The sequence below is a fragment of the Eschrichtius robustus genome, chromosome 11, assembly GCF_028021215.1.
Source record: "Eschrichtius robustus isolate mEscRob2 chromosome 11, mEscRob2.pri, whole genome shotgun sequence".
In the NCBI taxonomy this organism is placed as follows: domain Eukaryota; kingdom Metazoa; phylum Chordata; class Mammalia; order Artiodactyla; family Eschrichtiidae; genus Eschrichtius; species Eschrichtius robustus.
In genome coordinates, this window is record NC_090834.1 from 75,051,253 (window position 1) to 75,627,968 (window position 576,716).

Here is a 576,716-nt window from a genome sequence, read left to right on the forward strand (position 1 = left end):
AATCTAGACTAGGGGTGCAAAGAGCAGACCTGGATCCGAGGATGCACAGAGCCAGGGCACGTTATGACTTTTAAGGGGGGGATACTGTTCAACATATTAACTATTCTCCCTTCCGTCCATTGTACTATCTTCCATCCTAAGGCTCCTCGGAGAATTTGATTAAATTAAACACACAGACAACATGATAACAGATGATGACCAATAAGAAAAAAAAAGTTAAGCATATACTTCCATAGGACCCAGAAATTCCATCTCTAGGTAGATACAGAAGAAAAATGGAAATTTGTGTACCCTAAAGACTTGTAGGTACAAGTTCATAGCAGCATTATGTATAATGACCCCACACTGGAAACAACACAAATGTCTATTAACAGGTGAATTAATAAACAAATGGCATGCACATACAATGGACTACTACTCAAGAATAAAAAAAGAAATGAACTATTAATACATACAACAACACGGATGAACCTCAAAAACACAGTGCTAAGTGTGAAATGCCAACTACAAAGAACTACATATTGTGATTCCATTTATATGAAAAGACGAAAATATAGAGACAGAAATCAGATCAGTGCTACCTGATTCTTGGGATGAGGGTGGAATTGATCGTAAATGGACAGGAGGAAACTTTTAAAGTAATGGAATTATTCTGAAACTGATTGTAGTGATGGTTACAGAACTGTATAAACTGTATAAACTGCATCATACTTAATAATGAAAGACTAGATGCTTTCTTCCTAAATTTGAGAACAAAGGAAAGATATCTGTTCTCACCACTTCTATTCAGACTTGCACTGGAAGTTCTATCCACTGAAGTAATGCCAGAAAAAGAAATAAAAGGTAGAAACAAACTCACAGACAGAGAGAACAAATTAGTGGTTACCAGTGGGGAGAGAGGCGGGAGGGAGAGGAAATACAGAGGTGAGTATAAAAGAAAAAAGGGTTATTATGGGATTATATGAAATCATGTGTGTGAAACTTTTGAAAATTGTAAAGCACTATAGAATTTAAAGAATCTTTCATCCAATAAAAATTTTTTAACATTAAAAAATAAAAATATAATTTAAGAAAATTTTAAAAGAAATAAAAGTTATACAGATTGGAAAGAAAAAAATAAAACTGTCTCTATTTACAGATGACATAATTGTCTCCTCAGAGAATCCCAAAGGATCAACTAAGAAGTGATAGAACTAATAAGTGAGTTTAGCAAAGTTGTAGGATGCAAGGTCAACATATAAGGAATTTGAAATTACAGTTTAAAACAAGTACTGCATCAGCTGGGACCAGCATAGACTGAGTGGCTTAAATAACAGAAATTTAGTTTCCCATGGTTCTGGAAGTTGGGAAGCCCAAGATCAAGGTGCAGGATGATTTGGTTCTCCATTCTCCTGCATTGTTACTAATCTTTGTCCTGGGCAACCACTGAAGGTTGATGGAGAAGAGGCTGCCAGTGAGTATGAACCACCCTTTTGTTTGCAGCTCCCACAATTTCTATACTTCCACATTAACCCACATTTGGCCTTTAACAGTTTTAAAATTTTATCTCCTGAAATAAGTCAGACAGAGAAGGTCAAATACTATATAATCTTACTTGGGTACATAGATGTAGAGAACAGATGGGCGGTTGCCAGGGGTGGGGGGATGGGGATGGGGGAAATGAGTGAAGGGAGTGAAAAGGTACAAATTTTCCAGTTATAACATAAATGTCATGGGGACTATAGTTAATAATACTGTATTGCCTATAGTTAATAATACTGTATTGCACATTTGAAAATGGCTAAGAGTAAATCTTAAAAGTTCTCATCACAAGAAAAAAAATCTTTTGCAACTATATATGGTGAAGATATTAACAAGACCTACTATGGTGATCATTTCACAATATATACAAATATTGAATCGTTAGGTTGTACACCTGAAAGTGATATAATGTTATATGTCAATTATACCTCAATAAAAAATAAAATCATTTCGGGGCTTCCCTGGTGACGCAGTGGTTAAGAATCCGCCTGCCAATGCAGGGGACACGGGTTTGAGCCCTGGTCCGTGAAGATCCCACGCGCCGCGGAGCAACTAAGCCTGTGCGCTACAACTACTGAAGCCCGCGCACCTAGAGCCCGTGCTCCACAACAAGAGAAGCCACCGCAATGAGAAGCCCCGTGCACCGCAACAAAGAGTAGCCCCCGCTCGCCGCAACCAGAGAAAAGCCCACGCGCAGAAACGAAGACCCAACGCAGCCACAAATAAAAAAATAAATAAAATAAAATAAATTTATTTTAAATATTAAAAATAAAATAAAATCATTTGATGTATCAAAAAAATTTTTTTTATCTCTATTCTTTTTACCTCTTTCTCTGGCACCTAGATCTCTTCTTCTCATACTCTACCATAGGTAAGCAAATGCTCACTACCTGCCTCTGCTTGGAGACCCCTGTCTTTCCTTAGATTTCAGACTGCTTCATTACCCTGAAACTTCCACTCTGGATGGGTTATTAGTTATCTACTGCTACATAACAAATTATCCCCTAAAAGAAGCAGCTTAAAGCAATGCACAATTATTATCTCATGTTTCCATGTCTCAGGAATATGAGAGTGGCTTAATGGGGTTGTTCTGGTTCAGGGTCTCTTATGAGGTTGCCGTCAAGCGATCAGTCAGGGCTATAGACAGCTCAAGACTTGAACAGAGCTGAAGAACTTTTCCCAGCTCATGCCTACGGTTGTCAGCAGGCCTCACTTCATTGCTGGCTGTTGGTCAGAGACTTCAGTCCCCTGCTATGTGGGTCTTTCCATAGGGCCGCTCACAGCATGGCAGCTCACTTCCTGCAGAGCAAGTGATGAGAGAGAAAGAGAGGGAATGAGAGGGAGAGAAAGAGAGAACCCAAGACAGAAAACTGTATTCTTTTATAACCTAGTCTTGGAAGTGGCATATCATCACTTCTGCAGCATTGTATGGCTTACACAGACTGACCCTGGTACAATATGGAAGGCAATTACACGAAGGTGTAAATACCAGGAAGTAGGGGGTCACTGGGAGCCATCTTGGAAGGTGGCCACTACAGACAGGTTCAAGAAATATGGTTTTGTAGTTTATGCAGCTTTTTCTTTTTGTTGGTGCAGGAACAGTGAGTGACTCTCTTTCCAGCTTTCTACATCCCAGGCAAAAGCAGAAGCCTTGAGTCTCTCTATATTTAAACTCATATCTTACGCTTTTCACCTCTTTGTCTTATTGCTCTGTATTTTGGGAGAATTCCTTGGCATTATTTTTCAGTTCACTGATTCTGTCTTGGGTATGCCCATCAGGCTTTCCATTATTTTTCTCCCACCAATCAGGTTGCTATTTCCAAGAAATAAAAAACCTGAGTGGTTTTTTAAAACAGTCTATTTGAATGTACTACATAGGCTCACTTATGCAGGTTCTTGGTAACTGCTGGTGGTCCAGGGATGGGCATGTGACCTGAAGTTGCTCAATTAGACTTAAGAAAAAGAATTACCTTCTACAGTTGAGGAGAGATTATTTTCCTCTTTCCCATTAAATTAAATAAAGGGGTAAAAATTCCTCTTTTCTGCTGGCAGCTACCTCACAACTAGGAGACAACTATCTTATGACATGGAGTAAAGCAAAGCTGAGAGTCAGAAAGACCCTGAGTCCTTGATGACATGGTTGAGCTGCTGAATCAACCAATCGTGAGGCCCACTTTATCTCTGAACTTCTTGTTAGTGAGTTACTAGATGCTCTTATTGTTTGATCCAGTTTGAGCTGGGTTTTCCTGTAACCAGATCCATCCTGTACCCATATAATCAGTCTTCCATTACTGAATGAATCCCTACTTCATGAAAACATAAAGAGACAGACTCACACAGGCAAGAACCTAATAAGAATGGGCTCCCATTAATGTAAATTGGTGCTGCCACTGTGGGAAACGGTATGGAGTTTCCTTAAAAAACTGAAGATAGAGTTGCCATATCATCCAGCAACCCCACTCCTGGGCATATATCCAGAGAAAACTCTAATTTGAAAAGATACATGCACCCCAATGTTCATAGCAGGACTATTTACAATAGCCAAGACATGGAAACAACCTAAATGTCCATCAACAGATGAATGGGTAAAGAAGATGTGGTACATATATACAATGGAATACTACTCGGCCATAAAAAAGAATGAAACAATGCCATTTGCAGCAACATGGACAGATCTAGAGATTACCATACTAAGTCAGAAATAAAAGACAAATATCATATGCTATCACTTATATGTGGAATCTAAAATATGATACAAATGAACTTATTTACAAAACAGAAACAGACTCATGGACATAGAAAACGAACTTATGGTTACCAAAGAGAAAAGTGGGGGGATAAATTAGGAGCTTGGGATTAGCAGATTCACACTACTATATATAAAATAGATAAACAAGGTCCTACTGTATAGCACAGGGAACTATATTCAATATCCTGTAATAAACCATAATGGAAAAGAATATCAAAAAGAATATATATATATCTGAATTACTTTGCTGTACACCAGAAACTAATACACCAGTGTACATCAACTATACTTTAATTAAAAAAATAAAAAGAATAGACTCTCATTAACCTTGCCTTTTATCCTTAGTCAGTTATCCTCCCCTCACTCCCCCGCCTCTTACAAACTGGTCCTTGACTTTGTCTCCCACCCACTTCTCATCTCCAGTCTGTGGAATTCAGAGCTGTCATGAAACACCTTCAGGACAACACTGGCCCCCACTGACTATGAAGCCAATTCAGCCCTTGACTTATGAAAGTAAAGCATCTTTGATGTCTGTTGTAGGGCTCCACACTAGGCAGACTCATAAGTGAGAGCCTCACTGCTCGTTCTCATCCTGGCCCTGTGTGATCTCTCTCCTCTCTCTGGGCCCTCGCATTCCTCTACGTACAGTAATTGGGCTGGACCTCATGTCTCAAGGTCTCTCCCAGCTCTGACATTCTAGGATTTCTGCGCTCTGAGATATGTTAAACTCTATCTATCCTGGTTAGCCCAGTACTCCATTTTGCATTTGGCACACAGCCATTCAGCGCTGGTCTCCTGCACTATATGACAAACATGGAGGGAGGAAGATAGAAGACCAGGTTCCCAAAGCCCCTGGCTCATGGTCCTGGAAGCCCCTGACTTCAGGCAGCTGATAACAGGGCAGGCTTTGCCAGGATTCGCTCCCTGACGTCAAGAGGGTTGTCCCTAGTCTATAGAGACACCCAGGAGAGAAATAGATGTGCCAGGAAATGATTTCTAGGGATGTGGGATGAGAAAAGGTAAGACTATGGTGATAGATGGACACTTGGGAGATGGGAAGGAGAGGATAAGAGATCCCAAGGGAGCAGAGCTGATCACCCAAGAGATCTCTGTTCTCTCCCCATCACCTGGGAGCTCTGTTGGCCCATTTCCTCCCCCAGCCCCTCCCCAGCAGCTACATCAGCATCCCCTCCCTCCCGATACTGAGCCTTGCTCCAATTTCAAAGCTTTCTCCAGCCCCAGCTGGGTTGGGAGACCGAGGAAGGAAGAAGGCATAATTTTTAGTCCTGTTTTGGGGAGGGGATATAAAGAAGGGGCTGAGTGGAAGAGGGAAAAGAAGTGGAGCCTTTTGAAGTGAAAGCTGGGCCAAGCTCATCAGAGATTAACGTAGGAAAAGCCCCACTCATCTGATAGGGCCCAGATGGTGGGCAGACTTGCCGAGCTCGCTGACAGATCCTGATGGTCCACAGCCTGCCTCCCACTTCTCACCCTCATCTTGGAGAAAGAGATGCAGGCTCACCCCCTCAGGAACCTTGGGGCTACCCCAGGGCTGGCTCCAGACCAGCTGGGGAGCCAGAGCTCTACCTAGTGGCTCTTCATTCCAGCTGCCCTTACACAAGGGCACGCGCATGACCACAGACACCCGCGCACACAGAAAGGGGAAGAGAACAGACATCTGACCCAGGCTCTGTCCTCCATGGGAAGCCTGGCCCAGAGGAGAAAGGTCCCAAAGAAGACTCTGCCCTTGTTCTCTAGCTGGAAGTTGGTGGAAAGAAGGTTGTGACCACCATCCCAGCTTCAAACCCTCCCTCCACCTGCTCCCAGGCCCAGTCACTGCCCCGCCTCTTTCCTTCTCTTTCTAGCCAAGCTGCTCAGAAGAGCTGTCTCCATTCCTGGTCCCGCACTTCCTCACTCCCCACTCGCTCAGCTCCTTGCTGTCTGGATTCCACTCTCCCCATCCCATGGAAACTATTCTGTTCCAACCACTTCACTGCTAAATTAAAGGGACACGTCACGTCTCAGTCCTCAACGGTCTGGACCTCTCAGCATTGTAAGACAAATTGGCAGCTCCCTCTTTCTCAAGCCTCCCTCTCTTTCCAGAGGAGCTCTCCTAGATTCCTGACTGTCCCTTGTCTGTCTTCTTCATTGGCTTTTCTCCTTTTGCCTTTCCAGTGCCTTCCTTTCCCTTCCATTAGAGGTGGGGGCTCCTCTTGGCACTGTCCTCAGTTCCCTTCTCTCAAGACACTCTCCCTGACACGTCTTCTCCTCCAAAGCCGTTTAACACCTTTCTTGGCCTTCTCCAAACCCTCTTTCAAAAACGACACTGGATCGTCACTCTATTGCTATCGTATTGGACCCCTACCCCTACCCCCATTCATGGGATGCAGCTGACACCGCTTACTCTGGCATTCAAGGCCCTACATATTTGCCTCTAGTTTACTGTCCTGATTGATATCTTACCTCTCTTGCATACCCGTTATGCAATTCCCATGCACCCTACAATCCAGCCACAGGGATGTACTGCTCCTTCTATGCGTTGGCTCACACTGCTTGAAATTACTTTCCAGCTTTTCATCTGGAAAACCCAGATGCCACCTCCTCCAGGAAGACGTCCCTATTTTCCCAAGAAAAATGACTCTCTGCTTTGAGCTCTCATGGCATCTTTCACATGCCCCTAATGCAGTATTTACTTTGGTTTCTATTTCACCTCTTAGATTTCTCCTTCCTTGGCTAAACTGTGAGCTCCTTGAGAGCAGAAACAATGTTTGCGTCATCTTCATATAGCCATTCTGCAGCCCAGGGCTTAATGGGTGATGAAAAACGATTTGATATTTGACTAAATGATTCTATATCAGGTATTGTGGCTGCCTTCTCGAAACTAAGTCAACATTAGATTTCACTGTGCTGAATGTAGGATCCTGAGGACCAGTATGGCTGCCCCTAGATAGAGCATAGGCAGAGCAATTATTTCCAAACTGGGTGTTTTCACTGGCATAAGCAATACTATGGTGAACATCTTTGTACATAAAGCTATTTCTGTATTTTGGATTCTTTCCCTGGGACAACTAAGAAGAGCAATCAGACTACCCAAGTTTCTCTGGGAAGGGATAGGCCCCAAGAGTGGGGTCAGCCTTCTTTGCAGGTCCTCTGGAAACATACCCTGGAACGTACCACCAACCAGGAATCACTGGTATCATGCCTCATTAAAAAGTTACATTCCTGTCCTGCCCCTAGGTTCTTCAGAACCATTTATTTTTCTCTTTCTGACTTACTTCACTCTGTATGACAGCCTCTAGGTCCATCCACCTCATTACAAATAACTCAATTTCGTTTCTTTTTATGGCTGAGTAATATTCCATTGTATATATGTGCCACATCTTCTTTATCCATTCATCTGTTGATGGACACTTAGGTTGCTTCCATGTCCTGGCTATTGTAAATAGTGCTGCAATGAACATTGGGGTACATGACTCTTTTTGAATTATGGTTTTCTCAGGGTATATGCCCAGTAGTGGGATTGCTGGGTCGTATGGGAGTTCTATTTTTAGTTTTTTAAGGAACCTCCATACTGTTCTCCATAGTGGCTGTACCAACTTACATTCCCACCAACAGTGCAAGAGGGTTCCCTTTTCTCCACACCCTCTCCAGCATTTATTGTTTGTAGATTTTTGATGCAGACATAGAGAATGGACTTGAGGACACGGGAAGGGGGAAGGGTAAGCTGGGACGAAGTGAGAGAGTGGCATGGACATATATACACTACCAAATGTAAAATAGATAGCTAGTGGGAAGCAGCCGCATAGCACAGGGAGATCAGCTCGGTGCTTTGTGTCCACCTAGAGGGGTGGGATAAGGAGGGTGGGAGGGAGATGCAAAAGGGAGGAGATATGGGGCTATATGTATATGTATAGCTGATTCACTTTGTCATACAGAAGAAACTAACACACCATTGTGAAGCAATTATACTCCAATAAAGATGTTTAAAAAAAAAAGTTACAGAATATGAGTGCCATGGAGACTTGGGGACATGATGGAACGATTCCACGGCACCGTGGGTGAGAATGTGTGGCTCAGGGAAGAAGAGCAGCTCCTCCAAGATTGTTCAAGTACTTGATAGACTGGGTCATGCCTGAGACCAAGGGTTTCCTGACTGCCACACCTTGCTGTTGCATCTCATGCATTCTTTGGAATAGCAGGCAATTAGCAAGTGCCCAGGGGAAGGTTAGAGATGGTCTCAAGAAAGAGCAGAGGCTCTGGGGAAAGCAGAAGCCTTGAGGATAGGAAGCAATTGGCTCCCCCTAGGAGGCAGACCTCCAAAACCTTTTCCATTCCCCTGACCTCACAAGGATGTTAACTAGGGGCTTCCCCAGGGAGACAGGAATAGCAGAGGGAAAAGGGGTGGGAAATAAGGCACTTAAAGGATGCAGTGGAATCACCCTGTCCTTCTCTTCATCATTCTTCAGTTAATAGATAGTGATAACAACAACAACAATAATAAACATTTATAAACAACAATAATAAACATTGTCTAAGCCTCTTAATTCTGAGCCACGATGTTATTCTTATATTCATTTTACACATTTGGAAACAAGCTCAGAGAAGTCAGCCAACTTGTTCTAAGGCACACGACAAGGACTCAAATGCAGATCTGCCAGACTACAAAGTCTACAGGATTAAGTCCAACGACAGAAGTTTCCCAACTTCCAGCCAGTCTCAGGCCAGGTATCGGCTGAGCAGCTCTGGAAGGCGGGAGTCCTGAGTGCAGACCCCCCACCTCACAAAGAGTTGTTGCGAAGAATAAAATAGATATATATGAGCAGACACACATATATATGGAGAGCTGATTTATGACAAAGACGCCACTGCAGTGCAACAGGAAAATAATGATATTTTCAGTAAGTGGTGCTGGGTCATTTGGATAACCACAGAGAAAAAAGAAAATAAAGTTGGATCCCTGCCCCCCACCTCATACTATACACAAAAATCAACTCCCTTTGGATTACAAATCTAAATGTGAAATGTAAAACACCAAAGCTTTTAGAATAAAATATAGAACATTTTTGTGACTTTGGGATAGGTAAACGTTTCTTAAATAGAACGTAAGAAGCACTGACCAAAAAGGGAAATTTTTTGATAAATTAGACCATATGAAGATTAAGAATGTCTGTTTATCAAAAGATGCTATTAAGAGAGTGAAAAAGCAACACATCAAGAGAATGGGAAGACAAGTCACAGACTGGGAGAAAATATTTGCAAAAGACATATCTGATAAAGGACTGTTACCGAAATATTCATAGAACGCTTGAAATTCAACAATAAGAAAATGAACAATTCAATTTAAAAATAGACAAAAGTTCTGAACAGACACCTCACTAAAAAGATATAGAGATGGCAAATAAGCATATGAAAAGATGCTCAACATCATATGTCATTAGGGAATTGTAAATTAAAACAACAGTGATATACCACTGTATAACATTAGAATGCCCATAGTCCGAAACACTGACAATACCAAATAATGGTGAGGATGTGGAACAACAGGAACTCTCATTCATTGCTGGTGGGAATGCAAAATGGTACAAACACCTTGGGAGACAGTTTGGCAGTTTCTTATAAAACTAAATGTATTCTTACCATACAATCCAGCAATCACACTTCTTGGTATTCCTCCAAATGTGTTGAAAACTTATGTCCACACCAAAAAACTGCACATGGATGTTCATAGCAACTTTATTCATTTGCCAAAACATGGAAGTAACCAAGATGTCTTTCAATAGGTGAGTGGATAAGTAAGCTATGGGATATCCAGATAATGGAATATCATTCAGCATTAAAAAAGAAATGAGCTACCAAGCCATGAAAAGACATGGAAGAAACTTAAATGCATGTTACTAAGAGAAAGAAGCCAATCTCAAAAGCCCACATACAACATGGCATTCTGGAAAAGGCAAAACTATGGAGACAATAAAAAGATCAGTGGTTGCCAGGGGTTGTGGGGAGGGAGAAATGCAGAGCACAGAGGATTTTTAGGGCTGTGAAACTATTCTGTATGATACTATGAATATATGTCATTATACATTTTTCCAAACCCATAGAATTTACAACACCAAGAGTGAACCCTAATGTAAACTATGGGTTTTAGATGATAATGATGTGTCAATGTAGGTTCATTGATTATAACAGATGTGCTGCTATGGCGCAGAATGTCCGTAGTGGGGAGCTGCTCATGTGTGGGAGCAGAGGGTTTTAGGAACTTCCTGTACTTTCCACTCAATTTTGCTGAGAACCTAAAACTGCTCTTAAAAAAAAAAGTCTTAAAAAAAAAAAAGGCAACACAGAGACTGAGAGAAGATATTGCAACACATATATCCAAGAAAGCACTCATGTACAAAATCTTACAAATCAATAAGAGGAAAAAAAAAGACAAAGTAACTGAAAAAAAAAAAAAGCACAAAAGACTTGCATAGGCACTTCTCAAAAAAATTACTTCCAAGTGGCCAATAAATGTATGAAATGGTGCTCAACTCTGCTAGTCATCAGGAAAATGCAAATTAAACCCATCACACAATACCACTCTCATTCCATTGCATGGCTAAAAGGAAAAAGACAGAAAATAACAAGATTTGGTAAGGATGTGAAAGCCAGGACTCTGTGAACTGCTAATGGGAATGTAAATTGGTAGAATCGGTTTGGAAAATTGATTTGCAATATGTATCAAAGACAAACATATGCATACCCTAAGACCCAGCAATCCCACTCCTTAGTATACACTTAGCAGAAATGTTTATGTATATTCACCCAAAGATAAACCAGAATGTTCATAACGGCACCATTCATAACAGACAAAAATTGAAACCACCAAAAATGTCTACCAACAATAGAACAGGTAAATAAATTGTGAGATATGCACACCACGGAATACAACAATGAGAATAAACAAATTAACCTACACACAGCAACAAAAATAAATCTTGCAAACATAATATTCAATGAAAGAAGCCAGAAATTAAAGTATACTGTATAGTACCATTCAGATCAAGTTCAAATCCAGGCAAAACTTTGCGGTGATGGAACATTTCTGTATCCTGACTGTGGCATGTGATAAAATCTTATAGACGTATACACCAAAAAAAAAAAAATGTGTACATAAAAACTAGTGAAAGCTGAATAAGATCTGTAGCTAAGTTACTATTATTGTACTGATGTCAAATTCCTGGTTTTGTTAATGTACTATGGTTCTGTAATATATTATTGGGGGAAGCTAGGTAAAGGGTATGCAGGAACTCTCTGTACTACTTTTGCAACTTCTTAGGAGTCTAAGATTATTTAAATTAATCAACTGTGCTAGAAGTCAGGATAGCAGTTCCCCTTGGGAGAGTCACAGAGACTGGGAGGGGACACTAGGAGGTTTCTGCAGTGCTGTCATGGTCTGTTTCTCAATTTGAGGACTAACTACACAAGTGTTTTCATTTTGTGAAAATTCATCAAGCTGTACACTTATGTGTATTTTGTCTATGTATGTTATACTTCAATAAAAAGGGGGTTTTTAGAAGAAAAAGAAGTAACGATATGCTCATAAGAGCTTGGCCCAGTGCCCAGTGTACTATAAAGGCTCAGGAAGAGCATTTCTCTATGTCTGTGGCTGTCTCCTGCCTTACTCTTCAGTCAGGTTCTATCCTGTGTTGTCCCCACGGCCCAGGTGAGCACATTTCATAAAGGAGGGGCCTTAACCCATAGACTCCAAGGGTGGGAATTCCAGGCAGATATTGGGGAATAACAAGACCTTCTGGCAGGAAAAATAGACCCCAGGGCAAAGTCTCATGTGCCTCCACCCAGGACTGAGCACAATAAAAAAGGTTTATTGTAAATACTAGGCACGTAACTTTACTAACGACCAATAATTGGTTAAAACAAAAATACACCTCATGAAAAAAGAACCCTGAAAATGTAAAACAAATCTTGACAATATAACAATCAAACAATATTCTGTTGCTGTGAAGAACTTTATACAAATTACAAAGGGTACGCTCTGATTTTGCAGTGCCTCTGGGTGGGACAGGGTTCAGCTATTTGAGCCTTTTTGATAAGCTGTGCTATACTCACAAATGATGCTGCGTCCCATAGTTCTTTAAAGGGTCTCAAATTATTTTTAATTTGGAGAAGGAACATTCTGCCAAAGTGAAAAGAGATAGAAATTGTTCAAACTGCAGAATACATTTCAGAAAAGCAGGCACTTGGGCTGTAACATTTCATAGTTAACCATCCCAGCAAATTCAGGCTTAATTTTTTGCCAGTTTAGCATTTAATGAAGCAGCATTGATAATACCTCTGAAGGATCACTTGAGAAGTCCTTTTACATTGTTAGTGTGTCTGCCACACTGGATTTTTCACCCATTTTTAGTGGGTTTGGAGTAAGACAAGCAAACAAAGCTGTACTTTGCCTCTGAAATATTGGGTCTCGATAGGCAGTTAGTGTATCAATTACAGGATGAAAAATGATGAACTATAATCCTTTCCTCTAAAGAATCTGCAGATCAGAGAACCATCATATGCGCTGGAGCAGATGACACAAAAATGTTTAAAGTATTATCCTTTCAACCAAGAGAGTTTTACAATGTGGGAAACGTGATTTAAAACAGTTGGGTTTTGCATAGGCTTTAAGACAATGCCACTGGCCACTGTACATTTTGGTAACTGGATTACAATTTATGCATTACAGTTCAGATATGCAAGAAAATATACTTTTCTTTGTTGTTCTCTAAATATTTTATCTTGCTTCAAAGTCTCCAAACAAAATGCTGGTGGGGGAAAAACTGTACTCCAACTCTTCAACAGTTACTCAACAGTACTCAGCTGTTAAAATAGCCTGTACCTAAGTTCTCTCTGAAGTAGTTACTCAGTCCTTCAAGGTGCTCCCCACTCACGCCTCCCTCTCTGCTCCCTGAGTGCTACAGGGACACCTAGAGGAAGAGAGATCTCTGGTCCGGCTTCTGCTCAACTGGGGAAAGGGGAGCTCAATCCACCTGGTTTCTGGACATGAGCCTCATCCATAGGAGTCTAAGGCTGGAGATCTCGCAGTCTATGCTCTCAGCACAGGCAAATCACTCAGTGATTGTTTTCTGGGAGATGGTCCTCCCACCCTCTCTTGGGCTCCTGCTCCAGCTGCTGCCTGGACCTCCAGCTTTGGGCTGCTACCTGCAGCCTCTTGTCGTGGGGGTCCTTGTACCTCCACGCAATGGGCGTGTCCTTGTGTCTCCATGCCATGGCCGCCGATTTTCAATTCTCAGCCACCTTCTCTGTTTGCCATAGTCGTGCAGAGGCTTTTGGACCTCTTCCATAGCACATGAAGACCCCTTCAGCCTACCAGTCTAGACACATCTTGCATCAAGAGGGTGAGGCTGGAAGAAAGTGCAACAATGGCATGAATGCCTGCAGCATTTCCTGAACTTGGTGGCAGATGAGTATTTCCTCTGGGGCATCTTTCATCTTCCCTCTCCTCTGTATCCCTGGGCTAAGGCAGCACCCTGATCTTATGGCATCTTTTTCTAGCAGCTGAAGGGCTCTCAGCTTCCCCTTCCTGTCTGACAGTGCTGCTCTTACAACATCTCCTTCTCCTTTCCCACTCCAGCCCCACAGCATGAAGGTTGATGGTGGAAATGCTGTAGGGCACAAGCCCAAACCACTTAGAATAGAAAAATATATCAGGAGGTGCTTTTTAAAAAAAAAAAAAAAATATATATATATATATATATATATATACATATATATATGTGTGTATATATCCCTGACAAATGATTCTGACAAATTTCCATATACTTTCAGCTAACAAGCAGCCAAGTCACAACAACTACTGTCAGCAACTACTGACACAGCAGTCTATCCTTGTCGATGTTCACACAAGCTTCCAGATTTTTCTGGCAGACGGCAGGCGATGACCAGTTTACTTAGGGTCTCCCAATATCCTGACCAGATATATGTATGTTATTTTTGCATATGAAAATAGTTGCATAGGACAACCTAATCCTAAGATTTAGAGTAATAAATATACATGAAACATTCTTTGACAAAGTCTGAATTCCAAAAGCTGAATTTGACCAATACAGCAATTTCCTGTACCCTTTTTTTTTTTTTTTAACTCATGGGTGTTTTTATTTTTATCAGTACTGTACAATGCATTTTTGCTCTTGTAATGCTTAGCCAAGTAAAGACCAGGAGAATGGTTATTAAGTGTTAATGGGCAATTGGCAGAAAATCGTGTTAATGGAATAGTGCAAAGATACACTTTAAAACACCTTAGATCTTTCTTCCTCTGTTGTTATGATTGTTGCACATCACGATACTGTAGTTGTGTGTTTGAATCCAGATCCTTTATCCTGTATTTGAATCCTATGTAAATATGCATTTCTTCCTTTGCTAATGCTTTTCTGTTATTTTTTAAATGCTTTAGCATATTTAATAGCCACAATTAATATGTTTGCCACATCTGATTCACATGGTTCTCTCAGAGCACTGGTCTTAATGCAACGTTCTTCTACCTCCTCCTCTCCCTCCTGGACCTCTAGCTCACACATGAAGCCTCTGCCTGCTCCTCAGGAGGGACAGGCCCAGGTAAGACCAGCCACTGGGGTTGTCCTCACCCAGGAAGATAAAGAACTGCATCCCTGAGATCACTGATCTTCACCCAGTTCTGCACACTGGCTGATCTTTGGACCAAATCCTTAGCCACTCGAGGACAGGACTGGGTCTTTATTATTTTGCAAGTTCCCTTCCCTCTAAATACACAATAGGAGTAGCTAAAATTTATTGAGAACTGATGTGCCAAATACTTTACATTCAGTATTTCATTTAATCCTCACAGCATGTAGGTAGTATGTACTACTACTACCCCTATTTTATATGAGGAAAGTGAGGCTCAGAAAAGTTAAGTAACCCATTTGAAATCACACAGCCAGCAAACAATAAAGCTGTATTTGAACCCGTCTAACTGTAGTGCTCTTAGCTATTAAAATTGGGGCATACAAAAGTTAAATAGCTGGTTTACAGTCATAAGGCTAATAAGTGTCTGGGCTGGGATTCAAATCCAGATCTCATCCATCTCCAACTTTTGTTCTTCACCCTACAGGACAGGGAGCAAGCATACTTAAGGTAGGCTTATTAGAGTAGCATAAATGCAGAAGGTCATAGCAGGAATTAGCCTTTAAGTAGAAATTGTTTGGAAGGTGTGTGAGAGCAGGGTCATTTCCACTGACTGGCTGGTGGGACTTACCAACCAGAGAAAGTGATCTTTGGTGAGCACATGGTGGACTCGACCAACGAAAGCTGCATATTGTGAGGAGTGGGCAGTGGATCTGGCCAATCAGTAACTTCGAAAAGGGCACTGGCTAGACCTACCTCTCTGAGCTGGGAACTTGCTCCTTGGAGAGGTAATTTGACTAACAAATGGCGAAAGGCCACTCTGGGCTCTGACTGGCGCCAGGGTTCCAGGAAACAGGTCTGAAGCCATTCCCATGCCAGCAGTAACTGCCAGCGCGCCTTTGCTCATAGATTAGCCATGAGGTCAACCGTTTCAGTGACTCACCTCATGAAAATGAGGCGGCAGTGTCAAGCCTTACTGTTTCTCTGTAAGCATTTAAATTGATTTTTACAGCTGGTTAAATTCTCCCCTTTGTTTCTATACAGAGACTTAGGATGTGACTAGATATCAGCTCCAAAGATATTACCAGGTAAAAGAGTCCCCCACTCCATGCAAGATCCAGCCTCTGTGACCAGTGAAACTGGCTCACTGAAACTGTGACCAGGTAGTGACCCAGCTGAGACAGCCCCACTGGTGACAGTCTGGGGAAGCCACCACCAAGGACTGAGGTACAGCCCTAACTAGAGACAGGGACAGCCCCATCCTGAAACACCCCACTGAGTGATGACCCCGCCCATGGCCACAAATTCAAGAGATCACATGTCTCTGCCAGCTCCCATTAACCAGGTGATGCCTCCCATTTAGACAGAAACTTCAGGAGCGCCCGTTATTTTACATATGGAGAATCTCCAGGGAAGTAAAGGAGATCCTGGCTGCTGTGTCCCTCAAAGTTTACTTTCTGTTCAAAGTTCTCTGTCACCATGTTCCCCCCGCCCCACACCCGCCGAGGTACTGCTCCCAATTCACAGCAGCCTTCCAGGCACCACGCCAGGTTGGTTTGGGTCACCCTGAAAGCAGAGCAAGCAAGGCAAGGATTTGATGGAGGTGGTCTACTCAGAAGGCGACCCCAGGAAGCAGACGTGTGGAGTAGGAAGAGTGAACCAGGGAAATAGGAAAAGCCAAGATGAGGGTGTGTTTCCTTGAGGTCTGTAGGCATAGAGGGCTCGAGTCCACTGGAACATCCCAGAAATGTGCAGATGCCTCCTGGAAGTGTCCACCAGATGGATAATAGCTGGAGTCTTTGTCTTCCCTCCTCACTGATTGGAAATTGTTCCTGGGGAAGTTAGCTCCCTTATCCTTCCGGGCAGCATTTGCAGCCCGTGAGCAAGCTTGTGTGGTGTAGGAGAAACCCTGAATCAGAATCGGAAAGACTCTGGCTCTGCTTGAGGGAGGACATTGAGAATGAGTCTGAGCTCGCATAGGTCTGTCCTCTTCAGCTGTGGCTGAAATCAGAGGTGGGCCAGGCGCTTGTGGTGTGACTGCAGCCTTCCTGAACGATTTTATGAACTGTGAGGGAGAGTGACAGGGAAATAAACTCAAAAGGAACAAGAAATGTGAAACAATTTACTTCATCCAAACTGAAGTATGTAGTGTTTCACACTTCTACCCAAAAGGCATTGGAGAAAAACATACTGACTTCTGAATCCTACAAATTTGGGTTCAAATCCTGGTTCTGCCACTTAGTAAATTAGTGACCTTAAGCATGCCACCTGACTGCTCTGAGCCTCAGTTTCCGCAAATGTATAATAGGGATAAAAATACTTACCTTATAAAACAGTAGTGTGCAAAGCCCTTGGGACATAGTAAGCCCTTTCTCAACATATGGCAACTCTCACCAAAGGGCTGGCATGTTTTCCACACCCTCAGCCATCTCCGAGCCCCAGGCTGTCTCTGAGAGAAGGTGGCTATATCACCTCCTCTAGGCAAGAGCTGCCTGACATCCTGGCGCTTTGAGGGCCAAGACCAGATAGCTATATGGCCTCTGCTGTCCCCACCCTCAGAACCTTAACAGAATCATTTCTTATCCTAGAGATTTGGTTCAAATCATTTAGGAGGTACAAGGGAAGCAGGTCTGAGTGAGATGTGTAAAATCCGGGTATTAAAAAAATGGAAATATATGGGAAAGATCAGTCTGTAGAAAACTATCTTGACTTTTCTCTCAACTACTAAAGAAAAAGTGCAAGCTTTCCTCTATAAAATTTTCTGTTTCATAGTCTAGGTTTCCATACCTTTGGATGAACATGATAATAAGCAAACTCAGATTCCAGAGGTGAGTGTTCCTATGTGTCCAATCCAGCCATCTGTGTTCCTCAATTGTGCTAAAAAGTGCTATGTCTATAAAATACATTTTAAAAACGTATTTATTGCCCTTATTTCAATTATTCCCATATTTTTATTCCTGCTACTCCTCAAATTTCCAACTTCAAATGACCTGAAATTGGACTTCTTTAATCTGGGTTAAAAGGATCATGTGCTTTGGTTCAAATGCTTCCCTCCCCTGATCTCCTCTACTTGTTGTCTGTGGTTGGACAGGAGCCCCCATATCAGACCCCATCACCCAGACAATAGGTCTGCAGAAGAACTTCTCCAGGAGGATCCGGGGAAAGAGCCTGGGCTAGGAGCAAAGAGATCAGAGTTCTAGTGCAAGCTCTGCTGTGAACACGCTGTGTGACCTCGGGCAGGTGCCTCACTTCTCTGGGTCCCCATTTTCCTGTTCTTTAAGGTAAGGTACTTAGACAGGAGGTGCTCTGAGAATCAGTGGATGTGATCCTTGTGGGCCTAGGCAGAGGTCCCTGGATAGATGGGATTTTCTGAGCCCCGCCATGGCGTCCCTGGCTTGGCTAGGGGCTCCCGCAGGGCAGGATCACGTTGCCCCAGATTCCAGGACTGGCTGCAGCACAGACCCAGGATCGGGTGACAGATCCATCCAGCCTAGACTGGTTCAATCTCTCAGCTACAGCTACAACCATGGGGGCTGGAAAACCAGAGCTAATGCAAGCCAGCTGGAGGCCAGGACAAGATTGATGAAGGACAGGGAGAGGATTTGGACAGGGGGTTGGGGGACTAGAGCATAATTAGTCCTGCCTGCTTCCCAGAGGCCCTCAAGCCAAGTAAACCTCATTAATTGGGAACCCCCAGTGGGGAATTCCTGCTCATGATCCAGAGAAGGAAGGGCTTGTTAGGAGTTAATTAGTAGTAGAGTGCCAATCGGGGAAAGTGTTTAAACTATTAAATGGCTAAGCACCTGTTTACTTACAAACAACTGATATGTCAATTATCCAACCATCAAAGCAGGTCCCCTAAGATAGTGATTACCAACCTCAGGTGATCCTCAAGGTCACCCAGGAACCTTGTTAAACACCCATCTCCAAAACAGTGATCCTGATTGGTCAGCCAAGGGTGAGAACCACTGCCCTAAACTATCCAGTAGCCCAGGATCTCTTGGCCCAATCTCAGTGGCTACTTGTATCAGCAAGCAATAAGTAATACCCAGAAACAACAACTACTACTGCTACTGCTCTTTCTGTAATTTGTTTAACATTTACTAGACACCAAGAATAATGCTTGGCTTTTAGAATAGATGATCTCTTTCAATCCTCATAATAGCCATTTGTGGTAGGTGTTGTTTTCTCTTGACTACAGAAGAGAAGTAAATTGAATTCAAAGAGGGGGGACCTTGGGACTTCCCTGGTGGTCCAGTGGCTAAGGCTCCGCACTCCCAATGCAGGGGGCCTGGGTTCGATCCCTGGTCAGGGAACTAGACCCCACATGCGGCAACTAAGAGCCCGTGTGCCACAACTAAAGAGTTTGCATGCCACAACTACAGATCCTGCATGCTGCAATGAATACCCCATGTGCTGCAACTAAGACCTAGTGCAGCCAAATAAATAAATATTAAAGAAAAAAAAAGAGGGGGAAACTTACTAGAAATAATGCTAAGTGGCAGAAATTATATTTGATCCCAGATATTTTAACTCCAGACCCCAAATCTTTACTGCTTTAATGATCCCCAAAGCTTTTCCTATCCTTTGGCTGACTAAGACAATACTCGGTTAGGCTTTTAAAAATAGTCACAGGCCTATTCAAGATATTGTCCATTATACAGATGGGAAAACCAAGCTCCCAAAAGGAGACACTAACTGATTCAAAGAGTCCAGGTTTATGGCTTTCATGCCTGGGCCATTTTCCATTAGACAAGGCTATCACCTGGAATTACAGACTAGAAGGAAGGAAAGAGGCCAGTCTTCAGTGCTAAATGTCAACATGTGTGCCCAGGTATTCAAGACGTAGACTGATTTAGTTAAGAGCACTGGACTCTAATCACAGCCACACCACTGACCCCAAGTGTGACCTGGATCAAGGCACTGAACTTCTGTGGGTCTCAGTTTCCCCAGCTGTCAAATGGGAATGCTGCTAACTGCTGTGCCTTCTGCCTTGTAAGGAACAAGTGAGTGGACGGTGAGTGAGGGTAAAGAGATTTCTCTCTTTGTAAGGGATTGCTCCAACTGATGTGGGGCGGTGTTAACTTTAGGGAGCTTCTCACACAATTATGTGGCAACTTAGGGCTCGATAAGATGGCCTTTTAGGCCCCAGAGCCAATCTTTCCCTCCCTGGGTTGCAGGAAGCTAAAGAAAACACTTCCTAATTTTCTCCAGAAAGCTGGCAAGATGGTTGACAAGATGGCCCCCTTTGACTTCCTGTGTAACTCCTAGATTTGACTTTACTGGTCAGGCCAACCTTGCAGCCCTAGCCCTCAGACCAAGGGCAGCTTCTTCCAGAGCCAACCTCACCTAGGGGCCCCATCCAGATGCCCGCCTAGTTCCCTTCCGGCCCTGGCGGAGACATGAGCCTCCCCCGCCTCCTGCTCACTCCTCGCTCCTCGGCCGCCAGCCCAGCAGCTGTTGCCTCAGATCAGTGTGGACCATCTAATCCCCTCTCCAGAGCCCTGGCCCCCTCCTCAGGCAGTAAATTAAGGAGGATGTAAGAACAGAGGGCACCAGCGTCAGCAGAGCGGCATCCGAAACATCCTCCACCACCCTGTGCCTGAGTCATAGGGCCCTGATCTGGCCCCCTCTCTGCCTGGGGTGAGGGAGGAGGTGGCAGGGAGAACCAGGCCTAAGGGAAGAGGGAAGCAGGAACCCAGAGCCAGGAAAGGGTGCGGGGCTTATAGAGAAGAACCAGGCTGGGCTCCTAGAGGTGTTCTAGCTCAACCACCTTCCCTGTCACCCTGTGTGAGACCCCAAATCCATACACCAGAGTGATAGGGCATGGAGCCCACACATCAGCTTCTCTGTCATGCCCTGACTCCCTAATCCCATCTCTTTCACATGCCTCACCCCTGACTGTCAGTGTCTCCATCCCTAAAATGGACAGAGAATAGTCAGCTGACAAGAATAGGGAACACCTCACTCCAGGACCCACCCCGAATCCCTGGGTGGAGGGGCTGGGGAGGAAGTGGCATTTTGAGGAGCTACACTCGCCTCCTGCCCCTGAGAGCATGATCTAGAGGACCAACCTTAAAATTCTATTACTCTCTGACTTAAAAACACCATCTAAGACTCTATGCATATGACGTATTGAAGTTCACACCAAGAGTTTCCTGGTCTGACCCTGATCTACCAAAAACTGAAAATGGAGAAAGAGGGAGAAAGATGGCCAGATAAAAACTGGTGTGGCATCTACTGGTACGACCTAGAAAGAAGAGCTACCCAGCTTTTCAGAGATGCATCGTGGGAGGAGGGGCTGGCGAATATCGCAATGGCTTTCAATGTAGAGATCAGAGTTGGGCGATGAATCCCATGAGCTTGTGATTTTAAGTCAGCAAAGTCAATACCATCTTTTAGACTTCACGGAGGCATAGTGGGATGAGGACTCACCTCTCAGAAACCAGATGGAAATATTTCATGTGCACAAAGAAAATGGATCTGTTCAGAGAGAAGGACAAACAATCCTATGTGTCAAAAACATGAATGTTTGTGTTTCAGTCTCACTTTAAATACCATGCATATGCTGATGGCTATCAAATTTCTACCTTCAGACCAGATTTCTCAACTAAACTCTAAACTTCTATCTATCAGCCTGCTTGATATCATCACTTGGATACCCAACAGAGCTCTCAAACTTAACCTATTCAAAACTGAACTCCTGATCATCTCCCACAAACTTATTCTACATATAACCTTTCCCATCTCAGCTTGTGGCAACTCCATCATTCACGTTGCTCAGGCAAAACCCTGACACTATCTTTGAATCTTCTCTGTCTCTCCTCTCCATTCCCACATCCAATCTGTCATGCAATCTTATTGGCTCTACTTTCAAATACTATATCAGAAATCTGACTACTTCTTACTCTCTCTACTGCTACCACTGCACACCAAGCTGCGATCATGTCTCACCACAGAAGTCTCATGCAAGACCTCTTGTTTCTAACCTACCCCCCCGCTGCCCCCCCCCACCTGTTCTGAGCACAACAGCTAGAGGAGTCCTTTGTAACATGCAAGTTAGTTCTTTATAATTCTTCATAATTCATAATTCTTCTCCTCAAAATTCTTCAAGGCTCCCCAATTCACTCAAACTAATATCCAAAGTCCTGGCAATGCCCACAAGGCTCTACATAAACTCGATCCATCAGCACTTGGCCCTCATCTCCTGCTCCTCTTCCTCCTTCTCTGCTCCAGGTACACTGACCTCCTTGTTGTTTCTCAAACCTGATAGACATGCTTTTGCCCGCATGCTGTAACTAAGACCCGGCGCAGCCAAATGTCTATAATCTAGCCAGAGAGCTTTAGGGGACATTCCTCTCCCCTTTACCATTGATTTCATTGATTCATTCACGAATGGGCAAAGTTCTGTTCTCGGCACTTGGGATACAGCAGTGAACAAAATATAGCTCTTGTGGGGCTTACCTTTTAGCTGGGAGAGATGGTCAACAAGCATAAAAGTAATAAATAGTGGATTATATACTCTAAGTGTGTTAGTGTTATACATATATTAAAAAAAAAAAAAAGAGTTGATTGTGGTAAGGGAAATTAGGCAGCTGGAAGAGAGAAACTTCAATTGCAATTGAAAGATAATCAGGGCAGACCTTGTTGAAAAGGTGAGATTTGAGCAAAGACTTGAAGGCAGTGAGGAGTGAGGAAGGTAGATACCTGGCTAGAGAATATACCAAGCAGTGAGAAAAATGACAAAGATGGTTCTAAGGCAAAAGCATGTCTATCAGGTTTGAGAAACAACAAGGAGGTCAGTGTACCTGGGGCAGAGAAGGAGGAAGAGGAGCAGGAGATGAGGGCCAAGTGCTGATGGATCGAGTTTATGTAGAGCCTTGTGGGCATTGCCAGGACTTTGGATATTAGTTTGAGTGAATTGGGGAACCTTGAAGAATTTTGAGGAGAAGAATTATGAATTATGAAGAATTATAAAGAACTAACTTGCATGTTACAAAGGCATATTCAAACGTGTCCCAGGGCTGGCCCAGAGGTCCATTTAAGCGGTGATGAGGTCTTCATTCATCTGGATGTCCTGCTACAAGGGACTTATGGGTAAAAGGCAGGCCTTGAGGAGCCTTCAACACAGCTATAATTATGGCTGATCCAACAGAAATGGGCAAAATCTGGAAACAACTTACTCCCAATATTCCTCAGGTTTACTCCATGTCTGCTGCCCTGTTGTAATGGGATAACTGTCTTGGTTCTTGATTTAGTCCCACCCCTTAACTTTAGATGTCTATCCTCCCACCCAGGGCAGTCCAGGCCCACCTTATGAGAATGCCATTTATTGACTCCTTTGCCACTCAACTCAAAGGGCTTGTTTTGTTTTCAACTTTTTCCCCATTTCCATTTTTGCCATCTGGGTTTGAGAAAGCACCTTCATTAGATTTCTACTGCTGTATAACAAATTACCCCAAACTCAGTGGCTTTAAACAATACCTACTCAAAATCAGTTGTCATTAGGGGAGTGCAAATTAAAACCACAGTGAGACAACACTTCACCCCCACTAGGATGGTTTTAATAAAAATTAGATGTAACAGTTGTTGGTGGGGATGTGGAGAAATTGGAACCCTCATACACAGCTGGTGGGAGTATAAACATGTGCAGTTACTTTGGGAAACAGTCTGGCAGTTCCTCAGAAAGTTAAACATAGACTTATTATATGACCCAGCAATTCTGCTCCTAGGTATATACCCCAAGAGAAATGTAAACATAAGTCCACATAAAAACCTGTTCACGAATGTTCGGAGCAGCTTTCTTTATAATAGCCAAAAAGTAGAAACAACCCAAATGTCCATCGACAGTTGAATGGAAAAATATAATGTGCTATATCTATACAATGGACTATTACTCATCCATAAAAAGGAGTGAAGTACTGATATATACTACAGTTTGGATGAACCTTGGAAATATTATGCTAAGCAAAAAGAGCCAGACACAAAAGGCTACATATTACATGATCCCATTTATATGAAATGTTCAGAATAGGCAAATGCATATATACAGAAAATGGATTAGTATTTTCCAGGGGCTGGAGGAAGTGAGGAACAGGGAATGACTACTTAACAGGCTTTGTTTGGGGGAGGTGATTAAAATTTCTGGAATTAGATAGTGATGATGGTTGCACACTTTGTGAATATACTATAAAACACTGAATTGTATGCTTAAAAAATACCCATTAATTAGTTCACAGTTCTGTAGGTCAGATGTCTGGAGGGGCTTAGCTGGGCTCTAAATCTCAAGGGCTTACGAGACTGAAATGAAGGTGTCAGTAGGAGGGTGGCATGAGACATATTCTAAGAACCTGAAACACATTCGATTGTTGGCAGAGTCTAGTCCTTGTGATTAAAGGGCTGGAGTCCCCGTTCCCTGCTATCTCTCAGCACGTGTAGGCCACCTGCATCCCTTCTCATGTGGCCTCATCTATCTCCAAACTAACAAATCATATCAAATCAGTGCACCGAGTCCTTCTTATGCTTCAAATCTCTCTGATTTCCCAGGGTGTGAGAGTTCTTTGCTGTTAATAACTCATGTGAGTAGATTCGACCCCCTCAGATAATCACCCCCTTTTAAGGTCAACTGTACCACATAGCATAATACAATCAGGGGAGTGGTATCACAGTCACAGATTCCAGGGATTAAGATGTGGCATCTCGGGAGCCATTCCTAGAAATTCTGCCATGACAGCACCTGATAACTATTTGGGGTGGACTTGCTGACACTCTGATCTCCCAGGGGAGCAAGCATTCCTGAGCACCTGTTCCATTCCGATGCTGGGAGTTCCATGAGTGACCCTCCTGTCTCCCTGGTCCCTAGCCCAGTCCTAGCAGAGGATGTGTGCTCCACGGATACTCATCAAGTGTTTGCTGAACTGTCCCTACCCTATGGTAGGTCTCTGTTCAGTTGAGAAGACAGAATCATACACACACGGGAAAGTTTCAGGAGCTGATTGATCGCTGTGAGAGGAGGGTACGAGTGCTAGGAGCACACAGGAGGTCGTTTCTTTGAAACTAGTTTTGACCTGTTAGATGAATAAAAGACATAGGAACCCTGAAAGAAGGTAACCAAGTCACCTTAGAACTTATGATAACCGTAGAGATTAGCTGCATGAGATAAAAGCCAAGCACATACCCCTCTTTGGAAGACAAGTTATAGAAAGTGGGAGAGAAGACAGACTCCCAAGAGCAGATGTGTTATTCAAAGGTAACATTTTTTTTTTTAAGTTTAATTGCAAATGACTCCCATGAAGAAGAAAAGCGTGGGAGGTGGGAGAGGGGATAGGGTAATATCCAAAGAGAACAATATAAAATAATAATACCTCTGCAGAGTGTCTTCTGGTGACTGCACTCATTCTTTCAGCAAATATCTACTGAGGGCACAGTGATAGGTGGGATAATACAGGGAAAAACCATGCTGGGAACTGTGGTAGGCAGCCCTTAAGATGGCGCCCAATGATCCCTGCCTCCTGGTTTAATATAATCCCTTCCCTTTGAGTATGAATATCAGCAGAAGTAAGGGTGGTTACTTCCAAGATCAGGTTATAAAAAGATGCGTCTTTTTTGGGGGGTGCATTCTCTGTCCCTTTCTCTCTCTCGGCTCACTTGCTCTGAGAGAAGCCAGCTGCCAGTTGCAAGTTGCCCCACGGAGAGGCCCTCGTGGCAAAGAACTGACATCTCCAGCCAACAGCTAGCCAAGGACCTGAGGCCTGCCAACAGCCACATGAGTGAGCTGGACACAGATCCTCCCCTAGTCTTGCTGCAAGATAACGGCAGCTCCAGCCAACACTTTAGTTACAGCCTGTGAGAAACGCTGAGCTAAGCTGCTGCTAGGGATTCCTGACCCACAGAAACGGCAGGATAATAAAAGTTTATAGTTTTAAGCTGCTAAGTTTGGGGGTACTTTGTTACGCAGCAATAAATAACTAATAGAGGAAGGTTTATACTGTAGGTGACAGTACTTTATAATAGTTATGATAAAGAATATAAATAAAGAATATACCCCGAATCAGAGGCAGGACACACACCTGAGGATAAACCAAAGAGAGGGCTCCAGAAGAGGGAGTCAGGAAGGGAGAGGACCCATGCGGAGTGAGACTTGGGAAAATGCTAAAGGTAGAAAACAGGATTTCTAAGAGTTTTGTTTAAAAGCAGAACAAAGAAGGCTTCCTGTTGGGGCCGAGGGTGGTGGAAAAGCAGGAAAACCCCTCCAACTTCATCCTGCATCTGTTGCCTCCACTGGGGACATGAGCCTCATTCATTCATTGCTCAAATGTTGCCAAGGGAAGACTTAGGTCTGGCTGGAGCAGACTGAAGAAGGAGATGCTGAAGAGGTTTGTTCTAGAACTCAGAGCTCTGCCAAAGGCAATCTTCTCTTTAGGTCCCAAGAAATCCCACTCTGAGGGCCCAAGAGGGTGTGAAGTGAGATTGTTGTGGTGCTATTGGTGGCCCTTCGGGAGATCTGGGGGATGGAAGGGGTCATGTTGTTGGACGGGGCAGACATTGTCCTCATTTCCAGAAAGAAGGAGGAGGACCCATAGACACACGGACTGGGGATCCTGACCCAGAAAGAGGGTCTAGAATAGACTCTGTATGAGAGAGATGATGTATGAGCCCCAGTCCCCAGCCCAGCGTTTCCTAAACAACTTAGGTCTAGCCTCGTGTGCTTTCTTAGTTTTTAAACAGCAAAGAATGAGCAATCATACCTGACCGGGATTGAGGGAAGGCTATGAAAATGACATATCCTGATTTCATCTGCCAGTTGTCAGCTCTTCATAATGTGGAAAGTGGAATAAAAATACTTTTAAGGAGATTTTGAACAGTTATGGCCAGAAATTACTGATTAGAGGAAAATGATCAACTAGAGTGTCCCAGGAGCCTTTCAGCCCCCACTGTATATTAATATTAACAGTTAACATGTATTGTGGACTTACATTGTACTAGGAACTGTTCTAACTACTTTCCATGGATTGTTTCATTTGATTCTCAAAACAATCCTATAAGATGGATATTTATTATAATCAGTTCCATTGAACAGATAAGGAACCTGAGGTCCAGGGAAGTTAAGTCACTTGACAAAGTCACCCAGTTAGTATATCATAGGGCTGGCAGCCCAGACTTAATGCCTTTGCCTTTATCACATGGCCCTATAGTCACAGAGAAGGCAATACATATTTTCCCACCTGGGGAGAAGCACCTTGGCTCAGCTTCCATGTGTATGAAGCAGGCTCAGACGTGCGCATGCATGCCTGCACCCCGCTGTGTGTCTGTGTGTGCAGTGTGAATCTGCATATGCCTGATATTTGTGGGCTTGCGTGCTCTGGGCCAGTAGGTTGTTGGGAAAACCTGAAGGGAAGGGGGCAGGGCACTGCAGCCCTGATCGCACAGTGCCCAGGGTGCTGGGAAGCAGCAGGAAGTCGGTCAGTGGGTCAGGCAGCCGGTCACCCGAGCAGGAGGGTGACAGGTGGGCAGGGCTGTCAGGGGTGACCAGCCGGCTCCCACCTGCCCGGGCTGTCCGTCAGCACCAGTGCTGGCAGTGCCTGAAGCCAGGACCCCCAGCAGGCCAGTCCCAGATGCGCACCCTTCCAGGGGGCATCCCAAGGTGACAGAGACCCCCCACAGACAGTCCCAAGCCCTGGTCAAGACCTAGGCGCCCAGATTCCACCTTGTTCTCTCTTAACCACCTACACACCAGAGGCTAAAAAGCTGCCTTGGCCGACTCAGATCCTGAGAGCTAAGTGATGGGATGAGACGGGGCGGGGACACACGGCCAGTGGGAGCCCTCCCACGCTCATCTGTCTTCAACATTCACACGATGGGAAGTCCATGACCTTGCTAATGTGATGGGAGAGGAAAAGACAAAAGGGTCCTCAGAGGTCATCTGAATCACACCTCTTTACTTTGCAGACGAGTAACACTGAGGTGCAAAGAGGCCATGGAATCCCTCCAAAGGTCCTGGGATCCATCCCAGGGTTTAGCAAGAGTCAGAAGACTGGAACTGAAGTTTGGCTGTCCTGGGGGGAGATGACTTCTGCCCGGGAATAGTAGGAGCAGCTGGAGGCTGGAAATATGTGTGGTGGGGGAAGAGGGGACCCTGGAACTTTACAAATCCAGGTACAGGAGGGGGCCCGAGCTCTGGCCAGCAGAGAGAGGGGCAGAGCAGGTAAAGGAAAGAGGTGGAGAGTGAAGAGGTTGGAGCCCAAGTCGTGAGCCAGTGGAGGGGTGGGCATGGAGCTGGCAGTGGCTGCCTCCGGGGCAGGGTGGGACACTGCAGGTCCTGCGCGGGAGAGACTGGGATGCGGGGTGGGCTCTAACCAGCCTGAGGACCCAGATGGAGGCTGATGGGCCGACAGCGGGAGGATCTGGGGGCGGGGCAGTGCGGGGCTAGGAGATCGACGAGGGTGGGAGCCCAAGGTCAGTGGCGGCGGAAGGCCGGCGAAGTTTGCGCAAGGCCGGGGAGGTGCGAAAGGGGTGGAGGGTGGGGAGGGGCCCCGCGGCGGGCAGGGGCTGCGGTGATGGGCGGCGCGTGGCCGGCCGCCCCCAGCTGTGGCGTTGCTCAGGCCCGGCTTAGCGGGCCAGGGCCAGGGATTAGGGGCAGTGGCCGCACCTGGCGGGGCGGCCGCAAGGATAATGCTCTGTGACCGCGCGGCCCCGCCCGACAACTGGCTCCCTCCCGCCGAGAAGGGCTGTGGACTCGTTAGCCCGCGCCGGCATGTGCGAGGGGGTGTGCGGGCTGTGGGCGGAGTACGCACGTGTGCCACTGGGGGCCCTGGGCTGCCGCTGATGGCCACCGGCTGCGCGGGTCTGAGAGGGTCTCTGGAGTGAGGCTGCCAAGGGGCAGTGTCTTGAAGGTGTCCCGCCGTGTGTTGGGGCTTTGAGGGTCAAGTGGGGGCCACTTGACTGTGTGCCACTGTGAGCAATTGTCACCTTGTGAGGGTGTCACCGGGGCTCTGACGGGGGGTGTCTCTCTGATATGACAGTCCCTATTATCACCTTAGGTCGGCTGTGTGTCACTGTCCAGGACCTTAAGGCTCCTGTGAGATTGAGAGTCTCTGGACACACTCTGTGGGATGCCTCCATTCTGACTGCACCTTTAATATCAGGACGAACGCCCACCTTCCCAGAGGCCGGCTGCCCAAGTCCCCTCTGCGGATGTAGACTTTGGGGAACAATCCCCTCCCTCAAGCTATTTCCCCACAGCAGTGTCTCAGCCATGTATCCTGTACAGCCCCGAATCTCTGGTGCTGAGCTCCCTAAACTCAGGTCTGCCCCCCTCAAACCCATCCTGAACTCAGGCCTAGCTCAGGGCCCCCAGACTTGCTTTAACGTGCCCATTTTCTACCAAAATAACCAGATCTGGACAAAGTTAGAATTGGAAATTCTTCTTATCTAATGCCATAGATAAGCCTCTGGGCCCTTGCACCTGTGGTTCCCTCTGCCTGGAAGGAGGCCTCTCCCTTTCCTAAAGCTCAGGAGCCACCTCCACCGAGAAGCCTTCTCTGTAGAACCCCCAGCCCAGCCCACTCTTCCCTCTCCTTGCAGAGCCTTGGGTCACACCTGGCTTAGGCTACTCCAATATCATCTGCATCTCCTGGAGTTAGGAGCTCCCTGAGAACAGAGGCAGGTCTGGACACATGGTAAGTGGCAGAGAATTGTCACTGAGTGGAGGCACTGGGCAGGCAGAGCCAGGGACCCCACCCCTGCCCACCAACACCTAGACAGAGCCTGCTAGGGACTTCATTTCTAAGAGGCAGGAGAGTCTGGCTCGCTCCTCCACATACACTCATGTCCTCTCTCCTTCCAGGGAGGCACCAAGCTGCCAGGAGCAGTCCTACCCCCACCCCAGGCTCCTAGCAGTCCTGGGCTGGGCTGAGCTGTCCTCATCTGCCCTCCTGGCCCTTCCCTGCCTGGGGAAGCCAGGACCCACAGCAGGTGCCTGGACAGACTTGGGCCTGGAGAGAAGGGCTGGGCACAGCGGGCCAGCCTCTGGCCAAGAACAGACTCATAGAGAAACAAGTGCCACAGTCTTCCTCTTCCTCCTTCTCCCTGCCCGCTCCTTAGTATTGTTAATAATAACAGTTACCATTTCCTGCTTATTGTCTGCTTTACACAGTGTCTGACGCTGTAGGTACACTATTTAATCCTAAATCAACCCCGAAAGGTGGGTGTTACCATCCCCATCTTTCTGACCACACAGTAGTGATTCGGAGAGGTCATATGCCCTTTCCAAATTCACCTCACTTGTCAGAGGCAGAGGCAGAGCCGGCATTCCCACCCAGATCTTTCCATGCCCTTGCCCCCCAGTGCCGACCCCGGCTGCTGCTCTCCTCACCATGGGTGGTGACTATGTTAGACCTCTGCCCTTCCACAGTAGGGTGGGACCTGTGGGAGGGCTCCCTCTCGATTGCCCCGGTGGAGGTGTCGAGGAATGCTAGTGGGATGATGTTGCCTTGGCTGTTAGCACAGCAAGTGCTAGGCATCAAGTCCCAGCTCTATCTTACTTGCTCTATGACCTTGGGACACTAATCTTTCTGTCTCTGTTTCCTCATCTATAAAATGGGAGAGATAATTGTATGGTGGTGTTAGGAGATGGAGTTAATGCAGGAAAAGTTCCTGTCATATAGTAGGTAGTATATGTGTTAGATATTACCACTAGACTAGAATGAGCTCTCTCCCATTCTCTGCTGTACCCCCAGCACTTAGCCTGGCCTGTAGTGGGTCCTTCCATTTCCTCATCTGTAAAACGTGGCTAAGATAGCCAACTTCCAGGATTAAGGGGTTATATGTAAAACACCTGGCCAGAGGCTGGCATTACCAGCAGGGCTGTGGGTAAGGTGATGGGCCAGGTGGAGCGTTCCTGGACACCCCATCTTTACTTTTTTTTTTTTCATTGAAGTATAGTTGATTTAAAATGTTGTGTTAGTTTCTAGTGTACAGTAAAGTGATTCATATATATATGTATTCTTTTTTAGATTCTTTTCCGTTATAGGTTATTACAAGCTAGTGAATATAGGTCCCTGTGCTATACAGTAGGACCTTGTGGTTTACTATTTTATATGAAGTAGTGTGGACACCCCATCTTTGTATCCAGGGCAGGGGCTGCAACCAGCACAGTCCCCGGCCACATACTCTTCAGGCCCCAGTACAGAGGCAGACAGAGCTTCACTCTGACGGTGCCTCCACCACCATGTGGAGAAACCCCCATACCCATGGCTACCCTGGGGCCAAAATGCCCCTCCTCACCCCTTCCTGGGTCTTCCCCAAGGAACTGGCAGCTTAGGGCTTTGGGAATGGGGTCAGGTGGATGAGAAGGCACTCAGGAGATCATTCCAAACTTCTTTATGAGCAGAATCCTACCTTCAGATACGTAAAGCAGATGGAAGTGCCATTTTGTTGTTATAAGTTAATTTTATTAGTTCAAATGTATAATTCTTATTTCTATAAAGAACACTATTTTTCTCTATCAGCTACAACAGAGCCTGGTACATAGTAGGCACTCAATAAATAATTGTTGACTGAATGGATAGTTAATTGTTATTTTGATGAATACAAATATGTGAAATGGGGGGAAGGGTTATCAGGATAGTTGGAGAATCCTACTGGCCTGAAATGCTAATCCAGCATTTGTAGTAACTCTGTAGCACTACTGAATGGCCCAGGACTCCACAGAGCACTGTTTGAAAACAACTTGTCTACACCAGCCCTCCTTTTGGCGAATGAGGACACTAAGGTCAGAGGGTCAGTAGCAGAGCTGGGCTAGAACCCAGGTCTCCTGACTCCCCATCCCAGGGCTCCCTTTCAGCCTCTCAAACCCTCAACATGATGCATTCTGGGGCCATGATGCAACACGGTTCTTCCTGTTCATTTCACCCTGTGTGCCAGCGGCCCACCATCCTGTTCCAGGCATTTCCCACCAGCCTCTGCCCGGGCCTGAGCCAGGAGGGAGCCAGGCCCTTCCCACTGACTCCAGTCCAGGCTCTGTTCTTAGTGTGTGTCATCCGGGGAAGGAAGGCCCATTGCCCAAGACCCTTCTTGGAACCTTAAGTGGCAGGCATTCCCAATGGGTGCCAGATTAGGGTGGGTGAGGAGTGGGGGGATGAGTACAGCTACTGAGGGCCTGGGCAGGGGGAGCATCCAGAAGCGCCCCAGATCATGGGCCCCAAAGCAGTTGGGGGCATTTATGGGCCTTCCTATAAACTTCTGAGAGGGTAACTTTATCTTGCTTCTTTCGGCCAAGTATCCTCCTCCAGCAGCTGGTCACAAAGCTGGTTAATCTCCCAGAGTGCTCAGCTTAAAACCCGTGACTCACAGCACAGCCAGTTTGGGGGAGGGGGAAGCCGCCTCCAAAACGTGGCGCCCAGGGTCAGCTGTTCCGGGGGCCTTCTCGGGTTTCTCCAACTCAGGCCTGATATTTGGGGCCTTGTCTTCTCTCCCGGAATCCTGTTCCTCACTGACCCCTCCATTCGAGCCATGAGAGGTTGGGGCCCTGGGAGGAGGGCCAGCTCCATGCCTTGGCTTTGGCCACGACCTCAGGCTGTCCCCAGGAATGAGTAGCAGGCATTGGCCTCCAAGGGAAGGGCGAGGTTTCAAGTGTAACTCTGGGAGCAAGGAGAGGAAGCCCTACAATTGGGGGTATAGACCTGGAAAAATTCCCTTCAACCATGACACCCTCGCTGCAGAGCTGCTGTTCCTTGTCAGAGTGTGACATGAAGCCTGTGGGGAATGGCTGAAACAGGTTCGCAAAAAATAACACAAATGTCAAATGGCCTCTAACTTGAGCAGAATAAATTCAAGATCTTTAAGGGAGAAAAAGTGAAGTAGTTAAGACTATTGGCCTCGGAGTTGTAAAGACTCGGGTTCAAGTCCCAATTCTGCTACTTGCTAGCTGAATGGCTTCTCTGAGCCTCAGTTCCCTCATCTCTAAAATGGGCTGAGGGCTTCCCTGGTGGCGCAGTGGTTGAGAATCTGCCTGCCAATGCAGGGGACACGGGTTCGAGCCCTGGTCTGGGAAGATCCCACATGCTGCGGAGCAACTAGGCCCGTGAGCCACAACTACTGAGCCTGCGCGTCTGGAGCCTGTGCTCCGCAACAAGAGAGGCCGCGATAGTGAGAGGCCCGCGCACCGCGATGAAGAGTGGCCCCCACTTGCCGCAACTAGAGAAAGCCCTCGCACAGAAACGAAGACCCAACACAGCCAAAAATAAATATAAAAATAAATTAAAAATAAAATAAAATAAAATAAAATGGGCTGAGTAATAGCAACTAACTTTGGTGAGTTAATGTGAGAATCAGATGAGATTCTGTTTTGCCTTAGTAGGTGGGAGCTATGAGTATTATTATTGATATCATCATCATCATCATTATTGCTCAGAAGGCAGGAGAATACATTTATATTTGTCAGGGACTTATGTCTCTGTAGTAGTAGGGAAGCTAATGGTTTGAAAGGCTTTCAGTGACTCCTCTCATTTGACAGGAGTCTATTCCGATGAACAGAATGCTGCAAATGATGAGCGAATGTCTGCCAACCAGTGGCATTGTGTAGTTATGACTGAAGACCAACTTGATAACAGCCATAGCAGGTACACGATGGAGGGGCCCACTGGTAGCTCTACTGAGCAAAACATAAATCTTGTGTTACCCTTGCTGCTGTGTCTCCACAATCCTCCATATCTTCTAGTCTATCCGACAAGTCCCGGAAATAGCCTAAGATTCTGGGCTATTATAAGTTCCAATCATGGGCCAGGCAGGCCTATAGTAAACACATATATGACCACATCTGATCTTTGTGGGGAAGGCACACTATTGTCCCCATGTGGTAGACTGATTAATGAACCCAATTCTTCACTCCTCTTATGTCCATGCCCATTGTCACGTGACTTTGCAGCTCTTAACATCAAGAGGCATATTTCTCCATCCCTTAGTTCTTGGTTCAATCAGGTAACTTGTCATGGCCCCAAGGGATATTAACGTACATGACTCAAGCAGAGGTTTGAAAAATTGCTGTGTGCTTCTGCTTGCACTTTTGCACCACTTCTATCACTGGGAAAACATGCCCAAGCTAGCCTGCTGGATGATGAGAGACCTGTGGAAGGACTGAGTTGCCCCGGTCACCCCAGTCAAGGCCGGCCTGGAGCAGCTAAGATCCAGTCAGCCACAACAGGTGACTGAGCCCAGCTGAACCCAGAACAGCCCAATCTAAATAGCCAAACTGCAGATTCATAAACTAAATAGATGCTTATTGTTTGAAGCCACTGAGCTGTGAGGTGAATCATTACGTATAAGCATTATCATGGGAATAGGTAACAGATATACACCTTTTTCAAAAAATAGACTTTATTTTTTAAAGCAGTTTTAGGTTCATAGCAAAATTGAGTGGAAAGCACAGAGAGTTCCCGTCTGCACACTGTCCCCGCAACACATACAATCTCCCCCACTATCAACATCCTGCACAGAGTGGTACATTTGTTACCATCAATGAACCTACATTGACACATCATAATCACCCAAAGGCCATAGTTTACATTAGGGTTCACTCTTGGAGTCTTACATTCTATGGGTTTAGACAAATGTATAATGGCATGTATCTACCATTATAATTTCAAACAGAATAGTCTTACTGCTTTAAAAACCCTGTTCTCTGCCTATTCATCTCTCCCTTCCCCATAACCCCTGGCAACCATTGATCTTTTTACTGTCTCCATAATTTTGCCTTTTCTAGGATATCATATAGTTGGAATCACATAGTATGTAGCTTTTTCAGATTGGCTTCTTTCCCTTAGCAATATGCACTTAAGTTTCCTCCATGTCTTTTCATGGCTTGATAGCTCATTTCTTCTTAGCGCTGAATAATACTTCATTGTCTGGATGTACCACAGTTTATCCATTCACCTACTGAAGGACACCTTGGTTGCTTTCTAGTTTTGGTACACCAATTTTTAGGTGAGGAAACTGAAGCACAAAGGGGTTAAGTAGTCTGTCCAAAAACACACAGTCATAAGTGGCAGGTCTGGGATTCAAATTTAGGTTTTATTCCAGAAATCATAAATTTTCTATTGTTCTGTTGGAGTGTCCCTTAAGAACTTTGCCCTTTTAGAGCTCTCTGCCTTTGCCTATTCTGGTCCTTCAGCTTAGAATGCTCTTTCTTCCCTCTCTGTTCAGCTGTGTTTAACTCAGAGTCCGTCTCTCTGAGACCTTCCTCACACCCCTCCTCCCCAATCCAGCCAAAGTATTCATTAGTTCTTCTCTAGGTCTCCACTTTGGGTTGTTTGCAATGAAGATGTTATGGAAGTTCTCACTGAGGCACATTCCAGAGTGAGATCCTAAACTAAGATGCAAGCATTTCTAACTAGGAGGCTGAGAACCAGTCATCTTAGGGCACTGAGGGTTTGAGGGAGGATTTCCTTTGGGGAGAGCTTTTGGGACCATGAAGATTCCCCCATGGGGTAGAATGGGGGTATGCTTTCCTTTTTACCTCAAGTCAAGAAAGAGGGGCTTTAAGGAGACCACATGAGGATCTTAACATGTCTCCCCTGCAGTTGGGGGACATGGTAGGCTGACATCTGAGTCGTGCGTGCAAAACCTAAAGAGTGATAAGATGGCTCAAATGGCCTGGAGCTGCAGAGTCGAAGGCTGCCTTCCCAGAAGTGTCTGGGCAAGGATTCCTGTGGACTATATGTGGGCCACATAAGAAAGAACTGTTATGGGGTGCCTTAGAACTTGCCCTAGAGGCCACCTGGAGAGCAGTGGGGCCTCAGCAGAAGAAAACTGGAGGTAGACCACTGAGATCCTAGAGGAGCGAGAGATCAGTGGAACAGAGATGCGGGTGAGAGGTTCCCAGCAGCGAGGGTAGGAAGGGTCTCCAAAGGACTTGTGAAAGCATCCAAGATGGAAAGAGGGAGTTTTAAAACATCTTTTAAGCCTGGAGAGCACTTCTACCGGAATATTGTAATAGTACCAGTGAAAGAAGAACAGCCCTGGGAATTCCCTGGCCGTGCAGCGGTTAGGACTCCACACTTCCACTGCTGCGGGCCCGGGTTCCATTGCTGGTCAGGGACCCTAAGATCCCACAAGCCACGTGGTGCGGCCAAAAGAAAAACAATGTCCCTGCCCCTCTTGTCTCCTCTTCCTCCAGTAGCTGGTCTCATTGACTGAGGATTTCCCACCCACAGGAGACCCAAGCAGGAGGCCAGGGGAGAAAACCTCCACTTAAGTCACTTTTCAGAGTTTTGATCATTGCATGAGACTGGACATTGTAATCTCTGAATTGAGATTGTATTTGTGTTAGTTTTCTATTGCTGCCTAACATAATTACCACACACTTAGAAGCTTAACACAATGCCACACAACATCCTGCAGGGAGTGGTACATTTATTACATCAGTGAGCCTACATTGACACATCATAATTACCCAAAGGCCATAGTTTATGTTAGGGTTCACTCTTGGTGTCTTGGTGTCATTAGCTCAGAGTTCTACAGTCAGGGGTCTGGCGTGGCATGGCTGGGTTCTCTGTTCAGGGTCTCATGAGGATGAAGTTAAAGTGTCAGCAGGCTGAGTTCTCATCTGGAGGCTCTGGGGAAAAATCCACGTCCAAGCTCACTCAAGTTGTTGGCAGAATCCAGTTTCTTATGGTTTTATGACTCGGGTCCCTGTGTGCTTGCTAGCTGTTGGCTGGGTGGGGGGAAGGGGGTCATTCTCAGCTCTTAAAATTCTCTCTTAGGTCCTTTCTACATGGCCAACTCCATCTTCAAGCCAACAACGGCGTGTCAAGTCCTCCTCGTGCTTTGAATCCCTGACTTCTTTTGCCAAAAGCTGGAGAAAACTCTGTGCATTTAAAGGGCTCGTGTGATTAGGTCAAGACTACCCAAATAATCTCCCAATCTTAAGGTCAACTGTGCCATGTAACATAGCCTATTCATGAGGGTAAAATAATCAAATTCACAGATTAGTAAGGATGTGTTCATGGCAGAGGGAGCAGGGGGAGTCTTGAGGGACATCTTAGATTCTTCCACAGCTTCGTAACCTAAAATGACAGTAGGACTTTTTATTACCTTAAACAGACCAGAGAAGTCACGAGACTGCCCCGGTTTTCATCCAAGATCAGGAAAAGAACTATCATGCCAGACAGCAGGTATAAAGGGATTGTGGAAGACCCTTGTCCCACAAAAAAAGTTGTTTCCTGATGACCTGCCACCCATCATTCTCGTTCAGTGCGAGGATTGCCATTTACCCCTCCAGCTGGCACTAATTTCATTCTGCCCTCGGGGATCAGGAAATATTTCCCCATCGGCCTTCCTCCCTCGAACATTAAGAGACTTAAAGGAAAAGACCAAGACTTGTTCAATTTTACATCTTCCAGAGCTGGGCACTACGTAAAAATGCATGGCTTGTTGAAAGAATGCATGAGTGAGCTAAGTACACAGGAACCATGTGCAACGAGTGATAAAACTGTCCCTCTTCCCGAGAGCCATTAGTGGTAAGTGTCATCAGAGAGCTGCCCTTGGGAAACATTTTTAACAGAATTACAACTGGATCCTACACATTTGCTGATAGTCCCTCCCTATTAGGCTATTAAGTCTCCATCCTCATGTAGGACAAAAAAGAATGTGACAGAAGAGCGGGCAGGCAGGGCAGACCCCCTTCACTTCTTCCTCTCTTACTTGGGTATGGCTATTAAATGGCAGCTATAACTCTTCTAGAAGTCTGTGTGTGAGAGACCCCAGCTTAAATATTGGCAATACACAGAGACTGAGAGGTGTTGGATCTCTCTAACATTCAGTAGATGGGCCCCACCACTGAGTTGTGGACAGGTGAGACCTTAAACACAGCACTGTTTATTGAGCTCTTACTATGTTCCCAGCTTTGGATCCACTTTTCATGTGAGCTCTTAATATCCACACCAGCACTTTGACAAATGTAAATTAACATCTCCACTTTTCATATGTGGAGAGTGAGGCTCAGAGAGATGAAGGAACTTGCCAAAGTCACACAGTCAGTGGCAGAGTCAAGAGTACAACCTAGGCAGCTTGACTCCCAGAGCATACAGGCTTAACCATATCACTTTCACTGCTTCCCTTCCTGTGGCTCTTACTTTTCATCTTCTCTCAAGGTTACCCCAGAATCTCCGCTTCCCTCTCAGGGGCACCTGTTAGCCTGGGGGAGAGTCACCAACCTCTTGGCCACCACTGCGGAATGAAGAAAACTCTCTTTGCTTACCTAGCAGCAGATAGCTTAGTTCAACAAATATTTCTTGTCCTCTTTGTTTATGTCCACATAATTTCCTGGGCCTATCTCAGCCACCACACTTACCATGTGCGTTATACATTTTATTTTTCACAACCCATGTCATTGCCAGATACGTATAGTAGATATGCATATTAATTAGGATGTAGGTTAAGCTGCAGTAACAATAAAGACACCTAAAAAGGCAGTTTATTTCTTTCTTACATAAAATTCCAGGGAGGTGGCCAAAGACTTGTATGGCAGCTTAACAATAGTAGGGACCCAGGTTCTTTGTATCTTGTTGCTCTGTGATCTTTAATAAACAACTTCCATCATTAGTTTCCTATTGCTGCTGAAATAAATTACCACAAACTTTGTGGTTTAAAACAACATATACTCATCTTACAAGAGCCCTGAGTCTTACAGGGCTAAGATCAAGATGTTGGCAGAGTGGCATTCTTTCTGAAGGCTCTAGAGGAGAGTTCTTTCCTTGCTTTTCCAGATTCTAGAAGCTACCTGTATTCCTTGGTTCATGGCCACATCACTCTGACCTCTGCTTCTGTAATCACAATTTTCTTCTCTGACTCTGACTCTCATGCCTCCCTCTTTTCCTTTATGGACTCTTGTAATTACATTGGGCTCACCTAGGTAATCCAGGATAATCTCCCCATCAAGATCTTTAAATTAATCACATCTGCAAAGTCCTTTTTGCCATGTAATCCACAGGTTTTGGGGATTAGAACATGGACATCTTTGGCTGCCGTTTATTCCATCTAACACAGATGACTACTCCAGCTCCTGCTCTTCACCCATATTCCAACCAATGGGGAGGAGGAAAGGAGAAGAGACATCATAAACAAGAAGTTGCTTGCAAATTACTTCCATTCATACCCCATGGGCCAGAACTTATTCACATGGACACAGATAGCTGCAAGGGAATCTGGAAAATGTAGTCTTCTGCTATTTGGTCATGTTTCAGGCTAAAAATTATATTAGTGTACAAAACAACAATGACAACAAAACAAACAAACAAAACACACCATAGGGATGCAATCAGAAAACTCCAGACTGTAGAAAACTCTGCAGGACAAGCAACCCAGTTTGCTTTGTTGTTTGGTGGTTTTATTTTGTTTTTTTGTGTTGTTTTGTTTTGTTTTGGTTTGGTTTTTGTGGGTGCACCGCACGGCTTGTGGGATCTTAGCTCCTGGACCAGGGATTAAACCCGGGCCATGGCAGTGAAAAGTGCCAAGTCCTAACCACTGGACCACCAGGGAATTCCCTAAACAATCCAGTTTTTGTTTTTGTTTTTTAATAAATAAATTGCAAAGGAAAAAAGATACGGAGGAGAAATGTTTAGACTTACAGGGGCTTAAAAGATTAACCAATCACAATGTGTAGGCCCAATTTGGATCATGATTCAAACAAACAAACAAATAAAAACATATCTGAGATCATTGGAAGTTTGATTACTGTTTGAATATTTGATGGTAGAAAGGAATTACTATCAATTTTTTTTAGTAGGCTGATGGTATTGTGCTTATGGCAACAAAAGTTCTGATCTTTTAGAAATATATAATCAAATATATACAAGTAAAATGATATAATGTCTGAAATTTCTTTCAAGATAACAGAAGGGGAGGAAGGGGACAGTGTGTGAACAGGTCAGGTTTGGACATAGGTTAATGGTTGTTGGAGCTGGTAACCAGGCTCATTATGTTACTGTGTCTATTTCTCTGTTTGAAATTAGTCATAGTTTCAAAAAAATTGAAAAAAAAAGGTTTGGCTGGAAAGGGGAGAAGAGGCAGAGGAGGCACCAAATGGACAGGGAGCATATCTGATGGGCCCAGCAAGACCCCGAGACCAGATGTCGCTTTCTCTCCATGTTCTCCCCACCTCCCCTGTCTCTCCCTAGTTCCACGACAAGCCACTCTGAGACCCCATCCCCAAATAGCTAAGGAGGAACAGTGAGACCCAAGACTCCTGAGCCTGGTGGGTCAGAGGTCAGATGTCAGGGCAAAGGTGGCCACCTCTTGACCGCAGAGAAACCAAATCAGCGCCAGCCTCTGGTGACCCCGAGTGCCTGCGCCCACCACGTGGGGGTGTCCCTGCTTCAAGGGCATGAACCGGGGACAAATTCATCCTTATCCATTCAGGGAATTCTGCGCATAAAGGGGCCACGAGAAGCCATCAAATCCATTCCAAGAGCTTCCAAGAGCTGGCCAGATATGCAGAGCTAAGAGACCAGAGTTCGCATCCCAGAGCCTCCAGAGCTAAGCATACGTGAGCCCTGGACAAGGTGCTTAGAACCCTGGGCCTCAGATTTCTACACTCTACGGCAGGGATGAGCGTGGTCGCTAGGGTGGGGTGGGGCAGGACACTGGCCACTGAGATGGAAGCTCCTCTGGGCCGCAGCCTTCTCTGGGGATGTGCCTTCCTCAGAGCTGCCTCCTCGGGCCTCTCCCACCCCCCACCCGGCCCGCACCAGCCTCTCTGCATCTGTCATCAGTCTGCTCTGCTCCCCCTGGACCAGGCTTTGTTTGGGGGCGACTGGCAGGCTGCCCGTGTGCGCAGGGGAGGCGGCGACGCCCACTGCCGCAGACAGTGCTTCACGGGCTACACGGTTACCCACACTTCCAGCATCCCTGCACCCGCTGTGGCCCCCAGCTCCAGAAGGTTCAGAGCTCAGAATAACCAGGCCGGGCCCCGCACTGCCCCATCCTCATCCCACCCACTGCTTACTCATAGTTTCCATCCAAAAGGAGAGCACGCCAGGCAGGAATAATTCCCAAGCCCCTACCAAGCACCATGAGACAGGCACCACTCAAGGACACCACATGCCTTGGCATATTGATCCCTTACAATCCTTTGCGATTGGCACTAGGACTAGTCACATTTTACAGCTGGGATAGGTGATACCCAGAGAGCAGAAGTGACTTACCCAAGGGAATTGAGGGGCAGAGCCAGCATTTGAGTCCTGGTCAATCTGACCCCCAAGTCCAGTGGAAACACTGGGAACACAGCCCTGGGCACCGGTGACCCAGTCTCTGTGTCAGACAAGAGCAGCACCATATTCCCCAAGGCCAAGTTCAGACCAGGCCTGACAGAGGTTGTGCCACATCTTCAGGAGAAGCCGGAGACTGTGACAGTCATGGTTCCCCAGCGCTCCTTGGAGTGGGGACCTCCAAGTTAACTGCCTGTCCAGCCTGAGGGACAGGCTTCTGCAACCATGCTGAGCCCCAGCCTCACTCAGGTTTCTGTTTCACTCACCCCGGCCCTGTGCTGGGCCAGGTGGACAGGTCAAAGGACAGGCCTCTGCCCTCCATGCCAAGAAGGGGGGGACCAAGAGGGAGGCGGGGAGGCCAGGGACCCCCAGAAAGACCCCTTCCTGAATGGGAATAGAGCCAGGAGTACAATGCCTCTGTCCTTGTGTCCAGAAAGTGAGCCCCAGGAAGGGGCGTGGAAGGGTTCGGGGCGGGCCGCACAGCAGCGGGCAGCCAGTGCAGTGAACACCCTGGTCTTTGGACTCCAGTCCAGCCTCTCTCTGCTGTACAAGGTCGCTGTCCTCCCCCTGCACTCCCTTCTCATACCACCTTCTACCCTTGACTTAACCCGATGTCTTGCCTGGGAAACTAGTGGGCTTCACCTCAGACCTCAGGGCCCGTTTACCCCTCTGGGGCTGTCTGAGGCCACAGATCCCAAATGACCAGAGGAACCCCAGATAGTATCAGCTGCACGGGGACATCCTCTGGCATGTTGTCACACTTCCGGGCCTTTGCTCGGGCTGTTCTCTAAGCCTGGAATGCCTTTCCCTCCAGTTCTCCCACCGGGCACTTCTGCTCATCCTCCAACACCCCAAGAAGAAGGATCCCAACACATCCTCCTTGCTGAAGTCTTCACAGGTATCCACAGGAGAGTTTGCTGTTCCCTCTGGGTGTTTTGATGATTCATTCATGGGTTTTCCTCTCCCCACTAGATGGAACTCCCAGAGGCCAGAGTCCCTGTCTGAATCTGCCTTAGATCCTTCTGCAGGACCTAGCTTGGAGCCTGCAACCAGAATGGATGCTATGGAACACTTGAGGAATGGAGGGAGGGTAGGCCTGTTGGGGCACATGGGCCATAAATCACTTTCCCAAACCAAAGGGGAAGCAGCAATCTAGGAGGGCTTCATGGAGGTGGCAGAACAGGAGGTAGGACAGAAGCAGATGACAGATGTCCTGAGCATCCTGGCTACCAGTCATGAGGCTCTCTGCCTTCTGTCTCTCTGCCAGAAAACTCCTGTCCTGGGTGTCACTGGCCAGGAGTGGGCAGGTTTTGGGGAGAGAATCAGGCCTCCCCAAGGCATCCAACCTCCCTTCAGAGGCGTGTGGATGGGGCAGCTGCCGGGGGGAGCAGCTGGTGTCTGTCCCTGGAGCCCAACGGCTGTGTGTGTCTTAATCCCAGTTCCTTGGAGCCCCCCAGGCTGGCAGGTGGGCTGATTAGGCAGAAAGGAGGCAACAGGAGAGGGGTGGGGAGCTGAGGCCCCTCCCCAGGCCCCACAGCTGCCCACTGGATCCTGCCACATGCGCCGTACCCATCACCAGGCCCCCATCACTAGCTCTCCCTCAGCCCAGAGCTGCTTCTCCTTCAGCCCTTACAGGGAGGCCTGAGCTCTAGGCAGGAAGATTCAGCTTTCAAACTAGAAACTGCAAGAAAAAGATGGATGCCACAGCCAATATGCCCCCTTAGCATTGTTTTCCTGGGTGGAGCAGGGGACGTCCAGGCACATACGTGGAGGCGAGTGTTCATACTGGGATGAAGGTATAGATGTACCTGACCCAGAATATGAGCAGCGTGGCACACAGGAGTGTCCTGTAAGGTTGGTGTGCACGGTGTGTAAGGTATACACGTGTGCGAGGTATACATGGAGCAGTGCAAAGTATCCATATACGAGGTACATGTACATCGTATATGATGTGTAATGGGTGTGAGGAGGACATGTTGTGAGCAGTGTGCACAGTGTGGAAGATAGGTCCTGTGTATGACGTATACGGATATGTGAGGTGTCCATGGAGTGTGAGGTGTCCATGGAGTGTGAGATGCCCATGGGGTGTGAAGGACACGCAGTGTGACAGACGTCCTCGGTGTGCGAGGTGAGCAGTGTGAGGCGTGCCCACAGGCGCATGGAGGGATGGGAGTGAGGGCAAGCGGTCCTTCCAAGGAGATGTGGCTTTTCGGCCCTGCACACTGGACCATTGGTACAAGCACCTGCGGGCTGTCATAGGCAGAGGACACAGAGGACATCTGGACTTTCTCAAATCCTTACGTGCATAGAGCGGAGGGCGACTTGGAGAGGCCCTCTCCTCCTCCTTCTGCTGTATCCATGCCATCTTAGCTCAAGGACAGCATGCTCTTTGAGGAGACGCCATACTTTGGTAATATTATTTCTTGTGTCTGACTTAAATCCCTCGTGCTGCAAGTTAAACTTGCGTTTTTTTTTAAAAAAACATATTTTTTTAGAGTTTGTTCAGTGGAGGTGGTGAACTCTTCTTTCATGAAGTTCTCCTCCCCCCAACAGCCTAATGCCCTTGGGCTGGAAGAATAATTGGCACCTTCCTGAACCCTGCCTTCCTTAGCACCTCTAGTCATTAAGCTATGGGCACCTTATCTGTGCAGTTTAGTAAAGCAGAGCGACTTTGTACTTCAGACTCTAGGAATCTGGGTCCACAGAGACCTCTGAGGCAGAGAAAGGCTTTAATTACATAAAGGATAAGCTTGAAGGGGAGAGACTGGATGAATGAAGTCCTCAGGTCTTTCCAGAAGCCAGGCATCAGTGGTTCTTAAAGTGGGCCTCGGCCAAACAGTTTGGGCTCCTGCTAATTTCCCTCGCCTGGCTTCTCAGGACCTGGAGAAGAACCTGGAGGTGGGAGGTTTGCCCAGAGACTGAGGTGTGCGTGCAGTGAGGTGCACATGGCACCTGAGTGAGGGGCCGGGCAGGGGGAAAAGCTGTGCAGCCTGTGAGGGTTTCCCTTCCCGTGATGCCAAGCTCCCCCCGGCACCTCCCATGCTCCCCGCCCGCCCCCTGGGCACACAATGCACTGTACACACGTTTCTGTGTGCACAAAGCATTGCATCCTTACCTTATCCTGTGCTCACAGGTCACCCATCCAAGCCATCCTCCAGCCCTGTCTCATGCCACCCCCATGCCCTCAGCCAGCCCACTCAGCGCCGGACATTCAGACCAAGGGCTCCTAGGACAGCAGGAGCCACACCCATCTCGTCCTCCTTAGAATCCTCTGGTCCTGGTGGAGGCAGTTGTCCCAGGCAAGGTGCTCAATGATGATCTGTTCTCTCTACCGGGAACGCTCTTCCCCAGATGGGCACGTGGCTGGCTCCCAAGCCTCTTTTACCTCTTTGCTCAACTGTCACTGTGTCAACCTGACCACTCTTTTTAATTCTGCCCTGGTGCCCCAATTCCACTCACCCCGCTCTGCTTTTAATATCCCTCTGCCTCCTAACGTACTCCGTAATTTACTTGTTAGTATGTTTATTGTTTACTGTCAGTCTTACCTGTTAGAATGTCAGCTCCACAAGGGCAGGGAACGTTGACTGTTTTGTTTTCTGCTATATTTCCGGCAACTGGCGCAGAACGCAAGCTGCATAAATAGTTGCTGAATGAGTGAACGAATCATAGGACTGGGCACGCGTCCCCACAGTGAACACACCACCCCACGCAGCCCACAAGCGGGGGGGTACGTGTGCCATTTGTTGTCTCCCTGTCCCCTTGCTCCTCCACGTGGACCCCTTTTCTCCAGCTCCCAGTTCATCCGCTAGACTCCCAAGCCCTGCTTGTATGTGGGAGGCTGGGGAGTACCCCAAAGTGGGAAGTATGGCCACTGTGGAGAATCTCTGGGACCCTGACCCTGAATCTAGGACCGCGTCAATTATCCTCCTGACCAACCCAGACTGGCCCCAGGGCAGGACCCATATCCAGCTGGCAGGCAGTTTCCCAAGGAGCAAGGTTGGTAGAGACAGAAGCGGGTGTTTGAGGTGGATCCAGGGGCAGGAAGGGAAAGTCTGGAGACAGAGAGGGGACCCGGGGTTGGCCCTGCCCCACCTGGCCCGCTCCTGTTTTCACCCTCTGGCCCATCCCCCAGCTAGATATGTAGCCTGTGCCAACCGTGGGGGAAGAGACCACAGGTCCAGCCTGGGCAAGGGCAGGGTGCTTGAAGACCGGGGCAGGTGCAGGCTGGATTGGGTTTCCAGAGGCTATATATATATATATAGGCTGCCGGGAGCCCTGGGGCCGGCCGCTCCCTGAGGGCGCAACTCTGTGGGGCCCAGGCAGGCCTGCATTCCTGCCCAGAGGCCGGCTCTCCATTTATAGCCCCAGGCAAGCAGGCCAAGAGAACAGAGGAGGGAGGACTGGAAAGGGTGGAGAGAGAAGGGAGCCCTCCCTCCCTCCCTGCTGCCAAAGGAGCCCCTCATTGTGAAGATGAGAACCAAAGCCCGGGGTGAGGTGTGCCCTGCCCCAGATCACCCAGCCCGCCCCTCTTCTCAGCTTTGAGATGGAAGGAGAGGTGTGGGGGACACCCCACCGTAGGTCCTTCAGTCCATTGCCATTGGCCTCTCCCAAGACAAGTCCAGCACCTGTGACTCTGAGGGGCATCCTCGACTACACTCTACAATATAAGAGCTTGGACTCTTTCTGCTTCCAAAATTGACATCCTTTTCCCTCCCTGCCCCCAAGCCAGCACTAGGACTAAATGGTCCCAGGTCCAGGGGTGGACACACTTCTCTCTGATCTTTTGGCAACAGGGATGGGATGCTGGTGTTGGCCAATCTTTCCCAAAAGAGGTGGTGGCACGACCAAGAGAGTGACCCCAGGCAAGCATGGGGCCCAGCCCTGGCGAAGTCTGTAAAGGTCCCCGAGTTCAGTGATTCCCAAACTCTTCAAGTAGCAGGAGCCTTGCAGCAAACAAAATCCCACTTGGAAGGATAACATAAAAGTCTAATATAAAAGTGGCCTCGTACGACCAGAGTGTGTATGCATTTTAAAATCATGCTTCCTAATTACCAAAGAAGATAAAGCTACAAATCAAGTTAAAAACTGTCAAAGCAGTTTAGATTTCTAAGCCACAAGTGATAAAATATTAAATGTGTTTGGTAAGTTCGAACATATAACATTTACCTATTGTAAAGGCACCTTGATGACAGCCCTGAGGTGGTTTTTATGAATGCAAAACACACAAAGCAAAGTTGTAATCATTTAAGTCTCAGAATCCAATATATTTCTGTGTTTTCTTTGCTTGCTCGGGTTTGAGAAGAATCCAGATTTGCATAAGCGGCTTGAAGAGCTCACCTGGAAATTTCAGGGTACTCTTCAATTAAAGGGTTTGATTGATTCATTCATCCAAGAAATATTTATTGAGTGCCTACTATATGCCAGGCATTCTGCTGAGACTTGAACAAGGGGGAAGAAATATTTGTGTCAAACTAAATTACTAATATAACAACTATTCACATTCCTCATTGTGAGTGTAAGTCAAAGGAAAAGACTCAAGGTTATAATAAGCACCAAATCTTTCTATAGTATGCTATGACAATATTGCAGCAGGCCATGTGTATTTGATCAACATAAAAGATCATGGTCTAGGCAGATGGGCCTGAGTCTTGCCTGGGAAGAGCAAAGGTGACCCAGCATGTATGTCTAATCATGTATGCGACTATCCAGTTTAGAAAAAATACAACCATCCTCATTAATGACACTTTTCAAGAAGTTCAAATATATGCAGAGAGATTCAAAGGCTATGAGGCCACCCATTCATTCATTTGACATTTATCAAGCTCCTACTATGTGACAGCCTCTGTGATGGTTTTTGGAAATGCCATGGTGAACAAAGCATCCCTGACTTCTTGGGGCTACGTCAATCAATGTACAAACTAATAAAGAAGATAATTAAAGAGTGATTGTGCTAAGAAGGAAATGAGCAGGGTGATGTGACCCAGCTACTATAGAGAGGATGGTCAGAGTCATCTCAAGGAGGCAAGTTTGAGCTGAGACCTGATATATGAAAAGCAGCCGATCTTGGGAAGAGCCTGGCAGAAAAGCAGCAAGTAAAAGGCACCGAGGCAGGATTGTACTCAGAGTGTCGGAAGACAGGAAAGGAAACCAGGCTAGCATGGAATGATCAAAGGGGATCTTGGTTCCAGATGCAGTCGTAGAGATGGAAGCTGCTGTGTAGTGAATGGATTCTACTGGGACAAGAGTGAAAGTGAGGAGAGGAACTAGGAGGCTATGGTGGGCTTCCAGGCCAGCAATGCGGCAGTGTAGTCCAGGATGGTGACAGTGGGGTTGGAGAGACTCGAGAGGTGTCTTAGAGGTTGAGTGGTCAGGGCTTCCACGTGCCCAGACCTTCCCTTTGGAACTCCAGCCTCATAAATCCCCTGCCTACTTGACCTCTCTACCTGGATGTTGAAAATGCATTTCAAATTTTGTGCCAACCTGGACTCTGGATCTGCCACCCACAAACCCACTCTTCCCCAACTCCATTCTTCCAGGAGTCATCCTTAATTCCTCTTTTGTCTCTTGCCTACATCCAATCACAAATAAATCTTGTGGGTTCCATTTTCAAAACATATCTGGAATCCAACCACTTTTCACCATGTCCACTGCTGCCGCCCAGATCTAAGCCACCATCACCACTCACTTGGATTATTTCAATAGCCTCCTAATTGGTCTCCCTGCTGTGTCCTTGCTCTCCATAACCAGCATGCGCCTGTTAAAATGTAAGTCAGATGGTGACATTCTTCTCTTCTGTTCAAGCCCCCTGGTGGCTTTCCATCTCAGAATACAAATCCTTTGCTCCCTTTCTGACCTCATCTCTTACCACTCTCCCACTTAGTCATTCTGCTCCAGACATACCAGCCTCCTTGCTGCACTTTAAAGCTGACAAACAGTCCTGCCCCAGGACCTTTGCACGTGCTCTTCCCTCTATCTGACTCCAGATATCTGCTTCTGCCCTCCCTTCATTCTGGTCTCTGCTCAAATGGAATCAGGCTAGAGAGGTCTTCCCTGACCACTCCACATAATGGAATAATCTTCATCACTTTGTTTCCTTGCCTTGCTTTCGTTTTCTTCAGAGAACTTATAAGCTCCTGACATCATATACTTCCTTGCTTATTTGTTTATTATCTGTCACCTTACCCTACAAAGTAAGCACCATGAGAGCAGGGTCTTGGTGTTGTTCACTGCTGTATCCCCAACACCTCGACCAGTATCTGGCACATAGTGGACACTCCATGATGTGTGTTGATGAATAAATGAGGATGGTGTTATGGAGGGGTGAGCACTTCCTAAACGGAGACCCTCAGCACTACCACAAGTGGCAGAGAAGTGAAGACGACAGGGCTCCAAAAGAGAAGGGAAGGAGTGACTCCCCAGAGGGCCAGTTAGGACAGCTTTCAGAAGTTAGTGGGAAAGGGACAAAGATCATTCTTGCTTATACCTGTGGGCTCCAGGAGGAGAGACCCCAGTAGGGTTGTCTGGTCCAAGGAAAATCTCTAGCCTGAATGCTGAGAGGAAGGTGTGGACTGCAGTTTCAGCAAGAGGCTGAGCCACCCTATGGGAGTGGGGAGGGGGCCCACCCCACGGCTTGTGGGGGAGCCAGAGTCCCATGGGTGGCTGCCTCCTCCTTCAACTCCCAGTCTCTCCGGTGGGTCTGCTGGGGAGAAATGCAGCTGTGGCCTTCACAGGAGCCCAGCCCTAAGACTACATGGGCTCCTGTCAGGGCTCAGTGCCCCAGCCAAGAGCTGAGAAGGTCGCAGCAACAGAAGCAAGCCCTCTTGTTGGAATAACCGTGCACCTCGGACTGAGGGATTCCGCATCTTTTGTCTCTTCAGATTCTCACCACCACCGCGATCACTCACAGGGGTCCCTAACCCCCGGGGCCGCGGACGGGCACCGGTTGGTGGCCTGTTAGGACCGCGGCCACACAGCAGGAGGTGAGTGGCAGCCTAGCGAGCCAAGCTTCATCTGCCGCCTCCTCATCACTCCGCATCGCTCGAATTACCGCCTGACCCCGCCCCCCGCCACTCCGTGGAAAAATTGTCTTCCACGAAACCGGTCCCTGGTGCCAAAAATGTTGGGGGACCTCTGCTTTAAGAGATCGCTATGAATATCCTCAAATTTACAAAGTGTGGAAACTGAGGTTCAGAAGGAGATGTGACTTCCACAGAAACACAGGGGAAACTGTGGGGTTTAAGTCATCAGTCTGCAAACTCCAATCTCAAAGACTCCACCCTGAAGTGGGGTTCTCAGGCCTTCTAGGCGTTGGAGGCCTTTGCTTAATGGACTTCCCCAGCGCAGCACTGTGCGCAAGGTGGAGGCAAGCCCCAGGCAGACGAACTTTTCTTCCCAGCTAAAGAGACATCTCGGCCTAGACCCGCACTGGACAACCCGCTGAGGAAGCGCGCAGGTTGAATTGCGCAAGAGTTGGCTTCCCTCCCTCCAGGCTGGGACAGGGAGTTTGGAGAGATTGGCACGAAGCTTTAGCAGCGATCATCGACTCCTTTAGAGATGCAGCTGGGTTTCCAAGCTACCAGAGATGGGGTGGGCCCGCGACCCTCTGACTGACTCCGGGGGCAGGAACTGGCCAAGTGACACGACCGCCACGTTCAGTCTCAGGTTTCCCCACTTGGACTCTCTGAGTCTTGTTCCTCGTTTCTCTGCCTCTGACTCTCTAGCGTTCTGCTCTCTGAATGTCTCAGCCTCTTGGGTTTCCCGCTCACCGTCTCACTATCTCAGCTCTGAGTGTGTCTCTGCCTTACTGCCACGTGTCTCTTTGCAAATCTCTCCCGATCTGATTTCTACCCCTATCCTGCTCCTTGGTCCCCCACAAATCAGCGGACTGAGGGGACCCCAAAGTCAGCTCAAAGGTGAGCGCGCGGCCAGTGTTTCCCGCGGACACAAGAGGAGGCTGGTGTTGGAGAGATTTGGAAAGAGTGTGCCCAGGAGCCAAGTGCTGCCGCGTTGGGCTGCCAGCCTCTGCCTTCCTCTCTGCCTGGGGAGGGGCCGGAGCGCGCGCGCGGAAGCGTCAAGGGGTAGGGGGCTGGCCAGTCTCTGGCCCCTACTGCCACCCAGGGGATCCCAAGCTCCTCCCCGCTCTATTCCTATTGGCCTCGGGCGACCCCGCCCCTAGCCGCCCGCTGGGGCTCGGGGGCCCTTAGGCTACTACGGAATAAATAGCCCCGGGAGCCTGGCTTGAAGGTAGGGGTGGGGAAGTCCCAGGGCGCTGCCGCCACTCTCCTCGCCGTCCGTTGGTCAGGCGGGACAGGACAGGGCAGGGTGGGGGACAGCTGGGTGTACATTCAGACCCTCAGTACTTTGCTATCGCACTGCCTGTGCTCCGGAGCCGCAGAAAGTTTCTGGCAACCCCTGCCGCCGGGATTGGGCAAAGCCAGGACTGCGCCGCCCCTCGCCGGGATATGGAGCTGCTTTCGCCGCCGATCCGAGACGTAGATTTGACGGGCCCCGACGGCTCTCTCTGCAACTTTGCAACAGCGGACGACTTCTATGATGACCCGTGTTTCGACTCCCCGGACCTGCGCTTCTTCGAGGACCTGGATCCGCGCCTCGTGCACGTGGGCGCGCTCCTGAAGCCCGAGGAACACTCGCACTTCCCTGCGGCCGCGCACCCGGTGCCGGGCGCGCGCGAGGATGAGCATGTGCGCGCGCCCAGCGGGCACCACCAGGCGGGCCGCTGTCTACTGTGGGCCTGCAAGGCGTGCAAACGCAAGACCACTAACGCGGACCGCCGCAAGGCCGCTACCATGCGCGAGCGGCGCCGCCTGAGCAAAGTCAACGAGGCCTTCGAGACGCTCAAGCGCTGCACGTCTAGCAACCCAAACCAGCGGCTGCCCAAGGTGGAGATCCTGCGCAACGCCATCCGCTATATCGAGGGTCTGCAGGCGCTGCTTCGCGACCAGGACGCCGCGCCCCCTGGTGCTGCCGCTGCCTTTTACGCGCCTGGCCCTTTGCCCCCAGGCCGCGGCGGCGAGCACTACAGCGGCGACTCGGACGCGTCCAGTCCGCGCTCCAATTGCTCCGACGGCATGGTAAGGCCAGGACGCTGGGCTAGAGAAGTGAGCGCAGCTCTTGGTATATCAGGAATGTGTTTCCGAGGGCGGGGAGCGGACCCTCTGGTGTGAGGGTTGGGCGGGGAACCTTCCCGAGAGTGGACCCCCGGTGCCCCAGGCAGCTGTCACTGGGGTGGCCTAGTGCTTTGGAGGTGCACGGGACGGATGTAATCCACCGGATTGGGGGCGCTATTAGAACACTGCTGGGCCGACACGAAGATCGTGTCGTTTTCTCCACTTATCCCATGCAGATTTGTGCTCCTAGGTGACTGTTTGCCTTCTATTTGGCCCGGCATGCTGCAGACAGCTCCTGCCCACCCTTACTCCCCAACCCGGCCAGATCCGGGCCCGGAACTCTCGTGGCTGAGACTTAGGGAGTTGGAGAGGGGGCGGCTGCAGGGAGTGATGCTTCGACCCCGCGCGGTTCCCGGGCCTGACTCGGTAGCCCTTGCCGTTTGCAGATGGACTACAGCGGCCCCCCGAGCGGTGCCCGGCGGCGGAACTGCTACGACGGCACCTACTACAGCGAGGCGCCCAACGGTGCGTATTCGCGCCTCCTTCCCACATTCCCTTTTGAGCTGCCCTGGCTTCTCTTTACCTAGGACCTCCTCGCCTCCATCCTGGGAGATGGTACAGGGAATGAAATACTAAGCATGTACTTCCCTCCTTTTTCACCCTGAAATTTCGCGGGATCCTCCCGAATCTGGCCCGTCCTCAGTTTCCTGTCTGCCCCAAAGCACTGAGCCCAGAGGTGGGAGACTTGTCTGCGGCTCCACCTCTGCATACTAATCTACCCCTCCCCGCGCAGAACCCCGGCCCGGGAAGAGTGCTGCGGTGTCGAGCCTCGACTGCCTGTCCAGCATCGTGGAGCGCATCTCCACCGAGAGCCCCGCCGCGCCCGCTCTTCTGCTGGCCGACGCGCCGCCGGCGTCGTCTCCAGGCCCGCAAGAGGCGGCCGCCGGGAGCGAGGTCGAGCGCGGCAGCCCCACCCCTTCCCCCGACACCGCCCCTCAGTGTCCAGCGGGCGCGAACCCCAACCCGATCTACCAGGTGCTCTGAGGAGTTGGGCGGCCACTTCGGGGGGTGCCTCTGCCCTCGGGCCCGAGGGATGGTGCCCTTAGGGTCCCTCGCGCCCAAAGGATTGAGCTTAAATGCCAACTCCCCTCCCAACAGCGCTTTAAAAGCGACCCCTCCGGAGGTATGAGAGGCGGGGGAACTGATGTGTGTTTCCGCACCCCAGGGCAAGGACACGGTCCTTTTTCTCCACGCAGCACCCTTCCCTGAGACCTGCTGCGATGGCCGTTTGATGTTACTCCGTGGGCCAGAGCTGACCCTTGAGGGCCCAGGCCCTTCCTCTTCCTCGCCCCCTCCCCCATGGGGGGTGGGACCCACGCAGACCTAAGCCCTGCCCCCGGACACCCGGATGCTTAAAGGAGCGTAGCCTCTCTTTTCGGGAGCCCTCGGGACGTCGGCTCTTTCCCGCCGCTCCCTTGCCAAGTGTAACAGCTGTAACGGTAACCACTCCCACCCCCTCCCCCGGTTCAGGACCACTTTTTGTAATACTTTTGTAATCTATTCCTGTAAATAAGAGTTGCTTTGCCAGAGCAGGAGCCCCTAGGGCTGTATTTATCTCTGAGGCATGGTGTGCGGTGCGACAGGGACTTTGTATGTTTATACGGCAGGCGGGCGAGCCGCGGGCGCTCGCTCAGGTGTTCGAAATAAAGACGCTAATTTATACCGCGGTGGCTCCGGCTTTCGCTAAGGTTGGGGGCAGGATTTTGAAGGGGGGGGAAATCCGCAAACTGGGCCACCTGTACCGCAGCGACCCCTGTAGGCCGCAGACGGATTGCAAGGAGGAAGTTGGGGGAGGGAGGGGTGCGTATGTTTCTGTTATGTGAGGAGGTTCTTCTGACCATGATGTACGTCACCACACACAGGTCATCTCGTTGTCGGGATGGATATTAGAACGATCTGAGTAGTTAATAAAAGATCCATGCCTGTCCCACCACCCAGAGATTCTGATTTAAAGTATCTGCCGCAGACACCCGCGTCCAGGAATTAGTATTTTTCAAAAGCTCCCCAGGTGATTCTGAAGTGCGTACACGGTTGAGAATCATGCCCCTCCATACACACAGAGTGAAGCCAGGTATGGTGTCCAGAAGGATCACTGGAAAGTCATGTCCCCCAGATGCGACTCGGAATCCTCATGGGTAGAGGATGTGATAAGGTGCTCACAACATTATGAGGAAAAACTGAATGAGTGTGAAGCAGCATTGTAAGCTGTATGGTACTTCCAGGCTCTCAGCGATAGGTGTAATCACAAGGGGATGCATAGAAGGCCAGACAGGCACAGACGCGACTACTCGAAGTAACCCAGCACTTACAGCATCCTGGCATTGTCAGATCGCATAAGAAGACAGGAGCCCAGAGCCTGCAAAGAGAGGGGCACATGCAAACCTGCATCATCACAGATGGCATCAGTGCTCTTATCAAGCGGTAAACACTCTAAGGGGAGAGGAGGGGCCATTGATTTAGCCAGGGGGCTGGGGAAGGCTTCCTGGAAGAGGTGCCATTTGAACTGTGTCTTGAGAAACAAAAGAAGACAACACATCCACAGTGCCCATAGACCCCCCACACACACACACAGACATACACAGGGGACACACACACACACACACACACACACACACACACACAGAGGTACCTCTGGGAGGGTACCCCTGGATGGACGGCCTGGCAAAAGTTCTGCCCAACCCCACCCCCTAATTCACATACACTTGTCACCAGGACCTCAGTTCCCCTTACATCCCACTCCTACAGATCCTTTTTTTCCTGAAAACCCTACAGGCCCACTTTCAAGGGCTCTTCTTACCAAAGAGGGGCGGGTGTGGAGAGGGCCTGGGGAATGCAAGCAAGACATAAGGGCAGAAGGCAGAGCAGAGGATCTGCTCTCTGCTCTGGGAGAGCCTTTGCTCTCCCCAATGCAGGGCCCCTGGGGAGCCACCCAGGGCTGCTCTGTTACTAATGATCCTCTGCTTTTCATCTGGCTGCTTCCCCAGATGTGCCTTGGGGTTCTTTACACTCCCTTGAGACCCCTTGGGGCTCATTCATGAATTCATTCATTCAACAGATGCCAGGTCCCATGCTGGGTGAAAACAGAGACCAGTGGACACAGTTCCTGACCTTGGGAAGCACCCAGACATTTGGGGAGACTGGATCTTTTAGCAGCTGGTTACATCACGATGAATTAAGTGCTATAATGGGGATGTATGTGGCAGAGGAACGCAGTAGGAACAGAAGGTATAGACAGCAAGCAGCCCCTAATAAGAATCTTGAAGGAGTAGGTAAGGAAAGAGGAGCCAAATAAGGATGCTCCAAGCTGAGGAAATAGCAAAAGGGCAAAGGCCCAGAGGTGACAGAAAGCAAACTGTGCCTTCACGGAGCCAAAAATGCTCACAGGGAGGGGCCAGAGGTGAAATGGGGAAAAGGCAGAGGCAGGGCCACATTGGACCTTATTTGGGCTTTATCCCAAAGGCAATAGGGAGCCATAGAGGAATCTAACCAAGGAAAGGATACAAACATATCTGTATTTTAGAAAGGCCAGTCTGGATTGGCAGAATGGATAGGAGGGAACAAGACTTGAGTCAGGAAGACTTGTCAGGAGGCCACCAGGGTTGCTCAGAGGAGACATGACATGGCCTGAACTGGGATTGTGACTGGGGATGGGAGAGAAATCACAGGCGTAGAGACAGTTGTGCCAGATAAAGTGTAGGTGTTGACAGTTCAATGGAGAACCTTGAGGGCACAGTCCCTACCCTCACACAGCTTAAAATCCACTGGGGAAATAGCCATTAGACAAAGAATCAAGTGAATAAATACATTTGTAGATGTTATACATGATGAGAAACTCCATAAGGAAAAGTAAAGGGCGCAGTGAGAGATGATAATGAGGTATGAGACGGTAATCAGGCAAAGGGAAGAGGAGGCAGAGCTTCTGTACTGAGGGAACCAACCACATATAAGAAGAAGGCCCCAGCAGCCTATAGGGTTACTATAGCCTATAGGGAGCTAGTGTGCATTAGAAAAAGGTGTCCCTTCTTTCCCAAGGACACTGCTCTGCACCAGGGTTCGTGGCTAGGCAAACAGAGAGCAGGCTGGACTTCAGCCTCCACCCACCTGCTTGGCCAGGTGTGCTTTTTCAGTGAACAACCTACAGAACTGTTCACAGAGCCTCGTGCATGGAGGCCCTAAGGAAGGGAGGGAAAAGGAGGCGCCAAGGATGACTTCAGGCTCTGGTTTGCTTCAGAGTGGACGATGGTGCTGTTACAAAGATGGAGACCTCTGGAGAAGAAGAGGTCACAGGGACAGATTTAGTGCAGGACAGAAACCCAATTTAAAAAGGTTAAACCCCACAGGGGGTATGTTGGAAGGACGCAGGGCAGTTCGCATAAGGGAGCAGCGCTGCAAGCACCACAGCACCCGTGGGCCTCGAGAGCCGGGATTGGAGCCCCTCTTGCTCTTCGACACATCCCCCTTCTTGCCTCTGCTTGCCTTCCCTCCCTCCTAGTCCATATTGGTTTTCTCCAGCAACTCAGGGGATTACCTCAGATCTCACTGCTTAACTCCATTTAGAAAATTTCCAGGGAAGAGCTCTAACTGGACCAGCTTAGATCATGAGGCAGGATTTGAACCCAGGCAGTGAAGCTCCAGAGACTGCACTCTCAGCTGCCCGGCCCTGTAGCCTCTGCAGAGGAAGGAAGGAGAGAGGAAGGAGAGAGAGAGAGCATCAGAAGGGAGGGGAGCAGCTAGAGCTTGGATTACCCCATGGATGATGGGATTTGAGGTCCCCTACTGGCCTGGGCAGGGGGGAGGACATCTAGCTGAACCCCATTTGCAGTGCAGATGAAACATCCCTGCTCTTGGGGCCATTTTCACCTGGGCTGGATCTGAGGAGACACGGGGCCATGCTCTCCATAGAGACATATGCATGTCTGTACACACACGTGCTCATACAACAGCACACATGTCCCCAGAGCATACCACCAGAGGCTGGTGTACCTTGATGCCAAGGAAGTTTAAGCTTCAGGTCCTTGTCCCTTGCATGAGCTTCTTCTAAGGCACTGGGAAAAGCCCTAGAAATATGTTCACATGGTCTAGTTTCTTTTCAAATTTTCCAAAGTAAAATATTTTAGTCAACTGGTTATGACCATTGTCTCTATTCTGACTTCCCCCCTGTGTTGGGTGGCATTTATGGGCATGGTGGGGTCCCCTCGAAAGGTATACATCGTTTGGGTTTAGTGGAATATATTTTAAATCAATGAAATATAAAACAGAAGTAATGACAATGAACAGTGAAATAAATTACAATGATTCTGACATTGAGAAGACAATTGTACCCCCAACATCTATTTAGATCATACCAAAAAGCAGTTTATTAAAAGAAAGTGATAACTTTTTAATGGAATTATTGAAAAACCTCTTGCATTGTTTGATAATCTAATGAACAAAGAAGAGTGAATTATATGAACATACTGGAAAGCGATTTAAATTTTTTGCTGGTCTAACACAAAATACTGACATCAGCAAAGACAGAATAAAATTCATAATATGCCACTATAATAAGACCTTAGCATCAACAAACTTTTAAAATGAACCCTGCCAATTTAAAAGCATTTAAATTTAGTCACCGCACAGGAGAACCCAATATACCTTGAACTCTTACAGTCCACAGATGAAAGAAACTTGATGGAGTTTCTGCCAAATTTGACAATCCTAAAAGTGTACATTTTAGGCACAATTTCCAATAGACATTTCCAGTAGAGTGGTGAGCCTGAAAGAAAATCCCCTAAATTATCAGTGATATCAAACAAGTTTTGATCAACCACGTTGGAAGGAGAGACTGAATTATCTGAATTAGCTCTCAATTCTCTGTATAGAGAATGATATTATAGAATCACATTGAAGAGGCACTTAAAGAATATACAGCCTGATGCAAGTGGAAAGGAGTGGGCAAGACTGAAAAAGGCAAGAAAAAAGAGCAAGATGCAATAATGCATACTATCAAGGCAGAAAGTGTGAGGAGGAAGATAAAAGACAAAAATGGTGATGGTGCTAATGATGGGAAAAACAATTTGGTTCTAGCTCAGTTTTTTCTCATCTATAAAACACTTAAATCCTCTGCACACAACTCACTAGTACTAAGGGGAAAAAAATGTGACGCTGTCTAATAGTCATTTTTATACAGTACAGGGTCATTTTTGTACAGTTAACTTTTTAATATTTTTTAGACAACATTTAACAGTGAGTTTTAATTCATATAGAACTTTCCCAGTAACAGGGGGCAGTAAGTCCCAGATGATGTCAATGACCACATAATTCCTGGGATCTAGGCCTGGCTGTGCCCCTAACCAACTCTGAGACCTTGGGAATGTGATTTAACCCTTTTGGACTTGGGCTCTCTCTCTCTGTGTAATGAATTAGTGAATTTAAAAGGTATGTCCCAGTTCTGAAATTCTTTAGTAACTCAAAGCGTTTCAAAGAAAAAGATAACAAAATAGGTCTTTTACAGATAAGGGAGCTGGAACCATGACAGATTTTTCTTAGCATAAGCAAATTATTTATAGCCCTCTGGTTTACTGATCCTTCTTTAACTTTTCCCAATTAAAAACAAATTTGAGATATAATTTACATACCATAAAACTCACACTTTTAAAGTTTCCAATTCGGTGGTTTGTATTATATTCACAACTTTGTGCAACCATCACCACTATCAAATTCCAGAACATTACTCCCCAAAGAAATCCGTACCCCTTAGCAGTCACTCCCCACTCTCTTTTCTCCCCCTAGCCCAAGGCAACATCTCAGCTATTTTCTGCCCCTATGGATTTGCCTATTCTGGACATTTCATATGAATGGAATCACACGCTATGTGGCCTTTTGTGTATGGCCTCCTTCACTTAGCATGTTTTCAAGGTTCATCCATGTTGTAGCATGTATCAGTACTTCATTCCTTTTTATAGCTGAATAATATTCTACTGCATGGATACATTATATTTTGTTTATCCATTCATCAGGTTATAGATATTTGGCTTGTCTCCATTTTTTTAGCTATTATGAATGATGCTGCTATGAACATTCATGTACAACTTTTCATGTAAACATATGGTTTTACTTCTCTTGGGTATATACCTAAAAGTGAAATTGCTGGGTATATCATAACTCTATGTTTAAATTTTTGAGGAACTGCCAAAGTCTTCCCCAAAGCAGCTGCACCATTTTACATTCCCATCAGCAATGAGGGTTCCAATTTCTTTGCATCCTCAACAGCACTGTTACTGTTTGTCTTTTTAATCTAGCAATCCTAGTGGGTGTGAAGGGTATCTCATTGTGGTTTTAATTTGCATTTCCCTAACGACTAATGATGTTAGCATTTTGTCATGTGCTTATTGGCCATTTGTACATCTTCTCTGGAGAAATTTCTATTCAAATCCTATGTCCATTTTAAAATGAGGTTATTTGTCTTTTTATTGTTGAGTTATGAGAGTTCTTTATATATTCTAGATACTAGACCCTTATCAGATATGTGGTCTGCAAATATTTTCTCTCATCCTATGGGTTGTCTTTTTACTTTCTTGATATTGTCCTTTAAAGCACAGAAGTCTTTTGTGGTTGCTGGAGTCCAATTTATCTATATTTTTCTTTTGCTGCTTGTGTTTTTGGCATCATATCTAAGAAACCATGACCTAATCCAAGGAAGCACTTTATAATTTTAGTGCCTACATTTGGGTATTTGACCCAGTTTCAGTTGATTTTTCTATATGGTGTTAAGAAGGGATCCAACTTCATTCTTTTGCATGTGGATATCCAGTTGTCCCAGCACTATTTGTTGAAAAGACTATTCTTTCCCTCATTGAATTGTCTTGGCACCCTTGGCAAAAACTAATTGTCACTAAAAGTATGGGTTCATTTCTGGACTCTCAATTCTATTCCATTGATCTGTGTGTCTACCCTTATGCCAGTAGCACACAGTCTGTTTACTGTAGATTTGTAGTAAGTTTTGAATGGGGAAGTATGAGTCCTCCAGCGTTGTTCTTCTTCAAGATTGTTTTGGCTACTCTGGGTCCTGTGCATTTCATGAATGTACCTTTAAGTGGCCCTGTCCCGGTGGTATTTTCAGTAGCCACAAACCTTGCCTGATATAATATGGGAGCTGTAAAGTGGCATGGAAATTTAACGCAGGTTCATGTTGGTGCACAGAAAAAACAGCTATAGGGGAAGATGATGATTTTTTCATTTTCAGTCGTATTCGATACAGCTTTAATAAAATGAATGTGGTTTTGTTAACTGAACATCATTCTGTAATTGCAAAAAAAAGTTGCAACTGTTTTTGTTGGCATTATGAATGCTTCCAAATAAATATAACTTATTTAAAAGTATTATGTAGGTGTGTCAAGCAGTTAGTAACAATATGAAGCTATTTTTTCTGGATTTTTAAACATTTTTAGTATTTGTCAGCTTTCTAAAATTTACATTTGGTCCTGATTTCAAAGCCTAAATAAATATTCACTTTTGTACCCAACTTTCTGCTCTTTTTTTTTTTTTAATGTGACCCCCTCCCCCAAATGTCTAAACTTCAGGCCTCATAGAACCTGGACCCAGCTCTGCACACTGCCAACCAGGCTCACCTGCAGGCTGACTCAGGCACGAGGGCCCACCAGGAGCACACACAGGAGACCCCACAAGGCTCCTATAAAGGGTCGCAGAGGGAGGAAGACGCTTGGGGCAGCCACACATCTCCAGCTGCTTCCGGGAGAACTCAGCGGCTCCTACCTGGTCCTGCCAGGGACTCTCGCAGTAGTGCCCACGCGCACCTGTCCTTCTTACACATAATGCACGCCTGACCATCCTTGTGCATCCCTCACCACAGCCATCATCGTTCCCTGCTCCCCACCTCCCTCCTACAGCCAGCAGCGAGAGGCGAGGTGTTGAGGCCCATTTTCCCCCAAGTCAAGCCCAGGGAGGGCTGACGCTCTGCCCCAGGGGCCATACTGCCACTCTGAGGGAGCAACGCTGCTGGGAATGGCAGGAGCCCATGAGGGAGACATGGGGTAAAGGCTGGTCACAGAGGGTTTGGGGGCGGTGGGCAGTCCGAGGGGAGGGGGAAGAGGGAAGGAGAGGAAGTTAAATGAGAGACACTATCTCATTGAATCCTCACAAAATATTATTCCCTTTACGTAGATGAGGGAACAGAAGCTTACAGAGGGAAAGTAACGAGTTTACGCAGCTAGTAAACAGCAAAATGAGATTTACTCCCCAAGGGACCTTTGGCAGTGTCCATAGACCTTTTTGATTGTCACGAATGGGGAAGGGGTGCTACTGACATCTAGTGGGCAGAGGCCAGGGATGCTGCTAAACAGCCTACAGTGCACAGGACAGCCCACAGCAAAGGATTATCTGGTCCAACATGTGCAGAGATTGACAAACTCCACACTTCCCCGGAGTATCCTTTACCTTGGCCCCTTTCTAGACTTCCCCTGGCCTAAGAGATCTGGGATCCACTTGCCCAGGGGTCACAGGAAGGAACAAAAGGAACAACTGTACACCCCATTCCCAGCTTAGGTATCAGGGTCAGTGCTCAAGCTATAGATCTGACAGCCACAGTCCCCAGTTTCCCACTATGGCACTTCTAGTTTCACTCTCCCTTGTCCATTGGAGAGAGGAGTTCTGATCTGTGGAAAAGATAGCCTGCCGGTAGCACTGTTTATTATCACCCCAAAGCCGGCTCTGTGCCCTGGTTAGGTTAATTTCCAGATGTGGCCACAAGATGGCACCCCAACCCACCAGGAATGTGAAGGCTCTGGGCCTGGGAGAGAGCATATGGCATGGGCCAACCTGGACCAAGGCCTGGGGGTTGGACTTAAGCCAGTTCCAGAGCCTAGCAGGACCAGATCTAAGGCCTGCAAATGCCAGGTGTGAGAACATAGGCCAAACTTGGCTTCAGGACTCCCTTCACCTTTTTCTTGTCCACACCCAGCCCCAGCTCGTCCTCCAGCCCCTCTCATCAGCCCCCTCCTCTAGCCTGAACAAGAGAAATTACAGAGCTGAGGTGTTATGATATAGGGCTTATTATTATTCATATCCATCGATAAAGAAACTGACATATAGAAAAATTGAATAACTTGCCCAAGGTCATAGCTTGTCAATGGTGGAGCTAGGATTTGAATACAGGTACCTTGGTTAAAGAGTTTTTGCTCTTGGCCACTGAATAACACCACCCCACTGGTAGTTCACTGCACCCTGCACTGCTCCCCGCCCCTCAACAGCCAGTGATCCCAAAGAGCCTCTGGCACGAGACCACAGCTTTCCTCTGCAAGGGAGGGGGCAAATGGCTATGAATAAGGGGGACTGCTCACAAGTGGAAAGGGGTGAGGTTCTCAGCTGGGCTGAGGGTCTGTGGTTAGTGGTTGTTGGTAAGAAGCTAAGGCTCAGTTCAGCGATTCTCCCTCCCTACCCCTACCCCTACCCATTTCTTTGGGGCTTTTCCCCTTTTTTTTCTATGTTGCCCTTTTGATTTTTCTAGGCTTTCCGCAAATGCCAGCCTTCTTACGGTGTGAAGGGGAAGTGAGAGAAGGGACTCTTGTGTCCCTGCTTAGGATAGAGAAGGGGGAGATCCTTTGGGGCCTGGGATGTCATCAAGGATGAAGGTGAGAATCCTAAAGTGGGACAGCGTGGAGCACCTCATGGGCAGCTACCCTCTCCCACCTGGAAGGCTCCTCCCTCTGAGCCTTCTCTGCTTGCCTCGTAGGGGATTTTAGGTGCGATAGATACACTTTCACACTCCCCCTCCCTCCAACCCTGGCCTGCCTCTTTTACTAGCCCTTCAGGGCCAGGCCTGACCAGGGCTCCTAATAACCCAACTTTACCCCTTCTAGGAGCCCTTGGCCTCTCTCTGCCTCTCCCTCTGCTTCTCCCCACCATCTGGGGCATGCTTCAGTTCCCCATTATGGCTCACCATGGGGTAGTGGCTTGAGTGGGCCCTGCACTGACTCCCCGAGAAACCCTGGGTAAGTCTCCCTTTGACTCAGCCTGGGTTAAGGGCTCCAGACTCCTATGGCCTCTGACACTAGGATGCTAGGATCCTAGCCTCTCTCCTGGCCTTTCTCAAATCATCCAGCCCTTAATGAGGAGCTAGTGTACGCTGGGCACTGTGGAGGAAGCAAGCAAGAAGGAGCCTTGGAGGAGCTGATAGTCCTTTTTTTACTGGGAAATGAAATAAGCTATAGTGAAGGTTAGGGAGCCATACTCTGATCCATGTGGTCCTGCAGGAGAGGGAAGAGGTGGAACCCTGGGCCCCTATGGTTGGCAGAATCGCAGAAGGCTTCCTGGGGGAGAAGAGGGACTAGACAACTGGCTGGAAGGAAGGGAAGGTTTGGCGAGGCCTCTGTCTTGTGTCTCCCCATCTTGATTTCTCCCAGCTGTGTGTGTGTGTGTGTGTGTGTGTGTGTATGTCTCCATCTTTCTGTGTCCATCTTTTTCTGTTCCTTCTGGGGACTCCGTTTCTCTGTTTTATCACCTCCTTGGATTGGGGCAGAACTTTCTGAGAGAACTGTGTCCTGGGAATCTGAATTTGAGCCAAGCTGAGCTGCACTGGGTCTGGCTTCCTCATGGGTAGGGGACAGGGCTCACAATGGTCAGGGTGAGAGGGACACTGAAACGCACTCTCATCCCTGTATTACTCTGAAATAATTTTATTGAAGGGGAAGAAGCTCCCATTTATAAGAAGAACACAGATCAATCTCTGGAGTGAGGAGGTGCCATCCTGGCCCCAGACTCCAGCTCTCTGTTTGCCTCTGCCCATCTCTGCCCCTGTTTCTGCCATAACTCTGCCTCTCTCTGTCTTTCCCCTTGTCCTTCTCCCACCCCTCATCTTTTGCTCTGCCCCTTGCCCCTCTCCAAACCTCTCCATTCCTCCAAACCTTTGCCCCAGCACACACAGATTTCGCTGGGCCAAGTTGAGGAGAAAGATGTCTGCCACACAGCTTCATCCCCAGGCCCACAACCAGGTCTGTGGGTCAGTGTCGAGGGACAGCTGTCTGCGCACTTAGCAAGTGCCGACAGGTAAATAAGAGCCTCATGTCTTCTTAATTAAATAGCCCTTTGCCCAGGCAGCCTTGTGTTCGATTGGGCTGGTTTGGATCAATAAGTCTCTTTCCAAGTGCGGCCACCCCTGGAGCTGGGCCTGACCTCCCCAGCCTTGCCCAGACCCACCTGCCCATTTCCCTGACTGCCTGGAGCCCCTGAAGGGCAGGGTCTTTTGTGCCCTTGTGCCTGGGACAGAGCCTGGAACAAGTAAGGAGTGAAGGAGTGATTGCTCGGTTGAGTAAACTGAGGCACCACCAGCAAACATGGTCCAGGAAGCCTCGGAGGCCCAAACTGCAACTCCCACCACAGGATCAACTGTGAAGCCAGGAATCACAGCAGGGGGCTGCTCCTATCCAGCCCCCAGACACAGCATCAGCTTCCCATTCAGGGCAGCTAAAGCCCTACGGAGAAAGGGGGGCTGTCAGTGTTCGCGACCACTAGAGGCCGTTGCTTCTTCTGACCTCTACGGACAGAAGGCCCTTTTCGCAAGGGATCCTCAGCTAAGGATCCTGGGCTAGTGTGGGAGGATCAGTGAGCTGGGATCAGGATGGCAGAGCTGTGGCACTCATGGGAGACTAGGGTCAGCCTGGAGTTAAGAAGGGCCCAGGGTCAGAAAAGGGTCGAAAGAGGTTAATAGGGGTCCAAGATTATTGGGGTTTTAGTAGAGGGCTTAGAGGACAACACAACCTAGTACAGGTGTGTGCTGTGTATAGCGGAGGGCGGGGTGTGTTATTTTGGAATCCATGCAAGAGGGTACCTATGGAAGCGTCATGGGGGCTCCAGGTTCCCTGCAAGGGTCGGTATTGAACAGCTGCTTGGAGCGGTCAATACTGGTCCTGGTCGAGGTTTCTCTGATAGCGATCAGGGGTGTCTTGTTTCACTAGGGAATCAGACAGTCCCTAGTTTGGAAAGACAGAGGCGGGTACCGACGCCCTTCTCACCTCAGTCTGACCCTGGGGCGCGGGTTGAGACGTCTCCGGGAGCCCCCGCCCACTGAGTGGCGCTCCCCGGGGGCGGAGCGTCGGCGGGTCCCCCGGAGCCGCAGGATCGGTGCCGGGCTGGCGCCCCCAGCGCCGGGGTTGAGGGAGGCCGGGCTCCGCGCGGGGGCTGGGAGGGGGGCGCGGAATCAGGGCGTTTTAGGACCCAGCGCGGCGCCTCCCTCCGGGGGCGAGTGCGGCTGCGCGCGCCGTGTGCCAGTGTCCGGAGAGCGGCGGGCTGGACGCGGACCGCGCGAGCGAGCAAGCGAGCCAGCTAGCCGAGCAGCAGCCCCGGCAGCAGCGGCGTCGCGGCGGCGGCGGCGGCGGCGGCGGCCGCTCCGCGCCTCGCCTCCCCGGCCTCACCAGCCTTGCCTCGCCGCGCCCGGACCCGCCACCCCCGCCTCCCCGGTCCGACCGCCACGGACCCCTCGCCTCGGCCGGCACAGCCAAGAGCCTGCCCCAAGCAGGGCGCAGAGGCACCGGAGTCAGTGCCCGCCGGCCCCGCAGACGGAGCCCAGCCCGGAGAACCCTTTCTCGGCCCCGCGGAGCTCCGCAACAATCGCGGAGCTCCGCAACAGTCCCGGAGCTGTCCCTTCAGCACCGCCGCCGGAGCCGAGTCGGAGCGCAGCCCAGCGGAGAGCCCCAGGTCCAGCCGGAGCGCACCGAGCGCAGCGCTCCGCAGCAGCAGCACGGAGCAGCAACCCTGGTGCCCCTGCCCAGGGGGCCCGCCATCTCCTCCGAGAGGCGGGGAGAAGGAGCGAGGAGGGCGGGCGGGCGGGCGCGCCCGCCGCCGGGGGGGAGCAGGCAGCCAGGCAAGGAGAGGGAGGGGGCCGGAGTCCGCCCTGCGCAGCCGGGCCACGCAGGGAGGAAGGCAGCGGGCATCCATCTCCCCCGCGCCGAGAGCGCGCTGCGGCGACCACCTCACAGCAGAGCGCGAATTTCCAGACTCCCTCTCCTCCCCTCCCCTCCCCCTTCCAGGGGCTGGTCTTTGACCGGCCCTGGAAGCAGCTGACCTTCCCCCCAAAAGCTTTGTGTCGATTTCTCCATTTTCCCGCTGAGATGGGGACGGGAGCCCGGCCCCCCCACCCTCTTTTCCCTCCTCCTGGGCCTCGCCGCTGAGCGCCGCCGCCCCCTTCCTCCCTTCCTCCTCCCTCTCTCCCTCCCTTCTTTCCTCCTCTGCCTCCTCCGCAGCCGGACCAGCTCCCTCCCACATCTGGCGCCTAGAGACCCTGGGGATCCCGCGCACACGCCCTTGGACCAGTACCCGACAGAAAGCGCCCTGAGGGGCTTGAGTCGCTCTGGGGGTAGCCAGAGCCGCGGTCCTCTGTCTCCCCGACGGCTGGGGGGAGGGGGGAGGAGGTCGCGCGCCCCCCTCCCCGGCGCCAACTCCCCCTGGCGGCCGCTCCCATGGGTGTCGCTGGGCCGCGCCATGCCTAAGGAGGCGCCGCGATGGGCCAAGGGGACGAAAGCGAGCGCATCGTGATCAACGTGGGCGGCACGCGCCACCAGACGTACCGCTCGACGCTGCGCACGCTGCCCGGCACGCGGCTCGCCTGGCTGGCAGAGCCCGACGCCCACAGCCACTTCGACTATGACCCGCGCGCCGACGAGTTCTTTTTCGACCGCCACCCGGGCGTCTTCGCGCACATCCTGAACTACTACCGCACGGGCAAACTGCACTGCCCGGCCGACGTGTGCGGGCCACTCTACGAGGAGGAGCTGGCCTTCTGGGGCATCGACGAGACCGACGTGGAGCCCTGCTGCTGGATGACGTACCGCCAGCACCGCGACGCCGAGGAGGCGCTGGACAGCTTCGGCGGCGCGCCCCTGGACAACAGCGCCGACGACGCGGACGCCGACGGCCCCGGCGACTCAGGCGACGGCGAGGACGAGTTGGAGATGACCAAGCGCCTGGCACTCAGCGACTCCCCGGACGGCCGGCCCGGCGGCTTCTGGCGCCGCTGGCAGCCGCGCATCTGGGCGCTCTTCGAGGACCCCTACTCATCCCGCTACGCGCGGGTAAGTGACAACTTACCCATCTGAAGAGCGGGGCGGGGAAGTCAGGGTCCTCTGCCTCGCGAGGGCAGGGGTGGATTCGAAAACCGGTGCTTAGGGAGTCAGAACTGAAAGGGGGGTGTTTGTGCGCGTGTGTAAGCGACAGAGTGACTCTCCTGAAGGGTGACTAGCTTTGTACATATGTAAAGTCTGTGTTTGTATTCCAGATTTAATGTGTATGGGTGAGTATGAATGGGTGTGTTTGTGTGTATGAGTAGATTGTGTGTGTATATTTATGTAAGTGTGGTGGTGTGTATTTGGGTGGGTAAGGTATGTAGTGGGAATGAGTGAGCATGTGTGTATGTTTGAGTGTGCAGGAGTGCCTGTGTGTGCATATTTGCGTCTCTGCAGGTGTACAGGGTGAAAGTGTGAACTGTCCTTTAGATTTTGGTGTGGGGAGGGAAGCTGGAGCCCTTCCTCTCTCCCAGGTAAGGGCCACCTGGAACCAGCCAGGGCCCACAGAAGAGGGCTTGAGACCTGGTCTGCTGCCTGAGAGAGACCACCCCTCCCCAGGGAGCAGCTTCAGGCCATGGGGAGATGGTCAAGGGGGAACCTTTATGGCTAATTAATTGGTAGATAGCTGGGGAGGGGGATGTGATCCCTCTGAGACCTGCTCCTGGGAACAGAGCCTGCCCTTCTGCCTTGTCAAAAGGAGAGGGTGCTTGAGAGGGCCACTGGGCTTCTGCCTATGCTTCCTCTCGGACCTGTCGGGGCAGAGAAGGAGTCTACGGGGGGATCTGCGAGGACAAGGTTTGTGAGAGGTGGGTGTGTCTTCATCAGCCACTCCCCTTTAGTGACAGCAGCTTGTTGCCAGGGAGAAAGAGCACCCTGCTGTCGACCTTGGCCCCTCAGATGGCCTCTCTGACCACTTTCCTCAACTATAAAATGGGAGAGGGGGTCTGGTAAATTCTAAGGGTCCTTGCTGCTTTAATTGAGCCCCAAAGGGAGACACCAGTAGCAGCCACCTACCCTGGAAGACACGTCTTGCTTTTGCTGGGCTCTGTCCTCAGGGGCCTGAACCAAGCCTGTGGCATGAGGGGAGGGGTCAGAGTTGGGAATTTAAAGCAGAGCCTCTCCCCCATGTGTGAGCTACCCACTAACCCCCTACCAGTCCAAACACTGCCTCTGCTGCCCCGCTCTCCTTTACTGCTCCACATCCCTTGCCTCCTGCCCTCTGGAGCCCAGGGATGGAGGTTCGGGCAGGGGAGGGGGCAGGAGTGTCTGCCCAGCTGACTCCAGTGGGGAAAGGGGACTGGAGGGTGGGCACTGAAGTGTCCGTGGCAGAGAAAGGCTGTGTGTAGGCACGGGCCTGGTGGGTGTGTTACTGAGATAAAACACTCAATGTTTTAGCATCTGAGGGAGGGGGCAGCAGGTCTTATATATTAAATCTTAGCTCAGATGTGTGTGTGTGTGTGTTTGGGGGGGCACAGTAATAGGGGGAGAGTTAAACCCCCTGTTTTGAGGACCCTGCCCAAGGTCACCCGGGGAGTTAGAGGCCAAGCAGGATTGGAACCCAAATCTCCTGGGACCCCATCCTCCACCGAGCTGGCCCCCAGCTCCCTGCCATCTCCAGAGTGGACTGAGATGCTCGGAGGTCTCCCCTCCCCTCCCCTCTCCTGACAGAGGCCACCAGAGCCAGGGGATTATGTAACTGGAGGCTATGGCTGAGCTGTGGGGAGGGGCAGGAGGAAGGGGACTGGGAGGTTGAACTGGCACATGTGGGGCGGGGGGCACACGGGGCAGAGGCCTGGGTTAGAGCAGCTGCCCATTCAGCCTGCATTTGGCCTCGGACAGCGTCTCACCACAACCACCACCCCTTTGGCCCCAGAAGCAGAGTAGGCCCAACTTCCATAGGGTCCTCTCAGCTTTCGGGCTCCCCAGCAAGAGGCTGGGTCCCCCCACCCCTCTCCTTGGGCTCAGCTTTAGGGCTCTGGCCTGTGCCCCTGAGCTTCAGGATAGGCAGGGGTCACGTGGGGCACGTTCCAGCCCTCTGCCCTGTCCATCTCCTCCCACTGGCCGTTCCTCTGCCTTGGGGTGGCTGTCACCTCATGCAGATAAATGGGTTGGATAAATGGGGTCTTGCTGGTGTACAAAACCTTACAGAAAAGTCCTGGCTCTCTCCAGTGTCCACTGAAGAGCAGATTCTGAGGGAGAAGCTGGGCAGTAGGTGGGGGGGGTGGAGGTGGGTTAGAAGGTATGGTCCCACAGCCTATCTGTGCCACCTTCCTTCCCCCGTAGGCACACAGGGTTGTTCTAGCTCCCTTGGGTGACAGATGAGGACACTGGGGCCTGCCCAAGGGCACGCAGGAACTGAGGGCAGAGCCTGGATTAGAACCCAGGCTTCCTGCTGCACGCCCGGCTGGCCTAGCTGCATTGCGCTGCCTCTCTGCAGCGCATCTGCGCAGAGCCCAGCCGGCCGCCCGCCCACCCTGCCCCCTCCATCTCTGCTCCGCCACTGCTGTCACCTTTGTTTACCCCTCCCCACGCAGGCCCCAAGCCGCCTCAGATTTGTGGGTGGGGATTTAAATGTTTATTCTGGATTCGAGACCAGAATCCTGTGTCTGACACTGTAGATGTGCATGAAAGAAAAGCTGTATGTGTGAGAATCTGTGTAAGAGAGATTCTGTGTGGGTGTGAGAGGTTCTTCATGCGTGTGAGAAAGACCATATGAGTGAGACTCTGGGAGTGTGTGTGTGTGTGTGTGTGTGTGTGTTGAGACTATGTGAGAGAGATTCTGTGAGTCTCTGTATCAGAGAAATTCTGTGTGAATGTGAGAGAGACAGATTCTGTGTGTTTTGAGGGATGGACTTCGTGTGTGAGAATGAGACTGCGTGGGAGAGAGTGCGTATATGAGAGAGAGAGACTGTATGTGTAAGAGAGATGCTGTGTGTGTGTTTGTGTGAGAGGGAGAGAGGGAGATTCTTGGGGTGTGTAAGAGACTTGAGGTGAGTGTATTTCTGTGTGTGGCAGGCATGACACTGTGACGCCTTGCATGTGAGGCTGTGTGCACGAGCCCATCTGTGTGTGAGGCTGTGTGGGGTGAGGGCCCGATGTGTGACAGAGACCGTGTGTAGTGAGGGGTGTGTGAGACGGAAGCTGTGTGTGAGAACCTGGTGTCAGTGTGGCTGTGTGTGCTCGTATGTGAGACAGGCCCTGCATCGCCTGGGTGTGTGTGCCTTGAGGAAGATGAAACTCCAGACCAGCCTCCTGCCTGCTGCCTCCATCTCCTGGGACTCCTGAGCTGCCTTAGTGAGCGGTTTTTCCCCCCATTCCCCATCCTCAGTGGGAATACTGCTCTAGCTCAGGCCAGTTGTTGGTGCACAGGCCAGGCAGTGAGGCCACCCCTCTGCAGGCCTTAGCGGTGGCCCTGGGAGATTGGGGCTACTTGGCTGGGGTGGAAGGTCCCATCTGAGCTCTTCGGGAGTGACGGTACTAGCTGGAGCAGCGGGTTCCCTGGCTCCTCTCTCCTAGGATTTCCTGGGCGCCCAGCCCAAGGGGGTAAGGGGGGAGGAGGGGAGCCAGGACAGGATAGCCCAGCTTGTCTTCTGGGGTGAGGGGTGTTGTCCCAGACACAGAAGCAAAGGATGTTGATGACACTTTGCAGTAAGGGCTGAAGGGGCTTTCTGGGACTATGAGAGTAAGAACTACCCCAGAGGAGGCAACACTGGGACAAGCTTTGAGGGGCAAGTAGGAATCAGCCAGGCGATGGCAGGGGACGGCAGTGCTAGCATGCAAAGCTGTGGAGGTATGGGAGCAGGCAGGGCTGTGCTGGGGCAGCCCTGGCTTGAAACCTGCCCTCCTGTCTTCCCCGGGGACCAGCACAGGTCTGAGGCTCTTGGCTTTTATCTATGATTTTCATGTTGTCATCAGGAACATTGTTGTGTCAGGTCACACACCACCAATGGCAGTCCCTGCGCTGCAGGCCAGAGAGTATCTTCTGTGTGTGTGTGTGTGTGTGTGTGTGTGTGTGTGTGTGTGTGTGTTGATATCTGTCCCCCAAAGTCCCTTGACTTTCTAATGACAAAGAAGAGCCAATGGCCGCACACTTGGGAAGCCCCACCTCCATCTACTTCATTGCTCAGCTCTCCTCTGATGCCAGGTCTCTGTCTCTCTGCCTTGTCCTCACCTTTCTGGGACCTGATGTAGTCCTCTTCCTCCTCAAATCCCTGGGAAGGAATCTCACCTGGAAGCTGGGATGCAGAGCCCAGCCAGAGACTTCTGGTCCTCCCTTGGGTCCCAGCTGACACTGGGCTCTTGACTTGGCTTGGCGTACAGAGGGAATGGGGACGGAGATGCTATCAGGGACTTCCCAAGCATCTTGTCCCCCACCTCAGAGCCCACTCCCCCAGGTCAGGGCACCACTCTGAGTCATGGTAACATGTGAAGGAGACCCATGAGCAGTGGAGAAGGGCTGGGTGTGTTCCCCTCCTGCCACCCCAAGTGCTCCCCACCACAGTGTGTCCCCCATTCAGTGTTTTTCTCCTTCCCACGATGCTTTTACAGGTGTCCTCGTGTCTTTGAATGGTACTCCAGCCCCCCACCCGCTCCCCTCCCAGTAATGAAAATCACAAACCAAGTGTCTTCTAGTCAGAATCTTTCAGCCTCTTCACCTCTAAAGTGGGCATAATGATAGAACCTGTTCCAGAGGGTTGATGGAAAGAGTAACTGAGTTATCTGCATCTTGGTGGAGAGCCCCAAGCCACAGGGCCTGGCATGCAGTAAGTGTTCAATAAATGTTGGCTACTGTTATTACTCCCATTGGTTGGATTATCCTTTTACTTCATGACTCTCTCTAGACTCCATCCTTTGCCCTCTGTCTCCATGTCCACTATCCTGGTTCCAGCCACCATTGTGTCCCTCAGGCCCACCTCTCCTGCAGCTTCCTGACTGCTATCCCGCCTCCAGCCCCTGGCCCTTCCATTTCTTCCTCCACTTGGCAACCACAGAGGCCTCTTCAACTCACAGATCTGTCAGCTCACCTCCTTGCCTGCTTAAAACCCTTTGGTGCTTCCCCGGCCCATAATGTGGCCCTTAGGCCCTGCCTGCCTCTCTAGGCTCCTCTGGCCTGGCTCTGTCCATCACTCACCGAGCTCCAGTCATCCTGGCCTCATTTCAGTTTCTTGCACACGCCACATCTCCCAGCCTCGGGGCCTTTGCATATGCTGTGCCCTCTGGAGCACTCTTTCCTCCTGGTTTGCCCCTCTTTATCCTTGACACCCCGCCTCAAACATCAATTCCCTGGCAATGCCTTCCTGGACCCCCCAGGCTGGGTCCAGAACCAGAGTCCTTCCCTTCAGAGAAGCGATCTAGTTTGTAATAAAATGTTCATTAGCAGCCTTGCTTGATTCCAGTTTGTCTCCCACTCTAGAGTCTAAGCTTCTTACATACTCAGTATAATAGGAGGTATTATCATGACACATGAGGATGTTGAGGCCCATCGACCTCAACTGGATGAGGAGTGCTTTATCCAAGGTCACATGTGAACACGTTACTTGGGGGGCTGGTTCAGAAACCCATGTCTCTACCTCCTGGCTCCGTGGCTGGGAACCCCACCCACCTTATGACACCTCAGGGAGTGTCTGGAGTCTGGCACTCTGGGGGCAGGAGTCTGTGCTCCCTAACTCTGGGCGTTCTGGCATCTGCCAGAGCTTTGGAGGAGATTGGCTTGAGCCTCCCAGAGAGGGAGGCGTGTTTCCTCAGAGGTGGGGGAGGGTGGCTGGTGGGGGCTTGTTCCAGGGCCCGCTGCCTGGACCAGGGATCTCGGGGCCTCCCAAGACAGCTGAATATAGTTATACGGCTATTCTGAGCAGTCTCATGACCAGTGTATTTGCTCTGGACCAAAAGGTCAAGCCGCTGTCTCCCATCAGCCCCCGGGCCAGCCTGGCCACACCCCTGGCCTGAGTGTCCCATCCCTGGGTGCAGGCTCCAGGGAAAGGGGGGCCTGAGAGGCTCCAGGGACAGTTAGATGCCTGGTCCTAGTTCAGGGGAACCACTTGTGTGGGAGGGACCACCTTTCACATGCATGGGACTGTTGGGTACTCCCAGGCCACCTCTAGCCACTGCCCTCATCCGGTGGAGGAGGAACAGGCTCAGAGCAGGGAAGACACTTAAGACCACACAGCCCATCAGCGAGGCTCGAACTCACACCCCAAGCCTCTTGGCCCAGGGCCTGGCCGTTTGCATTTCTTTTGGCTCTCAGTTTTAAAAGAATATCAAATCCTACCTGGGCACACTGTTCTCCTTACTTACGCCTCTGATTTCCTCCCTTGAGCGAGGGAGAATCTGCAGTTACCTGCCCTCCCTCCTCCCTTCCCCACTCCCCTCCCAGGGCCCAGTACAGCTGGTCAAGACCTCCCTCAGCCAGTCAACCCAGACTTGGTCCAAATCCTGTTATCATCCCCCAAGCAGGATTTTCCAGAAGCCCCTCCCTTTCTTGAGTCACAATGCTAATGGCCGCTGTTTACTAAAGCACTTACTATGTGTCGGACAGCCTGAAGGGTTTGATGTACATATTCTCATTTACTTCTCATACAAACTCCCATGGAACTGTATCATTATTATCACACCAATGCCACGGATGAGGCTGCTGAGGCTCAGAGAGGTTAAGTAACGTTTCCAAGGTCACTTAGCTCACGAGTGGTGGAGCGGCATTCAGCTGTGGGTCTGCCTGACCCCGGAGCTCTGTCCATAACCACTAGTCAGTACTGCCGCCTGTCACTGTTCCAGGGATGCTGGGGTCTGTGGCTTCCTGTGGCTCAGACTCGGGTTTCCTTCTGGATCCCGTCCTCCCTCACCAAACACTCTTCCCCAAAAACCTGTCTGGGAATCCTGCTCAGCGAGTTCTGGCCCCTGAACCATGGCAGGTGAGGGTCCAGCCTGGTGGGGTAAGAGGGTGCTCTGCTAGCCCCCAAGAAGAGGGTTTTCAGAAGGGGCCTCTACTGCCCCCACCTGCTGTGCAGGCCTCGGGGCTCCATATGGCCTGCAGGCAAGCAGCAGGGGGCTTGGGAGGATCAGGAGTGAACATGCACGAGGTGCCGCGCGGTGAGCATGCTGGCTCCTCCTCAGCTCGGCGTTCCAGGCCTCCTGCTCTGGAAGCTGGCCGTGCGCCCCGCTGCGCCCTTCTGCCAGGCTCCCCCCTGGCCTCCTCATCTTCAGCCCTTATTCCAACCTCTAGGTTTTTGCTCATCCATTCCCTCTCTCAGTGTCCTTTCTAGTTCTTGCTGAACATGAAAACCCATCCCCCGAGGTCCCTAATGCTTAGCCTGGCTGCTCCTGCCCTCACTGACCTCCTTTGGGAGTGAGGGGTCTGGGTTGCACAGGAAGTCCCCAGGCTTGCATGATTCCAGCTGGAGGTCAGTGGGTCAGCTCTGGGGGCCTGTGGCTGGGGACAGGCAGGCCCTCAGGCTTAGCACCCACCCAGGGACATGGAGAGATGAGGCCACAGGCAAGGCCCCAGTTGTAGGTATCAGGCAACTACACCAGAGCAAGATCTGTACCCAGGCCATTAAGCCAACCAGGCTTCTGTAGGCAAGTTCCATCGCCCCTTCAGGCTGCAGTTTCTCTCCCTGTGAAAGACAGAGGAGCTTCTAAGTGACCACCAAGTCCCTTCTCCAGTCTGACACTCCGGGAGTTTAAGAATTCCAGGCTTCAGCTCCCCGGAGGCGCTGTGGGAGCCAGGTTAGTCCTTCCCTATTTCTCCTTCCACGTCCTCGGCCCACCTCCTCTCCAGGGCACATGCGAGCCCTCCCGGTACCAAGCGGGCAGGAGCCCAGGGATGGGGGTCTCAGAAGCGTCCTCCTACATTCGTTCAGGCTCCCTCAGCCTGCTCTCATTCCTTCATCTAAGGCATAGTAATCCCGCCCTGCCAGGGGTCGCCACGGACGCAGGGCCCCTGTGAGCCATCGGGCATGTAGACTCATCCAGCCCTCTCGTGCCACAGCCCTGGGGTACCACCTCTTTACAGTGTGCTTGCTTAGGCCCAGGGGGTGGCACCTGCCGCCCTCTTCTCCAGGCCCTTCTCTTGGCTGGCTGCCCTTCAGGAGCTGCAGAAAGGTGCACTCAGAGACGAGAGGCTATGCCAGGCGGTAGGGGCTGGAGCAGAGTGCGGGGTCTAAGTCCACTGGTGTAGGGGCGCTGCAGAGAGGGGGGCAGTGAGCTTCTGCTGTGCTGGATGGGCCGGGGCTGGGGTAGGGGTGTTTGTAATAGTTGCTATGGGGGCTGCAGGGGTGTTTGCTGGAGGACTCCCACCCATGGGTGACTCTCAGTTTACCTGGGATGCTTCAAAAGGTCAGGCTCCTGGGCTCTGTCCCTGGAGAATTCGACTCTTAGATCTGGGACGAGGTGGTCAGGATGCTTACTCCACTCCCCGGAGAAGCTGATACTCGAGAGGGAGGACTTGCCGTGGGGTCTGGGACGGGGCTCGTGCTACTCAGTGTGGTCCTCTGACCGACAGCATCCGCATCACCTGGGCACTTGTTAGAAATGAAGAGTTTCAGGCCCCAGCCCCGCCCCCCCCAGATCTACTGATTCAGAATCTGCATTTTAACAAGATCCCCAGATGAATCATACGCACATCAGATTCTGAGAAGTGCTGAGGCAGGAAACAGTTCCCAGTGGAAGGGAAGTATCAGGACACAGAGAGGCCTGGATGGGCGCGTGCGGGTTGACAGAGCTTCACGGGTGATTCTGATCTTTCCTCGCGCCCAAGACATTGACATCAGGGTGATGTGCCTGGGGGGTGAGGCCCCAGCTCAGTAAATGACAGCCGCATCCACCTGGGTGGTCAGACCAAAAACCTCGACACCATCCTTGATTCCGCTCTTTTTCTCGCGCATCAGCAAATCCTGTAGTCTCTGTGTTGAAAGCCTAGCCAGAACCCGGCCCCATCACATCACCTCCACTGCTACCTTCCTGGCTGAAGCCACCATCTTCTCTCCCCTGGATTACTGTGAACTGTCCCCCCTGCTTCTGCCCTTGCCCACGCCTTCTGCACAGGGTAGCCAGGGCCCTCCTGGTAAAACACTCGTCAGATCTGGCCACCGCTGTGCTCTGCTCGTTCTGGCTTCTGGTCTCACTGGGGGAGAAGCCCTGGTCCCTACGAGGGTTATAAGGCTCCACACGAGCTGCCCGCACCCCACCTCTCCCTCTGCTCTCCTGCCGCTCTCCTACTCAGCTCGTTCTGGCCTCCTTGGTTTTCCGCCAGCACAGTGCTTGTGCTTCTGCCTCAGGACCTGTCCTCTTGCCCTGCTTTCCACCTGGAGCCTTTCCCCTCACTATTTACTCCCTTGCCTCCTTCAGGCCTGGACTCAGATGTCATCCTCTCAGATTGCACCCTTGCATTCCCTTCCCCCATTTTGTGCTTTCCCGTTTTCTCCTTGGCATTTAACACCATCGAACTATATTCTACTCATTTACCTTGTTTATTGTATATTTCCCTCACTAGAATATAAGCTCCAAGAGGGCAGGGACTTTTGTCTCTTTTACCCATTGTTCTGTGCTTGGCACCTAGAACAGGGCCTGGCACATAGTGGATGCTAAATACGTAATCATTGAGAGAATGGATAAGGATGCCAGAGTTCAAGACCTAGGTCAGACATTGGCATGATGCCTTTGAGCCTATTACTGGCTGATCCTACCCTTCTTCGCCTCACCTGGGAACACAATTCCTCCATCCCCCCAAGCCTGGAGCAGTGATGGAGAGGCAGAGGCTGAGGCAGTGATAGGAGAGCTGGAGTGCTCTAATCAGGACGAGGGGGGCAAACCGCAGTCAGGGCAGTGTCCCAATTGCCGCTGTCACCACCCAGGGCCAGACAAGGCTCTTCACATCCTGGCCCTTCCATCTCTCCAAACTCCTGCTTCACTCTGCATCAGCCCAACCACTACCCACAGCCAGAGCTCAGAGGCTGAGAAACTATTTTCGAAAACCAGGACGCACAGCTCTTAGGATGGTGATGTTGCAGGGACACCGAGTTCCCAGGTCCACTTGGTCCAGCCTAATGCCCACATCTGACTTCCCTTGGTACTCTGTTTCTCCTGAAGGCCAGCCAAGTTCATTTCCTTCCTCTCCCTCTCCCTCCCCAACTCCTTCTCCGTCCACCTCCTTCCCTCCCCTTTCCCCTCTCATTATCCTCTTTCCTCTGTCAGCTGTGTTTGTGGGAAGTTCTAGTCATTAGTTAGTGGTTTTCAATACAGACTCTTCCCCTCGAAGGCCTAGGATGCGTTTTGTCCCAAATCCCCCTGCTTAAAGCCTCAGTCATGTGCTCAGTAGAAAGTGCCTGAGCTTCAGGGCTGGTCCCCACTTCCTGGCTACCTGGTGTTGGCAACATGCCCTGGAGCCCCATTATCTCCTAAGAGTATGGTCTCTTGAGCCAGGAGGCCTGCATTCGAATCCCGGCCCCACTTCCACTTCCCAGCTGTGTGACCTTGGACAAGTTCCCAACCTGTCTGTGCCTCAAGAGAGGGATATTAATAGCACCTGACTCATAGGGAAGTTGGGAGGATTGAATGTGTTAAGCACTTAGCCCAGAACCTGAAACATAATAAGTGCTTAATTATCGTGGTTTCCATTATTGTCTTTTTAACAGCGCTTGGCTCTAGAAGATCCAAACCCTCACCTGTTCACCACCTGCTTCCTTTATTCAGCAACTGACTCTCCCTTCAAATACCTCTTTAGGGATCACCTCACCTACTTGGCCCCGGGGGCCACTTCTTCCAGAATCTGTCTCCCAGGGACCAGATTTCAGTGGTCATCCTGGAAGGCAGGCCTGGATTCTCTCTTGGTCCTGCCATGAGCCTGCTGTGTGTCATGGGCGGGTCATAGCCCTCTTCAGAGGGCTCAGTCACCCCATCTGTTGTCTTGGGCCACTCGTCCCTGCTCTGCCTCCCTCCCCAGGTGTCGGGGGGAATGAGAGAGATGGATGATGGAACTTCCGCCTGCGGGGGGAGGGGGAGGGAGGGCCATTGACATCAGGCTCTGATCGGGAGCCAAGCCCGGGGACCTGAGATGCTGACAAGTGTGCCAGTGTGGTGGGGCTGGTGGGCAAGAGCCATGCATCACAGCACAGGGCGTTGAAGTGTCTCCTCTTTATAGGGGATGCTCAGGCACAGGGAGCAGTGGCAGCGGGGGCCAGGCAGACCCCAGGAGCCTGGGGGCTAAGGCCTGGGGCTCCTGTTGGTGCCACTGGACAGTACGCGTTCTGAGGCTGGGATGCCCCGCCAGGCCAACGCCAGGCTGGGTGGGGATAAGCTAATATTAGCTGGGGCAGCCCCACACAGCTGAGCTCAGGGGGCCTCAGGAGCCAGCCTCACTGGGCCCAGGCTCTGATGCTGCTTCGGACTGGGCCACAGCAGCCAGAGGAAGCTCACTCAAGCCTGTGCAGGGCCTCGGATGCCCCTTCCACCCTGGCTCAACCCAGACCCTTCCCCTGCCAGCCTGGCAACCCTATTCCTGCTCTACTTTGGCTCCTGCCTGTGAGCCTCTGGCCCACTGCCTATGATGCGCCCGCCCACCACTTCCTTCCTTCCCCATCCACAGTGCAGGAAAGGACTGCTCTCCCTATACCCCTACTGTACACATAAAGACAGTCTATGTAGTTCCCCTGTCAGGGGCTGCTGTTAGCACTCATTCATTCATTCCACAAATATTTATTGAGCACCTACTTACTAGGCTGCTGGCACTGCTCTAGAAGCTGGGAGTAGAGCAAAGAATGAAACGGTCAAAAATCCCTGCCCTCAAGAAACTTACATTCTCAAGCAGGGAGAATAAAAAGAAACAAACGGATACATGGACTATATCGTGTGTCAGATGGTGAGGAGCGCCTCGGAGATATAAAATGGAGGGAAGACACAGGAAGTGCTGGAGGTGGCAACTTAACTCATGTGGCAGGGAAGGCCTCCCTGAGCAGGTGACATTTCAGCAAAGACTTGCAGGCGGAGAGGGAGGGAGACATGTGACATCTGGAGAACAGAGCAAACGGGACATGCAAAAGTCCTGAGCAGGCGCGTGCCTGGGCCCCTGACAGTGGGTACCGCCTGTGTGTGCCCGCCCAGCGCTCAGCCGTGCCCACGCCTGCGCTGCCGTCCCCTCCCCTCTCATGGCCACAGGGGCTGCACGGTCTGGACCTCCAGGGAGCCGGGCCTCAGGGAAGGGCTCCTGCCTCACCACAATCCAGGCCCTCCGTCCTCCTCTGCCTAAAGGCCAGCTGTGCCCAGCGGGAGATGCTGGGGCCACACAGGGCTGCCACCTGGCTGGGGTGATCTGCTCTCTGCGGGGGTGTGGCTGGAGGGAGACTGGTGAGGGAGCCAGCGGTGAGGGGCCCTTCCAGGCAGAGGTCCTGTCGGCAGTTTCCAGTGGCAGAGCCCTCGCTCTGGGTGCGCCGAGAGACGTGGTTAGTGTGGTGGTGACGGGCCAGACTGGAGCCAGACTGCGGGGCTCCGACTGCCAGGGTCCAAACCTGGCTCTGCCGGCCGTGAGCCCTGTGACCTCGTGGGCCTCGGCCACCTCGGCTGTAAAGGGTGCTCTGCAGACGCTGGCCTCACCCGCCCGGGGGCTTCTGAGAACAGGGACCTGACGTCTCCGAAGAGGGTTGCCGTAACGGTGGGTGGAGGCTTCGGTGGTCCCCTGGGGCCCTGCTCTGCCCATGCAGGTGGTAGAGCGGGAAAGTGGGACTCCCTTGGGCCTTGTCACCAGGGCAGGACTGAACGTATGTCAGACCAAGCCTCCCGCCAGGGCCACCATCTTAGCACTTAATGTTTTATGCTCAACCTCAGGGGCTCTCTGAGCAGCTGAGAGGAACACAGTCACCCGCTGGGTCACCTGGAGGCAGCCTGCGCCCTGGGCCGAGGGCGGGTCTCTTGGAAGCGCATGTGGCTGTCATCTGCTAAGGGCCAGCCCCGGGGCAGTGTGTTTCTCCTCGTGTTGCCATGGACGCTCCTAACTTGGCCCCTGACCAGCCCACACCCCTGGAGCATGGCCCTTGTCCTTCTGGGCCTTAGTCGCCTCATCTACAACGCGTACATAAGGGCATCACCTGCTTCTCAGGGATGCTGAGAGAATCCACTCAGACCAGAGGCAGAAGGGTAGTTTGTGAGAGAGAAAATACGGTTCAGAACAAGGCTGTATGTGGGAGGAGACCAGATCCCAAGGGCAGGGCGAGCGTGAGGAGGGGACAGGGCAGAGGCGAGAGCACAGGCCTTGGCCCTGGACGGGCCAGGGTTTTGGTGTCCCCTGCCTCAGGGTGGGCTCGGGCAGGTGGCATCTGGCTGAGCCATTTCCTCCTGTGAAATGGGGACGAGTCCCAGAGGGGCAGAGCCCCCAGCACAGAGCCTAGCACATGGGAGGCACTTACCAGGGGTTGGAGCTGGCTGCCTGGGGCACATTGAACCTGTTCCTGGGTTCAGATTCCCCAGGGGAGCTGGTATAAGGAGGCCCTGGCTGAGCCACAGAGACAGGGAGGCAGGCCGTGGAAGCCTCGTCTGGTAGCCCCATAACCTCGGGGGCACGAGCCGCTGTCACCAATGATATATTTAGTGGCACAAAGGTCAGAAATGCCAGGTGCTGGCTTCCCTTCTAGGCGGCAGGAATCGTGTCTCCCGAGGCCTGGGGGTCACCAAGAAGATATTTTTTCCCTGACTGGCAGTCTGGGGATCTGAGTAAACGCCTCGGAGTAAGAAATCACTGTGGTTTTTACTGACTTAACGAGTCTTTCCGCATTCATGGCTCTTCGCAGACCCTGTTGTGCTAACCTAGGAGATCCCATCCATCCTGTCTTTCCAGACTGCCCACCCTTGGCCTCCAGGCACACCAACCATTCCCCCAGGATGCCCTAGTTCCCCTGCCTCTTGCCTTGGCTTATTCTGTTCGCTCCACCAAGAATGCCCTTTCTTCCACCTCTGCATAGCTAAGATGGATCCATCCTTCAAGGCCAGCTTGGAAAAGGCTTCCTGTCTGGAGCCTTTCCTGATTCCCCTCCTGAACAGCCTGCTCTCCCAGAGAACTTTTCCTGCCCTTGACCCAGCTACCCTATTGGGGTGACATGTCTCCGCAACTCAGCTGCAGCTTCTTAGAGGACAAGGACCACCTTAAGAAATGATAGTGCCTGTTACATAATATGGAATCAATAAATCTTTGCTAAAACAATGTACCTCACAACAGCCCTGTGAGGTAGAAGGATTAGATATTATCCCTATTTTATTGAGGAAGGGAAACATGGCCAGGTCTTCTTGGGGAAATTAAGAAGGTAAACTAGAGCCGTGCTCGTGTTCCTTCCTGTGCTATTATGTTTAGGTTCCATGGTCAAGAATGAGGTAGTTGGATGGACAGATGGGTGACGGACAAGTGGATGAAAGAATGGATAAAAAGATGGGTGCGTGGATGGATACGGATGAATGGATGGGAGGAAGGATGTGTGGAGGGATACCCAGCTGCGTGGGTAGCTTGGCAGACGGGTGAACAAATGGATGGATGTGAGGGTAGATGGATAAATTTCTAGCCTCTTGGCTTCAAGGCAGGAGAGGAAGTCCTACCTCTCACTAAATGAAAACATCCTACAGGATGGGGTTTGGAAGCTGAGGACTTCAGGGTGGAAGGCAGGATGGAGCCACCCAGCCCATGTGTGGGTTTGCTGGATGTGAGGATGGCTTGTGGAGTGAGGGAGCTGAGAGCTGGGGGCAGGGACTGACCTGAGGGACTGGCTCAATCTCAAAGGTGAGAGGCTCCGATGGAGCAGACCCAGGACAGGCTGGAAAGAAGTTACAGGCAGAGCCATGTGACAGGAAGGACCTCAGGGCCCAGAGTTTTCCAGACTCCCTGCGGCCACTGGAGGGCAGGCAGTGAGTGGGGGATTGGCCTCTGAACCCCAGGCCACACTGAGCATAGCTGGGATTTCAGTCTGTTCTGGGGTGGGGAGGCCACTGTTCCTCCTCAGGCCCCCAGCCTTGGCGAGCAAGCCCCCCCGATGGCTCTGGCAGGACGTGCTCAGCCCCTCGGCTGAGGAGGGGCCCTCCTGAGGCCCTGGATGGCCCTTGCTCAGGTATACTGAGGTCCACGATCACCCAACTGCTTTTTTGCATCAATTCCCAAACTCTAGACGTGAGCGCCAAGACTTTCGTTCTAATTGCCTAGCAAGGGCCAGTCAAGGGCCCACAGACATGGGGGGCCAAGAGTTGAGCTTGGCAGGGCCTAGTGGCTTAGATGCAGCTAGCTGGGAGCAGACCCTTACAGCCGGAGCTAAGGCTCTCCCTTTGCACAAGGCACAGTGCTGAGCGCTCCAGGCCCCCTCCCCAAGCCCCGCTCTAGTGTTCCCCAGCACCGGGCTGCACCCCACCCCCACGCCCATGCACGCATGCGCGCGTGCGCGCGCGCGCACACACACACACACACAGACACACACACACACACACACACACACACTGGCCCCCGGCGATCTCCATGGGAAACCAGGTCCTGATGAGAGTGCCTGGTGCGCTGCTAACTGCTCATTACAGTCACAGCTGCAGCTAAGTATAGCTCCAGTACACACAAGACCAAGACAACAATGGAGGGAGAGTCTATCCATAAAACAGCTCCGCATGCAAACACACAAACATCTGCACACGCATGCTCCCCACACTTATGCACGCTGATGGCCTCGGACACTCATGAACCCAAAATTGCACCAACACAAAGTTTCATTCATTCTCTCAGGCATTCATTCAATCAGTGTTTGTTGAGGGGCCAGGAGAGTGGTTAAGAGCGTGTGTTCTGGAGTCACACAAAGCTGGGTTTTGATTTCTAACTCCATCACCTCCCAGGTGTGTGAGCATGGGCAACTTCCTGAACCTCTGCGAGCCGCAGTTTCCTTCTTTGTGGCATTTGGATGGTAACCGCAGTAAGGACCCCAGAGGTGGTGCAGGAGTCAATGAGACGGGGTGTGTGAGAGTGCTTAGGATGAGTCTGGTTCAGGATGTAGCACACAGTAGGTGTCTTTACCCTCACTATTGAATTCCTACTATGTGCCTAGCTCTGTGCTGGGAGCTTTATTTAAAGCTGTGATTTCCAGAGGTGGCTGTGAAAAGTGGAGCCTGGTGTATAATAGGCACGCAGTGAATGTTTGATGATTGAATGCATGAACGAATGAGTGAAAGCTGCATCCAAGGCTGGCCGGATGGCGTTTGAGCTTCCTTCCCTCAGGAGGAATCCACCCTCACTGGTCTCTCATCCAGGCTATGTCTCTGGTAGGATCGAGATGTTGTTGAGGGTAACACAGGGACCCTAGAAGAGGAGCTGGAGGGTGTCTGAGCCACCTCTCGCTTTGCACATGGGGAAATGGCAGCACAGTGGGAGCAGGCAGCAGGCATCATCCAGGCCAAACATTCGGCAGTCAGTGGCCAGGGCCCAGAGCTGCCACCCTGAGCCAGCCTAGCACAGCGGCCCAGCACAGTGAATGGTACCTGGTCCAGCCACAGCCCCTGAGTCCCTGAGCCTGCTCAGGCCACAGGCCCCATCCTGGCTTGGGCAGACACGGGAGTCACGCAGCCCCAGTCAGAACCCTGGCTGGGCTGTCGGGCAGGCTGGGGCCTCTGGGCTGGCACTAGACAGGGCTCCGTCCGCCCGCTGGAGAAGGGGCTGGAATTCCATCCAGCCTGGGTAGGAAATGGGCTTCAGGACTTGAAGGCACTGGCACTGTTCCCTGCCTTTGAATAGGCCGGCAGCTAAAGTGCCTGAGCCCTCTCCTCCCATCGCACCGCCTCAAAAAGAAAGTGACATTTCCTGGTGCTTTTTTAAGCCTGGGCTGGCTGGGCCAGGCCCGGGAGTGGGGTGGGGAGGGGGCGGGCAGCGCTGGGAGTCACACAGCCCGAGTCTCTCCTCACCTTGAGTGATCGCAAGGCACTGGGAATAGACGTGGCCTCATCTCCTCGCCATGTGCCCCAGATTCCAGATTCTGCACTCCAGGGCCCGCGTGCGGGTTTTGAATTCCACGTTCCCACGCCAGTTCTGTCCCCTAGGCAGGACTCGGGATGTTGAATTCCACAACGAGAGCCTTCAGCTGGCAGCCTGCTGGGAGGGGAGGCTATGTCTGGCCCTCTCTGAAAAGGAACTTCGTGCCCTTGTGCCCACTCTCCTCATCCACGTTCACGGCCAGTGGGGATGCAGGTCTTTGTGCCCATTGACAAGAGGTGAACATGATTGTGCCTGCTGCCTGTGTAGACATGAGTCTGCTGTCAATGGGTGTACCCACTGCCAGTGTAGACCTGGATCTGCGCTCAGTCACTGCCCATTGCCAGTGTAACACACCACCTCTGTGAGGAAGGAGCCGATGAGAACACAGCTGAATGATTAGCGACTGCATCTGTGGCCAGGTTAGTCATAGATGCATGGATAGAGATTATCCTTTTCCCAGTGTGGCCACAGATCTTCTGTAAGTGTGGCTAGTGCTGGTGTAAACACAGGTCTGAAATCAACGATTGTGCGCGTCGCAGGGTAGAGGCAGATGCGGTATCAGTGAGTCAGTGCTTGTGTGCACTGCCCGTGCAGGCGAGGGAAAGTGGGCATCAGAGGAGGGGTCACTTCCTAAGGAGGCTGCGGGAGTAAACTTTGTGGTACCCATGTGTAGGTGGATGGGTTGAGACAAGCAGACACACAGGATAGGCAGCTGTGCTCTTGCTTAGCTGTGCTCCTGGTTCCCGGGGAAGGGGCCCCTCTTCCCCTTCTAGTGGGTGGGGGGTATGGCTGAGCTAGATGGCGGGGCTGGTCCTGGTCCTCAGATCCAGCCACCTCATGGACCTTACATGCTAAGGGCGGAGAGAGACAAACAACAGAGATGAAAATAAGCAAGTTGGATGGTGTGACGTGGCAGCGTCATACAACTGGATACTTAGAATGGGTGAATGTTACTGTATATATTGTATACAAAAGGTATATGTATATTGTATATAAGTTATACCTCAGTAGACAAACAACAGAGACGAAAATAAGCAAATTGGATGGTGTGACGTGGCAGCGTCGTCCAACTGGATACTTAGAATGGGTGAATGTTACCGTATGTATTGTATACAAAAGGTGTATGTATATTGTATATAAGTTATACCTCAGTAAAGCTGGGGAAAAGTTAGTGTTTGAAGATGGTACGTGCCTAATGGGGCAAAGCAGAGGAAGGAAAATCCAATTAGTGAGGGGCGCTGGCAGAGATTTTAGAATGGTCAGAGTGGGCCTCATGAGACGGCGAGGGAATGAGCCATGAGGATGCGGGGAAGGGGGCTCTGGGCAGAGGGAACAGGCGGTGTGAGGGCCCTAAGGCGGGCGTGTGTCTGGCGTGTTTAAGGATCATGTTTGAGGAGGCGGTGTGGCTGGAACTTGCGAAGGGGGGCGGTGATAGGAGAGGAGCTCGGAGGGGAATGGAGGACCTGATCACGTGGGGACCGGCAGGGCGTTGCGAGGACCTTGGCCTTTCCTACGAGAGAAATGGGGACCCAGTGCAGGGTTTTGAGGAGAGAAATGGCACGATCAGGTTTACATTTTGAAAGGATCACCTGGCTGCTATGTTGAAAACAGTCCTAGAGCACCGGGAATATTGGAAGCCGAGAGACCAGTTAAGATGCTCTTAGCGTAATCTAGGGGGAGCTGATGATGCCTGGGACGGGGTGGTAAGAGTGGTGCTGGGAAGTGGTCAGATTCTGGATTTATTTCAATCTGAGCCAAGAGGATTTCCTTATAATTAACTGTGAGGTGTGACAGAAAGAGCAGTGTCAAGGATGACTCCAGAGTTTTTGGCAAGAATGTCCTGGGAGGGTAGGGTTGCCATCTCATGTGATGGAGAAAGCTGCCAGGGGTGGAGGTGGTACAGGCGCTCAGTTGACGTGCTGAGTTGGAGAGGCGGCTAGTAGACCTCCACCACAGAGACGCAAGGGAGCTGGATGCTGAAGTCCTGAGTTCAGGAGAAATGCTGGGCTGCAGATAAATATTTGGGAGTGTGCAGTCAATGGTGTTTGAATAGGCGATGGTATTTAAGCCTTCAAACTGGGTAAATCGATAAGGGAATGAGTATAGATGGAGAAGAGGCCCAAGGACTGCACTCTGGGGCACCCCAAGAGTTAGAGGCTGGGGACAAGATGGCACAGGACATCAAGAAGGAACAGCCAGTCAGGTGGGAGGAAAATCAAGAGACTGCAGGGCCCTAGAAAGTGTAACAAAAAGGAGGGAGTGATCAGCTGTCTCAGATGCTGCTGATGGTCAAGGAAAGTGAGGACCGGGAATTTTTCCCATTCTTTCTGCTAGAATGCTCTTCCTTGCACCCTGCATTTCCCTAGTGATTTTTACCCATCTTTCCAACCTCCGTACACTTGTCACTTCCTCGTGGGAGCCACTCCAACCCCAAGACTTGTTAAAGGCCCATAGAATGCCGTGTGCATTCCCCTCAAAGCCCTCGTCCCCTCATACAGGTACGTATTTGCTTGTCTGGTTATCTGATAAATGTCAGTCTCCCCTGCTAGGAGCTGTGACTGTTTTTGCTCATTCTGTACCCAGTGCCCAGCACAGGCCTGGGATAAGGCATAAATCTTTGTTGGAGGGAGCACAGGTGGGCAGTTAGCTGCGGTCCCACCTGGCTTGTGTCCACTGCCCTCCCTGATCTCTTCCTCTTGGGGTCATCTTTTTATTCCTCTCCCCCCAACACACACGCACACACACACACACACACACACACACACATATATATACACACACACACACATGCACACCCTATGGGGAGTCAGGACCCTTGACTCGATGCTAAAACATAAGTGGGCACTGGAGGGAAATTTCCCAGTGGATTCCTAGTGGACACTTCATGGACCTTGGAGCCTCAGTTTTCTCATCTGCCAAATGGGGGCAATCAAGGCTGTCTGGCTGATGGCCCAGCTGGTGTGTGTGTGTGTGTGTGTGTGTGTGTGTGTGTGTGTGTATGGATATGAAAGAGATTTATAAGTGGAAGCCCTGGAGTGTGCTGGTTTTAGAGTCAGAGAGACCTGGTTTCAAATTCTGCTTATCACTTCCGATCTGTGTGGGGTTTGGGTTTTTTTGCACATGTCTTAACCACTCTGAACCTCAGTTTTCTCATCTGCAAAGTGGAGTTAATGACACTTCCCTTGGGGAGGTTTTTAAAGATAAATGAGATCATGTTTGCAACAGTCGTCATTATTACTTTATAGCAGAGGTCAGTGAGGCTCAACAGAGACAAATATTCCCACTACTGAGGTGGTTGTGAGCATTGAAAAGGGCAAAGTGTGCCATCCATGTGGCCACGCACAGTGAGTGCTTAACAAAACCAGGCTCTGAAACAGCCGGGGGAGCTGGCCCAAGAAAAGGAGTGTGGACGGAAGCTGGCGGAAGCCTGGTGCACAGGAGAGATGGCTCAGGGTGGGTCCTGAGGCCCATCTGCAGGTGTGGGCAGGGCCGTCAGAGGGAGAAAGGGGAGTGTGTCCTGGTGACCCCAGAGGGCAGAACTGGGATCACTGGGAGAAAGAGGCAGGGAGGTTGACTTAAACATGAAAGAAATGCATGTCTGTAGTGCTGTCCAAAGACAGAATGTGGCCTCGGGGGCTCCCCATTGCTGGCGGTCACCAGCAGAGATGTCTGCTCAGGGTTACTCCAGAGGGGATTATTGAACTGCCCCTGTAGGGAGTGCCTTCCTACTCACTTCCTCATCTGGGAGTCTCAGTCGCGTATTTCTTATTCCAATCTGTGTCACAAAGATGTTTGAAGCCCATGAGATACACATACAACAGAATCCTTAGAAATAAAGAAGAAAATAAAAGAAAAAATAAGACTCGTATAATGAAGAGAAGAAATAGTGATACCCCAAACCCAGGTAAAAGATTGGTCTGGAACTGAGCATCAAATTTAACTGAGCTCCCTAGCAGTCAGAGCAAAAGAGGAAATATGAGGGGTTCCATAAGTCATCATTTACTAATAGAAAAGTAGACAAGCATGTCAGGAAACAGTTGACACAGTCCGAAGTCCTAAACTAGAAGAGGAATTTCCTGTGTGGAATACTGGTATTTCTCCAAGTTTCAGATGCTAACAGGAGAGGGTGTTCACTATCTGTTTTCCAGAAGGGACTCTCAGGTCACAGGAGTGGGTGGGAAGTTGGTTCCTGATGGCCCCTCCTGGGACCCTGACACCCAGCCTTCCTGGCCTGTGGGACCGCAGGGGCGCGCTGGGACGGCACAGCCCCACTCTGTTAAGGCACCCAGCCTTGTGGCTGGCTAAAGTCGAAACGAAGCTGGAGCAGCCGTGCCCATCTCACGGGGCACAGCCAAGTCGACCTGCACTGTGGACATCCTGCCTGGCTGCCTAAGGGGCCTGGGGGAGGCCTGAAATGCAGGGCTTTGAAGTAGGACCGATCCTGCCACTGAGAACCTCTGAGACCTTGGGCAAGAATCTTCTCTTCTCTAAACCTCAGACTCGTTGTCTGAAAAGCAGTGGTAACAGCAGAACTTACCGCCCTGGGCTGGTGTGAAGTTTAAATGAGACAAGGCACAGAGAGCCCAGGAAGCAGGGCTGCTCGAGACCAGGAAGCTGCTGTTACCAGCTTCCCTCTTGTCACTGGAGTTAGGCCGGGAAGCCCGGAGCTCATCGCGTGACCTTGGGTGTCCTTTCCTGTCAAGCCTCGTTTCCTCCCAGCCTGAAGGCCGGGGCTCACGTGGAAGACCCCGTGGAAGTGGGCATGTTACGTCACCGTCGCCCTGAGCAGCATGGCCCTCACCAGCTGGAGGCTGCAGCGCGGGGTCTGGGACACAACCCCACCTTGGGCCGCGGCCCCGGGAAACAGGCTCTGCGGGCTGTGCTGTTGGCTTTCACGAGGCTGTCATTTGCTCCTGGTTTGCTGTTTGCAGGCAAGTGGTCACAACAGGAGCAGAAAAAATTAGGGGAAAAAAGCCTAAAGTTAGACACATTTCTCCCTTTAGCTGTTGCTGCTACTCCTTGCAGTCACTCCCCCACCCCCAGCGATTTGGGTGGAAGAAAACCCAAAATGCTGTGTTTGGATTTTTGTGGAGGGAAGCCTTGGCCCAGCTCCTGGAATACCAGTGAGCAAAAGAACTGGCAGTCTTGGGGTTTCTTCCTGCCCTAGAATTCCACCCTGGATCTGGGGAAGCCCTAGACACCTGGCCTTTTCCCCCAGGCCCTTCAATAGTGCCTTACTTCCTGGAATGTGTTATTATTCTTATTATTGTCCTCATTTTAAGAATGATGGGATTGAGTCTCCAAAAAGTGACTTGCCTGCAGTCACACCACCAGTGGCAGAGCTGGGATTTGAACTCAGGTCTCTGAAGTCAAGCCCAGGACGCTTCTCCTTCTGCCTTGCCGCCTGCTTCCCAGCCCCTAAATGTGGTCTCAGGCTGATGAGGTCCGTTATGTATCAGAGCTGCCAGGCAGTTGGGTCTTATCTGGCCTCATGGATCCCACGTGCCAGGATGGGGCTGGCGGCATCAGAACGACAGAGGACACAAATTAAAGGTAGATGTCTGGTCCCACCCACAACTCTGGGTGCGGCCAAGGGCTCTGCATCTGCATCTCCACTCCGCGGTGCTCCCCAGCACACCGGCCTCTGCCCGCTCCCGCCTCCTTCGTGCCCCACCAAACTCCCCCAGCGAGGGCCTCTTACCCCCTGCTTTCCCTTCCACCCTTCCAGGGCGTTGGGTTAGGCCCCCGCCACGTTCTCCTTCTTGTTAAATCCAGAGACTTCTCCTCTGACCCTATCCCACTGGGTCCCTCAGGGGCCATCCCTCAGGAAACACCCCTCCCCTTGTCCTCAGGGACCAGGACTGGCCCTCGGGGGGGCAGACTGGTCACCGTGCTGCTCGGCCAGGCCTGCACAGAAGCGTGGGCTCGGCCTCACTCGTGCCACATGGCTGAGCGTGGGCATGGGGTGACTCTGTGAAGGACAGTTGTGTTCTTTTGTGATGCGGGGGCACGTCCGCCTCAGTCTCCCGGGTGCCTCCAGCTCAGCGGTTCTGTGACTATAAGATTCTTGGCTTTTTTTACATCTGAGGTCCTCTGATGCGGAAGGTGCTGCTGTGATGGGAGAGGCCCGGGCGGGAGGGCCCGCTGAGGCGAGAGGTGGCCAGTTTGTAGGGACGGAAGCAACGCGTTCAAGCACCTCCTTCTTACTTTCTGTGTGTTGTTTCATCCCATTATCACAACCAGCCGGGAGGCAGGGAATGTTATCCACCCCTTCCCTGTCCAGGAATGAAGGCTCAGAAAGGGGTGATGTCCAAGGTCACCAGCCGAGCCGGGCCCCAAACTCAGGCTGGTCTGACCTCAAGGTCCGGCCATTTCTGTTCCAGCTGCTGCCTCCTTTGACAGACGGACTTGTGCTGCTTTTGACCCAGGGTCTAGAAGGCAGGCGGGACCTGGAGAGCAGAGAGGCCTGGGAGCGCGTGTTAAATGAGCAAAGGCTCAGAGGCCACGATGATGAAAGCCCAGAACTGATGTTTCAGGAGAACCTGACTCTCACCCCTGCGAGCTCCATGACCTTGGGCGGGAGGCTCTGCCTCCGTTTCCCCATTCCGGCCACAAGGGGCGGCTTTTGGATCAAAACCTCTGAGGGCCCCTCTGTCTTGCTGCTCTGGGTTTCTAATGACTGTGTTTTCCTAAGTCCAAAGTACCATCGATTCAACTATGCCATGAGCTAAATAACAGCATGTTGGGGATATGAGAAGATATACTATTTTAAGGATGTGTATATTTTATGACATTTTCATTTCCAAAATGTGCATCTTGGAATGAAAGCAACACAGAACCTCTGCCACCTCAAAAGTTGCCAGCCTAGCTGTTGAGGCAGCCCTTTTTGGATATGACCTGGGTCTGGAATCCAGAGAATGAATTCAGTGAAGTGGGTTGTTGTCCCACTGGAAAAGTCTGGGCTCCCTGAGGCCTGGGCATGGCCTTTCCTGCCCTTGGTTCCCCCACTACCCAGGCTACAGCACCCGGGACTGAGGGGGGCAGTGCAGTGGGATGAGGGGATTCCCATCTGGGCACAGCCCTGCCTCCCTGTCGCCTTCCCTGGGCTGGTGCAGTGGCCTTTAGCCCACCTCCACCCTGTCTACCCTTTTTCTCTCAGTCAGAGACAGTCCCAGGGAAGGGGCACCACCCCCCTTGGCTAGTGTGTGAGGGACCATCTCTAGCATGGACAAGGGTCATGGTCTCAACTCAGAGAACACATGTCCAGAGTGCCCAGCCAGACCCTGATTCTCCTAGGAGATGCCCATACACACACGCGCACACACACACACACACCCCATGCTATACATGTCCCTATACACACACACACACATCACACCCAGGCATGTCCCTATACACACACACCATCATGCCCCATACATGTCCTTATACACACACATCACACCCATGCATGTTCTTATACACACACATCACACCCATGCATGTCCTTATGCACACACATCACACCCCATACACGTCCTTATGCCCACACATCACACCCAGGCATGTCCTTATACACACACATCACACCCCATGCATGTCCTTATGTACACACACATCACACCCCATGCATGTCCTTATGTACACACACATCACACCCAGGCATGTCCCTATACACACACACCATCATGCCCCATACATGTCCTTATGCACACACATCACACCCCACGCATGTCCTTATGCACACACACATCACACCCCACGCATGTCCTTATACACACACATCACACCCCACACATGTCCTTATGCACACACATCACACCCCACGCATGTCCTTATGCACACACATCACACCCCACGCATGTCCTTATGTACACACACATCACACCCCACGTGTGTCCTTATACACACACATCACACCCCATGCATGTCCTTATGTACACACACATCACACCCCACGCGTGTCCTTATGCACACACATCACACCCCACGCATGTCCTTATGTACACACACATCACACCCCACGTGTGTCCTTATACACACACATCACACCCCATGCATGTCCTTATGTACACACACATCACACCCCACGCGTGTCCTTATGCACACACATCACACCCAGGCATGTCCTTATACACACACACCATCATGCCCCATACATGTCCTTATACACACATCACACCCATGCATGTTCTTATACACACACATCACACCCATGCATGTTCTTATACACACACATCAACCCATGCATGTCCTTATGCACACACACATCACACCCCATTCATGTCCTTATGCACACACATCACACCCCACGCATGTCCTTATGCACACACACATCACACCCCATGCATGTCCTTATGCACACACATCACACCCAGGCATGTTCTTATACACACACATCAACCCATGCATGTCCTCATACACACACATCACACCCCATGCATGTCCTTATGCATACACACGTCACACCCCACGCATGTCCTTATACACACACATCACACCCCATACATGTCCTTTTGCACACACAAACACACTTCTACCACCTATATGAACCACATACATCACACACAGTGGCCAGTTACATGAGCCTCTGGCACATGCCTAGAGTCAGGTGACATAAACAGGTGACACACCTTCACCATGTACACAGCTACTCCACATTTACACACCACCTCTCCCCTCCCCCACACTCCCCTCCCAGCACACAGACCTTCTACACGGCATGTTCTCTGCACACACTTTCACACACTCCCGCTCACACCCTCCACATAGCACCATGGGAAGCACCTCCCACCTGCTGCTCCCTGAGCTGGGTGCCAAAAGGGGAGGATTAGTGCAAAGGAATGGGGTGGAGACCCGGATGCTGGACAGAATGCTCAGGTCCCAGCCAGGCCTCTGGGGGTTCATGCGGAGGCATTTATTAACAGACCAAAATCGGACTGGACCCCAAAGACCCCTCCTGCCCCCCCATAAGCTATGATGTGCTCAGCCAGCACAGCATACTCTGGGCATGCCCAGCCCAAGGAAGTCCAGACGAGTCTAATTCAGTTTCCAAACTCAACTCGACTGACAATTTATTTAGGCCAATTGGCCATCCCTCCTGCTCTGCATCACTGACTCTGCATGGATTAACTCAAACGCTGTACACCCCCGCTGGGCAGACTTAATTAGGCGGAAAAACTGACCTGAAGCCTCTAGGGGCTTGGGGCCTGGACACGAGCCAGGGCTCCCCTGATTAGCCCCATTGCCTACAGCCTCAGCCGGTCTCAGAATCCTCAGAAGGGACCAAGTCCAGCCCTCATTGTACCAGTGATGAAACTGAGGCCCAGAGAGGGGAGGTGGCCTGCCAAGGTCACGCAGTGAGTGAGCCACCAGACCAGAATGTTGGTCCCTGCACCACATTACAGCCATCGCCTTGCTCCTGGAACGCCAAACTGCAAGAACACAGATCCCCACGGTGAACCCCTGAACAGTTCCAAAAGACAAGCACAATTTTCTAAAGATGACTGTGGCATAAATAATTTATAATGGAAGTCATAACACATATTGGTCATTTTAATAGATAGTAAATTGCCTTTCTGATTTATAGTTTCAGGGGTGGGGTTATGATAAAAATAACTTGGTGATTTATAAAATATCTTCTTAAGTCAACAGATCGTTAGTAGGTTTGTCTGACTTTACAGCCAACAGTCTCACCACCCCGGTTACCATAGAAATGGGATGCTTCGCTCTGTTGCCATGGCTACCTCTTTCTAGAACACAATTGGTGGGCCTCTCACAGTTTGTGATTCTGAAAAAAAAAAAAAAAAGAAAGAAAGAAAGAAAGAAAGAAAGAAAGAAAAGCCAGAACTACCAGTTTGGGTTTATGCTGCATTATCAGGCTATCTTGCCTGTGTTGTCTTGAAATTTCACAGGGTGGCCTCTGAGGTGTGGCCAGGCTGGGTGACAGTTGGCCCTGGGCTGCCGGGCAAAGCTCCCTTTGTGCCCCCCATTAGACTAGAAGCCCAGGAGGGCTGGCCTCCCAGCTGGCCTGGGTCCTGGGTGTGGGGCACTGCTGCTGTGGTGGGCTGAGGGAAGGGCACGGGGTCCGGCAGGTGGCAGGAAATCAGGAAGCCGGTGGGTGACAGGCAGGTGTAGAGACGGGAGATCCAGGAGCTGGCACTGTCTGGGCAGGGAGACAGGTGAGGGCATCAGGGAAGGCTGAGGAGGCTGAGGCGAGACGGGCTGGGGCTGCCATCCTGCGGGAGAGACAGACACCGAGTCAGTCCCACCCAGCGGGCGAGGTGGGCAGGGGAGGGGCCAGCTGTGCGGCAATGCCTGGGGTCTGGGGTGTTTGTAGGAGGTGCGCGGTGTGGTGACCGTCCGTGTGCTCCGAGTGCACACGCACAGGCTGCGAGGGGGAGGTATGGGGCTGCGCGTCTCGCGGTACAGCGCCTGGGTGCTCATGCTTGGGGGGCAGTGATATGTTTCAGTACGATCCACGCGTCCCCGTGTTTTCTGTGTATGTGTGGTCATGCACCACAGGGTAGGTACTTAGGTGACAGGTGAGGCGCGTGCTCCAGGTAGCTGTGCATATCTGTGGGTGACTGTCCTCCGGGTGACTGGGGATTGGAAGGCAGACAGCTCACATGGGGTGCAGCCCCCGGCCCTTGACTGCAGCCCCTACAGTCCTGAGAGTGACAGCCCAGGGTGACTGCAGAAACAGCTTCCAAGGCTTGCTCCGTGGGCCTGCCAGGCTACCTGGGCCTGCCTCCCTCCCTGTCAGGATCGGCTGATCCCAGGAACTCCCCATCCCCGTGCACCCACCCCCTCCCTCTGGCTGAGCTCCCTGAACAAGTTGTGGTCATCTCTCAGCCTGCCCTCTCTGGGTCTTGCCAAGAGGTGGGCCAGGTAAGCATGCAGGCTGAGCCACCCAGGGCTGCTGTCGGCATTGCCTCCATGAGCAGAACGGGGCAGCCTCCCCGCCCCTGGGGCTGCTGTTGCCCCAGGTGCTAGCAAGCCCTGGGCAATGAGCCAAGACCATTTCAGGTGTGCCTGGGCTCCAGCCTGTGGGTCCAAGTACCCTGGCTCTCTCCCTCACTGGGGACAGACATAACCTGCCCTCAGGGAGTCCAAGCTGTGGGTGCCAACCTCCAAGATGGAGCCATCCACGTATAATTAATTAGGGCTGGCTCCCCATTGCGCGGAGCTGTGTTGTTAGCCCCCGAGAGCTTTGGTACCTCTGGTGGTGGACAGAGCTTAGATTATGGAGCCAGAACCACTTGCGTTCAAGCCTCAGCTTCATCACTAGCCTTAAACCTTGGTTTCGTCCCTGAACCTCTCTGTACTTGGGTTTCCTTTTTGGCACAGTGGGGTACGACCACCTGTCTCACCAGGTCTGTGGGAGGATTAAAGGCGCACAGTAGGTCCTCAGCCCTGACAGCTTCTCCTCTCTCCTTCCTGGCTCAGCGTCCCTGAGGATAGACAGGAGGGCGCTGGGGGCTCACCTGGCTGCGGGCTCTTGCTGTGGCTTTGATGCGCTGGGGCTGACCTGCTAGTCGCTAGGTTTAGGAGATTGTGGCAGTCTGAGCAAGCCAGGGGCACCTTCCTCCACAGCCCTCCTAAGGGCCCACTTGGACCCGGATGTTGCTGGGGCCCTGCCTGTGACAAAGGACCAGGCGCATGGGCCGCAGAGTCCAGGAAGGCACCCAGGAGGGTGCCAGGAGGGCCTGGCTGCCACCTCCCCAGCTCCCCTGGGGAAGAAGTCCTGGTGTCCGGCTCTAGGCCTGGCTGCTGCTGCCCACCCCCCGGCCCCACTCCTTGGTCACTGGGGCGCAGAGAGGAAAGAATCTAGACGGGATGGCCATTGCTGGCTGAGAACCAAGGATTTTGTCTACCCTAATTTTAGAAGACCTGACCTCTTTCTGGGCCTCAGTTTTCCCATCAGAACCTGTCCTGTGAGAGGAGCAAATGGGACGAGAACTCTGAGGGCCTTTGGGGGCACCTGGGAGGGAGGGAGAAGGCTCCGGGGACATCAGTGCCCTCTCTGAGCTGTTCCCATGAGACTCCGCAAGCACTAACGAGCACGAGTCGGAGACAGGCTCACTGCCTCCCTGGAGGGGGATTTAGACATTCCTTTTTTGGGGGGGCGTCCCTGCATTTGCTGCCTCCTAAGGGCCCCAGCTGCCAAGAGGAAGTCTCACCGGGAAAGGTGTCCTGGGAGAAGGGCTACTTAGTGGGGCACCGATGGACGGATGGGTTTTTCCACGCGGAGATCGGCAGGAACACCCTGGAGGCAGGAACAGCAGTGCCAAGACATGGAGATGGGGGGGTCAGATATAGCAGACAGCTGCATGTGGCAAGAATGTTGGGTGTGGCAGGGAGGGGACCCTGGGAAGTCGATGAGGCCAGGGCACAGGGAACCTCCTGTGCCAGGCTGAGGAGTCAGGGCTTTTCTCTGTGGGCAGCATGACCAGGTGGCGGGCAGAGAGCTGGGATTCCAACGGTTGCCCCCTCTGGTAGCTGGGGGGAGGCTGTGCTGTACTGGACGTGGCCGAGATTGAAGCCTACGACATGCTGGCCTTGATGGCAGTGGCCCCATTGAGAGAGAGTCCCATGTGAGTCGAGGGGGCAGAGGAGGATAGCTGTGGGATGGTTTGGGAAGCGGATGCCATGGCTGATGGGGTGGGGGGAGGGGCAGTGCCTCCTGCCTTCCACCACTGGCCAGGATCAGGAGCCCAGGGGCGCAGCGGACCCTGCCTCTTGGCATCCCTTAGACACTCACAGTGTGTGTCTTCCTCCCCTCTCTCAAAAAGGCCAGGGGAGCAATGTGACCCACCCCTTGGGAACCTGGGCTGTGAATTCCAAGCTCTAAGATGGGGCCCTCCAGAGGGAATGTGGGGCCAAATACCCAGCATTTGGGGATGTGTTTTTAGCTCCAAGAGCTTTGACAACTGGTGATGGAAAGAGCGCTGGAGCTGGATAAACCTGGATCAGAGTTGGTGACCTCTTCCAGTTGCTTCCACTTTGCTTTCCTGGTCTACCTCTGTGGTGTCCCAGGTCAGCACTATCTGGATCCTTAAAGAGCTGTTTCTGGAGTCAGAAGACCTGGCTTAAGTCCCTGCCTCACCTTGTCCAAACCCCACCTGCATCGCAGGGCTGAGGGGGCTCACCTTTTCAGTCCACTGCATTGTACTTGTCTCTGTGTGTGTCCTTTACCTTCAGCTGTGCAGGGGCCTCCCTGGGGGTTGGGCTGAGGTCTTATTCCACTCTGTGCTGGGCATAACCTGGTGCCTGGTGAGGAATGGAAGGAAGAAAGGATGGATGGATGGATGGATGGGCAGGTGGATGGATGGGTAGGAGGAAAGAAGGAAGGAAGGAGGGAAGGAAGGAAGGAAGAAAAAAAGGAAAAAAGAAGAGAAGGAGGAAGGGATGAATGAATGAATGCATGATGGATGGAAGAGAGGGAGAGGAGGGAGGGAGGAACAAAGAAAGGAAGGAATAGAGGGAGGGAGGAAAGAAGGATGAATGGATGTGTGGATAAAAAGGAGGGAGAGAGGATAGAAGGAAGGAAAGATGAGTGGATGGAAGGGAGGGAGAAAGGAAGGAAGGAAGAAAGGGAAGAAGGATGGATGGATGGAAGGATGCATAGGGGTCACACTTGATAGTAGTCTAGGACAAAGTTTTTGAAAACTGCACGATGCTCTAAACCAGCAGGAGTATTAGCATGCCATGATGAGCGGCTTGGGCAGATCACTTCCTGTTTCTGGACCCCAGACTTCCCATCTGTAGCATGTAGTGTCTTGGACCAGATAATCTCTAAAAGCTGCTCTTACTCTGACATTCTAAAATGCTGACTTTGTCTCTTCCCCTTTTCTCTCCCCTTCCCCCAACCCGAAATGTGTCTTGGAAGGTCTACATAGTTCTTAGTTTCTGGATCTGTGCCAGGTTGGGTGCCAGGTCCCATGGCCATGGTCAGCCCAGACAGGGCCACCACCAGGTGGGGAGGTGCATCAGTACAAACTAAAGAAATGGCTAGAAGCAGCATGGCTGCTTCTTGTGGCAGATACAGGGTGGGGCCTTGGCACTCCTTGAAGTTTTCTATGAAGGCAGCTCTGGAGAATGAACTTGCCACCCATTCTAGACTATAGCCCAGAGCTGCCTCCAGGGAGAGGGCCTTGCACTGGCCATGGTCTGTCTTGACAGGCTGGGTGAAGGGGGGCCCAGAGGAGAGGGGAGCAGAGGGAACATGACCAGCTGGGCCCCTGGAGGAGAACCCCTGGCTAGGGTTCCCCTGCCCAGGGAAGTGTTAGTGTTCCAGGGACCTCGACTGGAGGCTGTAAGAAGAGCCCTTGCCTGGAATTCATTCTGAGTAGGAGGGTTTGAAACTCAGATAGCTGCTTGACTCTCTTTCCTTGGGTACCCATGTCTGCTGGGGGCCAGAGAAGCCCAGGGGGTCATCAGCTGGGGCCACCAAACCAAACCAAAGAGTCTCCTGAACCTTTCTCAAGGGGCTCAGGGCCAGAGCAGGTGGTTCCGGACAGGCTGGGTTATCCTGGCCATTTCCTTCTCACCGGGGAGGGGGTCTGAAAGGAGCAAGCACCCACATATGTTTGGAAAGGCTAGCGCCCCAGCAGCTTCTTCTTCCCTCCCACCCACATCCCTACCCTGGGGCTGGCAGGCAGCAGCAGGAGAGAAGCAGACCCTATGGTTTATGGTGCCTTTGAGGACCCCTGGTCCAATTCTCCTCCTGATACCTGAACCTGCAACACACCATCTCTGACAAATGACCACTTAGCCTCTATTTCAATATCTCCAAGATGGGGAACTCACTTCCAAGATGGTGGTGTGAGTTCCTGGGATGATAGAGAGAAGTGGGTAAAAGAGGTGTCCAAGGCCCTGGGGCAGATATATCTTTTGCAATTCCACATAGGATAGAACATGAAGAGATGGCATGAATGAGGTACAGATCCATGAAAAAGACATTGAATGGACTAGCGTAGGGACGAAAGAAAGATGGGAGATGTGGCCTCTGAGGGGCCTGCCTCCACCATAGCTCCCCCTTCTCCTTTCTTTGCCAACCTTTGCCTAGGTCACTTTTATTAGTCGGGGTGGGGGGGGGAGCTAAATGCTTTAATAAATCACCTCCAGATCACAGTGTCTTAAGACAGTAGAAGTTTATTTCCCACCCATGTATTTAGTGGATGTCTTTCTTTTCAGGGACCCAGGCTACTTCCTTATGGTGGCCCTGCTGGCTTCCTAGGGCTTCAGCATTTGACTGGCAGTTGGGGGAAGAAAGAAGGCATGGAAGGTTGAGCAGGAAGGTTTTGTGAGCCAGGCCCGGCCTTAGTGCACACCCTTTTGTGCACTGTCCGCTGGCCTGAGCGCAGTCACGTGACCCCATCCAGCCCCGAGGGAGGCTGGGAGATATGGTCTAGCCGTGCATCCAGGAGGAAAGGCATTTGTGAAAACAGAGCAATCTCTGCCACAACGTCTTAACCCCCGAGCCTCCTAACCCCGTGCTCCGTGCTCTGAAGAGGGAAAGGTGGCCTGTCAGCCTGGCCTATGTCAGGAGGGGCATCCTGCAGGCATCTTCCGCAGCCCAGCCCCTGACTGGACCCAGCCCAGAGGCACCCCGGGTCTCTTTGCTCTGGGGGGAGGGCCTCCCCTCTGACACTGTGTGTTTCTCCTCCACAGTATGTGGCCTTTGCCTCCCTCTTCTTCATCCTGGTCTCCATCACCACCTTCTGCCTGGAGACCCACGAGCGCTTCAACCCCATCGTGAACAAGACAGAGATCGAGAATGTTCGGAATGGCACGCAAGTGCGCTACTACCGGGAAGCGGAGACGGAGGCCTTCCTCACCTACATCGAGGGCGTCTGCGTGGTCTGGTTCACCTTCGAGTTCCTCATGCGTGTGGTCTTCTGCCCCAACAAGGTGGAGTTCATCAAGAACTCGCTCAACATCATTGACTTTGTGGCCATCCTGCCCTTCTACCTGGAGGTGGGCCTGAGCGGCCTGTCCTCTAAGGCGGCCAAGGACGTGCTGGGCTTCCTGCGTGTCGTCCGCTTCGTGCGTATCCTGCGCATCTTCAAGCTGACCCGCCACTTCGTGGGCCTGCGCGTCCTGGGCCACACTCTCCGCGCCAGCACCAATGAGTTCTTACTGCTCATCATCTTCCTGGCTCTGGGCGTCCTGATTTTCGCCACCATGATCTACTATGCCGAGAGGATAGGGGCGCAGCCCAATGACCCCAGTGCCAGTGAGCACACCCACTTTAAGAACATCCCCATTGGCTTCTGGTGGGCCGTGGTCACCATGACGACGCTGGGCTACGGAGACATGTACCCGCAGACGTGGTCCGGCATGTTGGTGGGAGCGCTGTGTGCGCTGGCGGGTGTGCTGACCATCGCCATGCCCGTGCCCGTCATTGTGAACAATTTCGGGATGTATTACTCCTTAGCCATGGCTAAGCAGAAACTACCAAAGAAAAAAAAGAAGCATATTCCGCGGCCACCGCAGCTGGGATCTCCCAATTATTGTAAATCTGTCGTAAACTCTCCACACCACAGTACTCAGAGTGACACATGCCCGCTGGCCCAGGAAGAAATTTTAGAAATTAACAGAGCAGGTAGGAAACCTCTTAGAGGCATGTCGATCTGACCTTTCACCTCCGCCCCCTGTAGCGATGATTCCAGATTCAGTCAGACTGCTTCCTTAGTTCCATGGGTGACCCTGGACCCTGCGCTCAATCTCGAGGTGTGGAGTCTGGGGGCCCAGGGAGATGCTGGGCAGCCGAATTCACGAGGCAAGAGCCTGCTAGAACCTCACTGGTGGCCCCTGGTAAGGAGGTTAACATGCTGGTCTCGTGGGGTTCTGAAGAGATGACATGGCCCGCGAGGTTGCTGAGGACTCTCTTGGCAGGAGCCCCGGGGGCACTGCTGCTTGGTGGGCAGGAGTGGAGCGTGAGTCGCTGACTCAGGCCACTGACCCAGTGTCGGGGCAGGGTGGGGGCGGGTGTGATTCGGAAATGCCAGACAGCTGCTGATTTGGTCTTTACACGGCTCCCTTCAGGCCGTGCGCGTGGCACAGATGGTGCATGGGATCTAGCAGGAGGGTCCCTGCAAAGGCAGCAGCAAGGATTCTCACCCCCAACAGAGCCTGTCTCCATAGCTGAGTAGCATTCCTGCTCTGATGCCGGCTGCCTAGCTCCAGGCGCATCCTGGGAGACGCCTCTTGCCCTCCGTACGTAACAAGCTTACTTACCCCACAGCATGCGGAACCAACTCATCTTCCACCACCACTCTAGAGTTTAGCGTTTATCTTTAGGAACCTGTTGGAGTGACTCTAGCTTTCACGTTGTCTGTTTGGGTTGATGGTCAAGTGGGAGTTTCCGGTGGCCTTCTGATGGGAGCGGCTGGTGAGCGAAGGACTAGAGGGGGCCACCACCCGGCAGCTTAGATGAAAGCGCTACAGACCAGCAAACAACCTCCCACCCAGAGTTCTCCCTGTTTCCGGCGGTAGGGACTGCAGCAGCAATACACGACATCCCAACCAGTGTATGACCACTTTCCCGTGAATTCAGTGGGGGTCAGGGAGGGGGGGAGGGGGGCCATGAAACAATACTAGTCACCGTGGGATATATTCTAATATTCCATGGCTAGTGGTTCGTTATGGGACTATCTCAGTTTTATGAGAACCTGCACATAGCACATAAAGTTGATCATGGGGCTCTGGTCCGAAGATATAAAGCCCATAGTCTACCTCTACCCATGGAATACCATCGACTTATTCTGTGGACACAGGAATTTGAAGGCAATGAACGACCCATAGAAGAATGACAACACTGAGCTAAGAAGGAGTGCCGGGGCGAGGAAGGCTGAGTCAGTGATAGGTGGCGTTTAGTCTACAGAAGACACCCCTGTGCCCAGGGCAGGCAGGGGGGCTGTAGGCTAGCTCAGCCCTAGAGGAGCAAGTGCCCCCTGGCCCAGTGGGCGATTGACTCTTTCTTCCCCGATGGCCCCCACCCCCATCCTACTCCTGATCTGGCTTCATCCTACAGCTATGCTGCCCAGAGCAGTACCCGCAAGGCCCACTTCTCTGTCCGTGGGAACTTTCCAGCCCCTTCGCCTGGCCCCATACCCCTCCCCACTCCCTGGGATTGCTGTAGGCACCTGAGAGGAACGTGGCTAGTGTTCTGGGCTGGGCCAGGGACTGGGCAGGGGTCTCAGAGGCTGGAACAGGGGGACCTGGTGGGGGGGGGGTGCTGGACTCCCCAGCCAAGGTGTGGCTCCTGCTTAGCAAGCCAGGCACGGGCCGTGGAAAGCTCCTGCCCCACCCTCCTGCTTTGGATTAGCTAGCCCTTCTGTTTGACCTCAGGAGCTGCCATCATGGCAAGGAAAATTCCTGGGGCTCTAGGGGAGGGTCTGGGCGGGCCTAGCCCCCCAGCTTCGCTCCAGGCCCCAGCAGGAAGAGCTCAGCCTGAGTGGCAACACCATGGCGCTCCTTGGCCCTCTGTCACATCCTCCCAACGCTGAATCTTTCAGGATCGGTGCCTCAAATATGGGTGCCCCAGGCCCACCTGTCAAGGATCCCTCATTCACTCCAGTCAGGCACAAATTCTTCAGTACTCCCAGACAATGCCAGTATTCTCCATGTGCTGAGGGCGTGCTTGCATGCACACACGTACATACACACATGCACACATGCCTACACAGGCATGCATGTGCACACACACGCAGAGTGCAGATGTGTGTGTGCTGGCAGGTACACCAGCTAGTCACAGGACACAAGCCCTCTTGCCATGCTGCAGCAGGCCTGTAAAGCCTGTGCATTCCTGTTGGAGCCCCTGGGCCCCATAGCCATGGCAGCCCTGCTCCTGGGAACCTCCTCGCTGCAGCCCCAGGTCTCAGGGATCCAGAGTGTCCTGGCTTGCACGGTCTCTATGGCTGAGGAGGTACTTGGGGCCCTTCTGAGCTTGCCCTCTGGAGCCCAGATGCCCAACTCCACCTACCTTTCTCCCTCCCATCCCCCACACCCTGCCCCGCCCCCTTTCCAAGTTCTCACGCTCCTGAGGGTGCTGTCTTGAGATCCCAGACCCCTCACCAGAACACTCCTCCCTCTGAAAGCTGGTGTGTGAGACCCCGGTTATCTGTCACCAAGAGGGTGTGTGGTCCTTAGGGGGTGTCTCCTCATCCCGGCACCCCTGAGTCCCTTCCCATTTGCCTCCTTTCCTGCTTGCAGCTATGGTCCTAGATGGGCGTGGGGTTTGGGTGAGTCGGTGAGTGAGTGTGGGGGAGGCCAGAGGTGAGGAAGGCAAATGGGGGTGGAGACTGGACCCTACAGGAAGGGAGAGGTGAGATGCAGCCCCCAGGGCCTTTCCAATCTCATTCCACACCCAAGTGCAGTCAAGTGGCCTCAGCGAGGGCTGGGCTTCTCCAATTCCACTTTTAGAACCTGGGTTGGGGCCAAGTGCAGCGTGCTGGGCTCTAAGGGCACCCCCTACCTCCAGGGCTAGACCCCTGGGACTCAGGCAAGCCATCCCAGTCATGTCAGCAGCACCCTCCCCTCACCTCCACCTCTTGGTCTCTCCTGAGATCTCAGGTCTGTGTGTCTGTGAGGGATGATCTGGTCTCCTCTGTACCATGGCTGGCATGGCGTCAGTGTTCGGGGGATTCGTCTTGGCAGGGGTTGTAGGGCCTCACGGGGGGATGCCAGGAGGGCGCCCCTATGGTCAGGGACTGCCTGGGACTGACAGCCCAGTAGAAGCTGCTCCTCTCCCAGAAAGGGGGTCCCTCCCCCATCTGCAGTCGGGGGCCCAGACCACCTCCTCTGGGCAGTTCAGAGTGCTCCTTCTGTCCTGCCATGTGCATTCACGTGTGTCTCGTCCATCCCTGCTCCCGTGACGTGGGTTGGTACTCTGGGGTGCTGCGTCTGGGGCTGCAGGGTCCCACCATAGGTGAGCAGGGGGCTGGCACGGGGGATAGGTGGTGGCCAGACCCCCCTTCCTGCCCATGAGCACATAGGGCAGCAGTGAGGTCCCGAAAAGCCGCTGCCTGGGCCCCCTGGGAGCTACCACTGCAGCCTCTGGGTTCTGCCCTGAGCTGCCGAGTCCAAAGCGCCCCTGGCCCCAGCCCTCCACCCCTCCCCTCCTGGGCCAGGAGTGGTGTAGCCCCCAGGGCAGGGGAGGTGGCGGGAATTGGGACAACAGTGACCAGGAAGGGTGTGGGCAGGGCCCCTCCAAGCGGGCTGACCGAGTTTCTGCTCAGATGCAGGGCCAGGGTGGGCAGCGGGAGCCCTGAGTGGGGTCGGTGTGGCCCCCAGGCGGGCGAAGCGGGAAGGAGCGGAGAAATGAGGGGCTCTGAGGGCCAGGCCTGGGTGTTCTTTTCTGTGTTGTTCACATGCTCTCTCTTTCTCTCTCTCCACTAATCATGTTTCTCTCTCTCTCTCTCCTCGTTTTGTTGCATGACTTGTGCCGGTTCTCTGATTGTACTCTGCTCATGTCTCTCACAGACTGTCCCCAGTTAGCCTGGGACTTTTTCCCTGAGCCCCAGGCTGGGCAGCCCCCTCAGGGCTAAACCCGAGGAAATTCCCAGCCACCCCTCCCGCCCCGCCCCAGCCCTGCGTGCGCCCCCGGCGCGCCCGCTGCTGGTGTGAACAGTAAGTACCTCGGCGGTGCCTGGAGACCAGGGCACAGAAGCCAGCGTGCTGGCTCAGGGCCGGACATCGGGTTCTCCTTGCTCCAAAGTTTAAAAAAAAATGACCCTCTCGCGGACGCTCATCTCTCTCAGCCCATTTCAAAGCCTGGAAACCATCTTCGTGAGATGCTGCCCATGCTGCCATTTCATCATCACAGGCCCTCGGGTCTAGTGGGGGCCGAGGGGCCCTGGGCCAGGGGAGGCAGGGCTCCCAGCCTCCTGGGGAGCAGCTGGGAGCCGAGGGACCTGCTGGCCATCTCATCTGAAGGACGGGGTGGGGGCAGGAGGGTGGGGAGTCTTGGGTGGGCTGGCACCTCTGGCTTTTTCCATGGCTTTCCCAGGTTTGGAGAGCTGGCCCCCCCTTGCTTGGTCTCTCTTCCAGACCCCCTCTGGAGTTGGGAAGGGAGAATGTTCCCAGTTTCTGAGAGCACACCAAACTGCAGATTAGCCAGCAGCCCAGGGAGGCTGGCTCCTTCACAGAGAGGGACATAAACACTCCCCCCCCCCCCACTAGCACCCAGCCTCAGCCCCTTCTCAAAGGCCATGGTTGGGAGAAGAAGCAGGCTCCAGGGAGGGAAGGGTGTCCAGTTCACATCCACCCAGGGATCCCTGATGGCTGCCCCCTGGCCGGACCCCTGCAAGAGACCAGCCTCAACTTTGGGTCCTCTAAATGCTGTGGGAGCTGGCTGCTCCAGGGGCACAGTGCTGGGAGGCAGAGTCAGATGAGGGGTCTCAGGCTCCACCACCTACCTCTGACCCACCCCTGGGCAAGGCCTGCAGGCTGTAGATACCTCCACTGACAGACGATGGCCAGCAGAGAGACAGCAAGTCCTGGCTCCCCTCCCAGACGGAGACGCTGCCTGGTAGGACTCGCTGTTTTCCCCTTGAGGAAACTGTGTGCAGGGTACTGTGGGCCCCAACTTCTGCCCCCTCATCTACAACCTCCTCCCTTAAACCTCCCTGCCCTCTCCCCGGAGACCCTTGGGAGGGAAGACGGGACCAGCCAGACTGAGAGGCAGAACCGGGCTTGTCTGTGCGCACACGTGTGTGCCCTCAGACACACCCTAAGTGCTAGGCAGCCCCCAGACCCCAGAGAGGCCCCAGCCCCAGTCACGTGGTATCAGAGTTACCTTGGTAACTGGCCTTTCTGGTTCAGAGTAAATTGGGGAGTGAAGCCCCTGGGATTTGTCAAGAAACGCACTGTACGTGAAATGCTTTGCCATCTTGTACGACAGACTTTTTTTTTAAGTTCCAAAATTATGATGGGATTTTTTTTTTTTTTTTTGGATTTGCTTTACGAATAAACCTGATTGGTCCATTTCTCTTTTGACTGCCTGCCTCTTTGTAGTGACATGATATGTACACGGGCCGTGATCCCGCCCGCGGGCACGCTGAGTGTGTGCACACGGAGAAGGATCACTTCTGCGTGTAGTTACATGATGTGAACAGGGTCATGGAAGAGGGTCAAATCGGGTGGAGACTGTCTCCAGCTTTTTGCCCCTCTTTAGTCTTTCAGAGGGCCTCCCTGTGTGGTCACGCCCCTGTGGGGTCTGTCTTCCCTTGAGGCGCTCACCCTAGAGGAGGTATTTGAGGAAACCACAGTGCCCACCCTGGGGACCGAGTCGGCGCCACCTTGGCCAGGAAGAGTCTGCTTTGAGGGCAGAGAGCGTGGGGCAGGCTCAGTCCCCAAGAGTGATGGGCGGGGACAGAGGCTGACGGAGCTAGAGGCTCTCACGGCGCTGCTCCTGGACTTGGGAGAGCGAGAGCTCCCTGCTCTGGCCACGCTTCACCCTCACCAAATGTGCCCCAAACTTCCTCCCAGGTTCCTTCTCAGGCTACCGCAGAGGCCAAGACTCGTCTTTCCCACCCGAGTCCATCAGCCACTGTTGTCTTTACACATCCATTTGCTCTGCTTTGCGGGGGATGCTGCCGAGAGGAGAGAGAGGAATGGGAGCCCCTCCCAAATCCTGGCTGCTGTCACTGCCTCATGCCTACATTCCTGTTGCGCCTGTGCAAGCTGACGAGGACTGCTTGGGGCAGAGCGGGGTGGAAGACACTGGCTTGGTCTGTGTGGCGATCAGAGTGGACTGAGTGACCAGCTTAAGTCTGTGTGGGGATGGAGCAGATTGAGTGGTCATATTGGGTCTGCATGGGGGACCCGGAGACTGTGTGGCCAGGCCTAGTCCGTATGGGGGACGGAGCATACAGAGTAACCAGATTGGGTCCATATGGGGGGATTGAGTGATCAGATAGGGTGTGGAGGGGGACAGCGTGAAGCGAGTGACCAGAGGGGATCCAAATGGGGCCTGGAGTAGAGCCGATCGATGGGGTCTCGATGGGGCCAGGGATGCCTGAGCAGCCAGCTTGGATGTGGATGGGAGGCAGCAGGGCTCTGGTTGGCAGCGGAGGGGTCAGAAAAGGCTGCCTCTCTGAATAGGAGTGTTTCTGCATGTCTGTCTGTCTTCTCCCTGAGCTCTGTGTCTGGCCCTCTACCCATGACTGCATCCACACCATCCTGTATCATCGGCCCCGCCTTGGACCTGGGGCCCGGCCCCCAGCACTGCGCTTGCTGGGCCCATCACCAACTCATCTTTTTGCAAACTTTGAGCAAACCCAGGAACCCTCCTCCCCAGCACGGTGGGCAGCCCAAGGGCTGCCTGAATGAGCCGGGGACCCCCAGCCTTGTGCCTCCCTCCATGGCCTGCTCGCTTTTCCATCCTCAGTTACGGGCTGCCCTTTGCTGATGCCCTACTTCTGGCCTGTCCCCCCCCACCCCCCACTAAACAGTTTTCAGTGTCTCAATAGCTTCTGCTTATATGTTTGAAGATTCCAAACTGAATGGGGAGGTGGCGAAGGCCGCGCTGGCGAACGAAGACTGCCCCCACATAGACCAGGCCCTCACTCCCGATGAGGGCCTGCCCTTTACGCGCTCGGGCACCCGCGAGAGATACGGACCCTGCTTCCTCTTATCAACCGGGGAGTACGCGTGCCCACCTGGTGGAGGAGTGAGAAAGGGTATGTAGAGGAGGCTGCCTGGCACCCCTGCAGATGGGTGGGCGGGGCGGCGGGCAAGGGGCGCTGAGGGGCAGGCAGGCACACTGAGGGGGGCAAGGAGCAGATGGAGCCCCAGGGTCGGCCCCCGGAGGTCTGAGTCCCAGTGTTGCAAGTGGGATGGCAGGCTGGCAGAGAGAACCGGAGGTCCAGGCAGCTGTGGGTTGGAATTGAGCTGAGGGGTAGGAAGGGACTTGGGGACAGGCTGGACGACTACAGCCCCCAAGGCAGAGGGGTATCCGGGGATGTGGGAGGAGCCTCGACTCCCCCAGGCTGCTCTGGCAGATGGCAGGTCAGATCCCAAAGGCAAAGTGATCTCCCCTGTCCCTTGGTTGAGGAGGGCGACGGGGTGGGCCTGGTCTGACCAGGACCCTGTGGGCTTAGCCAACCAAGATCCATGTTCTGGAAGTGGCATCCTTTAAAGAGAATCCACAGACCAGTGGGAGGGGAGGCATGAAGAGAAAGGTAGCTTCAGGGCTTGGAGGTGAGGCCAGTGTCCTTGCAGAGGTAAGGTATGTGCCAGTCAGAATACTGCTAGTGGCAGATAGAGAACTTGCCAAGAGAAGGTGGTTACGCAGGACTCTATGCAACCCCTTCTGTCCCCAGTGCCCGTCAGCCATGGCCCTGGGTGTGGCCAGCGCCCCCTTGTGGTTGGTGAAGGCTAAGCCCCGTGGCGGTCTCTGCTCAAAGTCTCCTTGGATAGGACCCTTATCTTAGGCTGACCCCCTGGGGAAAAGGCTTCCACTAGAGCTTGAGCATGGGCTGCGGAGAGGCTTGGGGTGGGGGCCCAGCGCACCTTAGCTCCAGGCTCCAGGCATCGGCCAGGGCCTGGAAGGCAGAGGAAGCCATCCTCGGCACAGCAGACTGGCGGGGCGGCTCATGCATGTTGGGAAGCAGCTCACAGGCTCACACGGGGTGCATGCTGACCGAGGTGAGCAGGTTGGGCCAGATAGTTGGTTTTTTAGAGCAACAGTTGGTGTAGCCGGTGGCCATTCACAACTGCTCCAGTATTTGAAATGGTTCAACAATATGCAAGGAGAAAGCATAGAACTCAAAATAAAGGGCAAACCCAGAAGAGGAGAGGCAGCCCACAGGGAGACGGGGGAAGTCCTTCTGGTCACTGGTGCTTAGTGTGCTCACCTGATCCAGGCTGGTCCCTGCTTCCTTGCCCGGCCTGGAGGTCCCTTGGACCCCAGCGTGGCATACCACCCCCCGCATGGTGCTGCATGGCAGGGGGGCTGCTGGCCCCAGGGGCGGGCCCCATCCTTGGCCTTCCATGGATAGTTGCTTCACAACTGGCTTTTTCCCAAGTGGAGGCTCTAGAAAGCCAGGAACTGGGCAGCCCAGGGGGTTGCAGGGGAAGGCAGGTAGACCATTCCCAGTGGCTGTGCTCTGCCTGGTAAGGTCTCGTGGGCTGCCTATCTCCTTCATCTTGAATGTTGGATCAATCTGTGTGGCCTAAAATAGCAGACAGGAGAGTCTCTTTACTGGGCTTCCAGAAGCCCAGGCTGTGTGGGACAGAAGCAGCCTGTAGTGGCCAGGGAGTCCAGTGGCAACCACTGTCCACAGGTGGTACCCACTCCACAGTCCCACAGAGGCACCAAGGGTGAAGTGCCCCCACCGGCATCCACCCGGCCCCGCTCTCATGGAGTCATGACAGCCGCCGAGGACTTGCTTTTCTCAGGATGATTCCAGGCTGTAAGCCATGTGCAGGGTAGAGAAGAGTTAGGAGCTTAACCCGTTGCCCCAGGAGGGAGAGAAAGAGGCGTGCTAGGCTGGCTCACTGCATGGGAGAACCAACCAGCTGGAGAAGAATCTGCCTGCCTCTGCATGCGGCTGTTCTGTCTGTCCTCCTCCTTCCGTAAAAACTAAGTACCAAGCGGGATGGGAAAGCCAAGAAGAGAAGCTCAAGTGTTAATTGTATTCTTTACATACAGATCTTTGCAAAGAAAGCCCTGTCATTGCTAAGTATATGCCGACAGAGGCTGTGAGAGTGACTTGACCAGGCGGCTTGGCCCAGGACACTGGTGGCTATTAAGCATCTGGGTGGACCTGCAGCCCCTCCTCACCCTCGGACAGAGTAAATTCACGCCATGCAGGTTTGCCGGACGAGTCCGAGTGGCCCAGGCCTTGTACTAGGACAGACGTAGCTTTTCTACGGCCAAATGGTAACTGACTGTAGAGGATTTGTTTTCCTTCTTTTCATTTTTTAAAAATTTTATTTTATTCGGGGAAGGGGTGGGATGGAAGGGTTCCTTAGCATGACTTGCATGAAGTTCAACAGAAAAACCCAGCAATCCAAACCCACCAATCCCCTGCAACTGTATGAGATTACCCTAAACCACGACAACAACGAAGAGAAACAAGCAAGAGTCCTCTATTTTCTTTCAAAGCGCTTTCCTTTTATACATGTTGTTGGAGCCAAACTGTAAATGGCATTTGGTAGAAACCTGTACGTTTTGGGGGGGAATGGAGCAGGGTGGGGGGAGGGGTGGGGATGGGGAACGGACTGCTTCCCTTTTTGTACACGAGATCGAGATGGAGAGTAAAGGTTCCCAAAAGGGCAGTCGGTCAGTCATCGGTCATATTGACCTCACCTTCATAGTTCATCTCTCACGCGGAAACTGAGAACTTTGCTCCAAATAGAATTGTGGAAACACACTGCCGCCTTCTTCCCTCTGTTTGGCATGCTTGCGACCCAGCGGACGTCTCCCCAAGACCCCTGACAGCGGCTAGTCTAGGTTGATTCGATCATCTTAGCAGTGTGTAGATTCAGTGCGACCAACTTTCATAACAAATTGTTCATAGTAGATAATCATCACCTTATGGATTTTCCAAGTGTTCCTTGAGAGCACCAAAAAGATCAGGACCGCGGGAGGGCTGGTCCTCCTCCACCTTTATTAAGGCACAACCCAGCATTGTATGCAATTTAGTACTTCAGAGTAAAAAAACTGCATGCCCAATGTTATGCAAAGCGATTCTAGCATGAAATAAATTTTGTATCATGGTTTCTGTATAGTCTAAAGCAGATTTGTTTTCCTGAAGCAATCGGAGGTTTGCAGAGACACACTTCTGCATCTCGAATAAATATAGTATTTTCCCAACAGAAACAGAGGACAGTAGCTTGGCTTTGGTCTGATTCTAAAATTAGTGGTGGGGTAAGGGGTGGGGAAGGATGATATTTTTGAAAAACACATGCTTGAGTTGAAAAAAAAAATGCAACATCTCAAGCTCTCACTGCAGCTCGCAACATTTCCTGGAAAGAGAGCAATGCTGCTTTAGTTCAACACCCTCCCCTCCCTGGGCCCTGGCCCTCAACAATAAACAGCTGACATTGGAGATGAAGCATGGATTTGGGTTTTTATTGCCTTTGGCAGTGTCGCGATTCAGTTCTGGGCCCCTGGTCAGGCCCTCTGTGGCTGGGCTGGGGTGAGCCTGAGCCCTGGCTCCTCTGATCTCAGGGACCCACCCAAGGTGCTGGCTGTCCTCTCACTGGGGGAAAGTCAGGACTGCCCCCTGCCCCCCAACCTGCAGATCCTGTTGGGTGGGGGGAGGGAGGCAGCCCTCAGAAGGAATCGGTCAAAAAAAGGCCCTAAGACGAGCCCATCCTCTAGGGGGTTCACCAATACGGAAACTTCTCCGTGGATCCATGCCATATTCATGACTCCTTGAATCTGGTTTTGTCGGAGCTCCCAGCTCCCGCCCCCGCCACTGCCCTTCATGCAGACCATGGTCACCTCCCTCCTAGGGCCATCCTTGAATCTGATGGAGCCAGAGGCCGGGGTATGACTGGTCCGGGTGCCCTATCCAGCTGAACCCTTGCTGGGCCCAGTCTGGTGGTCACCTCATCACATACCCCTCCCTCAGCCTGCGGCATCTTGGAAGGGGTGGAGCCCTCTCCTAGGGATGCTGATTTGCTTGGGTTGTTCACTTGGCTTTGGGTGGGGGTAGAGTGGGGGATTGGGGTTCCAATTCTTTTCCTATCCATTAGAGAATCTCCGGTGGAAAGTCCCTAATGGTCATGGCACTCCACCTCTGAGCATTTTACAGATGAGGAACTGAGGCCCAGAGGGGAGTGATCTGACCAGGGCCACAAACAAGTGCGGGTCAGTTTCCCCTGGATTTCCATTCCCTGATGCCTCCCAGCATGGCCAAGACAACGATCATATGGGTGGGTGGGAGGCTGAAGGTGGGTGTCGAATTCTCACCCAATAGTTTCTCACCCCCTCTAAGCATTTTCCTCACCAATGTGGGGTGGGGATCAGTGCAGCAGTGAGCATGGCAAGGCCTCTGCCCAGGGTTTATGCAGCCGAAGAGTTGCCAGATCCACACCATGTATATAACAGCCATTCATAAGCAACAGGATGTAGAAGCCAAGTGGCCTCAGTGGCTGCAGGGAGGGCAGAGTTCCCTCTACTTGGGGTCCACCCTGGAAGAAGTGCCTCTGGTGGACTCAAGTGGGACTTGACATACGGCTGTTTGGAATAGGGGTTTTCAGGGACACAGTAGCTAACGGGGAACAGGGATTAACATACACTGAGCATCTGCCATGTGCAGGGCATCTGAGACAAGTGGTCTGATGATGACCCACAGTAATTCAACATGTTCATTTTAGAGGCACGAGAACAGGCACAGAGAAGTAAAGTAACCAGCTCAAAGCCACACAGCCAATGAAGGATGAAGCCAAGATTTTAACCCAGGTGGTCTGACTCCAGAGCTCAGGTGAAGCTGTCTCAAGTTAATTGAAGTCTTGCTGGGGCTGGAGATGGAATTGATTGGAACACTGGTCCTGAATCCCAGGGCCCTCAGGCCATGGGTATGACAGAAGGCCCACTGACACACTGCTCTGAGCCTTCCACGCACACATCTGACCACCTCAATTTTCTGCATAAACACCTGTTGCCCTAAGAATGAAGTCAGAGCTCCTTAAATTGGCTAGCAAGGCCCTCCGGCTCTCCTCTCCCAACTGTCACCTCTCCGTGCTCTGGTCGCTGGGAAATTCGAACCCTGCCGCAGTTATACATGTGCCCCTTAGGACCTGGAACCCCATCCCATTTCCTGACTCACTCCCTACCTCCCAATTTTGATTTCTCACTAAGTCACTTCACTCAGAAGTGGTGGATGGTGGTGGAGGGCTTTACTCTGGGCCCCAGGCCTGGATTCACCGTTCTCAAGCACAGCCTCATCGAATTTTGGCCTGATGGCCCGCTGGGACCGAAGGTGGTAGGGCGTCAAGGGAAGCCGGGGCGCCTGCGAGGGGAGACTGTGTGTGGTATGTTAGGACGTAAACATCCTGCTCACACCTGGTACGTGGCCGCCCTTTGACAATCACTGCAGGGGCTGCGGGCCCAAGACCTATGAGCACACGATGGGGTCTCACTCCCCTCTCCTTCTTCCTTCCCTCGTTCTCATGGGGTGGCGGTGGGGGCGGGGTGAGGGATATGAAGGCTAATCAACTTAGTCTATAGGGAAAAAAAGTCATTCTTAGAAATGAGTGGGCATTTTCTCATTAGCTAATCACTGTCAAATGGTTGTGCTATCCACAGCATAGATATCAAACATCTGTAAGAGATGAAAGCAGAGGATGGGTGGGGGTGAGGGGATCACAGAACCCACTCGTTTAGCCTCCTCACCCATGGTGACCCTAACATGCTTATTGGGTACTTTCTCTGTCCCAGGACCTGTCCTTAATGAAGGGATTCCAGAATTGACCGAGACCTGGTCCCTTGCTCTTGAAGAGATCAGGATCTAGTAGAAATGAGGGGCTTGGACATCTACAAGTCTGAGAATAACCAGTAGGGTTCAAAGGGTCCAGAAAAAAGTCTGGGAGACACTGTCAACAGACCCTCACCCCGCTGGTGCTTTCAGGCACTCATCAATCTGGCGAGTGAACTGATGCAGAGAAGCCCGTCCGCCACTGTCAGGGAGGGAGAAATGGAGGAACTGGAGGGGACTGGACAGTCTATGGTGTCATCCAGTGCCAAGAGCCATTCACTCTTGCATGCATGGATTAGCTGTGTTCCGCATGCTTCTAAGAAGGGTCTGGCTCAGGTTCTGAGCAAGGCTCCGAGATTTAGGGCTGATGCACCACCTCACCCTGTTTCAGGCTGGGAAGGAGCCCCGAGACACTTTCTTGTGCCCACAGGGAAGCCTTGGGAGGGGCATTAGAGCTCAGCAGCAGAGGACATGGGATTTGGGTTTCTTCCAGCAAGTGCTGAAAGAGGTAGGGGGAACTCTGCACGGCTGTGCAGTGAGAGTGTGCGCTCCTCAGGAGTGGAAACCCTGCCTGGGAGGTATGGGCCTGAGGACTTACCCACGTGGGGTGGCCTTCCAGTGCAGACCACCCGGTCTGTAGGACAGTGGGTGGTGGCCAGTAATGGTAGACTTGCTCCAGTCTGGGTCATCTCTGGGCCATCCAATTACTCCATCTCTGAAGGCTTGGTCACCTTGGGAAGACCAGCACAGAGTGCACAGAGATGACCTTCCTTCCATTCTGGAAGTGCTTTAGAGGCTGTGCTGGCCTCTACTGGTTCTGGGAGGTGGGGGGACAAAGGGCTTTGCTGGCCAGGGCAGCGATGTTTCTAGGGTACAATACTGGGAGCAGGACTCCACGTACTGGTGTTCAAGGTCAGCCAATGGCCGTGGGTGGTCTCTAGGTGCAGGCCTGGGGTGCTCAGGATGGCCCTAATCCCCAGTCTCCTGAGTCAAACCCCCACTGGTCCCAGGGCCACCCCTTGTCTGCCCCCCTTGTCTGGCTCGAGGCCCTGGATGGGTCACCTCCCAATCAGGACCCTGGGCCAGGAGTGAGGTGTATGGCCTTGAGATGGTCCCTTCCCCTTTTTAGGCCTCTGTTTTCCCACATGAACAATGAAAACGTTGGATAAGATCAGTGGTTTTAAAACTTTCTCAAGGACCCCTTTGTCAAGTGAAATCTTACGTGAAGCCTGATATACAGTGTAGATTGAAATGAGGCTGCTGTGAATAAGGTGGAGGGTGGGGACCCAGACCTCTGTCTACTTGGCCTTCCTTTACCCACAGCCCACAAGGTGGCCACTGAGTTCTCAGGAGAATGCTGTCAGTCTCAGGAGACTGCTAGGGTTCTAGAACGCAGTTTGAAGGCCACGAGGCTAGAAGGTCATTACAGGTCCTCCAGCTGTGGTGTCCTGGGGTTTCGTAACATCCTCAAGCCCTTGAGCCCAGTGCTCCCAGGTCCAAGCGCTCTCCTGAGTCAGAGGGAGGTGGTGTGGGACGCGCCATAACCTGGGCTGGCGAGCTGGAGACACTGCCACTCAGCCCTCCGGGGAAAGCCACTTTCTGAGGCCCTCTGGCCAAAGGCCTGCTGCCGGTCACAGCAGAGAGAAAGCTGCTATGTCCCCCAGAGCCATAGCTGCCACCCGGGGAAGCCTGAGGCCTGGGGTCTGGCCTGCTCCCCATTTCACGTGAGGGCCCTCCTCCTGCAGAGGCCAGGGCCTGGGGGCAGATGTCAGGGGTCAGGGTCTTTCCCTGCAGACCCCCCTTCCCACGCTGTGTCTGTCCCTCACCCGAAACTACAGCTTGGCAATTACAGTCACACAGACTAGCTCCAGAGCCCTTCCTGGCTCAGATGAAGACACTGATCTTGGGAGTTTCATTGGTTCTAGACTCCTTTGTTTGTCCCAGGGGTCTCCTCTGCCCGGTCTTTCCAGAAGTTTTGTCTCTTCCTCCACTTACTCATCTATACTTCCTCCACCCCTCACCCCCGCTCCAGAGCCTTCTCCCTTGGTCCTAGTCACCAAGACAAGAACTCCCTCCTGTCCAAGTAACCAGCCACCTCATCAGGGTACCTCGATATCCTTGAACCAGCAAACTACATGCTCTGGGTGCTGAGAATGAAACCCCAGGAGAGGCTTGTGGCTGCCCTAACCATGGCCTATAGGAACCTTTGTCTTGCTGAATCAAAGCCTGCTGGGGCAAAACAACCACTGGGGACAGAGCTGGGCTTTCTGTCCTCACCAGCTAGGGACAGGCTGGAGCCTTCCTCTGCTTCCCATGTCCTTGGGTGAGGACTGAACCCTCATTCTCACATGATAGGCAGAAAGGATGTCCATTTCTTGAGCCCAGACACTGGGCTCCCATCGTTCCCGTCTGGTCAGTCCACCCAGAGTGCCTCCTGAATCCTTCGCAGGCCAACACCGCAACCTGACAAAGCATTTCTCTGGGGACACTTTGGGTGGGTAAAGTTGCTTTATTAAAGGGTCTCTGTCATAAGCCCATTTCTGAACCTGTCAGATTGGCTTTGGGGAGAAGCTTCTGCATGTCTGTCTTTCCAGTTTCTCTCTTGGTCCATGGCTTCTTGAGATCCGGCTTCCTTGGTGGCATCTGGGAAAGGATCAGTGACCCTGGGGCGCTGGCCCAGGGCAGGGAGGGCCGGCCGCTGGCAGAGGGCCAGGGAGTGGCCGGCCCCGCAGCCCACGCGGAGTCCCGACAATGACCGCAGAGCCGGCACAGGCTTTGGGGCCCAGACGTTGGCTTCGGTGCCGTCCCCGCACATGCCGTGCTCGTTCCAGCCCCAAGAGTAACACGTCCCGCCTGCGAGGGAGAGACGAGACTGCTGTAGACGTGGTTCTGGGGAACAGGGCTGAAACACTCACCCTGGGGGCGCAGGTATCACTGCAAACCCCCAGTTTACGCAGGAAGAAACCAAAGCTCAGCCACACCTGGGGGTCTGCTCGCCACCTCTGCTTCCGCCCCTGCCCTCCTAAGTCTGCTCTTTTCTTTACTCCCACCAGCCCCACAACCATTCAGGTCCCAAACCTGGCTCTCCTCCGTGGCCCCTCCCTCAGTGCCACCTCCCAGCCCCACACCTGCATCTCACACACACACACACACACACACACACACAGTCCTAGACCTGCCAGTTCTGCCTCCAAAAGTCTCTCAAATCCTTCCACACCTCTCCATCTCCACTGCCATCACCCTGATCCCAACCCCATTTTCTCTCATCTGGGCCACACCAATAGCCAACTAACTGGGCGGTTCGCCAGCCACTCTGATCTTCAGAGAGCATCAAAATAATCTCTGAGGATGCAGATCTAACCAGGTCACTCCCCTGCTTCAACCCTTCACTGACTTCCCCCCGCCCTTAAACGCCTTTCCTTGCCTGTGAGGCCCTGAGTGATCTGGCTCCGGACCAGCCTGCTGAGGTCCCCCTGCACAACTCTCCCCACCTCACTGCATGCCAGAACCCCTGCCTTCCTTCAGTCCCTGAAATATGCCCTGTGGGGCCGGCCTTTCTCTCCAAGTCCTGGCTTTGCTGGGCTCCACAACCCCCATCCTTCAGAATCTCTTTAAATCATGCTCAGAGGCCAGATTCCCCGGCACTCGATCAACTTGGATTCTTGTCATTGCCCTTGTACTTTCCCTCATAGGCGGCAGATAGATGGTCTGGGTGGTGATGTGTTTACTATCCCCTCCTTACTAGACTGCCCTACAGTGAGAGAAGGAACACATATGTTCTGTTCACTGCCCTGTCTCTAGCACAGCGCCTGGTCCCCAGCTGCGGCTCAACAGGGGTTTGCTGACTAGATCAAAGACTGAAGAACTCAGAGTCCTACGGCCAATCTCCAAGCCAGCATTCGAGCACAGGTCTCTCTGACAGCCTGTGATGCTCCCACCCCATCACAGCACCTCTTCCTAGGTTTTGGACCCTTTCCTGGAGTCTAACTGAACTCGCTCACACTTTTCTGTAGCTGTTTAAAAAAAAATTTTTTTTTTCTGGATATAAAAGTAATACATCTTCATGGTAAAAAGGGGAGAAAAAGAGAAAAATATGGATAGGTGTAAAGAAAAGCAGACTTCTAGAATCTTGCCCACTGCTATGAATATTTTAGGTATCTCTTTCAAACCTTCAATTTGTGAAACTTGTAAATATTTGTGTATATATTGTGTTGTTTTTATGCCTTAATAACACAAGCATTTCTCCGTAGAACTGGGAATTGTTCAAAAAGTAAATTAAAAATAATTTGTTTGAAATTTTGAAAAAGCTCAATATGCAGAAAAGTACAAAAAATAATTTAACAGAAAGACATATTCCTCAGTCAGATTCAGAACATTAGTTACCATTTTGCCATATTTGCTTCAACCTTTAAAAAAATAAATCAGTTATAAAGATACAGTTTAAGACCCACCTCCCATCCTTGGCCCTCCATCCATTCCCTCCTTCCTGGAAGTAACCACTATTTGAAGTTGGTGTACATTACTTGCATGCTTGTTTTATATTTTTCTACATGTATGTGTCCTTAAATATTATATAAAAATTTTAGTTTGTTTTAAAGATTTACATACGTAGTGTCATTCAAATATGTGTCTTCTGTTATGACTTGCTCTTTATACCATTGTTTTTGAAATCTATCTGAGCTGATAGTTACAGATTTAGTTCATTTATTTTAACTGTGCATAGTACACATCCCATTATACATAAATCATATTTTACTCATCCATTTCCCTTCTGATGGATGGTTCTTTAATGATGATAATTGTTGCTACTTTATTATACAATGTAATACATAATATACCATAATATTTTACAACAATACTATTACTATTGTTGCTACTATAAACAACACTGCAGCGAACATCCTGGAACACGTATCCTTGTACAAGTTGGTGTTTGTGCACATTGATCCCCAGAAGTGTGATTGTGGTGGAATCACATGCTTACATTTACCAGGTGTGGCCAAACAGCTCTCCACCATGGCTGTAGTCCCATCATTTATGGTCCCATCAGCAATGGATATGAATTCGTTTCCCTCTATCTTTGCCTTTAGACTCTTGCTATTCTGATTAAGTACATGTGATTAATTTGCATTTGCTTGACTACTAGTGAGATGGAGCGTGTCTTTATATTACTAGCCCTAAATTGCTTTTTCTATGAATTGCGTGTTTACATTCTTCGCCTGTTTTGCTCTTTGTTTGCCTTTTTCTTACTGATTTATAAGTGTTCTTTGTATATTCTTTTGTTTATATAATTGTTATAAGCATTGCACGTGTCTTCTCCCAGGAGTCTGTGGTGTCTCTTCACTTTGTTTATGGTCTCTTTTGTTGTCCAGATTTATGTAAAATGACTGCCTAATTGCCCATTATGGAGATTAAACAATTTCCTTAACCTGTATCCTATTATCAGATAGGTTGTTTCTAATTTTTCATTATTTTGTATAACATTTCTATGAACATCTTTGTGCATGAATCTTTGTCTACATCTCTATTTTCTCAAATTAGATTCTTAGAATGGGGATTCCTGGTCAAATGGTATGGACATTTTTGAGATTCCTGAGTATTGTTTTGAGTACTGCCAGAATACTTTTCAGAAAGGCCACTTGAATATAACTACAACAATCTGTGGGACTCTCTGTATCACTCCAGCATTGCCAGTATTCATTAGTTATTATAGTATTTAAAAACCTTTTCTAATTTGAAGACAAAAATGGTATCTCATTATTTTTATTTGTACTTTTCTGATTCCCACAGAAATTGAAAAATAATTCTTATTTTCCACACATATTTGTATTTCCTCTTTCGTGTATTGTCTGCTTAATACATTTTTCCTGTTTCATATAGAAGAGTTTAAGTGCTCAGACCCAACAGCCAGATGGCCTGGGTTCAATCCCATCTTCTCCATTTATTAGCCGTGAACTTGGGCAAGTTACTTAGCTTCTCTGAGCCTCAGTCCCCTCATCTGTTAAATGGGGATAATAATAGTACCTTTATCATAAAGGTTATAAATACTTATTCATTTACAAGGATTAAATGAGCAAGTATATATAAAATGCATAGTATAGTAGTCCACCCTTTTGTGCAGGGGACACTTTCCAAGACCCCCAGTGGATGCCTGAAACCAGGGAGAGTACCAAATTCTATGTATACTGGTTTTTCCTATACTCATGGGCATGTAGCATGTACAGTGTGGATGGGCTGGACAAAGGGCTGATTTACATCCTGGGCGGCATGGAGCTCAACAGAGCAAGATTTCATTACACTACTTGGAATGGCACACAATTTAAAAGAGTTGTTTATTGCTGGAATTTTCCACTTAATATTGTCTGACCGCGGTTGACAGTGGGGTAACTGAAACCACTAAAAGCAACACTGCGGATAAGGGGGCACTACTGTACTAAATGAAAATTTGCTGTTGTTGTTGTTCTCAAGAGCCTTATTGTTTTAAAGATTTTTATTTTAAGAATATTAATTCTATGCCATATCTGGCATAACTATTTTTTCTCAGTTTGATTTAAAATCTTGTTTTAGGTCTTTTGATGTAAAACATAAATTTTATGGTTCTAGGTAGTACAATTTCTTGTTTATTTATCTTATCCTTTCTTCCATAGTTTGTAAGAATTGAAAGCCTATCCCTATCCAGATCAGAACATATTCTTTTGATGTTTTTCAATGATCTGAGTTTCTTAAAAAATCTTTACATTTCACTCATTAACCACTGAAAATCTGTTTTGCAGACCACTCTTTCACAGAGAGAGGCTGGCTGGCCAGGGATTACCCTTCTCTTTCCTTTTTCCTGGTAGGAAGGCAACCATTAGCCAAAAGCTTGGGCTTGGGGAAACACAGATGTCTGCCTGTTTGGCCCATGAATGAGGAAATGCACACAGAGAGGATGAACCCCAGGCCACAAGTCCTGCAGTTAAGCAGGAGTTTCAGCCAGGTGGATCTGAGGCACAAGGTGGAGAATGGAACAGGCTTGGTACCTGCGGGCCTAGCTCGGCACCTGGCGTGGGCTTTGCGCCCGGCCCTGGTGAGTGGCACCAGCTGACGGTCAGCAGGAATGGGGGTGGGAGGAAGGCAGCGCTGACCTACCAGCAGGATGCGGCACAATGGGCAGCTGGCAGGTCCCTCTCCTCCTGCCAAAGGAAACGCTCTGAGGAAGCCATGTTTGGGGCCGGGGTAGCCCACTGGGTTGAGAAGCCTGGCAAAGGCTCAGATACAGTTTCCCCCAATACTTCCAAAGAAGCTGACTCGAGGTTAGGTGCTTTATATTCTTTATCTCATTTAATTCTAACAACCTTGTGAGGCAGCCGTGTTTTATAGATTATTCTCATTTTATAGTTAATGAAACTGAGGCTCTAGAACCCAGACAGTGTGGCTCCAGAATCTGTGCTAAACTCTGCATATTCTATACCAGGGCTTGCCAGAGTTATTCTATAAAGGCAAACAGTAAATACTTTAGGTTCGATGGTCTCATTCGGTCTCTGTTGCATATTCTTATTCTTTATTACAAGCCTTTAAAAATCATTCTTAGCTCGCAAGGCCGTACACAGCAGGCCCGTGGGTTGTACTCCGTCAGCCCCTGGTATATATATAATACATACTGTGGACTGTGCTACGCTGTCCTGGGTCCCACATCACCACACAGCTGTGTGACAATGGTATGTCTGTCCCCAGCTACCTCACAGGGTTGCTAGGAGGAGGCCTGCATGTGCTGATATACATTTAATGCCCTGGCACAGTGCCTGACACATGGTGACAGCTCACACCCACGTATGAAGCAGACCACGGGGAGAGGAGGAAAAGGCAAGGAAGGCCATGCTGGTGGCAAACCTTCCCAGCAGATGGGAAGGCCTAGGGTGGAATGACAAGTCAGGGGTTCCCCAACACTTTAAACAAACCTCCTATAGAAAAAAACCAGGCTGCTGAACTCGGAGAATGAAAGATGGGCCATCCCAGTAACAGAAGGACTCACACAGGACATTTTTCGGTTCTGAGCTCCTCCAGCATTTTAGAATATGTTTCAAGCACACCCCGTGTCCCCCACCCTCACTTAGGGCCACCTATTCAGGGGCACAGTGAAGATGGAAAGGCCGTCTGGACTCAGCAAGATGCTACTATGCAGGCTGTTCTCATGTAGAGGTGAGAGGAAGGACAGCCCATGATAAGCCTCTTCCTAAGCTAACTGGAATACGGGACACCCACTTTTCAAAACAGGTGAGTTCATGATGATTCCTGGCATTACAGAGGACTCTCTGCAGTGTGCCTGGCACTCGCCAGGTTCTTGAGGACACTGAGATCCCACCTGATTGATCTAGATCTGTTTTACTGGCCCCGGGGCACATGGCTGAGCCTTGGGTGGAGAGCTCATAGTTACAGAGGGATTCCCTAGCCTCTTCAGATTTCGGGCCCTTGCTCACGGGGCTCAGTGGAGTTGATGCAGGCTGTGACAAGTGACAAAGCTCATGGCCCACCACACTTGCGTCAGCCTAAGAGCCCTGCAGGCAGCGGAACCTCGGGGCTGGCAGGGTCCCCAGCACAGGCTGGACACAGTACCCAAATCTGTTCAGGTCTTGTGGCACCTGCCTGGGCTTCTTGGCAACCTGGGTCCTCACAGGGCCTTATGGTGCTGGGACTGCAGCCCAACTCTAGGAAGGGGGCAGCGTTTCTGCTGGAGGGTCTTGCCTAGGAGGGGCAAACACCTGAGCATGTGTGGCAGAAACTCCTGGTTGTCCCTGAACCACAGAATGGAGACTACATTTCCCAACCTTGGCTGCAGCTGGGCGTGGCCAATGAGATTCGAGCTGAAATGTTCTGTAGTAGCTTATGGGATCCTCCCTTCAAAGACAGATGGCATGTGCCCTTTGCCCCTTCCTCCATCCTGTCACTGGAAATGTGGATGTGATGGCTGGAGCTCTAGCTGCCATTTCTGACCATGAAAATGGGGGCTACAACCTAGGGATGGTGCTTCTCAGTTTCACAAAAATGTTACCTTAATTCTCACAGCAACTCTCTGAGGTGTTCTTACCTCCATTTTACAGATGAGGAAACTAGGCTCAGAGAGGTAAAAGAACTTGTCCATGGTCACGTGGCCATTCTAGTCAGGACTAGGATCCAGGACTCCTGAGTCTCAGCCTCCTTCACTAGTTCCAAAATGGTAATAAAGTCACCGAATACTTAGTGTATGCCAGGCCCTGTGATAAGCACTTTAGACGAATTAATTCACTGACTCCGCACAAGACTGTGAGGTACAGCCTAACACACCAGGGAGGTGGTATGAACTGTGCAAGGTCACATAGCTGGTGAGAAGCGGAGCTGAACTCAAACCCAGGCAGTAGGACTCCAGAACCTCTTCTGTTAATATATACTGTTCTCTCTAGCAAAACCTCTGTTCCTCAGATAATGAAGAAAAGGTAGAGAGGCATGGCACACCTGTACAGGAACAAGGTCAGTGATGGAAGGCCAGAGCCGTAGCTGGTGAGAGCAGGAGCACTCTGCAGAGGAGCAGAAACCTCCCCGAGCCCTTGGGAGCGCTGGGGCTGAGGCAGAGGCAGCCGCAGCAGGCCCTTCTGCGCCCCACCCCCATCCGCATCTGGTGGGGCGGGGAGAGGAGGGCGGGATGGTGCGAAAAGTTAGGCAGCCAATGGTTCACCTTGTCTCTTGCCTGTCAAAGGCCTCACAAGGAACTAGGGCATCAGGCAGGGCTGCTCTTCTGCAACACCAAGCAGAGAGAGAGAGAGACAGGAGGGGTGAGGTCTGAGCGCCTCATGCAGAGGAAGTCTCTGGATTCGGGAAGGTGGTCAATGCCAGTGTGGACGGAGCTGGCCTTGGAGCCGGGCAAATTTGGAAGAAACTTCTGAGTGTCTAGCTGCCCAAGCTCATGGGTATCCCACCCTTTGGGCAGTAATTGGTGGTCCCTAGGTCGTGCTGTGAGCAAGGAATTCAGGCCTCCTGAAGTGTTTTGGGTCTAGGTGGCAACCTCAGGACAGAAAGAAGAGGTTCAGGTCCTGATTCTCTCTTGCTTGGACAATTACAACAGCTAGTTTCTTCTGAGGTAGCCGGCCTGGGTGGGGGAAACCAGGCTGAAACACAGCGTGAACTAGGTCTTCCCATGAACCATTTCCCGTCTCCCCACTACCTACAATGGGCCTCTTATCTGGCTCTCAGGGCAGCCTGTCCCTCTTGGCCGCCATCACCCCTCTTTCCTCTGTTCCAGCCCCATGGGCTTGCTGCTGCTCCCTGAGTTCACCCAGGCCTCTCACACAGTCGTGATTTTGCTCAGATGAGTCCATTTATCTCATCATGTGGACGCCTCTTCTGGCTTGGGCCCTGTACGGACAAAACACCCCGAAGAGGAAAATCCAGTTTCTGCCCTGGGGCTCCCAGGCCACTAGGGTAGACAGCCATGGGGAATGACGATTACAGGGACCAATGGCATGTGTACACAAGGAGGCTGGCACAACGGCGTTTACTGTAGCATTGTTTGTAATCGTGAAAGACTGGGAGGAAACCCCTAAATACCCATCAACAGAGGAGTGTGTAAAGAAACTACAGTTTGACCCTACTGTTGAATAATATACAGCTATTAAAAATAATGAGGTAGCACTCTGTGGCCTGACGTGGCACGGTATCACAGACATTTTTAAGAGAAAATAGGCTGCAGAACAATATAGAGAGTATGATTCAATTTATGCAAAGCCCCTATATATTTCTGTATGTATAGATCCTGAAGAATACATCTCAAATGGAGAATAGTCTCTGAGGAAGAGAGGGAGAAATGGGGGAAGGGCAACGGAGATTTTCTTTGTCGTGTGTTCATATATTTTAAAAAGCAATAACACAGGATGATGATCAAAAAAATAACAGTATTTCTAAGGGACAGAGCTAGCATAGAGGAGAGGATGAAACACTCTATTGCAGAGAGGAGGCCGGTGTCACTGAAAGTTCCAGGGGTGAATTCTTAGCTGGGTTTTGAAGGATGAATAAGAGTTTACTAGTCTTAAATAGAGGGTACCCACTGACATTTGCCCACTCTCAGCTGCCTTCATTGATCCTGATGGCATCCTGTTTGCTGCAGGAGTGAACTGTGAGCAGGTGTAGGGCTGGGTCCTCCTGGGCTGTTGGAAGGCTATTAATTTCACTTCCTCTGAGCTCTTACGATACCCAGAGCTCTCTAAGCACACACACCACACTCCTCCTGGATCTCAAGGTGTTTCTATTTGTAACTGTGAGCTGGGGATGGGAGCTAGGTGCTGTGAGCAGGACACGCTCACCAATCAGCCCTCAGGCACATGGTACAGGCACTCAGGATAGAGCTCCTGAGTGGAAGTGAATACATCTGGGCCGTTCCCCTGCCCACAGTCTTTCTGAGCCCCCTGCTCTGTCTGGAGAGCAGCAGGGGAGGAGTTTACACACACATAATGCTGAGATCAACTCCAGTCCTGTGCCTGGCTGCTTGTCTTTATTCCCTGATCTGTGGCCAGAGCTGCCTCCTGGCCACCGGCCTCAAGAACAGAGAGCTGTGAGTCTCTGTCCCTGGTTACACTGCCCAGAAGAGGGGCAGCTCCTACAACAGGACGGCCTAGAGAATGGCTGTGAGGACAACGGTCCCAATGGGCCAGTCTGAGGGAAGAGGCACTGTCAGTGCAGGACCCTTTCAATAAGTAGACCATCCATCACTCTCCAGGGCCAATGATGCCCTCGAGGCAGGATCTGAAGCAGAAGGAAGAAGCCATGCCAGAATCAGGAAGTGGGGCTGTTAGCCCCCAGTGTTACTCTGGAGATATTTTGGTATTGCAGCCCAGGTTGCCTCAGGGAAGGCTAAGTAGAAGATGGCTGGCCTGGGGTCCTTTCCAGACAAGGATCCATGACAGCACTGAGAACGGGGTGAGAGGAAGAGATGGGGGATGAGGGCTAAAGGCAAGGAGGCCAGAGAGGAGGCTGTGGCCATCCACCGGGTAAGAAAAGATGAGGGGTTTAGGAAGGTAATGTTTTAAACACAGCCGGAATCTGGCCACTTCTCACCAGCCCATCACCTCACACTGGCACCCCTGCAAGGGCTTCCTACCTGCTCTCTCTGCTGCTTCTGTTGTATTCTCTACACAAAACCTGAGGGATCCTGTTAAAACCTGGCACTAAGTCGACATGGCACTGCTCTGCTCAGAATCCTCCAATGGCTTCTCCTCTGACTCAGATAAACAACAGCTGGCTTCCTCCTGGACCTCATGTCCTGTCAAGTTCCACCTTGCTGACGTCACCATAGCTACACTGACTTCCTTCCTGTTCTTCAAACAGTATTGGCCTCAGGGCCTTTGCGTTTGCTGTTCCTGCAGTCGGAGTGCTTTTGCCCTGATGTCCACAGGTTCACTCCCTCATGTTGTCATGTATTTGTTCAAATGTCACCTTATCTGAGAGGCCTTCCCTGACAACTCTACATGAAGTAGCGATCTACGCCCCACCCCATCTCTGTCTCCTCACTTGCTTTATTTTTCTTTGTATTTTTAAGTGGTTATTTATTATCTCTCTCCTGCCAGAACACAAGCTCTTTGAGGGCAGGACTCTTTGTTTGCTGCTATTTCTCAGCACCTGAAGCTGCACTAACAGTTCATTAGTACTAATATCTGTTGTTTGAATGAATGAACACACAAATGAATGAATGGCTACCAAGAGCACGGAGCTGTCTTGGTCTCTCCCAGAGGCTAAAAGAGAGTCCACAGATGTGGGGAGGAGATGCCACGGGCAGGCTGATTTCTGTCACCATCAGGAAGAACGCCGTAAGGACTGGAAGGTCACCCTGGAGAGTGGCAGGTGGCCTGTGCCAGAGGTCCTGAGCCCCCAGCTGGCGAGGGCATTCCTAACAGTGGGCAGATTCTGGGATGAGACAGAGCAAATGTCCTTCTGAGCCTGGCGAATCTGTGCGGCGGTGTGGTGGGTACGGATGCGTATGAGGGAGAGAGAGAGAAGGACGGTGTAGGCAGAAGAGCAGAAGAGGGGGCCACACACCCAGGTCCTCAGGCTGGCTCCCTCGGACCTGGCAGAGGAGCGGCCCCGGTTCAGAGGATAAATAAAAACGGGCTGAATTGATGGGTTTGCCCTCAGAGGCCTCATTCTGAGGCTGCAAGGCCGGGACTGCTCTAGAACGTCTTGTAGCTTAAAAGGTTGTTCAGTTTTCTCAGTAGTTCTCTATCCCTTTACCTAAGAGGAAACTGAGGCCCAGAAGTGGGGCAGCGTCTCACCAAAGGTCCCCACCTACACACCTTCCCACTGCTATCTCCCCCTTTGTATCACTGAGGTTTGATGGTTAAACCAGCCCAGTGAGGAAGGATCTGGAAGGGAAAGAAAGCTGGGTCTGAGACAGGTTCAGAAACAGCCAAGCTGGGAGAGGTGGAGGCCAGCCCTCCCCACTCCCACCCCAGGAGGAGGGGGGGCGCTGAGGCCGCTGTGGCTGCGGTCACCTGCGGAGAGAGCGTGCTGCGGCACGTTGGCTCCACTGGGGGACTATTCTTAGATCTAGGGAGCCAGGGATGATGGATTTAGAACTTACGAGGTGGAAACGTGTTGGCCTGTTTTATAAACAACTGAACTCCTCCCCACAGACTGTCTTTCTGAATTCTGTGTTCTCTGTGAGAACTGCTAGCTTTCTGGGCTTCTTGGCTGCACTGGGAGAAGGAACAGAAAAGGCAACTGAGCCTCTCGAGGGCCTACTATGCCCATGTATTGTGCTAAGGGCTCTGCGTGACCCATCTCATTTAACAGAGCAGCACTGGGAAGGAGGTATTTTGATCACACTCTATTCATGAAGAAACAGACTCTGGGAGAGGTCCCGGAGGAGAAGCACGCCCTGGATGGGGCTCCAGGGCGAGGCTGTGAACCAGCAGGCCCGAGGTGGAGTCTGGTGCTGCCAGCAGGGGTCTGGCTCTGGCGATGGAGCAGTAAGGGCACAGCATGGCGCCTGTGGAGTTTAATCCCTTTAAGTGTTTGCACATGGTTCTCCTATCCTCTTAGACTTCTTAACTCGGGTGATATATCATCCCTCTGTATAACCTGGTGGCCTGTCTCCATGGCCAGTCAGGGCCCCCTCCTCTTGGTAGGTTCCAAGTTGTCATCATCCCTCTAGAAGTACATTCCCCAAACTGGCCAAGGGCTCTATCTAGAGGCACACCTGGTCCCAGAGGCTGCCTGTATCAGTTTAGCCTGAAGCCACATTAGCCGTGTTGGAGTCCAAGTCCGCTGACTCTCCCCATAGCCCATGTCCAGCACTAAACTGTTTCTGCAGGAGCTGCTGTACTACGTTTCCTTGCACCCTGGCCTGGGTGCTGGTGTTTGGACCTGACCGGAAATTTCAAGATGTCTGCAACAAATATCTCTGAGGGGCACCAGCAGAGGGGCAGGGGCACAATGCAGCTCTGGGGCCCGGAGCAGCCAGCCTGCTGCCGTTCCTGGAGCCTGGTCACAGCAGAGCCTCTCGACATTGTTCTCCCCACACCTGTTTGGGAACAACCCGTGTGCAGGAGAGAGGGCTGGGAGCTAAAGCAGTAATGGGGGTGGGTGTAAGAAGGTCTGTTCTGGAACCCAGCAGCAGGTCCAGAAGAAACCACACGCAGATTAGGAGGTTAGAGCACTAGAGTCCACTGAGAAGCCACTGGATGACACAAACCTGAGAAGGAATTCTTTCTATGCTTTCCAATCACTTCATAAATACCTTCTGAGTGTATGCTCTGGGTTGGGTGCTGGGCCCAATTCAGCCCAATCCACTTGCTATACAGCTCCCGCACAGTACAAATGCTAGGTTAGGAGGTGGCCACCCATCCCACCGTGATAGTGCTGAGAGACGGGTGCCCTGGAAAAGGTACGCCCAGAAAGGCAGCGGCTGATTCTTCAAAAGGACCAAACCCCCTTGGGAATACAGTCTGTCTCTTATTTATCTTTTTTTTTCCAGACAGTCAACTTTTATTGAACTTCATGCCATTAAAAAAATTATAGTACAAAATAGGAAGCAACTAAGGGATTAATACTTTCAATTTATATTAATGCATTTTTTTCCTTTTAAAAAATGTTATTTTTTTAGAGCAGTTTTAGGTTCACAGAAAAATTAAGCAGAAGGTACAGAAAGTTCCCTGCCCCCACTCATTCACAGCCTCCCCGCTATCAACATCCCCTACTTGAGCAGTGAATTTTTTACAATCAGTGAACCTACAGTGACACATCATTATGACCCAAAGCCCATGGTGTACATTAGGGGTCACTCTTGGTGTTGTACATTCTATGGGTTTGAACAAATGTAAAAAGACATGTTATCCATCATTATAGTTTAACTGCCCTAAAATTCTTCTGTGCTCCACCTATTTATCTCTGGTTTTATGTACCAGAGATGAATGAATAAGTGAGTGGATGAACAGTTACAGAGTGCCCATAGGGTTCAAGCACGGCTCTAGTGGGAGGGGTACAGCAGAGACCAAGGCCCAAGGCTCCTGTCCTCAAGGGGCTTACGTTCTAACGAGGGACCAACAAGCAAGCAGACATACAAATCATCAGCATGTGGCTAGCGATAAGAGTTATGAAGAAATCAAAACAGAGTGATATGATTAGAAGGACAGGTGGTAGGAAGTCCTCTCCGGTACGGTGTCCTCTGAACTGTGACCTGAAAGATGAGGAGGAGCCAGCCATACAGTCACCTGGAGGAAGGGCTTTCCAGGCAGAGGAAACGACAAACAGAAAGGCCCGAAGTGGGAAGTTTTGCCGGTTCAAGGAACAGGCAGGAGGCCAGTGGGGTCTGGGGCCAAGAGCCAGGGGAGAGGTAGGCCTCCGCGTGAAGGGAAGGCAGGGCCTCGGGAAGGCTGGGGAGAGGTCAGGAGTGTTTTGGGAGGAGGCTGAGGAGCCACTGGAGGGTTTTAAGCAGTGGGTGATCAGGTCTGACTTACATTTGAAAAGGCCACTTGGTGAAGGACAAAGTAGAGGGAGATGGTTCAGGAGGCCCCTGCACTGCAGAGGGCCAGGCCGGTCAGGACTGGGTGGTGCTTGGAGTGGGCTGGTAGCAGTGGGGACAGAGAATCAAACGGATTTACAATCGATTTTGGAAGTAGGGCGTGTAGGACCTGCTGATGGAATTTCACAGGGAGTGAGTGAAAGAAGGGTTCAAGATGGATTCCCTGAGCGATGGGTGGAGAGTCGGGCTGTTTATCAAGGTGAGGAAGGCTGTGCGGAGGGGTCGGCTTGGGGAGAAAATCAAGAGTTTTGTGTTGGACATTTTAAGATGGAAGTACTCATGAGAGATGAATGAATGACCTGAGTGAGAAGCAGGAAACCGTGGAAATAACAAATGGCAGGAGCTACCAGGTGAGCAGTGGGCAGCTCGGTGCGCTTATGATTCGATGGGGTCAACATATGGTGCCTTTATCACTCTGAATTCCAGTTTCTTGAATGAAGTGCACGACTGGGACGAATGCATACTACATGGGTTAATATATAAATTTCTTTCGTGAATGTCCCTACTTCATACAAAACACATAACATTTGAAACAAAATTAGCACTTTGTATAATTATAACCCACCAGCCCGAGTTCTCCCACTGGTGCCGTGGGAAGCAGCATTCTTCCCTCAGGCTGGTGAGCGGCCAGGCTGCTGGGCTGGGAAACACAGGCCCAGGGCTCCTCCCCTGGGCCGGGGTGTCAGCGGGAGAAGCGGCACTCCCAGAGGATGGAGTGCAGGCACCGGGAATGCTGCAGCCCTGCCGCCAGACTCTCTTTGGGATGCCTTCTAACTCCGAGGAGTGTGAGGCCACCCAGACATGGGGGCCTGGAGGTAGCCAGCTCTGAGAGACCCTTTAGCCCTGGCCTAGAAGAAACAACTGCAGCTGGGGAGGCCTGGCAAGTGTCGCTGGGCTTCCTGCCTGTGTGCCTGTTCACGTCCCCAGCAGGGGCTACTCAGCCTTCTGTGGGCTCGGTCCCAGGTGACAGATTCCCCTCCCAAACAAGGGGGCTGGAGGCTCTAAGGCTGAAGCCAAGCATGTGTCCCCAGGGTGCAAATCCTCCAGTGGCACCCTAGCTCAGAAGGAAATCCAAAGCTTGGCTCTTGGTCTCTAAGGTTCCACACCATCTGGTCCCCAGCTCCCACCCTCCACTGCTGCCACTCTCGTCCTCACTCACTCCTCTCCAGCCACACCAGCCTCCTTGCGGTTCCTCCAACTGGCCAGCCACGCTTCCAGCGTTAGCTTTCACACTGGTCGTTCCCTGTGCCTGGAATGCTCCTCCCTAGATAACCACACGGTTCTTTCTCTCCCTCCTTTCATTTGGGTCTTAGTTCAAATGTCACCTTCTCAGAGGGCCTTCCCTGACCACTCAACCCCATCCTTCTACCCCTCACACTGCTTTATTTTCCTTTCTAGCATGTCACACCCCATCATATACCTATTTGCCTGTCTCCCCACTAGAATGGGCAACTCCAAGAGAGCAAAAATTTCATTTTGTTCAACTGCCGCATCCCCAGCCCTTAGAACAGTTAGAGGAACATAAAAGGTGCTCAATGAATATCTGTTCTAGAAATGAATGGGTGTCACTTGCCCCGGGAGGAGCTCATTTCCTTGAGGCGAAGCCAAGTCAGAGAGCTGGGCAGCCCATCCACAGGGGCCACCAATCCAAAGGACCTGCAGTGGGTGGGTTTGGAGGGGGCAGTCGGGACAGCCCATGGCGAAGGCACCTGCGGTTTGAAGGGCACCGGAACCCTAATTGTGGGGGAAGGGAGACGTTACAGCTAAAGACTGGACAGACTCCACCTCCAGCTCTAGGACCAACCATGTGCTCGCACAGTCCATTTCAGCTCTTTGCATGAGCACCAACACCTACCTAGCTGCCCGTAGGCTGACCCTCCCCTTCCTGAGACAAGGAGGAGCCAGCTGGGCAGTATATATCCCAAGTCCTCACTCACTAGCCAGAGAATTTTTTTTTTTAATAAATTTATTTATTTATTTATTTATTTTTGGCTGTGTTAGGTCCCCGTTTCTGTGCGAGGGCTTTCCCTAGTTGCGGCGAGCGGGGGCCACTCTTCATCGCGGTGCGCGGGCCTTTCACTGTTGCGGCCTCTCTTGTTGCTGAGCACAGGCTCCAGACGCGCAGGCTCAGCAGTTGTGGCTCACGGGCCTAGTTGCTCCGCGGCACGCGGGATCCTCCCAGACCAGGGCTCGAACCCGCGTCCCCTGCATTGGCAGGCAGACTCTCAACCACTGCGCCACCAGGGAAGCCCCTAGCCAGAAAATTTGAAAGCACCTGTTGCTCAGTAGCTATGGAGGCTGACAGACTTGGACTTGATCTTGCCTCTGTCACGAGAGGTGTGTGTCTGAGCTTTGGTTTCTTCATCTGTAAATAAGGACGATCATATGCCCTTTACTTTTTCTTTTTTTGAATGAATAGGTAACGTGCCAAGCACACAGTCCATCATATGATACATGCCCAGATGGCCCTTGCTCCCGTCCACATCTCCCCATCTGCTGCTGGGACGGCCCCATGCCTCTTGCCCAGAATCCATTCCTAGCCCTCCTTGGTCTGCTCTATCTTGCTGCCAGCTGTTGGTAAATTGGGGAGAATCCCCAGTACAGGGGCACATGACAAAAGCATGCCATCCATCCCTCTTCTTTCCTCCCATCCCCCAGACCCCTTGCGTGGAACAAGTAGATAAGATTCACACGCGTTCTAGCTGAGGGTTCAGATGAGTGTTTGTCTGAGGTGTCCTGACAGGCACAAACCATGAAGCATTGCTATGGAAACTGTTCTGTTATTCTCTGCTATGTGATTTGTTTTCTGGCTCAGCTGCAGTTGTGGTACAGGGGGAAGGGCAGCAGATGAGGTACTGAGGATTACTCTCTGCTTCTCTGTGGGTCTTACCTTCCTCAACTCCAAGAAGTAGGCCACTGTTTCTCAACCATGGCCTGATGACCATCTGTACTTGTTAACGATCAGAGTCCTGGCACCCACCTCAGGCCAACCGTCAGAATCTCCCAGGGAGACTGTGATACACACCAGCGTTTGAGAACCACTGGTGTAGGAGTTCGATTAGCTAAATTGTTTTCAATTTACCCAGTAGGTAAAATGGATAACACTGAAGCTATGCTGGTTGGAGCAGGGGTGAGGGGCTCAGAGCCCCATCAACTCCACCTCCCACTACCCCCAACTGGCTCCATGGAATTCTAGGGCTTCCCAGAGCACAGTTTGAAAACCACTGGGCCAGATGATTTCTAGTGCCTTCCCATACATTTGTTCATTCATTCATTCACTCACCAATATTTATTAGGTGCCTTCTGCTGTCTTTATGCCAAGTAGTAGTTTGAAGTATATAGGTCTTCTACTTACTAGATGTGTAATCTTGAGCAAATTACTTAATCTCCCTGGGGCTCAAATTGTTCATTTGCATTGGGAAAATAATACTTGTTTTCCCTACCTCACAGGATTCTTATAATGATCAAATAATCAAATGAGAACACCTATGAAGAAGTGGTTTGTTACCTGGAAGAGACTCTACAGATGGCAACAACTAGCATCAGTAGTACATCTACCTATCTGAAGTCTGTAGAACTAAATGAAGTCCTTAGAGGTCTCTATGGATTGTTACTCTCCTACTCTATGTAGCTAAACTTCCAGAAAACGTTGCAGGGTGTAGGGGACCACTGGTCTAAAAGCCTCCATTGACAAAACAGCAACCTGCCTACAGGGTGATTCTGAGGTTTACTAATATCACTCAGTTTGTTATCTTCTAAATAGAACTTTTCTGTATTACCCAAATTTTCTTCAATGAAATTACTTCTATAATAAACAATTTAAAAAGCTAACACTATAGAAAATATTGTCTGATATACACAGTTCTTTCAAAAAAACTCTTTTTAAAAAATCTGATGCTTTAAAATGAATTCAAATGAGGCACTCAGAGTAAGGGCAAATACCAGGCGGGGCAGGGCTGCAGCATGGCCCTTTCAGAGGAGCATGGGGCGGCTCTGCCACCAACTCAGCACATGGTCTTGGGTGACTCACCACCTCTCGCAGGGCCTCCGTTTCCACACCTATGAACTGAAGGCAGCAGCTTTACTGATCTCCAAGGACCCTTCCAGCTCTGATGCTTAGTGTTCTAGGACAATGGCATGTACTTTCTGATATACCCAGGCTGTCATGCACAGCACATCTGGACCTGCTGGGGCTGCAGCCTTGCTGAGCTCGAGGTGCCTCAGGGATACCTCACTGGCTAAAAACAACGTCTCTCTCCCCAGTCACTAAATTGGAATCTCAGACTTTCCAAAGCACTCTCAGCCCCACTACAAACCCAAAGCAGGAAGATCAGGGAGTGAGCACGTCGAGGAGAGAGGTGGCTCACGTAAGAGCTGCACCCCTTAAGGTGATGGGGCCGTGACCAAAATCAAGGCATTTGAGCCCAAGCCCAGTGTGCCTCACCTTACTGGGATCATCTCCCAGGAAGAACTACAGATCCAGCAAGACTTCATCCGGTGGGAAGACCACCAGAGTTGGGGTCAGAAGATGGGACCGTGCCCCTCCTCCAGCTCCTCCAGCCCCTCCTGCCGTGTGCTTTCGGACCAGCCACTCCCTGCTACGGATCCTCGGGGTCTCCATCCACAACCTGGGATATTACACCGGACAAACCCAGTGCTACGGTGAGACTCGTGTGAGTGTGAATGGAAACATACATTATAAAGCTATACATTAGTTACCAGTAATACCATATATTGTGCCCAAAGATCAAGAGGAAACGACTCCACCTGTCCTTTAAGAAACCCACAGCTCTGGGGAGTATAAGCCCTGGGCCACAGGGCTGGTGGGTAAGGGACCTGAACAGCAAGTCACTTTACTGTGCGGCTGAGCTACACAGGACAGACTCTCGGCTTGGCCTGGTTCCAGTCCGATGGAGACCAAACATCACCGAAGCTGAAAACACTCAACAGGAGCATACAGCCCATCAATGTGAACGGCTCTTTATTTCGAGCATTCATGCATTCATCCAGTTAACAAACATCCTTCTAGTATCAATTCCAGAGACAGTAGTATTTGGGTGCCTCAGCTGTGCAAGGAAGGAAGAGGAGGAATGAGCAAAGATGAATAAGATAGTCCCCATTTTTAAGGACTTCCCAGTCTCTTAATTACCAACATTTCCTGAGTTCTTACTATATACCAAGAACTCTGCTGTACTACTTCCATGGTCTCATTTCACACCCATAATACCCCAACAGGGTAGGAACGTTCAAGATTCCTATTTCACCCCTAAAGAAGCTGAGGCTCAGGCTCACTGGACAACTAAGTGATGCAGCCAGGACTCGAACCAACGTCAGCCTGCCTCAGATCCTAAGCTCTAACCCCTATGTTCCATGGCCTCCGTATTGCTGGGGACCTTAGGCAGACACCTTCCTCTCTGGGTTTCAGCTCCCTCTACGGAATGTAGAGGGTCAATGATTCTAGTGGGCGTACTGCAAACAACTACGAACCAAGACAGAAAGCAAGAACTGTCCACCTGACGTGAAGTGTGAGGTGTGGAGATCAGTTCCCATACCTAGGAGAGGAAGCCATAGGACACAATCTGGGTAGAATGAGGCCAAAGGTAGGGCTTTTGCCAAATAGGGTTCAAACCAGCAGGTTTCAGAGAGGCATAGCTGACACCTGCCCACCTCTACCAATGCCCATTCTCCCGCCAAACTGAACTGCCCATGTCATCTCCACACTCTAGCTACCTCCCCAGTGAGGCCTTTGTCACACTGTCCCCCTACGTTCCCCCATCTCCCCTTATTTTTCTCCTCCAGGGGTTCTCTTCCGATCCTGCACGCTCTCCCCAAGAGACTATAACAGACATTCAAATTCTATTTCATCAAGAAGCCCTCACATCAATGGAACAGCATTTTCCTGGTCCTTGGTACATGGCTCCCTGTCTTCCCAATTTGCTCTGTCTCTAATGGAGAAAGAGCAGTGGCCCTTCTCCATCTGAATCTTTCACAGCAGCAGATGCCAGTAAGGTTGCCTGGAGAGTCTGGAAATGCCATGTTGCCATGGTAACAGCAGACCAAGGTTTGGGATGCTTTATCCCCAGTGAGCTGCCCTGGCAGTGCCACGCCAGGTTGCTGGTGGAATCTTCCTTGAGGAACAACAATAACAACAAAACCCCATTAATGGACCAAAAACTGCTCCGCTGGTGCTGAGGTTCAGCTCCTGCAAACACAACTGTGGGCCTCTCCCCCAGCCCCTTGGCTGAGAAGGGGGCCAGGCTCTGGCTCTCTGCACTGTGCCTCGCTCAAGGGGTAATACGGCTTTTAACTGGCTCAGCCAACAAAGCAGGCCCTCCCCCACTCCAGCCCCCAAATTACCACTTCTCTTGTTTGATGCCACCAACCAGGGATCTGCTGGCATGGACCCTGGCAATTAGCACAGCATCTACATTTGTTGGAGAATTAAGAGCCACTGATTAGCCTAATTCGACACCATTTACAGGCAGCAAGTGTCAGCCTGAGATTGGCTTTTCCAAATGGTGGCCCAGAGGGAGGCATGATCATGGCTTGAGTTTGAAATGGAGGCAAGGGGCTGGTGGGCCAGACTGTGACCCAGGAGGGGAGGCAGGACTCACCTCTGGGCCTGAGGACATGTCAGCCACTGCTTCCCCTAGACCTGCTCGCCTAAGGGACCTGAAGCCCAGCAGAAGGTGTTTCCAAATTGAGGTCATGTCTATTTCCAAGTCAATCCTGACCAGAAAGGGAGCTCATTTCCCTTTAATAGCATTCCTGCTGACTCCCGCTGGGAATGCCCAGCCATAGGACTAGTGAGCCCTAAACTAGGGGCTTCTGGGGCTAGAGGCCTGAGTCAAACTCTAGCTGGCTGGGCAGAACCCTGACATCCTGCCTAGACTCTCCTGCCATCCCACCACCTGAACCTTTATCTGACCCTTTCATCTATCCCCCAAGTTGCTCTCTGGCTGGACACTTGGAATTTGAATGCCCGATAATTACCTTACGATTCCTCTGTCAGACCCCTGGCCCGCCTGTTGGAGGACCCCAAATGGGCCCTCCAGGATACTGACATTCCCAGGATCATACAGGCCCCTACACCTTGGATGGCTGATCTCTCTCCCCACCTAGCAGGAGCTAACTCCACAGCTGATATGGTTCCCCTGGGTTTCTACCTTCTCCTGCCAGTTTGCTTATACACAGAATAAAGGGATCATGAGCACATGGAACTAGCTAACTGAATATGTGCCCACAGACCCCATGGAACTTCCAGAACCTCTAAGGAAATATACAGGCATAGAGGCCTGGCTGGACAGGCCTTGGCGACCGAGCTTGCCTCATGCAAACTCTAGCCTGCTTGAAAACAGGGGCTGAACCAGGTCTTTCCAGCCATTCATAAAATATTTATTGAGTTTTATTTGGTAGATGCCATCAGGGGTATAGGATGAACTGTTCATGGCATCTGCCATCAAGTCTAGGGGATCAGCAGACTTCCTAGCAGAAAAGGAAAGTTAGGGGAGAGAGGAAGAAGGGCATTCCAAGTAGGGAGCACAGTGGGAACAAAGGCCTAGCAGAGGAGGTAGGTGGAGCTTGTAGAGCTAATGATGCTAGTTCAGTTTGGAAGAAGAAGTATAAAAAGTAGTAGAAGGAAATAAATTTGGAATGATAGGTAGAGTGTGCATCATTGCCAATGGCTCAGGAAATACAATCCTCAAAATGCCTGACTAAAGACTTGGACTTTATTCAGGAGCCACACAGAAGCCACTAAAGCTTTTGGGCAAGAAAGCAGCAGAATCAGAGCTGTGCTTCAGAAGCAAAATCTGGATAGTAATGATCATCACTGTCATTGTCGTCCTGATAGATTAACATTTATGGAGCCCTTATGCTGTGCCAGGCACTTTTCTGAACGCTTTAGACTGACGGTGGAGGAGGGACTAGGGAGACCTGTTTGGAGACAGGAGGATGCAGAAGAGGGATGGCTGGAGAGAAACAAGGAGGCAGGATCTGTGAAGCTGTGGTTAGGGGCAGGTGCTGAGAGGATCAGACAGCCTTAGCCAGAAGACTGGGAGGATGGAGGTCACCTCTAGGTCTAGGGTGTGTGATTCCTTGAGTCATGCGTCCTGGTAGACTGAGTCTAGAATCTAACCCAAAGACACAGTTGAAATATTCCTCTTGTCACCCTGAGTTCAGAAAAACATTTGGAGAGGAACAGACCATGAACGAAGGGCAGCTTTCCCAGGAAGACTTACCCTTTCACACTCTGCCCTGGTCCTGACTGAGACCTGCTGATAGGAGTGAGAAGGAAAAGACCTGGAGAGGGGTGGCCTCTCCTGGCTTTGACCCCGTGTCTTCCTGGTGGAGGTCCTTCTGCCATGATATACATCAGACTGGGACGTCCAGGTAGGGAGGGAGCCCTGGTTTCCGCCTGCCTCGTTTGCTTCTCTGTCCTGCAGGTACCACCAGTGCCCCAAGCTCCTGGGGACGAGGGTCCTCAGGTGGAAAGCAAGAGCTGCCTGCTCAGAGATTGCTCTAGTGAGCAGGGCCTCCCGCCTTGCTCTCCAGTCTCTGCCTGTGTTCATACACCACCCTCCCTTATCTCTCCTGGGCCAGGCCAAATCCTAGCCTAGCCTTCAAGGCTCAGCTCAAGTCCTCCTTCCTCTAGAAAGTCTACAACAATCACTCCTTCACTGAGCACTTAGAATGGAAGTTTCAGAGCAGGAAGGGAACGTAGCGATCATTGGCCCAACCCTCCCAACTGTGCAGAAGAGGAAACTTGGGTCTGGAGAGGGAAGAACTTGCCCAAGAGAAGAGCTATGACTAGACTCCCTGGACAGCCTCCCGTGACCTTCACAGCTCTGGCTTGTTTCGCCAGTCCACGTCACAGATTGTGAGACTGTCTGTGGGGACAATGACTTCTATATCTCTGCATCCTTCTCAGCGCTTAGAACAGAGCCCTGGATTGCAGGGAGCTTGGGAAATAGAATCCTCAGTAGCCAAAAGCTCCTGAAGGCATCAGGTCTGAAGGAAAAGCAAGACACAGGTGAAGAAGGGAAAAAACCCTCCTTCCAGCAATTCTCCACTGTTCTGGGATGCAAGCCCAGCCCAGCCACTGGACTGGGGGTGGGAATAGAGATGATGCATTCAAAGGGACTTTTACATCCGAAAGAGATTTCTGCATCCAGTGCCAGTGTTCTAGCCCAGAGCTTCCTGGGAAAGCAGCTTCCAGAGGCTAGCAGAAGGGTTCATGCTGAGGTCAGCCTCCAGCCTGGGGCATTGGTGATGGTGGTAGCAGCAGCTGAGGGAAGATTTTTCTTTTAAAGCCGAGTCTTCAGATTTTTAGAGCAAAAAGAACCCTTCAAGATCACCCAATCCAATACCTGAATTTTTCGAATAGGGAAACTGAGGTCTTGGTAAGGAAAGGGATTTGATCAGGTCATACAATTCATTAGGGTCACAGCCAGGGCACAGTCCAGGTCTCTTGATCCCAGCCCAGGACTCTCTGCAGGGCACCTTTTCTCAGCTGGGTCCTATACAGGTGTAGAAGGAGAGCACCTGATGGAGTTAATGGCCACCAGTGAGTTATATGTTGTTTTTTAATATGTCAAAACTCAATTACTGAATTACTGACAGACTGGTGACGTGGAGTTAAAGAAATGTATTGGGTTTGATTAAGCCTCCAGGTGAAAAAGCCACTTGCTTGAGATTACAGAGCTAGGAAAAAGTGGAACCAAAACTCAAGCACAGATGTATCTGGTCCCAAAGTCCTTCCTTTCTCCACTGGCTGACGCTGCCACACATGCTGTCTCTGTGCTCAGAACTGAGGAGGAAAGAAAGGACAGACGGACAGGTCTGAGGAAGGATTCCATTAGACGGACACTTTCTGGGTGAGCCCCTCTTTGCCCCAGGCCCTGTGCTGGGCACTGGGGACACAGAGAAGAAACGAGATCTAGGAGTGCAGAGACTAGGAGGTGACTTCCAGGGAGATTCTAAACAAGCAGCGACCAAGACTCAAAGAGAAACAAACCCGGTCCTTTAAATTCTGAAGTAAGAATGAGGCTGATGAACAGGATGGTGTGACAGCATGCTGGCAGGTCCTGCCTGAAGATGCGTGTGTCCCCAGCCACAGTCATCGTCGTCCTTGCAGCGCCCAGCACGGTGCCTGGCACATGAAGGCACTCAAGGCAGAGCTGCTGAGTCGATATGTGGATAAAGGAGGCTCCTCCCTGACAGGGAGTCACAACACAGCTCCAGGCCTTGCAGAGGGAGGGTCTGTGCTCCCTCCATTCGTAGAAGGGGCAGGAGGCAGCTGGCAGGTCCAGAAATGCTGACACAGAGAGGGACAGAGCTTTCAGCCGCAACCGATTTCTCCATGGCAACAAGCTGACAGAAAACTGCACAGGAGACTGAGAAACCAGTTTTAAAATAAAGACACAAAACACCCTCAGTCTAACATCACACATGCAAAGCAATAGCTCCTGCCTCTCAGCCCCTTAGGAGGGGCAGGCATAATCACTAGAAAAGGTAGCTCCTTCTGACCTGCCATCCCCTGCCAAGGGCCCCATGTGTCTCCTCTCCTACTGTAAACCTTCCCAGAGCTGCCAGGCAGAATCTCTCTCACTTTGCAGTACATGGTTCAGGGCATTGCACCAAATCTGACAAGCAAGGGAGGAGGCTCCGCCAGGGTCACAGCTGGCCAGGTCCTGCAGCAAACAGGCCATGGCAGCCGGCATCCTGTCACACCAGAGCAGTGGTGGCTGCAGCCTGGGCGGGGCGTAGGGTGTAGGAGGAAGAGCAGGGCAGAGACCCCTTTCCTCCTCTGTCTCCTGATGGTCAAATCCTGCTTCATCCTTCAGGGCTCAGCTGTATTTGCCTTCTTCTCCCCAGGATGACTTAATCACACACACCTTCCACTGTAAATCCAAAGCCCTCTGTTTACATGTCAAATATAACACTTTTCATTATACTTCTGCTTACAGAAGCAGACAGACAATCTGCTCTGCATTACACTTCCAGTTACTTATTCTGCCCCCCAGTAGAGAACCTGGTCCATGATAAAGCCTCAATAAATGTTTTCCAAATTGAATTAACAGCATGAGAAAACATTTTAATTTGAGTAGCTAGAGATCAGCCCTCCTTCAGTTTATGGGAGTCCGCTCAGACTACCATTTCCCTCCAAAGCCTTGGTGCTTTGGGGGCATGAAGGCAGCGTCACCCCCTCTCCTGTGCTGCTGTCCTTCCTGCTGGGCCCCCACACTAGCTTTCTGCCAACTCCACTGTGTTCCTTCCCTGACAGTTTCATAGACATTACCATATTCAAAAGGGGACCCCAGAACAAGCTGGACTAAGGATCCTGGGTTCACTGCTAGCTTTATGACCTCCTGTCTGTGTGAACTTAGGCAAGTCATTTAACCTCTTTGAACCTTGTCTGCAAAATGGGAACAATCCATTTCCATACCTATGTCCTGCCTACCTCATGAGGCTGGTGTGAGGAACAGAGATTATGAATCGTGAAGATGTTCTGAAAGCCGTAAAGTGGTCTCTGTGCAAAGGTAAGGTGAAGTGTTGCTTCCAGCATCTTATGAAAGAGGTAGCTGAGGCCTACCCTCAGGAAGTGACTTCCCCACGATCGCACAGAGAGACTGTGGAGGAGGAGAGTCCAGGTCTGCTAATTCTTGGTCCAGAGCTCTTTCCCAACCTTATGCTGCCTTAGAGATCCCACCCAGGCAGTCTTCAACTTTGGCAAAACCAATTCCACATTCCATTAAAATGAGAAGCAATCTGGATTACCTGCGGAGGATAAATCTCTGAACTGGAACGGAGTCCAGCTCTCTACTTCCAGGCAGAATGCCACCTGAAACATTCTAGGCAGGGAGTTAACTCTTAATCCCCCATCAAGCCTTTCCTTCCAGTTTCTCAGTCACTGCTAACTAACCCATGCCAAAAAAAGGTCATCATGGCAGCTAACACAGTCTTGCTGTGGCAGAGCCCAGGTCTTCTGATGTAACCGCAGAAACTGCAACACTGCACAGATCAGAGAAGCAGATCGGGAACAATTTGGACTGGATACAGAGGAAAACTGGTACGGCTTGGAGTACAGACTTCTGTGGAAAACCACTAAGGCTACAGTAGGGCTTGATTTGGGATGTAGGGACACTGATTCCCTGGAGTGTGAAGTCAGCAGAAACAGATCTGAGAGAAACAGGAGGGACACACAGGCCCCGCTGCTCAGAGTCTACCAGCTTCCAGGCCCACACACCAGAGATGTCACTGAGTGAAGCCTCTTCAGACCTCAGCAATGACTTTGAAAAGGAGGAAGGGTGGGAGAGAAGGAAGGAAATGTCTTTGTCTAGAACCCTAACCCTTTCTTGGTGTGATGGTTAATTGTGTGTCACCTTGGCTAGCCCATGGTGACCAGTTGTTTTGTTAAACACTAGTCTAGATGTTGCTGTAAAGGTATTTTTAAGATGTAATTCACATTTACGATCAGTTGTGGTGGGCCTTGTCCAATCAGTTGAAGGCTTTAAAAGCAAAGACTGAAATGCCCTGAAGAAGAAAGAATTCTGCCTCAAGGCTGCAACACAGAAACCCTGCCTGTGTTTCCAGCCTTTGGACTCAAGACTGAAGCATCAACTCTTACCTGCATCTCCAGCCTGCTGGTTTGCCCTGAGGATTTCAGATTTGCCAGCCCCCACAACAGTGTGAGACAATTCTTTAAAATATTGATAACCTTAGACAGACAGGCAGATAGACAGGAAGGTAGATAGATGATAGATATAGTATATCCTATTGGCTCTGTTTCTTTTGAGAACCGTAATACAGGTGGGGTTGGGTATTTTCATCTAATTTACCTTATTTAATCCTCCAAGTGACCCTGAGAGGTAGGTTTTGCTATTCTGAGGTTTGTTCACAGATGAGGAAACTGAGGTTTAGAAAGTCAAGTCACTTGGTAAGGAACACTCCAGAGCCCATGCTTTATCAGTTTTACCATAGGGCCATGAAGAAGTAGAATTTCTCTAAAGAACGCTGGGACAAGAATTCCTCACCAAACAGTGGTGCTGATTTCCTCTGAGTTCTCCTTTTTTTGGGGGCGGAGGCAGTTAATGACAACAGGAACCAGGGGTATGAACAGGTTTGCTAATCAAGCAGGAAGACTTGCTTTTGCAAAACACTGTCTTAAGGATTTCCATTCTTCCTGGGATCTGTATCTGGACCCAGGACTTGGGCCTGCATGAACATTTTGGGGTCTCATCACTTTTAACCCTGAGCCCTGAGTGTCAGTCCATGAGTGAGTGGTCTTTGCCGGAGATTGCTTCATTTGGCTCCTGCTGGGAAGCGGGAAGACTGCTCTCCACTCAAGTGATGAGCTCTAATGGGGCTGCTTTCTCTAACAGAGCACGCAGCCTTCCTCTGCCTCTCGAGCTGCCCTTTCTCCCACCCCCAAAAGGTTTCTCACCACCACCGTGTCCCCAGGGAAGGGGGAGCATTCTTCCCCTGAACAACTTTAGCCTGAGGATGGATGAGCCCTCTTTCCTCCATTCCCCTTAATGCAGCTGAGACAGGGTGGGATTTGCAGGAGGAAGTTTACTAAATGCCAGGGGCCCCTTAAGAGGAAATCATCACAGCAATCCAAACACTTCTATAGGCAGGCAGGGCTGCCAAGATGAGCCTTCTGACTCTTCAATAACTCTCCCCTCTCTCCAAAGGGCTGGGACATACATCTGCAGAAGCCTCTGCTCAGCTTCCAGTCAACTGAACGTGCAGCGGTTTCCACTTGGTCACTATCTGGCTTATTGCCTCAAAGGCACGGCCTCGCAGGGCAGTACCTCCCAACATCAAAAATGATACCTTAGCCCACATCAAAAATGATACTGTTTGGGGCTTCCCTGGTGGCGCAGTGGTTGAGAATCTGCCTGCCAATGCAGGGGACACGGGTTCGAGCCCTGGTCTGGGAAGATCCCACATGCCACGGAGCAACTGGGCCCATGAGCCACAATTACTGAGCCTGCGCGTCTGGAGCCTGTGCTCCGCAACAAGAGAGGCCGCGATAGTGAGAGGCCTGCGCACCGCGATGAAGAGTGGTCCCCGCTTGCCACAACTAGAGAAAGCCCTCGCACAGAAACGAAGACCCAACACAGCAATCAATCAATCAGTAAATAAATAAGAACGTGAATTTCTTTAAAAAAAAAAATGATACTGTTTGACACACTGGATAAATGCAGAGGTGGATGTGCAGTCCGAGGACTGCCTCCTGCTAGCCCAGGCCACCACCCTTAAGTGCTGAGGGCATCGCTGTCCCGACACCCTGGTTGGGAAATCTGTCCTACAGAGTCTTGTCCCACTCGTGGCCTAAGTCAAGAGATCCAGATTCAACTCCACCTCCTGCCTGGGCCAAGTCCTTCATCCCTGGGTCTGGTCTGAGGGTCATGCTCCCTCTTCAGGTAATGGGCTGGAACGTGGTGACAGGCAAATGATATCACCTTTCAGATGAAATCTCACCCCCCCTCAACAGGGAAGTAGCTTTGCACATTATAGACCAAAGAGTCCTTCAAGGATCAGGAAAAGTGCTACTTCCCCCAGGAAGCCTGCCTGGCAGGCACACTGTCTCCTGTGTCTACTGAGAGACCAGGGATCCCTCCTCTCCTCTGCTGCTGGAGTTACTGCATTAAAAAAAAAAAAAAAGAGAGTTGCCTGCATGTCTACACAGCTGCTAGAGCTTGGGATCACCAACAGCCAGCACTCCAGGGAGATGCAAAAAAAGCTAGTGATGATAGTAACGATAATAACTAACATTTACTGAGACTATACAAGGTACTAGGCACTACTCTTAGCACTTTACATGTATTTACTCATCCACCATAGCCCTTAAGAGTTAGGTCCTATCATTACACTCATTTATAGACAAGAAAACCAAGGCACAGAGAGATTAAATTATTTGCCCCATATTACACAGCCAGTAAGTGGCAGAGCTAGGATTCAAACCCAGGCAGTCTGGCTCCATATCATTTAATTCAAACAATAACTCTGTCAGGTTAGTTTTATTAAACCTGCTTTAAAGGTTGAGGAAACCGAGGCTTGAGCACTGTGAGCTAAGACCATATAGCTAAAAAGAGGCAAATCAAGTATTCAACCCAAAGGCTGCATCCTTTCTCAAGCCCTTCCTGGTAGGAATTGTGTTACAACCACTCCAGGCTGAATTCAGGGACGCCAGCTGACCTCATTTGTCCTCTGGGATGAGAACCAGCAATGGATGTCCACTGCCATCAGAAAGGCTCTGCCAGCAGGTCATTTTGAATGGGTGCGGTTTCCGAAGTACTTTTTATATATGATTATGTACATAACCCATATCCCCTTAGAGAGACAGAAGGCCGAGGAGAGCCAGCCTCCTGGGACCGTGGGCACACTCTTCTGTTACAGTGCATGGACACTGTGTGGTTGCAGCTTTCTGGGTGTCCACTCAGCCCAGGTGCTGTTCTAGAAATGGTCTCATACGTGGACCCTCTTGTACCAGGATCGAGTGAGACACAGGAAGCAGTGTCTCCCAGCGGAAGGGCAAAGGCTTAGAGGGTCTCGGAGCTACCATCCCTTTCCTGTGGGGATTTAGGCAAGTTTCTTAATCTCTACGAGTTCCAATTTCCTTATCTGAAACAAAAAAGGAAACGAGAAAATTCTTCCTTTCAGGGTGGTTACAAGAAAAAAAATGAAGTATGAAATTTTATAGCAGAGAAAGAAAATGTTTACTAAGCACCTATAATGTGCTAGGCTCTATATGTATGTATCTCATTTATATTTCATATAAATCCCATGAGAGAGGTATCTCCACTTTACAGACAAGGCAACCGGAACTCAGGGAGGTTAATGCTTGTTCACAGCCACGTTGCTAGTAAGTGGCACAGAGTTGCTGTGAACCCAGACTGCCTGGCGTGAGCTTGGAGACTTTATCACTTCGCCAAACTCCTCTCCAAAAAGGCACAACAGGCTCCCCAGTTCCACCAGGGGAATTGAGCCTTTCCCTGCCAGCTTGGCCCTCTCCTGTAGAGCCAACGCTGCACAAACCTCCCCAGACTTTGTTGCTGTGAGGTTTCCATAAAATGTATGAACGGAAATTCCATGCTTGGACTTGAGTGATCAAAGAGAAGGCAAAGGTCCCCCCATCTCTTCTCTCAGGTTTCTGGTGGGATTCCTCTCTAGCTCTCAGATCTCATGGGAAGGAGGCAAGGCCATCGTGGTAAGGTTCCTGTGGATTGATTCTGGGGAGACGGAGGCTGTTGCTTTGCAGACCCTTAAGTCACCCGTGTCTGGGATGCAGCAGCTGCTGTCATCTGGGAGATGGGTACAGAGATGGGCCCTTGGCAGCACTAGGCCCAGTGGGTGACTCAGCACCATCTGGCCCTGGCCCTCTGCCTCTACAGGACATGCTTCAGAAATTCATGGGTCTGAGAAGTCACAGCTTGGTCCTCGGAGTGACTCTGATGGAGGTGTGTGACCTGGGCCTGGCTCTGTGGAGTCCCAGTAAAACTGCTGTGGTTCTGCCTTGTGCCCTTAGCGCTCTGTCACCCAGCCCTATGGGCTCTGCCTAAAAAGGTCCAGATGATGTTTCCTCTTCTCCACCACCATTTTTCCTGTCCTAGGTCAGGCCTGCATCATCACTTACCTGGCAGGATAATATTAACTAACAATAATCACTAAGTGCTTCCTATGTGCAGACACCAAACTATGCAGCACTTGAAACACATTTTTTAATTTTTATTCTTTTTTAAAAATTATGGCAAAATATGCACGACACAAAGTTTACCATTTTAACCATTTTAAAGTGCACAGTTCAGGGACTTCCCTGGTGGCACGATGGTTAAGAACCCGCCTGCCAATGCAGGGGACACGGGTTTGATCCCTGGTCCAGGAAGATTCCACATGCCACGGAGCAACTAAGCCCGTGCGCCACAACTATGGAGCCTGCGCTCTAGAGCCCGCAAGCCACAACTACTGAACCTGCGTGTTGCAGCTACTGAAGCCCGCGAGCCTAGAGCCCATGCTCCACACCAAGAGAAGCCACCGCAATGAGAAGCCCATGCACCACAACGAAGAGTAGCCCCCACTCGCACAACTAGAGAAAGCCCACGCACAACCGTTGGGTTGGAAAGACCCAACGCAGCCAAAATAAATTAATTAATTTTAAAAAATAAAATAAAATAAAGTGCACAGTTCAGCGATATTAAGTACATTCACACTGTTGTGTAACCATCACTGCCATCCATCTTCAGAATGCTTATCTTTTCATAATGAAACTCTGTACCCATTAAACAATAATTTCCCATTCTTCCTCCTCCTCAGCCCCTGCCAACCACTATTCTACTTTCTGTCTCTATGAATTTGACTATTCTCGGTACCTCATAAGAATGGAATCATACAGCATTTGTCCTTTTATGTCTGGCTTCTTTCACTTAGCATAATGTCTTCAAGGTTCACCCACGTTGTAATATGTGTCAGAATTTCCTTCCTTTTTTAAAGCTGAATAATATTCCATGAAATACATTTTCTTATTTAATCCTCCTAATAGTTTCTATGAGGTAGATACATTTTTATGTCCATTTTACAGAAAGAAAATTGAGGAACAGAGAGACTAATTAAATGGATCATTCATCCGGTAGCTAGCAGAGCTGGGATTTAGACCCAGGCTGTGTAGCTCCTGAAACCTGTGCTTTCCCCCTCTGCTGTGAGCCCCACACCTTCTCCCCAACAGCCCTCTTACTTACAGGCCTCCCAAGCTCCATCCTCCATCAAGGCAGTGATCTTTCTAAAAGGTCAATTTAATATCGTTATTCTTTACTTCAAACCCTTCCCTCCTTACCCCTACTTACGGTCATCTTAAACTCTTCGGCATAGCATTCAGGAATGTCCCTGACCCAGCTCCTATCTGCTTTTCTGGCCTTTCCCCTCCCCTAAACCCCACCAAAACCAAAGTCCTCACCACCTGGACTCTGTGCCTTTTAACCTGCTGCTCTGTAACTGTAATGTCCGCTCATCAAATGAGGCCAACTCCTATTCATCTTTGAAGGCCTAGCCTAAATGTCACCTCCTCCTTCCCAGATTTCTCCAGGCAGTTTGTAGAGCTTTTCTCTCTGCTTCTGTAGAACCTGAACGTAGCTCTGTAATAGCACTAATCACACCTAATCTGATTTGTCAGTTTACAAATCTGTCTCCCACAACTATACCTGTGGTTGCCAACATATTTGAGCATAATGACTCCTTTTTAATATCAGAGGATTTCAGGATCTTTCCATACACACTGATCAAGGCAATATTTAATGACAAAGTCACCATGAATTCAGTAAGCTTTTTTTTTTTTTTTAACATCTTTATTGGAGTATAGTTGCTTTACATGTAACTGCATTTGAGTCACCATGATACCATCTATATATATTTGAAAACGATGCTGCATGTAGGTGTAGAGAGGAATCTGGGGACCTTGTTGTATACTCTGGATTCTAAGGTGCCAGAGCCTACAGTTTGGGAACCACTGCTCTTGCTTGGAGGGTGGGTTTTTTGATGAAATGGAAGTAACATCCATCGACCCTATTATATTCCAAAGCTGTGCCAGTCACTTTGCATTTTTATCTCCATTAAATCTCAAAAAGAGTCTGCATTTTCCAGATAAGAAAACACAGCTTGGAAAGGGAAAGTACCTTGTCTGAGGTTACACAGTGAGAGAGGCAGAGTGGGATTTGGTTCTCGATCTTTATCTACTTTGTCACTGCCTTGGGGCGAGGACCACAGGTGTTCATCTCTGAGTGTCCGGTGCCTCACTCATGGCCTTGCTTGGAAATGTCTGAGGAACAGACAACTCAAGCCCAGAGAGCTCTTCCCTATGCGTTCTCAGGCCCTCCAGCTTGTACCAGAAAGTCTTTGGCCAGACGACCCTGCCCCCCACCGCTGCAGGCAAGCAGAGACATCCTTCACGCAGGAGAGAACCAGAGAAGGTGCTGGGCAAACTCTAAGATGGCACAGCATGGCCCGCTTCTCCTTTAGGTGCTATTTCCCTTATTTAGTAGGTATCCCTGCCCCGACCCTGGGCTCTGAGTCCCTCTCTTCACTACCAGCCCTCTGCCGCCTCTCCCCTCCATCCCACACCCTACCTGTCCAGCTCCACAGCAACTGCTGTCAGCTAACAGTACCCTCGGACTAGTCCCACTAGATCTTAATGCCTGGTAAAGCTAGGTGTGGTCTTCCTAATGGCCATTTGTGTTTGAAACCAAAGGAGAGATTTCTCAAAACTTCTGGCTGGTCAGGAGGCCATGGGAGGAAAGGAATGGGCTTCAATGTCAGACAACTCCAGGCTTCCATCCCTGGCTCTGCTACCTCCTTTTTGAATGACCTTGGGTAAATCACTTAATTTCTCTGAGCCTTCGTGTCCTCGTGTGGAAAATGAGAATAAAGTCTACCCCACAGGGTGAATATACACAGGCCTTACACTCTTGGACTGTGTGGTGGGATGAACAGTGGCCCTCCAAAAGATACGTCCACATCTTAACCCCCAGAACCCCTGAATGTGACTTTATCTGGAAAAAGAGTCTTTACAGATGTGATTAAGTTAAGGATTTTGAGATGAGAAGATTGTCCTAGATTACAGGCATGGGCCCTAAGTGCCATCACAAGTGTCCTTTTAAGAGAAAGGCAAAGGGAGGTTTGACACACAGAGAGAAGGGGAGGAAGCAATGTGACCATGGAGACAGAGACTGGAGTGAAGTCAGGGAATGCCAACAGCCACCAGAAGCTGGAGGAAGCAAAGAATGCATTTTTCCCTAGAGTCTTTGCAGATGTACCTAGATTAAGGACCCTGAGGGGAGATCATCCTGGATTATCCAGGTGGGCCCTAAATTCAAAGACAAGTGTCCTTGTAAGGGACAGACGAGGAGACACAGGCACACAGAGAGGGCCGTGTGAAGAAGGAGGCAGAGACTGGAGTCTGCATCCACAAGACAAGGGATGCCTGGAGCCACTAGAAGACAGAAGAGGCAAAGGAGGATTCTTTCCTAAAGTCTCCAAACAGAGCCTGGCCCTGCCAACACCTTGTTTTCAGACTTCTGGCCTCCAGACCTGTGAGAGAATACATTTCTGTTGTTGTAAGCCATTCAGACTATGGTACTTTATTACTGCAGCCCTGGTAAATGAATACACATTGCCTATCTCCCTAACATCACATATCATCCCTCATCTCCTGCTTTATGTCAGAGCCATGCAGACCATGTGCATGAGAAAGCAAGCTTCAGGGGAGTGAAACTTTGATTTGGTCACTGTTATAACCCTAATGATTAGCATGGTGTCAGGTCCATGGTAGATGCTTAATGCATTTTTTGAATAAATGAATGAATTGCAGTTCTCAGAGGGCAGGAGCTGTCTGTGATTTACTTCTATATCCTCAGCACCCAAAGTCCAGGACACATGCTCCATATATGTGGAACTTCCTCCCCTCCCATCCATTCCAGCACTAAAGGGGCAACTCTGAAAAAAGGGGCAGATCTTACCAGCCTAGAGCCCAGAGATAAGCTTCCAGCCTCCAAAAAGCCCATGAGCCCTTTCTAGACCTTGTTTCCAAACTACCTCTAAACAGAAGGCTTGGAGAGAACCCATGACTGCAGAATCCTAGGGATGATATTGTTTAAATAAACCGAGACTCAAGTCACCAGCGTCTGTCCTGGGCTGGGCCTCTGGGACCTGAGCCGGCAACATTTCATCATTAGGAGGAAAGGAGATGACAAACTCTTTCCTGAAAGAACCCAGCAGGCAGTCAGAATTACGGGATGTGGTAAATAAAACCATTATTTCCAAATACATATCCTAGGCAGCACTAAATGCATTCTGCATATCACAGGCAAAACTAAATTTAGAACTGGCAGTTTGAGTCATATGCTGATTCCTGAAGAGAAAAACTAAATTCAAGGGGGGAAAAATGAAGTGAAATATGAAAATAAAAATGCAATCTTAGTCCCTCAGAGCAACCTGTCAAGAGAGGTGAGGGAGAAGTTTCCTGCAGAGAATTGTGGCTATAAAGGAAGTCCAGTTGGGTGAGGGCTGGGCCCTGCTGGGTGCCACGGCAGCAGCAGCCTCTGAGGAAACCTCTGGAAGACACCCCTGTGTGGAACTGCAGAGGTAGGAGGGGACGCTGCATGCTGAGCCACAAGGTGGGGACACTGTCTCCAAAGCACCGTCACACATTGTCTCACTGAAGCCTTTTCTCAATCCTGCAGTGAAGGCGCTGTCACCCCATCGCACAGTTGAGGAACTGAGCCCAGTGGGATGAAGTGACTTGCCCAAGTCATACAATGAGTGAGCAGGAAAGCAGGGATTCATTTCAATAACCTTTTGATTTTAGAAGAGTGTTAGATTTACAGAAAAGTTGAAAAAACAGGTAGTTTACAAATATCCCTCCCCCCAGTTGCCCCTACTGTTAACATCTTACATCACTACAGTATATTTGTCATAACTAAGGGACCAGCATTGGCACACTACTATCAACTAAATGCTACACTCTGTTTAGATTTCACAAGTTTTTCCCTAATGTCCTTTTTCTGCTGCAGGATACGGACACCACATTACATTTAGTTGTCATGTCTCATTAAGCTCCTCTGGTCTGTTACAGTTCCTCTTGCTTTCCTTGTTTTTGATGATCTTGACAATTTTGAAAAGTACTAGTCAGGTAGTTGGTAGGATGCCCTTCAATTTGGCTTTTTCTGATGTTTTACTCATGGTTAGGCTGGGATTATGGGTTTTGGGGAGGAAGACCACAGAGATGAAGTGCCCTTCTCATCACATCGTATCAAAGGTACATAAAATATCAACACGATTTATCACTGATGATGTTAACCTCGATCACCCGGCCAAGGTAACGTTTGCCAGGTTTCTTCACTGTAGTTTCCCTCCTTTCCACCACTGTCCCTTCCATGGTCCAGTCTTTGGAACCATGTTACTGAGCAGAGCCCAACTCAGGGAATGGGAAGTTAAGTTCCCGCTCCTAAAGGGGGGAGCCTCTACATAAGTGATTTGGAATTCTTCTGTATGGGAGAGCAGGGATTTAGATCCTGGTGGTAGCTCACAGGCTCTGAGAAGTGGGACTGTTCTTGTGAGTCAGAATCTCATTTCCAGCTTCCTCGTTTCCCAAAGTACTCATGTTTCTTAGGCATAGACTACTGGTTATCTACTCGACTCATTCTCTCCAAATTTTATTCAGGGCAGCCATGTGCCCGGCTAAAAGACTAATTTCCCAGACTTCATTAAGGTTAGGTGTGGCTATGTAACTAGGTTCTGGTCAGCGAGTTGCAAGCAGACATGGCTGGGTACCACGTCAGGAAAAGTGTCTTAGTAGTTCCTCTTTTTGTCTTTTTCCCTTCTATGTGTTTCATGCCTGAATGTGGATGTGGCAGCTAGAACTCTTAGCAGCCATCTTGAACCATGAGAAAACCTTGATGATGAAAGCCTATGCTAAGGAGAGTAAAATAGAGAGATGGAGATTACTGGAAATAATCTGTGCTACCCACAGAGCTTCTACACCAGCCCTGGGCTGAATATCACCAGACTTCTCATATGTGAGTGTGTTAGGCTCCTCGGGCTGCCATAACAAAATACCACAGACTGGGTGGCTTAAAGAACAGAAATTGATTTTCTCACAGTCCTGGAGGGTATTAGTCCAAGATCAAGATCAGGGTTGGGGAGTTCCCTGGTGGCCTAGTGGTTAGGATTCTGGGCTTTCACTGCTGTGCCCTGGGTTCAATCCCTGGTCCAGCAACTGAGATCCTGCAAGCCGTGCAGTGCGGCCAAAAAAAGATCAGGGTTGGTTTCTGGTGAGGCCTGTCTTCCTGGCTTGCAGATGGCCTTTCCTCTGTGCCCACATGAAGGGAGAGTGATCTCTGGTGTCTCTTCCTCTTCTATAAGGACACCAGCCCTATCAGATTAAGACTCCAGCCTTATGACTCAATCTTTGTTTTGTTTTTTTTGTTTTTTTGTTTTTAAATATTTATTCAATGAATGAATAATCAACCAGTGAACACCCTTGTACATGTATTTTGTAGGAAAGATACCTAGCCATGGAATTGCTGATTAGGGGTAAACATTACCTTCTTTTTTTTTTTTTTTAATAAATTTATTCATTTATTTACTTTTGGCTGCGTTGGGTCTTCGTTGCTGTGCACGGGTTTTCTCTAGTTGCGGCGAGCAGGGGCTACTCTTCATTGCGGTGCGCAGGCTTCTCATTGCGGTGGCTTCTCTTGTTGCGGAGCAGGAGCTCTAGGCACACGGGCTTCAGTAGTTGTGGCTCGTGGGCTCTAGAGCACAGGCTCAGTAGTTGTGGCACATGGGCTTAGTTGCTCCGCGGCATGTGGGATCTTCCCGGACCAGGGCTCGAACCCGTGTCCTCTGCATTGGCAGGCGGATTCTTAACCACTGTGCCACCAGGGAAGTCCCTCAATCTTTGTTATCTCCTTTTAGGCCCTATCTCCAAATACAGTCAGATTGGGGGTAAGGGCTTCAACCTATGAATCTTGGGTAGACACAATTTAGCTCATAATAGTGAGAGAAAACTGACTTCTCTTTTTTTAAGCCATTATTATTTCTGGTGTCCGTTGCTAGCATGTACACAAAATTCCTTACTGATAGACCTCCAAAGTCTAAGGAACATTTTCTAAAGCTTCCACCTTGATGACCTCATGAGCTGAGAGTCCACAGCAAATTACCAAAGACACAACCCTTTAAGTCATTTTGAATGCTGATTCATTAACATCTTTCATTCATTCAACTGATAAACATTTATTCAGCACCTACCACATGCCAGACACTAGGCTATGTGCTGGGGACACTGCCATAACCAAACATGGTCCTTGACTTCTATGCACTTATAGTCTTTACTGATTTACTTACCCTAAGCTCATCCCTTTCCAAAGGGAATTCCTATAATATAGTGAGTAAAACAGAAATGGAGATTCAAAACCATGAAAAGGAGGAGGATCAAACATGCCAGCCCTGGGAATTTATGTACATGCTGTGTGTGACTCAAGCATTCAAGTTGGCTTTGAGCTTCCTAGGAGCCACGACAAAGTACAGAGTGTCTTGGTCCTGTTTTCTGAAAGGAGAATGAATCCTAGTCATTCATGGAAGTCAGGTGTGTTTTCTTTTCTGAGCAAATTCTAGCCAGGTGACTTGAATGTCCTGGAAAGTACTATTTCCTGACCAAAACCCCAATGACTGCTCTAAATTCCATGAACAATGCATTAGCTCTTAGACACTCATCCAATAAAGCCAGAGAGTTCCATGGTTTACATACATGGTTTCAGTTTCCTGTTCTAGAGCAGAGACCTTACTGAAGACCATGAGTGATCACTTTCAGACGGTGCAGAGAACAGGGGTTGGTAAATCCAGAAAGCTCGGAGGCTTGGACATTAGGTGTATGATTTTAAGAAGAAGAAATAGCAAGAAGATAGGACCTCATAAAAAGGCCAGGGTAGATGGAAAGATGAAATACCAAGAATGAAGTCAGTATGACTCACCCACCCATAGAGTTTCCTTCTTGGTATATCACAACAGGTGGCATCTTACAAGAGAAAGAGTATGGGTTTGAATCCCAGCTCTGTTACTCACTAGCTCAGTAATTTCAGGGGTGTTAACAGCTCAGAGCCTTGGTTTCCTCACGTAAAATGAAGCTGATATCTACCTACCGTGGGGATTAAATACCAAAACATACATAATAACTCTGCCACAGTTCAATCATAGTAACAACAGCCTACATATAAAGGCCTTATCTGTGCCAGGCACTGTATTATACACTCGACATGAATTAGCTCATTTAATTTTCACCAGGAGGTACATGCTATTGAAGAATTCAAAAACTGTTGGTTTCTCCCTAAAGCTGTGCCAAACCACATCCTTGGATATTTTTGGAAGGAATGTACCAGTCCTTGGAAGGCTTTTTGCAGATCCATTCCATGCAAAGCAGCTGTATTGACATCCATTTTGTAACTATCTGTAATCCCCAAAGTTTGCTGCAACTGACACAGAGCTTTAACTCTTGGGCTCCCCAGTGGGAGTCTGCAAACTCAAAGAAGCCCTTACAGGGACTTCCCTGGTGGCGCAGTGGTTAAGAATCCGCCTGCCAGTGCAGGGGACACGGGTTCAAGCCCTGGTCCGGGAAGATCCCACATGCCGCGGAGCAACTAAGCCCATGCGCCACAACTACTGAGCCTGCGCTCTAGAGCCTGTGAGCCACAACTACTGAAGCCCACGCACCTAGAGCCCGTGCTCTGCAACAAGAGAAGCCACCCAATGAGAAGCCCGCGAACCGCAACGAAGAGTAGCCCCTGCTCGCCGCAACTAGAGAAAAGCCAGCGTGCAGCAACAAAGATCCAAGGCAGCCAAAAATAAAAATAAATAAATTAAAAAAAAAAAAAAGAAGCCCTTACCAAAAGGCTCTTTCCAAGTGCCATTTATGGTAGGAAGAAAAACACTGAAGAACGTGGAGCATGCTATTAAAAGAAAGTGACCAGGCTGGGAGGATGGGGGGAATGGGGAGTTATTGTTAAATGGGTACAGAGTTTCAGTATGGGAAGATGAAAAAGTCCTGGAGATGGATGGAGGTGATGGTTGCACAACAAGGTGAATCTACTTAATGCCACTGAATTGTACACTTAAAATGGTAAATTTTATTAGGTATATTTTACCACAATAAAAATAGTAATAGTAATAATACTACTACTAAAGTAACCAGAGTGGTAAGGGGTCTAAAAACCATATTGATGGAAAGCACCTGAAAGAACTCGGGTATTCTGCAGGCAAAAGTTTTTGAAAGCCCCTGGTTTTCAGGATAATGATAATATTATCCACTACTTATCAAGCACATCATATATGTAGGCACTTCAGCGATATCATCCTTTATTCTCCAGGTTGGCTCTACGAGGCATTTCTTGCTTAGAGGGATCAGGTGACCAGCCCAGGATCACACAGCTAGAAAGTGGCAGAGATGAGATTTGAACCCAACCAGTTCAATATACCACGTCCTTCTATTCAGCAGGCCTCAGGTAGGGCCTGAGGTTCTGCATTTCTTTCCTTTGGTTTTTTTTTTTTTTTTTTTTTAGTTTTCATTGCAGTATAGTTGATTTACAATGTTGCGTTAGTTTCAGGTGTACAGCAAAGTGAATTGGTTATACATGCTGCCTCATTCAAATATTGAATAGATACCTGGATCTTAAAATGCTGAGATTTCTTTCAGTCTTAAGATTTTATTATTCTGAATTGGGGTGTGGGGGGTAGGAAGGTCAGACATCCATTTTCTTGAAGGCTCCGTGCACTGTCAGGGCACATAGGTAAACCTGAGCCTACTGAGAGGTACCCTACACTCCAGGGATAACCATTCTGATGAGAGGAAACTGGAAGACCTTTGAGATTACAACCTAAGGCAATACCAATTGATGCTGCCATGGGCTGCATCGGCCCCATGGACCACAACAAGCTCCCATGGCTGGGGAGGAGGCCATCAGCCAACAGAGAACACACAGCAAGCTCCAAATACAGCAAGAGCTACTGAAAGCACTTCTCCCCCACAGTGTAGTCACCATAGCCCAGAAGAGAAATTTTGAAGAGTACGAGGAAGGAAAAGGATGAAACAGAGGAAGGATAAGAGACAGGTGAGAGGGTTCTGAAGGCTACAGTCTCTGTTTAAATCCCAGCCTATTGCTCTACTGGTAAGAGCAGACTTGTCATCACTCTGAAGCTGGAGCACAGTCTCATGACAGCCTGGGGTGTCTTCAGAAGTCTCTTGGCATCCCTTCTATTTTTCAGTGACCTCCCTCCTGTCACTGAATCTTCCTTTCTATGGACAAATGGACTTGGGAAATGGTCCTCAGGTATAAGTCAGTATCACAAGCACCCAGTTAACAAAGGTATTATGGCAGAGTCAAGGGAAATGGGTTTTCTGTAATGCTGGCTATTGATCTGAGGCCTCTGGACACTGACTCTGCCTTTTCCCCACTGGACAAAATGTAGACTCGCTGACCCTGAGTTTCTTTCAAAAAGCAGAAGAGCCTTTTGTAGGAGAGATGTTTGTAAACATTCTCTTAAAAGAAAACAGAGAAATTGTTTTAAGTTCTTCAAGAATGATGAGCCAAGCCTTGAGTAAAAAAAAGACCTGTTATGCCACAAGAAGCGGCTATTACCTGGATGCAGCAGGACCTACTCTGCATGGCCAGTGCCATCAGCAACTACACGCTCCGTTACAGAACCAGGAGCCAGCGAAGGAGTGTTGAGACACCCTGCATCTACTCCTGTCCTCCTCGCTCCCAATGCATACCTGTATCCTTGAGTTATTAAGTTGGGAACTCAAAATAATCTTACAGATGTGTGTGTGTGTGTGTGTGTGTGCGCGTACGCATGCCCGTGTGTGTGTTCCCACCAATCCCCAGACTCTCGCTGCATTTCCTGCATTCTCCTTCAAGAATTACCTTGTCTCACTGATCCTGCCATACTCACTTGTAAGGTGGGATGCATCCGTACGAGCTACACGGGCTGCCCTGTGTTGGCAGGGGGACCACCTCCTGAGAAGGACTCTTGGCATCCTGAGCAGAGCTGTGGCTGACCAGCCTGCCACACGGATCTAGTTGGAGTCGGCTGGGCTCCACCCAACACAGTGCTTGGCTGTCGCCTGCTCACTTTGAGTGGAGGATCCGGCACTTATTTTAGGTCCTTATGAATAATACATTTTGTCATCTTGATTCTTCAAGGCCTTCTTTTAAGCTATTTTTTCCCTCTTTGGGAAAACCACTTTTACACTACGAGACAGAGCTGTTCATAAATCAAGAGGAGCTCCAAGTGACCAAAGATTGAATTCCTGAATTCCTGATTTTGGAGGGAGTAAGCAGCCACCAAACCTGATTAGTCAAGGAAGAAGCTGGCCTCGTAGAGGAAGAGGATCTTACTTCAATGAAAAGAAATGGTCACAGTCTCTCTGATTCCTTGTCCTCTGATCCAGGAAGTCCTAGTATCAGACCTTTAAATACCAGCTTCAACCCCTACCTTCCTGAGTCCCTACAGGTTGGTATGCTCAGTAAAATGCTAAAGAGTCTCACCATCTGTGAAGTGGAGACAAGGCTACATGCCCGGCATAAAGTTAAAGCTCAGTGTGTGAGCTCTCTGACTCTCCTTGTCTCCTGCAGCTCTCAAGAAGACACACTTGTACCTTGAAAAAATATCATTGTTTCCCCTCTTCACTGGTCATGAACTACTCAAGAAGTGTTCTTAATTAATATGGTACAAAGAAGCCCAGCTGTACAGTGGACAGAGCGCTGAACTTGGAATTGGAGAGACCAGGGCTTGAATCCTGGCTTATTATGTGATAAACCAGGATAATCCTATACTTGTTATGTGATCTTGGGCAAGTTCCTTAATCTTTCTGGACATTAGTGTCTTAATCAATAAATGGGGATAACTCACTAACTTCAGAGTATCTTTCAAACTTTAATGTACATATGAATTGCCAGGGAATCCTGTTAAAATACAAATTCTGATTCAGCAGGCCTCAGGTAGGGCCTGAGGTTCTGCATTTCTTTCTTTTGGTTTTTTTTTTTTTGTTTTTTGTTTTCAGTTTTCATTGCAGTATAGTTGATTTACAATGTTGTGTCAGTTACAGGTGTACAGCAAAGTGAATTGGTTATACATATACATATATCCACTCTTGTTTAGATACCTTTCCCATATAGGCCATTACAGAGTACTGAGTAGAGTTCCCTGTGCTATACATAGGTCCTTATTAATTATCTATTTTATATATAGTAGTGTGTACATGTCAATCCCAATCTCCCAATTTGTCCCTCCCCGCCCTTACCCCCTGGCAACCGTAAGTTTGTTTGAGGTTCTGCATTTCTACTCAGAGCGGGCCAAGGTTGAGGTTGAGAACTTGGGGATCACCTTTGGAGTAGGAAGGACATGCCTGGTCAGGACACTTTATAAATTTTGAAGGGCTATCTCAGTTTAGGGTCTGATTCATTACCTATTGTTTTTCTACCTTAGAACACTAAGAAGGCCATTATACAACTTAACTTCGACTATGTATTAATCCTTAATTCTTTACAGATAAGCAAAATAGTAATAATTTATGTAAAATAACAAGGGCTGGGGAAAACCACTTGTCACCAATTCTCTTCCCCTGAAAAAACAACTAATCAACCAAGCACAACACCTCTCCTATCAGCTAGCTGATGTAAAAGGCAAACAAACAGGGACTTCCCTGGTGGCGCAGTGGATAAGACTCTGCAGTCCCAATGCAGGGGCCCTGGGTTTGATCCCTGGTCAGGGAACTAGCTCCCACATGCATGCCACAACTTAGAGTTCGCATGCCGCAACTAAGGAGCCTGTGTGCTGCAACTAAGGAGCCGGTGAGCTGCAACTAAGGAGCCCGCCTGCCACAACTAAGACCCGGTGCAATCAAATAAATAAATTTTTTTAAAAAAGACAAACAGAAACAAACAAATCTCCAATAGAGCTTTGTTTGGGGGTAACATTTGGCCGTAACAATGTAAACTGTACCCTCTCCAAAAAAAAAGCATTGTTTTAAATCCCAGTGTTTATGACTAAACCTAAGAATTGACTTAGAGTGAAAGCAGGCTTTGGTACAGTGAAGATGGAAAAAACTGGGTCCCTGAGACTGGTTTGATGGGGGAGGAGGGGAGGAAACTGATGAGAGAATTTGATGGAATGAAACAAGGCAGCCAGTGAGTGACAAGGACTATGAAAGGGGCTCTCCTTCCTGGAACAATTGTACCTGTGTTCAAGACAGAGCTTTAGGGTCACCTCTCTGGTGGCACCTTCCCTGACAGCTGGTTCCTGCTCTTGTCGCCAGAGCGGTAATACCCACCCCTCTATCCACCCTGGAGCCAGTGCTTATCACATCGTATTGAACATTCATTTCCGTATTGATCTCCAACCCCTCGAGGTCAGGGACCATGTCTTATTTATCTCTATACTCTTAGCCTGGCACAGTGCCCTGACACATATTAGGCACTCAGTGAATAATGCTGACTGAATGCATGAGGTGGAGGATATTGAAGAGAAAGCTTAATGACCTTGCTTCAGGTTTTATCTTTCCTGGAAGTATTCATTCATATATTCTCTTGCTTGGTAAGCATACATGCTCCAGGTGGGAGCACTCAGACATTTTACCAGTTTTCAGTGTATTTCAGTCTGAGAAATGTTTCAAACTTCCTTGATCCCAAGATTGTAAACTTAGTAATACATGTAATAATTTTGCATACATATATGTTAGCTTTATAAATATATATAAAACTTTTAGCATTTTTCCCCAAGCGCTTTTCTTTTTTCACAGTAAACTGAGTACATAATTTCCCCGTTTTCAAACAAGGAAACTGATGCCCAGAAAAATAATTAAGTGACCTAAGGCAGAGTCTCAATCTTTAAGGTACATAAAAATCACTTGGGACACTTGTCTAAGATACAGATTCCTGGCCCCCACGCTGAAATACTGATTCAGTAGGTGTAAGGGGGAGCCCAGGAATCTGCATTTTCATGCTCCCAGGTTCTGAGGCAGGTGGTCTTGGCCCAGGGCCTTCCTCAGGTCAGAAGTCAGGAGCTTGGTGTCTGCTGGAGGTCATCTCAGGGCTTTGGTTCTAAACCTAGAGTCACGGGATGGGAGGCAAGTCACATGCACGGCACCTTCACAGGGCCTGGCAGGAAACCTAAAACCGGAGACGCTCAGACGATGATGGCAGCTCCAGTGTCCCGTGCGTAAAACCACGAAGCCAGAGTGCTGGCTGGTAAATGGATAACATTGCTGAGGACTCACGACCTGGAAGGCCAGGCTCTGGAAAAGGACCAGGTCCTCTAGGCAAGAGGGACCAAAAAAAAAAAAATTACAAAGAGGGTTAACTTAGAAAATATTGAAGGTGTTTGGTGCATTTATTTTGGATTTATTTCCCTCCCTGTCCACTTTGAGGTAGTTTACCGAATGGAACCAATGGGACAACTCAGTAAAGAACAGCAGCCGAAGCAAGTACAAGTGGACTTCTCCCTTCCATCTGCCTTCCTCATCCAAGCCCCACTGGCTGGACTTCTGTGTTTCTCCCCCATCAGCTCCTTCCTTGTCAGCCCACTGCCAAGGCCCTAAAGACCTCAGGTGTTGTCTTTCATCCAAACTTTATACAAAAGTCTCCCAAAGCTCTGCCTGATGCTTGCCTCTCCTTTCCCAGTCTACCTCCACTAGAAAGCCTCATTATCTTCCCAAGGTGCAGATCTCATCACAGAGGGCGAGACCACTGTATTTGAAGCCAGAAGATCTGGATCTGGTGCTGGCCCTGGCTCCAGCTCCATCATTAACTAGTTGTCTGGCCTTGGGTTAGTAACTTCCCCTTTTGGGATTCAGTCTTCATGTGTGAGATGGAGGGCTGGACTGGGTCATCTCCAAAGTCCTTTCCAACCCTAGGATTTTATGCACACTTCTGCCTAAAAACTATTAGTGACATCTGATTGCCTACAGAATTAAATATATAATTACCTTATCCTGGAACATCTAAGGAGGCCCTCTATAATCTGGCCCTACTATGGACTAAATGTTTGTGTCCCCCCAAAATTCATTATGTTGAAACTCTAATCCCTGATGTGATGGTGTCTGGAGATGGGGTCTTTGGGAGGTGATTAGGTGATGAGGGTGGGGCCCTCATGATGGGATTAGTAACCTGATAAAAAGAAAGAGAGCTTTCTTTCTCTCTCTCTCTCTGCTCTCTACCATGTGAGGACACAGCAAGAAGGCCATTTGTGAACTAGAAGGAGGGCTTTCACCAAGAACCTGACCATGCTGTCACCCTGATCTTGAACTTCCAGCCTCCAGAACTGTAAGACATAAATGTTTGTTGTCTAAGTCACTCAGTCTACAGTACCCTGTTATAGCAGCCTAAACTGACTCAGGCCTCAACATTTTTTTTTTTTAAAAGCATTATTCTCCTTTATGTTCCTTTTGTTATAGTCAAACTGAAGTATTCCCAGTTTCCTAAACATGTCTGGAAAGTTTTTTCTCCCTCAATTCTTTTGTCATTATTTTATCTTAGAAAACCTACCACATCTATTTCAATGTGTATGATCCCTACATTTTTTGAGGTCCAAATCCCATGGATCTCATTTAGGTTCTCCGTTTTTAAAGCCTAAAAGCAAACTCTTTCCCCTCTGACTGCGAGCACGTCATCTGCCCCCTCTCACAGCTGGTGTCACAGTTCTCCCTGGCCCTGGTATCACAGGCTGCCTGGCCCTTGCAGCCTTTTGTCAGCTCCCTGAGGGCAGGGCCTGCATGAGTCTCCTACCACTTAGCACAGGGCCCTGCCCAGAGAAGGTTTTGACAAGTGATTGTTGAATGAATGTCAGAAAGCACATGCTCCCATTTTAGTTAGATCTTGAATTTCAGTGGGAGCCGAGGCAGAAAGGGTAACATGGGCAAAAGAAAAAAATATGAATTCCTGTTGCAGTGAACAACTTTTTCTTTGAATTGGCCCCAAGTATGTGAGTCATAAAAAGGGGCCACTGAGCTTGGTGGCGTAGTGTACCCATTGCTCATAAAGGCCAATGGCTGAATGCCTGAGGTGATTTTCCCTGCCAACAACAGCTTGTGCTGAGGAGCTCGACTTGGTGGCTGTAGGCTAGTGACCAGGAGCTCTGGGCAGCCCCTGAGCACATCCTCATGGCCACGCTGGCTCGGTGAATTCTGAGCCCTACGTGGTGTGTTAAGAGGTAGACTTCCTGCCTGTATGATGTACCTGAAGGGGTCTCCTCTTCTGACCTCCCCTAGTCCTGTCCCCGTTGATTCTCAGTCTACCTGGGGTCACAGTCAAGTGTGTAGATGTTTTATCTTGATGACTAGACTGTCAGTTTCTGCCTAGAAGGCTCTTGTACATCTTGTGTCTTGTTCATCTTCCTCTCTCCCACATGCCTAGCACAAAGCCCTGCTCATAGCAGATGTCAATAAATGTTTTCTGGATGGATGCTCAAATTTAGATCAAGTTGACTCAAGTCCCAATTAAAATCCCCAGTCAGGAAGACAAGATTTAATTCATTTTCTTTCCTACAAAAAGGACAATCTTGCTGTGTAATATAACCTAATACATTTTCTTCACAACTCAGAGACAGACGCAGGTTCTGTTTTTAGAAGGCATATCTGAGATGTTGTAAAGTATTGCTTCATTTTGATGTTTTATTCTGATTAAATTTGAGGCACATCAGAAATATGAGTGATGACTTGGCTTGCTCTGAACCATTCTATTCATCATCCTAGAATCCTAGGACAGCAGAATGTGAAGGGCCATAGAGACCAACCAGGTCATTGTATAGTTAAGAGAAATGAAATTCAAGAGCTGGGATTAGAACCCAGGTTGGATGTTTGGTTGGTTGGTTGGTTGGTTATTTTCTTCTTCTAGTTAATTTACTCAACAAACATCACCAGGCACACACCGTGTGCCAGGTCCTGTGCTGGGTGCCAGGGATATGGAACTGGCAAGGACAATCACAGCCATCATTGAACTCTTAGACTAATGGTTATTTCCTGGTTCCTCAGCCCAGGATATTTTATCTTCTTCAAAGGAGCTACACAGCCTTTTCAAAAGAGCTTCCTGGGGAAAAGGACCAATGTCAGTTGGACAAGGAGGCCTTGCATTTATTAAAATACTGCACTTCCCTACAGGTCAAGTGCATCCATTCAAGGCCTAGTGGCCCAGAGTTCCTTGAAAGCCTGGTACTTTCTGCCTCACCACTGCCCCCCTGGAGTTCATACAACCATGGCCACACTCAGAAATATGTTCCTTCAGGCTAGATTGTTATTTCTTCTGTTGGCCCAACAGCCACTCTCCCGTCAACAGCAGGGACGCTGGGTTCTCTCTGACTGTCCTCCAGGTCTTACACAATGTAGGCAATTTATACTTGTGGCTGATGAGATAACTATAAAAGGTAGTTTTTGGTCCTAGAACACTTCTCTCTTTAAACTCCTCCACAGACTCATCTTCTTCCGGGAATGGCAAATAGGCCTCATCCCCTGCCAATTCTGGTTGACTGGAAGTGACTGCCTGGAGAGCTGTGATAAGAACGTTCCCGAGGCTGCATCCAGACGCAGCAGGTATGGGGCAGCTATGTGTTTTCCATTAACTAGACCCTGGTTTTAAGACCTCCATTGGTCCCTGGATGTGTAAAGGATTAAGTCCAATACACTCAGTATGGCACACAAGGCACTTTGCAGAGCAGTCAGCAACCTTACATACCAGCCTGTTCCTCTCCACCATACACTCTAAACCCCAGCCACACTCAGCTGCTTTCTGTTTCTTGAATATACTGCCATCTTTCAGGATTCTGGCCTTTGCAAATGCTATTCCCTTTTCTGGAATGTTCTTTCTCCTAACCCCTTTGATGCCCGATTTCTCTGTGAGGCCTTCCCTTACTTCCCCTATGAAAAGTCCTCTCCTTCATGTTCCCACATCCCCTTGTTCATCCCTTTGTCATTATCCCCACTCGCTGAGATTTGTCTGTTTACATTTCTACCTCCCCCAAGAGAAGGGAGGTGCTAAAGAGCAGAGCCCTATCTTACTCACCACCAGCAGAACACCAGCCACGGATAAGGCACTTGCTGTAGGACTGCTGAACGAATGAATTCTTTGAAAAATCTCCCCTTTTCACTCCTCCAAGCTGTCTTTCAGAGATGCAAGGACTAGCCTCTATCTAGGGTCTCTCAAACTTGCAGAGGTATATCCTGGCAGTCAGGTCCGTCACCTCTCCAGTCTACCCACCGCCAGATGTCTGTCGTTCCCCTCAACCCCCAGTTTAGGAACTGAAACTAGGGATCACTTTGATTTATGCTAAATGGGTACTGAATAGATTGAGCAGAGTGGATTATTTCATCTAGTCCTTCACCAAGCCCTGCTGTCCTAACTTCAACATAATCACAAACTGATGTGCTTCTGTCTCCACGGTCATAACCCAGTCCAGGCCACTGTCAACTCTCCTGGGCTATTGTAACAGCCTGCTAACTGTTATCTCTGCTTCCTTGTTCACATTTTACAATCCATTCTCCACTTAGCCACCTCAGCTTTCTTTCGGATCGTATCACTCCTCTGCTTAAAGCCCTTCAGTGGCTTCCCACTGGTTCTAGAAACGCAAACTCTCTGGCCTCCGGGGCCCAACATCCTCCAGCTCCCGACCTTCTCCCTTCTCCCTCCTCCCTCTGGCGTGCTGTGTCCCAGTCGTCCAGATCTCCATTTCACTCCAGAACAGCCAAGCCCTCTCCACCCCTGGGTCTTTGTTCTCGCTGCTCCCTCAGCCTGGAATCCTCCTGCCCCAGCTTTTCCTTGAAGATCTCAGCTCAAATGGCACCTCCTCAAGGAGTCCTTCCCTGACCACCCGACCTAATCACAGTGCACAAAACGCCCGCCAGTTATTCTCTATCTCGCAGCCCAATTAATTTCTTTCATGGCACTTAAAATCTCAAATTATCTTTCCAACTTACTTCCCGTTTTTATTCTCTACCTCCCACCCTAGAATGCGTGCTCTGGGAAAGCTCCACGAAGGACAGACCCGCCTGCTTCCTTCACTGCCACACCCAGGGCCTGGCTGAGAGCAGGTGCTAAATAAGCATTTATTGAGAGCCAAATAAATACATTTCTGAGGATCCCCAAAGACAGGGCTCCTATTTTTGCCCATGACTTACTGCATATGCTTCTTAAACATTAAATAATAAGCTGTAGAACATCACGTTGGAAGTCAGGAGACCTGGGTTCCAGGTCACAGCCATGTGCCAGCCCTCATGAAACACAACATCATGAAGGTTTCAGGCAAGATGCCAAAATAAAGAAAACAACCTGTATTTGCCTTAGAGAAAGTCGGGAAAGGGGAGCGTCCTGAGGCTGGGAGGGTTCCAGCACACAGCCCTGGGGCAAATGTCAGGGGTGTGGAGCAGCATGCCAGGAAAAGATGGTGCTTCCTGAACTGGCAGAAGACTAAAGAGGCGGCATCTGACAGACAGCTCAGATCAGAGACTTGAAGTGGCCTCTGGAGGGTGGGAAGAGAGTGAGAGAGAAAGCTATGAAAGGACTTGGGCATGACCTCAGCTTCTAAATGGATTAAATGCGATGCAGTGGAAAGACCACTGGATTAGGAGTCAGAGGGGGAACTAGAGAAAGGAAGGAAGCATTGATTGAGTGCCTCATCCATTGTAGGCCGTGTGCTATGCAGTTTACACACATTCATTCAGTCCTCGTAATCACCCTCCCAGGGAGGTATTAATATCCTTATTTTATAGAGAAACTGAGGCTCAGACAAGTTACTCTAGCTCTCTGAATTTCAGGATGCTTACCTGTAAAACAGATAGTAATAAAACCCATCTCTCATGTCTACTGTGAGAATGCAATGAGATAAGGTGTAGAGCACCTATCACCATGCTGGATGCTTTGGAAACTTCACTGTTACCACTAATGTTGATAACCCTTTATAATGCTAATGACTAGTATGTGCAAGGTCACACGGCTCATGAATGTCATAGATGAGATGCAAATGCTGGATGGTGTTTCACTCTGTCAGGCTGCCCCTTAAAAAGACCAGGATTTGAAAAACAGCTCTGCCAATAATCAGCTGCGTGACGTCAGACAAATTACGGTACCTTGTAAGAGCCATATTCTCTTAATCTGAATAAAGGGGCCAAGAACTCTACCCTACAGAGCCTGCAGGGATGTTGGAGGAGAAAATAACCAATGAATATAAATCTGCATTGTATGTGCAGATGGAAACTGTGATGACTGTGACAGGCACCCTGAACCGGGACAAGTGTCTTCGGGTTGGCATGATTCACGTGTGCTAGATGGTGACAATGAAGCCAGAGCCATGCCTGGGGTACCAAGGATTCTGCAGGCAGAAAACGGCCTTGAGTTGACAGTGACTGTGCTAGCTCCATCCAAAGGCTAGTCCATACCTTGTTAATGCTCCCCTGTAAAATAAAAACAGTGTGAACCTCCTAAGACACCATCAGAAACACGCATCAGGATTTTATCCAACACATTAGGAAAATAACTCCTCACAAAATCAGCTTTAGGAAAGAGCTGGCATGAGAAGGGGACATAGCCAGAATTCTTACAGGGGTCGGATTGCAGCAACATGCCACCCTTGGAACCTGAAAGGATTTCTCTGTAACGAGGACCGAGTTCTCCAGGGAAACTTAAGCCAGGTGGGCTAACTGCTTGCTGAGCCCTTGTCTCCTCAAGCAGAAATAGGACAGTGTGTCCCAGCCCCAGGCTGCCAGCGAGCTGGCGCATGCCCTGCATTGTGCTCTGGGGAGCAACGAATGTTCTCTCTGACCGGAGTGTGCAGACCCAGGCCGTGCGCACACACCAGCGCTGACAGCTGATCCGCTGATCAGGTGCTCCGCAAAGCTTCTCCCTGTCTTATATCCTGGGGTGCTGGCTGCTAGGCTTAACTCATTTGACCCTTGTACACACACTTTGCGAAGTATTATGGACCTGGTTTTGCAGACCAGGAGGAGGAGGTTCAGACAGCAACTCGCCCAAGTCACACAGTTAGGAGAGGTGGAGCTGGGATTTAGCCAAGGTCCTTCTGACTTCAAGGACACTTCCATCCTTGGCAGACTTGCCTAAGGCAGACTTAACTTTTCAAGATGAAAAGCAAAGCCAAGAATCAGAGAATCTTAGAGGTGCAATTCTCAGTCTACCATCCCACCCTGGGAAGGAGTCTCCCTGTCCCTCCTGACATACGGTCACCCTCTGCAGGAACATCTCCCCTAAACAGGGGCTCACCATCCACTCCAGGTGTACAAAGTTCTTTGTTCCGCTGACATAGGGAACGTCAACTTCCCCCAAGTGCCTAAATTGGCATAGTTTTCCCCCTCCCTCACTGCACTGCATGTTAAACATACTAGAGGATTTTTGAAAGGACACTATGCTCCCTTTCATGACGGTAGTCACTGTCCTGAATTCATGTGGCTCGTGAGTTTAGATTTTCACAAGGCAAATGTTCTTACAGCGTGTATCTGTTGCACATGTGTATTCGCAGATCCTATCACATGGTGCCAGGGCTGAATGAGTCACTCCTCCGCTCTCCCCCCTCTGCCCCCCAGTCCCACTTCCTCGGCCATTTCAGATGAGGACACAAAGCCTGCACTGCCACTTCTCTCACCGTCACCTGGACACAGAAAGATGCTCTCGGACAACAAATAGGAAACATGTGGCCCAGGCGTGGGCGTGGGGGGTTGGAGCTCAGGCTGCCCAGCTGTGCCCCTTTCAAAGTAAAGAACTGGCATTGATGCAGATCCTGTCTAGGGAGACTCTGCGAAAGAGAGGAAGCCCAGAGACAGATCTGGGAGTCTCAGCTGAAGAGGGAGCCCCTGACAAACCAACTCTCTGAAGTCAAGGACGTGACCCCTTGATAAAAGTCAGCAGTCAGCATCCTGGAGAGTTAGTATTCAGAAAAAGGGCAGCATCCTATGTGGTTTCTTTCTGATCACAAGAACAGCAATGCCAGAAAGGTTCTGGGGATGACACTTCCCAAAGACCCAGGGGTCCTTTCTGACTTGGCATTGTGCCTGCCATATTGTGGATGGATATTAATAGAAAATATTTTAATTAATAAATGAATAAAGAAATGAACACACATCAAACACAAATATCTCAACCACAGATTTGGGGAAATAAACACCTAAGACAACATGTATCAACATCTGAATTGTTTCCCCTGGGGAAGCTGACTCTCTCCCCAGACTGTTTGTACCCCTCCCTTGGGCTGAATTCTCTCATGACACCCCTTTTCAGGATATTCTGGTAAGAAAACAGAACCACGAAGGGTGAGAAGCAAATCATGAGTCCTCAGACCAACTGGACTAAACAAGCCTGACCCCCAGAGAGCCTGGATCTGGGTCAGAGCGCCCAAAGGCATTCCAAGGTCATTGTGTCCTACCATTGGTAGCCCCAGGCATGGGTCATCTACCTCTGGATGTCTGAAAGGCACCTCAAACGCAATGTGTTCAAAAGCAGATCAAGATCTTTCTACCCAAATATGGTCTTCTCTTTTTCAGCTTTTTTGTTTGTTTGGTTAAGCTTAGAATGGCAGGGCCATAATTCATTTGTATATCCAGAAACCTGGGAGCTGTCCTTCACACTTCCTCTTTCTTCATAGGTCCATCATCAAGTCCTGCCAATTTTGCCTCCTAAATATCTCAAACCCCTTCTCCCTCCTCACCTCTGATTTCGCTACTCAGCCCGATCCAGCGTTATTTTGAGGGGGGGACTAATGCAAAGCTTCCTCTTACCTGGTTTCCCGACAGTGACTTTTGTACCCTCCCACCCATTCTCAACACCACTGCCAAAAAGATCTCTTATAAATACCAAGTTGGTCATATCACTCCCCACATGTGCAACACACATGTATAATAGCCTCTGTTCCAAATCCTTCAATGGTCCCCATGATCATAGAATAAGGAGAAAAAAAAAAAATCCTCAGCAAGGCCCTGATCTCCCTCTCCAGTCTCACACTCTTCCCCACTCTCTGTACTGAAGTCACACTGACCTTCTCAGTTCTCTGAAAGCACTAAGCTACCTCTCACCTTAGGGGCCATACTGGTCCATAAGCTTAGGAAGCTTTTCTCTACTTCACTCACTCCCTCACCTAATAAACTCCTAATGATCCTTCAAATCTCAGCTCAGTGTTATCACTACCTCAGTAAAACTATCCCTGATCACCTGAAGTAGGTCAGGACCCCTGTTATATACTTTCATGGCAACCTGTCCCTTTATCTCATAGCATTTATCCTAGTTTGTAATTTTATAATTATTTTAATAATTATCCTAGTGTAAATATTTTAATAGTGTCTGATTTCCCCATGAGACTGTAAGCTCCTTGAAGGCAGAGATCATATCTGTTGTATCATTATTGTATCTCCAGCTTTTAGCACAAGGCCTGACACACAGTAGGTCGTCAATAAAAATACCCTAAATGAATAAGTAAAACACAGCTCTTCCCTGAATTTATTCCAACCAATAACACCATGTTCCTTTCCAACACCATTCCTGAGGTTCTCTTGAGTTTGTCTTAGGAACTACTGGGGTTTTTTGCCATCTCTCCTCATCCCTCTAGTATCTACTATGATGGCCTACCTTCTACAGATCAAGAGGTCACGGCATTGTCACCATCACTGTCATGGGTCATCATCACCACAGTTAACATTGATGGAGGATTTCCTTACCATGTGTTAGGCACTATGTCAAGTACCACACATGTGGTATTCACACAGTCCTTATAGTACTATGAGGTATACATTACTCATCCTATTTTGCAGATAAAGAAACTGAGACTCAGAGAGGGTTGGCTAGAACATGGTAGGGCCAGGACTTGAACCTCAGTCTAACTCTGAAGTCTACAGTCTTAATGACAACCTGCTCCCCTGTAAAATGGAGCTAATAATACCTACTCACAGTGATGTCAGCACAGGGAAGATTCAGCAGAGGAGGCACTTGGTAAAGGGCGGCTGTTGTTGTTATTGTGGTGCTGGAGGCATCGTGGGGAGGGATAACCATTTACCATTTTTCCCAGAGGACAACGAATCTGGCTGCCCTTTGGGGGCTAAAACAGCTGGACTTGGTTTGAAAAAGACTTTTAAGGGGAGTTCCCTGGAGGTCCAGTGGTTAGGACTTTGCGCTTTCACTGCTGAGGGCACGGGTTCAATCCCTAGTCTGGGAACTAACATCCTGCAAGCCGAGGGGCACGGCCAAAAAAAAAAAAGACTTTTATGGAAAGCAGCATGCTGTGGCACTTCCAACCCAGAGTGTGTGGAGAGGGGAGCCGATGTGCTAACAAAACCAACCCAAAGATCTTCGGCCCTGGAAACTAACCCCTCTAAATGAACCTGGGTTTCTCACTGCAAGCCCAGACATCAGGCCTGCATGGAGAACCCAAACCTATAACAGTTCCTTGAATTTCTTTTGCTACTTCTTTTTCTACTTCCCTGTAGCAGAGTAATAGAGAGAATACACTGCATTTGGAGTCAGGAGATTCTAAGTCTGATTTCTGACGTGCTCAGGACTGAGCAAGGCCTGGACCTCAGTCAGAGCCTCAGGGTCCCGGGAAGCCAGGGGATGATAAAAGACCATATTTCATCCTCAGTGGCTGGCTTGGGGATGATCCATTCTTGTGAGTCTTCTGAGTTTCTTCCATGTAAAGGAAGAAAGCAACTAAAGCGTTTGAGTTCCTACTTAATGTCAAGCACTTTTACATGCATATTCTCATGCAGTAAGTTAATCCTTACAACAATCTTGAGCAACAGGTGCTATTATCCTTATTGTACAATCAAGGAATCTGCAGTTTAAAGAGACTAAATGACTTGGAATAAATTACCATACAAGAAGAGGTAGAACTGAGATTCACATCCATTTTTGTTAGTTTCCAAAATCTGTTTTTTTCATTTTATCATATCAGAAGATATATAATGACTGAGTCTACAGGAAAAATTATGGAAACTACTTGGATGTGCACAAATGGTAGCGAAGCCACGCAAGCCCATTCATTCCCTCCTTCTGCTTACTAAGCACTTCCTGTGTGCTAGGCTTTGTACTGGATTCCAGGGATACCGAGGTGGGCAAGATGTGGCCCTGCTCCTGAGAAGTTCACAGTCTAGTGAGGGGAGCTCTCTAGGGAAAAAAAGGATTAGAGAAAATCAGGAAAACTGAGCAAGAAAGAGAAGGCAGAGGGATTCTAAAACAGAACCAGTGGGGTTCTTGGAAGATAACTATTCCAAACCTGGCTGCATGACCTGGAGTTACCTGGAGGATTGTTAGAACTAAAAATTTGCAAGTACTCAATTCCCAGTTCTACAGATCTGCAATTGGGCCCAGTAATCTGTACATTTAACAATCATCTCAAGTGATCCGATAGAACTGGTTCACAGGCCAGGTGAGCAAAACCACACTGATCCAACCCTTTCACTCTGTAGGTATGAGAGCAGAGGGGCAGAAAGGGAAAGTGACCAGCCCAAGGACACACAAGAGTCAATGCTTCAGACTTACGCTTCCACCTCACAGCCAAGTGACTTGAAGTCATCTTTCAAAAATTCAGAATGATTTATTTTTAAGCATGATATATACATTTATAAGTGCACATATGACATATTTTATGTACATGGATTAGGTAGTTCTTTGAGGATGACGTTACGTGCCTACTGGAAAATTATATTCCACAAAAGTACAGTGTGGAAAATAATACAGATCAATTTAGGAGACTAAAATTATACATGGATACACAAAATGGAGATAGGTTTTCATAATCAAGAACAGTATTCGCATCCTCTGCTCGCCTCTGACCTACATATGACCTACCCTCCTACCTCTGAGCACCTCCAACCTAGGGGATCATTATAGTGCAGAAAACTTTATTAATTAATCAAGTGCTTCAAGGTACTGGTTCCCAGACTGTGATGGAGAGAAGGGGAAAGCCACAGACAAAGAGGCACTTTAGGAGCTGGCTACAGCCTTGTCTACCCACAGCACCTTCCTCCACCTGGAGTGACATTCTGGTCACTGAAAAAGTGCTGCGCCTCCCACTGCTGACTTCTCTGCTGTGAACTCAATCCCCTCGCCCCACTAGATCAGCGGAAAGATCCTCTCTTCCTCCCCGCTTGAGATTCTTTCCACGGGCTAAATGGAGGACACAGGCAAAGGGCAGAGGTACAGAGGGGCTTTGCGGCACGAGGGGAGGCCGGCCCCTCTGCGGGGCTTCTGTGAGCTCACGGCGCAACTGCTCCCCGGCCACCCCCACCGGCTCCCCTTCCCTTCCAGGTTCACTGTGGTTTGCCTGTATCTGCTTGTTTGAGAACTCAGCGCAAACTCTACCTGCTCTGTTTCCACTCCTTCTCGGCCATCTATTTGGAGATCTTGGTATAATGAATCCAATTCTATTCACCTTCTGAGGCTCAGCTACGAGGTTAGCTACCTCTGAGGCAGAGCTAATCCTTCCTCTTCTACTCGCAGGCCGCAGGCTCTGAGGCTGGTAAGGGAGCCCAGAAGCAGGGGTTGGCAATGTAGGTAGGAGAGACTCAGGAAAGCTCAGCGTTAGAGAAGCCAGATGTAGAAAGGGTTCCGGGAGGGGCTCATCAGTGTGCTGAGAGAGGAGGCAGCCTCTGGAAGGCTGGAGGTGAGGCTTGGGCTCAGCGGGCACTGGCCACCCTAGCCTGGCTCTGCCACCGGGTAAGTCACGCTCTTCTTTTAGCCTCATTTTTCTCATCTGTAAGTGAAGAAATTGAACTAGCTTATGTCCATGGTTTCCATATGCTTCTGAAATTCTAGATTTTCATTTTTTTTCCTTTGGCATTGGGTGCAAATGACTAAGATTGACACTACGAGTCAATAATAAATGTTTATGATCCAGAATCATAGATTCTGAAATCTTAGAGCTAGAAGAGATTGAGCAATCCACTTTCCTCTTCCCCACCCATTTGATGATAAGTAAACTGAGGCCCAGAGAGGGACTGTAAGTTCTGTGAGGGCAGGAACTGTCTGTCTTGTTCTCTGTGACATGCCTGGCACATTTTCAAAAATATATGTTGAATAAGTGAGTGAACAAATAACCTCCCTCAGAGATTATGCAGCCTGGGGACAGGGGAAATATCCTCACTCCTTGCCTGGAGGGAGGGAGGAGGATAAGGCAGGAGCCTCAGACTGCTTCTGGCCCTGAAGGTATGGTGCTTTCCAGCTGGAGAGCCAGAACAGAGCCAGGAACAAATTCTCAAGACTGGTGGTGCCAGCAGCCATTGGCCACAAAGTGGGCTTCTGCTAGAGTCCTCCGTGCTGTGCATAATGAATCACGATGTGTCAGTTACTGCATTCTGTTAACAAGCTTGTGTCCGCCTGTGCATCGCCAATGAGTGCCCTGCAATTTGCCACAGGTCTGCAGTTAATATGTGGCAGAGCCAGTGGGGCAGAGCATTTTGAGACACTCCAGGCCCAGGGAAATCAGGTGGTTGGTTTGTTTTTGGCAACTACTGGCTTCAATGATTGGGCAGCAGTATGTAGAAACGTACTTTCTCCTCTCTGGGGAAGACGTCTGCATACCCTTTCCTGTCCTGGAAGGAGTAGGTTGTCTGACTCAGATAAGTCCAGCTGGAGAAAGCCATCTCTACTGCTTTCTCTGAAGTACCAAGCAAAATGGGGCAGAGTTAGAGTGGTAATTTAAAAAAATCACCTCCAGCATGGTTTGATGAACTGGTCATCTGGTCATCAGCTTTGAAGTCTCACACAGGATCGAAATCCGGCCCCACTACACATGAGCTGTGTGCTCTTGCATAAGTCTCAATTTCCCTGTGACTCAGTTTCCACATCTGCAAAATGGGGATAATAATATCTACTTTGCAGAGGTAGTTGCAAGGATTAAATGAGATAATACCAAACCCCAAATCGTAGCGGGAGCACAATACATGAGCCTCCTATCATGTTCGAGATGTTCCCCGAAGGGATTCTAATCTCTTGAGGAAGACTGGGACCAGGACCTAGGCAAACCCAGACAAGAACCTCTGTGTCTTTGATGTATGTGTGTTTCCCCCAAGTGGCTCCGCAGTGACGATTATGACTGCAGTCATGTGAGGTTGTCAGGTCTGCCTTCTGCACCTCCACACCTGCTGCGTGAGAAGAAGTGAACAAGCCTCCTGGTGAGAGGGGAGGCTGCTCATTTCTCAGGCAGCACCGCTGCAGCCCCTGACCTACTTTCTTACTAAAAATAGCCCCTCTTAGGTCACTGCCGCAAATTGAATTCCGCTGCTTCACTGCACAGTAAACAGGTGGGTGGGTGTCAGAGCACATTTGGTGAGCAGGAGTCCCCACTTCTGTGGCGCATGGCTGCCCAAGCATGCTAATCCCACACGTCTGCACAGAGGGCAGGGGCTCCAGGGCCCACCCACCCACCCCACCTGGCATATCTGCACACAGCAGGGCTGCACCTGGCCCTGCCGGGATGCCTTCAGTGGGAGGCAGAGAAGGGGCAGTAAGGGAGGTTTTGGTTCCTGCGCTTTGAAGCCTGACAGAACTGAATTCAAATATGAGCTCCACTGCATTCTTGTTACTTAACCTTGGGCAAGACACAACTTTTCTTTGCCTCTGTTTCCTCATCTGTAAAATGGAGATAATGAAACTGATCTTAGAGTATTGTTGTACAGATAAAACAAGCAGTCCTTGGCACAGAACAGATGCTCAATAAATGCAGCTATTACAGCTATTCTCTGTTGTCTGGCCTGTTGCTCCACAATGCCCTCATGGTGAAGCCTCTCATGGCAGGGGTAGCAAGGGACAGGAGGTCACTCCAAGAAGGAGAAAGACTCTAAGCTGAAAGCACCTTAGAGGTACTTAGGTCAAGGAGTCCCACACATGGCTAAGCATCACAATAACCAAGTGGCTTGTTAACAGTACTGATTCAGGTCCTTGCCCTAGACATTGGGTTTCAGGAAGCCTGTCTAGGGATGTGGGAATTTGCATTTTAATAAGCTTCCCTGGTGATTCTGATGCACTGCCAGGTTTGAGAACCTTTGAATTAGGCCAGTCACCTCCTTAAAAATAAATGGCTGAATGAATTACTGTTTTTTTCTTCCATTATGAGCATAAGCAGGGTCATTACAAAATATGCAGAAAACATGGGAAAACAAAAAGTAAAAGTAAAAAGTGAAAAATAATTCAATCAACACATACTGAATGCCCATTAAATGCCAGGCCCTCTGCTAAGTACTGGGGATATGGCCCTCAAGAGATGTCCAGTTTATGTGTGGAGACAGAAAGACAGAAACAGACACAGAAGACTAACATGATACATAGGTGTTAGAGGCCCCTTATGAAATGTACAGGAACAGAGATGAGGGAGCAATTGATTCTTTCTAAGAAGTTGGGGAAATCTAAAGCTGGCCCAGAAGGAGAACAGGTGTTCACTTGCTGGACAAGGGAGGGAAGGGCATTTCAGGAGGGATGAACAGGACATATAAAAGCATACAAAGAGAAAGGCATTTGTTAGGAAAATGTCCTAAGGTCACCACAGTAAGGTCGTCATATATGGTAAATAGCGGTGGCACAGGGATGCTGGTGTGAATGGCTAGAGCCAGATTGTGAAGAATCCCAGAGGACATCAAGAATGTTGCCTACATTGGGAAGTATGATTTTCCCAGTATTTTTTTTAACATATGCCTTTTTGTTTTCATTTTTATGTGACCAACTTAGTCAAGCAGATGGGCCATAAATTTATCTAATCCCAGTTGTTGGACATTTAGGCAACTTCTAATTGTAATAATTATAAAACACTATGATCGACATCTTTAACCATAAAGCTCTTTCCATATTTAGGATCTTTCCTAAGCAGTTTCAGGATATGAATTAAGAAATGAAAGTGAATGGACATCTTCAAGGCTCTTGATAAATAGTTCCAAAGGATTTTCTGAAAGTGGCCCATTTTTATAAATGAGGAGTAAGGTCCAGGGAGCTTACATGTCTCATCCAAGTCACACTGTTGGATGGGGGTGGAACCAAGAGCAATCCTGGAATCTCCTAACTCCTGGTCCAGGGCTCTTTCTTCTACATCATATTGCTTTCCTACAGATCAAGGCTGAGTGCAGTAAGATCTATTTGGCCAATGCCTCTGATCACTTCCAAGTAAGGACTTTAGGTTAGCAATGTACATGGGTAGGAGATGAGAGTAATATGTGTATGTTTACATGCACATGTGAAGCTCTATATATGAGCCTTTTTTCCCAACCGTATCATGTATGCTCCCCTTATATTACAGTTTCTGTTCTGGTCAAGCATATCTTACACTGTCTTACCTTTATACCTTTGACCCTACATGAAATGTCTCCTGTTCTCCTATTCAAATTCTATGCATATTTTTATGCATAGGAATCCTGTCATTTTTAAAGACAGACCTACATGATCCAAAAAGCATTTCCAGACTATGAGCATTTACTATCAGTAACATCCATTTATGATACTTACTTTATTGCTTTGCAGCACCTCTTCTATTGATGTAAAATTATTTAAGTTTACCTATGAATAAAAATCTGCCTCAGGCTCTGTTACTAGAAAGAGATAAAACAAAAAAACCCCACCCTCCTTAAGCGAATGAAAATATATTTACTTCAGAAAGGCACTTCTAGAGTTTGATGGGCTCAAGACAGGTCAGTCCATTCCCCTGAACCTTCCACATCTCAGTAGTGGACATCTTGGTAAAACCGAAAGAGCGCTGGACTAGGAGACAGAATAGTAACAGTTTCCATGTGCTAAGGGCCTACTCTGACCAGGCACAACGCTAGCTGCTTTACGTGCATTATATACTTGGAATAACCTTAAAATAATTTCAGCAAGGGAACTATTATTCTCCCTGTTTTTACAGATGAGAAATGTTGGGACCTGAGAGACTGAGTAATTTGCTCAAGGTCAATACCATTAGTAAATGTCAAAACTGAGATTTAAACCCAGGTATGTCTGAGTCAAAAACCATTTTTTTTCTGCTTTACTGCCCTACCTTGGCAAATGTCATTTCAGTTCTAGCTCTGCTACTCTTAAGCTATATGATCCCCAAAAAGGCATTCATGCTGAGTCCTGTTTCTCTTACATGTGAGATGGGGATAATTATGTCCCCATCCTGCTCCTCATTCCCAACACACACAAAGGGCTGTTGCCATGATTAAATGATACAGTGAGTGTAAGAGACCCAGACAGATGTACAGATTGTTATTAGAGTCCTGAACATCACGACTGGTCATTCTAATGAGGACTGGAGACTCTGCTAAGATTCTCTATCATTTAAGGAGGATTTAATTATGCTCACTAGACAGCCCCTTCTAGCATCAGAAAGTGAATGGCTGCAGTGCATTTCAAAATGACCCTCAACAACAACTGAAGCCAAGGGGTTAATACTCTGAGAAAATCCATTAACCAAAACACTGTAACCCTTGAGCACTCTGGGGAATCATGGTCTCCCAGGATGTTTTCCTGCTCCATCATTTAGATGTATGTATTTGTATACAAACGTGTGTGTGCACGCACACACGTTTCACCAGCACGCATGTCTAGAGAGAGGGATTCAGCAGAAGGGAGGCTGGGCTGGAGCTCCACCACCAGGGGGCCAGTTATAAACTGGTTTGGGGTATCTATTCCAGTTTTCCAGAGGCTTCTGGTAAAACATCAGGAGACCTGGTTTAAAGTTCAGATTCTGCTGCTTACTAGTTGTATAACCTTGGGCAAGATCCTTGACCTGTCAGCCTCAGTTTCCTTTTACATAAAATAGGGATAATGCCTATCTTAGACAAATGAGTTAACCTCCCCGGGCTGCTGTTTCCTCTGCCGTAAAACTGATGCCACAGTTACTTTGTGTTTCGTGCTTACTGTGTACCTGGCCCTGTGCTGAGGCTCTACATGCATTCTTTCACTCATCCTCACAGGCCTGTGGGATGAGTACTATTATCTCCAGTTGACAGATAAGGAGACCTACACTCAGAGGAGTTCAGTAATTTGCCCCAGGCCACGCAGTGTTAAGTTGCAGAGTTAGGATTCAAACCCTGTTCTCTTTGCTTTGAAATCCTGTGCTCTTAGCCACTAAACCATACTCCAGCCTACCAGAGGGGTGCTGCAAGGAAGACATGAAATAACATTTGCTATTATTATTCTTCTTATGTGCCTCCTGGGTGCCCAGTAGTCTGCATTCCTCTTCTACGTCGCATGAGCGCCAGGAGGCTCTCCAGAGCTCTGAGGCTGGCAGGCTCTGTGGGGCATGTGTGCCTCTGGAGAACAAGACCTGCTGGAAAAATATTTACTGCCGCGCCCTGAATTCATGAAGTCAGCCACACTGTGAACATGGGCAGGGGTGATGGATGAAATTCCTCCAAAGTTTTAAGCTGAAGGCCAGTTTGGCGGTGAGAGAACCTAGAGTAAAGACTAGAAGCCTGAAGACTAGAGTAAAACACTCGTGTTCAAGCATTTGCACGGATTCCCTTGAAGCTGATGGTAACCAAGGCGACCGTGCTGGATTCCAATGAGGAGAAAGACAGGATTGCCAAGGCAGGAGAAGCTGGGCAATCCCCTCCCCACCCCGACCCTCCACTGCTTACACAGAAAGGAGGAAGGGACACATGAGGAAGACACCACATTTTAAAAAAAAATTGTTTTATTAGTTACCTATTTTATACATATTAGTGTATATGTGTCAATCCCAATCTCCCAATTCATCCCACCACCTCCCCACCACCTTCCCCCCTTGGTGAAGACACCACATTTTTAAATCTTAGGCTGGATGGAACTAAAAATAGAACTGTGATTCAAATGTCTATTACTGAGTCCTCTGCCTTTGCACTCTGGAAACCAGATTGTTTCACCCCTCATCAAATCGACGTCCCCAAGGTGCTCATTCCCACAGCTCAGAGACTCAGGGCAGCAAGAATTACTGAGAGTCTAATGAGCACTTGGTACACACTGGGCCCTTTACACCCATGGTCTCATCTGAGCTGTACAATGACCCTGTGAGGCAGGTATTATCAATCCCATTTTACAGATGTGGAAATTGAGGCCCAGCTGGGCAGTATGACTTGCCCAAGGTCACTTAGCTAGTAGGTGGCAATGCTGGCTCCAGAACCCATGCTCTTTCAAATACATATGCCTGCTACATTTCAAAGTAAGAAGCTGAGCTTCATTTTAGGCTTAGTGAGTGATGAAAGCAACACTGCTATCCAGTTTGCCTTATGGCTCTGGGAAGGACTCAGCAAAGCAGCCATTTGAATGATTCACTCCTGTGACTGACAAGAAGACTTCTCTTGGTTATAGCTTCAGCAGCTGCTAAATCTGCTACACCTCCCCGCCCCCTCCAGCTGGCCCAGGGAGGTGAAATTATTTATATAAGAATTTTAGTGGCCTCCTGCCTCAAGGCATGATTATCAGAGACTTTTAAGTGATAAAAATGTCATAAATCATAATAAAGGATAAGTGGAGTCAGGGTTAGGGAAGATAACAGGCAAGAGGATATTCTGAAAAGCAAGGCAGTAGGTACAGATGGAACAGAACAACCCCCAAAGTTTACAAAAACACTTTCCTAGCAATTTCTTCATCTGATCCTCAGATGTTAGTATGTCTATTTTATAGATGATGAACCTTAACAAAAGGTTAAGGTCTAAGGTCCAAAGTCAGACAGAGGCTGGGACAGGAACCTAAGTGTGTCCTAATCCCCACCCAGTGCTTCCTCCAACCCACCCGCTCCCTAAAGTTGTGAAGACAGAAATCTGTAAGAACTATTAGAGAAGGAACCCTGTAGTCTTGCTCCCCTGAATGACAGGACCAGGGAGGGGAGAGTGGCTGTGTCAGTATTAGAGAGAGGCAGCACAGAATCAGAACATTTTTTCAAATCCCACCTTAGATATCTACCAATTGTACGACCCTGGGCAAGTCACTTCATCTCTCTGCCTTGATCTCCTCATTTCTAAAATGTGGTTCATAATGGTACCCATCTTATATGGTTGTTGTGACAATTAAATAGAGGAAAATAAACCATACATGCCATTTGCACCATACAAGCCATCTGCACCAAGGCAAATCTTGGTGAGTGTTAGTTGTCACCATTTTAATTGAAGGTGCCCAGCATACTGCATGGCACATAGAAGGTGCTCAGTGAATGTTCATTCCTTCTTCTTCCCCATGTTCCCATACCTCCCAGTGCACAAAACCCCCATCCATTATCTGCAGACCTGTTCAGAGGAGGTCTAGGATTGGAAATTGGGAAAGCAGAGGGTGCTTCTTCCCAGACAGCGTGCCTGGGCTGGCCTTATTTTAGGGGGCTGTGAGCTGGCACATAGTCATTCATCATGCTTTGTATACGTGCTTTCAGATCACTCCCCAGAAATCAGTGACTCCATCCTGGATTTTCCTCAGGAGACAGAGCTTTCATAGGTATGGGCTCCTCCTGAGGACCTAACCCTCACAATGGCATCTTGACCTCTAGGGAGAAAGTCTTGTAAGATGGGTAGGTCCCTGCAAAAGTTGACCAGGAAAGCAGTCTCTGCTCTGGGCTAAGTTACTGCAGCAGCAGGAATAATCACAGAGTGGTTACAATGATGTAACATTATCAAAGGCATCACAACAGCACACCCTATACCAAAGCCACTTAGCAGAAACATTATCCATATATACATGAAGAAAAAACTATTTATGTAGATCTGCTTCACTAACCTCTCTTTACAGAAACTCTCTGACCTCTCTAAAGAGCTAAAAGTCTTCATGCCTATCTCCTACCAGGTCGTTCTATTTGGGTGTTCCACAGGCATCTCACACTTGGTTATGTTAAAAAATAAATCCATCACTTTCCCTAAAGCCTACTCTTTCCTCTCCATGTATGTCCTGTCTCGGTCAATGGCAACACATCTACCCAGTCTACCAAGCAGAAAACTTGGTACCACCCCTGATCCTGCCCATTCTTCTCCTTCTCTTCTCAACCCTGTTCATACCAGGTCACTTAGTCCCAACAAGCTGAGCGTGGCCTTTTAAGTCGATTCTGACTTTCTACCTCAGCTGCCACTACTTAATTCAGGTCCTCATCACCCTTCCCTTAAGGTAATGTTCTGGTTTCTCTTCGTCTCTCTGCTTCCAGGTTCTCTCTCCTTCAACTCAGCCTTCCTCCCATCCCCAGAATGATTTTCCTAAAATACAAGTTGGGGCTTCCCTGGTGGCACAGTGGTTGAGAATCTGCCTGCCAATGCAGGGGACATGGGTTCGAGCCCTGGTCTGGGAAGATCCCACATGCCGCAGAGCAGCTAGGCCCGTGAGCCACAATTACTGAGCCTGCGCGTCTGGAGCCTGTGCTCCGCAACAAGAGAGGCTGCAATAGTGAGAGGCCCGTGCACCGCGATGAAGAGTGGCCCCCGTTTGCCACAACCAGAGAAAGCCCTCGCACAGAAACGAAGACCCAACACAGCCATAAATAAATTAATTAATTTAATTTAATTAAATTAAGTATAAATATTAAAAAAAAAAAAGATACAAGTTGGACTATGTGATGGTCAGTTTTATGCGTCAATCTGTACCCAGTTATTCAATCAAACACTAATCTAAGTGTTGCTGTGAAGGTATTTTGTAGCTGTGATTAACTTCTATAATCAGTTGATTTTATTGATACATAAAGGAGATTAATTCTAGATAATCTGGGTGAGCCTGTGCCAGTCAGTTGAAAGTCCTTAAGAAGAGAACCGGGGTGTCCCTGAGGAAGAAGTTCTGCCTATTGACTGGAGCATCAGCCTGCCCTTCCTGAAGATCTACCCTGTGGATTTCAGACTTGCCATCTTCCACAGTTGTATATGCAGATTCTGTGCATTAAATCTCTTAATATATGTCTCCTACTGGGTCTGTTTCTCTGGTTGAACCTGGGCAGAGTGTTTCTGTCTCTGAAACAAAATCTTTATTTTGATAGAACCTATTAGACTAGTAAAAATTAGTAGCTGGATCAGTCCCGGTTTTGGCAAGGATGTGGAGTTATAGAAATCTTCAAAACTAACAAACCATTGTAAGTCAACTACACTCCAATAAAAATTAATTTTTAAAAAAGGGATAATATTTAGCATTGATTAAAAAAAAAGAAATCTTTATGTACTGCTGGTGTCATGTATCAGGTCCTTTACATATATTATCCTACTTAATTGTCATAATAACGCTTTAAGTATTCTCATTCTCTTTATCCACATAGGAAAACTGAGGCTCAGGAAGGTTGTAATTCACTCAAAGTAACACAGCTAGAAAATGCCAGGGCTGAGATCTGAAACCTAGTCAGGCAACTGTCATGGACTTAGTGTCCCCACTAAATCACACTGAATTCATTTGAGAATTATAATAAAACAATATTTATTAAAACTATGATATTCTATCTTGCTTTTTATGCAAAATGATTACTTTTCCTTTCTAATCAGTTATACATTTTACAACATCAGGAAGCCTTTATGAAGCAAGAAGTGGGGGGGGGGGGACCAGATTATTATCTTTATTTTTATAGTTGTTCAATTAAAGCCCTTGAAGGGCAAGCATATTATTTACTTAAAGTCACACACAAAAAACAGAAGATTAATAAAAGCATCTGAATAGTCTAAAGGGCCAGATTAAAAAGAAATCTTCCTTAGGGTATGGGAAGTCCTGCATTTGGGAGGTATCTGTTTCAAATACTCCCTTCTGAGAACACGGCCACAGCCACCTCCCCCGGCTTTGCCTCACTAGTGCCAGCTGACCAGGAATCATGGAGGCAGTCAACACCCTCTCTTACATTTATGCCCAATTAAGTGTTACTCTGCTGACTTCAGCTCACATTTCCACCCGTTTAGCTTCTGATCTTATCATCCTTTGTGTATATAAACCCTCCCAGTTTTCTTTATCATAGAAAGTGGAACACTCTCCTTCTTTGCTTTCACGGGGACAGGCTGAGGCTGGAGCTTTTTGGCAGCCATAAGAGATCCCTTTGCATCTCTTATCAATTTATTGATAATTTGGGAGAATATCACTCACTAATTATGAATCCACCACTTTGGATACCCAGACCCTTACACTGTAGAGCACCCAGGACAATGTTCTTCTCCTTGAGTTATTTAACCTCTCTGTGCCTTAGTTTCTCTATCTGTGCAACAGGTATAATAACAGTACCTACTTTATGGTTGATGTAAAGAATAAATTAATATTGTGTAAAACTGCATATGGTTCATGGTAAGGACCAATAATGTCAACTATTACTGTTATCATGGTCCCTAAAGATTATTTGAGAGTTGATAATCTCCTTTGTTGGCTTCCTAGGCTCTTATTTCTCCTTACCTTCCCCCCAAAAGCTGAATTATTGAAATCTTTACCTTTTTTTTTTTTTCTAAGTACAACTGAGTTCATGTAGCAACCCCTGGGAGAGGCTCAAAAGTTAAGAAATAAAAGGAAACAGGTCTAATTTCTGTCTATTGCCAGGCTGCATTTGCTAAAAACCTGTGAGCTGCTGCAGCAGAGGGAAATGGAGGATATGGTACCTCCGGTGTGGATGTGTAGCAGAAACTACCCAGAAGTGAGCCCAATCAAGGACTCCTGAGGCCACGGCTGCCAGGTCAGTGTGACAAGGGTGGGGGCCTTGGAGCTCACCTCAGAAGTTGCTGATGCTCTGTCTCCAAAGAGGTGCGGTGGTGCCAGCTAGAGTCAGGACCTGGGGGCTGGCATCCTGGGCTCAGCCTCTGACTTGCTGTGTGACTCTGGGCAAATCATTTCTTCACTTAGGCCTTCATTTCCTCTTCTGTGGGGATTAGGTCATTTCTGAAGTCTGCTCCACCTTCAAAGTCTGTGATTCTAGGACCCTATGCCTCTTCTTACATTTATTAGATCAGCTAAAATTCTGCTCCCCTCCCTCAGAAAGGCAGTCCCCTCCCATAGTAGAAGCCTATAAGTCTTTGGCCATCCATTCCATTTGGCAAAATTAAATTTTTAAAAAGCATCTGTCCAAGAGTCCCTATCATTTTACTTGCGGGTTTTTTTTTTTTTTTTTTTTTTTTTTGTCTTCTTGCTATATAATGTCATTTGCTGAAAATTTCTGCAAGTCAGTTCCCAACTGATCACAGTAAATTCTCTTCATGTGCAGAATTTATTTAAGAAGTGCTGCCTGAATAAAGTGAACAGGTTCAAAAAACTGACAAAGCACAAAGGCCACATAAGAGGCTACTGGCATATGCATGCATGCCACACTAGGGTCACACTGCACAGCTTCCTAAATCAGCATCTTGGCTGCCACGGGAAGAGGGAGGGACTGGCCTTGGGGTGGAACTGGAGTTGCAACTAGTATGGGGCAGAGTCCGAGCCAAGAAGTCTGATGGGGATTCAGGAGCCACATGCCTAGTCGTAACAATCAGACATCCAGCGTGCTGAGGCCAAAAGGGCAGGAGCATCTTCCTTGCCGCAAGCTGAAAACCACAAACTTACCGAACTAGTTATCTTACAAAGCCACAAAATCAAACCCACTGCCATTCCTCCAAGATTCCTTTGTTGACCAGCTATTCGCTTCTGAAAACAGATCAGATCAAGTCATTCCTCTGCTTTAAGACCTTTCCTGCTCCTTGTTACCACAGAGGATGAAGTCCTGTCTCCTCAGGCTTCAGGCATCCCCACAGTCTTGTTTCCCACTGCTTTGTTCCCCTCCCAATCCCCTCTTTTCCCCCAATTAGCCATGTCTTCTGCATGCTTTTGTTCATGTTGATCCCATCCCTGGAATGTCTTTCTCTTCCTCCTGCTCATCCTTTAAGACCCACCTCAAACATCATGTCTTCTCTTAGAAGTATTCCCTAACCCCATGCTAGGGTGAAGGTGTGAGTTTATGAACTTTATGAACAAGACGCAGTCTCAGAAAGTGTCAGAGCTGGAAGAGACCTTGAAGATTATCTTACAGATTTCTTTTATTTTATCCAAAAAGAAAAGCACGCCCAGAGAAGGAAAGTGCCTGCCCCAGGTGACAGCAGCTAATCTGGTACTCAGGTCCCTTGGCCCAGGACTCTTTCTACTACATGGTGCAGCTTCTTAATGAGTGACTAAATCTGTGAATAATCAAACGGGCAAACAGAATGCTGCTGAAGCCTTGCCTAGGGAGAGCACTTTGGAATGAATGTCACAGCTGTTCTGCATTTAAGGGCTTAGGTGCACCCGGGAGGAAGAGGGGATTCCACAGAGATGAGAGGCAACAGGGACAGCCACTGGGTAGGTGGTATTTAGGGGTCCTGGTGCAAGCTGAGGCCTGTGGGTGCTACGCTGAGGCAACACTGAGAGTCTGGGCGTTCATAGGGAGATACCAGGGTGCTACTTAAGACTCAGGAAGCTTGCTCCTGTCTATGGAAGGACAGAGCAGGCTCATGGGCCTGACTGCTTGGCCATTGTTAAAGCTGCCCCACACTGCACATGGTCCCCTAGGTGCTAGGCTCTGAGGATAGACTGGGATACAGGCTGGCCTCTGCCCCTCCAGACAAGTATTGTACTATCAGTTGATATTGCTTTTTTCTGTCTTCCAAAGAAGTCACGTGCATGCTATAAGCTTAGTATAATAAATGCTGCTTAATATGCTAATTAAGCCAAAGCCTGACCTCTGCAGGGAGCACTTGAGGGGAAAAATGCAGACCTCAGAGTCAGCAGATGTCAGTCTGAATCCAGGGCTTCACCTCTTTGAGTCTCCATTTTCCCATCTGGAAAACCCGTCTACTTTCTACCTTGCATGGTGATGACCTAATGAAATGATATATGCAAAATGCTCAGAGTGGCGCCCATACTTAGTAGGTATCTACCACTGTCAGTTCTCTTTTACTCTGTAAAAAGGTATTATCTTAAAAAAAAAAAAATCCACTGCTGCAATCATCAACTTTTGAGTGTCTTCCTAAATAACCCTTAATGGCACCACACTGTCTGTATAGTAAAGTCAATGTTACCGGAGACGGCCTTAGCTGACCCTCTGCTGTCTTGCTGGCTGACCACTTGTCTCTCAACCATGATTCACACTTTAAAGCCTTCCTTCCCTTTGCTCATGTTGATCCCTCAGCACAGAACGCTCTTTACCCTTCCTCCACTCAGGAACCCCCTCTGCCATGAGGATTTCCAAAACTAATCATTCCTTCCTCTTCACTCTTTCTGATTCTTGTCACCCTCTGCTTTGCACTCACTCATCTGTTCACTCAGTATTTATTAAGCACATACCACGTGCCAGGCTTAAGTCTCTTTCCCATTAAATGTGAGTTCCATAAGGTAAGACCATTTGCTGTATTCCTTCTCAGCACCCAGAATGCTACAGGGCACATTATCAGTCACGAGCAAGCTGATGGGAGGGAATAAGGAAAATACTGTATATAACATTCATTCAGCTTTTAACAAACATACAAAGCACCTACTGCATGCAAGACAAGTGTAGACAGTGCAGGTCTATTAAGATGTACAACAGAGTTTGGTCACATGAGGACAGACTTGAGTGATGGAGCAGATTTTAGAACTATTTCCCAGATGGGGATTCTAAGGCCTGGAGAGGGAGGGGGCCTGCCCAGGATCACACAGAGAGTTAGTGGCAGACAGAGCTGGGAGCAGAGCTCAGCCCTTCCACTGCAGAAGGCTGTCTCTGTCTTGCTCTAACTCTTCGTACTTTTTTACTTTGAGCTCACCTTAGTTTAGATTTACCTTTGCAAGGCCCCAAGCTTCTTGAGTATTTGTAAACCAGTGCAGTGAGTCACAATTACAGTTTTTGCTACTGTAAGTAACTCCAAAAAGGACCAGAGCATTATGCCAAAACATGGTGGTTAATCTCGTGCCCAAAAAGGGTGGCATGAGAGAGTGAGTAATTTAGCAAGTTATGTGAGCCTCCTTGACAGCCCGGCACCCTCACCTGTGGTCTCATGTAGAATGACTACTGTGGAGTGACACAAACATTGCTTCTTTAGGAGTAACAGTGAAAAACTTATACTGAGAGCTAAGAAGGCACTTTTTGTGATGTGAGGCTACGCCCTGAAAACAAATGACTCAATAGAAATGTGACTCGAATGATAACCAATGGTCTGTAAAAATATCTCTGTATTAATTGTGAAACATCTCTCCTGAATGTGAAAGATCTGATCACATTCTGGCCTGGCAAAGAAGAAAATATGGTGTCTCAAGCGGTGTGATATTGGCAACAAGTATATCACCTCCACAGCTGAGAGAAGCAGGACCTGGGACAGAGCACTCAGAACCTAGGGAATGACTTAAAAGACGCTGCTCTGCCTTAGCAGTCCCTCTCCACGTGGCAAACAGCTGGGGAGATCACAACCACTTAGGAAAGCTCCTTGAGAACCATCCACAAGCCCTGTGTAAGCAATATGAGCTGGCCCCAAGTGTTGGCCCCAGCTCTGCCACTGACTAGCTGGGCAATCTTGGGTTAAGTCACTGCTTCTCTTTATGCCTTAGGGCTACTCTGGTAGTGACAGGACTCAGGAAGGCAGCCAAAAAAAGTAAATTCAATAAATAGTGTTGAGACTATTGAATAGCTATCTGGAAAAATAATGAAGTTGAATCCATACCTGACATTGTATATCAGGATAAATTCCAAATGGATCAAAGATTTATTTGTACAATATAAAACCATAATGTACTAGAATAAAATATGAGGAAAGTCCTTTATACCGTGGTGTGGGGAGGGATCCTCTAACTCAAAATGCAGAAGCCATAAGGGAAAAGACTGGTAAATTTCATCTACAGTGAAAGAAAAAGTTGCATGGTAAAAATATGACAAAATAAAAACATCAAAAGCAAAAACCAAAAGCAAAAATCTAGGACTAGGAACCAAGATGGCGGAGTAGAAGGATGTGCTCTCACTCCCTCTTGTGAGAACACCAGAATCACAACTAGCTGCTGGACAATCATCGACCGGAAGACACTGGAACTCACCAAAAAAGATACCCCACATCCAAAGACAAAGGAGAAGCCACAATGAGATGGTAGGAGGGGCACAATCACAGTAAAATCAAATCCCATAACTCCTGGGTGGGTGACTCACAGACTGGAGAACACTTACACCACAGAAGTCCACCCAGTGGAGTGAAGGTTCTGAGCCCCACGTCAGGCTTCCCAACCTGGGGGTCCGGCAACGGGAGGAGGAATTCCTAGAGAATCAGACTTTGAAGACTAGTGGGATTTGACTGCAGGACTTTGACAGGACTGGGGGAAACAGAGACCGCACTCTTGGAGGGCACACACAAAGTAGCATGCGCATCGGGACCCAGGGGAAGGAGCAGTGACCCCAGGAGAGACTGAACCAGACCTACCTGCTAGTGTTGGAGGGTCTCCTGCAGAGGCGGGGGGTGGCTGTGGCTCACCGTGGGGACAAGGACACTGGCAGCAGAAGTTCTGGGAAGTACTCCTTGGCGTAAGCCCTCCCAGAGTCTGTCATTAGCCCCACCAAAGAGCCCGGGTAGGCTCCAGTGTTGGGTTGCCTCAGGCCAAACAACCAACAGGGAGGGAAAACAGCCCCACTCATCAGCAGTCAAGCAGATTAAAGTTTTACTGAGCTCTGCCCACCAGAGCAACAGTCAGCTCTACCCACCACCAGTCCCTCCCATCAGGAAACTTGCACAAGCCTCTTAGATAGCCTCATCCACCAGAGGGCAGACAGCAGAAGCAAGAAGAACTACAATCCTGCAGCCTGTGGAACAAAAACCACATTCACAGAAAGATAGACAAGATGAAAAGGCAGAGGGCTATGTACCAGATGAAGGAACAAGATAAAATCCCAGAAAAACAACTAAATGAAGTGGAGATAGGCAACCTTCCAGAAAAAGAATTCAGAATAATGATAGTGAAGATGATCCAGGACCTCGGAAAAAGAATGAATGGAGGCAAAGATCGAAAAGATGCAAGAAATGTTTAACAAAGATTTAGAAGAATTAAAGAACAAACAAACAGAGACGAACAATACAATAACTGAAATGAAAACTACACTAGAAGGAATCAATAGCAGAATAACTGAGGCAGAAGAACGGATAAGTGACCTGGAAGACAGAATGGTGGAATTCACTGCTGTGGAACAGAATAAAGAAAAAAGAATGAAAAGAAATGAAGACAGCCTAAGAGACCTCTGGGACAACATTAAACGCAGCACCATTCACATTATAGGGGTCCCAGAAGGAGAAGAGAGAGAGAAAGGACCCGAGAAAATATTTGAAGAGATTATAGTCGAAAACTTCCCTAACATGGGAAAGGAAATAGCCACCCAAGTCCAGGAAGCGCGGCGAGTCCCATACAGGATAAACCCAAGGAGAAACACGCCGAGACACATAGTAATCAAATTGGCAAAAATTAAAGACAAAGAAAAATTATTGAAAGCAGCAAGAGAAAAACAACAAATAACATACAAGGGAACTCCCATAAGGTTAACAGCTGATTTCTCAGCAGAAACTCTACAAGCCAGAAGGGAGTGGCATGATATACTTAAGTGATGAAAGGGGAAAACCTACAACCAAGATTACTCAACCCAGCAAGGATCTCATTCAGATTTGATGGAGAAATCAAAAGCTTTACAGACAAGCAAAAGCTAAGAGAATTCAGCACCACAAAACCAGCTCTACAACAAATGCTAAAGGAACTTCTCTAAGTGGGAAACACAAGAGAAGAAAAGGACCTACAAAAACAAACCCAAAACAATTAAGAAAATGGTCATAGGAACATACCTATCGATAATTACCTTAAATGTGAATGGATTAAATGCTCCAACCAAAAGACACAGACTGGCTGAATGGATACAAAAACAAGACCCATATATATGCTGTCTACAGGAGACTCACTTCAGACCTAGGGATACATACAGACTGAAAGTGAGGGGATGGAAAAAGATATTCCATGCAAATGGAAATCAAAAGAAAGCTGGAGTAGCAATACTCATATCAGATAAAATAGACTTTAAAATAAAGAATGTTACAAGAGACAAGGAAGGACAGTACATAACGTTCAAGGGATCAATCCAAGAACGAGATATAACAATTATAAATATATATGCACCCAACAGGGGAGCACCTCAATACATAAGGCAACTGCTAACAGCTATAAAAGAGGAAATCAACAGTGACACAATAATAGTGAGGGACTTTAACACCTCACTTACACCAATGGACAGACCATCCAAACAGAAAATTAATAAGGAAACACAAGCTTTAAATGACTCAATAGACCAGATAAATTTAATTGATATTTATAGGACATTCCATCCAAAAACAGCAGATTACACTTCTTCTCAAGTGCGCACGGAACATTCTCCAGGATAGATCACATCTTGGGTCACAAATCAAGCCTCAGTAAATTTAAGAAGATTGAAATCATATCAAGCATCTTTTCTGACCACAACGCTATGAGATTAGAAATGAATTACAGGGGGAAAAAAACGTAAAAAACTCAAACACATGGAGGCTAAACAGTACGTTACTAAATAACCAAGAGATCACTGAAGAAATCAAAGAGGAAATAAAAAAATACCTAGAGACAAATGACAATGAAAACACAATGATCCAAAACCTATGGGATGCAGCAAAAGTAGTTCTAAGAGGGAAGTTTATAGCTATACAAGCCTACCTCAAGAAACAAGAAAACTCTCAAATAAACAATCTAACCTTACACCTCAAGGAACTAGAGAAAGAAGAACAACAAAACCCAAAGTTAACAGAAGGAAAGAAATCATAAAGATCAGAGCAGAAATAAATGAAATAGAAACAAAGAAAACAATAGCAAAGATCAAAAAAACTAAAAGCTGGTTCTTTGAGAAGATAAACCATTAGCCAGACTCATCAAGAAAAAGAGGGAGGGCTTCCCTGGTGGTGCAGTGGTTGGGGGTCTGCCTGCCAATGCAGGGGACACGGGTTTGAGCCCTGGTCTGGGAGGATCCCGCATGCCGCGGAGCGGCTGGGCCCGTGAGCCACAATTGCTGAGCCTGCGCGTCTGGAGCCTGTGCTCCGCAACGAGAGAGGCCGCGATAGTGAGAGGCCCGCGCACCGCGATGAGGAATGGCCCCCGCTTGCCGCAACTGGAGAAAGCCCTCGCACAGAAACGAGGACCCAATACAGCCATAAATAAATAAATAAATTAATTAATTAATTTAAAAAAAAAAGAAAAAGAGGGAGAGGACTCAAATCAATAAAATTAGAAATGAAAAAAGGAGAAGTTACAACAGACACCGCAGAAATACAAAGCATCCTAAGAGACTACTACAAGCAACTCTATGCCAATAAAATGGACAACCTGGAAGAAATGGACAAATTCTTAGAAAGGTATAACCTTCCAAGACTGGACCAGGAAGAAATAGAAAATATGAACAGACCAATCACAAGTAATGAAATTGAAACTGTGATTAAAAATCTTCCAACAAACAAAAAAGTCCAGGACCAGATGGCTTCACAGGCGAATTCTATCAAACATTTAGAGAAGAGCTGACACCAATCCTTCTCAAACTCTTCCAAAAAATTGCAGAGGAAGGAACACTCCCAAACTCATTCTGTGAGGCCACCATCACCCTGATACCAAAACCAGACAAAGATACTACAAAAAAAAGAAAATTACAGACCAATATCACTGATGAATATAGATGCAAAAGTCCTCAACAAAATACTAGCAAACAGAATCCAACAACACATTAAAAGGATCAGACACCATGATCAAGTGGGATTTATCCCAGGGATGCAAGGATTCTTCAATATACGCAAATCAATCAATGTGATACACCATATTAACAAATTGAAGAATAAAAACCATGTGATTGTCTCAACAGATGCAGAAAAAGCTTTTGACAAAATTCAACACCCATTTATGATAAAAACTCTCCAGAAAGTGGGCATAGAGGGAACCTACCTCAACATAATAAAGGCCATATATGACAAACCCACAGCAAACATCATTCTCAATGGTGAAAAACTGAAAGCATTTCCTCTAAGATCAGGAACAAGACAAGAATGTCCAGTCTCACCACTATTATTCAACATAGTTTTAGAGGTCCTAGCCACGGCAATCAGAGAAGAAAAAGAAATAAAAGGAATCCAAATTGGAAAAGAAGAAGTAAAACTGTCACTGTTTGCAGAAGATATGATACTATACATAGAGAATCCTAAAACTGCCACCAGAAAACTACTAGAGCTAATCAATGAATTTGGTCAAGTTGCAGGATACAAAATTAATGCACAGAAATCTCTTGCATTCCTATACACTAATGATGAAAAATCTGAAAGAGAAATTAAGGAAACACTCCCATTTACCATTGCAACAAAAAGAATAAAATACCTAGGAATAAACCTACCTAGGGAGACAAAAGACCTGTATGCCAAAAACTATAAGACACTGATGAAAGAAATTAAAGATGATACCAACAGATGGAGAGATACACCACGTTCTTGGATTGGAAGAATCAATATTGTGAAAATGACTATACTACCCAAAGCAATCTACAGATTCAGTGCAATCCCTATCAAATTACCAATGGCATTTTTTACAGAACTAGAACAAAAAATCTTAAAATTTGTATGGAAACACAAAAGACCCCGAATAGCCAAAGCAGTCTTGAGGGAAAAAAATGGAGCGGGAGGAATCAGACTCCCTGACTTCAGACTATACTACAAACCTACAGTAATCAAGACAATATGGTACTGGCACAAAAACAGAAACATAGATCAATGGAACAAGATAGAAAGCCCAGAGATAAACCCACGCACCTATGGTCAACTAATCTATGACAAAGGAGGCAAGGATATACAATGGAGAAAAGACAGTCTCTTCAATAGTGGTGCTGGGAAAACTGGACAGCTACACGTAAAAGAATGAAATTAGAACACTCCCTAACACTATACACAAAAATAAACTCAAAATGGATTCAAGACCTAAATTTAAGACCGGACACTATAAAACTCTTAGAGGAAAACATAGGAAGAACACTCTTTGACATAAATCACAGCAAGATCTTTTTTGATCCACCTCCTAGAGTAATGGAAATAAAAACTAAAATAAACAAATGGGATCTAATGAAGCTTAAAAGCTTTTGCACAGCAAAGGAAACCATAAACAAGACCAAAAGACAACCCTCAGAATGGGAGAAAGTATTTGCAAACGAGTCAACCGACAAAGGATTAATCTCCAAAATATATAAACAGCTCATGCACCTCAAAATTAAAGAAACAAACAACCCAATCCAAAAATGGGCAGAAGACCTAAATAGACATTTCTCCAAAGAAGACATACAGATGGCCAAGAAGCACATGAAAAGCTGCTCAACATCACTAATTATTAGAGAAATGCAAATCAAAACTACAATCAGGTATCACCTCACACCAGTTAGAATGGACATCATCAGAAAATCTACAAACAACAAATGCTGGAGAGGGTGTGGAGAAAGGGGAACCCTCTTGCACTGTTGGTGGGAATGTAAACTGATACAGCCACTATGGAGAAGAGTATGGAGGTTCCTTGATAAACTAAAAATAGAATTACCATATGATCCAGCAATCCCACTACTGGGCATATACCCAGAGAAAACCATAATTCAAAAAGACACATGTACCCCAATGTTCATTGCAGCACTATTTACAATAGCCAGGTCATGGAAGCAACCTAAATGCCCATCGACAGACGAATGGATAAAGAAGTTGTGGTACATATATACAATGGAATATTACTCAGCCATAAAAAGGAACGAAATTGGGTCATTTGTTGAGACATGGATGGATCTAGAGACTGTCACACAGAGTGAAGTAAGTCAGAAAGAGAAAAACAAATATCGTATATTAACACATGTATGTGGAACCTAGAAAAATGGTACAGATGAACCAGTGTGCAGGGCAGAATTTGAGACACAGATGTAGAGAACAGACATATGGACACCGAGGGGGGAAAGCTGCGGTGGGGTGGGGATGGTGGTGTGCTGAATTGGGTGATTGGGATTGACATGTATACACTGATGTGTATAAAATTGATGACTAATAAGAACCTGTTGTATAAAAAAATAAATAAAATAAAATTCAAAAATTAAAAAAAAAACTAATACTAAACTTTCTTTGGGTTATTTGTATGGAAATATGTTAATATAAATGTTTCAGACATTACATGAAATTCCTAAAAATCTTATATGTTCTGGTATAATGTTATGTCATAATTCTAGTTATTACTTTAAAATGTATATCTCAGAAATAACTAAATTTCCTTGTCAATTGCATTATTATGATCTTTCATCAAATCTTTAACCATGGTCATTTTTAAGTCTTTTGTCATTTACAGACAGTTCTGGGTGTACTCTGACACTTTTGCAAAAATGTTCCTATAAAAGGGTTTCATCTTCAAGGAATATTCATGCAAAAGACTCTGACAAGTACAGGTTTCTGGTAACTGACTATACTGCTGAACTGAATGAATAAGCATTTTCAGAACTCTAATGGAAAATTGATGAATTCATAAAAGTGCTAACAAAATATCAAGATGAAAAAAAATTAATTACACGGAACTGAGTGAACTGATGAGGATGATTATAATTTTGGGGACTTTCTGTTTGAATAAAAAAAAAAAAGCAAAAATCTAGGCAAATATATGAGCAATTCAAATAACAAAGTAAGGCCTAATCTCCCTAATATGTAAAGAGCTCCTAGAAATTTATTAGAAAAAGACCAACAATTCACTTGCATAAAAGGACAAAGGATATTGTGGTAGGCAGAATAATAAGCTCCCAAAGTCCTAATTCTTGGAACCTGTGAATGTAATGTTACATGGCAAAGGAAAACTGAAGTTGCAGATGAAATTAAATTTGCTAATTAGCTAATCTTAAAATAGGGAGAATATGCTGGGTTATCTGAGTGGGCCCAGTGTAATCTCTAGTGTTCTTAAACGTGGAAGAGGGAGGCAGTGGAGTCAGGGTCAGAGCGATGTGATGTGAGAAAGACTCGCCAAGCCATTGACACTTTGAAGACGAAAGGGGCCACAAGTCAAGGAATGCAGGTAGCCTCTGGAAGTTGGAAAAGGCAAGAAAATAGACTCTCCCTTTGTCCTCCAGAGAGGAACACTGCCTGCTCACACCTTGATTTTAGCCCAGTTAAGACCCATTTCAGACTTCTGACCTCAAACTCTAGAATACATTTGTGTTCTTTCAAGCCACTAATTTTGTGGTAATTTGTTACAGTAACAGTGAAGAACAATACAGGTATGGAAAAAGCCTTCATAAAGAAGAAATTACAAACGGCTTTTGAACATATGAAAAAATGCTCAACCTTCATTCATAGTAACTAAAACTAGATAGAGATTAGAAAGGCCACAATAAAAAGAAGAACAAAGTTGCAGGGCTTACAAGACCAGATATCGGGGTTTATTATGAAGCTACAATAATCAAGATGGTGTTGTATAGCACCCAAATAGAAAAATAAACTAATGGAATAAAAAAGTCCAAAACCAGACTTGACATATAATATAGACTCTTGATTTACAACAAAAGAGCCTTCAAAATTCAATGGGGAAAGGATGAACTTTTCAATAAGTGGTTCTGGAGCAATTTTTTAAAAACTAATTTGAGATGGATTTTAGGTCTAACTGTAAAAATCAAAGAATAAAGCTTTAAGAAGAAAACATAGGGGAATATTTTCACGACCTTGGAATAGGCAAAATGTTTTCAGTAGGGCACAAATACCTCAAACCATTAAAGAAAAGACTGAGTAACTAGACGTCATTAAAATTAAGAATATCTATTTATCAAAAGATATCATTAAAAGAGCAAAAGAGTAAGCGACTGCCTAGGAGGTGTTCGAAATACATATAATCCAACAAAGAACTTGAATCCATAAGATAAAGGATCTCTACAAATCATTAAGAAAAACAGACAAAACCCACTTTAAAACAATGGGCAGTCTTTGCACTAGACAAAAGAAGCTACCCAAGTGGCCTATAAGCATATGAAAAGGTGCTCCACATCACTGGTTACCAGAGAAATGCAAGTTAAAATCACAGTGAGACTCCATACTACACACTCAGCAGAATGGCCTAAATCAATAAGATTAAAAATACCTAGCAAGGATATGGCACAATTAGAACTCTCATATGTTGCTGGTAAGAGTATAAATTGGTACAACTACTTTGTAAAACTGTTGAGCAGAATCTGTTAATGCTATACATATGACCTAGTAACATAGGAATCCTACTCTTAGTTATGTACTCAAGAGAAATAAATGTATATGTTCGCCAAAAGGCATGTATAAGAATGTTCATAGCAGCTTTATTCACAATCTTCAAACTGGAAACAACTCAAATGCTCTTCAACAGTTAAACGGATAAATAAGTTGTAGTATATTCATAAGAGGAATATTACTGATCAATAAAAAAGAACTACTGCTACATAGAGAATGGATGATTCTTATGGACACAATGTGTTGAACAAAAAAAGTCACACAAAAGAGTTCACACTGTATGTGACATCGTTTATATGAAGTCCAAGAACAGGCAAGAATTCATCTCTGGAGACAGAAGTCAAAATAGTGGTTACCTCTGGGGGTGGGGTACTGACTGAGAAGGAGCATGAGGTAGGCTTCTGGGGGGGGGGGGTGCTGTAAATGGTCTGTATCTTGTGCTGGGTGGTGGTTTCTTAAGTATATACATACATAAAAACTCATCAGACTGAACCCTTAAGATTTGTGCACTTTACTCTCTCTCTCTCTCTATATATATATATACATATATATATATATATACACACATATATATATATGTATATATATATACTGTACTTCAATTTAAAAAGTAAAATAAACCAAAACCACCCTGAGTAGCTTTTCACCTATTAAATTGGCAAAAATCCAAAAGTTTCCTAACACACTATTAGGGAGGCTGCAGAAACAGGCACTCTTATACACTGCTGGTGGGAGTGGAAAATGGTGTAATTCCTATGGAAGCCAATTTTTGCAGTATCTTGCAAAATAACAAATACACTTACTCTTTGATACAGTAATTTTACTTCTAGGGATTTATCCTACAGCTATACTCACCCACATATGAAATAACATATATACAAGGTAATTTACTACATCATTACTTGTAATAAGCAAAAGACAGGAAATCACCTAAATGTCCATCAACAGGGCACTGATTAAATAAATCACAGTATATAGGTACACTGGAACATTATGTAGTTGTAATAACGAACTAGAAAGGCTTTTATACTGATATGGAAAGATCTCCCAGATCAATTATTGAAAGAAAAAAAATCAGACACTAAAAAGCATGTAAAGTATACTACAATTTACGTAAAAAGGGGGATAAAAATATATCTTAGTATTCACTTATATTTGCAAAAAGAAACTAGAAAGATACAGAAGAAACTAATAATAGGCCTTAGCTGCACATGTGGTAGAAGGGTTTTGGCACTCTGGATAGATGGGAGATAAAGCAGGAGGGAAATTTTTCATTTTAAATCTTTCTGTGCTTTTTAAGTTTTAAATAATGTACATGTATTAATTACTCAAAAATTAAAAAAGTAAAAACATTTTTAAAGAGAAGGGACAATGGAAGGGGGAAGAAGAATCCTAAAAGGGGTGGGAATCTCAGAAGGTAGAGAGGGAAGTGTGATGACAACACAATGTCATCAATGTCACGATTTTATCTGATTATGCCGAGAACTGCTTAATCTGAACCAGATTACATATAATCTACATATACAGAAGAACTTGCCAACATGAAGGGGAACTAAATATTGAAATGAAGAGATGAAATAACCTTATCTGGTGGCCTTAAAAACAGGCCAGACAGTCACGGTCTGCAGGAAGGCAGCAGCAGGCAGAAGACCACAGGCTCTGGAGATAGAGGCCTGGGTTAAAGACCCGACACACAGATTCCTCCTGATCAGATGACCTGGCGGGGCAAACTGCTCAGCCTAAACTTCAGCTTCCCCCATCTAGAAAATGGGGTTAACAACAGTGCATCAATGTGGTATGAGGATTAAATGGGACAATATAAGTAAGCATTTACGCTCTGCCCATCCTACTGTGCATAGGACCGTACAAGTCTGTCCTTGCCTCTAAGCTCTCTACAAGGTCCTGGGTTTGGAGGTATTGCCTCTCAGGGCTATAGCCAGTGTCAAAATGAGTTAGTTCTCGCTATTAAATCCTCACATGACCCCACCTGATGAGTCTCAGGCCATGCAAGGTCAGTTGTTCCGCCACACATATTACAAAGGTACAAAGGTTCAACAATTGGAAGTCATCAGCGAAATGAAAAAAATTAAAAATAAAAGATCCTTGCATAGATTATAGCTCCAATTTGGTAAAAGAGATGCTTTTGCTTGGAGGAGGAGGCTCTACACTTTGCTGCCAAATATCTAACCCCTTAACAATGTCCGTCTGGCAAGTGTGAGTGCTCCACGAAAAGGCCACCAATAAAATCCCTTCCAAGGGTCTGTGTGGAGCGGAAGAAAGGAAATGTGGTCAGCTCTTTTTTCTCTGCAGGAAGGGAAGGCTGAACAACCGCACATCAGGAGAGAAGGCAAACAAATCGTCCATTCAAGCCAAAATAAGCTGCTCCTGGGGGGAAGCAAAACAGCTGGAGCCCATTCAACCAGACATGGAAGTGAGGGCCCCAAAGACAGAGCTGGGCCTGGGGAGCCTGCCCCTGGCAGGCAGGGATCTTCTGAGCAAGTGGTGGCCACATGTCCTCATCTCACCTCTGCATAGACTTCGCCTATGCCCACGAATGGGAGCCAGCCAGCTTCATTAGATGTGGAGGGAAATCCTGGGTGAAAAGGAAGGAAGGAAGCAAGCAAGCAAATGAACTCATGAACCTGCCAAGTTCACCTGCTGAGCACCTATTCTGTAGCGGGCACTGCGCAGGCAACCGACATACCTATGCCATTTGGAAAAACAACTTTTAGGGGTGGGTATTGTGATGTTGGTTTTACAGATGAGGAATCAGGCTCACTGAGGAAGAGTGACCTGGCAGCAAACACAGAACAGGTCAAGAGAAACTTCATTGGAAAACTAAGAAAAGAAGCAAACCAAATTGCAAAAGAAGGGGGGAAAAAGAAACCTGGAAGCAATGAAGTATCAAAATCGAATTATTTTGATTTCCTAAGAAGCCTGAAATGTGGCTGCTGCGGGGCTTCCCCCAGGCTGGAACATGCAGGTCTCGAGTCCCTGCCTGGAACAGCGGATAGCAGAATCCTGACCTGGAGCAAATCTGGGCTGGCACTGTTTCCAGGGCTGTTGGGATTTCCAGATCCCCCAGATCGGGGTACCCAGGCTCCAGTGTACAAATCCGTTCTGCAGCTATGCTGAGATCCTGACATTCTAGGTGGGGGAGACACTTCTCTCTCCAGCTTCTGAGACTCCCACCCTGAGCCTCAGCCTTCTTACAGTCATCTTATAATCACTTCCTTAAATTATATTCTTAACATATAACAATGACACCAACACCAGCTAACATTTACCGAGCCTACTTTTGTGTCAGGCACTGTTAGCACTTTATATAACAACCCTATGAGGTCAATAATATGATCTTCCAGATGAGGCAATCAAGACAGAGAGGTCAAGCCATTTATACAGGGTTACATGGCTCATAAGCGGAGGAGCCAGGATTTGAATCCAGGCGATATGATCCCAGTGCCTGTGCTCTTCTTAACCACTCCGCATCCTGCCTCGGCCCCGAGACTATGAGAGAGTCGAAGGAGCATTCTTAGAAGTCAGGCACACAGCTCTACCATTTACTGCTACTTATCCCTGGGCAACTTGTTTAACCTCTGAGTCTCAGTTTTCTTCTCTATGAAGTGGGTACAACAAAAACACTTCGTGGAGTTGTGTCCATTCTTAGACAGAGTAGGTTCTGAATTATATCCTTTCACCCATCTCTTTCCCCTCCCTTCCAGTTTGATTTGTCTGTTGTGCATTCATTAGATATTAAGGCCACCTCTACTTTTGAGCAAAGTTTGGCTTCTCTATATTCTGTTCTAGTCTATTCTACAACCATTTTGTGCCTGTCACGTGTGTGACCCAGCACCAGGCACTGAGGGCCTGCATCTCGGGGATGAGACTGAAGGCAGGGAAATCCACCTAAAGTAGGCAAGGGCAGGAGGGTGGAGGGGGGAGCTGGCTGTGAGAGCCAGGCTTTCAGCTGGTAGGAACTCTCCTCCTCCAGCTTGTCCCCCTCTTGCTGGCCTCCTGCCAGGGCTAACAGGAGGCTTCTCATCGCTTCCCGCTACACAGCTTGCACCCTGCAGGGCACCCACTGAGGGCCCCCTCCCCCAGGTGTCAGGGAGCCTCTGATCCCAGCTCACATGCAGGCAGGTGGACATGTCCAGAGTCCCGTGACTGGGCCCACCTTTCCTGACTCTGGAACCATTCATTCAGCAGATTGTGAGCCAGGCCCCAGGCGTTGGGGACAAAACAGAAAATAAGAGGTCTGTCCTCGAGGAGTTCATCAGCATGCCATGCCCTGCTCTCCCACCGCCTCTGCTGCCTTCCTCACTTGGGTAGTAACGCTAGACACACCTTTCCAGAATGTTATCATTTCTCTCTCCCAACCAAGACTTACTTCACTGGAACAGTTACACTAACAAGTGATTCTCCCTTCTCCCCACCCAGACCAAGAGAAATGAAAAAGAAATGGAATTATGAGTTAATTTCTTACACATCCCCTATATAGTACCAGGTGTTTCACACGCATTATCTCCTCTAATCCTCACAACAACAATCCTGCAAGGTGGAATTATCCCCATTACATAGATAAGGGGAAAAAATGGAAGCTCACACAGAGATGGAGCTGGTTTAAACCAAGGCTGTCTGCCTGCAGAGTCTATGCTCTTTCTACAGCCCTAGGCTGCCTGTCGGCTCAGCCTGCCACCCTGCTGGCTCTGGCCTCCTCCTTCAACTGGATTTTGTTCTTTCATGTATTTAGATTCCCTGCAATCTTACTGTTTGTGCCAACCTCTCTCCTAGTCCAGTGACAGCAGCAGCAACATCTTAGGCACCGCCTCTGATTCTTTGATTAGCTTGTCTTAATTACACCCAGGCTGGAGCATTTCCGGTATAACGTATCTGGTGTTGCAAAGCGTGCAGGTTTGCTGTTACATTTTCTCACTCCCTCTCTGACTCCAGCGCTTTTTACTCCCCACCCCCTCTGCTGGCTGTCAGCCTACCTCCTCTGCTGTCCTTGGTTCCGCCTCCTTGCACATCACATTCGGGCCTGCAAAGTAGTGCTTCAAACTGCTGCCACCCCAGGCAGCTGAGCGAGCCAGTCTAGCTTAATTCAGAAAACAGTGCTTGAGCCTCTGCTGAGGGCCAGGCACTGCTCTGGGTGCTGCAAATAAGCAGGAAACAAAAGGAAAACACAGGGGCCTTGCCCTTCAGAAGCTGAGAGTCAGAGGCTGGGAGAGGGAAGTACACAGGACAGACATCACCTACTCAAGGCAGAGAGTGATGGGGCTGTAACAGAGTCCTAAAATGTCAGGGCTGGAGAGAACCTTGGTTTCCTGTTTTTACCCTTCCCTATCACAGATGGGAGACCTAAAGCCCAGAGGAGGACAATTATTTGAACTAATGATATCAGAAAATAGCAACGAACACTTCTAAAACCCTTACCAGGAGCTAAGTGCTCTTCTAAGCGCTTTACATATATCAACTCCTTTGACCCTCACAACAACTGCAACAACCCTATAAGGAAGATGCCACTGCCCTCCCCATTTTAAAAATGAGAAAAATGAGGCATGGAGGGCTAAGCACCTTGTCTGTGTGGGGCCCGACTACCTGAGTTCATACAGCTAGTAAGCAGAAGCCTGCACTGGACTCAGGTAGTCGGGCCCTACACTGTCTCTTTATTGTACCGACTGAGTCTACCTGTGGAAGTAATGAGAAGGCTTCTTGAAGGAACTATGCACAGGCCTGATTATAAAAACAGTGAACCCTGGTTATTCAGAGTCAATAAGAGGAAGCCTCAATTTATCAGAGGTTTGGGAGCTCCAGAGTGACATGAAACACATGGCAGCGAGGGCAGTGAGCAGAAACCCCCATCTCCAAAGAAAGAGCCAAGCAAGAGGAAAGAACTTGGTGCAAAGGATTTATTCAAGAACCAGGAGCATACCAATCCTCTTCCCCTTTTATGTCTGGCTTTCTACACAGGATGCCCCAGTCTGTAAGATCTTTAATATTCCCAAATGCCAGTTCCTGAGGCAGGGAGGCCAGCTCAGGCACCTTTTTGAATAGAAATTTTTAGAAAAAGGGCTTCTGGCAAAGCCTTGGTCAACAAAGGCTTCCATTTCCCAGACTCTTCCCCACATACACACACGCATGCACCCTGGCCTTTGGTTAACCAAGAGTCCTCCAATTCTGCCCACGAGTTTCAGAATAAACACAGTTATCAGTATACTAATTACTTACCAATCACTGCCAGATTATGCTCTGAGCCACAGGAGACCTGTAAAGAGAAAGAAAATAAGTTACATTAAACAAAGAAAATATATTTCAGCCATTATATTTTATGATCATATTATATTTTAATGATAATAACATCTATTTTTGGGCAAATTTTAGGAAGTAAGTAGAAAGGGGCACCATGTACAAAAGACTATAGTTACGATACACTCATGACTACATAAAAAGAAAAAGTGAAAAAACAAAAAACTGTTGAATGGAAATACACCAAGATGTTAAAGTATTTGTTTTTAGGCAGAGACCATGAGTGATTTTTTTTTAATCCCTGCTTCTTTCTACATTTTCATATTTTTCAAACTTTCTATAATGAACATGTGCTACTATAAAAATGGAAATATAAGGGAATACAAATGACAGTTTTGGAAAACTGAGCTAAAAAATCCATCACTCTCATCTGGACTGATAAAATGAGCAAAGAATTCAGTGGAAACAGACTTGCCTGAGGAAAAATGCTTGACTTTTCCTCATCTGCTCACTCTCCCTTTCACCTTCCAGCCACACAAACCACCTGCAGTTCTCTGAACACAACATGTTCTCCCAATACCTCCAGGCCTTTGCACATGCTGTTTCTCTGCCGGGAATGCCCTCTCCTCAACTGCCTACCTAGAAAACTTCTACTCATCCTTTAAAATTTCAAAGCGTCCAGAGACTCCCTTGCTGTTGCTTCTAGGCAGACTCAAGCACTCCTTGCATTATGCAACTTATATGTACCCCCACTGCAGCAATCATCTTGTTGTCTTTTACATTTTTTCCTGTCTCCTCACTAGACTGTGTGTGTCTTGAGAACAACGCTGAGACTCGTTCCCCTCTGTATTACACAGATGGACTATACAAAGCTTGGGGCTCAGTTAACACCTGCTAAATGAGAGAATGAATGAAAGAACAAAGTACATAAAGAACAAATACCTAATACATAAAAGACAATCATTTGGGGTTCTGAATCCTTTGTCTGCTCCCAGTGAGAGAGACTTCTTGCCTTTCAGTCTCTGCATGTCCCAAATGCTACCAGAAGGAAGTGATTGGGAATATAAGAGTATAAATGGGGACTTCCCTGGTGGCGCAGTGGTTAAGAATCCACCTGCCAATGCAGGGGACACGGGTTCAAGCCCTGGTCCGGGAAGATCCCACATGCCGCGGAACAACTAAGCCCGTGCGCCACAACTACTGAGCCTGCGGTCTAGAGCCCGCTCGCCACAACTACTCAGCCCGTGCGCCTGTGCTCCGCAACAAGAGAAGCCACCGCAATGAGAAGCCCGCGCACCAGAACAAAGAGTAGCCCCCGCTCGCCGCAGCTAGAGAAAGCCCGCGTGCAGCAACAAAGACCCAACGCAGCCAAAAAAAAAAAAAGTATAAATGGTTCCTCAGGTACTAATTAAAAGGAACTCGAGACTCTGGAGAAGCATCCTGTGACCTTTATCAGGACGCTCACTTTAGCTCCTGGCAAGAAAAAGGCTTCAGGTACACATGGAATGTCAATTGGAAGAGCCCTGGAGGTCATCTAGTCCAATCTTTAACACTACGAGGAGAAAACACACTTGGGAAGAGAAAATAACTTGCCTCAGGTGCCAGAGGAAGTGTGTGTCAAAACTAAGACTAGAAACAAGACCAAAAGACAACCCTCAGAATGGGAGAAAATATTTGCAAATGAAGCAACTGACAAAGGATTAATCTCCAAGATTTACAAGCAGCTCATGCAGCTCAATATCAAAAAAACAAACAACCCAATCCAAAAATGGGCAGAAGACCTAAATAGACATTTCTCCAAAGAAGATATACAGATTGCCAACAAACACATGAAAGAATGCTCAACATCATTAATCATTAGAGAAATGCAAATCAAAACTACAATGAGATATCATCTCACACCGGTCAGAATGGCCATCATCAAAAAATCTAGAAACAATAAATGCTGGAGAGGGTGTGGAGAAAAGGGAACACTCTTGCACTGTTGGTGGGAATGTAAGTTGGTACAGCCACTATGGAGAACAGTATGGAGGTTCCTTAAAAAACTAAAAATAGAACTACCATACGACCCAGCAATCCCACTACTGGGCATATACCCTGAGAAAACCATAATTCAAAAAGAGTCATGTACCAAAATGTTCATTGCAGCTCTATTTACAATAGCCAGGACATGGAAACAACCTAAGTGTCCATCATCGGATGAATGGATAAAGAAGATGTGGCACATATATACAATGGAATATTACTCAGCCATAAAAAGAAACGAAATGGAGTTATTTGTAGTGAGGTGGATGGAGTTAGAGTCTGTCATACAGAGTGAAGTAAGTCAGAAAGAGAAAAACAAATACAGTATGCTAACACATATATATGGAATCTAAGGAAAAAAAAAAAAAGGTCATGAAGAACCTAGTGGCAAGACGGGAATAAAGACACAGACCTACTAGAGAATGGACTTGAGGATTTGGGGAGGGGGAAGGGTAAGATGTGACAAAGAGAGAGAGTGGCATGGACATATATACACTACCAAACGTAAAATAGATAGCTAGTGGGAAGCAACCGCATAGCACAGGGAGATCAGCTCTGTGCTTTGTGACCATCTAGAGGTGTGGGGTGGGGAGGGCGGGAGGGAGGGAGATGTAAGAGGGAAGAGATATGGGAACATATGTATATGTAAAACTGATTCACTTTGTTATAAAGCAGAAACTAACACACCATTGTAAAGCAATTATACTCCAATAAAGATATTAAAAAAAAAAAACAAAAAACTAAGACTAGGGTCTCTCTGATTCCCTGATTCTCACACAAGTTCCTTTCTTGGTTCTATAGCTTCTCACTCTTTCCCAGTGAAAAACCACTTGGAAGTGATATTCAAAGGTAATTAGCACAGGCCCCCGAAAGTCAAGGTAACAGGCTCAAAAGGCATTTGAGCATTGGAGGCCAAATAACCACTGGCAGGTGAGAAGGGGCAGCAAGGCTTCTGAGGCTTTTTTCTTTGTAAAAGTTATGCGTCCAGGATCTCTGATTCCACAGGGAAGAGGGTTACCCACATTTAGGTGGATTCCCTGACACTGTCTGGCAAAGAAGTACCTGCATATTTTTACCCCAGTAAATACTTCCAGGGTGACTAGTCTCTGAGCTCCTTTGAGGCAGGCTCTGTATCTATCTGAGGGGGCCCCCCAGGCCTCACCTAGGCCATACACACAGCACAAGTTCATCATATGCTTCCTGGTTATACTGAGGCTGGTTCCCTAGGTTCTGTCATAGGAAGCTGCTTAGATTGAAGAACTGGGAAAAAACTCAGATGTCTAACAATAGGAGAATTCTATGTAAATTATGGTAGAGACATCTGATGACTTGGAAATTATTATGCAGCCTTGGAAAATGATGTTTACAATAAAGGAAAATACTCGTGATATCCTATGAACTGGAAAACCACATAAAAACTGTATATGTAATATGATCTCAACTCTATAATAAAATATGAACAAAAGACTGGAAGGAGCTATTCCAAAAAGTTAATAGTGATAGCCTCTGGGCTAAGCATAAAGGAGGCATTATGGGGCTTCCCTGGTGGCGCAGTGGTTGGGAGTCTGCCTGCCAATGCAGGGGACACGGGTTCGAGCCCTGGTCTGGGAAGATCCCACATGCCGCGGAGCAACTGGGCCCGTGAGCCACAACTGCTGAGCCTGCGCGTCTGGAGCCTGTGCTCCGCAACAAGAGAGGCCGCGATAGTGAGGGGCCCGCGCACCGCGATGAAGAGTGGCCCCCGCTTGCCGCGACTGGAGAAAGCCCTCGCACAGAAACGGAGACCCAACACAGCCATAAATAAATAAATAAAAATAAATAAATAAATAAAAAAAAAAGGAGGCATTATGAGTATGGTTTTCCCTTTGACTTTTTCTATGCTCTCTAAATTTTACACACTATTTTTATAATCAGAAAAATTATCTATTAAAAATAAGAAAAATAAATATAATGCAGTTCCCACCATAGAGGGGAATAAAAACCTTCCTGGCTATAAAATAAATATGCTGTAAAATCTGATATACTCTGAAGTAGTGGGGAAAAAAGATTTGAAGGAAACAACTAAATTATAAGGGTAGCTGTGCCATGGTGATGAGATTATAAGACTTTTTTCTTCTATTTTCTATTTTTCAAACATTCTTTAACTGGTGGTAGCAGTAGGGTGGCTGGTGGTGGTGGTGGGAACAATAAGAGCAGGAATTAAAGCCACCATATTGAGGACTCATATGTGCCAGGTGTCGTGCCAAGGGTCTTTATAAACACTATCTCATCTTCCTCATCACGATCATCTTCTCAGGTAGGTTTGACTGTGCTCATTTTAGGCAGAAGAGAACTGAGGTTCATATACATTACATAACTTTCCTAGCTTGCTAAGTGGCACAGCCATAGAACTAAAACCCAGGTTTGCCTATCTCCAAGCTCATGTTCTGTACTGCTAGGTCACGCTACCTTTGTGTTTTAAAAAATAAAGTTATTTCATTTTACAAAATGTGGGCAGAAAGGACCTGCCTCTGACTGCCCGGGCTCACCCTGGGGCTGCGGGCTGCAGAGCTGACCAACCTTGAAGACCAGGGGCTTCCAGAAACAAGCCACTGACAAACGCCAACGTCAGGCAGCAGACGCTGCTGTGAATTAATGAGCGAGACAGTGATGAATGGATTTTGTCAAGGCAATGTTGCACTTGAAGCTCAAAGCTCCCCGCTGTTTCTTGCTGTCTGTGCACTGGCACAGAGGTCAGGAGACTGAACACCACAGGCCACAAAATCCCAGCGCCACATTCCTTCAACAAGATTGTATCAATGACCATTTGCTTCACATTGCTTCTGTCAGCATCTACTCACTGCCCAGCTTTCTAGAAGACTCTGTTAACAATGGCAGTGTGCCCATGAGAAAGGGATTCAGAGCCAGGAAGCCAGGTGAATCCTAGGTCCTCTGCTTTCAGGTTCTGAGACCTTTGGCAAGGTATTTAACCTCTGGAGCCTCAGCATTCTCAGGCGTAAAAAGTAGAAAACAGTATTTTCCCATCTGCTTTACAGAATTGCTAGAGGACAAATGAGACAACCCATCCCCTCACAGCCATGGGTCTCACCTTCCTTACATACAACTCTGCACATGTCATGCCCCTATAGAAAACCCTCCACAGGATCCCAGCATTGGAAGGGCGAAGTCTAAAGTACACAGTATGGCTCACAAGGCCCTCACATGTAGGCCCCTGTTTACCCCTCTGGCCTCACTTCTTCCCCCTGCTACTCATGAACTCTCAACCCCAAAGAACATATTCTCTTTTTTCTATTCACACTACATTTTCTGTAAGAATATCATGTGATTTCAGGCTTTTATGCATGCTCTTCTCCTTGATGTGACTTCCCATTCTCCCACTGTCCATCTAGCAAAATCCTCTAAGATTGCTTAGGTCACCTCCTGGCAACGCCTTCCCTGACTTCTCAAAGCGGAGCCAGCTGTTCTACCGTGGCTTCTCCCACAGCGCCACACATCATGGCCCTTAGCACACATGAGATGTCTGCTTATGAACTGTGTGTGTTAAGCACCTCCGTCTCTCAGAGATCAAGCAGGGTGCCTGCCCAGTAACATCTCTGCCACACAGTCCAAGTACAGGGCATGAAGGGGCCCAAAGACAACATCCCAGAGAAGTCAGATGGTCACAAAACAAGTGTGAGTCGTGGTATGGAGACTCCAGGCAAATGGAGACAGGCACTGAGATGCACAGTGAGGGCCAGAAGGGAAGGGCACTAAAACAATAGAGTGTAGAGATGATGGGGTATCAAAAGCACAGGATTGTTCCAGGAATCCTAGGACAGCAAAGCACAGTGGGCCACCAACAGAGGTCAGTCCTAGGTGACAGAGTCCCACAGTAGAGAAAGTGGGTTCTGGCTTGCTGGCTGGGGCCTTCAAGATACAGGGGGCACACCTCCCCAAGGGTGAGGGATGGGGGACAGAGGAGCCTGTGGAAAGTTGTCCTGTCTCAGTGCTGCTCAAATACTAGAGGGGTCTACTCTGTTCAGGCAACTGAGCCTGAGGAGGCAGAGCTGCAAAAAACAATTTCCAAAGTCCCAGCTGCCACAGGGACAAGATCTCCCAGCACCCCTCCTGCCAAGCTAGACTCCATCAGCTCTTGTGAAGGGAGCCACAACTCCCCTTGGGGCTGGAACCCACTAAATACAGTTGGACAGGGATGAACTGGGGTAAGAATTGACTGGTAGTAGATGCCCAGTAAATATATGCTGAATACATTAATGGGTTAAATGAATGAATAACTAAATGAATAAGCAAAAAGTAGATTAATGTAAAAATACTTGCCAAATGTTGAATGTGAGCACTTCAGTTTCCACCAGTACACTTGTACCATTTCTAAAAACAGCTGACAGGCCCTTATTGAGAGCTTACGGCCAGGTACCTGGCTAACTGCTTTGCTTGTATTATTTCATTTAAACTTATACTAAATCTAAGATTTCTTTGTTACAACCGCTTTACAAATGAGGCAATTGGGGTTCAGAGAGGTAAGGTAACTTACCAGTGTGTTACAGCTGGTGGAGGTGCAGGATTCTGTGACCATTCTCGTTCAAACTTTGTCCTGTTAACTGTCTAAACCCTTCTTATTCCCATTCAGCATGGAAATACACCACCACCCAGTTCTTACATCTGGCAACCCCGTGCCAATTATCAAGGCATCTTATGCTGGGAGAGCCCCAGGTTTACTAGGCTCAAACATCTTCCTGGGGCTAGGAGTACCCACCTCTGGATCTATCAAGGGCTGTTCCAGGGCTTTTTCTTGGGGGAAATGGCTGTAAAACGGCAACAAACATTTGTCCTGGGCCTTCGCTGTGGAAGCTATCACCTCTCAGGGAACTCCATCAGGTTGTTCAACTCTGCACACTTTGAACGGGGAAATCAGAGTGGGGCGGGGTGCGACCATGACTCAGGGGAAGAAGCACTGAGATTCCAAGGAGAGGAACCAGACAGAAGCCAGGACCCGAGACTTGTCCCCATCACCAACCAGGGACCATCCTCAGCTTCGTCCCAGCGGCGGAGTGGCAGCTCAGGAACCCCCCATGGCGCGCAGCAGCCTGAGGGGCCTACTGATTGGTTCCGCCTCACGCCAATGGGCCTGGGCGCCGGCCGATGCTATGGCAACGACGCGCACGTGTGGAGGCACGTGACGGCGGGGTGGGGCGTCCACTCCGTGGGGGACTCTGCCGGGGGAGGGCTTCGGCTGCTCCGCTCAGGCTCCCACCCTCACGGCTAGTCTTTGGCAGGCGCCGCCCAGCTCGGGGGAGGAAGCAGGCTGGGAAGCAGCTCCAGAACGGCAGCCTTTCATCGGCCGGGGTTAACAGGGAAGGGAATGGGCGCTTCAGTGCAGCGTTTGCTAAACTCTGCCCTAACCCAGTTGCCATCTGCTTAGAACTCTGGGGAGACAAACCAGAATTTCCAAACCTGTTAGAAAAGCAGGCTGGGAGTTCTGGGCATGTTTTACAGCAAACTGCAGTCCTGTCAGCCAACGGAGCTTTACCCCTAGGCTCAGAAATAGCCTCAGAGTAGGTCCTGGTGACAGCAGAGAGGCAGCACAGTTGCTTGCTTCTGGAAGTACCTAGCCTTACAAAGACACCTTTAACTCCCTTTGTGAGGGCTTCAGCTTTTGACTGAAGCCTAGATGTCAACGGAGGCCAAAAAATGAGACCTCTGGGCCCAGAGGCTCCATCTTGTCCTCCACCTCAAAGTCCAGGGGCAAAGAACCCCATTCTCCCTGCAAAGCAATTTTTTTTTTTTTTTGCACATTCTATACGAAAATAAGTCTTAAACTAGGTCCTGCTACATTCTCAAACGGAGAGGTTAGGGTGGGGAGGAAGCGAGCTAAAATTTGGTAAGTGCCTGGAAGCCAGGCATGTGACATTATGGAATTTCTGTCTTCCTACTCAACAGGTCAGCAAACACACTCAGAGAAGTTAAATAAGTCACACCCGCTATACACCCAGGTCAGCCTTGATCCAAAGTCTGTGAGCTTAACCACTACACATACTGCCCCTCTTCTTCTGATACTGGTTCCAGACTGCCCCAGTCACTAAGGCTCAAACTCTCAAGTGACTAACAGATCTCTAACTCTTTTATCTCCCTCCTACTCTGTCTCAAGATCCTGTTAATTCTGCCTTCTCAATATCTTGATTTTTCAGTTGCTACCGTCTTAGTTCAGTCCATTTCACTCCAACCTGGATGCTTTTAAGAGCTACCTAAAAGCATAGCTTTTGCACGGTTATCTGCACCATTCTCCCTTTTCCATACCATTCTAAACCTTACCAACTTTACAAGACCCAGTTCAAAACCCACTGCCTTGAGGAAGTCTCCCAGATCATCTCAGCCCCTAAAAGATCTGCCTTCTCTCAAATCCTACCACTTGCCTTGGCTAAAGTTTGCTTTAGTCAAACCTCCTTTGTACTGTTAATAATTTGAGTGTGGCGGTAGGGCATGTGTCCCCAGGCAGTGTTGGGTAGTGGGAAAAGCTCTAAGTATGGAACCAGAAGACCTGGATTTGAGTCCTTGCCCTGCCACTTCCTAGTCATATGACCTTGGGCAAATCTCTTCACCTCTCTGGACTACAGTTCCCTCATCTTTAAAATGGGATAATAACAAACAAGTGAATCTCATACATCCTAAAACCCTTTCACACCACCCCCCAACTTCCACAGAATAAAATTCACTTTGAGTTTGACCCTGTTCTGCAGATACATTTCCAGAACATATAAAATATATAATTTGGGAACACGTAAAAGGAAACTATGTGTTAGGAACTGGCATAGGTTCACTATGAACAGTTCATTTCCTTTTTCAACAGTTATTCTACTGGCAGATAAGGAGAGGACTTGAGAAATGTCTACTGAATTTGAATTTAATATACACAATTAAACTAAACAGGCACTCGGAATGCTTGCTTTTCCCGTAGTGCACTTCCAAGAAAATTCCTTTCTCCTAAGTTGTTATGTTGATACTATGTGCACCTGTGGCCTAATTGGTGTGGATGGGCTATGGGTGGATACCTGCCCAAGGCAGGTTAATGCATAGATTGGCCACAGCCTGTGAAGTGGCTTAATGTGGAAATTCTGCCTGAAAAAGGTTGTAGGGTGTGAGTTCTTTAGGTGGTAGCTGGAGCCGTAGCTGGAAAATATAGACCCAAGAAAGGTTAATATACACAGGAGTTACCGGCAGGAGAGTCAGAAGCAGCAGGAACAAACTAAAGAAGAGTAGCTAAGTCACTGGAATGTGAGTTTTCTAGATCCTATTGCTGACGGTGCAAGAAAGTCTAGATTTTTGAGCTGCCTTGTGTTCTAAGTGACCTTCCAGTTGTTCTTTTATAAGGCATTTGCTTCACCTGTTTCCAGTACTTATGACCATCCTTACAATACTAAAGTAACCTGAGAGTATCTCTGATCCTTACAGACTAAAAGCGCCTAACACAACAACGCATCTGAATTTCAGTAAAGGCAACACCAGTAAGTTACTTTAGCCCTTGAGAACAGGATACAACCATGAGAGCTGAACAGCCAACCTCAAGACAGGTAAGTAACAGATTCAGGCCAGCCAAACATCCTACAGCATGCTTCTCAAAAAAACTGAACCCTAAAATATGGAGGTTCCTTAAAAAGCTAAAAATAGAACTACCATATGACCCAGCAATCCCACTACTGGGCATATACCCTGAGAAAAACCATAATTCAAAATGAGACATGTACCACAATGTTCACTGCAGCTCTATTTACAATAGCCAGGACATGGAAGCAATCTAAATGTCTGCCAACAGATGAATGGATAAAGAAGATGTGGCATATATATACAATGGAATATTACTCAGCCATAAAAAGAAACGAAATTGAGTTATTTGTAGTGAGGCGGATGGACCTAGAGTCTGTCATACAGAGTGAAGTCAGAAAGAAAAAAACAAATACCGTATTCTAATGCATATAAATGAAATCTAAAAAAAAAAAACTGGTTCTGATGAACCTAGTGGCAGGACAGGAATAAAGAGCAGACATAGAGAATGGACTTGAGGACACGGTGGGGCGTGAGGGGGGAGGGGAAGCTGGGTCGAAGTGAGAGAGTGGCGTGGACATACATACACCACCAAATGTAAAATAGATAGCTAGTGGGAAGCAGCCGCAAAGCACAGGGAGATCAGCTGGGTGCTTTGTGACCATATAGAGGGGTGGGATAGGGAGGGGGTATGGGGATATATGTATACATACAGCTGATTCACTTTGTTATACAGCAGAAACTAACACAACACTGTAAAGCAATTATGCTCCAATAAAGATGTAAAAAACAAACAAACAAACAAAAAAACTGAACCCTTTCCCTAATAGCCAACACAGGCTGAAATTTAAAAAGACTGCCAATACCAAGTGCTGGTGAGGATGTGGAATAACTGGAAATCTCTTACATTGCTGGCAGGAATATAAATTCAACAACTGCACTGAAAAATTGTTTGGCAGTATCTACTAAAGGTAAATACATACATATATATATACATACACAAACACACCCAAAACAAATGATACTTACTTCCCAAGTACCCAAGGACCCAAAATAAACAATTACTTACTTCCATCAAAAGACATGCACAAGAATGTTCACAGCCGCTTTATTCATAATAAATAAAAACATAAAATTACCCAAATACTGGTCATCAGTAGAATGAATAAAGTGTAGTATAATCAAAATACTTTATAACAATGGGGAAAAAACCCTACTGTTATTCAAAACATGGATAAATCTTCAAGAAAGTGGTGAACAAAAGAAACCAGACACAAGAGTAAATATTGTATGACACTATCTACGTGAAGCTCAAAAATAGGCAAACATTTCAAATAAATAATATAACTGTTCTGAAGGAGGGGAAAAAAGAACCAATCCTAGTAACTTTTTTTTTAATAGATCTTCATTGGAGTATAATCGCTTCACAATACCGTGTTAGTTTCTGTTGCACAACAAAGAGAATCAGCCATATGCATACACGTCTCCATATCCCCTCCCCCTTGAGCCTCCCTCCCATCCTCCCTATCCCACCCCTCTAGGTCATCGCAAAGCACCGAGCCAATCTCCCTGTGCTATGCTGCTGTTTCCTACCAGCCAACTATTTTATATTCGGTAGTATATATATGTCGACGCTACTCTCACTTTGCCCCAGCTTTGCCCTCCCACCCATGTCATCAAGTCCATTCTCTATGTCTATCTACCTCTTTATTCCTGCCCTGCAACTAGGTTCATCAGTACCACTTTTTGTTTTTCTTTTTTTTTAGATTCCATATATATGCGTTAGCATATGGTATTTGTTTTTCTCTTTCTCACTTCACTCTATATGACAGACTCTAGGTCCATCCACCTCACTACAAATAACTCAATTTCATTTCTTTATATGGCTGAGTAATATTCCATTGTACATATGTGCCACATCTTCTTCATCCAGTCATCTGCTGATGGACATCTAGGTTGGTTCCATGTCCTGGCTATTATAAATAGTGCTGCAATGAACATTGTGGTGCATGTCTCTTTTTCAATTATGGTTTTCTCAGGGTATATACCCAGCAGTGGGATTGCTGGGTCATATGGTAGTTCTATTTTTACTTTTTTAAGGAACCTCCATACTGTTTTCCATAGTGGTTGTATCAATTTACATTCCCACCAACAGTGTAGGAGGGTTCCCTTTTCACCACACCCTTTCCAGCATTTATTGTTTCTAGATTTTTTGATAATGGCCATTCTGACCAGCGTGAGGTGATACCTCATTGTAGTTTTGATTTGCATTTCTCTAATAATTAGGTATGTTGAGCATCTTTTCATGTGCCTCTTGGCCATCTGTATGTCTTCCTTGGTGAAATGTCTATTTAGGTCTTCTGCCCATTTTTGGATTGGGTTGTTTGTTTTTTTGTTATTGAGCTGCATGAGCTGCTTGTAAATCTTGGAGATTAATCCTTTGTCAGTTGCTTCATTTGCAAATATTTTCTCCCATTCTGAGGGTTGTCTTTTTGTCTTGTTTATGGTTTCCTTTGCTGTGCAAAAGCTTTTAAGTTTAATTAAGTCCCATTTGTTTATTTTTGTTTTTATTTCTGTTACTCTAGGAAGTGGGTCAAAAAAGATCTTGCTGTGGTTTATTTCAAATAGTGTTTTTCCTATGTTTTCCTCTAAAAGTTTTATAGTGTCTGGTCTTACATTTAGGTCTTTAACCCATTTGGAGTTTATTTTTGTGTATGGTGTTAGGTAGTGTTCTAATTTCATTCTTTTACATGAACACCTGTACAGTTTTCCCAGCACCACTTATTGAAGAGGCTGTCTTTTCTCCATTGTATGTTCTTGCCTCCTTTGTCGTAAATTAGGTGCCCATATGTGTGTGGGTTTATCTCTGGGCATTCTATCCTGTACCATTGATCAATATTTCTATTTTTGTGCCAGTACCATACTGTCTTGATTACTGTAGCTTTGTGGTATAGTTTGAAGTTGGGGAGCCTGATTCCTCCAACTCCGTTTTTCTTTCTCAAGATTGCTTTGGCTATTCGGGGTCTTTTGTGTTTCCATACGAATTGTAAAATTTTTTGTTCTAATTCTGTGAAGAATGCCATTGGTAGCTTGGTAGGGATTGCACTGAATCTGTAGATTGCTTTGGGTAGTATAGTCATTTTCACAATATTGATTCTTCCAATCCAAGAACATGGTATATATTTCTCCATCTGTTTATGTCATCTTTGATTTCTTTCATCAGTGTTTTATAGTTTTCTGAGTACAAGTCTTTCTCCTCCTTAGGCAGGTTTATTCCTAGGTATCTTATTCTTTTTGTTGCAATGGCAAATGGGAGTGTTTCCTTAATTTCTCTTTCTGATTTTTCGTTGTTGGTGTATAGGAATGCAGGAGATTTCTGTGCATTAATTTTGTATCCTGCAACCTTACCAAATTCATTGATTAGTTCTAGTAGTTTTCTGGTGGCAGTTTTAGGATTCTCTATGTATAGTATCTTGTCATCTGCAAAGAGTGACCGTTTTACTTCTTCTCTTCCAATTTGTATTCCTTTTATTTCTTTTTCTTCTCTGATTGCTGTGGCTAGGACTTCCAAAGCTATGTTGAATAAGAGTGGCGAGAGTGGACATCCTTGTCTTGTTCCTGATCCTAGTGGAAATGCTTTCAGTTTTTCACCATTAAGTATGATGTTCACTGTGGGTTTGTCATATATGGCCTTTATTATGTTGAGATAGGTTCCCTCTATGCCCATTTTCTGGAGAGTTTTTATCATAAATGGGTGTTGAATTTTGTCAAAAGCTTTTTCTGCATCTATTGAGATGATCAGATGATTTTTATTCCTTAATTTGTTAATGTGGTGTATCACACTGATTGATTTGCATATATTGAAGAATCCTTGCATCCCTGGGATAAATCTCACTTGATCATGGTGTATGATCCTTTTAATGTGCTGTTGCATTTTGTTTGCTAGTATTTTGTTCAGGATTTTTGCATCTATGTTCATCAGTGATATTGGTCTATAATTTTCTTTTTTTAATGATACCTTTTTCTGGTTTTGGTATCAGGGTGATGGTGGCTTCGTAGAATGAATTTGGGAGTGTTTATCCCTCTGCAAATTTTTTGGAAGAGTTTGAGAAGGATAGGTGTTAACTCTTCTTTAAATGTTTGATAGAATTCGCCTGTGAAGCCATCTGGTCCTGGACTTTTATTTGTTGGAAGATTTGTAATTACGGTTTCAATTTCATTACTTGTGATACGTCTGTTTATATTTTCTAATTCTTCCTGGTTCAGTCTTGGAAAATTGTACCTTTCCAAGAATTTGTCCATTTCTTCATGGTTGTCCATTTTATTGGCATATAGTTGTTTATAGTAGTCTCTTATAATCCTTTGTATTTCTACAGTGTGAGTTGTGATTTCTCCTTTTTCATTTCTAATTTTATTGATTTGCATCCTCTCCCTTTTTTTCTTGATGAGTCTGGCTAAGGGTTTATCAATTTTTGTTTATCTTCTCAAAGAACCAGCTTCTAATTTTACTGATCTTTGCTATTGTTTTCTTCGTTTCTATTTCATTTATTTCTGCTCTGATCTTTATGATTTCTTTCCTTCTACTGACTTTGGGTTTTCTTTGTTCTTCTTTCTCTAGTTGTTTTAAGTGTAGGGTTAGATTGTTTATTTGAGATTTTTCTTGTTTCTTGAGGTGAGGTTGAATTGCTATAAACTTCCCTCTTAAAACTGCTTTTGCTGCGTCCCATAGGTTTTGGGTTGTCGTGTTTTCATGGTCATTTGTTTCTATGTATTTTTAAAATTTCTTCTTTGATTTCTTCAGTGACCTCTTGGTATTTAGTAGCGCACCGTTTAGCCTCCATGTATTTGTGTTTTTTACAGTTTTCTTCCTGTAATTGATTTCCAATCTCATAGTGTTGTGGTCAGAAAAGATGCTTGATACGATTTCAATTTTCTTAAATTTTCCGAGGCTTGATTTGTGACCCAAGATGTGATCTATCCTGGAGAATGTTCCATGTGCACTTGAGAAGAAAGTGTATTCTGCCACTTTTGGGTGGAATGTTCTATAAATATCTATTAGATCTATCTGGTCAGTTGTGTCATTTAAAGCTTGTGTTTCCTTATTTATTTTCTGTTTGGATGATCTGTCCATTGGTGTAAGTGGGGTGTGAAAGTCCCCTACTATTATTGTGTTACTGTCGATTTCTCCTTTCATGGTTGTTAGCATTTGCCTTATGTATTGGGGTGCTCCTGTGTTGGGTGCATCAACATTTATAATTGTTATATCTTCCTTTTGGATTGATCCTTTGATCATTATGTAGTGTCTGTCCTTATCTCTTGTAACAGTCTTTATTTTAAAGTCTATTTTATCTGATATGAGTATTGCTACTCCAGCTTTCTTTTGATTTCCAATTGCATGGAATATCTTTTCCATCCCTTCACTTTCAGTCTGTATGTGTCCCTAGGTCTGAAGTGGGTCTCTTGTAGACAGCATATATATGGGTCTTGTTTTTGTATCCATTCAGCCAGTCTGTGTCTTTTGGTTGGGGCATTTAATCCATTTACATTCAAGGTTATTATCGATATGTATGTTCCTATTACCATTTTCTTAATTGTTTTGGGTTTGTTTTTGTGGGTCTTTTTCTTCTCTTGTGTTTCCTGCTTAGAGAAGTTTCTTTAGCATTTGTTTTAAAGCTGGTTTGGTGGTGCTGAATTCTCTTAGATTTGTTTGTCTGAAAAGCTTTTGACTTCTCCATCAAATCTGAATGAGATCCTTGCTGGGTAGAGTAATCTTGGTTGTAGATTTTTCCCTTTCATCACTTTAAGTATATCCTGCCACTCCATTCTGGCCTGCAGAGTTTCCACTGAAAAATCAGCTGATAACCTTATGAGGATTCCTTTGTATGTTATTTTTTGTTTTTCCCTTGCTGCTTTTAATATTTTTTCTTTGAATTTAATTTTTGTTAGTTTGATTAATATGTGTCTTGGTGTGTTTTTCCTAGGGTTTATCCTGTATGGGACTCTCTGTGCTACCTGGACTTGGGTGACTATTTCCTTTCCCATGTTAGGGAATTTTTCCACTATAATCTCTTTAAATATTTTCTCAGACCCTTTCTTTTTCTCTTCTTCTTCTGGGACCCCTATAATTCGAATGTTGGTGCGTTTAGTGTTGTCCCAAAGGTCTCTGAGATTGCCTTGAATTCTTTTCATTCTTTTTTCTTTATTCTGCTCCTCGGCAGTTATTTCCACCATTTTGTCTTCCAGTTCACTTATTCGTTCTTCTGCCTCCATTATTCTGTTATTGATTCCTTCTAGTGTATTTTTCATTTCAGTTATTGTGTTGTTCACCTCTGTTTGTTCTTTAGTTCTTCTAGATCTTTGTTAAACATTTCTTGTATTTTCTCAATCCGTGCTTCCATTCTATTTCCGAGATTCTGGATCATCTTTACTATCATTACTCTGAATTCTTTTTCAGGTAGATTGCCTATTTCCTCTTCATTTATTTGGTCTTGTAGGTTTTTACCTTGCTCCTTCACCTGTGAGATATTTTTTTGCCTTCTCATTTTTTTTTTTATGAGTGGGATTGTGTTCCTGTTTTACTGGTTGTTTGGCCTGAGGCTTCCAACACTGGAGTTTGTAGTCTATTGGGTAGAGCTGGGTCTTGGTGCTGAGATGAGGAACTCTGTGAGACCTCACTCCCATGAATATTCCCTGGGTTCTGAGGTTCTCTGTTAGTCCAGTGGTTTGGACTCCGAGCTCCCACCGCAGGAGCCTCCGCCCCGATCCCCAGCTCATGAATCAAGATCCCGCAAGCCACGTGGGGTGGCAAAAAAAAAAAAGAGAGAGAGAAAAATAACAAAGTAAAAAATAAAATTAGACTAGGAAACGAACAGGTATGTTAGAAAGAAAGTAAAAATAAAAACATAGATGAATCAACAACTGGAAGGTACATCAGTACCACAATAGTAAAAAAGAGGAGGGAAAGGAAAAAAAGAAACAAAAAAAAAAAGGCAGGGGTTGGGGGGAAGGCCTTGGGCGTGGAGAGTGGGGCCTAAGCAAGGGCGAAATTTGGGCAGTGGGCAGGGCCAATGCTCAGGACCCACAGGGCTGGAAAAGGCCCTGGGGGCTGTGGGGGTGTGTGGCTTAGGCTCAAGGAATGGAAGGGGCCCAGGCATGCCCCCCACCCTGGTCTCAGTGGGCAGGGGACCTCACCTGGGAGCCTAGCAGACTTCCTGGGCTCAAGTAGTCAGGGCAAACGCTACTTTGCCCCGCAGTCTGGGCAAACACCAGACTGCTCCTCCGGTCTGGGGTCTGGGATGGCCCCTCCCACCTGCCTCTCCTATCTCCCTGCCTCCCTCCTATGCCCCCAGGACCAATGCTGCTGGTGGGGGGAGGGGCAGGGGAAGGCGGGGCCTTGGAGAGCAGGGGACCAGCCAGGGAGTTCAGCAGGCTCCCCGTGCCCAAGTGGGCAGGGCAATCGCCCTCTGCTCCTCTCTCACTCCTCCCACAGGGCCCCTCCCACCTGCCTCTCCTGATCTCCCTGGCCTCAGGGGCACTGATCTTGTCTGGCCTCCACCGCTCCTCCCCCCTCGGTCCCCCTATGTCCTACCGGTTCACTTTGGGGTTCCTCCCGTTTCCTTGGGGGTCAGAGTTCCCCACCAGCGGCCGGCAGACGCCCTAGTTGTGGGGAGATGCTAACTCTGCTCTTACCACACCCCCTAGTAACTTTTAAACACAGTACTTTGACTAAATACGTCTGTTTGAAAACAAAAAGAGCTGTTAAAAACATCCTTAACTCTACTTAGTGGATTCATTTTTTTTTTCCATACCAGTATGCATGTATTAATTCTGAAAGTATTTTGTATATATTTTAGGACTGTGCAAATGGGGAAATACACTAATGTTCTTGGGAGCTAGAGTTTTCATTGCAGACAAAGAAAACACAAATATGTAATGAGAGAGGGCAAAGAGGAACCCTGTGGACACAGAGTTAGAATTAAAGGTATCAGTATGAACTCACAGTTTTATACATGCACACACACACAGGCTGAGTTAAATCAGTATGAAATTGCCTAGAAGCAATGACATCCCAGCAGCAATGAGGCCACTTGGTGCACTGACCTTGGCTTTTAAATACTGTTTAACTAAGAAGAATCAGAGCTCCTTGAAGGAATGGCTGATTCCAGGGTTGAGACAGGGAAAGAACAATTTGAGCCTGGAACATCTATTTGGGCCAGGAAGAAAGGACGTGATTAAAGAATGACAGGGACATGTCAAAAGGACACAGAAGCTTGAAGGATCTCCCACTGGCTAAATCGGGAAATTTGGGCATCAAAATGAATAATGACAACAGATTATAACTCACTGAATAAAATAAAAATTCATAAGTACATACTATACTTATGAACAATAAATAGGGGAGCAGGGAAAGCTCTTCATTATAGTACAATGTAAAAAATTATAAATGTAAAAGGAATAATTGGGCAAGAAAATAATTTTGCAATAGTAATAGTGAATTCAGGCAAGAATCATTAATGGATGTTAAAACTACTGGGCAAAAGTATGAAGAGGAACAGGGTATTTACATAGTCACACAGTATCTCTTCACAGATTACTTAATTACAAAGAAAGGAGAAATGGTAGCTTTATGGTAGAGAAAGGAGGTGGACACCACCTTACTCAAGTGATCTAAGTTAGCATCACTGACAATGGAATAAATCGACATCAGTTGCCTGTTCATGTGATGCATTAAAGAAACATCACTTATTTAGTATTTCTGCTGAAAGTGCCTAATGAAATCTAATCATGAGGAAAAATCAGATAGAACCAAATTGAGGGCCATTATACAAAACAACTGTCCTGTTCTCTTAAAAATATCAGTGTCATGAAAGATAAGGAAAAGCTCTTCCAAATTAAAGGAACCAAAAAGACATGACAATTAAATGCAATATATGATCCTGGATTGAATCCTACATCAAAGTGAAAAATTGTCATGAAAGATATCATTGAGACAACTGGAGAAATTTGAAGATGCTCTGTAGATTAGATAACAGTGTTCTACCAATGTTAAATTTTTAGAAAAGAGAGACAGAGACACACAAATGCACGCAAATGTGGTAAAACGTTAAAACATGCTGTGTCTGGGTGAAGGATTTGGAGAGTTCTTTATGTTATTCTTGCAACTTTTCTATAAATTTGAAATTATTTCAAAATAAAAAGTTAAAAAATGTAAATATTCACTTTGTTATACAGCAGCACCTAACACAACAATGTAAAGCAATTATACTCCAATAAAGATGTTTAAAAAATTTTAAATAAGCAAAACTAATCTACGGTGAAAGTGTGGAACAGTGGTAATCTTGGGGTAGATGTATCTGAGAAGAGGCATGAGGGAGGCTTGCTGAGGTGCCTAATTTGGATGATTACACAGGTATATACAAATGTAAAAATTCATTGAGTTGAATACTTAAGATCTGCACATATTACTGTGTTTATGTTATATTTCAACCAAAACAAACAAAAAAGAAAAAGAGAAAAGTAAAGTAAAAAGTATAGCTTTCCTTCCTGAATAATTCAGTCCAAAAGGAAGGAAGGTGACCAAGTAGGGGAGTGGACGATGGGAACCCATGTGAGGAAAGCGGCTCAGCAGGGGTGGCAGCAGCCCAGTGGGGGCTCAGAGCCTGGCTGGACAGCAGTGGCCTGGTGGGGAATGGGATCCTGGGCAAGGAAGGTAGCAGCAGGACTGTGGGACAGTGGACTGGTCTCATACAGGGGAACTGAGCAGAGAAGTAAAGGTATTGAAGGTAGATGAGAAAATTGAGGCTCATGGAGATTAAGAGCCTGGTCCCAAGTCTGACACTTGTTAAGTCACCTGACCTTGGGCATAAAGACTGCACCTCTGAGCCTTCATTTCTTCACTGTATAACAGGTACACTAATACTTGCATCACAGGATTGCAAAGATTCAGTGAGATCAAGTATGCCAAAGAACCCACCCCAGCTCCTGATACTTAGATGTAGTTCAATAAATGTTACTTCCATCTCCTGTGATATCCAACTCTTTTTATATTATAAGGCCTCTGGAAAATATGTCTTTATATGAATTTTCGTTGTTGTGATTTTAAATATTACGCTTCTCTTCATAAAAGCTCCCCTGCAATGAGGCTATTTGAGATTTCAGCAGGTTCCACAGCTGCCCGGCTCTGTGCAAGCCACTGGTGTCCAAGCACAGGAAGTCGCATATATATGCTCACCTCACATACAATGCAATGAGTGCAGCTAAGTGGGCAGGAATGTATGGATGGATCAGCCTTGAGGTCAGAGACTGAATATAATCTCAGAATATTAAAATTTACGTGCTACATCGGACAAACTGTCACTCAAACCAATGTTCCTTCAGCAAGAAACCCACAAGCAGGCACAGAGAAAGAGAACTAAATCTCTTCCTCAGCCCCTACCACACTAAGGGAATCAGAGAAGTGTCTTACTTCTGGCCTTCACTCTCGCCTGCAATTCTGCAGCGGCTTCTGTGGTGTCCCTCTCTTCCCCAACCTCTCCTTGCTCTGCCAAGATGATCTTCCGAAAGTACACATGGATTAGTTTGCTCCCTGTCGCCCAAACCCACATTCCTTGTCTGGTATTGAAGATCTTCCATGGTCTGGACCTAGTGTGGTTCTCTAGTCTCTTTCCCCAGTAGAATTATCCACAAATACTTGCATGCCAGCCTCATCAGACCCCATACACCCATTCTGCCACCCTGCTCCTCATCACGCCTCGCTCATGCTGTCCCCTCGGTTCAGGGAAACCTTCAACATTCATCCTTGGGAAGGAGGGAGGTGAAGAGGAGAAGGGAAAGGATTGTTAACATCTATGACTGCTAAATCCCATTCTAGGAGCTTTATGGGAATTAACTCATCATATCTTTATTTGATACATTCACTAAGGAATAGAATGGTTAAATACCTTGACTAAAAGCACATAGCCAGTAAGTAGCCAGGCCACTTCAGAAGTAATTACTCTCTCCTCTGGGCCCTGCTATAGAAATAGTACTTATTCCACTTCTTAAGTGGTTCCCATGTCTCTCTCTTCCCAGATTATATAGGTTGTAACTTCCTTAAGCATGAAGACTGTGTCTCATTAATCTACTTCCCTAGTGCCTTGCACAGTGCCCTGAACATAGTAGGTCTTAATCAATGTTTGTTGAATTAAAGTCACTCACATCTGTGTACTTTCCACAGTTCATGGCTCAGAATCTGACACACAGAGTAGATACTCAGGAAATGCTAGATGAATGACACTGGATTTATCTGAATTTCCTCAACTCCTTACCAGGGTCTCGTAAATGCTTTGAGCTCTGTAAGTAATGGTTGAATTCAGAGACTAGATGATTCTTCAGATGTTCAGAATTTGAGTCACTGGATAAACAGAATGGCCTCCCACAACAAGACAGGTAGATCACACAAGGCCTGAGGAAAAGCCCCTGGGTGATTCCCTAGGGTGGGAACAGTTAGAAAGTGGACCCCTAGTGTGTGGATGGAGACAACACAGCTCCTTCCCCTCTCAGTTCTATCCCCAGCAACAGTAGCAACAAAAACAAGCCGACAGGCTGACTCTGAGCCATTGTGCACAAGACGCAAGAATCTTTACCTTTGCTTCAGCAGCTACACAGTAGAGCTTGGCTGGGCCATTGCCAGGCGTAGGGCAGGACCACCTGAACGTGGCCCCTGACCAAGAGGCCCTCTGGTGCCCTGGAGCCCCTCACACTAAGAATCAATTTTGCTTTTTTGATTAGAACAAAACAAAACAAAGTCTAGAGGTCCAGATCCTAAGGCTTTATTCTTTCTGGGATTAAAAAGCCAAGGATGCAGATAAGATGTGACAGAGACATCAAAGTTTATCATAACAAGCATGTGCAGTGTAACAATGAATACGGCACTAAGAGTAACTGTTGTATCTGCTGCCACTGACTGTGCCATGTGACCCAGCCCGACAGACTTCCTTCCTAGGGGCAGCCCCACTAGTCAACAGTCTAACGAGTGCTGCCATCCTGTCCCCAGGGGCAACCTGCTAGAATCCCACTGCCTTCAGGCCAGTTCCCATCTGAGTGACCATCAGAGGTACTCTCTTGATCTACTGATGTGACTCTGCAACTTTTCTGGTTCAAGACAAAGTTGTGGACTGTCAGGTTCTATTCTAGGCTCCATACATAAAATAGTTTTAAAATAAAATTTATTAATTTTTTTCAGATTATAAAAGTAGTTCATAGTTATTACAAAAAAAATATAGTGAGGAAAATAAAGAACACCTATAATCCCACCACTCACTATTAACACATGGCATGTTTCCTTTCAATCCTTTCCCTAACAATATTTGTCTATGTGTGAATAAAATATACATAATTTCAGAAACACAGTTAGGGTCATGCTATATATTCTGTTTCATATTCTGACTTTGGCACTTAACAAAATGTTATGTTTCCCATGTCATCACTTTCATTAAAAATGTGATTTTTATGGCTTTATAGCATCATAGGAATGTGTCGTAATTTCATTATTTCCCTATTCTTAGTTACCTAGATTGCTTTCAATATTTTGCCATTATAAACTGTGTTGTGACAAACACTGTTGACCAAAAATTTTTGCTTATTTCTGATTATTTCCTTGGGATAAATTTTATAAAAAGTAGAATTATTGGATAAAGGACTTTGAACTTTTTTAAGACACTTGTGTAATTAGAACAGCATATTTTATTAAGGTCATTGCCAAAATAAATCACATCCAGAAAAAAAAAAGAACAAAATTGGAAAAGGGTAACAATATGGAAATAATAATAGTGGCTACCATGTATTGGGTGTATATAATGTGACATGGGAAAGTGATTAAGAGCTTTGCATACATTAGCTCATTTAATCTCTGAATTAATCCTATAATGTATGCATAGATAAGGAAACCAAGGTTCAGAGAAGTTAACTTGTCCAATATCTCAGTTAGTAGGTGGCATGGCTGAATTTAAATCCAATTATGTATGATTCCAGAGAGTACACTTACTGCTATGCTACAACATGTCATGTAAAAAATAAAGGGAAAAAAAAAAAAGTGTTTTCAATCTGGGGAAGAGAAAACTTGAATGGTACAAGGGCCACGGGACAGGGAGAAGAGGAATCAGGTTGCAGAATGAGATGGCAGAATGAGGATCAATGGATAGAAATGCTTAAAATGTCAAAGTACAGCTTAAAATCAAAAAGGTCATTCTAAAAATGAAAGTCTACCAAAAGTGGAAGGGCTGTCTCCAGCTGGGCCTAATTGTTTTTTGTTTCTTTTTTACTTTATTTACTTATTTTTTAAACATCTTCATTGGAGTATAATTGCTGTACAATGGTGTGTTAGTTTCTGCTGTATAACAAAGGGAATCAGCTAAACATATATATATATCCCCCCCATATCTCCTCCCTCTTGCGTCTCCCTCCCACCCTCCCTATCCCACCCCTCTAGGTGGTCACAAAGCACCAAGCTGATGTCCATGTGCTCTGTGGCTGCTTCCCACTAGCTATCGATTTTACGTTTGGTAGTGTATATATGTCCATGCCACTCTCTCACTTTGTCCCAGCTTACCCTTCCCCCTCCCCGTGTCCTCAAGTCCATTCTCTATGTCTGCATCTTTATTCCTGTCCTGCCCCTAGGTTCTTCAGAACCTCTTTTTTTTTTAAGATTCCATATATATGTGTTAGCATACGGTATTTGTTTTTCTCTTTCTGACTTACCTCACTCTGTATGACAGACTCTAGGTCCATCCACCTCACTACAAATAACTCAATTTTGTTTCTTTTTATGGCTGAGTAATATTCCATTGTATATATGTGCCACATCTTCTTTATCCATTCATCAGCCGATGGACACTTAGGTTGCTTCCATGTCCTGGCTATTGTAAATAGAGCTGCAATGAACATTCTGGTACATGACTCTTTTTGAATTACGGTTCTCTCAGGGTATATACCCAGTAGTGGGATTGCTAGGTTGTACAGTAGTTCTATTTTTAGTTTTTTAAGGAACCTCCATACTGTTCTCCAAAGTGGCTGTATCAATTTACATTCCCACCAACAGTGCAAGAGGGTTCCCTTTTCTCCACGCCCTCTCCAGCATTTATTGTTTGTAGATTTTTTGATGATTGCCATTCTGGCCAGTGTGAAGTGATACCTCATTGTAGTTTTGATTTGTATTTCTCTAATGATTAGTGATGTTGAGCATCCTTTCATGTGTTTGTTGGCAATCTGTATACCTTCTTTGGAGAAATGTCTATTTAGTTCTTCTGCCTATTTTTGGATTGGGTTGTTTGTTTTTTTGATATTGACTGCATGAGCTGCTTGTAAATTTTGGAGATTAATCCTTTGTCAGTTGCTTCATTTGCAAATATTTTCTCCCATTCTGAGGGTTGTCTTTTTGTCTTGTTTATGGTTTCCTTTGCTGTGCAAAAGCTTTTAAGTTTCATTAGGTCCCATTTGTTTATTTTTGTTTTTATTTCCATTTCTCTAGGAGGTGGGTCAAAAAGGATCTTGCTGTGATATATGTCATAGTGTTCTGCCTATGTTTTCCTCTAAAAGTTTTATAGTGTCTGGCCTTACATCTAGGTCTTTAATCCATTTTGAGTTTATTTTTGTGTATGGTGTTAGGGAGTGTTCTAATTTCATTCTTTTACATGTAATTGAAGATGACACAAACAGATGGAGAGATATACCATGTTCTTGGATTGGAAGAATCAACATTGTGAAAATGACTATACTACCCAAAGCAATCTACAGATTCAATGCAATCCCTATCAAACTACCAATGGCATTTTTCACAGAACTAGAACAAAAAAATTCACAATTTGTATGGAAACACAAAAGACCCCGAATAGCCAAAGCGATCTTGAGAAAGAAAAACGGAGCTGGAGGAATCAGGCTTCTGGACTTCAGACTATACTACAAAGCTACAGTAATCAAGACAGTATGGTACTGGCACAAAAACAGAAATATAGATCAATGGAACAGGATAGAAAGCACAGAGATAAACCCACGCACATATGGTCACCTTATTTTTGATAAAGGAGGCAAGAATATACAATGGAGAAAAGACAGCCTCTTCAATAAGTGGTGTTGGGAAAACTGGGCAGCTACATGGGCCTAATTTAATCACACCCTTTGGAAGCAGAGAGTTTTCTCTGGCTGATGGCAGGAGGAGAATTCAGAAAGATTCGAAGCACAAGAAGGACCTGAGGCACCATTGCTGGCTTTGATAATGGAGAGGCAAGGACTGGAGGGCAGTGTCTAATTGTTGAGAACAACCTCAGGCCAACAACCAGCAAGGAAACAGGACCTCAGCCCTGCAGCCACAAGGAACTGATATCTGCCAACAAGCTGAATGAGCTTAGAAGCAGATTTTTCCCTAGAGTCTCCAGATAAGAATCCAGCCCAGCTGATACCTGGATTTTGTGAAATCCTGAGAGAAAACCCAGCGGAGCCCACCCAGACTTCTGACTGATAGAACTACGAGCTAGTAAAGAGGTGCTGTTTTAAGCCACTAAGTTTGTGATAATTTGTTACTCAGCAAGAGAAAACTAATACACCAGGTCAATGGATAAACAAACTGTGGTACAAATGGAATACTATCCATCAATAAAAAAAGGTAAATACGTTGATAAACGTAACATGGATGAATCCCAAAAACATTGTGCTCAATGAGAGAAGCCAGACACAAAAAGTACATACTGTATGATTCCATTAATATGATTCTAGAAAAAACAAATCTAATTTATAATGATAGAAAGGCTGGGGTCGGTGTGGGTGGGTTGACTGGCCCCATCCCCTCCCGTCTGACTTTTCTGCCGCCACCTGTGCCCTCAGCCCAGCACAGAACACACCACTGCACATTCCTTTCTTCCTCTGACACTTGAACAAGACTGAGAGCCTCATTAGTCTCTAATGTGGGTAAACATTCTATCAAAAGCACAATCTGAAACCTTAAAACACACATTCCAAAGGCGAGAAACCAAGTTTTCAAAAAGCTATGCTACATAGATTTCTCTTGTCAAGTTCCTTCTTACAATATGCCCCACTTATAGAGGGGCCATACTGGGAGGGCTGAGTATTCACAGTAACTTAACACTACTTTTAAACATATTTAAAATGAGTAGCAGGCAGCAATGGTGACTGAGGAACTCAAGAATCTGGCCCTGCCTTCAAACAAACCAGAGGTCAAATATTTTTGAATGAGTTACTTGTTCTGGCAGCTCTAATGTGAAGCTGTAACCCTAACATGCCACCCTCTGCCTCACACAGCAGGAAGGTTCATGGCAGGGGGGGAAAGAGTATGAGCTCTTCCATCACAGACTGTCAGGAAGCTACTGCAATAGTCTAGGTGAGAGAGGTCTCACTTCTGGTTCTAGCACCTGTTAGTTCTGTGAACTTGGCCAAGCTACTAAGACTCTCTAAGCCTCAATTTCCTCATCTGCATAGCTGGAATTATAGCAATAATCTCACAGGACTATCACAAGGATTGAATTCAATTACCTGTATTTAGTACCCTGGACAAAGTAGATACACGTGCTAGCTCCCTTTCTGCTTTGTGCATTGAAGATCTGATGGCCCAGAGAAACAAAGGGGGAAATGGGAAATTGTTGAAAGATGGGGAAGTACTCTTTTTTTCCCCAGACCACTTTTATCTTTCACTAAATATTTAGAAGAGAAAAACAACTCTTCCAAATTTCCTGAATTTGATGCTCTCCAAATGTGTCAGCCAGGATAATTTTAGGAGCAAACAAAACATTTTTATATTCGTCAACTAACAATCATTTTAGACCTCTAAATGGCACTTTAAAAACATTGTATATATTTCCATATTAATCAAAATGTTGGTCCTATACTAAAAAATGGCTTTTTTTCCATTTTACAGTTTCATATTTTCCATCAGTAATAATATAATCCAGCTTTATTGAGTGCTATATGCAAAGTACAATGCTAAGAGTCTTTGTTCTTAACACACACAAAACATCAATCTCAGCATGGATATCACCTGATATATATTTTTAAATTTGACCATTATTTCTGACAAAGTCTACCTACTTATAGCAGCATCCCAACTTTCCCATCTGATATGTGCTAATGTCTTCAACTGTGTTTATTATTGAACTAAAATTTACCATTTATTCCCTAAAAACCTTTTCAGTTTATTGAGTCAATGGGTCAGTGACCCCACCGAGGGGACTGACAGGAAATGACAACACACTTCTGACCATTCAATGTGTTTCTATAAACTTTCATACAAACATGAACTACAGCTGTGATAATGTCAGTTATAACCACCAGACAGACGCTCATCCCACATATATCAGGTATACGTATGTGTATGGCGGCACATGCTGGGGAGACTGGACGTGGGAAATATCCAGTGGCATGGACAGTACATCAGCGATTCAAAGATAAACAGAGTTCACCAGAGGGCTTTATTCAGCTGGACTATAAAATGCAGCCAAAAGTTTGCTTAGTAAAGAGGAAGGACAGAGGGGATGGCGGCAGTAGTGGTGAAGAGCACTGAACACAGATGTGAAACAGGCAACTCACCAGCACCTAAAATTCCACCTGCACAAAACAGAACAAATCCTCTACCACCACCTCAGCCCTTCCCACCCCCAAATCTGTTTTCCCTTGTGACCCTCTTCTATCCTCGCAGTCACCTCGGAATCATCTCTGAGTCCTCCTCTCATGCCCCAAGTCCAACCAATCACCAAGTTCTGTAATTCTGTCTCCAGGTTCTGCTCTCATGTTGCCCCTTTTCTCCACCCCCATTGTCACTGTGCTATTTCAGGCCCTCAGAACAGCCGTACTGGACAATTGCAATAGCTTCTAATTATTTCCTCTCTCTGTTGCTTCCTCTTCTCTCCAATTTATTGGGTGCCCAAGGTAAGCTTTCTAAATCTCAGCTTTGACTAGCAACTCACCTGCTCGAAATGTGCTAATAGCTCCCCTGTGCCTATAGAACAGACCATGAATCTTTTTTTTTTTTTTTTTGGCCACACCGCATGGCTTGTGGGATCTTAGTTCCCTGACCAGGGATTGAACCCGGGCCGCAGCAGTGAAAGCTCCGAGTCTTGACCACTGGACCGCCAGGAAATTCCCCAGACCATGAATCTTTTAACCAGATATTTAAGTCCATCTATGAACAGGTTACAGTTCAAGTTTATAGCCTTACATCCCACCATGTTGTCCCCTACAAGAACTCTGTGTTCCAACCAAAGTGGACCATTCACTGATGATCTCTGTTGACATCAAGGGCATTTCCCTCTCTGTGCCTCTGTCTACGCTGGTCCCTCCTTTCCTGGCCTGGCTTCCTACATCCTTCTGTCAAATACTGCCTATCCTTCACACTCAGTGGAACTCTACCTCCTCCATGAAGTCTCCCCTAATCCTCCAGCTAGGAGAAATTTCACCATCCTCAGAATTTCCATAGCACCGTATCTGTAGTTCTCAGGACAACAGGCATCTTTTTCCATGACAGCTGTTTGAGTGCATGCCCTACCCCTCCTGCCAGCCTAGAGACCTTTTAGTTCCTACCTACCACTCCACCTCTAGCACCAGGTCCATGGCATGGCAGAAGAGAATGTGCTTTTTTCCTTGGGGACTCAGTTTCCACATCTATAAAACGAACATAACCCAACCTAAACCACAGGAATATCAAGAAGATTAAAAAAGGTAATATATGCAAACTACCAACACACAGTAGGTAAATCACCAAATCCAAAACCCCATTCCTCCCTTTCACACAGCAGTACTCGCTGAACCAATAAAACTTTGCATGCTTTATAGTTATTATATTTTTTTCAATGAAGGAGGGAGAGAGAGATGGAATACATGAGCAGAGAATCACTAAATATGTAGGAGACATGAGTAACCCAGTATGACAGTATGAACAACTCATACTAGAGATGGAAGGTTAGATTATGAAAGAGCTGGAATGTTTGGTCTGATAGCTTCAGGGAGTTTTAAATTCAAAAGTGGGGCAGCGTTTAGAGTCTACCAGTCTGCATGATGGATGAAGGACAAAGGACCAGGAAATCACTAAGAGGCTGGTATAGTGATCCAGGAAAGAGGGCACAGCTACCTGGCTATGGTAGATGGCAGCCACAAGAGAGCAGACAGGAACAGCTGGCTTTGCAAGGCACGTCCAAGGGAAAAAATGACAGGGTTGGTGAGCACTGACAGACTAAATGACTGGAGAATGCTTATCAAGCCAAGCCACAGAGGACTCCAGGCTCAGGTAATTAGGAGAACAGAAGAACACCCAGAGAACTGAGAGATAGCTGGGAGGTGGGAAGGGCATAAGGCACATGCAGGAAGAACACTAGTCTACTCTTTTGGCTTGAGGTGGAACACAGGCAGGAATGAGGAAGCAGTGCTTGGTGGTCCTGAGGGACTGAGAAACCACCTTAGAAACAAACAAAACACTCCTTTTGTACATGAGGGCCTACAGGGATTCACTGAACAAGAATCATGTAGGACAAAGTGTCCCACAGGCCTACCCCTTGAGCTCTCTGGGGAACAAGGGACAGGGGATGTCTGCCTATCCACCAGACATCACCTGTCTGGGAGGAGGTCAATTCTAGGCTGCCTTTCCTTCCTTACACTGACAAGGCATAGGACTGCAAAAAGGGGGTCCCATATTGTTTTATTTGTAAAGAGAAACTCAGAGAGTTGGTGCCTTCTACAAATAGAGAGCTGCCTTACCCAGAGAGGATAAAGTACATTTACAGCCTAAAGTCTAGTCTGGTATTAGGGTCCAGAATTTATGAGCTGGGGGACCATGGCTTAGTCACTTAAACTCTCTGGGTCTCAGGTGTTTTATTTGTTAAGTGTAATGACAGTATCTCATGTGCCAGAAAGGACCAGAAGATTTCAGGAGGTCTCTCAGTTCTAAGATCTATGATCTAGTACCTAATCTAAATCCTGCAGGTCAGACTCCAATCTCTCTGAATCCCTGGGCTGTGACTCACTGCAGAAGCCCACATTGTACAGAGATGCTGAGAAACCTGGCGAAAGCACAGGTTTAGAGTAGGGGCATAAGTTCCAGCTGTCAGGTCCCAGTCACAAGAAGATACAGTGAGAATATTAAAGCTGGCCCAGGGACAAAAGATAATTAATCTTCAAGGCAATAAAAATATTTAATTCATTCATCTGAGAGAAATTACAAGAAAGAAGATAGATATTTGCTTTTCCCCCTCTCTGTTCTGACAAGGTTGCTCTGGATGGATCATAGAACGTTTAACGAACATTTAATATAAGAGCCTGAGATGCAAACAAGTAAATGATGAGGGGCCCTGGCAGCAAGCAGTGGAAGCTGACATTGTGAAGGCTGCAACCAGGGCAGATGTTTCCAGAGAAGAGGTTTGAGAAGAGAAGCTTATTTGCAGTTGTTCACATGACAAGAGAAGTGAGAAGATGGGGATAGATTTGAGGGACATTGCAGGGGTGAAATCATAGGATTTGATAATTGAATGGATATATATGAAAGTGAGGAAGAGACACACTGAAGCTGCTTGAGCTTTCTAACCGGCCCCAGAATCGGGGAGTCACCAAAGTAGGCAAGAGGACAGCCATGGAGAGAGAAGAAAAGGGGAATCTCTATGCCCTGTGGATGGTCTTAAAGGACAAAACAACAGCCATCAGCATCGAACAATCCTTCCTCCACCTCAGCTTTACAAGCTTTGAAGGCATGACCATAAAGCACCAGAGCAGCTAGCCCATATCTGCTCTATGCCCAGAACAGAGGGGTGGGCATCTAGGGCCAGGGGAGTCCATTCAGGGAAGTGTCAGAGGGAAGAAGAGAAAATGTGAGAAACCCACTGCATTAGACCTTATCCTGGTTTGTCTCATATCCTTTCTTCCTTAAAGAGGGCTAATGAGGGCTCCAAAAAACAGAAAAGCATTGCTAAGGCTGGAAATGGGAGCATGGGCCACAGCCTAAACCAGTGGAGCAGAGAGGGGTCCTCAAGAAGAGGAGCGTGGGTTCTCCAAGTTGCCCTCGGCAACAGCTAACATGAATGGTTGAGAACTAAGGACCACTCTTAAGTGTCCATGACTAAAGAGGCCATGGCCAGGGGTGGACAAACTCAGGAAAGACTATCCAGAGGGCCCCCGTCAGGCCAGACTGAGCCTGCCCAGGCATTTCACTGTGACTGCAGCCCTGCCTTTCACTTCCTTTATGTAACCCTGTTAAGGAAGATAGGTGGTTCTTGGCAAACTTCAAATTACAGTCTCTCTCCAGCTTTTCTGTCTCTTCCAACCACTTCTATGAACATTCAGATGATGTTCACTCTAGCGACAAGTCCTAGTATGACCCCAAAATGAGAATATATGGAAATTTCTATGAATGTGTCAGCCTCAGGGTGGAAACCTGCCAAGTATCAAGAAGCATTTCTTCTTTCCTTCCCTCCCTTCCCTCTCTCCCTTTCTTTCAGCAAATACCAATTAGATGTAAGGCCTACTCATTTGCAAATGAATATAAACTTCCAAAGCCAGGAAAATTATTTAGAGGCATTTAAAACCACCTGCTCTGACCTAAAATAAAATAAGATAAAGTAAAATAAAATAAAGGAACCTCTGATTTGAGGAGGACTGGATCTGTTCTGGCCAGCCAACTACCAGGGCCATCAAAGGCTGATCTTCGCAGCCAGAATGTCTGATGACTATTCTTTTTTTTTTTTAATTTATTTATTTTTGGCTGTGTTGGGTCTTCGTTTCTGTGCGAGGGCTTTCTCTAGTTGTGTCAAGTGGGGGCCACTCTTCATCGCAGTGCGCGGGCCTCTCACTATCGCGGCCTCTCGTGTTGCGGAGCACAGGCTCCAGACGCGCAGGCTCAGTAGTTGTGGCTCACGGGCCCAGTTGCTCCGCCGCATGTGGGATCTTCCCAGACCAGGGCTCGAACCTGTGTCCCCTGCATTGGCAGGCAGATTCTTAACCACTGCGCCACCAGGGAAGCCCTCTGATGACTATTCTAATGGGCTTGTTCTTCTGTTCACTCCACTTAGCTCATGTCAGAGACTACTTGACATTTGAATTATCAACTGTCTTCCAAAAAAAAGTTGGCCTTGAAGTTGGCTTTGAAAGATCCTGCACAAATTATTCATTTGATCAGCAAACTTTGGTGGATTTATCCAAAATTGGTATACATTTCTGCATTTCAATTGTGACATCAGTACTTGATCCGAAGACAGAATTTCTCGTATTGAATTGAGACCATCCAAAACATCCAGGGAAAATTACTAGGGAGACTGTTTTATTCCCACCCTCTGATTTCGCCTCAAAAGGGAAAAGAGATGCTGTACAGAATTAAAATGGTCTAGCAAAAGTTGTCTTTAAAGCAAATTTCAGTAAATTTAAGTATAGTTTATTGAAAACAATTTTCAGCCAAAATAAGCTGAATTTTCTCACAAAATAACATAAAAGTACAATGGCCTGGATTCCTGCCATGCTCAGCTTTTCTGACTGTGAGAATTTGAGCCCTTGCTCTGAGGCAAGACCCATTCCTACCAAGCATTCTTGGGGAGGCACCTGCCCTTCTGAAAAAGCAGTCCTGGCCTGATCTGGCTTGGCCTGAGGAAGGAAAGGAATACGACTATCCAGCAAGGATCCGAGTGACCTAGAAATCCAATGCCAGCAGGACCCAGGTTCCTTCCCTAATGGGTAATTTACAGGTGGAGATCACTGGGCATCTCTGAGTTCACATGATGGGAGTCAAAAGACAATGACAGGAGTGAAACCCAGAAGAAGGAGTGGATGTTCTCAGAGCTCTGTTAGAAATGAGGACAAGTGCATGACTGGGCATAGTGTGGTTTTAAAAGCACTGGGTTGGTCTATCTTCCAGCCTCTTCCTCTTGTGCCTTCATTTGCCCATCTACAAAATAAGAAGCCTAGAAGAACAGATCCTTAGGGACCCAGTGAGCTCCGACATGCTGAGATAGATTCTAGCCCCAGATGAGTGGGGAGGTCTCCAGCCTTCACAAGGCAGTTCTGAGGCCAGCATGGCAGAACACCAGCATTCTCCCCTCAGTTCTTCCTGTGCTGATCCAATTCACTGCTCAAAGCCTAGCTCCAATGCAATTGCCTTCAGGAAGTTTCCCCTGAACCTACTGGCGTAATCACTCACTCTTCCCTCTAGGAGACCCTGATTTGTCTTGCTGCTCAGCACTGAGACTTTCAGAGATGAATTCAATAATCTCTGGGCGGGAGAAAGGAAGGGAAACCGGGAGAGAGACAAATGGAAATATTACCAAGCCTTTCCTCAGCACTGTGCAGGACCCTCAAACCCAGTCGCAGCCCCCTGACAAACCCAGCTCTGGAAAGCCAAAAGACTTGTTCCATGGTTTGGAATACCAGTGGCTAATGAAGATTCTATCTGAACCAACCTTTGGCTTTTTTTATTGAGGAAAAGTCATTCCTGAGCTGCCAGGTATAATAGCTTTGTGGTCTGTAGAGCAACAGAAGACAAAATGGCCAGAGGAACAATCACCTGCGAAGGAAAGGGTGGGCCGGGGCTGCAGCACAGAGCTTGGGGGGCGGGGTGCTCGGTGGTGCAGGCCCTGGGAGACAGTGCCATGCTGTGGCCACCTGCCGCCTCTGCGTCGCCTTCCACAGCCGCTGCAGGTACGGGAGGCCTGCTTCCTGACCCAGTTTTCTCCCCAGTCTCTAGCTGTGCGCTAGTGATGCTCCTGGCATGCCAATCAGATACTGCAGCCTGCAGTGCAGTTTGCTACAACAAATTCACAGTTCCTAGTAAACTCAGTGGAAAAGTACTGTGTCAAGCAGCCTAATTAAACTGACGTAATTTCCGCAGCCACACACTTTTATCAAATAAGGAAAAAAAAAAAAAAAAGAAAGAAACACTCAAGGAAAAAAGAGGAAAGAAGGAAATCATGTCTTTCGGATCTTACGAAATCGACTGTGGTTGCGATGCATGTGAAGAATGATTCTGTTCAGTGTCCGTGGAGCCAAGCTGTCCAAGTCTTGGGCCCTGGGTGAGACCTTGGGCTGTGCTGGAAAGAGCACTAGAGTACAAGTCTGGAGGCCCCTCTGCCCCTCACTCACCCTGCGACCTTGGACAAGCTATTTCCAGTCCATTGAGAAGGGGGGTGTACTATCAAACTAGATTTACCATTAAAACAGCCTGTAAGTCTGATTCTCCAGATTGTCAAACTGTCAAACTTATGGAAAAAAAGAATCCTGTACTTTTATGGAGCGAGTGAAAGAACTGATTCTGGTCCCAGTTCTGCTTCTAGCTAATAGTGACCTTGGGCAAACCACACCACCCCTAGAAACTTCAAAGTCCTCTTCTGCAAAATGAGGATGATGAATTGGATGATCTCCAAGGCCCCTTCTGATGCCAATGCTGTATTCTATTCCATAAAGGATTAAACCCACCGGCACAGCCAAGGAAAGGACAGTTCCGAATGTCACCAACCTGGAGCATCTCAATCTGCCCACACTGAGCTTCTTCTTCTCTTAATGGGAATTAGTTACATGTTCTTTCCCATGTTTAAAGATTTTTTTCTTTCTTTCTTTCTTTTTTTTTTTGCTGCACCGCATGGCTTGTGTGATCTTGGTTCCCTGACCGGGGATAGAACCCGGGCCCTCAGCAGTGAAAGCATGGAGTCCTAACCTCTGGACCTCCAGGGAATTCCCCTAAAGATTTTTTATTCTAAAAATGCAAGACGGAATCTTGCCTTTTCCTCCTTTAGAGGTAACTCAGCAAAGAAAGTTACCTTATATCTCACTCCTCCCCAGGTACACTCTTAGAAGAGGCTGGCACTATCCAGGCAGAGGGGGAATGAGGGTTACCCAGACAGAAACCTGAGGGACACCTCTTGGTTGACCTGAAGTGTCACTCAGGTTTCCAAATGCAAATAGAAAGAATGCCCTGGACATTGACCAGACAGATGATAAAGGCAGGGTTAGCCAGAAGGAGAAGGACCTTGCAGGGAGAATGGGGTAACGGAAGGGGGATGGGTAAACAGAGCCAGCTAGGAAACAAACGTCAGGTTTCTCTTCTGACAGCCACAGGGACTGCATGAAGGAGAAGGCAAGACAGACACAGGTAAGGGTGAGACGAAAGAGCATGCATCCTCTCAACTGCATGGACAGCTAATCAGCTAGGAGCCCCAGAAATTCCACCTCTTGTATATTCTGAATCCATTTACTTCCCTCCATTATAACCTTAGTTCAAGTTCTCATCAACTCAGGCCTCGATCACTGCCACAGTCTTCTGACTCACCTCTTATCTCTCTCTCTCTCTCTCTGTGTCTCTCCAATCCATCGTTCCCCTGCCACCATAGCGATCTTTCTAAAATGCTATGCTAAACAAGTCACTCCTCTACTTAAGAGCTTTCTACGACCCCTCACCACCTTCAGGACAAAATAAGAGCCCTGTACAATCTGGTTCCAGGTTACCTCTCTTGCCTCATCCTCACGACCACTACAATCTCTGCTCCAATAAGGCCAAAGTGCTTTCAGTTCCCTGAACACGAAGCTCTGGGTCTTTACATAAGTAGGTCTTTCTGGCTGGCACTCTGCCCTCCCCACAACTTCCCCAACGACCACCACCACTCACTCTAAGCCAACTCCAACCCATTCCTTAGGACTCAGCTCAGAATGATCTCTTCCAAGAAAACTTCTCCAACCGCCCCTGCCCCACCCCCGATCTGGATCACATGTCCCTTCTCCTATGCTCCTACAAAAACATTTGTTTATGCCCTTACAACCATTACCATATTGAAGTGTAAAGGCTCCTGATTCCTCATGGTCTCCTCAAGCATGTTTTAACATCTTGGAACCCCCCAGTGCCTAAATACATTGCTTGACATTGGCATTCAGGAAACGGTTGATGAGTGACTGAAAGAATAAGTAAATAAATGCAGGAAACTGAGCCTACCTGATAGGAGGGGGAGCCTTAGTCTATCACGGAAGTAAGACTGACAGGAAGAACCTTGAGAAACATGGAACAAATTAGGAGAAAAAAAAAACAAGGGTCTAAGGTTCAGACCAAGGGTAAACTTGACAGTGGGAAAAATAAAGGCAGAGACCAGTGGGAGCTCTAGCTAAGGGAGATGGATGGAGTTCCAGAGTCAGCATGGGAAGTCACAGAAGAATCTCAGGGTCTAATAGGAATAAACTTCTTCCTGCTGGATTCTATGGAATCTTCCAAGACTAAAAAGATAGAGAAGCTACAGAGAAAGTAATAAATAGTTTAGCTTAGAATCACAGAAAAAGCCTGGAGCTTAAGCCAGAACAAGCCTAAGAGATCAAAGAGAAGATACTGGTAGGAGAAGCCAGGGGGTACAATGGAAAGAGAATAGGGTTTGGAGTTAGGTGGCTCCACCACCTACTAGCTCTGTGACCTTGGGCAAGCCAAGCTTTTTATTTTCTCTAGGAATCTTAGATTCTTCATTGTTAAATGGGAACATAATACCGATTTCATAGAATTCTTTAAAGGAACATATGAGATATAAGATACTTTGTAAGTGAAGAGAACAATGTAATTGGTCATCTATTATTATGAATGTTGACCACAGCTGAGCTTCTTCTGTCCCAAGGCATCTGGTGCTTATAAGCTGTTCCACATTCCTTGGGAAGGGGAGGAACACGGTGTTGATAAATGAATGTACTTCAAGATATGAGGGGCCTAATATGTTACCGTTTCCAGTGGGAGATGCTGCTGGAAAGGGCAATGCTTAATCCAAAAGAATGGTGCTAATGAGGGTGACCCTGTAAGCTAGACAGAGCCCAGCAGGGATGGCACAGAATAATGTGTTATTTTGTGCAAGTAACTGTCACAGTATGGATGTCTTACTGATGATATGGCTACGGCATCATTACACTGAGACTTATATAGAGGACAAGCCAGTACTACATCTGTAAGCAATGGAGTGTCAGGAGTGAAGGAGCCCAAACCTTAACTTCTTCTACTGCAATGTGCATAAATGCCATCTAAAGCAGCCCTGACCAGTGGCCTCGTAGCTCCTGCATGAACAAGTCCTAGCCTTTATGCTTTATATCTACATGACTTTAGAATAAACTACCTAACCCCATCCTAGGCCCAGTTTTATCAGTAAAATGGATCAACAACTCCTGTCCTAATTAAGTCACAGGACTGTTGTAACATTCCATTGAGATAAAGGGTGTGAAAGCTCCTTGCAAACTGTAAAGTCTGTGCACTTCTGAGGGACTGACATTCTGAAACTGACTGTGAATAAGGTCAGCCCTGGCAAAACAGATACAGAGGAGGAAAAAAATATCTGTACTAGCAACTCTTGCTTGCCTGTCCTTTTGAGTAGTATATGACCTTGGGGATGCACCAGCTACTGGCAGCATCTGGCCAAGGGCAGGCAGTACTCTCGGCACAAGCCTGTATCAGCAAACTAGATCCAATCACCGTCTTCTCTCCACCAACCCTGCTTTCCCCAGCCCCACACACATATGGTGTCCCTGCCTATGCAGATGTCCTGTGCCCCCAGAAACTTCAGTTCTTTGTAGATGAACATTCTGCTATGAGGCTACTGGAAATATACCCGCTGGCCCATGGCTCCCAGCCCTTGCTCAAAGCTGTCTCTGGAAGCAGGCTCTCCCCAGTACACGCAGGGCTTAGGAAATTAGCAGTTCCAGATACTGGTAGTCATACCCCATGTTGTCCATGGTGCTGGAATTAGAGATGAAGCAAAGACACACATTGCAGTATTAAAATAACAGAAACCTCTGTCTCAAAGGTAGCCCGGCATGGTACTGAGTTCCACATGTAGACCTGTTTCTCTAGATAAAATGGCCTATCATTTCAGGAAGGAGGCCTAGCTGCACTATCAGTTCATCAGTCATGCATAGGAAAAAACTGGGCTAGGGATGCCAGCGGAGCCTGGCTTTATCAAAAGGTACTGATCATTGCAATGCCAGTGATTCCACCAAGAGCCCTCAAAGAAGACCCGCAGTTGGAGGGTGGGCAGGCTTTGCAGCCTAGCTCTACCTCAGCCCTTCTCTCCAACACCAGTGATGCAACCTTAGGCTGAGCCCACATTACATGGACCATGGTACCACCTCCTAACTGGTCTCCCTGCCTGCTTCCAAGCCATCCTCCAAGGGCAGCCAGGGAGAGGTCTGATGACATCACTTCTGTTTAAAAACCATTCACAATTCTCACTGGCTATAAAACCGAATGAAGTTGAAATCTCAAGCCCTAGCATTCAAAGACCCTCTCAAACTGGCCCCAGCCGACCTTTATAATGTTGCTTCAATTATTCCCCTTCATGCTCTTTAGGCTCCAGCCCAAATGAACTACTTCTGATTCCTGAACTCTGCCTGTAATTCTTGTCTCTGCACTTTGTTTATGCTGTGTACTCCATCTGGAATGCTTCCTTCTTATCGAAATCCTACCAGATTTTCAAGCCATCTCAAACCCTACCTCCTCCATGAAGCTTTCCCTGATTATACTTGTTCACAATATTTTAGCTACCATTATCTTTACCTGGGGAGCTCTTATAAAATACTGATGCCCAATCATCACTCAGAGATGCCGATTTAATCAGTATGGAGTAGGACCTGGGCAACTGATTTTTTTTTTTTTTTAAGTTCACAAGGTGCTTCTAATGTGCAGGATTTAAAGACCATTGTCCTAGTTAGACGTGATCGTTCCCTTCACTGAACTGAAGGGAAGTTTTATACAAATATAAATAGCCATAATTTTATAGAATTTTATATAAACAGACATAAAATTTTATATAAATATAGACATAATTTCTAGCTTCTTGTGTAGGTATTTTATTTTTAAAAGATTTTATTGAGTGTTTATTCTGTGCATGCACTATTCTAGGTACTAGAATGTAGCAGTGATCAAAACAAAGCCCCTGCTCTCATGGAGCTTACATTCTGGGAGACAGACAGATAGGAAACAGATAATATAAGGTCAGGTGATAAATGCTATTAGAAGTAGGGTAAGGGGATGGAGAACTAAAGGAGAGGGTCTCTTTTAGAGAGAGTAGTTACAAACAGTTTTATTTATGTATACCTTATCTACCTTCAAGACAGCATGTTACCTGACAATGAAACCTGTGTCTAATTCATCTTTGTATCACTCACAGCTTTTTGCACAGTGCTTGGTATATAATAGATGCTCAATAAATAAATGATTGTGTATGCATGAATGAAAGAATGAATGAGTGAATGGATTTGTGTGGCTTATCTATGGCTACATCACCCGTAGTGTCCAGGGCAGTACTTGAAATACACTAGATGCTCAACAGATATTGGTTGAGTGGGTGAATCTGACTGTATTTTGGGACAAGTTATTGTGATGGCACATGTTCCTGGGAATAGGTCATCAGAAGATCACAGAATACCAAGCTGATCCTGAGATCCCTGCACTAGATCTCCAAATTTTAAAGATAAAGGTGATGTGCAGAGAGGTGATTATCTAAATGACCTAAGAACACAGAAGTCAGAGGGAGAGCTGACCTGAGTCCCCACCTCTTCTGACTCTGGGTCCAGTGCTCATTCCATCAAACTGAAACACTTCTCCAATTAGCATCAGAAAGTTATTCTGAGGGTTGTTACCTCAACTGGACCAAGAAGTAACTCAGATTAGCATCAATAGCATTAAAGAAAGTCTCAATTTTCTTTGGTTTCAGAAAAGTCTCTCCTGATAGCTAAAACGTGGTGCATTTAACAGACAACTTCACCCTTGCTACACCTCACTGCCCCATTCCACCACCCCCATCAAGGCAGACAGAGAAGACCCCCCCAGAGCAGGCGAGGGGTTGGTGAATTTCCAACTATAAATACAACTCTGAACATTTCCCATTTTCCATCCTTAGCCATAGTTCCAATGAAATATGGAACACACAACCCCCGGCTAAATGGGGAAGCCTATGCAAAGAAGCCAGTGGCTGGAAAACCAGAGAAGAGCTTAAGGCCCTGGAGAGGTAAGGAAGACCAGCAGGTGCTGGGGCTGTTGATGCAGTGATGGGGTATGCATGCTCCAAGCAAGTGGTTGGCCAGCTGGCCTTGGTGTGGGCAAGCAAGTTCTGGCCTGTAGAGAAGCAAGTACAGTATTTTCTTTTCATCTTTCTTAAAATCCTGTGGAATCATAGAATCCATCTGGATGCAATGGAGACCAATTTTCTAGAACAACATTCCAAACAAAATGCTTTTCTTCAAGAGAGCCAAATGTTATTCAGTTGGCATGGGTTTCCTTAGCCTTCTAGTAAATAGAATGCTCTATCACCTGGTCTTTCTGCAACTTTACAGTACAGGGAGGGTCAAAATGAGGGCTCCCAGGCATCTAGGACTCCCAAAGGGTTTTCTGAAACATCAAAATATTTTTTGACTTAGTGTAACTTTTAGTGTCAAATATATTGTGTTATATTGCTAGAGTATTTCTTTGAAATTGGCAATTTTAATATTGGACATAGATGAAAGAGAAGTAGAGAGCTGATTAACTAGAGGAGAGACTTCCAGGCTTACCTGACTGTAAGAATCACCGGGGGCACTGGGCCTCACCAAATTAAATCACCAGGGTAGAGACCTAGAAATGTGTAATTTTAGCAATCACACCAGATGACTCTTACGAATTGGTTAACATGGGAAACGCCAAGCTAGAAAATCACAGTATCCATTTCAGTAGGATTTTTATCAGAATTAAATGAAACTATAAAGTTCTTGGCACAGTGCCTGGCACATAATAAGTGCTCAGAAAGTGCTGCTTGTTGTTGTTATTTAATTATTAATAAGACATTCCAGAGCCTGGTCAGATAATATTGATAGTTACCACATGGACTTCTACAAACAAAAGAGCAGAGAGCACAAGTATCCTGGAGTTCAAGAACTACCATTACTTCCCTCTTTTTCCTTATTAACTTCATCCCTATTATCTCACTAGCACAGTGGTTCTCAGAGTGTGGTACCTGACCAGCAGCATCAGCATCACCTTGGAAATTATTAGACATGAAAATTCTCAGACCCCACCCCAGACCTACTAAATGAATACATCATTAGAGGTGGGGCCCAGAATTCCACTTTAACGAGCTTTCCAGGTGACTTGGAGGCAGGCCATAGCTTGAGAGCCATCACCCTAACCTCTTGCTACTCCAAGTACGGTCCCTGGATCAGCAGCATGGCATATTAGAAACACAGAATCTCAGGCCCCATCCCAGACCTACTAAATCAGATTATGCATTTTAATGAAGTGATTCACATGACTATACCATCTGAGCAGCACTGTCCTAGACCACAGGAACTTCAGAGATGCACAAAATAAAAGGGAAATAAATGTACTGTTGTTTTGAGTGTTGTTAAATGGCATTTATAAGTACTTACTAGGCACTGTCCTTTATACAGGTTACCTTGTTCATCCTCATTAAGCCTAGTGGTAGGTATTTTTATTCCTGTTTTACAGATTGGAAAATTGAGGCTCAAATCAGTAAAGTGACTTGCTGAAATTCACATAGCTAAGAAGTGGGAGAGGTGGTCATCTCTGAGTGACCTAAGACTGTGTCCCTTTACTTCCCCTCCTGGTGCCTGTGGAAAGTGGCTGACAGTCTGGCTAAGCAGACACTGCTTGCCTGCCAGTACAGATGGAGCATCTGCAAAAAAAGAGGCCGTCCCCAGCTTAAGAACAAGCAAGCCGCCAAAAGCGTGTGTTTCTAAGTCAGATATTTGGAACTACTGATGGGATTACTCACAGAAACTATTTACGTCACGGCTTCTACAAGAAAATGCATTCTGAGTTATAGCACCAGATGACAGCAGCTCCCTGAAGGGTCGATACACCTGGGCTCCAGAAACTTGTTAGTACTTCATTCATATCAGCATAAGAGAAAGAACTGCCACGGCAAATCTCTCCCCAGATGTTATGGCTTGGGAAACATCCATTCACTCTCTTACTCAAAGATTCACTGAGTGCCTCCTCTGGAAAAGGTGCTGTGTCAGGTGCTGTGGGTGGTAAAAGATGAAAATGATCCATGCCTCAGTGAACTCACAGTCCAGTAAGGAAAATGAAGTATACACACACACACACATCCCTACCTATAATCCAAGGTGGAAAGTGGTGAGTGACAAGAGAAATGCTGTGGAAGGTCAGAGAAAGGAGAGATCACTTAGGACATAAGGATCAGGGAAGACTTCCCAAGGAGGTGCCATGTAAAGCTGAGTCCAAAAGGGTAGGCAGAACATGGATTAGGCAAAACTGGCACTCCTGGCAGATGGAAGAGTGTGAACAAAGGCGTGGAGGTGTGAAGGAGAAGGCCGTGTTGTAGAACTGCAAGTTATCCCCTTGGTTGAAGCAATAGGCTCACTTACCTTGGATGTGGAAGATGAAGGCACAGAAAGGCAGGTCTGCACCAAAGCAGGGGAGATTCTCAATGCCAGGTTGAGAACTTTACTTTGTACATATAGAGAGAGGTGCTTCACATTGCTCATCATATTACATAATAAATCACTGAACTCCAAGTCCTTTATGAAACAAGCTAGGGTAAAAACCAAACATTTCTGAATTGGTATTGTACTTTATTTTCTAGTCTGCGTCCTCTGTTAGACTTTACTCAAATGACTTCGAGTGTTAGTAGATGCTCAAAAGATGCTGAATGTATGAACAAAGGAATAAACAAGTGAGAGCACTACTGAGCAGCTGAGGGGTCATAAGCAGGAGAGAGATGGCTCCATACTGCCTCATGGTCTAGAAAAAATGGGGGTGAGAAGAGGGATGGTGGTGGAGAATCCGAGGCAGCAGATCTAATGGCCAGGAGACTGCTGTGATTGGACAGATGAGAGGTCACCAGCTAAGTCAAGGACAATGGGAATGAGGAAGTAAGGGATGGAAGAGAAAGACACAGCTACAGGACATAGCAAGTGATTGACAATGGGGGCAAAGAGAAGGCATGCGTCAAAGTCTCACTGAAGTTTGGATCCTGGGTGGCTGGGAGAGTGACAATGCCATTGGGAAAATGGGAAGTCTGATGGAAGAGCAAGGTACTTTACAGACACCTCTTCATTTAATCCTCACAACCCGAGGGAAATTAACGCCATGACTTCTGTCCTCAGCTTCCCTTATTCTCGCCCATACTCTCTCTCTCTGCTTGAGCCACGCTGCTGTTTCTCAAACGTGCCAGGCCTGCCCCCACTTTAGGGCCTTTGCACTGGGACATTCTTCACCAGATACCTGCACAGCCACCCCCTCACCAACTCCACATCTTTGCTCAAATGTCACCACTTCAATGAGGCCTACTGAAGACTGCAACCCACACTTGTCCCAGCTTCCCTCCAGAATCCCCAATGTCCCTTACCCTGCTCTCTCTCTCTTTTCTTCTTTTTATTGTACTCATTACCTTCTAACATATGACCTAATTTTCTTATTCATTATGTCTACAGTTTAATCCCTGCCTCCCCTCACTAAAATGTAAATTCCACCAAGACAAGGATTTCCGTCTATTTCCCAAATGCCTTGAACAATGGCTGGCACATAACAAGCACTCAATAAATAAATAATTGTTCAATGAATTACCTCCTTTTATAGATGAGGAAACTGAGGCTCAGAGAGGTCATGCAACTTCCCCTAAATAACAGTTTTCATTCAGTAGTGGAAGCCTGAATTCAAACACAAATCTAACTCCAGCTTCCACTCTGCCAGGCTGAGTCTTGCTTTAGACAGCTTGGAGGGGGCAATGGTCCATCTGGGAGGCAATAATGAGCAGGCAGTGAGAAACGTGAGATTAGAGCCAACAGCAACCAGGCCCACAAGACAGCAGAGCTGGCCTGGCTGGGGCAAGTCCATGTATGCAGATCCTGAACTGCCTACAGCCTGAGAAACAAGCACTCTGACCAGAGAATCACCAAGAGAACCAATGGCTTCATTTCCCAAGTGCAAGTTTGAAGAATCAGGCCAGCTTCTCCAGCAAAGCAGCTCCGAATTTTTCCAGCTGTCTAACTTGTCAAATTATAAACTCATCTTCAGGAGAATGTATTTAACAAAGGGACGTGTTCTGTTTCCCTTTTACCACCCATCCAGTGGATCTGCCCTTGGTTTCATTGCCACTCCGATCCTCCTGCATAATCCATACATCACAGGCTCAATTTACAGCACAGTACATTAACGCACTGGAGCTGCTCAAAATAAACGGGGTTGGCAAAGTGTAATTATTTCCGGCAAAAGAGTTGGTTCTGCATTTTGACAATCATCTGATACATTATTGTACTCAATGCTAAACTTTGAAACTGAAAAATTGAAAGAAAGCATTTTTTTTGAAGTTTCAAATGTACTCATTATTAAATTATGAAGCAGGTCATTTATGATGAGTCAGTCCAAAATCAGAAGGATCACAATGAAAGACTGCAGGAAGCTTGCCGTCTTCATGTAACCTCTAGCGTCCACCATCCAAGGCCACTGTGAAAATTAAATGAGATAGCACAGCTAGCCCAGTGCCTGGGCCAGAATAGGTCCTCAATAAACATCAATTCTCCTCCTTAATTGTTATTGTGATTTTTCCAGCAGCAGAATTTACAAACTACCTCAATTTGTTCATTTGTTCATGATTCCCTCATCCCCAAAGAGCTCTCAGTCCACCGGGGAAAGGCAAGAACAGGTAACTCCCACACAAGGGGATGAGTGCTGAGAAAGAGGGAGACACAGAAGGCCACAGAGATGCAGAGAGATACCCCTCACTCCAGACCCCAGGGAGAGCCAAACCTGACTGAGCCAGAAAGAGGACAGAGGTCAGCAGCGTGGGGAAAGGTGAGGAAGGCGGGGAGGTCTGGAAGCAAGAGCAAGTACATGACTTGGAGAAACTACAATTAGAACCGGCCTAGAATGACCAGTTCAGGGTAAACAGATGGTATGTAGACCTGCAATGGCCTCTCTTTTTGTGTTAAAGTGACAAAAGGCACTGACTCCTCTGAACAATGGGAAGCGGCTGAGCATGTCTGCCGTAGCCCACCTTTCTTAGTCCAAATTCCCAGTAAAGAGATCTCCAGCCCCAGCCATTGAGCATCCCATGCTTGCTTGCAAAGGTAAAACATGAGAGATCGCTCTTGAAAAGAGGACTTGACGAAATCCAAGTGACCCAGTGGCCAGGTCTGAGCGTGCTGAATCAGCTACACTTGAGGAAACACAGCGTCCTTGGGAAACAGGGCATATCACTTACACACAGAAAACCGCTCCCGTCAGCGAAGGACAAACTGTGAAACATTTAACGTTGGCCTTCAATTATTAAACAAGCCCAAATGAGCTCTGGCAGTTAAGACAGATCACACACACTCACAGAAAGGGCTCTGGCAGGCCAGCCTAAATTGTCTTGGGGTTATTCATCAAGATGCCAACACAACAGGGTGAGATAGAGGGCTCCCTCAGAGACTGCAGGATCACACCCAGAGCTTTTGGAGAACCCTAGGAAGAGACAGTCATGCCCAGAGCAGGGAAGAGAAAGTAAAAAGAACCTGACTCTTTGCAGAAAACGTAGGGGTTTTTTTCCTAGCCCATGTTGACAAAGATCGCATTAACAACTTTTTGCTCCTTGGTTGGCACTTTCATACTGGCTAGTTTGGGGCTTCCTGTGTGGTACTTCAAGTTTAGTCAATTGTCTCCCCTGGGGGTATTTTTCAGTCCTCTGGGAACAAGCAGCAAGCTGAGGTGAAGCTCAGGACTGACCTGGCTTCAAAGGCTACTCTCTGTTTACCAGCTGCACGACTTCAGTCTCAGTTTCCCCAACAATAAATGTAGACTCAGGGGATTGTTGTGAACTTAACTAACACACATGTTATTACATAATAACCTGGCACGATGCACACAGGAGGGGCTCCTTCTATTCCCCACTCTTTTATTCCTTTTCTTTGTGTCCCTAAAAAATTAGAATGTTTTCCTCTCTAGGCACTGGGTTCACCTCTTTTGTTTTGGATCAAAACAGTTATCCTTTGGAGCCTCTGCCTGATTTGACACTACCTTCCAGATGGGGGTTACTGTAACAGGGAGAAAGGTGGGTAATGATCCTGGCCGGGGCTAGCGCTCTCACATGTCTCCTTACTCTAACCTCGGACAGTCCACTGCACCTCCAACCGCAGCTGACTCATCTATGAGGTCAGCTTATTTCCCTGCCCATGCAACCTTCTCCCCTCACACCTGATTCCTGTCTGTTGGTTCAGCCCTGCCACAGGCCCAGGGATCACCTTCTAGACCTAGACAGGCTTCTGCCCCTCACCTGGTTTGGGCTACTGGATCCCAAGCCCCTGGAGAACAGGAGTCACATCTCAGAGCTCTCTGATCTACAAGAATCCAGTGCATGGCAGAGGCTAGCCAGAGCTGGTAGGGTGAGGAGGACATGGTGCCAGAGGGCCCAATCCTGGGACATGTTCTTAGAAGTTCTGTCTTGAGGCCAAGAAAAATTTTCCTAGCATGGAAATGCTCCAGGAATCCTAGGCAATGACAAATGAGCTGAGCACAGGCAATCTCCAGAGACTCCTGGTACTCCAGAAACCATCCCACTCTCACGCACATCCTCACACACTTGGATCGGTTTATATGAATGGGGCCTGGACCAGGATGTAGGCAGCACACATTCCAGACTTGATGGAGAGGAAGGCGCTGCAGAAGGACTGATGAGATATAGAAAGTGGAACAAAAGATGACTGAGATGTGGAGTCCTGGTCACAGAGGGAAACAGCTTAACACAGTGCTGGGTGCTGGGGACTCAGAGGTGGGTGTGCACAGCCCCAGTCTGCCCTCCCCCCACCCCCCAAAGCACCCCAAACACCCTCATCACTGGACTCAGCATCCTGGACTGACAATGACTTACCTGTCTCACCAACTAGACCACAAGCTCCTTGAGGGACGAGACGATGTCATACTGAACGCTGTATCTATGGCATCTAGCATAGTGCCTGGCATGAGCACCAGGTCTACTAATTACTAGCTCTGGGATCTTGCCAAGTCACTGAAACTCTCTAACTGGGATCTTGCCAAGTCACTGAAACTCCCTAAGTCGCAATTTCCTAGTCTGTAGAGTGGAGATAATAATAAGCTCTATGCCCAAGGAGGAGGAAAGGAGTGAATGTAAAGCCCTTACTTTAGCCCAATGCCTGATTTATTAGAGTCAGAACTCAACAATGGTTAGGTAGTAACAGTAGTACAAAGCAGACCTTTATATTTATATATTTATTTTATAAAGCGACCCAAGGGTTCAGCCTGATTTGGTAAAAATACATACAGAGAGGCACATTTCCTTAAAAAAAAAAAAAAAAAGTTTTGCATTTAAAAAATGCTACCTGTCAGGAATTCCCTGGCAGTCCAGTGGTTAGGACTCCACACTACCACTGCAGGGGGCCCAGGTTTGATCCCTGGTGGCGTAACTAACATCCCGCAAGCAGTGCGGCCAAAATAAATAAATAAATAAATATGCTATCTGTTTAAAAAGTACCAAAAATCAAATGTACAAGCAAATGCTTGATGAATTTGGGGTAAAAAAAGAGGGGTAAACATTCAAACAAGTGATTACAAAATTACGTCATTAAAAAATACAGCAAGAATACATCTGAATTACTAAGAGGAGAAAGGAGAGAGAAAATTTTGCCTGGGTATATATAGAAAATTTCACGGAGGAGTAGGCAACACTTGAATTAAAAGCTAAAGAACTGGGACTTTCCTGGTGGTGCAGTGGTTAAGAATCCGCCTGCCAATGCAGGGGACATGGGTTCGATCCCTGGTCTGGAAAGATCCCACATGCCATGGAGCAACTAAGCCCGTAAGCCACAACTACTGAGTCTGCGCTCTAGAGCCCGCGAGCCATGACTACTGAGCCTGAGCACCACAAATACTGAAGCCCACGCACCTAGAGCCCGTGCTCTGCAATGAGAGAAGCCACCACAATGAGAAGTCCACGCACCGCAATGAAGAGTAGCCCCCGCTCACCTCAACTAGAGAAAGCCTGCGTGCAGCAACAAAGACCCAACGCAGCCAAAAATAAATAAAATTAAATAAATTAATTAAAAAAATAAAAGCCAAAGAACTAAAATCTGGTGAAAGGACTGGCAGGTGCAAAGGCACAGAGGCAGGAGAGAGAATCTGGTGTGTCCAGGAACTGCTACAAGTCTGGCTACAAGCAGGGCCTGTGCGAAGAAGCAGTGGTAACACACAGGTTGAAGAGATCAGGAAGAGCCAACAATTCCCTGCATGCTCTGCCAAGGAGAACAGACTTCTCCCAGGAGACAGCGAAGAGCCACTGTGGTGTTCTGAGCAGGGAAGGAAGGGTACAGGCACTTCCTGTGTGGAAGGTGGGAAAAGGGGGCAAGACTGGGGGTGAACACAGGGCAGTGGGGGGGTGCTGATATGGGTTGGGGGCAAGGGGACAGATGCGGGTAAAGGGAGGGGGAAATGAAGCAAGCCAGCTCAAGGAGCTAGGTAGAAACTAGTCTCAGAAGAAATGCAACTGGCCCTTGGCAGTCCCCAAGGCTCCTTCATATAACGTGTGGGCCCAGGAGTTCGATCAATCACCTTCTCTCCTCATTTGCTGCCTTACGTTTGTGCAACAACAGAGGAGCATGAATATGGAAAATTCCAGCTGAAAGCTTTGACTCAAGTAAGCAGGCCCAGAGGTCAGAGTCACCACTGAGGACTGGACAAAACCACCTACAACAGGCCTGGGATCAGGGCCAGCACTTTTCTACTCACATGCAAACTTGGGGCCCAAGTTTCAGGGACAAAACCTTTCAGGTGTACTTTTTTTTTTTTTTTTTAAAAAGCTATTTACAGGAACCCAAGGTCCTCCAAGTACTTCAGAGAAATGGCTTGTATCTAGTTTGCTCCTAAAGAAAAAACAATAGCCTCTTTGTCCTACATGTCCGGACGCCAACAGAAAGATGCAATGCAATGACTCACCAAATCTCTAGGGTTCCAGAAATCAGTCTGTCTGTCTGTCTCTCTCGCAATCTCTCTCTCTCTCTGTGACGGAAGTATACTATCGTCCTGTGAAAGGAGCTACATCCTAATGGCCTTCTGGAGGGGAGAGGATGGGAGGGAGGGCTCAAGGCCATACATGACCATTCCTGCCACAACAAAATGGTTGCCTGTGCCACTTCCATCCTTGGTTTCAATCTAATTAGACAGAGCTAATGAGTAGGCAGCAATGGTGCTTGGTTCAGCTGTTCCAGACCCAAGTGTTTCTTCCTTATTAAAAATAAAGACACCCAAGGGCTCAATTTGGTAAAAATGCACAGAGAGGCACATTTCCTTTGAATAAAAATGTTTTGCATTAAAAAATGGTATCTTTTTAATAAGTACCAAAAATCAAATGTGCAACAGCCAGACCCCTGGCAGCACCTGTGTGCATTTTCAGACGTGTCTTCAAAGACAAAACATTAGAAAGAGACTCAGAAGAGCTGAATTCTAGTGTCAGCTTGGCCATTTACCAGCTGTGCAATCTTGGGCAAAATACGTAACACCGTGAGCCTCGGCTTCCTCAGTATCAAATGGTATAGTATAATGGTCTGCCTATCTCACAGAGTCTGGGGGAAGAATGTACTTGGAAGTGTTTTGCATACTGTAAAGCACTTTGTCAATACCTACTCAGTCAACACGTATTTACTGAGGGCCTAGCAGACCCCATGCATTGCTCCCCCTCGACTGTCACCACCACTACCAACACTGCACCTCTTCCAGCTTAGTCACTGGATGTCAATTTCAAATGCAGCCTGGTCTGTGGCCTCAAGCCATGTACCCGTTCATCCAGTTTTTTCCCCAGTGAAGCATTAGTCACTTGCCTCCATCAGGAGACACCTAATGCCATCTCAACCCTAGGAGATGTTAGTGTAAGTGATGATGGGGACGGGGGCCTCCTGGCACCTCTGTTACCCCAGAGGGCCTGATCATGAGAAGCTTCCAGCACCTTACTCTCCATAAGCACAGAACGATTCTTACAACCAAAGTAGCCAAAGGTAGGAAGGGTGAGCAAGTAAACAGATGGTAAGCCTGCATGGTTATGTCCTTCTGGTCTCAGAGTGCCTGGCTCCGTGTCCTCACCAGGTGACTTTACCTGCAGGCTCAGTCCCAGCCCAACCCTGAGCAGTCAGTCCTGTCCTCAGTTAGGAAAGGTTTTAAGCATCTGAGGTTAGCAGATCAGAAGCAAGCTCAGGGTGCTGCCATTCCTGTTCTGACCTTTTCCTTGGTTTTCAGCACTGGGCATTTTTCCAGAAACCATGCCCTCCCTGCTTTGTGCTAGAGGTCCAGCAAGTATGACCCTGAATTGTTTCCTTTATCTGAATCCCCACCTAGTAAACCATTCCACCAACACCAGAGTCCACCTTGCTATTACTCCAAGAGATTGTTGTGATCCAGAATCTACCTGGGAGCCTCCTGAAACCAGAGCTCCTAGGAATTCATCTCCACACCCACCAGTGCACAGCTCAGCATCTGGCATGTTGTAGGCATGCAATAAATATTGAATGAAAAGTTTGCCCACTTGCCTAGATGACTGCAAACTGCCTGCGCCTATGTCCCCTCCCCACTCCCTCCCAGGACCTTCTTGATGGACAGAAGTGTGGTTGTTATTGCCATGTTCTCTGGCTGCCATGCTCTTCCCACAGCCCCAGACCCCTGGTGGCATCTCTGGGTCAAACCTACCTACCCCATTCCCAGTATGTCTCCTTTGCCACTGGTTCCTACAAGTCAAAGTGCTAAGCAAGTTCTGAAGCCTGATGGCTGGCTCAGTGTCCTATACCACCCTTTTGCTCCTGGAATCTGAGAGTTAGCTCAGTCTAAACACTCAGTTTGGGCCATCTGGCACCTTCTGGCTCCTGTGTGGAAGGGACTCAAGTTCTGTTCAACAAGCACTGCTGACACCAAGAGTGGTGTGAGGGAGGCTCTGTTTAAAATCCTGAGGTTAACACAGAAAATGTCTCACCAATTCCTTCTTTCACTGAGAAAGAAGGAAGCCAGGTGGGTCTAGACTATAACGTTAGATTTTGGCTCTATGAGGTTGCTCTAAACCTGATAATGCAAACAGGAAACATTATTTCTACTTCTTTAATTCTTTATTTCTAGTTCTTTCCAAGTCAGCAGATAAAAAAGTATATACAACACAAAGGGAAAGTGATGACCAGATTTAGCCCTGGTCTCTGCTACTAATTTGCTGTGTGACCTCAGGCAAGCCACTCTCCTTATCTGGGCCTCTATATCCTCCACTTATATGCCTGACTTTCAGCAATTTCCTTTGAGTAAAGGGTAGTTCTCAGACCACAGCATCAGCATCAGCATCACCTGGGAGCTTGTTAGAGCTGCAGAGCAGACCTACAGAATCAGAATCTGCATTTAAACAAGATCCCTAAGTGATTTGCATGCACACTGCAGTTTGAGAAACACTGTTCTACAGCTCCTCAGAAAGACCCAGGCTGACCTGGAGCATGACATCTGCAAGAAGCTGGAAGAAGAATGAGTCTGTCACAGGACTTTGCTGAATGTGATTAGAAGCAGCTGGCCAGGAGTAAGGGCTGGGGAGAGATGCTGCAAGATCCTTTTACACTCAGCTGTGATCCATAAAATATCTCTCAAGTACTTAGAGTCTCTAAATTTGAAGTCTTTAGATAAAATGACGTAAAAATACTAATTATGCACAGAAGTCTAACCATGAACCAAGCTTTAGTGAATCCAGAGTTCCTTCTGTACTGGCAGGTGGCCAGCAAGCACTGAACAGAGCTCTAAAATCAGCAAAGAGGTCACCTCTGAAATCACAGCACTCCTCCCAGCCCCAACTGTCTCCTGACTTGTCCTCACCTACCGGCAGACTTTAGTCTCAGTTGGAATTCCACAGGTAAGACCATACTCAAAGGAACACTGCCCGAGCCTACAAACAGGACAGAGGTGGGAGACGGCCACAGCCTTTCGGGTCATAGACCCACATGCAGTCAGTCCCATGGGGCAGAAAGAGAAGAGGAGAGAAGCACAAACCGGAAGCAGCATAGACTAAACAAACCTTGTTCTTGCTTCCAGATCCAGGCAGAAGACCAGCTTCAGGCTTGGTGACCATCCAGCTGAGAAAGTCTCATTCAGCCAACAAGGCTTTGAGACAAGCAGAGAAAACATCCTAAGCCCTAAGTTCTATGTGTCCCTGGGAGGCAGCCTCCCTGTCCATCCCCCATTCCTGCTCCTCTGACATGGGATTCTACTCCACGCTGTAGAATTATTCATCTCTGTTTGCAGAGCTACATCACCCACTAAGCAAAGGCTATATCTCAATTGCCTGTTTCCCTAGCAATGGAGGGGACAGGAGGAAGAAGGATGGGAGGGGAGGGGAGGGGAGAGAAGGGGAGAGAAGGGGACGGAAGGGGAGGGGAGGGGAGGCTCAGACTTGATGACTGTGCAGGTCATCAGCAAGTTAGAAAGGGACTCCTTTCTTGAGGCACTCTCAATGTCACAGTGCCCATTTTTCATCCTAAGTGCACGGAAAAAATAACATAACCCTCAGAGCCCAGCTCCAAAACCCCTCATTGCACCTGCCAAAGGGCCCTCTTCCACCTTATGGTTTCAGGATCACACAATAACTACATACATTGTCCGGGAGGATTTCTGACCATCTGATTTCCCCAACTCTGACAGAAATCTCAAGTGGAGATCTGACTATAAAATTCTCCATAAGCCATTAGCTACAGTTATACTCTGCCTCCAAAAACCAATCTCCAAGACCTCCAAACCCCACACAGAACCTAAAGGAGCAAGGCAATACGACTCCTGATTACCTCCTGATTATCCTTTTTAAATAATCCTACTCTTACTGTGGTGGGGAACGTGGACAAGATTACTCTGAGTACTTACTGAATGGACTCTGGCCAGCCCCATCCTCACTTAGTGAATCATCACTGAGAGCAGACCCCTGGTGGACCTCTAGGAGTCACCTTCTCCTAGGATGCCTTCTCTGACTATCAATGTTGCATTAAATGCCACCCCAACACTCCCCCCTCATCTTGTATGGCATACTCCTATCTATCTTACCCAGGCACTGCAAGCTTTGTGAGGACAGGACTGTAAAACTTGTCTCTATATCTATGGTGGTCTAGACATAGGAGTCATTCAGCAAATGTTTTATGAGTGAATGAATGAATGGACCAACCAGTGAAAAACAAACAAACAAGGACCAAAGATCATTTCCTCATTTTTGTCATTGTCAGTCAAGACTGCCCTTCAAATTCACTGTGTTAGGCCTACTCCTCAGCCCAGAAGCTAGAACAGAAAGAGAAGACCCAGGAGGTTAAATCTGGAAAAAACTGGGATTCAAATTGGCTTGGAATTTTTTCTGGACCAAGGTATACTAACAAGTAGGCTATTCTCACCTATTTCAGGTTCTGCAATGTTGTGCTACTCCTGCCAGAATTGTTAAGTTGAAAATTTATTCTTTAGAAACAGGATACTGTTTATATTTTAGATATTAAATGCAATGTGAAAGTACCCAGCACACATTCATTGTTTAAATTAACATTTGTTGAACCTCAATCTACAGATTTCTATTTCTCTATGCCATGAACTAGGAATTTGCAAATAGAGTTACAGAACCACTCTGGGCCACCCACTTTTGTGACTATAAAAGCACTTAAGTAAGGCAAGCTGACTTTGGTGGAATAGCCTCTATTTTTCATCCACTTATATAACTCTGCATTGTCAAAGTGCACCAATAACTGGTGCTGTCATCTCTCATGCCCCCAAGAAAAACCTCCTTTGGGGCTCCTTCTACATTTATTTTCAATTGCCAGATCCCCAGAGGAAAAAATCAAATCACTGACGCTATTTCAAACTTCATGCTCAAGGCAGCCACTAAGAGGATAATAGGGCAGCTCAGCTTTCGCTCTCTTTGAGGCAGGAAGACACCCCATGGCTGTGAGAGAAAGGCAGAACACGTGTGAGGACATTCAAAATATAGCGAGGAAACCCAAAACAACAGAAAGAGGAGTTGGAGGAATCATTCCACCAAGGTAACTTATCATATAAGAAACAAAATGAGCTTTCAGAACTGCCATTCATTTATTGTTTCATCCATCATGCGTTCACTCAGCAAACATTCACTGGGCACCCATTATATGCTAGGCACTGTGCTAGGCAGGCAGGCAGCATAAGCAGATTTCTTTTTTTTTAATAAATTTATTTATTTATTTGTTTGTTTATTTATTTATTTTTGGCTGCATTGGGTCTTCGTAGTGGCGCGCCACCTTTCTCTAGTTACTGTAAGCGGGGGCTACTCTTCGTTGTGGTGCGCGGGCTTCTCATTACAGTGGCTTCTCTTGTTGCAGAGCACAGGCTCTAGGCGCTCGGGCTTCAGCAGTTGTGGCACGCGGGCTCAGTAGTTGTCGCTCGCAGGCTCTAGAGGGCAGGCTCAGCAGTTGTGGTGCAAGGGCTTAGTTGCCCCGCGGCACATGGGATCTTCCCGGACCAGGGCTCGAACCCGTGTCCCCTGCACTGGCAGGCAGATTCTTAACCACTGCACCACCAGGGAAGTCCCCATAAGCGGATTTCTAGTAAGTAGCAGAATATCAGTCCACAACTGCTCACTATGTTCCTGCCTCACTAGCTTTCCTTCAGGTCGTTCTGCAAGGTCCTTTCACGCTTCAGCACAGGCCTCAGCTTAAACGTTTCTCCTCCAGGAGGTCTTGCTTGATTTGTACCCTCACCCCACGCAGGACTAGATTAGGCATGTCATAGCATCTCCTTTCTAACACGTTATCTACTCATCATTACTTGGTCTTCCCCAATAGATGGTAAGCTCCACGTGGGCAGGGATTGCCTCTCTAGTGACTAGCATAGGGGCTGAAATACAACAGAACTCCATAAATATCCCCTGAACAAATAAATGAACTGGGAGTTACGGGTGAACCATTGGCCCTGACAGGTATATTGGGAAAAGTATGCGATTTGGAGCTCAAAAGACTCAAACTTGAACCCCAGTTCCAGCACTCATTAGCTGTGTCACCCTAAGCGAGTCCCATGATCTCTCTGCACCTCAGTTTCCTCATCTATAAAATGAAATAAAACTTCATGAAGATGCGGTTAAGATTAAATAATATGTGAGTAAAGTCATTGGCACAAAATAGATGCTTAACAAATAATACTTCCCTACCCTCACCACCACCTCAACTCCTCTGTAGTGAAAAAAGAATTCATAACAGCAAGGCAGGGCCCCAGTCCTACAGGAACTTATCAACTTATCAAGACAGGAATCAGGCACAGAGTGACAAGACTGGAACTGGGCAAGTCAGGACAGGGTTAGCAGCAGCCCAGATGACATCTTACTGACTCCCAGGCTGTGAACTTGAGCTTCTTAAATCTACCTGATCAAGGTACAACACTGGGCCCAGGACCAAGCCTGCAACTGGAGATCAAATGGCTGTGGCTTTGGGAGAAGGTAGCAGAGACTGAGCTCATTCCTCAGGCCAGAAAATGGCCTTTGAAGCATTCGGAAAAAAGCACACATAACTCTCTTCCCCAAACCTGTCTGTAGGTAACTGGAGGGAACCCAAAAGTCTACAATGGGCTACAGTTACTTTGTAAGACCAGTGAGGGGAAAGCAGTGCAGTGCAATGGGAGGAGCGCTAGTAGGCCTAGACTCCGGGCAGGATTCAAGTCCAGACTCTGCCATCTACCAGATGTGTGCTTTGGGGCAAGTCTTTCCCTTATCTAGGCCTCATTTCACCAACTGTAAATGGACGGGACTGGACTAGGATGATTTCTAAGGGCCTTTTCGGTACTAAAGAGCTGAGATTCCAGATGCATGTCTACCATCTGTGACCAGTGGGCAGAGGGAGGCTCTTCAATCGCTCACACCACTGACCTGACGTTCTGCTGCACCTTCAATTGCACAGCAGATGAAATGGTCAGAAGGAAAAGCTAATATTATATTTCCTGAGCTTAGTCTCCCAATTCAGCCCTGCACCTGTTCCTTCTGCGCTTGCAATTTACTAGACAGTATCATCACAGACACTCCCCGTAACAGCTACCATTTGCCACTTGCTTGGGTATTTCAAGTCTTTTTTTTTTAAAGACTAACTAGAGTATTATAAAGACTAATCAATAAAATTGCTAAATAAAATTGACCCAGAAAACAATCTTCTCCTTACTTCGTTTCCATCACAAAAGCAATACCTTTAATGAATTGTTGACCTGCACTGGAAATCAGACTACTATCAGAAGAGACATGGGGGCAAATATATAATGCCTACTTCAAAACAAGTAATGCTACACAGCATAATGTAATCCATTCATAACCCAGAGCCTTTCTCTTATGGAAACAATACTATAAATGTTGCTCAATACCCCAGGCCTGCTGCCTTGCAACAATATCCACCCTCACCCCCAAACACATACCCAACTAAGTACCTTTTAATATATACTAGCCATTCTTCTTAGGGCTGGAGAAACAGTGGTAGAACACAAATTCTGTCCTTAAACAAAGTCTGAGGCTACAGGTTAAGTGGTCCCAGCTGTGGAAGAAAAAGTGGCAGACGGGAACCAGGTCTATATGCAGGAAAATGGTCTCTGCAGGCACTCAGGCCAAAGAATGGATTGCAAAACACTGCCCGATATCCACACCAGAGAGGCCACATAACGCTGGGGCAGTGAGTTTTCAGTGTGGTCCCAGGCCATCAGCATCAATACCACCTGAGGACTTGTTAGAAATCAAATTCTCAGGCTCCATCCCAGACCTACTCCATCAGAAACTCTTGGGTTGGGCCTTGCTGTCTGTTTTAACAAGTCCTCCAGGTGACTCCGATGCATGCTTAAGTTTGAGAATCACTGCTTTAGAGCATCCCAAACGCTGAATATTTGCAGTAAAAAAAATGGTAGAAAACTAAGTTGTCCATTAAACCTAAGAGAAAAACAAGGAAACCAAGTAAGAAATAGGTTTTTAAAATTATCTTAAGGGTTCGTATTTTGGAAAAAGCATGTTTATTAGAAGAGGAAGGAAGACAGAAATGCTGGTTATGATGCAGAAGGGAATGTCTTCGCATATTCAGGAGCCTCTGAGGCATAAGGCCCCAGGCCTTTTCCTGTGCGGTACTTCATTTCAAATACAAGCCTTTTCTGTCCCTTCAGCTGAGAACTCGTCACTTTAGAGGGTGTTCCCACACATTCACTAGCAGGGCTCTCAGCAACCACAAATAAGGTCACTTTTTTTTTTTTTTTTGGACTCATAAATAGGATGATGAAAAGTAAAAAAGGGGGCTTCCCTGGTGGTGCAGTGGTTGGGAGTCCGCCTGCCAATGCAGGGGACATGGGTTCGAGCCCTGGTCTGGGAAGATCCCACATGCTGCGGAACAACTGGGCCCGTGAGCCACAACTACTGAGCCTGTGCGTCTGGAGCCTATGCTCCGCAACGGGAGAGGCCGCGATAGTGAGAGGCCCGCGCACCGCGAAGAAGAGTGGCCCCCGCTTGCCGCAACTAGAGAAAGCCCTCGCACAGAAACGAAGACCCAACACAGCCAAAAATAAATAAATAAATAAATAAAAATTTTAAAAAAAGAAAAGTAAAAAAGGAAGGAGCAATGAATGTTGTGACATCACTAAATTTAAAAAATGAAGGGGGAATTAAAAGAGGGAGAAAGAAATATGTGAGTACATATGAGAAGGAAATTGTTTAAGGTAGGATTTGCTGAGCTCTGAATAACAAACAAAAGAGGGGGCTAGGACCAGCCCAAGAAGGAGAAAAGGGGTAATGAAAGAATGTTGAAATATATATTTTTTAATTGGAGTATAGTTGATATACAATGTTGTGTTGGTTTTGGGTGTATAGCAAAGTGGTTCAGCTATACAGACATATATATCTATTTTTTTCAGATTCTTTTCCCTTATAGGTTATTACAAAATATTGAGTAGAGTTCCCTGTGCTAGGTCCATGTTGGTTATCTATTTTATATATAGCAGTGTGTATATGTTAATCCCAAACTCGTAATGTGTCCCTTCCCCCCCCACTTCCCCTTTGGTAACCATAAGTTTGTTTTCTCTGTTTGTGGGCCTATTTCTGTTTTGTGTATAAGTTCATTTGTATCATTTTTTTAGATTCCACATATAAGCAATATCATATAATAATTTGTCTTTGTCTGACTTACTTCACTTAGTACGATAATCTCCAGGTCCATCCATGTCGCTGCAAACAGCATTATTTCATTCTTCTTTATGGCTGAGCAATAATCTATTGTATAAATATACCACATCTTCTTCATCCATTCATCTGCTGATGGACACTTAGGTTGCTTGCATGTCTTGGCTATTGTAAATAGTGCTGCAATGAACATTGGGGTGCATGTATCTTTTTGAATTATGGTTTTCTCTGGATATATGCCCAGAAGTGGGATTGTAGGATCATATGGTAAGCCATATTTTTAGTTTTTTAAGGAACCTCCATACTGTTCTCCATAGTGGTTGTACCAATTTACATTCCCACCAACAATGTAAGACAGTTCCTTTTTCTCCACACCCTCTCCAGCATTTATTATTTGTAGACTTTTTGATGATGGCCATTCTGACTGGTGTGAGGCGATACCTCACTGTACTTTTGATTTGCATTTCTCTAATAATTAGCTATATTAAGCATCTTTTCATGTGTCTTTTGGCCATCTGTATGTCTTCTTTGGAGAAATGTTCTTGGTCTCTGCCACCAGGTGGTGAAATAAACCCAGCAGTTTAGTTGCGGTTCAAAAGCTTTTATTTTGATTTGTCTTTTCTTGTTTTTATTGCTTTGTGGTGGGAATGGTGATGCAGAGCAACTTGCAGTTGGGTCACTGGGGGAAGGGAGAGCATTATGAGCAATGGATTGCTTTTATGCATGTTAATTCAGTCAGTGAATTAACTCTTAATTAAAGAGTATCATAATATTTTAAAATGTGGAGCAACAATGTAATAAAAAGTGCCCATGATGATAAAGGCTATACTGAGTTATACATTAATATTTTACTGCAACTAAATTTTAAGATAGTACATTTGATTTTCCTGATTTTCCTCTAGCACACCACAAAATGTTAAATACTGAGGAAGACAATAATAATGAAAAGTCAGCTGTACTGTAACAGCAAATTTCCTGTAGAAATGATCTGAGCTTCTACAGGTCACAAAGGAAAAGATACACATGGTTAATCATAAATCCATCTAAAGATAGTTTATTTCTAACATCTTTCATTTTAAATGGAAGCTTAAACAACTCTCTGGGCTTGGAGGGTTGTAAATTTAATGATGTTCCAATTCACTACTGGTTCCCATTGATTTTCTCTCATTTTAATCTGTATTGATTGATTAATGTCATTTTGTGACATCCAAATGGCAGACTGAGGAACAAAAATGATGTGCATTGAGTTGGACCTCTATCAGAAAAAGCGCTAAACTGGGAATCAAGAGACCTGGGTTCTGGTATTTGCTCGCTTCTACTGGCTGTCACCCAGGGAAAGCCACTTCATCTCTCTGGGCTTCAGCTTCCTCGTATATTAAATGAAACAATAATCTTTGCCAAAATTCACCAAATTTTTGTGATAAGCAGCTGAGAAAACAAGGAGTTGTTATAGTGAGATAGTACCTAGATTCCCCTAAATTCAAACCAAACAAGCAAACAAACCATCCACTGAAGAATAAACTACTTTGAAAAGATTTTAAAATTAGACAAAGAAAAATATGCTGCTTTAAGGATCACAGATATCAAGATAGGCAGGTAGGAAAACTGGAAAATGGTTTTCAGTGTTGTTAGTTACTCAGATTTTGGATCATCAAAATAAGTGTCTTTGGAAAAATTGAGTTTGAATAATCCCAAATATGATGTTAGAGTTACCATAGTAACAGATGGGACCATTCAGTTGGGGCAATCAATAAGAGGCTCTGCTTTTCCTATGATGACAGCTACAAGAAAGTTTCTACTAAAGTTGGTACCTCTATGCTTATACATACAGTTTCAAAATGCTCACAGAATTAACAGGACTCAAGTGATTTTTAGAATAAATTGAATAATGAAATACACTAGGATTTTTAAAAAGTGTTGAGATCCTTGAATGAAAGGTATTATCTGGGTATTTTTATCACTGTTATTATCCAGGAAGGAATACCAACCAATTAGTCCATAGACAATTTACTCTGAATGTTTCTTGAGCTGCCATATTAATAAAAGGTAATATAATACATGGTAAATATGTACTCAGCAAAACAAAAGCTTTCAACCTCTCTTAATTATTAGTGGATACTCAAATTCAAACAAGCCAAACCATCCTTCAAACAATTCAGATCACAGAGCTAGACAAATATTAGCTTAGTTGCCTCCCAGCTGGTGCCCAGGCAGAGTTCAATCCAGTTACGGAGACAAGAAACTGCCTGTTCCTTGTCCTGTTAAACCCATATGTCTGATAGCTCTCCTCCAGGTAAGACGCATGGCTTAGACATTAGCTCTACTATTAACTATAAAAATGGTCCACTTCGTCTTGATGGGACTAGTGGTAGGGGAATCTTAATGTAAAAACTTCATAAAGACGCTTAATCCTCTGGCAATTCCAAAACAAACAGATATCTAGGCCTCAGGCTACATGAGATTTGTAGCCCCGGAAGAAAAAGGAACTAGAGACCAAGATGTATTAAGTAACCTCAAGCAAATGAGTTTCTAATAAAATCACAGAACCAAAAAAAGTTTATCCTAATTTTATTTTTGTATAACAATATATAAAATTATTTGCAGAAAGAAAACTCCATCTACAATTCCACTATCTAAACCACACCTTTTTTCATTTATTCAACATCTTCAAATCCATATCTGAGCACAAACAGAATTTTACTCAGATGTATGACTACTTCCCATTTCTCATTAATCTAGAGAAAGTGTTTTCAAACTGTGTCCTAGAGAGACCTTGTGTTTCTTAGACACACCTCTGGAGCTCCCATGAAGAGCAGGCCTGCTAGCAGGCAGCCAAGTTGTAAGGCCTCTCTCTCCTGCTCCCCACATTCCTACCCCTATGCCCAATTCATTCAGAATAGTTGCATTTTTATCTGTTTTAGGTTTTGAGATTCTGTATAAAATTTTACTTGAAAATAAAACAAAAAATTGTTCTATTACTACTAAGCAATTTAAAAACTAAGGATGCATAGAGTCATGAAATGTTAGAGCTAGAAAGAACCTTACAGATCCACTGATTGTATTTTACAGATGCTAAAAGGAGACCCAAAAAGAAGAAAGACTTGCCCAAGCTCATACAGATGATTAGGAACTAGAATTAGATCCCAGGTCTCCATCCCAAACTAATTTGGGAACTATTCATTCACTCCTACAATAAATACTTATCAAATGTTACTGTGTGCCAGGCACTGATTTAAGCATGGAGAAGTTAAAAGGTACAAAAAAAAAAAAAATCCTGCCCTCACGGCACTTAGAATTTAGTAGAGGAACACAGAAGATAAACAAATGAGTACAGTATATAGTATATTAGAAGGCAATAAAGTAAAGAAGGGGGATGAAGCCACCAGGGTGGGAGGTTAGAGGTTGCAACTGGTGCATTTCCTCAGAGACTAGTCATTAGGTCTTTATGTACCTGATAAGAATATGTATGTATGTGCTATAATTCTCGCTAATTCAGGCTCACTAACTCGGAAGAAGAAATAATCTAATGGTAAGTCTATCTGAAATTTTCCAGGACTCTATCTACTTTTTTAAATGGCATACAAAGCAAGTAAGTATAATATAACAAGCAGAGTGTTAAAACTCTTTGGTAAAAATGTTAAACAGGAAGATGACGATGTAGCACGATCCCGAACTCAACTCCTCCCATTGACACACTGAATCCACAGCAATATATGGAACAATTTCCTCCGAAGAAAACCTAAATACTGGCAGAGCAACCCCTTCACATTGGGCAAATGAGAGGGAAGATTCATCAAAACAGGTAGGAAAGGCTGAGACACAACCTTGCCATAATTTTCATGCCTGGCACAGCAACCCACAATCGGGAGGGAACTCAAAACCCAGAGCTTCTCCCAGAGGCGCAAAGGGTTTGTGCCCCACATCAAACACCCCAAATTTTAATACTGGCACCTGAGAGACGAGCCCCCAAAACATCTAGCTTTGAAGACCAACAAGGCTTGCATGGGGCTGTGGTAAATTGAGGAAGGTCTCCTAAAGGGCCTGGGCACAGACTCACCTGCCCCAGGGACCAATGCAGAAGCAGCAATCTGAAAAATGCCCACTTTATGTGAATGAGACTCATTCCCTAATTTTAAATGTTGGTCTGAGGGGCAGAGGCCTGCTGGGATACTCTCCAGGGACTGAGGCTGCTGGGAGCTCTCTCTCTGCCTTGCTAAAGCCAGTAGGTGCCATCTTTTTTTTTTTTCTTTGTACTTTCCTTTTTTTTTTTCCTCTAAATTTTCTTTTTCTTTTTCTCTTTTCCTTTTCTTTTGTTTTTTCTTTTTTTTTCAGTGAGTGCCATCTTCACACTCTCCCTCTGCCTTGCCCCAGAGCACCAGTATCTTAGAGAGGGGAGCTTCAACACACCTCTGGAGATTCCGTTTTTATGTTTGGTGACCCAGTTTTTGTGGCTGCCACCCAGGGGAAGCCCTCTGATCACCTGGCTCTGGAGGCTGGGGGTCTTGTGTTCCTGGGTCCCATGGGACTAACAATTGGAGAGACAGTCCTTGGCAGACTACCACTCCCAGGGCACTGCACAGACAGCAAACTGAAACATACCCCCAGACTTTCTGAGAAAGAGGCCTATATGCTTGTCCAGGAACTTTGGTCTGAGGGGCAGGTTTCTGGTTTGGCACCCTTATAGGGGCCAATAGAGGGCCTCTCAGGGAATGGAGGCTGAAGAACGCAATATTTTTTCTTTTTTTTTTTGAGTACAGTTGCTGTACAGTATTATATAAGTTACGGGTATACAATATAATGATTCACAATTTTTAAAGGTTAAACTCCATTTATAGTTATTATAGAATATTGGCGATATTCCCTCTGTTGTACAATATATCACTGTAGCTTAATTTATACCTAATGGTTTGCACCTCTTAATCCTCTACCCCTGTATTTCCCCTCCCTCCTTCCCTCTTCCCACTGGTAACCACTAGTTTGCTGGAGAATGTAATTTTTTACGTTCTCCCTCTGCCTTACTCCAGCTCACCAGCATCTTACAGAAAGGAGCTTATGTCCTTCTCTGGTGCTCTGATTTTTGCAGCTGCTGCCAGGGGACACCTCTACATCACCCGGCTCTGATGACCAGTGAAGCTTATGCTCATGGGCCTCACAAGACTATGACCAATGGAGAAAGAGTTCTGAAATAGCTACCACCCTCAGGGCACTGCAAGAGGCAACGGACCCAGGAGCTCAATCCTTCTGGAAAGAGGCCTATTAGCTTATCATCATAGCTGCAGCCTGAGGGGCAGGCTTCTAATTAAACACACATCCAAGGCTGACTGTAAAATTTTCCTGAGAGCTCATAGGATGGGCACTGTATCTGCGCTCCCCCTCTGCCTCACCCCACAGTGTCAGCATCTCTCAGAGGGAAGCTCTTAAACATAACTGGTACACCAGTTTTTATGTCTGGTGCCCTGATTTTTGCAGCTGCCGCCCAAGGGATACCCTTTAATCACCTTCCTCTGGTGACCAGGTGAGCTTGTGTTCCTGGGCCCCACGGGACTATATGAGAGAGACAGTTCTAGGCAGGCTACCACAGCCAGGGCACTGCATCGACAGCAGACTGAAACACACTCCCAATCTTTCCACTTGCTAGTCCTGGAGCTTCAGCTGTAGAAGCAGGTTTCAGGTTTGGCATACATCTAGAGGCTACAGAGGTGCTCTCAGGGAATGTAGGCCAGGGGATACCATCTTTGCACTCACCCTCTGTGTCACTACAGCTCACTGGTATCTCCCAGAAACGAGCTTGTACACTCATCTGGAACGCCAATTTTTGCAGTTGCTTCCCAGGAGACACCTCCAGATCGCCTGGCTCTAGGGGCCAGTGGGGCTTATGTTTGCAGTCCCACAGGACTGTATATATTTGTATTTTTTAAAAGCTGTTGCCTGAGGGTCTAGCTTCCAATCAGCCTGAATCTAGGTGCTGACTGAGATCCTCCTGTTTGGGCCACTGACTGGTCTTGGCACATCCTCAACTACTGGGAACTATTAAAAATAAAATAGGCTGCTTGGAAAATCACAAAGGTTTGATAGACAACCAAGAACTAGGGTAGAGTTGAATGATAAGGTTCATCTCCTATACAAGGCCAATCCTTCAAGACTGGGAGAAGTAGCTGTTTCACCTAATGCACAGAAAACAACAAAGACAGTCAAGCAAAATTAGGAAATAGAGGAATATGTTTCAAATACATTATATCTTCACCTCTCTTTTCCTTCTGGGACTCCTATAATGTGAGTATTAGTCTTCTTGATGTTGTCCTATAAATCCCTTGAGGTATCTTCACTTTTTTTTCATTCTTTTTTTTTTTTTTCTTGCTGCTCTTACTGTGTGAGTTCCTTTGCCCTGTCTCTGAGCTTACTGAAACTTTCTTCTGCTTCATCTAGTTTGCTGCTGAACTACTCCAGTGTATTTTTCATTTCACTTATTGTATTCTTCAGTTCTGTGATTTCTGTTTGAAATTTTCTTATACTTTCTGTCTCTTTGCTGAAGTTCTCACTGTGTTCATCATTCTTCTCCCAAGTTCACTGAGTGTCTTTATGACCATTACTTTGAACTCTTTATCAGGTAAGTTACTTATTTCAATTTTATTAAGGTTTTTTTTCCCCTGAGGTTTTATCTTGTTCTTTTGTTTGAAACATATTCCTCTATTCCTCTATACACAGACTGAAAGTGAAGGGATGGAGAAAGATATTCGATGTAAATGGAAACCAAAAGAAAGCTGGGTTAGCTATACTTATATCAGACAAAATAGACTTTAAAACAAAGACTGTAATAAAAGACAAATAAGGGTATTATAGATTGATAAAGGAGTCAATCCAACAAGAAGATATAACATTTGTAAATATGCATCCAACAAAGGAGCACCTAAATATATAAAGCAAATATTAACAGACTTAAAGGGAGAAATAGATAGCAATACAATAATAGTAGGGGAGTTAAATACCTCATTTACAATCAATGGAGAGATCATCCATACAGAAAATCAATAAGCTTTAAATGACACATTAGACCAGATGAACTTAACAGATATAAACAGAACACGCCATCCAAAACCAAAAGAACACACATTCTTCTCAAGTGCACATGGAACATTCTCCAAGACAGATTATATGACAGGCCACAAAACAAGTCTTATCAAATTTAAGAAAACTGAAATCATATCAAACATCTTTTCTGATCACAATGATCTGAAACTAGAATCAAATACTAGAAGAAAACTGGAAAAGTCATAAATATGTGGAGACTAAACATGCTACTGAACAACCAATGGGTCAATGAAGAAATCAAATGTGAAATCAAAATCTACCTTGAAACAAACGAAATGAAAATACAACACACCAAAACTTATAGTATGCAGAAAAAGGAGTTCTAAGAGGGAAGCTCATAGCAATTAATGCCTATCTCAAGAAAGAAGAAAAATCTCAAATAAACAATCTAACTTTACACCTCAAGGAACTAGAAAAAGAAGAACAAAGCCTAAAGTCAGCAGAAGGAAGAGAATAACAAAGATCAGAGCAGAAATGAATGAAATAGAGACTAAAAAGACAAAAGAAAAGATCAATGAAACCAAGAACTGGTTCTTTGAAAAGGTAAACAAAATTGACAAGCCCTTAGATAGACTCACCAAGAAAAAGAGAGGCCTCAGATAAATAAATCAGAAATGAAAGAGAAGACATAACATCTGATATCACAGAAATACAAAGGATCGTAAGAGACTACTACAAACAATTATATGCCAACAAATTGGACAGCCTAGAAGAAATGGATAAATTCCTACATACAACCTTCAAGGATTGAATCATGAAGAAACAGAAAATCTGAACAGACCAATTGCTAGTAAGGAGATTGAGTCAGTAATTTAAAAACTGTCTACAAACAGAAGTGCAGCACCAGACACCTTCACTAGTGAATTCTACCAAACATTCAAAAAAGAATTACTCCCAATCCTTCTCAAACGCTTCCAAAAATGGAAAAAGAGGGAACACTTTTCAAACTCATTTTACAAGGCCAGCATTACCCTGATATCAAAATCATACAAGGATACCACAAGAAGAAGAAATTACAAGCCAATATCCCTGATGAACATAGATTGAAAAATATACAACAAAATATTAGCAAACTAAATTCAACAATACGTTAAAAGGATCATACACCATGATCAAGTAGGATTTATTCCAGGGATGCAAGAATCAACATTATACACTATGTTAACAAAATAAAGAATAAAAACCATATAATCATATCAATAGATACAGAAAAAGCATTTGACAAAATTCAACATCCATTTGTGATTAAAAACAAAGTGGGTATGGAGGGAACATACCTCAACATAATGAAGGCAGTATATGACAAGCCCACAGCTAACATCATACTCAACGTTCCTCTAAGATCAGGAACAAAACAAAGATGCCTACTTTCACCACTTTTATTCAACATACTATTGGAAGTTCTAGCCAGAGCAATTAGGCAAGGAAAAGAAAGAAAAGGCATCCAAATTGCAAAGGAAAAAAGTAAAACTATTTGCAGATGACTTGATATAGAAAACCCTAAAGATTCCATCAAAAAAAAAAAAACTGTTAGAATAAAATGAATTCAATAAAGTTGCAGGATACAAAATAAATAGACAAAAATTCACTAATAACAAATTATCAGAAAGCAAAATTAAGAAAACAATCTCATTTATGATTGCATCAAAAAGAACAAAATACCTAGGAATAAATTTAACCAAGGAGGTGAAAGACGTGTACACTGAAAACTGTAAGACACTGACTGAAGAAAACGAAGACGACACAAATAAGTGGAAAGATATTCCTTGCTCATTAATTGGAAGGATAAATATTGTTAAAATGCCTATATTACCCAAAGCAATCTACAGATTCAATGCTATCCCTATGAAAATTCCAAAGGCATTTTTCACAGAAATAGAACAAACAATTCTAAAATTTGTTTGGAAGCGCAAAAGACAACAAATAGCCAAAGCAATCTTGAGAAAGAAGAACAAAGCTGGAGGCATCACGTGCCCCGACTTCAAACTATATTACAAAGCTATCGTAATTAAAACAGTATGGTATTGGCATAAAAACAGACCTAAATCAATGGAACAGAATAGAGAGCCCAGAAATAAACCCAAACATATATGGTCAATTAATTTATGACAAAGGAGCCAAGAACATACAATGGGGAAAGAACAGTCTCTTCAATATATGGTGTTGGGAAAACCAGACAGCCACATGAAAAAGAATGAAACTGGACCATTATCTTACACCGTACACAAAAACTCCTCAAAATGGATTAAAGACTTGAATGTAAGACCTGAAAACCATATAACTCCTAAAGAAAAAAATAGGTGGTAAGCTCCTTGACACTGATCTTGGTGATGATTTTTTGGATTTGACCCCAAAAGCAAAGGTGACAAAAGTGAAAGTAAACAAGTGGGACTACATCAAACTAAAAAGCTCTGCACAGCAAAGGACACCATCAACAAAATGAAGAGGTAACCTACTGAATATTTTCAAGCTACTGAAGAGGGAGAATATATTTACAAATCATATATTTGATAAGCAGTTAATATCCAGGGGGTTAGGGGTGCCAACTCTCTGCACAGTCAAAAATCTACATATAACTTATAGTTGGGGGACTTCCCTGGTGGCACAATGGTTAAGAATCTACCTGCCAATGCAGGGTACACGGGTTTGATCCCTGGTCGGGGAAGATCCCACATGCCACAAAGCAACTAAGGCCATGCGCCACAACTACTGAGCCTGAGCTTGAGAGCCCGTGAGCCGCAATTACCGAGCCCATGTGCTGCAACTACTGAAGCCCACGTGCCTAGAGCCCGTACTCCACAACAAGAGAAGCCACCGCAATGAGAAGCCCACTCACTGCAACGAAGAGTAGCCCCCACTCGCCACAACTAGAGAAAGCCCTTGTGCAGCAACAAAGACCCAATGCAGCCAAAAATAAATAATAAATAAATTAATAAATAAATTTAAATAAATAAATAACTTATAGTTGGCCCTCTATATGTGCAGTTCCTCCCTATCTGTGGTTCTGCAGCCATGGATTCAACCAACTGTGTATCATGTAGTACTGTAGTATTAACTGTTGAAAAAAATCCACATATAAGTTGTTCAAGGGTCAACTGTATAAAGAACTTACATAACTTAATATTAAAAATTCAATTAAAAAATGGGCAGAGGATCTGAATAGAATTCTTTCTAAAGAAGACAAATGGCCAACAGGTACATAAAAAAGATGCTCAACATCACTAACCATAGGGAAATGCAAATCAGAACTACAATGAAATATCAAAACCACACCTGTTAGAATTTTCAAAAAGACAAAAAATAACAAGTGTTGGAAAGGATGTAGAGGAAAGGGAACCCTTGTGCATTGTTGGTAGGAATGTAATTTGGTACAGCCACTGTGGAAAACAGTATGGAGGTTCCTTGAAAAATTAAAAAAATAGAACTACCATATGATCCAGCAATTCCACTTCTGGGTATCTCCCTGAAGAAAACGTAAACACTAACTCAAAAAGATATATGCATCCCTATGTTCATTGTAGCATTACTTATAATCACCAACATATGGAAACAACCTAAGTATCTATCAACAGATAAATGGATAAAGAAGATGTGATATATAGACACACACACACACACACACACACACACGAATATTATTGTCTTAAAAAAGAAAGAAATCTTGCCATTTGTGACAACACGGATGCATGGATAAACCTTGAGGACATTATGCTAATTGAAATATATCAGAGAAAGACAAATACCATATGATCTCATTTATATATGGAATCTTAAAATTAAAAAAAATTTTAAATAATAAAAAAATAACAAACTTATATATGCAGAGAACAAATTGGTGGCTGCCAAAGGAGAGGGGTAGGGGGGTGGGCAAAATGGGTGAAGGTATACTAACTTCCAGTTATAAAATAAGTAAGTCATGGGGATGTAGTGTCTAGCATGGCAACTACAGTTAATAATACTGTATTGCATATTTGAAAGTTGCTAAGAGAGTAAACCTTAAAAGTTCTCATCACAAGAAAAAAACATTCTGTATGTGTGGTGACAGACGTTAACTAAACTAATCATAGTGATGATTTCACAATATATACAAATATCGAATCATTACGTTGTACACCTGAAACTAATATAATGTTGTATGTCAATTATACCTCAATTAAAAATAATAAAAAATAAAATTAAAATGTTAAATGGTACTTTAGAAGCACACATGAGCGAGATATTAATTGTTGCACTTGGCTCTAGAAGTCAAGAATGTTGCCAAAAAAAGAAAAGAGAGAGAGAGAAGTAAGGAGACCTGGCTGCCAGTCTTATTCTGCTATGTGACATTGGAGAAGATGATTAAGTTCTCTGAACCTCAGTTGCCTTACAGTTGCCTTATCTATAAAATAAGGGGGTCAGAGTAAATATTCTCTTAAGTTCCATGCTATCATTCAAATCTCAACACCCTTTAATATGCCAAAAGCATTATATATCTCAGTAATCATATTAGCATTATTATTTGAATCCAAAATAACCCTGATAATAACACATCACATTTATAGAGTTCTTTGCAGGTTTCAATGTGTTTTCACATGCATTATTCTCATCTGACAAGTAACAGAACAGCATTTTTGTCATGTTCTAATAGGGAAGGCTGGCCCATCATTCAATCCAAGGTAAAAAAGAGGCTTCCTGCTCTCCAGGGCCTGCACTCTGGTATGGGTGTGGATCTGACCAAGGAAACAAGCGAGCCCCTCACAGAGAGACTCGCAAGTTAGGGGTGTCATTCAATAGGGTTGAGGATGGGAAGAGCATTTTAAAGTCCCTTTAAAATCCCTTCCCCATTTGAGGGGTACAGGAAATTTTCAAATGAGATGCTTTAGACACTCAGGCATCTACCACTAGGGCAGTGATCAGCATAGGGATCAAGGAATGAAATGCAAACTTTAATAACTCTTCCCTTACTAAATATGTGTCAAGATTGTTGGTGGGAATGTAAATTGGTACAGCTACTATGGAGAACAGGATAGAGGTTCCTTAAAGAACTAAAAACAGAGCTACCATACAATCCAGCAATCCCACTCCTGGGTATATATCCGGAAAAGATGAAAACACTAATTCGAAAAGATATATGCACTCCAATGTTCATAGCAGCATTATTTACAATAGCCAAGACATGGAAGCAAGCTAAATGTCCATTAACAGATGAATGGATAAAGAAGACGTGGTGTGTGTGTGTACACACACACACCCACACACACGATGGAATATTACTCAGCCATAGAAAAAGAACGAAATAACGTCATTTGCAGCAACATGGATGGACCTAAAGATTATCATAGTAAGTGAAGTAAGTCAGAAAGAGAAAGACAAATATCACATGATATCACTTATATGTGGAATATTAAAAAAATGATACAAATTAACTTATTTACAAAACAGAAACAGACTCACAGATACAGAAAACAAATTTATGGTTACCAAAGGGGAAAGGTGGGGGGGGAGGGATAAATTAGGAGCTTGGGATCAACAGATACACATTATTATATATAAAATAGATAAACAACAATTTCCTATTTATAGCACAGGGAACTATATTCTACCTTGTAGTAACCTATAATGGAAAAGAATCTGAAAAATAGTATATATTTATATATAACTGAATCACTCTGCTGTACACCAGAAACTAATACAACATTGTAAATCAACTATACTTCAATTAAAAAAAATGAAAATAAATAAAATTAAAAAAAATAAAAAGTTCTTTAAAATATCTGTCAAAGCAAACACTCAAGGGCTCCTTCTGTGTGTGTTTTGCAAAATAACAGTTTTATTGGCAATAAATCTGAGAAATGCTAAATGTGTGTGTGTGTGTGTGTGTGTGTGTGTGTGTGTGTGTTCAGAGTCCTTAAAGGACTTCCCTGTGGCGCAGTGGTTAAGAATCTGCCTGCCAATGCAGGGGACACGAGTTCGAGCCCTGGTCTGGGAAGATCCCACATGCTGCGGAGCAACTAAGCCCACGAGCCACAACTACTGAGCCCGCATGCCAAAACTACTGAAGCCTGCATGCCTAGAGCCCATGCTCTACAACAAGAGAAGCCACCGCAATGAGAAGCCCGCGCACCACAACAAAGAGTAGCCCCCACTCGCTGCAACTAGAGAAGCCTGCACGCAGCAACGAAGACCCAAAGCAGCCTAAATAAATAAATAAATAAATAAATAAATAAATAAAAGCACATGTTGTTTAAAAAAAAAAAAGAGTCCTTAAAAATTCTATATCCTTTGTTCTAGGAATCCTATTCCTAGAAATCCTTCTGGAGAAAATAATCAGAGATTTCACCAAATTTTTAAGTTCAAAGATGTTGATCACAGCATAATTTTCAGCAGCAAAAAACTGGAAACAACCTACACTTCCATAAATAACCACATAAATTGTGGCATATTGAAATAATAAAATGTTATTTTTAATGTTAAATAATTTTTTTTAAAGAATATTTAACGATATGGGGTAAATGTTCCCAATATAATTGCAGGTGGAAAATCTGTATATAAAGCAAACATAAAATATGCATATCTTGTGGTGTTTTTCATGTTTTTTTAATACATGTAGAAAAAAATGGAAAAATGCATTAGATTGTTATAAGTCATTTTTGCTAAATTGTGAAATTATAGATGATCTCGGTGTTCTATAATTCTGCGGTGAGCACGCACTATTTTTACAACAAGAAATTAAAAATTACTTTTAAAAAATCCTTGCCCTACCTACCTCCCAGAGTAGTGATAAACACAAATATGAAGGCTGAGCTTTCTAACAGTAAGAACTATCCTAAAATGGAATACCCAGGGAGAGGGTTCAAGCATTGCCGCGTGACCATACAGCCCTTGATTAGGTCAGACTTTCAGAACTTGGGATTCTAGAGCCTTCTGTGAAATCCCTCCACCTTCAGCATGTGTCTTGCATTGTTGGCAGGGCAGAGCTGGGTTGGATTGGTCCCACCCTTCCTGCCTAGTACCCTGATGCTTAGCTGTGCCAAGCATGTGCTTGCATGTGCTATGAGGAGTAAAGCAAGCAGTCAGTGGCCAAGAAAGAGAGACCCTCTAGGGGACCAATCTTAGCAGCCAGTGGCCACTGTGCCCTTACCAGCTTCCAACACCCCAAGTGGTAAAGGCCCTTCTGCCCAGCAAACATGTCGCTAGGACCCCTGCTACTGACTCTCAGATACAGTCCTCATGCTAACTTCCCTGGGGATCTAAACTGGTCCTAAGGCTTTGCTCTGAAGCTGTGGTCCAGATATGGCATGGAGGAAAGGACAAGTGAGAGTGTCAATTACAACCCTCAGATGTTTTTCGTTTGTCCCACCATTTGTTTGGTCCACCAAGTGTTTTAAAAAACAATATACCTGAGTACTTGTATGGCTTGGTCAAAATACAGAATGCCCCTGCAGGCACCAAAGCTTGTGAAAAATGAGAAAACTAAGACTCAAAGAAGGACAGTGATTTGTTGAAGTCCACACAGCAAGTTACTGGCTAGAATACCGGGTTACAGGGTCTAAGCCTGGGTGTCCTGACTTCCAGTTCAATGTGTGACATTACAGAATCCCTGACTCTCCAGGGACTCTAGGACCCCTGATACCATGAGGAGCCCCAGACCCTCCCACCTCCTGTGGGTTCAGGATTGCAGGAGACTTTAGTCCTTATTTTAAGTTGTCAGTGACTGCAACATGGGGATATATGAAGTTCATACTCGGGACTCAGGAGTAATTGACAGTGGGCAAACAGGAAATGACAGCACATGCTAGGAAGGAGGGTATGAGGAGACAGGAGAGGCCCTGCTCCCCCAGGATGGCTGATACAGAACCAAGTTAAACAAAGTGAACAAATAGCATCTTAACGCTAAGGAGATGCATAAACAAAGCTACAATCATCCATACTGCTCCCCAGAGGAGACAGGCAGGGATACTCGTGGCTATCAAAGGAGACTGAATTGATGAACCAGATGAGTGTGAGGGAAAGATGCTCCATTTTCACCTTGGTTTCTTGGGCCTCCTTAGCTTGGCTGTAGCCTTGCTCTCATCAGACAGTTCACTGTGTGACAGAGTCTAACAAATGTGATAAACTCTGAATGAGGGAATGTCACATTCTTGACTCCCTCTTTAAGATGGTGCCTCTATTACCTGGGGAAGGGACAGGAATTTGGTGATGTGCTGTATTCCCCCTACCATTCCATATTTTCATATCCTCAGAAAATAAATGATACAAGAGTAGAAGGTGGGGCAGGGCCGAGAGGAAGAGAGAGTGGCAGGATAAGCAGAAAGAGAAAGGAAGATTAGGGTAGAGGAAAGCAGTGAGGGTAAAAAAGTATATATTCATAGTAAACAAGTTGGATGACAAGGCAGGAAACAAGGGTTTTTTCTTTCTAACATAAAAGGGATGGTGGACTTCATTACTCTGATTTTTATCCACCCACTGACCTGTCTCCACCTCCCTCCCTAGCCTGTCGGCTTCTAGGGTAATGAAATCAAGGTAAATCAGGCAAGAGCATTTGAGTGTGGACAGAAAAATCCACCTCAGCCCCACCTCTTGCACCAGAACACTCTGAACTGCCATGAGTCTTCTCAGCTGGGAGGACTGCTAACAACGGTGAATTAATTTGGGCATTTCACTGCAGAGAAGCAGAGGTGCTGCCTTGCTTCATGAATACAGCGTGCTGCTGCTGGCTTCCGCTGGATCATCCGGGTTTGCCCAGACATCACAGGCAGCAGGACTCCTGAGGGCCCGGGCAGCCTGGGTGGGGGAGGGGGAGTCAATGAGCCAGCAGGAAGCAAAGACACAAGGTGTATCCCCAAAGTGCAAACACAAGGAAAAGGCCAGCCCCTGGGTCAAATTCATAGCTCAGTGGCGCCCTGTCCATCTGGCAGCAGATGGCTGTTCTATTCTAGATTCAGTCATTCCTCTTGAGAAAACCTCTTTGGTAATGATGTTCTCAGTCCCTTTCTCAATTTGCACTTAGTGCTTACACATCATCAGGACATGCAACCAAGAAGAACGCCACAAAGATTCTCAGCAATATTTGGAAAGGAGAAGGAACACAGTTCTTTGTTCATTTTATTTTTAATTAAAGGTGTTAACCGCAGAGGAAAGAGACCTAGGAAAACCTTTCTAATAACGCAGACAGTACACTCTCCAGCCGGGCCGCTCCTTCCCTCTTCCAGTCTAGCAAAGAAGAGGAAAGCAGAATGGGGTCTAGCAAATCAACTGAGTCCATTCTAGTAGGCTCCACACGGAAGCTGGAAGACCACTTTTCAGACCAAAAAGAGGAGTCAGAGGAAAACTGAGCCACTTCGCACCCTTGGCACTCTTCTCAATGTACTAATATCCCAGAAAGCTAACAAGGCCACCTGGGATAGTGGAAGAGACTGGGAATCTGGGTGGCAGGCCCTGCTCTGCCACTGACCTGCTGTGCAGCCTTGAGCCAAGTGCTTATCTTCTCTGAGTTCTAGTGTCCCCATCTGTAAGACAGAGACGATAATATGTACCTAATTGAATATATATTATTGATTTTAGTTTTGTCTGTTAGAATTTCATATTTATGGAATCATGCAGGATGTAGTCTTTTGTATAAGGCTTCTTTCACTCAGAACGTTTTTGAGATTTCATCCATGTTGTTGCATGTATCACTTCGCTCCTTCTGAATTGCATGAATGTACTACATTTCTTTATCCATTCTCCTACTGTTGGATGCTTGGACTGGTCCCAGTTTGGGGCCATAGTGAATAAAGATTCTACTTTCAGTCTATTATTCTAACTACTCTAGATACCTCATATAAGTGGAATCACACACTATTTACCTTTTTGTGATTGGCTTATTTCACTAAGCATAATGTCCTCAAGGTTCATCCTTGCTGTAGCATGTGTCAGGATTTCCTTTCTTCTTCAGGCTCAGTAATAATTCCATTGTATGGATATACCACATTTTGCTCATCCATTCATCTGTCAATGAACACTTGGGTGGCTTCCACCTTTTGGCTATTGTAAATAATGCTGCTATGAACATTCTTCAAGATCCCGCTTCCAATTCTTCTGACTACATATCCATATGTGGAATTGCTGGATTATATAGCAGTTTTATTTTTAATATTTTGAGGAACCACCATACTGTTTTCCACAGCAGCTGCACCATTTTACATTTCCATGAACAGTGCCCAAGGGTTCCAATTTCTCTACATCCTAGCCAACACTTGTTATTTTCTTTTTCTTTTCTTTTCTTTTTTTTTTTTCCATAGTAGCTATCCTAATGGGTATGAGGTAGTATCTCATTGTGGTTTTAATTTCCATTTCCCTAATGATTAGTGATGTTGAGCATCTTTTCATATGCTATTGGCCATTTGTATATCATCTTTGAAGACATGCTTATTCAAGTTCTTTTGTTCATTTCTAAATCAAGTTATTTTTATTTTTGTTGTTGACATACTGTAGTTTTATAGAAAATCTTCAAGTTAGGTATGTGACTCCTCCAACTTTTCTTCCTTTTCAAGACTGCTTTGGACATTCAACGTCCTTTACATTTCCATATAAATGTTAGAATTAGCTTGTCGATGTCTACCAGAAGAAAAGCCTCTTAGGATTTTGATTGGGATTGCTTTAAATCTATAAGTCAACTTGGGGAGGACTGACAACACTAAGTCTTTCAATCCATGAATGTGATTTATCTTTCCATTTATTTAGGTCTTCTTTAACTTCTCACAGCACTGTTTTACAGTTTTTATGTACAGTCTTTTCAGATTTTTTTTGTTACGTTTATACCTAAATATTTTATTATGCTTTGTAACATAATCGTAAAATAATTTTTTAAGATCTTCCAATTTTTTGTTGTTGCTGTATAAAAAATATAATCAATTTCTGAATGTTGACTCTGTACTCTGTTAAATTCACTTCTTGGTTCTATCTAAAGTTATCTTATAGATTCCTTAAGATTTTCTATGTCAACAATTATGTCATCTGTGAATAAAAACAGGTTTATTCCTTTCTCATTTTTAAGCCTATTATTGCTTTTTCTTACTTTATGGAACTCACTAGGAACCTCCTTCCAGTATAATGTTGAATAAAAACGGTGATAGAGGGCACACTTGCCTTAGTCTGATCTTAAAAGGAACACTTTCAATTTTTCACTATTAATTATGACATTTGCTTTCTATAAATGCCCTTTATTAGATTGCAGAAGTTCCCTTCTATTTCTAATTTGCCAGAATTAGAGTTATTATCACATATGGATGTTAAAATTTTTTCCAACTTTATTGAGGTATAATTGACAAATAAAAATTGTATGTATTTAAGATGTGCAATGGAATTTGATCTATGTATACACTGTAAATGATTACTACAATCAAGCTAATTAGCACATCTATCACTTCACATAATTACTGTGTGTGTGTGTTAAGAACACTTAAGATACACTACTCTCTTAGCAAATCGGAAGTATACAATACGGTATTATTAACTATACTTACCATACTATACGTTAATCTCCAGAACTTTATTCATCCCATATAACTGAACCCTTTGACCAACATCTCCCCATTTCTCCCACCCAGCAACTACCATTCTACTCTGTTTTTTTTTTTTTTGGATTCCATATATATATATATATATATATATATATATATATATATACACACCCACTTTCACTTCTGATACTGGTATTTTGTGATCTCTTTCTCTTTTTTCTTGATCAGTCCAGCTAGATACTTGTTGATATTTTCAAAGAATTGTTTTGGGTTTATTATTTTTCTCTATTTTTTGTTTCCTATTTCATTAATTTCTGCTCCTATCTTTATTGTTTCCTTCATTCTACTTATTTTGGGCTTACTTTTCTTTTTCCACCTTCTAAAGGTGGAATCTTAAGTCACTGAATCTAGTCCTTTCAAATATATGCACTTAAGTATATAAATTTCCCTAAAAGCACTGCTTTATCTGCATCCCACAAATTTTCATTATTATTCAGCCAATAAAATGGACAACCTAGAAGAAATGGACAAATTCTTAGAAATGTACAATCTCCCAAGACTGAATCAGGAAGAAATAGAAAATATGAGCAGGCCAATTACCAGTAATAAAATTGAATCAGGAATAAAAAACCTCCCAACAAACAAAAGTCCAGGACCAGACAACTTCACAGGTGAATTCTACCAAACATAATTCTACCAAATCTATCTTCTTAAACTATTCCCAAAAATTGCAGAAGAAGGAACACTTCCGAACTCATTCTACAAGGCCAGCATCACCCTGATACCAAAACCAGAAAAAGACACCACACAAAAAAAGAAAATTACAGGCCAGTATCACTGATGAACACAGATGCAAAATCCTCAACAAAATATTAACAAACTGAATTCAACAACACATTAAAAGGATCATACATCACGATCAAGTGGGGTCGCAAGGATGGTTCAATATCTGCAAATCAATGTGATGTATAATATTAACACATTGAAGAATAAAAATCATACGATCATTTCAATAGATGCAGAAAAAGCTTTTGACGAAATTCAGCATGAAGCTTTAAAATCTTTTTATTTTGAAATAAATTCAAGCAGAGAAAAGTTGCAACACTATATAAAGAAAACTCATATTCCCAAATATTAACATTTTACCATCTTTGCTCTATATTTCCTTTCCTCTCTTTCTCCATTTTTTTTCTGAACTATCTCTGAGCCAGTTACCAAACTGATGCCCTACCACTCCAAAACATGTTAGTGTATTTGTCACCAAAACCATCAACACTCTCTACATAACAATTCAACCATCAAAACTAAAAAATTGGGACTTCCCTGGCGGTCCAGTGGTTGGGACTCCGAGCTTCCAATGCAGCGGGCGCAGGTTCGATCCCTGGTCAGGGAACAAAGATCCCACATGCCATGTGGCGTGGCCAAAAACAAAAAACAAAAAAAAAACTAAAAAATTAACACTGGTATGTGAGTACCAACACAACTTCAAACTCCACTGAGATTTCACCAATTGTTCCAATAATGTCCTGTGCAACAAAAGGATCTAGTTCACAATTGTATGTTTCATTTAGTTGCCATACCTCTTTAGAATCTTTCAATTTGGAACAGTTCCTCAGTCTGTCCCTGACTTTCAGGACCTTGACACTTGGGAAGAATGGGCCTGCTTTTGGTCACTCTCCACTTGCTTCAGGTGGTTATTTTTTTACATTTTATCTGAGTTTGCAGTTGCTTTCTGTGCGGTTTGGTCCAAAAGAACTACTCCACCATTACCAGAAATGGAATCAAGATGGGATTCAATCCTCTTCTGACCACAGATGACACATGGAAAACCTGCCTCTCTGTTTGACTAGCATGACAGTTCTCACATCTACAAAATAGGAACAGCTCCAATATGCAGCCTCATAGCATTTCATATAATTTTTCCAAATATCTATTTTATTATTATAATTAAGATGATGCCTATATGGAGTTAAAAATCAAATAGTACAGAAAAATATCAAATGAAAAGAAAAAGTCCCCCACCTAACATTAAAAGAATTATCTCTAATGAGCAGAATTTCTCCATGCTTGGCCCACCAGTGATACGAAAACTAAAGAAAACTCTGACTGAGAATCAGAAGACCTAAGTTTCCAATTCTGGTTCTACTGCTCCAAAACTGGCTTTAGGTAAGTCAGCTATTCATGCAAAAAGTATTTACTTAGCTCCTGGTAGCATATTTAACCCTCTGTACCTCAGTTTCCTTATTTGTGAAATGCATATAACACTATCCATTTTTTCCATATGCCTCACAGGCAGGAAAAAAATGATGCAATATTGTATGTTTGGGTATGCTGAAAGTTGAAAGCATAATACAAATGTAATAATATATCAAGTGTTAGACCTCTGGAAAAATCAACATGAAAATCATAAGACTTAGTTGGAATATAGGAGACAAATTAAAGATGAGATGTGAATGGAAGAATCTATATTCTATTTGGTTTTATATTATTATACTATCTATACCTGCACTGTCCAATACAGTAGCTACTAGCCACATGTGGGTATTTAAATTTGAATTCATTAAAATAAAATAAAATTTAAAAACAATTCCTCTGTCACAATAACCACATTTCAAGTGCTCAGCAGCCAGCTGTGGTTACCAGCTACTGTATTGGACCAATACAGACCATTTCCACCATCATATAAAGTTCTCCTGGAGAGTACTGACCCATACTACTTTAAATAATGTATACTCTTAACTGCCTGATATTAATGTTGTTACTGTGGAATTAATGCATAGCAACTAGCCTGCCACTATGAAACAAAACAAACAAAAAAATCTTAAAGCTAAAAAGAAATCCGGATAGGGAAGAGTTCTAACTAAACCAGAATGTTAGTGGCCTTAGAGCTTTGGAAGAACCCTTGGAATTGCTTGTCATTATACAGATTAGAAAGCTGAGGCCCAGGAAGCAGAGTCTCTGACCCCAGGTCCCACAGAGAGTTAACATTTGAGTTCGAAATGGAATCCTGGTATCTCACAGCATAGGCTTTGCAGTAGGATCTGGATTTTAATCACAACTCTGTCACTTACTAGCCATGTGGCCTTGGACAAGTGACCACCCCCAAGCCTCACTCTCCTCATCTAAAAACTGAGGAATAATAATCCCAATGCTGCTCGGTTGTCATGAGGATTAAAAGGACGATGTCCGGAAAGTGCTTAGCAGAGACCCTGGCACCCCACTGGGACTTGGCGGATGCTACCCACTATCATTATTAGCTAAGACACTGCTCTTTCCACTACACCGCAAACTCCGATCGGGAAGGCTTCGGCCACCACACGCATCATCATCATGAAGCTGGTGAGTATAGGAAAGAACGGGGAAATTATGCAGCTTGGCAAAATGTGCCAGGGAAGTAGAATGATAAATGCATTGTACAGCAGTAACTACGGAACTGCTCCCACAAGTCCCCGAAGAGTAGCAGAAATTTCACCTTGAGGGGTGCAAAGGGAAATGTACCATTTTCTTGCCTCTGTGCTCTTCCCCTTAAATAGGCATCTGAGGAATGGAGCACTGCAGACTGAGAAAGATGTTTATATTTCTATGACCCTCAAGCTGAGACAACTGGAGGAGTCAGCGTTCTGTTTCCATTCCTCTCCTTCCAGAACGAATATATCACAACTCTGTCAGCAACCTACAGCTATCCCCACCGCCGGCAGACCTCTCCAAGCCTGCTTCTGAGTAGGTGGAGCTCAAATCCCCGAGGCTTCTCCAAGTGCCTGCTGTGTGACCTAGCCCCTTGCCCCCTGCCCTTCAGGGTATGACATTCCCCCCAAATCCTAAAATACAGTGCCCACTCTCCAGCACCATATGCTATCCTCTGGAAGACCACCACACACAAGGTGCTCAGATGCTAAAGCAAAATCAAATAGTAACAGGTGAGGAGAGGTTTCCATTCAATTCTGCAACAAATCTCAACCACCTGCTTTCTGACAGGCACTGCGCCACGCACAAAAGATACAACCGCAACCAAGACATGGTACCTGTCCTCAAGTAGTTTATATTTGAAATGGCAACTGGAGTTGTCCAAAGTAGAATCAACTAGGTAAGCTCTAATCTGAGCCTTGTAAAGTGGTACAACTTGGATTTGCAGATAAGGGGGCTGGGATTGAAATACTACGAAACTCATCCTTGTTGCCACTATGAATGGAAACAGAAGCCCAAGAAAGGACCATGAGGAACTAAAATATCCTTTCTCAACTGTTCAAAGGCACATTTCACTGTCCCAGCTTTAAAGTGGGAGTTTCTGGGGAAGGAAAGCCATTCACCTCCCCTAGTCTGTGCCCAGACACCAAAGAGGGGAGAAGGAACTGTCACAGGCTCTACCTCTTTGGGCACCATCTGGATGTCTAGGAGGGGGTGGTGAACACCATTCTCAGTCACCTCTTTGCCCTCCAGCCTGAACAACTACCATCCAGTCACCTGGATGTCCATTAGTCCAGGACACTGCCACTGTGTTAGCTCTGCCACTCCCTAGCTGTGTCCTCAGACAAGTTACTTCCCCAAGTTTTGGTTTCCTCATCTACAAAATGGGGATGTACACTGCTCCATGGAAATGAGATAAGAATTGAAAGTGATGTTTATACAGTGCACAATGTGTGGTACATGAAAGTGATGTTTATACAGTGCACAATGTGTGGTACATGAAAGTGATGTTTATACAGTGCACAATGTGTGGTACATAGTCAATGTTCAACAAATAGGAGCTATCATTATTATTATTTCTTAAAAATCCTAATGTTCCCCATCAAGTCTTTCTTAATTGTCAACCTCTGTGCTCAAACCCAAGCCTGCCAATACCATCACCAGGTTTATCATCTCAGAAGGAACCAGCCTCTTCCCATAGATCCTTCAGAAGACTGAAAAGCCTTGATCTTCTCACCCGCCAAACTCAGTCTCCCCCAGCCTTTAAATTTCAACTCCTCTAAGAAGCTCTGCCAAAGACTCAAGAAACCTGGCCAACAACTCTTTTCCCTGACACTGCCCCTAGATCTCTCTGCTCCCAAGTCCTCAGCTCTTACCTGTAGGAGATTTATACCATCAGTCACATCCCATTCAGAAAGCTGTAGGACTCTAGATGTCCTCCCTGTTGTCACTTTCCAAGTCCACAGCTCAAATGCACTGACAGGTAATAATGGATAAAGAGGAACACAAGAATCATGGAAATGGTTCATATCAAACTCCAGCTCTTTAATAACTGACAACAATTTGCAAAGAGCGACAAGAAATGGAAGTTTCCTGAAAACCCACAGAAGACTGGATATGACAGAGAAGTCAACCAACTTAACTTACATTTGTTTGTTGCTTCATGGTTATAAAATGCTTTCATATTCATAATCATTTTGACAACAACTTGCAGAGGCAGGCCTAGTAAGCAGTATCATATCTGACAGTTGCAAAATCAGAGGTTCAGAGAAGTAAAGCAGTTTGTCCAAGAATCAAATGACAATGTAAAGTCACTTGATTCTCCCAAGTCCTTCTTCTATTGGTTGCTCCTTCACACAGACTCTATCATCAAATGATGTGCATGCTCCAGGCTAGTAAAAAAAAAAAAAAAAAAATCTTACACAAAAAGGATCACATGGAAATAAAACTACAGAGGAGATACTCAAGAATGACTAAATTATTGTTCTAAAGTGAGGAACTTTCCTCACTCAATCCTGGGAGTGCTGGCTACATTTTGTTCAGCGACCATGAGCAGCTGTCCCCAGCCAGCTCGGTCTCCTGAAGTGGCCCATGGAAGGTCCTCATGGCAGCTACAAGCAGCCTCCCAGCACCTATTAGTGGCTCCCACTCTGCCTCCTGCTTTCCTTTCTCCTTACATTTCTGGCCCCTCTGAAAAGCCGGAAGCTTCACTGTTGAGTGATTGTCGTAGCAGCTGCTATTTTCATATCTCTGATTCCTTCCATTTCTGCTACCCACAGCCAGTACCCCCCATCTTGGATGACACCAGGCATCCAGTAAAAACAGCTCTCATCCAAAAAGCAATCTGCAGATGCAGGAGGTGGCCACCAGCACTGACAGTGTTCCCACAGAGAGAACCACTACATCACAGAAGGGAATTACACAATCATACAAAGACTAACTTCTTCCTTCTAGTCATAATTTGGTGGTCCCACTACCAAACGGCCTGGGGTCTTTGGGTTCTAAAGGCTACATGCCAGAAGTGTGGCCTGGTTTGCTTCCTCGGAAGTGACAAGAGCAATGTTTTCTCTTTATCTACCTCGTGGGGCACCTACCAGCCAAGGCCTCAGTGGCTCAGGACACTGCAGGCCAAGAAGAGGCTGGAACTGGATGGGATTACCTTTGGGGAAGAGGGGTGACTACAGGCTTGGTTCCTAAGGCAGCCATTCAATATAACGTACCCAAAGGGGTCTGGCAGAGAGAGGCTTGATTCAGGCCCTTGCCAATATCAAAGAAGGCCTCCAAGCAGGAAGCTCTGAGCAGCAATAACCCTCGGAATCAAACACTTGGCACTCTACTGGGGAATTCAGAACAAGGTCCTGAACAGTGACCAGGGGTCCAGAACACAGAGTCCAGGCCCCGGGCAATGAGACTGGCAAAATCCAGGCTCTGCTCAGGGTAGGGTTCCTGTGCTAGTGGAACTGGCAGAGAGGTCCAGCTGTCTGGACGGGGTCAGTGTGGGATGGAGAAGGCATTTGAGAAAGGCAAAAGGAAGGCCAGGGTTCATCACAGCCAAGGAGCCAGGCCTCCAGCAGCCCACCAAATGCCAGATCTGGAATCACAAGAGGTCTCAGGGACAAGGGAGGTTGAGGAAAGGTGGAAAAGGGCTTCAGGGACAGCAGTCCAACAAGAGTCAAGGAAGGTGGGTAACGGCACCAAGCTAAGAAAAGCAAAGAAAAACTGAGAAAGAAAGAAGAGGCAGGTCTGTTAGGCTGAATGGCAGGAATACTGAGATGAATGTAAGACATAGTCCTTGTTATCCATTGTTGTGGGGCAGGGGTGGGGGGGGGAAGTAGTTGTCCAAGCAGCCAAGGGCAAAGGAAAGCAGAAGAACCAGAAGAATCAAAGACCCAGAAGTATCAAACAACATGACGATTTCGTTGGTTTGACACAGATGTATTGCAAGGTGCAAGGGAGAGATTGGTAGAAGGTGAGGCTGCATATTGACAGGGGCGGTATCAAGAAGAGCTTTTTATGACAAGCCAGAGATTATAGACATCATCCTAGATGGGAGGCCAAAAAGTAAAGGTATACATTCATCCCTATAATAATTATTTGCTGAGTACCTACTGTGTGCTGGGCACTAATTAAGGTGATGGAGACACAGTGGTGAACAAGGCCTACAGTCACACTCTAATAACTGCATTCTTTGCACAACTAGCTGTGGAGGTTAGGGATTGTGTGTTTCTCCTACCTCTTGAGGGCAGAGGTTGGGTCTTATTATCCTCTATTTCCAGAAGGCTCAGCTAAGTTTCTTCCATATAGTACATTTCCAATAAGTGTTTATTGTGGGAATAAATGCTTCCTGTATTTTCTTTTTTTTTAAATTGAAGTATAGTTGATTTACAATGTTGTTAATTACTGCTTACAGCAAAGTGACTCGTTATACATATATACATTCTTTTTCATATTCTTTTCCATTATGGTTTATCATAGGGTATTGAATATAGTTCCTGTGCTATACAGTAGGACCTTGTTGTTTATCAATCCTATACATACCAGTTTGCACCTGCTAATTCCAAACTCCCAATCCATCCCTCTCCCACCTCCCTCCATATTTTCTTAAAATCTTTTTTTAAAAATAAGAGCATAACATGATCAGATTTATATTTTAGTACATCATTTTGGCAGCTGGGTGGGGGCAGCTAGAAGGTGCACAAACTAGAGACAAGGGGTTCTCAACTAAGGGGTGGTCACTGTCACTAGGCAATAGATAATGGGGGTCCAAGCTAGAGAAACAGTGGTGGAGATGGAGGTAGTTTTAGAGCCCTGGCCAATCGATTCACTTACAGCTCACTCAGCCTTCACAGACCTCATATTTCTCTCATCAAACCACTGCAGCCTCCTTTGAAGCCTCCTTGGCTTCTGTTTTCACTCTAAACCTTGGCATGATTTACTTTCACCCTGGGACAGCCCTGTTTTCAAGGTCAAAGCCAACAAAAGACAGCTGGTCAGCTCCAGGGTGACCCCGGGCACGGCCTGGGGCAGTCGTAATGCTGCAGAGCATGGTGGTGACACGAGGTCACTGGAGTTTAAATCAGCGCTGATGAATTTCCTCTGCTGCTGAGAGGAAGCTCCGGAAACATCCTTGCTGTTGATGCTGATGGCTACCTCAAAAGACAGGAATTCACCCTTCCCGGCCCTGCATGGAGATTGGCTGTGGGTTACCAAGCACCTGGCCTCCGATATTTTCACTGGTTCCGATTCTAAGAAGTATTTACCACAAAATCCAGGACAGTTCTTTGTAGCTCCTAAGATCTCAAGTGATTAAGACAGAAGAGCAGCTCTGATTCAGACTTATAATAAAACCTGTGTCTGAAGCATAAAGTGGCTCACTTGTTAGGAACCCAACAGTAACTCTTTTGTACAGCACTTTAGAGTTTATAAAAGCCCTTATATAGCTTATTTGCATCTTTCAATAGCTCTGTGGGCAACGCAAAGCAGATATTATTACTCCCATTTTGTAGATGAGAAAACTAAGGCTTGGAGAGGTTTTGACTGGCCCAAAGTCATATGAGTTGTCGGTGACAGAGCAGAAATTCCAACCCTGGTCTCACTCCACATTCAAGCCTCTGTCCATCACACCTCCAACTCCAGCAAGCACTAGGGTTTACCACAATCATGAGTTAATGTCTCTGTCCTAGTCCTCATTGACGCCAGTCCTTTCCTTGCTGCTTTTCCTCATAAGACAATGACCCAGATTATGAGTCTGGAGAGTGCTACCAGGTCTCCGTCAGACCCAACTACCACACAGCGATAGCCAAAGCCAGGGCCCAGGGCCACATTGTGATCAGAACTGTCCAGAGAGGAAGCTGTTGGTGCACAGGGCTAGCTATGAGAAGAAGGAGGGCTCTGAGAGCCAGATCCAAGTCCCTGTTCTGCCATGTAGTATATAACCTTAAGCTCATGACAGCTTTCTCTTTGAACCTCCATAGAATAAGGGCAGCAACATCTGCTCTACCCACCACTCAGGGATCAGAGTCAGTAATGGAATATTTCTTCTCCCGTTTCCAGGCAGTTACCAGACTGTGCTGGATGCACCCACTACAGAGTAAAGCAAACTAGTGCCTCCATGAAGGCCTCCCTGCACTAACCTCAACACGCAGGCAGACAATTTGTCTTTCAATCTAAGCAGGAAGATTTAAGCCACCCAACAGGAGCTCTCACACTGTTTCAGCACGCTTCTACTGATCATTGACTTTGTACCGAGCCTGGCCCTAATTATACAAAGATAAATAAGACAGTGTGGGCCTTCAAAAGACTCTAGGTTTGATTTAGAGATGGACATGTTAATAAGTACTGTATTACTAATAAACACGGTATTTCAGCATCGGGCAGCAACTTTTCGTTGTCTTTTCGTTGTGAATTCTTGGCACACTGTACGGTGCTGCCCACAGTAGGATGCAGTAAACATTTACTGAATAAATAAATAAAACTAACATAAAACATGATGACAAAGGGTACACACACTTCAATGAAAGAATTGTTCTTCTCCACCTGGAAACTTCCATCTTCCCATATCCCCTTTTCTCTTTACTCCTGTCCTGAAAGAAAAAGTATCCTTCCTTCTTGTCAGAACTAACCCCTTCACGGTGATTTCCCTCCTCTCCCTCATCTCCTTGGAGGCCTTGCTCCAGCCATACTGCCTCCCTCTTGCATCTGTCCTCAGAAGCTTTCTCTCTCTCTCTTTCCCTCTCTCTAATCCTTGCTTTCAGCCTTCTGACCCACCTCAGGTTCCCCGAGCTTACAAACCTAACTTGAACCAAGCTCTCCTTTCGAGTTCCTGAGCTCGTCCTCATCCTCCTTTGACCACCGAATCTCTCGATTCTGTTGTTTGCACCTGCAGCCTGTATTTCTCCTCACCCTTTCATTCGCCCCATGTCCTACGAAGCTGCTCTCAGAAGTGTCATCACCCCTCCCCATCACCAAGGCCAGGGGTCTTGTCTCAGTCTCCAAGCTCCCTGACCTCCCTGCTGAAATCCCCTTGGCTTCTGCGACACTGCAGTTCCTGGCTTGCTTTCTCCCTCTCTTGTCAATACTCAGTCTCTATCTGGCTGCTCTTCCTCTGCTTTCCTCTCAATGCAAGTTCTTGCCAAGATTGCCTTGTTACTTCACATTAGCTCCCTTGAGAACTAATTTAATGTCAAAGCTTCCAACTCAGGAAGGCTTTCCAGGCACCACCTCCACCCCAACCCCCCTGAGCCCAACCGTGCAGAATCCAACAGAACCATGGGGACTAAAAGTGCAAGAAAGAAAAGGTCCCCAAGGATAGGGGAAGGGATGGGATCAACATAGTTTCAATGTCAGACTCTCTCACAGCCTCTGTCACATTCTGCTTGTCCTGCAATGAACTTATCTTAGTTCTGCCACCAGTTCACAAGCTCCTAAGACAGGATCTGTCCCACTCTTCTCTGCTCCCCCCATTCGATGAATGTAGTGCTCGGACAGACAGGCACACATAAGCGTTTGCCAGATAAAAGAAGAAAAAGCGAAGATGAATATGCGTGAAAGCACTTGGTAAACTGGAAAGCACTAAAGGACTAGAAGCCTCACCATCAACAGACTTCATAAGAACCTTCCGGGTAGTTCAGGCACATTACAGGGTCGGTGCCTGTCCTCTGGCTCTGCATGACATTTGATGCCCAAATGCCTGAGAACATGGAAATCCCTATTCCGGAACTGGCCTGGGATTGAGAGGCACAGACTGCAGCGACAGAGAGAGAGAGAAGAGGAGCTGTAAAGGGCCTCACCCTCTGAGACCACCTCCTCCTCATGTGCTCAGTCGGTAAACATCCACTAAGCACCTATGAGGTGCCGGGAGCTATTCCAGACACTGGGAACACAGCTTTGAACAAGATGACAAGGGCCCGTGCCCTCCTGGATATTATATTTCAGTGAGAAGAGATGATAAATACAAATAAAAGAAAACAGCAGGTAGTAAATAAATGCTTCTGTATCAGATGCTTTACCATCTCTTTCAAACAAAACAGCCCTGGCTGGTGGCTCTTTCTCTCTCCTGAGTGTTCACACGGACAAATCCAGTCCCCTGCTTTGAGGTTTGTTTTGTGTTTTTCTCCCCGTTAGGTCAGCAGCTACAGCACAGATGTGCTAGCTTCTCTAATCTCCAGCAAAACCGTGTTTGGATGAACACTGCCACCCCATTTGGGGAGGCCTCTGAAACCGCTACACCTGGAAGGTTTGGGCAACCTGGCCACCATGGTCTCAGAGACCTCCTGCCCCTCTGAGAAGAGCGATGACGCTGCGGATTACTTACCAGAGAGCTACTTGGGGATCCTTTTTCAGGTTGTGTTCAATTCTGTCAGAGCCCTCCGGACTCAGCTGATTGCTGGTGGTAGATTTCTGTGTTATTTAGGGCACCAAAGTCCCACAGTCTTGACACAAACTTAAAATTAGAAATGCATTAAATATAGGAAAGGAGGAAGGTCATTCAGGAAAGGCAGCCTTCCGAGGGAGCTGCAGGACAAAGACACCCTGGAAACTTCCAGGTTCATTAATGTGTTTTACACAGCATTCCAGTGGTATTTCTCCTTCAGAAATAACACTGTGGAAAGCGTAGGGGACTGGCTCAAACCTCAGCTAACACAGCCGAGTGAGTGACTCTGCAAACTAAAAATAGCTTCTTTCCCACTCATTCTGACAGATTTCACTTAGACCCTGTGCACAGGCTGATTCTCCAACAAACAGTTTTAGTCCTGCAGCAAAATGAGGGCTGGTGGCATTTGGGCTTGACAATTACCCAATCCCTGGTTCGACTCTTGTTTATTTCCACGTTTCCTGCTGCTGCTCCAATGGCTGCGTGTGTGCACACACGTGCAGGTGTGCACTGAGCTCCCTGGCTGGGATTTGGTGCTCCTCAACCAAACGTGGGCAGAATTCAAACCAGGAACATGACTCAGGACCATGGCTGCAGATTGAGCCCAGAGCAAGGTTCTCAGAAACACCGGGAGGGCTCTTTGTCTCAGGTCTTCTCTTAATTCCCAGCTAGCCTCTGTGAGCCTCAGTTTCCTCAATTATAAAACGAGGGTAATCATTCCTATTCTGGCCTATTTCACAGCATCACACTGGGATCAAAAGAGATAACGTATGCAAAAGTTATTTTCCTTTAGACATACTCCTATCAGAAGGATGGATGGCAGTGATGGGGCAGGTGAAATAGGCAGCCAGACTACAAAACTAGGCTGGACCACTGGAAGGGACAGGCATCCCGACTGTACCAGGAGCTAAAAGCAGATCCAGATTCACAGCCTTAGTTCGTGTTGTCCCCTCTGCCTGGAATGTCCTTCTCCCTTTGCTAAACTCCTGCTCATTTTTAAGAACCCAGTCCAAACACTTCTTTTTGTTAGTGTCTTCAGAATAAATTATTCCACCTTCACTGCTCCCTTAGCCTTTCGTACACACCTCTAAAAGTACTTTTCACCCTACAGGGTAAGGAATTTATTTACGTACGTGGAAGTTCTTTGAGGGCAAAGACTATTCTTTATCTTTGTATCCACTTCCCCACCCACCGCCACTGTGTGGTCAAAGCAAGTATATGGTAAGTGTCAACCAGTGTTCACTGGGTTGACAAGGAATGGACAAGAGCCCAAAGCCAAGCAGGGGGTAAACCCAGGAGACACGCACACAGGTGGGACAGAACGCACAGAGCCAGTGGAGGGGGTGGCGGGAGGGGAATTCAGGAAGGTAGAGTCACCAAGGTCTGCCTGTTCCCGGCAATAAGGTCACAGCCACAGGGACTGGAGTCAAAGCCAAACTGCAAGTCCTGGGAGGGCCAGGTGGGAGCATCATACTAAGTCTCAGTGACCTAAGATGGAACAGGAAGCCCTGGGGACAAGGAACAAGGGCAGAGAACAGAGCCAAGGTGAAGAGGCAGAGCAAGGCTCAAGCAGTACTTGAAGTCTGGAACTTCTAGATTAGTTAACGTTCCCAGGTCTGCCAAAGTTGAGCCAGCAGCTTGGGGTTGAGTGATCTTGGCTATGACACCAAGGGACTCTAGAGGCAGGAGTCATTACAAATTTAAGTAGTGATCGTTTCCATAAAATAAGAATCAGAGATGGAAGAGAGTCTTAGATCTATGAGCAACTTTATAGGAATCGCCTGGTCTAACAACCTCAACCTACGTATCGGGGAACTAAGGGTAAGGAGGAAAGGGGCTTGCCCAAGTTCACCCTGTCAGGGCAGAACCATGGCTAGAACCCAGGCCTTCTGACCCCCAATCCAGACCTTGTCCCCCAGAGGCTGTTGACCGTCAGTCAAGCAGGCCTCCTGATGGTCCCACTAACACACCAGGTACCCTGCTGTAGCTGCTTCAGAATCTTGGGGGAGCCCCACGGTACCCACTAAGTGAGTACAGGCACTTCTTCCTGTGAAGTGCAGGCTTCCACCTTTGAGTGGACTTCAGAGCCAGCGTTCCACAGGAAATGGGCAGGGAGCAGCCCCACCAGGAGCTTGGAAGGCAAAAAGGTGCTGGTGGGTATGTTTGCTGTCAGGGAGCAAACAAACCTGTTCACACGCACCCTGCCCTGACATGCTCACGGGGGTAATCCCAACCACGGGGCTCTCCCTGGAATTTTCCAAGAGGGGCTAGAGAGGGCCAGTACCTAAGGCAAAGCTGACAGCGCACGAAACACCCAGTCTTCAGTCTTCAGCACTGTAAGAACATTGAACAGAGGCCCGTCTGGTTTAAAATCTCAGTCTTTCTCAGGCTAGAGACGAGACATGGCTCAGAAGAAAAGAAGTGAGACTCTCAGGGAATCAGAGACCCTGACTCCCGGAACTTTCCTGCAGGTGAGGGTACATATGCACCGTTACTTCATCCCTACAGAAAGTATGTGAGCTTCAAGTTCCTCAAGTCCAAGCCCCAGCCCCACTGTTTACCTACTATGTGATCCAAGTCCAGTGACTTACCCATTAGTCTCCTTATTCTTAAAGCAGTGATTATAACACCTGTGCCCAAGTTTATTGTGAAAAGGAAAGAATATATGTAAAGCATTTAGCACGCTGCCTAGACCATAATAACCACCAAGTAACATTGTGTTTATTTGCTTTCTTTTGTTCATGGGAGGGGCTGGTCATACCACAGTCCAGCTCTGTCTACCTGTGCTTTCCCCTCCCACTTGGCTGTCTCTCTGGACCCTTCTAGGCAGACATCCTACCTGAGGCCTCAGCCCAGACAGCTCACTCCTCCCTCTGCTTATCCCTGGATATAGAAGAAGGTAACTGGCCAGCTATGGGACACTCAGGTCCTTGAAGGTCAGGAATTATCAGTTTAGTCCATGGCTGTTCCTGTCTCCCCAGGTGTCTGTGCACCTCCCTGGCCAAGCCCCTGCCAGGGTATCACCCAGTTTAGCACAGCTCTTGTCTTTTCCAAGGTGAACCCACCCCTAGCAGCTTATAGCTCTGGCCCTCCAGCAAATAGACGCCTGACAGGCCAGACCGGGACATGAACAGCAGAGAGAATTCCCAGACCCAATTTACCAGCAGGAAACAGCCTGGGGTCTGAACCTGCAGTGAGACCAGTGAGAACACACACGAGCACCAGCTCCCCAGAGACCAGAGCACAGATGGAGGGGAGCACGAAAATGAAGCTGCCATAGGGCTCGGGGCTCAAGCCGACTCCTCACATTGCCCTGCCAAGAAGCTAAATAATTTAAGTCACATCAGTGTGAGGCTCTTTGGCTATATGCTTACACTGGCCATGTCTGTTACAGTGCTGCACAGCGTGGCCACCACACAGCATTCAAAGGTTTCAAAGGGAAGAAGAGAAAGGACCCAACAGTTACTGAGTGCCTGGAGAGTGCCAAGAACTTGGCATGTAATCCTCATCGATGACCTTCTGTGGTAGGTATTATTACCCTCATCTTACCAATAAAACCAGAGACTCAGAAAAACACATGAAGCCTCTATGCCTCTGCTGTGCTACCTGACCACTAAGTCTTAAGTGTTCTGGGAAAGAAAAGGAAAGCTAAAGAGTCTAAAACACCAAATATCAAGCTCTCAGCACCTTCCCTCACTAAGCAGACAGTACTAGCTTAAGTACTGCATTCCCTCTTTCACTGGAGTCAACCTCTTTCAAACAGAATCTAGAGAAATACAGCAAAAGCCATGAAGATGCTCATGGCCTTTGCCCCTGCAATTTCATTCCCAAGATTTTGCCTTAAAGAAACAGTTCAACAGGGTAGTCACTGCAGAGTTCACTATAGTGACCAAAAAAAAGAGAAATGATCTAAATGTCCAACATTCACAGAATGACTTGGAAAATCCCAGAATCTTCAAATCATATAATATTATACAGCCATTTTAAATGATCTTTAAAGACCAAGATGAAACAAAGCAAAGCATTTGTGATAAAATAAATTACCACTGAATAGAAAACATTATAAATGCCATCACTATAACTTTGTAAAGTATGTACATGTGTATATGCAGAAAAGGAATGTAGCTGTGTTAGGGTGGTAAGATTATGGGTGGTTTTATTACTAGTATTACCATGTCTAAATTGTCCTTGTGGTGTTGTTCAGTGCCTTTACAATTAAAGAAAAAGAGACAGACAGACTGACAGACTCAACCCAGCACCAAGGAAAGGCCCAGGAGGACCAGGGCTGGGATGTAAGGCAGAAATTGAGAACCGTCCTACATACCCGGAAGGAGGAGGCCAGGCAGGCCCCAGGGGAAGGGAAGCCCTCTAGGTATGGAGAGGGTTGTAATTAGTCTGATGCTGATTACAGAAGTCTCACTAGTTTATTAATTTTTTTTGACAGACTGAATGAAGACTGAATTCCTTCATTAAGACAACTTGGGTTCAGAGGCACATTTCCTGAGTGGCCATCCCCATTCTTCTCAAAAACCTAGCCCTTTCTTTTTCTTTTTTTTTTTAAAGGACAGCAGTAAGGTAAAATTTAGTAACAGAAACACATACCCTGGAGAAATTAAGACTCCTGCCTTAAATGCAGAAATTCAAGACATTTCAGGGAACTAAAGGGGCTTGAATAAACAACTGAACTACCGTGTTTTCTATACTGGGAAATATAAACAGAAGAGCAAAATACTCAGCTTAGTATTAACGGCCCCTCTGATCAGGTTCCAACCTTCTGATATTATTTCATATTCAGCCCCACAGACACACCGTGCTCCAGCCAGACAGAACTACCAGTGCTCCCCAAACACTTTCTTCACTTTCCCACCCCCGTGACTTTGCTCCAGCTGCTGTGCCCACCGGAAAGCCCTCCTCTCTCTCACAGTGCCTGCTCAAGCCTCCCCATCCTCCAAGGCACAGCTCAAAGCCGTGCCCTCCACAAAGCCGAACCCAATCCTGTACCCTGAACTCATCTCTCACTCTCCGAAGTGGATCCAGAGCCCCTGGAACCTTTGAAGGAGTCACACACAGTCTGCCCTGCGGCACAGGTAGACAGGTAACTTCCTTTTCTACCATATTAAACCCGAGCAACTTGAAGCAAGGACCCCTTCAGGCTTCTGCATGGAACCCACCATAAGGCCTAAACTATAAGCACACAGTAGGCTCTCAGTGAATGCTCCCCTGAAAGATAAGGAAAAGGAACACATCACCTCTGCGGAAAGAGGTCACTTCCTACCTCAGTTGCTCCCGTTAAGCAACGCAGAGAGGAAGGTGTGCTCTTTGACGGCCTGGAGCAGCGGAGGGATGGATCCTGCTTCTTTGGTTTCCAGCCTTCATGAGACTCCAATGTCCTCCCCAGTTGACCGTAGTCTGCTCGGCCCCAGGTAAACACCTTGCCAGTTTCTAAAAAAAGAAAAAAAAATTATTTGAATTAAGGCTATATTCCACAGCTGTGCTCTCATGGGTAAGCAAAGAATTACAAGAGAAAGTATGATCATTAATTTTGGTACCAACTACCATGTAGCAGGAGCCTTCCTATCTTCCTGTAAAGAAGTGTGCATATTCACGTGTTTATAGATGTGGGAACTGAAGTTCAGAGAGGTGAGATGTATGACTTAACCAAGATCAAACAAGGGCTGAGTGCCAAAGTTGGATTCCAACAGAGGCTACTTCTACAGGTTGGGCTCCTGCATTTTAACAGATACGGACATGGCCACAGAGAACACCTCAACGGCGCTGTATGGCCTACGCGCCCGCTCCCCTCCCCAACACCCTCCTTGTACTTTGCAGGGACAGATGATGTCTGTTCTCAGGCTCCCCTCCCTCTCACCCAATCCAGAGCCCTCTGTCAGCCACCTTGAGGTTCCCCAGGCTCCGGACTTGCCCCAGGCCACAGTCTCTCAGGGCCTTACTCTGAGCTCAATTAATGGCCAGTTTCATGTGTTTTTCCCTCCATGTAACATCGAGGACCTTTCAGAGTCTATGCTCTTACCCACAGGAGCAATTCTAATAGTCCCCAGGTGAGCGCCTATGTGTGCTAGAGGGAAGGGAGTGAGAGAAGGAAAAAAAAGACAAAATCATCTACAGCCAGAAAAGCATCCAGTCCCCCAGATGCACCATCTGGGAAGCTGGCCAGTGCTAAAGACGAATGAAGAAAATGAAGTTTGGAAAAAAGAAATGGCCTTTTTTCTCCCAGATAAGAGAGAATTCTCCAAACTTATTCAGTTGTACCGAGTGCCACATTTGTTATTTCAACAGAAATGAAAAATCTGATGAGGCACAGATTATTAACAGATTCTCTGCAATAAATATGCATAACCATGTGCGCTGTATAAATTCTTTATACATGTTTATTTTAACAAAGAGAAACTTTGCTTAAGAGACAAAACACCAAGTAATGCATATTAAATTCTAGACAAATCTACTACATACTCTGTGTTTAGTATCAAAGCTTCATCTGGTCCCACATTCAACATACGGTTTATAGTGTCAGTTAAAAAACAACCAGAGACTCATGGGGGAAATGTCAGAATTTTGAAGGGGTACAGGGTTCTGCAGGGATACAGTTCTCAGGATCAATCTGCTCACGGACACCAAAATAGATACCAAGAAGTTCTTCCAGGCTTCCACGAAGAGGGAACAAAGTCTGTGCAACCCATGGGGTACCAGATATATTACAAGGACAGGGAGAGGGTCCATTCAGATGTGTTATTTCATGGCCTCACAAGTGCTGCTCCTTTTGCCATGGATGCCCTTTCCTTACATCATTCATTTGATAAACTATGGCTCAACCTTCAGAGTCCAGCTCATGGACCACCAGTTCTGCAAAACCTTTCTTGACTTCTTAATTCTCCACAGAACGGGTGAAACCCTCCCTCCTCTGAGCCACCTTTACTACTGTACTCATCAACTACTAGGATCCCATTTAACAGGTGGGAAAATTAAGGTTCAAAGGAGTGACCAGCCCAGGGTCACACAGTTAAGCCACACTCCTTCTACTAGCCCATGGTACCACTCTGTATTGGTTAATCACACTGGCCCACATCACTGCATAAACACACTTCCTTCACTTCTGTAGGATTAGCCCAAAAAAAGCTCATGTGCCCAGGACCCACAAAGCATCCCAAACTGGCAAACTGTCCCTCTGCTTGAGCTGGCTGGGGTTTACAACCAGACTGCCTTAGCAGGGAGATTCCCAAGAAGCCAGAGGATGAGACTGTCACTTCTTAAAGGGTCCTAGCGTTCCTCTGCTGAGAAGAACTGGCAAGTTGCTAACTGCAAGACTACAGAGAGAATTATGTTATCACAAACCCCACCGTGAATCCTTTCTTATCAAGTAAAACGTCTGAGAACCTCCTCTGCTATTGATTATTGATGTCCAAGACAGGCAAGACTGCCAGAATATGGTGCTACCATGATTACATTTCCAATAACAATTCAACCATTCCACTTACGTAGCACTTTTCACCTTCAAAGCACTTTACAAAGATGAACTAATTAATCTTCATGCTCCCTGGGGAGGCCACAGACATTTTATTAGAGACAACCAGGCTGACTGGATGGCCAGCCTTTGGGTTCCGACCTAAGTTTGTGCAGTCAGGTAGGTACACTCCCTGAAGCTGTCTGTCTGCTTCTCCCCAAAATATACTCTGCATCAGAAGGCTCACAGGGGACAGAGGAGGCTCTTTTCTTTTTCCTTTAAACAGATATTTATTGACCACCTCCCAGGAGCCCAGCACATTAACAGACAATATCTCAATTAATCCTCATAAAAATTCTGTGAAGTATAGATTATTAAGCTTATTTTACAGAGGAGATTAGATGACTTGAGAGGTTAAATGACTTGATCAAGTCCAAAAAAAACCAGCCAGTGGTAAAAGCAAATTATAAACCTCTGTCTTCTGATTCCAAGACCAATGGCAGATCCAATGATTGCACAGCTGCTGTCACAAACTGATGAAACCTGGCTGATGAAACAGCCATTCTGACAGTGTTTGAGGAGGTGGGGGGGAAACTCAGATTAAATGGATATGTTCTGTGTACCATCCAGCTTTCCTTACTAGAATGGCCTCCTTCCCAAGAGACCATGCAGACCTCAGAACCATAAGCAGTGAAATAAAGGCATTAAGCACAAGGATTACGATTTTTAGGTCACCTGGAGTAAAAGAAGACAATGAATCCACATACAAAAGATGTTCATTAATGCACTGTAGATAAATGTCTGCCTCGAGCTGAAGCAAGCTGGCAAATCCAAGGACATTCAGATCCCAAATGTATGACAAATGAATCTACCTTAGATTAAATAATTATATATTACTGTGACAAAAAATAGATACATTAATGCCATCCAACGAGTATAGGCATGTGTCTCCAGATAAATGGGAGAAATGACAAACAGCTCAAAATAAAGTCAGCAAGTAAAATATAATTTAAAGGCACATGCATGCGAAAACTAACAGAATAACTAGGGAGCCAAGAAATATACACGGCCAAGGGTCCCAATGCAATGGAGAAAACAACGGGGCCAGATGAGTGGTATTGACAAAGACTGTCTAGGGAGCTTGCAGGGAGCATTCCAAGCTGGAATTGCCCCGGCAGGCTTGATGGAACAAGTGGCATTAAGGTGAACTTCTGGAAAGGAAAAGAAAATGGGAAGATCAGGGAGAACGTTCCAGGAGTGGGGAGAGGGGATAAGCAACGACAGAAATCCAAAGGCACAAGGTGGGCCAGGTGGAGAGAGGGAGGGTCACGAGGCAGGGCGGCGGAGGTGAGTCGGGGCTGCCAGGCTGGGGCCACCTCAAGGCAACGCCAGGCTCACGGTCTGGACTTGACCTTGCAGACTTGTTTGCTTGCACTCCCTTATCAGCAAAATATTTTTAACATACCTCTAATACATGTATATTCATTTATTTATTAAAGTATGCACTTGCATTATACACATATGGGAATTATAAAGGTACCTTTATTCAAAACTGTATAGTGAAAACACACTCCAAAAGTAGAAAATTTAAAACAATGAGATAAAAACATAAAAGAAGTCAGAATTTTCTCTTCCCACACCCTGGCAATTCATCTTGCATGCTCACTTTAGGAACTACTGCTACATAGACCATGGGGAGACTGCAGACTTTTGGGCAGGGGTGGGGCCTGATGAAATGAGCGTTTGGGGGATGGTACATTTGGCAAAGGATTGCAGGGGGCCAGTAATAATAATATTCATACCTAACACTTCCCTCTCCAGCACCACTATGTGCCTAAGCATTCTGTTCTAGGAATTCTCTATATACTGTTCTCAGCTTTCTCTATGCAGTATTCTGTTTACCCCTCCCAACAACCCCGTGAGACAGGTATTCTTACCAGCCCCATCTTACTGACAGGGAGAAGGTTCTAGGAGTGGGAGAGGGGACAAGCAAAGTCACAGAAGGAGTAAGTGAAAAGGGAAGGAAGGCAGGAAGCCACTACAGTGACACAAGCCTAAGAGGCATCAGCTAAAGCCAAGGTTGAAGTTGTTGCAGGGGGGTAAGAATTTGAAAGGCTTGGCACCCCATTTGACGTAAGAGAAAGGGAACAGGAGGAAATACACAGCACTCTGAGATTTCTGGATTTCAAGGTTAGTGGGAAGGTGGGGGTGTGCCATTAAAATTTAAAAAGGCAAAAAAAAAGGTCATGAAGAACCTAGTGGCAAGACAGGAATAAAGACACAGACCTACTAGAGAATGGACTTGAGGATATGGGGAGGGGGAAGGGTAAGATGTGACAAAGTGAGAGAGTGGCATGGACATACATACACTACCAAATGTAAAATAGATAGCTAGTGGGAAGCAGCCGCATAGCACAGGGAGATCAGCTCTGTGCTTTGTGACCACCTAGAGGGGTGGGATAGGGAGGGTGGGAGGGAGGGAGATGCAAGAGGGAAGAGATACGGGAACATATGTATATGTATAACTGATTCACTTTGTTATAAAGCAGAAACTAACACACCATTGTAAAGCAATTATACTCCAATAAAGATGTTAAAAAAAAAAAAATTTAAAAAGGCGCAGAGGGTGCTAGATCAGGGGTTCCGTTGACAGGAGTCATGCAGTATTATTTTGTTACCAAATGATTTAAATCTTCTGGAGCCTTGTGCAAACATCTTATCAAACAGTCAAATACAAATAAAGGGGGAGTGAATGAGGAGAAAGAAAACGAGGTGCAAAGCCCTGGGTGCTCTGGGATCAGAGAAGACGCAAAAGGGGGGTGGATGGGGAATGGTCGCGGAGCCAGCTTCCTTCACCAGCCAGAGGGCTGCCCAGGATGCTGGCAGGGGCAGGTGCTGCAGCCACAGCAACAGGCACAGTGAGAAGCTGCTCCAGCAGTATCTGGGTCCTCAGGGGAAGAGGAATTTCTACCCTGTTCTGGGAAAAGGGGTCCTGAAGGCGATAAGAAGATAGATTACAGTGTGATATAAGGAACATCCATATTTTCTTAACATAATCTGTCCCAGAAGGAAACAGAATGCCATTGAAGACATCAAAATGGAGTTATAGCAAATAGAGGTAGATGTTATAAAAAGAATCCCATGGGTCAGGCAGAAAAAAGTCCACACAACCTCTTTAGTCCCTCCCACCTCAAATGTACAATGCTTTCTGGAGTATACACACACACACACACACACACACACACACACACACACACACACGAGGAGGCCTCTCTGCACCTATGAGTTATATTTATTATATAATTGATCCATTTACAAACACTTGTTACTCTCAGGGTTATTAATTCTAAGTCCTTAGAGCGTAAGAACCTCATTTCTATAACCCATCCTTTGTTCTGCCATGTGGACAGAGACTTCATAAAAAGGCACTTGATGATAAAAACCAAGAACTTCGAACACCAAACTAACTGCCCGAGAGTCACCAAGCTTAGTCTTCCCGTGCAAGGAGGAGGAGAGGGGAGAGCTCAGAGGACAGGGGCTGGACACAGGCACACCAGGCTGCTTCCCCCACGCAGACGTGCCATCCTGCTCTTCCTCAAGGCTTCCACACCCCTTTCCTCCGCCCCCCGCTGTCTCCTCTACCCCTGAGCCCATTCACCTAGTCAACTTGTATTCACTCTTCAACTCTGCTCAGTCCTCAACCCAGATCAGACTCTTCTGTGCAACAATCTCAGAGAACCATGTTCCTCATCTTGGGAGAACTTGTCTCAGTTTATAAATGTATGCTCATTAGGAGGACTGTTGATTAAAGTCTGTCTCATCCTCCAGAGAGTCGGCTCTGTGATAGCAGGGACTGTTTCTGCCCATCCCTGTATCCTAGAAAAGTGCCCAACACAGGGTAGATGCTCAATAAAGTACTTGTTGCTTGAATGAACAAATGAACAATCTAACCATCTCTTCCTACCTACTTCTTGCTCCCAACTACTAAACTTTATCATTCGCTGGCTCCATAATCTTAAGCAAATTACTCAACATCTGAAAAATGGAAAAATAACACCTTCCTTGTAGGGCTGCTGCAAGGATACTTTTTCATATAGTGCATGACACATAACAGTAAATGTTAGCCCCTATTACTACTATCCTCCCAAACTGAACACCACAGCCTTACCAAGGACTTCCATCATTCCACCCCCAATTTCTACCAACTTGTCAAACCTTCTCTGCCAGCTGCCAACTACCGACATCTTAGGTAAATCTTAGCTAAGTCATCCTCTTTATCTTACTGATAAAGAAGAGGAAGAGAACTGAAGGCTTCACCATTGGATTTTGGGATTTTTGTAAGATACAAGCATAGTATACGGCACATCGTATCACACAACACAAATAAATTTAAACCAGGGGGTAAAAAGGAAGAGAGTGGAAGAGAGCAATGGAAAAGAGATGAAGCAAGGTGAGTTGGAGAAGATAAGAAGATTTAACCAGAGCCTCAGAAGACCTGGATCCTAATCCTGGCTTCTCTCCAAGGCTACGTGATCTTGAACACATCCCTTCCCTCCAGGGGCCCTATTTTTCCTATCCATACAATAAGAGGACTGGGATAGATGACCTCTGAGACATCTTCTTGGTCTAAACTTTAATAATGATGTCTAAAAATCCTCAGGGTCAAAATGGGTGGTGTACAATCTAATTTTCTTGGCACCTTTTGAATATTTACTCTGACCAGTGTCCTTGAATAAAACATCCACTCTAATATCAAAGACCACTAATATGATTAACAATTCTTTTTATTGAAGTCTAGTTGATTTACAATGCTGTGCCAATCTCTGCTGTACAGCAAAGTGACTCAGTTTTACATATATATGCATTCTTTTTTTTAAATTGAAGTACAGTTGATTTACAATGTTATGGTTACCAATTTTAAAATTTGGGAACTTGGCTGTATATCTTGTTTGTTTGTTTGCTTTTGTAAAATTTCCCAAGTCTCCAAAGTTGTATCATGAATAATATCACATAACAAAAGGTTTGGAATTTTTTTTTAGTTAATACAGGAATAAAATTTCCAAACATGAGCTGCTCAACTAAAACGAAGAGAAGAAGCAGCCTGCAAAGAGATTGAAAAAAAACATAAGGGCCTGGGGAGAATTATTTATTGAGAGCTGACTCTGTGTAAAACTCTATTTTAGGCACTGCCATGAAGTTATATAATTTAATCAACACTGAATGATTGGTGTGAATCCCATTTTACAGAAAAAGAAACAGGTCACAGAGGTTCAATGACTTGCTCAAGATCACACAGCTTGGAAGTGGCAAAGCTGCAATAATGATGAGGATAATAACAATAACCAATGTTTTGAGAGCACCTACTTCATGCCAAACTCTTTACATGGATTGTCCCATTTAGTCCACAAAAACACCCCGTGAGAAGGCATTATTATAATCCTCAAATTACAGGGGAGGAAACTGAAGCATAGAGGGAGGTGAAGTCTCAAGCTCAGAGCCTCCAGTTGCCCCCAGTCGGTGCCCCCAGTCACTGCCCTGCAGGGGACCCACCGGCCCGTGTGACCCCAGCTCCACTTTTCATTGGCCCACACTGCCTCTTTAAAAGTGGACAGTCCCCAAGGACTTCTGGAGGTTGTTCAGAGTCACAGGGACACCTGTGTGGGCTAGGGGCACAAAGACAGCCCGGCCAGATCACTAAGGGAGCATCACCCTCGGCCTATACGACAAAGATCAGAGTCCTAAGACATGCCAGGCACTCCACACGGCTGCTCCATTTTCACCACTCACTTTATTAGCTGTCAAATCAGGGGCACTGGCGAGAGAAGTCCAGACAGACTGCACCTGAGGAGCCCCTGGACCAGCTGTAGGACTGTCTGTACCACGCAGGATGGGGGCTTCCCAGACAAAAGCAGGGAGGACTGGTTTCTTCTCCAAACCTGGTGAGGGCATCTCAGGAAGCCCTGGTCCTAGACTGTTTGTGTATTTGGCTCCCTCGCCCTCCACAAGCCCCTCCCTCCAAGCACCTCTGTTCTCTTAGCGCTGGGTGACTGCCCCTTTGTCAAGGGCCTGCTCCACTTCCTCCCTCCCAGGCCTCAGGGTTGTGCTGTGCCCCAGCCTGCACTGCTGGTCAGCCTGCTTGTTCCACCCACAGAATTCCTTCTCATCCTCAGGGCCTGGCTCAAAAGCCACTGCCTCCCTAAAGTATTCCATCATCCCCTAGTCAGAATAGGCCATCCATTGCTTAGGAGCCACTGGCATGGTGCTTGTACCCCTGTTCTAACTACTATTCTATGCCACCAAATATAAGCTCATTTGATGACATGTCTTACATTGCCCACTGTCTTAGTCAAGGTTCTCCAGAGAAACAGAACCAGTAGGTTCCATAGAGCAAGATTTATTATAAGGAACTGGCTCACATGATTATGGAGGCTGGCAAGTCCAAAACCTGCAGAGCCGATGTCCAAGTTCAAACGCTGTCAGGCAGGAGAATCCTCTCTTACTCAGAGAAGGGTCAGCCTTTTGTTCTATTCAGGTCTTCAACTGATTGAATGAGGCACACCCACATTAGGGAGGGCAATCTGCTTTACTCAGTCTATTGATGTAAATGTTAATCTCCAAAAACACCTTCACAGAAACACGCAGAACAACATTTACTAAATATCTGGGCACCCATGGCCCAGTCAAGGTGACACATAAAATTAACCATCATATCCACTGAAGGGTGGAGAACAGTGATCCTTCCTTATGCTGTCTGTATTCCTCACAGCACCTAGCATAGGGCCTGACCCAGAGCAGGTGCTCAGTGTTTGCTGGAAGGAAAAAGAGTTACAGGCATTGCTCTTACCACAAGCTTTTATGTGCCACCAAGGATGTCAGAGACCATCCCATCCAACTCCCCAAAGAGAATACAAAACTAAGGAAAACAAATGACTCTTCACACAGACTACTCGGAAACAGAGCCGGGCACTCTCAATATTCAACAAATGGTTACTGAGTACTTTCTATAAGCCAGGTGCTGTCCCAGGTGCCAGGGGCCACAGCAGTGAACGAAACAGACAAAACTCCCTTCCTTGGCGAAGCTTACATTCTAGCAGGGGGAAGACAGACAATGGACAAAAATCACATAAAACATATCCCCTGGCAAACGACTTTAAGTGCTATAAATACAAAGTAGGAAAAGGGGACAGGAAGAGCTGGGGAGGGAGGTGGAGGCCCAGGACAGGTGCCCAGCTCCCCACTTCCTGTCCAGGGCTTTTCGTCTATAGCACACCACCTTTCTTAAAGGAAGAAAGTTAAATTGAAGAGCCCTCACCCAACTCCTGAAGGGACAGTGAGACTTGTTCGAACTACCTCTCAGGACTATGATGAAAAGGGAGACAATAAACATGAAAGCACTTTATAAACTCTAAATAGAGGTGCTGGAAATATCATGACTATCACTCTTTCTCTAAAGGCAGTTTGCAAAGAACCATCATGAGAGGCTGGACTGTGAGCCCCTGCCCTGAGGGGCTCTGGCCCCTGCTCTGGCCGAGTGCTTGGGCTTCCTGCTCCTCCAGGAGCCCAGCGGCACATCAGGCTGCCAGTCACACCTAGCAGTCACTTGGCACCCAGAGAAAAAACATCCCTGATTGAGGCCGGTGCCTCTGCAGATGTTTCCCAACTCATTTCACATTCCAACTCCCAAGCTTCTTCGCACACTTTTAGACTCTTATTAATAACACTTTAAAATGTAGATTGCTGCCTAATCTTAGCTGCGTAATTAAAAAAATAATCTTGCTTCTCTCCCTCCCGGCAAGAAAGGAAACCATACCCCAGGGCTTCTGCAGCTAAGAATCACACCCTGCAGAAAAGCTAGCAGGAGGCTGCAGGTGGTGGTGGTGGGGGGAGGACGGCGGGAGGGAGTGGGGGGAGTTGAAGCCAAGAAGCAAGTCTAATCCTTGATTTTGGAGAAAATGAAAATGAGGCTGAAGGAGGCGAGGGATTTGCCCAAGGACACACAATGTATTTTGGCAAAGCCAGAACCCAAATCCCAGTTTCCTGCTTCCCAGGAACCTCTGTCCACTGCCTCGTGGGGAGAGGAGAGGAAGAAGGCAGATGTGAAGTCCTTGGAGAGTAGGAACCTGTACTTGTGTCATTCTCCGTGAGCATTGCTCACTGCATAAGGAGAAACAGCTACAGGTCTCAGATGTTCAGGATGATTATGGAAACAAGGCTCAAAATTCTTTACATTCAGTTCAGACTCACAGACCACCAGAGCAGGAAGGGACCTCAGAGTACTCTAACCCTACCGTCTGCTTCAGCTGGGAAAAGTGCAGTCCAGTAAGGAAAGTAACTGACTTACCCAAGGTAAGGTAATAGTGGGTTAGAAGCAAAGCAAGGCTAGAACCCAGGTCACCCTGACTTCTGGCACATTCTACTCACAGCTTCTTAGAAAAATACGTCAACCTCTCAAAGCCTCAACTGCCACCTGCATTAGCTAATTACCAAAGGCCTCCTGGGCTCCTTGGCATAAAAGAGCAGAGACAGGCAAGGTCCACAGGGCTCCTCACTGCCCACTTCTCTAGCATGGCTTCTTGGAAGGCCCAAGAGCAGGGTAATGGAAAGACACACATCTCTACCCCCATCGCCTCAGGGTTCTCCTCTCCCCACCTAGCCCTGGACTTTGCCTTCAATTGCTGTCTCTTGCAAAAGATCATCAGCAGTTTCCATCTCTGTGAAGTTACAAAAAAAGAAGAAAAAAGGCCAAGCACTGAGCCCAGCTGTTGGTGAAGCTGCGTTTTCCACTGATGACGATGACTCACAGTGCCCAAGCTGGAGGCTGGAGCTGGGAATGAGACTTGGGTGATTGGGCACAGCCAAGGGAAAGCCGCAGTTCCCAAGCACGCCTGGGCCTGCAGAGACGCGCTGCCTGAGTCCCTTGGGTAAAGTCACAGCACCTGGCTGTGGGCACACAGCGCCCCCTGCAGACCATCCTGAGGTCCAGCAGGACCAGGAGCAGGGACAAACACTTACCTGGGGCCAGTGCATCCTGCAAAGCTCACCATGGTATCCAAGCTGTTATGTTAGGAAACCAGGGTCCCGCCTCTGAAAACCCAAGAGATCCCCCAATACTATTTGCATCCTTGGCTTCCAAAGAGAAACTGGCTGTTAGTTAACGGGAGGTCCAGATTAAGATCTTCAAGCAGGGAGACAGAGGTTGCCCCCGATCCTTGGGTGGGCAAATAATTCACCCAGGGGTAGGAGCAAGGAGGGGAGGGAGCCTGTCCCGGATGCCAGTTTGTGGTCAACCAGTGAGAACATCTTGGGACATGACTCTGGATGGTGCCTCTCAAATTTCCTCTAACCCTACCCCTGGGAACTGTCCCAGGTTCTTCAGGAGAGTTGAGTATAAAAGACCTATTGGGGCCTTAGGTGAGCTGCACTCACAGATGGGGGGCAGTCTCCCACCCCCACATGTAAGGACCCTGCGAGAGCGAGAACAGAGCAGGACAGCAGGACAAGGTCAGGAGGAGTCTGTGGAAGTGACGCCCGCCCACTGTCAGTGGTCTGGGGATTTGCCACTTGCCTCAAGCAGTGGCAGTAAGGAGCACCACCAGAAGAGGCCATAAGGAGAACCTGTTATGATCAAGCACCCATCAGGAAAGGGAAGATAATCAGACTTGGAGTCCCAGTAATTTCAATGAAAGGGGCCCTGCAGGTTACATTCAAATTGCTCATCTGGAGGTCCAAGGGCTCGTGGTGTGAAGGGCCACCAGGCCAGATGCACGGTGAGACAGCCTGTATTTCCTTCCCTTCCACATCTGATCTCTCTCTCACTCTGCTCCCTGATCCCATCTGCCCCTCAGGCCCCAGAAAAAACATCCTTTACCAGCACCCCACCCACCAAGAAATTCCACCAATGTGACCTTCTGTAAAAACCTGACTGGGTTTAAGATGACCTCCGAGGCGTTCACATTGAGTCCCACTAGAGATGGTGAGCACCAAAGCTATAGTGCCTTCCCTGGAGAGGCTGACTTTTCCATGGCCAGGGACTGGGAAAGGCATCTGCTACACAGGATTTTTCATTTCATAGGATCAGCTCCAACCAAATCAGCAAAGCACTGTTACTATGGACCATCTGCCAGGACCCGGAAACAGCCCTGTTACATAAAGGGGCTGGTGTAATGAAATTTATTAAACTGGATTCTTCCTTCCTCCATAAAGGAGACGAAGCAATTACAGTCTCTCTTAGGAGAGGCGCTGCAGGGCAGTGGAGGAGCCCTGGGCTAGAGACCCATGGGTTCTAATCCTGGCCCTGCGTCCATTAGCTATGGGACCGTCTCCCTGGGCTTCTGGTTCCTTAAATTTCAAATAAGGATGAGATGGTCCCTTCCAGCATTAAAAGTCCATGACTTCTTATTGTTTTCACCAAAATGGCAAAAAAAGTAAGCATACTTTGATATTAATTTTGTACTGTAGAGTTAATTTTCTGAAGAAGAGCAGTGCCTTCATACTTGCAGGCTAAATGAGAAAAGTGCTGAGCGGAGCCCCTGACCCAGGGGCTGGCTGGAGGAAGGTACACAGAGGAGAAACCAGAGGTTGGTACCTTCTATCACCCAGGCAGGAAAGGCCCAAGCGACTCACAGAGAGTTCTCTGGGAAGCAGTACAGTATTGTCAATGATCCCGTTTGTGCACACAGTACTTTGCATGTACAAAGTGCTGTCACATCCAGGATCTTACTTGATCCTCACAATGTCCTCCGGTAGACAAGGTGACATTGCTGACCCCATTTCACTCTGAGCAAGGTAAGGCCAAGTAACTAGGTGGGCTGAGTCCATGTCTCTTAACCTCTCTTCAGTTTCCTCACACGTAAAATCGGGAGGGAGCCTTGCTCGGCAAACTTTGTGTAAGGATTAAATAGATGATTTTGCAAAGCCCTGGCAAAATGCCTGGCACACAAGTGCGTCCTTGGTAAACATGAATAACCCTTCCCCACACCCTCCATCTCCTCGGGGACGTGTGGGAGAAACCCCGAAGCTGCTCATCTTCAGGCCCTTATGAAACGCTTCAAGATGGAAGGAAACGCAACCTGCCCTGTGGCCTGAGACAGCTCCCCAGAGGGTGGACCAGTGAGCCAGGTAACTCCAGTCCCTACCAGTCTTGGCCTTTCTAATGGTTGCCCAGGTCATGGGGGAGAGGGTCCCCCTGGGAATCCAGAGTACCTCAAAAACAGCCACAGAGAGACGTGAGCAGAAAGCAGCCTGTAAGAGCTGCCCCGAGGCAGGGCCCTCCCTCCCCTGTTCATATATATCGCCCCCACCCCGAAACCTTCAGCTGCTCCTCCCACTGCTCACAGAATAAAGCCTGAATAAGGACCCATGCCTGTTATTCTTGAGGGATTCCAGTCCCTTCTGATCCTCTCTGGCTCCATGTTAAGCAAACCACGCCAGGGTGCACTTCCCACTTCTATACCTTTGTTTCCAGGATTCCTTCTGCCTGGAATGCCCTGCCCTCACCTCGGCTATTCAATAAATATTTGTTGAATAACAGAGTGAAGGCATGAAAGAAGGAATGTGTGAATGAGTGAATGACATGATATATACCCCCACTGAGGCAGCCAAATTAGGGATTATGATTCTCATTTAACAGATGAGGAAATTCAGGCCCAGAGAGGTTATTGACTTGCCTAAGATCACACAGCCAACAAGCAGCCAAATTAGAACTTGAACCTGGCTCTTCAGGGCTCTTTTGGCTACCTCAGGCTTCCTCCTAAGGTAAAAAGTCACTCTTAGATTAGGAAAAAGCTGATCCAAGATTCCTAAAAATGGGCCACTTTCATCTTGGCACACGTCCGAGAGCACTTTAAGGCACTGGCTGTCACTATGATTATTGAGAGTTCCCGTGAGACAGGCAAGGTCCCCTGAGAAAGGGCAAGCACAGTGCCATCTGTCAAGAACCTAAAAATGATGGCGCAATTACAGGCCGGTCACTTAATGCTCACTTTTAGAGAGCTCCTGGAACAAATCAATCCCCACCAGGAAAGAGGAGGAGGGTTCTTTGAATGGAAACTCAGCCCTCTTGCCAGGGACCTCCGAGCCCTTACCAGAACCACCCTGTGAACTCGCAGCATGGCCGGTGCGCCAACCCCCTGCCCCAGGGACAGATGGGGCAGCCGAGACCCCACAACCCTAGGGCACCAGGCATCACTGTCAGCCCCAGGGAGCTGAAGCTCTCTCTGCCCTGGGCCTCTCCAAGAAGGTGGGAAGAGGGCAGGGCCACAGGCCGGTCTCCTGAGCACAGCCACTGAAAACGGCATCGCTCCCACATCCGAAAACTGCAGCCACTCCATGCAACTAACCCTCATGGAGCCCTTCTTCTACGCCAGGGGAGATCCAGGGGGAATGAAACAGACCAAGTCCCTAACCCCGTGGGGCTCACACCTGGTGAGGGGAGAATGACGACAAAAGAGTAAACAAACAATGATACTGTAGTTTCAGGCAGTGAAAACTGCTCTGGTGGAAAATAAAGCCGGGCGCGGAGTCGAGTGGGTCTGAGACGGGTGGAGGTAGCCACTTTCAGTGGGGTGCACAGCGAGGGCCTCTGTGGGAGGTGACAGTGGGCAGAGTGATGGCAATGTGGCAGTCGCTACATGGGTGGGGCTCCGGGAGACCAGCACTCCTGGCAGAGGGAACCGCTGGGGTCCAGATGCAGAGAGGAAAGGTACTTGACCTCTTCTCAGAAGGCCTTCTACCGCCAGACACCACCCCCGAACCTGCTCCACGAATACCTGCCCTTTACTACTTCACAGGCCTCTTCCCCACGGCAGCCCACCACAAGCCTTCTCCACAGAAGAGAGAAACATATGTGCTCCTCCCTGTCCTCCAGCCTGGGAGTCGCTTGCTACATTTCCAGTGCACTTGCTTTGAGGGGCGGTGGCATGAGGAAATGAAATGAGTTTGACCTTTGACATCAAACAGAGCATGGTTCCGGTGTCTGCTTGGTTAACTAGCTGTGTTACTTTAGACAAGCCACTCAGCCTCTCTGAGCCTCAATTTCCTCACCTGGACTGCAGGGGAAATGAACCCTACCTCAGAGAGTTATGAGTATGTAAGTGGCAGCACCTGGCAGAGCACCCGGTACATGGTGTTTGGCAAAGATTGGTTCCCTGCCCTACTCTGACCCCCTTGGAAATTAAAAAAAAATTTTTTTTTTGTTCAACCAACTGTGCTAACTTACTGCAATGTACCTCTGGCAAGGCCCATCCGTTGGGTGTGGGGACTCCGAGATGACCCTTGACGAAGAGGAGGGCCCTGAACCAGAGGACAACTGGGCGGACAGGAGGGGAGCAGAAAAGACAAAGGACACTGCCCTTACTGCAGGTGGGAGGGTGGAGATCATTAGGACCAGACGCTCAAAGAAACCACAGTCAAGGCAGACAGTTAACTGCTGTCCCCTTCCCTTCCCACCTCCAGCTCACTGGCCCAGGGCCCAGGTTCTTGTCTCCTGACTCTTCCTGTGGGGCAGCCAGCTAGAGGCCAAACCCATCTCAGTTCTTCTAACAAGCGAGGAGATTAACTCACAGGGAGACCTTAGGTAACCTCCTTCTTTCTCTGGGCCTGGTAGTGACCTCTGGGGTCCTTTCAGCTCTGACCTTGCTAATTCTGACTCTGGATGCTGGCCATACCGGCCTCACCCACAAGGCTATCTGCCTGCCCACTGCTGCCATCTGGTGGCTCTCCAGGCCTAGCTGCACTTGGCTTTGGCCAGGCTCTCTGCAAGCCCCTTATTCGAGCGCACCTACTTCAAAGGGTGAATCTTGCTTCTGCTGCAGCTGGACACACACTGCACTCCTCTGGACCACAGATCAATCGGTATTCGTTGCCAAACACAAACACCAAAAATAACACCAGAACTTCATCTCTCTAGCAGAGATGACACAGCTGCAGCTGAGAGCCTGACCTCCCTGCCCAAAGAGAGGAAGTAACCTGCCCAAGGTCGCACAGCTGCCTGGCTCCCAGACCAGCGCCCAATTCTGCTTTACCACAATGCTTAGGGCTGGTGGGCACCCTGGAAACCAAAAGTAGAGTCAGCCCAGGGTCAAGTAAACAAAACCTTTGGAAGGTGGGAAACAAACTGTCAGGATTCCTTGCAAACCTCAAGAAATGGTAAGATAGGACATGTGAATATGTGAGCACTGCCTGCAGAAATTCACTGGAAATAACAAATTGGAGGTGGCCAGGGTACCTCCTGACCTTGGAGGGCATCGTTCACGAGGACGCCTGCAGGTCTGTAAACCAGTCTCCAAGCACCACCACAGCATGGATCCTAGGCTAGGCAGACCGCCAGAGGGCGACAGAGGGTGAGGAAAACACACAGGTAGCATCAATGTGTTTGCACGGGCTTCCCCCACCAGACACTGATCCTCAGGGTTGAGTTCTATCTTTTCTTCTCTATCTCCAGGCCTCTTGGCACCTGGCCAGAGGAGCTGGGTAAACGTATATACAGGCAGATCCCTCAGATTCCCGCACAACCATGGGAACTGTCCACGCTCTGTGGACTCAACTGATCACACTCTTGGCTCTGTCTGCAGCCTTCTTCTAAACCCTATAGTACAGGCCCTGAAAAAAATACTGTGTGACTTCAAGTAGGTCACTTGCCTTTTCTGGTCTCTATTGTCTCATATCTGCATAACTGAGTTCTGCTGGATGATCTTCAAAGTTCTTTTAAACCTAAAATTCTAGAATTTGAAACCAAATTGAGGCAAATCAAGGCCACTCTTCACCTGCTGAGCAAATAGGACAGTGAGAAAGGGGGAAGTAGTCAAACAATGCTTCCCTCTAGTGGTGTAACACTGTCACTACACCCTCTCAGCTCAGCCCTATAACTCAACTCCACTCCATCCTACCCTGAACTCTGAACGGGAGAAATCATCTTACAGCTAGGCAGCTAAGCGCAGGTACAGTGGAGCGAGACAGAAAAAATGGACACCAGGCTCAAGGAACCAATGAGGCCTCTGAGCTGGTTCCGCAACAGTGGAGAAATTCTCCATCTTCAGGAATGAGTGTATCTTGGAGCTCAAAGGACCTTTTGTCACCTCCAATTCCCCTCTCCAGATGAGGAAACCAAGGCTCAGGGATGTTCAGAAGGGACTTGCCTGAGGTCACAAAGCTGACTCATGACTGAGCCAAAAATAGATCCCCGCTTTCCTGCCTCCTTCAGCCTCTTGCCTCTTTTCCATGCAGACTCCCAGATGAGGTCCATGGAAGTGATGTGTCAAGGGCATATATATACACAGGAATACACCAGCAAAGAGGCCAGTTCCCTGCACTGAGAAAGTTTATTCATTAACACTTATGGGGGATATAATCAGACTGCAAATTACATATTCAGCATAGAAAATATAAAAGAAAATAAAATTCACTCATAATCCCACCAATCAGAGATAATACTCTGCCATATTTCCTCCTGGTCTTTCTATGCAAACATTCTTTTTGGAAAAAAAAAAATTAGAAGTTGTTGTCTAGTACCTTATTGTAACCTACTCTTTTTACTTACCTTATCATGAGCGTATTCCTCTGTCATTAAATATCCTTCTAAAACATTCTATTTAGGGGCTATATATTCCAACATACCATATATTCCAAATTTGTACCATAATTTATTTAACTAGTTCCCCCTACAATTTCATTTGTTTCCATGTATTTGTTTTTGTCATTATAAATTAGGCTGCAATGAATGGCATTATACTTAATCTCCCAATGCACCCATAATAATTTCCTTAGGCCTGTTTTACTTTTTTTTATAGGATGGAATTTCAGAGCTGGAATGGCCCTTGGATATCATTATGTCCACAACCTCCTATTATCCAGATGGGAAGAAGGGGACCAGAGAGTTCTGTGTCTTGCCAGAGGACAAAGAAAGCAACAGAACCAAGTCCCAAACTCTCCACGCATTAAAATGGGACCTTCCCAAAGGATTTCACACCCTTTCCTGACTACCCTCTCCCACATTGACTTCTCCTTCCCCTGAAACCCTAGAGCCTTCAGTGTCTAGGCCACTCCTCTGGCTCTCTGCCATATTTTTTCATTCTTCGACTAAATATTTCATTTGTTCACCCAACTATAAACTTCCTGAAGGTAGTTCTGGATTTTATGTTTCCTTGTAGTCTGTAGCATAGTGCTATATATATCTAGGTAAGCATTCCACAGATACCTGCTGAAGGATCAAGGATAACTAGGAATTTTCTTCCTTACTGCTTGGGAGAATCACTGGCAAAAGCTGGAAAAAAATGTTTCTTTGAAAAGTAAAAGAAGTTTAGTTCATGGGTTAGAGCATTCTGAGATACATACTACTTGGAGTTAGAGTAGCAGGCTTGGAGACACAAGACCAGGTTCAAGTTTTAACTCTGCCCAACTATGTGAACCAAGGCAGTGCAGTTAACCAATTAGGGACTTGTCTGGAAAGCAAGGATAATAACACCCATCTTGCCACCTTCAGATGAGAAAATGGAGATGAAAGCACTTTACAGTGATAAAAGTAGTCCACAAGAGCTATGACTGCTATTGTATTATCGTAAATGGAAACGTGGCTGCCTCTGTGAATCCTGGGGTGGCCTCCAGACCCACGCTCCTGGAGCACCATGTCCTAATTTCTACTCCACACACAACTCCATTAAGGGAATCTCTGGCTACACATTTCAGGTGAGAATTAGTGTTTCCTTGAAGCAGAACTTCACGTACAGAAGGAACTATTATTCCTGGTTCAAGTCGCTGGGTGTGAGTAGTTAAGCCATCCACATTTCCTCCTCATCTCTGGAGAGAAAATGACAAGGTGGAAAGAGCACTAGACCGAGGTCATGAGACCCGAGTTTTGTCCTCCCTCCTTCCCTCACGCTCTGTGCTTCCCCCTCTTCAGTCCTCAGTTTCTCCATCTCTATGCTGAGGGGGTCAGGCCAGACGAGCTCTAAGTTCTCATCCATTCCTGACATTCTAAGGATTCTAGTACAAAAATTAATGGCTTAATAAAAAGAAATGAAGTTGAGTTATTTGTAGTGAGGTGGATGGACCTAGAGTCTGTCATACAGAGTGAAGTAAGTCAGAAAGAGAAAAACAAATACCATATGCTAACACATATATATGGAATCTAAAAAAAAAAAAAGGTTCTGAAGAACCTAGGGGCAGGACAGGAATAAAGACGCAGACATAGAGAATGGACTTGAGGACACGCGGAGGGGGAAGGGTAAGCTGGGACGAAGTGAGAGAGTGGCATGTACATATATACACTACCAAATGTAAAATCATTAGCTAGTGGGAAGCAGCCGCATAGCCCAGGGAGATCTCAATGCTGACATAAAGGCACTGTCTTGCCTCTTTGCTTCAGTTTTCTCATTTGCCAAGTGAGGAAGTTTCTCTTTCCATTTCTGGTTCTCTAAAACTTATAAGACTTTAGGACTTTTTAAGGTGACACTGAAGAGAGTGAAGAATGTCAGGAACTCTGTATTGGGGCCCACTTTTCCAATCCATAGCTTCTGTGAGACCACAAGGCTGCTTTGTGATACTATGTGGCCCAGGGAAAGCATCCAGCATCCCCAAGGCAACCGGGCTCTAAACATTCTGACCAACCCCATGTTAAGGTTTGGATCATGTGTAAATCATTCCCCTTGAAATTCTAATAAATCACCAGCAACCAGCACTTAGCATTTGTAAGCACTGATCTTTCTGCACTCGCCAGGAGAGTCCTGAATCAACCTGTTACTAATCCAGAGACATTCAGATCCAGCCCTACGGAGACCTCTGCTGGAAAGAGAAGATATGGGACATCTGACCTCCTGATGGCTCCACAGTTTCAAAGGGCAGAGGAAGCCACCGTATACTGAGCTGACATGAGCCCTGTCCTGTGCTGGATGCTGGAAGCTTTGATACACCATCTCATTTAATCCTCATCCAAGGTCAGCAATATTTCCCCGTTTTCCTAATGAAGAAATAAGCTCAGAGAAATGAGGCTTATTCATTTGTCCAGCATGCACTGAGTACCTACCTCGGATGTGCCAAGTACTTTGCTAAGCACAGAGGACACGATGCTGAGCAAAACAGACATGGCTCCTTCCCAGATGGAGCTTACAGTCTAGTGGGATGGGAATTAGTTAAAGAATCCTATAGAAAATAGCACAGGACTTCCCTGGTGGTGCAGTGGTTAAGAATCCACCTGTTGAGACTTCCCTGGTGGCGCAATGGTTAGGAATCCGCCTGCCAGTGAGGGGGACACGGGTTCGATCCCTGGTCCGGGAAGATCCCAGGTGCCGCGGAGCAGCTAGGTCTGTGTGCCACAACTACTGAGCCTGCATGCCACAACTAATGAAGCCTGTGAGCCCTAGAGCCCGCATGCCACAACTACTGAGCCTGAGCACCTAGAGCCTGTGCTCTGCAACAAGAGAAGCCACCGCAATGAGAAGCCCGCGCACCGCGATGAAAGGTAGCCCCCGCTCGCCGCAACTAGAGAAAGCCCGCTCGGCAACTAAGACCCAACGCAGCCAAAAATAAATTTAAAAAAAAAAAAAAGAAGAAGTAATGTGTTTAAAAAAAAAAAAAAGAATCTGCCTGCCAATGCAGGGGACACGGGTTCGAGCCCTGGTCCAGGAAGATCCCATGTGCCGCAGAGCAACTCAGCCCGTGCGCCACAACTACTGAGCCTGCGCTCTAGAGCCCGCGAGCCGCAACTACTGAAGCCTAGAGCTCGTGCTCCGCAGTAAGAGAAGCCACCACAATGAGAAGGCCATGCACCACAACGAAAAGTAGCCCCCGCTCGCTGCAACTAGAGAAAGCCCGCACGCAGCAACGAAGACCCGAGACAGCCAAAAATAAATAAATTAATTAATTAATTTTTAAAAAAAGAAAATAGCACCAAGGAGAGGCTGTAGTGCCCTGAGAAGAGATAGAAGGGAAAAGTGATGAGTCAGGGATGTCAAGGGAAGGCCTCCCTGAGGAGGTGATGACTAAGTTGAGGTCTGGGGGAAAAAAAAAAAAGGATGTAACTAAGTCAAAATGAAGAAGGTGAGCAGGGTAAGTGTGGCAAATAGAGGGAACATCGGCTGCAAAAGCACTATGGTGGAAAATCCAGGATCCATTCCAGGTACCAAGGCCCGAGTAGAGGTCAGCCAGAGATCAAGAGCTAGCTCAGTTAGAAACAGGGCTGGAAAGGCAGGCAGAGGGCAGACCACGCAGGACCTGGTGACCACTAAGGATTATGTCTTTATCATAAGAGCAATGGGAAGCCACTGGAATGTGACACATGGGTTTGAAAAGATCTTCCAACTGAGGCATGGAGAACAGACTGGGGGGAGAGGGAGTGATGTGGGAAGATGAGGACACCAGGCAGAGTCCGCTGCAGGATCCAGCAAGAAGGTGACAGTGGCCTGCACCACGGTGGTGATGGAGAGGAACTGGCACAATCAGGAGGCTGGCAGAGCTGAGTCACACCTCGGCCTGTCTGACTTCAAAGCCACGCTTCTCTCTACCTTGCCATCTATTCATTTGTTCAGCAATCAGTTACTAATCATCTACTATGTGCCGGGCCTGTGCCAGGTGCTGGGGATACAGCCATGAACAAAACAGACACTGCTCTCATGGAATTTACAGTCTAGACATTAAACAAATAAGAATGCAAATGGATGTATACAATCCATTTTGTAGGAAGAGTACAGTTTCGTAGTATGTATACAATCCATTGAAGGAAGAATAGTGTGATCAGAGATTTTAACAGGAAAAATTACCTGTAAGGCCATGATTATCTTATATTGATAATATATAAGAGCTACGTGTTGGCTGCATGTAAGTGAAAGACCTCAGGAAACTTTGCCTGTCAGACCTGGCCAGTTCATGAGCCCTGAGGGGAGAAGCTGGTGTGTCTCAAGCCCTGCACAGACCCTGCCGAAATAGAAGCCTTTCTAAAAGCAACTGCTAACTCCTTAATGTTCTCACACATCCCAAGCACAGGCACCCCCTGTACAGGTATGTACAGCATTTTACAGTTAGTTAGGATCTTTCACACAGATTCATTCATTTGAACCTCACAGCAGCTGTCTGTAGAATGGAGGTAGGTTTTAATATCCTGCATGAGAGAGGAGGAAATTGAGGCCTAGACAGGTGAAGTGACTCAAGTAAGGTCACCCAACTAGGAAGGCACACAGATCCACCACCCAGTTCTCACTAGAAGCACTTTGGGCCAGGAACTCATGAATCTCAGAGGAGACAGCTGCAGGTCACCGAGCCTGGATAAAGTCACACAGGAGTCCCATGAAGTTCCCGAGAACAATGATCGGGGACATTAAGCAGCTTGGGAAAGGTTTCTAGAATGCAGCTCCACCAGTCTGAGACACAGGTACCTTGCCAGCTTTCCCAGATTAGAACAGGTTCTCTTGGACTCTTTCCAAGTGTCTCTAACGGAGAAAAGTATTTTTCCATCGCAAGCACTGCAGGTAGGCACCAGACTCCTGAAGAGGGAGGACAGAGACTGCATCCCAGATTCCCACATAGACGAACTAAAGTAAAGTTATCTTGATACCATGTGAACTGCCCTTGCTAAGCACCTACCACTGGGGATGGCAGTCTTGGGCAGCATTTCTCAATCACGGTACCACTAACATTTGGGGCTGGGTATTTCTGTGTCGGGGGGCGCTGCCCTTGCATTGTAGGACATTTAGCAGCATCCCTGGCCTCTACCAACTAGATGCCAGTAGCACGCCCACCCCCAGTTGTGACAACCAAATATGGCTCCAGACACGGCAAATGTCCCCCAAGGGACAAAGTTGGTGTAGGGACTATGAGAAGGGAGAAAGCACAGTCTACTCCCCGTCTCCATCCTAACCCAGCCCAGCCCAGCCCACCTTACTGGACGGATCTATGGTCACTGCACATAAGCTGTTTTTAATCAATAACACACCCCTAATGTCTTCCAGAAGGAGACTGGGGGCAGCCTCTGTGCTGATGTGGCTGCAGGTAGGTCCCAGGAACAATTCTCCACTGGAGCTTGTGAAAACAACTAGAGCCAAATAACTCCTTGGCCCAATAATGAGCTGCTTTTGACCCTGTGAGCAAATCTTGTTCCCATTAATATGAGCAGCTGGGTCTGATTAAACTGGAAGCCCTGGCTGTTTCTTCCCAATGACACCGTGCCAGGGCAAAGGCTTCCACGGCTGCTAGGAGGAGGGCGAAACTGGTGAACCAAACAGCAGGAGACTCTCATCTACCCAAAACTCAGTGCAACAACCAGGACGCTCAAACATCCCAGCTTTTAACCACTCTGGACTCAGGAGAAAGGGGAAAATAACAAAGTGCATAAACAAGAGATCTGAATTAACAAGTTAATTAAACAGCTGAGACATTACCCAAAGATCACGCTCTCAAGTGGAGGTGGAGACCTGAACCTGAGCCCCAGAGCAGCTAGGGTGACTCAGACAGTGTCAGGGACATCGGTTCCAACCTCCCACCCTGAGTGCTGGGCTGTTGGCCCAGACGTGGAAATCAGCATGAGTTACAATGCTGCAAAGCTAGAATCAAAGCAGCAACATCTTTATGTCTTTCATTAGTCAGCTGCCTAACCAGTTAACGGGTTTACTGACAGACTCAACTAAACTCACTATGGTTTGGTAGTAAGTGTATTTTACTGCACTGCAATTCTTTGAAGATTGACTAAGCATGAAACGCCTACCTGTTAACACCCAGTGACTCAGACTACTGCTAGTGTCTGTGCCATTCCTGCACACTGACTTAGCTCCACTGCTGCACTGAAATCTGATAACAGGTCTGTCTCCCCTAGTGACAGTGGGCTCCTTGAGGGCAGGATTAGGACCTAGTACAAGGTATGGTACATAAACAGATCCTCACCATCTGTATGATGGACAGATGGATGATAAAGTCTTCTGTTTCTGTACTCTTAGACTTAAGCCTGTCCACACATTGCAGTGGGAGGGCACGGCCCACATCTTTTCTGTTTCTTCAAGGCTTAGCACACTGCTCAAAAGGTTCCGAATAAACAAGAACCGATTTGGTTGGACTCTTGAATCCAAAGAGACAAACTGAAGCCTTCTGATCATGGACCAGCGAGTCCAAGGAAAGAGGTCAGAAATCCTCGCAGTCTACCCTGCCTCCTATGCATGTGAATATGTTTAGTCCCTTTTAACTAGAAACAGTTTAATGTAGGCAATGAATACTTTCTCTGCTAGGCACTGGAGATACAGATGTGAGCAAGATGAATATGGTGCCTCCTATCACAGAGCTCACTGTCTGGAGGAGAAGAGAGAGAGTAGCAATTATACAAATAAGCGGCTACTATGCTCAGGGTCTCTTTAAGAAAAACGTATGTCGATGGTCCCAATCTTCAAGCAGTCTGGACTTCTTTGAGGAAAGTCATGATTTTCCTCCAAATGAATGACATCATTAGAGCATCCTCTGAAGCGGTAAATATGGAAAGTTTATTATACACCTTTGTTATATAGGCCTCTGTACCAAAACAATCTTAAAAAAATTTTTAAGAACCAATTAAAAGCACCATGGATATAAATACTCATAAGTCTATGTCTGTGTGTTCAAACGTGTAGTATGTGTGACTTACCCAGGATAACTGAAGCTGACCTGAAAACGTACAAAAGTACTGGATTAAGTCACCAGGTATTTGAGAGGCTACAGATCTGTGTGTCACTAACGAGCAGGCGAAGAGCAGGCAAGGGGACTCCTGAGAAACCCTGAAGTTCAGAAGGCCTTGACACGATAACGGTTCTTAAGAATTACAAACTGCTGGTCTGGGAAACTGTGTCAGTCAGCAAGAGCTCTAGGAAGGTTGGGAAGAAGGGAGGCCATGAAAAAACAAACCCCGAGAACAAAGTCAGGAATATGAAGACCAGGCAAGGAGAACTGCCCTAAGATGAGAAATCAACGCAGATATTATCAAGAAAACATAAAGATGCCAAAAGCTGGATGGCATGGCCTGGTAAGGTAACATCTGAAGGAATATGTGGGGTGTTTGAATCAATGTACAAAGTTTGTTAGGGTTAATAAAAATTTAAATCAAAATACCATGCCACCTATGACTCAAAGTAATGCTTTTGCCTCAATCTTAAAATATTTAACTTAATAGTTTCTGACACCTTTAATTTAGACTCAAGTGAAAATGCAAATACAGTCATCCCTTTAGCTATGACAAGGCAAAGACTCCCCAACAACCTGGACAAATTTCTAGGTGATGTTTGTTGCAGTGGGTTCCTTCGCAAAACCTCATGGACTCTTAGGGCCAGAAGGAGTTAACCTAAGCCAGCCTTGCCTTTTTGGGTGTAAACGTGTGATCCAGAGAGGAAAAGCCACATATCTGGCTGACTGCAGAGCTAGATCCCAGGTCCTCCCCTTCCCAACCCTTAAAGCTTTTCATCAGTAAAAACCAAACTACCTAATCCCAAGCATTCATAGCTACTTAGACAGCTGTCCCCCAGCTGCTCTTCCCACCCACAAACTCTCTGCCACTCTCACCTGTCTGAGCAACCAGGTGTGTCCACCCATTCCAGACAGCAGCGACCTTTTCATTCTGAAAACAATGTGCTTCTATTTTCTGGGGCACAGGAAGGAAAGCAGCCTGGGAAGCCAGTTGCCCATGCTTGTTGCTTCCCCAAACAAACAGCTCTCCTGCATCTTAAACAAACAAAAGGGGGACAAAAGAGGTGAAGGAACATTAGTCCAAAATGATGGAAAATAACCCAAGTTTGAAAAAAAAAAAAGTGGTTAAAAGAAGTTGTATTACTCTTAATCCTAAGATGTTGAATAGAGCAAAACAAGATACCAAATTCATGTATAGCATAACAATACACAAGACTTTAAAAAATTCTTTAAATAGGAAAAAAGGCCAAATGTTCTTAGCAGTTTGTCAAGGAATAGGAATGTGAGTTTATTTTTTCATTAATTCACTCAGCAAATATTTGTTCAACATCTACCATGTGCAAGACATATGTTTCTCTATATTCTACATTTTTAAAATAAACGCTTGCATTACCTTTTGTCAGGAAAAATATATATTAGCTTTTTTAAATAACAGGTTAAAAGATAAATTGTTTAAAGCTTAAACTTTATAAATATAAGATGATTTCACTACATGCCCTGTCCAGCAGAAAATATAATGTTATTATATCACATCCGCATAGCACTTAAGCTCATTTGAACCTCACAATAATCCTGTGATATAAGCAGGAATGCGACTGACTGACACTGTGATTTAATAGAAAGAGAGCAACTTCAGAGTCAAGTGACTCTGGCTTCTATTCTTGGATCTGCTAACTAGCTACTGACCTTGGACAAACCACTTCCTCTCCAAGCCTTAGTTTCACCAGCTGAAGACTGGAGGGGAGGGCGGTTGGTCAAGAAGGGCAGACGATATAACTGATGACACTGTTAACAGGAGATACTTGTGGGTGACGGCAGCAAACCAGAGGGCACATGCTTGTCCAAAAGGCATTCACATTCAACAAATCTTTAACTGGAAGTCAAACAAAATGGGGCCATAGACCATAATTTGGCTCATGAATCTACAGTTTGTGACTCCTTGGATGATTTCTAAGTGCTTTCCCAACCCTAACATTCCAAGGTTCTACACTGCACAGTAAGCACACAGTACACACGTGTGGCTACTGAACACTTGAAATGTGGCTAGTCCAAATGAGACATGTTGAAGACAAACAAAGCACAATGGATTGTAAAGACGTAGTGCAAAAACAACAAAAGGAATGTGCCTCATTAATAAGTTTCATACTGATTACATGTTGAAATAATATTTTGGATATACTGGGTTAAGTAAAATAAATTATTAAAATTAATTCACCTGTTTCTTTTTACTTTTTGCAATACGGCTCACATTATATTTCTCCTAGACAACACTCTTCTAGAAGATAAATTAACCAAGGCTCGGAGATGTTAAGTAACTTTCAAGATCACATAGCTAATAAGGGATCAAGTGGGACCAGAAGCCAGGGTTTTTGCTTCCACGGCATTCTGTGACCTCCCAATAAAGGTTTACAGTATTGCTTGCCCTGAGGCAGTCTGGTCTATTCTCCAAAACTGATCAGAAGCCAAACAGTATCATTAAAGGATATTAGACCAAGATTCAGGCTTCAAGTCCCAGATCTGCTACTGGATCACTCTGTGACACGGGGCACATCACTTCACATTCTGGGTCTCTGTTTCATAGAGTCTGAGGGTCTATAAATCAGTGGAGCCTTTTTGTCACCCAGGTGACCTTGCAGCAATGACATTCTGCAGTGCTATACAACGAATTTGGTATATTTCATGCCTAGAGAGAGGGCAACCTCCCTGGACCTCACCAGGGTGTATGAAGTATGAGGATCCTTTACAAGAGGGCAGCGGACCCCTCAGCAAAGCTTCAACCCATTAAATGGAGTGCTTAGCTACCAAGGTACCACTGACAATGAGCCTGCATCTGTAATAAGCCTTCATGTATCTTAGTAAGTCTAAACCATCTTTTTGCAAAGACGAACTGTCTTCTACATGCGGATCATTACACTGTTGCATCAGCAGGCAAAACTAAATTCTGCTGCAATGTCAAATAGTTACATAATCTACAACTCCAGAGAGAAGGTCTAAAGAACACTGAACAAAATCCAATGTGTAACAGCTTGAACTAGACCAGGAAAGACGGATATTAATCTTGACCCTTTTTAATTCACTTTCACAATATCCAAAACGAATTCACTTTGTGAATATACTTTAAAAATCACTAAACTGCACACTTTAAAGGAGTGAATTTCATATATGAATTATATCGCAATACAAAATCCAACATCTATGTTTTAAAAACACCATAGTAAAAATGCTCCACATATGAAATAAAAAATAGCTTTACTAATTACAAGAGTTTTTAAGAAATCGATGTTAGCAAGCAACTAGAAGAATCTCTAGGTTTACAAAATACCAGCCATTTCAAATGAATTAGAACAGAGTAGAAATCTCTCAGGACTTCCCTGGTGGTCCAGTGGTTAAGACTCCATGCTCTCAAAGCAGGGGGCATGGGTTTGATCCCTGGTCAGAGAAGATCCCACATGCTGCATGGCATGGCCAGAAAAAAAAAAAAAGAAACCTCTCTTAGTCTGTTCTTATTCTCAGAAAACAATGCCTTCCTCCAGTGCTAGTGAGGACTGTGGGGGATGAACTAGTCACTTCTTGTCCTGGGGCCTTCTGCCCCGCTCCCCATAAAAGGGGAGGGGGGACCACATGCCGAGAGGAGTCCCTTAGAGCTGGCATTCATTTTTTATTTTTAATTTTTTTTTAATTTTTTTTAAACATCTTTATTGAAGTATAATTGCCTCACAATGGTGTGTTAGCGTCTGCCCTATAACAAAGTGAATCAGCTACACATATACAATATGTTCCCATATCTCTTCCCTCTTGCATCTCCCTCCCTCCCACCCTCCCCATCCCACCCCTCTATGTGGTCACAAAGCACCGAGCTGATCTCCCTGTGCTATGCGGCTGCTTCCCACTAGCTATCTATTTCACATTTGGTAGTGTATATATGTCCATGACACTCTCTCACCCTGTCACATCTCACCCCACCCCCTCCCCATATCCTCAAGTCCATTCTCTAGTAGGTCTGTGTCTTTATTCCCATCTTGCCACTAGGTTCTTCATGGCCCTTTTTTTTTTTTTTCCTTAGATTCCGTATATATGTGTTAGCATACTGTATTTGTTTTTCTCTTTCTGACTTACTTCACTCTGGATGACAGACTCTAACTCCATCCACCTCATTACAAATATCTCCATTTCATTTCTTTTTATGGCTGAGTAATATTCCATTGTATATATATGTGCCACATCTTCTTTATCCATTCATCTGTCGATGGACATTTAGGTTGCTTCCATGTCCTGGCTATTGTAAATAGAGCTGCAATAAACATTTTGGTACATGACTCTTTTTGACCTATGGTTTTCTCAGGGTATATGCCCAGTAGTGGGATTGCTGGGTCGTATGGTAGTTCTATTTGTAGTTTTTTAAGGAACCTCCATACTGTTCTCCATAGTGGCTGTATCAATTTACATTCCCACCAACAGTGCAAGAGGGTTCCCTTTTCTCCACACCCTCTCCAGCATTTATTGTTTCTAGATTTTTTGATGATGGCCATTCTGACCAGTGTGAGATGATATCTCATTGTAGTTTTGATTTGCATTTCTCTAATGATTAATGATGTTGAGCATTCTTTCATGTGTCTGTTGGCAATCTGTATATCTTCTTTGGAGAAATGTCTATTTAGGTCTTCTGCCCATTTTTGGATTGGGTTGTTCGTTTTTTTGTTATTGAGCTGCATGAGCTGCTTGTAAATCTTGGAGATTAATCCTTTGTCAGTTGCTTCATTTGCAAATATTTTCTCCCATTCTGATGGTTGTCTTTTGGTCTTGTTTATGGTTTCCTTTGCTGTGCAAAAGCTTTTAAGTTTCATTAGGTCCCATTTGTTTATTTGTGTTCTTATTTCCATTTCTCTGGGAGCTGGGTCAAAAAGAATCTTGCTGTGATGTATGTCATAGAGTGTTCTGCCTATGTTTTCCTCTAAGAGTTTGATAGTGTCTGGCCTTACACTTAGGTCTTTAATCCATTTTGAGTTTATTTTTGTGCATGGTGTCAGGGAGTGTTCTAACTTCATACTTGTACATGTATCTGTCCAATTTTCCCAGCACCACTTATTGAAGAGGCTGTCTTTTCTCCACTGTATATGGCATTCATTTTAACTCAACTCTTTTAACATATCTATAAATCTACCTAACATGAGACACAGGTTAAAAGCAGCTAGTTCTTTCGTTAGTTAGTTGTTTTTAACTCATTAAATATCAAATTATCTGTAGTTCAGAATCTGTTAAGTATTTAAAATCTCACGTTACGGCTCTTGTGCTTTGGAAACAGCAACAGCTCCTCAGCTGGACTGCATTACAAATTTGATGCTGAAGAATGCATGCCCCCATTAATTTATAGATACTGTGTACACATCTTAATTTCCACATGAAACACTGGAAACACTGTGTATGAAAGTCATTTCCCTTTGCTTAAAAAATGTAATGCATTCAACTCTGGGTGAGAGGTCTTACCAACATAAATCTCTCAGAGCTAGAGTATCCAGCCTACCAGCAGGGGTCAGGGCAATCTGGGCTTTGAAAAAAACCTTTAGGAGAGATGGATAACCTTCACTTTCAAGAAAATGCTGCATTATCACTAGAAAGTTTATACTATATTGGCTGGGTGTGTCAAATGGATGGATGGACAGATACATGGCCAAGACAGAGAGATAAACACACTGTGTGAGAGAAAAAAGACTGGATAGATAGACAGATTAAAGAGATGGAATAGAGAGATCAACTAGAGAAAAACATAAAAATATAAAATAGATTACAGAAACATATACACAACTAGACTTAGAGATTATGGAGACCTAGGTTAGATAGGAAGACACAAAGATGGAAGATAAATAAAAATAGAGATATATAGTTAAATAACATAGAGTAGATAAACAGAGAGAGCAGACAGGGTGACAGATAAATGGAGAAGAAAGATATAGGTGGATAAAATAGGTTAGTCTGAGATCAAACAGCTAGAGAAAATAGACAGCTAGAGAGCTTAAATAGTTATATTAGACATCAAAATAGATTAGGTGGATAAGATAACAACATATTATACATAAATTTACTGTTGGTTATATGATGTGACAATCATAATTACCCTAAAGGAAGATATTTTTATCCCTACTGTACAGCTAAGAAAACAAACTCAGAGGAAAGGAAGTGAGCTTCTGTTTCACATGAGTGTTTTACATGTATTATCATATGTAATTCTCAGAACTATCCACAAAGTACTTTATAGAAGAGGAAATAGTCTCAGGAAGGTAAAACGACTTGCCTAAGATCATACCAGTGGTGGCATCAGAATTCTGACTCCAAAGTCTATGCTTTTCCCTCTGTATCCCAATAGCATCACTTGAGGCAGAAACACCCAGAATTCTGAATGGCATGTTACCTACCTGTCAGTGAAGCTGAGTGGTCTGAGCCAGCAAGAACACATACTGCTTGAGAATTCTCTAGGCCTACAAAAAAAAAAAAAAATTCTTTTGAAATCACATTTGTAACAGAACAAATTGGGCACAGGAGGCCCATAGGCGGTGACAACAGCACCTGGAGAGAAACTCTCAGCCAGTGCAGGAAGGTCTGAGTCAGTGGCACTGGCCAAGAAGATGGCTGGCATGGTAGGGAGACTGCTTATATCCAGGAGGTTGAACAAATAAATAAATATTTTGAGGATAAAGGAGTCAGATTTCTCACTATCAGAAAGGAGAAGAAAGGTACAGATATGAAAAGGTTAAAGGCTAGAATTGACCATGTGATACTGCATTGTAATTGAAGTCAGTGTAGACTTGTGGTTTCTACTAGAGATAAACAGACATAGGTGTACATATGTATAAACGTGTGTGTACATGTATATTTCCTAGCTCTGTCCACGGAGCGGGCCTAGAAGCAATGACATCTCATACATTCAGCTGCTATCACATGCAGACACTGAAACACAAGCCCAGGCCTCCTAACAACACACAGGCAGAACTAGAATTTGAACTTGCCTCCCATATCCAAATCCAGCACTTCTCCACCCTTAAATACACTGCCTTCAACAACAGTGTAAACCTTAATCAACTCTGCTCGAAGCTGTGGTCACCTTGTCTGGCATGCAGAGAAATGGGAGTCTTACTCTGTAACTCTTTCTTCTTACACTTCTGTTCAATTTACTAGTGTCTTAATAAAATGCCCCTCATGCCTTCAAGTATCCTGTGGAATGAGAAAGGGACAAAGCAGATGTTTCTGCCACTTTCACCAGAGAGGAAGCACTGGTCCCCTAGTGGCCGGGTCGGGAGAGGACATCCAGGGTTCCAGCTCCAGAACAGATGGCAATGAGGTGAAGAGGGGACAACGAAAAGTGAAAGACTTTGAGGGCAGGAAGCTGATATCTTCTCTAACATCTCATCAGAAAATTCCCCCAAATTAACTCTGAATCTAAGCTGTGCCCCAAGCAGATCCCAACCAGGTCATTTAAATCAAATCAAACAAAAACACTTCTGATTCCTTTTAGATACAAAACCTGTGCTAAAACAGACAGTAGACATAATCCCTACCCTTAAAAAGCTCATCATCTTTGGCATTTGGGAAAACATGTAAACAACTCATAACAATACAATACGTTGTGCTATCAATGCACATAAAGAAAATGCAATGGAGGTGAGAAGAAGGAAGAGTCTTTCCTGAGAAAGCTGTAGCTGAGCTAGGACCTGAAAAATGATCAGGATTTTCCCAAGGGGAACAGGAAGGAAAAGGCATCCTGGGAAGAGGTAACAGTCTGCCCACAGGCACAGAGGAATAAGAACACAGCGCATGCCCAGGGAGCAGTGAATACCTTGGTGAGGCAGGAAAGATGTTTGGGAAGTATGAGTTTATATTACAAATGCTTTCAATGTGAAGTAGACTGTCCTGTGTTCAGTGGCCCCTTCTCCTTCGCTAAGAGAACCCTCCCCAACTCAACACATGGGCTTCAGGGCGCTAACCTCACCCCGGCAACAGGGGAAAGCCTCAAGGACTTAAGAGAATCAGAACGATCCCAACAACTTGTACGACACTCCCACTGCGGCTCACCCTTCCCTTTTCTTTCCCCACTTCCTACCACCCTCAAAAATCCCTCCTTTGTTCTGAGCTAGAGGAGAGTAGAGGTTTCCTGACAGGTTTTTCCTACAGCTAACCCTCAGTAAACTGGGTCACAAAGTCAGAGCGAGAGAGGAAGAAGAGGAGGAGGTGGAGACATGGTGCTACAAACAGAGAGATAAAGGCCCACGAAGAGAGTGTAGAGCAGACAAAGAGAGAGAGACAGAGAAAGAAAGTCCTAGAGACCAAGAGTCCTGTGGGCAGCACCCTTCCTACCTACTCCTCGTGTGCCCATGAAGAGAGACTTCCCTCGGGGAACGCTCCTAGCCCCTCTCTCCACATCCTCACTCGCTCCTGCTTTCCTTTCAGGAGAAGGAGCTGGGCAGGCAGGCACATTCCTTGTGGGTTCTCCCTCTGGGATGCGCCTGCCTGCAGAGGGCGCCTCCTCCGTGCTCTCAGCTGCACCATGAGCTTAGCAGGACCGAATGCATACAGCTGCTCCAGTGCCTGGTGGGTAAATTCAATCTGGGATTCAGAACCTGGAGGCTCACTATTGCTACACGTTATTTCCAAACACCTAAGCCATGTCTTCCAACCTAACTTTTAACAGCTCTAGAGCTACCATTTTGATTTCCACCCACCTGACTCGCATCTACTTCTCAATGGGTTCCAAACTCTGGCAGCAAAGAGGGGTACTTTTACTGAGCCCACAAAAATCCCAGCAAATTAATAGACCAACCAATAGAGAGAGTTAAGACAGAGAGACCAAGAAATAGCAAAAGCAAAACTCCATTTACCCATTTTCTGCATGCCTGTGTCTCCATTTCCAAACTAAGAATAAATACAGGATTCAAAAGAAGTAAGGACCTTACCTGTCACTCTGCTTGGTTCCTTTGCTGTCAAAAACAGTGGGAGAGTCTGCCCAGGGCACAACCGCCGTCCAGATGATGCCAAACCAGTTCCCCACTGGAACACCGTGCCACTAGCTTCCCAGCAGAGCAGGAGAGAAAAAAGAAATTCTTTATCTGGATTAAGACCAGATTGCTCTTTGAACCTCAATGCCATGAGAGATTCCCAAATCATGCTCAGTTAACATGCATATTATGGAAAAGCTTATTGCCTCAAGAGGCCCTATGGCTGGTCATAGGCATTACCACCAAGTCAATCACAAATCCAGTCTTCAGGGCAATCTAAGACCATCAAAGGAAATTCCAACATAGTAAAACTCCCTCCAGAAAGTTCTAGGACACTCCTCCAGAGTCAAATTACTGGAATGATAATTTTTTCATGATTAATCTGAAAGGACAACTGAGACTCCAGAATGAGCAGGAAAGAACCTGGAGGCTTACCACGTCCATTCCTCACATTTACTGCATGAGAAACTGAGGCCCTGTAGAGGGGATGTGACTTGTCCAAGGTCATATGGGGAGCTAGTAGCAGAGAAAACACCAGGACTTAACTCTCCTACACTTAATGTAGTGCCTTTTCTATTACACCAAGATGAATTCAAAGATTCCTAATCGCCAAATAAATACATATTTATGACTGCAAGATAGCTTCTTAGTAGCCACTACTTCAATGGAATGGCCTTTTATTTCCATATTCACTGACTCTAATTCATGTACCCATGTTCTGAACCTCATACAAATGCATAGATGAAATATTGTATATTTTGTCTACAGTCAGATGTGTGTAACTAGGATTCACTATCCAACAGCAACATTAAGGTACTGCTCCTCCAGAAGTATCCTATACCCAATGGTCCTTTAGGCTGTAAACAGACAAACCTGCTTTGTGAAATATAAGTGATGATGATTGAGCACAATGTGAGCAAAATGCAGTATTGAAATAAAACAAAACTTACCATCTCTTCAACAAATAAATGGCAAGAGGATAAAAAGAGAGGAAAAGGCACATAAAGATTAAAAGAGACTGGAGATGCCTGATAAAGGATTAATATTTAAAATATACAGTGAACTCCTAAAACTCAACAACAACAAAACCTGATTCAAAAATGAGCAAAGGACTTGAAAAGACTTTTCTCCAAAGAAAATATACAAATGGCCAATAAGCACATAAAAAGATGCTCAACATCACTAATCATTAGGGAAATATAAATCAAAACTACAATGAGATGCCATTTTACTCTCATTAGGATGACAACTATTAAAAAAAAGAAGAAGAAAATAACATGGGTTGGCAAGGATGTGAAGAAATCTGAAACCTTGTGACTACTGGTGGGAATGTAAAATGGTACAGTCACTACGGAAAACAGTATGGAGATTCCCCCAAAAATTAAAAATAGAATTACTATATGATCCAGCAATCCTACTTCTGGGTACATACCCTAAAGAACTGAAAGCAAGATCTCGAAGTGATATTTGTATACCCATGTTCATAGCAGTATTATTCACAATAGCTAAAATGTGGTCACAACCCAAGTGTCTATCAATAGAAAAATGGATAAGCAAACTGTGGTATATACATACAGTGGAATATCATTAAGTCTTAAAAAGGAAGGAAATTCTGACATTTGCTACAACATGAATAGACCTTGAGGATATTATGTTGAGTGAAATAAGCCACAAAAAGACAAAGACTGTATGATTCCACTTATACGAGGTACCTGTATGAGTGGCCAAAATCATGGAAATAGACAGTAGAATGGTGGTTGCCGGGGACTGGGAGAAGGGGGAATGGGGAGTTATTGTTTAATGGATATAGAGTTTCAGTTTTGCAAGATGAGAAAAGTTCTGGAGATAGATTTTGGTACTAGTTGCACAATAATGTGAATGTACTTAATCCCGCTCAACTGTACATTTAAAAATGGGTAAGATGATAAATTTTATGTGTATTTTATCACAGTAAAAAACTAAAAGGAATAAATAAACTTTAAAAGAGAGAGAGAGAGACTTGAGATACATATCAACCAATTGCAATGATAAACCTAATTTGGATCCTGATTCAAACAAACCATAAAAAAAATATTTTTGAGATAATCAGGGAAATTTAAATACTGACTAGATGCTTGATGAAATTACAGAATTACTGATAATTTTTTGTAGGTATGATGATGGTATCTTTTGGTAATGTTTTCAGAAAAATTCCTTATCTTTTAGAGATGTGGGCAGAAATATTTACAGATTAAATGGGGGAGGGGAGGACTTACAATTAAATTAATCAAACACATAATGAGAACTGTGCTGCTTTGTTAACTGGACAAAAATGTACACATAAGGCTAGCAATCACAAAATGTTGGTAGGAAAGGGGCAAGGAAACCAATGACAGGCAATTCTTTGGTCCTTCTAACTTCTAAGAGAAGAAGCTGCTTATAAAAGCGTAATCACTACCATACAACTCAGTAATCACACTCCTGGGCATTTATCCCAGAGAAATGAAAATTTATGTTCACATAAAAACTTGTCCACAAATGATTATAGCTTTATTCTTAATAGCTAAAAACCAGAAACAACCAAATGTCCTTCAATGGGTGACTGGTTAAACAAACCGTGGTTGTTATAGACTGAATTGTGTTCCCTGTAAATTCATATATTGAAGTCCTAAACTCCAGTGTAACTGTATTTGGAGATAGGGCCTATAGGAGGTGATAAAAGTTAAATGGGTCATAATAGTGAGGCCTTAATCTGACAGAACTGGTGTCCTTTTAAAAAGAGGAAGAGACACTGGAGATCTCTCTCTCTTTCCATGCGTGCATAAAGGAAAAACCATGTGAAGAGACAGCAAGAAGGTAGCATCTACAAGCCAGGAAGAGAAGCCTCATTAGAAACCAACCCTCATGGCATCTTGGTCTTGGACTTCTAGCCTCCTGAACTGTGAGAAAATAAATTCCTATTGTTTAAGCCACCCACTCTGTGGTATTTTGTTACAGCAGCCCTAGCAAACTAATACAGTGGTACCTCTACACCATGGAATATTACTTAGCAATAAAAAGGAACAAATTATTCATACTCCCAACTTGGATGAATCTCCAGGGACTCATGCTGAACAAAAAAGCCAACCCCAAAAGGCTATATACTGTATGATACCATTTATAAAACATTCTTAAAATGACAACATTACTGTGGGAGAACGAAAGAGCTAAGGGGTGAGAGTAGGTAGGAAGTGGGTGCAGCTATAAAAGAGCCATAAGAGGGATCCTTGTCATGGAACTGTTCTGTATCTTGACTGTGTCAAGACATCCTGGTTGTGCTATTACACTATAGTTTCACAAGATGTTACCACTGAGAGAAACTGGGTAAAGAGTGAGTGTGATCTATTTCATTTCTTACAACTGCACGTGAATCTACAATTACCTTAAAATAAAAAGTTTAGTTTTTCAAAAACTATAATCACACTAAGCCCCAAGTGACCACCAGCACCATGATGCACCGGATTCTTCCTCGCCTCCACTCCTCTCCCCATTCCACAACTGGACTCACCAACTCTTGAGCCTCGGCTGCCATAGCCAGTTCGGGCTGTCCTTCAGCCCAAAGAAGTGGGAACGGAAAGCAGAAAAATGAGCAAGAGAGAAAAAAGGGTCACTGCCTCCTCCGCTTTCCACCCTCAACCTCACACACACCGTCAGCCCTATGTGCATCACCCTCTCACGGTACAGGAGACAAGCTCACTTGAAGCATTTAAATTAATAAACATTTACATCCACTAGGAAAGCAATGCAGTTCATGGCAAAGAATGTGGGTCTTGGAATCCAGCCTGTCCTAGACTCTGATCCCAGCTCACCTTTTATTTCCTAACTCCCTGTGTAACTGTAGACAAACACTTTAGCCTCTCTGGACCTCAGTTTCTTCATATGTAAGAGGTACAAACTACCATGTATAAAATAAATAAGCTATAAGAATATATTGTACAGGGAATATGGCCAATATTTTCTAACAACTATAAATGGAGTATAATCTTTAAAAATTGTGAATCACTATGTTGTACACCTAAAACTTAACATAATATTGTAAATCAACTATACCTCAATACAAAAAATTTTTAACTCACATCACTGTGTGCCTATGAGGATTAAATGAGGTACTAACTAAATCAAGAGAACCTAGCACCATGCCTAAGAACATAACAAAGAGCTAGACAACTTCATTTCCTTCCTCCCTACCTGCTAAAGGCTTTCCCACATGACTTCTGCCTTATGTCCCCTCCTTTTAATCAGACTGCAGCATAGCAGGACACTCTGAATCTTAAAGTTTATTTCTTCCAAAGCTCCGTGTCTCCTTATTACATGCTTATCAAGAAAATAAAAGCAAAATGATCACCTGTTGCAGCTAAAGCATGCCTCAGTCCAGCAGCAATACTAACAACCTTCTCTCTCAGGAGCTGTCAAAACAAAGAAAAGGATGGCAATCTCAGAATTATCCACCTACAAAATTTTATGTAATTTATGCCCAAACACAATACAGCATGATCCTCATTATGTGTCTGATTGGTTTGGAGCTCCCAATTCCCAACATTTCCACTCATAAATGCCTCTATATGTATCCCTAAAAGGCAAAATCTTTTTAAAATACCATATTACAATGCCACTCAGGGCTAGGAGGCACCTGTAAGGTCATCCAGTCCAGGGGTTGGCAAACATTTTCTGTAAAGGACCTGATAGTAAATATTTTAGATTTTGCAGGCCACATGGTTTCTGTCACACTACTCAACTCTGCCATTGTAACATAAAAGCAACATACACAGTAAATATATGAATGGGCATGGCTGTGTTCCAATAAAACTTTATTTACCAAGGGTTCTAGTGTGCTGACCTCTGATCTAGTCCAATCCCCATTCAATGCTAGAAACCTATCTACAACACTCCACCAAGTGGTCATACAACCCCTGTCAAATACCTACTTCCAGTGACATGGGCTCACCACCTCCCCAGATGCCTGCTCATCTTTGCACGGTTCCATCTGTCTCCTTAGGTGGAACCAAACCTATCTGCCTACTGCTTCTGACAAGGCTTCCCAAACATTTGAAGACAGTTGTCATGTCCTAAGACACCTTGTGGTCCCCAAATTCTTTAAGACTCCGCCCTTCAAGATGTGCAGCTTAATTCCCCTCCCTTTCACTGTGGGCTGGACTTAGTGACTTGCTTCTAATGAATAGGATAAGGAAGTGATAAGTGGCTCCGAGACTAGCTGATGAAAGGCACTGAGGCTTCTTGTTTGACCAGCCTGCCTCCCTCTCCCCCTCTCTCTCTCTCTCTCTCTCTCTCTCTCTCATCACTCTTCAGGGAAGTCAGACACCATGTCTAAACAGTCTTATAGAGAGGCCCATATGGTAAAGAACTAAAGCCTCCTGCCCATGAGAGAGCGTGGAAGTGGAACCAGCCCAGTTGAGCCTCCAGCAGACCTCGTACAGCCTGGCTGACATCTCGACTGCAAAGTCATGAGACCAGCTAAGCTGTTCCCAGATTCCTAACCCTCCAAAACTGTGAGATAATAAATGCTTGTTGCTTTAAGCTGCTGAATTTTGGGGTAACTTACTACACAGCTATAGATAACTAATACACATCTCTTCTTTAGGAAAAACATCCCCAATTCCATCAGCCATCACCTAGTTTCAAATTCCCTCCCCCTCTTGGTTTCTCTCCTCTATGCTCTGGTTACTCAGTCTCTCTCTTAAGGGACTGTATATGCACCAATCACAGCCCCTATGGGACTTTACCATATTTGCTTATTTACAGATCCACAGTGTCTTTCTAAACTTTAGAGTCCTCAAGGGCAGGGTCTGAGTCTTATTCACCTCAGTGCCCAGGGCCTAAGAACCAAACCCACACCAGGACACAACATTCTAGATGCAGTGTGACCAGCACAAAGAAGGACAGAGCTCTGGCCTCCCTTCTTCTGGAGACTATATTTCTATCATCTCAGCCCACAATCACATTAGCTTTGGGGAAGATCAAATCTTACTGCTCATACAATTTGAATATACCACCCTTGAACATTTTTTAATTTTTTTTTTCCTTTTCAAAGCTAACTGAAGGGCTTTATATGTGGAGTCACTCTCTTCAAACCACCTAACCTCAATTCCTTCTTCTCCATCCCCACTACTGCTGCTTTAGTTTGGGGCAGGATCATCTCGCATCTGGATTATTAGCAAGAGTTTTCTGAGTAACCTTCCTTCAATCCACCCCCCACACTACCCCATGTGGCCCCTCTCTAACTCACCGTTCTTACCATTTATCAGACACTACCTCCCTGCCTGCCCGATCCCTACTGGCACTTCTACCACTTCCTTATATTCCAATCATACTAAACTGCTTGCAGTATCCCATGCCCTCCTGTTTTATGCTCTATACCCTAGTTCACAAAGTTCCTTCTGTTTGTAATGTGCTTCTTTTGTACCTACTCTGCACATCCTCCTATCCCGAGCCAGGGAAATTTCTACTCAACTTTCAAGATTCAGCATAAGTCTGTTCTCACCCCACCTTCCCCTAGAAAGAGTTCAGTACTCCCTTTCGAGGCTATACATGCATCTATCATAGTTCTAACATGGTAATGCATCTAGGTATTTCTGTATCTAACATGTACTACTAAACTACAAGGCCCTCGAATGCTAGGATTGGGTCTTATTCACCTTTGCCCTCCCTGCCTAAATACAGCACCTACACACAATAGTTGCTATTAAATAAATGAATGAATTTCTCTTATACTTCACTTTGGCACATTCCTCCCATTGTTCTATAAGACACAGTGTGTCAAAATGTTTTTACCTTCTGATTCTGTCATCCAACATATTTTAACCATTGCTCTTCTCTGTCTTCTTTAACCATGTGACTTAAGCTAAATTAATTATAACTTATACATAGGTTCTTAAAAAGCTACCTATTTGGAACTAGAAGCTGTAGAACTTCTTACAACAGGGACTACAGAGTCTAGACTTCCATGCATACCATGTGCTACAGACTCAGTGTCTGTGTTCTTAGGAAATTCATGGTGAGACCTAATCCCCAACACATAATAGTATTTGGAGGTGGGGCCTTTGGAAGGTGAGTAGGTCATGAGAGCGGAGCCTTTATGAATGGGATTAATGCCCTTGTAAAAGAGAGCCCAGAGAGCGCCTTTCCCCTTCTGGTGGCGTGTAAGGACACAGCAAAAAGATGGCTGTCTATGAACCAGAAAGTGAGCCCTTACCAAATATCAAATATGCCGGTGCCTTGATTTTGGACTTCCCACCCTCTGGAGCTGTGAAAATTAAATGTTTGCTGTTTAAGCCACCCAGTCTATAATATTTTTGTTAGAACAGCCCAAACCATGACCCCAAATAATACCCCACAATACCAGCAATTAGAATTCAGCAAAGTGATAGGAGCAGACCTAAGCTCTCTCCAATGAAAACAGATCTCCCACTCTTAGTCACTGTTTAAGGAAATTGGATATGAGTGGAGCAGCTTAGGTGGTGAAACTCATTTTAGATTCCAGCATAATTCCTCTAAAAGTTTGCTTACAATATAATCTTCACAAAAATGTGTACATTTTAAGTATGATGCAGTGAAAAGAGCTCTGAACTAAAACCAGGAGTCCTATCTAACGCTTGTGCTGATCAATATGGTAGCCTCTAACTACACATGGCTGTTGAACACTTGAAATGTGACTAGACTGAATTGAGATATACTCTAAGTAAAACATGTACACCAGAAAAAGTCTTCATATAAATCAAAGAATATAAAATATCTCATTAATAAAGTTTTATATTGGTGACATATAAAATGAAATAATAATAGTTTGGCTACATTAGAGTAGTTTAAAAGTTGTTAAAATTAATTTTACCATGTCATACCATGACTCGGGTGAAACTTAAAAACATCATGTGAAGTAAAAGAAGCCATCCACAAAAGGCTACATATTGTATGATTCCATTTATGTGAAATGCCCAGAATAGGCAAATCCACAGATACAGATTAGCAGTCAACAGGGGCTGGTGGGAGGGGAAAATGGGAGTTAACTGCTATTGGGCATGCAGTTTCTTTTGTGACAATGAAAATGGTCTAAAATTAGACGATGGTGGTGGCTGCACGTCTCTGTGAGTATACTAAAAACCACTGAAACATACATTTTTAAAGGGTAAATTTTATGGTATACGACTTATATCTCAATAAAGCTGTTATTTTAAAAATTAATTTCACCTTTTTTTTTTACTTTTTTAAATGGCACTGCTAGACACTTTTAAATTACGTATGTGGCTCACATGACATTCCCACTGGACAGTGCGGGCCTATGCCATCTGCCTTAGTGTCTTTAGGCGAGTCAATTCCCACTGGACCTGTTTCTAACACAGTTTCCACTATGACGACTTTTAGAACTATAAAATGTCATTATAAGATATATTACTTTTATTGTTTTATTTCACAAAAAATTATAACATGTATGAGAGCTAACAGAGGCTTTTCACTCACAACATCCATCCCTCCAACCTAATCTTTCCCAGGAGAACCTGAGTTTTTCAACTTAAATTCTAACTACCCCATGGGTTTTCAGGGACCCAGCCAGTCTTTTAGTCCAGGGAGGGATAACTGTGATACCTGGAGACATTTTCACAGTACACAGGAAAGCTCAATATTAGGGGCTGTCCTTACCTCAATGGCCTGGGGGACCACACATCTTCGAGGCCCATGAGGAATTCCTAATTGGCCAAAGGAATTGGATCCACATGATAGAACTTGACCATTTTCTGCAAAATACAAATACTTGAATTGCAAATCTAAGAAGTAAGACATCTGTGACCAATGGGTAAACGCTGAAGGATGAGAAGAGCAAAAGGAATGAGAGGAGTGAGTGGGGCCCTGTGCTCCAGCACATTCAGTCCATACCCCCTGCTCTATCCCCCTAGGAACAAAAACAGTGGGCACTGGGCTAAGCGTTTTACACAGGCTATCCACTACACTACCTAATTAATGACAAGTTAGCTGTGGAGAATGCTAAGCCATGTGCCTAGTGTTGGAATGGAGGATACTTATCTCCCACTTTTCATATTTCCATGAGATGGAATTTCCATAATTTTAATATACTCCAGGCCTTTCTCCCTGCCCTTCCCCATTCTCACGCTTTCTAGGGGAGGATGGGTAACCTAGCCAGTTGGTGAGTTTGGGAGAAGGAACAGGACAGTATGGCTTGGCACCTTCCTCTCAGGCACTCTGGGCTGACACATAGTAAGGGTTTCCCCTACGGGGGAGGCCTAGAGTTTGGGGAGTGGGTTTGGATCAGAGGAGTATTAGCAGAACCTCTTGGCCTGACAATTAACCTTGCCCTCCAATTTAGCCTTTATCAGTAAAAAGCTGATAATTTGATCTCTACCTGTCTGACTGCTCTGTGCTTGTCTCACAATTGATCCCAAATGTGAGCAAGAAACAGAGTGTTACCTACTGACTCCCTACAACTCTGACACAGGCCCACACTAAGTACTTCATAAATGAGAGCTATTGTTTAGATTCTAATAATTACAGTCCAGATTTTCCAGCCCTATCTCCTTTACTGTTAAAACCCTCCTTGCAAAATGCACCCTGCAACTTTTCTTGACAACCAGAGACAACACTTGTGTTTTTAAATACAAAGAGGATTTCATTTAATCAGGGCCCATCATCATGCTCTTCTCACCCAAAGCCTTTGTGGTGATAAAGATTTACCTAGGAGTGCACTCACCTGTAAGTATAATGGTAAAATCCCAGCCACAGGCCACCTGTTGGATGGGACATCCAAGGAGGGATTTGCAGGGGGTAAAATACAGGACATCCTCGGTGTGACCAAGCCCCAGTTGCCCATCTTTGTTCAGGCCACAGACAAAAAGGCTTCCTTCATCTGCAAAATATAAAGGTTTTAGTGGCAGTGTGCACAGGGGAAATTACAACTGCTAAGATGAGCAAAAGGATTTCATTAGTTATTTGGAGTCATGGACCCACTAACTTTTTTCCCACCCAAGTTAATGAGCCATGCATGTTAATGTGCTCTGGACCAAATGGCACAAGGCCAAGGGGCTCCAATCTAATATCTAAATGGAAACTCCAAGTCCTACAGCAGTAGCCAATTAATTACCAAATTGAGCATCTACTGTAACAATAAAAGCCAACGTTTATTCAGGACGCAGAATATGCCAAGTACTCTTCTGAGGGCCTCAGGCGTGGGGCTGACTTATCCTTTAGGCACAGCGTCTGGGGCCCACCATACTTGTAGAAGCCCACAAAAATGTTTTAATCTAATTTTTTAATAAAAAATATATGTAATAGGAATATATAATACTAAATCTGGCCTGGATTATATTAATCTTTATGTCAGTGCAGCTGTAAACATAATTTCAAATATTTCTTTATGGAAGGAGGTGTCCACAAAGGCAAAAGTGTCAAGGACTCATGAAAGTCATAATGCAGCCCTGTTAACTCATTGGTTCTCATCATTATTATCCCCATGTAACAGAGAGGCAACTGTGGCACAGAGAAATTAAGTAATTTGCCCAAGGCCACACAGCTAACAACTAAGAGAACCAGGATTTTAACCCACATGGTTTGATTCCAGAGTTTACGTTCTTAACCAGGATGCAATATGCCCTCCTTTGCAATATTATAGCGCTTGTAATACTTATTAAGTACTATCCTAGGTACTCTGAGGGAAGATTATGGAAAATATAAAATTCTTCCTCTCAAGGAATATTCAACTTAACTGCCAAGACTTCTAACTCATATATGAAAGTTAAATATCAGTCTATGGTATAAAATGTAATATATGTTGCAACTCGGCCACTACTTGTCTTGTAACCTTAAGCAGTTTTCCTCTCTGAGCCTCATTTGGAGAGCGGGGCAAGGGGAAAAGAGGGGTGGCCTTGATCTCTGAAATCCTTTCAGCTCTGACAATCTGCCATTCTCTGATGGTAATGTGATTCCTTCACAAAAATGTTGTCCTCTGCAAAATACAAAAGGCTGACAGATAGTAATATAACACCCTAGGGGAGAATGTCTAAACAAGAAAATGAGAGGCGATATATTCTTGAAGGAAGTTACCTGTGACAACAGCAGAGTGGCCCCCTCCTCCCGTGATCCTCTTGACACATCCAGGATTACAGAAGTTGCTCAGCTGCTGGGGCAAAAGCACATCTTCCTTGTGGCCAAGGCCAAGTTGCCCATAGCTATTTGCACCCTAGGGATAAAATAAGCCGAGGATGAAAAACTATGGGAACCCCAACTGTCAATTTGAATTTACCTGTCCCTACCTTTCTCACCCTCACGTTCCTCTCAGAGCCTATAACAGATGAGATTTCATAGGCTCATTCTTAAGAAGTTGTTATACATCCACAACTCATCCAGTGATACTCTTCACCTTCCCCTTCCAATGCCCCAGCCTACATGTGTTGCCTTTAGGGGACAGCATAGGAGTTCCTTCTGATAAAAGGTAATTATCTAGGGAAGCTACAGAAAGAAATAATCAAGAAAAATAGGAACGAAGTGGGTGGGAAATACGCTGGGACTAGTTCTTGTCCCTTCTCCCCACACCTGCACTGGGAAAACTGGCAATGACTTTCTGGAATCAAAGTTAGCTGAGGATTTTGTGCGCTCAAGCAGGGCACACCATTGTTATTTCATTTGAAAGAGGTGAAAGAGGTTGGCAACGATCTCTAAGGGCCTTTCCAAGTACAATGTTTTGTTACTGTAAGATTCACGTGGTGAGATTCCTCTAAGGAAACAGATTTCCCCTTGGTGGGCAATATGTCTGTTGTCGTTATTATATGATAAAGGTCCAGAATCCATAATCTGGAACCCTTGCAGCCAGATGTACATCAGACTCAGAATTTTATAGACTTTAGAAAAGTAATACAGTATATAAATCATATACACTGCTGCAAGGTCTGGGAGCAGCACCCCATAGGTAAAACAGTATTATTTCTGCAGTAAATGGTACAAATACTCAGTTAGTGGGCAAAGACTATAAACAGCCTCATGTCAGGTCAGTTCTGGGTTTACAGAGCTTTTTGTATTCAAAATTGAAGATAAGGGATTATGGACCCGCAGGGAAAATCTTATTAAGATTTTGGAAATCCTTATAATTTCTCCAATCACCGACGGCTGGTTGGTTCTTGAGTAGTAAAACTTTTAAAATGTGTTTGTTTTTGAAGACACCTGAATGAAAAAAAATGATTTAAAATAACTACCAAAAAATGCATACATAAATACAAACTCCTGCCCCTTGTGGTCTATTCCACAACCATCCTGGGCTGCAAGGACTCCATGCTGGACGAGGGAGCCATGCAGGGACACAGGTCCCAGAGGCCCTCAGGGCAATATTAGCTACCAACTACTGAGTGCTTCTCTGTGTGCTGGGCATTCCCCTTTAATTCTCATGGGGTGGGGGGCATTATCACTTATTTCACAGATGAAGAAACTAAGGCTCAGAGAGTTAAGTAACTCCATGATGGCAGGAGCTTTGTTCTGCTCACTGCTATTTCCCCCGCATCTGAAATGGTGCTGGCCCAAAGAAGGTGTGCATATATTTTACAGTGAATTAATGTATGACCCTATGAGTCCCTCAGGAAAGAGCAAATGAAAGACTTGCATGGTGTGAAGTGGAGAGCATGTGCAGAGGATTTCTCTGTTAGCCATGAGATCTCCATGGCTGCCCCATTACCAGGGCTACAGGTTGCTGAGCCAGCATTATGAGATTCAAACAATGGCACCAAATTTTTGTAATGCAGCAAGAGGCCCTAAATCCATGATAAAGCAAAACAAAAGGAAATTTTAATACAATCTATTACAGCTGTATCTGCCTTCCTTACAAACACTCCAGACATAAGACACACACACACACACCCATCCAAAAAGGTAAATCCCCGTGTTATGAACTGAATTGTGTTCCGCTGAAATTCATTTGTTGAAACCCTAACGTCCAGTACCTCAGACTGTGACTGTTTTTGGAGATAGGGCCTTTAAAAAGGTAGTTAAGCTTCCATGAGGTCATAAGGATGGGACCCTAATCCAATATGACTGGTATCCTTATAAGAAGAAACACATGAATGCTCCCACCCACAGAAAAAGCCACATGAGGACACAGCAAGAAGGAGGCCATCTATAAGCCAAAGAGGCCCCAGATGAAACTGAACCTGCTGACACCTTGATCTTGGACTTCTACCCTCCAGAACTGCGAGAAAATAAATTTCCATTGTTTGAGCCTCCCAGTCTGTGGTATTTTGTTATGGCAGCCCTAGCAAACTAATACACCCCTCCACACAGATAATGCCACAGGAAGAAAACACCAGCAAGCCTCCAAGCGCAGCAACGAGGTTAGGTTCAACAGTATTTTTGCTTCAGTACTGACAAGGCCATATCTGAAAGGCTTTTTCTGTCAGATGTTTCCTCTGTCTACACAGACCCCAGTCCCTGGCCTGGGAAAAGCACCCACCCAGGCACACATTCAATCCCTAATTCCACCCCCAGCTCCAGTGCCACCCCAAAGACACAGCCAGACCACCTCGGGCCACACCACGCTCTCCCTTCTGCCGGTCTGCAGCAGTCTTGCACTCAATAAATGCTGCCTGTACTGATAATTGCCATTTTGTAAATTAGTCTATACATACTGGTTTTAACAGCAGTAAAGGTCTTATTCTCTTCCCCCCACCGCCCCCAACACGAGAGCTGGAAGTCTTTCACTCTTTTGTGGTTCCCAAAAGACCAGCACATAGCTCGGCACACAACAGGTACTCATTCATCCATTAGTCAACAAATACGTACTGAGCACCTTACAATGTGCCAGGCACAAGCCAGGCACCATACAAGACATACACAGCACCCACCCTCATGACGCCTACATTCTGGCCAAGGAGACCGACATTAACAAGTTATACGTTTCATTACAAGCATGTGCTATGAAGAACTACAACACACTATGTGTTTGTTCCCGTGCATCTGGTCGGCTGCCTGCCACACACTCCTGTGCACAGATTCTCCTCTCTTCCAGCCACGACACATAAAGATGACCCTGTCTCTCAGTGCTCCCGTCAAACCGACACAAGCGCAGACTCCCACACCCCCCGTGCAGGCAAGACCCAGTCACAGCCGAGTATCAGTAACTATGCAGGGTCTCCGCCTTGTGCACGGCCCAACACCGCCGGCCTCACACCAAAGGCTGCTCCGGCCAGGCTGGGGTGGGGCTGGGGAAAGGCCTTCATCCTCCTGGCAGTGGGAGGGTGAGGTGCACAGGTGGCCCCACGGGGCTCTGGGGCAGGCAGATCCTCTCTCCACAGAGCCCTCCGCTCCGCCTCTCCCGGCGCTATCCGGGCCTGAAGTCTGTCGCGGACCCAGACGCTCTGTCCTGGAGGCAGGTTCTTCCCACTGCGCCGCAGCCCCTCCGGTCTGGACCCCACCAGCCAGAAGCCCCTAAGTCACCCCATGAAGACCCTTCCCTCCCCGCCCTCTCCTCCTCAGCCCCCAGCCCAGGATCCTCCAACCCGGAGCGCCTCTCGGACCTCGGCTGCCTGGCCCCAGGACCGCCCACGCCGAGGCCGGCGCTCCCAGCGTCTGCGAGCCCCTCAGTCCCAGCAGCCACGGCCCGGAGGCGGAGTCACGTACCCAGGCGAAGAGCGCGGCCGCAGCAGGGGCGGCTGCCGTAGCCCTGGGCTCGCGCTCCATGCTGGAACGCTCCGACGGCACTTCCGGGCGGGGGAGGTGGGGGGTGGTGGTGGCTGGCGCGGGGGCGGGCTCTCAGGGAGAGGGGCGGGCGCGGGGGCGGGCGCGGGGGCGGGATTGGTGACTGAGGTGTGGGGCCAGCGCGGGGGCGGGGCCCGCCGGGGGAGAGGCTTGCCAAGGGAGGGGCCGGCCTGGGGAGGGATTGGTGACTGGGGTGTGGGGCCGGCACTGGGAAGGGTCTGTGGTTGGAAGGGGGCCGCGCAGTGGGCGGGGCCGCGGACCGCTCCCTCTTGCAGCCGCTAACCTGGCGCCCGCGGGAGAGAATAAGCACCTCACGGAGCCGCCTCCCAGTCACCCAGTCACCCAGTCCCGGCTCGCTCTGAGCGTCTCCGCCCACGGCCTCCGGTCTCGCTGGGACGCTCTGCCTCTCTTTCCCTCCTCCCCTCGCACTCATTTTGAGTAAAAATTCTATACGAGTGCACTACGCTCAACAGTTCACAAAGCTCCCTCAGGTTAGAGTCCCACGACAGCCCAGAATGGCTGACAGGACGGGGATTGCATCACCCTTTGATGGGGAAGAACTTGAGCCTGGGTGGGGGTGGAAAGGGTCCTGACCCAGTGTCTTAGGGCGAACTGTCTTTGGGCCCGCTTTGGTGTGCAGTTTGCAAAATCGGAGGGAGCTTCCTGGTGGGCGAGTGTAGTGTCTTACATCGTTGCCGTCGCCCTCAGCGCCTGACACGGAGCGAGAACACACACCTTGACACAACTAAGGAGGCTGGTTCTCACTGATTCCTGCCGGGGCGGCCTTCTAACCCTCAGCGCTCCCAGCATGGCCCTGGCCCGGTTTCCGATCATCAAGGTAATAACTTGGATAATAACTGGATAATTTTCACCCACCAAAAATTTTCATATAAAATGGCTTTTATCAGACACCCTCATACACTACCGGTGGGAGCTAAATAAGCACAATTTTTCTGAAGGAAAATGTGGCAAAGCATATTAAGAATATGAAGATAGATACTTAGATATTTAGCTAGTAATTCCACTTCTATTCCTCTATCACAAGAAAAATAATGGAACTATGCACAAACCCTTAGACTGCAAGTTATTCATTATGGGGTTACATATGATAGTAAAGAACTTAGAAACTACCTTAAAATCCAAAATCAGATTGATTAAATTATATAGCCATGCAATTGAATACTAGGTTGCCATTAAAAACATGTTCTGGAAGATAGTAAATAAGGGAAATATTCATGATATGTCGTTAAAGTAAATATTATACCAATTTTACACACACACACACACACACACGCTGGGTGGTGGATTACAGGTCATTTTTATTTTCTTTTTTGTACTTTTTGTACATAACCCACATTTTCCAAGCCACACATTATCTTGTGGGTACAAATGGGGTCACATTAACGAAGATAATCCATATTCAGTAGTTCTTGACCCTTCTACTGACACAAGCCTCCAGTACTCATCACCGTTTATGCCTGGAGGCCCTGAGAAGTGTCTCCCTGAGCCCTTACAGTCCTTCCCATTCTTTCACTTCACCCACTCCTTGGTGTTTCTACCTTAAGACCACTTAAGGGCAGCACCTCACCTTTACCTCTCCAGCCTGTGGCATCTTGAGAACAGGGAGGACCATGCAAATAAACATGCAAACTTTAGAAAGGCAAAGCAGCTCTTCGTTCTCAAGAGAACTTGATGTGCAAAAACTATACTGTTTGCTGACTGTTTTATGAGTGGCCTTTTTTATTCTGACCATTCCTTTTAAGCATGTGTAATAGTGTAAAAATGGGACCCTTCCCATCTCCATTTTGGCTAAGACCCTAAGGTATTAAGTGCCAATACCTCCCACATTATAGAGTGAGGTAAAAAACCACCAAAGCAGAACTTGTGAACGAGGTGTCTAGAAACCAGTGTATGACCTGCAGGCTATGAAAGAGGTTGGAGAGGCTGAGAGAGAATTCTGATAGGATGTGTGGCGGTAGTTATCAATGTGCTGTGAGTCTTGCCCATCCTGTGTCTAAGGAAAGGCATGCGTCAGCAGGGCCACTAAGAGAGCTTGGCATGTATCCCTCCAGACTGGGGCCGGGCAGGTTGCTGTCCAGTTCGTGCTGAGAAATGTCCAATGGCTTGTGGCCAGATAACTGCTCTGAGAGTTCAGCAAAGAGATTGATGCTTTGGAGAGGTCTTTCATGCCCAGAGGTCTTTTATGTCTTTTTTAAGACAAAGAATGTCTGAGTATCTCCCATGTGAGTGTTTCCCAAGCATGAGCAAATTGGCCAGGGGATGGTTTTAGACCCAGTCCAAGGGAATTTCTGGAGAGCTGAAGGGACACCCACAGGAGAGTTGACTACTAGATTCCTACAGGCTGAGTGAGATGAATTCAACAGCCCAGTCAAAGAGGTATGTTTACCCACATCAAGAGATCCCAAGAAATAAGAAGCGGGAAGGTGTTTCAAAACACCCACAGAGAATGAGTCAGCATTAAATGCTTACCAAGTACAGAAAGCACATATGCCAACTCACAACAGTATCAGACCAAAAAGAACTTCCTACTCCTTACCTCTTCTCCCCACCACCATTCCCAAACCCTGGAGAAGCCAGAGGCTTCTTGTGAGTAAGAAAAAAGGAGCAAGAAAATAAAGACACAAAGCACACCTCTTCCTTTCTCAGTTCTAGAGAAGAAGAAAAACTTTAACCTTAAAATCTAATGTTTTGAACTTTTACAGAACACTGGAATTTTAAAATACTGAAATGGGGTTGGGGGGAGAGGGAGATTAGAAGCTAAGGACTTAGAGTGAGCAGAAAATTCAAGACAGTGACCTGAGATTTCATCCAAAGGGGCAAGAAGGAACTACCCAGAGTCAGTTTTCATAGAGAGAGGGTCTGGAAGGATACAGTTTTTTCCCCAATTTCATCCCTTGAATATATATGCATCAATTTATATTAACTGTAACTTTAACTTACATTTATATTATTATGTTATGTCCCATAATACAATTTCTTGGAAGTGTTGAGATGTGTTGAAATGCAGCTATGATTTCACCTATGTACGTACCACTGACTAGCTCTTCCCATTAGCAGCTTGGTTGAGTTGCAGTTCTTGAATGGAGCTAGACTTAAATTGGTATCACTTTCAGGTGATTTGCCTTCCCATAAGAGGAAAATATAAAGTATTTCAAGTATACAGAGTATCTCTCTATACTATACAGTTTAGGAAATTTTTTCTTTTAGATGATCTTATTTGATCCTCTCAATAGTACTGGTATGATAAGTATTGTTGGAATCGTTCTTTTATAGATGAGAAAACTGAGGCTCAAAGAAGTTAAATGAGTTCCTCCAAGGTCAGATTTCCACTTTAAATAAAGGCAGATTAGCTAGCTACAGACCAGTTCTCTCACCAAAAACAATTAGAAAAACTGGGGGAAAATATTTTTTAAATCTGTTTCAAGTCATCGGAGAGCTATCAAAGCAGCCAGAACTTGGAGGGCCAAGATCTAAAAGCTGAGAGATTATATTTGGCACTACTTTTCTGCTTGAAGCATTTGCTAATTAGCAAGCAGTGACTTGGAGATAAGAAACTGGGCTGAAAGCAGCAGCTGAGAAGCTGAGAAACTGAACAGCACTGTTAGCAATTTTATGGTGTCGGGAGGTGGGGGGGAATGAGAGTAAAGGAGGGGAGAAAATTAGGAGTCCAGGGTCCCCAAGGAGAAGCCCTGGTACACACATGTAGCTTTCCTTTGAGATCCCTAAAGGGCTGCACCCTAAGAGTAGAGGTGAACTGGAAATAAACCAGCCCTCACAAAGACTGAAACGCAGCTTCAAGTTGGCTTAATCACTGCTAGGACTAAGACGAGCTTTCCCTGCCATTATATGCTATCTGCTCGATGCAAAAGTTAATTCCCTCTGAAGGAAGATAAAAATCATCCAGAAGCTATGGGGATCTCTGATTAGGAGATTAATGATTCTTTACATATGGCTAATGTTTCTTTTTACAAGTCCTCTCACAACATAATTCTTACAGTAACCCAGTAAAGTAGATTTAGCTCACTTTACAGATGAGGAACATGAGACTGAGACTTTATCAAGAATTCCAAAAAGTGGTTTCTAGGTTCCAGGTGTGTTTGGCTCCCCTTACCTTACATATTTATAGGCTTTCTGAGAAGTATAAGGATCTTACAGATTTCTGAAACTAATGAAATTGCTAATATACATTTAAATCAGTTTTTAACATACATTTGACAAAACAAATGCTTAGTGAGTACATGAATTTTGTGTCCTTTTATTATCCAGTTGAATAACAAACTTGCAAGTCATAAATGTATATCATATAGTAAAATAAAGACTAGACTGAAATAAGACCACAGTATCTTTATACATTTTCTAGAAATTAATATATGAACTCTATTATGTGTTCCTTTAGACAATTCCAGGATTTTTTATTTTTTCAGTTTGGAAGGCAATTTAAAAATGAACTATAATTCTGTACACTTTGGTGTGTCATAACCACTGTATAACTCCAAATGACAAAATAGGCAGATTAAGAAATGCAGGCAACTGACAACCAGATTTTGGAGCATTCTTCAAAAAGTCAGGAAAATACCATCTATGTCTCTGAGTAATAACTCACTGATTAAGAATTATGACCCACACTTTTGGTTCAATTCTGTTCTCATATATTTGAAGAAATATATTTAAAATGCATGAAAACTCTAAGACTCTCAGAACTCCTCATTTACCAAATATCATAAATTCAGAGGTTAGAAGAAAGAACTGAAACCAATCATTAAATATTTCCATTATTCTGAAGATGTGAATTATAATCGTTGTGTCTTTAACATTTACTTTAGTGTGCTTTTATCATAGAGTGATTTGAAATACCATCATTTAAAAATTCAATAACTAAGATTATTTGCAATGATCAAAGTTATATGAAAATAACCAAACCAGATACAGTATGCATGATTTGTTGTTATTTGCTATCTATCATAGTTTGCTTCATAGATTTCCTTGCAACCAAATACACTAACTATAAACTACCTAACCAATATTTCAAAAAGTTTTAGATTAGCTGACTTAGATCTAGTACTATCAAAGGTATACTTAACAGTTGATCAGCTATTAAAATTTATAAGTAATGTAAAAATCTGAAGTAGCATGAATTATTCTTCCTAATTCTATTTCCTTGTATAACACAAGATGAGATAAATTTTTAAGAGTTTTTAAAATAATTTCCTTTGAGGCCTAAAAAGGATTAAAATACCTAGTTGTCTGTTGAAATAAAACATGTTAAATGGTATTCAATTTGACTATTAATGTGAAATAATTAAGGACACGGTCTTTAAATAGCTGATTAAGAATGGGAAATTGGCTGAAAATATGACCCTTAATACAATTAATAGAAATGAGATCACTGGGAGAGGAAACTGATGGGGCACAATATTCTGGTGATTCTGAGTTTCTTTTCGGACCTATAGAGTTTAAGATACTTGGCAGGGCTGCCATGTTGCATAACCCCATTTCATTCTAATGAATGGTGCCACAAGAAGTTACACAACATTGGCCTAATTCATGGGACATCTAGATGGAAATATCTGGCAGGCAGCTGGATGTAACGGGCAAAAACTCAAGACAGATGTCAGGGTTAGAATTGCAAATATGGGAGACATACGAAATAAGAAAGTCATGGACACGGATGACATCTCCCGTGAACAGAGAGCAGAGAGAGAAGAGGGCTAAAGACAGAAACTTGAGGAAAGTCTTCCTTTAGTGGGTGGGGGGAGGAAAGGAGCAAATTGAAGAGACACAAGCCTATCCTGGGGATTCCAGCTTTACCGCTTTATACCAAGCCTGCTCCCTGTACTACACCGCTGATACCACATAAAAGCCAGTGTTTGCAGCCTTCATTATTACAGTGTCAGTCCTAAAATGCTCTTCTTGGCTTTTCTTACACCATCTCCTCCCCATTTCCCCACACTCGACTGTCACGCCTGGCCTTCCTATTTATGGTCTCACCTTATACCTTGGAAATAAAGTGCTTGGCACTGCTTTTCCAACTTAAACTTTGCACACCTCTCATCTGTCTCAGTTTGAACTCTCCTTTTGACAACACTGTCTCCTGCTAACCTGAGGATATTCTCTGGGGCTGCATGTCGGAGTTCAAGGCCTTGCAAGTTCCCTTTGGCCTCTTGAGTAGGACAGATAATGTAAAACATATGCAATGCCACAGAAAGAAAAGAGTTTCAAGGAGGATGGTCACTCGGGCAGGGGCTCCCTAGTGCCTTCAAAATAAAGTCACAAATTCTTCACCTGGACTTAAGGATTATACTCCAATCAACCTTTCTAGACTTAGATACTCCTTTTTCCCTACAAGACACTACACTTGAAAATAGACTATTTGCTCTTTACCAGGTATGTTTCATATGCAAAGGCCTCTCTGCTTTTGCTCAGGCTAGCAGCAGAGACAGCTGATCCCCTATTAAATTTGGGCATGTGAATGTGACCAAGCTTGGCACAAATTCAGTTATAAGTAAGCTATTGTAGAAATAAGAGAATCTTAAGTAACAATATGGATCAGCTCCATAGTAACCACCAAGGTATTTTAAGTGATCATCAAAGTCATTTTACTCAAGAAGAACTGGGGAAAATAAAATTAGGCTATACTTCACTAAAGCTGTTACCAAAAGAAAAAAAAAAGTAGTGGCTAGAGTATCCAGGTACACATTTTCAAAGACTAATGGTCCATTAAGGAATGGGAATAGAGAATATTGTTTGGCTGCTGTTCCTCCACAACCAGGTCATCAAGCAAAGCAACAGTTGGCCCACAGGCCTCTGAATGCTCAGATGCTTTCGGGATTAGGACTGGCAACTGTCAGATGCTCAGCTGCCTGCTGACTTTAGCAAGGGCATCACTGACAACATCAAGCTCATGCTGCAGCTCATTCATGGCACTGGTTATGCTCTTGGTGTCCTTCAAGATCTGAATACTCCGTGTATACGGATTATACTTCACTCCAAATGGACGCCTGATTGTTTTGGTAAATTCTCTATTTAAGAAAACAAATATGAGGCAATCAATTTCTAGGGAGAAAATGATAAAAACCAAATACTGTCCGTTAGTCTAAAAATTAACATATCTAAATCTTGTGTATACTTCAAGTCCTTTCTCAAATGCCATTAAGCTTTCCCTGTTCCCCTAGCTGGAATGAATTGCTCCTGAATAAAATGCAGAACAGTGTTTCATCTGTATCTCTTTAAGGCTTCCTAGTTGTTATATAGTAATTTGCATACAGTTTATTTTTCCTATTAGATTATAAACTCTCTGATAGGAAGGAATAGGAAGTAACCAATTTCTCAGTGTATCTGATTCATATTTGCAACACTGAACATCATTATAAACAACACACCCTAAATATTTACTGTGAAAGAGAGATGTGTTACAGGCAAAAGGTGCCTGGTGGGCTTCTAATTATCCAGCTGCTTACTTCTGTAACTTGTTACCATTATTGGACCTATCTTTTGCAGAGGAAAATTAAGGCATGAGGAAGATATACTTTACCTCATCTTCTCCTTTGCATCTTCAAAGCTTTCAGATACAAAGTAGACATCCTGAAAAGTTGTGATGAGACACTCCTGTTTGCAGGTAATCTTAGGATCAAAGGGCTTTACTTTCGCATGTCCAGAAAGTGCGTGCTAGAGGAAGAAGAGTCAGTGAATCAAAGGATACTATCTATTTTCATGATCACATTCTACACACAACTGCCAGAGCCAGCAAAACAAATGGCTTGCTACTCCCTATAAATGCCCCAAGACCACTCCATTGTTCTAACACTCTTCTCCATGTAGGAGGTACCCAAGGATCTTTATTTATTTATTCTTGCATTATGGCATCTGCTTTCTACCCTGCACTAGTTATTCCCATACATGACTTGTACCCACCAGCAGGTGGTAGGCTCCTTGAGAGAAAGACTGTACCGTGGACAATATTTCATGCACATCCACCACTCAACAAACATAAGTTCATTCCTTTATTGGATAAGTAATACATCTCAAAGAATTCCCTAGAAATTACTGAAGTTGTTGCTAGCACACCAAAAATGGTGAGGAAACAGCAAGACTTTGTTGTAAAATACTTTTTTATTTAAAAGATACAACTACATTCTGAATAGTTATCTATATCTATTCAGAAAACTTAGGAAATAGAGAAAAATGCCTCTTAGGTAATGTTTACTGCCACCCCAAGTATTTTCCACAGTAAGCTCTTATTGAGATCCAGAAACTAGGGCTTCCCTGGTGGCACAGTGGTTAAGAATCCGCCTGCCAATGCAGGAGACGTGGGTTCAAGCCCTGGTCTGGGAAGATCCCACATGCCGCAGAGCAACTAAGCCCATGTGCTACAACTACTGGGCCTGCGCTCTAGAGCCCACGAGCCACAACTACTGAGCCCGTGTGCCACAACTACTAAAGCCCACGCACCTAGAGCCTGTGCTCCACAACAAGAGAAGCCACCACAATGAGAAGCCTGTGCACCACAACAAAGAGTAGCCCCCGCTCGCCACAACTAGAGAAAGCCCGCGCGCAGCAACGAAGACCCAAGGCAGCCAAAAATAATAAATAAATAAATAATAAAAATAAATTAATTAAAATCCAGAAACTATTTCAGGTCGTATCAATTACATTAAGTGACTACGGTTATGTGCAAAGATTTACAGCTCTTACTTTGAGTTCACTGATGGAAGAAAGTAAGCCGGCACCGAAGACTCTTAGCTGTCCCTCTTGTTTACATAGACCAAACTCCACAGTGAAGAAGTAGCACTGCAAAAGGACATCAGTATTACTTTCACATCCTGAAGGACTCAATTTAAAACAAATTACAACTCTTAGTCACTGACCCAAAGTACCCTGGAATAAAATCCAAGACCCCCAGGATAGCTCACAAGTATTTCTACAATCTGGCCGCGTTCCAAACCAGACTTCTCAAACTTTTGTTCCCAGAACTCTTATATACTCTTAAAAATTACTGAGGAGGGACTTCCCTGGTGGTCCAGTGGGTAAGACTCCACACTCTCAATGCAGGGGCCCGGGTTCGATCCCTGGTCGGGGAACTAGATCCTGCATGCATGCCTCAACTAAGAAGTCCGCATGCCGCAACTAAAGATCCCACGTGACGAAACGAAGATCCCGTGTGTGGCAACTAAGACCCAACACCGCCAAAATAAATAAGTAAATAAATAAATAAATATTTTTAAAAAGTTACTGAGGACCCCAAAGACCTTTTGTTTATGTGGGATAGAGCTAGCTATATTTACCATATTAAAAATGTAAACTGAGAAAAATTTAAATGTTTACTAATTAATGTCAAAATTATAATAAACCATTTTGTGGTAACACAAATAACATTTTAATCAAAAGTAACTATATTGTACAAAAAAACGGTAAGAAAAGTTACATTGTTTTATATTGTCACAAATCTTTTTAGTGTCCGGATTGATATTATTTAATGTCTGGCTGGAAAACAGATGGATTCTCACATCTGCTTCTGTATTAAACCTGTCACAATAGGTTGTTTTGGTTCAAGTATGTGGAGAGAAGTCAGCCTCACACAGATAAGTAGTTGGAAGAGGGTTGAATATTGTAATAGCCTTCTCAGATAATAGTGGCTATTCTTCTTTGACACAACATCAAAACTCAACAAGTGGTAGTTTCTTAAAGTACAGCTGTAATGTGGAATCTAAAACCATATCAATGAACTCTGTCTCTCACATTAAAATCCACTCTGCATTTTGAAAGGATCTTTTACTCAAGGACCCTGTGGGGTCCCCAAACCACAATTTGAGGGCACTGTTCTAACCATCTAGCCTATTTCACACCACCTCCCCGACCCTCACACACTCTGCTCCAGCTTCTTATCATTTCCCCAGGTACACCAAGCACCTCCTGTCTTTCCTTGTGTGCCCTCATCCTGAGATGCTCTTCCTTCTTTTCCTGGCAGGTGAAAACATTACTCATCTTCCCAGGGCTGGTCCAGATGTTCATCTTCCATGAAACCTTCCCCAGGCAGTTCTCTGCACTCCCAGAGCACCCTGCCTGAGCTTCTCTACAGACCTCCTCTCATTCTAACATAAGTGTCTGTGTATAAGTTCCTTGAAGGTGGGAGCCAGGCCTTATTCATCTTTGTATTTCCAGCATGTTTTGTACCTAGTGCTCAAAAATATTTTTAGCATTATTTTTAGGGAACCTATCATTTTTACTAAAAAAAGAAGGTATACCAACTGTTAACATTATTGTATTCTAGTGTTCTCTGTTTCTCTGCCTTTTTTTTTTTTTTTTAAAGCTCAGGTCTTCTTTGGATAAGCCTTAAATTTTTACATCTTCCTTTAATTTTATTTAAATTATTTAAATTAAATTAAATATGAGCAAAGACAAATTTTCTAATGCTCATCTTGAGTAGGTACTTTTAAACTACACAAATACCCACATCCCACCCCAGTTAAAGATTACTGATCTATACAGCTATTTCCAGATTTATACCGTTGCCAGTTTTTGAACAGCCTCTTCTGAAGCTCCAAGAGAAGCCAGGCCAATTTCTTGGGAGAACTGAGCAAAACTAGGTTCAGCCAAAAGGGGGACATGACCCAAGAGTTCATGGCAGGTATCTCTGAAAAAGAGGTACAAGTTGTCACACTGTGACATTTAACATAAATGCATAATCAACCATTCAATCAAATCAAAACCTGATCTTACTTTTATTCAAATTGATCAGGTGGTATTACTTTGGAAATGGACCACAAAGGACACTATTACAGTAAAGGAACTATTTTGGTTCAAAACCTTGGCCACTCACAAACACACGTATGTAAGTTCATACAAATACGCACAGACATCCACATGTCAATCCCCCCAACCCCCAAACCAGGTCTCTGCTCAAATGTGACCTTCTCAGTCAGTCCTTCTCTGATCACGCTTTTCAAAATAGAAACACCCACCCACACACAACTCTGTCCTCTTTCCCTACTTTATTTTTCTCCATGGCACTTATAACCATCTGAATTATATATATATATATATATATATATATATATATATTTACTTGTTTGTTTATTATCTATATCTCCCATTGGAATATAAGCTCTATGAAGGCAGGAAAGTTTGATTTTTTTCAGTCTTACATCCCCTATGCTTAGGACAGCACTTGGCACCTAATAGGTTGTCAATTAACAATGGTAATAATAATGGTTAACATGTATAGAGCATGGAACATGTATTACATGCCAGGCACCATTCAAAATACTTTACATGTGCTAATTCGCTTGATCCTCACAAAAAATCATGACGTAGGTACCATATTGATGGATGGATGCTGCAGTAGAAGTACTTACGGCTCTGGGGTATAGAGGGGATCTGAACTGTGTCTCACATACTGTGTGCAGTGAAAAACTCGAAAGGCTAAACCTGATAAGAAATCTCTTGGTGATAAGTAACCAGCCACAGGACGGATGGAAAAACCTGTGCGCTCTGCAAAGCAAAGGAGAAAATCTTCACTAGAATAGACTATTTACTGCAACATTTTAATTCTGCCAGTGGCACGAGGTAACACTTTGAGAGAGAACATGAAACTAAAATGTATCATACATGCACTTCAGGGAAGTCATAATTATTAAGCACTTACCATGGCCAGGCAATGGGTTAGATTTTTTACACATCACATGTCCTTTCATATTTACAATATGAGTTAAAGTTTAGTCTCCTCATTGTGACAAGTATAAAACTAAGGCTCAGAGACTCAGTAATGTGCCCAAGGCCACACAGTAGATGATAAAGGTAGGATGAGAACCCAAGCCTTACACTACACCTTGCTGTCTCCCTGAAGGGCTTAGACTATCCCCTAGACAATCTTACTTTTCTTTTTTAAAAAAACTAACAAGATCTATTAATTTAGATCAGAACCATTTTTGAAACTATGTCATTTTCAGCCAGTACTACCTCTTGTAGTTTCTTTATTTTATCTAAACTGGATGGTGCTCTTTCATTCCCCAATACCTGAGTCTGCATGCCCACTGTAAAAGTCACCTTCCACTAAGCTGCAGTGGCTCTGGGGACCTCTATAAGCTCTGATCTTGTCCTTCATTTCAAACTCTCACACTCTGGTAATTCCAGTTCCACCCCAATGCTTTGTACTTGGATTCTCCCACTCCGATGGGCAAAAGAATTTTTCACAAAGATGGAAATGTTCAACATCTAGCCTATTGCTAGCCACTAGCCACATGTGGCTATTGAGCACTTGAAATGCGGCTAATGTGGCTGGGGAACTAACATTTTGATTTACATTCATTTTATTTGTTTAAACTTTTATTTATTTATTTATTTTTGGCCGCACCACGCAGCATGTGGGATCTCAGTTCCCCAACCAGGGATGGAACCCATGCCCCCTGCATTGGAAGGCAGAGTCTTATCCACTGGACCACCGGGAAGTCCCTACATTCATTTTAATTATTTAAACAACCATGGTTGTCTAGTGGCCACCATATTTGCCAGGGCAGGTAGCCCCTTCCAACTCATGTTTTGTTTGAACTGTCTTTTAATATTGGTTTCTCTCTTTGACACTTTCCCTTGAAACACCTTTAGCAACAAGCTCTGCAGCCTGCTCAAGCTCCAGACCCCAAGTGATCAGCTTTCAGTTTCGCATCTATAACAAAATATTTCCTCCAGATCGCATGCAAGTGTGATTTGATAACAACTTCTGTAGCATATGCTAGTCCATCTTTGTTAAGCCACACAAGGTCATGTGCTTTGGTTATCTGCCATTCTGAATCACTATTTTTTTTAAATCTAGTTTTTGTAGGAACCACTTATATGAGTTCTTCCCTTGTAAAAACTATATTGCCCTCTCCTGTTTAGTTCTTAGTTTTGTGTATAGTGGTTGAGGAATGAGAATTATGGACTTGAATAAATATGTATATTTTTATAACAGTCTATATAATAAATTCTAAGATAGTAATTTCAGATCATGATGGAAATAAGATAAACTCCCTTTGAGTCAAAAACATAATGCCTATTTTTTTCCCTAAGGTTCTAATCTGCTGAGATCAAAGGGGGATATTTATTTTTCTTACATATTGTAGATCCTGGAGATCACTGATCCTTTTACTTCCTATACTAGTGAGAAAAAATAAGGAAGCCTGGACCAAATAAGCATGATGAACTAAAAGGAGCAAAACTGTCCTTAGTCTTTGTTTATGCTTCTACTAACACATCGTCTTCTTTGGGAAAATGATAGAATCTTAGTGTGGAAAGGGGCTTCAGCGATCATCTACTCCAACCTTCCCGAAGGTGCCTGAATCTCCTCTATCACATCCCTGTAGTGGGTGTGGAACTTTTGCATGAACATTTCCATGGATGTGGAACTAACCATCTCATGAGCCTGTCCCATTTTCAAATGGCTCTTTTAACAGGATCTTCTCCGTTTCGAACTAAAAGTTTGCTGTTTCTATCCGACTGTCCTTTACTTCAGAGCCACATAGGAGTCCCTCTATAACATAAGACGACCTTCAAATATTTAAATAAATCTGTAAAGTCCCCTAAATTTCCAGGTTAAACACCCTGAGAATCCTTCAAATTTTATTTATATGATACATTTTCCAATCCTCTTACAATTCTGCTCACTCTCCTCTACATTTGCTCCAGGTTATGAATGTCCCTCTTCAAATGTGGTGCCTGGAGAACTGCCAGGACAGAATACAGAAAAATTCTGACCTCCCAAATAACTGGACTTTAGTCCTCTATTAAAAATTCTATTGTGATTGAAATGGAGTTCAATATTCCCCTTACAAAAAATTAATCAGTTCATTACCTTTTAAAAAGTTTGAGACATCTTCCAATTGTGGGATATTATCTTCCCGGTATCCACAGTATTTAGAAAGCAAAGGTAAGTTTTTGAGATACTCTCTGCAGGCATGGGTTGGGTAAAGTTTGTTGAGCTCTCGGAACACAGTTCCCCAGGTCTTAATCTCCTCTTCAGTGAATTCAACGTTAGGAATGGGGTCTCCACTAATGAGATAAAGAGAAGTTATCTTGAATTAGCATCCAATAAACAGTAGCACGTATCTTGTTTTCTATTTACTATATAGGCATAATTTACTCCATTTATTTCATTAGTTCAAAGTTGAATAAGTTATTTTTATAGTACACTTACTGTTTATAGTTCATAGCCAAGCCTGCAAAATACTTTCGTCTTTTACGATAGACATTGTCTTTGAAGCCCTGATAATTAAAGAAAAGTATTTAAATATGCATACTAAAAAATACTTAACAAATGATTTAGAAAACATTTCATTATTATTCAAGTGACTATATTGAAGGGCTATATAGCTGTTATTTTGAGCAAGCACTGTTCAGAAATTTATGATCATTTTTATTTTAAAGTCAACATTATATGACAGATTCATACGATAGTGGCTGCAAAGATAAAAGATACTAGAGATACAAAAATACTACAGTAGCTACAAAAATAAAATAGTTTGAGGAAAAAGAAAAGCACCACCCTAGTTAAAAATACATGGCTCTTTTCCAAGGGTGAATTTTTTCTTAATCATTTGACTACATCTTCATTTATATTTTCCTGTAATTAATAACAAAGTAGTAATTACTAATATTTGAAATCATGGCAACTGAATCTAGCCTCAGATTTTATTGCAAAATGCAGACATATTAATCATTTGCAGAAGCAGATAAAGATAAAAAATAGACAAAATAGTAACATTAGAATTTATACCTATGAAAAATATTTAAGAAAAAAATAGACAAAATAAGGCATCAAAAAGCAAATCTTAGGAGGAAATAGCCAATAATACAAAATAGGAAAGAAGGGGAGGACACTTGAAAGGAAAGAATGAGACTTGTGTGTTTAACACAGATTTACAAGTCCCTACTATGCACCTGGCCTTGTGCTGAAATTCAGAGAAACACAGCACAATCTGGGTCTTCAAGGAGTTTATTTTAACCAATTATTTTGAAACAATATGGTAAGTGCCTTATTAGAGACAGGCACAAAATACCACTTGAACTCAAAAAGAAACTCATAAACCAGAGTATGCGAAGAGGGTAGTGGGGGTCAGGAAAGGGTCCCTAGCAATGACTCCTAAGCTAAAAGAGGAGTGGAGAGAGCCAGGTGGAGGAGGACAGAAAGCACAGCACCAAGGACAGCACAGAAATGAAAAACAGTATGTTGCGCCTAAGAAAATAAATGTAATGCAACGTTGCTGGAGCCTGGAGAGTGAGGTGGAGTATGGTGAAGACTAGTTACGGGTCTGCTAGTAAAGGTCTGTTTGAGAGCTTGGATTTTAGTCTTGGGGTAATTGGAAGCCATTGGGGTTTTTTTTAAAAAAAATAACAGCTTTATCAATATATAACTCACATACCTTAAAACTGACATTTTAAAGTGTACAACTTAGGGGGGTTTAGGATATTCACAGTGTTGTGCAACCACCTCCACCATAATTTCAGAACATTTTATCACACTGAAAAAAAACACCCTACTCATTCGCAGTCTATCCTCATTTTCCCTCACCCCCAGCCCTGGCAACCAGTAATCTACTTCCTGTTGCTATGAATTTGCCGGTTCTGGATATTTCATGTAAAAGAAATCACACGATATATGGCCTTTTGTGACTGGCTTCTTTCACTATCACAGTGTTTTCAAGGTTCACCCCTGTTGTAGCATGTTGAGTAATTCATGCTTTTTTTATGGCCATTAATATTCCATGTTGGGGACATACCATGCTTTACTTATCCATTCACCAGTGGATGGATATTTGCGTTGTTTCCACTTTTTTGCTACTATGAATAATGCTTCTATGAACATTTGTGTAGAAGATTTTGCGTGGACTTATGTTTTCAATTTTCTTAGATCTGTACTGAGGTACCATTGGTGGTTTTTAGGCACAAGAGGGATAACGGTCACACTGAGGCTTTAGATCGTTCTAGTGACTATGAGGAGGACAGGTTTGAGGTGGCAAGGCTGGAGGCAGGAAGACCAGTTAAGGGATGTGGTAGTAAGAATAAACAAGGAACAAATTAAAGAAATATTTTGGAGGTGAAAATCAGCAGGACTTGGTAGTAGGTCAGTAAAACTGATTTACACACCTTTCCGTAAACATGCCCCAGATTTTCTTGCCTCTGAACCTTTGCTCATTTGGCAATGAACTGTCCTTCCTCTCCATCTCTTTCCTGCCAAAATTCTTTAAGGCCAAGTTAACGAGGTTGCCTTTCTCTGACCTCTTCAGCTAGAAGTGTTTACTCTCTTGTGTATATCTCAAAGCAGTCTGTCCATGCCACTTAGCACACTTTTCATATTTAAATCTTGTATGTGTGTTTATATATATGTGTGTGTGTGTGTGTGTGATTTACTTTTTCAACTTGACTAGAAGCTCCCAGAGGGCAGGTACAGCAAATTATTAATTCCAATACTTACTCAATAAGATATTATAGAATAAATGGATGGATCGGCTGGGGGTTGTCTAAGGCAGTATACGGTCACATTCACACAGCTAATAAGTGGTAGAAGCTAGATTAAATCCCTGGTCTGTGCGACTCTACTGCTGACTCTCTTCTCTCCTCCCCTCCTAGGATCCTAGAGCTCCATAAGAAGTCCTAATGCTCTAGACTTACTAATTCTGCAACTCATGCCTGTACTGTATCCCATATGATTTTCCAAGGAAACAGCTTCCTAATTCATCAACTGCATAATAAACCAATTATGCTGGGCAGTGTGGGTGATGATTTTCCCCTTCCTATCTTTACTCCCCTCTCCAATAGCCCATGCCCATTTTGATAGAAACCGACTGCAGATACGGTGTTCATTGTAGTGTAATTCTTGGAATAGCTCTTAGTGATAAGAATTCCAGGCATGATACAGATGTTTTGGAGCCAATGAAATTGGATGCTCTTCAGTCACTTGGTTTCAAGTCCACCAACATGAAGGACTAATAACACTTCCTGAAACCCAGATTAATCAAGATCCTATTTAGTCTAGAATAAGCACTTTCTCCAGAAAAGAAAAATAATACCCTTAATTTTTTAGTTTGCTTTAAATTATTTTCATGAAAATATTTATGTAAAATATTTACAGGATGGTCAGCATCCAGTTCGGATCCATACATCAGAACTCTGTTAGCACAATGGTCCAGGTCAGAAATCTTCTTTGGAAACCAAGGAACAGTTTCCATACCTGAAAAATACAAAAAACAGTAACAGTTGAAGAGACCATCTTAAATTAGGCAATAAAGAAGAAGAAATTAAGAGAGTCATAAATGCATTTGGATGAGATTTTTAATTTTAGCTTGTACGTTGAGGCACAATGTATACAAGTAAATTGGTCTAGTTTTAATAAGTAAATCTTATTCAAAGTTTTTGAGTTTAAAAATATTTTGAGCCTTAATTTCCTAAGCATTGCAGAAATGATGTACTTTAGTAATAGACCAAAAGTTCAAAAAAATTTAAGCTACATATTTAGCTAGCCTTAAAAAGTAAGGCTAATTTTTAATTAGCAAATTTAATTAAAACTCTGAATGTTTATTTTTGTTGATTAAAAGGATCCTAGAGATCATTTATGTCTTTGCCACTTTGATCTTCTCACTATCCCTCATACATACACGCTCTCCTAAAACTCTGAGTTTTTGTGAATGCTGGTCTTCTCCCTGGAATACCTATCCCATGCCACATCCTGCTGCACCTCATCCTTCTGTTTTCTTGAGAATATCCTTCTCCTCCTTCAGGACCCAAATCAAATAAGCCTTCCCTGACCCTGTAGGTGGCGCTAATTCTCTATCATCTGGGTTCCCATGACTATGACTCCAATTCTCTGAAAGCTTTTACTATGTTTTACTATAATGTATCTGCATATGGCTGTCTTACAGAAAAGAATGGGAACGACTCCAGGGTAGGACTATTTCTTTTTGTATCCCCATTTCTTAGTAGAAATATCTGATACAAGTTGGTGTTCCCTAAAAATCAGCTGAACCATTTAGACTCTATAAAACTCTTCATTTTATAGATGGGGTAACCAAAGTCCAGAGAGGTGAAGTAACTTATCCAAGATCATTCATCTCTAATGGAACAGAGAGGACTAGGACTCAATTCTTCTTGCTCCAGTTTAATGCTCTAACATACCCAGAAGTGATAATCAAGAGATTTAGCAACAAAACAACAGAGGCACCAATCACTCAAAATAGACACAAGCAGAGTCCCAGGCTCCTGCTCTACCAGGTGTTAATCCTCTAGTTGTTTGTGGTGGGCATAGGACTCCTAGGGGAGAACTGGGGGCACATGGGTTTCAGGCATGGTGAGGAGCACTTAAGGGACTCAGGGGAAAAGCTATCTGCCAGCCAGACGTGGACGTAGAATCTTGATATTTTAATACCTTATACAGCCATATGAATACATAACAGATGAATATCAGCCCTGATTACACCCAAATATTGTGACATAATCTGAAGGGATTATTTTAAATTGAGTACCATATATAAAATGTGACTGATTTATCCATTTGTCTCTTGCCCCAAGTAAACTGCAAGGATTTTTTCACAGTAGAAGATTTTAGATTATCTCTGTGCTACCTGAGTATCTGAAAACTTAGAAGCTTTCCATTTGGTTTTGGTGGAAGTGAGGACAAGGAAGAATGTTGTATTGCATATATAGAGTATTTCACATCATAGTTGTCAGTAATTGTCAACATTCTCAACAAATTCAAATGTTCACTTAATATCTGCTAGGTATCTGCCCTGTAAGAGTTACTAAGTGCTCAGGGATTGTGAATTGGAGGTTTGTGAAATCAAGAAATGCCTGATGATTTGGAAATTGAGATAACAATGGATTTCTAACTATTCTAAATTCTTTCTTGTACTCAAGTTTTCCTTTTCACTTCTCTCGCCCTTGATAAAATGTTGCTTTATAATTTTTCTTTAGCATTTTGAGCAATTACATTTTGTATCTTCTTCATTATCAGATTGTAAGCAATTTGAATAGACAGTGTTTTATTTTTACTTTCATGACTTCAAGCTAAACATAAGATAGGACACACATTATGAACTTAATCTTCTGAGTAGTATTTTCACTTTTCAAACTTACCATCTGCCTTCACAGTAAAATTATCTGGTAGATTCACAGAGAGAACATTAGTATGAGACTTCAACAGATGAAAAATATCATTCAATTGTTCTCTATTGATATCACAATCAACAAAAATCTCAAACTCTGAGTTTCTTCTCTTTGATTTTCGGGACTCAATATGTAACAGGTTCACATGCTTCTCCTGTGGAAAGCAGAGGATGAAGATTATACATGACTGCTTCAAATGGTTATAGTCTCTGAGCAGATTACTTCCATTACCACTAAAAATCAGTCTCATCACTTGTCATAATAGCCAAAGGGAAAAAAGGCTGTTTTTAGTGCCATCAACAGCAAAATAATTCCCCCTGAATATTAGGTACTATTCAAAAAAAGTTTGAAAAATTCATCACACCCTCCAGAATCTAATTAAATTAACACCAAGTAGAAAGTCCCTCAGGTTGCCAGAACTGATTGGCCTTCAAATCAAAAGACTTAGTCTCCTAGATAAAAAGAACCCTTTGAAAATTCTCACAAATAAAGGCTAGGTTTTTTTTTAAGTGATCTAGTGTTAGTCCTTTAAAAAGAAAAGTCTCCTTTGCAATAATGCATTTAATACAATTAGATGAACAGCTTGAACATGGAATATTTAATACCTCCAATATCTTAAGCTACAAACTCAGTAACCAGCTGAATCAGATTGCTACTTCTGATCTCTTCGCGTGCCAGCCTGAGCTGTGGGGTGCCATATGTGTAAACCTGTGGGGGGAAGGTATCTTCTCTTACCAATCTGGGTGCTGAGGAAAAGCCCTGGTGACATAATCATGAAACATAAGAACCAGTTACCCAACAGTTTTCTTCATCTAAAAAACGAGAAAGTTAGAGTAGATGATCTCCAATACTAACCAGATGAATCTAAATTAACTTAGTGAACACCTGTGTAGCCAAGTAATGGCTGTGAAGTATACAAAGAAGGGCAAGACGTACAAGTAGTTTACAATCTAGTTGACTAACACATGAAAGACTAAGAGAAAATACAAATAGTGAGTGTTCAGGCGCAGAAGATTTTCAGAAACGGGAAAAAACATCAGGAGTTTGAGAAGGTAGAAGGTTCTATGGAGCAGATAGGAACTGAGATGAGTCTTAAAAAATAGATAGAATAGGAAGACAAAGGGAAGAAGTAAGATTCCAAACAGGAGGAACTTGTATGAGCAAAGGTAAGAATAAGATAATTATCAGGGAACATTAACTTGATAAATAAGAAAGGAGAGTGAATGTCAGGGATGTTGGGAAATTGGAATAGGCAGCGTTTATCCTGGAATGTAGACTATCATGGAATCAATACAAGAGAGCCAGTTATAAAATATATTGGAATTGATCAGGAGTAAAGGAGAGTTTTATTGAATCTATTTCTTATGAATTTTTAGAATAAGAGTACATTCATAAATATTTTCCAAATGATGACTTGAATAAATATAAAGCTATAAATTATGTTTTTGGAGAAAAAGACACAAAATGTCAATTCTTCCTAAAGTAATCTAAAATTGAGTGCTATCAAAATGAAAAACTTGATGGAATTTGGTGAGGAAATGTAATTAAATAACTTAAAAGTTATTTAGCTTCTTTTCTTCTTACCTGGAAGAAAAGTTTAGTCAAGAAGGTCTAGGAAAATTCAGGTAGAGTTAAAGTAACAAGTGAGACATTCCTTATCAGATATTTCAATTACAGCAACAGAGGCACAGAGAGGTTAAGCAGTTTGCCCAAACGCACACAGCTAATCAGTGTAAGAGCTGGAATTCAAACTCAGGCTGTCTAGCTCCATAGTCTATACCCTTAAAAACTATGTTGTAATCCTGTTGTACGAGAAAAGAAGAGTCAGAATAATGGATAATATGGCTCTTCTTTGAACAAGATTTACATCATCTTCATAATGAAAACACTGAAGACTGATATAGCCAAAAAACTGGGGCATAACTACGTTGTGAAGATGGGGGGAAGGGAAGTTGAGGGGCCACTGGAAAGCGAGCTGTGCCAAGGAGGCTAACCCTTCACTTCCGCTGGAGAAAATCAATAGGTAATATCTACAAACGGAAAAACCAAGGAATAGCAGCAGAATAAGTATATTGTTTATAAATATGGACACTACTACGAGAAAATATAATTAAAAGCGTTGAAGATGGTTGCCCCCTATAGGCAGAGGATAAGTAAAAATAGGTGGATTCACGCCCACAACACCATTGCAGCAGTCAGAAGAACGAATGACATGGATATGTAGCAGCATGGTAGGTCTTCAAAACACAGTGCTGAGTACAAGAAAAAGTGTATGTACAATAACATTTATATAAATTACCAATCCATGCACATGCAAAAACTCAACATAGATTCTAAGTAACATAAAAAACAATTCAGTGTGTAGATCAAACGTATCAGAGCAGTTGTCTATCAGAAGAGAGAAATGGAGATGGAATAAAACAGGAGGAAGCTGTATCCATCAGTGATGACAGTGTCCACGTGATTTAAGGAGTGTGATTAGCTCAACCCTCTGCACCTAGGTCAACATAAAAATTAAATGGAATTTAGGAATGAAGAGAGATGAAGCAGAAGACTGCTATTTTCTTTATAAGCTTTATAGTGTGGGGTTGACTTTTTAAACCATGCACAAGTATTATTTGATGAAAGACAAAATAAAAAAGAAAGTTGATGGAAGAAATATAGGTATACTATTTAAAGACTCCAAGGTAATCAAAAGAAGAGCTTGCAGTAATCACGTAATTATCAAATATGGGGAGGAGAAGGAGGAAGAAGGAACAGAAGTATCAGTATCAGTATCATTCACAATAGAGAGTAAATAAGTATCATGTAAATTGATAATTCAGAGAGATCAGGACAATATTTAGACATTATAAATTCACCACTAAAAGAACTAAAGAACAGAAATAGTTAAAAGAGATTGCCTCTAGGGAGTGGAACTGAGGTGCTGGGTAAAAAACTGGTGCTTTTTATCACAAACTCTTCTAGACTATTTGTTATATTTAGAATTTTAAATTCTTTGAAATATTATTTTCAAACTGCTATTTAATAGTATATCATATGGATATAAATCTGATTTCTAAATAGCTAACATTTATTGATAATTTACTTTGAACTATCCTAAGCACTTGAAATATATTAATTTTATTAGTTCTCACAGTGACCCTGTGAGGTAGGTAGGGCCCTCATTTTATAGATGCTAAGGTGAAACGCAGAGAGGCTAATTAATTTGCCCACCATCACACAGCCAATAAGTGACAGAGCAAGGATTTGAACTCAGGTGGCCTGCCTTCAGAGCCTACAAGCTTAATACCAATGATGTTCTAGTAGTATAATTTAACCTGTCCCATACCTTAGGACAAGTAGTTTGTTTATAATTTTTTAATTCCTATAAATAAATCTTTGTGTCTCTTAAACTGGGTTAGGTCTCCCAGTTCAATGCTATCATAGTACCTGGTACTTCTCTTTCAGGTCAGTTTACACACACGTAATCATTTGTTTACTGAAATTATTTGTTTAGTGTCTGTCTTCTCCACTAGATTATACACAACCGTGAGGGCTGGAACTGTGTCTGCTTTGTTAGGGTACACACCTTCATATCTAGCAGGACACGCTGCACTTAGTAAGTACTCAGTAAAAATTCCTGTTCTAACTGACTGACCCTGATTTCCTTAGGATAGATTTATGGAAGTAAAATTACTGGGTCAAAATATGTGAACATTTTAAACTCACAATACATATTACCAGATTGTTTCCCTACACATCACATCAATTTTCCCTCACACTAAAGGTGTATTTAAGGGCCAAATGCATTGAAGCTTTGACAGTAGGGAGTAGTATAATTGTAGAATCTTTGTTATTTTGCTATATAAAAAAATAGCATTTAATATATTATTAATGTACCATTAAATAATATCATTAAAATTTCAATATTTCATTTAATTAAAATAAAATTAAAATTTGCTTCTTCAAAATCTGTAAAGTGAATCTTTCCTCCCCCATTTCTTAATTAGTTATTTGTACCTCCTCTTCTATAAATTGTTTGTATCCTTTGCCCATTTGATAGAATCGAGCAGTATTTTAGAAATGTAAGTGTTTAAAACATTTCTGTAGTCCACCTCTGAAGAATTTACAAATAATCTTACAGACCCATTTTATAACAGTTTTATGCAGAAATACAGAGACTGCTTACCTGGAAGATTTTCAGTGCTTTTATAAGTCCTCCAACTTCATTCTTTAAGGAAAAAATGAGAGTTGCTCTTCCCTTTTCTAAGGAAAGATCTTTGTTTTCCTTATTGTCTTCAATCATGATGAATTTGGTGTACGTCTCTAAAAATAAAGTATGAAAATAGAAAGTTCTAAAAAAAAAAAGTTGTACAATGTAGACAATATTTGGTAGCATAGATAATATTTGAAACTCAGACAATATCTGATAACATTAACCAAGTTTTAGTTTCCTAACCTGTAAAACATGGATGTACATATATACTTTGCAAAACTGTAATGAGACCACAATAAGCTAAAACATTGCCTAGCATGTGCCTAGAATATAAAAGGCATACAATACATGTTAGTAATTTTCTTTTTTTTCTAATCCAATCCTTTCAGGGCATGACTCAAGCCCATGGGTTTCTTGCAGTCTTCCTGACTGTTGTGGCCCGAACTGGGCACTCTTTCTGTATGAAAGCCTACCTCCTCTCCCCTTACAATTTTAGCACTTTATTATACTGGGTCTTATTTTTAGTTTCAGATGTACAACATAGCGATTCAATATTTTTATAGATTATATTCCATTTAAAGTTATTATAAAATATTGGCTATATTCCCTGTGCTGTACAATATAATCCTTGTAGCTTATCCATTTTATACATAGTAATTTGTACCTCTTAATCTCCTACCCCTATTTTGCCCCTTCATCCTCCTCTCTCCCCACTGGTAACCACCAGTTTGTTTTCTATATCTGTAAGTCTGATTCTTCTTGTTATATTCATTCACTTGTTTCATTTTTTAGATTCCACATATAAGTGATAACATACAGCATTTGTCTTTCTCTGTCTGACTTATTTCACTAAGCATAATACCCTCTGGGTCCATCCATGTTGTTACAAATGTCAGAATTTCATTCTTTTTTATGGCTGTGTGATATTCCATTGTGTGTGTGTATATATATGTATGCATATATATGCACGTATACATACACACATTTTCTTTATCCCTTCATCTGTTGATGGACACTTAGGTTGCTTCCATATATTGGCTATTATAAATAATGCTGCTATGAACACTGGGATGCATGTATCTTTTTGAATTAGTGTTTTCACTTTCTTTGGGTATAAACCCAAGAGGAATTTCTGGATCATATGGTAAGTCTATTTTTAGTTTTTTGAGGAACATCCATACTGTTTTCCATAGTGGCTGCACCACTTTACATTCCCACCAACAGTGCAGAAGGGTTACCTTTTCTCCACATCCTTGCCATTTGTTCATTGTGTTTATACTGGGTCTTGAATGGCTTCCCCAAATGTGTCACTCATATATGTGACATGTCTTCTAACAAGACAGCAAGCTTCTTCAGAACAGGGACAAGGCCTCCTATTTCATTTGTAAATTTAAGAGCCTGGACAGCTCTGGACACAGGTGGAGTAGAAGAATAGCTGCTAGCCCAGAGAATTCTGGTTCCATGTAAGTATCTACTTTCTCTCTGACTGTGGAATCCCCTAGGCCATTGGCCCTGAAGCCTTTTTAGTATTGGCCTACAAGTGCCAAGTGTGTCTGTGTGTGTGTGTGTGCGTGTGTGTGTGTGTTGGGGGAAGTGAGGATTTTTTTTCCTTTTTTAAATTTTTTATTTATTTTTTTATTGGAGTATAATTGCTTTACAATGTTGTGTTAGTTTCTGCTGTACAGTGAAGTGAATCAGCTATATGTATACATCTATCCCCTCCCTCTTGGACCTCCCTCCCCACCCCCATCCCACCCATCTAGGTCCTCACAAAGCACCTAGCTGAGCTCCCTGTGCTATACGGCAAGTTCCCACTAGCTATCTATTTTACACATGGTACTGTATTTATGTCAAACCTAATCTCCCAATTCATCCCACCCTCTCCTTCCCCCCATGTCCACACGTCCGTTCTCTATGCCTGCATTTCCATTCCTGCCCTGCATATAGGTTCATCTGTACCATTTTTCTAGATTCCACATATATGCATTAATATACGATATTTGTTTTTCTCTTTCTGACTTACTTCACTCTATAGGACAGACTCTAGGTCCATCCACATCTCTACAAATGAGCCAGTTTTGTTCCTCTTTATCGCTGGGTAATATTCCATTATACATATGTACCACATCTTCTTTATAGGGGAGGTGAGGATATTGTGGGGGATAAATGTAGGGTATGGTAACTTTGTACTGGTGACTCTCAATTGAGAAATAGATACTTGAGAAGTAAGATTTGGATTAATAAATGAAAACAGCATATTGAAGATTTATGGTTATTAGTTTTCTTTGGGTTATTAATTCTCCCTAATTGCCCAGTTTCATGTTGTTGTTCTAGTGGAGTTAACCTTTAACAACTTAAATTGACATAACTGATCTCACTGCCTTCCACCTGCTCTCATGCGTTGATCCAAGCCTGTAGAGCAGGTATAGTAGGATGGCGAGGGCTTGAAGCCAGATAGACTGTGTTCCAGTCCCCTGCAGTTCAAATTTCCCTTACTGGTGGAAGCCTTCCCTGACCCACCCCCCCCCCCACAAGTCAACCCCTAGTGTTGGTTCTCATGGCACCAGATACTTCCCATTCATAATAACAGTCGCAGGTGCAGCTGTAGCTCTGTATATGGTTGTGTCTGTCTCTTCAACTAGCCTGTGTGCTCTGTGGGGGCAGAGATCACGTATGCTTTTATGCACCATTGTGAGTACCTAGCACAGTCTCTGCACATAACAGGGACTGGATAGATGTCACTGAATGAATAAATGAAGGAAAGACTGATTACAGACATGGTCCCTACCCTCAGGGAATTAAAAGTCTCATAGAAAGAGAATGACTGCGAAGGATAAGCACCATAACAGGGAACACAGATGGTGGCGTGATGGCAGTGGCTAGATTAATTATTCTGGTACGTGTTCAGAGGTGCTTCACTGAAGATGTGTTTGAATTAGGTCTTAAAGAAAAAGAGAGGAAAGAGTCCATGAGGAGGTGAAAGACAAAGTATGAGGAGGTGACCAACCACAGATCAATGAGGGATCATGTAGGCAAGGTAAGTGGGGCCAGATCCTTCAAAAGTCTCTGCAGTTAATGCAGAGGAGTTTGGACTTGATCTTCTATGCACATCCAAATAACCATCTCAGGACCATGGCAAGTCTGATCAAAGGCTAAATGAGAAAAGTTAGGACAAGGTAGTTTTCCATTAAGCTAAATTCCTGGCTTTGAAATGCTTTTCTATAGGATGATCAAAATGAGGAGCTTCATGAATTTCTGTCCTTCTGACCAGAGAACTATTGTGAGTTTTCTCTTTCTGCCATAAAGCCTTTTTCTTAACCCATACTGTATAACATTTGGGGTACCTTATAAGAGGCATCCCCAAGAGCCCTATCTGGCTTGATAGAGGGTATAAAGTACCAAATATGGCTCAGTAATTTTCAACTGTATGGTAATAAACAATAGTCTGCTACTAAATTTGCCAATGGAATACAATTTTCTGTTTCAGAATTCGGTCTTTCTGATAGCTTTGGAATTTAGTTTAACAAATATTTATCAGGCACATACTAAGTTGAAGGACTTCTACATATAAATTCAGAGAGTATGGAGATAAGAAAGAAACTCCCACTCTATGATAACAAGATTCCATCCATTCTTAGCAAACCAAGAGGTGGGTAAGGGAACTGATATTTGTCAAATGTCTATATATATCATGCACTAATATTATCCCATATAATTCTCATAAAATCTTGGTGGAGGGGGATAGGAATTATATTCATTTTATAAATGAGAAAACTGAAGCTCAGAGAAACTAACTAACCTGTCTATGGTCACACAGCTAGAGAATGTAAGAACACATATTTAAAACTGTGTCCTTCGGGGGTGGGGGAAGGGTAAGCTGGGATGAAGTGAGAGAGTGGCATTGACATATATACACTACCAAATGTAAAACAGATAGCTAGTGGGAAGCAGCAGCATAGCACAGAGAGATCAGCTCACTGCTTCGTGACCACCTAGAGGGGTGGGATAGGGACAGTGGGAGGGAGGCTTAAGAGGAAGGAGATTTGGGGATATATGTGTGCATATGGCTGATTCACTTTATTGTACAACAGAAAATAACACAGAATTGTGAAGCAATTATACTCCAATAAAGATGTATAAAAAAAATAAAAAATAAATAAAAAAATAAAACTATGTCCTTGGAAATGTGAATGTTAACATATGGATCTAATTTCACAAGAATTACCCTAAAAATGTTCAGAAAGGCAGAAAGTAGAACAAAATTCCTGGGATCTAGTTGAAAGCTGACTTCTCAGATGAACTAGATATCTACTTTGGCATCTCTCAACCACTTATTTACACTGCAAAACAGTGTAAGGAGATATCTAATCACTGTCTAACATTTGTCAGTGTATGACCTTGGGCACACTACCTAACTTTTCTAATACAGCAAAGTGACCAAACAGTTAACCGAAACTCATGGCATCCAAAAACTCCCTTATACATTTTAAAACACATAATGTGACTTGGTATTCTGGTGTTTTCCCCACAGAGGAAACTAGGCTATTTCAGGTACCAAGAAGAGACTGAGATATATAATTCAAAATTTAACAAATACTTATTGATTCATTGAGTTTAAAATCAAAACTGCTTAGATATTTCTAATTGTGTCAATTTATTCTCTACAACTAAAACAATCTCTATGTCAAATGCTTTAAAACCAAATGACTAGTTAAACTTAATAATAATGTGGATTTTTCTGTGATTCAAATGATTACTAATGGTAAAACAAATGAAATTTCAACCCAAGCACATTTACATACCATAGTCAGTGTTAGGGCAGTAAAGATTAAAAAACAAAGAAGACTGTTTGCCTCCAAGGAATTCACAGATTTATTATGAGGGAAGGGGAGGAGGAGAGACTGACTTTCCAGTAAGGCCAAATAAGGAGAAGAGAACGGTATCCTGAGATCCCGGCTATGATATCTGAGGAGCACACGAAACCCCGCCTACTTCCCAACCCCGTGACCAATATCCCATGAGATTCTGAAGATGATTGGAGATGACTTCTGGCCCATCCCTAAGTCTCTGAGCAGAAGAGATTTATGGATGGGAAGCAAGACATCCTAAGAGAGATTTTTAGCTTCAAAGGAATTGACCGTTTCTTAAGGTAAACTTAATTATACACAGGAAATTCTGAATTGGTGGCTCTGGGGCTAAAAATTCAGGGATGGTCTCAGATACGCATTCTTAAAATGCTTTTGGAGATGTGAAAACCTTTGGAAACATTTCTTACGTGTCTAACTATCCCTCAAAGACCATGCACTTTTTTTTTCTTCCAGAGTATGGGTGACTTTGTCCTATAGTATACAGTTGCCAACAATAAGAGAGATGTAAAATAATAAAGCAAATTGCTAGTAATAAATCCAACTACAAATCCATGTAGGCAAGCTATAATTTCTATGTGCATTAATTTCCTCATTTGCAAAATTGGATGGAGGCTAATTAGCACCAATTTCGTGGCTATAAGGAAGAGGAGTATAATATATGAAACCCTTAGAACCGATGCTGACCTACACTAAGTACTCAATAAATATTAGCTCTAATAATGGGAAGTGCATCCCAAATTTCCCAATCTTCAAAAAAAGAAAATGTTAAATGTAATAAAGTGGACATTCTAAACTTTCCTGGCTAAAAATTTTTCTTACCCTGGGAATTAAGCATTCACAAGATAGTTATAAACCTATTTCTTATAGTAACAAGCACATGGAAAGGTTGTGTTATGACATAAAATTTAAGTATTCTTTTGTCTTAAGGTGATTTTCAGTTTCATTAGTTTATTTATTATGAAACCCCTAAAGTGTATTAAGTTCCAAATCTCAAGTGAATAATTTAGCAATTCTTTTGCAAACAAACAGATGAAGACTCCAAAGTACAATTTACTGAATCAGCCTATATTTACTGAGTCCCCATTTTCCCTCATATTGTCACCATAACACGCTGAAGTAAAAGGATTCTGCAAATATAACCTATTTCCTGTTCTACCACTATTTTCATAATGTAAGCAAACTTTAACAACTGGGAGCAAGGATCAGAGAACAGGAAAGAAAAGTGATTTTTGCCAGTCAGTGGTAACACCAACAGAATTTCAGATCTCCTGATAGTTCATCCTTCAACGATCCCTCAGAGCTTAGAATGCTCTTCATATAAAACTATATCAAGATTTTCTTTCACATTTCAAAACTGACCCTTAAGCTCCCCTGGCAGGAGCCATTATAAGAAGGTACTAATAGTCATGGCTAATCTAACTCCAACCTTTTGGGGTTCATAATTCTCTTTTTCCCCTGGTTCTAAAATGGATCTAGTTTTGCCACCAACATTTCCCTAATGGGTGGGGGCAAAGGAAGATGAAGGATACATGAATGGAATATTTATGATGAGTAAGGCATTTTACATTGACATTTGGAAATATTCCTATCCCTCTTGTTAAGTCAATGTAAGAATGAAGTTTCTCAAAAGGAACTTCTGCTTAGAAACTAGAAGAAAAGAATTCTCACCCCTCCCCCACACCCACCCCAAAATAAGCTTAAGAGCACAAGGCTTTGACCTTTACTAAAATTTGGCCACAGCTTGGCCTGATAGACAGAACTTATGAAGCATCTTTATTCTGTCTTTATCGTTACTCCCAAACCCCTTTCAGAACCTCAGCATTTCCTCCATCACTTTTTTCCCTTTCCCTCTTCCGGCTACCTACCCCCTCCTACTCCTTCAGGGGCAAAACCCACAGTACTAGCCTGGTAAGATAAAAGGCTATGAAGTGTCCAATGGGTCACACTTGTTTGGATCCATGTCTCATGAAGAAGTATATATTTTACTTTTAAAGCAATACTCTAATAGGCCAATGCCAGCTGGTACTTCCCCTTTTTCTGTGAGAGGCCGGGAGTCATTCTCCTATCGAATTTCCTGACCTGACTAAAGATGCACTGGTGTGCAGGACCTGCCATTGGAAATAAGGAACACATACCAAGAAGTCGGTCAGAAGATCAATAGCCCCTTAATATAGTAGAGGTCAATTGACTAACTCTTTTCTCCCCTTAGTTTAATCAGTAACAGTGTAATTTAAATTTCTATGATCTAGGAAGCACAAAGCACTATCGAATTAAAGTATTTTGAAAGCATGGATGCTGTTTGAAGACAGAACTAAAAGCTTTGGGAAAGACTGGTGTGAAAGGAGAGAATCCTCCAGAGAATCTTGATTTTCTTTTCTGAATGGGGGAAGGGAAAGAGGATGAAAGTAAAGATGAAATATAAAAGAAAACATGAAAAGCATTATTCCAGGAAGTAATGGCACCAGCAAAGAAAATGGAAACAGAAGATACATCCCTGCCTGAAGATAATATGATAATAATATGTGTACAAATTAACTCCAGTGATCAGATTCATAGGTCACAGATTATAGCTTTACAGAACCATTTATAGTTAATTTAAGCTGTGCTCACTTCTACTTTTAAACCAAATAAGTGAATTCCATCCTTCTTTGAGAATTAATTGACAGGCACAAACTTTCGCTGGGCTAGAAAGTTCGACTCTAGTCTTCTTCCCCCAAGTCAACTAGAGTAGAGCATCAGTGGGGAGTTAATTTTAACTCCTGAAAACCAAATGGTCAGAGGCAAGGTTAAACTTACCTTGACTATTAACAGGATCTGAACTACTAGGTCCTATGCCTCTTTGTCAGTTGTAACCTTGCACCCCAGCTCTTAGCCCCATGTTGGGGTGGAGGTGAGGAGATGTGATGCTGAAAAGCTTTGCCTCAGAGACTCCCTTTTCTTTGGGGGTGTCTAAGGGAAGCTTCCCTTTACAGGAGGAGAAGGGAAAAGGAGATGCTGCCATTTGACAGAGAAGAGAAGGAAGAACGTGTCTGTTTCTGCTAGCATAGAGGAAGCACACTGACTTGGGTTCAAGTCTGAACCTCAGTTTCCTCATCTGTAAAATTCAAGAGCTATCTACCTCACAGGGCTTGCTGGGGAGGTGAAATCAGATGACATGTAAAGAGCCTGTTTCTGGCACATGGGAGGCCCTCAAAAATAGTGTCTTTTCTCACCAGAGGGTAGGAGGAAAGGAGAAGAGTGAGTGACCACAGGAGTACGACTTTGATTTCCCAGGCCCAGCTCCCCACGGGCGTTACCTCCTGGAGGATGACCCTGCCTCTTCCTCGAGCCAGCCCAGTGCCCCCAAATCCGCGACGGTGGTCCCTGGTCCCGGTGGGAAGGGGCCACCCCACTCACCTCGGGCGCCGCTAGCAGGGAGCTGGGTCAGCCCACAGCCTCCCGCTGCCCGCCTCTTATAGAAGCAGGCGTCGGGGCCGGCCAATGGGCGCCCGAGGCGGCCAGGCAGTGGCCAATAAGAAAGGGGTTCGCCTGCCGGGTTTGGGGAGCGCCCAGGGAGCTGACCTCCTCTGGGCGCTGACGGTCCCCGCCAGCCTGAGCCGAGACTCGCACGCCTTTGCCTTCACGTGTATCTGACTGGTGTTTTAATTAAGCTAATGTTAGGCCGTCCTTAACTACAGAAGTCTGACTAATATTAAACAATCGAGTTGGAAATTCCCTCCAAACCAAGATAACATCCGTTATTGGCATATGACATCTCGTAGGCTTGTACTGCTTCTCCCGTTTGGCGACCAAAGCAGGAATCCCCCCAACCCCCTCCACTTTCCAGATATGTCTGTGCTTCTAGGTTATTTGATAGTCCAGCCCTGCCTCATCATTCTCTTGGTGACTTCCCTTGTTCCTTAAGGCAAAGCAATACTTGGCCTTTTTAGAAGGGAAGTGCTCAGTACCTTTCCAATTAAAGAAACTTTAAAGCTGCAAATGGATAAGCATGATATATTAGCAGAAAATCATATGTGAACAACATGGCACTGAAGCCAAAAATTTGGACTAGCTTATTTATTGAGTGCTCAGTCCATAAGATCCTGTCCTAAAGAACTATACATGTAACACATTATATTGTAGAACATTTTTTGCTTCGAGTTTTTAAAAGTCAACTTTGTTGATGTATAATTTACTCACGGTAAAATTCACCCTTTTGAGATGTACATTCCTGTGAGTTTTGACAAACATATACAGTTGTGTAACCATCAAACAATCAGAATATAGAACATTTCCATCATCTCAAAAAAGCTCCCTTGTTTCAATTCTCTCCCCCAACATCCAACCCCTGGCAACCACTGATGTTATGTCTCTCTAGTTTTTCCTTTTCTGGAATGTCATATAAATGGAATCATATGGTATGTGGTTTTTGGCTCCTGGCACTTAACATGATGCTTTTGAACGTCATCCATCTTGTTGCATGTCTATAAGTAATTTGTTCTTTTTCACTGCTGAATATGGATATATTTTAAGATGCAGGGGCTTCCCTAGTGGCACAGTGGTTAAGAATCCGCTTGCCAATGCAGGGGACATGGGTTCGAGCCCTGGTCCGGGAAGATCCCACATGCCGCGGAGCAACTAAGCCCATGTGCTACAACTACTGGGCCTGCGCTCTAGAGCCTGCGAGCCACAACTACTGAAGCCTGCGCACCTACAGCCCATGTTCCGCAACAAAAAACACCACTGCAATGAGAAGCCCGCTCACTGCAACAAAGACCCAACACAGCCAAAAATAAAATAAATACATTTATAAATAAATAAATAAATAAAATGCAGGACATCTACTGCTTTCAAACACATTTTTCTTTTTATCTGCATAATAATTCTATGAGGTAAATATTATCCTCATTTTACAGATAAGGAAACTCAGGCTCAGGGAGGCTCTATGACTCTTTTCTGGCACAGACTAGTAAACAGAATCAAGAATCAAACAAAAGCATTCTGACTTTAAATCTGGTGCTCTTACTACAATACCATGAAAATCACTGGCCAGGTAGAGAGACCTTTCAGAACCAAGCTGGGGTGAAAGATGGCTTTCCTAAAGTTGGGTCTATGAGAGGGCTTGAACCACTTCTGTTAAAGGAGAGAGATTGGGCCAAGTCATTCAGTGAATCCATCACCAAGGAAATCAGGAGAATAGGTTGGGCACTGGCCCTGAGGTGGAGACGCTTGAGTAGTTGATATAAATGAAGCCCATCTAAGGTCACCTTGAAGGACTGAGCAAAGCAGGAATCTTTTCTGAGCCTCTCTGAGCATACTCAACTCCCACAACCCTGGAGAGACTCCAGGCATCTGGGTGTGCTTTCCCACTTCTCTGACAGAATTCTAACATGACCCTGACCCTTCCCTAAACATCTCCAGCATGGTGCCTGGAATTCCACCAATTAAGAATTTTCACTGGACTCAATGATACAATTTAAATTAAATTCACATACTCTGATAAGGCACAGAGAAAGAACTATCAGTGCAGAAATATATATATTTGCCTAATTAGAAGCATTTCATTACTTCTTAATGCCAAACCGATACCACAGAGTGAAAAAATGACATTTCCATGGAAGTTTAGAAAGAGGTAAATTAATCAAGACACTTGAAGAAGCAGTCTTAGTGAATGTATTCATTTTCCATTGCTGCTGTAACAAATTGCCATAAATTTAGTGGTTTAAAACAACAAAACTGGGCTTCCCTGGTGGCGTAGTGGTTGAGAGTCTGCCTGCCAATGCAGGGGACGCGGGTTCGAGCCCTGGCCTGGGAGGATCCCGCATGCCGCGGAGCAATTAGGCCTGTGAGCCACAATTACTGAGCCTGTGCGTCTGGAGCCTGTGCTCCGCAACAAGAGAGGCCGTGGTAGTGACAGGCCCGCGCACTGCAATGAAGAGTGGCCCCCGCTTGCCGCAGCGGGAGAAGGCCCTCGCACAGAAACGAAGACCCAACACAGCCATAAATAAATAAATAAATAAACTACATTCCTTAAAAAAAAAAAAAAGACCCAATGCAGCCAAAAATAAATAAATAAAAATAAATTTAAAAAAATATTTAAAAAAAAAAAAAAAACAAAACAAAAAAAAAAAACAACAAAACTTTATTATCTTACAGTTCTGGAGGTCAGAAATCCAAAATGGATTTCACTGATCTAAAATCAAGGTGTCAATTTGGATTTTATATTCAAGTGCATGCTAATTACTTGAGTCATGAGAAGACTGAGAGAGGTCCAAGTGTCCTATTAATTCCTTTGAGTCTGAAAATTTCTCATAATTGGTTTGGCAAGAAGAGTGAGATTAGTTGCTAATGAGGAGATACGTATATAATTTTAGCATGATATAAAGCTGTGATTGTCAGTAAGTGGTATTAGGAATCTAGATTATTTTTATTAGACCTTGTTTCTCTCTACAAAATCATTATCATCTCCTGATATTGTAAATTGGGTTATTTCACACTTACTTTTAATATGTGTTAATCCTCAAACTACAGGTACTTAAAGCCTTGCTAATTAAGGAGTCATTAATAAAGTTAACAATATAAGCAGTCAATTTAGATTCTCCAACTAATTCAGATGAAATTCAATTTTACATTTTGTTTTCACACTTTGTTTTCAATTTGCCTGAAATGTTTGAAGTAAGTCAAGAATAAGAAATGTTGTCAACTTACTTACATAGACCAATTTAGTTCGTGTTCAAGTGAAGAACTGGTAACATTGTTAAGAATCAGATGAAATACTACTTTTAAATTAATTAATTTATTTATTTTTGGCTGTGTTGGGTCTTCGTTTCTATGCGAGGGCTTTCTCTAGTTGCGGCAAGCGGGGGCCACTCTTCATCGCGGTGCGCGGGCCTCTCACTATCGCGGCCTCTCCTGCTGCGGAGCACAGGCTCCAGACGCGCAGGCTCAGTAGTTGCGGCTCACGGGCCCAGTTGCCTCGCGGCATGGGGGATCCTCCCAGACCAGGGCTCGAACCCGTGTCCCCCGCATTGGCAGGCAGATTCTCAACCACTGCGCCACCAGGGAAGCCCAATACTACTTTTACTAACCAAGAACAAAACGAGTGTTGTGTGGTTTTACTTTTTATAGTCCATTTGGCTTTGTTTTTAATATAAAACTTCCTGATTATATTATACTAGTTTGAAACACTCTGGGACTTTAAACTTCAATTATAACGTGAAATTTCTCTGAAAGAAACATTGAAGAGCTCTGCATTTGATTTGTGAAAAAGGCTTTTTTTTCCTCTTTAAAAAAATCAAGCTCTTCAAATTATTCATGACCACAATCACTTTTACTTGAAGCATGTGTTGTAGTCTTGAGCATTTTTTCAGTTTTTCACTTTTGTAATCTTTATATCCTTCTTTTGCATTTCGGCTTATGTAAAAGTAGTGTTACAGTGAACATGAGTGCTTTCTTATCCTTTATCCATGTCTCCTTCTCTGTGTTTTGAGTTAGTAAATTCATACTTCCCTCCACTACTTTTTGTTGGCAAAAAGGACTTTAAAAATATTTGCATCTCTTGTTTTTTAGATATCGACAAAATTCCATTTTTAGCTATTGTGTTTTCACAATTTTGAAACACCTTTTGCTGAGGGAGGAAGGATTGTAAAGAACAGTTGAGTTTCTACATGTTACACATTTTGCATAAATTTTACTGAGTGTCTGGCATTTGCCCAGTGTGTTGCTAGGTACTGTGAAGGAAATGAGGAGAATTAATAATCTTTCTTGCCTGAAGAGCTTTTTATTATGTAATTAGAGGGACAAGGCTAATAAGTTAGAAAACAATACAAGCTAAAGATAATATATAAGTATGTTTTGAAAGAACAAATAAATAAGATTATCATTTTTATATCTTAGCAGAATAAAAAAAACAAAAACAAAAATAAAATCAAGGTGTCAGCTAGGCTATGTTCCTTTTGGAGGCTCCAGGATTGAATCTGTTCTCTTGCCTTTCCTAGCTTCTAGAGGTCACCTGCATTCCTTGGCTCATGACCCCTTCAACCATCTTCAAAGCAAGCAGTGTAGCATCTTTGAATCTCTCTCTGGCTCTCCTGCCTTCCTCTATCACACGTGACTTTTGTGAATACTTTGTGGTTACCCAGATAATCCAGGAAAATCTCCCCATCTCCAAGTCCTTCATTTAATTACATCGGCAAAGTCCCTTTTGCCATGTAAGATAACAGTCACAGGTTCCAGAAATTAGGACATGAACATCTTTGTACCAAAACGAGAAGCTTTGGGTGGTACCCAGATGGAGATACTGTGTATCTCCTTATGTTGGTCCTATCATCTTGATCTGTAGAATCTATGGCAAAAGTTTTCTGACCCTGAGATGTGGCTTTTGAGATATTAGAAGTACTGACTCCATGGATGGTAAAAAAACAAACAAACAAAACAAAACAATAAAACCTCACTACACTGCCTGGATCTTCAGCAGAACATGTTTGACAGGTGATGCATCCTAATCTCCAGTTTCTCACGTGCTAAGCTGGCTTGATGGTACCTTTAAATTGGTCCTTCTATCTTCTTTGCCAGCTCCTCCTTTCTTCCCTCCAGATATTCAGGGCTCCTCCAGGCAAGGATCTAGGCCCTCTTCTCCTCTCAGTCCATACCCTTTTCCTTGTCAGTGTCATCCCCTCTCATGTCTTTAAGCATCCTTGATATGCTAACAACATCAAAATGTATATTTCAAGCCCAAATCTCCCTTCTAAACTCCAGACCTTTATATCCAATAACTTATTTTATATCTCCACTTCCATGACACACTGTCATCTTAACATATTCAAAAGTGAACTTGGGAAAATGACAAGTGTTGGTGAGGACGTGGGGAAATTTGAACCCTTGTACATTGCTGGTAGAAGTGAAAAATGGTTCAGCCGCTATGGAAAGCAGTTTGGTGGTTCCTCAAAAAGTGAAACAGAGAATTGACATATGACCCAGCAATTCCCCTTGTAGGTATATGCCCAAAAGAATTGAAAGCAGGCACTCAAACAAGTCCTTATACACAAATGTTCACAGCAGCAATAATCACAATAGTAAAAAACAAAATGGAAACAATCCAAATGTCCAAAAATGGATGAATGGATAAAAAAGCTGGTAGATACATACAATGGAATACTATTTGGCCATAAAAAAGAATGAAGTACTGACACATGCTACAGCTTGGATGAACCTGGAAAATGTTATGCTGTGTGAAAGAAGCCAGACACAAAAGGTCACATGTTACATTACTCAATTTATATGAAATATCCAGAATAGGTAAATCCATACAAACAGAATACAGTGTGGTGGTTGCCAAGGGCAGTGTGTTGGGTGGGTGGGTGGAGCTGGCAGGGGAAAATGAGAAGTAACTGCTTAATGGGTATAGGGTTTTATTTTGAAGATGTGGTATGTATATACAATGGAATACTACTCAGCCATAAAAAAGAATGAAATAATGCCATTTGCAGCAACATGGGTGGACCTAGAGATTATCATACTAAGTGAAGTAAGTCAGAAAAAGAAAGATAAATACCATATGACATCACTTATATGTGGAATCTAAAATATGATACAAATGAACGTTTTTTTTTTTTTTTTGGCCGCACCGCATGGCTTGCAGGATCATAGTTCCCCAACCAGGGATTGAACCCAGATCACCACAGTGGAAGTGCCAAGTCCTAACCACTGGACCACCAGGGAACTCCCCAATACAAATGAACTTATTTACAAAACAGAAACAGACTCACAGATAAAGAAAACAAACTTATGGCTACCAAAGAGGAAGGGCAGGGGGAGGGATAAATTAGGAGTTTGAGATTAGCAGATACAAACTACTATATATAAAATAAACAACAAGGTCCTACTGTATAGCACAGGGACCTATATTCAGTATCCTGTAATAAATCATAATGGAAAAGAATATGAAAAAGAATATAACTGAGGGGTTTCCCTGGTGGCCTAGTGGTTAAGAATCCGCCTGCCAATGCAGGCCCTGGTCCAGGAAGATCCCAAATGCTGCAGAGTAACTAAGCCCATGCACCACAACTACTGAGCCTGCGCTCTAGAGCCCACGAGCCACAACTACTGTGCCCACGTGCCGCAACTACTGAAGCCTGCATGCCTAGAGCCCGTGCTCTGCAGCAAGAGAAGCCACCACAATGAGAAGCCCGCGCACTGCAATGAAGAGTAGCCCTCGCTTGTCGCAACTAGAGAAAGCCTGCGCGCAGCAAACAAGACCCAAAGCAGCCAAAAAATAAATTAATTAAAAAATATATATATATAACTGAATCACTTTACTGTACATTGGAAACTAACACAACATTGTAAATCAACTCTACTTCAATCAAAATTAAAATTTTTTTAAAAAGAAGAGAACTTCATATGGGAAAAGAATCTAAAAAAAAAAAAAAGAGTGGGGCTTCCCTGGTGGTGCAGTGGCTAAGAATCCGCCTGCCAATGCAGGGGACACAGGTTCGAGCCCTGGTCCGGGAAGATCTCACATGCCTCGGAGCAACTAAGCCCGTGCACCACAACTACTGAGCCTGTGTTCTAGAGCCCGTGAGCCACAACTACTGAGCCCGCGTGCCACAATTACTGAAGCCCACGCGCCTAGAGCCCATGCTCTGCAACAAGAGAAGCCACCGCCGTGAGAAGCCCGCAGATGGCAACGAAGAGTAGCCCCCGCTCACTGCAACTAGAGAAAGCCCGCGCACAGCAACGAAGACACAACACAGCCCAAAATAAAAAATATATATATATAAATTTAAAAAAAAAGAAAGCATAGGGTGCAAGTTCTGGGTCACTCCTTTGAAAAAAAAAAAAAGAGTGGATATATGTCTATGTATAACTGATTCACTTTGCTGTACACCCGAAACTAACACAACATTGTAAATCAACTATACTCCAATAAAAATTTTTTTAAAAAAGACCTTCAATTGCCTTTAATGCTACTCCAAGTTGAGGATAGAAGTGTCACCACTGGATTCAGCAACAGGGAAGTCATTGGGATCCTTGACAAGAGTAATGTCAGTGATGTGGGGCAGAGGGAATCCAGTTTACACGTGCAGAGGTGATATTAGGCCACAGAAATGATGTCAGCTCTCTCAGGAGTTCTGTTGTAGAGAGGAGCATAAAAATGTGGTAGCAGCTGGAGGGGAATGTGAGGTAAAGGGAGGGATTTTTTTTGTTTTTTAAACAGGAGATACTAGAGGAAGAATGATCCAACAGGGCAGAAGAAATGGATGAATGAGGAAAGTGAGAAGGTAATTGTAGGAGCAAAGTCCATCCCGCTGATCTCATTAGTTCTAATATGTTAGTCAGGTGAGTCTCTTGACTTCTTAGGTATATAATCATATCCATTGAAAGGGAACCTGAAAAAAATTATAGCACTTTTTAAGTAAGTGATCGTCATAAAAGTCAGTACAGTGGTTTGGAGGGCATATAGAGGGGCATCTGGTCGACTGACAAAAGTTCTACTTCTTGAGCTGGGTGATGGAAACAGGATTATTTGCTTTTTAATAATTCAATAAGATTCCGTTTTCTGCTTCTGTGTGCTACTTGACAAGAAAAAGACTGATGAAAAACAAAAGAAATTATGAAAAAATAACATTTTGAGCCTTTCTTTTTAATATTTAAACCTTATACCTATTTGTTTTTCATCCCATTCTATTAGTAGGGCTGTCAGAACAATTTTCAATAATAACATCCTGTTTTGTTCCAGACTTTAATGGGAATGTTTCTAATGTTTCAATTAAGAATCGTATCTGCTATAGGTATTATGTTAATGAAATTTTCTTTTATTTCAGACTATAAAGGGGTTTTTCTTAGAAACAGATGTAAAATTTTATCAAGTGAATTGTTGGCATTTACTGAAATGATCACAGCCCTTCTTTTTTTGGTCCATTAATGTAATGAATTACATGAAAATATTTCCTAATGTTAAATTATCCTTGCATCCATGGGATAAACTCACCTTGATCATGATAGGTTTTTTAAATATATATTTTTATATATCTTCTAATATGGTGCTGAATTTTACTTGCTGGCATTTTGTTTAGAATTTTTGCATCCATATTAATAAATAAGATTGGCCTATAGTTTCCTTTTGTGTGTGTGTGACTGTTCTTATCCAGTTTTGTTCTCTCTGTAGAAATAATTCAGAAATTTCCCACCATTTTCTGTTGCCTTGAGGTAGAGATGGCGTAGTTCTTTTATTACATTTTCAATGTGAATATTAGTCTTTTAAGGTTTTCTGCCTCTTTCTGGGTTTAGTTTTGAGTCTTTTCCTAGAAAAAATTTTTTTCAGTTTCCATGTGGTTATGTTCTTCTGGTTTTCCTCCGTTCTAAATTTTTTTCTTTATTGCTCCTGAGTCAAAAAATGTGTCTGTATGATTTCTACTTATGGAAATTTATTAGGATGTCTGTGGCTCATCACATTATCTATTGTTATGGATGTTATATTAAATTTGAAGAGAATGTGAATACTTCATTTGGGGGTATGTAATATCAGGGCAGAGTAAGCAATCCTACAGTAATGAATCCCTTTATTATGTTAACACAATAAAAGTTTACGTCTCTCTCACTCTAAGTCCAGCATGTATTGGGTGACTCCAGGGAAGCTCCTCTGCCTGTGGTTCTCTGTGTGGTCACTCAGGGATTTGAGCAACTTCATCCCGTGGCTCTGCCACCTCAAGCTATGGCTGTCACACAAAGAGAAGGAAGAATGTCATAGTGGTATGTCAGCTCTTAAATGCTTTGGCCCAGAATTGATACTTGTCATCGCTGTTCTCATTTCATTGGCTATAACTAATCACATTGCTCCTCCTTACAACAAGAGAGCTTTGAAGTCTAGTCTTCTGTTAAGTCCAGGGAGAAGATAAGAACGAAATATGGAGAGCCTAAATACTTTTTTTTTTTTTTTTTTTTTTTAATTTATCTTTGGCTGCATTGGGTCTTCGTTGCCGAGCGCAGGCTTTCTCTAGTTGTGGTGAGCAGGGGCTACTCTTCCTTGCGGTGCATGGGCTTCTCACTGCGGTGGCTTCTCTTGTTGCGGAGCACAGGCTCTAGGCGCGCAGGCTTCAGTAGTTGTGGCTCACGGGCTCTAGAGTGGAGGCTCAGTAGTTGTGGCACATGGGCTTAGTTGCTCCGCAGCATGTGGGATCTTCCAGGACCAGGGCTCAAACCCGTGACCCGAGTTGGCAGGCAGATTCTTAACCACTGCACCACCAGGGAAGTCCCCCAAATATTCTTTACTTTAGAGTACAAAGGTTTATATATGTGTGCATTCAGAGCATAGGAGTTAAAAGCTGGACTGTTGAGCCATACACAGTCTTGCCATTTACTCAGCTGTGTGACCCGAGGCAAGTTACTTACATTTTCCATGACTTGGTTTTCCCATCTGTAAAATGAAGATAGTAACATGCCTGTCCCAGAGGACTGTTATAAGGATTAAATGAGTTCATACTTATAAAGTATTTAGAATAATGCCTGGCACATAGATTTGATAAATAATTAAAATATATAAAATCAACATTTAAAAATATTGTTATTCACATTCTCTATGTCTTTACTTTTAATTTACTTTGATTTTTTTTCTAACTTGGTTTGTCCATTTCTGAGAGGTAAGTTTAAGTTTCCTACAATAAAAAAATTCTCCTTGTATTTCTAACAAAATTTGCATTATATTTTTTTCCCTCTACTATTTGGTATTCTAAAGTTTATAATTGTTACATCTTATTAATTGTATCACTTATAGTTTATAAAATAGTCCAAGTATCTCTTTTTTTTTGCTGTTAATTTTATTCTTAGTTTTTCAATTCCTGCTATTTTATCACTTACCTAGTTTATCTTTATCCACCCCTTTACTGAGTGTTGTTTGTTTTAGGTTTGTCTCTCATAAACAACATAAAACTTGATTTTGTCTCTGAGAAAAATCTTTATCTTTTAATAATGGGATTTAACTCATTCATATCATGGGTATATTTAGTCCTAAAATGTATATTTATTTTTCTTTCCTAACCTGATTTTGCTGGATAGATCAAATTTTCTTTGATCCTTTTTTTTTTAAACTAGTGGTTTAGCAATTCCACATCTTTTTTTTATTTCAATAGTAACCATCTTTGAATGCTTGACATACTTAAATGTATATAATCCTAACAACACCAAGATTAGTCAGTATCTATAACCTTTCTCTTTAATAAGACAAGGCACTTGGAATGCTCTTACTTCTGTTTTACTCTGCCCACTCCACCCTGAACCTCCTAATGTCTCATTCATTCGTTCAACAATTCTTTACTGAGCTTCAACTATGTGTTGAAATCATCTGGAATTTTATTCACAAGTTGTTAGTACATTAACATTTAACAATTGCATCAAATGCCCCATTAACTTTATCACTGATTGTTTGAGATTTTTTTTTTTTTTGGCTGCACCACGCAGCACGCTGCAGGATCCTAGTTTCCCAACCAGGGATCGAACCTGTGCCCCTGCAGTGGAAGAACAGAGTCCCAACCACTGGACCACCAGGGAAGTCCCGGTGATTATTTGATCTTAACTGACACATTTCCTGATTTATTGGTTCATTGATTGTAGAGGATATTACTGTTTTTATGCTTTGCATCTATTTCTTCTTCTTCCATTAATTGAACCCCAGTTTTCCTCTGGAGACCCACAGCTCTCCCAGTCTCAGTCTATTTGCTTTGGGTGGACCTCATTCTACCTGCTCCCTACCCAGTCCTAGGGTAGCCACATGACTCTAAACAGCTGATCAGAGCACTGTAAGCCGTTAGCCAGATTAATCGGTTCAGTGATGGTCAATAAGAGCCAATGAGAATCAGGCCTAAGACTTGTTTCTAATTTAGAAGAAGATTCTATTTCTTATCTTTAACCTTGGAGGATAAAAGCCTGGAGTTAATGGAAGTTAGCCAGTGGAGAATGACACCAACATGAAGAAGACTACTACTGAAACATGAAGAGAAACTAGGACTAATGACTTTGTTTGAATGTCTGGAACCAGCCATACCCGAAGCTTGCCCCTTTTTTTTTTATTAAACCAAAGGCTATGTTACCATGAATTCATTTTTTATCTTCTTGAAGTATATCCTTGACTTTTTTTTTTTTCCAGAAAGACTGCATGGGTATTATACTTTCAGAATACTCACACAAGGGAAAGTGTTCCACTTCTGGAGACTTGCTGTCTTTGTCATTTCATGTGTCTCCTTGGGAAAAATAAGTAAAACTGATACAGCATTTCACATGATGGCAGTTCAATGTTCAATATGATAGATGTAGGAAAGGAAGAATTTTTAGGTAAGAAAATGGGCTTTATAGTCAGACAAATTTCGATTCAAATTCCAATTCTTCCACTTACTATCTCTGTGATCATCAAAAAATTTCTCAACCTCTCTGAACCTTTCTTCATCCAGAAAACAGAGATGATATTATCTCCCTTGTGAGACTGTTGTATTAATAAGACTATGTATGTAAATTCCCCAGATCAGGTCCTAGCACACACTAAGCACTCAATAATTGGAAGTTTCCTTCTTCTTCCCTTCCTTATGGCTCTTCAATATAAACTAGAATATCACCACAGACAGGAACATTTATTTTAATACATGTCTTAACCCTAAAACCTTAATACAAATACCTTATCAAAGTTTGAAAAGTAACAATAGCATTCGTGATCTGCACAATTATTTTTTAAAAGTTGTAGTCCCAAGATGCCACACTTCTAAGATAGCCAAAGTCATGTTGAATTTTTAGTTTTGAGTCATTAAATAATATATCAAATGTGGGTGTATACTGTATGGAATATACGGAGGACTTTCTCTTTTTTGTGCAGTAAGACCTCAGATGTTAGAAGCCATATGGGGTTCTACCCATTTTCAAATGGAATTAATTTGATGATGCAAAGGGATGAGGAGAGAGATCAGGTCACATGTAATCTCCTGAGTCCTCAAGATCTAAATCTACTAAATCTCCCTCCAAAAACACATTAATCTTTACAACATGGTGCCTTCACTCATCTCTGATAACATCCAAATGACTCACATGTAAGAGTCTGTTTACACACAGCTTTACACAAGTTTCATTTCAAATCTGCTTCAATTCTCAATTCCACTTTTAAAAATTACAATTGGGGCTTCCCTGGTGGCGCAATGGTTAAGAATCCGTCTGCCAATGCAGGGGACACGGGTTCGCGCCCTGAGCCGGGAAGATCCCACATGCCGCGGAGCAACTAAGCCCGTGCACCACAACTACTGAGCCTGTGCTCTAGAGCCCGTGAGCCACAACTACTGAAGCCTTGAAGTACGTGCGCCTAGAGCCCGAGCTCCGCAACAAGAGAAGCCACCGCAATGAAAAGCCTGCGCACCACAAGGAAGAGTAGGCCCCGCTCGCTGCAACTAGAGAAAGCCCACGTGCAGCAACAAAGACCCAACACAGCCATAAATAAATAAATAAATAAATAAAAATTTTAAAAAAACAACTTACAATTGCAACTCTGTTTATCATTTGAACATCTTTGCTTCAACACATTACTCCAAAAAACGCTGGCTTGTGGTCATTTCAAACACATTGAGCAAAACAAGCCCAGTTAGTATCGGTCGTGACAAAGCCTTCTACTTGCTGTGCATTATAACTTGCCTGAAGTCACACAGGCAGTGACAGAGGGGGGCCAGAATCCAAGACCTCACTTAACCCAGAGAATTTTTCACCTCCATGTACCACAAAATTTCAAAAAAAAAAAAAAAAAATGGACTAAGGAACCCAAAGGATTTATACCTGTTTTTAGTTTCTTCAGGTTTCTAGACTTCTTTGACTTTGGGCTCTGAGTCATATGGAAACCTCCTAGTCCATTATTGAGAAGTAATTATGAAAGCACCCAATACCATCTGAAGGACCCAAGACATTCTAAATCCAGGGAACATGATTTACAAAAGACAATGCGAATGGTGCTCCCTGGAGTTCTGCAATACAGCATTCCTGCTCAAGTTAATAAAGCAAACAGTGTGAGAAAATGCCACTATTAGGAAGTGCTGGCTATTCAGATTTTTAGGACGAGAGAGACTGTCTTACAGCATGAGAAACAACTGTGCTTGAAGAAACAGGGCCCATTGCCTGGGCACACTTGGTTTCCCCCAGTGTCTGCCATCTTAATGTTTGCTTTGTACTGTTTAAACAGGCATTATCACCCCTCTCATTCAATGCAACTAGTCATTCCTCCTACAAGTCAAATAGTATTTGTTGGGGCTACAGAAAGCAAAGCCAGTACCATTTGTCTAATTAATGACCTCTGAAGCATCTATGAAAGGGTATCACTGAGTCTGCAACAGGGAAAATGAGCAAACTTGATGATTAACGTCCCTTCTCCTTTGTTTCTCCAACTGAGCTCAAGATAGTGTGGCCAAGCTTTCACAGTCATCAGGAAGATTCTGAAAGACTCTATAAGTGACCACTTGGAAGAGTCAAGAGAGGAAGGTATACCATTCAGACAGACAAGGAATGCCACTCCTGGAGTTCCACAGGGTCAGAAAGGAGAGAGAGAAAAATCCTATCTACATGGCATTAATACCCCAGACCCCACCCCAGAAGAGGTTAGTTGGGGGCACATTTTCTTAGGTGTCAGATATTAGAAGACTTTATAGACTCTATTACGGCAGAAGTTAATCCAAAAAGTCCCAGTCCTTCCCTACAGAGAGAGGAGCAGCCATGCCCTTAATCTGCCTTTAGTCATCACCGGGGGCTCTGGTTTATGTGTTACATAACATTTTCCTCAGAGGGCAACAAAGCCACTGATAATCAGATGCATTAATAACTTGGATGTGACCTGCTAAGTAGGTGTTTGATACACAGAAGTGGCCAAGAGGACTCACACCAAAGCATGGCCAGGAAAAGGAAGCATCAGAGAACCCCAAGCAGCCTTTGTACTCCGTGGATGATATGGGTAAATACAGGTCACACAGCCACTTAGCAAGTTCAAAGCCACTTCAAAACACCACTGAGAGCCTCTCATCAGCTCCTGCACAGCGAGCTGCTCCACTTCTTCCTCTACAGACTGTGGTCGTGCTCACCCTATTGAGAGTCATGGAGATACACTCCCAGGTGTGCATTTGGACAAAGGCAAAGAAGAGGAAGTTCCACACGTGGCCCTCCTCTCTGCCAACTGGCCCACATGTGCAGCAGACATGGTTATTGTTTGCCTCTGTAATGAAGTCATTGAATAAAGTTTGTAGAGCTTTAAATCAGCTTCATAAGTGTCACCAGGCAACTCCTCCAAGAAAGGTAGGGGGGATGGTGACATACAGAATTCCAGGGACACAGTAAAAAGACCAGTGTGTTGCTTGAAAAGGCCTTGCACTGGAAATGCTATGAAGTCACAGACTCTGTGCTAACCATGAAATCCAATCAATACAACAGTCTTGGAAGAGGCCTAAGCAAGTGAGGGGTCCTTAAACCAGTGGTCCCCAAACTTTGCTGTACATGAGAACCACTTGGGGAGCTTTAAAAATCCTGATGCCCAGTTTGCACCCCATACCAATCGGAATGTCTGGAGGTGAGAGCCGGGCATCAGTATTTTTTTTAAAGATTTAAAGATCCCTAGGCGATTCCTATGTGCATCAAAGTTTGGGAACCACTGCTTTAAGTTTAAGCTTTATTAGCTTCAGGTCAGCCTGCCTCTGGAAATGGAGCATAGTTTTCATTCATTTATTTAACATTTGTGGAACAATTGCCACATTCCAAGCACTGTATCCCCAGCACTTGGTATTGTACCTGGCATGTAGCTGGCGATCACTAAATGCTTGCTGAATGTATCAATGAACACTACTCAGGCAGTCTCTCCTGTTTCACAGAGGAGACTGGTTGTACACTAGATCTGGAATTCTCCAGTTTTTCTCTTCCTTTAGATGTGTCAGCTTTTAAAGGAACACTGGTTTTAACCCCAAGATAAAGATCCTTCATGGCTCCACCATACATATTAGGTGGTCCCTATGGATTCTAGATACAAAAGATGTCAGCCAGCAAGCCTCCTGAAATGTAATGAAATATCTTTTTCATCTATTGTCCTCCTCTTTGTTTTCTTGGAAATGAATCTATGTGGAGAAATACTGAGTATATCTGACTATAGAAATTCCAAAAGGAATCTGTAAGGATTCTCACGTTCTGCTAAAACTTTGGCAACTTCATCTCCTCTGACTCTTTCCCCATGTTACAGGGTCTCAAAATTCAACTCACACTGTGGGATGAATTGGGAGATTAGGATTGACATATATACACTAATATGTATAAAATAGATAACTAATAAGAAACTGCTGTATAAAAAAATAACTAAAATTCAAAAAAAAGAAGGTATCTTATAATAAATTCAGGTTTAACTAAAATTATATTTGACCTTAAAAAAAAATTCAACTCACACTGTTACTCAGATGCGGAGAGAAAAAGTAACAACTTCATTTTGTTACCATAACAAATACGATATTTCTCTGGATCCCCATCTGTTAGTAGCAGGAAAATTAAAAAACCAAAGATCCAATTCCGTCTAAATTCACTCTGGTCCAATAATTTAAATAGGCCCTTCAAGACCGTGCAATCTTTCACTAAAATAAAATTTAAAAGCCTGGGTGTCTTACAAGCTGCCTCCTAAGATGTTGTCCAGGTGTGGAGAGGAGGGGTGTAGCGGAGACCTCATAGTGGATGTGAAGATTACGTTCTTTCCAACTCTGACCTCTTAGCTTCTGGAGTGCTTGTGCTTCACCATCATTTGAGGTTGTGTCTTACAGCTTCTGTAAATTCAGGATTTTGTCTCTTTGGGCTTGGGTCAGGCTCCATAGTGCTCCCTGAGTGACTAGGCCTCATCTCAGCTCCCACTGGCAACAAACCCTTGAGCCTCCTACATACACATCATTCCTCCAGCCCCCTGGACCAGGGCCTCCCCTCCCTCCAGCCTCTGCTGTGGCATCACCATGTTCTGCTACAGCAGGCCTGTTGGCATCTCCACTTGCTCTCAGAGCCTCCCTCTGCAGGTGGGATGTAGCCAAGCCCTCGGCTGGAGGTGCTTTCCTTACAAGGTCCCGTAAGAAGAGTGGGGGCAAGCATTTATCTGATGTCCTTAATTGTCATGGAGGATGGGCAACAGTGGAAGGGAGCTTGCTGTTGGGCCTGCATTTAACTGCAAGGAGCTATCTACCCACAAAGGGACCTATATATCTCTTATAGTTATGTAAGTCTCAAGAGAGCCCCAAATCTCTGACTAGCATGTAACTTGGAGAAGTGAAAGTATATCATTTCAGGAGAAGTGACATGGACTCTGACTTCTGGAAATTAATGGAATAAACGTCTATTAACTAGCTCTGTTTTCCTCCTGTCTTGAATTGTCAACTTTTTAGTCCCACTGAGCACAGTGCTTAACACATGGCAAGTTCAACACATTACAACATACCAGGGCATGAATGAATGAGAAGTGTTCATCCACAATTCAGTTTCTCTCTTACTGGTTCAGTAAACTCCAACAAAGCACTTATTGATCATATACTGGATGTTTATCCCTGATTAAAGACGTGACAAGAGACCTGTGTTTTATGAACATCCATTTTCTCTCACAGAAGACTAAATCCTCTGCCACTAAAATACTTCAAGGCTCAACAGCAATGTTAACAGAAATCAACATGAGCACGTAGGGTGAGAGAACTGGGCCACAGTGATGGTACAGGCTAAAAAGAATTGAGCTCAAATTTCAGAGCTGGAAAAGAAATAGATTTTAACCAAAGATAAGTATTTCCCAAACTCAGGATGTGGCAAATAAACTCATGGCAGCTCCTCTGTGGTAGAAGTAGACACAGATAAAAATCACTAGACCAGTGCTTCCCTGGTGGCGCAGTGGTTAAGAATCCGCCTGCCAATGCAGGGGACACGGGTTCGAGCCCTGGTCTGGGAAGATCCCACATGCCGCGGAGCAACTAAGCCCGTGCGCCACAACTACTGAGCCTGCGCTCTAGAGCCCGCGAGCCACAACCACTGAGCCCACGTGCCACAACTACTGAAGCCCGGACGCCTAAAGCCCGTGCTCCGCAACAAGAGAAGCCACCACAATGAGTAGCCCCCGCTCGCCGCAACCAGAGAAAAGCCCGCACGCAGCAACAAAGACCCAACACAGCAAAAAATAAAATTAATAAAATTTTTTAAAAAATCACTAAACCAACCCAATTCATCTGATGACAATCACAGCAGCTAAAAAAAACCCTTTCCGCTCCCTCTGCATTTATTTCCAGGAGCAGATGCTCATGGCTTCACAGACAACCCTCTGTGTGTATCCTGCTTCCAATGCCCAGTGTTCTGTTCTGTTTGGAATTATTTAGGCCTTTAGGCATTAGACTCTCTTCCCATACCTGCCTCCTCCCCACCGTCCAATTGCTTTCTTCTGGTCCTTTATATCCAGAATTGCAAAAGAAAATAAATATCTCAGCTCCCACTGGCTACAAACCCTTGAATCTCTTTCTCATCACTTTTCCAGATGAGAGGTTTGGAGGGGAGGCAAGAGAGGAAGAATTTTTTTTTTTCCTTTTCAATTAATTTCCATTTCTTTCAAGTCTGAGTAAACTCTGGGCACAGAGCAACCAGGATGATATGATTATGGAAACTATTAATCTCTCCATCAAAGGAAAGCCAACTCGTGGTTACGGAGCAGCTGGCACGTTCCTCCAAAGGGCTTCTGCAGCATGATCCTCCTGGTTTCCTTTGGGCTCTAAGTGCTCAGGGCACGACCTGTGGCAACTTCCTAAAAGGATAAAATAATCCTTGAGTGTTTTGTGAGTTGTTCTGGAAAACTGTGTGTTTTCCAGCAATTGCCCTAAAGAAATTGCCAAACCACATTAAAACATGTCCAAATAGAAAAGAAAGAGAAAAATCTACTAAGATTTTCAGATCACTCAAGACTCATCCAAAAATGTGAAATTTGGATTTTTAAAGACCATTCAGATATCACTTGATGTGGGCAACAAGCAAAGGGGTGCATTTGGAGCAGGAAGTCTCCAAACTGCTTTAAATATTGAATACTATAATCATAAAAATTAAAGTAACTTCTATAAGTTACTTAGGACACACAGGACAGGTACCTGCTTTGTCCAAAAGTAAAAAGAAATTAGAGAATTCAATTTGGGGACTTTGTTCCAGGGTCCACAACATCAGCAGATTTTTTTTTTTTTTTTTCCTACCAGTGGTGACAGAATACAGGCTTCTCTGTGATGGAGAAGTTAAAGGACATAAGTTTGCTCCAGTAGAAGTGCTTGCTGACTGGCCACGTGACTGCTTGTTCCGGGGTAACACCAGTTGCATTGTGAAAAAGCACACTCATAGGTCTACAAATGCCACCAGCCTTCCCAAACACAGTTCCTAGGAGAGTTAACTTCCAAAGATGCCAAATTCCTCAAATGGTTATGGGGTCAGTAGGAGCCATTCAAAACAAAATTACATGATCCTACATCGACTGAGTGACTTTTATACGCACTCTCTTGAACTGTGGACTATGATAAATGTAAGTTCCCCACCAACCCACACACCTTGCTTTCAACATACACTCCTTCGCGGAAGCAAGCCCATACTTCAGGAAGTCAAACTCCTCCAGGATACAGAAAGCCTCCTTCTCCTTTCTTCTCACTATCTCGTTGTTGGAGTTTGCATGCACAATGGGCCTGAGCAGGAAATTGTCAGTTCTATCAAGGGACTGTTCCCAAAAACGCTTCAATTTCTCATGTAATCATATAAACCCTGAATGGTAAGGGGGAAAACCCATAAAAGTAATTATAAACAGATCCCGTGATGTCAAAGGAAAAGCAGCTAGAGTTTAATAAGGCTTTCTTTTATTACAATAGACTTGACGTCATTATTTATTATTTCCAATACTAAAACACAAAGACACTTGCTACATTGTGGACTAGGATGAAAAGGACATGTGGACTTTCCTGAGTATTTTAATATCCTCTTATTGACAATAGATAGAAGATCTGAACAAGGACTGGAAACAGGAAATGATTTTAGTGATTTCATTACAGTAATAGAGAAAAGCACTTCCAATGGCAGAGATTGGCAGATGGTCTCCTAAGGCTCCAACTTCTAAACAGCCTGCAGGTCAACAAGCCCAGTATTGATACAAGCTCAGTATGTAATTAACTAGGCGTCCTAGTGAGCAGAAATGTTTTTATGAATATATGCTGTAGCCTTAGCAGTGGAACACAGGAAGCTGGTGTCTAAAAGTTAATTTAAAAAACCATTGCACAGGAAAGGTATTTAGAGGCAGCAAGAGGCATACAGTAAGACTGCAGCTAGAGATGTTGATATGATTTGTACTTGATGTTCTAGTACAAATCACATTTGCAATGAAGTATCAAATATGGTGTATTTCACTTAATTTATCTCTAGTGAAAAATAAATGTGGTTGTAGAATTTTCAGATTTTTGAGACTTTTCAGATCTCATTCAAGAAAACCTAAAAAGCTTTGTAATATATTTTGAAATCATGAAGTGAGATGCCTCCAGCTTTGTTCTTTTTGCTCAAAATTGCTTTGGCTGGAGTCTTTTATGGTTCCATACAAATTTTAGGATTTTTTTTTTCTATTTCTGTAAAAAAATATCATTGGGATTTTGATAGGGATTGCACTGAATCTGTAGATTACTTTGGGTAGTATGGCCAATTTAACAATATTAATTCTTACAATTCATGATCATGGATGTCTTTCCATTTGTGTCTGCCTTAATTTCTTTCGTCAGTGTTTTAAAAGTTTTTAGTGTACAAGTCTTTCACCTCCTTAGTTAAGCTTATTCCTAAGTATTTTATTCTTTTTGATGCTATTATAAGTGGGATTGTTTTAAAAACAGACATATAGACCAACGGAACAGAATAGAGAGCCCAGAAATTAACCCATACACATACAACCAGTCTTTGACAAAGGTGCCAAGAATATACCGTGGGGGAAGGATAGTCTCTTCAGTAAGTGGTATTGGGGAAAACTGGATATCCATGTGTATAAGAATGAAAATGAACCTTTCTCTTACATCAAACACAAAAATTAACTCAAAATGGATAAAAACATAAATGTAAAACCTAGACTGTAAAAACTCTGAGAAGAAAACATGGAGGAAAGCTTCTTGACAGTGGTCTTGGCAATCATTTCTTAGATATGACACCAAGAGCACAGGCAAAAATAGTCAAGTGGGACTACATCAAACTAAAAATCTTCTGCACAGCAAAGGAAACAATCAACAAAATGAAAAGGCAACCTACGGAATGGGAAAAAAATATTTCCAAACCATATATCTGAGAAAGAGTTAATATTCAAATAGGGAAATCCTGCAACTCACTAGCAAAAGAAACCTACAAATAACCTGATTAAAAATTTGACAAAGGAATTGAATAGACATTTCTCCAAAGAAGACGTACAAATGGCCGACAGGAATATGAAAAGGTACTCAACATCATTAATCATCAGGGAAATGCAAATCAAAACCAAAATGAGATATCACTTCACACTAGTTAGGGTGGCTATTATACATATACAAGTGTTGGTAACAAAAGATAAGGGTTAGTGAGGATGTGGAGAAAAAGGAACCCTTGTACACTGTTGGTGAGAATGTAAATTGGTGCAGCCACTGTGGAAAACAGTATGGAGGTTCCTCAAAAACTTAAAAATAAAAACTAGTCATACCTAGTCAGAATGCTGCACAAATAGAGAGTTTACACTGTTTGCAAACAGAAAGTGACATCTCAGTAATATTGGGACAAGTCAATCAGGGTTACTGTGCTCCAGATCAGTCTTATCCTGACAAAGATGGAAAAAAATCATTATTTTAGGAGAAGAGTTGGGGGGTGGGGGATGAATTAACTATTCTCTTAGCTAAGTTACTTATGCTTCAGCAATCTCACTTCTGGGTATCTAACCAAAGGAATTGAAATCAGGATCTCAAAGAGGTATCTTCACTCTCACGTTAATTGCAGCATTCTTCACAAAGCCAAGACACAGAGGCAACCTAAATGCCCACTGACAGATGAAGAAAATGTAGCATATACATAGAGTGGAATACTATTCAGCCCCTAAAAAGACTGGCATACTGAGACACTGCTTACATCAACTTCATTAACATTCCATTAGCCAAAGCAAAGTGACTTTGCCAAGCTCAAAATCAAAGGACAGGGAAGTATACTCCATTCACCAAGAAGCCATGGCAAGAGAATGGATACACAGAGGTGAAGAACTGAGAACAATGATCTAATCTGCTATAAGCTGCATGACCTCCTCTGTTCTATGCAGACCAGCTTCTTCCCCTGTGACTCTGCAGAAAACTCTAGAATGCAAGCTCCATTGGGCAAGATTCTTGTCTTTGTCCACTACAATATTTCCAGTATGCAAATCCTGTCTGTTTAGTTGGCTGCTGTCTTCCTAGTATTTCGAACAATACTTGGTACATAGTAGACAATAAACAGGACTGGCTGCCCCCAAATAGGGTCTTCAGCCTTGCAAGTCACATGATCTTTAGAGTCTAATGTTCTTGAACCAGTGTGATTTGCCCAGTTTGGATCAGGAATCAACCATACACTGTAACCGGAAGAAAAATGTAGGTAGGTCAGAGACAATTTTCAGAGAAGGGGGCATGGATAAGCAGATATCCCAGATGTCTACCCCACAGGATACATATGATGACCCTTCATGATCTGGTCCATGTCTACCTACAGGATGCAAGTATAATACAGTGGTTAAAAGAAAATGCTTTAGGGTCAGGCAGCCTGGGTTCAAACCCTGGGTCAACTACTTACTGTCTATATAACTTTGGCCAAGTTACTTAGTCACTCTGAATCTTCATTTCCCTATCTGTAAAATGGAAACAATTACCTTTTGAGATCGTTTCAGAGTTAAATAAGAAAATATATGTAAAGATCTTTATAGAGTGCCTGGCACACAGTAAACCCTCAATAAATGGTGGCTACTTCTGCCAAGCATGTAGGTCTGGTGTCTACTACATTGCTCTGTATCCTCACACAAACTCTGATTCTCATTCATTTTAATTTCCACTTTAGTTGACTGTATTAGGAGTGCACACTTAGCACAAAATAGCCAATCCACAGGCCGGTCAGTGACCCACAACTACCTGATGTACAGATCCTCTCCTTTTCAGGTCTGGTTTCAGTGAGGCATGGCCCCTTCCCAGAACTTTGTTTCTTGCCAGGGCCCTGAAGCATGGAAAATTAGAGTAAAATGAGAATGGCCTACTCCATGATGCTGCTAAATTATGTTAAGTCTTTTTTTGGCCGCGCTGTGCGGATTGCAGGATCTTGTTTCTCCGACCAGGGATCTGGGCCACAGCAGTGAAAGCACCAAGTTCTGACCACTGGACCACCAGGGAATTCCCAAAATTAGGTTAAGTCTTGCAGGCTTAGACTTCTAAGGAAAACACAGCTGTTAAAAAAGGGCAGTCACATGGGCACAATAATTATGATATTAGGAGTAGCCTAATAAAATCTTTGGCTTTGAAAACTAACTAGAAACCCATGGAGGCTCTTCAGCTTTTATATTATAGATGCTCCCTGAGTTGCACAAAATTTGATTTATGCAAGTTTGATTTTATGCATATTAACCTAAGGTACATCATAATATTTTAGCAACGCAGCCTTTGAATTCTACACAGAGATATAGAGCAGTCTGGCTGACAAACAAAAACCATGAGGTAGAATGGAAGGCTGGAAGCATCCACCACAAGGTCTCCTCTTGCTTCTAGTCTTAATCTGATATCTTGGGTTGCTGCTTTAGGTCTGGCCTGGCCCTCAGGACTACACTGACCCAGTCAGTCTCTTGTAGGCTTGACTAGCCCAATGAATAAGCACTGGACACAGGGAGTGTCTAATAATCTGTCCATCTCTAAAATTCTATGATTCTGCCTCTCTCTCTTAGTCTCCTCTACCCACAAAATATACCATTAAAGATCACCAATAAGAACTTCTGTTAGTGGGACTTCCCTGGTGGCGCAGTGGTTAAGAATCCGCCTGCCAATGGAGGGGACACAGGTTCGAGCCCTGGTCCGGGAAGATCCCACACGCCAGAGAGCAACTAAGCCCGTGCGCCACAACTACTGAGCCAGCGCTCTAGAGCCCATGCTCCACAATGAGAGAAGCCACCATAATGAGAGTACCTTGCAACGCAACGAAAAGTAGCCCCCACTCAACACAAAGAGAGAGCTAGACTAGAGAAAGCCTATGCACAGTAACGAAGACCCAACACAGCCATAAATAAATATTTTTAAAAAAGAACTTTTGTTAGTAGAAGTACCCCACTGTGGTGCTAAAACATATATGACCTCAGTTCCTAACTGGTTAATAGTCACTCACATTCCTCATGATAAAAGTCTCATTGTCAAGTCAGTTAAAACAGTGAAGATAATAATTTTTACATAATTGGTTATATACTGATGATAATCTTTTCTATCAAGTATTTGTGTTGGTTTCAACTGTGCTGAATTCAATAGTATTTAATGCTAATACAATAGTGTTAGTTTTATTTAGACATAAAAGAAACAAGCATCATTTGTAATTAAATTCAGGTTTAAAATTATGTGTATGATTTACTTGCTTTTAAAAAACATTAATAGGAAACCTCAAACACATACAAACAGAGAGGGAATAGTATAACGGATCCCCATGCCATCATAACCCAGCTTCAGCAATTCCAATTCATGGCCAACCTTGTTTCATCTACTCCCTTAACCCACTTCCTTCCCCTTGTCCCAGACTATTTTGAAGAAAATTCAAGACATCATACCACTTCACTATAAATATATAACTTTTAATAATGGTTCTCAGATTAAATCTCATCCCGGCAATAAAAAGAAAAATACTGATATGGACTAATTCAAGAGGGGTGTTTACCTATTTTTTCCTTCTTAAAACTTTTGCCAGGGGCAGAGAAGAGGAGTTGCAAAGTGGTAAAACGACAACATATTCTCAAGGAGAATACAGAGATGAGTTCTAAATTAATATAGATCTATTTTTTTCTAAAATAAAGCTATTGATGAGCTTTTTAAAAAATACTATTTAAAACAGGCAAGATAATCTATAACCCCAATATTCCTTTTCTTCAATTTATTCAAATTTACAGTTAACTGTCAGAACCAGCATCACTATAGCCCAGTCCTGCAGAATAGAAAACGCTGTTCAACAGTTCATGCACTTAAGATTTTCTGAACCCTAAACAGAGGTTGCTTCTTAATGTCTATGGTTGGTTTCTACATATGCTTCACTTAAGAAGTATACAAGAGAGATGGTTTTCAAACTTTTTTCCACTTTCATGCCAAAGTTATTCAGGGGAACTAATTCAAAGCAAGGCAAGAGAAATGTTCGAGAGAGAGTGGAAAAAGTCTTTTGATCCTGAAAGTTGGATCAGCCAAGAGAACAATTTAGCTATATCCCATTAACTGCAGGGAATTAAAAAAAAGGCAGAGAGAAAACATATCTTCTGTGTCTGTCTTAAGTGGTCTGAATACCTCAAAAATCAAACTCAAATTTAATTAGAAATAGAATGACACATTTAACAAATGCTCACTGAAGTTCCTCTTGTAATTTCTTCCCTCCTCTGCAAAAATGTATGGGGGAAGAATGAGTTTCAATTTCATTTGTACATAAAATTCCAAATTTCATATTTATGCTTCTGGAGAGAGCGCCATTTTAAAATATCACTGTAACTGATGCAAGCACTAAAATTTTTTGGTAAATTCTTCAAACCGCGTAGCATTAAAAAAGTTTTAACACTGCTCACTTAAAAAAAAAAAACTATTTATTATAATTCATAGATTTAGGAAGCTTTCAAACATATCAAAGTACTATGAAAATACGTACCACCTCATAATGTTACAATAGCAAGAAGTAACAAGTAAATAAGGCAGGTTCAAGACAGAAATGGGAAGCAGAAAATAACCTGGACATCCCGAGCCTCCCCATGATGCATCCTTTTTCTCCCTCTGTAACTTACCCACTCTGCGGGGCACTCTTGCTCAGAAACTCAAGATCCTTGTGCTCCCCCTTTTAAAATGTGCTCTCAGGAAAACAGACTGTGAATTTATGCACTGAGGTAAACATGACAATAACTTGGAGTGTTACTCTTATGGGGTTATTTGCATCTTAACCTTAAGCTTCAAGAGATAACAAGAGTGGAATTTTTAGCACTGGCTAGCAGGTAGGAGTGATTTCATCGGTGCCTTTGAAAGCTCACATTAAAGTCACGTTCAACCTGTGGATAAGGTCATCACCAAAGACATACAAATACACGTAAAGTAAACCTACCAATTAGAGTTTAATCGGTACGATTTTAATTTTATAGTTCAATTCTTTTCAGCAGGGATACTTTCAACAATAAAACTATCCCCAAACTGGAAATTATATTGATATATCTCTTATAAATAACACAGGACACCCCTGTGTTTTATCAGCAAAAGTCACTCAAGGAAAGAATACAAAGTGTGAGGCAAGACCAATGCTTTAAAGTCTAAAAGATTCTGCAATAAACTGAAAAGAGGCTATACCAGAAGAGAGGTTTAAAAAGTTGGCTTTTTCATTCATAACTGATATTTTCTGAAAATCTATTAAAAGTCCACTTTCAGTAACTGAAATAATGCAAACTGGGTGCTTCCTATAAGTGTACCTGGTTGATTCTCTGAATATATTTCATTAAGAAGCACTATAAAGAATGATAAAGTATGAGAGGGAAATCACGTGTAGCAGTTTATAAACAATCAGAAGTTATGAAACTCCCTCAATCTTAATTTTAAAAATCTGAAGTCACTCAAGCAAATCACTTTCTGAAATTAAACCACTGTTATTCTATCTTCTCTGAAGATAGAGAATTTTGCTAATGTGCTTTTATCATAATGTTAGCATTTCCATCTTCATACATAAAACATTGGAAAAAAAAACTGAACTATAACAAAGCTAAACTAGTAATTGCTTTTAATTGTTACTAACAACCTAGCATGGAGTCTATACAAGTAAAATGGATAGACAGGTTTGCATATTGTGGCAAACACCATGGACTGGGTACACTCAAAAGCCATTCATATCTCCCTTCTCTCTTGCCTTTCTCTCCTGTAGAGGCTAGAAAGAAAAAAGTACTTGATTTCAAATACCTGCAGTTAGGAATGGCTATGCGACATGGTTCTGGCCAGGGAGGGCTGTCCTTTACAAATAAAAAGGTAAAGACTTGCTAGAAGAAAGCCCCTTTGCTTCTTTCTCCCTTTTCCTCCCTGAATGTGGAAGAAAGGACCAGAGATATTATAGTCCCCTTAACCACAAGACAATAAAAATGAACACAGAGGTCTACCTGGCAGACCACATAGAGGTGAAAGGAGTCAGGGTCCCTGAGCCACCTTATCAGGGCTGGACTGCCCACCTCTGGACTTATTGCATAAAATACATACAAGTTATCAGATTAAGCAACTACTATAGTAGGGTTTTCTACTAGTGCAGGTGAATGTACTTGTAGTGGATATGAATACAAAATTCTGAGTAAAAATCAAATTAAGAGTTACAAAGAAAATCCTCACCAACCCCTCAAATATTCTAAAAAGAACCTCAATGATAAGCTTGTATTTTGTCTTCTTTACCTGAAGAAGACAAAAGACTGCACAACCAACACAAAAAAGAAGTGGCGGGGGGCGGGGGAGATGATGTTTGATGGTAGTGAAGCTAGATTCCAATGCCAAACATAAATGAGATAAGGCTGGAGGAGAAGGGCATGAGTATAAAACCAAACAATTATGGTCTAATATTTCTTGTTTGTCAATTTCAACTGTCAGCAAGGAAAATAGAGTTCATTTCTTCAGCAGAGGAATTCCAATAGTTTTTAAGTCTGAACCTTCAAACTTGGGAAGCTTTCCTCCAGGTTACCAGCAAAGGTCTTATCAACTTCACGTAGGATTTTGAGGAAGTCTTCTACCTGTGAGTCAAACAAAAGAACCAAATAAACATAAGTAGAGGAAAAGATGTTTTAAGATACTGACTATTGTCTGTAAAAATGCTCTACCTATGTTTTCTTTTTTTTTTTTCTACCTATGTTTTCTAAACAGTCCAATGGAAAAGAAATGTTGACAGCTTGTCAGATGACAATAATGGTACTTCCTGGATGGTCCTCTGAAACCTCAAGGAAATGACTAGCCCTTTCCATTTTGTTTTCTTTTAAACTAGTATTTATCCTCCTACTGATTCCCCTTGAGGGTCCATTACCAGAGTTGTATTATCATCCTCCTTGCTGACCCCCCGCCTCACTCCCACATTCCATACTTCATTTTCCTAAAAAAAGTTATTTTGAAATTGCCTCTAATGGTAGCAAATGCAATATAATTTGAAGGACCATTAAAACCTACTGACTGTACCTACCTAAGAATCTTATTTTTGGTTAATATATATGCTATAACAGAAAGGGGTACTATAAATTCAGTGTTGATTCCTTTCTCTTAACGTTTAAACTGTTACTCAGGCTAGTGCCACAAATTATCCAGCAGTCATCTATCTGACAAAGGCATTAAGTCATGCGCATTATATGCACTATCTTTTTTGACAAAGGCCTCAAAGATCAAGTGCTTACTTAAAACATTTTACTCAGTAATCCCCTGAAACTCAGCCACCTTTATATTTACTCATACTCACCACAGGGTTATAGAGAGGAAGAAGGTTTTCAAATGCACAGGAACACTTCTGTTTGCTTAACTGTCCCTCCTTTAGTCCCTGAGCTACAGTCTCCTAAAACAAACAAACAAACAAACAAAGAGATCTGATGTCAAAAAAGGAAAATTTCTAAAGCTATATCTGGTGAATAAATACAAATCAGTATTTACAACTCCCTACTGATCCTACATGCATTTCAAATGTCCCAAACTAAACCCACCATCATTCCTCCTTGTGTAACCCCAACATGTGCTCCACTGCAGCCCTTATTTTGGTGAAGGCACCACCAGCCACCCAGCCTGTTGCACAAACCAAAAATGTGGGGTACAGCCAAGACTTCTTCCTCCACTGCTGCTAGCCGCTCCCCCTAAGTGTTTAATTCTACTCTACTAAACCTCTCTCATCCCACTCCTCCTCTCCATCCACTCTTCCACTGTCTAAGCTTTCATTATTTTTCAGATTATTCTTGAAGATTACCAGCCACAAGAGCCTGTTGGTTGGTTGGTCTCCTGACTTCTAGCCTCAACTCGCTCTAATCCTCTCTCTCCATTGCTTTTGGAGTAATCTTTCTAAACAGATCACTTCACTTGATGCTTAAAAAAAATCTCTAGTAGCTCCTCAGTTTCCTCAAGATTAAGTCCAAATTCCATTAAGTGGCATATCTGAATTTTCAAGACATACCTCTGGTTTATTCTCAGCCCACTTTCCACCTATATTCCTACCACATAAAAATTAAGAAACATCTACATCTCTCCCTCCAAAAAAACAAAAGCAACAACAAGCAATGGGAAAAATACTTGCAACGAATATGCAAAAGATATAGATATAGAATTACCCAAGGAATTCATATAAACAATCAAAATGGGTAAGTTTATAAAGCAGGAAACACAAATAATATACAAATATATGGAAAGATATTCAATCTCACTAATAATAAAAATGCAAATCAAAATAAGGCACAATTTGGGGCTTCCCTGGTGGCACAGTGGCTAAGAATCCACCTGCCAATGCAGGGGACACGGGTTCGAGCCCTGGTCTGGGAAGATCCCACATGCCGCGGAGCAACTAAGCCCGTGGGCCACAACTACTAAACCTGTACTCTAGAACCCGTGAGCAACTACCGAGCCCGCGTGCCACAACTACTGAAGCCCACACGCCTAGAGCCCGTGCTCCGCAACAAGAAAAGCCACCGCAATGAGAAGCCTGCGCACCTCAACGAAGAGTAGCCCTCACTTGCTGAAGCTAGAGAAAGCCCACACGCAGCAACGAAGACCCAACACAGCCAAAAATAAATAAATAAAATAAATAAAACATAAAAAAATTAAATTAAAAAAAACAAGGCACAATGTATCACCTGTTGAATTTTACTTGATATAAAAATTATAATACACAATAATAAGGATCAAGTAAAACCAAATTTTCACATGTCAAAAGCATTTTGGCAATATGTAGCTATTTATGCCTCAGTCAGCTTCACATTTATCATGTCGAAACCAGCAATCTAACTTCTGAAAACCTATGCTAAGGTAATAACCCCAAATCTGGAGAAGGGAAGCAAGATAATTCACCAAAAATACAAATCACTAGAATAACTGAAGCTTGTTTTAAGGAATATTCTTCTTAAAAAAGTCAATGAATATGAATATATTCTTCATAGTTATATTCATAAATATATTTTTCCTAAAATATATGGATAGAAAGAATATGCTCAAAGAAAGAATATGTTAATAATCCTGCACATATTCAGGAAGAATACTCTTTATAACAAGTTTACAGTAAATTTTGAAAACTGATTTTTTGGCAAATTGGGTATTAAACAAACTGGCTCTCAGTGAAAAATCTTTCAGTGTACTGATCAGGAGTCAGGAAGAGTGCTTGTAATGTTACGTGAAAAGAGCAGCCTCCAAAAATTGTATATACTGGTGATAAGTATGTGAAAAACACATAAATAAATATACCAAACTACATCAGCTGTTAGTTTAAGAGTATAAACTTATGATAAGTTTTTTCTGTCTCTATTTTCCCAAACTTACGTAAAATTAAAAAATAAAAACATTAATAATAAAATTTGGAGCAGTAAGCAATCCATACTTTCTTTTACTGAAGAAGGCATTAATACTTCTTTCCTACCTTTGTTAAAACTTGGAAAATATTAGAAAGAAATTCACATGAAATATCCTTCAAGATTTTCAAGTGGAAGTCATCCTGGGTTAAATCAGACTTTTTAGTTTCTTCTGTGTTAGACTCTGCTGAGTTCTCTGGTTTCTTTTGACAATGTTTCATATTTTGTAAGACACGAATCAGGCTGTCAATTAGAGGAAGATCTACTGTACAAACAAATCAAGAGGCATGGCATTAGCCAGTTAAATTTGGTTACCATTCATTCATTCATTCATTCCTGCACATGTACTGAACACCTACTATTGCTAGACACTGTATTTTAGGTACTGCAGATATGGTGGTAAACAAGATCATCAAGGCCTCAGACTTCAAGAGGCTTACATTTTTACACTCTCAAATAAGCAAATAAATAACACAGATTGAAGAAGAAACCCAAAATGATGAAAAAGAATAGATATCTGAAAATGTAATTCTGGAACAGCCCCTCATCCCCCAAGACTTAAATTTGAAAGTACCAGGGAAAATGGATAAGGAATAGTCAACATTGAGATATATGTTTTAAGTTATCAGATATTAAGGATTAAAATAACGGGGGGGGCAGTTATAATTCTGTTTTGAGCCAGTTATAAAGGTAACCACTAGACCCAAAACACAACCCTTACTAAATGCCAGAAATACTCACAAAAACAAAGCAAATAAATTATATATTGAAGTATTTCAATATAAATATACATAATGAAAAATATAATACGACAGCATTCAGATCAAACATAACTATTAACTACATTTAAATGAGTTTAACTCATCTATTAAAAAGAAATCAAAACACCTAAAACAAAGTATTTAGAAAGGTTGAAAAGAGTAAGATAGACAAAGGTATTAGGGGCAAGTGCAAACAAAAGGAAAACAGGGGATGTGACCTTTGTATCTGATATAAAAGGATTTAAGCCAAAAAAAAAAAGCATTATGGGCAATCTATAATGAATGTCTATATACCAAATAACATGCCATCAACATTCATTAAGAACTACAAATGATAAAAAGAAAAGGACAAAATATTGGCAGTAAAAAATATTAATTTTCCTCTCTTTCCACATCAAATCAAATCGATAGAAATAACTAAGGTTATGGAAGAAGTAATCAGCATAACAACTGACAACTCCAACATTTATAGTCTAGCTCAGGCCTCTCTCCTCAGCTCCAGACTCAAGACTGTAAGCTCAACAGCTCCAGCTGAACACTGAGTAGACATCTCAAACTTATCATGTTTAAAACCAGTCTTTCCTATCTTAGTAAATGGCAACTCTTCTGGACAAAAATGCCAGACATAGCTTGACTTTTCTCACCCTCCCCATCCTACCAGTCAGCAAATCCTGTTGGCACTACTTAAAAGTGATCAGAATCTGATTATTTTTCCCCACCACCTCCCCTGTTACCACCTTAATCCAAGTTATACCATCTCTTGCCTCAAGGTCACAGCAGCCTCCTAACTAGTCTCCCTTTTGTACCCTTGCCCTCCCCATGCATTTCTCATCAACACGTCTGCCAAAGAGAGCCTATTAAAGTTGGCTCCTGTCTGTCCATCCTCTGCTTAAAACCCTCCACAGCTCCCTAACTCATTCCAAGTAAAAGGCAAAACCAGGCCCTCTACACTCTAGCCCCTGTTACCTCTCTGGTCCCAGGTTCCATTCCTCTTACCCACACTGAAACCACCCCAGCCATACAGGGCTTCACTGCTCTTCCTCAAATATACCAGGCATACTTCTAATTCAGGGCTTTTACACTCGTTGTTCTCTCTGTCTGGAATGCTTTTCTCCCCAAGTATTTACATGACTCACTCCATTACTTCCCTCAGGTTTGTACTCAATGTCACCTTCTCAGTGAGGTAACTTACCCATAAATGCAGAAAAGACACTTGAAAATAGTCATCATTTTTTTTGATTAAAAAACTCTTTATAAAATAGAAATAGATTAATATCTCCTCAAATGGTACAACATAAATAGCTTAAGCTCAAAATAGTATCATGATTAATGATGAACCTCTAGAATCATGGCCAATAAAGTCAGGAAAAAGGCAAGGATCACCATTATTACTTAACCCCAGAGGTCCAAGGCAACCCATTAAATAAAAGAAAGAAGAGGTAGAAAAGTGATAAGACATATCTAAGTTAAACCCAAAGTAGTATTAGATAAAGTCCAAGATTACCACTGGAACAACCATTAAAAACTGTAAGAGAATTCAGTAAGGTTACTAGATGCAACATTAATATACAGAAACCAACAGTCTTCATATATTCCAACAACAATAATCAACAGAAGAAAAGATACCATAGACAAGAGCAATCCATAAGATAAAATATCTAGCAATAAACCTAACAAGAAATATGCAAGATCTGTATGAAGAAAATCATAAAACATTGCTGAGAGACATAAAATAAGACTTGAACAGGGCTTCCCAGGTGGCGCAGTGGTTGAGAATCTGCCTGCCGATGCAGGGGACACGGGTTCGAGCTCTGGTCTGGGAAGATCCCACATGCCGCGGAGCAACTAAGCCCGTGTGCCACAACTACTGAGCCTGCGCATCTGGAGCCTGTGCCCCGCAACAAGAGAGGCCCCCACAGTGAAAGGCCCGCGCACCGCGATGAAGAGTGGCCCCCACTTGCCTCAACTAGAGAAAGCCCTCGCACAGAAACGAAGACCCAACACAACCATAAATAAATAAATAAATAAATTTAAAAAAAAAAAAAAATAAGACTTGAACAAATGGAAAAGCACATGTTCTTGGATACTCTATAAATTTAACATGATCTCAATAAAAAAAATCAGGAAGATTTTTTGGTTTTGTTTTTGGAACTTGTCAATCTAATTCAGTGTTTAAAAAAAAGAATAATAACAGTCAAAAACATTCTGAAAAAGTAGAATGCAGGAGTACTAGCCCTATTAGGTATCAAAATATAAAGCTTTAATAATCAAAACACTGTGGCTACTGATACATGACTAGAGCAATGGAACTGAACAAAATATATAGGGAAATATAAAACATAGTAATGATGAAATTTCAAATCTGTGTTGGTAAACTGGTTTACTTACTCAATAATGTTGAGACAGCTGGGTATCTGGAAAAAACTTGAAACCATACCTCACATGTAACACCAGAATAAATTCTAGATGGTTCATGGATTTAATTGTATTAGTCATAAAAATCATTCTGTGAAAGACCATTTGTTTACATAGGAAAATATTCATTTATATTTCTAAATGAAAAAAGTTGCCTAAAAAACAGGCAAAAAAATACATATGGATGTGAGTGTATAGTAGTTATCTCTGAACGATCAGATTACAAGCACTAGGCTTCCTTTTATAAATTTTATAATTTTTTTTGTATTGGGCATGTGATGTTTTTGTATTCAAGGGGCTAAAAGCACTAAAAAAATGGGAGCAAGAAATAAAATGAACAGCAAACACATCTGATAGACTAGAATTTAATTTAGTGAACTAAAATTATACTTGCCTTTTCCTGTCTTTAGATACTCCTGTTCAGCCTGTGAGGCATAGATGGCGGACAACACTGAAAAAACAGAGGCTAGCACTGTTTTCTGCTCTTGAAGTATGATGGGTGGATCATCAGACTGGCAGAATTCATGGCACACCAGGTCAAAGAGTAAATTCCAAGTGTCTTTTCCAGTGTCAGGACACTGTACTTAATAAAAATGATGAAGGAAGTAGTAATTCAAAAACAGAAAACAATTAAATGAGTAACTATCATGCTTCCCCATATAACATCTTACCAATTGCTTGAATTCCATCATCCACTGTAGTCAGCAGCTGTAAGATATGCATGTAAACATCGAGCCCTTCTGGATTTTCAGAACTAAATACAAAAAGCAAAAGCTCAATCAACTTTACTGTCTATGTGACTGTAATCATTCATTTATTCAACAAATATTTATCACTCTGTACTAGGCACTGCCCTACATGCTAAGGATAAAACAGGGAACAGAACAAAGTCTCTGTGTTCACCAGAGCTTACATTCTGATGGGGAAATCAGTCAAAAGACAAATATTATGTAGTACAATCAACACACACAGGACAAGAAGTAAAAATTCTTTTTGGCCCTGTCCCATGAAAGCAACAATGCAGAAACCTATCAAGTGATACTTCACCATTCTGGTTTACTTGAATAATCAGGACAAAAAATGACTGAGACTTATAGAATGAATGTAAGGCCCACTGCACCAAGCACTGACAATAATGATGCTCTTAAAACTTCACAGGATCATCTTAGCTCCCGAGCTGAGAATACTAAAACCAGGTAAGTATAATTTTTGTGATCAACAGTTTGGATTCCTAGAAACTCACAATCTTAGTTCTTCAATCATACAATTAAGTGAAAAAGATAGTGAACAATTAAAAGATGGTTCAGCAAATATTTAAGTGCCTATAGTTTGCAGGCACTATGTTAGGGGCTGGGAAAACAGAGATGTATAAAACGTTGTCCTTACCTTCATGAAATTTACTGTCTAAAATGAAAGACAATAATTAAAGCAGTAATAACAATAAAGTAATATGAATGTAATACTAGCGGAAGTCCAAGGTGCTAGAGGACCACACAGCAAGCGGATTTAATTTAGTTTGGAGAATCAGGGAATGTATCGTAAGAGAAATGGTTACGCAGAAACCCAAAGGGGCAAAGAAATGCTGGAGGCAGAGACAACATGGTGTGCGATGGCTTGGTGTCGAGAGAGCTTCGTTCAGTTGAAGAAATGAAGGAAATTTCATACAGTTGAAACAGAAGACAAGGAATAAGGATGGAGAAGCACAGTACAGGGCCTTATAAGCCATAAAAATCTGGACCTCATCCTAAGGAAGGCAACTGAAGGGTTTGAAGCATGAAAGTGAGATGACCAGCGTATGTTCTGGAAAAACAGCTCTACAGTCTAGGCTTGGAAGGAGCTAGTCTTGAGGCTGGGAACTCAGGTAAGAGAATGCTGTAGCCATCCAGGTAAGAGACAGTGGCCTGGTGGTGGCACAGATGGAGTCCCAGAAAAAGTCAGGAAGAAGGATTGGAGGTTGACTGGCCATGGGAGAAGACTGGGATGGGGAAGTATCGGTAATGGCTTCCACGTTTCTCCCACATTATCCAAATGGAATAATGATTACATCATTTACTGAGATTGAGGATACGGAAGAAGCAGGTTTGGGGGAAAGATGATGAGTTTAATGCTCACTTGGATAAAGGACATAAAATTAAAAGGTTTTAATGTGAGTTATAGGGAATTCTCTGGTGGTCCAGTGGTTAGGACTCCACGCTTCCACTGCTGAGGGCCCAGGTTCAATCCGTGGTTGGGGAGCTAAGATCCCACAAGCCGCGCAGCACAGCCAAAAAAAAAAAAATGTGGATTATAAAGCACTAAGAATGCACAGTTGACCAATAAGCAGATCAATTCATAAATTAATGTTCTAGTGACTAGCAATAAACAGTTTCAATGACCTACAACACCTAGTAATCGCTCTTGGGAAGACATCAGAGCCCAAAAGCCAGTCACTTATCCAAGACTGGCACATACACACAAGGAGCAAGAAAATAAGTGATGTCTGACATTAACTGAAGAAGTTGTCACATGACCAGTGGAAAATAAAGCGCAAAGAAAATCTTTTCCATTTGATATAAATTATACAAAACTGCAGAAGATTTTAAAACAGTAACCATAATTAATGCTGAACAATAAACAGCCTACCGCTAAGTAATATTAGAACAAGTACTTTGCAACCATTATGATTCTTGCAAAGAGCAAATATATTGTTACCAATATCAGTAGTGAATCAAACCTGACACAGATCAGCTATGTGCTACTCATCCTATTGAAAGGAAGCTAAAAAGACATATCTAAGGGTACTTCTAGCAACTGGATTTTCCCAGAACATTTTGCACAAAAGAGCTCACTTACCGTACTTGTTTGGCAGCTTCAAGTACACAGGGCACAATTCGAAACACTGGCTGCTGTTCAGAATCTTCCTGGGGTTGGTCCAGAGGCTGAACAGCCCCATTTCTAATCCATTCCAATATTAGCTTCTCATCCAAATCAAAGAGCTTGTCCACAACCTCCCCGACCTTCACCAGCAAGTCAACTGCAGAGAATAAAAGAGATATTGAAATAAGAAACAAAATTTTTAAAGTAGTAAGTCTAATCAAAATTCTTAAAACTATTCCAAGAAAGCCAAATCTTGCCAAAGCATTACTTATTCCAAGGGCAATTTGTTTACCTCCTTTGTTTAAATTTGCTTGGCTTCCATCATTTTTAAGTGGGGGATTTATCAGTATCCAGAGAGTTTAAGAAACTTCATATCTTGAATTGAAATACTTTCTCACCTAACACTTAGTCTTTAATTGACCTCCAGAAATAGTTACCTGGTTTCCTAACAATTAAATATAATTAAAAAAATATTTTTTTCTACATTACATGGTGACTTACCATTTGTTGAACTTGACATGATGAAGCAAATGCTATCATAAATAGCTGGATGTTCTCGGATTCTTTCAACCCAGACAATGGCCACTTCTGTCTGGGAAAGGCAAGTAAGCAACAACCTACGTGATAAATGTGAGCTTAGTATCTATCTTTCAAAAACAGTAAAGGAAATTCAAGAGTGAAAGAGCAACTCTATTTTCCTAGTTTCCCTTAGGGGTAAGTATACAGAATCCATAAAAAGAAGAAAGCATACCTGCTTGTTTCCAGCAGAGTAGGAGGGTCTGAATCACACAAACAGTACAATAATACCTGGCTACAAAAACAAAAATGTTAACCCAATATGCCTCACTTCTCTCATTTCAAATATCAAAGCAGAGTTTTTATTTAACTTTTTAAACATTTTAATTGTGAAATATAGCAAATATACATAAAAACCTGTAAGATACAAATCTATACTTAGTGAATAATTATAAAGCAAGAAAAACAAGAGCTGCATCTCTGTAGCCCTTGCGTGTCCCTTACAAATCACAATTCTCTTTCCCACCTAGAAATGACTACTATCCTCACTTATCCAGCAATCATTTTCTTGGTTTACTCTATAGTTCATTTTATATATTTTGGTTTTGAACTTTGTATGAAAGAAATTATATTGTATGTATTCTTTTGAGTCTGAGTTCTTTGGCCCAACACCATGTCTTTAAGATCTACCCATCTTGTTCCAGTAGCTGCAGATTCATTGCTGCAGAACATTTCATTGTATGAATATAACACCATTTATTTTTCCAGCCTACTACTGATGAACATTTGGGTTGATTCCAATTTGGGGCTTTCAAGCAATAGTCTTATAATACTTCTTATCTGAGTATACTGATACACGTGTGCACGGTTTCTCTTACCATATACCTATGAGTGGCATCACTGGGTCATAGCGTATGTGGACCTTCTAATATGACTAGGTAATGCCCAACTGTTCCAAAGTGGTTGAGCAAATTTATATCTCATCAGCAATGTATACTGTTTCATATTAATTTTAAGATATGCATTTAATTAAGTTCATAAAACTTGTCAATATTACTCATTCACAGATTTTTAATAGGGATCACTAGAGACCAAACATAATCCTGAGTCATTTATTGCATGAAAGATTATAAGTTATGGAAGAATAAATACTTTAAACTAGGATCTTAAAGTCTTTCACACCTAGAAGAGGTAATAACCTCTATTTTGGAGCCCCAGGTACTTGAATCCTGTGATAAACCCTACAGCCCTTGTTGAAAATAACCGCCTAGAAGAGTTTTCTTAACCTATTGTGGGCACAAATTTCTTTGAGATTCTGATTAACAGCCATAAACCCTCTGCCTAGAAAATGAATATACTCATAAAACGTAGCATATAATTCCAGGGTGTTCTCAGACCTCTTAAAATAACCACCGGGGTTTCCACCATTAGAAATCCTCTGCCCAAAACTTCCTGCATGTAGAAGAGAACTGGCCTCCAAGCAGAAGTATGAGAGCGTTTGAATTACAGGGGCTACACTGTATCCTCTAGTCTGTTGGCAAGTCCCCCATCACCACCATCTAAGTCAGAACTGACTTGTTGACCAGTGTCAGGGTGACACTGGTCAACAAGTCTAGTTTTTACAGACTCTAGCCCTGAGCCTTTGGATTCCCTGAGCCTAAACTGTTTAGGACTCTGGTCAGGTGCCTCCATCTCCAAGCTCTGCCCCACTGGTTCTTATCCCATGTGGCTTACCACCTGCTGACGATTCAGGCCCCTTTGCAACCAATACAGAAAACAGGCCTAAATCCTGAATCATGTCCATAAATAGTGCACAAGTCCCCAGCCATCATCAACACACAATGAAGCTCCTGGAGATTGCTCATCAGGAGAAAGGAAGTACTACATTTCATAATGTTTCCCTATCTGTCCTATGTATTAGGATTTCCCTAGGGATATGAAATATGAACCTATTTTTAAAAAACATAATTATTATGTAATAAAACTTACCCAAGATTTTTGTCACTGCTGATGGACACACATATCTCCTGGAAACAGGCCATATTACCTAAAATTCCCACACAGATTTCCTGCCAAATCAAATTTCACAGGTCACAGTCGCTCTGAGGTAAAAGACACATATACAAAAGTAACAACTTGAAAAAAAAAAAAACTTTCACTGAGCCAAGTTTGGGGAGAGAAAAGGAGAGGCAGCACACAGAAGTATATTGCCTGCACCCTAATTTGACAAGTTTCCAGGAGTATTTGAGAGGACATGAAAGACATAAGAAAAAGAAAGATCCAAGGCAGGCAGGAGTTATGGAAGAAGAAATCTTACGGATGAACTGAGTCATAAATGATTGGTAGGATTTAGACACAAAGAAGAAGACAGACATTCAAACACGGGGGAAAGTATCAGCAAAAGCAGGAAGGGACTAATGTAGAGTGGACAAAGGCTAATACAGAAAGCTGTCTGTATCAGTACACAGTTATTAGTAGCACACAGTGGGAGGAGAGCATGAGATAAATACAGCAGGTAAAAAGGATCAGGATTAAGGGCCCTAAATGCCTACTTAATTTAGTAGGTTATTTGGAGACATGAAGGTCCTCAAGGAAGGGGTCAACATACCGCAATGTTATTTTAGGTAGATTATTCTGGAAGCAAAATGATAGCAAAAAAACTTTAGAAGAAGTTCATAACCTCAGTAGTAACAGCTAATGTTTATTTAGCACTTACTACACCCAGGCACTACCCTAAGCACTTTCCACGCAACATTTCATACAATAATTTATGAGGTATGTACCATTATTATCCCCATTTTTCAGATGCGGAAACCAAATCACAGAGAAGTTAAACAACTTGCTGAAGATCTCCAACTAGGAAATAACACAGCTCCAGAGCCTGAGCATTTCACCGTATCACACTGCATCTCTGAAATCAAGTGAAGGAAGATGAGGGTGGTGATGGCAGGCATGGAAAGGAATGAAGCTGAGAAAGACTCAAGGTGAAAGCAGAATAATTTGATGGGAGTAAAGGGAGAAAGCAGTTGAACATAACTCCTAGGTTTCAAGTTGTTTCATTTCTCCAGTAGGAGAGATTGGTTCCATTGACAAAAAAATTGGAAAAGAAAGCATAGGAAAGAACACAATGAGTTCAGTTAGGATAGTGTTTCCAAACTTGCTCGAACACGAAAATCACTCAGGGAGTGTGTTAAAAATACCAATTTCCAAGTCCTATCTCAGAGCTACTGAATCAGAATCTCCAGGGTAGGGTCGGGGGAGTTGTTTACCAAGCACATCATATGATTTATATGATTGGATAAGTGCGACAAACACTGAGTTAGGACATATGGACTTCTGGATTGGAAAATGCAACATGCAAATAAAGAATACCTAAAGAAAGTTAGAGATATAGCACCTGAAATCAGAAGGGAGGTCGTAGCCTTGATCCCACAGGGAAGATTTACTCCCAAAGGTGTAAAGAGTGGATGAACTCACCAAGGAAGTGAATATAAAGAGGACAAGGGATCTGAGTCTACACCTTAAAAGGAGTCCACACTCAGCACAGGAAGAAAGTATCAATAAAAAGTCAAAAAAAGTAGCAGAGAAGTGACTGGAGAGGCTAGAGACCAGGAGAGTGAGGTGGCACCAAAGCTATAGGAGTAAAGAGTTTCAATAAAATGTGGGTGGTCAAATGTTGGGAAAAGAGTAAAAGAGAATAGGGCCAGAAGAGATACACATACATTTCCCTTAAAAACTAAAGAGGGAATAATTGAACTTCCAATCAAAGATCAAGTTTTTCAGTCTCAGCTACTCACTGAAATAACCTGGGGGAACTTTAAAAGCTGTCTGGAGTCCCACACTTGGAGAGACTATTTTAATTGATCTGAGAATGGCCTGACTTGGGATTTATAAAAGCTCCCTAGGGCAAAGCTTCTCAAAATTTGGGCCTTGGTGCTGGTCAAAACCTGACTAACATCATCTGCCAACTTGTTAGAACTCCTCAATCCTACCCCAAAACTAGCAGATCAGAAACTCTGGGGGTGGACTCAGTAATCAGTGACTCTGGGACATGCTGAAGTTGGAAAGCCCACATCCTAGGTGATTCTAACTTGTGGTCGCGGCTGAGGATCGCTGTCGTAGACAGGCTATGGTTCACAGACATATATAATAATAGGACTAACTCCTGAAAGGAGCAATTCTTATTTTCTTAAAATTAGCTTATTTTCTTTAAGTACTTATCGTGAGTCAGTGTACCTAAGTTAGAAAACTCCAGGAGAAAATCATATAACTGTCAAATCTTTATATTAACATAACAACTCAAGGAAAAAGTGGTTCATTGGTTCACGAGGCCCCAACTCAGGTGGAGCACTGTACTTAAATAAAGTTTTAATTCAACATTCAATTTGTAAAAATATACTACAGAATTCTTCACTTCATAATTTCAAAAAAAGAGAGACAATACAGTACAGTGGTTACACTGAAGTCAGGCAGGCTACGCTCAAATCCCAGCTCCATTCTTTCCTAGTTGTATGACCCCGGACAAATTTCTTAACCTGAGACTTAGTTCGTTTACTTACAAAGTAGAGATAAATGCTTACCTCATAGAGTAGTAAAATGAAATACTAAGTAAATAGCAGTTATTCATGATTATAATTACTTAATAAATATTTGCTAATCACTCACGATATACCTAGCAGATGGCAACCTAAATGGCACTAAAGCATAGAAGACTTAATGAGAAGTACAGAATTGTTTTGGTGCATTCACTATCATCACTGGCCACTGAGAGCTTACTTATTTGGGAAGGCTTGGAAGTAAAGTACCATCTTGGGAAAATAGATGTGAATATTGAGAGGGGATGGAAGGCATACAAGGAAGGCATGGAGAGGGCAACGATCATAGTAAGCTCCTGAGGTGAGGAGTAGACAGGCCATGCTAAATTAGAAGACTATCTGGAGGGTATATTTTATGCTAGAAAGACGAATTGGATTCAGATTGTGGAGAGTCTTGAGCAATAGGCTGAGTTTAAGCAATAGAGGATTTTATGACTTAAAAAAACAAAAAAAGCAATAAACTGAGAAATGGGTGGTCCGGGCACTGTTCCCTGTTCAGCCACATATTAGTGGCATAATGATGATTAGGACTATCTAGTGTCCACATCTGTTAAAGTGTTGATCTCCCTGGTCCAGCCCAAATCTAAAATTCTATGACTGTAATAATTTTAAATAGCATATTACTTAGTACCTGGTAATGTTCAATAAACATCTGCAGACTCATTTGTAGCCACTAAGAACATTAAAGTGAGAAAAATGAAAGACTATCCAGCACTATCTGCTGTTATTGCTCCAAAGAGGCAGCTTTAGAAATGCACATACTTACTCTTAATCGAGGACACTTGGATTTGGCCAATACTCCCATAAATATGTCAGGAGCATTAAATTCTTGGAGAAACAAAGCCACATCCTGAAAATAAAAATGATTATTAACTTGGATGCTGAATATTCCTCCTTAAACACCATAGCTCAGGCAACCATAAAAAAAAATAATAATTGCACATATACCTCCTTTCAAGCACAAGGAAAAAAACCCCACAAGGTTAGGAATTGTGTCAGTAGACAAAAGTAATGTTAGTGTTGTGGTATCTGGTCTCAAGGCAATGGAACAATTCCATAAACAAATCTGAACTAATTGTGATATTCCAAAGGACTGTCCTCCTTTTACTGCCTTGTATGTATTTATCTTAATGATCTTTCTACCCACCAGGAATTCTCCTTAACTCATTCAAGCACATTTGCTGATTACCAGGTATCATGCTAGAAGATAGGATAAGGGAAAAAAGTAAAAGTCATAATTTCTGTCTTCTAAGAGCTTAAAACTTGATAGAGAAAACAGATTAAAAACTCCTATTGGGTTATGTCCAAAACCAGAACTTTTGTTTTCAAAATCCTCAACAGAAAAAAATTCTGATCACAATGTAACTGTGACAGCTTCACATCTTCCTAAAGAGTTTGCCCAGTCCCCAGTGTCTAAAGGGACACACCACACAGGTGAATGAACCTGGAGTGGACATGTGGCCCAATCTCGCTAGAAATGTGGGCCCCAAAACTAAATCAATTAGCTGTGGAGATTTGCATTGTAAAATATTTAGATAAAATTAAGTTTCTGGCTGTCTATTGCCTCGGATTTTCACCAAACTTGAGGTGTGTATTCGCAATAGCTTAACTTAGAACACAGGCTATATGGCTCATGTGAAAAATGCCCTTCGAAGGGCTCTCAAAGAGAGAGGGAGTAATCCTTCAGAGCAGCTGAAATTGGGGTAACCTGCATGACTGTTGACTGGAAGAGATATACTGCACTTATTAAGAGATCATGGTCAGAGAGAATATTTCAAAGACATACTCCAAATTGAAAGTCAAAGCAGCAGATGCTCTCCACTCTAAGTGATCAAGCTGTCTGTCGTGTGGGCAACTCTTTGTAGCATGCAGCGATTTATTGATTTAATGATAGCTAATAATTCCTGGAGTAGCAGGAATAATATCAATAATTAGGTAGCCTAATAATACCAATGCCAATAATAATAATAATGGCAATTAACATTTATTGAACAAGTATTAAATGCCAGGCCCAGTGAATTGGTTTGCATATTTTCTCACTTAATTCTCAAACAACCCTATGAAGTAATTATTATTAACCCCATTACACTGCAGTTTTAAAAGGTTAAGCAACCTGCCCAAGACTGTACAATCAGTAGGAGAACAGAGCCAGAATTTGAACCCAGATGAGTCTGATCAAGTCCACGCTCTTAACCAGCACACCATAGTAACTGTCAGGTATTCATCCATTGACTACCTCTTCATAAAACATTTACTGAAAAACCTGAGTAATAAGCACTGTTTCAGGCTCTGGGGACACATCAGTGAATAAGATAGATAAAGCCTCAGTGGAGTTCTCATTCTAGAGGGATGAACAAACAATAAACATATAAACAACTAAACTACATAAATCCTAAGTGCTACAAAGAAGATAAACAAGATGGTGTGTGCTAGAAATGAAGACTAGGGGGGCTACTCTAGATATATCAGAGAAAGTATCTTTGAAGAGGTGACATTAAGCTTTTAAGAGGAGGAACTTAAATCCATCAGAGGACACAGGCTCAAAACAATCACTTAATAACAGGATAAGTATTATGTAATAGAATGAACAGGTTCCATGAGAGCACAGAAAAGAGCGGAATCCTGCCTGGAGTGTCTGGGGAGGCATCACAGGGGAGGTGACATTTGAGGTAGGCCATAAAAAGTGGGAAAAATCTTGCAGGTGGAGGACATTCCATGCAGAGTGGCATGAACAGAGCATGAGTACATGAAAATGCAGGAAGCATCTGGAAGTCTCTGGTCCTGCTCAAGCACTGAGTGGCAGGCGATAAGTGTGAGATGTAGTCTCATTGGAGGGAATTTATGCCAGTGAATCAGTGGGCAGCTCAGTTCTCTAGAGGTTCTTCAAGAGCTACCATGAGAGGACAAAGAGGAGGCCAAGAGCATGACCCTGCCTCCACGGACAATCTCATTCAAACAGCAGCTCTAGTTTACCTATTTGATATTTGAGGATTTCACACTAAGATTTCATTTGAAAAACAGGTTGTTTCTTTTTAAAAATGTTTTAAAACCATAGCTTCTTAATAACTGTAGAAAAAGTAGAGAGAAGATGAACAGTACTCTCAACCAACTTGATCAAATTGACATTTACAGGACACTCCCGCCAGCAGCAGAAGCACACACGTTCTTTTTAAGTGAACATGGAACATTTACCAAGATAGACCAGGGTCTATAAAATCAACTGTATATCTATATACTACCTATATACTATCAATGTATATCTATATACTGAAATTTTTTTAAAATACTATTTACAATAGCTCCCCAAAATATGAAATACAGACAAAAGATGTGAAAGACCTAAATACTAAAAACTACATAACTTTGCTGAAGAAATTAGAGAAGACCTAAACAAATGGAGGGATAGAACTTGTTCATGGGTCAAAAGACTCATTATTGTTAATTTATCAATTCTTTTCCTAAATGATCAATAAATTGAACTCAATCTCAGTCAAAATCCTAGAAGGCTTTTTGTAGAAATTGACAAACTGATTCTAAAATTAATTTGGAAATACAAAGGACATAGGACAACCAAAACAACTTTGAAAAAGAACAGAGTTGGAGATTAACACTACCTAATTTCAAGATTTATTACAAAGCTACAGTAATCAAAACAATGTGGTATTGGCAAAAAGATACAAATAGATCAATGGAACAGAATAGAGTCCAGAAATAGACTCATGTGTACATGTATGCATAACTGATTTTTGACAAAGGTGCAAAGGCAATTCAGTGGAGAAAGAATAGTCTTTTAAACACACTAACTAGAACTGGTTATCCTTAAGCAAAACAAAGTGAAATTCAGTTCATACCTTACATCAAACACAAAAATTAAGTCAAAATGGATCACAGCCCTATAAGTAAAACCTAAAATCATAAAACTTACAGGAAAAAAAACAACAATTAAAAAGTGGGCAAAAGATTTAAACAGCCCCTTGCACTAAAGAAAATACACAGATTGCAAATAAGCACATGAAAATATGCTCACCGTTATTAGTAATTAGGGAAATCCAAATCATAATTACAGTGAGAATCACAACACACTTATTAGAATGGCTGAAATTAAAAAGACTAACCATACCAAGTGTTGGTAAGGATGAGAAGAAATTGGAACTGGACTGTATCTCATACACCGCTGGTGGCAACATGAAGTGTAAAAAACACTTTGGAAAACAATTTGATCTTTTCTTTAAAAGTTAAACATACACCTACCATATAATCCAGCCACACTACTCTAGGTACTCACCCAAGAGAAAGGAAAACATCTATCCATACATACTTATACACAGACATTCACAGAAGCTTTATTTGTAATAAACTGTAAACAACTCAAATATCCATCAAAGAATCAATCATGGTATACACATATAATGGAATACCATTCAGCAATAAAAAATAATAAACTATAGACATACACAACAACATGGATGAATCTAAAATACTGATGCTGAGTGAACGAGCCAGACTCATCCGAAAAAAGAATGCAATCCCATTTATACAAAACTCTAGAAAATGCAAACTACTCTGAAGTGACAGAAAGCCCATCAGTAGTTGCCTGGAGAGGGTAGAAGCAGGGAGGGGTAAGATACTGGGATTACCAAGGGGCATAAAGAAACTTTTTGGGGCTGAAGACATGCTCTCTGTCTTAATTATGGTGATGGTTCCATGCGCAAATACATACATTAAAATTTTTCTAATTGTACACTTCAAATATGTGCAGTTTTTATACTTCAATTATACCTCAAAATATATGCAGGTTTTTTATGTCAATAATATCTCAATAAAGCTGTTTTAAAAAATGGTTGAAGACAATGAGTAGCCATCGACAAATTTTAAGAGAGAATTTTAATACAAGTAAATCTGTGTTTTAGGAAAAAGATAACTTGGGTAGCAATGTGGAGGACAGAGGGAGGTGAAAGAGACTAACACAAGGATTTTAATCAGAAATCTACTGCAAAAGTCCAAGTAATAAAATGAGAGATTATGTAAATCAACCTCTTTTTTTGCCTCTTTTCTTACCTGTAAAATAAGGATACTACCTATATCACAGGGTTACTGTGAAGAGCAGATAGAAGGCTTTCAAGCTACAGAGTACAATACAAATGTTAAAATATTATTGCAATTATATACATGTAATTCCTTCTTGTCCCTTTCTTCTAGTTTAATTGTGGCACCTCAGTGGTCTCCTAACTCCTAACCTGCTCTCAAATACAAGGCCAGTGTTCTTTTTAGGTAGATAAGTATCAGAACTTTCCTGGGCTACAAGCGTTCCCGCATTCATGAGAACTATCTACATAGCCCAAATCTAATGACACTCAGATTTTCTGCCTTCAAAGACAAAAGTTGAGCATTTACAGCTCCTGGGACCTCATCCCTGTACCGTAAATAGGAGTGACTACAGACATTAAAGTTTTTCCCCGGAGACTTAAGGACTGAACCTAAAAAAAAAAAAATCCATTCACCACCTCCTTACCCAACAGTCTTTTCAGTTCCATTTCCAACCCCATACCTCATCCATTGACATATCCCACACTCTGCAGATTTCATTCTCCATTTCTTCATCAAGCTCCATCTGCTGCTCCTCATCATCTGAGCTGGATTTGGAGTTTTCAGGGCTAACAATCTTCAGAAACACAAAGGAAGGAGATGAATAAAGGCTGTCCACAGTACTCCTCAAGTACTATTATCCCACAATCATTTAGAGATCACAAAAAAAAAAAAAGGGGGGGGGGAAATTCCCTGGTGGTCCAGTGGTTAGGACTCCGAGTTTCCACTGCAGCAGGCACGGGTTCGTTCCCTGGTTGGGGAACTAAGACCCCGCATGCCACCCGGTGCCGCCAAAAAAAAAAAAAAGGAAATTAGTACCTTGGGTACCTTGGGTAAACACTGTTGCTAGGCACTGGGTAGAAATACAAAGATAAACAAGATTTAATCCCTTACTTCCAAGTAGTTTAGGATCCAGTGGGGAAAAGACATATAGACTGATAATCACAACAGAAAGAGCTAAGTGATCCAACTGAATTGTGGACAAAGAGCTGTGAGAACAAAAATGATGGACCAATGACCTACGTCTGGGAGAAGTTTTCCCAAACTTCTCTTAGGAGGTGATACTGAAGCTAAATCTTTGAGGGGTGATCGAAGTTTGTCATGTGAAGAAGGGAGAAGAGCATACAGAAGAAAGTACAAGAGTTCAGAGTTAAGAAAGGGCCTAGCATGTGTGGGGAATGGTGAGCAGTTTAGTGTGTCATGGGCAGATGAAGCTGGAAAAGTTGCAAAGAGTCCTGGATTCCAAGCTAAGAAATATGTATTTTTCTCCTGTAGGCAAAGGTAACTCTGAGAAGTTCCCATAGACGGCCTTTTTTTTAAATATTATTCTCGCAGCTGTGTAGAAGATAGAGTGGAGAGGACAGTGATTGGAAGTAGGAAAAAAGTTAGGGAAACATAAGAACGTTCATATTTACTGAGAGGCTCCTATGAGGCAAACACTACAGTAAGCACTCTATGGCTATTATAATCTTACATAATCTACGCAGTAACTCTATATACAATAATATAAATATTACCCCACTTTATAGAAACTGAGAAAGAAATCGGTTAGGCGACTTGCCCAAAGTCACGCTGGGCAAGCCGCGCTGTTGACAACAGGGCTGTTTGACCGCAAAATCACCATTTATTCTACTACAACGAAAGTCCTCGAAACAGATTAGGACCTGGGCTTCAGAAACGACAGTGGGAATGAGAAGCAAAAACCCTAGCAATGAATTTACATGGTCACGTAGTTTTGGAAATTTTTCAAAAGTAAAACATTTTAATTAGAATCATTCCAGCATCCCTGCCATTACACTTCCCTTTGTGTTGAGGGGTACAGGGAGTGGCGCCCGGCAGTTTTGGGGTCCGGGAGACGGCGAGGACGCAAAGGGTGAGGCCCGGCCGCTGGGGCCTGGGGAGGGGGTCGCCGTGGGGACGGCGTCTCCCCCGGTAGTAGGGGGCTGCCAGAGGCGGGGTGGGGGTCTGGGGGAACGCACAGGGAGCCCACGCGAGGCGCGAGTTTCCGCACCTGGATGAGCCCGCTGAGGACGCCGAAGAGCCAGTGCTTGCTGTAGACCGTGCTGCCTATGCAGTCCCCCCCGGCCGCCTCCTCCTCCTCGTCCCCGTCCCGACTCAGCGGCGGCGGAGAAGGATTGCGGTCCATGACTTGGCCGCCTCCAGCGCGCGAGAACCGCTCCGGAAGCCGCCGGAGGAGGAGAGAGGCCTCCAGGAGCCAGAGGGCACAGCGCGGCTCCCGCCACAGCGCCCCCTGCTGCCGGAGCCCTGCCAGTCCGAGTGCCCGAGCAATATGCCCATCAGACTAGGGAGCCCAGTTGTCTTGACTTACCCGACGCTCTACCCAGGACCCCAGCGCGGTAATATTCATAATTGTTATTTGTCACCCTCACTGGACCAGATATTCCATCTCTCCAAGAGCCCTTAGTCTGATTGGAAGGGACGAGGGGTGCGGGCACGGAACAGGACAATGTCTCTAGTACAGACGTGAAGCTATCGGACCTCTGACCTCTGGGCACACTTGCCATTCTTAAAGACATCATTCTTCCCCAGGTGTGGAAAAGACGAAAGTCACCAGGAAGAACGTCAGTATTACAACTCCCTGTGTTTTCAGTTCCTGCTTCTATTTAGTTTGATGGTACTCAACATCAGACCCAACGCTCCACCAAACCCCACAGCAAAAATTTTAGAACACCATTTTTTTTATTTTTAATTAATTAATTAATTTACTTATTTATGGCTGTGTTGGGTCTTCAGTTTCTGTGCGAGGGCTTTCTCTAGTTGCGGCAAGTGGGGGCCACTCCTCATCGCGGTGCGCGGGCCTCTCACCATCGCGGCCTCTCTTGTTGCAGAGCACAGGCTCCAGACGCGCAGGCTCAGCAATTGTGGCCTAGTCGCTCCGCAGCATGTGGGATCTTCCCAGACCAGGGCTCGAACCCACGTCCCCTGCATTGGCAGGTAGATTCTCAACCACTGCACCACCAGGGAAGCCCCAGAACACCACTTTAATGAAATGAAATTTATAGATGATATAACCTACCTCAACATGTAATTCCAATAATACCTATATGATTCCCTTACAGAAAGGAAAAATAAAATTAATTTTAAATAAAATATGTATTTTAATGTTTTAAATGCTCCGGCACAAATGTAGTAGAAGATATAACAAAGATCTCCGATTTTGGCACATACACATCAAATTACTGTGAGCCCACATTTACAAATGCAGAATGACATAGGTGTGGTTCCTCAGGGACCCTGCTTCTCAAAATCATGAACAGATGATGGTAAAATTTCTAACAAAATAATGTTCCAATTTACACAGCAATTGCACTTATGGAAATTTTTAAGGTATATTAAAACAGGACAAAAAATACTCTGTGTTAATACATAAAATACAACTAGATCCTAGGCTCAAATAATTATAAACATTTTTTCACCTTTTGTGCAGGGGCAGACCCAGGTTTTGTGGGGCCTGAATTATGCAATTTCAGAAGCTCCTTTTAGGGAAAACAGTACAAAATTACAAATATTAAATTTGTTACAATAGGAAATATTTATTTAGAATGGGAAAAAAGAAATCACAGTAAATCACCAATTGTAAGAAACCAACAAATACCTTAAAATGAAATCCAGAAAAATATACAACTGTTTTTATTAGTAAGTAGCCTGACACACTTCTACAATTCTTTTTCTTTTTTTAGTAGACTTTATTTTTAGAGCAGTTTTAGCCACAGCAGTACTAAGCAGAAGGTATAGAGATTTCCCTAAGAACCCTTGCCCCCATTCATACATAGCCTCTACCATTATCAACATTCCCCACCAGATACAATGTACAACATTTGATGCAATTGATAAACCTACATTGGTGCATCATTATCACCCAGAGTCCATAGTTTACATTAGGGTTACTCTTGGTGTTGTACATTCTATGGCTCTGGAAATTTATAATGGCAGATATCTACCATTATAGTATCATACAGAGTAATTAGTTTCACTGCCCTAAAAATCCTCTGTGCTCTGCCTATTTGCAATCCTTTTTTAATATACTTTTTGCTGAGGTTTCTTTGATCATTTTTTTATATAACAGTGACCTTGTAAGATCATTTTCTGTAACAAAAAATAGGTAATTCTGTCTTTAGCATAGTTTAAATTTTTTTTTTAATAACACTGCCATATTCTTTTTTTTTTCAACTTATTTTTTAAAATTTATTTATTTATTTATTTATGGCTGTGTTGGGTCTTCATTTCTGTGCGAGGGCTTTCTCTAGTTGTGGCAAGCGGGGGCCACTCTTCATCGCGGTGCGCGGGCCTTTCACTATCGCGGCCTCTCTTGTCTGGAGCACACACTCCAGACACGCAGGCTCAGTAATTGTGGCTCATGGGCCCAGTTGCTCCGCGGCATGTGGGATCCTCCCAGACCAGGGCCCAAACCCATGTCCCCTGCATTGGCAGGCAGACTCCCAACCACTGCGCCACCAGGGAAGCCCAGTTTAAATTTTTTAAAATTATTATTGGTAGTTTAGGAAATTATCAGTGGCTGAAAGTTTCTTTCAGCTTCACAACTTGTTATTGGTAATATTCTGTAAAGTTTTTTTTTTTAGCTACCTAGTTTTTTTAATTAATTAATTTATTTATTTTTGGCTGCGTTGGGTCTTCGTTGCTGAGCGCAGGCTTTCTCTAGTTGCAGAAAGTGGGGGCCACTCTTCGTTGCGGTGCGTGGGCTTCTCACTGTGGTGGCTTCTCTTGTTGCGGAGCACGGGCTCTAGGCATGCGGGCTTCAGTAGTTCTGGTGCATGGGCTCAGTAGCTGTGGTTCACAGGCTCCAGAGCGTGGCTCAGTAGTTGTGGCGTACGGGCTTAGTTCCCCGGGGGCATGTGAGATCTTCCCAGACCAGTGCTTGAACCCGTGTCCCCTGCACTGGCAGGCAGATTCTTAACCACTGTACCACCAAGCAAGTCTTGTAAAGTTCTGACTGCTTAAATTTTCCTTCGATTTTCATGGTGTCAAATTTTCCTACCCTCACAGAAAGGATGGGGATATTTTCTACTCTGCAGAATTGTTTGTACAAAAAAACAATCATTTGTTTTTTTGAAGTGTTAAATTGTCTATAGAACCATCTGGGACTGCTGTTTTCTCTGGGGGAAGATTTGATCTTTTATAATAATTATAGAATAATCCAAGTTTTCATTTCTTCTTGAGTCAGTTTTTGTAAGTTGTATTTTTCTAAGGATTTGTTGATTTTTATCAAGTTTTAAGCTTTATTGCCAAAGTTGTTCATGGTATTCTTATTATCTTTTCCATGATTTGGAACAGGGAGTTATGGACTGACAATTGGTCCATATAATGGTACATATATGGTTTATACAGTAGAGTCTGTGTTCTGGACATACAGCTGACCTGCTCTCCACATGGGTGGGTTCCACTCAGCGGATGTGGAGAGCCAACTGTACTATGGCATTTTATATGAGGCACTTAATATTTGTGGATTTTGCTATCCGCAGGGGTCCTGAAACCAATCCCCTGCAGATACCAATGGATGACTGTGTAGTTTTACCCCAAATTATTACTATTGTTTATTAGTGCGTTATCTCCTTTTTAAAAACTGTGATGTTTATTGATCATCCCCATGGTATTAAATAGGCTCATGTTCCCAAGAAGACTGTCATATGCTGTTTCCAAATGCCAAGGACAAACTGGATTTCACAAGCATTTGTTAAACATTTTTATGTGCTCTTTATCAACTATAAAGAACTACAGATACAGAATATAGCAACCTAGCTCAGCACTGTCCCCACTCCCTTGAGCCCTGTCTCCTGAGCAGAGGGAGAAGTAGCTCAGTACTTGTCGGGCAGGCCGGCAGGTCTGAAGTGATTGGGGTCTTTGCCGCTCCGGCCCCATTCATTGGCAGCCTGGTCGGCCCTCGAGTCCTCCAGTCCGTGGCCACTGTCTCCATGTTTAAAAAAGTCTGTGACTCTCGGAATACTCTCTCTGGCATCGCTGGAATGGAGGAGGGCAGGTAGGGGATTACTCCAGGGCTGACGAGCAACAGCCCACCCTCCCCATCTCTCCTCTTTCCAAGGAATCAAGGACTCTGACAGGAGCTAGGAAAGAGGGGATGAAGCCTGAGGCTGCCCGGGCTCAGCACACCTCAGCCCTGCGGGTCCCCTTATGCTGGGTGAACAGCACCCATGGGGGAGGCTTGGGAATCGTCTGTCCCACCAGCCTCGCTCTGCTCTTCAGCCACTCAGACCCCGCACAGGACACAGAGGGTGAGGGTGGATAAGAGGAGGAGAGGCCACAGCCCTACAGGAAGTTCTCCAGGGCTTGGCCCCTCCTGGCTGTCCGAGGCTCTCACACCCACCCCTGCATCCTCAGGGCCCCTGGTACCTGATCACTTTAGCAGCCCAGACGCCCCCAGGTCCCCTTTCGGCAGCGTCACGGTTGCCCCGGGCGTGGAAGTACTTGTCTGAATTTTTGTAATTGGCTTCTCTCATGTCAGAGTAGGCTCTCCACATGTCTTTAGCCCCTGGGAGGAAAAGAAAGTGATGATATGAACGTGATCACGTCTCAGCAAAATAGAGACAGAAAACATTTCCCTCCCACTGGGTCCAGATTTCAGCCTTTGACTAAGCCCTTGGAGATTATTATATTGGTTTGAAATGAATATTCCTTTACTTTTCACTTCCCTGGGTTAATGTTATGAGAATCATACTTGGTGCAAGTTTTACTCTGTTTGATTCCATCCTAAGTCTCTTGGTACTTCGTTTTTGGTTGTGTGTGATGTGTGTGAAGAGGAGGTTGGATGCTCTTTAAGGGATGTTTGGTTGTACAATGAACCTCTATCTGGAAAGATACAGGAAACCCTCTGACCAGAGTTTGAGAACAAAGGCGATTCTGAGGGAGGCTGCAGACATAGGATGCTCCCAACCTAGTCAAGGGGAGAAATCCATCCCTGTGGACAAAGTGAGGACAACTCGGTCCTGAGTACATCTGAATGTCCGGGGCATATTTGGACCTGGCCAACTGTCAAAATTCAATCAGCAGGTGATAAAGGTGAGTTCCCTAAGAGAGCTTTGGAGAAACAGGGTAATCAGATGCAGAAAAAGGGCAACCGATGCACCAGCTCTAAAGCTCAGTGTCCTCTCCAATAAAATGGAGGAGTATTGCCTCCCTCAGAGTGGTTACACGGAAGAACTGAGGAAATACACGTTTAACGGCTAAAACGTTGTAGGTGCTCAGTATACTATGACCTCTCTAATCCTTAGGAAGAGTGGGACAAAAAAAAAGAAAAAGAATGAAGATGAGGAGCAGGGAGTTATGGACAGAAGGACTCTGATCAGCTAGAATTAAATGGCAAAGTTAAAAAAAAAAACTTATCAGGACAAAGAGAAAAATCCAATGTAGAGTTATAATCAGGGTTTATATAATGACTCTATGAGATAACTTATCTTCATATTATATATTTGTCATGTCTGGCATTTGGAAAGATAGTTTTGTTGAGAGTTATGACATTCCTACTATACTTATTCCCACTGAGTTACTGATTTAAATAGATCCTTGAAGTCCAGACTTTCTTAAAAAGTATTTCCAAAATGCCTGGCATATCATGTCACCTAAGGTCAGCAAAACCAGAGGTACTGTGCACACTTCAGTGTGCATAAAAATCAACTGGGGTGCTTAATAAAGGCCAGATTTCCAGTCTCAACCCCAGGGATTGTGATTCAGGGGAAGGGTTGTGTGTGGCCCCAGGCACCTGCCTTCCACAAAGCACCCCAGACCACGGGTGATTCTCATGCAAGTGGCCCTAGAACAGCCCTTTGAAAAACACTGACCTAAGAGATGAAAAAATATTTTTAGCTGGATCTGTGAGAATTTAGATAGAATGGCCAGCAAACTCTTAAAACAATTATTCAGTAACTATCACAGAAAAATAATAACACAAAATAATTCTGTGAAATAAACATTTTTGCTACTTCACTCTGACTAGTGAGGTATATATCTCTTGCTATTGGTTTCTGGCCAGGTCTCAGCCTCAGTAGAACCATTGTCAAGGTAATTCATTGTGCCATTTATGATGGGGAGAGGAGCTCTATCAAGTTGCCTTCTAAAGGCACCACATCCCTACTATTTGCCATTTGCTCAGATACAGAGCAGGACATGTGTTCACAAATCCCTCACTCTCCCACGTGTACTCTTGTCTGGGAGGCATATAGTACCTTGGTTAATAGCAAGGTCTGGGGGAGCTCAATGTCTTGGGTTAAATCCCACTCTGCTGGAGGACTTTGTTAGGTGTCTTAATCTCTTGGTGCCTCAGTTTCTCTGGTAAGAGATAATGGTACCAACATTGCAGGACTAAAGGATTACAACATGAGGATGACAAGGAGTTCACTCATGCATGCGAAACTCTTAGAACAGTGCCTAGCAGGTATTAAAAGCTCAGGTATTTTAGTTATAATTATTAAGTGGATGGGGAGGGTGAACATTCCCCACCCATTTAATGCATCCACTTCATGGTACCTGAGACTTGGAAATGAGCCATCCCTGCTTGCCCACAAGGGGGCAGCGGAGCCCCACTTGTATTTAGGGAACATGCACCTCCGGAACCCAGATCTCTTCCTCACTCCTGCTGAAAGTTGGGGCCCAAACTCTATGTGACCTCGGGCTTGGGAATCCCAAGGGTGCAAAGCTGGCCAGAAAAACCTGGGGAAGTGCTACCACGAAAACCAAGCTCCTTTTTTTCCCTCTTATGGCCTTTGCCCTGTGGGGATGTGGCCTCTGCTCAGGTGAATCCTGGGAGCTTCAGATGCATCCTTCCCCTGACCCATCCTTTGATCCTTACCTTGACCAGCTTCCTTGAGGAATGTAGCCCATCTCTGGCTGCTGACGCCCAGGATCAGGAAGCAGAAAATGATGCCCGTGGAAAGCTTCATCCTGCTGCAGGGAGATGAGCAGACACAAACAAGGATGACTGGTCTGGGTTTTTGTTCTTGTTTTTGTTTTGTAATGTGGATACACCCTTGCATTCCAAAAATAAATTCCACTGAATTTTATCTCAATATATAGACGATAGATAGATAGCATTACAGAGGATCCAGTTCTCATTTCCGTGTGTCTCACTGGAATCCCAATGATTTCCTGTGTGAGGGATTGCAACGGGCGGGCTTTTGGTATAAACCACTTTCCAGTCCGGTCATCCCCTATCAGCCCTGAAACCCAACTGCACAGCAAGTTTCCCAAAGGCATTAGGAGTTTGGGCACTATACCTCTCTGTAATATGAGATGAGGTAAACAATGCACAAGCATTTGTAGACTGCCTGCTCTACCTATCACTGACTTCACACAGAAGAAGCATATGGAACCCCTACCCCCCAAAGTATTCACAGCTGGTGAATTCTGATTGTCCGAATAGTAGATTCAGGAAGGAAGCAGAGGGCTGGGCTGCAGCACAAGAATGCTGGTGAAGAGAGAGAATCTCCAAAGAGGAAAAGTTTGGAAAGTTCTAGCACCTCACCTTTGGCTGTGCCTTCCTGCTGAGGCTGCCGGCGAAGCTGAGCTGCCTGTGCTGCCTGCCTGGGAGACGGGGCTGGTGCTTTATATACTGACACTTGGCTAGTGGAGCAAATGAGAAGACAGGTTTGAACCAAAAGAAAAAAAAAAACAAACAAGAAAGAACGAAATTTGGGAAATCCCTCTTGACAGCATTTCAAAACAGCAGGGTTATTCTTCACACATCTAATTTTCCTGGATTGTGCAATCTGGCAACTTTCAAGAGTGTAGCAAGGTGGGCTGCTTCTATCTGTTTCCAGTCTCACTCCTGGTGGGGAAAGCTGTTTTTCCCCACATGATAATGTACTGACATTTGCTGTGAAGGGTAATCAATATGAGAAAAAAGAGTTGATTGCCTAAAGAATGTGAGGATACGGGGCAAAAGGAAGAGCAGTATGGGGCCATTGCAAGGGACAGCTCAGGATGAAGCTGGGACCCCAGGGTACAAGAGTCAGAAAGGAAGGAGATAGAAACCCAGGAAACCCGTGGGTGTAAGTCATCAGGAGGCGGAAGCGCAGCAGGGGTGGGAAGGTGGTAGAATGCCGCAGTGAGCTCGGTTTGCCGGTCTTTAAGTGGTCGTACCCGCTTGGAGAACACGACCAGAAGGTGAGGCGGTCCCGGGCTCTCTAGCCTCGAGGTGACTGTAAAGTGCAAACCACTTGCCACAGAACATAGTTGAAACAGAAAATAGGAAGAAGGCAGCAAACCCTTCAGGACAAGAGCATTAAAAATTCACCCCAGAGACAGCCTCATCTACCAGAGGGCAGACAGCAGAAGCAAGAAGAACTACAATCCTGCAGCCTGTGAAACAAAAACCACATTCACAGAAAGATAGACAAGATGAAAAGGCAGAGGGCTATGTACCAGATGAAGGAACAAGATAAAATCCCAGAAAAACAACTAAATGAAGTGGAGATAGGCAACCTTCCAGAAAAAGAATTCAGAATAATGATAGTGAAGATGATCCAGGACCTCGGAAAAACAATGGAGGCAAAGATCGAGAAGATGCAAGAAATGTTTAACAAAGACCTAGAAGAATTAAAGAACAAACAAACAGATATGAACAATACAATAACTGAAATGAAAACTACACTAGAAGGAATCAATAGCAGAATAACTGAGGCAGAAGAATGGATAAGTGACCTGGAAGACAGGATGGTGGAATTCACTGCTGCAGAACAGACTAAAGAGAAAAGAATGAAAAGAAAGGAAGACAGCCTAAGAGACCTCTGGGACAACATTAAATGCAACAACATTCACATTATAGGGGTCTCAGAAGGAGAAGAGAGAGAGAAAGGACCCAAGAAAATATTTGAAGAGATTATAGTTGAAAACTTCCCTAACATGGGAAAGGAAATAGCCACCCAAGTCCAGGAAGTACAGAGAGTCCCATACAGGATAAACCCAAGGAGAAACACACCGAGACACATAGTAATCAAACTGGCAAAAATTAAAGACAAAGAAAAATTATTGAAAGCAGCAAGGGAAAAACGACAAATAACATACAAGGGAACTCCCATAAGGTTAACAGCTGATTTCTCAGCAGAAACTCTACAAGCCAGAAGGGAGTGGCATGATATACTTAAAGTGATGAAAGGGAAGAACCTACAGCCAAGATTACTCTACCTGGCAAGGGTCTCATTCAGAATCGATGGAGAAATCAAAAGCTTAACAGACAAGCAAACGCTAAGAGAATTCAGCACCACCAAACCAGCTCTACAACAAATGCTAAAAGAACTTCTCTAAGTGGGAATCACAAGAGAAGAAAAGGACCTACAAAAACAAACCCAAAACAATTAAGAAAATGGTCATAGGAACATACATATCGATAATTACCTTAAACGTGAATGGATTAAATGCTCCAACCAAAAGACACAGGCTTGCTGAGTGGATATAAAAACAAGACCCATATATATGCTGTCTACAAGAGACCCACTTCAGACCTAGGGACACATACAGACTGAAAGTGAGGGGATGGAAAAAGATATGCCATGCAAATGGAAATCAAAAGAAAGCTGGAATAGCAATACTCATATCAGATAAAATAGACTTTAAAATAAAGAACGTTACAAGAGACAAGGAAAGACACTACATAATGATCAAGGGATCAATCCAAGAAGAAGATATAACAATTATAAATATATATGCACCCAACATAGGAGCACCTCAAAACATAGGGCAACTGCTAACAGCTGTAAAAGTGGAAATTGACAGTAACACAATAATAGTGGGGGACTTTAACACCTCACTTACACCAATGGACAGATCATCCAAAATGAAAATAAATAAGGAAACAGAAGCTTTAAATGACACAATAGACCAGATAGATTTAATTGATATTTATAGGACATTCCATCCAAAAACAGCAGATTACACTTTCTTCTCAAGTGCGCACGGAACGTTCTCCAGGATAGATCACATCTTGGGTCACAAATCAAGCCTCAGTAAATTTAAGAAAACTGAAATCATATCAAGCATCTTTTCTGACCACAATGCTATGAGATTAGAAATGAATTACAGGGGGGAAAATGTAAAAAACACAAACACATGGAGGCTAAACAGTACGTTACTAAATAACCAAGAGATCACTGAAGAAATCAAAGAGGAAATCAAAAAATACCTAGAGACAAATGACAATGAAAACACGACAATCTAACATCTATGGGATGCAGCAAAAGCAGTTCTAAGAGGGAAGTTTATAGCTATACAAGCCTACCTCAAGAAACAAGAAACATCTCAAATAAACAATCTAACCTTATACCTAAAGGAACTAGAGAAAGAAGAACAAACAAAACCCAAAGTTAGCAGAAGGAAAGAAATCATAAAGATCAGAACAGAAATAAATGGAATAGAAACAAAGAAAACAATAGCAAAGATCAATAAAACTAAAAGCTGGTTTTTTGAGAAGATAAACAAAATTGATAAACCATTAGCAAGACTCATCAAGAAAAAGAGGGAGAGGACTCAAACCAATAAAATTAGAAATGAAAAAGGAGAAGTTACAACAGACACTGCAGAAATACAAAGCTTCCTAAGAGACTACTACCAGCAACTCTATGCCAATAAAATGGACAACTTGGAAGAAATGGACAAATTCTTAGAAAGGTATAACCTTCCAAGACTGAACCAGGAAGAAACAGAAAATATGAACAGACCAATCACAAGTAATGATATTGAAACTGTGATTAAAAATCTTCCAACAAACAAAAGTCCAGGACCAGATGGCTTCACAGGCGAATTCTATCAAACATTTAGAGAAGAGCTGACACCCATCCTTCTCAAACTCTTCCAAAAAATTGCAGAGGAAGGAACACTCCCAAACTCATTCTATGAGGCCACCATCGCCCTGATACCAACACCAGACAAAGATACTACAAAAAAAGAAAATTATAGACCAATATCACTGATGAATATAGATGCAAAAATCCTCAACAAAATACTAGCAAACAGAATCCAACAACACATTAAAAGGATTATACACCATGATCAAGTGGGATTTATCCCAGGGATGCAAGGATTCTTCAATATATGCAAATCAATCAATGTGATACACCATATTAACAAATTGAAGAATAAAAACCATGTGATCATCTCAACAGATGCAGAAAAAGCTTTTGACAAAATTCAACACGCATTGATGATAAAAACTCTCCAGAAAGTGGGCATAGAGGGAACCTACCTCAACATAATAAAGGCCATATATGACAAACCCACAGCAAACATCATTCTCAATGGTGAAAAACTGAAAGCATTTCCTCTAAGATCAGGAACGAGACAAGGATGTCCACTCTCACCACTATTATTCAACATAGTTTTGGAAGTCCTAGCCACGGCAATCAGAGAAGAAAAAGTAATAAAAGGAAAACAAATTGGAAAAGAAGACGTAAAACTGTCACTGTTAGCAGATGACATGATACTATACATAGAGAACCCTAAAGATGCCACCACAAAACTACTAGAGCTAATCAATGAATTTGGTCAAGTTGCAGGATACAAAATTAATGCACAGAAATCTCTTGCATTCCTATACACTAATGATGAAAAATCTGAAAGAGAAATTAAGGAAACACTCCCATTTACCATTGCAAAAAAAAGAATAAAATACCTAGGAATAAACCTACCTAGGGAGACGAAAGACCTGTATGCAGAAAACTATAAGACACTGATGAAAGAAATTAAAGATGATACCAACAGATGGAGAGATATACCATGTTCTTGGATTGGAAGAATCAATATTGTGGAAATGACTATACTACCCAAAGCAATCTACAGATTCAATGCAATCCCTATCAAATTACCAATGGCATTTTTTACGGAACTAGAACAAATCATCTTAAAATTTGTATGGAGACACTAAAGACCCCGAATAGCCAAAGCAGTCTTGAGGGAAAAAAACACAGCTGGAGGAATCAGACTGCCTGACTTCAAACTATACTACAAAGCTACAGTAATCAAGACAATATGGTACTGGCACAAAAACAGAAACATAGATCAATGGAACAAGATAGAAAGCCCAGAGGTAAACCCACGCACATATGGTCAACTAATCTATGACAAAGGAGGCAAGGATATACAATGGAGAAAAGACAGTCTCTTCAACAAGTGGTTCTGGGAAAACTGGACAGCTACATGTAAAAGAATGAAATTAAAACACTCCCTAAAACCGTACACAAAAATAAACTCAAAATGGATTAGAGACCTAAATGTAAGACCGGACAGTATAAAACTCTTAGAGGAAAACATAGGAAGAACACTCTTTGACATAAATCACAGCAAGATCTTTTCTGATCCACCTCCTAGAGTAATGGAAATAAAAACAAAAATAAACAAATGGGACCTAATGAAACTTAAAAGCTTTTGCATACAAAGGAAACCATAAACAAGACCAAAAGACAACCCTCAGAATGGGAGAAAATATTTACAAGTGAATCAATGGACAAAGAATTAATCTCCAAAATGTATAAACAGCTCACGCAGCTCAATATTAAAAAAACAAACAACCCAATCCAAAAATGGGCAGAAGACCTAAATAGACATTTCTCCAAAGAAGATATACAGATGGCCAAGAAGCACATGAAAAGCTGCTCAACATCACTAATTATTAGAGAAATGCGAATCAAAACTACAATCAGGGGCTTCCCTGGTGGCGCAGTGGTTGAGAGTCTGCCTGCCAATGCAGGGGACACGGGTTCGAGCCCTGGTCTGGGAAGATCCCACATGCCATGGAGCAACTAGGCCCGTGAGCCACAACTACTGAGCCTGCGCGTCTGGAGCCTGTGCTCCGCAACAACAGAGGCCGCGATAGTGAGAGGCCGGCGCACCGCGATGAAGAGTGGCCCCCACTTGCCGTAACTAGAGAAAGCCCTCGCACAGAAACGAAGACCCAACACAGCCATAAAAAAATAAATAAATAAATAAATAAATAAATGGATCATCACATTTAAAAAAAAAAACAAAAAACTACAATGAGGTATCACCTCACACCAGTTAGAATGGGCTTCCTCAGAAAATCTACAAACAACAAATGCTGGAGAGGGTGTGGAGAAAAGAGAACCCTCTTGCATTGTTGGTGGGAATGTAAATTGATACAGCCACTATGGAGAACAGTACGGAGGTTCCTTAAAAAACTAAAAATAGAACTACCATACGACCCAGCAATCCCACTACTGGGCATATACCCTGAGAAAACCATAATTCAAAAAGAGTCATGTACCAAAATGTTCATTGTAGCTCTATTTACAGTAGCCAGGACATGGAAGCAACCTAAATGTCCATCAACAGATGAATGGATAAAGAAGATGTGGCACATATATACAATGGAATATTACTCAGCCATAAAAAGAAACGAAATGGAGTTATTTGTAGTGAGGTGGATGGAGTTAGAGTCTGTCATACAGAGTGAAGTAAGTCAGAAAGAGAAAAACAAACACCGTATGCTAACACATATATATGGAATCTAAGGAAAAAAAAAAAAAGGGCCATGAAGAACCTAGTGGCAAGATGGGAATAAAGACACAGACCTACTAGAGAATGGACTTGAGGATATGGGGAGGGGGAGGGGTGAGATGAGACAGGGTGAGAGAGTGTCATGGACATATATACACTACCAAATGTAAAATAGATAGCTAGTGGGAAGCAGCCGCATAGCACAGGGAGATCAGCTCGATGCTTTGTGACCACCTAGAGGGGTGGGATAGGGAGGGTGGGAGGGAGGGAGATGCAAGAGGGAAGAGATATGGGAACATATGTATATGTATAACTGATTCACTTTGTTATAAAGCAGAAACTAACACACCATTGTAAAGCAATTATACTCCAATAAAGATGTTAAAAAAAAAGAAAATGTTATTTATATACAACATACATATATATGTGTATATGTATATACACATACACACATATACACACAGTGGAATATTATTCAGCTGTAAAAAAGAAGGAAATTTTGTCATTTGCAGCAACATGGGTGGACCTTAAGAGCATTTTTCTAAGTAAAATAAGTCAGATGGAAAAAAACAAATACCACATGATCTCACTTATATGCTGAATCTAAAAAAAATCAAAAGCTGAACTCATAGATACAGAGAATAGATTAATGGTTGTCAGAGGCAGGGAGTGGGAGATGAGTAAAAGGAGTGAAGGGGGTCAAAATGTACAGACTTCCAGTTATAAAATAATTAAGTCCTGGGGATGTAATGTACAGCATGGCGACTATAGTTAGTAATACTGTACTGTGTATTTGAAAGTTGCTAAGAGAATAAATCTTAAAAGTTCTCACCACAAGAAAAAAAATTGTAACTATGTGTGGTGATGGATGTTATCTATACTTCTTGTGGTGATCATTTCACAATACAGCTGCCCCACAGTATCTGCAGAGGATCCATTCCAAGACCCCTGTGGATACCAAAATGCTCAGGTGCTGAAGTCCTTTATATAAAATGGCATAGTATTTGCACATAACCTAAGCACTTCCTCCCATATACTTTAAATCATCTCTAGTTTACTTATAATACCTAATGCAATGTAAATGCTATGTAAATAGTTGCCAGAGCACAAAAAATTCAAGTTCTGCTTTTTGGAACTTTCTGGAAATTTTGGTTTTCAAATATTTTAGATCCAAGTTTGGTTAAGTCCTCGGATATGGAACTCGTGGATATGGAGGGCCGACTCTATATACAAATATCGAATCATTATGCTGTACACATGAAACTAATATAATGCTCTATGTCGATTATATCCCAGCATTAATTAATTGAACATGTTACCTTACAAGGTACAGAAAGAATTCGGCACCATGGACCCTTTCTTTCTCCACTTATTGAGACTACACATCATACAGCAGCTTCAATTTGATGGGTAAGTATTGAAGAGTACACTGCTACCCCATGTCAAATCATGGCACAGAAAGGGCACCACTTGACTAGTCTCAGCTGTGTCAGACAATACACACACCAACTAAAAAATCAAAAAATTATTTGGAAATTACTAGAATGATTTAAGAAACAATGTGTGTATAACCAATTCACTTTGCTGTACACCTGAAACTAACACCACATTGTAAATCAACTATACTTCAATAAAAATTTTTAAAAAAGAAAAAATGTGTGCTATGACCATATCTTTTGTTGAGCAGTTTTAGAATTGATGTAATTTTGTTCATATGAAGGATCAGTGGCAGAATAATTAAACTTAATATATTACTTTACCATCTAAAACTTTTAAAGTATCCCCCCTCTGGAAGTCCCCCAAGCAACACAGGAAAAAAGATATTACTAACACCGCAGAAGCCCCTTGTGTCCCTCTCTCTGCTGCATGCTTCTCCCTGCCCTTTCTCCAAAGGTAAACTCCTTCCCAAACTTTGTGTTATCATTCCCTTGCTTTTTTTTTTTTTTTTTTTTTAATTTAGTGGGAGATTTTTGAATGAAATTGATATGGGCTAAAGTTTTTTTTTTAATTATTAGCACCTTTAATTATTATTTATTTATTTATTTTTCGGGGCTGTGTTGGGTCTTCGTTTCTGTGTGAGGGCTTCCTCTAGTTGCGGCGAGCGGGGGCCACTCTTCATCGCGGTGCGTGGGCCTCTCGCTATCGCAGCCTCTCTTGTTGCGCAGCACAGGCTCCAGACGCGCAGGCTCAGTAGTTGTGGCTCACGGGCCCAGTTGCTCCGCGGCATGTGGGATCTTCCCAGACCAGGGCTCGAACCTGTGTCCCCTGCATTAGCAGGCAGATTCTCAACCACTGCGCCACCAGGGAAGCCCTCCCTTGCTTTTTTAAAAATTGTTTTTTTAATCACATATGCATATCCATGAACAGTATATTTTTAAGATTTTTCCAGGTTTTGAACTTTCTGTAAATAGATTTCTATTGTATGGATTCACTAGTCATTTGCTTATTTTGGTCAACAATATGTTCTTTAGACACAGGCATGTTGATGACTGTTGCAGTAGTTCTTTCATTTTCAATGCTGAAGACTATTGCCAAGTATGACTGTATCACAGCTTATTTCAACATTTGGGTTTTTTCTGTTTTGCTATTACAGTGTTGCTTCTGGCAATCTTGTGCAAATATCCCATTACAAGAGTTCAAATGGTACAGACCTAGAAGTGAAATAGAATATGATTATTTTGAACTTTAGTTGGTAATACCAAATTATCTTTCCAAAATGGTTATATATATATATATTTACAATATATATTTATATTCTCACAAGTAGTGGATACATGGCTCCCTTGCTCCACATCCTAAGCCATATTTATTTTTTATGTCAAGTTGGTGAGTGATAAATAGTATCACATTGTAGTTTAAATTTGTGTTTTCCTGATTGTCAATGAGATTCCCCATTTTTACATATTGATGAGGCATTTGTACTTCCTCTTCTGTGAAATTTATATTTATTTCTTTTTCCTTTTTTATTGATTAGTAGGAGTTCTTTATATACTTCATATAAAGCCTTTTTGATTATGTATGTTACAAATATCTTCCCCCAGTTTGTGGCTTTTATTTTCATGTTTTCAGTCATTTTTATGGGAGTAATGTATTTGGTTTTATATTTAACAAACTTATGATTCAACAAAATTATAATGTACAGGTATGCACTAATTCTTTTAAAATGCTTTATTTCCCTTTATTTATCAACTTTTAGAGTAATAAGTTTAATCCTAGCAACTGCAAAGTTGTCTAATAAATTTGCTTTTTTAAAAAGTTTCTTTATGGTATCTTTTGATGAACACTAATGTTTACCTTTGTTGTAGCTTTTTTTCAATTAAGAATTATCTTTTAAAGTGGAAAATTATCTTATTCATTCTCTGACAACCAACTTCTATAACTTATTAATGTATTTGCTCAAGGTACAGAATATATATAACCTATGACGTAGCTATCTTTGCAAGCACTTTGGGAAGTAAACTTTAATTTTTCTCTCAAGAGAGTTTTCTTAAAAAGCCAATACTTTTTATTATCTATTTATTTATTTATTTTTAAGCCATGCTGTGCGTCATGCGGGATCCTAGTTCTCCAACCAGGGATCAGACCCGTGCCCCCTGCATTGGGAGCTGAGAATCTTAACCACTGGACTGCCAGGGAAGTCCCAAGCCAGTGCTTTTTAAAAGAGTTTGGTTTGCTTCCTATTTTCACCTGGGAACTCTTTGAAACTTTCAACTTAGTTTCAAAGGTATAGCTGGTAGTCTCTACCCTTTGGAAGTGGATTACCTTCTGGTGTGCTGGAATCAGCTCATACTAGCTCAGGAGAGCTAACTGTTAAATTTTCTGGGATTTTGCAAGCCAACTGTTAAGTCTTGGTCATTTGAAATTAGCCGTGGTGGCAGTATTTACCCCATGGAAATTGACAAACACTTAAGTCAGGGTTTTTGTTTTTTGTTTTTTGCTTTTTCTTCCAGAGAGACACCTCTTAATTCCCAGCGCATGCCTGGGACTACTTCTAATTCCAAGTTCCACAGATCCTTTCTTTGTTCTTCTAGGCACTGACAAACCCATCCTTGAGGCAAGGGCAGCTTCTGCAAATACACAGCTTCAGCACCAGAAAGGGTGGATTCCCCATTCCCTACCCTTCAGTTCACTCAGGGAGATTAAAAGAGAATATTACATTCAAACAACTTAAGAAATATTAAATTCTTGTGTACACTCTTGATTATATGACTGCTTTTTCTCCCCAAGAAAACAAACATGGGGGGCAAATGCATACATCAGAAAAGGAAACATTTTTTACACAGCTGCTCTGAGCTTCCTGAGACGAGGACCTACACTTACCTATATGTTTATCTGGTAGAGGGCAGCAGCTCCCTAATACTGAGGCGAGGCAACCTGCTAGAAGGTGGGTGCTTTGTGCTGTGGGGGGCTCCTCACTCTTCCCATGCTCCAAGAGTGCAGGAAAACACCGTCCACTGGACTGCAAGTGTCATAAAGAAATGACCGACTTCCTAGAATCACACACAAGTCTAATACAACTCACTATCAAACCTAGAAACAGCCATTTAAGAGAATAGATCTACCATGTTTCTCCTCTCAGTCAACCACTGGTGGCTCACAGGTAAGGCTGCACCTGCATTCTTCTGGCAGAAGCCACAAGACAGCAATCAACAACGGCTGGACTTCCCCGGAGGTCCAGTGGTTAAGACTCCATTTTTCCAATTCAGGGGACTTGGGTTTGATCCCTGGTTGGGGAACTGGGATCCTACCTGCCGCATGGCGCGGCCAAAAAAACCAACAATAACTACAACACAACCAAACCCAATAATTATCCTACCTTTAAACGACTATAGCATTTCTCAGCATAAAAGCTCTTCAGCAGCATTATTCTGAGCTAGTTAGAACGAGTTCACAGAGACAGAGAGATTCCCTATATAGACCCAAATGAGATTAATCTGAGTTCCCCTTTCCTTGTTCAAATTTGGGCTTAATACAGAGTCACTGTTCTCAGATCTTCATATAATCAACTTACCGGTGACACACCGTTTGTTAATTTAGATGAACTAACACCCTCAAGGTTATTTGTTTAAGTAAGCATCCTTTTTTAAAAAAATTTATTTATTTATATTTATTTTTGGCTGTGTGGGGTCTTCGTTTCTGTGCGAGGGCTTTCTCCAGTTGCGGCGAGAGGGGGCCACCCTTCATCGCGGTGCGCAGGCCTCTCACCGTCGCAGCCTCTCCTGCTGTGGAGCACAGGTTCCAGACAAGTAAGCATCCTTTTGATGCAAAGAGACATAGACATCTTTAGGAAACCAAATAAGTATTAGATAAGTTGAAGTGGTTGTCAAAGATCTCTCCTCCCAGTATCCCCCACTAAGGCCAGATGGTTTTTCAAGACAGTCTGCTAAAATCTCAGGGGATGGTTAATTCTAAGTTACACAGATTGTTGTAGAAAACAGGTAAAGAATGAAGTAGGACAGCTCATTTTAAAGAAGCTAGAGTAACTTGGTTCTAAAACAAGAGATGGGCAATACAAGAAAACAATAGTCCCATTTCAATTCCAAAGGTGCAAAAAATTCAAAACACAGCATAGTGTTACCAAACCAAATATGAGCATTAAAAATGCCTCATAATTGAGTGTGGTTTATTCTTGGAATGTCAACATTACAGAATCAATGTAATTCACCACAATGATAGCTTAAAGGAGAAAATAATATTATCTCAACTGATTTTTAAAAAGCATTTGATAAAGCTGAAGGCATATTTATGGTTTCTTTTTTAAAATCCTTTAGAAAACTACATATCAGAGTGAAATTTCTGAATTTTATAAGGTTATTTGCCAAAAAGCTACAGCACATATTTTATTTAATGGAAAAACCTTTAATTCATTGCCTTTCAGGACCTGGAATGAGAAAAGGAATGCTACTATCACCACTGTTGTGTAACACAGTTCTGGAAGCCCTGGCCAAAGCCACAGAAAAGTTTCAAAAGTAAGAGATACAAGGATTGGAAAGGCAGAGATGAAACTGTCATATTTGCAGTTAGTATAATCTTCAACCTCAAAAAGCACACAAAATCAACAAACTGTAGAATTACTAAGGAAATTTAATAAGGTTGCCCAACACTTGATCCAAAAACCAAAAGCATTTCTCCATAGCAGAAGTAACCAAATGGAAAATATGATTTATAATAATAAACAATTCATGGTAACAACATAACTATAAAATTCCTAAGGACTTTTTTCACCAGTAATACACAGCACCACAATGGAGATTTCAAACCTCTAATAAACACCTTAAAAGATGATTCAAACAAATGGAGAGAAGTTCCTGGCTCACTGATGGGATGACTTAATATTGTAGACATGTTGATTCTACCCCAAATTAATCCACAAATTTAATGCAATTCTAATGATAATTCCAGTTGAATTTTCCCAGAACCGAAGAAAATTACTCCAAAATTCATATCAAGAAATAAAGGTTCATGCATACAAAAGTCAATCCTAAAAAAGGAGAATATTAAGAAGAGGCACTTACCATACGAGGTGTTAAGACGTACAGAAGAGCACAGTAAAAAACAGTAGTATTTGCTCAACAAAAGATATATTGACCAATGGGATAGAATAGAGAGTGCAGAGCTAGGGTCACACATATAGGACATTAGTATATGATCAAGGAGACATCACAAATCATTGAAGACAGGATGGGTTACTTAATAGTTTTGGAAAGAGAAAAATAAAACTGGATCCTTACCTAATACATATACAAATGTTGACTTCAGAAGTATTAAATACGTAAACATGAAGGTAAAACTCTAAAGTTAATAGAAAAGAATATCAAATAATATATTTGTGATGTAGAGATGGGGAAAAATTCTTAAACAAAACTTCAAAAGCACAAAACATAAGACATAAAATGGTGAATTGCATTACATGAAAATTAAGAATTTATTTTCAGGTAGAGAATGGGAAAAGGCAACGTCTAAATTACGGCAAGGGATTAATATTTCAAATATACAAGGAACTTTTGTGAATCATTAAGAAAAAGACGGCAACCCCAATAGAAAAATGGGTGAAAGGTACGCAAAAAATAGTTTACAGACAACACACAATAAGTAATAAGCTCACAGAGGGATGCACAAATCATTAGTAACCAGAAAAACGCAAATGAAACAAGCAGACATTACATGCATTAGACCAGAAAAAAGATGACATCCGCAATGTGCCATGTATATCAAAGGAGTGATATTGCTGGTGTGCATATCCTTATTTTCACTGTGAAGTGTCACTCTGCTGTCCAGGAGGACAGCCCTGCCCACATGCCCTCCAGCAGTTTTGAGGACTTCTATAGCTCAGTGCCGTTGCCTTGGCATGACCCAGCTATCCGCTTTTCCAGTCTAAAAGCTTCCATCAAAAAAGAATTTTGCTTCAAATACACAGATTAATGTCTAAATAATAAATAAAATATTACAGGGTTGCTCTCACAGGACACAGTGACAATCTCTGATGTCTCTTTTGTTGTTTTTGTTTTTTAAAAAAACTCCTCTGTTAGAAATAACTTTTCTGGATACAGTTTTTGTGATCCTATCTGCTATTCTTGCAGCTCCAGGATAGAGGGAACATTTTCTATTTCTTATCTTGAGGAGACTTCTTTCGCCAGAGATGAGTAGGGCCTGTAGTTTTCAAGGTCAAGTGCTGGAAACACATTAACACTGAAAGAGATGCAGTCCTGAGAGAAAAAGAAATCATATGGAAAAGAAAAGGTCAGAATAGGATTATTAACAGATGGAATATGGCACATGAAGATTAGGGACATCTTTTTTCCTCTTATCTTCCATTATACATTTTTTATGTGACTCTGACACGTTTATCGATTCTTATCTTATAATTGTGGTTAATTTGGGTGCATTATTTATGTGTATGTATGTGTTTGCACATTTAGTGTTGTTGTGGGGAGGTGTGTGTGTAAAGAGAGAGAGGCATATACAGGTCAACTATATTATAAATGGACATTTGCTGTTTTTCCTTGTCTCATCCTTGGAATCCCAATCAGGACAGGAACTGGGTTGTTGGTTTTCTTCATCATCATACTCAGTACCTTGGAAAATGCCTAGACACAGGCAGACTTAATGAATCTTATTGGACAAACATGTTCACTGAAGAAAATTGAAAATTTTAAAATAAGTATAAAGATGAAAATAAAAGCAATACTAATTTCATAAGCCTAGACGGGGCGGTGTGGGGGTGGGGTGCCGGTGTGCAGGAAGAACCTCTGTAGAAACTTCATGTTTCCAATCTGTTGTCTCAGTGCATGTAGACATATGAACCCCTACACAAAAACAGGGTGATATAATACTATCGTTTTATGTTCTGCTTTTTCACTCCACAGCTTATCATAATCATTTTTGCATGTTACTACCCTTACCTACCACAAAGTCAGTGGCAAAGCCGAAATTCAAATCCAGCCTGTGAAGACTGAGCGTTTGGATTCTTAGCCATAGGTTATAGAGTTGACACCTGAACTTGGCAGCTGTTATAGCACATAAACAAATAACTGGACAATATATTTTAATTCAATTTCATTAAATACTGATTAGCTTAATAATACCTCTCCAGTGAAATGTACCTGCATGAGAGCACTGATCTTGTCTATCTCAGATTCTCAGGGCCCAGCACAGCTCCTGCCACATACTGGGGGATCATTAAACGGGTGTTGAGTAGTGAATAAGAGGACGAACGAGTTCTGTAGGCATCTTTACCGGAAGGATAAATTGAGGCTTTTAGAGACTCTTTGTTAGAATCTTTTGGACAGTCCCAAGTCCACCCTGCAGAGAATAAAGGATGATCTCAGTGCACCGGCTCCCTCCCAGGTCAGATGGTTCAGGCACCAGCCACGCGGGCCAGCCTGAGTTATTGTCTGTTTGCCCAACTCTTTCAGGAAACGTATCAGTGGGTCATTGAAGGGAGATTTTGCAAATACGGTTTAAACAGAGTGGTTTGACAGGGCTCCATAGGTAATAAATGTGTGTGTAAACCAAGCACACTATTCTCAGAGAGGACCTGGGTCTTCTTTCCCATAATTTACAGATTTCAAAAAGCAAACCTGGGAAACTAGAGAATTGTGAAAGGGCTCCCTCTGCACCCGAGAGCTTCTTTTCCATCACCCACAGCTGAGGACACAGTGGCTCCAAGTACGCCACACCCTAGAGAGGGCATCCAGGAAGCAGGGCCAGACCTCAGTAAACTCCCAAGGCTGACAAAGAGGCAGCAGTGCCGGCCTCTGCAATCAACACCTCCCCAACCCATTCCACCTCTGGTCCACTTAGGAAACGCCAGAGGAAAGGGAGGGAGAGACGGCAGGCTTGTCAGCCTTGTGGGGAGTGCAGTATTTGTGGAGAGAGGTGATTTCCTCAAATTGGTTCAGGGTGCCAAGAAGAAAAGAAGAATGCCTGTTCAGTTCTCAGCTGGGTGCATGCTCACTGCAAACACTCCCAGCTCATTCTGGTGCCCCTATCAAAGCAGAAGGGAGTGTGGTGAGGGAGTTCTTGAGAGAGTTGACATGTGTAGGAGCCGGTGACTGCTCTGGGGATTTCTAAAGGGTGGAATACCCATGCCAGCAGAGTTTAAAGAGGCGGTGGTGGAGTGGGACTAGGAAGGAGTTGGGGTGAGCTCTTTCCCATCTGCCATCTCTGCAGGAAGAGAAGAGGCCCTCAGTCATTCTGGGGGCTCCACTGGAATCCATTGGAAAGACCCCTGAGGTTAGAGGAAAGGCAGTGCTGCGCCAGGTGAGGCGACCCCTCAGCTAGGGAGGGAGCTTGGAACGTGGACCATTGTCAGGACCAGTTGTGGATAACCTGCTCCACTCTGGGGAGGTCCTCCATAGCTGAGGGGCTGGTGTGAAGCTGAACCTCACCTCAGGAGCACCCCCATCACACCTGATGATTAATAACAGCTCAAAGCTTATTATTATTTCTTCTCAGTAAATAGAGTGAGAGAGAGAGAACTTGTATAGGTTTACATTTAAATCTCATATTTCATCATTTCTAAACCACACATTTCTTGATTATACATTTCTGAAATTAGGACGTGTCTTACATTCACTAATGACCAGGCAGCCCTCATGAAATTGTTGTCATTGCTTTAGGATTAATTTTGTGTATGCTTTCCTTTTTGTTTATACACAAGAGTGAGGTAAGATTAAAATCCATGTCTAAGTTTAAAAGAACTCTCTCAGTAAGTGTAAAATAAAAATTCAGAGTGATAAGAAAACATTATGTCTGAATCTAAATGGTAGCATCTTTTTTCTTGGTGGTGTATAAATAGTAACACATCTTTCAGTCTAGGGGTCTTAGACTCGGAGAAATACAGTGTGTCCTTTTTCCCTCTCCTCTAGTCTCACAGAGTGTTCTCTGCTAACTTGCCCCTCTGATAATCAGCACAGTACTTTGGAAATTCAAAATATTCATTTATTTCTCCCAAGGGTTCTCATCAGCTACCACAATGACTAACAGTTTATTTGCACATGGTGTTCCTAATTTTCATTTCTATGAGAGAGTGTGCACAGTATCGTTGGAGAAAACTAAATATTTTCTATGATGAAGTAAAATTATATCATTTTGCCTGGTGTCAGTATGATATTTGTACAGATTTAGTAGTCACCTCAAAGTGACTCATTACCACATTCTGCAGATCCAGACCACATCCATACTTTCTACAACTCCCAAACCCTCCTCCCAGTTCTGTCCACTTCTGAACAATACCTCTTCTCAGACTTTATTCATTCATTTCAACAAATATTTATAAAGCAACTACTATTTGTGAGGCCCTATGACAGGCACTGTGGATACAATGACAACACACAATAAAAGAAAGAGACAGGCCTTTGCCCTTGGGTTCCCTACCTATTGGCTCTAAAGACAGACAAGAAAACGGGCAAACACACTGGAGTGTGACGAGTCCCGGGGACAGTCACCTACAGCAAGAGCAGGTACAACCAGATTCCCGCAGGTCCCTGTCGTCCATCTCAAATGTGCTGCATCCCCTGACCCCACTCTCTTCACCCTCGTTCCTTTCTCAGAGCCAGAGAGGTTTCTGCTCCCCTTGGGGTTAACCATCCTTTGTGGGCTTGATCCCTCTGCCTCTTGCTTCCCCTTGACTCTGCTCTTATTCCTTCTTCTTTATCTTTATTATCTCCCTCTTCCTTAGCTCCTTCCTGTTCCTTATAACTAGTCTGACCTTCTTTGAAAGAAAACCTTTCTTGTATTAGTAAAATAAAAAATTAGGTCAATCATTCATTTATTCGTTTTCAATAAGCATTTGTTGAGATGCCATTATATGCCAGGTACTGGATATTAGGGGTGAACAAGAGAGAAATGGTCACTTTTCTCACTGATTTTATAATACAGGGAGGAAGATGAACCAAAAGAAAATCCAAACAAAAATCAGAAGAATAAACCAAAAAATTTAGTAAAAGAATCCAACATGTTAAAAATTGGTAAAATGTGAAGAATAACCAGAGTAGGTCAGCCAGGATGATCAGAAAGGCCTCTCTCAAGAAAGAGTGAATTTGGGAGAGCCCCACAGGTGAGACATTCCCATCCATGTGAAAAGCAAGGAGAGGAGTGTGTGGGCAGAGAAAACGTCACCTGCAAACGTCCTGTGCCAAATAACATCTTGGTTTGTTGGTTATACTGGAGAGTGGGGAGCTTGGGAGGGGGTGGCATGAGATGCTGCTGGAGGGTGGCCAGGGACAGATCACACTGGGCTTTGTAAGCCATGATAAGCACCTGGATTATATTCTAAAGGACATGGGAATCCATTGAAGGATTTTAAGCAGGGGAGAGACATGATCTGAGTATAGTTTGTATGCTAGACGGAGAGGTAGGGTAAATACATGCTCTGTTTTGCCCAGGACAGTTCCAGTTTATTCCTGTCATCCAGGTATAATTATCAATAATGCCCCTTTCACAATGGAAGGTGACTTGGCTTAGATGATAAACTATACAGTCACACTTAAGCAGAGGCGGAAGCCATGAAGATGGGGAGACTACTGAGACAGCAGTTGCAGGAACCCAGGTGAGAACAGGTGTGGCCAGGAGCGTGGAGGTGCACGTGAGACCAAGCTGATGGGCTAGAGATGAATTTTGGAAGTAGAATCACAGGGCTTGCTAGTGGATTGGATGTGGAGGTAAAGGCAAGGGAAGCATCAAGCACATTTCCCAATATCTGGGGTGAGCCACAGAGGGAAGAGTCGTGTCCTTTGCTGAATTGGAGGGGCCTGGGGGTGAAGAGTCCTGGAGGGGGATGAGCGTTCCCTTTGGACGTGCAGAGTGTGAGATCTCTGGAAGCCATCCAATCAGCGGTTTCAGGAGGCCAATCAGATAAACAAGCACGGAGCTTGGGAACCAGGTTCTGAGGGGGAGATATAAGTTTCAGAGCCGTCAGCATGTAGATACTATTTGCTGCGCTTGTTGGGGAGAATACAGAGAAATAAAAAGTGCGAGCCCAGAACCAAGTCTGAGGGACACTTAGAGTTTGGGGAGATGAAAAGACCCAGCTAAGGAGGTAAAGGAAAACTGAAGGGAAGCAAAAGGAGAGGGTGGTACTGTGAAGCCAAGAGAGAACCTTCCAGGAAGGAGGGAGAGGACAACTGGGCTGAGCATGGCTCAGAGGCCTCCTGATACAAGGAGAGAAACATGTCAATTGTTTTGGCAACATGGAGGTCAGTGGTGACCAGAGCTGTTTTGCTGAGTGGTGGGGACAGAGGTCAGGCTGGTGTGGGTTCAAGTGTGAGTCAGAAGCGAGGAATCAGAAAGTGCAGATGGGCAGGTTTTCAACAAGTCTGACTATAAAGAGGAAGAGGAAAACGTGCAAGAGTGAAGAGTGATGCGGATTGAAGTCAGGGTTTTCAATGTGGTGCTTTATTGGGAAAGCCGTTACTGACTGTCTGGACTCTGCAAGGTTTTGCCCATGTGAGGAACAAGCACATTTTCCTCCCTGGCGTGAGTGTCACTGGGTGTCCTGTGCAAGAGGAGAGCACCACAGGAGCTGGGCGGAAGGAAAGCACAAACCAGGAAGTGTTTGTGTCCTGCAACGTCCCTCCTGCGCCCTGAAAGGACAGAGATTAACACCGTGCCCAGCTGGCACAGAAGAAATGATCACAGGGTCCAGTTCCAGGATCACAAGCGGGGCAAAGAAGGGTGGATGTGGAGCTCAGAGTTAATAAACTGATAACCGGCACACACTTGTACTCTGAAAGTGGGATTGAGGAGCACTCCTAAGGGGAGATGACTAATGGTGAAATGATCTCTATCGGGGAAAGACAAGTTTAATTTCCTTGTCAAGGAGGAAGAAAAAGTGTGTCTATAAGGTAGTTAGTCACAAGAGAACTTTCTCATCCAGTTCCCATCAGAAGGCACTGTCAGAGGTGTACGTAGAAGAGGTTTAAGGAGGATTAAGGCTGTGTCTCAGAAAAGTGAGTGTGACAGAATAAAGCAGGGGCAGGATAACTGGGATGAGGGAGAGTGCGGTGGCAGATTGGCTGGCAAGAACAGGCTCAAAGCACTGCTGAGTTTAGGGTTCTAGTGGTAAAGTCTCAACAGACCCCAGGTTGTAAGGAGACTCCTGTTACGAGAATGTTCGCTATTAGATTTCTATCCCAGGTGCTGAAGGTATAGATTTTTGCAAAATGAGGGGAAAGAAAGGAAAAGCAGGAGAAAGGATGACTTGAAAGTTTGGATAAAGCAAGTTCTCCAGATTTTTGTAAATAGGAGAAATTTAATAATCAGCCTTTTTATTACTTGAAATAAAAGTTGGATACAGAAGTCTATTCACCATTCTTTTTTTTTTTTTTTTTTTTTGCCTACCTTGGGTCTTCGCTGCTGTGCGTGGGCTTTCTCTAGTTGCGTCGAGCGGGGGCTACTCTTCGTTGCGGTGCGTGGGCTTCTCACTGCGGTGGCTTCTCTTGTTGTGGAGCACGGGCTCTAGGCGCGTGAGCTTCAGTAGTTGTGGCGTGTGGGCTCAATAGTTGTGGCTCACGGGCTCTAGAGCGCAGGCTTAGTAGTTGTGGTGCACGGGCTTAGTTGCTCTGCGGCATGTGGGATCTTCCCGGACCAGGGCTCGAACCCGTGTCCCCTGCATTGGCAGGCGGATTCTTAACCACTGCACCACGGAAGCCCCTATTCACCACTCTTTAAAGTGTTAGATCATTTTAGGTCTTGGAATCTGTAATCTGAAAAAACCAAACACCAAAACCAAAGTTTTTATCCAAGGAAGAAGGTTCTTGGTTTATCTAGGAATTTGTGATTTATAGAGTCGCTCATAATTCCTGGGCTCTAACAGGCCCAAACCCCTTTTATTAGACACGGTTTTCCTCAATAAGAAGTAACATGCTGGGACTTGCGTGGCAGTCCAGTGGTTAAGACTTGGAGCTTTCACTGCCGTGGGCCTGGGTTCAATCCCTGGGGGGAGGACTAAGATCCCACAAGCCATGCGGCATGACCGGAAAAAAAAGTAACATGCTGCTGGCTTTCCTCTGTTGGGAAGGGTCCAGGGAGGGAAAATGACTTCTTCTCAAGGACCTGATACATATCCAATGCAATACAAGACCTCCTGATACTTAATCTTGATGTTGTCCCTATGCCTCCGTTTCTTGACATGTTTGTTCCTGGACACTTGCATAAGGCAAGGAATATAGAGCGAAGGGAAGCTGCTTTGGAGGCACTTCTGGATGGCACAGACAGAAATTGGTTCATAGATGGATTTGTAGGTGTTGCTGAGAAATGAACAGAAGATCAAGGTGCAGTTGCTGGAGCAGGATTCCACGATCCAGTCCTCCCGAGGCTGTGTCCCCTGCCCGCACACAGACACCACTGAGGACAAACTAAGGGGACTAGACCCCAGGGCAGAGAAGCTGACAGGACACAACTGCCAGGGAGTGAAGAGGCCTGAATACAGAAGGGCCTAGAAAGAGCACCACTGTGACCAGAGGGGCCTGGAGGGGAGCGGGTCTGATTAGGGGAAGGGGTGGAGCAGGGTGTCTTCCCTGCATGATGCTGAGATTGTGTCCCCGACACCCAAGACACAGGCACAGACTCGGCCTTCACGTGGGTGTCCAGCCATCACCCCTTGGGAACAGACAGGCTGTCCTTATATCAAAGAATAACACACAGTTTTCAACATTCCATCTCTTAAGCATTTATTAGATCTGCTGGCATCTGTGGACAGAGAACTCACTAGCTCAGCGTTCCTGCCCTTGGGGGCTCACAGCCCCGTCGTCTCCTGAGCAGAATGAGAGGCAGCTCAGTACTTGTCGGGCAGGCCGGCAGGTCTGAAGTGATTGGGGTCTTTGCCGCTCCGGCCCCATTCATTGGCAGCCTGGTCGGCCCTCGAGTCCTCCAGTCCGTGGCCACTGTCTCCATGTTTAAAAAAGTCTGTGACTCTCGGAATACTCTCTCTGGCATCGCTGGAATGGAGGAGGGCAGGTAGGGGATTACTCCAGGGCTGACGAGCAACAGCCCACCCTCCCCATCTCTCCTCTTTCCAAGGAATCAAGGACTCTGACAGGAGCTAGGAAAGAGGGGATGAAGCCTGAGGCTGCCCGGGCTCAGCACACCTCAGCCCTGCGGGTCCCCTTATGCTGGGTGAACAGCACCCATGGGGGAGGCTTGGGAATCGTCTGTCCCACCAGCCTCGCTCTGCTCTTCAGCCACTCAGACCCCGCACAGGACACAGAGGGTGAGGGTGGATAAGAGGAGGAGAGGCCACAGCCCTACAGGAAGTTCTCCAGGGCTTGGCCCCTCCTGGCTGTCCGAGGCTCTCACACCCACCCCTGCATCCTCAGGGCCCCTGGTACCTGATCACTTTAGCAGCCCAGACGCCCCCAGGTCCCCTTTCGGCAGCGTCACGGTTGCCCCGGGCGTGGAAGTACTTGTCTGAATTTTTGTAATTGGCTTCTCTCATGTCAGAGTAGGCTCTCCACATGTCTTTAGCCCCTGGGAGGAATGCATATAGAGAAAGGATTATCAGGTGGACAGAAAGCTGTGACACACCTTAGAGAAGAATCAAGGAATGAAAAATCTTCCACTGACTCAGTTTCCTCCTGTGGCCATAGCACCATGAGTGCCATAGGTTGAGAAGAGCATTCTTTGTGCCTAGTTTCCTGCTCCTGGTAACTCGAATGAGAGTCGTTATGGGGGGAGGGGCACAGCTGTGTTGGACCTGGTTGTCTGGCCCCTATGATGCTGTCTCTGGACTGCATCTCACTTAGGGCTCTGTGTGATATGTTTAAAGGAGAGAAGGGAGCCATCATTATAGGGCAGGATTCCTCAGCTTCATACTATTGAAATTTTAAGCCAGGTAATTCGTTGTTGTTCAGGGCTGTCCTGGGTATTGTAACACGTTTAACAGCATCCCTGACTTCTACCCACTAATGGGCAACCTATTCCCCAAGTGTGACAACCAAAAATGTTTCCAAACATTGCCAAATATCTCCAGGACACAAAATTGCCTTGGCCCCGAACCACTGTTACAAAAGGAAGCTGCATAGGATAAGATCCAGGGGACTTGGGTGAGTGAGGAGGTGACATGGAAGACAGATTCTGAGAAAGGGGCAGACATGCAGCACCTCTGCTCTGACGCCTAAGAAATGTATTCCTGCTGCACGAATGTGCTAATTGTGACTTGATTCCCCTGCCTGTTAGACACGTGAATGGCATCTTGAGAACTTTCTAGTGGACGGTATTGATGATGTGGGCTGCTTGAGGAAGCAAGCCCTCGAGCAGTGGGTCTTTTCCTCAGCCTGGTTACACTTTCCAATCATCTGGGGAGTTACTGAAAGTCCCATGAGACCTACCTCACACCCCAGGCCAATTACCTCACACTCTCTGGGGTGGGTCTCAGGCATCAATAGTTTTCATTGCTCCCCAGGTGAATCCAACATGCAGCTGAGATTGACTAGCCCTCAGCTTGAGAAGTGGTACTAGGACAAGTCTACCCAGCAAGAGCTTTGGCCTCATGCACAGCTGGGTTCAAACTTCTGTCCTGCCACCTGCTGACTGGCACTTAGTCCCTGGGCAATGGACTCGGCTGCTCTAAGCCTCGGTTTTCTCCCCTTCAGATGGGGGAAGATGCCTCCCTCACGGAGATATTCTGCAGGTAAGTAGGTGACCAACTGTCCCAGCCTAACCAGAACTGCCCCTGTTTTCCTGGAACTGCCCCAGTGAACGTTGAAAGTGTCCTGGAAAACTCCTCAGACCTGGGCAAAGCAGGAGAGTTGGTCACCCTGAAGTGCATGTAAGGGCCGAGTTCCTACTGGAAGCTTGATATATGTTATTAGGTTCACCCCCGGTCGCACACGGGTTTTTTTGTCAGTTAAAAGGCTAGAAAAGGGTGGGAAACAGACTAAACCAGGGACAGTGTCACTGAGTATAGGAAGCAGGAGCAAGAGCTAAGCTGAAGGTCCCTGAATTATCCAATTAGGAAATGGAAGGTAAGAAGGAAGCGAAGAAGAAGAGTGGAAGGAAGGAAGGAAGGAGGAGAGAAAGGGAGGGAAGAAGGGAGAAATGGATGGAGGGAGAGAAGAAGAGAAGGGAAATAGATGGAGAGCTTTCATCCTACTTCATGCAATTGGTCTGAGGGAAATGCTGTACCATTTCAAGACTTACTTTGTGTCTTCCAGTCAAACTTCCATTTCAGCTGGGAATGATGATTGTTCTTTCTCTAGTAACTGATTGACATAAATCCTGTGGTTTTCAATCTGTCTGAATAAAAGCTCCCCAAACACCTGGCACCTTCCACCACATAGGGCAGCACCACCTAAGACAGTAGCTCCAACCCTTAAGAGTGCTCAGGGTGAATCCCAGAGGCCCTTGGGTGCCATCCCCCCTCCACCAGCCTTACCTTCATAAGCCTCACCAAGGAAGGAAAACCATCGGCTGTGGGCTCCCAGCACCAAGGAGCAGAGAACGAGGCCTGTGAAAAGCTTCATTGTGCTGAAAGGAAAGGAGAGGGTCAGGGAGACACGGACAAGCCTTGCACACCCACTTTGGGATTTGTATGTCAAGGAGAGCCCATCTGTTCTTTTCCACTTGTTCTCATTAGACTCTCAGCGGTCCTCCTAGGGAACATTGCAGTAGGACCTCACTCGGAGCCGCTAGCCCTCAGTGCTGAACCCACCAACCCTGAACCCAAGACTGTCTAAGAGGTCACCAAGGTGTCTATGGTGGAAGAAGAGGGCAGCTGGGGCCTAGTCGTGCCTTGCTAAAGCAGCCTGTAATTAATCAAAAAGCATTTCCCATGCACCACTCTGCCAGCACTCACCTTATACAGGACAAATACAAAACAGAAGAATTAAAGTAAGTGTTTTCAAAGAAATCACTCCTTGGAGAAGTTTCTCACCTGAAACCGGAGGAGCAGACCTGCTGGGGACAGGTGGCTGTATTTATACTGAGCCATCCCTGCTGGGGTCATGGGGTGAGAAGGAAAGCTGGACTGGTGCCTGGGGGAGAGTCCCTGCAGGTCATTTCTCCTACAAAACTGCAAAGGGTAACTTACTGGAGTCCAATGGCTGTCCTCATCCACAGGTCATTTTCCTCATTGTGCAACCCTGAGAAAACAGGAAGTCCTGTTCTGCCTGGTGGCCACTGTCAAGGGTGGAGGTGCTGAGGCCCGGGCCACCCGGGCTGCGGAGAAGAGGGTGTGGAGCTCCAGGATGGAGGCCCCCTGGCTGCTGGAAGGTGTGCGGTTAGAGGATGTTCCTTCAGCCTGGACCTTGCTTTCCTGGTCATTTCCTCAGGATGGTCCCTGGTGGGCCAGACAGCAGATGTGTCAGAAATTAAATCCTTTGAACTCATGTGTAAAGCCCTTGAGCTTCAAAACTGACAGTCCAGCTCCACCGAATCACATGTGTGCCCTGAGCACTTTCCACCACTCTGTGTACCTGTGCTGAGCTCTCAGCTCCAGGGCAGAGAAAGCCCTCTCAGCCTCTCAGCCATGCATTTCATAAGGGTCAACACCTATTATGACAAAAAAAAAGAGAGAGGTATAATAAAATAATGAGAAGCTTTTTGACTTGATAAAGGTTAAATACCAATAATCTATAGCAGCAGTTCTCATAGTGTGTTCTAGGGAAACCTGAGGGTCTCTTAAGACCCTTTCACGGGGGTCTGTGAGATCAAAACTGTTTTCACAGTAACACTAAGATATTCTTTTCCTTTTTCATTCTCATTTTTTTCATGAGTGTACTGGGTATGAAATGTTCATTGATATGGTTTTAGATTTCTACATTGCAACTGACCCTTAAGAAACTACCACTTGTCAAGTTTTGGTATCATATCAAAGAATTGCCTGAATTATCTTAAAATGCTATTAAAATGCTCTCTTGTTTTCTACCTATATGTTATATCTGTGTGATGTTGAATTTTTTCGTATACTTCAACCCAGATAATGTATTGTGACAGATTGAGTGCAGGATCAGGCATGAGAATCCAGCTATCTTCTATTAAGCTAGATATTTAAAATTTTTCAAAAACGTAAAGCTACTATTTTTGTTATTAATTTTTTTGTTTTGGAAAAAGCTTATTTTCATTAAAATATATTATTTATGTTAACGTAATGGATTTATTATTGTGTTTTTATTTATTCATTTATTTATTTGACCATTTTTTAAGATACTCTGCAAAGGGTATTTCATAAATTAACTCAATCCTCATAAAACTTCATAACAGCACAATATATTATTGTGTTTTTAAATGCTTAAACATTTTTTCTTTCCAGTGTGTTAAATCCTGATAGAGTCAGGATAAATAAAAGTTCTTTGAGGTCCTCAGTAATTTTTAAGAGTATAATGGGACCCTGAGACAAAAAAGTTTGAGAATCATTGCTTTATAGCAAATATTATGTGTAAAGAAGAAACTTTAGGTGCATTCTCAAGAAGGCCAAGAATGAGACATGGATGTCCTATTCTGATCACCTCAGTTTCACATTCTCCTGGAGGACCTGCCCATTGCTAAGACAAGAAACATGAGGAGGATAAGAAATGGAAGAGAAGAAATGAAACTATCATTAGTTCTAAATGATGCAACCTTTTACGTAGAAAACCCATCAGAATCAAATGGCACACTAATGAAGCCATTAAGAGAATTCAGTGAGATTGCCATGTTTCACATAAAAAATCAATTGTGTTTCTCTACACCAATTCTTTTTTTTTGGCTGCGTTGGGTCTTCGTTGCTGCCCACGGGCTTTCTCTAGTTGCAGTGAGCAGGGGCTACTCTTCAATGCGGTGCACAGGCTTCTCACTGCGGTGGCTTCTCTTGTTGCGGAGCACAGGCTCTAGGTGTGCAGGCTTCAGTAGTTGTGGCTCGCGGGCTCAGTAGTTGTAGCTCGCGGGCTCTAGAGCACAGGCTCAGTAGTTGTGGTGCACGGGCTTAGTTGCTCCACGGCATGTGGGATCTTCCCGGACCAGGGCTCAAACCCGTGTCTCCTGCACTGGCAGGCGGATTATTGACCACTGCGCCACAAGGGAAGTCCCAACACCAATTCTTAACAGATACAAAATAGTACCAAAAACATTAACTATCTAGGGAAAACTTTAAAAATACACAAACATTTACAGAGAAAATTTAAGTTTGTTAAGGGATGAAAAGTGGGGGATGTATGTCATGTTCATGGAGAGGATGTTTGAACTTAGTAAAGATATCAGTTCTCCTTGGATTAATTTATAAATTCAGTGCAATGCTAATCAAAAATTCCTAGTGGAATTTTTTAAGGGACACAACAGATTTATTTTTTATGGGTGAATAAAGGTCCATGAATAAGTAAATGAAAAAAAATAAGGGCCAAGAGGGGACATGCACTGGTCTCTGAGATGCGTGATCTTGGGATTTACCCCAAGGGGGGAGACAACTGTGACTGCTATCTCTGTCTTTGGGCCAGAGGGCATCCCCAGGGACCAAGAGAACGGAGAGATGTTTGCAGCACCAGTTATGTCCCTAATAGGCACCAGAGAGGTAGAGCCACACAGCTTTGAAGATCATCCTTAACCCAGGTCTGGATGAAACAATTTCACATCAAGCAATGGGGACCCACGGAGAAGTGTGTGTACCACCCTCCGTCTCACCATCCTACAGGCAATGTTAAAATGGTGTTGGACTGCACCTGGGGACGGTTCATGGGAGATGTGGCAGAGATGGTGAGGACCCAATGGGCATCCGATCTCATCCGCCCTGCACAGGCACAAGTAGTGCAGCCAGTGCTCTGTGGCATCAAGGTGACCGGATTGTTACTTGAGGTGTGGTGCAGACCGGGGAAAGAAGAGTGTGAACAGTGGATGGAACACACTGGGGATGTAGGAATGGAAGCTTCCGTGGGATGGATGCAGGCAGGTGGCGGAGGACATAGAGAGTGCACTTTTTGGGTTGTGATTGTGGAGTGGCAGGCTGGGGACAAAAATGTGTAAAAGCCGAGAAAAGAGGAGGCACTTGCACTTTGACTGACAAGAACTCTAGAACATAGTTGAACCTGCCGTTGAGGAGTTCACTAGGTCCTTGACCATTCTGCAGAGGAGGAAGAGTGGACCGCTGGGTGTGGATTGAGACTGGAGACATTTAGGTAGAGGAGTAGAGATTACAGGGATTTACAACAAGATAAAGCAAGCCAGGCAAGGATCCAACATCCACTGATAAGAGCCTCATACAGCCTGGCTCATCTGGCAGCAGCGGGATGCCTGAGCCACTCCAAGGATGCCTCAGAAGTTGTGTTAAACATGTTTTTCCATTCTGTATCTGTGTTTTTGATGCTTTCACATCCTGGGGCCTCCCTGCCCTTGGAGGGACTGCTTCTCCCAGAGGTAGCCAATTCTTACAGGTTAGTAAACTAACCTGTGATAGTAAACTAACCTGTGAGTGAGCCTTTCAAATACAAACCAACCAATCCAGAGCTCACACCTCAACCACCTCCTTTATTGCGCCCTCACACTCTGGGCCACTATCCACCTGCCCTAATCACACCAGAGCCAGGTACCAGACAGCTAGGAACCAGCCCCTGTGCCGAGCGAGAGCCAGCTGAAAGTATTCAAAGGAGCCAGTCCTAAACCCGCTCACCCTGCCTCACTGGTCCTCCCACAGAAACCACAATAAAGGCGTTTGTCACGTTTTCTCCCACTCTCTCTGTCCCCTGGCCCACCCTGGGTGCTTCCTCGTGTGGCCACCCCGTCCCCCTTGGTGTGATGTGTCCCCTTCTTTGGGGATCTGTGAGTAACAAACTGTGTTTTTAATGGCAGTTGTCTCCTGATCTGTTGGCCTTACCATCCATACCTGAATAATAATAAAACCTATCTTTTAAACAGAAATCGTCTTATTGTTACAAGTATTTCAAGAAGAAAAGAAAGCCAAAATGTTGAAAATAGAAAAAAAAGAAACAACAACCAAAAACCCCACACACATCATAAGAGGGACAGAAAGCATCTTGAGTCAGCCAGGCGGGAATACTAGTTGAGAGGCAGGGTGAGGTGCTAGCCCTGACGCATTACAAAAAGTCAGGATTTATTTTTTTTTTAACTTTTTATTTTATATTGGAGTATAGCTGATTACCAATGTTGTGATAGTTTCAGGTGTACAGCAAAGTGATTCAGTTATGTGTATACAGGTATCTATTCTTTTTCAGATTCTTAGAGCTTATAAATCTCATTGGAGTTGGGATGGGATTGGGGTGAAGGTCTGAGGAAGCACAAAGTATTTCCTTCCCCAGCTGATGACTCCTCATCTGTCTGAGGGATCCCACAAGATTAGAGTTGGGGAAAAGGGAAGTCCTGGTGGAAGTTGAGAAGCACATTTAGGACATGCGGTAGCCAGCTGGACCACAGGAAGCCATGGCTGTTTTTCCTTGACCCTAAAACCTTCTCACTGGTCCAAATGCCAGTAATTCCAGGCCTTTCTCAAGTGTACAGGTCCTGGAGGTGGGCAGGTCTGTGCGCCAAGAAGGGCAGGTATGCCAAGCAGGGGCTCACGTCATTATCCCCAGTCTTTCTCTGAGTGGCACCTGCCCCAGCTTCCCTTCTGACCTGGGGTCAGGTCTCCATGCTGTGAGTTACCCATCCCTGGAAGTAACTGGTGAGCCTGGAGCTCCTGAATCAGGCTGGGGGCTTCGGAGAAGTGGGGTCTCTGCTTCTGGGCAGTATGCTCATCCAGCAAGTCTGACCAGAGGATACACTGCTGGGAGTATGGCAAGACGCAATGTATCAAGAGAGATGTGAGTCTCCATTTAGGCAGAGAATCAAGTTAGTTCAAAGAAAATTGGAAGGCGAATCACTTGGATCTGGACATACTTCGTTTATTGAACCACTGTGTTGTAAGTCACATTTCTCAGAAGAAAGACTAAGAGAAGCCAGGGAGTTCCAGGATGTTTAGGACACAGAGAGATAAACAAGCACTCCTTGTTTTGTTAATCAGGTTGAGACAGCCTCTCCTGTAAAATCTAAATGTTTGACTTTGCTCAATCATAAGCAGTAAATTTCCCAAGTTGGATTTTCCTGCCAATGAATGTAGAAGGAAAAGGACTCTCTTTTTGACATAACATTTTATTGTTCATCTAAAATGAAAACCTTTTCTATTTTATAAAATTGAAAAACATGCTTAACAATTTGAAGAGCCTAGCAAGTACAGAAGGTTTAATATGATTCGTAAGATATACTTACTGTTAATCACTTGAAATTTAAACTAAACTTAAGAAGAATTATTGGGACTTAAAAAATTTCCCCTCCCACATGATATCACATATATGGAATCTAAAATATGATACAAATGAACTTATTTACAAAATAGAAACAGACTCACAGACATAGAAATCAAACTCATGGTTACCAAAGGGGAAAGGGGGTGGGGGGAGGGATAAATTAGGAGTTTGGGATTAGCAGATACACATTACTATATATAAAACAGATAAACAACAATGTCCTACTGTATAGCACAGGGAACCATGTTCAATATCCTGTAATAAACCATAATGGAAAAGAATATGAAAAAGAATATATGTATATATACAAATATATATGTGTATAACTGAATCACTTTGCCATACATCAGAAACTAACACAATATTGTAAATCAGCTCTACTTCAATAAAAACAACAACAACAAAATTATCCCTTCCCCAAATGAGTTCTTCGTTTCACCAATATTACACAATTCCATAAGAGATTTGGAGCTTTGCATTGTCTATAATTCAGTAGTCCCTTTTGCAAGTGTTTAAAAAGAAAGAAAATAAAATATTTTAAAACACAGTGCAGAGCTTTTTGGTATGTTGACAACACCAGTTGCCGGCTCTGAGGGTGGCCTTGCTGTTGCTAACAGGGGGCTGGTGACATAACCCCACCGTGCTCCCCTGCACGTCCATTATCTTGATCCATTCCATCAGTTAGAATCCAGGAGGCTTCAGAGGAGCAATACAACAGCCTTTGGGGGAAGAGACTCAGAACTAAGTACAGACAGGTTCAAACCGGGATTTCCTGGTGCCTGGAGGATGCAGATTGGAAACTCTATGCTAGTAGGAGAGTGTTCTCTCTCATGAGGAGGTGTGGGCTTTGCAAGAAGGGACACACACCAAACAGAATTAGGAGTCCATATCCTTAATTAAATTGTTGGCCCTGGACTTCCCTGGTGGCGCAGTGGTTAAGAATCTGCCTGCCAACTCAGGGGTCACGGGTTCGAGCCCTGGTCTGGGAAGATCCCACATGCCGCGGAGCAACTAAACCCGTGCGCCACAACTGCTGAGGCTGCGCTCTAGAGCCCTCAAGCCACAACTACTGAAGCCGGAGCGCCTAGAGCCCATGCTCCGCAACAAGAGAAGCCGCCGCAATGAGAAGCCCATGCACCACAACGAAGAGTAGCCCCCGCTTGCCGCAACTAAAGAAAGCCTGTGTGCAGCAACGAAGACCCAACGCAGCCAAAAATAAATAAATAAATTTATTAAAAAAAAATTGTTGGTCCTTTTACGTGCTTAATGATGAGCATGTTAGGTAGAAGAAACAGGAGGAAGATCGTTTCCCCCGCCCTCCCTACCACAGTAATGGAGAGCCTGCTGGCTGGAGGAAGTAAAGGCGCAGGGAACCTTTGACAGCTGAGCCATTTCTGATTTTATTAATTTTAAGGAGGACAGGATGGGAGTGAGTCATGAAGTTAATATCTGAGGATTGTTGTTCTTTGGGGGAGATAACAATCTTAGGGGGATGAGTGACACCTTGCCTTCTCTTTTCTTTCACTATACTTTTTGTACATAGTCTTTCCATTTTATTTATTGGAATCTTACTGATTTTATCATAAAATGAGTATGAGCTTTCTCTCCTATGCATGTATAATCATTTTTCTCCCCAATTACAAGTCTCATTTTCATGAAGGCATAGCCTGGACCTGGTTATTTCTTGTCCCCTCTCCCTGCAATATATGCCCAACATCTAGTGTAGTGGCTGTTGCACTGAAGGTTGAATAGTTGATGAATGAACATATTGTAGGAAATCCTAAAAACCCAGAATAAGATGAACACTTCCCACTACCTAGAAACGTGGATACCATTTGATATACAACTTCCTAGGTTATCTTTCACAGTGAGAGAATGTGTTTTAACAAACGTGGGATCATATTCTATTACATTATTTTCTCCTTAGATGTTAACTATGCTTCTCCAGGTCAGTAAATGCTCTTCCACAATATGAGTATATGACAGAGCAGAAGTCATACTAGGTGTGCCCAAATCCAGGGCTTGGCTCTTAATGCTGCCTCTAAGTCCAGGTGGCTGGGTTTTAGGGTCTGTGATGGGAACTCAGTGTCACAATCTCTACTGGGATGGTATTCTGGTGTTTCGTAATGAATCTTTCTATCCGAGATAAGCGTGGAAAGATAGAATGGGCAAAGTTCTGGTTTCTACTGCCAGAAGCTCAGATTGCTGTGTCCAGTGGCGTTCTCCCAAACCAAATCACGCAACCTGGAATTACCATAAACCATCCATCATATTTTTAAGAGGTTTGCCAGTTCTCAGAAGAGAGAATTTGTTAAGTTATGGAGACAAGGGGCTGGAGTAGAAAGAACACCGGCCAAAGCTTTGTGTGCATTTCTTGGTTCTGGTACTTGAGTAAGCCATGTATATTCTCTACAGCTTCTCCATCAGAAAGGAGTTTGGAAGTGGATTGTTTCTTTCTTTTTTTAAAATTTTTACTGGAGGATAGTTGATTTAAAATGTTGTGTTAGGGGCTTCCCTGGTGGCACAGTGGTTGAGAATCTGCCTGCCAATGCAGGGGACGCGGGTTTGAGCCCTGGTCTGGGAAGATCCCACATGCTGCGGAGCAACTGGGCCCGTGAGCCACCAACTACTGAGCCTGCGCGTCTGGAGCCTGTGCTCCACAACAAGAGAGGCCGTGATAGTGAGAGGCCCGCGCACCGCGATGAAGAGTGGCCCCCGCTCGCCGCAACTAGAGAAAGCCCTCACACAGAAACGAAGACCCAACACAGCCAAAAATAAATAAATTAATTAATTAATTTTAAAAAATGTTGTGTTAGTTTCAGGTGTACAGCAAAGTGAATCAGTTATACATAAACATGTATCCACTCTTTTTTAGATTCTTTTCCCATATAGGCCGTTACTGAGTATTGAGTAGAGTTCCCCGTGCTATACAATAGGTCCTTATCAGTTATCTATTTTATATATAGTAGTGTGTATATGTCAACCCCAATCTCCCAGTTTTATCCCTCCCCCACCCCTAACCCCCTGGTAACCATAAGTTTGTTTTCTACATCTGTAACACTATTTCTGTTTTGTAGATAAGTTCATTTGTATGGAAGTGGATTGTTTCCTTAATGAGTAAAAGAGAGGCATTCCCAGGAGACCTGGTATACATGTGAGAAAGAATGAATTGGCTGTGACTCTATAAAAGGTGAATTCATAGATAAATAGAGCACCCCTGCCCTAAGGAGAAAATTGGGATCCTCTTCCCAGTAATTAGAGATCTCGGAAGGTAGAAAGACCTGGCCTATTAGGCCTATAGACACTAAGTTTGAACACTGTGTGTCAGCTTGAAAGACCAACTTCTCATAAATATTTCATAGTAAACATGTATTGGGAGTATACCTTACCTACTCTCTCTAACCTCTCTTTCCTACCCTGCTCCTTTGTTGTTCTATTCTCTCTAGAACTTCTGTTAATAGGAGGAGGGGGAGATCAGAAAGGCAACCCCATTGTTTCATTTTACAGTCCTTTTGGACTTTGGAGTGGGGGGCAGTTCTACTGGCTCATCAGTATCAGCTTTCCACAGCACAGCACTGCACACTCAGCCCGAAGCAGTAAATGATCCCAGCCTGCTGTCACTAAACAATACGCTAAACCACTATTTCCTTTACCCCTGTCATCCTGTCCCTTCTTTCACTTAACAGAAACTAATTGCTCTATGGGTCAGACTCAGACCTCTTTACATTCTACCTGCCCTTCCTCTGAGCCCTGGGTGAGAAGGCTCTGTGGTGAGTACTCCCCTTTATCTTTGCCTATTTCTTTTCCCTGTTAGAAAAACCTGAAACTTGCCTTTCCCATGTCGATTCCACCTTATTGTCACCTTCTCCCCTGGGGTACACCTCCTGCAATTCCGGAACAATAGAATGGGGAAGAGGGGGGTCTCCATCCCCTTTTTCCTCCACTGCCATTTCCGCAGAATTTACCCCCGATGCTCTTTGGAGTGTCTTCTCCTAAGTCCCTGTCAAATTCTTAACTGCTCTCTCTCCAGACCAATGTTCTCTACACAAGTGATTTCCAAAACAGGGATATTTTGAAACACAGGCATTCAAACTTGCTGAATCAGAACCTTCAAGATTCTGGCCCATGACTCTGCATTCTTCAGACGCCCACAGGATGCTTCTGAAATAGACAATCTGATTAGCAATATTTGGGGGCAAAGCATGTCTCTATTATATTTGCTGATAGATCTCCCCAGTCCTCTCCCACCTTCCTGGAAAATTTCCTCATGTCACTTACAACCCTCATTTCAACATATTTGCTGCCAACACTCTTAGTGACATTAATTATGTTGTTGAACCTTCTTGCATCCTGAAATTTAAGATCTTGCTCTTCCCAAAGCCCCAATATGCAAATATCTGGGAAAAGAATGTTCCAGATGAAAGGAATAAATAACTAAGCCCCTGGGGTGAAATGTGCCTGGAGTGTTTAAAGATCAGGGAGGAGACCAGTGTGGTGGATGGAGGGAAAGGAGTGAGAGGAGAGACATAGGCCATGAGGTGTGAGTGAGACAGAGCAGGGTATTGTAAGCCATTGCAGAGCTTTGGTTTCAGCTATGGGTAAAACTGAGATCCTCTTGAGCAGAGAGTGACATGATTTGCCTTGTGTTTTAACAGTCTGGTTGCTGTATTGAGAAGAGACTAGTTGGGAGCCAGGGTGGAAATGTGGAAGCCAGTTAGGGATTCATCACAATAATCTAGATGACGGTGCAGAATAATGAGCTGGAAGCTGTGGAGGTGGTGAGAAGTGTTTGCTTTCTGGATATATTTTTTGACAGTAAGTTCAGCCATTCAAGTAGGCTGGGTTTTCACTGCGTATAAACAATGTCCATATTCATCTCTAAATGACTGATACTACACAGTGCACATCATTTCAAAGCTTTTTCATTCTTCTTAACTTCCAAACTCTACCTACACACGACCTCTAACAGTCTCCTCCTTCATTCACTCATTGATTCATTCAATCAATAAAAAGAACCTGTTATAGTTGGGGTGCTGTGCTAGGTGTTAGAGATACAGCAGATTGTCAATAAGTCAGACAAGGTTCTCACCCCTGGGTTTTGTGCACTGTGGTGCCAAACTCAGAAATGCAAACAGGTAGAGAGTGATGAGTCCTGTGACAGGTAAAGACAGGTGTTCCTGGTTTCCCTCAATTCTCTATCCTCCATCTCAAAATACATCTTCCTCATCCTCTCTCCTTTCCTTCCCTTATCAGAGAAAGACCTGCTCTCCTACTACACCTGGGCAACCACATCCCTAGTGGTCCTGTGGACTCTTGGACCTTGGAGTATCTGTTATGCCCATCTTTCACTCTCAGTCACTCTCCCTTTGTTAACTCTCTCCCTCTATACTTTAACCCTCCCTCATCTTTAAATGAATTCTCCTTTGACCTTTGCATGTCTTAATTCATCCAATAATTCAACTAGTATTTAATGAGCGGTGATATCCAATTCCCCACTTACTTCAAGTCTACACTTTGGCAACTGAATGTGGTCTGAGAAAAACACACAACCACAGTGACTGGTCTCACTTTCAATTCATGGGCATTAACCTCGAGCTGCCTTGCAATCTGACTACACTTCCTCAGTTCATTCCCTGTGCCATTCTCCTAGATGATGATTTTTCACTTTTCTCCTGAAACTTCCAACACCTATTCCTCCTCCATCCTCCTCTCAGTTGATGACTTTGCTCCATATTTCACTGAAAAATAGAAGCAATCAGAAATGAACTTCCAGGGCTTCCCTGGTGGCGCAATTGTTGGGAGTCCACCTGTCAACGCAGAGGACACGGGTTCAAGCCCTGGTCTGGGAGGATCCCACATGCCACGGAGTGACTAAGCCTGTGTGTCACAACTACTGAGCCCATGTGCCACGACTACTGAAGCCTGCGCGCCTAGAGCCAGCGCTCTGCAACAAGAGAAGCCACCACAATGAGAAGCTCGCGCACTGCAACGAAGAGTAACCCCTTTTCACTGCAACCAGAGAAGAGCCAGCGCACAGCAATGAAGACCCAATGCAGCCAAAAATAAAATAAATAAAATAAATAAGTTTATTAAAAAAAAAAAAGAAATGAACTTCCACAAGGTCCCACCACCAAATCCACTGACTTACCTGCATTTATTCCCAGATACTCTGCTATCTCTCTGGTATGTGATATGTGTGATGTGTGTCAATATCTCTACCTAAGGCCACCCTTAGGTTTAGACCCTGCAGAAAACGGTGATGCCCATTGCCAGAGTGATCAAGACACACTAAACATTAATATCTGTTCAAAAATTTAACTGCAAACACAGTCTCATATTATCAGGGTGATAAAAAGTAAAGGCAATATAAACAGACGTCCATTTAACATGTTTGTGTGTGCGTGTGTGTGTGTTTCAATAATTGCATCATCTATAGCTTCAGACCATTGTTTACAACCATCTGTATACAGAATTTCCAGTGCCAGGTAGAAAAGACCGTCACCCAGCTCCTTGAAGTTGGACAGAGATTAATCTTAGATGTGTATTTTTTAAGTTATCCTGTCGCCAATATTCCTGTATATTTTGTTATACAAAAATTATTGGCATTATCTTTAAAAATTTTTTAATTTTTAAAGTTTACGGTGCGTATTTGTTGCAGTATAGGAAGAAAACAGAATTTGTGTTCGACTTTCTAGAGTAGTAGTGTGGATTTCACACAAGACACCGACTAATGGGCTCATTAATTATTAAAAAATTAGGCAATTGGTATTTTGTTTTATATTGTGTAGATATCATTGATAGATTGTTAAACAGGTGTTCGAGTATTTCTGATATTATTTGTAAAAATTGGCTAGGGAGGGATTATTATTTTTTCTCTTGTAATATAATTGATATTCAAAAATTTGCTACCCTTGACCCCCAAAAAACCACTGCTCCGCAACACACCGTCAGGAATGGATTAGATTTAGATAATGAGGGATGTCACTATTTGTGTTATATACTTATTGATTAATCACTACAACATAAACACCATGTGGCTAGAGACATCCAGCACCCAGGTGAGTGCTGGCATGTAGGGACAGCTCAGCAAGTAACTGTAGAATGAGTAAAGTAATGAAAGAGTGCCTGTTATTTACCAGATAGCATGATAAGCACTATATGTACAAAGGTGACAAGACAGACATGGTTTGTGTTAATTTAAATTTAAATTGGTCCTTGGAAGAGGTTTTTAAAAATAGTCCTATAAGGCAACTGGACTTGAGAAATTGTTTGCATTTCTTGTACTTTTTAATCTCCAGGTTAGGATGAGGCACAAGGGATTTTCCCTTGAGAGTTGAAAGCTCTGTTCATATATACACAGGCCTCATCTGCTGGGAAGACCCTGCTGATATTTTTGACTCACAGTGACACCCCACACACACCCCGACCAGGAAAATACAGCAGACACCTCCACCATTCCCCTGACTAGGAGCCTGGCACTTCCCCAGTTGGGCTGCCATTTTCTATAACAGCTGTTAACACCCCTCTGTCCTATTAGAGGTTTCTTAGAGTTTACACAGTAGCCCCTTGCACCAAAACACTCTCACTCCCACTATGATGCATCTCCAGGGTGCAGGAACTAGCAGGAACTCCCCTCTACTAGGATTACCCCCATCTCAAGAGCCAGCTTAGATAATACACCTCCTGTTGGCTAGGAGGTTGAGAGGGCTTTCTATTGCCTTGGAGCTGAAAGCTCAGCATAGGCACACAGAGAGGTGGAAAGTGCTCAGGGCACACATGTGATTCGGTGGAGCTGGACTGTCAGTTTTGAAGCTCAAGAATTTGGACATGAGCTCAAAGGATTTAATTTCTGACACATCTGCTGTCTGGTCCAGAAGGGACCATCCTGAGGAAACGACCAGGAAAGCAAGGTCCAGGCTGAAGGAACATCCTCTAACCACACACCTTCCAGCAGCCGGGGGGCCTCCATCCTGGAGCTCCACACCCTCTTCTCCGCAGCCCGGGTGGCCCGGGCCTCAGCACCTCCACCCCTGACAGTGGCCACCAGGCAGAACAGGCCTACCTATTTTCTCAGGGTTGCACAATGAGGAAAATGACCTGTGGATGAGGACAGCCATTGGACTCCAGTAAGTTACCCTTTGCAGTTTTGTAGGAGAAATGACCTGCAGGGACTCTCCCCCAGGCACCAGTCCAGCTTTCCTTCTCACCCCATGACCCCAGCAGGGATGGCTCAGTATAAATACAGCCACCTGTCCCCAGCAGGTCTGCTCCTCCGGTTTCAGGTGAGAAACTTCTCCAAGGAGTGATTTCTTTGAAAACACTTACTTTAATTCTTCTGTTTTGTATTTGTCCTGTATAAGGTGAGTGCTGGCAGAGTGGTGCATGGGAAATGCTTTTTGATTAATTACAGGCTGCTTTAGCAAGGCACGACTAGGCCCCAGCTGCCCTCTTCTTCCACCATAGACACCTTGGTGACCTCTTAGACAGTCTTGGGTTCAGGGTTGGTGGGTTCAGCACTGAGGGCTAGCGGCTCCGAGTGAGGTCCTACTGCAATGTTCCCTAGGAGGACCGCTGAGAGTCTAATGAGAACAAGTGGAAAAGAACAGATGGGCTCTCCTTGACATACAAATCCCAAAGTGGGTGTGCAAGGCTTGTCCGTGTCTCCCTGACCCTCTCCTTTCCTTTCAGCACAATGAAGCTTTTCACAGGCCTCGTTCTCTGCTCCTTGGTGCTGGGAGCCCACAGCCGATGGTTTTCCTTCCTTGGTGAGGCTTATGAAGGTAAGGCTGGTGGAGGGGGGATGGCACCCAAGGGCCTCTGGGATTCACCCTGAGCACTCTTAAGGGTTGGAGCTACTGTCTTAGGTGGTGCTGCCCTATGTGGTGGAAGGTGCCAGGTGTTTGGGGAGCTTTTATTCAGACAGATTGAAAACCACAGGATTTATGTCAATCAGTTACTAGAGAAAGAACAATCATCATTCCCAGCTGAAATGGAAGTTTGACTGGAAGACACAAAGTAAGTCTTGAAATGGTACAGCATTTCCCTCAGACCAATTGCATGAAGTAGGATGAAAGCTCTCCATCTATTTCCCTTCTCTTCTTCTCTCCCTCCATCCATTTCTCCCTTCTTCCCTCCCTTTCTCTCCTCCTTCCTTCCTTCCTTCCACTCTTCTTCTTCGCTTCCTTCTTACCTTCCATTTCCTAATTGGATAATTCAGGGACCTTCAGCTTAGCTCTTGCTCCTGCTTCCTATACTCAGTGACACTGTCCCTGGTTTAGTCTGTTTCCCACCCTTTTCTAGCCTTTTAACTGACAAAAAAACCCGTGTGCGACCGGGGGTGAACCTAATAACATATATCAAGCTTCCAGTAGGAACTCGGCCCTTACATGCACTTCAGGGTGACCAACTCTCCTGCTTTGCCCAGGTCTGAGGAGTTTTCCAGGACACTTTCAACGTTCACTGGGGCAGTTCCAGGAAAACAGGGGCAGTTCTGGTTAGGCTGGGACAGTTGGTCACCTACTTACCTGCAGAATATCTCCGTGAGGGAGGCATCTTCCCCCATCTGAAGGGGAGAAAACCGAGGCTTAGAGCAGCCGAGTCCATTGCCCAGGGACTAAGTGCCAGTCAGCAGGTGGCAGGACAGAAGTTTGAACCCAGCTGTGCATGAGGCCAAAGCTCTTGCTGGGTAGACTTGTCCTAGTACCACTTCTCAAGCTGAGGGCTAGTCAATCTCAGCTGCATGTTGGATTCACCTGGGGAGCAATGAAAACTATTGATGCCTGAGACCCACCCCAGAGAGTGTGAGGTAATTGGCCTGGGGTGTGAGGTAGGTCTCATGGGACTTTCAGTAACTCCCCAGATGATTGGAAAGTGTAACCAGGCTGAGGAAAAGACCCACTGCTCGAGGGCTTGCTTCCTCAAGCAGCCCACATCATCAATACCGTCCACTAGAAAGTTCTCAAGATGCCATTCACGTGTCTAACAGGCAGGGGAATCAAGTCACAATTAGCACATTCGTGCAGCAGGAATACATTTCTTAGGCGTCAGAGCAGAGGTGCTGCATGTCTGCCCCTTTCTCAGAATCTGTCTTCCATGTCACCTCCTCACTCACCCAAGTCCCCTGGATCTTATCCTATGCAGCTTCCTTTTGTAACAGTGGTTCGGGGCCAAGGCAATTTTGTGTCCTGGAGATATTTGGCAATGTTTGGAAACATTTTTGGTTGTCACACTTGGGGAATAGGTTGCCCATTAGTGGGTAGAAGTCAGGGATGCTGTTAAACGTGTTACAATACCCAGGACAGCCCTGAACAACAACGAATTACCTGGCTTAAAATTTCAATAGTATGAAGCTGAGGAATCCTGCCCTATAATGATGGCTCCCTTCTCTCCTTTAAACATATCACACAGAGCCCTAAGTGAGATGCAGTCCAGAGACAGCATCATAGGGGCCAGACAACCAGGTCCAACACAGCTGTGCCCCTCCCCCCATAACGACTCTCATTCGAGTTACCAGGAGCAGGAAACTAGGCACAAAGAATGCTCTTCTCAACCTATGGCACTCATGGTGCTATGGCCACAGGAGGAAACTGAGTCAGTGGAAGATTTTTCATTCCTTGATTCTTCTCTAAGGTGTGTCACAGCTTTCTGTCCACCTGATAATCCTTTCTCTATATGCATTCCTCCCAGGGGCTAAAGACATGTGGAGAGCCTACTCTGACATGAGAGAAGCCAATTACAAAAATTCAGACAAGTACTTCCACGCCCGGGGCAACCGTGACGCTGCCGAAAGGGGACCTGGGGGCGTCTGGGCTGCTAAAGTGATCAGGTACCAGGGGCCCTGAGGATGCAGGGGTGGGTGTGAGAGCCTCGGACAGCCAGGAGGGGCCAAGCCCTGGAGAACTTCCTGTAGGGCTGTGGCCTCTCCTCCTCTTATCCACCCTCACCCTCTGTGTCCTGTGCGGGGTCTGAGTGGCTGAAGAGCAGAGCGAGGCTGGTGGGACAGACGATTCCCAAGCCTCCCCCATGGGTGCTGTTCACCCAGCATAAGGGGACCCGCAGGGCTGAGGTGTGCTGAGCCCGGGCAGCCTCAGGCTTCATCCCCTCTTTCCTAGCTCCTGTCAGAGTCCTTGATTCCTTGGAAAGAGGAGAGATGGGGAGGGTGGGCTGTTGCTCGTCAGCCCTGGAGTAATCCCCTACCTGCCCTCCTCCATTCCAGCGATGCCAGAGAGAGTATTCCGAGAGTCACAGACTTTTTTAAACATGGAGACAGTGGCCACGGACTGGAGGACTCGAGGGCCGACCAGGCTGCCAATGAATGGGGCCGGAGCGGCAAAGACCCCAATCACTTCAGACCTGCCGGCCTGCCCGACAAGTACTGAGCTGCCTCTCATTCTGCTCAGGAGACGACGGGGCTGTGAGCCCCCAAGGGCAGGAACGCTGAGCTAGTGAGTTCTCTGTCCACAGATGCCAGCAGATCTAATAAATGCTTAAGAGATGGAATGTTGAAAACTGTGTGTTATTCTTTGATATAAGGACAGCCTGTCTGTTCCCAAGGGGTGATGGCTGGACACCCACGTGAAGGCCGAGTCTGTGCCTGTGTCTTGGGTGTCGGGGACACAATCTCAGCATCATGCAGGGCAGACACCCTGCTCCACCCCTTCCCCTAATCAGACCCGCTCCCCTCCAGGCCCCTCTGGTCACAGTGGTGCTCTTTCTAGGCCCTTCTGTATTCAGGCCTCTTCACTCCCTGGCAGTTGTGTCCTGTCAGCTTCTCTGCCCTGGGGTCTAGTCCCCTTAGTTTGTCCTCAGTGGTGTCTGTGTGCGGGCAGGGGACACAGCCTCGGGAGGACTGGATCGTGGAATCCTGCTCCAGCAACTGCACCTTGATCTTCTGTTCATTTCTCAGCAACACCTACAAATCCATCTATGAACCAATTTCTGTCTGTGCCATCCAGAAGTGCCTCCAAAGCAGCTTCCCTTCGCTCTATATTCCTTGCCTTATGCAAGTGTCCAGGAACAAACATGTCAAGAAACGGAGGCATAGGGACAACATCAAGATTAAGTATCAGGAGGTCTTGTATTGCATTGGATATGTATCAGGTCCTTGAGAAGAAGTCATTTTCCCTCCCTGGACCCTTCCCAACAGAGGAAAGCCAGCAGCATGTTACTTTTTTTTCCGGTCATGCCGCATGGCTTGTGGGATCTTAGTCCTCCCCCCAGGGATTGAACCCAGGCCCACGGCAGTGAAAGCTCCAAGTCTTAACCACTGGACTGCCACGCAAGTCCCAGCATGTTACTTCTTATTGAGGAAAACCGTGTCTAATAAAAGGGGTTTGGGCCTGTTAGAGCCCAGGAATTATGAGCGACTCTATAAATCACAAATTCCTAGATAAACCAAGAACCTTCTTCCTTGGATAAAAACTTTGGTTTTGGTGTTTGGTTTTTTCAGATTACAGATTCCAAGACCTAAAATGATCTAACACTTTAAAGAGTGGTGAATAGGGGCTTCCGTGGTGCAGTGGTTAAGAATCCGCCTGCCAATGCAGGGGACACGGGTTCGAGCCCTGGTCCGGGAAGATCCCACATGCCGCAGAGCAACTAAGCCCGTGCACCACAACTACTAAGCCTGCGCTCTAGAGCCCGTGAGCCACAACTATTGAGCCCACACGCCACAACTACTGAAGCTCACGCGCCTAGAGCCCGTGCTCCACAACAAGAGAAGCCACCGCAGTGAGAAGCCCACGCACCGCAACGAAGAGTAGCCCCCGCTCGACGCAACTAGAGAAAGCCCACGCACAGCAGCGAAGACCCAAGGTAGGCAAAAAAAAAAAAAAAAAAAAGAATGGTGAATAGACTTCTGTATCCAACTTTTATTTCAAGTAATAAAAAGGCTGATTATTAAATTTCTCCTATTTACAAAAATCTGGAGAACTTGCTTTATCCAAACTTTCAAGTCATCCTTTCTCCTGCTTTTCCTTTCTTTCCCCTCATTTTGCAAAAATCTATACCTTCAGCACCTGGGATAGAAATCTAATAGCGAACATTCTCGTAACAGGAGTCTCCTTACAACCTGGGGTCTGTTGAGACTTTACCACTAGAACCCTAAACTCAGCAGTGCTTTGAGCCTGTTCTTGCCAGCCAATCTGCCACCGCACTCTCCCTCATCCCAGTTATCCTGCCCCTGCTTTATTCTGTCACACTCACTTTTCTGAGACACAGCCTTAATCCTCCTTAAACCTCTTCTACGTACACCTCTGACAGTGCCTTCTGATGGGAACTGGATGAGAAAGTTCTCTTGTGACTAACTACCTTATAGACACACTTTTTCTTCCTCCTTGACAAGGAAATTAAACTTGTCTTTCCCCGATAGAGATCATTTCACCATTAGTCATCTCCCCTTAGGAGTGCTCCTCAATCCCACTTTCAGAGTACAAGTGTGTGCCGGTTATCAGTTTATTAACTCTGAGCTCCACATCCACCCTTCTTTGCCCCGCTTGTGATCCTGGAACTGGACCCTGTGATCATTTCTTCTGTGCCAGCTGGGCACGGTGTTAATCTCTGTCCTTTCAGGGCGCAGGAGGGACGTTGCAGGACACAAACACTTCCTGGTTTGTGCTTTCCTTCCGCCCAGCTCCTGTGGTGCTCTCCTCTTGCACAGGACACCCAGTGACACTCACGCCAGGGAGGAAAATGTGCTTGTTCCTCACATGGGCAAAACCTTGCAGAGTCCAGACAGTCAGTAACGGCTTTCCCAATAAAGCACCACATTGAAAACCCTGACTTCAATCCGCATCACTCTTCACTCTTGCACGTTTTCCTCTTCCTCTTTATAGTCAGACTTGTTGAAAACCTGCCCATCTGCACTTTCTGATTCCTCGCTTCTGACTCACACTTGAACCCACACCAGCCTGACCTCTGTCCCCACCACTCAGCAAAACAGCTCTGGTCACCACTGACCTCCATGTTGCCAAAACAATTGACATGTTTCTCTCCTTGTATCAGGAGGCCTCTGAGCCATGCTCAGCCCAGTTGTCCTCTCCCTCCTTCCTGGAAGGTTCTCTCTTGGCTTCACAGTACCACCCTCTCCTTTTGCTTCCCTTCAGTTTTCCTTTACCTCCTTAGCTGGGTCTTTTCATCTCCCCAAACTCTAAGTGTCCCTCAGACTTGGTTCTGGGCTCGCACTTTTTATTTCTCTGTATTCTCCCCAACAAGCGCAGCAAATAGTATCTACATGCTGACGGCTCTGAAACTTATATCTCCCCCTCAGAACCTGGTTCCCAAGCTCCGTGCTTGTTTATCTGATTGGCCTCCTGAAACCGCTGATTGGATGGCTTCCAGAGATCTCACACTCTGCACGTCCAAAGGGAACGCTCATCCCCCTCCAGGACTCTTCACCCCCAGGCCCCTCCAATTCAGCAAAGGACACGACTCTTCCCTCTGTGGCTCACCCCAGATATTGGGAAATGTGCTTGATGCTTCCCTTGCCTTTACCTCCACATCCAATCCACTAGCAAGCCCTGTGATTCTACTTCCAAAATTCATCTCTAGCCCATCAGCTTGGTCTCACGTGCACCTCCACGCTCCTGGCCACACCTGTTCTCACCTGGGTTCCTGCAACTGCTGTCTCAGTAGTCTCCCCATCTTCATGGCTTCCGCCTCTGCTTAAGTGTGACTGTATAGTTTATCATCTAAGCCAAGTCACCTTCCATTGTGAAAGGGGCATTATTGATAATTATACCTGGATGACAGGAATAAACTGGAACTGTCCTGGGCAAAATAGGCCTGTCTGTCTAGCATTCAGACTGATCTTTGCAAACCATAATCTGATCATGTGTCCCTTCTGCTTCAGACCCTTTAGCAGATCTGGTCCCTGGTCACCTTCCAGCATCATCTCATGCCACACCCTCCCAGCTCACTGCGTTCCAGCCACACTGGTCTTCCCTCAGTCCTACCAACAAGTCAAGCTCTAATTTACCAGGGTGTCTACACATGATATTGCCTTTGCCTGGAACACTCTTCCCACCTCCCCTTCACATGGCTGCTTCCTTCTTTCCTGTGCCTCTCACCTGAAATCCCTCTTCGGAAAGGCCTTCTCTGACTACTCTGAGTGACCTACCATGACTATTCTTTCTTTCTTAGCAATTATCAATATGTGGGATGATTTTATTCATTTCTCGGTTTACTTTTTCTGTTATTTGGGTGGTTTTTTGGTTTTGATTGTTTTCTTGGTCTGTCTTCCACCCTAGATTGTAACAATTTCTGTCTCATTTATCTAGCACCAAGAAAAGTATCTGGCACATAATAGGACTTCAACAAACACTTATTGAACATGTGAACGATTGAGAGAATTTATTTTTTAACTTACTAGTAAGAAGGGAATTTTTTCAAGGTAAGAGAAATGCATTACATTTCTTGTAAAACATATTTCCATTATACACATATACCACATTTTCTTTATCTATTTATCCATTGATGGACATTTAAGTACTTAGGTTGCTTCCATATCTTGGCTGTTGTAAATAATGCTGCAATTAACATGGGGTGCATGTATCTTTTAAAAAAATTTTTAAATTGAGGTATAGTTGATGTATATTATGTAAGTTTCAGGCGTACAACAGAGTGATTCACAATTTTTAAAGGCTATACTGCATTTATAGTTATTATAAAATATTAGCTATTATTCCCTGTGCATCCTTGTAGTTTATTTTATACATAGTAGTTTATACTTCTCAATCCCCTACCCCTATCATACCCTTCCCTCTCTCTACTAGTAACCACTAATTTGTTCTCTATATCATGAGTCTGTTGGGTTTTTTTGTTGTTGTTGTTATATTCAAGTTTGTTTTATATTTTAGATTCCACATGTAAGTATGTAAAAGTTCTCATCACAAGAAAAAAATTTCGTCACTGTGTATGGTAATTGATGTTAATTAGACTTATTGGGGTGATCATTTCACAATATGTACAAGTATCAAAACATTATGTTGTATAACTGAAACTAATGTAATGTGTTAATTATATCTCAATTAAAATAATAATAATAAAGGCCATTCTAATCAGCACCCAGAATCACTGGAAGAGAGGAACCAGAGAGCCTGAGCTTGTGTTTGATCCAGTTGGAGTCAAGTTCCCAGGCACAGAAAGTTTATTTAAGCCTAAATAAACTGAGAACAGAACAAGCTGTGAGACTGTCACCTGGGATCCTGCCAGAAATGCAAAATCTCAAGTTCTACCTCAGATCTACTATAGCAGCCAGGACCAGTTACATAAAGTGTGGTACCAGTGCCAAATAAAAATGTGTGGACCTTGTTCAGAAATTATTAAAAATTCTAAGATGGTGAAAGCAGGGCATTAACCAAGCACTGGGCCGTGCTAAGCATGGGGCTCTGCACAGCTGCACAAGCCTCATGCCACAAAGATGGGCAGTTTCCTAGGAAAAGCTACACAGACAGCCAGGGGATTAAAAACTCTGATACAAAGTCACTAAACCCAGGCTTTGCCTATTAGTATCAGATAAAATCATGCTTAGATTGCTAGAAGACTATATCAACTTGAATATTCAGATTGATTCAGAGTCGTCCATCTGGAATAATGTATTATTACCTGGGGAAGATGGGAAAAGCACAATCTGGGAAAACATTTTCTGTATTTAGGACACGGCGGTGCCAGTTAGTATTTTTCTGAACCCTCTGGGAAGAAATGCCAAGCAGGAATTTTCCAAGCCTCTCTGGTGGTTTGTATTTGATCCACTAGACCAGGGTTGACTGGGAACTCCAGGCTGGTCACCTCTGCACAGCAGCGTTGTGTTGTAATTCTGTACTGTTGCTCAAGAAGTGTCATGGTATCCAGATTTCTTCTAAATGAAGGGGAGGGAAAAGCTGGGTTTTGCTCTGACCTTACTCTAAAGTTACTGTTCCTGGTGCAAGGGATGATTTCAGCCCCTTGTGCCAGAAAATGGTTAAGATGGTAAATTTTATGATATCTTTAGTTTACAATTAAAAAAACCAACTTGACATGTGGAACCTGAAGAAACAGAACCCTGGTGGAATTTCAGCAGGTGGACCCTGGGGCAAAGGGCAGCTCAGGGTTGACTGAGCAGGGGCACAACCGGAGGGCAAGTGCAGAGCGTGTCCAAGAACAGAGCCCAGGAGGAGAGACAAACGTGGGCTCTGAAACTGAAAACAAGAGTCCGGGAACAAGTCACGGCCTTGTCGACAAAAAAATTTTAATCAGTAGTCAATCCAAGAAAGAAATAGAGAATTTTATTCCAGCCAATATGAAGATTATAACTCAGGAGACAGTCTTTCAGAAAGCTCTGAGGGGAATTCCCTGGTGGTCCAGTGGTTAGGACTCTGCCCTTTCACAGCCGAGGACTCGGGTTCGATCCCTGGTCAGGGAACTAAGATCCTGCAAGCCATTCCACCCATTAGAGGTCAGAGCAGTTATATAAGTTTTTGAGGCAAAGGGTTATACATCAAAGTGACATCTTGACTATGTAGTCCAACAGGCAAGTAGTGGGTCATTGTGATTCCCTACAGGATTAAAAGGAAATGTTAACTCCTAAAGAGTTACCTTGCTGGTGCCAGGAGGAAATGGCTTTTTTTTTTTCTTTTTGGCAAGTAGGCATTCCTGTGTCTTTTAAGGGAACCTAGTTAATGTGTAATACAGATGCACAATGTACACTGAAGGGGAGGGGATAGTGGTTCAAAAAGCAGGGAAAATTTTACGTTAGATTTTTTTTCTTGTCCTGCCTTAAAATAATTTTGTTTCATCAGTTTAAACGTCAAGCTCAAGGATTTGGGCTTCATTTTGAAAGCAAAGGAGAGCCACCGAAAGTTTCTGATTGGGAAGTGGCTTAAGGCTATGCCTCAGAGGACAAGGATTCTGACAATATATCTCCAGTTAACTTCCCATGAGGCCCAGGGAATCACTCTTTCTCAGGGGCCTAGGTTTATCTACAAACTAGGATAACTCTACATCTAAATTTAGGAATAACATGGGGGTAGGAGACAAGCTGAAGGAGGTAAACTTAGTCCTTAGATCTACAAGTTCCAGGTCTGGGGCAGGATCCCAGCGTCTGTATTTTTAACGAGCTCCTGTGATGATTCTGATGCATGGCAAGTTCGTGAATCACCCGACTGGGTGATACTTAATGCTGGTTCCACTGTGATGTGCTGAGACTCAGTGGTGGTGGTGGTGGGGAAGGCAGTGTTTAGAAGTGTTAACAAGAAAACCACAGGCCCAAAATGGTGTCACTTGTGCTCCCATGATACCAAGCCTAGAGTTAATACTTGACTTAGTTGCAGTTTCAACCCTCCCCAGAAATGTAATCTTAACCAGTGGAATTGTCAGCACCAAAGAGGTAATCTGCATGTGGGCCCTCTCCATCCACGCCCCCGACCCCAGAAGAGGTAACATGCATGATAAAAGTTTTGATGATCCCTTTCCCCCAAAAAGAAGATATCCTGACCTAGAAATAATCTTTTTTCTTTTGTTAATAACTCCCTTGTCCCACCCTTCTTCCTATAAAAGCTCTCCGTTTCGTACACCCGCTCAGAGCACTCTTCTAGTTGCTAGATGGGATGCTGTTTGATTCATGAGTTGTTGAATAAAGCCAACTAGACCTTCAAATTTACTGTTGAACTTTGTTTTTTTAACAGAAGTGAAGAAAGTTCCCTGAAGACTGATGTAACTGTCTCGGCAAGAAGTAATGAGAATGTGGGATGGTGGCAATAGAGAATGGAAAAATAAATGACTAACGGAAAAACACCACCAATGTAGAATTGAGGGAATTTACCTAGTAACTGGAAGTGAGGGTTGAGGAAGGGGGCAAGGATGACAACAAGGTTTTGAGCCTTGGCCAGGGCAGTGACAAATTAAATACATGCAAGGAAATTATTTCAAATTTGGTCTTCCCACTCTCTTTCATTCATGAAAACCAATTTACATGGCTCTGATCACTATTGGGTGAAACGATTTTCCAAATCTTTCAAACGACAACTAATATTTATTACCCAGACACTATGCCACAGGCACTATGCTCTGCATTTTAGTCTCATTTAATTGTCACTATGAGGTAGCTCTGGTTCACATTCATTATCTCATTTAATCCTCAAACTACCCCCAAGGGGACTGCTACTATTATCCATATTTGACAGATGAGGAAGCTGAAATTTGGAGAAACAAAGGAACTTACCTAAGGTCATCTAGATAAAGAGCAGACATTCAAAGCCAGATAGTCTGCCTCAGAACCTGCCAACTAAAATTTGGCATTGCCATCTACCTCTACAAGGATTAAATCATGAGCCACTGCAGCTGCTGATCTTCAACACCCCCTGAAAGGAGGTCAGGGTGGAGATCAGGAATGAGGCACTCTGTGATCTGGGAAAAATTGGCAAAACAGGTTTTCATATAGTTAGATATTTTCAGGAGATTTTATGAGCTCCAATTCTTGCATCTACTCACATCTAGAAAAGTACTAAAATCATTAACTGTGACATCTGCTCCTCCTGACTAGCAGCAAGCCTCTGCCCAAGTGCATGCTTGACTGCACGCACCACCCCCCTTCACTATAATCATTTACAACATTGACCTTCCCCCAACCTCTTTGGAGCAGTTTCTCAGAGCTATCTGAAATGCTGTCTCCCGGGCAGTAGTCCTCATTTTGCCCTAAATAAAACTTAACTCACAATTCTCACATTGTGCTTTTTTTTTTTTTTCAGTTGACAAACCCAAGCCCTAAGCCACTATGATACCCTGAAGCCCTGTTAAACACCAGTCAAGTCTGGATGCAAAAATAAAAGTGAGGCAACCATGAATCAATCTATCATTTTTAGGCAAGTGAAAGATTACAAGTTGTATTTGAAAACACTGCCTAATATCCAAGAAGACTGTTCAAATTTAAATGTTTAACTGAATGGGATTTTTGTTTGTTTTCCTTAGAAAATAAATTCAGATGATGCGGAGTTTCTGGGGGGGGGGGTTTGTTTTGTTTTAATGCTAGAAAATTCTGTTACCCTTTAGGTAAATGAGGATTGCTGTAACGTGCCCTAGAAAGATCTGTCGGGAAATGATTGCCCAATTGTGCCAGTTCAGAGTGTCTCCTCCTCCTGAGATTTCCTCCACACCCTCTTTTGGACAGTCATTGTGTAATGACAAAAGCTGAAAGTGACAGGAGGGCTCTCACCCTTTACCTTATAGACTTACAGTCAACTTAATCCAATACAGCCACAATCCAGCTTAACTAGTGGGAAGGTGTGATATTGTGATAAGAAATTTATATTTGGTCTTCATCTTCTTTCCTGGCACAGAGTTCCTAAAACCCTTGGAATTTCCAAGGTGATGAGAGGGAGAAAAGTGTCTTTCATTATGTTAATGAGGTGAGTTTTGGACCACACCTAAGGATGGGGGCTGGCTGCCAGTGGAGCCAACCATGTGATTAGAGAGTTGGAACTTTCAGTCCCACTCTTGACACTGGCCACTGGCAACCGAACTCAACCTCCAGCCCATCTCTGTTCTCAATGCTGCCGCTGCTTTATCTAGAGCTTCCAGTCGGTGAACATGTGGAGATTGGTCTAGAGTGGCACTGGGAGAGGGCATGGAAGCTCCTTGCCCCTTCCCCATACCTTACCCTTCCAGCCAGCTGTTCCTGAGCCTTTTATAATAAACTGATAATCTAAGTAAGTAAAATGTTTCTCTGAGTTCTGTGACCCACTCTAGCAAATTAATTGAACTCAAGGAGCAGGTCACGGGAACCTCTGATTTATAGCCAGTTGGTCAGAAGTACAGGCATACCTTGGAGATATTGTGGGTTCGGTCCCCAGACAGCAATAAAGTGAGTCACATGAATTTTTTGGTTTCCCAGTGCATATAAAAGTTATGTTTACACTATACTATAGTCTATGAAGCGTGCAATAGCATTGTCTTAAAAAACAATGTATATACCTTAATTTAAAACTGCTTTATTGCTAAAAAAAATGCTAACTATCTTCTGAGCCTTCAGCAAGTTGTAATCTTGTTGCTGGTGGAGGGTCCTGCCTCCATGTTGATGGTAGCTCACTGATCAGCATGGTGTTTGCTAAAGTTGGGGCAGCTGTGGCAATTTCTTAAAATAAGACAACAATGAAGTTTGGCAGATCACTGACTCTTCCTTCTCTTCCTTTCACAAATGATTTCTCTGTAGCATGCAATACTGTTTGATAGCATTTTACCCACAGTAGAACTTCTTTCAAAATTAGAGTCATTTTTCTCTCAACCCTGCCACTGCTTTATTAACTAAGTTTATGTAATATTTTAAATCATTTGTTGTCATTTCAACAATCTTCACAGCAATCTTCACCAGGAGTAGATTCCACTTTCTTTGCTCACCCATAAGAAGCAACTCCTCATCCATTAAAAGTTTTACCATGAGATTGCAGCAATTCAGTCATATCTTCAGGCTCCACTTCTAATTCTAGTTCTCTTGCTATTTCCACCACATGTGCAATTACTTCCTCCACCGAAGTCTTGAACCCCTCAAAGTCATCCATGAGGATGAGTCAACTTCTTCCAAACTTCTATTAATGTTAATATGTTGACCTCTTCCCATGAATCACGAATGTTCTTAATGGCATCTAGAATGGTGAATCCTTTCCAGAAGGTTTCCAATTTACTTTGCACAAATCATCGGAGGAATCATTATCTATGGTAGCTATAGTCTTACAAAATGTATTTCTTAAAAAATAAGACTTGAAAGTTGAAATTACTCCTTGATCCATGGGCTGCAGAATGAATGTTGTATTAGCAGGCATGTAAACATTAAACTTGATGTACAATTCCATCAGAGCTCTTGGGCAACCAGGTGCATTGTCAGTGAGCAGTAATATTTTGAAAGGAATCTTTTCTTCTGAGTGGTAGGTCTCAGCAGTGAGCTTAAAATATTCATTAAACCATGTTGTAAACACTTGTGCTGTCATCCAGGCTTTGTTGTTCCGTTTATAGAGCACAGGCAGAGTAAACTTAGCATAATTCTTAAGGGCCCTAGGATTTTCACCATGGTAGATAAGCATTGGCTTCAACTGAAAGTCACTACTTGCATTAGCCTCTAACAGGCGAGGAAGCCTGTCCTTTGAAGCTCTGAAGCCAGGCATTGACTTCTCCTCTCTAGCTATGCAAAGTACTAGATGGCATCCTTTTCCAATATAAGGCCATTTTTTCTACACTGAAAATCTGTTGTTTAGTGTAGCCACCTTCATTAATGATCTTAGCTAGATCTTCTGGATAACTTGCTGCAGCTTCTACATCAGCACTTGCTGCTTCACTTTTATGACGACTGCTTCTTTCCTTAAACCTCATGAACCAACCTCTGCTAGCTTCAAACTTTTCTTCTGTAGCTTCCTCACCTCTCTCAGCCTTCACAGAATTGAAGAGTTAGGGCCTTGCTCTGGATTAGGCTCTGGCTTACGAGAATGTTGTGACTGGTTTCATCTTCTATCCAGACTACTAAAACTTTCTCCGTATCAGCAATAAGGCTCTTTCACTTTTTTCTCATTCTTGTATTCACTGGAGTAGCACTTTCAATTTCTTTCATGTACTTTTCCTTTACATTCACAATTTGGCTATTTGATGCAAGAGGCCTAGCTTTCAGCCTATCTCAGCTTTCAACATGCCTTTCTCACTTAGCTTAATCATTTCTAGCTTTTGCTTTAAAGTGAGAGATGTGCAACTCTTCCTTTCACTTGAATACTTAAGAGGCCATTATAGGGTTACTAATTGGCTTAATTCCAATATTGCTGTGTATCAGGGAATAGGGAAGCCTGAGGAGAGGGAGAGAGATGGGGAACGGCCAGTTGGAGCAGTCACAACACACATTTCTCGATTAAGTTCACCATCATACATGGGTGCAGTGGTGCCACAAAACAATTACAATAGTAACATCAAAGATCACAGATCACAGATCACCCTGACAAATAACGAGAGTGAAAAAGATTGAAGTATTGCAAGAATCATGAAAATGTGACAGAGACACAAAGTAAGGAAATGCTGTTGGAAAAATTGTACTGATAGACTTACTGAACACAGGGTTGCCACAAACTTTCAATTTGTTAAAAAAAAAAAAAAGAAAGAAAGAAAGAAAAAGAAAAACACAGTATCTGTGAAGCACAATAAAGCAAAGAGGTATGCCTGTACAGTTAACAACCTGGACTTCTGACTGGCATCTGAAGTGGGGGCAGTTTTGTGGTTCTGAGCCCCTAACCTGTGAAATTGGATGCTATCTCCAGGGAGATACTTTCAATTGAGTTGAATTGTAGGACACCCAGCTGGTGTTGAAGAATTGCTCGGCATGGGGAGACACCCCACACACACTCTGCCACACACTGGTGACCAAAATTGTTAGGGTTTCCACACTTGCCAAAATGCTAAGAAGCTTTGTGAAGCCTCCCTTCTCTGATCATCTCTTCAACTAATCTGGTTACGTCATATCCAAATGTCACATGGAAGTATGACAGCAATTTGTGTCTATAGTTCTCTGGCTGTGTTATAAATGAAAGAAAGAAGTGAATCATTCAGTGTACCCAACACTTTGCTTATTCCACACTGAGTATGCACCACACCTTCCTGCAAATTGCTCACTATAAACCTCATGTCTACATTCTACTCAAATAAATTTTTAAATTAGATTTTACATTTATTATTAATATAATATGCTGTGTAAGTATACAGGAGCCTGAAAATGGCAATCTAGTACTTGGCTTAAATAATACAAGCACTTGCTGCAATCTTTATCAGTACTCAGCCTTCCTTTATTATGGCTTTTAAAAAACAAATTTTAAAAGTGCATGATTCCTTTAGACTGCTGTTTAGGAAAGACTGGAGTAAAACATTTCCAGTAATGAATTAGTTGTATATAGGTTCAGATTAAAAAATGTCAAGCACTGGGAAAAAAATACATTTTAAATTAGCTCAATTTAAATATGGGGCCATTTCATTTAAACATCTGATTTGAATCTTCAGTGTTTCACTCATTTTATGTGTTAATTCCATTATACCAGATCTTACTTTGGTAATTTCTCAAGTGTCCCAGAGAAGATAAAAAAGGAATTCAATTTCTGTCAATTACATTGTATGTCTTCATGTGACCAGGATGAGAAACTTCTGCTCCCTACATGGCAGTCACGACAGGAGAAGAATTCCCCCAGTCCACCAGCAAGGAACAAATAACACTGTTGTTCAGAATAAGGACTGCATAGCTGGGGATATTCACGTTCTGATTCCTTCCAGAGCACTTCATTTCAGCAAACAAGGACTGATTCCTTTCAAAATTCAACTTCAGTTGAAAAACACTGAGGTACAGATAGAGCCACAAATGCAGAGGTTACAGACATGGACAAAAGTGCTCCCAATAAGGTGGCAGGGATCTCAGGTGGGGCCTTTCCTTCAATAACAAATGCATTCAGAAGGTTCCGGAGCACGATTCAGTTTTTCTCAAAATGTCATGACACCCTGCTGAATCTTCTTCAATTAGGCCTGCTGAGACCAGAGAAACCGATCACATTTTTCAAGCATGCTTTGTATCAAGGCTCTGAAATCCCAAAGAAAAGAAACAGGCAAATTTAGCTGTCATTGTTCATTCTTTTCAGAAGAAAGGATTAAAAAAGCTGACTGACTCTGTGCATCAAAAGACACAATCAACAGAGTGAAAAGGCATCCTGTGAATATGGCATCCTGTCCTATACAATAGGAGAAAATATTTGCAAATCACATATCTGAGAGGTTAATATTGAGAATATGTAAAGAACTCATATGACAAAAAACAAATAATGCAATTTAAAAATGGGCAAAAGACTTGAACAGGTATTTCTCCAAAGATGACATTTAAATGGCCAACGAGCATATGAAAAGATGTTCAACATCAATAATCACTAGGGAAATGCAAATAAAAACCACAATGAGATATCACCTCATGCGCATTAGGATAGCTACTATCCAAAAAAACAAAACAAAACAAAAATCAAAACAAAAAAACCAGAAAATAACTAGGGTTGGTGGGGATGTGCTATAATTGGTGGGAATGTAAAATGGTGCAGGCTCTATGGAAAACAGTATGAAGGTTCCTCAAAAAATTAAAAATAGAAGTACCATCTGATCCAGCAATTCCACACCTGGGTATACACCCAAAAGAACTGAAAGCAGGGTCTCAGTGAGATATCTGTATACTCATGTTCATAGCAGCATTACTCACAATAGCCAAGAGGTGGAAGCAACCCAAGGGTCTATCAACAGGTGAGTGGATAAACAAAATGTGGTTACATACATACAATGAAATATTGTTCAGCCTTAGAAAGGACGGAAACGCTGACAAATGCTATAACATGGATGAACCTTAAGGACGTTATGCTAAGTGAAATAAGCCAGTCACAAAAAGACAAACACTGTATGATCCCACTTATATGAGGTACTTAGAGTAGTCAAAATCAGAGACAGAAAGTAGAATGGTGGTTACCAGGGGTTAGGTGGAGGGGGAAATGGGGAGTTGTTGTTTAATGGGTATAGAGTTTCAGTTTCGTAAGTTGAAAAAGTTCTGGAAACTGACTGCACACTGATATGAATATACTTAACACTACTGAACCAAGTAGTTAAAAATGGTTGGCAGGAAATTTTATGTTATCTGTATTTTACCACAGTTTAAAAAAAACAAAACAAAAAAAACACCCTGACTGAGACAATTAGGTATGTGGTACCAATAATATTCTTAAAGAATTGAGTACACATCAGATTTGGGTATTCATATTAACCTAAACAGTGTTTTGGTCATGACTGTGAACAAAACATTACTTTAGCCTCTTCCCTTAATCACCTTCAACAACAGAGGAGTCTCTGTCCCCTCATCTATGAATGAGGGGTTGGGACTATGTGATCTCTACAGTCCCGTCCACCTCTGAAAATCTGTGCAATTCTACATTCCCCAAGTGCCTGTGGATAGGGCAGGACAGACATACATTACCTCTGCCTTTTCTCGGCAATCCTCAGGATATCACAGGTTCTGGTAAACCTCTCTGACAGCTCAAGGGTCAAACCACATTCTTGTAGCAGTGACCAGGCCCGGTCTGGGCCCATGGACTTAGCTAACAGGAGTGCCACATTCTCCACATTGATAGGGGAAGGCCCATCGCTGAAGTTCCCATTTGGTGACTTCTGGGGGGCTGGCTTTGTGCTCTTGTTCTGTACCAGATGTAGGAGAAGCTTCCATTCCTCCACAGTCTCTGGGATCCAACCTACTCAAACACAGAGAAACAATGTGGGCTCTGACTGCTCTTAGCACTCTGCCTGCATACAGGAGAAACCATTCGTGAAAATATTTCATACCAAAACATAAAAATATTAAAGAATATAATCTCATCACCCCCAACACAGAGTTGTTTTCTGAATATTTGTTGAACAAATAGCTCACGACAAGGAGAAGCCATAAAATTAGCTTCAACATTCCTTCTTTTGCTCATGCAGTAAGTAATTACCCAGGGCACACTCCATACTAGGCACTGAATGTGAATGAGGAACAAACAGACATGATGAGCCCTGCACTCCTGTGGAGCTCATGGTCCAGTAAAGGAGACAGAACTTAGACAAACACATAAATAAACCTATGCTTATAAACTGTGCTAAGTGTTTGCTATGAAGGAAAATATCAAAGAGCCATTAGAGAGATTGGCAGGTTTGGGGTTTTTTTTTATTTTGAGGATCAGAGGAGGGCTCTATGAGAAGTGACAGTTAAGCAGAGAGCTGAAAGATGAGCCAAGTTTAGCGAGCATGTGCTTGTGGCCCATATGTGCACAAACGTGCAGGGAAGGTGTCAGGAATGGAGGGTGAAGGAGCCTGCATTTCTGACAAAGGAAACATGGAAAATGACTCGACACAGGAAGGAACTAGGTGAGTTCAAGGAACTCAAAAAAGGCCTACAATGCACAAAGGTGGCAGTGAGGAGTGAGAATGAGATGATAGGGCCAGGCCATATGGGAACAGCTTAAGAATCTGGATTTTATTTTGAGTCCAATGTAAGGGGTTTCAAGGAGGAGAGCCACATAATCCAATTTTTGTTTAAAAGAACCATTCTGAGAGTCAGCAACGTGGTGGAGTGAAAAGCTACCTCTGTCTCGCCCCTTAATCTACAACCAGTAAAACATCCACAACACAACAAAGGTTCTTGTGTCCGACACACCAAGAAACCAGAGAATTCTCCACATATCTATACAACTAAAGGTGATGGACTGGAACACATAGAAGAGGCAGAACCAAGGGAACAGTGGAGGTGGTGTCTGCAGTCCCAGCCCTCCAGCCCCAGAGAAGCTGACGGTAGCAGGGGAAGCACTGCACATGACCCCAGCCCCCAGCCCCCCACTCGAAGTAGCAAGCCCATGAATCTTACAACACTGGATATGGCAGGGCCACCTGAGCGATCCTAGCTATTGCCCCCACCCCTTCCTCCCCAACAGCAGTGGAACTTGCCACTCAAGGGCTCCTGGACAGGAGGGAAGAACCCACCATCCTGGTGCGCCAGGTGGCAATGCTAGCAACACTGGCAGAAGTAAGGCGACCCTGCAGGTACAGGAAGTGATAATGAAGGCATCGAGCCACACCACAGATGGAGATGGTAGAGGGCACAAAGTGCAGACTCTCAAATATAACCAGAGGCAGCTGAGGTAAGAGAAACCCAAAACTTGTGCTATAGCGCCACCTACTGGAAAACAAAAGAAAGGCCTCTAATTTCTAACCTGTTGGATCATTAGAATCAAGCAGAAAGGTGCTTGCTACTTTAAATGTGTGGCAGAGGAACAACTTCACCAAACACTGTGAAGTACCATAGTAACACTGTACCACAAAAGGAAAATGACAATTCTCCAGAAACCAAACTTAAAGCCACAGAATACTGTGATCTAACTGATAGAGAATTCAAAATAGCTGTCATGAAGAAAGTCAAGGAACTAAAAGAAAACTCAGATAGGCAGTTCAATGAACTCAGGAACAAAATTAATGAACAGAGGAATACTTTACAAAAGAGATTAAAACTCTAAAAAAGAAAAACAAATTCTAGAACTAAAGAATTCAATAAATGAGTTGAAGAATACATTAGAAAGCACTGAAAATAGAGCAGATCACATGGGAGAGAGAATTAGTGAGCTTGAAGATAGAACTCTAGAAATGACACAAGTAGAAGAAAAAAGAAATAAGATATTTTAAAAAATAAAAAAATTCTATGAGAACTATCCAACTCCTTAGGAAAGACAACATTAGGGTAATGGGTATCCCAGAAGGAGAAGAAAGGGAGAGGGGAGCAGAGAGTTTATTTAAAGAAGTAATAGCTGAGAGCTTCCCAAACCAGAGAAGGAACTGGATATACAAGTCCATGAAGCTAAGAGAACACCTAATTACCTCAATACAAAAAGACCTTCTTCAAGGGACTTCCCTGCTGGTGCAGTGGTTAAGAATCCGTCTGCCGGGCTTCCCTGGTGGCGCAGTGTTTAAGAATCTGCCTGCCAATGCAGGGGACACGGGTTCGAGCCCTGGTCTGGGAAGATCCCACATGCCGCGGAGCAACTGGGCCCGTGAGCCGCAATTACTGAGCGTGCGCGTCTGGAGCCTGTGCTCCGCAACGGGAGAGGCCGCGACAGTGAGAGGCCCGCGCACTGCAATGAAGAGTGGCCCCCGCTCGCCACAGCTGGAGAAAGCCCTCGCACAGAAACGAAGACCCAACACAGCCAAAAATAAATAAATAAATAAATAAATTTATAAAAAAAAAAAAAAAAAGAATCCGTCTGCCAATGCAAGGGACACGGGTTCGTGCCCTGGTCCAAGAAGATCCCACATGCCGCGGAGCAACAAAGCCTGTGTGCCACAACTACTGGTCCTGCGCTCTAGAGCCTGCGAGCCACAACTACTGAGCCCACGTGCCACAACTACTGAAGCCCACCCACCTAGAGCCCGTGCTCCGCAACAACAGAAGCCACCACAATGAGAAGCCAGAGCACTGCAACGAAGAGTAGCCCCCGCTCACCACAACTAGAAAAAGCCTGCACGCAGCAACGAAGACCCAACGCAGCCAAACATAAATAAATAAATAAATAAATGTATTAAAAAAAGACCTTCTTCAAGACACATTATATTAAAACTGTTAAAAGTCAATGACAAAGAATTAAGGCAGCCAGGGAAAAAAGGAAGGGTAACCTACAAAGGAACCTCCATTAGGCTATTAACAGATTTCTCAGCAGAAACTCTACAGTCCAGAAGAAAGTGGAATGACATTCTCAAAATACTGAAAGATAAAAACCATCACCCAAGAATACTCTATCCAGCAAAGTTATTCAGATATGAATGATAAATAAGGACTTTCCCAAACAACAGCTGAGGGAGTTCATCAACACTAGACCTGCATTACAAGAAATGTTGAAAGGGGCTCTTTACCAGAAACAAACAAACAAAAAAAAGCAAAGTCCACAAATCTTTGAGTAAAGTGATAAGCAGACAGAATCATAAAACTGCAACTCTTTATCAGAATAGGTTTTTTAAACACTTTAACTACAGCATAAAGGTTAAAGGGCAAAGACGAGTAGGAAAAGTAATTATAGCTACTTCAATTTGGTAACAAACTCACAATATAAAAAAGGATAATTTGAGGCAAGAAAAATACAAAAGAGGGAGAGGAAAAGGGTGGAACTTATATAGGTACATAAAGATAAGATGCTATAAGCAGAAAAAGGACTACTTTATGTATGACATTTTTTTTTTTTAAAGGCTCAGTAGTTGTGGCGCACAGTAGTTGTGACGCACAGGCTTAGCTGCTCCACGGCATGTGGGATCTTCCTGGACCAGGGCTCGAACCCATGTCCCCTGCATTGGCAGGCGGATTCTTAACCACTGCACCATCAGGGAAGCCCTACGACATGTTTTATACAAACCCCATGGTAACCACAAAAAATAAATCCAGAGCAAAGACACAAAACATTAAAAAAGAGGAAAGTGAGGAAAACATCATAAAAAACCACCAAAGCAAAATGGCAGACAGAAATACAAGGAAAAAAAGAAATAATGAAGATATAGAGCAACCAGAAAACAAAAGATAAAACAGCAGTAGTACCAAATCCTCATCTGTCAATAATCATTCTAAATGTAAATGGATTGAATTCACCAATCAAAAGACACAGAAAGGCTGGGTGGATTAAAAAACAAGAGCCAACTGTATGCTGCCTCCAGGAGACTCATCTCAGAGTTTAAGACAATTATAGGCTCAAAGTAAAGAGATGGAAGATGACACTCCAGGCAAATGGCAGCCAAAAGAAAGTGGGTGTAGCCATACTTATATCAGACAAAATAGACTTCAAGCCAAAAAAGATAACAAGAGACAAAAGTGGATAGTATATAATGATAAAGAGGATAATTCATCACGAAGACATAACGTTATTAATATATATGCACCTAACACAGGAGCACCAAAATATATAAAACAATTATTAACAGACTTAAAAGGAGAAATTGACAGCAACACAATAATAGTAGGGGAATTTAGCAGCCCACTGGCATCATGGATAGATCATCCGGACAGAAAGTCAACAAGGAAGCAGCAGCCTTAAATGAAACATCAGACTAGATGGATTTGATAGATTTGTACAGAACATTCCATTCAATTGCACCAGAATACACATTCTTCTCAAGTGGACATGGAACTTTCTCAAGGGTAAACCATATGTTGGGACACAAAACAAATCTCAGTGAATTTAAGAAGACTGAAGTCGTACCAAGCATCTTTTCCAATTTCTATGAAACTAGAAATCAACTATAAGAAAGCTGGAAAAATTACAAATATGTGGAGACTGAACAACTACCGAGTCAATGAAAATCAAAGAAGATATCAAAAGTTACCCAAAGACAAATGAAAATATGACATACCAGAATCTATGGGATGCAGCAAAAGTGATACTAAAAGGGAAGTTTAAGCAATACATGCCTACCTCAAGAAACAAGAAAAATCTAAAATAAACAATCTAACCCTGTACTTAAAGGAACTAGGAAAAGAACAAATGAAGCCCCAAATCAGTAGAAGGCAGGAAATAATTAAGATCAGAGCAGAAATAAATGAAATAAAGACTAAAAAGACAATAGAAATGATCAATAAAACTAAGAGCTGGTTCTTGAAAACATAAACAAAATTGACAAATCTTTAGCTAGACTCACTAATCTTAGAGAAGGCTCTGATAAATAAAATCAGAAATGCAAGAAGACAGATAACAATGGACACCACAGGAATAGAAAGGCTTATAAGAGAATATTATGAACAGCTACACACCAACAAATTGGACAACCTAGAAGAAATGGACAAATTCTTAGACTCATAAAACCTTCCAAGACTGAATCATGAAGAAATGAAAAATCTAAATAGCCCAATCACTAGTACAGAGATTGAAATAATAATCAAAGCTCCTAAAAAACATGAGTCTAGGACCAGATGCCTTCATAGGTGAATTCTACCAAACATTCAAAAGATTTAATACCTATCCTTTTCAAACTCTTGAAGAGAAGGGAATGCTTTCTAATTCATTTTACAAAGCCAACAACACCCTGATACCAAAACCAGACAAAGACTCAAAAAAAGAAAAAATTACAGGTCAGTATCTCTGATGAACATAGATGCAAAAATCCTCAACAAAATATTAGCAAACCGAATACAATACATAAAAAGAATCATACACCATGATCAAGTGGGATTTATTCCAGGGATGCAAGGATGGTTGTATCCACAAATAAATTCACGTGATACACCACATTAACAAAATGAAGGATAAAAACCAAATAATCATCTCAATAGATGCAAAAAAAAAAAAAAAAGCATTTGACAAGATTCAACACCCATTTATGATAAAAAAAACTTTCAATAAAGTGAGTATACAAGGAACATACCTCAACATAATAAGGCCATATATGACAAACTCACAACTACTATCATTCTCAATGGTGAAAACCTGAAAGCTAGCCCTCTAAAATCAGGAACAAGACAAGGATGCCCACTCTTACCACCCTTATTCAACATAGTACCAGAAGTCCCAGCTAGAGCAATCAGGCAAGAAAAAGAAAAGGCATCCTAACTGGAAAGGAAGAAGTGAAACTGTCACTATTTGTGGATGACATGATTTATATATAGAAAACCCTAAAGACTCCACAAAAGAACTATTAGAAATAAACAAAGTTTCAGAGTACAAATCAACATTCAAAGATCTGTTGCGTTTCTATACACTAACAATGAGCTAGCAGAAAAAGAAATTAAGAAAACAATTCCATTTACAATCACAACAAAAAGAATAAAATACCTAGGAACAGATTTAACCGAGGAGGTGAAAGACCCGTACACGGAAAACTATAAGACACTGTTGAAAGAAACTGAAGAAGACACAAATAAATGGAAAGATATTTCCTGCTCATGGACTGGAAGAATTAACATTGTTAAAATATCCATATTGCCAAAGCAATCTATAGATTCAATGCAATCTTTATCAAAATCCCAAAAACATTTTTCACAGAAATAAAACAAAAAATTCTAAAATTTACATGGAAGCACAAAAGACCCCAAATAGCCAAAACAATCCTGAGCAAAGAGAACAAAGCTGGAGGAATCACTCGCCCTGATTTAAAACTATATTATAAACCCATAGTAATCAAAACAGCATGGTAGTGGCAGAAAAACAGATACATAGACCAATGGCACAGAACTGAAAGCCCAGAAATAAACCCATACATATACGGACAATTAATATACAACAAAGGAATAAGGAACATCCAATAGAGAAAGGATAGTCTCTTCAATAAATGGTGTTGGGGACACTGGACAGCCTCATGCAAAAAAATGAAAGTAGACCACTACCTCACACCATACACAAAAATCAACTCAAAATGGATTAAAGACTTAAATGTAAGACCCAAAACCGTAAACTCCTAGAAGAAAACATAGGCACGACACACTCTGACATCAGTCCTAGGAATATCTTTCTAGCTAGGTCTCCTCAGGCAAGGGAAACAAAAGCAAAGATAAACAATTAGGACTACATCAAACTAAAAAGCTTCTACACAGCAAAAGAAACCATCCACAAAATGAAAAGATGACCTATTGAATGGGAGAAGATATTTGCAAATAATATATCCAATAAGAGGTTAATAACAAAAAATACATAAACAACTGGATGAAAAAATGGGCAGAGGAGCTGAATAGACATTTTCCCAAAGATGACATACAGATGGCCAAGAAGCACATGAAAAGATATTCCACATTACTAATTATTAGGGAAAGGCAAATCAAAACAACATGGGAGGACTTCCCTGGTGGCTCAGTGGTTAAGAATCCACCTGCCAATGCAGGGGACACGGGTTCAATCCCTGGTCCAGGAAGATCCCACATGCCGCAGAGCAACTAAGCCCGTGAGCCACAGCTACTGAGCCTGCACTCTAGGGCCTGTGAGCCACAACTACTGAAGCCCTTGCACCTAGAGCCCGTGCTCTGCAACAAGAGAAGCCACCAAAATGAGAAGCCCGTGCACCGCAACAAAGAGTAGCCCCTGCTCGCCACAATTAGAGAAAGCACGCATGCAGCAACGAAGACCCAACACAGCCAAAAATAAATAAATAAAAAATAATAAATTTATATAAAGAAAACCCACATGAGATATCACCTCACACCTGTCAGAATGGCTATCATCAAAAAGTCTACAAGTAACAAATGTTGGCAAGGATGTGGAGAAAAGGGAACCCTGTGCACTGTTGGTGGGAATGTAAGTTGGTGCAGCCACAGTGGAAAACAGCATGGAGGTTCCTCAAAAAACTGAAAATAGAACTACCATATGATCCAGCAATCCCACTTCTGAGTATTTATCCAAAGAATATGAAAACACTAACTGGAAAAGACATATGCACCCCTATGTTCACTGCAACATTATTTATAATAGCCAAGATATGGAAGTAACCTAAGTGCCCATCGAGATGAATGGATAAAGAAGATGTGATACACACACACACACACACACACACACACACACACACGTAATGGAATACTTCTCAGCCATAAAAAAAAGAAGAAATCTTGCCATTTGTGACAGCATGGATGGACCTTGGGCATATTATGCCAAGTGAAGTAAGTCAGACAGAGAAAGACAAACACCATATGATCTCACTCATTTGTGGAATACAAAAACAAACAAAAACAAAATAAATGAACAAACCAAACAAAAACAAACATGTAGATGCAAAGAACAAAGTAGTGGTTACCAGAGGGGATGGAGCGGGGGCAGGGTGAAATGGGTAAAAGGGAACAAACACGGTGACAGATGGAAACTAAATTTTTAGTGGTGAGTACACTGCAGGGTATACAAAAGTGGAAGTATAATGTTGTACACATAAAACTTATATAATGTTATAAACCAATGTTATCTCAATAAAAATTTTTTTAATTAAAAAAAATAGAACCATTCTGGCTGCTGCAAGGAAAATCGGTTAAAGATGGGCAAGAATGGAAACCAGAAGGCCAATTATAAAGTTATTGCAGTAACCAGGCAAGTAGCTGGGATCAGAATGACTGTGGTGGGGCCAAAGAAAGTAGATAGATATGAGATATATATTTGGCAGCAAAATCAACATTCTTTGAAGTGAAATATAAGTTAGGAGAGGAAAATGTCAAGAAAAGACTCCCATTTAATATACCAAGGGTAAGAATAGCTATTATTATTATATTAACAAAATATTAAGAGTACTTTTATCTGGGTGGGAAGAATTTCAGGTGATATTTTCTTCATTCTTCCTAGATTTTCCATCTTTTTCTATAACAAACATCATGTTGTAACTTTAAAAGCATAAACCATTTATATCTTAACTTTCCTGGTTATTTTTCCAAAGTGAACACATCTATAGTTCTACAAAACCATGTGACCCTCTTGTTTCATTTTTGAAACAAAGATGATTCAGTTATTGCTGCTGTAACTGTGACACCTGAGGCTATCTCTTTGCCAGTCATCTGGTTTCTTTGCTTGGTTGTAACTTTTCTTCTTCTACAGCAACAGGGCTGAAAAAGGCTGTAGGTCACACTGCTAGATGAAGGATCCTGATGTCATGTTGCTGGCATCTCTGCACTGAGATGAATAAAGCAACACTACAAAACAGACCAAGACCACCTCTCTGAGTGCAGGATGAACTCTCAGACTTCAGAAATCAGTGTCAAAGTCCTGGCCTCCTGACTGCCATTTTATCTGTATTGAATTGATGAAAATTAAAAAAAAACAAACAAAAACCCTAAATACCTGTAAAGGCTTAGGAAAATCTGACTGCTACTCTACTCTAAGTTCATCTTAATGATCTCTAACTTTGGGCTGTGTAAAATGGCAACATGATGCAGATCAAAAAACCTGAGCACAAGCTTTAGAGATGGTCAGACCTGGTCTGAACACCAGCTCCAGCATTAACTAGTTGTATGACTGTGGGGAAACTAATTATCCTTTTTCTGGGCCTCAATCACAACTTTTGTAAAATCGAAATAATAGTAACTATCCCACAGGTTTAATATCTCATTTAAACAGCATATGGAAAAGCATCAGGTATCAATATAATGCCTCACACGGTAGGCACTCATGAAACAGAAAAGTTGCCTGTAGTTTATTTCTAGTTATGATTTCATGGTATACCAAATAGTACAGATCAAAAAAAAAAAAAACTCCAAAAATGTGACAGCTAGCTAGAATAACATAAATGATCATTGAAATATTTATCAAATTTCTTTACTGAATAGTCTGTAGTGACGTCTAAAATACTCTAACCAAGAATAACCCATTGGGATTTACATACCATTGTCCCCTTCCATCAGGCTCATATCATTCAGATACACAATATTCGTGAAGGCCTCTCTTCGTCTCCCCAGCTCCAAACAGAGAATAAGATATCCAGGCCAGAAACTTTAAAGAGACCAAAGTTGGAGAGAGGAATAAAAGGCAGTGAATTTATCTGGAGCGGTGCAGTCCAATACTGTAGATATTAGCCACGTGTGGCTATTTACATTTAAATTAAATAAAATTTAAAAGTCAGTTCTTCAGTTGACCAATACATATTTCAAGTACTTAATGGCCACATGTGACTAGTGGCTACCATACTGGACAGCACGATAGAATATTTCCACTGCCTCAGAAAATTCTATTAGACAGCCCTGATCTAGAGCATTTAAGAAAAAAAATAAAGCCAGTGATAAATACTGACATTTGAGGCCAAGCCCCAATTATGAGACATTTAAGCTTATACACTTCATAAACTTTAAGGTTCAATAACAAACTAACATATTTCTTCCCCAAGTATGCAAACTTTGGAAGTTCTCCTTGACTCTTCCCCTTCCTTCATTTGCTATACCCAGGTCCCACTGCATTTTCCTTTGAAATGTGCCATTAGATGTGCTCCTTCTGCTGACCTAGAATCAATTTGGTCATACCTGAATTACTGCACCAGCTTCCTAGCTGGCCTTCCTTTCTCGTCTCCAATCTTTCTCATGTATGAAACCAGAAATGATCTCCAGAAACCTCCATTTTATCATGTCATTTTTGTACCAAAAAGGCTAAAAGGATCTCTGCTGATAACTAAATTCTTCTCACCACCTTACAAGGTCCTATATGATCTCATGACCCACCACCTGGCCAGTCTCATCCCTCATTATCAGTGAACAAATATGTACCAAGTGCCTACCACTTTATGAATTATGCATCATGAGGGAAAAGAAAGACACATGTCCCTATCTCCAAAAGACTGTAATCCAGGTAAAGCCATAAGATAACATCTTCAGGCCATGAATAACTGACGAATATGTGGTACAGATAAAAAGCAATGTCAGTTTTTCATGGCCTTGCTCTTGCTGTTTCTCTCACCTGACTTCCCCTCCTCCTGGCTCCTGTTTGAATACAAATCCTACCCAGCCTTAGGGTTTACCTCAAAGTCTCACCTCCTGAGTCCCTCACCAGCCATTCTACCGAGCCCATTCTGATCTCTCCCTTCTCCGAAACTATATCAATTATAACTTGTATCACACAGCCTGGTGCTTAATTAAATAAACCTGAGAACTGGGGCTAACAACTAAGCAAAAGGGGGAGAGAGGAATGAGCAAGGACCAGTCTCTTCCACACACAAAATAAAATACGCTCAAAATTTAAGACAAAAAAAGATGTTTATTATCACTTAAAACAAAAAGCCACCTTTATGTAGCAAAAAAAAATCCCAAATGACAAAGCATATCCATTCAGGCCCCTAACTACAAAGTTACTAACTAAAATGATTCTAATCTTAACTTCAGCTTCTAGGAAAATTCTCACTTACCCATGAGACCTACAGATGTCAGTCACTTTCTCTTTTGTTGTAAAATCTGCAGGAAGTTTAATTAGATGAAGGATTAGCTGACTGTAACCCCAGGAAAACAAGTGGGAATGAGGCCTGAAAAATGAAAAAAATATCAGTAAATTAGACAGGAAATAAACTCTACAAAAATGCTTATTCGTCAGCTGATAGGTAAGAACAGAGTTTAATTATATTTTTTTCCATTATTATATTTTTCAAACATTTCTACTTGGCCTTTGAAAAATTAAAACAGCTATTTTTCCAATGACAAATACCTGGTTTTTTTTTAATTATATATTTTAGTAATCAAAAGCAAAAGAAAGAAGCTCATAATTCCATCACTCACAGATAGCCATTTTATATCCTTCCAGACCTTTTTCCCTAGGCATATAAGATAGGCATTTTGGGAGCTTTTAAGAAGTTTCTCCTGGAGGAAAACACAAGGAATATTTCTGATAGATTACAAGTAACAGTGTGTATTTTTTATGAATTCTGTTTTTTTAAAAATCCTAATCAGGGACTTCCCCAGTGGCACAAAGGTTAAGAATCTGCCTGCCAATGCAGGGGACACGGGTTCGATCCCTGGTCCGGGAAGATCCCACATGCCGCGGAGCAACTAAGCCTGTGCTCCACAACTACTGAGCCTGCAAATCTAGAGCCCGTGAGCCACAACTACTGAGCCCGTGTGCCACAACTACTGAAGCCCACGCGCCTAGAGTCCATGCTCCTCAACAAGAGAAGCCACCGCTCACCACAACTGGAGAAAGCTCGTGCGCAGCAATGAAGACCCAATGCAGCCAAAAAATAAATAAATTAAAAATTTAAAAAATGTACTAGAAAAGCTTTAAAAAAAAAAAAGTCAAAAGTTAAAAAAAAATCCTAAATCAGGTTACATGTAAAAATCCCTTGGCAAATTTCTAGGAAGAAAACACACACACACACAATTTTCTAACAATTTTCTTCTAACACAGTTTTAATCATCAAGGTCTCTTAATGTTGGTCCATGAAAGAGTTTCAATAGCCCAGTTTAATTCTCTGCCATCATGTGCAAAATTTTGCATGAATGTGCATTTTTCTGAGAGGAATCATCAGATTCTTAGAGGGTCTGTGATCCAAAAAATGTTCAGAACCACTAAGCAGTACACTCAATCTGATTACTACCATGACTTGGGTCAGTCGCTTCCACAGCTGTTCCTGAAGTAAGCCCAGAATGCTACATGTGAATAAACTGGTTCCATTCCAAAGGAGCAGCAGAGCTTAGAAACAGGACTCCTTCTATACCTGGGGTCTCCTTCATCGTCCATAGTGCTGGTGCTTGGGGGAGCATCATGGGACACTGCCAACAGCAGCCAATCCAATCTTAAAGACTCTGGTTGTAGGAGGGACTCAAGGAAGAATGGCCTAAGAGAAAGTTGGGGAAAAAATCACCAATATTCATGCTGAGAAAGGAAAGATAAAATGTGCAGATGTGAAGAAAATGTTATTAAGGGATCAAGACAGTGGATGAAATAACTTGAAAACTCTTCTGCTACAAAATGTATAGAAATGCTGGTGAAAATCTAATAGCCTTTTAACTGAACAGTTGAGCTTCAAGATAATAAGGAAAATACCAAAGGGCCAAAAAAAAAGGAGAAATAAATACCAGTATAGCAAATGTGAACCAATCAGAAGAAACAGATGGGGGAAGTTGCCATTCTCAATAAACAAAGGACATGTGTGTTTACTGCCATGTGGAGATAGGAAGTGAGGCCTCAGCCCAAAGAAGTTAAGAGCTGGAACTGAGATCCACCCACAAAAAGCTGGGATATATCACCAACAAAAAGGTGGCAGAAAATCCACTCACTGGCAGAGACAACAAGGAAGCTTATCTGTCTTAGCCTAGGCCTTGAAGCGGAGTTTAATTTTACACTGTTGATCTGAGAATCTCTGAGAGGGAGAGAGGGAGGAAAGAGAAGTGTGGGTTATGTGCACATTTGTGGCGTGTGCTGTGAATTGTGCAAGAATGGAACATAACTGCCAAAATCCTCCTCTTCCATAGCAGGTGCCTCAATCCTGTGGCAGTTAATAGTAAAAATGTTCCAACTGCTCATACTAGAGAAACAGTGCCCTATCAAAAGAGAGTCCAAAAAAAAAAAAAAATGGAGGGTCCGCAAATATTCTCTCCTCACCGTTGATCTTCAGGCCTTGATTTTACCAGACTGTCTAAATAAGCCAAAAACTGAGCAGGATGATGATGACAAAGTTGCATGACATCTGAAGGCAAAATGGATGGATAAAACCTGATTAAGGATCGAAGGGCAGATTCTCCAAATTTCTCATACAATCTGCATTTAAAAACAAAACATGTTAGTCTTCAACTTCAGTAAGATAACTTGGTTACATTTTCTACGTATTTATTAGAAATGAAAATAAATATACTAACAAGAAGCTGCTCAACATGTAACAGAGTAAAACTTTACAGACTGAGACGAAGAAAATGTCTGTGCTTTAGTTCACATGAACAACATACAGGACCACTCACCGGGTAGCATAAGCAATCAGCAAAGGACTGTCAAAAGGGACCAAGTCATCCAATAACTTTAATCTTGTTGGAAGGTCTCCTTCTTCCATCTTTATAAATGTAGGATTGGAACTTGCCATTTCTAAAAGACAAAGCACACCCCTTTCCCTTCATCTCATAGTGGTAAATATTTTTTTCATGAACACATTAATCAACAATCATTAGTCATGCACCTACTGTGTGCAAGTCCCAACATTTGTAAAGCATCATAGGAGAGACAACAATAGAACAAGAGACAACCTCTGCTTTTAAGGACTTTAAATTCAAATTGGGTAATCAAGACAGTATGGCACTGGCACAAAAACAGAAATACAGATCAATGGAACAGGATAGAAAGCCCAGAGATAAACCCACGCACATAAGGTCACCTTACCTTTGATAAAGGAGGCAAGAATACACAGTGGAGAAAAGACAGCCTCTTCAATAAGTGGTGCTGGGAAAACTGGACAGCTACATGTAAAAGTATGAAATTAGAACACTCCCTAACACCATACACAAAAATAAACTCAAAATGGATTAAAGACCTAAATGTAAGGCCAGACGCTATCAAACTCTTAGAGGAAAACACAGGCAGAACACTCTATGACATAAATCACAGCAAGATCCTTTTTGACCCACCTCCTAGAGAAATGGAAATAAAAACAAAAATAAACAAATGGGACCTAATGAAACTTAAAAGCTTTTGCACAGCAAAGGAAACCATAAACAAGACCAAAAGACAACCCTCAGAATGGGAGAAAATATTTGCAAATGAAGCAACTGACAAAGGATTAATCTCCAAAATTTACAAGCAGCTCATGCAGCTCAATATCAAAAAAAACAAACAACCCAATCCAAAAATGGGCAGAAGACTGAAATAGACATTTCTCCAAAGAAGATACACAGATTGCCAACAAACACATGAAAGAATGCTCAACATCATTAATCATTAGAGAAACGCAAATCAAAACTACAATGAGATATCATCTCACACTTGTCAGAATGGCCATCATCAAAAAATCTAGAAACAATAAATGCTGGAGAGGGTGTGGAGAAAAGGGAACCCTCTTGCACTGTTGGTGGGAATGTACATTGATACAGCCACTATGGAGAACAGTACGGAGGTTCCTTAAAAAACTAAAAATAGAACTACCATACGACCCAGCAATCCCACTACTGGGCATATACCCTGAGAAAACCATAGGTCAAAAAGAGTCATGTACCAAAATGTTCATTGCAGCTCTATTTACAATAGCCAGGACATGGAAGCAACCTAAATGTCCATCAACAGATGAATGGATAAAGAAGATGTGGCACATATATACAATGGAATATTACTCAGCCATAAAAAGAAACGAAATGGAGTTATTTGTAGTGAGGTGGACGGACCTAGAGTCTGTCATACAGAGTGAAGTAAGTCAGAAAAAGAGAAACAAATACCGTACGCTAACATATATATATGGAATCTAAGGGAAAAAAAAAAAAAAGGTCATGAAGAACCTAGGGGCAAGATGGGAATAAAGACACAGACCTACTAGAGAAGGGACTTGAGGATATGGGGAGGGGGAAGGGTAAGCTGTGACAAAGTGAGAGAGTGGCATGGACATATATACACTACCAAACGTAAAATAGATAGCTAGTGGGAAGCAGCCGCATAGCACAGGGAGATCAGCTCGATGCTTTGTGACCACCTAGACGGGTGGGATAGGGAGGGTGGGAGGGAGGGAGACGCAAGAGGGAAGAGATATGGGAACATATGTATATGTATAACTGATTCACTTTGTTATAAAGCAGAAACTAACACACCATTGTAAAGCAATTATACTCCAATAAAGATGTTAAAAAAAAAAATCAAATTGGGAGGCAAAGCATATTGGAAGTTTTAAACAAGATAAAGGAACAGATAACCAATACGTGACTATTACCATTGAAAATGTCCCCTTTAGATATGTAATATACGTATTACATATATAAGCTATTATATATAAGCTATTATATATGCAAGCTAATATATATATATAAGCTATATTTCTACCATCAATGCCAAATTCTTCAGTTTTTTTCTAGAACTGGTATCCCTAATCCATCTTTTGGGAAAAAATTAGTTAATTAAATTTAATTAAATTAACTTAAAAATATTTGACCTATTTTTTAAAAACATCAGTTATAACAAATCTTCCTCCAAAGGAAGATCTGACTTTGGGGAATAGCCAAGTCATTTAAAGCCAAGTGTGTAAATAAAGTGAGTGAAGATCTAGTTAAAACTACTTGTAGTTAAAAAATATATATGCTTACATATATATGAATCGAAAGTAAAATGAGTTTTTTCAAGAAGTTTTCAACTAGGTCTGAAGATAAATCCCAAAGAACAGTTCCAAAGCTGTTTTCATGATTACAACATCATTAGAAGAGTGGAACCTGTTCAACAGACCATTTCTAAAGAGCCAAACCTTCAGTTTCCGATATATTTGTTTAAAAAAATATATCAATTTTTCCCAGTTTCATTATTTCCAATTTGATTGGGTCAGACAGTAAGTATTTAAAGGGATTCAGAGGAGAAGGCCATCATTTAGAGCATATGAAGTGAGGGAAAGCTTTATGATTGGGTGGGCGCTAAGCCAAACTTATCCCCTTAAATTTAATTTGGAAGCAGCTGCATCATCTCAAACACCCACCACACTTGCTCCAGCCAGCTCCGGCAATAAGTTAACCACTCAGGTTGATGAAGTGGTTATTTTTTTTGCTTTTTTCCTGTAACCAAGGTTGGGTATAATCACATAATAGAGACAGATATAGCAAACTTCCAGTAAGTAATATCAAACATTTGAACTTATTTGAAAAGAAATAACTTTTCTTACTTCAACATAAAAGACAGTCTACCTCAATTCAGAAAAAGAAGCTGAAATCATTTCTTATGGTTTTAACTGCTAAATGTGAACTGAAGCAGAACTGTAACCATAGATCCTTTTTTCTAGAAACCTCAATGATCTTTAAGTCAGATAATATAAAAATGTATCTCTATTTGTGACTACTCACTTTTGGTAATGAATGAAAAGTTTGCTTAAAGTCTACATCAATTATTGGAAACATGACATCTGTTATTCAGAGTTTTGAGTTAAGAAAATCCACCTGTTCAAAAACATGGGACTATGCAGTAGAAAGGGCAGGCATGGCCTCTAGGGTATGAAAGCTGGTTTCTACATGAGGATGACCAACAGTGTGACCTTCAGTCAAGTGTGAAGTAGAGGCTGCTGACTGCCCACCAAAATCTCTGAGGCAGACATGCAAGCTCTTGACCCATGTCCATCCTCTTCCTTCTAGACACCTGGAGAGGTCATTTCCCAGACTCCTTTGCAGTTAGGTGGGGCCATGAGATAGAATTCTCACCAACAGAAGAGATGTAAGCCACTACCAGGCCACACCTCCCTGTAAGAGCCTGTTTGCCTCTTCCACATGCTTCCCCCTGGACATAGCAACCCAATCTTAATCATCAGCCCTAAGGGAGGATAGAGATCAAAAAAATGGAAGGAACTTGGAACCCTGAGTTACCACATGCAAGAGAGCTGCCCACTGACCTGGAACAGCTGTCCTGGGCTGATATATGAGCAAGAAATAAACTACCATATCTGAGTTATTATATTGTATCTGAGTTATTATGAGATATTACAGCAGTTTAGCCTACTCAACTATTATAATCTCTCTGTGCCTCAGTTTCCTTACCTATTAAACAGAACACCACCATCTACTCCAAAGTGTTGTAAGGATGAAATGAAAGAATGCTGGCAAAGTGTTTAGCATATTATCTGGCACTTGGTGAGCACTCAATAAATGGTATATATTATCTCTATATTAGTAAGTTACATGAGGGATTTTCTGGTTTTCATGTATCTGCATTTATAGAATTTTAATTAAACCCAACTTCTCCAACATTGCTGTATCATTTTCTGAATATGACTGTGAGAGAAATAAAACTTCTTATAATAGTTGCAAGAACTATTACAAATTAAATTGAGTTGTAAATCAACTATACTTCAATTAAAAAAAAAAAAGTGAGCAATCTCAACAGAAAAAAAAAAAAACAACAAAAAACTAAATTGAGTGGAAAACTGAATGGATGGTTGACCAGAACAGAGGTGATTTTCTACTTAAATCTTCTTCTTTAAACTCAGAAATGCCAAGATGCTACTGTCCTTTATATAAACTTCTATCTTTGGTAAGGCAATCTGATTATTACCTTTCAGTCCTTCAATAAAAGTATCCCAAACACAAGGACTGTTAGTATAACTCAGCTTGATGCTCTCCTTTGCTCTTTTCAAGTCCAGAAGAAAAAAGTACTTCTTTAGGAACTGACAAGCCAGAATTTCAGGAGAGCACTGTTGCAAAGTGAGGTCTACATGTCTACTTGCACTTTTGATCTCAGAATTCAGTACATTCAGTTCCAAACACAATGTTGTCATTTCAGCCAGGTCCTTCTGAAGACTGTCTGCTATACTGCATGGAGAACATACTTGAAAAATGTCATCATCCAGGGACTCCCTCAGACTATTTACAGATTCACATGCTGCTTGATCAACAGTTTCTTCATTGCCTGAAGAGTCTCTTCTTTCTTTTTCATCTTCTTCGTCTAATATTACCTTTTTGGACTCATCAAGCAATAGCATACCCTGGTTTGATTCCATGGATGAGTTGCCAGTATCTGAAATGCCTGAAAAGTCCTTCGTGGCAAATGTTTTTTCTAACTGTGAAAGCCACTCCTGTAAAACCATTCTCAGAGACTGTGGTTCAAACAATACCAGTGGGTCCTGTAGCTTGGTCCTATATAGACAGACAAGTATGAAATGTATGTTTTATGTGGTTTTTCAAAAACAAACTGTTTCATGCTAAATAAGCCTAACAGATACAACATTACTTATCCAGAGTAAATGTTACTTTTCAACTCTTTAAATAACAATTATCTCAGTAGCAAGACAACAACACAGAGAACATTACCTCTCTATTAATTCATGAATTTCAAGTCCAAATGAAACTGCCTCTGCCCCACACTGTCTCAGGACCACTACTAATGATCTCAAAAAGTCATTCCCACTCACTATAAAACTTTCTCACCCATAAATACTCACATTGCTTCTGCTGTTGCCATTTTGAGCTCTTGAAACTTGTCCTCTTCTGGAGGTTGACTAGTTACTTCTTCTTTTCCCCTAGAAAAGTGTGAGAAGAGTTAAAGGGGATTAGAACCTCCTTGGGCAAATATTTCTAAGTGCTCACTAAGTGGTAGGTATTGTACTTAATGATACATGAAACAAACAGATGAGTATAAAAAATGGTCCATGGCTTCAAGATGAGTAAGTTCAAGCCAGAGTAAGCCCTAGTCAGAAAGAAAGACAAGAGAACAACTGTAATATAAAAGAGAATAGAATGAATGCTAAAGAGCAGCACAAGCACTGTGATCTGAAAGCACAGAAACAGGAATCATTATTCTGACCAGGCAATCATGAGAAGCTTTCCTGAGGGGGTGTATTTGCGTTAGGAAAAATGGGCAGAAAATACTGCAGGTGGGAGAAACAGCAGGAAGAAAGTAGTGAGGTGTACACACCCACTTCTCTGACGGGACTGGAATTTAGAGTGCTTAGAAAGATGTGGTTGGAAATGAAGCTGGAAAGGTGGGCTAACGTCAGACGGAGGGCTGCCTTAAATGTCACAGCACTATCTACACTTTTTTCCTGATATACATAGGGATTCATAATTAAGTTACTCTAAGGGTAACACACCTTTTTTCTCATCGGAATGTCCAGTCAGTATACACTGGCCCTGTGGGTCTATCTCAATTCCTGGGTGAGTGCTGAGCTTGCCTGCCTCCAATGCCCAGATCCCCTGAATTATGAGAAAAGGCAGAGACCAGATGGACAAGATACTTCACACTGTGCCAGACCAAGGGCTCTGCTACAACTCCACTACATAAGGACTATGCCACCAGCATATCATAGGAAGGCACGTGACGACATTAATGCCAATGCTCTCATCTTACAGGCCAGAGGGCATGAGTCACCAACGTCACATGCTAGTCAGAAGCAGAATCAGAACAAGGCCTATATCCTTGGTTATCCTACTCTTACTCTAATACTCCTTCTCTAACATCGCAGAAGTTTGAAGAGATTTGGAGGTGAGGGAAGTTGTTCAGGAGAAAGATGGAAGAAGAGGTGCTAAATTAAAATTCTGTCTCAACAGACTTGCTATGGGTTGATGTAATTTTCCAACACCTACTCTGTGGTATTCACAGTTTTTATAAGCTATGCAAATAATCTACAATGAACAGAGTCATGCATGTGTCTTCTTCAAGAGGACATGGTTTATGGCTCTCCAAACCGACAATTGTGTTCTCTAGAATTTACACAGATTTCTCTGCAACAGCTTACTCAGTGTCTTCCTCCTTTGGGCAAGTGACTGGACCCACATCCTCTTCACATGACTGCTCATCACCCCTGGGTTCTGGTCTCACTTTCAGATCAGGGCTCGTATGAAGGGTGCCAATCTTCTCAGTAGTTTTACGCACAAAGCTAGAAACGCTGGAAATCAAATACCAATAAACTAATGTGAAAAAAATCTCATTACTGCCAAGAATGAAAATTTCAGTATCTGAGTTCTCTATGTTCCTGTCAGTCCCTGAAGGAAACTTGGACTTAGCAAGTCTTTCTTTACTTCCTATAAAGAAAGACTCTTTATAGCAACTTCCCTAATCAATTCCATATTTCACATAAGGCCCATGTAAAATTTATAATAAGGATTCACTTCATTTACTAAACTACTCTGATTCAATCCTAAAGAAAAGGTCTTTAATTGCAGCTGTGCCTGCAATGTTTCTGTCTACTTAGGCAAAGAAAGCCATGTGAAAACCTGCCCCATCCTAGCCAAAGAATTTCTTCAGGAAACTCAGCTGCTGATTTGTCACAATATATCCTTTGAAAAAGCAAAATTTGTACCCAGTAAAACTCCCATTAGCAGTGAAGGAGCTGCAGAACGTCTTCTCTCTCAAACTCAAATGTCATTTTTTTTTTTTTCCGAAATCATCAGTTTACTCATAATACAGGGACTCAATGACACATTGTATAATTATTAAGTTATAATTATGAAGACTTTATCCTATTATGGTAAAACGTTTAAGTGGAAAAACTTGGACATAAATTCATGTAAGTCAGTTCTGGGCCCATGGAGTAGCTAGAAAGACTTCTGAAGAGTCTTCAATTCTGAGCCCAAACTGAGAAATGATTAAGTTAAGGAATGACTAATGATGTATGGAAATTGTTCCTATCACTCAGGGATGAGGAAAAAACATTTTTAAACTTTTGCTCAGCCTGAGGGGGAAAAAAAACACATTTGTAACAACTCAAATATCCAGGTACTCAAACAAAGAGGGAAGATAAATTCCCCAAGATTGAAATGAGAAGTAAACGGCTTCGTATAACAGGCTATATGAGGAATAATCTAGAGACTTTCTTTTTCCTCATTTAAAATGTCTTTCCATTCTCAGCGCAAAAGTGCCTAACATGACAACTGAAGTAAAACCAGAAGTGGGATTAAATGACAAGACTAATGAGTTTACCTTTCCTTGACAGCCTGAAGAGACACAAGAGGAGATGGAGAACGAAATGACAGTGGAATGCCGAAGGGGAGAAAAGTTTCATTCTTATCTGTCTCAAACATCACTGAAGCGTGTGAAACATTGTCTGATGAATGGAATTGGGGAGAAAAAACAAAATCTAATCACATGAAGAGTTTTTTAATCTTTAAAGAAATTCTGAAATGAATAAAGCAAAGGAAATGAAGGATTCAATACCAAAATCACAACTGACCCAAACACAAATGAGTGGAACACACGTTTACAAGATGCACGGGATGGCCCACATATAAAACACTTGGACAGGTACCTTCATTTTTCCTACTAACCCTGAATCCGCATAAGTTGGAAAGGAAGCTTAGAGTCTCTATTAATCTCTTCTCAACAGTTCGGTCACAGGAATACTTGAACGTCGAAAAGTGAAGGCAATGACCCCCAAAACTGTAGTAATTTTTCACTCCGAATGGAAAATAATTTGGTTAGGATAAAATCGTTCCACTCTTTTGGTTAATGACCTCCTTTCTTAACCTTTCCAGCACTTTGACGCATGATAATAATTAGGTACTTTACCAATGTTAGCTTAAACAGGAAGGGAAAAATAACCCAACTAAACATAAATCCTTTCTTCTAATGGTGAACAGATCAATAGGTCTGGATGGAAAGTCTAACAACTTAATAAAATTATTAACACCTTGTAGAAAACTCTATGCATGAGATAATCTTGGCAAACAGAAGTCACAGAAAATAACTGCTTCACATCAGCAACCAATAAAAGACACATTCCTCACACCTTCATTTCCATGTGAGCCACAACACTGATCTGCTTGGTCCTCTTCTTGATGTGAGGTGAATTCTTTAAGTCTCTCATCTTCTGAGAGGGTTTGGCTGTGAAGGGAACAAGAGTCTTCATCTGACTGACTGCCTCTTCTACTATTAATGATACGATAAATACCAGAGTCCAAGATGCTGAAACTTTCCTAAAAAGAAAAAGAATTAGAGAAAAGTTAAACTTTTATAACACGATATAGCTTTTTAAGAGAAAAATCAACATTAAAACAAACAAGTCAGGGGCTTCCCTGGTGGCGCAGTGGTTGGGAGTCTGCCTGCCGGTGCAGGGGACATGGGTTCGGGCCCTGGTCTGGGAGGATCCCACATGCTGCGGAGTGACTGGGCCCGTGAGCCACAATTGCTGAGCCTGCGGGTCTGGAGCCTGTGCTCCGCAACGAGAGAGGCTGCGATGGTGAGAGGCCCGTGCACCGCGATGAGGAGTGGCCCCCACTTGCCGCGACTGGAGGAAGCCCTCGCGCAGAAACGAAGACCCAACACAGCCATAAATAAATAAATTAATTAAAAAAAAAAAAAAAAAGAAACAAGTCATTAACGACAATTATGGCTTATTAGAACAAAATGGTGAGCAAGGTCTAGGCTCCTGGCAGCCAGGTCCCTCTCACCTGCTCATGGCATCATGCTACCATATTTCTCTAGCGGGTCTCCATGAAGTCTGGCTGTGAGAATGTGAGAATGAGGATTAAATGAGACAATCCTGAGCTGCACTGAGACTCAAGCTGGCATGAAGCATCTGAAATCACATATTAAGGGTAACTTAACTTGTTCTGGAGGCTATATGAGGTATATTTTCAAACAGAATATAATAAACAATGACAAAACAAAATGCGGCTCTAAGACACACCTAAGTGAAGGCTTCATAAGGTTGTCCAACAGCTGAAAGAAAGCCCCCTCTTCACCACCCCCCCAAACAATATACAACATGGAAAGGAAGGTAAGTTTTGGGATCCTAGAGGTAAATGAGTACAACCTAATGTAGAACAATCTTACTGTACAGCAAAACCCTTTTAAAAGTGAGAATACCTACATGTGATGAAATGGAGCTTCTCCTACTGCTACAAGCTGAATCCAAAGGTTCAAATTTTAAGATCAATTCTTCCAGTTGGGAAATCAGATCACCGTAGGTTGTTAAGTCCAGCTGAGATTTCAAATGTTCCAATTTATCTATAGTCAAAGTTTTTCTTCCCTAATAAAAGGATAAGCAGAACCAATAGGAGAGCTTGCTGTTTGTAACTAAATCTATATTCAAATGGCCAATACATTGAAAGAGGTCTAACATAGAACATAAAGCCTCAAAGGTGCTTTACAAGGGCTTTAAAAGCTAGTAAAAGACTTAGTAAGAATTCTCTTAGGAATTAAGAATTTAGAGTTACTGTACATATAATAATTTCACTTAAAACAAGGCCTGAAATTCAAATAAATTTGTGGGTAAATTTGATTTTTTTAAATGTAAAGTATACAGTTTTTCTCACCCCCCATCCCCACTCCAGATTTATCGGTCATGCTTCCTTTGGGGATTTACTGCTGCTTAATCTGCAGGCTAATAAAGACAAGCAACTGTGTAGCACAATTCTGCAAGCTAGAATGGTTTTAACAACCCAGATGAACATGTAAGCTTTCTGACTCACTCTGCTGGCGATGACAGAATTCTGGAAAAGACAGCAAGTTTGAGCAGCCAGGTTCCACAGGCCTCTCCTTAGCAGGCGTTCCACACAACGTTCCACAGATAACAGGGAAAGATGGGAGACCTTCCCATTTAGGTGCAAACAGAACAGCTCATTCTTCCAGACAGCCACATCCTGAATATCTACAAAAACCACAGGGGTGAACACACAGGACATTAACCAAGTACTCCTTTTCCATTTTTGCGATGGCTGAAATTATTCTAATAAATTCATTTTCTATATAGAGTTTGGCTTGATTGAATTTCACCTCTATTTTTATACTTGCATTTCAATGAAGACATCATATCTTAGACACTATTCTTTTAAAAAAGATCAAGAATAAAAGATACAGAGAAAGAAACATCTCTCTGATCTAAAATTCTGTTTTTAAAAATGCTATTTTTTGTGAAAAGAAATTGCGACTTTAAAAGTGGGCACTTCGGAGACCAGACTATCACGCTTCTGAGTTACAAATCTGATACCTGCAACAGATTTCAGTGCAGCGTGTAAATCAACAAACTGTTCGTGAAAAAATACCTGTCTTGGCAGAACACCATGAAATGACCTAAAAAACTAGTTTTCACGGGACACCCTTAGGAAGCTTAATTCACGAGAAATCAGTGTTGGTCAGATCAGTAAGTAATGGTTCCTACACCTTTTTAATGTTTTTACAAAGTAGAAAATGACGCAAAAGTCAAGATACATTCTCTGAGCAGTCATGCTAAAAATGCTAGATTTATTTCCTCCATTTCTGGTTTAAACCAGAAGAATATAGAGATTGACTTTCTCTGCCTCAGCCACATAAAATGGCTATTGTTCCCACAAGGACTTTTCAATCCTAAATTATTAAGACACAAAACAGGAGTTAAAGCAAGACTTCTAACAGGGATAAAGATTCAGGATAAGTAGAGGAAAAAAATTAACCCATTCAATCCTTAGCAGTGGTTGCTAATATTTAAGAATAAATGAAAATTGTATTTAAAATAACTAAATAACTATACATAGATTCACAAATGTATACTTCGTAAGTATCTTATAATGGGATACATCTATGATGTTAATCTTTAAAAGAAATGTCACCTCATTCTATTTTCTACTCCTTACACTGCAAAAGAATCCTCCTACAATAATTAAATCTTTCACAAGCATGCGATTAAAAATTACATAGGAAGAAAAACACAATTACCCTTGACTTCACTCCAAAGAAGAACTTGAACATTCTGAGGAAGGAAAATATAAATTCCTCTTTCTGTCCAAGTCAGCACACAGTGCTCACTGCAAGAGAAAATGGAAGAGGTCAAGAGAATTCTAGTTTGCTCGGAATCAGAAGTTTATAATTCCCTGATTTCAGACCCTCACGTTAGCTATTAAAGCAAAATCAGCCTGTACAAAGAAAACCCAACAGTTGATCCAGCCAATCACGTCCTACCACCTCTTTTCTGTCTGTAACAACAGGCCAGTAAAAGATAGCATAATATGACACCAAAGTGGGAAAAATTCAGATACACGAAATACCTTCTAGAAAAATAAAAGGCTGGTATCTTACCTGATGTTTGTTAACCTAAACTTCCCATATCTGGTATGACATCTAAAACAAAGACTAAACATCACATCTAACCACTAATCACTGCTCTAGTGAGCCACTTTTAGGGAGGATAATATATATATATTTTTTCATGTGTTTATTTATTTATTTATTTTTGGCTTCATTGGGTCTTTGTTGCTGCACGCGGGCTTTCTCTAGTTGCGGCGAGCAGGGGCTACTCTTTGTTGTGGTGTGTGGGCTTCTCGTTGCAGTGGCTTCTCTTGTTGCGGAGCACGGGCTCTAGGCCCGCGGGCTTCAGTAGCTGTGGCTTGCGGGCTCTAGAGCACAAGCTCAGTAGTTGTGGCTCACGGGCTTAGTTGCTCCTTGGCATGTGGGATCTTCCTGGACCAGGGCTCGAACCGTGTCCCCTGAGTTGGCAGGCGGACTCTTAATCACTGTGCCACCAGGAAAGTCCCAGGGAGGGTAATATTTTGATGTCCTTAGTTGTATGTGGGCAATAAAAGGTTGAAAACTACCAGTCAACTATGGGAGTTTATTTTTTTCATTAAAGGCTATACCTATATTATCTAACCTTGTAGCACCTCATCAAGATAGGAGTGTTATCCCTATTTTATAAAAAAGAAAAACTGAAGCCCAGAGAGATAAACAACATGTTGAAGGCCATTCAGCATGAATACAGAAGAGTCAGAATTTATACCAAGGACTGTCTGGCTCCAAAACCTGGACTTTTTTCTCCATACCTCACCGAAGCTACTTCTACCCTCATTTATCCTCACTGACCCACCCACTGTTATCTGGAATCCTGATCATTCCACTTAACTACATTCTTGGAAAGTCACAGATCTCCTAACTGCCAAACCCAATAACCTACTTTCTCATTTTCCTTCTTGATCCCCAAGCAGAGGCCAACCCTGCAGACTGTTCCTTCCTTCCCGAATCTCGCCTTCCTAGACTCTGGACACTACTTCTTGGTCCACCTTCCTTTCCAGTCCTCTGGTACTCTCCATCTCTGCTTATCTCCTTCTATACTCCTTTGCTCATATATCTCATTTACTCTCTCGAGGCTGCTATTATTATTTTATACACCACTGGTAATCCCCGGTTAGAGCATTCCCCATATAACATTCTCATTCTAGCCACCACTTAAGCATCAGCAGCGGTTCTACTGCCCTTTGAAATCCTCCCCGACAGCCCACAGCACTCTCCCTCCTGCACGCAACCTATTTCTCGTCAACCCCGCTCAAACGGCACTTCATCATGTATTGCGCTGTCACAACTCTTACTTTTTATTGTTGTTAAACATTTTCTAGAAATAAACTACATCTCTCCAACAAACTAAAATCTTGAGAACAGGGACTTTTTTTTAAGTTTATGCCTCCAAGAGTACTAAAAAAGGTTATCATGTGGCGATGAAACTAAGGGCAATATTTACCAGGAATTCAGTCCTCACACAAATATTAAACATTTTGCCAATATAAGATCAGATCACTGTCCCTGTGGGAAAGTAATCTTTGTCACAAAGAAGGAAGAAATGGTCAGAATCCTAGTCCAAAATAAGTAAAACTGGAAGGCTGCCTTTAGGAGCCAGAGGGGAAAAAAAACCCAGAGGCCAGAAGATCCCTGAATAAAGAGATACAGGATCAGGATTTTGACACTGAACTTGACATTCAGCTTGGAAAGATTCCTTAAGAACAGGTGGGGGGGTGGGGGGGACTAATATCAGAGCTGAGACTTGGTAATTTACACACCCCTCATCCCCTTCCCCTTCACTGATAATAAACAGACAGGGACATAAGCCTAACAACATTGTTTAAAAAGTTAAGGAAGAGAAAGTGACACCAGTGTACCCCAAAGAAAATGAAGCATACAAATTTGCTTCCCCGTAGAATTTGTGGGTGTAACAGTGAAGGTTACCATAACACAAGTGTACACGTGGGAAAAAAAGTAAAGAAAAGCCCTCTTACTCACTTTTTTTCAAAAAAATCCTTGTGAAACTCTTTACTTTAGCCATTATTTGAGAACCTTCTATGTGCCTAGCACTGTGCCCATAGCAAAGGAGTTGACAATCTGGTACTGGGATGGATATTCATAGTACAGAGAAACAGGGTGGTGACAGAGAAATGAACAAGATGTGACAACAGTGCAAGGGAATAAGTGTCTAACGTGAGCCACTGGAGGAGTCAGTAAAAGCTTCAAAGTGGCATTAATTATTGCTTAAGCTGAGGAGTAGGCAGAGCCAGATCATGCAGAGCTTTGTCTGCTATGGCAGGAACTTGTATGGGAGCTTTAAATAGTTTAACTCAAAGGAAAAACACTACCAGGAGAACCAAGCAGACTGGCCTTGCCATTAGAAAACATACTCCTGGGTAGGGGACTTCCCCACACCCCACATATCACACCATAGCCAACAAATGTTAAGTGTCTATGATGTGCCAGGCATTATGCCAAACGCTGAGAATAACCCAGTGAACAAAACAGACATGAAGCCCTCAAGGGCCTTACTGTCTAGGAGTAAGAGAGGCATAAATACTGTTTGAATACGTAATTATAAACTGTGATAAGTGCCGTAAAGAAAGAGTTTTTAATATGCTTTATCTAACTATGGGCAAATAAATAGTTGTCTTTCTCCAGTAACTTTTAGGATGAATTATGGACTTGTGAAAGAGTTATACTGTTTACAATTTATTTTCAAATATTGCATTGTAGGTAGTGTGACATACACATACGTTAGTTAGGGGCAGTTAGTTAACATTTCAAGTGTTTTTTAAAATTACATTCAAAGCACGGTTAGTTAGCCTTTGAAAGAACTCGATCAGGAGCCAAACTCCAGAGTACCCTATACCAGCTCTAAATAACATTCTCTGAATCTGCATTAGGGATCTTATTAATTAGCCTAAGAGATATTAGAAATAATATTCTGCTGTTGAAATAAGAAGAGTTCAAGACACACAGATTGACTGGAAATCATACACTGGTACGCCCATGCTTGTAGAACAAGTTGTAAGAACTGGCAAGCCCAGCAGTTGATAGCTTTAAGTGGCACTCTGTGCTGCCACTTAATAGTGGACTTTTTTGTACCTAATCCAACTAGAAGGCTAGCTGAACTCGGATGTTAGAATAGGGCTGGCTGGATCCACCTTGAGCAGATTTTTCATGCAAAGTACCTGAAGAATAGAGAGCTGAAATTTCACCAAGCTTACAAGAACAAGTTCTACAACTACTTTTGTGCCTGCCTGCTAAGAAACATACATATGCAGCAGACTTCAGTCTGAGACTTGCTTTCATTGGAATATCCCACTAGGGAGAGGAGGTTATGAAAGAATGTGTATCTACAGCTCTGAGCTCTATTTGTCAAAAGTTCTCAACAACTGTGAAGTGTCCAACTGGTTTAGGCCAGTTCAAAACAGAAAGGGAAGCATATTTCTATGCTTTTTTTCATTCCTCTTATATGTAGAACACTTCACATAACACAGTCATTTCCTAATTTTCTAAAAATGATTTAGTACAAAAACAAACTTGAAAAGCTAACTGCCTTGAACAAGAAACAAAGAGGAAAAGTTAAGTGTTCATTTTTTTTTTTAAAGGATCAAAGGGAGAAACTTACCTAAGATATAAGAGTTTGGGGAAAGACAAAGACTGGGAGGATCCAACCGTATGATCATACTGAGGTTCTGATCTAGGAAGCAAACATGATTAATGATTTAATCAAAATATAAAAGTATCTTTTTCCCTATATAGGAAAATTTCTGCCTCCAAAACAAATTCAAGAGCCTAACTGCATTTGCCCTTATTGAATTTGCTTTAAGTATATGAAAGATAACTGATTAAAGACTTTTTGGTTTCTCTGAATCTTTTAATAAAAATTCTACTTCACTCTTAAAAGGCATGATAAAATCTTTAACGCATGTAGAATATCAGAGGTTTCAAACCAAATCCTCCCTGTAAGTTCCTCAAATACTCCCTACTGGCCATACAAATCATTACCTTAGATTAATCACAGGAAGAGGTGGTGATGAGAGGAGTTTCTTAAACTGATGTGTACTTATAACTTCTCCATCAAAGTTCACTTCCCACATCCTGGAGCCAGGGCGAGCACAGTATATTAGGGGCTGCTGGCCGGCAGAACATCTTCCAGGGAAGAAACAAGCTCCGTATTCTCCATCTCTTTCCTTGTTTCCAATTTTCCAAAATTTTTCTCTAATACCCGACCCCCGCAGAAAAGAGAAAGCATGTTTACTCACAAAAAAGTCAAAAGCAATGGCACTACGTATCGGCATGGTCATAATAACCCCACCCACAATGTCCTCTCCTCATATTAGCAATTTACTGGAAAGAACAACAGAATGGAAAGGTCAAAATGGGGTTCTAGCTCTGATTTGCCATTAACTATTTGTGTTACAGAAAGCAAATGACTTCAAGTTAGTACTCAGTTTATTATCCACAGAATGTGAACGCTCTTTTCAAAACTAAAAAGTAAGTGCTACCAAACCATTTCCTACATCCTTAAGTCCTACTGACTGCTTCCCAAATCACCTTGTTCTTCGGCCACTCCATGGAGGCTACTGATCTACCCTGTCTCCAGGCCACTCCTCTGCCACATATACCCAATAAATGCCTCACTCTTTCCTCAAAATGCTAAGTCCTTCTGAAAGTCTGTACCTTGGAACATTCTGTTCCCTGAGGGTTACATGAGCTAGATATATAAGAGAACTGCATATACAAAACTGCCTGAGAACATGGAAGGTGAGAATGAGGATATCTCTTTCCAAACACTCCTTTACTTATTCTTCATAAATTAGCTCCACCATTCCTCCTCTGACAGACTTCCCTGACCCCTATAAGCAGAACGATATGCTTCCCATGCTATGTTTTCAAAGCATTCACCACATTATATACGGTAGTTGTGTCTATTTGAACAGTAGGTTACGACTTTCTTCAGGACGAACGTCATTTCTTTTTCCTCTTTAGTTGAATTCCCAGTGCACAGCACAGTACCTGGCCCACAGAAAGCACTCAATGCCTTGTAGTGCTCCGTATAGTCAAACTCTTTATTTGGACAATGGCCTGATATGGTCTCTAGCATGAACTTACTACGTGACCTTAGATAATTCAATAAATATCCCTGTACTTATTTGCTTTATGAATAAAATATAGCATCAGCTTTACTAGAAGAATATGGATGTGAAAGTGCTTTAAAATGTATACCGAGCAATACAAGAAGTTACGGTTTTATTACCTATGTTCCTTATTTGGGAAATAAAATATATTTCTTGCTTATTTCACATCCTCTATGGTGCTTAACAACAGTGCTACTAATTCAGAGGAGTGCCATAAATATTTCCTGAGTAAACCAATACAGTCAACTCATTCTCATTTGTATGCTCATTAATCTTGCTTTCCACATTTTCAAACGACATGTGACAGGCACAAGGCTAGGTATTTCCTATACATTATCTTAGTTAATCCTTAAAACTATCTCTACCTTCTGGATGGGGAAACTGACATTTGGCAAGGTTTAAGAAGCGGCAGAACTAGAACTTGAAACCATATTGTCAGGCTCCCTTATCCAATGTTCTCTCTACTACAACATAATTCTTGTTTCTGTTTGTTCTATTTCCTCCTGGGATCCACCCCGTTCATTAACAATACTGACAGAAAGTAGCAGGAAAAGCAAACTCATATCTCACTTTGGTTAGTTATTAGGAGCCCTTGTTTAAAAAAGAAAAATGCTTCTTTGTTTGGAAGGGAATATACCTTGAAACGAAACTTAAAACATACATAAAATTTTTCAATTATTGTACTATCCATGTACCCCCAAACTGAATTCTACTTAACAAAGTAGGCACTTCTAAAACATGTTATTTTTGCAGTTAGTTATTCTCATAACCAACTCTAGCCACAATCTTGTAAAATGGGAGTATAAATGATTAGGAACTGTACTGCACACAGGGAAAAATAAGCCTCCACTTATTTAGCTCTTTATACCATTTCACTAGATTCTCAAAACAACCCCAATAAGGTGTTCATTCAATTCAGTGTTCTGACCACTTGTCAGAATTTCAGCCAAATTTCTGAATTGGGCTGTTTGGTAAACTCGAAAACCTATAGATGAAGAATATTTAAGAAATTTGTGAAGCTAACAAATATTTTACCAAAATCTCAAGGATGGATTTGATGGTCAAAGGTCCAATGTCAAAGAATATACTAGAGGTAACTGAGGTAACAGGAAAGGCACAAAATCAAGACAGAAGGATTCTAGTCTGCCTCCTCCCAGCTGCATGATGTGAGGCAAGCTCTATCACTCACTAGGCTTTCTGATCTGCAAAAATGAAAGAGTGACACTACATGATCTCCAGTTCTGTAAGTCTAACTTCACCACCGATCTACAGTCTGAAATAAGTCAGAACCGAGTACACCATCCTTCCTACTAATTCTATGTAAACTGATCCTTTGCATCAAAGACTTGCGCCTCTGCTGTACAGCTAGGTTCTCTGATACCAGACATCTGCAACCTACTATTACTGGTCTCCTTCCCACATACCTTTCTCATCCCAAGAAAATAAAAACAAAGTGCATCCTCTCCTCATCCTTCCCTCTACTAACCCTGACAGTCAGCATACATTCCTTCAAAACTTTTGGAATCCAGTCTCCTACTTTCTAGAATAGCAGTCTTCTAACTGAGACACAAGAACCCCTGGAAAAACATAAAAAGTTTCCAATCCTGAATAGTTCTAAGGGAATCAATTTCCAAACCCTGATTTTCTACATGTACACTTTCTTAAAATGATCTGAGAACGCACGTACTTAATTAGTGTGACATTTAAGACTGTCACTCTCCATGTGGTGCTAATTTACCAACGTGATCTCCCACGACTCCCCTACTCAAGCCAGAGGACACATTTTAGAATATGCCTAATTCTTTCTCACTTTTCCCCAAGAGGCTGTTCCTTCCTGCTAGAATATGCTATCCCCTCTTACCTCTCTTCCTTCAAACTTCACCTATTAAATATCCTCAACAAATTACTGAAGCTGGCTAGTGGGCTCACAGTGGTTTATTATGCAATTCTCTCTTCTTTTGTGTGTGCTCAAAATTCTCCACAATAAATTTTTAACAGAGGGGCTGGGTCCTGAGGAATATGGTAGCTGGACAGGGCCAATGGAGGGGGAAAAAAAATGCCCAGTGAATATTTCCCTGTGGTGAGAATGGCTGAAGAACTTAAACACAGCAATACACAACATTCATTTCAAACCACTTCCTATTCTGTTCTGGTATTTCACAGCTACCGCCAATGTACTCCTTTGCCATTCATTGGACCTTTGGTTCCACTGTTGAGATTTCATTAAATATCCGTCAGCTTCATAAAGTTCTTATTTTTCATCCAATTTTACCCTATAGTAAAATTCTATTAAATACACAACAAATTTCAACAACAACAAACTCAATCAAGGAAGACTTCCCAATTCCCCATATAGAATCAGGCCTTTGTTCGGCCTTCCTTCATGACACTTAGACCAGGCTTCTTGGTAGAGTTAACTGAATATTTGTCTTAGTCACCCACTGGACTATGTCACTCTCCTCTACCTCCTCTCTACTCACTAACATCAGCTTGCACACAGCTGGTTCCTTATTAATATCTGTATAACTGAATTGAGGGGTTTGGGCGAGATGACTTCCAAGTCCCTTCCAGTTCTAAAATTCTGTATTTCCAATGACTCATGGTTAGTCAATATACCTCTCAGTATCACACAAGAAGCATCGAGTAAGTGAAGATATAAGTAATCTTCCATCCAAATAATCTAACTGGACAACACAGGAGTCAACTGTTGTTATTGTCTGAACAGGAAACATCACAAAGGCAGCAGCCGCCTAAAGGGGATGTGACAAGGAAATAAAGTTTATTTATCTTTACGTATACACATAATCCCCTTCTCTTTACCTTTTACATGAAAACAGCTTAGACAGCAAAATTAAAACTTTAAATGGGCCAAAATTAATTTGCCTGTTAGAATATCAAGTTTCGCTCATTTAAGTTTTGTGAAATAATTTGCTACATAACTGCAGAAGAGAATTCTTAAGGCTCTGTTTGTAATTATCTATTCTTAGAAGTTGGGGAGAAAAAGATGAAGCAAGTTTTAGAATATGTGAGACAATTTTTCACCTGTAGACAGTACTTCTCCCTTTGGAAAAAAGACAAATTAGAGCTATAATAAGTGTAGAATTCCAACTGTATATCAAAAATATGTTAGGAATCAAGTAGTAACCTTGATGGGTCATCATGAATATTTAATTAATACATCAAGAATATTCTGATGTGTTGATTAAAATAACTTAGCCAATAGTAGTTAGATCTCTTCTTCTCTACCAGGATCCTACATGCAAATAAGCCAATGAGAGACAAGTTCCCCATTTCTGATATAATAGCTTTGGAGGAGAGGGACAGCGAGGAGCAGGTTGGCTCTGCCTTAATGACAGACCGGAGCATTCTGTTAGGGTAACTTGAGACTCAACTTTTCTACTCCAACAACTGTGGCAGGAAGCCTGGGGACCCACACTGCTTAGCGCAATCCAGGAGGTGTCTTTAAGATTCCATTCACAACAAGTTACATCCATCCTGAGAAAAATATACCTAGACCCATGAGTTTCTTCTAACCAGGGACCAGGAGAATAGGACCCTGGGCAATTGGTACCATTTCTATGTTTGCCATTTTATTCACACAACTAATAAACAGGCATCTTTTCTTTTTTCTTTCTTTCCTTTTTGTTTTTGGCTGCGCCGTGTGGCATGCGGGATCTTAGTTCCCCGACCAGGGATCGAACCTGTGCTCCCTGCATTGGGATCACACAGTCTTAACCACTGAATCGCCAGGGAAGTCCAGCCATCTTTTCTTTCTTAACAGCCTAGTATTAAAGAATGCTTTACTTAAATGAGCCATGCAGGTGAATTATGGAGTAATATAATAGACAACTGCAAATTACTGAAGTTAGCTCACAGAAGCCATTCTGTAACAGTGTCAAGCTAAACCAGGGTACCATATGTACTACATGCAAACAAGTCTTCTCAAAATTCATAGTCTGAGCTCTAGATCAGTCCCCAAGAGATACTGTAGGTCAAATTGTGTCCTTTAATTGAAATTCTGTTAAGACAACACCTTATATCTCACCTACATACAAAAAGAACTGGACTGGTTCTCACCTTTGCTTGTTTAGAAGTGTTGAGTTTGATGGCAGAAACTTTCCCCATATGATCACCTATAAAAACTCTAAGAATAGCTGTATCCCAACAGAGAGCTGTAACTTTTTGGCCTTTGTGTTCTGAAGACACATAAATTCGTTCTGGTTTCCCACGACGCTCTTGATTTAATTCCCAAACAACTACAAGACCCTGACTGCAAGAATTGAGACACAAAAGCAAATTTTTGGCAATGGTGAAAAAGGTACTATTTCAATGCATCACAATATCAACTATATTAAATATATAAGCAAATTCTTATTCTTCAGAAAAGAGGAAGCAGAAAGCCAAGGTATTAATTTCCTTGCTTTAGTCCACCAATCCAATATAATAGGAGAACTTAGATGTTCTAAATTATCCTGATTACCTTTCTCTTTTAAGGTCACAGAAATGTTGTTTTCTCATATTAGTGTTTTCCACAGACCCTAGGGTGACCAACTGTCCGTCCTGGTTTGCTTGTGTCTAAGAGGTTTCCTAGGACACGGGACTTTCAGTGCTAAAACAGCGTCAGGCCCAGGCACACTGGGATGGCTGGTCACCCTAACAAACACACAACTACATTTGTCAACTTCAAACGCATTTGGAAAAGATCAGACAGTTTTAGAACAGTTTCTTACCTGGTAGCCACAGCAACATAATCATCATCATGTAAACAACAGGCGACCTGAGAGATTGCACCTTCCTAGAGCACAAAAGGAAAAATATTAGGCAGCTCCTCAAAAATGGGTAATTTTTTACTTTTAAATCTCAAGTTTTACCTTCTTTTAGTCCAAATGATCACTGATAATGGAGAAATTCTAATTTATGAAAGATACTCCGGATGGTACATGACAGGGCTACCCTTAATCTTACCCTGTGTGAAAGGAAAAGCCTGTGCTTCCATCCTTCTTTCTGAATGAGATTGAGTCCTCCTCCTGAACTGCCCAAAGCCAACCATTTTCGAGACACAGCTATGCTCGTGCACTAAAAAACATGGCAACAGACAAGTGTGAAACTGTCACAGTCATTTAACAAATAAACTATCTACTGGAAATAAATACTGAGGATCTGTGTCAGGTTCCTCCCCGCACCTGACCCACCCGCCCAGTTAAGACACCACATCATGGCACTCAAGCTCTTATTCTAGATAGTGAAAGATACAGAAGAAAGAACATTTTGGTTTTAAATTTTTAATTGAATCTCAAAATTGCTGAATAGGCTCAATTGTATAAATGAGTAATTTTCCCTTGGCAAAAGCCAGTTACTAGCCCATTCATCTTCTGTGCAATTCAGCTAGGTCATTCCAATACTGACCACAATGATGGAAGATCAAGTAAGTCTCTAGGGGATAAAGCAACCACTTTAATCATCTGCTCACATAAATCACTTCTAGTCTGTATAATCGGCACAAAATGTCCACAGCTTTGAGAGCAAGTGAGACTGCAGAGGACACAAATGCAAGTCACTGTACTATTACGTCTCCCCACACCTTCAGCCTCCTGATTCTTCTCCTTACGCACCAGAGAAAGCTGTGGCCCGGCTGTGCCCAATACCCTGTGACAAAAATTATTGGTTGGTGAACGAACAGGCATTCCCAATCCTCTTCGACCCTGTTACTTTCTACCGTAGAAGCTGGAAAACCTAAATCTTCACTTAGCCAGTTTCTTTTGCAGCAAGGGGGAGCCCTGTGACTCAAATCCAGCTAATAAGACTAAGCCCTACTGGGGCTTCCCGGAAAGCTTTGCCCTCCCAGATAAATGGCCGAAGCTGAAGAAAAAAAGCCTTTGTTCTCGGCCACCTGTTTCTTGCTTGAGATGCTAATGGATACATCAAGACTGGAGCCAGGACACTTATCTTGCAACTGTGACCAACAGTCAATATACAGATGATGTAGAACAGGAAAGATGGAGAGCCTGGGTCCTAAGGAATATCAAAGGCCACTACACTAAACCCAGAAACGATAACCTCCAACCAGGTTATAAACACCTTTACTGCTTAAGCTATTATTGAGAAGGTTTTCTGTCACTTGCAGCTAAAAAACGTCTGATATCAACCCTCATAATTGTTGGCCATATTACTTTGCCTATTACTTCCTATTCTCCCTTTGCTCAGAGACTAGAAAGGTGCTTTAGGGTGGGAACAAAAGGATAAGAATGAAATTATTTTGGAATTGGTTATGAAACTGTTCTTTACCATGTTATTCCTGAGTTTATCAAACGAACTCAGGGTTTGAGGGAAGCACATACTCCTTCCCACAGAGCTAATTTTTAGCTAATTTTGTAAAGCTAATTTTTAGCTCTGTTCCCTAAAACAGAGGGGGTACATCAAACTCCTTGTTTTGGAACGAACTTAGTTTAATAGCAATGGTTCGTGTTGCTCAAAATGCAATGGGGTATACTCATTTATACTATTTTATTTTCAATTGAATACATTACTTTCTGAGAGAAGACAGCAAGATTAGAGGCGGGAAAATTCAGTAATCTATATCATAGTTTCCAAGGATGGGAAAGAAGAATTCAAACGATCGCTTGAAAAATAAATCAAGAAAGCGCTATGAACATACTTCTATGTGAGGTATTACTAGCACAGGTAAGAACACCCAAGATTCTATAAAACATAAAGAACGGGGTGGGGGGGGGCATGTAACCGAGAGCACACAAAAATATGAACGTGAAAATAAAACTGATATAAGGATCAAGAAAATCACCTTTAGACGAGTGGAGTCCAGCCTCAGGGCTGAAAGTAATGGATCCAGAGACTCAAATTCTGCAAGAACATGGTTGTAGGACTCTGGTATCACTGGCACGAAAGTCATTTACCCAGAAAGATGAAACTACGTTGAGGGATAGGCACAGTATTCCTGAATAAAACCTGCAAAAATATAATTTAAGACGCTCACCACTCCTTCCCTGGAGAAAACAGGGAAACATGAGAAAGGGACATGGATCCCTATTCTGGAGCTCCTTGGCATCTAGGTGGAAAGAAAACACACGCAGGTGACATTATAGGTGACCATCACCTTGTACTGATTATTCCCTGACTCCTAAAACTCCCAGAGAATGAAATCCAGATTCTCAAGGCCCTCCACAATCCTATCCCACTCTATTTACCTAACAGTGTGAACAGGTAGAACAGACGCTTGCAGGATATAAGGGGAAATTTTGTCAAGCTCCTCTGTGGTAAAATAGCAGCTCCAGCTGCAACTCTTTGAGCTGTAAATCTTCTGTTTTTAAGTCTCTTGTTAAATTCAATGGTTATCAGCCCACATTTTAACCCTGCTTAATAGGAAAGGGCCTCTGGATAGCTTCCTCCAGCCTGTGAATAAGTGAAAAGTCAGGCGTGGGGAATTAGCGCAGAAAGAGGAATAAGAGCTTCAATAAGAGGCCTGATAGGAAAGAATAGGAATAAGAATACAAGGTATCAAATGCCAACTACCCAGTGAAGACTTTGTAAACTAACACAAGAGTTCTTACCTGTTCAACAACTCTCAAGTGTACTTTTTTGTCAAATTATACCAGTTTCCAGAAGAAAGCAGAATTTAAGAAAATTCTATCCATTAATTTTAACTTTTCCTCAATCCTCTGTTACCTACCAAATTGAGAATAAAAAACAAATACTACAAAAAAATTCAGAAACAATTGTTTATGCTTAATTGTTTTTAATTTATACTTTGTGGTTTTAATTTTTTTGTTTCAGAAACTCATGTATTCACTCACTCATTTATTCAACAAATATATACTTAGCACCAACTATGTGCCAGGCATTGTTCTAGGTCCCAGAGATAAAACAGAGGACAAAACAAAGTCCTAATGTTCAGGGAGCACACTTTCCCGGGGCAAACCATATATAAACTTACAATACTTTTTACTGCATACACATAATAAAGTCTTATTTTCTGCTGGTAATACGGTTCTTTATACAGCTGATCTCTGCAAGGAGAATGGTGTTCTGAAAAAACAAAATTCTTTAGTAGTCCTCCTATACTCAAATATTTGAGAATTCCTAATCTAAGAAAAATCTTCTCTCATCCTTTTCACTCATTCATTTTATTAAGTACTGTAGATACAGAAAAATCAGGATTGCTAAGACAAATAGTGTTGCTCGCCATCCAGTTCTACAAGGGTTAAGTCGTAACCCACTACAGTTGCTGACCACCAGTGCACTCCGAAAGGATTAACAACAGGATGAGGTCCTCTGCTTTGGACAAAGCAGGCCCTTAGTAGACGTATATCTCAGGAAGAATTTTACTCACCCCAGATTTTTGCACCTTCCCATACATAGAAAAGCACTAAAATCATTAACTTGAGATATCTATTCTTTGTGATTAGCAGTAATCTTTTACCAAGATGTAGGCTTAACTGCACTTATTTCCTAGCCAAAAATCATATATAAACTGTCTTCTCTATATACACTATTGATAGTATGTATAAACTAGATAACTAATGAGAACCTACTGTATAGCACAGGGAACTTCTACTCATTGCTCTGTGGTGACCTGAATGGGAAGGAAACCCAGAAAAGAGGGGATATATGTATACGCATTGCTGATTGACTTTGTTGTACAACAGAAACTAACACAATATTGTAAAGCAACTATACTCCAATAAAAATTTAAAAATAAAATAAGATAACATAAAATAAACTGTCTTCTCCCCTACCTCTTCAGAGCAGTTTCCTCCGGGCTGAGTGGCTGTTAGCTGGGCTATAGTCCTCAGCAAGACCCTGAATAAAACTTAAACTCACAACTCTCATCTTGTGTGTCTTTCTCTGAGTCGACAGTTTCTAGTAAAATATGAGGCACAGTGGTGCGAACAAGACAAATAAAGTAATTCCAGAAATCAGTCACTTTATAATCAACTAGGGAGAAAAAGACAAATCATACACACACACACACACACACACACACACACACACACACCCCTCATAAGGGAAACATAAGCAAGGTCCTATGTCGGAACTTAGAGGACAGAGGGATCACACTGAGTTAAAAGTAACCATAGAAAACTTCCTAAGGGAAGCAGCACTGGAGCTGAGTAGGTTTTATCACAAGGAAAAAAGAAAGGGTAGCAGGTAGGGCAGCAATAAGCAAAGATATAGAGGATATATTTGGAGAATACAAGTTTAGTCTTTGGTTGAAACACAGGATACAAGCAACAGAAAAATGAAAGATAAAGCTGGAACAGTAATTCAGTCACAAGGTACAAGGCACTGTGAATCTCAAACTAAGGAACCTGCACAAATTTTAGTTTGGTAGGCAACAGAAAGGCATTGAAGAATTTGGTGTTGGGAGATCACACAATTTCTGTGAAGTGCTGTGGGCAGACACTAGAAAACAAAGACTTGAGAAAAGGTGGGAAGGGTGGTGAGGAACTAAAGACAAGGCCTTTCAATTACTCAAGAAATCTGGTGGAGAAGGAGAAAACCTCTCTTGACCTTGGGAGCAGGGGAGATGCAAACAGATTTGTAGGTAGCAGCCAAAAGAAAAGGCTTTAGAATAAAAGGGACTGAAGGGACTTCCCTGGTGGTCCAGTGGTTAAGACTCCGTGCTCCCAATGCAGGGGGCCCAGGTTTGATCCCTGGTCAGGGAACTAGATTCCCGCAGGCCGCAACCAAAGATTCCACAGCCACAACGAAGATCCTGTGTGACCCAACTAAGACCTGGAGCAGGCAAATAAATAAATAATTTAAAAAAAAAATGAAAGGGACTGAAGATACAAGAAAAAGAAAATAAAATCACTGTACAAGATCCTAAGGAAGATAGAAAGGAATGACATCAGGACCACAGTGCCTATCTCTTCCACTTGCAATCTTAAAACAATCTCTGAGACAGATAGACCATTTGGTCTTGATCTCAGTGAAGAGAGAATGACCTGGAAATTATGACCTAACAGGGTAAAAAACCTAGTAAGTTTCTCTTTTTTCTGAAAAAGACTTAATAGAGATGAGAATGAAAAAGGAATAGCATAAACAATGTCAGTTCTCAAGAGAAGTTGCTAGTGATAGTGTTAAGCCAACTCCAAATTTATATTTTTCTTTGTGCTTACTCTCTCCGAAATGACTCCTTTCCCTCCAGATCTACTTACTAAAATCTGCCCAGCCTTTCAGGCCCAGCATAAGTCCCACTTCCCAGAATTCTCAAGATGGAAGACTCACAGGTAATTCAGTGCACACATCCATGTAATTCAGAAATTAGTCTTGCCCTGGATCCCTGAACATTTTCAGCAAGGGAAAGGAAATGCTCCCTCTCATGAAGCTGCCCATTCCACTCCTCCACAGCTCTCACTGTTATAAGGTACTTTTTCTACTATTGGGCTGAAACCTGATGACTTGGAGCTTTTATTTCCAACTGTGGCTTCTACAGTTTAAGGAAATAAGTTCACTCCTTTCAAAACAGTCTTTCAGTATTTGAAAAGCGTTATGAGGTCTTCTAAAAATTCATCAACCCCAGTTCTTCCTGACCTGACAATTTCCAAATTCCTCTCTGTTCTGATCAGCCTTCCACACAAGAGCTTTAGTTTGTCTAAAACTGTGGTCTCCAGAACTGAACATAAAACTCCTTATAGAATAGAGTAGAAACACTAAGTTCCTTGACCTGGACACTAAATTTCTATGTTACATCCTAAAATAGTATCAGACTTTTTTTTCCAGATATGTTTTTAAAGTAGCCATGTCACACTTTTTTGGGTTTTTTTAACATCTTTATTGGAGTATAATTTTTTTACAATGTGCCATGTCACACTTTTGATTCAACAGAGCAAGCAGTTAACTAAAACCCAAAGAAATTTTCAAACAAAATGAATATAATCTTCCTAACCAGTATCTAGATACAGTAGAATCAAGCTCAAATTGAAAGCTGCCATTAATCAAATGTGATAATGGATATAAAAAGTACCTAGAAAATTTAAAACTGCTCAAACAAGAACAGCAGAATGCTGATAACTGTTAAAGTTTGGTTAGGTGTACATGAGGGTTTGTTATATTATCCTGTGTCCTTCTGTCTATGTTTTAAATTGTCTTGAACAAGATTTCTTATTGAAGTATAGTTAATTTACAATGTTGTGTTAGTTACAAGTGTACAGCACAGTGATTTCGTCATACACATATATATTCAAGATTTTCTTAAGTATGTGCTTAACAACAAAAAGCTCTGTACAAACCTTTCATTCTATAAACTTTCTGTGCCTCCATGGTTTAATATATGCTGTTCCTTGAATCTTCCTCCATCTAACAAAACACTATCTTCCTGCAGAACCGAGTTTAACTATTACTTCTGTTAAGTCTGTCACACTGTTAGCCTAGCAAAAAACTAAGCAAATAGAAGGTGGCCATAAATGCTTACCAAAGTCAATGAAAGAACTTTTTGAAGTGTTGGCTTGCCCAAGGTCACAGAGTTCACAAGTAGAGCTGAGACTAGAATCCACTAATCCTGAGTCCAAATCTAGTTACCTTTCCATTTCCCCGCATTGCTTGATGGTAACTAAAGGAGCAGTAGGATCAAGAAAAGGCTTTTCTCTTCGTCCTAGTAATCATTTTTATTCATTTTAATGGACTAGTGTTTGCTGCGCGAACACCCAATGCAAATCACAGCTTTCTTTCTTCCCCACTAGGGGCGTGGAAGGAAGAGGAGGCAAATGAGAAAAGAAAGGAAGCAAAAATTAAAGATATTATGCGGAGGGGAAGTACGAGATTCCCTCATTCCCGTAATGGGGATCTTTAAACCCAAGTAACAGGAACAACTCTCCACCTCAGACCAAGAAATGGCGACTCACTCACTCATGCACTCAGCATGCTTTGCACACACCAATGCAGACAGTTCCTGACCACAAGCTCCCTGACTAGCGGAACTCCTAACTTTTTAACAGCAGTAACTTTAATACTATACTCAGATCTCTTGAAAGGAGCCTCGGTAATCAAGTTTTCAAAGCCAGGCTCACAGCCTGTAGGTCTCAGTCCCTCTCCACCATCTCCAGGCCGGTAGCCCCCAAATTCCAATAGGTCACACCCTCTCTCCCGGCTGGATGCCGTAACACTCACCGCGCACTAAGAGCCGCACCTGAGCTTCAGTCTCCCCTCCTGCTCCTCCCCTCCCTGGCTTACGTCATCCCGGAGCGCCGGGGACGCTGGGACAAAGCTGTTAACTGTACTTCCTCGTCACGTGACAGGTTACGCCCCTGCTTGCGCGTGGTCCCTCCCCCTCAGGCCGCGGTCGCGATTACGCTCTCTGTGGCCCGCAGTAAGCGGGCCGCTGCCGGCCGAAGACGCAGCGCTGATCGGGACCGGAGGAGCTCTAGGCCAAAGGGGTGAGCCAGGCAGGATCCCGGGACCCTTCACCGCTTAAAGCCGGCGAGAGGAAATGAAACAGGAGGGCACCGGCGGGGAAGGGAGGGAACTAGCGGGAGGTGTCATGGCGGCCGCGCTCTGGGGTCACGTGCCCCGCAGGCCCGCCTTAGCACTTCCGGTCACGTGCCTTCAGAGTTCTCGCAGCCAGCGATGGAGGCGAGACCCCCCGGTAACAGAGGCGGTGGCGACGGCGGCGGCTGCTGGGTTTCAGCCTCTTCCCGGCAGCGTCTCTAAGAAGCGCAGCGGAGCTCGACTCGACCCAGCTCAGTAACTTACTCCTTGCCCAAGGCCGTAGCTCCCACCTGGTAAGTTTAGACCGAAGAATGGGGGTGGGCGGGCGGGTGAAGAGCTGACAGGCCTGGGGGCCGCAGGACGGCAAGGAATCTGCCCGTTTTTCCTGTGTCCCTGTCGCCGTTGCCACAACTCCCAAGCCTGCGGTCTCGGTAGCCCTTTATTATTCTGAAGTGAGGAAGAGGCGACCCCTAATCTACTTGTCTGTAGGAAGCCTTACCTCTCCAGTGAAAGCAGGGACTCGAAGATTTATTCAAAGACGGGATCAGACTTGGCTCATGAGGATGAAGGACGCGGAGGCCTCTTTGCGGCTGAGGAGCCCTTCCCGTTAGAAAATGTGCTGTTGAGTCTTTCGGTTTCTGTAAGGGAAAAGCTTTTACCTTAGTGTCCACACACCTTTTGCTTTACCTGTCAAACTTACCACTATTAAAACCTTCTTAACACGTGTGCCAGGCCAACCCCCCCCCCACACACACACACACATCACATTTTGGTCTGTGCCCAATTTGATCATCTTTAAGCACCAACACATGGAAATAAATAATTATTTTAGAAATTCCCTAGTGTTCTCAGAGACTACATTGTCTAAGGAAGTGTATTCAGTTGACTCTTAAATGTCCGCTTTAGGGTCTGTAAAATGGGGGGCGGGAGGAGAGAGATAAAAACAACCTTTTGCCCATTAGAAGACCCAATTTTAAAAACATACAAAAACTAAGTGGTTTAAAATATACCTTGCAGTAAATACTGATTCCATAAAGGAGTGGAACAGTTTTTCCCGTTGAATTCTTACCAGAAACCCCAACATACAAAGCAGCATGCCATGGTGGAATTGAGTTTGGGAGCGCTCAGCCTCCCCTCTTGGAACACAGTGTGAATATCATGAACTGGGCTTTGGTAACTAAGCCAAAGTTGCCAACCCTAAGATCGATTTTTAAAAATCAAAACTAGAACAAATGAGATGGAGAGGTCACAACAGAGGGGAAGGTAACCTCTAGTATCAGGCTTATGGCTTACAAAAGATCTAGACTCTGGAAAGAACTTTGTACCTTTTAGCAGACCGAAATCCGTTGTTTGGAAAGGAGGGAGAGATAATTTGGAGGCATTAAACCTGTTCTGCTTCTCTCACTCATCTAACACTTGGCAGTGCATCAGACTGATGAGCTTTGAGTCTCTCCTAGGTGATATTAAATACATATTGGTAGTGCTAATGTTAAAAAAAAAAAATCCACACAAATGCAGAGAGGGCTCTTTAAAAATACTAGGAAGGTTGGTGCGAAGAGAGAGGAATCAGTTAAAAAGAATATACCCAACGATCAGCTTCAGTCAGTTGTGGCTGCTTCCTGTACGTACTGCTCTCAAGGCTTATATCTTATCCCTGCTGGGCTGTCTTTACACCTTTTAGCCCTGCTTTTCTGTGCTGCTGGTTTTTCCTTTACCATGAGAATGTTGTCAGGTGTACCTTAAGCTTTCCTAGCATTTTGACCACTATTTCTACTTCATGGATGCTGCTACTAGTAGTGTCTTTGGGGACTTCCCTGGTTGTCCAGTGATTAAGACTCCCCGCTTCCACTGTAGCATGGGTTCGATCTCTGTTCCGAGAACTAAGATCCCACGTGCCACATGGCACGGCCAAAAAAAATTTTTTTTTAATTAAAAAAAAAAAAAAAAAAGTGTCCCTTTCTGCTTTCTCTCTTTCCTGCCTGCAATGTGGCAGTGTCAGGCATGCATCTAATAGTCCCTCCTTGCTCCACTTATGATTACCAACTGATTGCTCCTCTCTCAATTTTGGTATCGTATTCTGTCAGCATGCAGTATTTATTAGTGAATATGAGCATACTGCTCCCTCTATCTTGCGTCTCTGTCGCATTTTCCTCCTCCTGCCTCTCCCATCACTGCTGTAAAATGAAAAAGTGCTCGGTCTTAAAACTGCTACCTCAGTTATTCTCTTTAATATCTTCTTTATGTGTGTAACTATCCTTAAAACAGTACATTTTGGTCACTCTCTACATACTTCCAAGGTCTTATTCCCTGTAGTGCTGAATTGTTAACATTTTTTAGGATTGCCCGATGGCAAGCAGCATTCCAGTCTCCATTTTGTATGCTGGCAGACACAGAAGTGCTTTCTCTAATAATAATCCTCCTTTTAGAGAGTGATAAGGAGTTTATATTTCACTTGTTGCCTTTTTTTCTTCTGCCCCATTTATCTCTGCACATTGGAAAAGGAGATGTAGGTAATGGAAATGCAGAGACACGAGATGTAGGAAATGGAAATTTAAAGATTTCTCCTGAATAGTTTCAGATTCTTCCTAACCCTGTTTACTTATAAGCCAGTTATTGGAGTCTGTGAGGAATGATACTCTCATCTGTGAGTTGAGAGCTTTAGTGCTTCCTGGAGTTTAGCCAAGGATGTATGTACAATGGTTTCTTGTTATGTCTTAACCAAGACTGTATTCTTTTAACAACAGAGATCTTAAATTGACGTCATAGGTATTTATTGGACTATTTCTATGGGCTAAAATATGCTGCTGGGCTCTGTATTGCCATGAACACAACACATGCAGCCTCTGCCCTTCTTTATGAAGCTTGCAGTCTTTTGGGGAGAAAGGCATTAAAAGAATTACTTTAAAAATTAATTGCAGGGACTTCCCTGGTAGCGCAGTGGTTGGGAATCCGCCTGCCAATGCAGGGGACACGGGTTCGAGCCCTGGTCCGGGAAGATCCCACATGCCACGGAGCAACTAAGCCTGTGCACCACAACTACTGAGCCTGTGCTCTAGAGCCCGCGAGCCACAACTACTGATCCCGCATGCCACAACTACTGAAGCCCATGCACCTAGAGCCCGTGCTCCACAGGAAGAGAAGCCACTACAATGAGAAGGCTGCGCACCACAACGAAGAGTAGCCCCTGCTCGCGGAAACTAGAGAAAGCCTGCGCGCAGCAACGAAGACCCAATGCAGCCAAAAATAAATTAATTAATTAATTTTTAAAAAATTAATTGCAGTAGTGATAAGTGCTGTAAAGAGAAGAATACTGATAACTTTGAAACTTAGAGTAGACAGAAAATGAGTAAAAGCTCGTTGATGGAAAGGGAGGAGAATGTGCAGAGGCTTAGCACAAGGCATGCATGTGCCTTTAGCCTCAAGCAAGTAAATATTTAACTGCAAATGAATAAATGCCTTTACTGGAGGATTTTGCTATTTAAAGAAGTCTTGTGGCAGATTATTTCATAAAGTAAATAATCTTTTAAGTAAAGCTAGATCTTCATCAAGCCGCTTTGTTTAAATATAACTGCACCGATGTTTTTCATAAACAAAATATTCTGTGGCTCTTACAGAGTTCTACTAGAAAGAAGTTTTTGCCACCCAAGGAGCCACCTTCAAGAAAAATCTAGAAATCATAGAAGCCGTTGTAGGATGGTCCTACTGGTTCTATTAAACTTCCTAAAACTGGTCCTTGTACAATTAACAGAGGTGCTACAGATGACCAGGGAAATTTGCCAAGCAGATTAGCTGTGAGGCAATTGACTAGTTATTCCCAGTGTTCAATAACTTATCTCTGATTTATTTTTAAAGCTCCCTCTAAATGGATTTTAATATGAATGGTTTTACATGCTGTGCATAAGAGGCTATGTTTTTCCCCAATTGATTTAAAGTAGCCAACTCTAATAGTTCTATTAATCTAATTTATTCTCCACTTTACAGTTTCTGTCTTCATTCATCTTTCTTCCTTACCTTCCCATCTCGGAAAGGTTTTTCTGTTCTTTTCCAAAGTTAACACTTTTTATTTGTGCCCGTAAGCCCAGTTAATTGGTGACTTGCTCTGTCAGCTGTAACCTTGCATTTCCTCCATATATGGACATATTTAAAATTATCCTGTAATTATCTACTTATCCCCCTCCACACACGCACCTCTCCTATCTTTCTCAGATTTTAATTCATGTTTCCTAAAATGTGGTTCATATGGTATGCAGTTTAATTTTACATAGTATAGACAGGTTTTTTAAATGTTTTTAATAGTTATGTGTTTATTATAATGAATATTATAAAATTAATATTAAAATATTTAATGGTTCCATAGATGTTATAAAAATTATTATAAATTAAATTAGTATTAGTATATTAGTATTTTAATACTAAATAAAAATAATACACATATTACAGAAATTGAAAATAACAGTTTTAATTCTTACCAACCCTAACACCTTCCCATGTTACCTTATAGATGTGATTTGATAGAGAATAAACTCTTGGAAAGACATTTTTAGTAACTGCTTTTGTCATTACAAAATACATATTTATTGTAGATAGTCCAGAAAACAAAAAGAACATTCAAATCATCTGTAGTCCTATCACCATCGGTAGCCACTATTAAATTGGGTGTATGTCTCTCCAGTCATATATATTTGCAGAATAGCATAATGGAACTCCAAGGTCAGACTGACCCAGATTCAAACCCAGTTCTACTTCTTGATGCTTTCGGAAAGCATCTTGATCTCTCAGACCCAGTTTCCTTTATCTGCAGAATGGAACTAATAATAGAACCTACCTCAGGATTGTTAACTGGGGACTGAATGAGATAATGCCTATAAAGAACTTAGCCCAATGCCTGGCACATATTACAAGCAGTCAATAAATTGTAGAAGATTTTTTAAAATTTAAGAATATGGAATCAGACTACATGCTTTTTTTGCTTGCTTTGATCACCTAACAGTTTATCTTTTCATGTCATTAAATAGTCCTTTAAGGAATTCCCTAACGGTCCAGTGCTTAGGACTGCGCACTTTCATTGCCAAGGGCCCAGGTTCGATCCCTGGTCGGGAAACTTAAATCCCACAAGCTGTGGTGCAGCCAAAAAAAAACAATAGTCCTTTAAAACAGTGGTTTTCAAACTTTTTAAGCAACAGTAATCCTCTAATCAAAATCTTTGGAGGACATCAAATAAGTAAATCAGTTAAAAGATGGTATTATATATTAAGAATTTTGACCCTTTATCATATATGTATGGATATTAAAACTGTGGAGATTGTAAAGTAACATGGGAAAATGTTTTCAATGGCAAATAAACAAGATAACTTGGCTGTACTTCATGATTACATTTGTAAGGTGAGTACAGATAAGCACAATTTAAAATTAAGAAAATTGATGTTAAAGTTGTGAGATTGTGGTATTTTTTAAATCCCTTTTTGTTAACTGAACTTACTAGGCTCTGTCCCAACATTTATAAATGCCCACATAATACAGACTATTTCTACCTGCGTGACTCAACAGCACCTCACACTCATTTTCAGAGCTGAATTCCTTGCCTTCACTTTCAAACTTGTTTTTCCTTGTTACTGTTTCTGTGAGTGGCATCACTGTACTCATGTCAGTTAGGCTTAGAAGTGGGGTGTGAGCAAGCAGCTGTGACACCTCCTTCAGCACAGTGTCTATTCATCCTGCTTCCTCAGTACTCCTCCTTGTCCCTTCCTCTCCGTTCTCACTGCCAGCAGCCTGGTTCAGACCCTTTCTGGTCCTCTCTTCAGTCTCTCTCATATTGCCTCAGATTAATTTCCTAAAATACAAATCACTCCCTTACTCAAATCTTTAGAAGTTTTCTGTTGTCTACCACATAGGGGGGTATTCTCCACTATCTGCCTCCATCTTAACTGTCCAACTTCATATCCCACTGATCCCCATCATGAACTTTGTGCTGCATCCAGAGTGGACTAGTAACCATTCGCAGAGAGTCTAGAGCCTTTGCCCCAAGCCATTCTCTTTGCCTATAATGCTTATTGCCATTTCTCTGTCAAAACCCTCATTCAAGACCCAATTCATAACTAACTTATGTATAAAAAAGAATAAACTACCGATACATGTAATAATATGGTGAATTTCCAGAAACATGTTAAGCAAAAAGCCAGAGACAAAAGCATACATAGTGCCTGAATTCCATTTGTATGAAATCCTAGTACAGACAGAAACTAATCTGTGGTGATAGAAATCAGAAAACAGTTGCTCGAGGGTGGGAGGAAGAGAATTGACTAGAAGGGGACGTGAGAGAACTTGGGGGGTGATGGAAATGTTCTCTGTCTTGTTTTGGGTAATGGTACGTGGGTGTATACAGTTGCCAGAATGCATCAAACGGAACACCTAAGGACTATGCATTTAGTGATTTGCATTTTGTTTGTTCAGTTAATTGTAACTGAATTTTTTTTATTGCCCTAAGATATCTGTGACAAATATTTGACAAAGCCTCTCCTGAAGAAGTTAATTGCCTCTGAGTCCTAATTCAGAACTGTTTTTTGTCTCCCTTTTGGGACGTTACACATTCTAATTTGTATATACACACACACCCATCTTGCTCACTAGACTGGAAGCTTTCTGAAAGCAGAAATCACTACTGGCAGACATTTGTCTTCGGGTAATCCCTAGACTCCTTGGCTCAGTACAGAACTATTGAATAAATGTATTCACACTGACCCTTTTCCTTTCCATTTTTGGGGTGGAGTAGCCTGTAAGGAAACTAAAAGGGAAGATCTGGCTACTCAAAATTCAGGTAGTCAACTTCAGAGAAATTAAAATTTCACTCTTTTTTTTTTTTTTTTAACTTGTATTTTTGATTTTTAAATCACTGTTTCAGTGAATAAGAAACATTACAATAAAGCTTCACTTGTTTGCTCAAATTTAATTCTTATGACACCTAGATATGCTAACTTCTCTGAAATTATAATTTGTACCTGAAGAAGTAAATATTTTTAAGTTATATTTTAAATCATTCCTTTGGGAATGACAACTAAAGTCATAACTTCACCAGAAATGGCATATATGTGCCATTTGTGCCACCACTTTCCCCATCGCAGCCCATGGCAGACTTCATCAATCATGGCATCTTTCCTGTTGAGCCCAGACGGCCTCAAAATCCTTTTCAGCCTCATATTCCAGACAGCTACACTCAAGACTCTAGGATTTGGGTTGGGTGGTTAAGATTCCCAGGATGGGGTGAAGTTGGGGGGAGCTCCAAGCTGTTTCTTCCTAGGTAACAAATTAGCCATATACAAATGAATCTTCCTCCTAGACTGGAGAGCAGTTGAAGACATTTGATTGTTAAAAGATGTGGAAGATAGCATCTGAAGTGTTAAGTGTTAAATTGTTTCAGTTTTATGTTTATGCATAGGGGAACAGACTTAGACTGGGTTTTTAGATCTAGGAGTGGTTTTAGGAAGGTCACACAAACCCTTTGACTCTTAGTTTTTTCAGTTGAAACAAATTTGAACTAAATATCCAGTAGAGTGCTGTGTAATTCTAAAGTTCTGCAGTGTAGGTTACAGACTGCATATTTGTAGTGAAATCATGTGTTTAAGATTTAATAATATAACAGGAAAATAAAAATAAATTGAAAATACTCTGATTAGCATATATGGAAATGGTTTGAAAACTGCCAGGTGTTGTCAAATTTAAGTGTTGTGTAAATTCATACCTGTGGTATGAGCAAAATGAAATTTGATTTTAAAGGAATAACGCCATACAGCTTTATCTTCAACTCTGAATGAGGGAAAAGACTTTTTTCCCTCCTTATTACTCATTTTAGATTTGGAAGGGACTCAAGTCAACGAATCCAACCCTAATTGAGATGTGAAATCTTTTTGTCTTTTTTAGCGCCTTCTAGCCATCATGGCAACTTCATCTGAAGAAGTTTTGCTGATTGTAAAGAAGGTGCGACAAAAGAAGCAGGATGGAGCTCTGTACCTCATGGCAGAAAGAATTGCTTGGGCACCTGAAGGCAAAGATAGATTTACCATCAGCCATATGTATGCAGATATTAAATGTAAGTCAGCTATACTAAGTCTGATGTATGTCATATTTGTTAGTAACTTTATAAGAAGACTGCTTACACAGTCTTTGTGGAGTTTTTATTATAATGTCAAAAAATCAGCTGTATAAAAATAATTATAGAGTAGGATCATTGAATATAATTCTGTAACCTGCCTTTTCTACAATAATAGAGTATGTACAGCTTTACATGTGTAAATCTACCTCACATAAAGATCTCCACACATTCCTTCTTTTAAGAGTTGCATAATAGGCCACTGAATGGATTTACACTTATGTATTTAACCAGTCCACTATCGAAGGACATTTAGGAAGTTTTCAGAATTTTGTTATTGAAAACAATGTTGCAGTATTGATCTATGCACTAATATCTTTTTGAGGTTGTATGTATGGGATACATCCCTGCAATGGACTTACAGGTTCAAATGGTTCATGCATTTAAAATCTTGATAGATGGACTTCCCTGGTGGCACAGTGGTTAAGAATCCAACTGCCAATGCAGGGGACATGGGTTCAAGCCCTGGTCCGGGAAGATCCCACATGCCGCGAGCAACTAAGCACGTGCACCACAACTTCTGAGCCTGTACTCTAGAGCCTACGAGCCACAGCTGCTGAGCCTGCGTGCCACAACTAGTGAAGCCCGTGCGCCTAGAGTCCATGCTCTGCAACAAGAGAAGCCACCGCAATGAGAAGCCCACGCACCGCAACAAAGAGGAGCCCCCGCTCGCCGCAACTAGAGAAAGCCTGCATGCAGCAGCGAAGACCCAACACAGCCAAAAATAAATAAATAAATTTATTTTAAAAAAAATCGTGATAGATGATGCCAGATTGCCCTTAATAAAATTGTATCTTTTAAGTCGTCTAATTAATCTTTGGTTATGTGGCCATCATCTGTTGAGAAAATAGACTTAATTTTATACTAAATGTAGATGGGAGAAATACAGAGCATAATATTTTTATATCCTTTTTCTTTTTATGATTTTCAAGTATGAAGGCTAACATCAAAACCCCTTCTCTTTTCAAATTTGCAAAATTAACTTTGAATTTATTACCCAAAGGGTATGGTACTTTGTGGCTCAATAATAATTAGGTTTAAAGGCACCAAGTGAATCCTGGGATTTAGAACCTTTACTCTGAAAGGGATTTCTGCAATTCACCTAACTAAAAGACCTTGAATAGGAGGGACCCCAGGGGAGTTGGGCAACAAAGCCCTCAACAAATTGTGGTATCTTAACTGTGACCATCAATATGGATTCATTTATTTTCCTGGATATGAGATTCTTCTCCTAGATAAAATCCTGAACAGATTTCAAGGAACATGACACCTCAAAACATAGACAATCCTCAACTTGCAAGTGGTCAGTTTACAAATGTCCTTTGTGTATGAACAGTTGCCCTAAGGACTTACCTCTAATTTGCTGCTGGAAATGACCAAGATCCTCATCTTTCTCCACTGAAATAACTTAGAATCTTAATTTTCAAAAGGAAATGCTGTTTAAAATTCATCATAATTCAGTACTGCCTAAACCATCTGGTCTTTGTCCACTCTCCTGGTAACACTACTTCCTTTCAAAACTTTGTTTCTGTGGAGAAATGCCTCACGAAGTTTCTAACAATAGTCTTACAAACTAACATTTGTTCTACAATAGACTCATAAATTAGGAACTGCCTGTATTAGCATTTCTCGTAAACGGGAAGCTAGCCTTATACCTTTGCAAAACACATACTCAATGTGATGCTCACAGCATGCAATAAAGAATATGCCTGTCTTCTGTATTTCAACAATTCTTCTCAGCTATTGGGGAGGAGAGCACGTACCCAAATTTAGATCTGCACCAGATCAGTTTTCATTTTAAGCTGAATATTTGAAAGAATGCTCATTTCTGAAAGAAGCCATTGAAAGTTGTCAATAATAAATTACTAAGGTGAAAATTAGCAGTTAGATAGTTAAAAAACTTCAAAAGTAGGTCTCTCAGAGGCACATGCTAAGATAGAGCAAGAATAAAGCAGTGACTGAGAAAAGATAGGTAGAGAGGAGTGATAGATGGTTTTGGAGGTATGGAATAATGGAACAGCCTGGCTGACAGTGTAAATTGCTTCATATTGCTCTTTTTGGCAGTAAGGTATTTCATCTAAACTTGGTTTGGAAGCAGTATCTTCATTGAAAAAGTTTCTGTTTATTTAAGTGTTAGTAGGTTGCTTGGGGCAGAGAGCTCTAGGTAATGGATTCACACTACCATTAGTCACCCATTTAGTGAGACAAAGCCCCTTCATCTCTGTTTCCCTTATGAAGAAGACAAGCCATGAGGCCCACTTTTTAAGAATACAAGATCTCTATTATGTAGGTATATTTTGACATTTCCAGCTCCAACTTATTATGAAAATCTTCAAAGTTACAGAAAAGTTTAAAGAATAGTACAATGTATACGTGTATATTGTATCCCATCTAAATATTAGTTATTTTGCCATATTTGCTTTTTTATGTGAGTGTACACTTTGACTGCTTATAACATTATGACACCAAGAAAATTTTAATAAATATCCAGACCATTGTTGCATTTCCCCAGTTGTCCAAAGTTTTTTATAGCTGTGATTTTTTTTTTTTTTAACCAATACCTAGTCTAGGTTCATGTATGTAGTTGTAGTCTCTTTAGTCTGTTCTTTAAGAGTATGGGCTTGTAGAATATCACACATTCTGATTTTGTCTGATGGTCTCCTCAAGGTTTTGTTTAATTTTTTTCCTGTATACCTGTATTTCTTATAAATTAGAAGTCAGGTCTACAGGCTTGATTATACTCAAGTTAAACATTTTCAGCAAGAACAACACATAAGTGGTGGTGTTGCTATTCTGTCACCTCAGAAAGCCCATAGTGTCAGGTTGTTCCATTTTTAATGAGGCTAAGTTTGATCACTTGGTTAAAGTGCTGACACCTGATCTCTCAAATGTAAAATTACGTATTTTCCTTCGCAATTAATAATTAAGCCATGGGCTATGTTTTGGAGTTTTTTGAATCATGACAAATCATTTTTATTAATGATAATGTCAGTTGGAAGCAGGTGTTCAGGGTGGATTCAGGACTCTGAGTTGGCTGTTTAGAAAGTTTTAAAGAAAGCTGCCCAGTTGAGTGGAAACCAAAGCCCTTTAGTATCCATAGGTGGAAGCAGTGGGTGAGAAGTGCCACACAAAAAGGATACTGAAGAAGGAAGCCAAGTGTTAGCAGTGAATTTGTTGAACCATCCTCTGGTTATATGGGGTTATTTGAGAAGTGTATATTTCTGCTGAAGCATCAAGATAGGAATAGGGCAACTAAAGCCCAAAGGAAGCCTGAGTCTTCTTGAGAGAAGTAACTTATTGTATGGCTTTCCACAGTGTGAGTGTCCTCATCTAACTAGCCTCATGCTTCTTTTTAGGCCAGAAAATCAGTCCAGAAGGAAAAGCTAAAATTCAACTTCAGCTGGTCCTGCATGCAGGGGACACAACTAACTTCCATTTTTCCAATGAAAGCACAGCAGTGAAAGAGCGAGATGCAGTGAAAGACCTTCTTCAGCAGTTGCTGCCCAAATTCAAGAGGAAAGCAAATAAAGAACTGGAAGAGAAAAACAGGTGAAGGAGGGAAAGAACAGCCTTTTAAAGAGATGCTAGGTTCTCACCAGTCAAGTAATAGTTTATTTCTCACCCCTTGTGCTTTGACAGTGTAGTTTAGGAAAATTTGGGCTTTGTTATCTTTACCTTTACCTTTACCTTTGGTTATTAACTTTAGCATCTTACTAGCATTATTATTTAGCATTAACTTTAACTTATTTAGCATTAACTTTAGCATTTTACTAGCTTTGGCTTTCGACAGATTAGATAAACTCAGACGAACTGCCTCAAGCCTAACGTCTGATTAGGAACAGAACTGAGATTCGAAGGTGCTAATAAGGTCCCTTAATTCTCTAGTTCTCTGTCACAGAAAAGATACTAAACCATTAGAAATGTGTTTGTGAATAAGAAACCTGAAAGAAGTCATACTGTAAAAAAGTTGAGAAAACATCTAACATAATGAGAATTTCTGATAAGATGAATTATCTTTCTGTGCTTATGGCTCCAGGTGCTTATCACCATGAAAAACTAGTTGCTAGAAAATCTCTCTTCCCCATTCACCTTTTTGTGAAGGAGAATACAGTACAGTACAAATACAGTCTTTGTATCACTGGAATATAGGGATGAATAAGACCCAATCCATGCCCTCAAAGCGTTTAGCCTTTGCTTTTTCAGACTGACTTCTGTTTATCTGCACTTACGTTTGTTCCTCCAAAAATGTTTTTTTGCTTTTAATTACTAACAAATGAACTAAATGACCTCTGCCGCTCAGCCATCACAAAATGAAAGTTGGGTGTTTCATGTGGCTAAAGTCTTTTTTGAATGTTACCTAAATGGTGTTTTATTCTAAAAGTTCAATATGTTCGATATATTCTATCACCAGAATGCTGCAAGAAGACCCTGTTTTGTTTCAGCTTTATAAAGACCTTGTTGTGAGTCAAGTGATCAGTGCTGAGGAATTCTGGGCCAATCGTTTAAATGTGAATGCAACAGAGAGTTCTTCCACATCTAATCATAAGCAGGATGTTGGCATTTCTGCAGCATTTCTGGTATGTGACCCTTCTAGATTTCTAAAGGGGAAAAAAAAAACATGGTATATGTGTTAACGATGCCATTTCTTTTGTAAAATTTAGTATTTTCTTCAGGTAAATTAATGGATACTTCAGTATCCATGGTATTCTTCTAAAATAATTTTTTAAATACATACAGTATCTTTTTTAATTTATATATTTTTTGCCAATGGTATTTTCTTAGTTTTTTGGACTTGACCGTAGTATGCTGGAAATCAAATGGACTTTTGAAAAAGAATCTTTTAGCAATTGGACTAATGCTTATTTCCCCTAATACTTTTAAATTTAGGGCTTTCAGCTACCTTTTTTTTAATGATTGCAATATTTTACTTATAATGCAAAGTTTAAATGTATAATGACCACCATGTTATAAAAAAGTAAGATCTCTAAAATGTATCTTAAGAGGAAAATTGAGACTACCTTATGTGTGGAATTAGAAAGTGAAATTCAGTCTATACTCTGGTAAAACCAAAGCAGTATTTATACATTTAACAAAAATTTGAGTACCAGTTAAATGTTTGGCATCTTTCTTAGTGCTTAGCAGTGAATTGAATTAATAAGGCCTTCTTAAAGAAACCAGTCAGATAATATTTAACTACTTAGTAACCAAATAGTTAAATATTTGGTAACTGTATAAGTTTTATGTTAAAGCTCCACTAGATATCTGCCTTTGGCCACACTTAAATGTGCCTATTTGACCATGTTGTATTTTCAAAAAGCAGATTTTACAGTTCACTAAAATTATGTGAAACCAGCTCAGGCTTCTGTGAGCCCTGTCTCTATGCCAAAAGCATAGGTGAGGGACTTATCTCTGTCTCTGTATTTCATTCAGAGAGTCTGTTTTTCCACCTTTGTGCATTGTCCATTGGGTTCTTAGACATCTTCCCCCAATATTCTAACAAATATAGATATATATGTGGTCTTTATTTTAGGCTGATGTCCGGCCCCAAACAGATGGATGTAATGGTCTGAGATACAATTTAACAACTGATATCATTGAGTCCATATTTAGGACCTATCCAGCAGGTAAGAAAAATCAGTTCTTTCAGATAGTTAAAATATTTGTTTGGATGAATTCAGTAATGTATCATTGAAAAACAAAAGGCTTTACCTTTATTCCTGATGAAGTGCTATAAAATATGTAAAGTACGTTATCCAGTGCCTGACATGTGGTAGATACTAATGGCTTAGCATATAATGTGCTGTCATCAATCCATTGGTATGATGACTTTCCCATTCTTTCCACCGGTGGTTCTTAAACTTTTTTTTTCTTTAATATTTAAGTTATTTTTTCTTTTTTATGTATATTTTTTTTTAATTTATTTATTTATTTATTTTATTTTTGGCTGCATCGGGTCTTAGTTGCGGCGCATGGGCTCTTCGTTGCAGCGTGCAGGCTTCTCTCTAGTTGTGGCCTGCTGATTTTTCTCTCTCTAGTTGTGGTGCGCGGGCTCCAGAGCACATGGGCTCCAGAGTGTGTGGGCCCTATAGTTTGTGGCACAGGGGCTCTCTAGTTGAGGTGTGCGGGCTCAGTAGTTGCAGCACGCAGGCTTAGTTGCCCCGCAGCATATGGGATCTTAGTTCCCCGACCAGGGATCGAACCTCCGTCCCCTGCCCCTGCATTGGAAGGCGGATTCTCTACCACTGGACCACCAGGGAAGTCCCTAAACTTTATATACCCTTTAATATACATCAGTAAGATGACATGCTCCAGAGGCATCAATAAATGAGTCTCTGCAGCACTAACTCAGATCATCCTTCATGCTGCCTCCCTTGCGGAAATCATCCTAAAAGTATAAATGTTTTGATTCTAGCTCTAGTGATTTATGATGTGCAGCCAAGGTTGAGAGCAGCTGCTTCAGTCATTCTTCTAACTAAACAAAGCTCTCAAGCCATACACTATTCTCTCTTTCTACTTCCTCACTCCTGCCCCTTTAGTCCTTAGGAAACATCTCTCTCCCACAGGACTCAGCTCAAGCATCACTTCATTGCCACTTCTGTAAAATCCTGACTGTCTTAGGCAGATATAAGCCCCCTCCCCACTCCTTCCATAGGGCCCTGTTTCTTACCACATTATAATGTAATTATTTTCTTATCTTTCTGATAATAACATAATTATGTAGTGTTTACTATGTGCCAGACACCATTCTAAGGCCTTTATGTATGTTAACTCATTTAATCATCACAGATAGTACCTATGAAGTAGGTACTAGCATTACCCCCATATTACAGATGAGGAAGCCAAGATAAAGAAAGATTAAGTAATTTGTCCAGCATCACACAGACAGTAAGTGGCAGACCTAGAATTTTAAACTTAGGCTCTCCAGCTTAAGAGACCTAAACCTCTTAATCTCTTTGCTTATTGAACAATGTAAGCATCTGGAGTGCCAAACTTGATAGTCCAGTGGGTTATGGAGATCTTAATTTCCCCAGCACCTAACACGGTGCCTTGGATTAAAAGTGTCCATGTATAAGTGATCAAATAAGCAGACTCAGGTCTCACTCCAAGAAGCTTGGTGTTTCCACTAACACTTTGAAACTTGTGAATTTTCTTGGTACACAGTAAGGTTTTGTGGGGCTTCCCTCGTGGTCCAGTGGTTAAGACTCCGCACTCCCAACGCAGGGGGCCCGGGTTCGTTCCCTAGTCAGGGAACTAGATCCCGCGTGCTGCAACGACAATCCTGCGTGCCTCAACTAAGACCCGGCACAGCCAAATAAATAAATATTCAAAATAAGGTTTTGTTTGTAATTTGTTAAGATTCATAAAGGTAGTGCCTCACCTAATCTCTCAAGTTATATTTTATATTTACGATTATTATATACCGTTTGTAGAGTTGAATACTTTCATAATCTAGTTTTGCTATTAGTCTATTTTGAAACTAATTTCAGAGGTTTTAAGAATTGGAAATTCAGTATGTAACTATTATGGTTTTTTTTTCACAGTAAAAATGAAATATGCAGAAAACGTTCCCCACAACATGACAGAAAAGGAATTCTGGACACGTTTCTTTCAGTCCCATTATTTTCACAGGGACCGGCTGAATACTGGGTCAAAGGACCTCTTTGCAGAATGTGCCAAAATAGATGAAAAAGGTAACTGTTTATCCTTGACACACTCTAGCCTTTATTTATTTATTTATTTATTTTTATTTTTATTTTTTTTTTTAAAGACACATTATTCAGCGTCATGATCAGACTATTACATTTAGCAATCAACAGCATGGGTGCAAAAAAAAAAAAAAAAATCTACATTAAAACCCTTTGTTGGAATGCTTTACACTTTCCACAGAACAGAAACTAAAATAACCTGTTATACAATTAGTCACAAATATAGTCCTCGAGTTTTTTTGCCCGTACACATGAATATTGTCTAAAACATGTCTTCTTTGTAGCAGCTAGGCCCTGCGACCAGTGTGCTTGGCTGAGTTCACAAATCTCTTGTAACCTGTAGCTTCCCTGTCACTTCTGTGGCTTTCCTCTCCTGCTAAGCTTTGTTTCCTGGCAGTAATCAAAACCTTCTGCCACTGCCATAGCTACTGCTGCTGCTGGAACCACCTTGGTTTCGGGGTTTGGCAAAGTATTGGCCTCCACCACCATAGGGGCCAGAACTTCTGCCTCCAAAGTTTCCTCCTTTCATGGGTCCAAAATTTGAAGATTGATTGTTGTAACTGCCAAAATCATTGTAGCTTCCACCACCTCCAAAATTGATTCCATCATTACCAAATCCATTATAGCCATCCCCACTGCCACCATATCCACCACCACCGTGGCTGCCACCAAAGCCACCTCAACCACTGAAGTTTCCTCCACGACCAAAGTTGTCATTCCCACCAAAACCGCCTCCACGACCACCACGAAAATTTCCAGAACCACTTCGACCTCTTTGGCTGGATGAGGCACTAGCCATCTCTTGCTTAGATAGGGCTTTCCTTACTTCACAGTTGTGGCCATTCACAGTGTGGTATTTCTGAATGACAGTCTTGTCTACAGAGTCATGGTCATCCAAGGTTACGAAAGCAAAGCCTCTGTTTTTGCCACTGCCTCGGTCAGTCATGATTTCAATCGCTTCAGTTTTCCCGTACTGTTCAAAATAATCTCTTAGGTGATGTTCTTCAGTGTCTTCTTTAATGCCACCGACAAAAATCTTTTTCACAGTTAAGTGGGCACCAGGTCTTTGAGAATCTTCTCTTGAGACGGCCCTCTTTGGTTCCACAGCTCTTCCATCCACCTTGTGTGGCCTTGCATTCATGGCCGCATCCACCTCCTCCACAGTGGCATATGTGACAAACCCGAAGCCTCTGGAGCGCTTGGTGTTTGGATCCCTCATTACCACACAATCTGTGAGCGTTTCCCACTGCTCAAAATGGCTCCTCAGACTCTCCTGGGTTGTTTCAAAGCTCAAACCTCCGATGAAGAGCTTCCGCAGCTGTTCGGGCTCTTTGTGTGACTCTGACTTAAACATGACGGCAGTGGCGGGGGGGTGGGGGAGACGTCAAGGATGCTTACTCGGCGGCGTCCATGGGCAGAAAGCACACTCAAGCATTTAATTTGCTGCTCTCATCATTAATGCTGTTAGTGAATTTTTTTATTTCTGAGAAAGGAAAACTTGATCAACTTTTTGTTTCATTGATTTTCTAGGGTTAAAAACAATGGTTTCATTAGGAGTGAAAAACCCACTACTTGATTTGACAGCTTTGGAAGATAAACCATTAGATGAGGTAAGTAGTAGTAAAAGGATTTACGAGAGAAAACGGTCTTTTCCTAGTCTTCAACATTTGTATGAATTTAAAATTGCCTTGAGTATAGATATTCTACTTGTGAGAAGGTAAAACAAACAAAATACTGTTATTTGGAGTGGTTTATCAAAAGTGCTTTTCAAGAGCACTGTTTATTATTAAGATTGCCTTGGAGAACCGAAATTTCCATATGAGTTGGTAAAACATTTTTTAAAAGAATTTTCTAGCTCCCCCATCAACAGTTGCCTAGGTATTAATGAAGGTTTAACACGATGTTTTTTATGCTGTATCTAACAATCTAAATAAATGTGACTAAATATTCATATACAGGGAAAAGTTAACGTTGGTTGCCCACTATTTGCCAAATCTTGAGCACAGTCATGACCCTTACCCTATATTAGCCCCAATATGTTTCAACAGCTAGACCATCAAGTATGAGCTACCTACCTCAGCATCGTGACTCCAGACTGAGAAGTTTATACAGTCACGGAGAAATAGGTGATCCCTTCTGATCAAGGCTAATTCTATCCCTGCCTCTATCTTCTAGGCTAGGAAGGAACCTGCTTTCCTCAGGTATTCTCTTGACACTGTTACCTTTTAATTTTCTTGCCCTTCCTTTGGCTCCTATTCTGTTGGCCATATACACATGCTCATTCCTTCCTTCCCCCCCCCACCTTTTTCTTCTTAGTGTATGCGTGCACCAGGTGAGAAAACCAATGTTAAAATTGTGTCCTAAAAAAAAAAAAATCGTGTCCTATAGTCTAAATTATTAAATTAACAGAAGGTAATCCTTGGTGTCCCAGTGAGTTATTTCCCTAATGAAATTCAGTTGTTTTCTTGAAAATTCTCAGCATTCAGTCACTTCCTTGGTGAATCTCAACACGTTACAAACGTGGCCCTCTTTAATCACCTGGAGAAAATAAAGCTTAAGATACAGCTTAAGGGAGTTCCCTGGCGGTCCAGTGGTTAAGACTCCGCGCTTCCAGTGCAGGGGGCGTGGGTTCAGTCCCTGGTCGGGGAGCTAAGATTCCACATGCTGCGCAGCGTGGCCAAAAAAATGGTGGTATGTTATGCATACCTTTCTTCACTTTTCCTGTTATCACTATCAGTCTGAGCTAAATATACCACACAGTTGTCAAGTACATAGACTTACCTGGCTTAAACTGTAGTTTATAAACATTTTTCTAAGTTTTCTTGTAAAATGAGGTTAATAGTTCTGACCTTGGAGAGGGGTAGCAAAATTGGAGAGATGTTGTTTAAGGGTACAGACTTGCAACTAGTGTTCCCTTGTATGAATATATAAAAATTTATATAACCAGTCCTTTTAATTAAAATGTTGGTTGATTCAATTGCTCCTTTAGTGCCTCTTTTTCCCATATCATCCTCTAGTAGTTCTGTCCCAGGATACAGACTTGGGCCTCCTTGTAAATACATTCTTTCCATTCCATTGCTTCAAATTTGAATTATGTAATGATGACTCCCAGTTAGTCCTGGTCTGTCTAACCCCAGAACTCCAAAATCATATATCCAACTCCCTACTTGATATCTTCACTTAGGTAGTTCACAGACACCCTTCAACATAACATGTCCAAAATGGAACCTTTGTTTCCCATTCTCAAAAACCTATTTCTTCCTGGGTCTTCCGTATGTCAGTTTAAAAAAAAAACCATTACCATGGACTCAGTTACTCAAGCCAAAACCTAGGAGTCTCCTTGATTCCTCCCCTTTCTTCACCTCCAACATTCAATTGATCAACAAGTACTCTACAATACATCTCTGATCTGTCTACATCTCCTCTGTCTCCATAGACACTTACACCCTCTTGCTTTTAGGGTACTGTTGCTTCATTGCTTGCATTAACCTCCTAATTGATCTTCTTATTTCAACTTTTGTTCCCTATAGTTTATTCTTCCCTAGCAGTAAGAGTTACAAATCAGATCATAATGCCCCCCTTATGTAAAAATCTTCAGTGGTTTCTCATTGAACTTAGAATAAAATCAAAACTCCTACCATGCTCTTCTTGATTTGGCCTCTGCCTACTTCTCCCTCAGGTGGGGCTGTTTCCACTCGATTCGTGCTCCAAACATAATTGCCTTCTTTAAGGTCCATATCAAGCTTTTTCTACCTCAGGGCCTTTGCACTTGCTGTTCCTTCTTCCTGCTCTTCTGCCTAACTAGCTTCTACCCATCTTTTGGACATCTGTTCTAATGTTACTTCTTCAGTGAGACCTTCCCTAACCTCCCTATCTAAAGTATCTCCTCCCATTCCAGTCACTACACTATGTCTTTATTTTCTCCATTTCTTTTCTTTATTTTCTTCATAGCATCTGTCACTTTCAAAAGTGGTCTCATTTTTACCTTGTTTTACTTGTCAGTTGTCAGTCTTCTATCAGTAGACTATAAGTTCCATGAGGCTGACTGTTCCTATTACTGGCCTATCCCCATCACATAGGAGGTATTAGGCACTCAGTAATTATTTGATAAATGAATGAATGGCATATGAGTCTTTTTATGATCTTTCTCATACCTCTTTAACCTTATGTCTCACCAATCCCTGGCCCACCCTTCATTCCAGGTATACCGAACTACATACAAACCTATGACACAATATGTATTACATTACTTCTATACCTTTGTTTAGTTTCCTCTTCCTGAAGTGTCTCCATTTTTGCCTTGCAAGCACCTATTCATCTTATGGTGCTCCATGAAGCTTTTTTGAACCTACCCTACCCTCCCTGCACCCCACTCTGGTGGGAGTGACCACTTCTTCTTTCGTAGCCCCTATGAGTTTTAACTAAGTGTACTGGCTTACAGCCCAGCGTCCCACTAACTAGTATTTTAATCTAGATCCAAAATTGCTCTTCAGGAAAAAAATGCAGCACTTAACAGTTAAGGTATTTTTGTGATACTAAAAGCAGTTAGTAGTATTTCTTCATTTTTTGTGTGTATAATGTCACTTATTTTTAAATGTTTACCTGTAAGTATTTGATAATGCTCAGAATTAATAAAGTCCTGTCATCCAGAAAGTTTTTTCAGCTCAACATGTCTCTCATAATAGATAAGAAAACCAGAAGTTTCTTTTAATTTTTAATCTGCTAAATTGTTTCTCACAGGGCTATGGCATTTCCTCTGTGCCATCTACTTCTAATTCTAAATCCATAAGAGAGAATAGTAATGCTGCCATCATCAAGAGATTTAACCATCACAGTGCCATGGTCCTGGCAGCAGGTCTCAGGAAACAGTTAAGTACACACGCTAAGATGCAGTAACTGGGTTTTCCATGATAGCCAGATGGAGTTTTGTTGTTGTTCTGCCTGTGGTTTTCAACATTAATTTTTTTTCCTTTGTTTTCAGAGAAGCACAAAAGGAGCAAAATGGCGAGCCCAGCAGCACTGATGGAAATTCTGGAGATGTAGATTGCTTTCAGCCAGCAGTAAAAAGGGTATGGGTAAAAAGTCTGGGACATTTACGGCTCACATTTCTCCAGATACCTTATGTAACTGCTAGTACCTTATGTTGACCCTTGATCAGTTCAGATGACTCAGTTCCTTCTGACCAAGATGTTAAGCATCTGGCTTAAATTGTAGAACATTTTAAAGAGAACTTCCTCAGTTTTGGCTTGCCAGCCTGCTTTCCATGGACTCAAGTCTGTTAACTGTTTTTATTGTTCTGTTTTATTTTTTTCCTTCACCTGTAGACACACACACATATTAACATACAGTTTTATTTTCTGGGAAAGAGTATTCAACAAAGACAATATGACAGAAAGAAAAAACTAAAGGTTAGTGTATGTGATTTTAAAAGATAAGATTGGCCCTCATGTTAAACCTGGCATTTCAGAACTGGAAATATCTTTCATTAAATACTGAAAAGGGGTTGTGGGGGAATATGAACAGTAACCTACTTGTATATTTCTTCTCTCCCTGCAACTTTGCCAAGCTTTGCTATCCCTCAGGTTTTTTAAGTTCTCCCTCCCTAGTTATAAAAATAAGTTATGATAAAGCTTACTTAGAGTGCAATCAGGCAATATGTATTAAATTTTTAAAGGTTTGTACCCTTAATTCCACTTCTGGACAGTATTCCACTTTGGACATTTATTTTTTAAAAAAATAAAGATGTGTGCAAAGATTCAGATACAAATACTCATGGCAGTATTATAATTGAGAAAATAGCAACCATCCTAATATCCGTGATACATCCATACAATGGAGATTGATGCATGCAGCAATTAATGGCTTTTTAAAAGGATTAATGGTATGTTGAATTAAAAAGAGTTCACATATACCATGCGATAGTTCAGTTCATTAAAATTAAATTCAAGAAACCATTTTTGAGTTGCCTTACATGCCATATTAGGTGGTGGGAAACAAAAAAGAATAAGATTGGGTTCTTGTCCTCAAAGAATTTAGTGTCTACAGGTAAAACAAAATCAAAAGGATAATTATAAAACAATTTAAAGTATAGTAATTGTGTGATTTACAATAGGAACCAAAGAGTGAGCAAGTAGATAAAGTTCGCAGAACAGACTAATATGATATAATTAAGTTTATGATTTTTAAAAGGGAATTATGGGCGAGTCTTATTTTATATATTTCAGTCACTTAATATGTTTCTACAGGGATATACACCTTTAAAATTAACAAAGTCAGTAAGATATTTCTTTTCTGAACTAAGCAAAGTGAATCTAAAATGTAAGAGATGCTAAAGAAGAAATCTAGGAAGTGATGCTTTTCTTTGCAATATTGCACTAAGTACCCGTGATTCTTGGTAGTGAAAGAATTGTCAAAAATCATTGTGTGAATTTTCACAATATTCAATGATAAACTGACTCTAGATATTTTTTCAAGTCAATAGTTGTCTGCTGTGTGTTCTGCAAGGGATTTATAGAATGAGAGATCCAGAAGTATTAATAGACAGAGTCCTTATATTCATGGAGCTTTCAGTTAAGTATGAAAGTTAGGTGAATAACTAGGCCTTGGCAGAGGCTTGGGATTTGGATTTATATAAGAGGTTAGGTTGGGACATGACTTGGGTAAGGCAACAGCAGGGGTAGAAATCAGCTTGACATATGGGAAAGGTAATGAAGAGATCAGCATGCCTTGAAGTTGGCTCAAGGGTGTAGAGCTGAGAAAGTAATAAAAGCTTAGGCTGAGTCTAGGTAAGGTGGGACTGATTGATGTGTTACTCTGAATAGCATGCTGAGGTCAGATTTGTTCCTATACTACAAGAGGACTATTCAGACTCTTAAAATAGGGGCAATTTAAAATACTGTTTTCAGATTGATCTTTTTTGAGATATATTTAATATCTTAAACATTTTGATCCTAGTCTGGGAAGCTACAGATGAGAGCTAACCAGATGAATTCCATAGCTCTGTAGGGATGAAATATTGTAAAGTTGTTTTCCCAAATGTTTACATAGATTGTCAACATGTGTCTTATAATTAATGTATTTATATTATAAGGCTATAGAAATATAGCATTTTGTTACTAGTCCAGGAGAAAACACATTAGTAAAACCAAAATAAAGAATCCAGAAGTAAACCCAAATATTTACATGGAGGGATTAAATACATATATGATAAACATGACATTTCAGAATCAGTGGGGAAAGACATTATTCTACAAATGGTGTTAGGGGGACTGATTAATAATTTAATATTAAAAAAACCCCTCAGATTCCCTACCTTACTCCTTATTTCAAAATAAATTCTAAGTGGATCAAAGATTTAAGCAAAAAATTAACCCACAGAAAGAATAAGCATAAAGGGAGTAATTAAAATTGAAAAACACCAAATTGGAAGAAAAGTATTTGCAACACATGTAAAAAAATTAATTTTATTTATTTGGGGGGAAAAATAGTAAAATACACATTTTCATCTACCAGATTTTCAAATATTAAAGGTTCAGTAATGCTCAGTTTGGTCAGAGTGTGGGAAAACAGGTACTCTGTGTAAGTGGATGGTGAAAAAATGGGTTCAGCTATTTGTAGAGCAGTCATGTCTAGGAAGTGAGACTCATTTTGGGAAGACTTCATATTTTACCCTCTGTACAGTTTTGCTTTTTCATTCGTGTTCATTACTTTTGTAAGAGAACTTTACAATAAAAAGTGTTGTGTTGATAATTATAGGCGAAGTTACAAGAGTCCATTGAATATGAAGACTTGGGAAAAAATAATTCCATAAAAACAATTGCACTAAACCTCAAGAAGTCAGATAGGTAAGTTTGGTGACTAATATTAAATTAACTTGAGACAGAATAGTTTTGTATCACAAGTCATTGCAGAATATATTCTGCAAGTATAGAACTCAAGTTTTAATCAGTTTATTAGCATAAAATACAGTATCTTATTTCCTTAAAAATTTACTTTGTGCATCTCAGGAAAGGATCCTAAATGATGGAAGCCAAGAAAATAAATTTTTGGCTATCTGTGCTGTTTTCTTCCTATTGCCCTTACAGGAATTAAATTATTTTATTGAAATATCTTTAACTCTTTACTTTGGGGAGAATGTTGTCTTGAGACTGCTAAAATATTTGAAAGACAAATGTTGAGCACCTTTATTCTGTGTGATTAGTAATTTCTTCTTTGCTAATCTTCAGGTATTATCATGGTCCAACTCCAATCCAGTCACTACAGTATGCAACAAGTCAGGACATTATTAATTCTTTTCAAAGTATTAGACAAGAAATGGAAGCTTATACACCCAAATTAACTCAGGTAGGTGACTTGTACTGTTTGAAAAACAGAATTCCCATTCTGTTTTCTCAGTTTATGAGCACATTCAAATTGAACTGTAAAACTAATACTTTAATGGGGTTTAAAGACATATTTCTGCTTAATAAATTGAAAAAGTCAGAGGTAGAGAAAAGAGGTATTTGGCATACCTGAAGATAAGATGATGATGAAAAGTAAGATAATGAGTTTTGTGATTGCTGACTTTTTCCTTCCATATGCACAGTTTTATTGGAAAAATCTCCCAGATTTCCCAAAATTTCTGGACATCACTCTCTAGATACTCTTTATTTTTCCCTGCCCTTGTACATACTTCAGTGGATCAGCAAGTTCTGTCAGTTCAGTATTTCTTGACTCCATTACCTTGATTTAGGCAAACCTGACTGGTTTTCTACATTGCCACTGCAAGTTATCTTGCTAAAAACATGATTCTGATCACATCACTCTGCAGCTTAAAAACCTTTACTGCCTCCCTTTGCTTTGTTTCCACAGTAATTGTCAGGATGTCCTTGTCTGACATGCCAAGCTCTGTAATCTGTCTGTAACCCACATCTCCAGTCCCAGCTCCAGCCATGTCTCCACCGTTCCCTTCCCCACATAACAAAGAGTCCTATACTCCAACCTAACACACTATAAACTACCCAGAGTTTTTTAATCGTGTCATCCTCATGCTTCCTGTACTTCTGCTCATGCTTTCTCTCTTTTTAGAATGCCCTTTGCCTGTGTCTGGGGAACTAATAATAATAATTCAAGACAGCTCAAATTCCATTGCCTCTGTAAAGCAATCCTCAACGTGCCCAGTAATGAGTTATTTTTTCTCTTTTCTTTGTTTTCATAAACACTGAGACACTGAATTCATACTGTACTGTAGTGCTTATCACATATTGGGACTTACTTTTTGCTTTTTATTTTGAAATAATCTCAGATTTACAAAAAGTTACAAAAGTTTTCTGACCCATTTTGAGAGTAGATCCCTTTACAGCTAAATATTTCAGTCCATATTTCCTAAAACAAGACATTCTCATAAATAACACAGTATGGTTATAGAAACAATAAGTTAACATTGATAAAGTATTATTATCTAACCTGTAGGTCTTACAAAAATTTCACCAATTGTACCACTAATGTCCCTATAGTAAAAGAAAACCTTTATTTTTGGTCCAGCCTCCAAGTCAGGTGCATGAGTTGCATTCAGTTCTCATGTCTCTTTAGTCTCCTTTAAAATGGAGTAGTTTTTCAATCTTTGTCTTTCATGACCTTGGTGTTTGAAGAGTACAAGCCAGTTTTTTGTAGAATGCCCTCACTTTCAGTTTCTCTATTTTCTCGTGAGTGTATTTCATGTTACGCGTTTTTGGCAAAAATACCACCAGAATGATTGTGCATCATATCAGGAAGCACATATGTATTTCTCCTAACTTGCAATATTAATGTTTGATCACTTGGTTAAGGCACTATCTACCTGGTTTCTCCGCCAAAAACTTACTATTTTTCCCTTTGTAATTAGTAAGTATCATGTGGGGAGACACTAAATTTTTTATTTCCCATCAAACTTTTACCCACTAGCATTTTAGAATCTGTTGATAATTGCTGAAAACAGTTATTGCCATGGTGGTGGTTAAATGGTGATTTTCTAATTCTATCCTCCCGTCAGTTGACCTTCTGAGCTTCCCTTCCTGTCTCCTGTGTTTATTTATTTACATTTATTTATTTATAAGCATGGATTTTTATATTATTCTATGGGTTATAAATTGTTGCTATCAGTTTTTTCTTTTTTTAAACTAAGGTATAACTTACCTACAGTAAAATATACCTTTTCAGGCTATTCCTTGATTTTCAGTGTGCATGTACAGTTGTGTAATCACCAACACGATATAAAACAGTTTTGTCAACCCAAAAAATGTACCCTTGCCCCTTTGTAGTCAGATGCTTCCCATGCCATTTACACTGGCTCCGGTATGTTTCTGACAATATCTTCATCAATTTTTGAGCACCTCCTTACTTCATGGCACAATGAGATAGGTGTTCCAAATTTATCTTATCCTTTCCCTGCCCAGCCACAGAATCTTCCTTTAAGTGTTTAGATTTAGAAACAAAGATGTGAGTACTATGTGTACTCATTACTGTTGGGATGTCATTTGCTACTGGTTTCATTGTCCCCTCAGTGGACAGAGCAAGGAAATACGTGTTGTACATACTTATGCTCACGTAACAACACGGGATTGTTTGACTACATCTTTCCTTCTAGACTATACTTGTCCAACATCTGGCCCTTGGGCCAAAGTAGGTCCACCTAACTTTTTTAAGCTGTGGTCAGTCTTAAATATTTAGATTCTTCCGCACACCCCTGAAAAAGTGATTTCATTATCTGAGACACATGAAGAGGTTATCTGCCCTCGGATGTGTATACCTGAGTGTAGCCAGTGACTAGTCGGCAAGCTCAGCAGTCACTGAAACTTCTGGTTACAATGCATTATGACATTTCTAACAAAAGGAAATAGGAATAAAGTGAACATTCATGTCCCCTTGACTCATAGTTGTCCTGTAATGTGCTCTTTACACCAAGTTAAATATTTTTTTCATTCAGCCCATACACACATTGATTTCTACTTGTAAAAACTCCACTGAGACACACTAAACCTGCGCTTGAGCTATTCAGCAAACGATTTGTTCCTCTCCATGGCTAGCCCTTGGTACTTGTTAGGCACTCAATGAAGAGATAGATCAGTCATGTCCCTAAGTGTTGATACGGATACAGTGGGGAATGTGGAGTTTTTTCCCCTTTTGGCTAGGTGTATTCACTTCCTTGAAAAATGACAAATGATATATTTCTGCTTTGCTGGATTTTCTTATGTCAGCTGCCAGTAAGGATTTAACATTTGTTTTATTGTCTTTTTTTTCTTTCCTTAAACTCAGTTTTACCTTCAGTGCTAAGAGTTCATAAGTTAAGTTGGTACTTAAGTAAGGGCTTGGCTAAGACAGAGAAAGACGAATATTACATGATATCACTTCTATGTAGAATCTAAAAAATAGTACAGGGACTTCCCTGGTGGCACAGTGGTTAAGAATCCTCCTGCCAATGCAGGGAACACATGTTCGAGCCCTGGTCCAGGAAGATCCCACATGCCGTGGAGCAACTAAGCCCATGCGCCACAACCGATAAGCCCGCGTGCCACAACTACTGAAGCCCACGCACCTAGACCCCATGCTCCGCAACAAGAGAAACCACCGCAATGAGAAGCACGTGCACAGCAATGAAGAGTAGCCCCCAATCACGGCAACTAGAGAAAGCCCGCATGCAGCAACTAAGACCCAACACAGCCATAAATAAATAAATAGATAGGTAAATAAATAACTCACTCCCAATCTTTAAAAAAAAAAAAATAGTACAAATGAACTTATTTACAAAACAGAAACAGACTCACAGACTTAGAAAACAAACTTATGGTTACCAAAGGAGAAGGAGGGGTGGTGGGCAGGGATAAATTGGGCGTATGGGATTAACAGATACACACTACCATATAGAAAATAGATAAACAACAAGAATTTACTGCACAGGGAGCTATATTCAGTATCTTGTGGTAAACAATAATGGAAAATAATCAAAAAAGGAATATAGATATATACGTGTAACTGAATCACTGTACACCTGAAACTAGCACAATATTGTAAATCAACTATACTTTAAAAAAGGCGGGGGGGGGGCTTGACTAGACAAAAGCGTGTGTATTTTGAGGTACCTATGGACTTGCCTGGTATTCCTGGAAGATTGGTAGGTATTCTGTTTCTACACATACTGTGTTTCTAGCCTCATGGAAAGTGGTTCACTCTGGTTGCTATAACTTATTTATTTATACAGGAATGAAGACTTACTGGACATTTTGCTATAGAACTGAAATGTTAAGTAAAAAAGATGGGCAAAAAAGAGAGAAACCACTTTTTGTGTCTTAATTTCTTTCAGGTTCTCTCAAGCAGTGCTGCCAGTAGTACCATCACAGCACTGTCACCTGGAGGAGCACTGATGCAGGGAGGGACACAGCAAGCCATAAACCGTATGTGCTGGACCTCCTGTTGCTGTCCCTTTACCTAAATAACCTCAAAAGAGCAATTTGAGAAGAGTGCTAAGTTTTATTGGTTTCTCTTTGGGACATTTCTGGGATTTTTGTTTTGTTTTTATGCATCCAGATCCTGAAGCATATTTAGATAAGAGCTTATGTTTCAGTATTATTTTAATATTACAAACAGTGGCACATTGCTGTGTCACACTAGTAATGTGTGACATTGCTAGTCACACATTTTTTTTCCTCTCCTACCTCTTAAAGCAAAACCTGGAAATTCCTCCAAAACCCCAAGGAAATTTAAATTCTGTGGTCTGTCGGCCACAAAATCAGTAACTTGTCTCAGAATAGCACATCCTGGTTTAGTATTGGTAGAGTGTGCATTCAGATTTATTCTCTGAGTTGTCATTCTTTCAGAGACTACACACATGGGAAAATAGCTTTTATCCTATGGACCACTTTTTCTTTTGCAGAGATGGTGCCAAATGATATTCAGTCTGAATTGAAACACCTGTATGTGGCTGTTGGGGAACTTCTACGGCACTTCTGGTCCTGCTTTCCTGTTAATACACCATTCCTAGAAGAAAAGGTCAGAACCGATTCCAAACACAGCCAGCTGTTGTGGTAGTGTAACTTAGTGAAGTGTTATCTTGAAGTTGGAAAATTGTATTGAATGTTTACCATGTGCCAAACACTACTTTGCATATATTGTTTCATTTAAGCCTCACAGCATCCTGATGGAGTAGGTATTGACACCCATTTTGTATACGAAGAAAATTGAGATCCAGACCAGTTCCATAACTTATAATCGTGCATCTTAAAAGTTAACTGAATCACTTTGCTATGCACCAGAAACTAACACAACATTGTAAATCAACTATAATTCAATTAAAAAAGAAGTAGTAATAGCTTTACTATATAGATTGCTGTTATAAACAGTCTTTAAGAGAAAGATAAATACCCCATTTAAAATAATAGGCAAAACTCTTTGAACAGGCGATTCACTAAAGAATGCAAGTGGCCCAATAAATCTAAGAGGAAATTTTCATACTCAGTATTCAAATAAATTATCTTTAAAGCTACATAAATGCATTTTTCATCTATAATTTGTAAAAGGATAAAAAACTTAGAATGATCAGTGATGGCCAAGTTGCTAAGAAGAGAGTCCTTTCTTCCACTACAAGTACTACCTTTGTAAAACATGCTTTGACCCAGAAATTCAACATTTAGAAATTTAACCTAAGGAAATAATTAAGAATGAATGTATGCAAATATTGAGCCATAGAGATGTTTCTCTACCACTGTCTGTGTAGAAATGGTCTAAATATCTACCAGAAGGGGATTGGTTAAAGATACATCCATTTTAAATGATGACTTAGTATTTAATGACTTAAAGATGTTCTCATTAAACCAAGTGGAATTTTAAAACAGTGTATACTATATGTTTTCTACATATGCATTTATATACATGCACAAAAAACATCAGGAAGGATATGAATTATAAACCAAAAGAATCTAAATATATTCGATATTGCTTCTCTGCCTGGTGGAGCCAGTTAATCTTAAAAAAAAAAAAAGAAGAAAGAAAAAGAAACCTTATGTGTGTTTTTCTCTTGATCCCTGTAGGTTCTTTGAGAGTCTGTAATTCATTATTTCTCTCTTTTTTTAGGTAGTGAAAATGAAAAGTAATTTGGAACGATTCCAAGTTACAAAACTCTGCCCATTCCAAGAAAAAATTCGGAGACAGTATTTAAGCACAAATGTAAGGCAACAATTTAATTTTGGCCTAATAGTTTTCTCTGTGTAGTAAAATGATGAAATTAACTTTGTTTTCCTGTAAATGAGTATATATGTTGTTTTGTTTTCTGTTACTGGGAATACTGGGGGTTATTTTGGTTTTTTTAAGGCTGCTTTTTTTTTTTTTTTTTTTAAGAGCATTTATTTTATTTTATTTTTGACAGCATCAGGTCTTAGTTGCAGCACGCGGGATCTTCGCTGAGGCATGCGGGATCTTTCGTTGCGGCGCCGCGGGCTCTTCCTTGCGGTGCACGGGATTCTCTCTAGTTGTGGTGCGTGGGCTCTGTAGTTTGCGGCACGCAGGCTCTGTAGTTGCGGCGCACGGGCTTAGTTGCCCGGTGGCATGTGGGATCTTAGTTCCCTGACCACGGGTCAAACCTGTGTCCCCTGCATTGTAAGGCGGATTCTTTACCACTGGACTACGAGGGAAGTCCCAGGAATACTGTTTTTTAATTGTAAAATGTATCATACATTCAGAAGTGTATGAAATACATTTGCTCTTCTAAATAGTAAAACAAGTATCTGTGTACCCACCAATCATGGTAAAAATAGAACCAGTACCCTGAGTGTCCCTGTCCCACTCTCTCAAGACCATAACTAACCAGGATTTGTAATAATCACCTCCATGCTTTTCTTTATAGATTTACAACCTATATGTATGTTCCTAAAGGTATTAATTTTGAAAACCTGAGTAGCAACTACAAATGTAGCAATGCAAAGAAAGGTAGAATTGCCATTCTATGAAAGTAAGCTGAACAGTTCCTGGATTATGGTCTGCCTTCAGCTTCCCTGTTTGACAGCAGGGCAGTGGGTAAGGCAGTGAGAAGTGTCACCTTATGCCCAGGATTTTTAGCGTTGTTTTTAATGCAAGGCTAGAGCAACCACACAAGATTGTTTCTCTGTGTGTTAATGCAAGTCTTCTCAGAGATGACAGGGAAAAAAATAGTATGTACAAACTTAGAGTTCAGTGTTTCAGTAAGTAGGATAATCAAAACAGTTTTACAGTTGAAAGTTGAAAAATCTTCATCAGTAATATTTTTAGTAAGTTTTTATTCCCTAAACATTCTAAGTGGTTTTTCTTAAAATATAACAATGTTATTTATAATCAGAAAAGAAGCTTGAAGTGTCTTCCCACAACAGAGCAGGGGTGACAAATAGATTTCAGTTTATGTGCCTTCTCAATTGATTGTAACTGCCTGGAGCACTGTAGTAAAAAGGATTCTGAGGCCACGTGCAGCCTTACAGGAGGCTGTGGCGTTCACCTCTTCTAACGGGTTCTGTGGAACCCCTGCAGCCTATGGAGCAGTGTAGTTTCCAGACAGAAGTAAATAACATAACGCTCCCCCTTGTGCACGTGCATGCGCGCGCGCGCGCACACACACACACACACACACACAGTGATAACAGGTGTGGTAAATAACAGTTTTTGTTTTTTTTTTTAACTACCTCAGATTGAATCTAAGTTATTGGCATGCTACCAGGATTTAGGACTTCCTGGTCTCTGTCCCCATACTGCCAAAATTGACTTGCAGACTTTTTATAAGACTTTTACTTCCAACCATGTAAATTACACTGTCCACTTCCGAGGAAACAGATAATCCAAAGACGTTCTGCCTTAGGAGTCTTTATCAGCTTAGATCAGTGTGGTCCTGTTGACTTCTAGTTATGTCTGTGATGAGGGTAAAATTTTTTTCTACTCAAGATACGTAGTCCTGACCTAAGGCGTGACATAGTACTTGTGTGAAGCTTTGAGACCATTTAGATTTTTCTGTAATCTGCTGAGTTACATTGAAATCCTGAAGTCTTAGACCTGGAAAAGACCCTAGAGAACATAGAAAAGTGCTTCACAGGGTTGGCTGTGCAGCAGAATTAAGTGGAGGAGCTTTTGAAAATCAAAAGATTCCTGGGTCTCATCCCAGACCTGCTGCCTCAGAATCTTCAGGGGAGTGGGGCATTTTTCAAATTTTCTCTGAGTTAGTGTTGATGCCACCCTCTTGACCTTAGTCAAGAGACTAATGTTTAAATCTAGAAATCACCAGTTTAGTTCACCTTTCTCATTTGACAAAAGAAACTAAAGCCTAGAACACAGGATTTCATGTTGTCCTATGACTGGTTAATGACAGGACAGACATACAGTGCAGGCAAAGCAGGTGAATTTCCAGCCTCTACTATACCCCACCATCCCTCTTACCTTTCTATACAAAATGTGTCTGATAACACCTTCACAGAGGGCTTGCATGTTGCCTCTTTGGAGAAATAAAAAAGAGCTTGGGAACAACACTGAAGTATGTGCCAGATCTGGATCAGAAGTAGTAACTTCCCCAGCCTTTACCCCATTGTTGCCTAAGTGTCTTGCTATGTTTTTCAGTTGGTAAGTCACATAGAGGAGATGCTCCAGACAGCTTACAACAAGCTCCACACGTGGCAGTCACGGCGTCTGATGAAGAAAACGTGAAGTGTCCGTGGCTCTCACAGGTTCTGTGAGACTGAGAGAACTGTGACCTGCAGTGACTCTGGAAACCTGGCCTGTCAGACATGCAGGTGATCACACAGAAGTGACAAGAAATATCTGTACCATGCCGACTCTTGGAGCTGATGCTATTGTACTTGCACATTAAGAACTGAAAAGAAGGGAACTATGATTAAAAGCTAGGGAGGTAAATTAAGGCAGAACCAAAATGAGCTAAGTTGCAAATATATATATATATATATATATATATATATATATATATGTATATATTTTAAAAAGACACTGTTTACAGCAGTTACTCAGGAACTGCTTTTGATTCACATTAAGCTGCTTTCAGGAATCTAAAAAAAAAAAAAAAACTTTTTAAAAGGGTGCATTGATAAAATCTGAGGATTTTTGGTTTTGTTTTGTTATTGTATAAATTTTTTTTCCTAAGTTTATGGCACAGGGTACACCTTAAGTATTTCTCCTCCATCTTCCACTTGTATCCTTAAGTTTTGCTGAATTCTAGTTGTACCTTACATCAGCAAGTTAAAGAGAGTACTTTAAAATAAAGCAGAGGGAGACTGTTGCTCAGCCATCCTGAAACAGTTGTAGTCAGAAGACATCATTGGTCCTGTGTTTCCTACGGAAATAAGAAACAATAAATATTGCACTGAATGTTTGTGGTTTGGAGTCCCTAAATGATAAAGAGGGGACATATTTGCAGAAAGTCGTGTGGGGTTTTTATGCAGAATTTTGTCAGAGGACAATGCGCTGCATGTTTTTCTTTGAGTGCAAATGTACATTGCTAAGATTTTTTTTTAAGATGGCATGTGCTTTGAAAAGAAATTGCATTTTTAAGAGTTTAAAAATCTTATGAGTGAGAGATATAAGAAATCTTACTTATTTTCACCTCTTTAGAAAAAATAAAAGATGTTTCTCATATCTCTTTTTCTCCAGTATCTGACTGTTACTGTCCTTGGCGAATTGATAATCATTGCATAGTGACTGCAAAGCCTAAATGCAAAAAAAAAAAAAAAAAAAAGATATGTTCTTGTTTTTGGAATCTGTGCCATATTTTGTTCCTGATAGTATCAACTCACCGTTTATCTAAGACTTTAGATGTCTTGTATTAAAAATCACAGAAAAAAGTAAAACTTTTTATAGATACTCTTTTAACTGCAACACATCTTGTGGATTCTCCTTATGTGTGGTGCTTACTTGGGTGGGCTGCTCGAGGGCTACTCTTTTTTTTTTTAAGCCATTATACAAGCTGTTTATCTTTCATAAAATGGCTACAACAGGTCGAAAACCTGTTCAGACTTTGAACCAGTTAAAGGAAAGTAGCAACATCATTCTTCTGCTTCAGCCCTCCCATTTCTCCTTCAGATCAGTTTAGTAATGGTGTGTTACACTTCACAGTTTTACAAAGTGCATTTCAAATGAATTATTACCACAACTACTCATAAGCAATAGCAATCGAGCAGATAGAAAAATGTTTGAAATAGAAGAAAGAGTATGTCTGTTGGGAAAGGCAGACGTAAAGAAATAAAATGCTCTGTTGAGTGCTCTGTTAAAGATTAAGTGATAAATATAATGGAACCTGAAGGAAGAAACCATTGGGGGAATTGGGTAGGCTTCACTAAAGAACTAACATTTTAGCTAAGCCTTGAAGGTTGAACAGGGAAGTGCATGATGAAGATGTGAAGACTTTGAAAGACCCACCCCCCGCGTGTTGGGACAAGAGTGTTTGTTGGATTGGAGAGTTGGAAGTGACAAGAGGCTGGGAAAATCAGTTTAATTCAGGTTGCGGGTGGCTTTGTAAGGCCAAGGTAAGAAATTCAGACCTTACCCATTAGGCACGGGGGACCTTGGAGAAAATTTTAAGCACATGAGTTGTTTTTCTGAGGGTAGTTTGCTTGTTCTGTTTGGTTTGTTGGATTAAAAGTCCAGCAGTTGGGGATGCCAAAACCTAGAAGGCTTTGGAACAATCCAGACTGGAAACTAGGTCCAAATTAAAGTGGAATTCTGGTAAATAGAAAGGAGGGAACTGAATAAAGACTTTCATAAGGTGTATGATTAAGTCTCATAAGGAATGAAGGACTTAAGGGAGATTTCACCAGAGGTAGCTCTCACTTTCAAGTCCAGCTTACATTTGAAATATTTGATCCTTGGAGTCCTTTCAAAATGAACTTTGGCGGCTGTTTAGACCTACTATGGCCCCACCTTCCCACTGTGGAAAATGGTAGCAGCCGCTGGTGATTGAGAGCTGCGATAAAGGTGCCTAGCACCTTTAGAAATGGTTTTGATGTTAAGTAATTTACCCCAGTAAGTGTCAGAGCTTACTCTAAACTGCTAAGCTTCTGCAGTCGCTAAGATGGGACAAGATGCTTGTGAAGTTGGAAGCTTTTATTCCCCAGCCCAGGCTTCCATTGCCTAGATTTTCCTTTGACTGCCCCGTCAGTCATTCCTGCCTCCAATTCTATTCTGTACTTGGTTTACGGCAAATCACATTATGGGGTTATTCTGCCTAGTGGGTCCCATTAGCCCGAAGGGCTGCCAAATACAATAGTATAGTGAAAGTATGCATGCCTTAGGAGAATGAGTTTCTCTTGGAAAAACATAAAATCAGTAGTGCTAGTCTACTTTGGACTTAACACTGCAGAATGAGTAGGATACTTTGTGACATCTGCTTCAGTCTGGAAAGCAAAAGATTGCTTAAACACCTATAACTTAGGAGGGTAAGCCACTCATCCAGGCTGAGGGTTTAATCCAGAAAGTGATTTCCTATTGGTGCATATATCATCTGAAGCCAACAGTGGCCCTGGTATGGAAAGCTGCCCATTTTAAACTTAGATTTGCTGTTTCCAGTGTCAGAACTTGCATGGGAGTCCTCAGTGCATTACCTCTGCCCTTTCCCAATTTAGCTTCTTCAAGACTCAGCTGTTTTCCCAGTTCCTGAGGCCAGGGGAGTCTTAGTTATTTTCAGCTCTTAAATTGTCCAGAGCTGGAGCGTTGCCTAGAACCTGGTTCAGGGGTGATCAGCCTTAGTTTGTAGTCCATATCCTCGATTGGGTGTGTATTCAAGTCACAGAAAAGACCTTGGAATTCAGACTTTGTAACCACAGAGCCCTGTTTTCATAGTTTTTTGCAGAATCCCTAATAGTTACGACAAACATGAAATTATACCTGTTGAGGTGGAGCCAGCGATCCAGCTCTTCCCACTCCCGTAACAAAACAGCTTGAAAAACCTATACCCTCTCTGGCCACCTGGTAACCTGCTGTGTTTGTTGGGATGAATGATAACAGAAGTAGGCCGAAGGGAGTTCCCTGGCAGTCCAGTGGTTAAGAGTTGGTGCTTTCACTGCTGTGGGCCCGGGTTTGATCCTTGGTCAGGGAACTAAGATCCCACAAGCTGTGAGCGTGGCCAATAAATAAATAAACATGAATTCTCTTTAAAAAGAAAAGTAGGCTGAGGTTGAAGCATAAGATAAACTGGCTTGAATTTATTTATTTATTTATTTATTTGCTTATTGGCCGCACAGCACGGCATGCCGGATCTTAGTTCCCCAACCAGGGATTGAATCTGCATCCGCACTGCAGGGTCTTAACCACTGGACTGCCAGGGAGGTCCCTAAACTGGCTTAAATTTAAAATTTTACTCACCTGTAGTCATAGAAATAAATAGCAAGATGGTAGACTTAAACCCAACTTACTAGCAATTAAAACAGACTGAACACTCTAAAAGATAAAGATTGTCAGATTGGATTGAAAAACAAGACTCAACTACATGCTAGTTATAATCACAGAAATGTCTATACTTACCTCACTGGATTTGCCCTCCCCTCATGTCAAATTTACTAGTTACCTAGGTTCACTAGGTATTAGAATTCAAAGACCTTTATTACTCAAATTTATATCTTTCTGGTTCGAGGACCTAAATGGTGAACAGAGAGTGAAAAAGGAATGACAAATACAAGATCACTGACCATTAATGTCCATTTTTAAAATTACTACAAAGGTATAATATTTTTAAGGTTTGAATAGTACTGACATATATAAAATAATAGAAAATGTTTCTGTATCCTTACCCCCAAATCTCATTCCCTTGAAGCAGTGCTTAGTGTATTTTCTCCTGGACATTTTTCTATGCGCTTAAAATTATTTTTCTAACCTACAATCTAAGATTTTTCTAGCAAACACCTGTGCACACATTTATACCCTTTAAGATAAACCCTGACAATGGGGCTTATCTCCACAGAGAACCCATTCATGGTCCCATTTCTGTAAGCTAAGTTTTTGTGAATATTGATCTTATCCACTAGTGTGCTACTTCTGGCACCTGGTTATCCGTAAGAACAGGCTATGTCTGGCCTGAATGCAAAAATTCCTTGGAATTTTACTTGTACAATCAGATTCTTATTACCCAAGAACATTTAGACCCACAGATATAAAAAGTAGAGAGAAAGTAGTGTTATAACAGACCCTCCCAGGATTGACTGCAGCCTCAGCAGCAGTAGAGACATGGTGTAGCAGAGCCATTAGAACACAGTCATTGGACCTACACTGGGTTCAAATCCCAGCTGCGTAGCTCACTAGATGTGTGACTTCACTTAATCTGTGCCTTGGTTTCTTCTTCATCTATAAAGTGAGTGTTATAGTACTTAACGGATAGGATTACTGTGAGGATAACAAATAGAGTATATATAGGGCACTTGGAGCAGAGTCCAATGCATGACATGTGCTGGGTGAGTGCTGTCCTTAATGCTGATACAGGTTTTCACTGAGCCACACGGTGAAAGGCAGCGTCTTCTCGATTTCATTGTTTAGAAATCTAAATGGGAGAAAATTCCCTCAAAGAACAGTAAAGGTGCTTACTTGTACTTCTACCCCAAAAAAACTGCCCAAATCTAATTTTCATGGCTTATCTTTAATAGATGTATTAATAGTCACTTTTTTGTGGTGCCCTGCATTCTCCAAATTACTTTAAAATATATGTATAAAATTGCTTATAACTGATTTCACACTTCAGTTACAGTATTTATGAAATAAATTCCATTCTTTTGAGAACGTGAGGAGAACGTTTCTGTGTTCTTCCCTGGGATGTAAAATATAGATCAAAAGACAACTGTAAGTTAAAAGATACTGTCAATTAGAATCCAAAATTCGTTTGAAGTTAATGTTTCATTTCATATGTTTGATATTTAGGGGAAAAAGCTTTCCTTTTTTTTGGTGGGAAGGGGAAGGGAAGCACATCCTGTTATCTTTTAAGTACTTGCTAAAATTTTTTCTTAAAAATAGAGGTTGGGATCTATGTAGAAAACAAACATGGTTACTGGGGGTAAGCAGGGGAAGGGATAAATTGGGAGATGGGGGCTGACATACATATTACTATATATAAAATAGATAACTATTAAGGACCTACTGTATAGCACAGGGAACTCTACTCAATACTCTGTAATGGCCTATATGGGGAAAGAATCTTAAAAAGTGGATGTATGTATAACTGATTCACTTTGCTGTATACCTGAAACTAACACAACATTGTAAATCAACTATACTCCAATAAAAATTAAGAGAAAAAATAGAGGTTGGGATCAAAGAAAAAGAGGTTGAAAATATGCTGAGTTAGCAGGAGAGCAACCTTGAAACTTGATAAAACAGGTGAAGGGGTTTCTCTTCAAAACAAGGTCACTAACAGGCTTCAGTGAGCACATCCCCAGACCTAAACATGGTTATTTGTCATCTGGACAGTTGCATATCACAAGTATAGCTTAGTTAGGCAAGAAGGAATTTCTTTAAAAACATAATAGTGATCAATTTTCTGTGTTACATGAATAGGTTAGTAAAAATCTAGTAAACGAGAAAGCGCTCAAGCTCTACAGCTGAGCTACCTGGGTTCAAATCCCAACCCTGCCACTTAATAGTTGTGCAATTACTTCATCACTTCATGCCTCAGTTTCCTCACTTTTAAAATGGGCGTAATAAGAGTACTTACAGATTTATTGTGAAAGTTAAATAAGCTAATCAATGTAAGTGCTTAGAATACTGCATGGCACAAATTAAGCACTCCATAATTGTTCTTCGTACCATTTATTATTATTTACCTTTACCTGACTTCAGCTCAAAGCTTATTGACTCAGGCTGGCATAAAATATCATCATTGATAGGGACCAGAGAGTAAGGGGAAAAAACTAATATTTATTAGATCTATTTGCCAGATATTTGCCATGTTATATGTACATTCTTAATCCTTAGGATTCACTCAACAATTATTTATCAAGCTCCTACTATACATCAGTCTACAGACCCCACCGTATAAAATCTCCGGGTCAGGAAAAGGCACTGTCCTAGATGATGGGTAGAATAGACTGTGCCTTCATGGAACTTAATAAAACTGAGTCTCGGAAAGGTGAAATGACTTGCCTAAATACCCTGACTCCAATTTGAGAGTGGAGAGCTAAGATTCAGGCTTAGCTCTTCAAAGCAAATCTGTGCAGCTGCGAACTATTGACCTTTCTCTCCCTAATCGCCTTACTGTCTCCCCACCCTGCTCAGGCAGGCTGGAACTTTCTCTTCTCCCTGCTATAAATAATGGAGAAAGGGAGATCTGTGCTATCAGGCCACACACTGACAAGCACATGTGGCTCTGAGGCTGGGCGACTGCTTCATTCTCCCGAAGTGCAGTGACAGACACAGATTCTTGGATTTGAAGCCCTAATGGAGGGCCACCCAGGCTCCAACTCTGCTGTTGGTGCCTAAGCCTCTATTATGTGCTGGGTCCTCAGAAGAATTCAACGGACCTTCGCTGTCCTGTTTTCTCCTGACATTTTACTTTTTAAAAATTGATTTTGTTTTTTAGCAAAGTTATTCATGCTCGTAATTTAAAAAATCAAAAGCACTAAAGGGTGCATACCAAAACATCAAATCCACCAACTTCCCTCATCACAGAATTAATCACTTTCAACTCTTTTAGCTTATATTATACCATTCTCAATTTATCAATTTTGTTATTCTCCACTATTATGGTCATTAAGGATTTAGTGTTCTTATCATTATTCCCATTTCCCTCTCTCCAGACTCCCAATATAGTTATCTCACCGTTTTTTGATGATCAACAGTGTTCACATTCTGATAATGTGAATATTGTTTGGTGCTTCAGTCAGGGTCCTGGCAGGAAATAAATGGCACCCTCAAATTGGGTGATTTAAGGAGATTAATAAAGGGACAGTTTTCCAAAGTGTAGGCAGAGTAGAGAGAAACCATAAGTTATAGTACGGTATCCTAGTTACCAGGCCTAGGCCTGATGAGGCGATGGAAAGAAGTGGTCACCAGGAGAGAAGAGACCCTGACAGGAGTTAAGGGACACAACCCACCCACAGTCCCACAGGGAGGGCTCCATCTCACTTTCCCTCTCCCCCAGTCTCTGCAGGGAAGGCAGAGGGCATGGGGGCACCATTGCTGTGTGGTTCCTTCAGGTCAGTCCCTCAGAACCCAGAGCAGGGTGGAGAAGAAGAGAGTGGACCTGCAGGGCAAATAGAAGATACCCAGCATCACAGCCGAGCAGGGTACTAAGGTTCCCTTAACTTTCTTGACCAACTTTTCTTTCACCACCGTTTCCAGTTGGCTTGATCTTCTAACACTCCTATGGCCACTTCACTCCAAACTCTCAACAGACTGTAAAACCCCTCAGCTGGCCCTTGTATTTGAGCAAGTTATTTAACGTGGATTAGAAGCTCCATGTGCACAGGCAGGTCTGTCGAATAGAGGACGTCCACCGGGGTAACTGGGGGGAAGCCGCTTTGCCAGCCAGGTCTCTCACATGTCAGTATTTGGGGAACTTTTCTCTGAGACCATTCAGTCTCTCCAGAGAAGGAGCCTCTGTGTCTCTACCTGGGAGTATAAGCCTGGAGACTAGCTTTCTGGGAATTGCCTCAGGAAGGGGGTTCTCTGTCTATAGACATTCTCTTATGCCCCAGTGCCTCTCACCACTGTGCTTGCGTCCTGATTGCATTTCCCCAAAGAGTAAACCCCTTATTTTCAGTGAGGGTGGAGGCAGGAGGCAGTCATTTTGTTGCACAGGTGGGGAAGGAATCCGGGAGTCTCCAGTCTCTTAGATCCCTTGTTTCAGGCCCACACTGTACTCCTATCTTCCATAGAACTTGCTCCCTCCAGCTCCTGAGCCCATCTAGTGCAAATCAGCTTCCATCTCTTCACCACCTCCCTCTGTGGCCACTTGGATTTCACTCTCGTGTTAGTCACACTGATTTCAGCTTTCTAAAATGTGGTTGACAGACCTCAGCTGCGGTTGTCTCCTCTACCAGTCTCTTGGTCTTTGTGTGATTATACGTTTGTATGTTCTTTTCCCATTGTTTTAGTAGGATTTGGGGAAGGAACTAAGATAAACATATGAGTTCAATCTGCCACGTTTAACCAGAGATCCACTAGTGTTGAATCTTGGTTATTTTAGTGTCGAGGTGAATGCTCACCATTTCATGACTAAAGGCCCCATAAGATGACTGCTCTAAACTGACTGAAAAAAAATGCACAACCTAAAAGTTGAGAATTATGTTTTATTCGGCAGACATACTGAGGACTTAAGCCCGGGAGACAGCCTCTCATATAGCTCTGAAGGATCCTTCTGAAGAGGTAAGGGAAGAGCCAGCATATATAAGAGTTTTGCAAAAACAAACCAGGTAGTTGAACATCAAAAGGTTTCTGCTAATTAAAGAAAAAACAAACATCTCAAGTTAATGAATTTAGCGCTTTTCTCTGTATGGGAAGGAGCAAGAGTCTGGGCTCACTGAAATCATTCCTTTGATATGCACCTCAACTATCTAGGGCCAGCATACTGTTCTTTTCCATCCTGAATCCACTCAGGGTGCACCGTTGGGGGTGACTGCAGTGGCTGATGACTTGATGGCCACAACATCCTTTGTTTACTGATTTGGCCAGCAGCATTCTTTGTCCACAACCCAAACCCCTAGTAGCTATCCTCCGTTCCTTGTCATAGAGCAAGCCAAAGTTACTGAGCTCGTGCTTTTTCCCCTGGGGTGTGTGTGAGCATATCACATGATCCCACTGCTAAGTTGTTCACTAGCCCAGTGTTTTCTAAAGTGTGGTTAGCACACCTCCAGGGGGTTGAGTAAATATATATAAATTTACTTATGTATTGAGTAAATAAATATCAGATGACTGAGCATTTCAAATTTCTAATTGTATAGTTATATATTTTAATGTGTATATATATATATATATTTAATGTAACTGGCATTATCAGGCACATTTTTGCTAGGGATGAAGCTAAGTAAAATAGGGAGTCAATTTAAAGAAGCATGTTGACTAGAGTAACATGGGTGCTATTCAGGAATGGCAAACACTGTGACAATGACTGATATTTCCTAAACACCAATGCTGCTGAGTTGCAGCTAGCTAGTGCTACATGATCCAGAAGCACATTTCTTTCTAAAAAAGCCCTAGGGCCTGTGCTCTTCCCCCAGCTGGAATGGAAACTAAGGATTGTCCAGTGTGGGCATCTCACTGTTTGTTTTTGTGGAATGGACATAGAAATCCTTCGGGCCTGGTTGGAGTTAGCCAGTTGTGAGTTGCAGAGTGTGGGCACTAGAAGAGCAAAGCAGGCCTTTAGAAACTGCCTCCCTCTTTAGAGCTGCATTTCTGCCCCCAGAGACCTCCCTTCCTTTGCACCTTTGCTCCTGCGGCTCTGAGATGCAGGGTGAGCACATGGGAGGGGCTGGTGGCTGACAGAGCGTTCAGTTCTCAGCCTCAGGGAGGCCGCTCGCTTGTCTCAGAACTGCCCCTGGCACAGCTCCAGCCCAGATGAGGCAGCGCAGGTGGGGAAACAGGTGGTATCAAAGGTCTCTCCCAGCTCCTGGAGGCCATCCCTCTTCTTAGATTGGGGCTCTTGAGAGCTTCCCAGAAGTATCTTCACTTCAACATTCCAGATTGCCCCCCAGGGATCGAAAAGGAAGCTAACATTTATTGGGCACCTACTGGGTGCTGGGTGCTTTACATTTAAACCTCACAACAACCTATGAAAATGGTATTATCCCCATTCTACAGAGGCCCCATGAGAGGAAGTAATTTGCTCAAGTTCTCATAGTGAGTGGTGGAATCAGGAGTCAAACCCAGGGCAGTGTAAGGCCAAAGCAAAGAGCCATACTGAGGGAAAGACAACAGCAGGCCTGTCCCCTGGAAACATGGGCCTCCCCCTGCTGCTGTCTGGACATTGCATGGCTGCCTCTCTTTCCAAACTGTGAGAGAAACAAAACCGAGGGAGGCCAGGGTCTCGTGGGCAGGGGCTGCCTTTCTGAATCCATGCAAGGGGCAGAGACCAGCCAGCGTAGGGTGGCCAGAAACAACCGTGTGCTTTACATCATAAACTAAGGATGCCATAAAAAACTGGGAAACTTGTAGCCCCTCCCTGACCAGCCCAGCCTTGTATATACAACCAATTTTAGTACTAGGTAATAAAGTATCTTTTAAAAAAAAAAGGGTGGATAAGGCAGGCATTATGTGCAGGTTCTAGAAGATCCTCACCTGAGGAAGGGGTCAGGCTCGGCCTGGGTGCAGGGCCAGGAAGAATGCTCTGAACCAATTAGAGTCTGAAATAGATAAAACAAACTGTCAGAGCAGTGGCCACAAACTTGCCTCTCTCCTCAGCTCAATTCCTGAGATAGGAATATGGTTTATTGAGCAATTTCCTTGTTTTTCCTATTTCAAAGATGCATAAGGCTTAGAAAGTGACTTGCCCAGAAACATACAGGCAGTAGGAGTCATGTCAGGGTTTGAACCTGACTGGCTCCCAAAGCTGAGGTTCCCATGGAGACCCTCTTCTTGAAGGACAGGAAGTTTGGTACAGCAGAGGAATGCAGTACAGATGGAGGCTCTGCCATCTGCCCCTCCTTGTCCCTTAGGAGATGTGCAGAGTATCTCTCCAAGTGGAGGAGTTTGCAGGGATGTCTGTTTTCTGAAAGGCCTGGACAGAAAGATAGACAGGGCCCTCCTCGGAAAGGGTCAACCTGGGCTTTGTGTTCCCCAGCGTCTCCGTCCCAGGACTAACAAAATGGCAGGAAAACAGGCTGACAGGAGCTGTCCGAGATGATCACGTCCTCCCCCGGCGCATTCCTGCTGCTCAGAGCAGTGAGGGAGCAGCCTCCGTGGAGCCATGCCTGCTGTCAACTTCGTAGATTTTCTGCTTCGTTAGGTCAGTGAGAGGCTGCGGCTTCCACAGAGAGCCCTCTTCAGCGCGGCCTAGCAATTTCCTGAGAGGAACTCCCCATTGTCCCTGCTGTCACGGGCAGTAGCTGCACCTGGTCTCCCTGCAAAGAACTTGCCCAGATGCCACCTGGCTTTCATGTCTTTGAAACCTGGCTATAGCAGATCTGGCTGTGTGACTTTGGGCAAGTGCCTTCACCTCCCTAAGACTCAGTTCCTGTTTCTGGAAAACGGGAGTAATGATGTGCCCTACTCCACAGGGCAGTTAGTTGTGAAGATTAAACAGTGCTTTTAAAGGGTTTAGTAGGAGTGCTGGGGACGTACATATTAAATGTTCAATAAACATGGGAGTGACTATTATTGCAATGCTCACAAAGTCTGGACCCGCGAGGTTTGGTGTCCTAGCACTGACTAGGAAGCACCCTTCAGCATCACAAGTAATTTCAAAATAGCTCAAATCCCAGGCTCGCCCTTTGGCAAAGTGAGAGTGGAGATTACTGCGATGTCCACAGCAGCATTGACCAAGAATTCTCCTTACTCTCAAATCTCCTTTCATCAGTCAGCAGAAGTTAAGGCAACTCTTTTCCAGTCTTCCACCTCCACTGCCTCCAAAATTCCCTTGAGACATTTTCTCTTCCTCGTTATTATACTGATTAACATCCTGTAGACCCAAATCCTCCCTTCCACTACCGGTCCAAATACACAGTCTTCCCCAATCAGGTATTGATTCTGCATCACAAAAGCCCAAGGCACAAGTTGAGCAAAAACCAAACTCCCCTCAGAGACTGGGAAAAGAAGTTGAACAGGAGAAGGACTACCCCAGGGCGCAGGAAAGGCTATGAATGAACCTTGCCCGGTCCACTATCCACACAACTGAATTTCAGACTCCCTCCCGGAGATGCGCACAGAGGGCTGAGAGGAGGAGTGGGTCATACCAGGAGCAGTTCCACTTGGCATTCTGATTTGGTTTTCTCCTGGAAACGGAATCTCTCTGAAGAGGCCGCCCCAGTTCTTGACACTGTGGAAGTGAGTTTTAGCTCCATCTCTGCTCCTGGGGCACCCACCCTACCTTCCCTCTCACTCTGGAGTCTTTGACTCCACATTGATAAACACCCACCCTGGTTAAGAGCCTGCCGGCTCCTCAAATGCCTCAGGGGCCATTTTATGGGGTAGGGGTCACAAGGACCTGGGATTCTTGCCTAATCCATGGCAAACTATCTGCTGCACCACCAACACGCCTTCTGCCAGGGGGAGCAAAGTCTAAAGGCAACTAACACACTGCGCAATTTTCAACTTTCACCCATTACCCTGAAGAAGGTTTACCACCAGAGCCCCACAGTCTGCCCTGAGAAGTCAATTCCATGTGGGAGGCAGCGAGTGGACTCCAAAGTAGAGCCTTTCTAGCCTGCCCCGTTTCCAGACTTTTCTCAGAGAACTCCTGCTGGGTCTGAAGTCTTCCAGGGAAACCCAGCTGGGCTTCCTCCCTAGGCTGTTCCTAAGTTCCAGGCATGACAGTGGGGTGTGATGGGCCCGAATGACAGTCAGCCCCACTGGAGTCTGCAAGGGAGCCCTGCCAAGGGTGCTGGCTCTGGATCGTCACCCAAGGCAGGAAGCTGTGGCCCCTGGTTACCGTGGAGATCTTGGCACAGGCTGTGCCCATCTATGGCTGACAGGCAGCCTCCCTTAGGAAATGAGGAGGAGAAATTTGGTTGCTTGAGAACTAGATCAGCCTGGGGGAAGACTCCGTGACATCATGAGCCTGCAGCCGAGGGGGCTGCAGAGGAGGCTGAGGCCGGGAGCTCTTTGAGAACAGCGCTCTACTAAGGTGGGCTCCTGCAATCCCGTGGCTTTAGTGGCTGGGGTGTGGCCTCCTGCAGAGCGAGGCCTCCCCGCCAAGCTGCCAGTCCCAAGCCAGGGCTTGTTCGGAGCGGCTCTGGTACAGTGGAAAACCCCAGAAGCCAAGCCAGGAGAAGAGCCACGCCCACAGTGCCAAGGAAGCAGCCCAGGCTGGTGGAGAAGGCCATGGTGTCTGGTGCAGGGGAGAAAACGCTAGACTAGTTGGGAGGTTCGTGTTTCTTAGTCACCACCCCTGAAACACTACGGTAGAGTCAAGAGCACTTCACTTCCCTTCCCCTCCCTTCCCTTTCCTTCTCCCAGCCCTACTTCCCCACTGCGCAGTGACGTCTGCCCTGCAGGCCAATCAGATTGCTGAGAGGCCCTGCAGTGTAAGCAAAGCAGGGGCAGGTGTGAGGGGCTGATCTCCCTCACTGACTCAGTGGGTAAAGGAGGGCCAAGGCTGTGAGGGCCTCTCCTAGGCTTTCATCCCTTCTGTGGCTAAAACTGGAAGATCAGCTCAGTTAAAATGTCCTTTAAGACAGCCTGACGCTGCAAGTTATGTTTGTACAGAGGGCAGAGCTTGGCCCTGCACACATGTGGGCTTTGCCAGGCTAATGGAGCACCAGGAAGAGGGAGGCTTATTAGATTATTAGATAGGGCCCTGAAGCAGCCCTGTGGGCAGATGAGCTGTCTGGACCTTGGGGAGTATTTATCACATTTGTCCTTTGATTTTCGGAGAGCGAAGGGCTAACTGCTTTCCAGGCTGTGAGGCACCCCAGGAAAGACAGAGGGGCAGAGTAGCGTAGGAGAAGAAAAACTAGACCAGGAGTTTGAAATCCACCTGGCTGCTTTCCAGCTATGAGGGGCCTGAAGCAATTACATTTTTTGAGGTTTGGTAGTCTCACCAGTAAAACAGGTCAAAATTCTTGTTCTGCTTTCCTCTCTCGGTTGAGGTGAAAATGCCTCGAGAGAATGGATATGAAACACCCCCCCTAAGCTACACATAAAAGAAGGCCCGTTGAGTTTTGTCCAGCTGCAGGGAAGCCTTCTCCATGTCTGTACCCATCACAGCCTGTGGTCCCTCCTGGGGTTCAAAGGAGCTCTCTTTTGTTCCTCTTAACAGAATCCCAGGATCCCTTCTGGTACCCTGGAAAAATGAGGTGGGGCTACCTTTTCGGGTCAGGGTGCTCTGAGCAGGCTCAAATAACAGGGCAGAGGGCCTCCTTCTCCAGTAGAGCCTGCGTTGTGAGGTGCAGCTAGATGAGTGCCTGTGTACCCCAGTTTAAACAAAAACCTAGGACCCAAATTTCAGTGAGGGGGCCCCGCA

General features: G+C 44.1%; 10 protein-coding genes and 1 pseudogene across 20 annotated transcripts; 4 read left to right on the forward strand and 7 right to left on the reverse strand.

Moving 5' to 3' along the window:
• Positions 1-50,627: 50,627 nt before the first annotated feature.
• On the forward strand, positions 50,628-52,337 carry MYOD1 (myogenic differentiation 1). Its single transcript, XM_068556183.1, has 3 exons — positions 50,628-51,257; positions 51,740-51,818; positions 52,087-52,337. The coding sequence occupies exons 1-3, from the start codon at positions 50,628-50,630 to the stop codon at positions 52,335-52,337; spliced, it is 960 nt and encodes a 319-aa protein (XP_068412284.1).
• Positions 52,338-65,845: 13,508 nt separating this feature from the next.
• Positions 65,846-109,076, forward strand: KCNC1 (potassium voltage-gated channel subfamily C member 1). The gene is made up of 4 exons (XM_068555290.1): positions 65,846-66,415; positions 99,024-99,957; positions 106,850-107,038; positions 109,012-109,076. Exons 1-4 carry the CDS (start codon positions 65,846-65,848, stop codon positions 109,074-109,076), a joined length of 1,758 nt encoding a protein of 585 aa, XP_068411391.1.
• Positions 109,077-115,291: 6,215 nt separating this feature from the next.
• Positions 115,292-343,291, reverse strand: SERGEF (secretion regulating guanine nucleotide exchange factor). Of its 4 annotated transcripts, XR_011075388.1 has the most exons (12): positions 343,212-343,291; positions 339,657-339,792; positions 338,308-338,463; positions 337,245-337,339; positions 332,938-332,998; positions 328,533-328,646; positions 326,001-326,063; positions 320,467-320,625; positions 294,787-294,953; positions 201,715-201,751; positions 133,255-133,438; positions 115,578-115,642 (listed from the first exon to the last, which is right to left on the reverse strand). XR_011075388.1 is itself a non-coding variant. In XM_068555082.1 (11 exons), exons 1-11 carry the CDS (start codon positions 343,269-343,271, stop codon positions 115,302-115,304), a joined length of 1,389 nt encoding a protein of 462 aa, XP_068411183.1. In that variant the 5' UTR covers positions 343,272-343,291; the 3' UTR covers positions 115,292-115,301. The 4 variants fall into 4 exon arrangements, 3 of the variants coding, with proteins under 3 accessions (XP_068411183.1, XP_068411184.1, XP_068411186.1); XM_068555082.1 differs by lacking the exon at positions 133,255-133,438 and having other exon boundaries at positions 115,292-115,642; XM_068555083.1 differs by lacking the exon at positions 133,255-133,438 and having other exon boundaries at positions 115,559-115,642; positions 294,761-294,953.
• Positions 343,292-350,154: 6,863 nt separating this feature from the next.
• On the reverse strand, positions 350,155-366,723 carry TPH1 (tryptophan hydroxylase 1). The gene is made up of 10 exons (XM_068555206.1): positions 366,607-366,723; positions 362,406-362,589; positions 360,407-360,507; positions 357,475-357,542; positions 357,133-357,329; positions 354,662-354,797; positions 353,814-353,940; positions 352,002-352,097; positions 350,842-350,975; positions 350,155-350,329 (listed from the first exon to the last, which is right to left on the reverse strand). Exons 1-10 carry the CDS (start codon positions 366,721-366,723, stop codon positions 350,155-350,157), a joined length of 1,335 nt encoding a protein of 444 aa, XP_068411307.1.
• A 33,564-nt stretch (positions 366,724-400,287) lies between these two features.
• SAAL1 (serum amyloid A like 1) lies at positions 400,288-423,650 on the reverse strand. Of its 2 annotated transcripts, none has more exons than XM_068556228.1 (12): positions 423,489-423,650; positions 421,941-422,054; positions 417,159-417,242; positions 413,787-413,866; positions 412,033-412,092; positions 411,783-411,898; positions 411,258-411,438; positions 409,097-409,179; positions 408,820-409,008; positions 405,318-405,511; positions 403,170-403,262; positions 400,288-402,459 (listed from the first exon to the last, which is right to left on the reverse strand). In XM_068556228.1, exons 1-12 carry the CDS (start codon positions 423,621-423,623, stop codon positions 402,367-402,369), a joined length of 1,422 nt encoding a protein of 473 aa, XP_068412329.1. In that variant the 5' UTR covers positions 423,624-423,650; the 3' UTR covers positions 400,288-402,366. The 2 variants fall into 2 exon arrangements, with proteins under 2 accessions (XP_068412329.1, XP_068412327.1); XM_068556226.1 differs by having other exon boundaries at positions 405,318-405,514.
• Positions 423,651-427,186: 3,536 nt separating this feature from the next.
• Positions 427,187-431,074, reverse strand: LOC137771263 (serum amyloid A-2 protein-like). Its single transcript, XM_068554422.1, has 4 exons — positions 430,989-431,074; positions 430,317-430,411; positions 427,865-428,003; positions 427,187-427,474 (listed from the first exon to the last, which is right to left on the reverse strand). Exons 2-4 carry the CDS (start codon positions 430,405-430,407, stop codon positions 427,312-427,314), a joined length of 393 nt encoding a protein of 130 aa, XP_068410523.1. The 5' UTR covers positions 430,408-430,411; positions 430,989-431,074; the 3' UTR covers positions 427,187-427,311.
• Positions 431,075-452,116: 21,042 nt separating this feature from the next.
• LOC137771264 (serum amyloid A-2 protein) lies at positions 452,117-455,361 on the reverse strand. The gene is made up of 4 exons (XM_068554424.1): positions 455,265-455,361; positions 454,845-454,936; positions 452,800-452,938; positions 452,117-452,409 (listed from the first exon to the last, which is right to left on the reverse strand). Exons 2-4 carry the CDS (start codon positions 454,930-454,932, stop codon positions 452,247-452,249), a joined length of 390 nt encoding a protein of 129 aa, XP_068410525.1. The 5' UTR covers positions 454,933-454,936; positions 455,265-455,361; the 3' UTR covers positions 452,117-452,246.
• Positions 455,362-468,937: 13,576 nt separating this feature from the next.
• On the forward strand, positions 468,938-472,182 carry SAA1 (serum amyloid A1). Its single transcript, XM_068555487.1, has 4 exons — positions 468,938-469,034; positions 469,363-469,454; positions 471,361-471,499; positions 471,890-472,182. The coding sequence occupies exons 2-4, from the start codon at positions 469,367-469,369 to the stop codon at positions 472,050-472,052; spliced, it is 390 nt and encodes a 129-aa protein (XP_068411588.1). The 5' UTR covers positions 468,938-469,034; positions 469,363-469,366; the 3' UTR covers positions 472,053-472,182.
• A 12,215-nt stretch (positions 472,183-484,397) lies between these two features.
• Positions 484,398-529,881, reverse strand: HPS5 (HPS5 biogenesis of lysosomal organelles complex 2 subunit 2). Of its 7 annotated transcripts, XM_068556494.1 has the most exons (26): positions 529,490-529,881; positions 526,114-527,113; positions 525,312-525,403; positions 524,929-525,043; positions 524,163-524,326; positions 522,329-522,439; positions 522,094-522,158; positions 521,441-521,633; positions 519,980-520,113; positions 516,231-516,443; positions 515,851-515,922; positions 511,887-511,975; positions 510,665-510,843; positions 510,064-510,222; positions 508,981-509,167; positions 508,176-508,299; positions 506,992-507,141; positions 505,699-505,776; positions 504,813-505,393; positions 500,561-500,681; positions 500,208-500,363; positions 499,321-499,440; positions 498,022-498,135; positions 496,516-496,622; positions 486,656-486,926; positions 484,398-485,233 (listed from the first exon to the last, which is right to left on the reverse strand). In XM_068556494.1, the coding sequence occupies exons 5-26, from the start codon at positions 524,268-524,270 to the stop codon at positions 485,173-485,175; spliced, it is 3,393 nt and encodes a 1,130-aa protein (XP_068412595.1). In that variant the 5' UTR covers positions 524,271-524,326; positions 524,929-525,043; positions 525,312-525,403; positions 526,114-527,113; positions 529,490-529,881; the 3' UTR covers positions 484,398-485,172. The 7 variants fall into 7 exon arrangements, with proteins under 7 accessions (XP_068412595.1, XP_068412594.1, XP_068412597.1 ...); XM_068556493.1 differs by lacking the exons at positions 525,312-525,403; positions 526,114-527,113 and adding an exon at positions 528,795-529,058; XM_068556496.1 differs by lacking the exons at positions 525,312-525,403; positions 526,114-527,113.
• GTF2H1 (general transcription factor IIH subunit 1) lies at positions 529,655-563,263 on the forward strand. Its single transcript, XM_068556499.1, has 16 exons — positions 529,655-529,755; positions 529,929-530,100; positions 537,722-537,890; positions 541,307-541,499; positions 542,362-542,527; positions 543,481-543,574; positions 545,492-545,641; positions 547,187-547,266; positions 550,397-550,524; positions 550,638-550,725; positions 553,412-553,500; positions 553,882-553,999; positions 557,973-558,063; positions 558,543-558,658; positions 559,739-559,831; positions 562,235-563,263. The coding sequence occupies exons 3-16, from the start codon at positions 537,737-537,739 to the stop codon at positions 562,319-562,321; spliced, it is 1,647 nt and encodes a 548-aa protein (XP_068412600.1). The 5' UTR covers positions 529,655-529,755; positions 529,929-530,100; positions 537,722-537,736; the 3' UTR covers positions 562,322-563,263.
• Positions 545,738-547,010, reverse strand: LOC137772533 (heterogeneous nuclear ribonucleoprotein A1-like; annotated as a pseudogene).
• Positions 563,264-576,716: the final 13,453 nt, after the last annotated feature.

Coding starts and splice junctions, on each gene's coding strand:
- MYOD1 (XM_068556183.1), top strand. CDS start 50,628: ATGGAGCTGCTTTCGCCGCCGATCCGAGACGTAGATTTGACGGGCCCC. Junction 51,258..51,739: donor CCAATTGCTCCGACGGCATG/GTAAGGCCAGGA, acceptor TGCCGTTTGCAG/ATGGACTACAGCGGCCCCCC. Junction 51,819..52,086: donor CTACAGCGAGGCGCCCAACG/GTGCGTATTCGC, acceptor CTCCCCGCGCAG/AACCCCGGCCCGGGAAGAGT.
- HPS5 (XM_068556491.1), bottom strand. CDS start 524,270: ATGACTTTCGTGCCAGTGATACCAGAGTCCTACAACCATGTTCTTGCA. Junction 486,927..496,515: donor CCTGATGGAAGGGGACAATG/GTATGTAAATCC, acceptor GTGTTTGAGTAG/GTTGGATCCCAGAGACTGTG. Junction 485,234..486,655: donor ATTGCCGAGAAAAGGCAGAG/GTAATGTATGTC, acceptor TTGGGATTTCAG/AGCCTTGATACAAAGCATGC.
- SERGEF (XM_068555082.1), bottom strand. CDS start 343,271: ATGGAGCGCGAGCCCAGGGCTACGGCAGCCGCCCCTGCTGCGGCCGCG. Junction 337,340..338,307: donor TTTTACCATTATACTTACAG/GTGAGTGCACTC, acceptor TGTATTTTGCAG/AAAATGGTCAAGTTCTATCA. Junction 320,626..326,000: donor CCACTCAGCTTCACTGACAG/GTAGGTAACATG, acceptor TGTTTGTTTAAG/ATGCAGGAGAGCTGTTTGTT.
- SAA1 (XM_068555487.1), top strand. CDS start 469,367: ATGAAGCTTTTCACAGGCCTCGTTCTCTGCTCCTTGGTGCTGGGAGCC. Junction 469,455..471,360: donor CCTTGGTGAGGCTTATGAAG/GTAAGGCTGGTG, acceptor CATTCCTCCCAG/GGGCTAAAGACATGTGGAGA. Junction 471,500..471,889: donor TGGGCTGCTAAAGTGATCAG/GTACCAGGGGCC, acceptor CCTCCATTCCAG/CGATGCCAGAGAGAGTATTC.
- LOC137771264 (XM_068554424.1), bottom strand. CDS start 454,932: ATGAAGCTTTTCACAGGCCTCGTTCTCTGCTCCTTGGTGCTGGGAGCC. Junction 452,939..454,844: donor CCTTGGTGAGGCTTATGAAG/GTAAGGCTGGTG, acceptor CATTCCTCCCAG/GGGCTAAAGACATGTGGAGA. Junction 452,410..452,799: donor TGGGCTGCTAAAGTGATCAG/GTACCAGGGGCC, acceptor CCTCCATTCCAG/CGATGCCAGAGAGAGTATTC.
- KCNC1 (XM_068555290.1), top strand. CDS start 65,846: ATGGGCCAAGGGGACGAAAGCGAGCGCATCGTGATCAACGTGGGCGGC. Junction 66,416..99,023: donor ACTCATCCCGCTACGCGCGG/GTAAGTGACAAC, acceptor TCTCCTCCACAG/TATGTGGCCTTTGCCTCCCT. Junction 99,958..106,849: donor TTTAGAAATTAACAGAGCAG/GTAGGAAACCTC, acceptor ATATGTTTGAAG/ATTCCAAACTGAATGGGGAG.
- LOC137771263 (XM_068554422.1), bottom strand. CDS start 430,407: ATGAAGCTTTCCACGGGCATCATTTTCTGCTTCCTGATCCTGGGCGTC. Junction 428,004..430,316: donor CCTCAAGGAAGCTGGTCAAG/GTAAGGATCAAA, acceptor TTTTCCTCCCAG/GGGCTAAAGACATGTGGAGA. Junction 427,475..427,864: donor TGGGCTGCTAAAGTGATCAG/GTACCAGGGGCC, acceptor CCTCCATTCCAG/CGATGCCAGAGAGAGTATTC.
- GTF2H1 (XM_068556499.1), top strand. CDS start 537,737: ATGGCAACTTCATCTGAAGAAGTTTTGCTGATTGTAAAGAAGGTGCGA. Junction 545,642..547,186: donor TGCCAAAATAGATGAAAAAG/GTAACTGTTTAT, acceptor TTGATTTTCTAG/GGTTAAAAACAATGGTTTCA. Junction 547,267..550,396: donor AAGATAAACCATTAGATGAG/GTAAGTAGTAGT, acceptor TGTTTCTCACAG/GGCTATGGCATTTCCTCTGT.
- SAAL1 (XM_068556226.1), bottom strand. CDS start 423,623: ATGGACCGCAATCCTTCTCCGCCGCCGCTGAGTCGGGACGGGGACGAG. Junction 411,439..411,782: donor CATGTCAAGTTCAACAAATG/GTAAGTCACCAT, acceptor TATTCTCTGCAG/TTGACTTGCTGGTGAAGGTC. Junction 402,460..403,169: donor TTCCTCTCTATAACCCTGTG/GTGAGTATGAGT, acceptor TTTGACTCACAG/GTAGAAGACTTCCTCAAAAT.
- TPH1 (XM_068555206.1), bottom strand. CDS start 366,723: ATGATTGAAGACAATAAGGAAAACAAAGATCTTTCCTTAGAAAAGGGA. Junction 360,508..362,405: donor TTTTACTGTGAAGGCAGATG/GTAAGTTTGAAA, acceptor TGTATTTTTCAG/GTATGGAAACTGTTCCTTGG. Junction 352,098..353,813: donor CTGTTCAAAAACTGGCAACG/GTATAAATCTGG, acceptor GTCCTTTTGCAG/TGCTACTTCTTCACTGTGGA.